Source organism: Homo sapiens, chromosome 11, assembly GCF_000001405.40.
Source record: "Homo sapiens chromosome 11, GRCh38.p14 Primary Assembly".
NCBI lineage: Eukaryota > Metazoa > Chordata > Mammalia > Primates > Hominidae > Homo > Homo sapiens.
Window position 1 is genome coordinate 86205557 of NC_000011.10, and position 576716 is coordinate 86782272.

The 576716-nt window shown below is 40.8% G+C and overlaps 4 protein-coding genes, 2 long non-coding RNA genes, 1 other non-coding gene and 4 pseudogenes across 63 annotated transcripts, besides 25 other annotated features; 8 read left to right on the plus strand and 3 right to left on the minus strand.

The window, feature by feature from the left end:
• Positions 9338-9427: an enhancer, noted in NCBI's record as "active region_5373". NCBI's record gives its function as "activates an Ori minimal core promoter by ATAC-STARR-seq in GM12878 lymphoblastoid cells {active_cell/tissue: GM12878}" and the evidence as "EXISTENCE:reporter gene assay evidence [ECO:0000049][PMID:35858748]".
• Positions 38650-39180: an enhancer, noted in NCBI's record as "NANOG-H3K27ac-H3K4me1 hESC enhancer chr11:85955248-85955778 (GRCh37/hg19 assembly coordinates)". NCBI's record gives its function as "activates a minimal SCP1, AML or CMV promoter by ChIP-STARR-seq in naive H9 embryonic stem cells {active_cell/tissue: H9 hESC(naive)}" and the evidence as "EXISTENCE:reporter gene assay evidence [ECO:0000049][PMID:30033119]".
• Positions 39181-39709: an enhancer, noted in NCBI's record as "NANOG-H3K27ac-H3K4me1 hESC enhancer chr11:85955779-85956307 (GRCh37/hg19 assembly coordinates)". NCBI's record gives its function as "activates a minimal SCP1, AML or CMV promoter by ChIP-STARR-seq in naive H9 embryonic stem cells {active_cell/tissue: H9 hESC(naive)}" and the evidence as "EXISTENCE:reporter gene assay evidence [ECO:0000049][PMID:30033119]".
• EED (embryonic ectoderm development) lies at positions 39197-82059 on the plus strand. 22 transcript variants are annotated; one of them, NM_001440588.1, is made up of 13 exons: positions 39197-39787; positions 44740-44892; positions 46592-46684; positions 49666-49731; positions 50831-50956; positions 51959-52040; positions 58616-58707; positions 60527-60660; positions 62900-63005; positions 64527-64601; positions 71424-71582; positions 72362-72435; positions 78464-82059. In NM_001440588.1, exons 1-13 carry the CDS (start codon positions 39674-39676, stop codon positions 78474-78476), a joined length of 1287 nt encoding a protein of 428 aa, NP_001427517.1. In that variant the 5' UTR covers positions 39197-39673; the 3' UTR covers positions 78477-82059. The 22 variants fall into 22 exon arrangements, with proteins under 22 accessions (NP_001427517.1, NP_001294936.1, XP_016874001.1 ...); NM_001308007.2 differs by lacking the exon at positions 78464-82059 and adding an exon at positions 72843-73254; XM_047427803.1 differs by lacking the exons at positions 39197-39787; positions 78464-82059 and adding exons at positions 43893-44004; positions 72843-73254.
• Positions 42091-42385: a silencer, noted in NCBI's record as "tiled region #11891; HepG2 Repressive non-DNase unmatched - State 2:TssF, and K562 Repressive DNase matched - State 2:TssF". NCBI's record gives its function as "represses a minimal TATA promoter and a strong SV40 promoter by Sharpr-MPRA in HepG2 and K562 cells {active_cell/tissue: HepG2 | K562}" and the evidence as "EXISTENCE:reporter gene assay evidence [ECO:0000049][PMID:27701403]".
• Positions 50610-50659: an enhancer, noted in NCBI's record as "active region_5374". NCBI's record gives its function as "activates an Ori minimal core promoter by ATAC-STARR-seq in GM12878 lymphoblastoid cells {active_cell/tissue: GM12878}" and the evidence as "EXISTENCE:reporter gene assay evidence [ECO:0000049][PMID:35858748]".
• MIR6755 (microRNA 6755) lies at positions 72777-72842 on the plus strand. The gene has a single exon (NR_106813.1). It is a non-coding gene; the product is annotated as a microRNA 6755 (primary transcript).
• Positions 78371-79115, plus strand: LOC100289518 (immunoglobin superfamily member 21 pseudogene; annotated as a pseudogene).
• Positions 86311-86605: a silencer, noted in NCBI's record as "tiled region #13347; HepG2 Repressive non-DNase unmatched - State 12:CtcfO". NCBI's record gives its function as "represses a minimal TATA promoter and a strong SV40 promoter by Sharpr-MPRA in HepG2 cells {active_cell/tissue: HepG2}" and the evidence as "EXISTENCE:reporter gene assay evidence [ECO:0000049][PMID:27701403]".
• SETP17 (SET pseudogene 17) lies at positions 89149-90190 on the plus strand (annotated as a pseudogene).
• On the plus strand, positions 96684-140387 carry HIKESHI (heat shock protein nuclear import factor hikeshi). 11 transcript variants are annotated; one of them, NR_136324.2, is made up of 6 exons: positions 96684-96922; positions 100689-100926; positions 113380-113503; positions 131823-131974; positions 139047-139165; positions 140028-140387. NR_136324.2 is itself a non-coding variant. In NM_001322407.2 (6 exons), the coding sequence occupies exons 3-6, from the start codon at positions 100776-100778 to the stop codon at positions 140080-140082; spliced, it is 477 nt and encodes a 158-aa protein (NP_001309336.1). In that variant the 5' UTR covers positions 96684-96922; positions 97801-97974; positions 100689-100775; the 3' UTR covers positions 140083-140387. The 11 variants fall into 11 exon arrangements, 7 of the variants coding, with proteins under 7 accessions (NP_001309336.1, NP_001309338.1, NP_057485.2 ...); NM_001322407.2 differs by lacking the exon at positions 113380-113503 and adding an exon at positions 97801-97974; NM_001322409.2 differs by lacking the exon at positions 113380-113503 and adding an exon at positions 97801-97904.
• Positions 118456-118738, minus strand: RN7SL225P (RNA, 7SL, cytoplasmic 225, pseudogene; annotated as a pseudogene).
• Positions 130408-190544, minus strand: LOC105369421 (uncharacterized). 3 transcript variants are annotated; one of them, XR_007062826.1, is made up of 5 exons: positions 190464-190544; positions 182211-182317; positions 154658-154771; positions 147427-147477; positions 130408-131377 (listed from the first exon to the last, which is right to left on the minus strand). It is a non-coding gene; the product is annotated as an uncharacterized LOC105369421 (long non-coding RNA). The 3 variants fall into 3 exon arrangements; XR_007062825.1 differs by lacking the exon at positions 190464-190544 and adding an exon at positions 182717-182819; XR_001748531.2 differs by lacking the exons at positions 182211-182317; positions 190464-190544 and adding an exon at positions 164813-164891.
• Positions 151093-151627: an enhancer, noted in NCBI's record as "NANOG-H3K27ac hESC enhancer chr11:86067691-86068225 (GRCh37/hg19 assembly coordinates)". NCBI's record gives its function as "activates a minimal SCP1, AML or CMV promoter by ChIP-STARR-seq in primed H9 embryonic stem cells {active_cell/tissue: H9 hESC(primed)}" and the evidence as "EXISTENCE:reporter gene assay evidence [ECO:0000049][PMID:30033119]".
• Positions 169071-169365: a silencer, noted in NCBI's record as "tiled region #8024; HepG2 Repressive non-DNase unmatched - State 3:PromF, and K562 Repressive non-DNase unmatched - State 7:EnhWF". NCBI's record gives its function as "represses a minimal TATA promoter and a strong SV40 promoter by Sharpr-MPRA in HepG2 and K562 cells {active_cell/tissue: HepG2 | K562}" and the evidence as "EXISTENCE:reporter gene assay evidence [ECO:0000049][PMID:27701403]".
• Positions 169331-217550, plus strand: CCDC81 (coiled-coil domain containing 81). 2 transcript variants are annotated; one of them, NM_001156474.2, is made up of 15 exons: positions 169331-169686; positions 180495-180556; positions 181960-182116; positions 186985-187241; positions 189778-189857; positions 192065-192186; positions 195122-195245; positions 202058-202145; positions 202571-202714; positions 203705-203809; positions 206831-207003; positions 209233-209311; positions 209537-209757; positions 214372-214497; positions 217018-217550. In NM_001156474.2, the coding sequence occupies exons 1-15, from the start codon at positions 169608-169610 to the stop codon at positions 217157-217159; spliced, it is 1959 nt and encodes a 652-aa protein (NP_001149946.1). In that variant the 5' UTR covers positions 169331-169607; the 3' UTR covers positions 217160-217550. The 2 variants fall into 2 exon arrangements, with proteins under 2 accessions (NP_001149946.1, NP_068599.3); NM_021827.5 differs by lacking the exon at positions 186985-187241 and having other exon boundaries at positions 181960-182103.
• PTP4A1P6 (PTP4A1 pseudogene 6) lies at positions 225851-229321 on the plus strand (annotated as a pseudogene).
• Positions 229374-467060, minus strand: ME3 (malic enzyme 3). Of its 23 annotated transcripts, none has more exons than NR_172888.1 (16): positions 466768-467060; positions 466206-466402; positions 354134-354267; positions 350997-351146; positions 303236-303311; positions 292407-292568; positions 281781-281884; positions 259535-259644; positions 244745-244842; positions 244333-244446; positions 242594-242699; positions 241509-241651; positions 240758-240931; positions 237265-237363; positions 235362-235884; positions 229374-230142 (listed from the first exon to the last, which is right to left on the minus strand). NR_172888.1 is itself a non-coding variant. In NM_001395868.1 (15 exons), the coding sequence occupies exons 2-15, from the start codon at positions 466386-466388 to the stop codon at positions 230116-230118; spliced, it is 1680 nt and encodes a 559-aa protein (NP_001382797.1). In that variant the 5' UTR covers positions 466389-466402; positions 466768-467060; the 3' UTR covers positions 229374-230115. The 23 variants fall into 23 exon arrangements, 10 of the variants coding, with proteins under 10 accessions (NP_001382797.1, NP_001155058.1, NP_006671.2 ...); NR_147829.2 differs by lacking the exon at positions 229374-230142 and adding an exon at positions 251810-252203 and having other exon boundaries at positions 235552-235884; positions 241329-241651; positions 466742-466871; NR_172889.1 differs by lacking the exon at positions 466768-467060 and having other exon boundaries at positions 466206-466619.
• Positions 236452-237651: an enhancer, noted in NCBI's record as "P300/CBP strongly-dependent group 1 enhancer chr11:86153050-86154249 (GRCh37/hg19 assembly coordinates)". NCBI's record gives its function as "activates an origin of replication core promoter dependent on BRD2, BRD4, P300/CBP, MED14 and CDK7 cofactors, with strong dependence on P300/CBP, by STARR-seq in HCT116 cells {active_cell/tissue: HCT116}" and the evidence as "EXISTENCE:reporter gene assay evidence [ECO:0000049][PMID:35650434]".
• Positions 242132-242345: a silencer, noted in NCBI's record as "fragment chr11:86158730-86158943 (GRCh37/hg19 assembly coordinates)". NCBI's record gives its function as "represses an EF-1alpha promoter that drives an FKBP-Casp9 reporter gene in an ReSE screen in K562 erythroleukemia cells {active_cell/tissue: K562}" and the evidence as "EXISTENCE:reporter gene assay evidence [ECO:0000049][PMID:32094911]".
• Positions 254417-254945: an enhancer, noted in NCBI's record as "H3K4me1 hESC enhancer chr11:86171015-86171543 (GRCh37/hg19 assembly coordinates)". NCBI's record gives its function as "activates a minimal SCP1, AML or CMV promoter by ChIP-STARR-seq in primed H9 embryonic stem cells {active_cell/tissue: H9 hESC(primed)}" and the evidence as "EXISTENCE:reporter gene assay evidence [ECO:0000049][PMID:30033119]".
• Positions 278811-279105: an enhancer, noted in NCBI's record as "tiled region #11231; HepG2 Activating DNase matched - State 9:DNaseU, and K562 Activating DNase unmatched - State 8:EnhW". NCBI's record gives its function as "activates a minimal TATA promoter and a strong SV40 promoter by Sharpr-MPRA in HepG2 and K562 cells {active_cell/tissue: HepG2 | K562}" and the evidence as "EXISTENCE:reporter gene assay evidence [ECO:0000049][PMID:27701403]".
• Positions 291819-292420: an enhancer, noted in NCBI's record as "H3K27ac-H3K4me1 hESC enhancer chr11:86208417-86209018 (GRCh37/hg19 assembly coordinates)". NCBI's record gives its function as "activates a minimal SCP1, AML or CMV promoter by ChIP-STARR-seq in naive H9 embryonic stem cells {active_cell/tissue: H9 hESC(naive)}" and the evidence as "EXISTENCE:reporter gene assay evidence [ECO:0000049][PMID:30033119]".
• Positions 292421-293022: an enhancer, noted in NCBI's record as "H3K27ac-H3K4me1 hESC enhancer chr11:86209019-86209620 (GRCh37/hg19 assembly coordinates)". NCBI's record gives its function as "activates a minimal SCP1, AML or CMV promoter by ChIP-STARR-seq in naive H9 embryonic stem cells {active_cell/tissue: H9 hESC(naive)}" and the evidence as "EXISTENCE:reporter gene assay evidence [ECO:0000049][PMID:30033119]".
• Positions 298347-298547: a silencer, noted in NCBI's record as "peak1375 fragment used in MPRA reporter construct". NCBI's record gives its function as "represses an SCP1 promoter by STARR-seq MPRAs in K562 erythroleukemia cells {active_cell/tissue: K562}" and the evidence as "EXISTENCE:reporter gene assay evidence [ECO:0000049][PMID:32103011]".
• Positions 298684-298753: a silencer, noted in NCBI's record as "silent region_3827". NCBI's record gives its function as "represses an Ori minimal core promoter by ATAC-STARR-seq in GM12878 lymphoblastoid cells {active_cell/tissue: GM12878}" and the evidence as "EXISTENCE:reporter gene assay evidence [ECO:0000049][PMID:35858748]".
• Positions 317927-319126: an enhancer, noted in NCBI's record as "MED14-independent group 3 enhancer chr11:86234525-86235724 (GRCh37/hg19 assembly coordinates)". NCBI's record gives its function as "activates an origin of replication core promoter dependent on BRD2, BRD4, P300/CBP and CDK7 cofactors, and independent of MED14, by STARR-seq in HCT116 cells {active_cell/tissue: HCT116}" and the evidence as "EXISTENCE:reporter gene assay evidence [ECO:0000049][PMID:35650434]".
• Positions 353645-354146: an enhancer, noted in NCBI's record as "H3K27ac hESC enhancer chr11:86270243-86270744 (GRCh37/hg19 assembly coordinates)". NCBI's record gives its function as "activates a minimal SCP1, AML or CMV promoter by ChIP-STARR-seq in naive H9 embryonic stem cells {active_cell/tissue: H9 hESC(naive)}" and the evidence as "EXISTENCE:reporter gene assay evidence [ECO:0000049][PMID:30033119]".
• Positions 389257-389457: a silencer, noted in NCBI's record as "peak1376 fragment used in MPRA reporter construct". NCBI's record gives its function as "represses an SCP1 promoter by STARR-seq MPRAs in K562 erythroleukemia cells {active_cell/tissue: K562}" and the evidence as "EXISTENCE:reporter gene assay evidence [ECO:0000049][PMID:32103011]".
• Positions 469431-469725: a silencer, noted in NCBI's record as "tiled region #6909; K562 Repressive non-DNase unmatched - State 22:ReprW". NCBI's record gives its function as "represses a minimal TATA promoter and a strong SV40 promoter by Sharpr-MPRA in K562 cells {active_cell/tissue: K562}" and the evidence as "EXISTENCE:reporter gene assay evidence [ECO:0000049][PMID:27701403]".
• Positions 524456-524625: an enhancer, noted in NCBI's record as "experimental_21738 CRE fragment used in MPRA reporter constructs". NCBI's record gives its function as "activates a minimal promoter by MPRAs in K562 erythroleukemia cells, with activity observed for the introgressed 11:86441139 variant allele {active_cell/tissue: K562}" and the evidence as "EXISTENCE:reporter gene assay evidence [ECO:0000049][PMID:34662402]".
• Positions 534887-535501: an enhancer, noted in NCBI's record as "NANOG-H3K27ac hESC enhancer chr11:86451485-86452099 (GRCh37/hg19 assembly coordinates)". NCBI's record gives its function as "activates a minimal SCP1, AML or CMV promoter by ChIP-STARR-seq in naive H9 embryonic stem cells {active_cell/tissue: H9 hESC(naive)}" and the evidence as "EXISTENCE:reporter gene assay evidence [ECO:0000049][PMID:30033119]".
• Positions 535071-535365: an enhancer, noted in NCBI's record as "tiled region #8285; HepG2 Activating DNase unmatched - State 8:EnhW, and K562 Activating DNase unmatched - State 5:Enh". NCBI's record gives its function as "activates a minimal TATA promoter and a strong SV40 promoter by Sharpr-MPRA in HepG2 and K562 cells {active_cell/tissue: HepG2 | K562}" and the evidence as "EXISTENCE:reporter gene assay evidence [ECO:0000049][PMID:27701403]".
• Positions 535502-536115: an enhancer, noted in NCBI's record as "H3K27ac hESC enhancer chr11:86452100-86452713 (GRCh37/hg19 assembly coordinates)". NCBI's record gives its function as "activates a minimal SCP1, AML or CMV promoter by ChIP-STARR-seq in naive H9 embryonic stem cells {active_cell/tissue: H9 hESC(naive)}" and the evidence as "EXISTENCE:reporter gene assay evidence [ECO:0000049][PMID:30033119]".
• Positions 552515-559910, plus strand: LOC102724775 (uncharacterized). Its single transcript, XR_950387.4, has 2 exons — positions 552515-559457; positions 559678-559910. It is a non-coding gene; the product is annotated as an uncharacterized LOC102724775 (long non-coding RNA).
• Positions 561648-561817: an enhancer, noted in NCBI's record as "experimental_21766 CRE fragment used in MPRA reporter constructs". NCBI's record gives its function as "activates a minimal promoter by MPRAs in K562 erythroleukemia cells, with activity observed for both the introgressed and non-introgressed 11:86478331 variant alleles {active_cell/tissue: K562}" and the evidence as "EXISTENCE:reporter gene assay evidence [ECO:0000049][PMID:34662402]".

Here is a 576716-nt window from a genome sequence, read left to right on the forward strand (position 1 = left end):
AGTGGTATACGTTTGCGTAACATCAATACAGAAACAGTAGCTAAGATGATTGCAAAAATGGAGTTAAGCAATACAAAGCTGCTTACAAGACTTGTACGTGTAAATTCTTGATCGTAATTGAACTAATGGTGGTGAAAATAAAGTTAAAATTTCCTGCAGATGTCAGGCGTGGTGGCTCACACCTGTAATCCCAGCGCTTTGGGAGCCTGAAGCAGGAGGATCGTTTGATCCCAGGAATTCTAGGCCGCAGTGAGCTATGATTGCGCCACTGCATTCCAGCCTGGGTGACAGAGAGAGAGAGAGACAGTGTCTCTAAATAATAAATACATACATAAAATATTAAAAAGAAATAAAAGAGATTTCCCATGGGAAACTTCATCATTTGCCTGCCATTCTAAAGTTGGAGTGGGGGGCAGAATAGGTAAGCTTTGGGTCCAGTTTATCATGAGAGAATGCATTAAGCAAACAACAGTTGAACAGAGTGTGGCCAGCTGGTACAATATGTCACAATGGTGCCATCATGAGACAAGGCCACGTAATATAAAAAGCGAGGAAGGAAATACAAACTCCAAGTAAAGACCAAATTGCTAAGGGCTGCAGGGCCTCCCAGACTACTCTTCATTCACAGCATAGGCTTCAAATGTGCCTTGTGAATGTGCATATGTAACATCTGAATGGATGTGCATTCTAAGTTAAAGTCAACACACATTTAAATCTGTACAGTTTTAGTTATTGATATGAACTTTCAGCCTCAGATTTTAGAATGATTTCTTCATGCTTAACAACATCACCAGATAACAAGAAGCAGCAAGCAAAAATGGCCTTTATGGTATTATAAAAAGTAAATATCTTTGTCTTATCTTTGTCCCAGATTCCTGGCACACAGCTCCCGAAACATTTTGGAATCCTGGGAATGATAAGGGTAAGACTATATTTTGCATGCTAATTAGATGTCTGGTGGCTGACGGCCCCTAGCAAGCTTCAGCATAGGGGCTGGAAGCCAAAAAGGCCAAGTCTTGATTAGAAACTTGGAACTTTCATCCCCATTCTGCTGGGGAGGGGAGAGGGGGTAGAGATTGAGTTCAATCACCAATGGTCAATGATTTAATGAATCATGTCTACTTAATGAAACTTGCATAAAAACCCATAAGCTGGCCGGGCGCGGTGGCTCACGCCTGTAATCCCAGCACTTTGGGAGGCCGAGGTGGGCGGATCACGAGGTCAGGAGATCGAAACCATCCTGGCTAACACGGTGAAACCCCGTCTCTACTAAAAATACAAAAAATTAGCCGGGCGTGGTGGCAGGCGCCTGTAGTCCCAGCTACTCAGAAGGCTGAGCCAGGAGGATGGCGTGAACCCGGGAGGCGGAGCTTGCAGTGAGCCGAGATTGCGCCACTGCACTCCAACCTGGGCGACAGAGCGACACTCTTTCTCAAAAAAAAAAAAAAAAAAAAAAAACCCATAAGCAATGGAGTTCAGAGAGCTTCCCAGTTGGTTAACACATCCGCATTCTGGGAGGGTAGCACACCCCAGCTCCATGGTACAGAAGCTGTTATGCTTGGGACTTTCCTGGGCCTCGTCCCTATACCACTCATTGGCTCTTCATTTGTATCCTTTAAAATACAAATATAAGTAAAGTGCCTTCCTGAGTTCTGTTGGCCAGTCTAGGAAATCATTGAAACTTAGGAGGGGGTTATGGGGATATTTGATTTATGGCTGGTCATATAGAAGTACAGGTGATCTAAAATAGCATGGTACTGGCATTAAAAACAGACATATAGACCAATAGAACAGAATGGAGAGTCCAGAAATAATTCCACACATTTATGGTCAATTGATCTTTAACAAAGGTGCCAGGAGCACACAATGAGAGAAGGGCAGACTATTCAATAAATGGTATTGGGACAATTGGATATCCACATGCAAAAGAATAAAACTGGACCCTTGTCTCACACCATATGCAAAAAAAAAAATCAACTCAAAATGGATTCAAGACTTAAACATAAGACCTGAAACTGTAGAACTACTAGAAGAAAACATAGGAAAAAAGCTTCTTGACGTTGTCCTCAACAATAACTTTTTTTGGTTATGACCCTAAAAGCACAGGCAGCAAAAACAAAAATAGACAAACGAGAGTGCATCAAACTAAAAAGCTTCCTATAGAAAAAGAAACAATCTATGGAATACAAGCTATGTGCAGGAGAAAAAAGACAAGAAACAACCTATAGAATGAAAGAAAGTATTTGCAAGCCATATATCTGATAAGAGGTTAGTATTCAAACTATGCAGGGAATTCAAACAACTCAATAACAAGAAAACACATAACCAGATTTAAAAATGGGCAAAGGGTCGGGTGCAGTGGTTCACGTCTGTAATCCCAGCACTTTAGGAGGCCGAGGTGGGCAAATCACCTGAGATTGGGAGTTCAAGACCACCCTGACCAACATGGAGAAACCCTGTCTCTACTAAAAATACAAAATTAGCTGGGTGTGGTGGTGCACGCCTGTAATCCCAGCTACTCAGGAAGCTGAGGCAGGAGAATCTCTTGAACCCGGGAAGCAGAGGTTGCGGTGAGCTGAGATTGTGCCATTGTACTCAGCCTGGGCAACAAGAGTGAAACTCCGTCTCAAAAAAAAAAAAAAAAAAAAAAAGAGAAAAGAAAGGCAAAAGACCTGAATAGACATTTCTCAAAAGAAGACGTATGAATGGCCAACAGGTATATGAAAAAATGGTCAACATCACTAATTATCAGGAAAATGTAAGTTAAATTAAAACCACAATGAGATATCACCTCACACATGTTCGAATAGCTATCAAAAAGACAAATGATAATACATGTTGGTGAGGATGTGGACAAAGGGGAACCCTTGTACAATGTGGGTCAGAATGTAAATTGGTACAGCCACTATGGAAAATCACGTAGAGGTTCCTCAGAAATTAATAATAGGACTACCTTATGACCCAGCAATCCCACTTCTGGATATATATCCAAAAGAAAGGAAATCAATATATTGAAGAGATATCTGCATCCCCACAATCATTGCAGCATTATTCACAACAGCCAAGACAGAAAATCAATCTAAGTGTCCATCAATGGATGAATGGATAAAGAAAATGTTTTACACACACACACACAATGTAATATTGTTCAGCCTTTCAAAATAAGGAAGTTCTGTCATTTATGACAATCTGGGTAAACCTAAAGGATATTATGCTAAGTGAGATAAGCCAGGCACTGAAAGACTACAGATACTACAGATCTCACTTATATGTGGAACTCATAGAAGCAGAGAGTAAAATGGTGGTTAACAGGGCCTGGGGGTAAGGAGAAAGGAATGGGGAGATACTGTCAAAGGGTAGAGGGTTTCTAACTGTTAGGATGAATAAATTCTGGAGATCTATTGTACAGCATAGTGATGATAGTTAAGAATACTGTATTGTATTCTGGAAAATTGCTAAGACAATAGATTTTAAATGTTCTCACTACAAAAAAGTTGTATGTGCAGTGATGGATATGTTAATTACTTTGATTTAATTATTTCACCACATATACATATATCAAAACCTCACATTGTACACTGTAAATATATATCATTTTTATTTGCCAACTATAGCTTAATAAAGCTAGGGGAGGGTGGAGAAGTACAGGTGATCTGATATTGCACGTAGCATCTGAAATGAGGGCAGCCTGTGGCTCTGAGCCCTTAAACCTGAAGAGTCAGAGGCCAACTCTGAGTAGTTAGTGCTAATTGAATTGGATTGTTGGACACCCAGTCAATTTCCAGAGACATGGAGAATTGGTTGGTGTGAGAAAACAACCCAAAAAGTTGGTGTCAGAAGTGCTGTAAGTAAAAACAGCTTACTTCTGGTAAAATGTACCCTACTAATTTTACTATTCTATTTATCTGGTAAAAAAAAATTAGTAGAATCTCATAGGTTCTGTGGGGTGTGTGTGTGTGTGTGTGTGTGTGTGTGTGTTCATGAGAAGTTTGGTTTGGTAGGTGCAGAAGTTTGGCTTTAGTGGATGTAGAAGTAAGTCTAGGGTTTTTTCCCTGAAATATTCCAGGTCTAGGTTTAGTCCTTGCTTTGTTCTTTCTCCTCGATATTCCATATTCCTTACTTCCTTCAAGTAAACTTCAAGTAAACTCACTGTTTTTGGAAACCAACATTGACCTCATTCAACTCAGTTACCTCTACTTGGTTCAGTCAAATACTCCAGTGTTTAACACATTCTGTAAGGCAGTGGAGAGCTGTGGAAAGGTTTTAAACCTTGAGAACATGGTAAAATTTACCACATGATTTTAGGTAATCACTTGGACCAGAGGTTGCATACCAGAGACTCAATGATAGAGGCTCTCTAGTGTAGTGCACAAAAAGCGCAAGTTCTGGAGTCAGCCAAACCTGAGGCCACATCTGGTTTTCAACACTTATTGGATGTATAACCTTGAACAAGTTACTCATTCTCTCCAAGCCTACATTTCTTCATCAAGGGCAATAGAAATCATTTTCAGTTAAGTCATGTTTGTAAAGCACTTAATGCAAACACTGGCATGTAGAAAGCACTCAGTAAATAGTAACTAGTAAGTTAATTGCTGTGTTGTTCTGTGAATGTTTTCTTTGTTGTTTCATGAGTCTTAACTGGATTTTAAACTCCTGGTCTGCATCTGTCTCTTTTACTTCCCACTAAGGGCACCTGATACAGTGTCTGACTAGATTCCATCCTAGACTCATTCCTTTTAGTCCAGGGCTGACCTGGTACAGTCCTGATTAGAAGGTTACTCAAATGTCATCCCGTTCCAACTCTGGGGCAACCTTATGTCAAAGGAAGGTAGACTAGGCCAAGGTGGTCTTTGACATCCACTTCTTTCTTTTTCATGACCCTGAAACCTTAAACTAGGATCACTTTAGGCTTCCCCTTCTGGACTCACACCTCACTCAATGCCACACTCCCACGCCACTCTTCTCCTGTCCACCTAGAATGAGTCCCTCGTTAAAACTGACTCTGGCCCGGCACAGTGGCTCACGCATGTAATCCCAGCACTTTGGTTGGCCGAGGAGTGCGGATCACTTAAGGTCAGGAGTTCGAGACCAGCCTGGCCAACATGGTGAAACCTTGTCTCTACTAAAAATACAAAAATTAGCCAAGCATAGTAGCACAGGCCAGGAGTCCCAGCTACTTGGGAGGCTGAGGCATGAGAATTCCTTGAACCTGGGAGGCGGAGGTTGCAGTGAGCCGAGATCACACCATGCATTCAAGCCTGGGTGACAAAAGTGAGACTCCATCTCAAAAAAAAAAAAAAAGAAAGAAAGAAAAACTCTGCCTTTCCAGCCCTATCTGCTCAGTAATTCATTGAATATGTTCAACAAACTTTTGCTGAGTGCTTACAGCATTCTACAAACTGGGGAAATAAAATGGAAGAGCTACAGTCGTTACACTCCAGTAACACATGTTTTGCTTATGCTATAATACAATTAGTGCTGGGATTAGTGAATTTCATCCCCAGAATTAGAACCACCTGTGAAGCTTTTAAAACTACAAATGCTTATGTCTCAGTTAATTTAGTAAATCTAGGTCAGACTCAGATATATAAAATCTCTGAAACTTTTTCGAAGATTTTACTAACAGCCAGGGTTAAGAACTACGGGATGTGTTGTGAGTAGAAAGGAGATAGGGATCACGGAGTGTTGGATGAACTTCTTGTTGGAGCATTAAATTGCATGCTGAAGGATGTGTGGTTTTCCAGAGAGAGAAGAGCATTCTAGGAAGAGGAAAAGCATAAAGCCAAAACCTAAGGCCTTTGAATTTATCAGTATAATTTTTACTAATATATGAGTTGAAGAGCGTTAGAAAACCCACTGTTGAATAACATTTATGCACACTAACTATAAACTTCTGAGCAAAATGTCCTTATTTTTATCCATCAATGCAGATGACACATACTATATTAACCATTTGTTTTCATGTTTAGTTTCTTCTACATATTAAGACCTTCTCAAAGGAGGGACATGTGACTTAGTATTTGTAACTCCACAATTGATACACAGTAGGTTTTTCAATCCATGTGTGTTAAATAAATGATGGTCATTATGTCATGATCTTAATAATGGGAGTTTCAAGTCAAGTGAAAGGAGAAATTTGGACGTGAGCTTTCAATTCCACTTGCAAAGCATGTAAGTGATCACCTCTTCTTTGTCTGTGTTGTGACCCTGTTTTGAAATATTCAAAAAGGCTGGGCGTGTTGACTCATGCCTGTAATCTCAGCACTTCGGGAGGCCGATGCAGGTGGATTGCTTGAACCCAGAAGTTTGAGGCTACAGTGAGCTATAATCATGCCACAGCACTGAAGGCTGAGTGACAGAGCAAGACCTTATCTCTTAAAAAGAAAAAAGAAAAGAAATACTCAAAATGTATCCATTTATTTGACAAGAATTTATTGAGTTTCTCTTATATACTAGCCTTTCTATTTATGTATTTGTTCTCAAAGTGATGTGAAATAATTTTTTAAAAATTATTTATAAGCTAATATTAGAGAAGGGAAGTTTGTACTTATTATTTTTTTTTTGAGACAAAGTCTCACTCTGTTGTCCAGGCTGGAGTGCAGTGGTGCATTCTCAGCTCACTGCAACTTCTGCCTCACAGGTCCAAGTGACTCGTGCCTTAGCCTCTGTACTTATTCTGACTATCAACCATGTGTTTGGTACTTTATATAGCTCCATGTCTGATCTGTAAAATATCATTTAATTTTTTGTCTTCACATCAGTCTTGAAAATAATCTTTCCCCTCCCACCACCATTTTTACAGAGAAGGGAGCTGACACTCCGAAGGTGCAAAGTCCAAGATCATATGACTCATGGACAGAAGCACCAAGATGTGGACCTAGCTTTGTCTTCCTTCAAAGCCCAGGCCTTTTTCCTCATACTATACCATCTCTTGGGTTGGATCTGTGAGCAAGGCCAGGTCTGAATGATTAAAAAGTCACTATTCAACCAACTGAGCCCACATGGCACACAGCATCAAAATGCTCACTTTAGCAAATTATCCCAAAGATAATTGCCATAACTTGATCAACTTCTTACCACGAATTCAGCAGTCTTGGAAATACAGTTTATGATTGAATCTATGAGCATGAAATGAAATGTAGGTTTTTTCAGTTTTTAAACAAAACTGGATAACTCTTATTGGCTTTTTTTTTTTTTCTGGTTTTGCTTGTTTTTAGGCCATTTCCTCCAACTGCTATTACTTCTAAACAACATAACCTAGAGTGTGTTAGCAATTATCTGGTTAATCTGACCAGCGTGAACATCCAGCCTACATAAAAATAATACTGAATTGACAACCAGAAAGTAAACTAGGGTGAAATTCAAAATTAGATTTCAAAATTATTAGGTCACACCATCACTAGGCCAAAAGTCTTGAGAAATTTATCCAAGTAGTTCACAATCATGGGTAGATATGGGGGCAGAAGAGGAGGATGGGATGGAGAACTAGTTAGTGTTCCCTTGTCGGGAATGAAAGGATTGTATGATATACACTATTCTCTACAGGGTATGCAGATATTCTCCCAAGAGCACTTCCATGCTGTGGCACTGGCTGGGCCATAGTACCAGAAAGGTGGTTCACAGACAGACTCAAAACTCTGGACTCTATGTGGAATGTTTATGGGCTCTTCATCCTCAGACCTTACCCTTTAATCCTTTCTTTTGGATCTATTTCCTATCTAGTGCCAGGGTTCTATGTGCATGAAATCTTGACTGTCCCTCTTGGGGAGTCCATGGCAAGATATGCTGGAAGCGGCGGAAGGTCCAGGGCAGTGACTCTGCCTCTAACCTCTAGGTAACCACCCAGATAGAAGGAGTCTCCTCAAGATAGGAAAGGCGTCAGATGTTCTAGCTCAGTTCTGGGACAGTGGTTCACCATTAGTGGATAGGAATTTTCTTTAGTCAGTCACTGAGTAGCACAACCCACATGTTCTCTAACTCAGGCTGTAGGGAAGGTCCTCCAAGTCCTTGACAAAGTTCTTCAGGAAACTGAGGAAATGGGCCTAATAAAAATTTAACTGTTGGTAGACTATGAAAGCCCAAGAGTATGATTAGTGCATTGGGGAGAATATTAGTTATAACTTTGCCTGCGAAGTACCCCCCTCTTCTTTAGGGCACACAGCCTCAGCAAGCAGGGCGATGCGGTCGAAGAAAAGAAGCCAGAACTCAATGGGGCAGTGTTGAACCCCAAAACCAGAGAATACCACTGGGAGCAACAGTAGGAAAACAGAGCAGAGCCTGTGAGGCAGTGAAATTGAGAGATGGGCACTCCCAGATTCTGGGTACTTCATGTACACCTGGGATATGTGCAGCCATCCTAGAACCTGCCTAGAAAGGAAGCACTTGAGGGACTAGTGTTCCTGCTCAAAACTGCCTGGGTACAAATTTGCTTCCTTAAAGTGGCTTGCCATTGATTCGTTCTCATTCATTATGCATTGGGTTGTTATTGTTTTTGTTGTTTTATCAAGTCTCAAGTTCTGTTGGTGTCTGTGTTCTACCCGCACTTATCTAGTGAGGTTGAAAATAAATAACAGACATTTAACAAGGCAGTAGAGCAAAAATGGTTAATAGTTTGGGCTCTGGATCTAGAAGACTTCATATTGTGACTCTGCCATTTCCTATCTATATATCCATGGGCAAATTTCTTAACCTTAATTTCCCTAAGACTCAATTTTCCCATCACTAAAATTAGAATAATAACTGTCACAAAATTATTATGAGGATTAAATAAGATGGATATATGTGAAGTGCTTAGATCTGTGACTACATATAGTAACTCTCAATAAATGCTATTCTTTATTATCATTATTATTAGGGTTTTAAGGTTCACAGAGCACTGTCATATGTATTTTCTCATTGGAATTAATTAGTGTTGACATACAATGCAAGTTAGGGGTGCGAAAGTAGATGGATAAGGGAAGAGACTGGTGAATGAGAGGTCCCTTCTTCCTCCTTGCTCTGGCATCTAACGTTAGATTAAATTTCTAAGCCGTGCCCGAACTCTGGATCTCATGCTCTCTCCTTTTCTCTCCCACTGGCTTTCCTCTTCCATCCTCTTAACTCTGTGGCTGGAATGTCCCGACGTGAGGCTCATCACTGCTCCAGCACAACCCCCTCCCCTTCACTTCGTCATCCAACCTTTCTCCATCTCAATCAGAAGATAGCTAAACCCCATTGAGGGCAGCAGGTGCACAGCCCACAGTGCTCACTGTTGGAGCAGGGCCTCTCTGGAGGAAATGCCCAGAGCAGTGGGAGGACTGGGAGAAAGCCTCAGTGTCACCCACAATGTTTCCCTGTTTCCTCTTCCTTGGGACTCCCCTTGTGGTGTGGCTGGGGAAATCCAGCCCAGTCATCTCTGAACTAAGAGCTTGATCTTCCAGTCTGGTTGCTTTGGGTGGGTAGAGCAGGCTGAAGTGACTGTCCCCACCCACACCCAACATTTCATGTTCATCTACTCAAACCCTCCAAAATGTTCTGTTCTTTTGGAGGACCACCCCTGCAATCTCCCAAATTAGCCAGAATGACAGATTCACACATGGAGCAGTTATGTTTGGCATACTTTTTCTGTAAGGTCCTCTAGTCACTATTAAAGATGATCACCCCTACTGGTTTCCCCTCCAGACTCCTGAGAATCACTGAGAGAGGTGGTTGTGGCTCAACCCCATACTAGGCCATTTAAAACAAGGTTATTTGGCCAGGTGCAGTGGCTCATGCCTATAATCCCAGCAATTTGGGAGGCTGAGGTGGGCAGATCACCTGAGGTCAGGAGTTCGAGACCAGCCTGGCCAACATGGTGAAACCCCATCTCTACTAAAAAATACAAAAATTAGCCGGGCATGGTGGCAGGTGCCTGTAATCCCAGCTACTTGGGAGGCAGAGGCAGGAGAATCGTTTGAACCTGGAAGGTGGAGGTTGCAATGAGCTGAGATTGCACCACTGTACTCTAGCCTGGGTGACAGAGCGAGACTCCATCTCAAAACCAAAAAAACCAAAAAACCAAGGTTATTAAAGAGGTTAATCGGACCTCCTTAGCACTCTGGAGTGGGCAAAAAGAAAAAAAAGAGGTTAATTAGTAGCATATAATCAATAATGCATTAAATCAGTAGATGAACCATGGAAACTGAAAATTCCCTGTGCCACCAAAGTCCCTTTCTTTTGAATGCCCTTCACCTTGCTTATGGCTGATGATGAGGTCAGAAGTCTTTCTACTGGGGCTTCTGTCTACAGCCTCCACCAGGTGCCTCTGATCCATTTTTGCCTCTAGCGCTTGACTTGGACCTCAGCTGTGGATTCTGCTTCTACTTGTGCCACCTCAGACGCATCCTCAATTGAGTTTTCAGCTACTTAAAAAGTTTGAAACTCACAGCCTACATGCAGAACATTCAAACTCTTAACCTACAGGAAGTCCAAAATCTGCACGTCAGTTCCCTTGGTATAGATGCCCTTTTCATCTCCGGATCCAATATATTAACCCTAGCTATCAAGTTTTTTTCCAGGAAATGAAACCAACTTCTGGGTTGGTGCCTTTGAAAGATCCTTAAACATAATCACATGTGCGAAGACCTTTTTCCCAAATAAGGCAACATTTGCAAGTTCCAAGGATATCTTTGAATGGCCATTACCCAGCTGACTACAGCTGCTATCATTGGCTGAGCTGGAGGATCTGTGGACTAATAGTAAGAAGGGATGGGGGAAAATCTTCCAAGAAATAGACGACTATATTGAAAGCAATTAATCTCTGGATGAGTTATTTCTTTCTGTACAATTTTTCTCCATTTTCTAAGCTCAAAGCAATGCACAGTTAATACTTGTATAATAAGAAGTATTATAGGGGAAAAAATTGTAATGTAGATCATTTATTGACATTGAAATAGTTCCGTAATCACTAAATGAAAAAAAAAGCTACAAAACAATGTAAATTTTGATGATTTTTGTTTTAAAATATACACACACATAAAGTAAAAAATAGTGAAAGTGCATGCATCAAAATGTTAATAGTAGCCGGGCCTGGTGGCTCACGCCTGTAATCCTAACACCTTGGGAGGCTGAGGCAGGAGGATTGCTTGAGCCCAGGAGTTCAAGACCAGCTAGGGCAACACAGGGATACCTTGTCTCTACAAAAAATTTAAAAATTTAGCCAGGCATGGTGGTGTGTGCCTGTAGTTTCAGTTACTCAGGAGGCTGAGGTGGGAGGATCGTTTGATCCTGGGAGGTTGAGGCTGCAGCAAGCCACGATTATGCCATGGTACTGCAGCCTGGGCAACAGAGCCAGACCTTATCTCAAAGAAAAATTTTAAAAAAAGTTAATAGTGCTTACCTTTGAGTTGTAGAATTATGACTAATTTTTGTTTTACATTGTATTTCTGGTGTTTTCAAATTTTCTGCATCAATTACTCATAAATTTTATAATGAGATAAAAAGATAAGTATTATTTTTAAAAATAAGAGAGGCCAGGCATAGTGGCTTATGCCTGTACTCCTAGCACTTTGGGAGGCTGAGGCAGGAGGATCACTTGATCTCAGAAGTCTGAGACCAGCCCAGACAACATAGTGAGACTCCATCTCTACAAAAAAATTATTTTAAAAAAATTAGCTGGACTTGTGGCATGCAACCACAGTGCCAGCTACTTGGGAGACTGAAGTGGAAGGATCACTTGAGCCTGGGAGGTCGAGGCTGCAGTGAGCCATGATCGTAGCTACTGTACTCCAGCCTGTGTGACAGAGCAAGACCCTGCCTTTAAATAATAAATAAATAGAATAAAATAGGAGATATTAGAAATTAGAAGTATGTAAATGATAGGATAAGAAGTTATTGTGTTAGAACCCATAGGCCTTCATATTAAATTATTTTAATATCAGATGGCATGCTAGAATAATAATGTGACTCCTATAACTGGAACCATAGAATAGAATTTTTTAAATGCTCTCTGAATGTATAAAGAAAAAATAAGATTTAATTGTGACATTCTGACACCCACATGCTAGGGTAAGTTCAACACCTGTGCAGGCTGCCTTCCCTCCCAGACAGTTGTGTCTGAACACCACCGTGGACTAAAACTAACAAAACTAACAATTTATGATATTGGCACCCTTCTTCCCTATGTCATTCACAGGTCTGCTTCATTCCTACGGATTAAACACCTCTCCAGGATCCTAGATTCAAGCCATTGCTTCTCGCATTTCCACCTTCTCACTCCTAAATTAAATGAGGGCTGGCTCTGTCCAAGAACACAATCTTTACTTTGTAGAGAAGGTATCTACCTCACAATTGGCTTTGCATTTCTCCAAATTCCAGACTTCTGCTGGCAGGATGTTCTAGTCCCAAAAGTGACTCCTGGCGAGGCCAGATTCTGTTCCCACCATAAGGGATGGAGCCTCACAAATATGCAGCTATGTGCCTTTGTAGTCTCAGCCTCTCAAGAGTACATTTTCTTTAGAAATAGTTATCCATCTCTGCCTGTTGGTAATCACTAATTAAAGGTTTGGGTAAGATTTCCTCGCAGCAAGAATCCTGCTATGAATTTCCTTCCTCCTAAATCTTAGTCCCTTGCGAGACCACACCAGATGCCAATCTTGTACAATTAGGAGGTGGATTCAGAATCTGCCAGGATTCTGAATCCTGCATGTGACTGCACAAGCTTCTCATCCAACACATACACAGAGGACGCTGGACAAACGCCTATGCTTTGCTGCCAGTTCATGCTGGGCTCCAAACCCTATCAGATCTCTTGCCTCAGCAGCTGGACTGAACAAAGTGGACTCCCTGAGGTTACTTTTGCCCTCCTGACTTGAGAACGTCCCAGACACCAATCCCAAGGCAGTGAAGAGATGAAAAGATGAAAGCATTACAAGAGTTAACAAAAGCCGAGTCGCCAGAGGTCACTGACGGGGAAAGTCTCTCAGCCCACTTCTGTTTATAACCACTTTATTCCTTCAACAGAATCCCCTGCAGAATCATTTCTCTAAAACCTCCATCTATATCTGAAATCCCCATTTTGTCCTGGAGTCTCTTCAGAGATCTTTTTTCTTTGGAAGGAAGGACGGAAGCCTTGAGCACCCCCTGGAGGTAGGCGTGTGCTAGTAAGCGTCTCCTTGGACTGTGGTTCTTTTTGTACCAGTTGGTAGTAGCTTTCGTACCAGTTCGTTGATACTTTTGTCACCTGGATTGCTGACTTTCGCTGGTTTCCAGTGCTGCCTCTAGGTGACCTATCTACAACTTCTATGACAGCTGACTGTCATAGGGGCTTCCACCTTCTTTGTATTCTAGCCTTGATAAGGGGAAGGATCCCTTGCCCTGCTGCAGAAATAAAACAGCCTGTTTCTCAGCCTTGTCCTCCATTTTCTCCTGTAAGACAGTTTGTTACTCATACAATTCTACTTGACATCTCTCCAACTTGCGTTGCTCCCTTCTTCTGTATCCTTATTACTGCTCTTCAATTTGTGTAAAATTATTGTCCTACCTTCAGCCCTTATCCTTATGAAAACCTTTTCCATTCTTTAAAAGCCCAGTTCACTGGCCACTTTCCCCACACCTACCTCTGAAATCCTGTAAAACTTATTTACAAAGTTCTTATCATACACTGCCTTGTATTTTAGTTATATCTGTATATATTATCTTACTGTATCCAACCAATTACCCAGCACGGTGTCTAAGATGCAGTATTCAGTTAATAATCATTAGATAAAAGTTGAATTAAGTTGTTGAGGGCTGTTTTCAAACACCCAATTTTCTAAGAATAGAGAAAACATTACTGTTAAAGATGAAAAAATACAAAGAAAGGAAGAAATAGAAGAAAGAGATGGGGCAGACAGAGATACAGGAAAGAATGGTGACTATGTAACTATAAGTCATGACGAATTCTCTCCTGAGAATACCAGTATGTTATAGAAAGAACACTGACTAAGTGTCAGAAAACTCAGCTCAAGTCCCATTTGGTTTTTAATGAACTGAATGATCACTAACCTACTCTCTGGGCCTCAGCGTTTTCTCTAAAGAACCAAAGCAGTGGGTTATATGACCTCTGAAGTTTATTACCATGTTGACATTGTATGACCATCTCTCTATTCAAGCATAGTGGTAGGATGGCGCTCAGATTGCACCTGTCACAGAGACTGGCATACTATGTGTGCTAATAAGTGCCAGTTCCTCTTTTCTTCGCACATAATGGAAATATTCTGCAACATTCTCAATTTTAATAAGGAGAAAAGTTCATCTTTATCCATTGAGGATAACATGGTAAAAGAGAATTGTACTACGTATTTAATTTAATTTTATGGAAGAATTTTTCAGTGGTTAAGTCTATTTTTAATTCCAGGTCTTGCCATATGCTGTTTCAAGGGGAAGCTTCTATTCTACAACAAACTACTTTTTGAGTCAAATGAAGAACTGAAAAATAGTTAGGCTTAAACAAATTCTTAGTCAACCACATCATGGTCTGGAAAGACACAAAAATCATTTGGCAAAGATTGCTCTAAATACAGTGAGAAAGGAGAAAGGCAGCAGGTGATGCCAATCAAAAAGGAGAATGCACTTTGGGAGGCTGAGGCGGGTGGATCACAAGGTCAGGAGATCGAGACCATCCTGGCTAACACAGTGAAACCCTCTCTCTACTAAAAATACAAAAAATTAGCCAGGCGTAATGGCGGGCGCCTGTAGTCCCAGCTACTCCGGAGGCTGAGGCAGGAGAATGGTGTGAACCCGGGAGGCAGAGGTTGCAGTGAGCTGAGATGGCGCCACTGAACTCCAGCCTGGGCGACAGAGCTGGACTCCGTCTCAAAAAAAAAAAAAAAAAAAAGGAGAATGACTTTAAATAAGATATTAGGAGATTCTGGAGAATTAAACTAAAGTTTTTGGAACCTATGACAATTGCAGATGTTCAGATTAATATGTGTAGGAACAACTTTTGTATCCGTGATTTTAAAGGAATAAGGAGTTCTATTTGTGGGACTTTTCACATTTACTAAACTTTAGTTCTTTATTTTTCTAAAAACTGATTTAATTTCACTATTTTATCAGGATGTTTTCCTGACTTACTTAAAAGAAGTCTAAACTACCTGCCATTCCTGCAAAAACATGGTGTTCTTTCACTCGTCTGTGTTTTTGTGGGTGCTGTTTCCTTCTCCTGGAAGTCCTCCCTCCTATTCTACCCTCCAAAACCTATTTTAAATCTCTGTGAAGACATGCTGTACTCCAGTCAGCAAAGTAAGTTGCTCCACTGTGGTCCACCAGTCTTGGCTCATAGCTCTCTTATTTTCATAATCACTGAGGCCCTCACTGGGTGAACACCAGTTACACCCAGTTGGGCATCAGTGTAGGATTTGAGGAGGAAGCTGATTAGGACACCAGCACTCAATTATAAGAAGCTAGGAGCCTTTCTTTATTGAACATCTAATACTATTATCTGTTAAAAAACTTTATTTAATGTTTTCCTCTGATGCTGTTCTGAGTATATTCTGAGAGGCTCTTAATAGAAGTGAAATTGTGTGGGGGAGTGGGGGGGGGATCTACAAGAGGAGGGTGCTGAGATAGGAGGGTAAAGATAAGAAACTCCAGTCCCAGAAGTCTTTGCAAGATGCAAGATCTAAGTTTACCCATTCCCATATTCTCACTTAGTTGACCTTTTATGGTTCTTCAGATTTCAGCTTCCTCAGGAAAGTGTTTCATGATCTTTCTTTTGAGAACAATCACAACATCATAAACCTCTCATCCATAGTATTTAACATAGTTGTAAATGTATCTGTATATGTGATTTTTTGATGGGCATCTGTTTCCACTAGCAGACTCATGAAAATAGAGACTTATATCTGGTTTTGCTCACCATTATTCTCTAGGATAAAACCTGGTACATAGTACGATTTCAATATTAGCAGAGCAAATTAATATTTTTGCATAAAAGGCAGTAGGGTAAACCAAATTGAAACATGGATTTGAAGGAACTGCTTAAAGTAACTTATCAGTATTGCTAATCATCAACGACAGAATCCGACAGGTTTGAGAATTTTGTGAAACGGCATGAAAGCTTTTTCCCTCCTGACAACAAACATATGGTATCTTTTCCAACATCACTTCTTCAGCTCTCTGACATCAATTGACTGTCCAACAATTCAATTAATTTCTGACATTATCTACCTGGAGTTAGCATCAGATCCCATAATTCAAAGGGTTCAGTCCTACAAGACTGCCCCCACTTCAAATGCTGTTTGCAAGTTTTGGGCCACCAGTACTTCTGACTAACCAGCTGTAAATCAGGGTTCCTTTGACCCCCTCCTCATGTTTGACAATTTGCTAGAAAGCTCACACAACTTAAAAAGGCACTTTGCTTATGTTTACTGGTTTATTATAAAGGATACAAATGAACAGCCAGATGGAGAAGTATATAAGGTGAGATTCAGAAGGGAATGTGCAGGAGCATCTGTCCCCGTGGAGCTGGGGTGCACCACCCTCCCAGTACGTTGGGTGTTCACCATCCTGGAAGCTCCCTAAACCCCATTGTTTAGGGGGTTTTTGTGAAGGTTTCATTACATAGGCATGGTTGATTAAATCATTGGGAAATGGTAAACAAATTTCATCTCCAACCCCTCTCTCCTCCTTGGAGGCTGAGGGTTAGGGCTAAAATTCCAAGCTTCTAACCAAGGCTTAGATATTCTGGCAATCAGCCCCCATTCTGAAGCAGCTGTCTAGGGGCCAAGAGCTGCTTCATTAGAACAAAAGATCCTCGCATCATCCTTATTACCCAGGAAATTCCAAGGGTTTTAGGAGCTCTGTGCCAGGAACAGGGACAATAACCAAATATATTCCTACGGTACCACAGGGTGGCAATAAATTTAAAAGTGTACATTTAAGGGTATATACAGTTAATAAGTAGGCTGTAATCATGATGCCAACAATGTTGTTAACCAAGGTTTCAAGGTAATGACAAATCATTAGGTTGCACTTGCATTTCATTGTAATTTATTAATACTAACTTCTTGAATAGACATATTAATGACATCAGCATGCCTTCACTCAGTAATTACAACCCTCTCCTTCCCACTCCATCTAGCCCCAACACCATCTTATTCTGAGTCATTTATTTGATAATTAGATGTACAGACACCCATGAGAATATGTAGCTAAATAAAAATTCTGATGCTGTGTTCCTGATAGCTTTTCTAAGGAGGCAGAGATAGATGACTTTTAACAACCATGGCCCATTCACAAGACTTACAAGTTTAGACCTCAACTTCCTTTGCTTTTCCTATTCTCCAACACTTAACATAGTAAAACATACTTTCTGGTACAAACTATAAATAAGTTGACAATTTAAAGGAATAAGTTAGACCTTATCAACCTATATACTGCAACTCAACTCAAAACTGATACTGACAGAGTAATAGAAAGCAAATCACATACAATCTATAGATTGAGACATTCAGTCATTAATTCCCTCAACAAATATGTGTTGAATGCCTCCTATATACCTGACTCTAGACATATAGGAGACCTATACGAGGTGTATAGGACATGAAGTGAATTCAACATGTAACCTGCTTTCATAAAACTCCCAATCCTGTTGAGGAGAGAAAAAAATCCATAATTAAAACTAAGATAAAAGAAGGGTTCTACTAAAGTGTAGGAAAAAGGCAACCAACTCAGGTTAGGTGGCTAGGAGAGATTTTCCTGGCAAGCTACGTTTTGAAGGATGAGCTAAATGAAAAGAGTGAGGTAGGAATAAGAGGGGATTTTAAACAAAAGGAAACATATATTATGGAGATCACAACTTAACCAGTAAGCTGTCATTTATTACACGTCTCCTTAAAAAGTTTCAACCTGTGAACATTCAGAAATACAAAGCTCTGCTCTGGAGCAAAGATACATCAACTATTTCAGGCATGCCAGGAGTTAGTGGTCAGGTAGGGTCATTTTAGCCCTAGCCATGTGACCATTGGGTTATTCCTCAGTCTAATGCCTACCATGAGTGAAGTCGGCAGAGCAAGGACTTGAAGTAAGCTGGAGGTAAGCTGGAGTGTGAAGTGTGAAATGAACTGTATGTGCCCCTTGCAAGGGTGAGCAGCCACAGTGCCAGCTGATGTTACCTTGTCAGAATGTAGCTTCAGTATTGCTATGGCTTTGTTTTTCTTTCAACTTGCAAATGCTGATAACTAATACAAAATTTTAAACTGTTGTCTGCAAACATAGTCTTGGTCCAAAAGCTCCTTCAGCTGATAAGCAACTTCAGCAAAGTCTCAGGATATAAAATCAATGTGCAAAAATAAGTAGCATTCCTACACACCAACAACAGTCAAGTTGAGAGCCAAATCAGGAATGCAATCCCATTCACAATTGCCACACACACACACACACACACACACACAACCTAGAAATACAGCTAAGGGAGGTAAAAGATCTCTACAAGGAGAACTACAAAACACTGCTCAAAGAAATCAGAGATGACACAATCAAAAAAAAATCCATGCTCATGGATAGGAAGAATCAACATCATTAAAATGGCCAAACTGCCCAAAGCAATTTATAGATTCAATGCTATTCCTATTAAACTACCAATGACATTCCTTGCAGAACTAGAAAAAAACAATTTTAAAGTTCCTATGGAAACAAAAAGAGCCCAAATAGGCAAGGCAATCCTAAGCAAAAAAAGAAAGCTGGAAATGTCACTCTACCTGACTTCAAATTATACTAGAGGGCTATAGTAATCAAAACACTATGGTAATGGTACAAAAACAGACACAGAGACCAATGGAACAGCATAGTGAACCCAAAAATAAGGCCACACACCTACAACTATCTAGTCTTTGACAAAGCTGACAAAAACAATGGGGAACGGACTCCTATTCAATAAATGGTGCTGGGATAACTGGCTAGCCATATACAGAAGACTGAAATTGGATCTCCTTCCTTAAACCATGTAGAAAAATCAACTGAAGATGGATTAAAGACTTAGGTTTCATGATAAAGACACCAAAAGCAATTGCAACAGAAGCAAAAATTGACAAAAGGGATCTAATTAAAGAGCTTCTGCACAGGAAAGGAAACTATCAATAGAGTAAACAGACAACCTACAGAATGTAAGAAAATTTTTGCAAACTATACACCTGACAAAGGTCTAATAATATCCAGCATCTACAAGGAACTTAAATTTACAAGAAAAAAACAAACAGCCCATTAAAAAGTGGGCAAAAAACGTGAACAGGCACTTTTCAAAAGAAGGCATATATGTGGCCAACAATCATTAAAAAACTCAACGTCACTGATCATTAGAGAAATGCAAATAAAAACCACAATGAGATACCATCTCACACCAGTCAGAACGGTTCTATTTTTTTTTAAGACAGAGTCTCACTCTGTCACCCAGGCTAGAGTGCAGTGGTGCGATCTCAGCTCACTGCAACCTCTGCCTCCCAGGTTCAAGTGACTCTCCTGCTTCAGCTTCCCTAGTAGCTGGGATTACAGGTGCATGCCACTGTGCCCAGCTAATTTTTGTATTTTTAGTAGAAACGGGGTTTCACCATGTTGGCAGGCTAATCTTGAACTCCTGACTTAAAGGGATCCACTCGCCTTAGCCTCCCAAAGTGCTGGGATTACATGCATGAGCCACCACACCTGACCCAGAATAGCTATTATTAAAAAGTCAAAAAATAACAGATGCTAATGAGGTTGTGGAGGAAAAGGAATGCTTATACACTGTTGATGGGAGGATAAATTAGTTCAGCCATTGTGGAAGACAGTGTGGTGATTCCTCAAAGACCTAAAAACAGAAATACCATTCAACAGAGCAATCCCATCACTGGGTATATACCCAAAGAAATATACATCATTCTGTCATAAAGACACATGCACATGTATGTTCATTGCAGCACTATTGACAATAGCAAAGGCATGGAATCAACCTAAATGCCCATCACTGGTAGACCGAATAAAGAAAATGTGGTACATATACACAATGGAATACTATGCAGCCATAAAAAAGAACAAGATCATGTCCTTTGAGGAAACATGGATGGAGCTGGAGGCCATTATCCTTAGCAAACTAATGTAGGAACAGAAAACTAAATACCACGTGCGCTCACTTACAAGTGGGAGCTAAGTGATGAGAATAAATGGTTACATAGAGGGAAAAAATACACACTGGGGCCTATTGGAGGGTGGAGGTTAGGAGGAGGGAGAGGATCAGGAAAAATAACTAATGGGTACTAGGCCTAATACCTGGCTGATGAAATAATCTGTACAACGAACTCCCGTGAAAGAAGTTTACTTGTATAACAAACCTGCACATTTACTCCTGAACTTAAAAGTTACATTTTAAAAACAAAATAACCTAAATACATAGATAAATAAAACAAAAAATGTTATGTGGGCCAAACAAAAAAAAACTATGCAGGCTGAAGCCTGGAGAACACAACTTTATGGCCTTTGATCTTTGTATAATTGATGGATTTGCTCTTAATTTTCAATGTTTTACAAAAATTACAAATGTTATCATTGATCTTTCATGTTCAGTAAGATCAAATGCATCTGGAGTATTAACAATGTTAGTAGGGAGAGACAGGCAATTAGTTTAAAAACAAAAATAGATGTAAAAATTGAAGATGATAAATGTATGTAGTGATGGGATAAATTGTTCAGGAATAATGACAATTCTGAGGAACAAATGTCTGATCATGCAATCACTCATATATCTATGCTATCAACAATAATAAGCAAGAAGAATAAAAAAATTGTCAGAAGGAAAGGCTTTATGGGTGTACAGCTAGAGAAGGAATATTAATGTCAGATGCCAGAATCAAGTTAATTCTGGATAAAAACATCATTTGTTTAGGAACTTGAGGACTGAACATGATAAAAATGCACCTGATGGAACTTTTTACATAGCCACACTTAAGTTCTGTAGTTTAAGGACATCATAGCTGCCAAGGAGATTTCTACACTTGCAGCCATCACCAAAGAGGGAGATTTCCTTCCTAAACATATGTTCAACGTGGTGGAAACTAGTATATGAGAAAAGATAGCTGAGAGATTGTACAGGAAGTAGAATAGAGCATGTCTAGTCTGTGATGTTGAAGGCAAACTAATTTTTTAAAGCAATAATTATAAATGTTTATAATTCAAATAGTATAAAAAAGACACACAGTAAAAACCAACTTTTCCTTCTTTCCTATACCCCCAGTTCCCTGCCTAAAGGTGACCTTTATTAGGAATTTAAATATTTCCTTTCATACACATAAGGGCACATTATACACACTGTTCTGTAACTTTTTTCCCATGTAATATATTTTGGAGATTGTTCTATATCAATTCATATAGATATACCTTATTTATTTTAAAGACTACATTATAGATATACTATAACTTATATAATCAATACCCCATTGATGGATCTATATTGTAGTCTTTTGCTATTACAAACAGTAAGTGTGCTGGTTCTCTTCAGAGAACTTATCTGGTGGAATTCCATCCAGGGCTTGCAAACATAAACATCTCTTAGTTCTTTTGGTCTTGCGAACAAATAAACTTAGAAAGAGCCATTTGGAAATGAACTTGTTTGTTACTAGAGAAGAACTGTGTGGAGAGAGGGCAAATGTGGCAGAATGCCCAGCAGAAAAACTAAATAGAAAATTAGGTCAGGATTGCTTCTCAGCCTTTTGACTAAGATCAAGTATAAAAATTAGGCTGGGTGCGGAGGCTCATGCCTGTAATCCCAGCACTTTGGGAGGCCGAAGTGGGTGGATCACTTGAGGCCAGGAGTTCAAGGTTATAGTGAGCTATGATTGTGCCACTGCACTCCAGCTTGATTGACAGAATGAGACCATGTCTCTAATAATAATAATAATAATTTTAAAATAATTAACAAGATCATAAAGGGCTTCATCTAATAACATAAAGAATTTGACCTTATCCTAAAAGACATGCAGAGCCAGATTGGTGTTAAGCAGAATGACAGGATTATATGGAAAGTTTACTATAACTACAATGAGAATAGATTAGAGGAGAACCAGTAAAGACAGAGAGTGGCCAGAAGAGGGACTATTCAAGTCATCCAAGAAATAATTTATGAGGATTTTAACTGAGGTGATAGCAATGGAAATGGAGAGGAGGCGATATGATGTTAGAAAACCGTGAAGGGATAACATCTACAGACCTTTGGCTGATCTGACAGGGGTCTGATTGGATGGGCAGAATCTAGGATGAATACCAGGTTTCTGGATTGGCTCACTTAGTATTAGTCACCACATCAGAAAGGAACAAGTACAGGGGGAAAGATGATTACTTGTGTTTTGGATGTTTGACCTTCTGGGGCCTACAGGTGGTTATATCCAATAGGCGGTAGAATATATAGGTCCAAAGCTCAACAAGAGCGCTACATACCAAAAGCAGACATCCACGTATGTATATGACGGGTGAAACTGAGAATGGAACAGGCCACCTGAGGATTACATAACCTTAATAGGACAAAAGGAAAAGTGGGGAGAACTCTAGAAAAAGAGACCTTTAGGTGGGAGGCAAAGCAAAAGGAGCCAAGGAAGGAAGACAAGGCCTTGGATGAACATTCAAAAATGAAATAAAACTTACATTGGCATAATAAAGGTTTCAAAGGCAGATATTCTTATCAGAGTCTCATGTGATTGGTGACTTAAGCTCTTAGATGACTAGCCCAGGTTTGCTCCGCTTTTAAAATAGCCAAGCTGAGAGTTTAACCCAAGGCTTTCCCAAATTCTAGTGATGATTTTTCCACCTTACTGGCTCCAAATTCCTTATTATCCATAGGAATTTAAAAAATAAGGTCACAAACTAGAAAACCAAGAATTTGAATAATAAGGTCACAGACTAGCAAAACCAGGAAAGCAGAGATGGGAAAGAGATGATACCAGTACAGTACCAACCTCATCAATAACTCCTATTCTCAGGTTTTTGCACGTTAGGAAATAACGTCTCAGAAAAGTTAAAATAACAAAACCACAACCCCAAAAAAAACCCTACCATAAAATCCTAAAACTCCAATTTTCCTTCTTCAGCACTCACATGCAAAGAAACATTAACTCTGCATAGGGATGTGTATGCTCAGGATTTTAATAATAAAGCCATCAGAAACTAATATTATCTTTTTCTGTACTATGGTCATTAGAGGGAGAACCATGAGGCTACTTAAGCCTTGTTCTACCTCACAAAATGTTCTTTGTTTTATGCAAATGTACTGGCTGTGGGAGATATTAGATGTCATTTTCATGAGTATGACATGAGTAAGTGTTAGAGGTAAGTTGACAATCTCCTTGTAAAGATATTAGCAAAACAGTATTATTATGACCCCGCAACACCTTAGAAATATTTTCACTATAATCCATCTTGTGATAATTACACCTGTTTTACTGGAATTTGACCTGAAAGAATAGAACTTGGTCAACAAGTTTCCAATCTTGTTGAAAGGGTACATTTTTGCAGCTGACATGAAAAAAAATTTTTTTAAGTAATGTGTAGGTTGGGCACGGTGACTCATGCCTGTAATTCTAGCACTTTGGGAGGCCAAGGTGGGAAGATCACTTGAGCCCAGGAGTTTGAAACCAGCCTGGGCCACATGGCAAAACCCCATCTCTACAAAAGATAGAAAAAAAAATTAGCCAGACATGGTGCTGTGTGCCTGTGGTCCTAGCTACTTGGGAGGCTGAGATAGGAGGATCGCCTGAGCCTAGGAGGTCAAGGCTGCAGTGAGCCATGCTCGTGTCACTGCAGTCCAGCCTGGGTGACAGAATGAGACCATGTCTCAAAAAAATAACAGAAGAAAACAAAACAAAACAAAGCAAACAAACAAAAGAAAGTAAACAAACAAAAGAAAAATTTTAAAAATAATATGTGTAGTATAAAGCTGAGTTGTATACTAGTGTACTGCAATTGGGTAGATTCCAAATGCAGGTTTGAACAAGGTTATTTCAAGGTCTTTCTCCTTATGTGGATTAGTGAGCCTGTGGAAGAGGTCTCGACCCAAAAGCTTCAACCTGTAAAAGTGGTTTCAGCTGGAGTAATTGTGTTCTCACCGTGGGAAAAAGCCTTTCAGTCCTTGCAATAGCAAATTTCAGGAGCTGACATCTTTTAAATCCTCTAAACAAGTCAATATAAATTAGGGTAGTAGGCAGAAAGATAATACTGATTTCATTCATTCAGAAAATGTTTGTTGAGGCCAGACACAGTGGCTCACACCTGTAATCCCAGCATTTTGGGAGGCTGAGGCAGGAGAATTGCTTGAGGTCAGGAGTTCAAGACCAGCCTGGCCGACATGGCAAAACCCCATTTCTACTAAAAATACAAAAATTAGCTGGGCGTTATGGCACACGCCTGTGATCCCAAGTACTCGGGGGGTGCTAAGAGAATAGCTTGAACCCAGGAGGGGTTTGCAGTGAGCTGAGACTGCGCCACTGCACTTCAGCCTGGGTAACACAGCGAGATTCTGTCTCAAAAAAAAAGAAAAGAAAAGAAAAAGAAAACATTCATTGAATGTGAAGTCACTACAGAAATCACAATGAATGAGAAATGGATTCTGCCCACAAGTAACTTAGCCTGGGGTGGGGACATGGCGCACCTAATTAGCTGGGTTGAGGCTGACATTTCTGTTAGGAACTTGAAGTACAGGTATTTTGTATTGTTAATCCACAGTCTTAGGAGTGTAGACCAAGAAACATGGCATGTAGCAAAGTTGGCATCCTAATATAAATGTCGAAAAGCTCAGTTGGTATTTTCTCACTGTTACCTGGAGCCACTTGCTCTTCCTCCTCCCAGTGGAAAGCTCCTTCCCTGCAATTCCAGCAGCACTTTCAGGATGTGGCCTCTGAGAGATTACATATTTTTTAGTCATCAAAGGGCAACCTGGCTCCACTGAGAGTGTTAACTGGACACATTTACCAGAGTACAATGTAACTTCCAACTAGTGATTTGGCTTGCCTCTCTTTTCCCTCTCCTAAGGAAATAATCAGAGCCCATATAAACATGCACATGCAAGTATGTAAATATACATGGAAAGAACAGGAACCATCTAAATGACAAAGAGCAGGGGTGTGGTTAAATAAATTGTGGCTATCTTTATGATATAGTACTATGCAGCCATTAAAATGCTATTACAGGAAAACAAAGAAATATATATCTATCATATACTGTCATAAAAATTGCTTATAAAATTATAACATGGTATGAATTATATTTTCCAAATATGTGTGTATTCATGTTTGTGTGTGGACAGAAAAAGCCAAAAAAAAAAATAGAAGACTCTGATATTAATAGTGGCCATCTCTGCATAGAATTACATGAGTTTTCTTCTTGGTGCTTTTCTCGTGTTTTCCAAATTATCCAAAATGTACATGTGTTACATTTATCCAAGATGTACATGTGTTACTTTCACTATATTTTAAGAATAAAAAACAAAAAGTGGTCTAGTTCTTCCTATTTTGTAGCTCTCTTTGACAAAGAAGTTTCACCAAATTCCTCAGGGGCTGGAACAGAAAGCTATTTTAGTGATGCCAACTGTGCCAACTCAAAACATTACTCAGAGAACTTGTTGCTGAAGGCAAAAAAGAGTCACTTCCTATCTTGTCTTGGGGAACACTCACCAGGAGCTGCAGGAAATCTTCAAAGATCTTTTTGTTGTTTTTGTTCAAGGGTTTTTAATTCTGTTATCTCTGGGGCCTCACAAGCAATACCAAAGTCTCTGCCATATCTCCCAGTATACCAAGTGGCCATGTGTAAGTAGGTTTATTGGTGGCCTTGAGTAATATCCCAGAGTTTCTGAGAGAGACTGGCAAAATGGGCTCTATCTGGAGTCAGAACAGCATAATTTAAGAACACAGAATCTGTAGGCAAACAGATCTTAGTTGAAATCCAAACTCTGAAATCTATTAATTATATGGCCTTGGATATATTACTTAATCTCTTTGTGTCTCAACTTCCTCATCTGTCAATTAGAACAAATAATATCTACTTATAATGTTTCTATGATGGGTAAAAGTTACAATACATTAAGTTAAGTATTTAGCAAACTGTATTGCTCATCGTAAGCAACAATGAATGAAAGCTATTATATTACTACAATAAGTAACATAAAAGAGAGAAAAATAAGTGTCATGAGAGATCAAGAAAATGCACAATTAGTCCTGGTTGAAAAGATGGCAAAAGGCTTTGTGGAAGGAGAGAATTTAGATATTCTACTTTTTATTTCTTTATTTTAAATTTTATTAGAGATGAGGTCTCACTATGTTGCCCAGGCTGCAGTATGTTGCCCATGCTGGATTGCTCAAGCAATCCTCTCACCTCAGCCTCCTGAGTTGCTGGGACTACAGGTGTGTGCCACCACACCAAGCTCAGAACATTTAGATGTAGCTGTGCTTTTTAGTTTAATACCAAAAATTACATATGTGTGCTAACCAAAACCCTGGCAACTTAATGATTAAAACCTTTACCCAACTTTGTACATTGTAGCATTTCGTACCACTCAGAGTTTACATTTTAAACTTTATTTTAGGCAGTGTTATTACAAAATAGTGTGGTACAAATAATTACCCTGCTAAATTAGGAAAAAAGAGAGAGAGAGAAAGTAATAGTCTACATAGAAGATATAGTAAATTGACCTTATTAAATCTGTTTCTTCCTCCAAAACTGGGGTGGGGGTGCAGCTCTTAATGAAGAGTATTACCTCCATCCCCCCTCCACCCCAGGGTGTTTGGAAATCTGTGCATGGTTTTGTTCAGTTGTCACAATGATTGGGAGAGCTATTAACATTTATGGGTTGGGGCCAGAGATGCTAAATGTCCTGCCATGCTCAGGACAATCCGCTACATCCAAAAGCTGTTCTGCCCTAAATGCTAATAGCACTCCTTTTGAGAAATACCATTAGAAATACTATTAGAAGGTCTCCAATGGCCTTTCCAGCTCTACAAGTTTGTTAGTGAATTCTATTCATCCCTTTGAACTAGCATTTCTTTAGTATTCTAAATGTCAAATTTAATTAACAGGCAGACAATATGAACTAACTAAGCATCTGTAAGGGTTAATTTTGGCTTGGCCACTGTGTTCAGCTATTTGGTCAAACATTATTCTGAATGTTTCTGTGAGGGTGTTTGGATGAGAATGACATTTAAATCAGTGGACTCTGAGTAAAGCAGATCACCTTCCATAATGTGGGTGGGCCTTATTCAATCAGTTGAAGGTCTGACTAGAACAAAAGACTGACCTTCTGAGCAAGAAGGAATTCTGCCAGCACATGACCTTCAGATTAGAACTGTAGATTTTGTGCTTTCCAGGCTCCATAATAGCATGAGCCAGTTACTTAAAATAAATCTGTCTCTCTCTATATATGTACACATACACTACTTGTTCTTTTCCTCTGGGGAAGGCTAATACAGCATCCTTATTCCTGGGCATAAGATTCAGAAAATATGAGAAGGAAAAATGAAGATAATGCAAATTATCTCCACTGTTTACCCTGGATATAGATTGCCGTGATCTCATTTTGTGCACACCTCAAATGCTGAAATGCAACATTTGAAGTATTTGGGTTTCAGGATGCCTCTGAGCATTTTACTGAGCATGTTTTCCTCTGCACTTCTAAACTCATGTGTACTTTGAAGAATATAATCCATGTTTCTGAGTCATTTACACTTAACTCATCAAAGTCTTGATTCACAATTATTTGACACTCTGCACCTTATTAGTGCTTGAACTCGCTCTATCAAATCTTTGTTCTAAGTCACCTTTTGGTCCCTCAAAGAAAGAAAGTAAAGTAAGAACCCATGTTAGAGTAAATTCAAGATATTTAATTTCTAATTTACCCCTTTTCAAGGAAAATATATTTTTACTAATATCTTCATTTGTAAAAACTTGTTGTTTTAACCCTATTTAAGATTTTCTCCCAGACAAGTTTTTAAGTATACACATATCTTTGAATTAAAAGCAGCAAGTAATTTTTACATAAAACCTATTAAGTATATTTATTTTCTTGCTTTGTTTATATGTACTGATGGTAGATTAGCGTCAAGGTCAGTGAAATCACATGCAACCTATTTTAAAAGTTGTTTTTTTCATTTATTTTCTTTTAATGCTCACACTGTTTTGCAAAGTCTGTGTAATTTCATATATGTAATTACTCTTTCAACACAAAAATTCCCTGATGTTGGCTTATTTCAACAAAAAACAGCATTATATCTGATCCAACAGGCTAATTCTCCTGAGACATCTTATAGTAACAAACCAATATGAACGTAAAAAAAAAATTTACAAAGAAATTGGGAATACAGTTTTGCATTTCTAAGGGTCTAGCCTCACAGTGCTAAGTTAAATTTCAGATCTCAACTTCTCTGCATAATTCACAGAAAAAAAATAAAAGTGGCTGGGCGCGGTGGCTCACACCTGTAATCCCAGCACTTTGGGAGGCCGAGGTGGGAGGATCACAAGGTCAGGAGTTCGAGACCAGCCTTATCAACATGGTGAGACCCTGTCTCTACTAAAAATACAAAAAAATTAGCCGGGTGTGGTGGGGCACGCCTGTAGTCACAGCTACTCAGGAGGGTGAGGCAGGAGAATCGCTTGACCCCAGGAGGCAGAGGTTGCAGTGAGCTTAGATCGTGCCACTGCACTCCAGCCTGGGCATCAGAATAAGACTCCGTCTCAAAAAAAAAAAAAAAAGAAAAAAGAAAAACAAAAAAAGTAAAAATAAATTTCAGATCTCAGGACTCTTTGGGCACTGACTTTAATTTATAGATAGGAGTGAATTTCTTATGGCTGATTAATAAACTTTCAGACAATATAAAGATTACAAAGGTTGGGAGGCTGAGGCAGGAGAATCGCTTGAACCTGGGAGGTGGAGGTTGCAGTGAGCCGAGATTGTGCCACTGCACTCCAGCCTGGATGACAGAGCAAGACTCCATCTAAAAAAAAAAGAAAAAAAGAAAAAAAGTTTACAAAATGTTAAAATAACAACAAAACTCCCATTTATCTGGCTTTAATTCCCAGTTTTATTTCAGAATTAGGCATTTATCTGTAATAATCCTGACTTTAAGATAATAACGGTTAATTAACCTGGTAGTAATTGTAGCCTATTTTTCAGAGAATTAGGTACAATAATCATGTACATGCACCAGACAAGACTTTGCTTTCAAACTGCAATGTATTCAATGCTTAAAGTTACAGAGGTGATCTTTTCAGGGAATCAATGGGAAGGGATATTTAAAATAAATTCATTGATCTGATTGATTTTTAAATTCAAGTAAGCTTTTTTTTTAAATACAAAAGTAATACATGCTTATGACCTAAATTATAAAGAGGAAGGAAGGAAGAGAGGGAGGGAAGAAAGGAAGAAAGAAAGAAAAGAAAGAAAGAGAGAGAAGGAAAGAAAGAAGAAAGAAAGAAAGAGAAAGGAAGGAAGGAAGAGAGAATGGAGAAAGGAAGAGAAAGGAAGGAGGGAGGGAATGAAAAAGAAAGAAAAAGAAAGGAGGGAAGGAGGGAGGGAGGAAAGAAACAAAAGGAAGGAAGGAGAAAGGAAAAGAAGAAGGGAGGGAAAGAGAGAGAAAGAAAGAGGCAAGGGAGGAAGGAAGGAAGGGAGGGAGGAAGGGAGGGAGGGAGGGGAGAGAAGAAAGGAAAGAAAGGGAAGAAAGAAAAGAAAGAAAGGAACATGTTGACAACTCAGCGGGATGCCATATGGTGAAGTGATAAAAAAAACTCAGGTCTGAGAGTTAGGCTGTGTGGATTCAAATCCAGCTCCACCACTACCTCTGTGACCTGGAGTTAGTAATTCAACTTCCCTGTCTCAGCTTTCTCATTTGTAAATACAGATGCAAGAATGTTATGAGGATTAAATAAGATAAATTGTGCAAACCTGCCTGTATAGAGCAAGCCCCGTCAATGAATATTATCTCTCAGTACAACTTTCTGGATCCTTTTTGTCTTAGTGTTTAAACAGGGACACTGCTGGTTTTGATTTACATTTGAAAAGAGCACTGAGAATCTCAGAAGATAGTCACTAAAAAAATATATTTTTCTTCAGACTTTTTCTTACTGTGTAAGAGGAAGATTGTGGATAAAATTTTATCGTTCATAAAATCAAGGCTGGTAATTTAAAAGCAGGAGCAAACCTTTGTTTCAAAAATTGAAATATATTCATTGTTCAACAATTTTTCCTCCAATAATAAATGGTTTAAGCTTTTCCACACACATATTGTCCCACACACTTTTTCACACAAACATATTTTTAAAGAACAAAATATTTGGCTGGGCATGGTGGCTCATGCCTGTAATCATAACACTTTGAGAGGCCAAGGTGGGAGGATTGCTTGAGCCTAGGAGTTTGAGACCAGTCTGAGCAACATAGACCCTGTTTCGAAAGAAAAAAAAAAAGAAGGAAAGAAAGAGAGAGAAGGAAGGAAGAATGGAAGAGAGAAAGGAAAAGACAGAGAGAGAAAGGGAAAGAAAAGGAAAGATAAAATGTACAAGACATTGGAATTACATCCATTTTTTCGGCCAATTATTCCTTTTAATTAGTGATAGGCATTGTTGTTGGCCTTTACCCTTAAGACTATATTTGGGTTTAGGGAGAAGTTAAATTATATTATGCTTATCTTCTCAACACTAAAAGTTAAAAATTCCACCTACTTCTCCTCCTATTTTCTCTATCTTAGTTAGAGATACCGTGATCCAGGAAGTCAGCTAAACTATAAACCTGAGTCATCCTAAGCCCCTCACGGTCCATGAATTATTGAGTCCTGTTGATTGCATTTTTAAATATCTCTGGAACCAACCCCTTGCTTTTCATCTTCATTGGCACTGCTTTAGTTCACGTCTGCAGTACTGAAATAGCTGAAATAGCCCCTGAGCCCATCTCTCAGCCTTACCCTCTGACCTTTGCCAAAGAGAAAACCCTTCTTTGGCTACCTATTACTTTACAGACCAATGGCATAAGGCCTTTCATGATGTGACCCCTCCTAAACTAGACACTTATTCATGAACCATTTGCCAAAGTATTAAAGTTATGCTGTGGATACTTAGGAGGCTGAGGTTGGAGGATTGTTTGAGCCCGGGACTCTAGCCTGGCTACAGAACAACACTTTGTCTCAAATAAACAAATAGAAGAGATGCTGTTGGCTGGGCACAGTGGCTCACGCCTCTAATCCCAGCACTTTGGGAGGTCGAGGCGGGCGGATCACAAGGTCAGGAGATCGAGGCTAACACGGTGAAACCCCGTCTCTACTAAAAATACAAAAAATTAGCCGGGCACGGCAGTGTGTGCCTGTAGTCCCAGCTGCTGGGGAGGCTGAGGCAGGAGAATGGCGTGAACCCGGGAAGCAGAGCTTGCAGTGAGCCGAGATCATGCCACTGCACTCCAGCCTGGGCGACAGAGTGAGACTCCATCAAAAAAAAAAAAAAAAGAAGAAGAAGAAGAAGAGATGCTGTGGAGTATACCTCTCCAGTGACTGGAATACGAATATCCATTCTTTTTTCTTTCTTTCTTTCTTTTTTTTTTTTTGAGATGGAGTCTCGCTCTGTTGCCCAGGCTGGAGTGCAGTGGCATGATCTCGGCTCACTGCAAACTCTGCCTCCTGGGTTCAAGTGATTCTCCCTCCTCAGCCTCCTGAGTATCTGGGATTACAGGTGCCCACCACCACGCCTAGCTAATTTTCATACTTTTACTAGAGATGGGGTTTTGCCACGTTGGCCAGGCTGGTTTTGAACTCCTGACCTCAGGTGATCTGCCTGCCTCGGCCTCCCAAAGTGCTGAGATTATAGGTGTGAGTCACAGCACCCGGCCCGGAATGTCCATTCTTTAGGGCACTTTCTATTATCGAGGAAACCAGAAAGCTGAAATAGCACTCACAAGATAGCATCTCTCTCTCTCTCTTTTTTCTTTTTCTTAGAGACAGGGTCTTGCTCTGTCTCCAAAGCTGCAACCTTGAATGCCTAGGCTCAAGTGATCCTCCTGAATCAGCCTCCTGAGTAGCTGGGACTGCGGGCACACGCCACCATGCCTGGCTTATTTTCTCATTTTATTTTATTTTTTAAGAGATGGGGTGTCCCTGTGGCCCAGGCTCGTCTCAAACTCCAGGCCTCAAGCAATCCTCCTATCTCAGCCTCCCGAGTAGCTGAGTCATGCATCCCTTTAACAACAAGAAAGGCTTTATGCCTTGTGCTACATTGCGCTACCATGTTGTTACTGCCATGACATCAATAGGCAATAGGAAATCTTCAACTCCATTAAAATCTTATGGGACCACTGTGCATGTAGTCCGTCATTGTGTGACATGTCATTAGGCAGCACATGACTGTATGTGGTAAACAAAGGCACTGCATAATTATAAGGGAGATTTCACTCAAGCTATAAGTGATCCTAATCAACTTTTCTTTAGCCACAAGACAGTGTTCTTTGCTAATGCTCAGAATGTAGTGTTTGCATCCAATGGATTGTCTGTCTCTCAGACTTTTGTCAGGGTAACACTGACAAAAATTTACTTTCCAAGCTAATTCTCACCTCTTCGTGATGCCTTCTCATATTTCCACCAAGTTACTGCCCTACCTGTTCTGTCATAGTACTGTATGTATTCTCTGTTGAGCATTTGTATTATAGCACTAGGTAGCACTAAAATTATTTATGAAGGTTGTTTTTCTAACAGAGACCTGTAAGTATTAGTGTTTAAAAGGACCAGCACTTGGGTCAATGAGATCTGGGTTCGAATTCTGATTCTCCCACTTACTTGTTGAATGTCCTTTGTCTAATCCCTTAATCTGTGAGCTACAAGTCATCTGTAAGACATGGATAATATAGTACCAGATTTATAGTGATATTGAGAGGATTAAATGGCATGCTGTGTAGAAAGCATTTTGCACAGTACCAGACACATGGAAAACACTTAGTAAAGTAGGTCTTACTGATCACCTTTGCAGTTAGCTTGACAGTAAGGAATCCCGTGTCTGGGACATCCATTATACAGCCTTGCTTTTATTCCTAGTGGTTTATCTACATTAGTTTTTGTTTTTGTTGTTGTTTGTTTTTTTATTTGGTTGGGTTTTTTTTTTTTTTTGACACAAATCTCACTGTCACCCAGGCTGGAGTGCAGTGGCATGATCGCTGCAGCCTTGACCTCCCAGGTTCAGGTGATCTTCTCATCTCAGCCTCCCAAGTAGTTGGGACTACAGGTGCATGCCACCATGCCTGGCTAATTTTTTCGTATTTTTATTTATAGACTCAAGGTCTCCTTATGTTGCCCAGGCTGGTCTCGAAATCCTGGGCTCAAGCGATCCTCCCGCCTCCGTTGGCATTACAGGCATGAGCCACTGCGCCTGGCAGTTTATCTACTTCGGAAAACAAAAGCACTTTCTCTCTTTTAAGGTTTTATTCCATTAGATAGTGAACAGATTTTCTAAGACAACTAGTGATACTCATTTGGTTTACCTCTGTCTTCCCTTACTAGACTATAAGTTACTAGAGGAGAGGCGTGATGTTTTATTTTTGAATCCCACCACCTAGAAAGTGCCTAGCACATAGCAGGTACTTTAAGAAAGTGTTTATTAAATGAACAGAAAAATTCCTTGAAACTGATTATAAGACATTTCTGATTTGTCATCTAGACCAGTGGTTGTCAAAGCGTGATCTTTAAATCAGCAGTACTGGTATCACCTGTGAGTTTGTTAGACATGCACATTGAGAGGCTGGATCCCAACCCAGTGTATCAGAGTCTCTGGAGATAGGGCCCAGGCAACTGTGATTTAACAAGCTATCCAGATGTTTCTGAATTGTTACAATTTGAGAACCATTGACCTAGACAGTATTTTCCTTTAAAATACAGTATTTTTCTTTAAAAGCTAATAACAGTTTTTGTTTTTGTTTTTTTTGAGATGGAGTCTCACTTTGTTGCCCAAGCTGGAGTGCAGTGGCGCAATCTCTGCTCACTGCAACCTCCACATCCTGGGTTCAAGTGATTCTCCTATGTCAGCCTCCTGAGTAGCTGGGATTTCAGGCACCCACGACCATGCTCAGCTAATTTTTACATTTTTAATACAGATAGATTTCACCATGTTGGCCAGGCTGGTCTCGAACACCTAAGCTCAAATGATCCGCCCACCTCAGCCTCCCAAAGTGCTGGCATTATAGGCATGAGCCACCACGCCCGGCCATAAAAGCTAATGACAATATTTAAAAGCTAAAGATAGTATTTGAAAGCTAAAGGCAGTATTTTTCTTTAAAAGCTAATGTCATTTTATACATCTAAAAAACATTATGCTGAGCAAAAGAAGCCAGATACAAAAGAGAACATACTGAATTATTCTATTTATATGAAGTTCTACAATAGGCAAAACTAATATGCAAATATAGGCAAAACAGAATAGTGGCTGCCTGGGGAGAAAGAGAGGAGAGGTTTGACTGGGAAGAGGCATGAGAAAACTTTCTGAGGTGTTGGAAAGCTCCATCTGTATCTTGATGGTGTGTGGATTATATGGGTGTATGCCTGTGTCAAAACACATGGAACTATATACTTGAGATCTGTGCATTTCACTGTATATAAGTGAAATAAATACAAACAGAGTTAAAATAATGCCATTCTAATTCCTTCTGTATAAGTCTTATCAACAGGAGATACATGTTAATAGACTTGTCTTAAGAAGGTCTATAAGATCCTCCACGATCTGGCCCCTTACCTTCTTTTCTAGCCTTCTCTGTTACCACACTTTTGTCACCTTCTCTTTTCAGTCCTTCACCAGCACTGACCTTTCAGTGTACCAATGGCGTTTGTACTCTTCTCATATTCCTGCGCCAGGACTTTTGCACATGCTGTTATCACTCCCTAGAATGTTTCTCCTTCTCTTCTTAATGGGAGACTGGTTAACTCCCATTCTTCTTTTAGTTCTACTCTTCTGTCTGTTTCTCAGGGAAACCCTCCCATGTCTCACTTTATTACACACGTCCATGGAAACTTTGTCCAGCTGCTGTGTATGCCTGTGCAGCTTGTTCATCTAAACAAGGGTTCCCAGCTGAGGTGACAACTAAAACTAAAATCAAATTTGTGCTCCACTCACAAAGCCTTGCACACGGAGCAGGGTTGTATCAATCTGGAAAAGGGGGTGCCTTTTCTAATTTACCAAAGTCATTGTTTGCTTGCCAAGCTTTACCTACTCTGGGCTCTTTCTGCTATGGCCTTTTAAAAAATAGCACAAAGATACCATATGGGCTAGCAGCAGCCCTGACCTTGTACTTCCCCTTCATACCACTTACCACGGTAATTTCACATTTATTTGGTTAATGCTTGTTTCTCCTACTTGTCAATAAGCATGATGACAGCAGGAAATTGTCTGGTTTTGCTTATTGTCAAGTTTCCTCAGCACCTGGAACAGTGTTGGGCACACAGTAGGTACTCAGTAAATATATATTAAATCTATTCGTTATTTTTCTTTTTTTTTTTTTTAAGACAGAGTTTCACTCTTGTCACCCAGGCTGGAGTGCAATGGTGTGATCTCAGCTCACTGCAAACCTCAACCTCCCGGTTTCAAGCTATTCTCTCACCTCAGCCTCCCGAGTAGCAGGGATTACAGGCTCCAGCCACCACGTCAGGCTAATTTTTGTATTTTTAGTAGAGACGGGGTTTCGCCATGTTAGCCAGACTAGTCTCGAACTCTTGACCTCAGGTGATCCACCTGCCTCGGCCTCTCAAAGTGCTGGGATTACAGGCATGAACCACCACGCCCGGCCCCATTCGTTATTTCTTAACGCTGGATGAATATTAGGCTGTTTGAAGGTAGAGACTGTGTCTTATTTTCTTTTTTATTGTCCCCTCCTCCCCATTGCCCCTGGAATTATCCTACTGCTTTGCATGTAAATGGCATTCAGTAAATTCTTCCTGATTGATTTGAAAACGTTCAAATAAGCCATATGATGTTCTGTTCATAGAAAACCAGATCTGCAAGCATATGATTACACATTGCATGAATGATGATGAACAGCTGCTATTTATGAAGCAGAAGAGACAAAAATGTTGAATGAATGAGAAATAGACTCCAGTTGAAATGGGAAGGATTTAATTTAGCTTTTGAAACTCATTTCCTGATATGAAGCTTACAAGATACCAGGAGACAATGCCAAGGAACGCTGTGAATTTTCTTTTTCTATATAAGTAAATGATCTTGGAAAGTTCCAAGATGGATCAACCACTTACTTGAAGGCTAAGGGGTATTTCTTACTGAATTCTCAACAGCCAAGTATGAGATAGATATTTTAAAGTAAGTTTTTATTTTGGAATACTTTTACAGAAAATTTACTAAGAACAAAGATAGCATAGAGAGTTCCTGTATTCCCCTCATCCAGTTTCCCTCATTATTAACATCTTACATTACCATGTTACATTGGTCAAAATTAAGTAAAGACTGAAATCCGTACATTACTATAAACTATGCTATAGATTCTTTGTTTGTTTTCCCAGTTGTATCTTCTTTCTGTCCCAAGTGAGATAGCTTTTTAAAGTTCTTTGATACTTTATAAACAATTCTGTGGTCTAAAGACCAAGCTCTGTGCATAGAATTACATAAATTTAGAGCTGCCTGGGTCCCTCATCTTGAGGTAAAAGTGCTTTGGCTTTCCAATCAATTGAACACAATCTCTAGTACTGCCACTTGAACAGCTGTGTGTCTTTGGGCATACTGTTTACTTATCCTAAGTCTTAGTTTCCTCATTTGTAAAATGTGGGTAGTAAGACCTCTCCAACTGTGATGGTTCCTGAGATCTTTCACAGTAGGAGAATGCAGTGTTGAGAAACGTACAAATTTTTCTTTTTTAGAGAAGTAGGTCTCCTTATGCAGCGCAGCCTGGCTTTGATATCCCGGGCTCAAGCAATCTTCCTGCCTTAGTCTCTTGAGTAGCTGGAACTACAGGTACACATCAATGCACTCAGCAAAACTTATTTTTAATAGGTAATTAGACTTTTATGGTTATTAAATTAATACCACAAAAGTAGTACTCTGCATGGAACACCTATGACATTTTACATATCTTAAATTAGTAACAAAGACTCTCCTCTGAGCCCTCTTCTCCATCTTCCTGTCTAGCTTGCCTGGCTCAGCTGTAGCAAGAATTCTGCATCAGTTTAGAGAAAAACCCATACCCTGGATATCTGATCACCCCGGCCTTTTTTAGCACAAATTCTGTTAAGTTGGTGTAGCAAAAGTTTCCCCATTCTTGATGTCTCTTCTTAGTAATTTTCCAACCACCAACCCCTCCAACTTTGCTCCTTGACTATACATCCCCACTCCTTGCTGTAATTTGGAGTTGAGCCTGATCTCTCTCCTATTGTGATAGTCTTGACAGCTATCAAAATAGTCCTGAATTAAGTGTTCCTTACTATTTTAACAAGTGTCAGAATATTTTTCCTTTAATGTAGTGACAATAACGTAGTAATATAAACTAATTTCCATTTATCACCCCTGATTCATCAGAAACATTTTAAAAATAACCCCTTCAAGTTTTAATAAGCCTCTTTAAACTATTTTTGCTTTGTTACAGATAATATGAATGCTGTAAGGCATTTTTCTACCATATGTGTCCTTTATCCAAATGTTCAGCACTTTTCTAATTTTATGACTAGACGTTGACTCCCACTTCCCAGCTCCCACTAATCTCTCACACACGGAGTAATTTTAATTTGAAATGCTTTAGTCAATTATCCTTTACTTGTAGAACTATATTTCAGAAACGTCCTTCCCTTTGTTGGGAAAGATGTTCTTAACAAAGGGAAGGATGTTTCTGTCTGCTGATGAAAATGTCATGCCAAAGCACGTCTTACTTTGTCAGGAGCTTACTCTACTCCAGTCTCATCTCTTCTCACCAACTGAGGAGTGCTTAGTAGTGCCTGGAACATTGGAAGTACTGAACAAATGACTGCCGTCATTGAGACCTCAACTTTAATTTTTTTTCGGCTTCTTTATTTCAAAGTCTTCACTGCAGAAACCTCTCATTCTGACCTGCCTTTGCTTTACTTCCTTTTCTCATTCTCAACCAAGAGTTCTCTCTTTATCTACAAAAGAAAGAGTGACTTGCAATCTGCAGATAAGGAAACTGATGTCCTGGTTATAAAGTTATCATGCAGAAATAATTCAAGTATACTAGAATTTTATGGATGGTGCACTCTAGGTGGGTAATGAGGTCTAGAAGAGAAAAGATATACAACATCAAGCAGGTGCCCAAGAAATGGTAGGTCCCTTTCTCCCTTCCTGCCTCCTCATTTTTACAGATGAGGACATTTTTACAGAAGCCCGAATAGATAAGTAGTCACAATCATGTTCTAAGAAAAACAAAAAAAAGGTGGCGGATGCCGTATTTTATTTTTCGTCATCACTCTCCTTTTCCTGCTGCTCATTCAGTTATGGTTTCATGACCCATATAATAATTCCACAAGGCTCACCAATGTTATCTGGCACCTGCTAGAGAATAGATATAGTAACAGAGGCAAATATTTTGGTGAAGTTTAACAGTTGTGTTGCCTTCTAGAATTTCATTGTATCTGATGTGCAAAAACAAGCAAAACATTGTCGGTTAAGTATCACAATCTCATAATGGAGATGAGCACTGATTCTTAGGCCTTGGCGTAGTTCAGGGCCTATCCTTTAGCAGCTAAAAAGAGCACTTTGGCTGTAACTCATTGGAGTCTAGTCTCATAATGTTAGGATATTTCTATTTAAGTCTTAACCACTATTGGTAGCAACTGGAAGGATAATCATTCATTACAATAAATAGTCAACAGAATAAATATCCGACAAGAATTTACGAAGCGTCTAGAGTATAATTCGGTAGCGCTTTGAAATCCACCCTGGGATTCGGAAACCGGGTAGAAAACTACCTGGTTCAGCAAACGAGAATTCAAACAGAGGAGGGGCTTGGAGGAGGCGGGTTTCGACGAACCCAGCGCAAGAGTACGCCACGGCGCCTGCGCATCCCCTGACGGGTACTTTCCATTCGCCAGATGGGGGAAGCCAGGGGGAAGCAGGTTACTGTTTTTGCATTTCTATCTTCAAGGAAGAATTAGGTTATGAATAGTTCCGTGAATAGTCAGGAAGCGCTGTCCTCCAAGTTCAAGATTAAGGAAACGTGGCATGCACAGCTAAAGCAAGAGGTGACGTCTTGTATCTTCCCCCGTTTCCTGGGACATTGGTGGTGTAGCCCATTCCACAGACTTTCGCTCCCTAGCAGCGGGTCGGAGATCGAAGGAACGGGCCAATTGCGGCTGAAACGTCTTTGGAAGGAGGAAGGGGGTGAGGGAGCATCCCTTTGAGTTTCGCCTCTTCTCGAGGCGGTGGTGGGAAGGGAGACATACTTAATACTGCCCTCTTAATCCAACGGACCTTACATCGTGTAGACTGCCGGGAGGGCGGCGGGAAAAGGGCAAGACGGGAGTTGGGGAAGGGAAGGAGCCAGGAAGCCGCGCGGGAGGGCGCGCGCGCGCGCCCCTTTTTCAGCAGTGTGGCGGGGTCGCACGCACGCCCGCCTCGGCGGCTGGGCGCGATTTGCGACAGTGGGGGGGGCGGTGGAGGTGGCGGCGGCAGCGGCAACTTTGCGGCAAGCTCGGGCCGGGCTTGCTTGACGGCGGTGTGGCGGAGGCCCCGCCCCAGGCGGCAGGAACCTGGAGGGAGGCGGAGGAATATGTCCGAGAGGGAAGTGTCGACTGCGCCGGCGGGAACAGACATGCCTGCGGCCAAGAAGCAGAAGCTGAGCAGTGACGAGAACAGCAATCCAGACCTCTCTGGAGACGAGAATGTAAGTGCAGCTTCTGGCAGTTACGAGACTGCGGAGTGAAAGTTTTAAATTCTTTTAAAACGGGGGGCGCGGGGACGAGCGGGCTGCTGTGGGGGGAGGGAGAGGTGTCACTCAGGAAAACGCGGGCGTGCGGGAGAAAATTGAAATTGCCTACGGGGATTTTGATGTGGGGCCGAGAGCAAGCAGGAACTAGGCAAAGGAGAGTGGTTCTAGTGATTGCGTGGGTCTGAGAAGTCTGCCCTGAAATCAGTTTGCATGTGATGGGGAGTGTTTTGGCCTTTGGGGGGATTTAAGGGGAGAGTGCGGGTCTGAGATTCTAGTAGTTTAAAAGGCACGTTAGAGACTTTTCTAAGAAAGTTGGAAGGACGGGGCAGAGTTAGGGACCCTGTTAAAGGAGCGTAAGGGTTGTCACTCTAAGACCCTTGTGGAATTTTCAGGATGGAAAGTGATCTTCGATTTGCGGAGTTTGGGAGACTTTATTAAAGGGGGTTTTGTGTCCGCCTCCGTCCTGTCCGCGGAGACCGGGTGCGCCTGAAGGTCGCCTTTTCTGTAGGAGGAGCCGAATTGAGAGGATCGATTTTTGATTTGGGGGTGGGGAGTGACTACCTTTGAGGAAGTAAGAGTGGGTGATTTCTTCTTTGAACGTTTTTACTTAAGATAAAGGTGAGGGGGGTGGCGACCTGGAAGATTTTGGGCAACAGTGGTATAGGCAGATGTATTTAAGTGTGGGTTCCTGGCTTCGCCAAGTGCGCGATGTTTTGCAATCAGATTTTTTTAAGCTCTGAAATGGGTATTCGTAATCATTCGGTACCAACATTTAACCCAACTGAGTTTTAATTGACTCGCCAGTAAGAGCCGAATTGACATAAATAAGTTTTCAGTTTCATGTTTTAGGTTGATAACCAGTAAGGTCAACGAAGTATCTTGACAATTTATTCAAAGATACTACTCCAAAATGTGATTCTCCTTCTCATGATATATAACAACTTGTGAATATCTTTTAAAAAATCCTTAAAATGTTTCAGAAGAGTGGCGTAAGTTCTTCATTTTCTCAGTTTGGCTAGTTTTAGGAATAAATGTTACATCTTCTACACGCAGTTTCTAAATTCTGTCATAATTCCTAGCTGAAACATATAATGATGTCATGACTAAGATTTTCACGGAAAAGATGGGAAAGGATTCTTTTTGCAGAGACAAGATAGATATTCTTGGGATTGTCAGTTTGTGGGATCTTAGACTTCAAATTTCAGAAAAGCTTGGGTGTTAAGTGTTACTTTTGTATTTTTCACCCGATTGTGCGCCCCAATCTCACTGTACATTGGGATCTAACATTTTTTACCCTCTTCTTTTTATTATTTGAAGACCGTTCATTTTATTTCTGCGTTTTCTTAAATTTCTCTAGGCAGATTAGAGTATTAAGAGCACAGATGCTGGATCCAAGTGATAGGTTAAAATTTCTGTTCTATTAGCTTGACCTCGAGCAAGAGACTGACATAATTGTCTTAGTTTCTTAAAAATGAGGATGGTGGTGTATGGTATTTACCTCATAGAGTATTTGTAAGCATTAAATGAGTTAATATAGCTAAAGTACTAAGAAGAGTGTCTGCCCCATAGTAAGTACTATACACATGTTATTTATTTATAATAATTACTACTACTAATTTTATGATTACATAGAATAATGTTTCTGGCTCTTCCACATACTTAATAATCAGGCAAAATATAATGAAACTGTCAGACCTGTTTAGAATGAAGAAACTTGCAAAGGACAAAATAAAGCTTATTTTCTTCTTGCAGACCCTTACAGGAAAACATATTCTTTGCTGCAATTTTAAAGCTGTTCAAGACCAAATGATTGGATTAGTTTTGTTTTGGTTCCTCCATTTGGATAGCCTTAATTTTGTGTGTGTGCGTGCGCATGCCTTGGAAGCCTTAATCTTGTAGAGTCTTCTCAAAATAACATTTTTAGATGTATGAAATACAGGATATGAGGTTACAAACAAATTCAATTATAAAATTGTACACCATGTTATAAAATATTTCTAAAACAAATTTTAGATGTAGTCCTATACTATATGTACTTTATTAGCACATTAAGTAACAAGATCTAGCAGCGGGTCTGATAGTAGTGATGGGTATAAACACTTTTTCGAAGTGTAATATAAAAATACTTGATTTCCATTGGTGGCAGAGTCACAACTTCAGTAACATTAAGCATGTGTTACCTAGATAATAATAGAAGGAAGTGCTAAATTTTAAAGGTGGCAAAAATTAAGATGCAATTTTTTTTCCCCATTTGAGTTCACAAGCCTTCTGAATTTCATCCATGTACCCCTGACTTAGGGGCAGTAGTAAGGTAAGGGAGTAGAGAACATTGTATAAAAATGAGTTTAGAAAAGATAAGGGCAATAGTTTTACTCTTGAGGGAGCCAAATAATGGCAAAAGGCCAAAGCAGATGGGGTGTGGGGGAATATGTTTTTGTGTTAGAGTTCAGGTAACCTGAGCAGTTACTACTGTTAATGTGAGTCAGAGAATTACAGGCACATATTTTACATTTATTGTGTTACCTGCCATTTTATTGAACTTTTTGAGATCATATGACTGCAGAGTAGTTGGCTTCTGCGAGAGTACTAATGGATGCCTTGGTAGTAAGATCAGAGGGCTGAATCTGGAGACTTGTCTTTTTGCTTAAGCAAAAGCAAAGATGCAGGGAATCCCTGTGGCAAGATGCAGGTGCAAATTACTGCCCTGTGTCTCTTTCCTCGTTGGGCAAGTGAAGATGGTAGTACCATGTCTGTTGCACAGTATCATTCTTTACTTTGAGAATGGAATAGGATGGAGGTCACCCTGTACATATATTAGACACTCAGCAAAGACTTGATTTTAGTTTAAAGATAAAATGGAAGCATGGTGGCTGTATTACATTTTCATTTGATTCCATCTTGATTTGCCTTGGGAGGAGATGGGTAAATTAAGTGATCAGAAGTAAAATAAGCAACGTGCCCTATTAACGAATGTTTTGTGTGGCCTCTGTATTGGCAGCTCAGTGTTTAGCCAGAATGTAAAGAAACTGATATATAAAAACGTCTTAGAGTTTTTAAAATTTCAGTTCTCTAGTGTTAAAAGGTAATTTTACAGAAAAAATGGCAAGTGAACACATGTTGAAACTTTTACTCAGAGGGAACCAGGCAAATGTTATACAGTAATGGTTAACCCGCAAAATCAAAACAGTACAAATTTATTAATATATGGAGTAAAGGAATGGAGAGATGAATTCCAAATGGAGACAGAAACTTTTTTTTCCCTTGAGTGGAAGGGAAGACATTTTGAACCTCTACTGTAGAGACAAAATTTACATGTCTATCAGTTATTCATAATGAAAAAAGAGTTGTGGCTGGGCGCAGTGGCTCACACCTGTAATCCCAGCACTTTAGGTGGCTGAGGTGGGAGGATCCTTTGAGTCCAGGAGTTTGAGACCAGCCTGGGCGACATCGTGAAACTCTGTCTCTACCAAAAATTAGCTGGGTGTGGTGGCCAGCTCCTGTTGTCCCAGCTACTCAGGAGGCTAAGGTGGGGGGAAGATCACTTGAGTCTGGGAGGTGGAGGTTGCGTTGAACCAAGGACAGAGTGGGTGACAGAGGGAGAGCCTGTCTCAAAAAAGAGTTGTAAGATAGCTCAAAGACATAGTGGAGGGCTATAGTCTGGTAACTTGGAAGGATGTGCTATATAGATAATGCATAGTTTTCCACTGAGATACAGAATTGTTTTCTACGTTTGATGTTAATTATGTGAATACAACTGAAAAGGTGGAGAGAAAAAGAGATTAAAATACCACATTTTCTATTTCTGTAAAGACTAATGATATTCACATTAAATTACAATTCAAATATTTGTTGAGTACGTACTGCTTGCTACCCGCCTATTATTTCATTTATGATATTTTTTAACCTTCTATATAAAACCAACTTTAGGAAGCAATAATTTAAAAATAGCCCCTAAAGCAGTGTTTCCTAGGCTGTTTAATAGGCATTTCATGGAAAAAAAAAAAAAAAAAGGCTTCCTCTGGAATGTATTTTAGAACTGCTGCCCTAAGATCCTAGATTAAATAAATCTTTTCTTTCCAAAGGAGACATTGGAATCTGTAATCAGGAGGTAGTGGAATCCTCTTCTGAGATTAGAGAGCTGAGATTAGAGGGCCACTCGTGTGTGAGATAAGGTATGAATTAGGAGAATTTTCAAGGTTTCCTGCAGTCATTTCTTTTTTTTGGAAGGATTTACTTTAATTGTGATTGAGAGTCTCTGGAGTTCTGATTTATGAGTATTATTACTTTAGAACAATGAGACAGTTTTAACTTGTAAATAGCATAGAATATATGTAGCACTTTAAAAAAATTCTAAATGTTTTGCGTTATAAGCAGAATTTGAATAACAGGATTTTAAAAAGTGACATCTAATGTAGAAGCCATTAACACTCCTGCTTCAAACGGCTCCCCAGCTCCATGCTCCAGACTGAGCAGCAGTCAAATACATTATGAAGACATATACATCAGTCAGATTTAAGAGTCACAGCTTTGGGATGGAATTACCAGCCAAGAGACCAGTTAGGCTTTTTCAGCACTTCCAGTACCTTTTGTAAAGAGCTGTAAAGATTCACTGATACAGTGTATTAAAGTGACTGGAACAGACCAGTGCCTTATTAAAGACAGTATTACTCTTCCATTATTCTCATTAGTATTTATTTCATTTTCATTTTTGTTGAAATATAAAATATCTACAAACCTTCTAACCTGTAGCTGGATTATGTTTATCCTTATGTGGAGGCAAGAATACATTTTTTTCTTCTTGTAGAAATTATTTCTCTTAGGTCAGTCAGCATCTTCCCAGTAGAGTTATTTACTGCTAAAAACAGTATTGCTGTTTCATGTAATTTTTCCTCATTTACTGCTTACAGGATGACGCTGTCAGTATAGAAAGTGGTACAAACACTGAACGCCCTGATACACCTACAAACACGCCAAATGCACCTGGAAGGAAAAGTTGGGGAAAGGGAAAATGGAAGTCAAAGAAATGCAAATATTCTTTCAAATGTGTAAATAGTCTCAAGGTATGTGCAAAAAAAGATCCTTTGGGCTGAATGCTAGGCTTCAGAAATTATTTCTCTGTGGCACGCATTTCGTACTCAGGATACTCTGTCAAGTTGTAAATATTTTAAAGTTACAATGTTTTCTGAAGGGTTTTTTTTTTTGTAGTTCAGACTGCGTATCTATTTTAGTCCATCCCATGTTTAGTTTTTTGGTTTTGTTTTTTGTTGTTTTAATTTAAATATGTGACAGTGTTGCAGGATGTTTTTGCTTTATTGTTTGCATTCAAATTATAAGATTTGGGTAACTATTACTCTTTATATTTTAGTAAAACTTAAAAAACATAAGCCACTTCTGGCATCAGTTTTTAAAAAGAACTGAATGTAACCCATTAACTTTGACTAAGTATAAATTGAAACAGATGTTTTACTTTGTACAGTTTCTGTCCTTTGTTTTATTTATAACTGTTTTCAAAGAAAAAGGTGTAAAAAATTTTTAAACTTTTTAATATTAAATATTTAGGGAAAAGGGGGTTTTGGTTATTTAAATTAATCTGTCCCCAATAGTATTTTTATTTACTTTATAAAAGGGGTTACTGGTGTTTAAGATATTTTCTTTTATATATGTCCAGTTTGTTTTTTAAATGTGAGGCTATTTTTTTCTATACTGAGGAAAAATGTGTATTATCTCATACATATGTAAGTTAAAACCTTTTCTAAATATCCAAATATATTTTTTATAAGTAAAGTTTTGGGAAAGCATAAGAAGCTATGACTATGACATTTTTCTGTCTGTGTAGCAAAAATTCGATGCTCAGTGTGTCAGATTTTGCTCCTGTAAAAGGAGAGAAATTAATCTCAGCATATTTTTTAAAAGTCAATTATAGTTTCATGTGCATATTTATTTACATTAACGTACTACTTTTAGGTACTGTACCTGGAAGATGTTTTTAGCTGCCTTTTATACTTAAGGCAGTATTTCAAAATCCTAAAGCTGTGGCTTTTCAAATGATGAGAAAACGAAAGACGTACTTTAAAAGTGAAAACAGTGCCTTAAACTGCATCTGAAAGTCAGTGTTAAATGCCAGAAGTTGGCCAGTAAAATCCTAAAGCTGAAAAATAACTTTGTGAACAAAAGTGCATAATTGTTCTTTGTACATCTCCTATAGCCTCCTGGTAACTGTGCAGTTACAGTTTATTTCTTCCCCTAGTCCCCAGTGTTCAGATATTCTCATTCTGACTAACAGAAAACAGTGATTTGAATGGAGTCTGCTATGCTTCACTTTACAAGGGAAAAATTTAGCCTTATAAAATTTAGTGAATGCCAGAGAAGCTATTAAGGCCATCTGTTAATTTCCTGTTTCAGAAAAATAAATTGTGTCCTTTTGTATCCACCAAAATTATCCAGTTTATTGTGATTCAGAATATGATTGGCTTATTAAGAAAAAGGCAAATATTATAAGTGTTTTCGTAGGTAAGCGGTTATTACCTAACTTGTGATTTCAGCCTTTGGTTGTGATAAAACTTTATCATACACAATATTTTAAAATGTGAAAACTAGACTAGTAGACATCTTTTAATTTTAGTGTCAAAAGTTAGCTTATGTATGATACACAAAATAATGTATTGCATTTTGGAAAAAAGAAGGGGATAGGTTAGTTTACTGTCATTTTCTGGTTTGTAAGATACATTAATCTTTTCTTATTTCATGATTATTTTATAGGAAGATCATAACCAACCATTGTTTGGAGTTCAGTTTAACTGGCACAGTAAAGAAGGAGATCCATTAGTGTTTGCAACTGTAGGAAGCAACAGAGTGAGTGTTAAGGGGTCTATTTAGTATTTGGCTTGATTTCCAGATCTGGTGTTAATGTAATATTGAAATAGAATAATTTCAAAGTGCATTTTGTGAAGCTGGTTTAGCAATATGATTCTTTCATGTAAGAGTGAAGGTTTCTAGAAATTAATTAAAACTAGTATGCATGGCTGAAAATACATCTATATTTAATATATTACCCCTAATTATTTATGAAACAGGTTTTATACTTGTATTTGTCTTCATAAATACTTGGTTGAAAGAATTGGCGTCCTTTTTTTTTTTTTTTAATTGGCGTTCTTTTTAAAGTGATTTTGGTATTTATCATTCAAATAGCGTAAGAACTGGCTGTGATTTTTTTAAAATTAAGGTAATGAATGGCTCTATAAATGAAGCATAAATCCAGTGGATTTAAATAAGTTATTGAGATGTTTTAATTACTTGCAGTAAACATTTGAGTTTGCTGGGTTTTTTTGTTTTGAGACAGGTAGTGTTTGGTGGTGATTGTTGTTGTTGTTGTTGTTGTTTGTTTTTGAGAGAGAGAGAGTCTTACTCCTTCCTCCAGGATGGAGTGCAGTGGTTAATCAAGGCTTACTGCAGCCTCAACTTCTGGGGCTCAGGTGATCCTCCCATGTCAGCCTTCTGAGTAGCTACAGGCATGCACTACCATCCCTGGCTAATTTTTTTTGTAGGGATAGGTTTTCACCGTGTTGCCCATGCTGGTCTTGAACTCTTGGGCTCAAGCAATCTACCTGCCTTGGCCTCCCAAAGAGCTGGGGTTGCAGTCATGAGCCACCATGTCCAGCCTTTTAAGGAAATTTTATAATGACATGTAAGGCTCTAGGCCTTTTACTATTTGACAAGGTCAATTCATTGAAACTCTAAATATTTTTAAGTTACCACTGAAGTTGATAACATGAAATAATAGCTTTTTTTCTTCTGTTTTTGGTGTTTAGTCAAATGTAGGTTTTAAGATAATGTAGTCTGCTTATAGTTGTTTAGTTCCTAGATTCTTTGAAAACAACAATTCAGAGGAAAAATTTTGCGGTTTTAAGAAAAGGTTGAGGTTATTTTTTTCCTAGTTGGGAATGTAGTGCATTAATTAAATTTGAGTCCACTTTTAAGACACCACTGTAAACCTAAGTTAATATTTAGCTTTGATAGTATTATAATTGGTATAGTTTGTGCTCCAGTGTGCTGATTGCAGTGTTTTAGGTTTTCTAACAAAAAGAATCCCTATTTTTATTTAAAGTGACATAAAGGGGTGTCATATAGTTTATTGAATTATAAAAAGTTCTGCTGTTAGAATTTCTTTAAAAGGAAGAAAGAAAACAAAAACAATTACCACATAAGACATAACCTAGTTAGCAGCCATATAAAGAATTTTTTTTGAACATTAACATAGAGGAGATAATGAATTAATAGGTTGTGATGATACACAGGATCTTCAGAGGTCTTCAGTACTATTATAAAATAATAATAGGTTTTTGCTAATGTGACTGACTATAAGCTATAAGAAAAATGGGGCCGGGCACAGTGGCTCACGCCTGTAATCCCAGCATTTTGGGAGGCTGAGGCAGGTGGATCACCTGAACTCAGGAGTTCGAGACCAGCCTGACCAACGTGGTGAAACCCTGTCTCTACTAAAAACACAAAAATTAGCTGGGCATGATAGCGAGTGCCTGTAATCTCAGCTACACGGGAGGCTGAGGCAGGAGGATCACTGGAATCCGGGAGGCAGAGGTTGCAGTGAGCCAAGATCATGCCATTGCACTCCAGTCTGGACGACAAGAGTGAAACTCTGTCTCAAAAAAAAAAAAAAAAAAAAAAAAAAAGAAAATGGAAAGAAATTTATAAAAGTTTAGTATTACAAAATTGTGTATGGTGTATGTATAGTTTTAATTTTAGAGTATGCAACAAATGAAAAAGGCTATCATACATGTGAAAGTTAATGTTTGATTATCTGTACCCATGAGAAAATAATTCATTAAGCAAATTGTAGACTTTTAAATATGTAACTAATATGTAAATACTCCAAAACTATCCAAAGACTTATTTTTATTTGAATTTTTATTTTTTATGGTTTTTTTTTTTTTTTGAGACTGAGTCTCTCTCTGTTGCCCAGGCTGGAGTGCAGTGGTGCAATCTTGGCTCACTGCAACTTCTGCCTCCTGGGTTCTAGCGATTCTCCTGTCTCAGCCTCCTGAGTAGCTGGGACTACAGGCACATGCCACCACACCCACCTAATTTTTGTATTTTTAGTAGAGACGGGGTTCCACCGTGTTAGCCAGGATGGTCTTGATCTCCTGACCTCGTGATCCACCCGCCTCGGCCTCCCAAAGTGCTGGGATTAAAGACATGAGCCACTGTGTCCGGACTTATTTTATTTTATTTTTTTTTGAGACAGAGTTTCGCTTTTGTTGCCAGGCTGGAGTGCAATGGTGCAATCTCGGCTCACTGCAACCTCCGCCTCCCGGGTTCAAGTGATTCACCAGCCTCAGCCTCCTGAGTAGCTGGGATTACGGGCATGTGCCACCACGCTCAGCTAATTTTTGTATTTTTGGTAGAGACAGGGTTTCACCATATTGGCCAGGATGGTCTTGATCTCTTGACCTCATGATCCGCATGCCTTGGCCTCCCAAAATGCTGGGATTACAGGCGTGAGCCACCGTGCCCGGCCTAATATTTATTTTTTAATAGAGATGGGGTTTTGCTATGTTGCCTAGGCAATTGAATGGATGAAATATAAGTTTAAAAGATTGGAAATCGAAACGACTATTACTGCAATATTTAATATGCTCTGTGTATTATGTAAAACATTCAGCTTTATAATGGCTTCTTTAAGCTCACAGGAGGTATTTTAAGGCAGTAGTTTCTGTAGTATATTTAAGATAGGATTGCGATTAAAATATGTTTAAAAGTTGGAGAGAGTATGTTTTCTATACTTGAGATGAAATTTACTGTATTTTTATTTTCATTAGGTTACCTTGTATGAATGTCATTCACAAGGAGAAATCCGGTTGTTGCAATCTTACGTGGATGCTGATGTATCCTTTCCTGGGTTTTTAATATCTTTAGTCAAAGGAATTTATTTTCAATAAGTGCACCAAAACTTTTATAAATTAATCATTTCCCTAAAGTTATTGTTCTTTCTTAACCGATTTCTTCACTATCACCCAAGAGAATCCTGTATCTAGTTTTCCTGACCCTTAGAAATCCATTGTGGTATGTGTCAACTCAGCTAGGCAAAAAGAAAAAGAAAAGAATCCATTGTGGGATGGATGTGCTGGTTGGGTGCAGATGTCTATAGAGATAGGAGCATTAGAAATCTAGTAATAGAAAATATTAGCAAAGACTGATTAAAACCTCCTTTTTCTTTGACCTTGCCTAGAATATATCATTTCATTGTAGTTATAATGATGAACTTGGCTTGTGACTGGTAGTCATTCTAAGTATTTGATCAACGAAGCCTAGGAAGAAAAAAAAAGTTTAGGAAAAATAAAATATATAAAAATAAAATAAAATAGGAAATAAAAATTGCAAAACAGGTTCATAAAGAAACAGAAAAATTTGAAAAGCCCGAGTTAGAGCGGTAAAAGCTAAGTAATAAGATATTTCTTCCAGATCCATTTGAAAAACCTAGCAAACAAGACAAGGCAAGGACATTCAGTCTTCTCTAAAAGATATTGAAATGTGACCTGTTGTTGTATTGAGACTGTCTCACAAAGAAAAAAGTGGAAAACTGAATTGTTCTTTTTTAGATATTTATAGAGGTATGGGGATAGAGCAGAGGTTAAACTACAGCGTGCAGGTTGGTCACCTGTTTTTGTAAAGTTTTGTTTTGAACACAACCATGCCCATTCATTTGTATATTTTCTGCAGTTATTTTGGTACTGCAACTACAGAGTTGAGTAGTTGTACAAGCAGCTAAAGAGTAAACAAAATTGAGTGGAGAGACTGTAATTTTGTTTGATCATTTGTTATGGATTTTAGACCTCAAATCACCATTGTATATATTTGGTTGTATAAGGAAAATTGAGAACTTTGGTGTCAAAAACTTTAGCAGTTCTTTATAAGTTTCTATTATAATTATTGACATGTTTCTTTTTCAAAAACATTATGTTTCTTAACTGTGGAATTTCTTAGGCTGATGAAAACTTTTACACTTGTGCATGGACCTATGATAGCAATACGAGCCATCCTCTGCTGGCTGTAGCTGGATCTAGAGGCATAATTAGGATAATAAATCCTATAACAATGCAGTGTATAAAGGTGGGTTTTTCTGGTTAAATTGTAGATCTGCTTCTTTTGAATCCACAACTGTAAAAACTTGTAATGTTAAATTTAAAACTAATGGTATGAATGTAACATTTCTCATTTGATTTGTACTTTTCTTACTGCTCTCTTTGGATGAGTCTTTTGAGACGTTTGTCACATTTGGGTAATGTAAATTAAGGAATAAGTGGGAAAATGTTAATATTTGTAGTGCTTTCTTTTTAAATCATTTCCCTCTTTCACCCTTGTCATGGTTTACTTTGAGAGGCTCTAAATGAACAATAAGAGGGAGTCCATTTTCCAAGACACCTAAACTGGAGGGGTGTTATCAAAGGGACCTTGTAACGAACATAAAGGTGAAGCCTAGGAAGTTGATAAGAAGACGGGTTTTTCAAATCACTTTCATCACCTGTTTTTAACTGTTGGGCTACATCACACTCTCCTGAGGATGCTTAAAACCCTACGCATATTGGAGCCTCCGCTAATCCGATCAGAATATCTGCAGGTGGAGTTTTGAGCATCTTTTTTTTTTTTTGTTCTGAGACAGATTCTGACTCCTTTGCCCGGGCTGGAATGTAGTAGCATGATTATAGCTCACTGCAGCCCGTCTCCTGGGCTCAAGCGATCCTCCTGCCTCAGCCTCTCAAGTAGCTGGGGCCAATTTTTAATTTGTGTGTGTGTGTGTGTGTGTGTGTGTGTGTGTATGAAGATAGGGTCTTGCTGCATTGCTCTGACTGGTCTTGAACTCCTGACCTCAAGCGATTCTGCCTTAGCTTTCCAAAGTGCTTGGATTAAAAACATGAGCCACCCACTGTGCCTGGGGTCTTTTTTTTTTTTTTTTTTCCTTTTCACCTCAAGTTTGTTGGGTGATTTTAGTATGCAGCCAAGGTTGAGAACCACTACTTTAAGTGAAACTATTTTTACATTCTCTAAAGATTTATGAAAAAAAATTTACTGATTTTGAGATAGGAAACTTGAAATGTTTTAAATTTATTGTAGCACTATGTTGGCCATGGAAATGCTATCAATGAGCTGAAATTCCATCCAAGAGATCCAAATCTTCTCCTGTCAGTAAGTAAAGGTAAGTGAAGCAAATGTTTCTTGAGTCTGTGCAATTTGTCAGAATTAAGATGGAGTCACTAATGTCAAGAAAACCCTGACAAATAGGAAAAACCATGAGAAGAGAGTCCACATGCTTGTATGTCTGATAATAAAAACTCACAAAAAAACACAACCACAACCTTGCACAAAGGCCATCACAGCCTTACACAGAAAATACTGGCAGTAAGTGCCTCTCCATCCTGAGACTGGCATCACCCTTGTTACTGATTTTGTGGCCAATCTTATTTCAAAACAATTATGTAATCCTTCTCATTTTTTTCTTTAAAAACCTCTGTCTTTCCTTTACGTCTCGGAGAACACACATAGTTTACTTTGGCATGTACATTCTCATTGCAGTGCATTATTTCCATATAAACATCTTTTATTTTAGAGAGCCTCTCTGTTACTTAGGTTGACAGGTCCTGTTTTATTTTAAGTCTAGTATCTGTTAGTTATTTTTCCTGATCTTCTTACTCCTCCCACCCTCTACCCTCCAGTAGGCCCCAGTGTATGGACAGATAGTGTTCTAAGGAAATAAAGCCAAATTAAAAAAAAGGTTATAACAGTACATTTTAGTAGGAAAATCCCAGGCTATGTTAGCATATCCAAATCATTTTGTCCAATCATGTAATAATAAATACTACATATGAAAATTCATATTGCTTTTTTATTTTTTAAAAAAGCTTTTGTTTTATAAAGGATTTCCTATAGAATTTCTTAAAAATGCTACGTTTTTCAGGATAAGTTATTTGAAATATTCCCATAAAGGGAAAGCATTGCATTTTGGAAATCACTACCTCTAGGAAGAGTTGATTACTTTTTCTTGTCTCTTGATAACACTAATTGGGGCTCAGATATTTCTGAACAACTGTATAGACCGTAATGCCTCACTTGTTCTAAATATTACAACTTTTTTTTTCTCTTTTCTTTGTTTTTTGGTTTTTTTTTTTTTTTTTGAGACAAAGTTTCGCTCTTGTTGCGGAGGCTGGAGCGCAATGGTGCAATCTCGGCTGACTGCAACCTCTGCCTCCCGGGTTTAAGAGATTCTCCTGCCTCAGCCTCTCGAGTAGCTGGGATTACAGGCATGTACCACCATGCCCGGCTAATTTTTGTATTTTTAGTAGAGATACGGTTTCTCCACATGGGTCAGGCTGGTCTTGAACTCCTGACCTCAGTTGATCCGCCTGTCTCAGCCTCCTAAAGTGCTGAGATTACAGGTGTGAGCCACTGCGTCCTGCCTCTATTTATTTATTTATTTATTTATTTTTGAGACAGAGTCTTGCTTTGGCGCCCAGGCTGGAGTGCAATGGCTCTATCTCGGCTCACTGCAACCTCTGCCTCCTGGGTTCAGGTGATTCTCCTGCCTGACCCTCCCGAGTAGCTGGGATTACAGGCGCCCTCCACCATGCCTGGCTAATTTTTTTTATTTTTAGTAGAGATGAGGTTTCTCCATGTTGGCCAGGCTGGTCTCAAACTCCTGACCTCAGGTGGTCCACCCGCATCGGCCTCCCAAAGTGCTGGGATTATAGGCGTGAGCCACTGCGCACAGCCCAACATCACAACTTTTAACCCTGGTCTTCCTCTATTGTGTCAGTAAGAGCATTTTTAAAAATCAGAAGTTTGAGCATGAATAAGAATTTTGCTCCAAGTGATACTATCAAGAAAGTAAAAAAGCCTACTCAAAAGGAGAAAAAATATTTATAAATCATTCTGATAAAGGACTTTGATTTTTATTTTTTGTTTTTGGAGACAGGGTCTTGCCCAGTCACCCAGGTTGAGTGCAGTGGTGTGATCATGGCTCACTGTAGCCTCAACCTACCAAGTAGTTAGGACTACAGGCACGTGCCGCCATACCTGGCTAATTTTGTAAAAAATGTTTTTGTAGAGATGAGGTCTCCCTGTGTTACCTAGACTGGTCCTCAAACTCCTGGCCTCAAGCAGTCCTCCTACCTTGGCCTCCTAAACTGCTGGGATTACAGGCATGAGCCATGATTCCCAGCTAATAAGGGACGTGTATCAAGAATTTTTATAGCTCAACAATAAAAAGACAGCCCAATTTAAAAATGGCCAAAAGTTCTGAATGACATTTCTTCACAGAGCATACACAGATGGCCACTGAGCACATGAAAAGATGTTTAACATATTAATCATTAAGGAAATACAAATCAAAACCATAATGAAATACCACTTCACACCTACTTAGGGTGGCTGTAATAAAAACGTTAGATACTAACAAGTATTGACTGGCACAAGAAGAAATCAGAGCCCTCTCAGACACTGCTGGTGGGAATGTAAAATGTAACTACTTTGAAAAACAATCTGGCAGTTCCTCAAAATGTTACAGAGTCACTAATCCTAGATGTTTACATATGTATGTATATCCTAGGGTTGTGTGGGTGGGGGTGTACATATGTATCCCCAACAGAAATAACATGTCCATACAAAAGCTTGTACAAAATTGAAATCAAGGAATCATTTTTACAGCACTGTTAATTTTCACATGTATTACTACCTCTGGGGTGTTTATGTGATGCATTTATATTCACAGACAGAATGAACATTGTTATATTTCAAGCTTACATGACGTGTCTTTGCTTTACATTCTTTCTTTTTTTTAAATACTGTTTTAGAGACAGGATCTCACTCTGTCAACCAGGCTATAGTAGAGTGATGTGATCACAGCTCACTGTAGCTTGAGCTCCTGGCCTCAAGCAATGTTCCCACCTCATCCTTCTGAGTAGCTGGGACTACATGTGCACACCACCATGCCTGGCTAATTTTTAAAAATTTTTTGTAGAGATACGGTTTCATTATGTTGTCCAACCTGGTCTCAAACTCCTGGCCTCAAAAGATCCTCACACCTTGGCCTCCCAAAGTGCTGGGATTACAGGTGTGAGCTACTGCTGTACATTCTTTATTAATGTTTAATATAACATTGCTCAAATTATAGCTGCATAATTTTTGAAGAGGGACTGTCATTCTATAAAATTGTGCATGATATATGTAGTTATGTTTTCAGCTTACTGTAAAAATCATAAATCTCAGTCCCCTTTCAATTTTTTAATGTGAGTATGGTGAAGGGAAAAGCTAGTATCTTGTTCTGTGGGATAAAATTGCTTATGTCAAATCTGTATTTTATTTCAAAAGTATATTTCCATCAAATTAGGTTATTTAAAGAAAGTTATTTGAGATAAATATGCTTAAAATATTTTTCAGACCACATGAATATTTCTGAACTTACTGTCTTAGTCCACTTTAACCTGGCATTAGAAAGTAAGAACAAGAAATTGAACTTGAAGCCTTTTTTTTTTTTAATATATAATTGGAATTAATTCATTCATAAGAGTGGTACTCTCATGACCTAACGCTTCTCATTAGGTCTCATCTCCCAACACTGCTGCATTGGGATTAAGTTTCCCAACCTGCTTTTTCGGGGGTTCATTTAAGCTGTAGCATTCTGCCTCTAGCCCCCAAAATTCAAATCCTCAATCAGATATGGGTGAGACTCAAGGCAGGATTCCTGCTGAGGTAAATTCTCCATCTGTGGGTCTGGGAAATCAGGCATCTTATCTATTTTCAAAATACAGTGGTAGGATAAGCATAGGATAGACAGTCCCTTCCAAAAAGGAGAGATAGGCAAGAATAAGGGTAACTGGTCCCAAGTAAATCCAAAACTCAACAGAACAAACAAGATTAAATCCAAGGCACCAGAATAATCTTCCTTGGCTCCATGTTTTGCCTTCTGGGCATGCTGGGTGTGGAGTTTGGGCCCCAGAGGCCTTGGGCAGCCCCATCTTTATGGGTTTGCCACGTGCAGCCCACATAGCATCTTATGAGTTGGAGTCGGGTGCCTGCAGCTCTTGCAGGCTGGTGGTGTGCCCTGGTAGCTCAGCAGTTCTGGGATTTGGGGGATGGCTTTTTCCCCATGGCTCCACCAGGTGTTGCTGTAGTAGGAACTGCTGTGTGGCTCTGCCCTTCTGAAAAGTTTCTGCCTGGAGCCCCAGGCTCTTTGTGATGTCTTTTGAAATCTAGAGAGGAAGCCGTGCCTCCACAGTTCCTGCATTCTCTGCATCTGCAGACTTAACACCACATGGACACTGCCAAGATTTGCTGCTTGTACCTTCAGAAGCTATGGCCTGAGCCATACTTGAGCCCCTTCAAGCTATGGGGTGACCAAAGAGCACTGCCTTGGAATAGGGGGAGCAAAGTGCTGAAGTGGCCCTGGACAGTGAATGTAGAGGTCCCATGGGTGCTACTCTGGAAACCTTGCCCTCAAGGTCTTAGCTATGTCTTGAAGATCTCTGAAATGCCTTTGTGGTCATTATCCCATTGTCTTGGTGAATAGAACCTGCCTTCTCTTCCCTATTAATCTCCTTAGCAATTAGTCACTTAGCTACATCCTTAATATTCTCTCTCAAACATGCTTTTTTATTTTATATATTTTTTGAAGAGACAAGGACTTGCTATGTTGCCCAGGCTGGTCTTGAACTTCTGGGCTCAAATGATCCTTCCACCTCAGCCTTCGAAAGTGTTGGGATTACAGGTGTGAGCCACCACACCCAGCCTGCTTTTTTTTTCTTTACATGGCCAGGCTGAGAGTTTATAAATGTTTCTGTTTTGCTTTCCTTTTTAATTACAAATTTCACCTTTAGATCATTTCTCATTTTATGATAAGCAGCCAGAAGAAGCCATGCATCACTGTGAATGCTTTGATGCTCAGATATTTCTTCTGCCAGGTATTGGATTCATTGCTCTTAACTTCTGCCTTCCACAAAGTCCTAGGGCATGGACACAGTCCTGCTAAGTTCTTCACAACTGTATTGCAAGGATGGCTTTTATTTATTTATTTAATTTATTTTTTTGAGGCAAGGTCTCATTCTTGTCACCCAGGCTGGAGTGCAGTGGCACAACCTCTGCTCCCTCACACCCTCTCCTTCCCTTTTGCTGTGAGACGATTCAGCATGAAGGCCCTCACCGGATGCCGGCACCATGCCAGTGATCCTTCCACTTCAGCCTCCCGAGTAGCTGGGACTACAGGCACATGCCACCACACCCCGCTAGTTTTTGTATTTTTTGTAGAGATGGAGTTTCACCATGTTGCCCAGGCTAGTCTCGAATTCCTGAGCTCAAGTGTCCACCCACCTCAGCCTCCCATGCTGCTGGAATTACAGGCATGAGCTACCACACCTGGCCTGGCTTTTTTTTTTTTTCTTTTAAAGACAGGGTTGGTCTCTGTCACCCAGGCAGTGCAGTGGCATGATCATAGCTCACTGCAGCCCAAAACTCCTAGGCTCAATTGATCCTCTTGCCTCAGTCCCCTAAGTAGCTAGAACTGCAGGTACACGCCACCACACCTGGCTAATTTATTTTCTGTAGGGATTGGGTCTCACTATGTTACCCCGGCTGGTCTTGAATTCCTGGCCTCAAGTGATCCTCCTGCCTCAATCTCAAAGTGCTGGGATTACAGGCATGAACCATCACACCCTGCCAACAGGGATAGCTCTTACTCCATTTTCCAATAACTTCTCATTTCTGTCTGAGACCTCACTGAATGAGACCAACCTCATTCTGTCTGAGACCAACATTGTTCTACCAACATTCTGATCACAACCACTTAAGTAATCCTTAAGAAGATAAAGGCTCTGCCTGAAGCTCTTGTCTTCTTTTCAGCCCTCACTGGAATTACCCTCAATGCTCCACTCACACCAATATAGGCTTTTTCTAGCCTGCTCCTCCAGATTCTTCCAGCCTCTCCTCGTTACCCAGTTCCAAAGTCATTTCCACATTTTCAGGTATTTATAGCAATAGTCCCGTTTCTGAGTACCAACATTCTGTCTGAGTCCATTTTGTGCTGCTATAACACAATACCACAGACTAGGTGACTGACTGATGGATTAATTAATTTCTTTTCTATTGCTCAGGCTTCACTAATTTTTAAATTTTTTGTTGAGACAGGGTCTTGCTATATTGCTAGGGCTAGTCTCAAACTCCTGGGCTTAAGCAGTCCTCCCATCTTGGCCTTCTGAAGTGCTGGGGTTACAAGCATGAGCCACCGTACCTGACTGGGTGATTTATAATGAACAAAAATTTATTTGGCTCCTGTTTCTGGAGACTGGGAAGTCCAAGAACATGGTGCCGGCATCTGGTGAGAGCCTTCATGCTGAATCGTCTCAGCAAAAGGGCAGGAGAGGGTGTGAGGGAGCAAGAGATTGAATTTATAGCCTCAGGCCCTTTTATAATCAGTATTAATCCATTTGTGAGGATGGAGCCCCCATGACCTAAATACCTCCCATTAGGCCCCAGCTCACACCACTATTGCATTGGGGATTGAGTTTCTAGCACATGCTTTTGGGGGGGCCTATTCAAACTATAGCACTTACCTAGCTAATTCTACATCTGATGTAAACATTTTAAGTTGCTATGTAATATGGATTCCATTTTTAGGCTTTACTGTGCATAACTTACATCTAGACTTTAGTAGTTTTTCTTTCACAAGATGTTGAAAGTTCACAGTAAATAAAAAACATTCGCCTAATTTTTGTATGTTTATACTAGATCATGCTTTACGATTATGGAATATCCAGACGGACACTCTGGTGGCAATATTTGGAGGCGTAGAAGGGCACAGAGATGAAGTTCTAAGTGCTGTAAGTTGGAAACTGCAGGGCAATGACTTTCAGGTTTACATAGCTGTGAACAGTCTCCATGGAACTGTTTCCTTATAAGAAAGTGTGTTTCATGTAGCCTGTCAGGCAGACATTCACTTACATTTGACATAGAAGATTTTAATCTCCAGATGAAGGAATAAAACAAGTAAAGACTATATTTATTTATTTATTTTTTAAATTACTTGCACTGTATACCAATCCCTGGAGTCTTATGAGAGCAGTATGATCTTGCTCCTTTCCTTTTAATCTAAAATCACTAAGTTAATGTTTGTTTTGCCATTTCGCAGTTATTAAAGAAAAAAATTAAACTATGTAGCCATTAAAGTGCTTTTCCATCTTTTGTTTGAAGTTGAAACATAACGTTTTTTGCTATTTGGAAGTGTTTTATTGTGCTCACACTGTTTTAGGTAACTTATTTCTAGCCATTCTCTTTGGGTGGCGTGGTATAATACAAGACCAGTTTAAAGATAAATACCACCTTTATATTGATGTATTGTAATCCATTGGTCCATTATACAAGTGTTTTTAGTTAGGTTTCAGATTTTAACATTATTTTTGCTTATGTTCCATATTTAGCTCATTTGATTCCTGTAGTAATTTCACATCTCTTAGGTTGTTTTCCATTAAACTATGTAAAGGGGCACCATATTTTACAGCATGTAACATTTTAGTTGAAGGTACTAAAATATTCCTATGTTGAAGTTTGGATTCCTTTGTGAGAATCATACCTTCCTTCGAATACCTTGTCAACTTGGATTTCCTAAAAGTTGCAGTAGCATTCTACGTCTGGCTTTATGTGTGTAAAAGCCAAGTGAACTGTTCTTTATTAATAACTCCAAATTAGTGGTATTGTCTCGAAGGATGTCTTGTTGCTGTTGACAGTGAGGTAATTAGAAGTACCACAACTGTGAATTCAATAAACATCAAGCCTAAAGTTCTTAGGCTCTTATAAAATGGTGCTCATAATTAATGCAAAGGCTGGATTAACATATAGTATCTAGGTTAGTAAGGAAAATATACTCCTTCAATAGAACTCTCTACTGTTATTTCTTAGAATGAGAGCAGGAGACAGTATGTAGCTCTTCTGTGTAATACAGGAGTTCACTGGAGGTGGATAGGTGTGTGAGATTTTCATTACTCATTATGTGCCTTTTGCTAAATTAAATAGCATCTCTGGGCCTTAGTGTCTGCCTATGAAATGAGGTTGTTACAATAGATGATCTGTTACATGCCTGTTAAAAATTAGTAAACAGCAAATGAAAAAAGTTAAAATCTGTTTTTTATTAGACTTTTAAAAATTCACTTAAAAGTGAACTCTAAAACTAACTTCAAAATATTTTGACTTAGAATTATAAAGTAAGATGTCAGCTCTTTAAGGATTCATGTATTTTCACATGCACATGTCAGTTTCATTGGTTGGTTGAGGTTGGATAGGAAAAGTAATATCACTATTCAGCTCTTTGTGTCAGAATAATTATTTTAACTTAGTATTCAATTTACCTTCAAAATAAGCAAAATAAATATTTTAGTGTAATTGAATAGATAAAACTAAGTTTAAGTAATTTTTTCTTGGTTTATACATTGTAAATGCTCTTATATTCCGATGTTGACAAACTAATTAAAGCTGTAAATCTTGAAAGTAGTAAACTCTGATTTATGGCCTATTTAGATGAAACCCAAAATGTAGTTTGTATTGTGATTTGAAATACAGTTTTCACTATGTTGCACATTAGGCAAAAATTGGATAAATATAATTTGGAGCTGTAATTTATATAAAACTTTTTGGTTTTGCATACAGGATTATGATCTTTTGGGTGAAAAAATAATGTCCTGTGGTATGGATCATTCTCTTAAACTTTGGAGGATCAATTCAAAGAGAATGATGAATGCAATTAAGGAATCTTATGATTATAATCCAAATAAAACTAACAGGTAACAGTTGTGGTATTTGAAACAATTTGCTATGTTGTGCTATTGAATATAAGTTTTATTTTTTCCCAAAATTGCTATATAAGCCCCAACAATGAGTTTAGAAGACCTTCTTTTAACTTTAAGGGACAATTTACATACTGTAAAATTCACCCCTTTAAGAAGTCCTTTATTTGCAGTGTTTGTGGCTTAGTTTTCAAAATCCCCTTTAAATTGTGTTGTCATCTTAACTTAGTAGCACATTTTACTTATTTGTATTTTGGTATGCATATGCTTGGCCTTTTAAGTTATAAATGTAAAAGTTTTAAATCACTTAAGCTTATTATGGACTAGGGAGAGTAAAGGACACTTTAGAATAATGTTAACTTTTTTTAAATGATGCTAATTCTAATTCAAGATGGTAAACCACAGTTTTAAACAATGGAGTTCTTAGCTCTAATTCATGATAATGTTTTTCCCTAAATGATGCTCACTTGATTAAATGGAGAGAATTCAAATGCAGGAGCCTCACTTCATGGTACTATAGGTTGGGGAATTTTGCAGTTTTCTTAGTATATTTTTGAAATGTCTCAATTCTTAATGCAGTAACTGTCTTTAGAATCTTATCAGGCTGTCATTAACACTTTCACTATAAACGTTGTATGTCTGCATGTTAACTTTGTTGGCACTTTTGTTTTAGCAAAGAGCTAGAATTCATTTTCTGGTTATCAAGCCAGATTGTTAATAGATTATTAAATTTGTAAGCATCAGTAAATATTTCAATGCACTAACATTCATCAGACCTAAGTGTCCTCTAAGAATTATTAAAAGTTTTACCTTTCTCCTTTAAAACACCAGGAGCTAGTAGGACAATGTTAAATTTATATTTTTAGATTATTTTCTAGATATCTGGAATAAATACAAACTATATTTCAGAGTTTTCAAAAAATAACAGTTGTACTCGTTTTTTCTTTGAGAGAGGTTTGGCCATACAATTATAGTATGTATTTAGCTAAAAAGCAATTAATATAATTATAGCAGAGTTAAGAATTTATATCAGATCACGAATAACATTTTAATGTTTCAACAAAATATCCCAGAATTTGAATTGGAAGGATTGTTTTGAGTTGCTCCAATCCAAAGTGCTTTTTTACATATCTGAGGGAAAAGGTAAAGAGAGGACATATGAATTGCCTAAGACAACTAATTCATGGCATATTATACTTATACAGCTATTTCTGATTTAAAACTGAGTATATTAGGAATGTTAAGTGTACTGTTAAATAACTCCAGAATTAATAGCAGCTTGTTTTGTTTCTTCTCACAAATATCTCTAATGAAAACAGTGTTGCCATTTAGTTTCCTAAATACAGAAATTATTTGGAAAAGTCCTAGGAAATTTTATTTTGTTCTATTTGTTTTTTTGAGACGGAGTTTTGCTCTTGTTTCCCAGGCTGGAGTGCAGTGGTGCAATCTTGGCTCACTGCAACCTCTGCCTCGCAGGTTCAAGCGATTCTCCTGCCTCAGCCTCCCAAGTAGCTGGATTACAGGCGGCCGCCACCATGCCTGGCTAATTTTTTTTTTTTTTTTTTTTGTATTTTTAGTAGAGATGGGGTTTCACCATGTTGGCTAGGGTGGTCTCGAACTCCTGACCTCAGATGATCCACCTGCCTCGGCCTCCCAAAGTGCTGGGAGCCACCGCACCCACCCCCACTTAAGAAATTTTAAATTCCTGTAAGGCATCATTTTCAGAAATTATTGCTCAAGGCAGGACTGTAGATGTATCTTTAGCAGACTTTGGAATGATGTTTAGTTGTTCCTGGAAAGATGACTATCTTTTGAAATAGTGTAGATATATTGACTTTCATAGATTATTAATGCTTAATTTTAAGGACTGAGTAGGTAGCTTAGTATATTTTCAGTGAGAAACTGATCAGGCCTTTATTATTGGTTAGGGTACCCAGAATTGAGGTGATTAATTTTGGGTTATATATAGTAAAACGCAGGAAACTACAATGTTTATAAACAAAGTATCTATCATAGGACAAAGATAAAATTGGATAATAATGGAGAAAAATAAACAAAAGTGGAATGAGACTTTAGCTTTCAATAAATAGATAAGGTGGTTGGTTATGTAGGAACACAGAGGAATTAATAGTCTTACATTTTGTTTTTCCAAGTTTTATAAATCCAAAAATGAAAAAGAGTATGATTCTACTATAATTTTTTCTTTTAACTTTTTACATTTCCATTCTTCCTTCAGGCCATTTATTTCTCAGAAAATCCATTTTCCTGATTTTTCTACCAGAGACATACATAGGAATTATGTTGATTGTGTGCGATGGTTAGGCGATTTGATACTTTCTAAGGTATGGTAACTGCAGTTAAGCTGTACTTCCATCGTGTGTGTGTGTGTGTGTGTGTGTGTGTGTGTATGTGTGTGCGCATGTTGGAACTTGGCAGGGAGCACTTTATGTAGTTTATTAAATTGAATGGCAGCTGGGAAGTTGCCTTTTTTAAAGTCTCATATTTTGATATATTTAGAAACTTGTTTTAAGAATAAAACATGCCATTGAATTATAATTCTTTGTGCTCCAGTAAGATGAGTATAGTTTTATAAGGTGATAGTATTCTCTGATAGTCAGTATTGTTACAAGATAACCAGTAACTAAAGCCAACAGAATTGGCTTTTGTTTTTTTGTATCTCTGTGACTATTTTAGTAAAATTTTATTTATAAAAACAGGTGGCTGGAGTTGGCTTATGGGCTGTAGTTTGCCAACCCCTGCCCCTGTTGATGGATTTATACAGATGCTCCTCAACTTATGATGGGATTACATCGTGATAAACCCATCATAAATTGAAAACGCATTTAATACACATAACCTACTGAATATCAGCTTAGCCCAGCCTATCTTAAATGTGCTCAGAATTAGCCTACAGTTGGGCAAAATTATCTAACACAAAGCCTGTTTTATAATAAAGCATTGAATATCTCACATACTGCATACTGCTAGCCCAGGAAAAGATCAAAATTCAAAATTCCAAGTACTTCAAAATTGCAGCTGTTTTGTACCATTTTGGTAAAGTTGAAAAATTGTAAATCAGACCATTGTAAGTCAAGGCCATCTGGGTGTGTGTGTGTGTGTGTTTGTGTGTCTGTGTATTTTTTTGTAGCTGATAATTTAGAGAAGCTATTGGTGATGTTACATGAGCATTTAGGATTATCAAATTTGGTGAAATTGCTGTCCGGTTTCTTTTCTTGATGTGAATTTCAGGCCACTTCACATTTTCTTGGGCAGAGCCTGATTTACTTTTTTCTTGGCTTTATGTGTAAACTGTTTTTTTCTTTTTTCTTTAAACTTTTGACCTTCAAATAACTTGATTCATAGGATGTTTCAAAGATTGTGCAGAGAGGTCCCATATGATCTTTATCCAGAATCCAAAGTTTATATATTATATAACTGTAATACAATATCAAATCCAGAAAATTGACACTGGTACAATGTGTGTGTTTAGTTTTATGTCATTTTATCACGTGAATTTTGTCATTTCAAGAATGGTACAGTTTGGGACCTTTTAAGATTGTTTTTTTCCACTCAAACCCTTGAGATCCATCCAGGTTGTTGCCTGTATCAGTAGTTCTCCTTTTTTATTGCTGAGTAGTATTCCATGGTATGGATTACCATAGTTTATGTAACTATCTATGGTAGGAGGTTTTGGTCATTTCCAGTTCTGGGCTATTGCAAATAAAGCTGCTAATCAGCAGTTGTGTCCAGGTTTTTGTGTGGACTTAAGTTTTCATTTCTCTGGGTAAATGCCTAGGAGGGCAATTGCTGGGTTGTGGTTAAGTTTGTTTAGTTTTTTAAGAAACTGCCAAACTATTTTCCAGAGTGGCCGTGCCATTTTACATTCCCACCAGCAATGTATGAGAGATCCAGTGTCTCCGAATCTTCGCCAGCATTTGGTATTGTCATTATTTTTTATTTTAGCTGTTCTGATAGGTGTGTAGTGATATCTCATCGTGGTCTTAATTTGCATTTCCCTGATGGCTAGTGATGTTGAACATCTTTTTCATGTGCTTATTTACCATTCGTATATCCTTTTTGGTGATGTCTTTTCATATCTTTTGCTCATTTTCTAATTGGATTGGTTTTTTGTTGTGTTTTTTTTTTTTTTTTAACTGTTGAGTTTTGAGAGTTTGAATATATTCTAAATATGAATCCTGTATCAGATACATAGTTTGCAAATATTTTCTTTCAGTCTGTAGCTTGTCATTTCATCCTCTTTAATAGGGTCTTTCACAGAGCAAATGTTTGTAGTTTTTATTAAATCCAGTATATTGATTTTTTAAAATTATTTTATGGATTATGCTTTTGATGTTTTGCCTGAGAACTCCTTACCAAGCTATAGACCTTAAAGATTTTCTCCTGTGTTCTCTTGTAAAAGTTTTATACTGCTATGTTTTACATTAAATGTGTAATCCATTTTGAGTTGATTTCCTTATGAAGGTGCGAGGTTTAGGTGGAAGTTCATTTTTCTCTTATAGATACTCAGTTGTTCCATCAGCATTTGTTGGAAGACTATTCTTCCGCCATTGAATTGCTTTTGCACCTCTCTCAGAAATTGTTTGGCTGTACTTACGTGGGGCTGTTTTTGATTTTCCTGTTCTGTTTCATCTGTATATCTGTCCCTCCACCAGTACTACATACACAGTCCTCATTATTGTAGCTCTATAATTATTCTTGGAATCTGATAGATTTTTCCCGCTTTTATTTTTTTCATAATTGTTTTGAGCTATTCTAATTCCTTTGTCTTTCTGTGTGTAAATTTTAGAATAATCTTTTCTACATTTCTAAAAATCTTGCTGGGAGTTGTTTTGAGGAGAAGGAGTTTTTAACTGGATTTGTATTAAACCTGTATATATAATTTCAAGGAGAATTAATATTGTGCTGAGTCTTCTAATCCATGATTGTGGTATGTCTCTTCATTTATTTACAACTTCTTTGACTTTTGTCATCAGCATTTTATAGTTTTTAGCATATAAGTCCCATTTTTGCTCTGTTAGATTTATACCTAAGTATTTTTTAAGCAATTATAAACTGTTTTATATTTTTATTTTCCATTTTTATGTGTTCATAACTAATATATAGAAATATAATTGATTTTTGCATATTGATCTTGAATCTTGTGACCTAGCTAGACTACATATTCAAGGTGTGTTTTGTGATTTTCTCTGTAGACTATCATGTGATCTGCAAATAAGGACAGTTTTATTTCTTCCTTTGTGATCTATATGCCTTTTCTTTTTTTGCCTTATTGCGCTGGTGAACTTTCAGTCCTGTGTTGAATAGCAGTGTTAGGAACAGATATTCTTGACTTGTCATTCAGTCTTTCACAATTAAGTATATTAGGGTTTGTTTTGTTTTGTTTTGTAGATATTCTCTATCAAGTTGGGAAAGTTGAGAACTGTTTCCTGTTCCTAAATTTTTGAGAGCTTTTTCATGAATGGTGTTTTGTCAAATGCTTTTTCTTCATCAGTTTATATGCTCATATGGTTTATCTTGTGTTGCCTATTAATATAGTAGATTATATTGATTGGTTTTTTGAATATTGATCCAGCCTTGGAACCCTGGAATACATTCCTACTTGATCATCCTGTGTAATTTTTTGTATTGCTGAGTTCTGTTTGCTAATATTTTGTTAAGGATTTTTGTGTCTGTATTCGTGAGGTATGATACTGGTCTTAACTTTTTTTTTTGGTACTGTTTTTTCTGGTTTTGGTATTAGTAATACTGACTTTATAATGAATTGGCAAATGATCTGTTTCCCATTTTCCAGAAGAGATTGTGCAAAATTAGTGTGATTTTTTTTTTTTTTTTTTTGAGACGGAGTCTGGCTCTGTCGCCCAGGCTGGAGTGCAATGGCGCGATCTTGGCTCACTGCAAGCTCCGCCTCCTGGGTTGACACCATTCTCCTGCCTTAGCCTCCTGAGTAGCTGGGACTACAGGAGCCTGCCACCACACCCGGCTAATTTTTTTATGTTTTTAGTAGAGATGGGGTTTCACTGTGTTAGCCAGGATGGTCTCGATCTCCTGACCTGGTGATCCACCTGCTTCGGCCTCCCGACGTGCTGGGGTTACAGGCGTGAGCCACCGCGCCCGGCCACTGTTGGTTTATTTTGCTCAACTTTTATCAGTTTCTTAAGATGGTAGCTTAGATTGTTGAGTTTTTGAGAATTTGTTTTATGGCTCTATTTTAGATATATTTGATGGGAGCTTGAAAAGAATATGTACTCTGTTGAGTGGAATGTTGTATAAGTGTTTAATTGGTTGATGATGTCGAATTCTTCTATATCCTTGTTCGGTGTCTACTGTTTTATCAACTATTGAGAGACAGGTGTTGAAATCTTCAGTTACAATGTGGATTTTTCTCTTTCTCCTTTCAGTTCTGTCACGTTTTGCAGTTCTATTGTTCATGCATTCACATTTAGTATTGCTATGTCTTTGGAATTGTCTCTTTTTTCATTACATAATCTTTTTTCAAACTTTTAATCTATGTATATTATAATTGAGTAAGTTTCTTGTAGATGATATAGTTGGGTCATTTTTTAAATCTATTCTGCCTATGTCTTTTAATTGGTGTATTTAGACCATTTATATTTAAGCTTTATATCAGTTATTATTTTAAGTCTGCCATTTTTCTTTTTGTCTTTTTCATTTCTCTCTGAGTTTTTTCCCCCCTAACTTTCTGGGTTACATGAACAGTTTTTAGAATTCCATTTTTATTTCTCTATAGTAACTCATTAGTCTACTATATTATCAGCATTTTACAATATTTTTTTTTCTCCAGAAATAAAATCTCACTCAGTCACCCAGGCTGGAGTGCAGTGGCACAGTCTTAGCTCTCTGAAGCCTGAAACTCCTGGCCTCAAGCAATCCTCCTGATTCAGCCTCCCGAGTAGCTAGGACTAGAGGCATGCACCACTATGCTCAGCTAATTTCTTTAATGTGTGGAGGTGGGGATCTTGCTATGTTGCTCAGGCTGGTCTTAAACTCCTGGCCTCAGGTGATTCCCCTGCATTGGCCTCCCAAAGGACTGGGATTATGGGCACAAGCCATTTGAGTGAAATTTAGAATGCTTCCTTCCCTTTACATCACTTTATTCTTCTCCATTTATAATTGTCTTAAATATTTATTTGTATTTGAGAACCATATCAGTTTTTTTGTTCTTCAACCATCAAACATAATTTAGAAAACCCAAAAGGAAAAGGAGAATATTATATTGACTCATTTTGCATTTTCTGTTGTTCTTCCTTACTGATAAATTCAAATCTTCTTAATTAATTTTCTTTCTGTTTCGAAAACTTTCTTTAACCATTCTTTTAGAGCAGGTCTGCTGTTAACAGATTCTCCTAGTTTTTCTTTATCAGAGCATGGCCTCATTTCTTCTTTATTTCTGAAGGATGTATTCACTCGATATAGGATTCTGGATTCACAGTTATTTTCTTTCAACACCTGACAAATGTTTTTGCTCCCTCTTTGGCCTCCATAATTCCGATGAGAAATTTGCTGTCACTGGAATTGTTTGTCCCCTGTAGGTAAGATGTTCTTTCTGTCTTACTGCTTTCAGGATTGTTTTCTTTGCCTTTAGTTTTCAGATTGAGCATGAGTATATTTAGTTTGAGGTTTGAGTGCGATATGACTTGATGTGGATTTCTTTGGGTTTGTCTTGTTTGGGGTTCACTGACATTCTTGAAGAATCTGTAGTAGATTGATGTTTTGTCCCAGGTTTGGAAAGTTTTCAGCCATTACTCAAATTGTTTTTCAGCCCTGCTCTCTTCCCTCATTTTGGGACTCTGATTATATGAATGTTAGATCGTTTGTTTGGTCCCTAGGACTGTCTTTTTTCTTTTTTTTTTTTTGTTCAGATTGGGTAATTTCTATTGTACTGTCTTTAAATTTACTGACTCTTGACCCTCTTCTCTTTTGATATTGAGCCCATCAATTGAGTTTTTTATTTGGGTTATAATAGTATATTTTAGTTATAAAACTTCCAGTTCATTCTAAGTATGTTTGCATTCATTGAAGCATTTTTATATTCCTGCCTTAAATCTATGTCAGATCTGACATCCATGTTATCTCAGTGTTGGTATCTATTGATTATCTTTTTAAAGCTGATTTTTGTCTTTTTAAAAAGTTGATTTTTATGATTCTTGGTATGAAGAGTGATTTTTGATTGAAACCTGGGTATTTTGGGTATTACGAGACTCTGGACCTTATTTAGATCTTCTCTTACAGCAGGCTTTCTCTGATACCTTTTCAGCTGGGGAAGGGAGGCGCATTGTGTTGTGCCAGATTGGGGTGGAAGTCTGGGTTCCCCACTCGGTTGACCTTGTGTTGGTGCTTCATTACTGCTCAGTCGGGGTGGGAGTTAAGGCTCTCCGTAGGCCTCAGCTGATACCACCCTAGCTGGGAAGGGCCAGGATGCCTAATTACTGCCCCCCCTAGTGGTCTCCATTTACACTCTGGGTAGTTGGTGGTGGCTTTACCAATGAATGGTTATGAATGTCCTAACTCTATTAGGCCTCCTCTGATACCACCCTAGCCCGAGAGGAGGCGGGTCACCCCATTGCTATAAGAGGTACAGGGAGAGTCATGGGGTAGGCACTTGGGGTGCTTAGTTACAACCTGAGCATGGGTTTTCACTGGTTCAGATGGAGGTGGGTCCACAGATTTTTCTAGGGTGTTTGGCTGGAGTAGAGCATTGTTGTCTGAAAATTTTGTCCTGTTAGGCTGCTACTTTTTTTGGTTCATTGGCTAGAAAAAGCAGGCTTTTATTGTTGTTGTTGTTGTTGTTGTCTTCACTCATTAGCATTTGTGAGTTGCTGCCTTCTCTCTTATCTAGTCTGGAATACATAAGGCAAAAGAAAACCCGGGAAACTCAACGGTTATCGTTTGTGTTCCAAGGTTTCTAACTTGTTTGCCTTTTCTCTACCTTTCCAAGTCTTATGTTTGCTTTGTGTATGATACTCCGACTTTTAAGTGGACTTACAGGAAAAAACACATCTGCTACATTGTTCCACCAGCAGAAGTAAAAAGCTATTAGCTTTTTAAAATTTCTGCTCTTAGAACTTAGATCTCTGGAAAGGATTTCTGAATTTTAGGTGGTAGGCTGAACTGAAATATATTGGTGGTCTCAAATCTGGCTCTGCATCGGACTCACTAGGAGAATGTTAGAAAAATAGATTTCCTAGACCTCACCTTCAGAAATTCTAAATCTGGCGCAAGGCCCTGGGAATTGGTAGTTCTAAAAAGCTCTTAGATGATTTTGAAGTGCAGCCATCCATTAGCTCTGGCAACATCTTTTTACCTCACTTTGCTTTAGTTTTTCCATCCAGGGACTCCAGTACTTAAAAATTCTTCACCGGTGCAGTTAGTAAGAAGCACTTGAAGAGCTATTTTACAGTTCTTCTGCTTTGGCCTTTCTCTTAGAGACTCTGAATCAGTAGGGGCTGAGAGACTCTGAATCAGTAGGGGCTGAGATGAGTCTTTTGAGAAAACTCCACAGACTATTGATCCAATTTTGCATTTAGCCAAGAGTCATCACACTGGGTGGTTTCTAAGGTCCTTTACAGTTAAAAACTTGAATAATAGATGTCATATAGCACTAGGATTTAAAAAGTCTAAATAAAAAAGGTAGAGAAGAAAAATGTGTTGTCTCCTCCCTAATCTTCAAGTGGCCATACTATTAAATTATTTAAATGCCTGTGAACCCCACAGGGCTGCCACCTGTCACTATATTATGTAGGCTGTCCAGTAAAACTCTAGGGGCACTGTTCACTTACATGAGGATTTCTGAATCCTGGTGCTATTTAGTTTAGGCCAGATAATTCTTTTTTTTGTAGGGGGTTTCCTGTGCATTATAAGATATTTAGTAGCATCTTTGGCCTCTACCCATTAGAGCACAGACACATTGTCAAATGTCCCTTCGTGGGCAAACCACTGACCTAGACAGTAATATGAATAGTGCCCACAGTTTTGCAATTTTTTCTCATTGTATTCTTTACCACTTACTGCTTAGGTATGTGCATACAAATTTGATTTTATAGGATAGGAAAAGTATAAGTTTGAAGCCTATTTCAATCCTATCCCCATATGAGTGTCTTGATGTTAAACAACTGCTTTACTTGCCTTCGATTGCCCTATTTATAAACTGAATTCTAAGGCTATTTATGTGAGTTCATCAACTTTCCTAAGATACCTGTTGAGTACCTACTGTGTGGCACAGATACTGGATGAAGGAATAATAGTTAATAAGGTAAAGGAAACCACCTGTGATTAGAAGCGAAATGGGAGACTGCATGGGGAAAGATGAAACTAGTGAAGTAAGCAAGAGCCAGATTAATGCCGGATTCTGAAAAGCCATGTATTCTAATTCTGTGTGTTTGTAATTGACCTGTGCTATAAAACACTTAAAGTCTCTGGGTGTCAGAGTATCTAGAGCTGAACTTGGTTTAACTTGAAAGAGAAATGTTGACTTCCAAAATGAATATTTCAGACAATGTGATTCTTTTGTATTATCGAATTCTGTTGATAATCAGATTTCTTGTCCTTAAGTATGGTCATTGACTGTAAATATAAATGAATGTACATCACTGTACTTGATAGATGGATTAACCAGGTTCTAAGAGCTGTGAATTCCAAAACAATAGAAAAGCCTTGTTTTTACTTTGTAAGATTCAGTTCCTCATTAACATTTCTTTTTCTCATTTCTCTCTCTGTTTTAGTCTTGTGAAAATGCCATTGTGTGCTGGAAACCTGGCAAGATGGAAGATGATATAGATAAAATTAAACCCAGTGAATCTAATGTGACTATTCTTGGGCGATTTGATTACAGCCAGTGTGACATTTGGTACATGAGGTTTTCTATGGATTTCTGGCAAAAGGTATCAACATACTTTTACATTTTGAAATGATCTGACTTATGAAAGACCATTGTAATTCTAGCTTTTTCTGTTGTGTCCATGTTCTTTTTCCTTTACAAATCTACCCTGATGTTTTGTATTGATTACTTTGCCCTTTGATGTCATTCATCAAATACTTTGGTGTTATTCATTCTACTTTTGTGGCTCTGCATATGATCTGCAGTGCTTACTTTAAATTAAGTTGGCAGTTAGGTATCAATGGTGGAAATTAGGTGTTTATGTTCCATAACATAAACATTATCATAACATTACTAAGACTTAATGTTTTAGTAATTAGATTGTCAGTCTACCTATGTAACTGTTTCCTAGAGAAAAATCAGGATAGAAGACAGATAAAATACTAGTTACCTAAAAATTTAAATAAATCTATTGTTAGGATTTTCTGGTAACAAATTACTTGGGTATTTATTTCTGTAAGAAAAGTTTGGAAGGCTTTCCACAGCATTTGCTGTATTTCTTGAAGGCAGAAGAAAAAGTAAGTACCATGCTAACAATGTAAATTTGTAAGGCCCTTCATAAATTTGCACAATGCCTTCTTACTTGCTCAAGACACTTGTGATGTATTAATTGCTCTTATTCATATTTACGAATCAGGAGTATAAGACCCAAAGAAATAGCCAAGAGCACAGAGGCTGGAACTGAGCTTTTTCTGAAACAAGAAAGCTGTCTGAGGATTCCTCCAATGCTTTAGAACCTGGTAATTTTATTAATTTGATGTTTTTAAAAATATGTTTATACAGATGCTTGCATTGGGCAATCAAGTTGGCAAACTTTATGTTTGGGATTTAGAAGTAGAAGATCCTCATAAAGCCAAGTAAGTATTTAGAAATTTCTGTTCAAAATTTCAGGCTTTTTCTCCACACTTGTATGCCAATGTAGAGAAGATCATTTATATTTGCAGTGCCATCCTTAAGTCATTTTTAACATTTACTGTTTTCAGAGTTAAAGTTATTCTTTTTTATTCCAATAATTTTTGTTTTTCCTAAGTACCTTGGTGACAAGTCATTTCTTGTTTTTATACAAATTATGTAGTGCTTGTTGAACTTAAAATATATCTAAATTTTATAAAATTTGAGACTGAGCTCTTAGTGAAGTATATTCTGGTTTTAAGTGCTTTTCGTATGACTTGGAACATCTGCTTATTTTCTAATCCGCTGTTTTAGGGTAGACACTGACAACGTTATGTGTGGTCTTTAACCTGTTGTCATGTTTTTTCCCTAGATGTACAACACTGACTCATCATAAATGTGGTGCTGCTATTCGACAAACCAGTTTTAGCAGGGATAGCAGCATTCTTATAGCTGTTTGTGATGATGCCAGTATTTGGCGCTGGGATCGACTTCGATAAAATACTTTTGCCTAATCAAAATTAGAGTGTGTTTGTTGTCTGTGTAAAATAGAATTAATGTATCTTGCTAGTAAGGGCACGTAGAGCATTTAGAGTTGTCTTTCAGCATTCAATCAGGCTGAGCTGAATGTAGTGATGTTTACATTGTTTACATTCTTTGTACTGTCTTCCTGCTCAGACTCTACTGCTTTTAATAAAAATTTATTTTTGTAAAGCTGTGTGTTTAGTTACTTTCATTGTGGTGAAAAAAAGTTAAAAGTAATAAAATTATGCCTTATCTTTTTATAATGGTTGTTTTTTGTAGTTCTCTTAACCAGAGAAAGTTTTGTAATACAGAGATTAAGTATAGGCTCTAGAACTAAAGTGAATTCAAATCTTGGCTCTCCTACTACGTGACCTTGGATAAACAACTTCTCAATGCTTGGTTCCTTGTGTATAAAACAGGGATAATAATACTTGCCTTGGGGTTATTGTGAGGATCAAATGATTCGTTATGTGTGAGACAGTTAGAACAGTATTTGACATATAATAAGCCCTAAATGTATTCTGTGTTTATAATTATTGGAGATTATAGTTCCTATGGTTTTATATTTTTTAATGATTTCTTATGTAATAGTTTCATAAGTAATATTTAAAATTCTACAGAGTTAGAACCTCTGATAATGTTTAACTGTAACCTTTCTTTATAGTTTAAAAAATATTACTGCCATTAGATTTGGAACTAGGCCATTGGTAACCTTAGAGGAGATATCATTAGGGCAAAGGAGGAGAGGATATAGAAGTTTAAATGCAGTGGGTTGGATCATGAAAGAGATGGCAAGTATGTCCATGTAGTGAGTTGTTGCCCCTTTTCTAGAAGGATGTTACTGGCTAAGAGGGATTAAGTAGATTGAGATCATAAGGTTGGGAATAGTTGGTTATTTTGTCTCCAACATAAGGCACACTGCATTTATTTGTGGGCAAAAATTCCCTAAAGAGTGAAGACCAAGATCACATGTGGAGGGGTTAACTTGAAGCAGAGGAGTGAAGAAAGCCTGAATGATCATAAAGCTAAGGTTGGAGGTGAAATGAGGTGAGCCAGAGAAAAATACAAAAGACTGAATTTTGTCAGGTTTTTAAAAAGATTCATGAACTTGTTTCTATAAATATGTATATTTTTAAAGTTTAGTTTTGATATCTTGTACAGTGTTTGATACTGCCCCTTTTTGAGCTATCTCTGAAGCACAGTTTACTTCTCTGATAATAGTATAATGCTTAAGTCTGAATAAACAGGAAAACTTACTGCCTTTTACTGTCTTGGTCCAATGAACGCTTCAATTGTTTTTTAGAAATTTTAATAGGAACTTCAAGAAGTAAACCTTTATAGCAAGTAAATTCTTACGTACAGCATCACAAAAGACAAGGAATACTGTCATATCCTTTTAGCAAAATGAGATTGCCTAGGTTCTTGTTGCAAAATACCACATAATGAAATCCTTCCTGTTGCATGATTAACTGGGTGAGAATATCATCTTTCCTTTTGGTCCGTAGAAATGTATTATTCACTACTCCATTCTTGAGGTTTGTTTTTTAATTTTTTTGGAGACAGTCTCACTCTGTTGCCCAGTCTGGAGTGCAGTGGTGCGGTCTCAGACGTCTCACTGCAACCTCTGTCTCCCAGGCTCAAGTGATTCTCGTGCCTCACCCTCCCAGGTAGCTTGGATTACAGGTGTGTGCCACGATGCCCAGCTAATTTTTGTATTTTTAGTAGAGGCGGGGTTTTATCATGTTGACCAGGCTAGAATATCGAGTGTTAAAGTTAGTGCAGATAATGAAAGATCCAGGAGTCAGAACTCACAGGCCAGTTATCAGCCACATGTTTATACTCTATTTTTGCCCTCTCTCCTTTCCCTGAAATACTAAGGAAGTAACATCTCTTTTCCTAATGGATGTTATCCAGAGGCCCCAGTCACCAGTTATCTCATTAGCCTACAAAAACACATTATTTTCACTCAAGTGATCTCAAGGTTCTTAGAAGTTATATCAGGAAATGGAAATCAAGAAGAAATTATATTCTCAAGGGTCTTAGAAGTTGTATCAGGAAATAGAAACCAAGAAGAAATTATATATATGTCTTTAATTGACCATTGTGTATATTTATAGGGTACAATGTGATGCTTCATACATGTATACAATGTAGAATGAGCAAATTGGGCTAATATATCCTTCACTTTGTTCCTCATCTTAAAGGAAAAGCCTCCAACTTTTCACTAATGAGTATGATGTTAGTTATTGGCATGTCACACATGGCCTTTATTGTGTTGAGGAACATTCATTCCTTCTATACCTATTTTGTTGGGAGTTATCATGAAAGGGTGTTGAATTTTGTCAAATGCTTTTTCTGCCTCTATTGTGATAATGTACAGTTTTTGTCCTTCATTCTGGTAATATGGTGAATCACATTTATTAATGTGCATATGTTCAAACATCCTTGCATCCCAGGGATAAATCCCACATGGTCATGGTGGATGATTCTTTTAATGTATTGCTGAAGATGATGGTTTGCTATTATTTTGTTGAGTGTTTTTGTATTTACGTTCATCAGGGATATTGTTTCTGCTAGTGTCCTTGGTCTGGCTTTGGTATCAGGCTAATACTGTCCTCGTAAGATGAGTTTGGAAGTATTCCTTGCTCTTCATTTTTGGGAAGAATGTGAGGATTGGTATTAATTCTTTAAATGTTTAATAGAAACAGAAAAGTGCCGTCTTGGGCTTTTCTTTGATGAGAGACTTGGTGTATTAACAGTTGTAATATTTCCTCTTTCATTTCTGATTTGAGTCCTTTTTTTCTTATTAAGTGTTGCTATAAGGGTTTGTCAATTTTGTTTAGCTTTTTGTTTTTTCATTTTTTTATTTTCTATTTCATTTATTTCTGCTCTGATCTTTGTTATTTCCTTCCACTAACTTGAGGTTTAGTTTGTTCTTTTTCTAGTTCCTTGAGGTGTTGAGGTTTAGGTTGTTGGTTTGCGATCTTTTTTAATGCAGGCATTTAATGCTATAAACTTCCCTCTTAAAACTGTTTTTGCTGCATCCCATAAGTTTTGACATGTGTTTCCATTTTCATTTGTCTCAAGGTATCTTTATATATGTTTCTAGAGTCGGGGTCTTGCTATGTTGTTCAGGCTTAGAGTTCAGTGGCTATTCGCAGGTGCAGTTATAGCTGTCACTGCACCCTCGAACTCCTGGGTCCAAGTGATCCATTCCTGCCCCAGCTTCCCAAGTAGCTACGACTGTAGGCATGCATCACTGTGCCAGGCTTTCAAGACATCTTTCATTTTCTCTTGTAGTTTCTTTTTTGACCCAATAATTGTCCAGTATATTTCTTACACAGTGTCTTAGGAAAGATAAAACCAGCTTTGATATGTTGAGTATTATGTTTCCGAAAAGACAAGACAGGGTTGTTTTTCTTAACTTTATACTTGAAAGTTTCAAACATATAGAAGAGTGAAGAGAGTAGTGAATACTATGAACCAAGTCAAGCTTCAACAATTATCAATACATAGCCAATCTTGATTTATCTATACATCTACACCAGATTGTTTCGAAGCACATCCCAGACTTTATTTTAACTGTAAAAATTTACTCTATATTTCCAAGAAAGACTTTAAACAAAATATCAATACCATGCTCACCCTTTAAAAAGTAATTTCTAAATTATATATGCAGTTTATTTAGAAGTATAAAGAAAAAAGTAAAAACTACCTTTAATTTTTGTACACAGAAATAATTGCTTTTAGTGATGGGATGTATTTTGTGTGTGTAAGTTTAAAGAATTGTGATTGTCTGAATATATTGTTTATATGCTGCATTTTCAGATTCCCAGTAATTCTTAACAGATTATTCTGCTTGCATATCTTTTAATACATTTCCATGAATGTACCATTATCTATTTAATGCCTTGTTGTTGGACATGTTCATTTCTTCCAGATTTTTGCTATTATAGGTAGTATTTTGAATAACAGGCCAGTACACAAGTCTTTGTGTAACTCTCAGGCTCATTTTATAATTAGATAGGATATTTCTTTCTTATTAAGTTTGTACCAAATTACACTTGCCCCAACACATATGGTAGTACCCATTCCAGTTTTGTTGTTACTAGTTTCCTGTATATTATCTCTGCAGATCAGGGTGTTTTTTCTGTAAAGAGCTAGATAGTACATATTTTAGGCCTTGCCATACAGTCTCGTCATAACTATTCAACTCTGCTGCTGTAGGGCGAAAGCAGCCGTAGACAACTGGGTATGGCTGTGTACCAATAAAACTTTACTTACCAAAACAGGCAGTGGTGGAGCATAGTGGCTCATGCTTGTAATCCCAGCACTCTGAGAGGCTAAGGTGGACAGATTGCTTGACCCCAGGAGTTCAAGACCAGCCGGGGCAACATAGTGAAACCCCACCTCTACTACAAATACAAAAAAAAATTAGCCAGGCATGATGGTGCATGCCTGTATTCTCAGCTACTTGGGAGGCTGAGGCAGGAGGGAAAAAAAAGAACAACAAACAACAGGCAGTTGGCTAGATTCTGTCCACAAGCCATAGTTTGATAACCCCTTCAGTGGATACTAGTTATTAAAGCAAAACAAACAAAATAAGTCTTAAGGAGGCCCCTAAAGTTGTTGAAGATTTAAGTCAACCGAATAGTTTATAATCAAAGATCACCAGATTGACAATGAAGCAAGCTCTATGGCTGAGGGTTGAAACAATAAAAAATAAAAAAATAAATAAAAATAGACCACCAAAGACTTTAGATATTGCAATTTTCAGGTAATATAAAACAGCCACCTTATTTTAAAATTGCAACTCTCCTTCCTCTCTGTACTTTCTCCTTGTTTTGTTACTCTCCATTTCAATTATCACCTACTATACTGCGTAATTTGCTTATTTGGTTTATTGTATTTCTTCTGCTACTGTGATGTAGTCTATATGAGAGCAGGGTTTTTATTTCACTGCTATAACCCCAGCACCTAGAGCAGTGCCTTTCATGTAACAGGGGTCAGAATTAAACAGTCATAAAAATAAGCTAACAGTAAGAGGCTATGATGACTGACGAGGTGAATATGAGAGGGAAACAAATAGAACTTTTACAAATGAAAAATACATTTGTTGAAGTAAAAAATTCAACGGACGGGTTAGATTAGTCACAGCTGAATAGAAATTAGTGAATTGGAGGTGATCTGTAGAAATTACCAGAATGTGGCACAGAGAATCAAGAAAATGGAGAATATGAGAGGTTAAGAAATATAGAGGATAAAATGAAAAGATCTAACAATATATTTAATTGGAGATCCAGAAAAAAAAAAAAAAGAGAATGAAGTGAAGGAAATATTTGAAGAGGTAATTATCTTACTTGCTACCAGGATACTTGAGTGCCATGTGGGCATGTATGATAGAGCTAGGAGAAATAGCAGGTGGTTCTGGCATCTTCCTTACCATCGTGTCTCCCACTTTGACTGCAGTCGTGACCACTGATGTGCCAGTCTGCTTCAGTCTCTACCAAGCCCAGAACTTCACCCTCTATCGGGTCCTGAGGAAAAGCAGCTTCCACGGTTTATTTCAAGCTGGATGAGGATCCAATTGATGCCATATCCCTGTTGTAGCCTTTTGTGGTGAGACAAGGCGCTCATCAGGACAGCAGATTCTTCAAAGCCTTCCACACCAATGTGAAGGACAGTAAGATGTGGAAGTTCCTGGGTTTTGTTTTTGGACAATGGGAACCAAGGGTGGCATCCCTACACTCCATAGTGTAGGGCCTGACACGATGTAAACTCCCTCCTCCAGTAATCATTCATCAAGAGTTTCAGTGTTGTGATAACCTGTGAGTTCTCCACATAGTGGCACATCATGGACCTCATTTCCTTCCTGGATTACAACTGCACCTTGGACAGTGAGGGCTCTTTTGGAAGTGCACACCTAGCTGACCTGCCCTCCAACTCAAAAGTGGACAAGACCTGTTCAGAGGTGTTAAGCACCCCCACACTCAATGTCCATTCAGGCCAAAAGTATGCTCTTTGCCCCAAGGGAACCAAAGTCATGATGACATATGCCAGAGCTTGGGTAAAGGATACAGTGAGGATTCTTGGATTTCAGAACAAAGTATTCCTGGAGCCCCCTGTACTTCATGAAGCCTATGTCCAGCTTGTTGTCAAAGAAATGTAGATTAATTCAAAAGGAACACAGGATTCTATCGGTCCTTTTCCTAGTCCTGAAGACAAGGTCAGCTATGTAATATCCAGGGCCCAGTGCAAAATGAAAAGGCAAACTCCTTGGGCCGGGTGCGGTGGTTCATGCCTGTAGTCCCAGCACTTTGGGAGGCTGAGGTGGGCGGATCATCTGAGGTCAGGAGTTTGAGACAGCCTGGCCAACATGGTGAAACCTCGTCTCTACCAAAAATACAAAAGTTAGCTAGGCATGATGGCATGTGCCTGTAATCCCAGCTACTTGGGAGGATGAAGCATGAGAATCACTTGAGCCCGTGAGGCAGAGGTTGCGGTGAGCTGAGATTGTGCCACCACACTCCAGCCTGGGCAACAGAGTGAGACTCTGTCTCAAAAACGAAAAACCAAAAAACAGAAAAGGCTGGGCACGGTGGTTCATGCCTGTAATCGCAGCACTTTGGGAGGCCAAGGCAGGAGGACTGCTTGAGCCCAGGAGTTTGAGACCACCCTAAGCAACATAGCAAGACGCTGTCTCTACAAAATATTTGAAAATTAGCTGGGTGGAGTAGTGTGCACCTGTAGTCCCAGCTACTAGGGAGGCTAAGGTGGGAGTATCACTTGAGCCCAGGAGGCTGAGGCTGCAGTGAGCTGTGATCACACCACTGCAATCCAGCCAGGGTGACAGAGCAAGACCCTGTCTCAAAAAAAGAAAAAAAAATTAAAAGGAAAAATTAGGTTAAAGGTACTAACTATAAAGCTTTTTCCATCCTTTAACAATTTCTCAACTGGTCGTGGTTTTAAATTTTGCTACTTAATGCCATTCTAAGTAAAGTAAAATTGTTAGCATGAATTTTATTATTCATTTTCATATTGTGTAATGATCATTTTATTTTTTTGAGACAGAGTTTCGCTCTTGTTGCCCGGGCTGGAGTGCAGGGGTGTGATTTCAGCTCACTGCAACTTCCGCCTCCCAGTTTCAAGAGCTTCTCCTGCCTCAGCCTCCTGAGTAGCTGGGATTACAGGCGTGCGCCACCAAGCCCAGCTAATTTTTGTATTTTTAGTAGAGACAGGGTTTCACCATGTTGGCCAGGATGGTCTCGAACTCCTGACCTCAAGTGATCCAACCTGCCTCAGCCTCCCAAGGTGCTGGGATTACAGGTGTGAGCCACCAGGCCTGGTGTAATGATCATTTTAAATACAAACATAAGAGCCTTTACCTCTTATGTGAAATTAGAAATTACAGAATTGATATTTGTGTCTCATACACACAAGTATTTTGTTCTTACCAGGGGAGTGGAAACTCTGCACAAAAGTAACTCCACTTTTATTTGAGACAGAGTCTCGCTCTGTCGCCCAGGCTGGAATGCAGTGGTGCAATCTCGGCTCACTGCAGCCTCCACCTCTCAGGTTCAAGCAATTCTCCTGTCTCAGCCTCCTGAGTAGCTGGGATTACAAATGTGTGCCACCACAGCCAGCTAATTTTTTTTTTTTTTGGTATCGTTAGTAGAGACGGGGTTTCGCCATGTTGGCCAGGCTGGTCTGGAACTCCTGGCCTCAAGTGATCCGCCCGCCTCAGCCTCCCAAAGTGCTGGGATTACAGGCGTGAGCCACTGTGCCTGGCTGAGATGACAAATAGGATGAAGTCTTGGGGTGTTTCGAAGGAAAAAAAATGGGGTGAGAAAGGAATAAGAGGTGGCTTTGAGTATATCATCTACTACAAAATACTGGAAAAAGGCTGGTAGAAACTCAGTGACTTTAAAATTATCTTTAAGCAAATGCCTGAGAAAGGCAAAAGTCTAAAGAAATGATGGTCACTTTTTCCAGAAGTGCTTAAAGAATTGAAATGCTCCTTTGAGGCAAAGGGGACAGTCATTCTGCTTAATTGCATCTTCAGGCTTGAACAAGGTATCATCTAGGACAGTAGGTTTTAAATTTTTTTTAATGCAACCCACAGTAAGAAATAGACTATACAGGCCAGGTGCGGTGGCTCAGGCCTGTAATCCCAGCACTTTGGGAGGCCGAGGCGGGCAGATCACGAGGTCAGGAGATCGAGACTATCCTGGCTAACACGGTGAAACCCCGTCTCTACTAAAAATACAAAAAATTAGCCGGGCACGGTGGTGGGCACCTGTAGTCCCAGCTACTCGGGAGGCTGAGGCAGGAGAATGGTGTGAACCCGGGAGGTGGAGCTTGCAGTGAGCCAAGATAGCGCCACTGCACTCCTGCCTGGGCGAAAGAGCGAGACTCCGTCTCAAAAAAAAAAAAAAAAAAAAAAAGAAATAGACTATACATAATAACCCAATCATACACACATATAGAAAGTCCCATGAAACAATATACTTACTAATATGATGCATTCTGAAATTTTCTATTTCTTTTTTTTTTTCTTTTTGTAATGCTGGTTGTAACTCACTAAATTGATTTCACAACCTGCCCATGGATCTCAGCCTGCAGTGTGAAACACAGTAACCTAGGGAAAATGAGTCTAGATGGCTTTTACCAAGGGTAGTGGAAGTGGGGCCCACATTGTGAGAAATACAACCATAAGTAAAAAGTGCTAAATGGCCTCTCTTTAACCAGAGACCACAGTCTGTAACTTCCCCTGCTTTCAGTGGTTACCTCTGGGTTTCCCCTGTTGTGATTTATAGAAAATGACTATCACTTTGGAATTGAGCTGGTGGATTTCTACAAAGATTCTTGGTATTTCATGGTTATTTTCTGATGTAGAGCAAGACTTCATGTGAATGAAAGCAGATTCATTTTGCCTTTCTTGCTTGGGTACCCCAGGCTGATGTGGAATAAAAAATTGTTGGGTGATTTCTCTTACATTTCTGCATAATGAGTGAGGGAAGTGTGTGTGTTTAATTCCGAAACCAATAAACTGGGTTGCCAGAAAATCATTGATCATAAGAAGTGTATGGCACTGAACTGACACCCTGTGCTATATGGGCCATTATTTTTCTTCATTGCAAAATCACTATTTTTTATTTATTTATTGTTTTTGAGACAGAGTTTTGCTCTTGTTGCCCAGGCTGGAGTGCAATGGCGCAATCTCAGCTCATGGCAACCTGTGCCTCCTGGGTTCAAGCGATGCTCCTGCCTCAGCGTCCTGAGTAGCTGGGATTACAGGCATGCGTCTCCATGCCTGAATTTTGTATTTTTAGTAGAGATGAGGTTTCTACATATGGGTCAGGCTGGTCTCGAACTCCCGACCTTGACCTCCCAAAGTGCTGGGATTACAGGCATGAGCCACCGCGCTCAGCCATGCAAAATCACTTTTTAAACTGTTAATATTTCATATAAGAAAGGCTTGGCTTATCTTACTGAATCTGGTTGCAAATTGTCTTAATAATCCCAGTTCTGAATAGCAACCTGCAGGGGATGGTGGCTCAGGCCTGTAATCCCAGCACTTTAGAAGGCTGATGCAGGAAGATCACTTGAGCCCAAGAGTTTGAGACCAGCCCTGGCAACATAGCGAGATTCCATCTCTACAAAAAACAACTAGCCAGGTGTGGTGGCACATGCCTGTAGTCTTAGCTGCTTGGAAGGCTGAGGCAGGAGGATCGCTTGAGCCTTGAGCCATGATCCCGCCACTGCACTCCAGCTCTGGTGACAGAGCGAGACCCTGACTCTAATGAAAAATAATAAAATGAATAACTTATGTAAGAGTTCTGCATTATTCCCCTTAATCCCTGAGTAAATCTGGCTGAAATACAGAGTTTGTGACCCTTGGGAAGTCAAAACTCTCTGTGAAGGACCCTTCAAAATACTTTTTTGCCTTTGCTCTAAAATGTTAGCTCCTAGTAGACAGGAGAGAATCATTTATTCATGTATTTAATTGGCCAGGTGTGCAAAGCACTGTATTAGTGATGGCCCTATATAGACCTTTATTATGCAGTGGTTCCCACATGTGAAAAGAGTGAATGTACCATAATCATTTAGGGAGTATTTTAATAATAAACTCTCAAAAGTTTTGCTAAACTGCAATTTTATATTGGCTGGGCACAACACAAAACAGCCCAAAGTAGATATAATTATATAAAGTTGATTTCAGCCCAGCCCAGCCCAACTTTCCACAGTCAACTTGAAATTTTCTCACTGTTACTAACTGGTGTCTTTCAAACCCATGTCCAAGGTTACGGGTGGGAGTGGTAGAGAATTGTCACTAGCTCTGCCGCCTATTGAATTGCTTCTGTGTCTAGGATTTAGCAGTTCCTGTCCCAGACTGGGGCCTGACTCAGCTTTCTGCCAGGACTCTTCTCGTCTGTGGCTGTGCTTTCTAGTCTTCTGGGCCATAATCAAGGCCAGTACATCCAAGACGCCAGCTGTGAACAGACTAGGATTTGATAGGGCCCCTCACTGTCTGATGCCTCTTTCTGGTGGCCTTGCCAGGTTTAGAACAGGCAGCCTGCTAGGCTGCCTTCCTGGTAGTAGAGGCTTTCCAGGTAGTCAGGCTGCTTTCTACATGCATGATGTTGGGCTCAGTTAATATTTGTAAAACAAATGTCCTCTGGAAAGGGCTCTGCCTTTCTGAGTTACTGCCTCTCTTCTACCTCCTTTAATGACCTGCTCATTTTAGCATCTCATTGAAATGCACACATCTTGTGGTTTCCTATGCTCTAAAATCAGTGCCAGACTAAGAGCTCTTCAAACAGGAGCCTTTCCCCCCTCCCCGTCCTTTTTTTTTTTTTTTGAGACAGAGTATCACTCTGTCGCCCAGGCTGGAGTGCAGTGGTACGATCTCCATTCACTGAAACCTCTGCCTCCTGGGTTCAAGAAGTTCTCCTGTTTCAGCCTCCCAAGTAGCTGGGACTACAGGTGCACACCACCACGCCCAGCTAATTTTTGTATTTTTAATAGAGTCGGGGTTTCACCATATTGGTCAGGCTGGTCTCGAACTCCTGATCTCAGGTGATCCACCCGCCTTGGCCTCCCAAAGTGCTTGGATTACATGCATGAGCCACCGCGCCTGGCCCTTTCCTTATTTTTTGAATGCCCGTTGCTTAACACACTATATGACTCATAATAGACATTCAAAGAAATGTCAAATGAATGAAAAAATCAGCTAAACAATCTTTGCTTAAGTGAATTTCTGATGATTTTCAGGCTATATAGAAGAGAGTATAGGGGAGGTGAAGGCATGCTGGAACACCACTAGGTCTAGTCCCTTATGTAAAACTGTCCTGGGAAAAGAAGGGGAAGATTTGTGCCCCATTTGCCCCAGTATTCTTAGCCCCAATACACACACAGCCTCTTATGTTTTCTTCAGCAGTGTTTTTCAAATGTTAGCATGCATTGGGATCATCTGGAGGGCTTGATAAATCAGATTGCTGTGCAACATCCTAGAATTTCTGGTGCAGTAGGTTTGGCGTGGGGCCAGACAATTTGCATTTTTAGTAAGTTCCTAGGTCTGTTGATGCTGCTGGCCCAGGGTCCACACTTTCCAGGGTTCACACTTGGAGAATTACTGTATTTTCTTTCTTTTCTTTTCTTTTTTTTTTTTTTTGAGATGGAGTCTCACTCTGTTGCCCAGGCTGGAGTGCAATGGTACGATCTTGGTTCACTGAAACCTCTGCCTCCCAGGTTCAAGCGATTCTCCTGCCTCCGCCTCCCAAACAGCTGGGATTACAGGCGCCTGCCACCATGCTCAGCTAATTTTTGTTTTTAGTAGAGACAGGGTTTCACCTTGTTGGCCAGGCTGGTCTCGAACTCCTGACCTCAGGTGATCCACCCACCTCAGCCTCCCAGAGTGCTGGGATTATAGGCATGAGCTACCGTGGCTGGCCTGTATTTTCAATAGTAGTAGCTACACTATTAGTTGAGTACTGACCAGCTTATTCTTTACCATGCACTGTGGTAAATTCTTTATATATGTTATTTCATTTCCATTCAACAACCCCATGAAGGAGAAATTGTCATCTCAATTTTACAGATGAGGAATCTGAGGAATAGAGTTGTTAAAAAACTTGCCTAGTATCTTATGTACAGGGTTGAAATTTGAAGTAAATTCTGTCTGATTCATAGTAAGTGTACAACAAATACGTAATTGTTGAAAACGAATGCATAAAGTATCTAGGCAAACCTAAAACTTGTGAACCAAGTAGGTACCTGTTCACATATACAGACTGAGCGTGCAGAAATCCTGTATTAGACTGATGGGTATTTACTTCACTCCAACTCAAGACTTCTGAATTAGCAAGGCAACTTTATGTATGAGACTATATTGCCATTGTTTCTCAAATTGTGGCTCCTGAACCAGCAGCATGAACATCACCTGAAAACTTGTCTAAGACTACCAGATTTAGGGATTTAGGGATGCCAGATTAAATTTGAATTTCAGATAAACGATGAATAATGAAATCTTTGAGACATACATATACTAAAAATTATTCATCGTTTATCTGAAATTCAAGAATCTGATATATGGGAATTCTATATTTTATTTGGCAAGACTATTAGAAATTGAAATTCTCCAGCCCTAGCCCAGACTTAATGAATTAGAAACTCAAGTGAGTCCCAGCCATCAGTGTTTCAATAGGCCCTACAAGTGATTCTGATGCACCCTCAAGTTTGAAAACCAATGACCTAGGCAATGCCTTGTTCACCTAAAGCAGTGGTTAGCCGAACCTGGCCAGCTGTCTGTTTTTGTCAATAATTTTTGTTTTGAAACACAGTTACACCCACACCCATTCTTTTGCTTATGCTTTTATTTACTTACTTATTAAGTTACCTGCCCTCTTGAAGCTTATATGGTCTAGCTGTGGACAGTTGTGTTAATTATATCTTCAGGTGTAAGTAACAATAAAACAAACTAAAATTGGCTTAAGTAATAAAGGAATACAAGATCTTGCATAGCCAGAAGTACAAAGGCTGCAGGGATGCTTGGCTCAGCAGTTCTTGTGTTACAAGGGCATGACAGGACAAAGACCTTATGGCCCTAGAATGTTTGCTATCTGACCTTTTACAGATAATGTTTGCTTAACCCTGACCTAAGAGAGCATCCTCTGATCATAGAAGCATATTCTCAGCCCTCTCTAACAGGTGCTGGAAGCTGGGATAGGACAGACACTGAGTTTCCGAAAATTGAAAAGTCCCTTCTGAGCTTTCTTGCATTGCTGTGTTCCTTGGCTCCAAGAGGGGTTCGGGGGAAGATGAAGGGCAATGCAGCAAAGGAGGGGCTGAGGAGCAAAAAAAAAAAAAACAAAAAAAAAACAAAAAAAACCAAAAACTTCCCAGAGCCCAGAATACCTGGTTATGGGCACCCCCTGCTGGAGAGTTGGCAAAATTCTGTGACATTGGTCAATTTAGTCACCAAATGTGTAGAGGTTGACTGTATGCCAGATTGTGGAAAGCAAAGGTAAAGTTCTCTTGAAGAACTGACTCACAGTCAAGAGTAGTCAGGCTCCCTAATTAGATCTTTATGCTGTCTAGTCAAGTGTCAGTTGCAGTCGTACTTAACAAATGATGATTGATATAATATGCTTATAGTCACTCAGTAAATAACTATTACATGTTTGCTAGGGGATAGGTGCTGGACTACACACTGGAGACAGAGTAGTAAACAAAATAGACACATTCCTTGCCCTCTTGGAGCTTATATTCTAGTGGATGTTGTGTTAATTATAACATCAGTTGTAAGTAACAACAAAGCTAACTAAAACTGGCTTAAGCAATAAGGAATATATTATCTCACATAACTGTAAGTACAAAGGTAGGATAGGCTTTAGGGCTAGTTGATTCAACAGCACAAGACATCAATAAAGACAAGTTATTTTCATCTCATTCTCTGCCTTTCTGATTGTACTGGCATTTTCCTCAGGTTGTTCCTTTATTATTATTATTTTTTCTTTTTTTTGAGATGTCTCACTCTGTCTCCCAGGCTGGAGTACAGTGATGTGATTTCAGCTCACTGCAACCTCTGTCTCCTGGCCCCAGGTCAGGGCCTCCGCCTCCTGGGCCCAGGCCCTCCCACCTCAGCCTTCTGAGTAGCTGAGACTACAGGCATGTGCCAACCACCCAGGTAATTTTTGGTTTTTTTTTTTTTTTTTTTTGCCATGTTGCCTAGGCTGGTCTTGAACTCCTGGGCTCCAGTGATTGAGCCTCGGCCTCCCAAAGTGCTGGGATTACAGGCGTGAGCCACCTCACAGGCCTCAGGTTGTTCCTTTTGAAGTTTCAAAATGGTTGCTACAACTCCAAGTATCACCTTCAGATATGTCAAAGTACAGAGACAGAAAGTGATCATCTCTTTGTATGGCTTTTTCTATTTTGTTTTAAGAGACAGGGTCTCACTTGCTGCCCAGGCTGGAGTGCAGTGGCACAGTCATAACTCACTGCAGCGGCACAGTCATAACTCACTGCAGCGGCACAGTCATAACTCACTGCAGCGGCACAGTCATAACTCACTGTAGCCTTGAACTCCTAGGATCAAGAGATCCTCTAACTTCAGCCTCCCAAATTTCTAGGATTACAGGCGTGAGCCACTATGCCTGGCTGTGTAACTTTTTTTTTTTTTTTTTTTTTTTTTGAGACAGGGTCTCACTCAGTCACTCAGGCTGCAGTGCAGTGGCACAATCACAGCTCACTGCAGCCTCAACCTCCTGGGCTCAAGCGATCTTCCTGCCTTAGCTTCCTGAGTAGCTGAGACTACAGGCCTGTGCCACAACACTTGACTAATTTTTTACTGTGGCCTTCTTACAATGAAGACACTTTTCTCAGAAGCTCCCAGAACACTTCCTTTCAGGTTATGGGGCTGATCCTAAACCAATCACCGCAAAGAGAAGAGTAAATTGTTGATTAAAATAGGGGCTTCCCCTGGGGCTTCTGAGTCACAGAGAGGAGAGATGGATGCCAGGACAAAATTGGGGTTCTGTTAACAAGGAAGAAGGGAAGAAGTGGATGTTAAATAGACATCTACCAGCATTTGCTATAGGAAAGGGAAACTAATACATAAAAATTATTTTCATGGGCCGAGCCCAGTGGCTAACACCTGTAATCCCAGCACTTTGGGCAAAGCCAAGGCGGGTGGATCACCTGAGGTCAAGAGTTCGAGACCAGCCTGGCCAACATGGTGAAATCCTGTCTCTACTAAAAATACAAAAAATTAGCTGGGCATGGTGGTAGGCACCTGTAATCCCAGCTACTCAGGAGGCTGAGGCAGGAGAATCACTTGAACCCGGGAGGCAGAGGTTGCTGTGAGCTGAGATTGCGCCATTGCACTCTAGCGTGGGCAACAAGAGTGAAACTGTCTCAAAAAAAAAAAATTTTTTTTCATATGATGAAGGAATTACAAAGAAGTTAGCTTTTGCTGCTGAACAAAACACCTCCAACCTCTATGGCTTAGGACAGCAATTTATTTAACTCATGATTCTATTTGGGCTGAGCTCAGCTGGGTGGTTCTTTTGGACTTGACTGGACTTACTCATGACTGTGGTCAGCTGCAAGTCAGCTAGGTAGCTTTGCTCATGGGATCTGGCTGTTAGCTGAGGAAATGAGTCCAGGTGTCTTTACTTATCCAGCAGGCTCTCCTTGGCTTATTCCTGTAGTAAATCAGCAAACTTACAAGGACTAGAGCAGATGCTTGCAAGTAGTTTTGAAACCTAAGCTTGGAACTGGAACATTATCAGTTCTGCTGCATTCTTTAGGTCAAATCAAGTAAGAAGGCCAAGAGGGTGAAGAAATAGATTCCATCTCTTGAGAGGAGGAGCTTCAAAGTCACATTGCAAGGGCATGGACCCAGGTAGGGAAAGAACTTGTGACACTTTTGCAATTTATCACAGGTGGTAAGAGTAACAGGGAAAGCTACCTAGATCTGCCTTCAAGAGAGAACTATCCTTTGTAAAGTTTCAAATCAACAATATGTCTACTCTGAGCTGAAATTCTTATACTAGTATAACTGTTACTGATGGTTTCATTACACTGTTCTAGGTAGCAAAAGTTCAGGGGTTGTGATGCTGTGATTTAAAACAATAATATTAGGGTTTTCTGAGCTTCTTCCTGAGGGGCAAGGAGATCTGTGGTCTCATTTTTGGCATTTCCACACAACATGGCCCCCCAAATCCCATGATTTCTATTTCTGCTTCAAAAGAAAAAACCAAGAGCACCTTCTGCCTTGAGGCTGGAAGAGACATCAGTCTGTCTGGGCTTGCTGAAGAAGGGAGAAAAAGAACAGCAAGAAGCAACTGAACATATTGATGAAGTACAAAATGAAGTAGACTTAATAAGCCAATGAGGAGACTTTGAAAACAGAACAGAAATATAACAAACTCGGCCAACTGTTTTTTCAGATGAGGTCTGAATTGATAGCCAAAATCCCAAACTTTGGGGTAACAGCATTTGTCAACCATCCACAAATGTCTGCACTGCTTGGGGAGGAGGATGAAGAGGCACTGCCGTATTTAACCAGTGTTGAAGTGACAGAATTTGAAGATATTAAACCAGGTTACAGAATGTTTTTATTTTGACAAAAATCCTGACTTCAAAAATAAAGTTCTCTCCAAAAAATTTCATCTGAATGAGAGTGGTGCTCCATCTTCAAACTCACTAAAATCAAATGGAAATCTGGAAAGGATTTGATGAAAAATGCAAGTCAAATGCAGAATAATGCCAGCAGGAAGAGGCAGCATGGGGAACCAGAGAGCTTCTTCACCTGGCTTACTGGCCATTCTGATGCAGGTGCAGATGAATGAGGAAAGGTCATCAAAGATGGTATTTGGCCAAATCAATTACAGTATTACTTGGTTCCCAATAATGGATGATGAGGAAGGAGAAGGAGAAAAAGAAGATGAAGACAGGGATGAGGATGAAGGTGAAGATAAAGGTGATGAAGGGGAGGAAGGAGAGGAAGATGAAGGAGAAGATGACTAACAGAACACCAATGGATTCCAACCTTCCTTTTAAAACATTTTATCCAATCCCTGGGAGCAACTTGCAGTCTTTGTGTTTTTGCTGTTGTGCTCAATCACCCCGTTGTTGAGGTCTTTTCTCCATACCATGGTCCCTAACTCATTTTCGGGAGAAATATATTGAGCAAAGGTGGGCATTTTGACAACATGATTTCTCCTTTCATATGGATGGAATCATATATGTGGTCTTTTGTGGCTTCTTTCACCTAGCACAATATTTTCAAGGTGTATCCATATTGTAGCATGTATCAGTACTCTAATTTTTTATGCTGAATAATATTCCATTGTATGGATATACCACATTTTATTTATTCATTCATCTGTTGGTAGAGATTGGGTTTTCACCTTTTAGCTATTATGAATAATGATGCTGTAAACCTTCATGTACAAGTTTTGGTGAGGACATGTTTTCATTTCTCTTTATCTTAGGAGTAGGTTCACAGGGTCACATGGTAGCTGTTTTCCACAGCGGCTGCACCATTTTATATTCCCATCAGCAGTGGATGAGCGTTCCAGTTCCACATCCTTACTTCCTAGTGGGTATAAAGTGTTCTATTGCGGTTTTGATTTTCATTTCCCTAATGATATCCAGCATCTTCTCATATGTTTATAGGCCACTTATGTATCTAACTTGGAGAAATGTCTACTCAGATTAGTAGAGGACTGAATAGACCCTCCCCGCTCCCCTAAATTCATGACTATTTGGTACCTGTGAATGTTGCCTTTTTGGAAACACAATCTTTGCAGATGTAACCAATTTAAGTTGAACCCATACTGGAGTAGGGTGGTCTCTAAATATAATGACTGGGGTTCATACAAGAAACACAGAGACACAGTGAGGAATGCCATGTGAAACAAGCCAATGAGGCAGAATTTGAAATTTATCTATAGGTTAAGGAATGCCAAGGACTGCTGCCAACGCCCAGAAGCTAGGAGAAAATCATGGAATAGATTCTCCTCTGGAGCCTTCAGAGGGCACATGGCCCTCCCAACACCTACTTTGACTTCAAACTTCTAGCCTCCAGAACTATAAGAAAATAAATTTCTGTGGTTTTAAGCGTCCCAGTTTACAGTGATTTGTTACAGCAGCTCTAGGAAATTAATAAAAACCCATGGCCCATTTTTACATAGGGCTGTCTTATTTTTTTTTAAAGATGGGGGTCTCACTATATTACTCAGGCTGGCCTTGAACTTGCAGGCACAGGTGATCCTCCTGCCTCAGCCTCCTGAGTAGCTGGTACTATAGACATGTGCCACTGTTCTCATGTTCTTAGCTTAGTGTTATCTTCTTTTTTTTTTTTTTTTTTTTTTTTTTGAGACAGAGTCTCGCTTTGTCGCCCAGGCTGGAGTGCAGTGGCGTGATCTCGGCTCACTGCAAGCTCCGCCTCCCAAGCTCAAGTGATTCTCCTGCCTCAGCCTCCCAAGTAGCTGGGATTACAGGCATGCACCACCACACCCGGCTAATTTTGTATTTTTAGTAGAGACGGGGTTTCTCCATGTTGGCCTGGCTGGTCTTGAACTCCTGACCTCGTGATCCACCTGCCTCGGCCTCCCAAAGTGCTGGGATTACAGGCGTGAGCCACCGTGCCCAGCAGTGTTATCTTCTTATTGAGCTGTTAAGTCCTTTAAATATTCTGGATACAAGTCCCTTATCAGATATATGATTTGTAAATATTTTCTCCAATTCTATGGGTTTTTTCATGGATCTTTTGAAGCACATTTTAAATTTTGATGAAGTAGAGATTATAAACTGTGCTTCTCTTGCTCATGGTTTTGGTGTCATATTTAAGAATCCTTTTCTAAATCTAAGGTCATGAAGATTTAACCCTGTTTTCTTCAAGAATTTTATAGTTTTGACTTGTATATCTAGATCTTTGATTCATTTTGGGTTTTTATATATATTATGAGGTAAGGATCCAAGTTTATTTTTTTGCATGTGGCCATCTAGTTGTCCCAGCATCATTTATTGAAAAGACTATTCTTTCCCCCCATTGAATGGTATTGGTGCTCTTGTTGAAAATAAGTTGACCATAGACATATGGTTTTATTTCTGGACTCTTGAATCTAATCATCTATATGTCTACCCTTATGCCAATACCATAGTGTGTTATCTTGAACTCCTGGCCTTAAGTGATCCGCCAGCCTCGGCCTCCCAAAGTGCTAGGATTACAGGCATGAGCCACCCTGCCCCGCCTTTTAAATACTATACTGTCTTGATGACTGTTTCTTTGTAGCAAGTTTTGAAATCAGGAAGTATGGATATTCTTAGTTTGTTCTTTTCAAGATTGTTTTGGCTATTCTGGATCCTTTGCTTAAGAGTTTTAGAATCAGGTTGTCACTTACTACAAAGAAGTCAGCTAGGAGTCTGATGGTAATTGCATTGAATCTGTAGATCAATTTGGGGAGTACAGCCTTCTAAACAATATTAAATCTTCTGACCCATGAATATGGGACGTTTTCCCATTTATTTAGATGTCCTTTAATTTCTGTGTTACTCCATTTGCATTGCTATAAAGAAGTACCTGAGGCTGGGTAATTTATAAAGAAAAGAGGTTTATTTTGACTCAGTTCTGCAGGCTGTACCAGCATGGCAGCAATATATGTCCAGCTTCTGGTAAGGGCCTCAGGAAGCTTACAATCATGACGGAAGCGGAAGGGGGAGCAGGCATATCACATGGCGAGAGGGAGCAAGGGAGATGCCAGGCTCTTTATTTTTTATTTTTTTAAACAATCAGCTCTTGAATGAAATAATACAGTGAGAACTCATTACTGCAAGGATAGCACCAAGCCATTCACGAGGGATCTGCCCCCATGCTCCAAACACCTCCCACTAGGCCAACCTCCAACAATTAAGTTCACATTTCAGCATGAGATTTGGAGGAGACAAATGTCCAAGCCAGATCAATTTCTTACAACAATTTTTTGTAGTTTTCAGAGTATATACTTTATACTTCTTTTGTTAAATGAGAATTTTAAATGAAATTATCTTCTTAATTTCATTTTTGGATTGTTCACTGCAAGTGTATAGCAACACAATTTATTTTTGTATATTGACCTTGTATCCTTCAATCTTGCTGAAATTGTTTATTAGTTCTAATAGGTTTTTAGTGGATCCCTTAGGATTTTCTATATACAAGATCATGTTGGCCAGGCGTGTTGGCTGACACCTGTAACCCTAGCACTTTGGGAGGATGAGTTGGGTGGATCACCTGAGGTCAGGAGTTCGAGACCAGCCTTGCCAACATGGTGAAACCCCATCTCTACCAAAAAATACAAAAATTAGCCAGGCATGGTGGTGCATGCCTGTAGTTCCAGCTACTTGGGAGGCTAAGGCAGGAGAATCGCTTGACCCTGGGAGGTGGAGATTGCAGTGAGCTGAGATCGCCACTGCACTCCAGACTGGGCAACAGAGTGAGACTCTGTCTCAGTCTCAAAAAAAATAAAAAATAAAAAGATCATGTCATCTGTGACTAGAGATTGTTTTACTTTTTCATTTCCAGTTTTATTTATCTTGCCTAATTGCCTTGGCTGGAACTTCCAGTGCAATGTTGAGTACAAGCAGCTATAAAAGACACCTTTGTCTTGTTCCTGATCTTTCACCATTAAGTATGAGGTTAGCTGCGGAGTTTTTGTAGATGTTCTTCATCAGGTTGAGGAAGTTCTCTTCTATTCCTAGTTTGTTGACTGTTTTTATCATGAAAAGAGTGTTGGATTTTTCCATCAATTCTTAAAACGTGACCCTTTTCCCCTATGGATGAGGGATGTAAAAAAGAGCTATCTCTGCATGGATGATATAGTACAAAGCACTCTCACGTGGATGCTTCAGAAAAAGCCACCCCTCTTTGGGTGGACATAGTCTGGGATATGTTTGACTTGGTGACCAAGGACTCCTCTCTCATTTGGGTGTCCTTATTTAGGACCGAATCTGTACATGGTGGCCTTAATTTACAACCACTTTTTTTCAGTATATGGTTTCCTAGTACCCAGGGTGCCTCTGATTTAATTTTTTTCCACAGAGATTTCATACCAGTGGCCTTTTGCAAGGTGTGGATGAGGAACAGATATAAACATCTTAACACTGATTTTAAGCAATCTACCTGTCTTACCCTTGCATTCTGTGGCCCCTGATATCTCCAGTTCCTGAGCTTCTCTGATATTTATCTTTCTCTGTAGTACCTGAGTTTGATCTTCCACGCCTCTGCTAAGTCATTTGCCTTTCTTTTATCTACTTTCCATTGATATCTGTTGTGACTTGGGGTTACAGATATCTCCCAGTTCAGGGAAGACAGAGTTTGTGTGTCTATTTGTTGTTCTCCTTGTTTTGTAAAGAAAAATTTTTCAGAGAAGAGAAAAAATATTTTTTTGCTCTCTTCAAGTCAGAATTCAACCTAGAATTGGAAGAAACATAATGGCCAAAATGATAAAATAAATGATCTCATCATTAGGTTAATTAATGAAGAGCTAACACCAGGATTCAGAATCCCTGATACCCTGGCCACAATTAAACTATAACTGGTTCTTACTCCATAGAATCATATAGTTTGAGATGGGGGGGAGTACCTCTGAGGTTTTCAGCCAATTTCCCCAATTTTCCGTAAGTCTCCTCAACAATGTAAGTGGATTTCAGCATTGGTTACAATATCAATGTGAATAGGAGCATTCACTCTATTCCATGACTATCTATTCTTATTTCAGAGAGCTCTGATTATTGGAAAGATTTTTTTCCCTGAAACATTTTTTCACTTCCTCACACTGTATCTAGTTCTGCCCGCAGAAGTTACAAAGAACTACTGTATGTACAAATAATATAGTTTGGTAGCTGGAATACTGGCTACTCTAGAGATATGATACTGTACTCACTGCCTCTAACTCTTTGTACAATCTATAACTAAGACAGTTGACCAGCAAAATGGAGAAAAAGCTCATATCTCACATAACAGAGATTGAGACAATTAATAAACATCATCTGTAATTTATAAAAAAAATTCTAAGCTAGCTAGTTCTCAATCCACTAAATATAAGATTGCTGGGTAGGAGAAGAAATGACTATCAGGTGGGTCATAGAAAGGTTAGTGAAGAAAAGTGAGAGGATGTGTAAGAAATAACCAAGTGAATATTACAGGGAGATAAAACAAGTTGCATAAGCACATACAAATTTAAAAGTAGGAGTTGCTCAGAGAATTCAAAAGTATGGCTAGTGCACAAGGTGGGTATGAAGAAGACATGGAAAATTAGTTAGGAAAGGCAATAATGCTAAATATTAACATTTATTGAGTAAGCTACATTCTGGCCACTATTGAGTACTTTACGTGTAAGAACCCTCAAAACAACTTTATGAGGTAGATACTACTATTACTTCATTTTAAAGATGGGGAAAAGGAGGTATGGGAGTGTTAGGTTAACTTGCCTGAGATTATGTAACTAATAAATGGCAGAGATGGGCTCTGAACCCAGGTAGTGTGGGTGCCTTAATTTATGAAGTGGTCTTCATATGAATGGCCTTTTTATTCTGAAGGTTCTAGGACTTTTTAGATAGTAAGTTGGAAACATTGGTAGATCCTTTCCTACCTCTTCACCTTTGGCACAGCTATCTCAAAGGAGTATCGGTGATAAGATAGGTGATCAGTTTAGGGATCCACAGTGGAGGCCAGAGGACTGTTCCAAACACTGATCCCCCATATATAAACTGAGAACTGGGAAGACAGACCTGCTTTACGGCTGGTGGCCAAGCTCAGATATTTCAAATTGGACAGAGACCCTTTACTATCCTATTCAAGAAGAAAAGGAATTGGAGCTGTGAAAGGGAGAATAAGTATTGGTGGCAATCGGTACTTAATGCCAGTATTTTTTTTTTTTTTTTTGGCTATTGTTTTGTATTTCCTATGAAACTTTTCTGCAGATCCACATAGAAAAAAAATAGACATTTTTACAATAAAACTCCCACTAATTAAGCACAGCCAAGCACTGTTTTAAGTGTTTTATACATATTAGCTCATTTAATCCTCACAGCAACCCTAGGCAATAGGCTCATTATTTGTCTTTTGCAAAGGAGGGGCACTGAAGCACAAAGACATCTACAACTCGTCCACAATTGTACAGCAAATGAATGGGAGAACTAAGTGAAGCTGGAAAGAACTACTATAAATTGTAGACAAGTACAAAACAATTGGTTAAAGATTAATACTTCTGAGACACTGTGTAGCAGAAAGAAACCCGGATTTGGATTAGGACTTGAATTCAGCCTCCAACATTTACTGCTGTGTAAAGATTTGAGGCTGATCACTCCTATAAAATTTGGATTATAATACTTACCTCATAGGGTTTTTGTAAAGATCTAGTGACGTGATTATTGTAAAAGTGCACCGTTAATCTCTCAGATGTCACAGAAACGTTAGAAGCATCTCTTCCCAGGATTGTACATGGAAATGAAGGATCCACAGATTTTGTGGCTATAAAACACCCGGACTACCGATCCCAGTGTGCAAAGCCTCCAGGCTTACCTTCCCGGAAACTGGCGCGGTGCCCTCTGGGACTTGTTCTGGGACTTGTAGTCTTGTACTGGCGCTGGCCCGCCTTTCTTCCTTAGTGGGGAAAACCGGGTGTAAGCCCCGGAAGTACTTGTTGCCTGAGCAGTGGGCTGCTTAGGAAGAGAAGGTCAGAGTTCGCGGGGGCAGAGGCATTCTTGCCGCTGGCCCAGTCACTATGTAGTGGAGGGGCAGACACCCTCCCGCAAATTCTGGAAGGTTCTTAGTCTCGACTAGGGCAGTAGCCCCAGGACTCCTAGTCGCCGGCTTCAGGTCACTGCCGGCTGAACGGAGCTGCCGTCGCCATGTTTGGCTGCTTGGTGGCGGGGAGGCTGGTGAGGATGGGACCGGGTGATATCAGGAAGGGGTCAGGATACCGAGGGCGAAGCCCTACGGCAGGGAGGGTGCGCAGGCGCTAGGGATGCGGGGAAGCCCACTTATTATATTTTGGGTGGGTATGTGAGGATGGAGCGTGGGAAGCTGGGTGCTCTCCTTTGCCCAGCTCTATTCAGATTCTTTCGAATAGTAGTCACAGTATAAGTTGGCATTTATTAAGTGTGCATTTTGTACCAAGTACTGGGCTAAGTGCAATGCACGCCTTTGGTCACTCAGCCTTATGTGTGGCGCTTATTTGGCACTTTGAACTTAATCCTCATAACTCGTGAGATGGTCTTTATCTTTGACATTTTGCAGTTACAGAACTAAGTTCAATCGCCAGTATAAATACCTTCTTTATTAACTTGAGGTAGAGGTGAATTTGGGATTGAATTTGGTCTATAGCAAACTGTTTTTCAAAGATTAAGGTGCTCAGGGAATGTATATCTTTTGGGTCCCTTTGGAAGAACCCGAGTAAAAATAAGCTTAATTTAATTGGAAGTTGGCTGAAACTTAACGTGTGAGCCGTATCTGAGATAACCAGAGAAGGATGCGAGTAGTGTGTTTCCTTATGGGTCAAAATAGATAACTTACCTTGCCAAATTGTTAGAGTAAATGAGAACAGCACCTGGAATTCTTTAGGAATAATCTGGAAGGTGAATCTTGTTTGTTTCCTTAGAAACCACACAGACATCAATTTTCAGGCCTGATTCCTTTCCCCTAGAAGTATTTTTCCTTCTTTTTTCTCCTGGCTTTTTAAAATGTTGCAGTCCCTTTGCTGAATTGTCTTTTTTTCCCATCAAGTTTTGATAATGTATTGTATTCTGTACATATACAGTTCTAAGAAGCCAGAAAGATAAGTTGGAGATGACTAGCCTCATAAAGTTTGTCTCTTGAATGACTGGGAGACCCCTGTGGTGATGGTGGTAATTCATAATCCTGGTGAGATAATTTTGCCCTGCTCTTAATAGGGAAAAAGGACAAACCTGGAATGATTGTGTGACTCAGACGAGTGAGTGTTATTAATGAATGACATTAAAATTGTGTTTCTTAAAGAATAAAAAGCCTATTTGGAATCCATGTATCTCTCACGTTGTCAACTAATTTGGAAGGAAATTTAGTTATGGTAATACCTGCCTCTATATATTGGGGATACTTGGTCCTTTAATTATGGAGTATTAGGACACATCAAAGTGAAGGACAAATAGACCTAGTGGCATCTCAAAACTTAACTACACGACTCTGTTATAAGAAAAATCTACTTATCTAAACTTATGAACCCAGTTTTTATTTCTTAAGATTTTTTTTCTTAAAGAGATACACCTTTTCTTAATGTCAAAAATTAGAGTGTGATGATACAGATTTGCAGACTGTTCAGTACCTATACAAAGTTGACACTTAAGAAATATTTATTTTGCCTGGTGGTTATTTCAAGACTCATAAATAATAATTTCCCATGCTTTTTAGGTTATATGCATGCCAAAGACTGGTGAAATTGAATTTAATACTAATACAGGCCATTTGGTTTGTGTTATTCCTTTGTTTTATTCTTTATACTAAAGCTGGAGGATTTTAAAGTGGGTCAGAATACTTCTGAAGAGGGAATCAGAATTTGACTTTAGGAACACTGCCTTTGTATCTTGAGACTTAATTTAGGGCAGCCAGTTGATACTACTTTATAACTAATAGATAGTTGAAATTACATAGCAGTATATTTTTCCTAAGTTTATTTGTATCGGTAGATAGGATATTATAGAGGGAAAACTTACCTAACACACATATTTTCTCTGTAAGGCATGTCATAGCCTTCTTGCACTTAGGAAGACTAGCCAGCACTTGAACTTGGTCATTTTAAACAGCACGATCACCAACAAAAATCACAAAAATGCTTTAAATAGATGAGACTGTGAAAAGGACACTTTTTCATATTACGAGGACTGAAACAAGATGGCATGTTCTACCTCAGCTGCCAGTGTGTGAGTTGCACAACTCACTTTTTTTTTTTTTTTTTTTTTTGAGACGGAGTCTTACTCTGTCAGCCAGGCTGGAGTGCAATGGTGTGATCTCTGCTCATCGCAACCTCCGCCTCCAGGTTCAAGCAATTCTCATGCCTCAGCCTCCTGAGTAGCTGAGACTACAGGCATGTGCCCCCATGCCCAGCTAATTTTTATATTTTTAGTAGATACTACGTTTCGCCATGTTGGCCAGGCTGATCTGGAACTCCTGACCTCAGGTGATCAACCCGCCTTGGCCTCCCAAAGTGCTGGGATTACAGGCATGAGCCACTGTGCCAGGCCTACAACTCACATTTTTTACTACTGTTCATATGAGTATGTCCATGAATGACTGCAGAAATGCAGCAAGCATTGATTTGGGATTACAAGTGAGTTTTAGTGAGTAGGTGAATTCAGATACAGGATTTGTGAATAAGGAGGATTGCCTAATTACTTCTGGATTGCTTACCTGTTTTAATTACCTGAGATTCTTTTATTTATTTTTGAGACAGGGTCATGCTCTGTCATCCAGGCTGTAGTGCAGTGGCGGGACCTCGGCTTGCTGCAGCCTTGACATCCTGGGTTCAAGTGATTATCTGGTCTTAGCCTCCCGAGTAGCTGGGACCAAAGGCGCATGCCACCACCCCTGGCTAATTTTTGTAGTTTTTGTAGAGATCGGATTTTGCCATGTTGCCCTGGCTGGTCTTGAACTCCTGAGCTCAAGCCAGCTGACTGCCTCGACCTCCCAAAGTGCTGGGATTACAGGCATGAGCCACTGTGCCTGGCCCCTTTATCTTTAAGCTGGAGGGTGAGAGCTTAGGTGATGTGTTTTGAATAACCTTTCATTTTTACAACATTCTGAAGCTATAGTTATTTTTATTTATTTATTTTTTTGAGACGGAGTTTAGCTCTTGCACCCAGGCTGGTGCAATGGCGCGATCTCAGCTCACCGCAACCTCTACCTCCTGGGTTCAAGTGATTCTCCTACCTTAGCCTCCCGAGTACCTGGGATTACAGGCACGTGCCACCACGCTTGGCTAATTTCGTATTTTTAGTAGAAATGGGGTTTCTCCATGTTGGCCAGGCTGGTTTCGAACTCCTGACGTCGTGTGATCCTGGCCTCCCAGAGTGCCAGGATTACAGCCGTGAGCCACCGTGCCTGGCCTAGTTATTTTTTATGTAAGTAAAATCCTTTCAGGGCACCTCTGAAATAATTTATTTTTATTTTTATTTTATTTTTAGTTTTTGAGACAGTTTTGCTCTTGTTGCCCAGGCTGGAGTGCAATGGTATGGTCTCAGCTCACTGCAACATCCACCACCTGGGTTCAAGCGATTCTCCTGCCTCAGCCTCCCGAGTAGCTGGGAATACTTATGCATGAGCCACCATACCTGGCTAGTTTTTGTATTTTTAGGAGAGATGGGGTTTTGCCATGTTGGCCAAGCTGGTCTTGAACTCCTGATCTCAGGTGATCTGCCCGCCTTGGCCTCCCACAAAGTGTTGGGATTACAGGTGTGAGCCGCTGTGATCTGCCCGAGTTATATTTTTAGAAGATTGCATTTAGTAGATTATGATTGTAAAACTAAGTATGTATTTAAGACTATCAGATTTAACATTCTATTTGGTAGAAAGACTATAATGGATTATGCTGGTAATATAACTTATAAATGATACTGTTAAGAGTTACAGAAACTCATAGAACCATTGAACTGAGACAAGTTTCTTATTTTCTAGGTGCAAACAGCTGCACAGCAAGTGGCAGAGGATAAATTTGTTTTTGACTTACCTGATTATGAAAGTATCAACCATGTTGTGGTTTTTATGCTGGGAACAATCCCATTTCCTGAGGGAATGGGAGGATCTGTCTACTTTTCTTATCCTGATTCAAATGGAATGCCAGTATGGCAACTCCTAGGATTTGTCACGAATGGGAAGCCAAGTGCCATCTTCAAAATTTCAGGTCTTAAATCTGGTAAGAATAATATATTAAAGTAGTTTTATAATTAATCAAACTTTTTTCTTAAATAGCATAACATGGAATATGACTTTTCCCCCTTTAGATTGTGTTTTTCTGGTTGTTAAAGTAATACAAAACATTGTTTTTTAAAAAAGACAATACAGAAACATTTGAAAAATAGTGAAAGACTTCCTGGGCTCCTCTTGTTGTTCATTTTGTGTAGTATAACCTTCATAAAAATATTTTTTTTGGCCGGGCGCGGCGGCTCATTCCTGTATCCCAGCACTTTGGGAGGCCCTGGCGGGCGGATCACGAGGTCAGGAGATCGAGACCATCCTGGATAACACGGTGAAACCCTGTCTCCACTAAAAAATAAAAAAAAATTAGCCGGGCGTGGTGGTGGGCGCCTGTAGTCCCAACTACTCGGGAGGCTGAGGCAGGAGAATGGTGTGAACCTGTGAGGTGGAGCTTGCAGTGAGCCAAGATCCCACCACTGCACTCCAGCCTGGGTGACAGAGCGAGACTCTGTCTCAAAGAAAAAAAAAATATATATATATATATAAATATATATATTATGTATCAAATATATATTATGTGTAATATACATCATGTATCAAATATGTGTAATATACATCATGTATCAAATATATATTATGTATAATATACATCATATATCAAATATATATTATGTGTAATATACATCATATATCAAATATATATTATGTGTAATATACATCATATATCAAATATATATTATGTGTAATATACATCATATATCAAATATATATTATGTGTAATATACATCATATATCAAATATATATTATGTGTAATATACATCATATATCAAACATATATTATGTGTAATATACATTATATATCAAATATATATTATGTGTAATATACATTATATATCAATATATTATGTGTAATATACATTATATATCAATATATTATGTGTAGTATACATTATATATCAAATATATATTATGTGTAGTATACATTATATATCAAATATATATTATGTGTAGTATACATTATATATCAAATATATATTATGTGTAGTATACATTATATATCAAATATATTATGTGTAGTATACATTATATATCAAATATATATTATGTGTAGTATACATTATATATAAAATATATATTATGTGTAGTATACATTATATATAAAATATATATTATGTGTAGTATACATTATATAAAATATATATTATGTGTAGTATACATTATATAAAATATATATTATGTGTAGTATACATTATATAAAATATATATTATGTGTAATATACATTATATAAAATATATATTATGTGTAATATACATTATATAAAATATATATTATGTGTAATATACATTATATAAATATATATTATGTGTAATATACATTATATAAAATATATATTATGTGTAATATACAATATATAAAATATATATTATGTGTAATATATAATATATAAAATATATATTATGTGTAATATATATTATATAAAATATATATGTGTAATATATATTATATATAAAATGTATATTATGTGTAATATACATATTATAAATATATAATTATATATAAATTACATATAATATATAATATGTATATTACGTAAAATATACTATATAAATATACTATATACTATATATACAGTATACTATGTATTACATGTAAAATATATATTGTATAAAATATATATTACATATAAAATATATATTACATATAAAATATATATTATATATAAAATATATATTACATATAAAATATATATTATATATAAAATATATATTACATATAAAATGTGTATTATATATAAAATATATATTACATATAATATATATTATATATAAAATATATATTACATATAAAATATATATTATATAAAATATATATTACATATAAAATGTGTATTATATATAAAAAATATATACACACACATACACGTGCTAAGTGAGAAGATAAACCAGATAGACTTGTATAAAGCAAATAGAATAGAAGTACTTATTTTCTTCCGTTAAGATTGTTGAACGAGATTTGATCACCCTGCCAATGTTCTTCTTTTGGTTCTGTTGACATTGCAGAGCCATAATTCTTTTTATTTATTTATTTATTTATCTATAATGCTTTAACTTCTAGGGTACATGTGCAGAACGTGCAGGTTCATTACATATGTATACATGTGCCATTTTGGTGTGCTGCACCCGTTAACTCGTCATTTACATTAGGTATATCTCCTAATGCTATCCCTCCCCACTCCCCACACCCCACAACAGGCCCCGGTGTGTGATGTTCCCCTTCCTGTGTCCAAGTGTTCTCATTGTTCAATTCCCACCTATGAGTGAGAACATGCAGTGTTTGGTTTTCTGTCCTTGCGATAGTTTGCTCAGAATGATGGTTTCCAGCTTCATCCATGTCCCTACAAAGGACATGAACTCATCCTTTTTTACGGCTGCATAGTATTCCATGGTGTATATGTGCCATATTTTCTTAATCCAGTCTATCATTGATGGACATTTGGGTTAGTTCCAAGTCTTTGCTATTGTGAATAGTGCCACAGTAAACATACACGTGCATGTGTCTTTATAGCAGCATGATTTATAATCCTTTGGGTATATGTCCAGTAATGGGATGGCTGGGTCAAATGATATTTCTAGTTCTAGATCCTTGAGGAATCACCACACTGTCTTCCACAATGGTTGAACTAGTTTACAGTCCCACCAAGAGTGTAAAAGTGTTCTATTTCTCCACATCCTCTCCAGCACCTGTTGTTTCCTGGCTTTTTAATGATCACCATTCTAACTGGCGTGAGATGGTATCTCATTGTGGTTTTGATTTGCATTTCTCTGATGACCAGTGATAATGGGCATTTTTTCACGTGTCTGTTGGCTACATACATGTCTTCTTTTGAGAAGTGTGTGTTCATATCCGTTGTCCACTTTTTGATGGGGCTGTTTGATTTTTTTCTTGTAAATTTGTTTAAGTTCTTTGTAGATTCTGGATATTAGCCCTTTGTCAGATGGGTAGATTGCAAAAATTTTCTCCCATTCTGTGGGTTGCCTGTTCACTCTGATGGTAGTTTCTTTTGCTGTGCAGAAGTTCTTTAGTTTAATTAGATCCCATTTGTCAATTTTGGCTTTTGTTGCCATTGCTTTTGGTGTTTTAGTCATGAATTCCTTGCCCATGCCTATGTCCTGAATGGTATTGCATAGGTTTTCTTTTAGGGTTTTTATGGTTTTAGGGCTAACATGTAAGTCTTTAATCTATCCTGAATTAATTTTTGTATAAGGTATAAGAAAGGGATCCAGTTTCAGCTTTCTACATATGGCTAGCCAGTTTTCCCAGCACCATTTATTAAATAGGGAATCCTTTCCCCATTTCTTGTTTTTGTCAGGTTTCTCAAAGATCAGATGGTTGTAGATGTGTGGTATTATTTCCGAGGGCTCTATTCTGTTCCATTGGTCTATATCTCTGTTTTGGTTCCCATGCTGTTTTGGTTACTGTAGCCTTGTAGTACAGTTTGAAGTCAGGTAGCGTGATGTCTCCAGCTTTGTTCTTTTGGCTTAGGATTGTCTTGGCAATGCAGGCTCTTTTTTGGTTCCATATGAACTTTAAAGTAGTTTTTTCCAATTCTGCGAAGAAAGTCATTGGTAGCTTGATGGGGATGGCATTGAATCTATAAATTACCTTGGGCAGTATGGCCATTTTCACAATATTGATTCGTCCTATCCATGAGCATGGAATGTTCTTCCATTTGTTTGTATCCTCTTTTATTTTGCTGAGCAGTGGTTTCTAGTTCTCCTTGAAGAGATCCTTCACATCCCTTGTAAGTTGGATTCCTAGGTATTTTATTCTCTTTGAAGCAATTGTGAATGGGAGTTCACTCATGATTTGGCTCTCTGTTTGTCTGTTATTGGTGTGTAAGAATGCTTGTGGTTTTTGCACATTGATTTTGTATCCTGAGACTTTGCTGAAGTTGCTTATCAGCTTAAGGAGATTTTGGGCTAGACGATGGGGTTTTCTAAATACACAATGTCATCTGCAAACAGGGACAATTTGACTTCCTCTTTTCCTAATTGAATACCCTTTATTTCTTTCTTTTGCCTGATTGCCCTGGCCAGAACTTCCAACACTATGTTGAATAGGAGGGGTGAGAGAGGGCATCCCTGTTTTGTGCCAGTTTTCAAAGGGAATGCTTCCAGTTTTTGCCCATTCAGTATGATATTGGCTGTGGGTTTGTCATAAATAGCTCTTATTATTTTGAGATATGTGCCGTCAATACCAAGTTTATTGGGAGTTTTTAGCATGAAGGGGTGTTGAATTTTGTCAAAGGCCTTTTCTGCATCTATTGAGATATCATGTGGTTTTTGTCTTTGGTTCTGTTTATATGATGGATTACATTTATTGATTTGTGTATGTTGAACCAGCCTTGCATCCCAGGGATGAAGCCCACTTGATCATGGTGGATAAGCTTTTTGATGTGCTGCTGGATTCGGTTTGCCAGTATTTTATTGAGGATTTTTGCATCGATGTTCATCAGGGTTATTGGTCTAAAATTCTCTTTTTTTGTTGTCTCTGCTAGGCTTTGGTATCAGGATGATGTTGGCCTCATGAAATGAATTAGGGAGGATTCCCTCTTTTGCTATTGATTGGAATATTTTCAGATGGAGTGGTACCAGCTATTCTTTGTACCTCTGGTAGAATTTGGCTGTGAATCCGTGTGGTCCTGGACTTTTTTTGCTTGGTAGGCTATTAATTATTGCCTCAATTTCAGAGCCTGTTATTGGTCTATTCAGGGATTCAACTTCTTCCTGGTTTAGTCTTGGGAGGGTGTATGTGTCAAGGAATTTATCCATTTCTTCTAGATTTTCTAGTTTATTTGCGTAGAGGTGTTTATAGTATTCTTTGATGGTAGTTTGTATTTCTGTGGGATCGGTGGTGATATCCCCTTTATCATTTTTTATTGAGTCTATTTGATTCTTCTCTCTTTTCTTCTTTGTTAGTCTTGCTAGTGGTCTATGTATTTTGTTGATCTTTCAAAAAACCAGCTCCTGGATTCATTGATTTTCTGAAGGGTTTTTTCTGTCTCTATCTCCTTCAGTTCTGCTCTGATCTTAGCTATTTCTTGCCTTCTGCTAGCTTTTGAATGTGTTTGCTCTTGCTTCTCTAGTTCTTTTAATTGTGACGTTAGGGTGTCAATTGTAGATCTTTCCTGCTTTCTCTTGTGGGCATTTAGTGCTATAAATTTCCCTCTACACACTGCTTTGAATGTGTCCCAGAGTTTCTGGTATGCTGTGTCTTTATTCTTATTGGTTTCAAAGAACATCTTTATTTCTGCTTTCATTTCATTATGTACCCAGTAGTCGTTCAGGAGCAGATTGTTCAATTTCCTTGTAGTTGAGCGGTTTTGAGTGCGTTTCTTAATCCTGAGTTCTAGTTTGAATGCCCTGTGGTCTGAGAGACAGTTTGTTATAATTTTTTTTCTTTTACATTTGCTGAGGAGTGCTTTACCTCCAACTATGTGGTCAATTTTGGAATAAGTGCGATGTGGTGCTGAGAAGAATGTATATTCTGTTGATTTGGTGTGGAGAGTTCTGTAGATGTCTATTAGGTCTGCTTGGTGCAGAGCTGAGTTAAGTTCCTGGATATCCTTGTTAACTTTCTGTCTCGTTGATCTGTCTAATGTTGACAGTGGGGTGTTAAAGTCTCCCATTATCATTGTGTGGGAGTCTAAGTCTCTTTGTAGGTCTCTAAGGGCTTGCTTTATGAATCTGGGTGCCCCTGTATTGGGTGCATATATATTTAGGATAGTTAGCTCTTCTTGTTGTATTGATCCCTTTACCATTATGTAATGGCCTTCTTTGTCTCTTTTGATCTTTGTTGGTTTAAAGTCTGTTTTATCAGAGACTAGGATTGCAACCCCTGCCTTTTTTTGTTTTCCATTTGCTTGGTAGATCTTCCTCCATCCCTTTATTTTGAGCCTATGTGTGTCTGCACGTGAGATGGGTCTCCTGAATACAGCACACCGATGGGTCTTGACTCTTTATCCAATTTGCCAGCCTGTGTCTTTTAATTGGAGCATTTAGCCCATTTACATTTAAGGTTAATATTGCTGTGTGTGAATTTGATCCTGTCATTATGATGTTAGCTGGTTATTTTGCTTGTTAGTTTATGCAGTTTCTTCCTAGCATTAATGGTCTTTACAATTTCCATGTTTTTGCAGTGGCTGGTACTGGTTGTTCCTTTTTATGTTTAGTGCTTCCTTCAGGAGCTCTTATAAGGCAGGCCTGGTGGTGACAAAATCTCTCAGCATTTGTTTGTCTGTAAAGGATTTTATTTCTCCTTCACTTATGAAGCTTAGTTTGGCTGGATATGAAATTCTGGGTTGAAAATTCTTTTCTTTAAGAATGTTGAATATTGGCCCCCACTCTCTTCTGGCCTGTAGAGTTTCTGTGGAGAGGTCCACTGTTAGTGAGATGGGCTTCCCTTTGTGGGTAACCCGAGCTTTCTCTCTGGCTGCCCTTAACATTTTTTCCTTCATTTCAGCTTTGGTGAATCTGACAATTATGTGTCTTGGAGTTGCGCTTCTCGAGGAGTATCTTTGTGTTGTTTGCAGAGCCGTAATTCTTTGCTTTGATACTTTGAGGCATTTTGTGAAGAAATGTGAGAATGAAACTAGATTCGGTGCCATTTGTATCTATTGAATCTCTGGTTCCCTTGAAAATCTAGATGAAGACAGACCTGAAATTTCCTTTTTAAAAATTTTTAATTATTTTATTTATTTTTGAGATGGAGTTTTGCTCTAGTTGCCCAGGCTGAGTGCATTGGCACAATCTTTGCTCACTGCAATCTCCACCTCCCGGGTTCAAGTGATTCTCCTGCCTCAGACTGCTGAGTACTTGGGATTACAGGCACCCGCCACCACACCTTGCTAATTTTTTGTATTTTTAGTAGAGATGGGGTTTCACCATGTCAGCCAGGCTGGTCTTGAACTCCTGACCTTAGGTGATCCACCCACCTCAGCCTCCCAAAGTGCTGGGATTACAGGCATGAAAATTCTTAAAATAAAAAGATATATTCTCCTACAAACTGTTTATGGAGTCCAAGGAAAATTATGTTTAGGTACCATGTAGGTAACATGTTTATATATTTACCAAACATTTGTGTATCTGTTATGGGGATATAAAGGTAGTGATTAAGTTCTTGCCTGAGATAACTCATAGAGGAAGACATTTCTGTAGACCAGTAATTGGAATGGTGAAAAGTAATAGTGGATGTTTGTACAAAGTGTGGAGGGAGAATAGAAAAGGTAGCAATTAACTCGTAAGTGGGTTGGGGAAGCTTTCCTGGAGGAGGTGATATTGGAGCTCTTTGGCAGACAAGTAGGACTTTGTCAGGCCTATGAGAGATCTATTGGGCATTCTTTTCTAGGTGGAGGTAATAGAGGCATAAGGTGAAAGTTCGAAAGCATTGTGTCCTCAGATTGACATCAGGGTATATGTGAGAAAGATAGGCATGGATTATGAAGTTTTATGTAGCACACTGACTCACTGGGAATGTAATAGGTCAGCAGTTTTTAACATGCTTAGGTCACAGACCTATTCCATAGTATTCTACAAAGTATGTGTACCATAATGTAAATACTCAAATATTTGCTTCGACTCTGAAGCCCATTCATGTATCCCTCCCCCAAAACAACTGCTCTTGTAGGTGTAGAGAAGCCAGTGAACAATTTTGGGTAAAGGAATGATATCTGATTTTATTTTGCTCTGAGGCGTCTGTGAAGAATGAACTGGGACAGTTCTACCTCCTCACAGAGGAGGTAGCTGTTAGTGTTTTATATAGTTGGTATTCTACAAGGAGAAATGGGAGGCTGGGTGTGGTGGCTCACGCCTGTAATCCTAGCATTTTGGGAGGCCGAGGAGGTGGATTGCCTGAGCTCAAGAGTTCAAGACCAGCCTAAACAACATGGTGGAACCCCCTGTATAGTAAAATACAAAAAATTAGCCAGGCATGGTGGCATGTGCCTGTAGTCCCAGCTACTCGGGAGACTGAGGCATGAGAATCGCTTGAACCCAGGAGGTGGAGATTGCAGTTGCAGTGAGCCAAGATCATGCTATTGCACTCCAGCCTGGGTGACAGAGTGAGATTCCATCTCAAAAGGAAAAAAAAGAAAGAAAGAAAGAAATGGGAGAGAGCAATATTTAAAGCTAAAAATTGTTTAGAATTGATGATAAATACTAATCTCTAATTTTAAGGAGCAGATTAAGTCCCTATAGTCCTTCTCAGTGGGGGTTTCATGAGATCATTATCATAAATCCCTACGGCTATGGTTCTTAAAGCATGAGCTCCTTCCTGATCTGCAGTGTCAACATCACCTGGGAATCTGTTAGAAATGCCGATTCCTGGCAAGACAGCAGACCTGGTGACTGAGAAATTGGGTGTGGAATCTAGAAGTCTGTACTGTAAATAAGTTCCCAAATGTTTGTGTTGCAAGCTAAAGTTTGAGTACTTCTGCTCTAGGGCATTCATGGTACACATACCCTTTATACATATGACATAGTATTTGAACAATCTTTGGGAAAATTAAGATGGTAGTGTCTCTTAAATCATTTTTTATTCTTCGCTTTGGTTGTGCCTAGAAGTAGACAGTGTATCTGTAAGTAGAAAAATATAAATAGATAATTCAGTACATTCTAGTAAAATTACTGAACATTAAATATAAAGTAATAAAGCAGCGAGAGAGAGAAAAGTCATTTATAGCTGAACAGCAGTTAGTTTAGCAGACTTATCAAGAGCATTAATAGAAGCCAAAACCAAATAGAATAATATCATTAAAGTGCCCAGGAAAAATAAAATAACTTCCTTTTTTTTTTTGAGTCAGTTTCGCTCTTACTGCCCAGGCTGGAGTGCAATGGCACAATCTCAGCTCACCACAACCTCCGCCTCCTGGGTTCAAGCAGTGCTCCCGCCTCAGCCTCCCAAGTAGCTGAGATTACAGGTGCACACCACCATGCCCGGCTAATTTTTGTATTTTTAGTAGAGTCGGGGTTTCACCATGTTGGTCAGGCTGGTCTCGAACTCCTGACCTCGTGATCCGCCCACCTCAGCCTCCCAAAGTGCTGGGATTACAGGCATGAGCCACCATTCCCAGCCAGAAAAATAAAATAACTTTCAAAACTCATTCTAAAGTGAAGAAATATATTTTCAGATGAAGATGAAGACCATTAGCGAAAGAACTACTTACCGGAGGTAGTTGTACTTTATAAGAGGAAGTTGAACCCAGAGTGTAGAAAAGGATGCAAGACACAAAGTTAGCACAGAAATTGGTAAACCTATAGACAAATCTGGACAACTTGATTGTGTAAAACAGCATAACAAACACACAAGAATTAATTACTGTTCTAGAAAAAAACATATAAGACAGGAGGGGTGGTATCTGAGTTACTGTTTTTTGAGGTCCGGTTCTTAAAAAGGAGAGTAATAATATTGATTCTCCTTACAAGTAATCCTATTAAAAATGTAAGTAAAAGTAAGCTGGGTGTGGTGGCACGTGCTAATAGTCGCAGCTACTCAGGAGATCAAGGTGAGAGGATTACTTGAGCCTAGGAGTCCAAGACCAGATTGGGCAACATAGCAAGACTGTCTCCATTAAAAAAAAAAAAAAAAAAAAAAAGTGCACCTTCCCTATCATTAGACTAAGTGGAGGAAAGGTAGTAGAGAAAACAGTCCACTAGAATGTAGGAAAAGAGGAAAAAGAAAAGAAGGCCGGGTGTGGTGGCTCATGCCTGTAATCCCAACACTTTGGGAGGCCAAGGTAGGTGGATCACTTTAAGGTCAGAAGTTCAAGACCAGCCTGGCCAACATTGTAAAACCCCGTCTCCACTAAAAATACAAAAATTAGCCGGGTGTGGTGGCAGGTGCTCGTAATCCCAGCTACTTGGCAGTCTGAGGCAGGAGAACCGCTTGAACTCGGGAGGTGGAGGTTGCAGTGAGCCGAGACCCCACCACGGCACTCCAGCCTGGGCGACAGAGTGAGACTCCATCTTCAAAAAATAAAATGAAATAAAATAAATTTTAAAAAGGGGGAAAGCAAAGAAAAAACATAGTGTAGTAAAAAGAAAATAAGGCATTGGAAATAATTTCAACTTTATCAGTTGTATAAATCAGTTTATATAAGTGTTTATATAAATGTAAACAGATTAAACTTACCAGAGAAAACAGAGATTCCAGAATGAGATTTTTTTATTTAAAGGCAGCAAACAAAATAATTATGTTGCTGTTTATGAGTAATGAATCTGAAACATTCTTTTTTTTTTTTTTTTTTTTTTTTTTTTTTTTTTTTTTTTGAGACAGAGTCTCGCTCTGTTGCCCAGGCTGGAGTGCAGTGGCACAGTCTCGGCTCATTGCAAGCTCCACCTCCTGGGTTCATGCCATTCTCCTGCATCAGCCTCCCGAGTACCTGGGACTACAGGTGACCACCACCATGCCTGGCTAATTTTTGTATTTTTAGTAGAGGCAGGGTTCCACCTTGTTAGCCAGGATGGTCTCGATCTCCTGACCTTGTGATCCACCCGTCTTGGCCTCCCAAAGTGCTGGGATTACAGGCATGAGCCACCACGCCCGGCTGTGAATCTGAAACATTCTAACACAAGGAACCAAAAGAAAGCTTGCATAAGTATATGAATTTTAAGAAAAATTAGAAAATTAGATTAGGCAGAAGTATTATCAAGGATAAAGAGATTCACTCACAAGGAATGAGATAATTTACTAGGAAGACTTAAGTATTTCTAAGAGGTTCAGTGAGCGGAGATTGCAACACTACCCTCCAGCCTGGGCAACAGAGCAAGACTCTGTCTCAAAAACAGAAACAAAAAAATGTGAGGTTGAAGTGAATGATCTAAGTATTTAACATAAGTATTCCAAAGAAAGAAGAAAATGATGATGCTAAAAGTAGAAATTAATGATGGAAAACAAACAATAGAGAGGCTCAATGAAACCAAAATCTGGTTCTTTGAAAAGACTGATGAAAAGATGAGCCTCTAAAAGGTTGAATCAAGGGCTGGGTGTGGTGGCTCATGCCTATAATCCCATTGCTTTGGGAGGCCGAGGCAGGTGGATCACCTGAGGTGGGGAGTTCGAGACCAGCCTGGCCAATATGGTGAAACCTTGTCTGTACTAAAAATACAAAAAATTAGCTTGGTGTGGTGGTGCGCGCCTGTTGTCCCAGCACTCGAGAGACTGAGGTGGGAGAATCGCTTGAGCCAGGGAGGCAGAGGTTGCAGTGAGCCGACATCACGCCACTGTACTCCAGCCTGGGCGATAGAAAAAAAACAAAAACGAAAAACGATGAATCAAGGAAAAAGAAAGCACAAGTAATGTTATTAAAAATGTGAAGAACAATAACTACAAGTTTAATAGAGTTTCAAATAAAATTTATAAAGTTTTATGCCAGTACATTTGAAATGACATAGGAACAGACAAAATTGGCTATTTTCTAGAAGAATATACCAAACAAAACTGAAATAATTTACTTTCAAGAGTAGATTGAAATCCTGAAGGCCGGGTGCAGTGGCTCACGCCTGTAATCCCAGCACTTTGGGAGGCTGAGGCGGGCGGATCACGAGGTCAGGAGATCAAGACCATCCTGGCTAACACGTTGAAACCCCATCTCTACTAAAAATACAAAAAAATAGCCGGGCGTGGTGGTGGGCGCCTGTAATCCTAGCTACTTGAGAGGCTGAGGCAGGAGAATGGCGTGAACCCGGGAGACGGAGCTTGCAGTGAGCCAGGATCGCGCCATTGCACTCCATCCTGGGCGACAGAGCAAGACTCCGTCTCAAAAAAAAAAAAAAAAAAAATCCTGAATAGATGTAATATCAATAAAATTAAAATAATTAAAATCAGTAATTAAAAATATACCTCTTCCTTCCTCATGCAGCCATCAGATGGGTTTACAAAGTTCTACTATACCTTTAAGAAACAAATTGTTCATATTTTCTATAATTTTCAGAGAATAGAGAAAGAGGCAAAGTTATTCAGTTTAATAAATTTTGAAGCCAATATAACCTTCATACCAACAATGGCCAAAGACAATATGAGAGAGGATATTGGCCTTTGTCAATTTTATTTATTTAGAATTTTTATCTAGTACCTTAAATAGTTACAAAGTAAATTGAAGTTATTTAAAAAATTTTTATTACTAGAAAATTCAAGCATATAGAAAAGCAGATTTAAGTGGAATATTGAACCCCATTCTACTCATCCTCCAGCTTCAGAAATGACCACCTCATGGACAATGTTATTTTATTTAGATGCCCATGTACTTCTCCCTTTTCATATTATTTGAGAGCAGATTCTACAATTAGAACATGTAATCTGTAAATATTTTAATGTATGTCTTTAAAAGACAGTTAAAAAAACTGTAATACTGTTATCACATCTAAAGATAATTTTTTGTTTGTTTGTTTTAGAGACAGGATCTTACTCTGTTTTCCAGGCTGGAGTGCAATGTCCACATTATAGCTCACTATAGCTTCAAACTCCTGGGCTCAAGCCATCCTCCTGCCTTAGCCTCCTGAGTAGCTAGGACTACAGGTATGCACCACCACTTTGGCTAACTTATTTTTTGTAGAGATAGGGTCTTGCCATGTTGCCCAGGCTGGTCTCAAATTCCTGGCCTCAGGTGATCCTCTTGCCTTGGCCTTCCAGAAGTGCTGGGATTATAGGCATGAGCTACTGTGCCTGGCTTAAAAATATATATATATATATATATATATATTTTTTTTTTTTTTGAGACCAGTCTCACTCTGTGGCCCAGGCCAGAGTGCAGTAGCAAGATTTCAGCTCACTGCAGCCTCAAGCTCCAGGGCTCAGGTGATCCTCCCACCTCAGCCTCCCGAGGAGCTAGGATCACAAGCACACATCACCACACCTGGCTAATTTGTGTTTTTTTTTTGTTGTTGTTTTTTGTTTGTAGAGATGGGGTTTTGCCATGCTGCCCAGGCTGGTCTCGAACTCCTGGGCTCAAGCAGTCCACCTGCCTCAACCTCCCAAAGTGCTAGGATTACAGGCCTGAGTTATAGCACCCAGCCCCAAAATGATTTTTTAATATCAAATTGAATATCTGTAATCAGTGTTCAAATTGTCAATGGTCTCAAAAGTTTTATGTTTATATAAGTTTTTAAATACTTTTAATCAACATCCATGTAAGGTCCTTACATGGCAATTGGTTGATCTCTCAAGTGTCTTTTATACAAAGATAATGTATTCTCTCTTCTCCATTTCCAAGAAACTACTTGGACTTAGAGGTTTAATCAGATTTTAGTTTTTTAAGTTTTGGCAGGATTCTTATAGGTGGTGGTGTGTTTTTCCACCAGGAAGTACATATATGGATATGTTTTTGTGTGAAACTTAGCAGCCATTTGTTTGTAATTTATTAATTGAGTAGGGGTTCAAAGTGATAATATTCTAATTTTGTCATTTTTTTTAATATCTGTAAAGTCTGTAGAGATAAACTTGCATATCTACTGTTTTGTTACCCAGGGGTGGAGTTGTCATAGGAAAGGCAGGATAAATGCTTCATTCTTTCTCTTTATGTATGAATGTTCAAAAATGAGTTGATTCCCTAGCATCCTTCAAAGGTACTTAAAACAATTTTTTTAAAGAATTATGAAATCATGGATATATGTGTTTAGATATATTTGATTTATATATGATGTATTCTAACTATTGATACACCATCAGAATCCATTGGACCCAATTTTAATTTTTCAGTTTCCTTTTTAAGCAGGCTTTTATCCTTTCTTAAGAAATCTTGTAAAGAACAAAGAGGGCTGGGCATGGTGGCTCACGCCTGTAATCCCAGCACTTTGGGAGGCCGAGGCAGGTGGATCACTTGAGGTCAGGAGTTTGAGACCAGCCTGGCTAACGTGGTGAAACCCTGTCTACTAAAAACACAAAAATTAGCTGGGCGTGCTGGCAGGCGCCTGTAATCCCAGCTACTCGGGAGGCTGAGGCAGGAGAATCGTTTGAACCTGGGAGGTGGAGGTTGGAGTGAGCCAAGATCGTGCCATTGCACTCCAGCCTGGGTGACAACAGTGAAACTCTGTCTCAAAAAGCAAAGCAAAGAAAATTTATTTTTTATTAACAGATTGTGGTAGCTTTATTGATGTATAATTGACACACAGTTAATTGCACATATTTGAAGTGTACAGTTTGATAAATTTTGATATAGCTACACTTGAGAAACTGTCACCACAATCAATGAATGGACCTGTTTCCACCACCTCTTCTCCACTCTAGGCAACTACTGATGTACTTTATGTCACTATAAAATAGTTTGCATTTTCTAGAGTTTTATATAGATGAAGTCATACAGTATGCATTCTTTTTTTTGTCTGGCTTTTTTTACTCAGAATAATTATTTTTACAGTCATTCATGTTATGTCGATCCTTTTGATTGTGGTGTTCATTTTTTTCACTTTTTTTGAGACAGAGTCTCACACTGTTGCTCAGGCTGGAGTGCAATGGTGTGATCTCGGCTCACTGCAACCTCCACCTCCTGGGTTCAAGTGATTCTCCTGCCTCAGCCTCTTGAGTAGCTGGGATTATAGGCGTGCACCACCATGCCTGGCTAATTTTTGTATTTTTAGTAGAGACGAGGTTTCACCATGTTGGCCAGGCTGGTCTTGAACTCCTAACTTTGTGATCCACCCGCCTTGGCCTCCCAAAGTACTGGGATTATAGGTGTTAGCCACTGTGCCTGGCCCGTTTTTTTCACTTTTATATGGTGTTCATTCCTTTTTATTGCTGGGTAGTATTCCATTGTATGGATATGCCACAATTTGTTTAGCTGTTTGCCTGCTGATGGACATTTGGGTTGTTACTAGTTTTTGGCTCATAAAAATAAAACTGCTGTGAACAGTTGTCCGCAAATCTTTGTATGGACCTATGCTTTCATTTCTCTTGGGTTAATATCTAGGAGTAGAATGGCTGCATCATACAGTAATTAAATGTTTTACCTTTTAAGAAATTGTCAAACTACGTTCCAACATGGTTGTTTTGTTTTACATTTTTTTTTTTTGAGACCACGTGTCACTCTGTTGCCCAGGCAGGAGTGCAGTGGCATGATCTCGACTCACTGCAACCTCTGCCTCCCACGTTCAAGTGATTCTCCTGCCTCAGCTTCCTGAGTAGTTGGAATTATAGGCACCCGCCATTATGCCCGGCTGATTTTTGTATTTTTAGTAGAGATGGGGTTTCACCATGTTGGCCAAGCTGGTCTCGAACTCCTGACCTCAGGTGATCTGCCTGCCTCAGCCTCCCAAAGTGTTGGGATTACAGACGCGAGTCTCCACGCCTGGCCTTGTTTTACATTTCAACCAAGAGTGTATGAAAGTTCCAGTTCTTTCATGTTCTGATCAACACTTGGTATGGTCAGTTTTAAGCATTCTAATAGGTGTGTGGTAGTATTCCCTTGTCGTTTTAATTTGCATTTTTCTAATGACCAGTGATATTGAGCAGTTTTCTTTTTTTCTTTTTGAGACCAAGTCTCACTCTGTCACCCAGGCTGGAGTGCAGTGGTGCCATCCCAGCTCACTGCAACCTCCATCCCCAGGTTCAAGCAATTCTCCTGCCTTAGCCTCCTGAGTAGCTGGGATTACAGGTGAGCACCGCCACACCCTGCTGATTTTATATTTTTTTTAGTAGAGAGGGTTTCACCGTGCTGGTCAGGCTGATCTCGAACTCCTGACCTCAAGTGATACACCCACCTCAGCCTCCCAGAGTGCTGGGATTACAGGTGTGAGCCACCATGCCCGGCCTCCGAGCATTTTTTAATGTTCTTATTTGCTATTTATATATCTTCTCTGGTTAATATCCAAATCGTTTACATGTTTTTAATAGGGTTGTTTTCTTAAAGTTGTTTTAAGAGTTCTATATGTGTGTGTGTGTATGTATATATATGTGTATATGTATATGTGTGTGTGTGTGTATATATGTACATGTGTATATATATTCTTGATACAAGTTCCTTATCAGGTATGTGATTTGAAAGTATTTTTTCCCAGTCTGTTGCTGTTCTTTTCTCTAACAGTGTTTTTGTTTTTTCCCATCCCCTCTAGCAGTGTTTTTTGTAGAGAAGTTTTAAATTTTGATGAAGTCTAATTTTTCAGTTTGTTCTTTTCTGGGTTGTGCTTTTGATGTAAGAAATCTTTGCCTAACCCAAGGTTGCAAAGACTTTCTCCTAGAGGTTTTAATAGTTTTAGATTTTACCTTTATAACTGGGATCCAATTTGAATTAAATTTAATATTTATTGCAAGGAATCTGTCAAAAAAATTTTTTTTGGCAAATGGATATTTAGTGGTTCCAACATTGGTTGAAAAGACAAAATCATGAACATATTTTTCTGCATCCATCATCAAGCATGTTCTCTTGATACTCACTTGGGAGCTCTCAACTGCTTATTTTAAAGTAAAATATAGGCTGGGCACGGTAGCTCATGCCTATAATCCTGGCACTTAGGGAGGCCGGGGCAGGTGGATCACTTGAACTCAGGAGTTCAAGACCAGCCTGGGCAACGTAGCAAAACCCATCTCTACAAAAAATTCAAAAATTAGCTGATTGTAGTGGCTCATGCCTCTGGTCCCAGCTATTTGGGAGGCTGAGGCCTCAGGAGGATTGCTTGAGCCCAGGAGGCAGAGGTTACAGTGATCTGCAATCATACCATTGCACTCCAGCCTGGGGGACAGAGTGAGACCCTGTCTTAAAAAAAAAAAGTAAAATATAAATATATGAGTATTTATGTATTGATTTTAAAAGGAAAGAAATAAATGTAAATAGATACTTTTATAGTTTTTTTGACAAACGTGATATCAGTTGGAAAACAGAAAGATTCAGTTGGAAAACATGAAAGATTAAATAAATACTTATATCTATATAATAATCATAAGCAATACAGTAGGAGAAGCAAGCTAATTTGTACCCAGAGTACATTGCATTGATTAAGGTGAAGTTGGTCACCAGCCACTAGACCAGGACACATTGGTTGTTTTTTGAGACATACCAATCAAATTGTCAATTTAATTTCCCCCATCTTTGCCTGTTCTTGCCACAGTTTTGCCAATGTTTTGAATTTGGAATGGGGCACAGTATTTCTTTTTGGTTATTCCCTACAGGAGATGCTTAGGGAACAGTGAAAATGTTCTATCCTTTTTGTACTTTTGGCTGTCTTTTCTCTTGTGACACGTAAGAGATTGGGGAGGCACTTTAGGATCATAAGAACACAGACATTTCCTTATTGTATTATTTCATCCAATCTGGAGAAAGTTCAATAAAAAATGAGTTAATCCAATTACTGTATCTGAAACTTTAATAGTTTCTCAGTGACATATGTTTTCTCTTGTAGAGTTAAACAGTCTAAAACTCAATCCCAGAGTAATACTTGATCCAGTATGGGAAAATGGATTTGTTTTCATTATGATAATACTAGTTCTTTTATTGTCTGCTTTTTATTTTATTTTTACATTTTATTTTTATTTATTTTTTAAGAGATGTGGTCTCACTATGTTGCCCAGGCTGGAGTGCAGTGGCTATATACAGATATGATCCCGCTATTGATCAGCATGAAGTTTTGAACCTGCTCCATTCCGAACTAGGCTGTTTCACCCCTTCTTAGGCAACCTGATGGTCTCTCATTCCTAGGAGGGCACCATATTGCTACCAAACTTAGTGTGGACACCCAACCAGCGTAGTGCACTACAACCTAGAACTCCTGCGCTCAAACAGTACTCCCACCTCAGCCTCCCAAGTAGGTAGGACCGCAGATGCACACCAATATGTTTGGCCCATTGGCTTTTTAAAAAATAAATTGTTTTTCATCATTTCCATTATAACAAGACTATTCATAGTTTTATTCATGAAAACAAATTTTCAGGGCAATATTTGTGATGGTAAAGCAGAATGTTTTATTACAGAAAAATAAAGCAACTTAATATATTTAGAGACTTAGAACATACCAACATTAAACAAATGATAAAATGCTATTAAAATGTTTTGGGTGGTTCTTTACTAGTTGTTTGGAAAACTTTTTGAATGTTTAAACTGTCAGAATTCTTAATTTATATATAAAAGATTAGGCTTAGTATTCATAGTAGGAAATGGTGTATCATTAAAATATAAGAATAGGTGAATTTGTAATAGGTTTATATTTTTCAGCCTTTCAGGTGCCCTTTCAAGCTTGTGGGTTTAAGTTTGATTATATTGGGAAAACCTTGCTAACTAGCACATCAGGGTTAGGGAGAGGCTTGCTAAAGTAACTTCAGGCACTTGATTGAACTGAGAATTTATTAAGTAATAAGTCTAGCATAATTTTATGGGAGCTGGAGGGTAGAGAGTTATTCAAGTGAAACAAATTTCATGTTAAGAAATTTGGGGCCAGGTATGGTGGCTCACGCCTGTAATTTCAGCACTTCGGGAGGTTGAGGTGGATGGATCACTTGAGCCAAGGAGTTCCAGACCAACCTGCGTAACACAGTGAGAATCTGCCTCTACAAAAAATAAAAAACTTAGCCAGGCATGGTGGTACGTGCCTATAGTCCCACTACTTGGGAGGCTGAAGTGGAAGGATCACTTGAGCCTAGGAGGATGAAGCTGCAGTGAGCCAAGATCGCACCACTCTTCTCCAGCCTGGATGACAGAGTGAGACCCTGTCTCAAAAAAAAAGGAAAAAAAAAAGAGAAAAATTTTGGCAGTGCTTATGATTCTGTACTGAATGATGTGATGTGAACAGATTTCTTAACTTCACACAGAACAGTTTTTGTTGGAGAGGTCAAGAGAGCTCTGTTGGGAGAACTACATGTACTTGTAGGGTGTCTTAAAGCCAGTTACTGTGAGTTTTGTTTTGCTTGAGGGATGATTCTTTGTGACTCCTGGGTTCTGTAAAGGAGTTATGTGATAAATACATTTTACCCCGTTGCTGGAACAATCTGTGGGTGATGGTTAAGAACTCAGGTAGGACTAAATTTGAAAACATAAAATAAATGTTTTGATACTAAGAAACAAGAAGAAACTTTTTTTTTTTGGAACATGGGATATGAAATCCTAAAATAACAAAAAAGTGGCACATGTGGCCGGGTGTGGTGGCTCACACCTGTAATCCCAGCACTTTGGGAGGCCTAGGTGGGTGGATCATGAGGTCAGGGGTTCGAGACCAGCCTGGCCAATAGGGTGAAACGCCATCTCTACTAAAAATACAAAAATTAGCTGGGCGTGGTGGTGTGTGCCTGTAGTCCCAGCTACTCGGGAGGGTGAAGCAGGAGAATGGCTTGAACCCGGGAGGCGGAGGTTGCAGTGAACCGAGATGGCACCACTGCACTCCAGCCTGGGCAACAGACCGAGACTCCGTCTCAGAAAAAAAAAAAAGGCACATGCTTAGTAGATAAGGTTTGGTAGTTGGAAAATTTGGGAAGGTTTAAAGAGGTTCCTTACAGTTTTGGCTTCAGATGCTGGTTTTAGTCTGTAATGTGGAAGGGGCATTTAACTAAAAACTTCAGGCCAGGCACCGTGGCTCACGCCTGTAATCCCAGCACTTTGGGAGGCTGAGGCGGGCAGATCACTTGAGGTCAGGAGTTCAAGACCAGCCTGGCCAACATGGCAATACCCTGTCTCTACTAAAAATACAAAAATTAGCTGGGTGTGGTGGTGCATGGTTGTAATCCCAGCTACTCTTGAGGTTGAGGCAGGAGAATCACTTGAACCCAGGTGGTGGAGGTTGCAGTGAGCCAAGATCGTGCCACCACTCTCCAGCCTGGGCGACAGAGGGAGACTCCGTCTCAAAATAATAAATAAATAAATAAAAAATAAAATAAAAAGTGGGAACCTGCAGGTACTATAATATGTGTGGCTATAAGGTCTTTTGTTATATTATGTAATTATCCATTTACATTGTGAAAGCTTGGGAAGTTACTTTCGGCCTTTCTGTTAAGTAAATTACAGAAGAAAAATTTTCTGTTTATGTAGTGAAGACTTTGTTGTGTTCTCATTCATCAGGTAATTATTGAACATCTACTTGCTGCCTACTTTCAACATCTGCATGTGTGTGTGAATATTAAATATCACACCAAGACATTGTTCAGAGGAGACAGAATAGTGAGCTGAGATAAATGAGAATCTCTCTATGGAAGATTAGACTGGAGCATGAACTTGAAATATGAGTAAGATTTGGATGGGATGGAAGTGGGTGGATGGGAATCACACTTGGAGGTGATTAAAGTCATAAAACTAGAAATATGCAGTGCATCTTCAAGTGACAGTGAGGAGGAGACTTTTAAGGGTGGCATGATAGGTTCCTGTTTGGGTGGAGTGAAAGGTGAGGTGTTAACGGTAAATTGGGACTGTTGTATGGATGATCATGCTAATGTGGGGTTTAAATTTTTTCTTGTAAGCAAGTGTTTGAGCAAGATCTTAATATGGTATTTTAGAGCTGGGCATGGTGGCGTGTGCCTATAGTCCTAACTACTCGGGAGGCTGAAGTGGGAGGATTGCTTGAGCCTAGGAGTTTGAGACTGGCGTGGGTCAACATAGTGAGATCTCTTCTCTAAAACCAAACCAAAACAAAACAAAATGGTGTTTTGGGAAAATAATTGTCTGGAATGGCTTGGGGAATCTTATTAAGATTAGAGGCAGAGAAACCAATTAGGAAGGTGTTATAATGATTGAAAAATGAATGAAAGGGTAGCATATATTGAATATCTGCTATGTGTAATGCAGTGTTCTAGGTTTTCATATGTATTATATATTTATCTTTCACAGCATCCTTAAGAGGTTGGTGTTAATAAGCCTCTGGTTTTCCTTTTTTTTTTTCTTTTTTGAGACGGAGTCTCGCTCTGTCGCCCAGGCTAGAGCGTAGTGGCGCAATCTCGGCTCACTGCCAGCTCCGCCTCCCGGGTTCACACCATTCTCCTGCCTCAGCCTCCCGAGTAGCTGGGACCACAGGCGCCTGCCACCACGCCCGGCTAATTTTTTGTATTTTTAGTAGAGACGGGGTTTCGCCTTCTTAGCCAGGATGGTCTCGATCTCCTGACCTCGTGATCCACTCGCCTTGGCCTCTCAAAGTGCTGGGATTACAGGCATGAGCCACCGCGCCCAGCCAAGCCTCTGGTTTTCAAGACACTGAATTTCAGGGAAGTTAATTTTTTTGCTCAGACAGTCTGCTAACTTTTAGTGGGTATGCATAGATCTACCGCTTTCAAACAGGTATATGTTATATGGCAATACTGTACTTTAATTCCCTATTAATGGAAATCTGGGTTTCCATTTTTTAATTGTTTTACTAGCAATGCTATAATAAATATTCTTATACATATCTTTGTACATAGTTTCTAGTACTGTATTTCTGTAGAAGAAACTCCTAGAAGTGGAACTAAGTTCCTGGATTAAAATGGCCTTTAAAACAAATGGTATAGGAGGAAGGATCCTGAATGGGTAATGGATCATGATTGTCATGACAGTTTTTAGAATCTTAGTAAAGATACAGTGTACTTCGTACTACATGAAAAACTAATAGAGCATATCCCTGCCAGGTATAACAGAAAGCCATGAAATATTAGAATGAAAGGCCCTAAAATAATTAATTCCTTAATTTTACTGTTAAGGCTCTTGAAATCTAGAAAGTTTTTATTGTTCCTGAAATAGAGCAGGGATTAGGATCTAGATACTCAGATTTTTCATTTACTATTCTAAGTGTAATATTTTCCTTTCCTAAAGTAAATTTAAGGAGAAAACAACATTTACATTTCTTTTCTTTTTTTTTTTGAGATGGAGTCTCACTTTGTCACCCAGACTGGAGTGCAGTGGCACGATCTCAGCTCACTACAACTTCCGCCTCCCGGGTTCAAGTGATTCTTATGCCTCAGCTTCCTGAGTAGCTGGGACTACAGGCACTCACCACCATGCGCAGCTAATGTTTTTTGTTTTTTTTTTTTTTTGAGACGGAGTCTGGCTCTGTTGCCGAGGCTGGTGTGCAGTGGCATGCAACCTCTTGGAGTTGTATGCTCACTGCAACCTCTGCCTCCCAGGTTCAAGCAATTCTCTGCCTCAGCCTCCTGAGTAGCTGGGATTACAGGTAACTGCCACCACGCCCGGCTAATTTTTGTCTTTTTAGTAGAGATGGGGTTTCACCATCTTAGCCAGGCTGGTCTTGAACTCCTGACCTTGTGATCCTCCTGCCTCGGGCTTCCAAAGTGCTGGGATTACAGGCATGAGCCACCATGCCTGACCCTATTTTGTATTTTTAGTAGCGACAAGGTTTCACCATGTTGGCTAGGCTGGTCTTGAACTCCTGGTCTTGAGTAATCCACCTGCCGTGGCCTCCCAAAGTGCTGGGATTACAGGTGTGAGCCACTGCGCTCGGCCCCACATTTCTTTCCATTGTGTTTTGTGTTTTGTGTGTGTGTGTGTGTGTGTGCGCGCACACACACACACACGCTCCTCACATGCTTGTAACTGCTGTTTTCTGCCATTTTTACTTAATATTACCTCATAATGGGTTATGAAATTTTGATGGGTTCCAAAAGTATTAAATGTTTAGTTACTCTTTCTTTTCCTCCACTCCTTTCCTATTAACCAAGTAAAGTGATAAACAGATACATTCTTATGTTTAGGTGAGTTAAGATGGGAAAAGAAGATGAGATTTTCATCTTTATTTAAAAGGAAAACGTGATGAGTTAAAAAAAAAAAAGCTTTCAGAAACGGTGATCTGGAGGATTAGTCCACCCACTTTTTTTCCTATTTGTTTTAAATTGGTAGTCTAGAATTATATTTTGTTGGTAAGCTGTGGTTTGATTACCCATTCCTCATTGGGCATTTTGGCTTTTTTTCTAAATCTCAAAACATTTTAAATTTCCAATTATTTGTTGCTAGTATTATAGAAGTACAATTGATTTTTGTATGGCTTTGTATCCTGAAGGATGAAGGAAAGGGTATGATATATATTGAATATCTTGTTAAAGTCCCTAATTAGCTCTAGTAGCTTTAGGATTTTCTGTACAGATGTCGTGTCTATGAAAAAAACTTTTTACTTCTTTCTTTTCAATTTTTATGCCTGTGATTTCTTTTTTTTTTTTTTTCTTTTTGCCTTATGGTATTGTCTAGGCCTTCAAACACCATTTTGAATAGAAGTGGTAAGAGTGCAATGAGATAAACATAAATGCATAACAATGGTTTTTTCTTCCTCTGCTTTCTGAGTTTGTATAAATTGATGAATTGTTTCTTTTACCAATATGAAATGTCTTTTATCTCCAGTAATAATACTGTCTCAAAGTCTGCTTCATCTAACATTTATAGCTTCTCCAGCTTTCTTATAGTGTTTACATGCTATATTTTTTCTTTTAACATAAATTTCCTTTATAACATACTTTTACCTTTTACTTTTAATGTAAATCTCTGTCTCTTAAATAGCATGTAGTTTGGTGCTGCCTTTTCTTTTTTTAACTTAGTTTCTGCTTTTTAAGTAGGGTGTTTAGTCCATTAATATTTACAGTTATTTATATGGTTAGGTTTATATTTTTATCTTGCTGGTATTTTTTTTCTCCCCTTTTTTGGCATTCTTTTGGATTGTGTTTTTAGCCCATAAATCTTTGGTTCTTTCACTATATACCTTTGCATTAGTTTTTTAGTGGTTCCTCTAGGGATTACAATATACATTGTTAACTTTTCACAGTGTTCCAAGAATTAATATTACAGAAATAAATGTTTATATTTGACAACTATGAAACCAGACTTGGTAATTTTTATAGGGTCTTGTCAACTACAAGCAAGTTTTCCTTGTTTGTCACCCCACTTAGTGAAGTTCTGAATATAATGACAAAAACTTCAGGGCAAAAATCTTGGTGACTTATTTTGAATTAAAGATATTTATCTTCATTCTCATCATATTTGTACCAAAATTCAACATTGCAGCCCTTCATAGCATGCAAGGGAGTTAGATAACAGGAAGCCAAAAGCTCTATTTAGATACTCTGCATATTTTCTTCAAAGTCTAGAATTTGCACATCCTTCAGAGTTGAATAACAAGAAGCAAAAATATCATTTACTCACTTTTATTTTGATTTAATCTGGTCCAGAGAAGCATTTCATGATCAGGTCCAGGTTGTCCTGAGAATTTTCTCAGTGGACTACCTAAGTCTCCTCAGTGAAGTTCTTTGACTAGCCTTAGCCTGCTTTTCTGATGAATTAGAAATCACTTGTACCTAAAGTATTTTCTTCTAGTTCTATATTTGTACTGTCAGTACTTTTTGAAATTTTTTTTCTTAAAATATCTTACCAAAGTTCTGAAAGTAATTTCTAGCCTTAGCAGTATCATAAATTGTCAGATGCATGAGAAAACTTGATAGTCTTTTCAGTATTCAGACAGTCAACTGAATATTGGTTTCCACTTATAACAACATAAACATCTGTTAAAACCTGTAACAGCTATGAACAGTGATATGATTCGTTATGGATCTCAGTGATACTCATTACTGGTTGTATAATCTTAACCAAGACCTTTAATTACAGAGGAGAATTCAGGTAAAATGGAGATAATACCTGCAGTGCAAGTTTTTTTTTGTTTTTCTTTTTAGGGATAATGTACACAAATGCATGGTAGTACCTTGTACACAGTTGGTACTTAATAAATGGTTGTTATATTTTCGTAAAATCATAGAATGTCAGCACTAGAAAGGATGTTAGAAATTACCCAGATAGGGCCAGGTGCAGTGGCTCACGCTTGTAATCCCAGCACTTTGGGAGGCCGAGGCGGGCGCATCTTTGAGAACAGGAGTTCGAGACCAGCCTGGCCAACATTGTGAAACCCCATGTCTACTAAAAATACAAAAATTAGCTGCACATGGTGGCACACACCTGTAATTTCAGCTACTCAGGAATATGAGGCAGGAGTATCACTTGAACCTGGGAGGTAGGGGTTGCAGTGAGCTAAGGTCACACCACAGCACTCCAGCCTGGACAACAAAGCTAGACTCTGTCTCAAAAAGAAAAGAAATTACCCAGATAATGAAACCAGTTCAGAATGGTTAAGTGACTGTTACTGCCCTCCCTCCCCCGCCACATTAGGGTGTAAGCTCTTTGAGAATAGGGATGTTTTATATCTTTTATTTTGTGCTCTATAGAGGACAGTGATGGACTTTAGATACTTTGCTTCATTAAGTACCTTTCAGACATACTATGGTATCAGATAAATTATATTTTTATCTAGTGTAAAATTACTGATAAGCCTTTGAGAGTCACATAGCTCTTAGAATATACATTAGTGAAAATGTAATTTCAGGTTTGTCTAGGTATCAATAGAAATGAAGCAGGGAGTTTTTAGAAATACATATTTCTAAATTTGTATATTCAATACTAGGAATGCTTTCAAGCAGGCATATTTAAGTTGTTTCTGTGTAGTTTTTTAGCTATGTCATCATAGTGAAATGCTACTGCATAGTGAATTCCTTCCTTTTGCCATAACTGTTTTCTTTTCTTTTTTTTTTTTTTTTGCGACGGAGTCTTGCTCTGTCGCTCAGGCTGGAGTGCAGTGGCACTCCGCCTCCTGTGTTCATGCCATTCTCCTGCCTCAGCCTCCCGAGTAGCTGGGACTACAGGCGCCTGCCACCATGCCCAGCTAACTTATTTTTATTTTTTTTAGTAGAGACGGGGTTTCACAGTGTTAGCCAGGATGGTCTCGAGCTCCTGACCTTGTGATCTGCCCGCCTCGGCCTCGCAAAGTGCTGGGATTACAGGCGTGAGCCACCGTGCCCGGCCCGTAACTGTTTTCTTTAGTCCTCATCTCTTTGCTGCTATGCACACTTACAGACATCTCAACCAGTGGACTTTTAATTTTTAAATTTCCCTTTTGAGCATTTTTACCCATTAGAAGGATTGGTACTTCATGAGTTTTATTCTTTTGTAGAGGTCTTAAAGAACAGAGAGGAAAAAAAAATAAAGAATAGAGATAACATTTACTTACATGTTTTTTAATAGAATAAAACTCATTTTATCTTGCAATTACCATATGGACCACTTTGTAAATCTAAGAAGCATTTGGGGATATTACTGGTCTTACTTTACCTATATATTGAAGCATTTTGTTATTTCATCCAGGAAATTATTTTATCAGTACTCATCAAAACTATACTTACAAAAAGGGGGCTAAAATAAAAAAAGAAAAATGTTGGAATTAGCTAGAGTAGAAGTTGGCAAACTTTTTTGTGAAGGATCAGTTAGAAAATATTGTAGGCATTGTGGGCTACATTTGATCTCTGTGGCATATTATTCTTAAACAACCCTTTAAATATTTGAAAACCATTCTTAGCTCCCACGTCATACAAAATAGGTTGTGGGACCGATTTGGCCTGTGGGCCTTGGTTTGTCATTGCATTAACCTACAATTTTCATGTTGCATTGCCCAAAAGATTATGCCACCTTTTAAGTAATATAAAAGGAGACTGGAGACACCATCTTTATGGTCTCTTTTTAGCTTTTATTGAACAGAATGTAAATTCATACTTTTAAATATTTTGTTCATAATGGCAAAGAGAAGAAAATTGACAGAGGAAGAAGTTTCACAATTATTAGACAAATCAGAAAATGAATACTGAAAGGTAAATTCTACACTGATGACGATGGTAAAGTGGATCATATAAGCAAAATTACCTACTATGAATCTTCAAATAAGATCTCATTATCTGAGTTTTCTCAACTAAAAATTTGATGATTGAACAATGTATTTTTAAGGATCAAGAGAAAATATGAGGCCGGGTGCGGTGGCTCATGTCTGTAATCCCAGCACTTTGGGAGGCCGAGATGGGTGGATCACTTGAGGTCAAGAGTTCCAGATTGGCCTGGCCAACATGGTGAAACCCCGTCTGCACTAAAAATTTGAAAATTAGCCGGTGTGGTTGCACAGGCCTGTAATCCCAGCTACTCGGGAGGCTGAGGCATGAGAATTGCTTGAACCCAGGAGGCGGAGGTTGCAGTGAGCCAAGATCGTCCTACCGCACTCCAGCCTGGGCAACAGAGTGAGACTCTGTCTCAACAACAACAACAACAAACAAACAAAAAAAAAAAAGAAAAGAAATATGGTATTCTACTCAGTCATTTAAGAAGAAGGAATTTCTCACATAATATTTTGTCATGGACAAGTAGTAAAGGATGTGTTCTGCTATTCTTTTATCTCTTATATTTGTGTTCCAAAATAGACTGGATATGGTTTTATAAATAGACAAATGCTGAAAGCAGGGGTGTATAGAGAAGTGATTGGAAGGAAATAGGTATAGGAATGAAAAAAAAAATAATTGGCTTGATCATTCTAAATAATGGTTATAAATCTAAAAATGAAAATATTTTGCAAAATGTAGATCAGAGGATAGCCATCCTTCAACAAATTATGAGCCGTTAAAGGTTTCAAAACTTCAAGCTTTCAGGTATTATATTATGGCAATGTAGATGCCAAAAAAAGAACAAGATACAACCATAAGCTATAACTTTATTAATAGATATCTGACTTATGAAATTTATAAAATGGATGTGTTCCATAAGACGCATGTGTTCCATGTTTATCCATGATGGTTGATGGGCAGTTGTATTCACAGGACATAGCCCATTTCAGCTATATCTTAAAAACAAGGAAAATGTGGAATGACTATCTGGATTTGCTGTACTTAAATACTTAGAAAAAATCTAATAAAGTTGTTTTCCACTATTTCCTGATTCTTCTCAACATTCTTTGTAAAATATGTGTGTGTGTGTGTGTGTGTGTGTGTGTGTGTGTGTAAAGTTTCCATTAGATGCAAATAACAAATGATGGTGACTGCTTTTCCTTGTATACTGAGAATAAAGAACTAGCTCCCTGTAGGAATTTTTCCTCTGAGTTGTGTTTTGTGTTAGGCTCTTGATTTACATGGAGGAGGGATGCTTTGAGAAAGAGTCTTAAAAAAAATTAGCTGCTGCATTTACTGTTAACAGTGTTTTAAAGAACTTGATCTAATTTACATTTGTTTTTTATATTAAGACTAGGTCATATATTTTGCTTGCTCTTCTTTGTATTATGATTTATAATTTATTATTTTTGCATCTATTTGATGATATGCTTTGATAATGATATGTTTTCTGGATTTTAGCATAATTCTAGATTTAAAAGAAATCAAACGGTAGAGTAAGGAGCTCCAGAAAATCCAGTCTTCCATAAAAGCAACAACAACACTGTCAGAAGATCACAGCTCACTGTAGTCTCGATCTCCTAGGCCTAAGCGATCCTCCCACCTCCACCTCCCAAGTAGCTAGGACCACAAGCATGCACCACCTCGCCTGGCTAACTTTTGTAGAGATGGGGTCTCCCCATGTTGCCCAGGCTGGTCTCAAACTTCTGGGCTCAAGCAGTCCTCCTGCCTCAGCCTCTGAAAGTGTTGGGATTACAGGATATGAGCAACTGTGTCTGACCCAGAATCAACTTTTTTGGAACTCTGGTAACTAACCAAAAGCTTGTAGCAATCAGGGGAACATTTAATCAAGAAAATACACTGAATCTCAGTAAGAACAGTGAGCTTTGTGGCATTTGGCTACCCTTGTCCCATCTGCTTCTCAGCTCAGTGATAGCCTTGAAAATAACAGACTCCATTCCTGGTACTGATATAGGGAGCAGGATAGACCTAATTCAGAAAGAATTGTAATTAACTTGTTTTCATCTGTCTGGTGGCTTGCTAGAAGACTGTTTAAAAAAAAAGAGGTCTGCCTTTATGTCACCTAACTTGGAACTCTTCATGGAAAAGTATCTACCTTGGGGGTGTTTGTTAAAAGTATTTACAGACATATGTTTTAGCTACTGTTGCCCGAGGCAAAGGAAAACAGTTGGAGTAAACCAAAACTAACCAGAAAGGTTGGGAATGAGATGCTTTGGGGAATGAGGGCTTTGAAATTCTCTGACATATTCTTGGTAATCTAGAAGGGTACGTGCATTCCCAGAGCTTTGTGCATGCTCAGGAAAGACCCGCGAAGACCCAGAGCTCTCTCTTCTGGCTCACTTTAAGTCTCCGCACAAGCAGGAAGTGAAGACTAAGGTGGAGTTATAAACTGCCTGGCTGAATACTAAAGGCATGTCCCAACACGCAGAGCCCATCTGCAAAGACTGGCAGAATTTTTTGGTTGCAGAGGTTTAAGGAAATTTCTTTCTAATCACTAGCAGACTACTAACTAATGGAACAGAGACTTCACTGGCCACACATAACAAAGAAACAGACTTTACAAAATTAGTTCAGATAAGTCATTAAATGAGGAAACAACTACAATAAACAGCAACAACAAACCCCTAGAAGGTGGAAACATCTGATTTATAGCGTCGTCACATTGTAATATTCAAAATGTCCAGTTTTCTACAAAAAATTATGAAACATACAAAGAAACAAAGTAAGGCTCTTATACAGAGGAAACGAACAGAAACTTCCCCCAGGGAAGCACAGGCAAAGACTTTAAGTAAGCTGTCTTTATTATGCTCAAATTGCTAAAGGAAACCAGAAGAATGATACATCATCAAATAGAGAATATCAATATAGAAATTATAGAAAGGAACTAAACAGAGTTTATAGCTGAAAAGTACAGTAACTGAATGGTTCACTAAAGGGCTTAGATAGCAGAATTGAGTAGACAGAAGAAAGAATCAGTGAAGTCGAAGATAAATTAATTGGAATATCCAGTTTGAAGAGCAGACCCTTAGAGACCTGTGAGACACCCTCAAGTGCACCAACATGCACAGCAGACACAGTGTAATGAGAGTAACATATGGAAAGGCGGGAGGGCTGGAAAGAATATTTGCTCTGGTCTGAATGTTTGTGTCTTTTTATATGATGAGGTCTTTTAAATTTATATGCTGAAATCCTAACCCCCAAGGTATTGGGAGGTAGGGACTTGGATGGTGACTGGGTCATGGGAGTAGAGCCCTCATGAATGGGATTACCACTCTTAGAGTAATAAGAAGATCACTTGCCCTACTACCACGTGAGAACACAGTGAGAAGGCACTGTCTGAACCAGAAAATGGTCCTTCACCAGATACCAAATCTGCCGGTTCCTTGATCTTGGACTTCCCAACCTCCAGAACTGTGAGAAATAAATTTCCGATGTTTATAAGCTACCCAGTTTATGGTGTTTTGTTATAGCAGCCTGAACAGACTAAAACAATATTTAAATAAATAATGCTCAGAAACTTCTCAAATTTGAGGAAAAACATTAACCACATTTAAGAAGCTCAAGAAACTCCAAGTAGGATAAACTACACCAAGACACACGATAATCAAACTGTCAAAAGGTAAAGAGAGAATGTTGAAAGCATCAAGAGAAGTAACTCATCACATGCAAGGATCCTTGCTAAGATTAATAGCTGATTTCTCATCAGAGACCCCATAGTCTTCTAGACGGTAGTGGATTGGCATATTCAGAGTTCTGAAAGGAAAAAAAAAAAAGCCATCAACCAGGAATTATATACTCAGCAAAACTGTCTTTAGAGATGAAGGAGAAATACTTTCCTAGATAAACAAAAACTAAGTCATTGCTGGCAGACCTGCTCCATAAGGAATGCTAAAGGGAGTCTTCTCTATTAATTATTTATTTTTCCCACACTCTGTTACTGTCTGTGTCTAGTTGCAGTAGTTTCAATACATTTCAGAAATGTGACAGCTATTTTTCTGGTGGGAAACTTTTAGTTCTTTTATTCTTTGTTAATATGCTAAAAACGAAGTAGGCTTTTGCATTTATCTGAAAAGAGGGACAAACTTGGACATAAAACTTTTTCATGTATATAAATTAGAGGTTCTTTATAAATTTACAAAGGAAATTGTGTGACTACAAGTTTAATTTGAAATGTGTGTCATATGTTAATTTCTTGCAGGAGAAGGAAGCCAACATCCTTTTGGAGCCATGAATATTGTCCGAACTCCATCTGTTGCTCAGATTGGAATTTCAGTGGAATTATTAGACAGTATGGCTCAGCAGACTCCTGTAGGTAATGCTGCTGTATCCTCAGTTGACTCATTCACTCAGGTAATGCAACATACATTTCATTCTTTACCTCCCCCTCCACTGCTTTATTAAGGTATAATATACAAGTTAAAATCGTAACTTAGGGTATACAATGTGATGTTTTTGATACATGTTTACATTTTGTTTTGTTTTATTTTGTTTTTGAGAGATGGAGTCTTGCTCTGTTGCCCAGGCTGGAGTGCAGTGGCGCAATCTCGGCTGACTGCAATTTCCGCCTCCCGGGTTCAAGCGATTCTCCTGCCTCAGTCTCCTGAGTAGCTGGGACTACAGGCACATGTCACCACACCCGGCTAAGTTTTGTATTTTTTTTTTAGTAGAGACAGGGTATTGCCATGTTGGCCAGGCTGGTCTCGAACTCCAGACCTCAGGTGATCTTCCTGCCTCGGCCTCCCAAAGTGCTGGGATTACAGGTGTGAGCCACCACACCCAGCCTATATTTTGACATAAAATCAAGCTACTTAACATATCAGTCACCTCACACAGTCATCATTTTTTTGTAGAGAACAGTTAAGATCTGATCTCTTAGCAAATTACAAGTATACATTATTAGTAACTGTATTCTCCATGCTGTACAATAGATTTTCAGAATTTATTCATTCCATTGAACTGAAACTTTGTGCCCTTTGACCAACATGTCCTCATTTTCCCTTCCCCTCCACTCTTCAACCCCTGGCAACCATCATTCTACTGTCTGCTTCTGTAAGTTCAACTTTTAGATTCCACATATAAGTGAGATCAATCATGCTATTTGTCTTTCTGTTCCTGACTTCTTAGCCTATTATCAAGAGGAAAAATTGATGATGTAGGAGAGCAAGGAGAACTGCTAAAGCAGTGTCCTTGAGTAGAAAATAGCAGCATATATGGAGGTGTTCACTTTAGACAGGATAATGGATATATGGGTACAGATTCAGGAGGCTGGTAGATGTGGTGATGAGAACTTGTGCAGGCTGTCTCCTGATTTCTTCTTGCTTAGTGAAATAGAAAGGACGATCATCAGCTAAGATCGAGGTAGTAGAAATTGAAATAAAAAAAGACTACTAAATAAGTCTTCTAGCAGAGGAGGAGTGAATGGATTAGGGAAACCATATGTGTTTGCCTGGCAGTACCAGAGGCGCACTTTTGAAGGTTGTGGTCATGAATGTAAAGGTAGATTTGTCACATCTTTGAAAATGGACTGAATTGAGAATGACAGACTCTGGGTCTCAAAAATGTTTTTTTTCCCATAATTTTACAAATAAGCTGCTGTGCTGAAAACAAACTATAAAATAATCGTAGTATCCTGTGTAGACAATATTTTAAAAGTGTCTGGAAAATACACATTAAAATGTTATCCCTGGAGAAGGGTAAGAAGACTTTTTTACTGTACATGTTTATAAATTATTTGAGTTTTTAAAATAAAACTATAGTTTTAATTAAATGTATTACGAAATATTTTAAATACAGAGAAAATAGAGTAACTTATATTTTCCACAAATAGTTATTATGTAACTACTCTGTACCAGGCATGTCTTTTTTTCTTTTTCTTTTCTCTTTGAGACGGAGTCTCACTCTGTCGCCCAGGCTGGAGTGCAGTGGCGCGATCTCGGCTCACTGCAAGCTCCGCCTCCTGGGTTCACGCCATTCTCCTGCCTCAGCCTCCCAAGTAGCTGGGACTACACGTGCCCGCCACCAGGCCCAGCTAATTTTTTTTGTATTTTTTCGTAGAGATGGGGTTTCGCCGTGTTAGCCACGATGGTCTCGATCTCCTGACCTCGTTATCCGCCTGCCTTGGCCTCCCAAAGTGCTGGGATTTCAGGCGTGAGCCACCGCGCCCAGCCTGTACCAGGCATTTCTAAGCACTCATAGATACAAATAGGTCCACAAAATAGAATAACACCTGTCTTTACAGAGCTCTCTTTATGGTGGGGTATACATTAAGACTTCCATTGTCTTCCCCCTGGATTTAACTGTTATATTTTGTCTTATTTGCCACTAATTTTTAAAAAAGAAATTAAGGCATTATAGATATAGCCCACTGCTGCCTGCTTCTCTTCCTGCCTTTTACCTTCTAACTTTTTATATCTTTCCTATTCATATTTTAGTACTTAAAAAAATTCCTGTGTATCCACAAAATATGTATAGTACTATCTGTATCTGTTTAAACATGTTTCTAATTTAATTACTTAGTTACTCCAAATTTTTATGAGTATTACATGTATTTGGTTTAAATAGTCAAATAGTTTTTTTTTATTATACTTTAAGTTCTAGGGTACATGTGCAAAACGTGCAGGTTTGTTACATATGTATATATGTGCCATGTTGGTGTGCTGCACCTATTAACTCGTCATTTACATTAGGTATTTCTCCTAATGCTATCCTTCCCCCTGCCCCCCACCCCAAGACAGACCCGCCCGCCGTGTGTGATGTTCCCTGCCCTGTATCCAGGTGTTCTCATTGTTCAATTCCCACCTATGAGTGAGGACATGCGGTGTTTGGTTTTCTGTCCTTGTGATAGTTTGCTCAGAATGATGGTTTCCAGCTTCATCCATGTCCCTGCAAAGGACTTGAACTCACCCTTTTTTATAGCTGCATAGTATTCCATGGTGTATATGTGCCACATTTTCTTAATCCAGTCTATCATTGGTGGACATTTGGGTTGGTTCCAAGTTTTTGCTATTGTGAATAGTGCCGCAGTAAACATATGTGTGCATGTGTCTTTATAGCAGCATGATTTGTAATCCTTTGGGTATATACCCAGTAATGGGATCACTGGGTCAAATGGTATTTCTTAGTTCTAGATCCTTGAGGAATTGCCACACTGTCTTCCACAATGGTTGAACTAGTTTATACGCCAACCAACAGTGTAAAAGCGTTCCTATTTCTCCACATCCTCTCCAGCATCTGTTGTTTCCTGACTTTTTAATGATCGCCATTCTAACTGTTGTGAAATGGTATCTCACTGTGGTTTTGATTTGCATTTCTCTGATGACCAGTGATGATGAGCATTTTTTCATGTATCTGTTGGCTGCATAAATGTCTTCTTTTGAGAAGTGTCTGTTCATATCCTTTGCCCTCTTTTTGATGGGGTTGTTTTTTTCTTGCAAATTTGTTTAAGTTCTTTGTAGATTCTGGATATTAGTCAAATAGTTTTTTTGAGATGGAGTCTCACTCTGTTGCCCAGGCTGGAGTGCAATGGCGTGATCTCGGCTCCTGCAACCTCTGCCTCTCAGGTTCAAGCAATTCTCCTGTCTCAGCCTCCCAAGTAGCTGGGATTACAGGCGCGTGCCACCAGGCCTGGCTAATTTTTGTATTTTTAGTAAAGATGGGGTTTCACCATGTTGGTCAGGCTGGTCTTGAACTCCTGACCTCGTGATCCACCCACTTTGGCCTCCCAAAGTGTTGGGATTACAGGCGTGAGCCATCACGCCCAGCCTCAAATAGTGTAATATGTGAAACAGCTGTCCTCTGTTATGACTCTTACATTCTACTTCTATTCTGCTCCTTAGAAGCTATGATTTTCAACTTCCCTCCCCTTTTTAATCTATTTTTCCTAGTGTCTGTTATTTCCATATATCAGAAAAAACCTTGCTTAAAATCTGTTAGTTTTTCTGTTATAGATGTTTTCTATTTATTTGCTAATATAAGACATGATGAAACTCTCTCACTTCCCTGCTTCCCAACATGTACATACTTCTTTTCTCCCCACCTTATCAGTATACATTTTTGTTAAATCAGTATTAAAAGTTTACAGTATTATGAGAAGGTAAATATTTTTCAGAATTGAGCTATGTGTGGTACAACGATTACATTTCTTTTCTTGTATAATTTTTCATTTTTCCTCATTTTTTTCCTTTGCATAGATTTCTATGTTTCTACTTCTAATTTATGCTCAAACTCTACTAAGTGTAAATTCTCATTCAGTTTATTTAAACATATCAGTTTCAAATTGGTCTCGGAAACATTCCACTTGGAATTCTCCTTTTTTTTTTTTTTCTTTTTTTTTGAGACAAGGTCTTGCTCTGTCGCCTAGGCTGGAACGCAGTGGTGCAATCACAGCTCACTGCAGCCTCAAACTCCTGGGCTCCCACTAGTAGCTGGTAGCTGGGACTACAGGCAAGCATCACCAAACCCACCTAACTTTTTAATTTTTTGTAGAGATGGGGCCTCATTATGTTGCCCAGACTGTCCTTTCTTTTTTGTTCTACTGTTGACTGACTATTCTCTGGACCTATTGTATAGCCATAGACAAGGTATTATTTCACCATTACTACAGAAATTCTTTTTGTTTCTCTTCTGTGTTGAATCCTTTGTTTTTCCTTCTTGTTGATTTGTTCTTTTGTGTGTTTTAAAAATGAATATAAATAGTATTATTCTGTATAACTTGCTGTTGTTCACTCAACATTATTTTAAAGATTTATCGATGTTGATACATGGAATATACTTTGTTTTGATTGCTTCATAGTGTGCCATTGTATAAATGAGCCAGTTTTTTTCATTTCCTTTTTCATATGTTCTCACTAACATTTATCAGACCTTTAAAATTTTGCCAAACTGATGAGTGAAATTAGAATATCATACTTAGTTTGTGTTTCTTGATTACTGGTGATATTGAGCATCTTTGCACACTTTTGGCTGTGTTTGTATTTCCTTTTATAGGAATTGACTTTATATATTTTGTCCAATTTTCTGTTGTATTGCTTTTGGCACTTTTTAAATTTAGTCTTTTGGGAAAAAAACCTAAGATGCCTTTATGTGTTCTGGATAATAATCCTTTGTAAATACATTGCATTTTTCTCCTTCTAGCATGGTGCTTGTCTTTTAACATTGCTTATAGTGACTTTTACATACAGATATACTATATTTGTATATAGATAAATGTATTGTTTCTTTTATGATTTGTGGATTTGTGGGTTTTTTAATGTTTGAGAAATCCTTCTCTGTCCTGATATGTAAAGATATAAAGATGTTCGTGTGTGTGTGTGTGTGTGTGTGTGTGTGTGTGTGTGTGTGTGTAGACTGGGGGTCTCGCTATGTTGCCCAGGCTGGTCTCAAACTCCTGGCCTCAAGCAGAGCCTAAGATGTTGTCTTTCAGTTCTTAAAGCCTTAAGGTTTACTTTTTGAATATGTTTGTGTGCAGTATGGTAAGGGAATTAAATTCATTTTTCCCCTTATGGAAAACTAGTCCTAGCCCCATGAATTGAGTAATTTGTCCCATTTTTTTTTTTTTACCATGAGTAATAGCATCTTTGTCATATATGCTTAGGTTTATTTCTGGGCTGTCTCTTTTATTCCAATTAGTTTATTTGCCTGTCTCTTTGCCAGTGGGGCAAGTTCCTCCTCACAGTCATCAAAATATGTATAGGTATTCTTCATAATAATTGTGTAGGTATTCTTCATAATAATTATATCAGCTTGTTGAGTTTCATTAAATAGTATTAGCTTGTCAAGTTTCATGAAGAACCTTGTTGGAATTTTGTTGGTAATAACATTGGATATATGGGTTTAATTTGGGGAGAATTGGCCACCTTTACCACATTGTCTTTCCATATGTGACATGTTATGTCTTTCCATTGAACATGGTATATCTTTCCATTGAAAATGGTATATATAGGTCCTTTTGTTTTCTTTTCTGTCTCTTAGTAGTCTTTATAATATTTTCCACAAAAATCTTACTAGTTTGTCTTAGCATTTTTTCTAGGTATTGGAGAAAATGCTTTGTTTATATTCTGAATGGAATCCTTTTAAAGATTTCAGTTACACTTAAAAATTATTGTCACTGGTGTGGAGGACTGCTGTTGATTTTTTTTTTTTTTCCTAATATTGATCTTTTAGTTGTGACTTTAGTCTGGGTACAGTGGCACATGCCTGTAACTCTAGCACTTTGGGAGGCTGAGGTGAGAGGATTGCTTGAGCCTAGAATTTTGAGACCAGCCTGGGTAACATAGTGAGACCCTGTCTTTATAAAAAGATAAAAAATTACCCAGGCATGGTGGTGCATGCTTATAATCTCAGCTACTTGGGAGGCTGAGGCAGGAGGATCACTTGAGCCTGGGAGATCAAGGCTACAGTGAGCCATGATTGTGCCACTGCATTCCAGCCTGGGTGAAAGAGTGGGACCCTGTCTCAAAAACAAACGAAGAAACTGTTAGTGACTTTACTGAACTTTTGATATTAATCAGGTGCCTTCGCAGCAGAGTCTCTTGGATTATACTGCCTTCATATTATTCAACAACTGAATAAAAAAACCTAATAAGACCAATTCTCTTGTGTAGAGAAGAGAAGGCATGGCTGATTTTGTATATTTGAGAAAGTGATGCTGGAAAGGTTATTTTTGAGTGAGTAGAAGGTAGTATTATCTTCAGAAGTTCAGTTACTTTTAGGGTTAGTACTTAAGCCCATTTGATTCTCAGGAAATGTGAGTCCATTTACTTCTAGCTTCTACCAAGGAGACTTGGAGTATGTTAGTGAATTTGATCATTTTAGAGTCAAGGAAGGGAAACAGATTAGGAAACAGAGGAAATGGAATAGTGCTGCCTTTATCTTCTTTCCAGCAATGGAAATAACCAGTTGCTCCTTTATAATATGTAAACTCTTATCTTTCTGGCAGGTAAAAGACTTCTTAGAGATGGTTACTATTTTATATGAGAAAATAGGTTGATTTGAGGAGAGTGATAATTGAGGAGGGACATAGTGGATGCAGACATGGAGATGAAAGAAAATATTTTGAAGAAAAATTTTTTTCTTTTTTTTTCCCCAAAGTGAGTAGCATATTTCACAGTGTCATTGTATGTATGATTACTCTTAACATTCTTTTTTATTCATTTATTTAATTTTATTTTTTTGACACAGGGCCTCACTATGTTGCACAGGCTGGTCTTGAATGCCTGGCCTCAAGTGATTCTCCTGCCTCAGCCTCCCAAAGTTTTGGGATTACAGGCATGAGCCACCGCACCCAGCCAGCTTTCAGCATTAGACTCTCTTAGAACTGACACTCCCTATAAACAAGTTAATGTGAGAACACTTTTAATTTAAAAATATTGAGTTCTAAATGAAGTATTCAGTATAATCCATTAATCTATTATTAACTTTTCAGTTCACACAAAAGATGTTGGACAATTTCTACAATTTTGCTTCATCATTTGCTGTCTCTCAGGCCCAGATGACACCAAGCCCATCTGAAATGTTCATTCCGGCAAATGTGGTTCTGAAATGGTATGAGGCATTTTCTGTCTCCAATATTAAGGCTTTTTATAACTGAATATCTATTTTGTCTATGAATATATTCCTTTTTTGACATTTAAACATATTCTTTTATTGTGAACATCAGCACTGCATGCCATTAAAGTATGTACTATAGAGATCTGATGAGAAACAGTTCTTACCCTAAATATTTTGTTATATTGTCGCCATTATGAATTTATAAAGACAGGAAAATATAGTTGCCTATGTTTTAGGGACCACTATTAAAGCTTATAAATATTTGTGTATTTTCATTTAGAAGTACCATCTATGAGAGTAGTTTATACTGCACTGTGTACATGAATGGCTAATGAATCTATTTTCCAACTTTCCCGTGTTTTATAGATATTTCTTTTCACTTTGAGTATCCTAGAGATGGGAGGATGCCTAGGAAGAGTTTGTTGAGAAGTGGTACCATGGTGTAGCATGGAGAGCATTGGAATGCACTAGGTTTGAATTTTGGCATAATGTAGCTATGTGACCCTGAGCAAATTTCTCTCATCTGCTCATCTGTGGAATGAGGAAATAGGAGTTGAATTTGATTTTTTTCCTTAGGTCCCTTCTAGGTCTTAAATTTGCAGAAGATAAACAATTACTAAAATTTCTTATGATTTGTGCTCTCTGATAAAAGCTAATCAAAACTGCCCCGATATTTAAATTCCTATGCTTGCTGTCTTTTTATAAGAATAATTACATTTCCAGATTATCTTTTTAGATTTTTTATAGCTTTTTAGAAATGACATGTAAAATTGTTTTGGATAAGTCATTTGGCAGTTAATGAAAGATCCTATTTTAATTTTCTTGTGAATGTAAATATATGTGTTTTCTTTTCTAGGTATGAAAACTTTCAAAGACGACTAGCACAGAACCCTCTCTTTTGGAAAACATAATTTGAATAAAATAATTTTTAATGGATTCTGAAATTTGTCATGTTTTGAAGATAACTGACTCCATCTAAAAGTATGAGGTCAAAGGATCACGAAACCTAAGTTTAAAAACTGCTTAGAGACTGAAGCTTAATTAAAAATCTTTATTAAAAATTAAAAACATTGAAAAATGAAAATATGTTCATCATTAAAGACTTTTTTCCCCTTAAGCTTAAAATACCATTCAAAGGCAAGACATTTTGTTTTGGCTATGATTCATTTTTTTTACTTAAAAATAAAACCTATACCAAACAGTAGTGTGCCAAGTACCATTGCATGTGTAATCATTCATTTATTGAAATGAAACAATGGTTTGCTGGAGTAGTTAACTTTTCAATTACCTATTTCAAAATTTGGGAGACTTGAAAAACATATGAAGTATACATTTTTAAATATGGAGAAATTATTTTCAGAGATTATTTCTTAAGATTGTCAGTTTTTCCAATTAATACAGGTTGGCTGTCACTTTTTATATCTGCAGATTCATATAAGTTTAATAAAATTGCCATATTGGTGAGCTTTTATTTAATACTGGTAGGCATTTATGTGTAGAATATAGGATTCTTCTTGTTAATGGATGGTTAGTAGTTCATTTTTTGTTGATTATAACAATACCCAAAACTGGGTAATTTATTGACTTAAATGTTTTTTTTTTTTTTAAGACGAAGTTTTGCTTTGTTGTCCCGGCTTTAGTGCAGTGGCGTGATCACAGCTTATTCCAGCCATGACCTCTTGGGCTCAAGTGCTCATCCTGCCCCAAGCTTTCCATGTAGCTGGGACTGCAGACGTGCACCCCCATACCCAGCTAATTTTTTTGATGTTTTTGCAGAGACACAGTCTTACTGTGTTGCCCAGACTAGGCTTGAACTCCTGGGCTCAAGCAATCCTACTTCAGCCTCCCAAAGTGCTGGGTTGGTAATTGATAAAGAAAAGGATTTTTTTTTTTTTCCTACAATGATGGAGACTGAGAATTCCAAGGCCAAGGGGCTGCAGCTGGTGAGAGGCTTCTTGCTGGTGGGGAGACTCTGAAGAGTCCTTAGGCAGTGCAGCGTATCACACAGTGAGGGGGCTGAGCATGCTTTTGTGCCAGCTGAGGTCACTCTTCCTCTTCTTATAAAGCCACCAGTTCCCCTCCTGTGATAACTTAACCTATGGGCAGAGCCCTCATGATCCAATCACCTCTTAAAGGCCGCACCTCTCAGTACTGCCACATTGGGATTAAAATTTCAACGTAATTTTGGAAGGGACAAATATTCAAACCATAGCAATTGTTGAATCATGAGACTTGGCAATGGCTACACAACAGTCTTTAATACTCTGCACAGAAAACATCAGCTAATTGCAATACAATTTCCAGAAGCAAAATGATTATTCATGTACTACAACTTGTATCTAGGACCTAGATTGCCAAACCCAAGCTGAAAAAACATCCTGAAGTTCAGTTGTGCCTCTTCTACAGTCAGGTAGCCTCTTCCCAGTGATTTTTGTAGTGATACAACAGGAAATACTAAGTAAACACAAACTATTCCTTGGTCTGCTAAGAAATCAAAAGAATATATGATTATTCATGATAATCTTGGGTTGTAGTGAATTTAAACTAGTTTCTTGGGCTTCCAGAGCAGATGATGGGAGTGAAATTTTGGGCCACATTTTCTAGTATTATTCTTACTTCTAGAATAGTATCTTGCACAGTATGCATAAGGAGTCATCACTTCTGGGAGCTTTCCTGAGTAGCCTATACCTGCCTTATTTTGGAAGTTTCTGGTTATTCTCGGAGACACGTGATATGCTGGAAAGAAAAGGGCTTTAAATATCTGAACATCTAACAATTATTCTATATATGCAAGGTAGGTTTGTGTACAGGAGGCAGGTAAAAACCTGGTGTTGACATAAATAATGCCGGCTGGGTTACAGAAGATAGTAGAAATATAAATATTTATCACAACAGGAGTGAGCCAAGAATTGTTTCCTTGAGGTGGGCATATTCTTAGAGGAGTTAAATAGTTCCTACAGAGAAGTCTGAAAAATCTGGAGAAAACTGACTAGTGCAGTGAGGATAGCTCCAACATTTGTCCCCTGCCTTGGTGAGCTTGATTCTGTCTGCTGACAGTGCTGTAATGATTGTAGCAGAAGTATATTTGTTTAATTAAGGTAGAGATCCAGTTTTTACAAGAATGAAGAGTGAGGTTAATGATATGAAGAAAATTCAAATACCAAAAGGGACCTGTGGGAATTAACTGGCCTCCTCAAGAATTTAAAGGAAATATATATATATATATATTTTATGGTGGAATTTGAAAGATTCAGGGAGTAGCTATAGTTTGAGAAAACTGCTCAAAATTCTTAAGGTGGCCAAAAAACACCATAAAGAATTAAGTATAAAATGATAAATGTGAGAGAATACTGAGAAACCTTTAGGCAATCTCTAGGGAGTACCAAACTGTAATAAGCAGAAGAGGGAAAGTAGCAAAGGTATCAGAAAATTAATCTTCCTTGTTGCCTTGTAGCCTTCCTTGTTGCCATGCTGTCTACTTTGTATTGTCATTTGTTTGATTTGAAGGTCTTGATTAGTAGTCTTCCACCAAAGATGTTGGCTTCTGGAGGATTCCTAAGAATCATTGGTTTAAGGTCTCCTGATGGAGTGGTTGTTTAGCTGTCTGGAGAAGGTACTTGTCATTTAGTTGGGAAACATAAACCCAGTGATCATCATCTTGGAGTTTACTGCCATGCTAGTTGTTACAGTATCTGCTGAGCTAATTTTTCACTGAGGCCAGTTTTTCCCTGATGTCTCTTCCAGAAGACTAAGTTTGCTGATAGTTGAGGATGTTGCAGACAATGATGTTTTTCTAGATTAGAGAAGAGTGGAATCCACTATTGAGGAACAATACAATTTATAAAATGATTATGAGAGTACAACATATTATGGACAATATTCAGTGATAATTCTCTTGGTCTGTAATCTCGTAAAGTATATCTTTTTGCAGACAGTTATTGTGTTAGTCTTTACATGAACATGAGCATGTTTCTTTTTACCTGAAATGAAACACTGAAACATTTTTATTCACAAATTTTACCTGGCATAATTAACAGGAGAAGGCTAATCTCTTGATTTGTTAAGTTTTCTTTTTTTCTTTTAAGTTTGATTTTTTTTAAAAAAAAAGTCTTAAAATGATTGGGGATTAATTAAAATTTGTAGAGTGCCAAACAAACCTAATTTTTCCTATTGTCTTTTCTTCCATAATGTGAAGGAAACCTGAAGAGTTCAGGCATAAAAGACATCTTCATAGTCTTACTGTGCCTGAATTTGGGAAAGGCCAAAATTATAAAGAGTTGTCAGAGGAGAGAAGATATGAATATTAGTCAAAAATATATAAAGGTGGCTGGGCATGGTGGCTCACGCCTGTAATCCCAGGACGTTGGGAGGCCGAGGTGGGTGGATCACTTGAGGCTAGGAGTTCAAGACCAGCCTGGCCAATATGGTGAAAGCCCATCTTTACTAAAAACACAAACATTAGCCGGGCATGGTTGTGCATGCTTGTAATCCCAGCTACTCCAGAAGCTGAGGCAGGAGAATCACTTGAACCCAGGAGGTGGAGGCTGCAGTGAGCCGAGATGGTGCTACTGCACTCCAGTCTGGGTAACAGAATGAGACTCAGTCTCAAAAAAAAAAATTTTTTTTAAATTAAAGAATTTAATTTTTAAAAGATTTATTGAGATATAATTCATATTCCACACAGTTAACCCATTTACAGTTAACCCATTTAAAGAGCCAGGTGCAGTGGTGCACAGCTGTAATCTCAGCTACTCTGGAGCCTGAAGTGAGAGAATTGTTTGAGCCCAGGAATTCAAGACCAGCCTGGGCAACAGCAGAGACCTTGTCTCAATTGAATGAATGAATGCTTTTTAGTTTAGTCTCAGATTTGTGCAAATGTCATCACAATCTAATTTTTATTCCTCCAAAAGGAGCCTCATATCCATTAGTAGTTAATCCCCATCTCCCAGCTTCTAGTATCCCTAAGCCACCACTAATCTTTTTGTGTCTGGATTTGCCTTTTCTGGATATTTTATATAAATGGAATCAGAGAGAGTGGTCTTTTGTGACTAGCTTCCTTCACTTAGCATAATGTTTTCAAGATTATTCCATGTTGTAGCATGTATCTGTACTTCATTTCTTTTTATCTTTTTTCTTTTCAATTTTTTGAGACAGGATCTCCCTCTGTTGCCTAGACTGGAGTGCAGTGGTGCGATCACGGTTCACTACAGCCTCGACCTCCCAGCCTCAAGTGATACTCTCACTTCAGCTTCCCGAGTAGCTGGGACTAGAAGTGCGCACCACCATGCCCAGCTAATTTTTTTTTTTTTGGTATTTTTTGTAGAGATCTAGTCTCACTCTGTTGTCCAGGCTGGTCTTGAACTCCTGTGCTCAAGGGATCCACACACCTCAGCCCCCTGAAGTGCTGGGATTATAGGCATGAGCCACTGTGCCTGGCTAGGAGTTTATTATAGATACAAGTCTCTTAAAAATAGGATTTGCAAATATTTTCTTCTGTGAGTTATCTTTTCACTTTCTTGTTGATATCATTTGCAGTACAAAAGTTTTTAATTTTGATGTAATTCAGTTTATCTTTGTTTTTCTTTTCTTGTTTCTGTTCTTGGTGTTATATCTAAGAAACGATTGCCTAATTCAAGGTTGTGAAGACTGACTCCTGTGTTTTCTTCTAAGAGTTTTATAGTTTTATCTCTTTCATTTAGGTCTTTGATTCATCTTGAGTTAATTTTTGTGAATGGTAAATGAATATGCACATTCTTTTGCGTGTGAATATCCAGTTTTCCCAACATCATTTGTTGAACCGTTAGTCTACATTTGAACCATATCAAGTTAATTTTGGTGCACAAACATAAAAGATAAAAGAATATGTGACTAGGATTATTAGGTATTTTAGTTTTTCCAAATTAGTATTTTAGCTTTTTTAAAAAATGACTTAATATGTCAAAATGCTTAGTGATAGAATGTTACAGTGATAGAAGAAATCTTTGTTATCTCACCAGAGATAGCTTTGCTGTTTTATCAGAAAGAAAATCCAGATTATAGTTTTACTCTTGTTACTTGTCTTCTATTTAACAATATGTAGTAATGGCTTCATAAGCCTTTCTTCCTGTGAATACATCCATCACATTTAACCAGCTTCGTCAAAAATTTTGACACATTTATTGATCCTTTCCAACCCCTAACTTGTCAAATACAGTTTACTCCTCAGAACTTCTACACTCTCTGAATACTTTTTTTCTGAGATGAAATCTCACTCTGTCTCCCAGGCTGGAGTGCAGTGGTGTGATCTCAGCCCTCCTGAGTTCAAGTGATTCTCCGGCCTCAGCCTCCTGAGTAGCTAGGATTACAGGTGTCTGCCACCATGCCTGGCTAATTTTTGTATTTTTGGTAGAGATGGGGTTTCACCATGTTGGCCAGGCTGGTCTCGAACTCCTGACCTCAAGCGATCCACCCACCTCGGCCTCCCAAAGTGCTAGGGTTACAGATGTGAGCCACCGCGCCCGGCCTGAATACTCTTAAGTTTAAAAAATACTCTTCAAATGGTATTTCTAGTTCTAGATCCCTGAGGAATCGCCACACTGACTTCCACAATGGTTGAACTAGTTTACAGTCCCACCAACAGTGTAAAAGTGTTCCTATTTCTCCACATCCTCTCCAGCACCTGTTGTTTCCTGACTTTTAAATGATCTCCATTCTAACTGGTGTGAGATGGTATCTCATTGTGGTTTTGATTTGCATTTCTCTGATGGCCAGTGATGATGAGCATTTTTTCATGTGTTTTTTGGCTGCGTAAATGTCTTCTTTTGAGAAGTGTCTGTTCATATCCTTCACCCACTTTTTGATGGGGTTGTTTGTTTTTTTCTTGTAAATTTGTTTGAGTTCATTGTAAGGATTATAAATCATGCTGCTATAAAGACACATGCACACGTATGTTTATTGCAGCACTATTCACAATAGCAAAGACTTGGAACCAACCCATATGTCCAACAATGATAGACTGGATTAAGAAAATGTGGCACATATACACCATGGAATACTATGCAGCCATAAAAAATGATGAGTTCATGTCCTTTGTAGGGACGTGGATGAAGCTGGAAACCAGCATTCTCAGCAAACTATCACAAGGACAAAAAACCAAACACCGCATATTCTCACTCATAGGTGGGAATTGAAAAATGAGAACACATGGACACAGGAAGGGGAACATCACACACTGGGGCCTGTTGTGGGGTTGGGGGAGTGGGGAGGGATAGCATTAGGATATATACCTAATGCTAAATGATGAGTTACTAGGTGCAGCACACCAACATGGCACAGGTATACATATGTAACAAACCTGCACGTTGTGCACATGTACCCTAAAACTTAAAGTATAATAATAAAAAAATACTCTTCTAGGCTAGCATAACCAGACTCTCCTTAAGGTAAAATAATTCTTTTTTACTTAGATAAATAAAATTCATTACCTTGCATACACATCCCATTACCTATCCACATTTAAAAAATATCTTCAAAACAAGTATTCACATCAACATAAAGCCATCTATACATCCTTTTTAACCTGGTAGCTAACAGCTACACCAGTTATTAAAGCACATATGTCATAAAATTGTCCAGTTTTCCAAGGTTACTTACAAAAGAATATTCATATCCTTAAAGTTAACTAAGGATCTGGAAATCACAAATGAAGCTGACACAGGAAGTCCTTATGGTTGTAGCTTAAGAATTAACAAATTTAGAATCTTTTAAAAGACATTTGTTATAAGTCCATTTTGTTAAACACAACTTGAGCTTTTTGTAATAAATAATTTGTGGAAAAGAGATAACACTTAAAACCTATATAAAAATTTAAGTTTAAATATGGAATAAAAGTCATTTATATACATTTTCTGACTTAAACATTCATTAAAACAGTTTCATGACCTGCTATTTCTCCTTTTCCATTTAGAGCCTGTGGTGGACAGATATGTATGAGATAATATGAGACATCACTAAATTCAGCTTTTTTTGTGTGTGTTTAATGGATAAAAGAACTAACATTTCTAAGCAAGAACAGAAGTTTTCTTAGATCTCAATAGCATTAGCCAATTGGCTTTATTTTTCCAAAGAAACAAAATAAGAAAAAATTATGTGAGCATCTGTTTTTTCTTCAGTGATGCACAGAGAACCACAAAATTGCATTATAGTGTAGTGGATAAGGTTATGGCCTCTAGAGTCAGGTAGCTTGTGTTCAAAATTTGGCTATACCATTTACTTACTGTTTTGATCTTATCAAGTTACTTCGCCTCTCTGTGTCATAGTTTCTTCATCTGTAAAATGAATTGACCACAGTATATATCTTTGAAGTTTGTTATAAGGAATAAACTTACCTAAAACTTTTAGAATAATGCCTGATACATTCTTAGTGCTCAATAAGTATTGGAAATCAAATTGTTGAAGTATATCATATTTGATATCAGCCAGGGTCACTCACTGGCCAAGTAACCCACCACATACCAGCATCAAAGATCAATTAAAATTGTCATATTCCTTTGGGGCTGCTTTTGAATGATAAAATGTCTGATAACTATTTGTACACTAGGTATGTATTATATTTCTAAAAGCCTAAAGAGAACTGCATAAACAATAGGGTTGCATAGTATAACAAAGCATTTGTTTCTTGTTTGGAATTTTATTTTATTTTTTGAGATGGAGTCTCACTCTGTTGCCCAGGCTGGAGTGCAGTGGCGCGATCTTGGCTCACTGCGACCTCCACCTCCTGGGTTCAAGCAATTCTCATGCCTCAGCCTCCTGAGTAGCTGAGATTATAGGCATGAGTCACCACGCCCAGCTAATTTTTGTATTTTTAGTAGAAACGGGGTTTCACCATGTTGGCCAGGCTGGTCTCGAACTCCTGATCCCCCTGCCTCGGCCTCATCTTCTTTGGAATTTTATTTTCTTGTGGCTTGGGTACTTGGAGTTTGGGAAAAAATGAAAAAGACAGTGGAGACGAAAATCCTTCAAAAGCTGAGGGTCACTAGGGAGAAATTGAAAAGGAAGAATAGACAATCTGAATAGGACTATATCTACTAAAGAAATGGCATCAATAGCTAATCTTCCCAAACAGAAAGCATTAGGCCAAGATAGGTTTGCTGCTGAATTCCACCAAACATTTAAGGAAGAAATTTTTCCAATTCTCTACAATATCTTTCAGAAGTTAGGAGAGGGAGTCCTTCCTTCCTAACTCATTCTATGAAAAACTAGGACCTAAAAGTAGTCAAATTATGAGTAGATAAATTTTACTTTAAAAGTGAAAAATTACTATTTATTTATTTAGAGACAGAGTCTCGCTCTGTCGCCCAGGCTGGAGTGCAGTGGCATGATCTCGGCTCACTGCAAGCTCCACCTCCCGGGTTCACGCCATTCTCCTGCCTCAGCTTCCCCAGTAGCTGGGACTACAGGCGCCCGCCACCACGCCCGGCTAATTTTTTTGTATTTTTAGTAGAGACGGGGTTTCACCGCATTAGCCAGGATAGTCTCGATCTCCTGACCTCATGATCCGCCCGCCTTGGCCTCCCAAAGTGCTGGGATTACAAGCATGAGCCACTGCGCCCAGCCTGAAAAATTATTTTTAAATGAAAGAATATTTATGGTCAAAAATAAAAATGCAAGCCTGGCTGGTCACAGTGGCTCATACCTATAATCCCAACACTTCGGGAGGCAGAGGCAAGAGGATCATTTGAGCCCAGGAGTTCGAGACCAACGTGGTGAGACCCTGTCTCTACAAAAAATAAAATAATTAGCCAGGCATGATGGCATGTGCCTCTGGTCCTAGCTACCTGGGAGGCTGAGATAGGAGGATTGCCTGAGCCCAGGAGGTTGAGGCTGCAGTGAGCCATATTCGCAACACTGTGCTCCAGCCTGAGTGCCAGAGCAAAAACCTGTCTAAAAAGCAACCCTGAACTACCATTTTATATTAAGCCTCCAAAATTTTTTTACCATCTCCTCAAGCATTTGTCATTTCTTTGTGTTAGGAACATTCCAATTTCACTCTTTCAGATATTTTAAAATATACAATAAATTGTTGACTGTAGTTACCCTGTTTTGCTATCAAATACAGATCTTATTCATTCTTTACCTGTTTTTTGTACTCGTTAACCATCCCCACCTTCTTTCTGCTCAGTTTTGCTGTGAACCTAAAACTGCTCTTAAAAATAGTCTGTTAAAAAAAAAAGAAAAGGAAAGAAGGACCTTCGTGGTGAAACAACTGGACCATTGGGCTTTTATCAGGTTTTTTCAGTCATGTAAAAGTAGCTTTGCATCCATTGACAGATGAATGAATAAACAAAATGTAGTATATACATACAATGAAATTATCATTCAGTCTTAAAAAGGAAGGAATTTCTGACACATGTACAACACATAAGATACACAAATAAAATTAAAATCACTTTACGAAGTAATTATGCTATTTTTTAATTGATGTTTTTCCTAGAGAACTTGGAAGGCCTTTGATTATTTTTATTGGCTTTTACATTTATTTCACAAAAATTCAAAAACCTTTTTAGCATTTGAATTGTGAAGTACAATTATGTGTACATTTAAAAGTAAAATAGCATTTTATAATTTTTAACTGCCATTAATTACTGTTTTATGCCTGTGCTTTTGTGAGTTTCTCAGTCACATTGTTACAGTAGGTGGCTAGTCAGGCATGAGCAGGTCAGGAGAGGGCGTCGCCTGACCAAGCATGTCAGGCAACCACGAGCTGATGGTCAAGGGGTTATTAACTGTCTCTCTGAAATAATAATTGGTCACAGCCAGCACCAGGGAAAGTCAGTCTCCCTATAGATAGAAAAAAACTGAAAATGGTGATCAGTAGCTTCCCAGTAGGATCTCAGGAGTTGGGCAAACGGGCTCAAGTATGTGCACTGAGAGGTGAAATGGCAGGGTTTAACTGGTATATGACCTTCTGGGGGCATTCCATCAGTAAAGGGAAGAAAGCCTCAGGTGAGCATGCATACAGCTCCAATATGCACACTGCGCATTCTCACCTCCCAAGTGCTGGCAGGCCACTGTGTATGCAGGCAACCCACCCCAAGGGAAGAATCAGGGGAGAGGGGATGCAAGACCCTGAACGTATGCCAGCATATAAAACCCCAAGTCAAAAGGTCCTTCCTTCAAGTTGCCCATTTGGCCCTCTGCCAAGTGTACTTTCCTTTCTTTTGTTCTTGCTCTAAAGCTTTGTAATAAGCTTCCACTCCTGCTCTAAAACTTGCCTTGGTTTCTCCTTCTACTTCATGCCCCTCAGTCAAATTCTTTCTTCTGAGGAGGCAAGAGCTGAGGTTGCTGCAGACCTGTATGGATTCGTCACTGTAACAAAATGGTTTGCTTATGTGATAATGATTATTCTCAATAATGACAAGCCCAAATGACAACTGACTATTTTGTCACAACTGATTATTTGTTTGTTTTTGAGATGGGGTCTTGCTCTGTTGTCCAGGCTGGAGTGCAGTCATGCAATCTCAGCTCACTGCAACTTCCGCCTCCCAGGTTCAAGGGATTCTCCTGCCTCAGCCTCCCAAGTAGCTGGGATTACAGGTGTGTGCTACCACGCCCAACTAATTTTTGTTGTATTAGTAGAGACAGGGTTTCAACATGTTGGCCAGGCTGGTCTCAAACTCCTGACCTTAAGTGATCCACTTGCCTCAGCCTCCCAAAGTGCTGGGATTACAGGCATGAGCCACTGTGCCTGGCCACAACTGATTATTTTGTTAGAGCCTGACCCAGAGAATCCATTACCAGTTTTAGTTCTGTAGGTTTTTTCTTTAATCTCCTCTTTTCAAGAACTTCATCAAATACCTAATTGAGCACTGAGGTTCAGTCCCAACAAATGTTTGATGCTGTCAGAGGCATGTGAACCACAGCAACTCCATCTTAAATAGGAACTAGGCAAAGTGGGGCTGCATTCCCAGATGGTTAAGGCATTCTTAGTCCCAGGATGAGATAGGAGGTCAGCACAAGATACAGGTCATAAAGACCTTGCTGATAAAATAGGTTGCACTAAAGAAGCTTGCTAAAACCCACCAAAACCAAGATGGCAATGAGAGTCACCTCTGGTTGTCCTCACTGCTGCAATCCCACCAGTACCATGACAATGTCATGCCATGGCAACATCAGGAAGTTACCATATATGGTCTAAAAATGGGAGGCATGGATAATCCACCCCTTGTTTAGCATATCATCAAGAAATAACCATAAAAATGGGCAACCAGCAGCCCTCAGGGCTGCTCTGTCTGTGGAGCAGAGATTCTTTTATTCCTTTACTTTCCTCATAAACTTGCTTTCACTTTATGGGCTCGCCTTGAATTCTTTCTTGTGGGAGATCCAAGAACCCTCTCTTGGGGTCTGGATCCAGACCCCTTTCCTGTAATAATACCCTTGTAAACCAAAAATAAAATTCTAAGCCACTCAGCTTACTGAATGGACTCCTTTTGGCCAAGGGGATCCCAAATAAAAAACTTGTTAAGGCCATGATGGGAAGTGGAGGTTGAGGCCAGACATGCTTTGTTATGCCCTCCTCCCTTTGGAGTTAAGGCACAACTGACCAGCATTAACATTAAAACAGAAATCATAAGATTGATAAAACAGACTGTTGTTAGTAATAAGATACCCAACTCCAGCCTGACTCTGGTATAACATCACATGACAGCGGCCCTAAAGGAAATCAAAGTATTTTATCCCAAAATATATTTCTTTGACGTATTTTGGAATGGCCCTGCAAAGCTGTCTCCTGTGGGGGAAATTTGCATTCTTTAGAGAATCCCCTTCTCTTTACAAGTCTTTTCCTAATCCAGGAGAGATTTAATACCTTTTAAGGTCTGACAGACATTTATTATCTATTCTCCCAGAAGCCTGTTACTTACAGGCTTCATCTACATAACAAGAACCTTGGCTTCCAGGTGGTGAGGTAGCTCGTGCTTGTAATCCCAGCACTTTGGGAGGCCAAAGCAGGTTGATCACGAGGTCAGGAGCTCAAGACCAGCCTGGCCAACATAGTGAAACCCTGTCTCTACTAAAAAATACAAAAATTAGCCAGGCATGGTGGTGTGTGCCTGTAGTTCCAGCTACTTGGGAGGCTGAGGCAGGAGAATCGCTTGAACCTGGGAGGCGGAGGTTACAGTGAGCCGAGATTGCACCACTGCATGCCAGCTTGGGCAACAGAGAGAGACTTTGTCTCAAAATAAATAAATAAATAAATAAATAAAATAAAAAGAACCTTGGCTTCCACAACCCCCCTTATCTTAAGCATTTCTTTATGTCGACTTCCATTTCTCAAGCAAAGCTTAATCCTTTTAATCGTCAATCAGAAAATCTTTGAATGCATCTATGACCTGGAAGAACTCCTCCACCCACATCCCCCACTCTCTGCTTCAAGATATCCTGCCTTTTATACCTTACATGTATTGATTTATGTCTTTGCCTATAACTTCTGTCTCTCTAAAATGTATAAAACCAAGCTATAATCCAACCACCTTGGGCACATGTTCTCAGGACCTCCTGAGGCTGTGTCACAGGCCATGACACTCATATTTGGCTTAGAATAAACCACGTCAAATATTTCACAGAGTTGGACTTTTTTTTTGCTAACACCCTCAAGCCTCAAATAACAAAAGCAGTCCAATAAAGCATTGAAGTGAGGACCAGTTGTTACAGGAGAGGGGTCCCAATCCAGACCCCAAGAGAGGGTTCTTGGATATCATGCAAGAAAGAATTCAGGGCGAGTCCACAGTGCAAAGTAAAAGCAAGTTTATTAAGAAAATAAAGTGGTGAAAGAACAGCTACTCCATTGATAAGAGTAGGACGTTCCTGAAAGTCAGAAGAGGAATGCGTCCACCCTAGGTACAATGCTTGTATATACGGGGAGATGTGCTCTGCTACAAGGGTTTGTGATAAAGGATTAATTTTCTTAATTACTATATTTTGCAAGAATTGATACTATTATCTTTAAAGCAAAATCAGGAATGCCTTTCTTCTCCAGATATCAGGATATCTGGACACTCCCAAGTCTGGGTCTGTTTAGGAAACATTATTAATTTGTTCCCTTAACCGTAAACATTTAGAGGCTAGGAATGCCTCATTTTCTGAGAATGCAGCCCAGCAAGTCCCAGTCTTATTTTCCTAGCCCTCACTCAAAATGGAGTCACTCTGGTTCAAACGCCTCTGACACAGTGACTGAGTATGCCCTTGGGTATGCCCTACTTATTTTCTAGTGTCAACTCTTTCGTTGACAGTTTCTCTGTATTTCTGAGAAAGGGATATCCCAGGGAGTCAGAAAGGGAATCAGCCTTACAATCTCTCCAGCTACTGACACTTCTCCTCTATAGTGAGCCACAGTGAGGGGGAGGCCAGTCAGCAGCCATATGGAGTGGGGTTCTGCTTCCCTGATCCAAATAGGTTGTTTTCTCTGTGTACAAACTAGACCTTTATAGAGCTTCAAGCTGTTCTTTACTAAAGAGTCAAGTGAACATTCCTGAGTCACTTGGAGTCCATAGGCAGAGATCAGGCATTCAGCTTTTGGTCTAGTCTCTCCCCACCTCTAAGCAAGAGGAAGGCAGAACCTCACCTCATAAGCCATCAGATGACAGGCTATCTCAGGAGCAATTCTCCGTTTCTTTTACACAAACCACCCTTTAGCCCTCCGAATAAAGTTTCAGCCCCTAGTTTCTTTTGCATTTCATAGATTTTCTTGCTTAATATAGCCACTGGATGTACACATGTATTCTTTCTGCTTTTTTGTCTCCATTTGTCTCTTCAGGGAGAGAGATTCTGTAAAGACTGAAGAACAGGGGGAGTCCACTGAGTGCTTTCCAGCTGCAGCTGGTTTCCCCCTAAAGTACCACAAATCAATGTGCCATTATGAGGATTAATTGAGGATTAATTTTCGTTCCATCACTCTGCAATCTAATCTACATTAGAAACATCTAATCTTCCTATTGACATTTGTCCTTTCCTTTTTCTGGTTTCCATTTCAAAGGACCCTCACATTAACGGCACATGGCTCTACTTAAGCAACCTGGTTAACTAAAGCTAGGATTTAAATGTTTCTCTTTAATCCTCAAGTTTATTCTCTGATAATGGGGTGGAGGGGTGGATAGTCTCCTTTTATGCCACCACACTAGTTGGATATTTAGTGGTTTTATAAACTTGTAAGCAGACAAGGCCACAGATATTGATTTGGACTAACTGAAGCAGAAGGAAATTATTGGAAGACTGTTGGGATGCTCAGAGTGATGGGAGCTAGGACAATCAGACCTGGAAATGGGCAGGAATCAAGAGGGATCTGGGGGATTGGCCATTAGGAACCCAGGCAATTTTCTTAAAGCAAGATAGTGAAAAGTGCATACCATCCCTGTGGAAATAACTTCCACATTTTCCTGCTGTCTGCCTGTCAACAGCTCAACAGTCTGAGCCCCAGAAAGAGCATCTGATGACTGATATTGGGTCACATACCTGGCCCCTGGTCCTGCAGAGTCAAGGAGGGCAAGGATCTGTTTCCTTCGGCTTTGGTAATGGAATGTAGTCACCAGGAATGGCAGCCCCACTAAGATTACACACAATGTAGATCTGTGAATTCCAAAAGGAAATGTGGAGGCTCTTAGGGCAGCCAAAACAAAACAAATGCCAACCAGAACTGTTTTTTTCTTTTGAGGTGGAATCTAGCTCTGTCACCCAGGCTGGAGTGCAATGGCACGATCTCGGCTCACCACAACCTCCGCCTCCTGGGTTCAAGCCATTCTCCTGCCTTAGCCTCCCAAGTAGCTGGGACTACAGGCACACGCCACCACGCCAGGCTAATTTTTGTAGTTTTAGTAGAGACAGGGTTTCACCATGCTGGCCAGGCTGGACTCAAACTCCTGACTTCAAGTTATCCACCTGCCTCAGCCTCCCGAAGTGCTGGGATTACAGGCGTGAGCCACTGTGCCTGGCCAGAACTGTGTTTTCAGTGGGCCAGTTGAAATGTAGGAGAAAGAAATTGAGAAATAAGGATGGAAGGAAACAGGGAGAAGGGTGGTAGAAAATGGAAGTGAGCAAGAAAGCAGAAAACATTCACTCAAGAAAAACTGTTCTTTGGCAATAGGTACATCTCTATGCAAGTCAGTGTGGCTTTTTTCCTCTAACATGATTTTAAAAGCTCTCTGAAAGCTCAGAAAACAGAAAACACATCTTGGTGACCTAGAAGTATAGTCATCTTCTTTCACCACCAGATGGTGCTTTATGTATAGAATGGAGGACAAGGATCCTGAGGACATTCCCAAACACTTGCATATTTAGGAAGCTCTTTTACTTAACAGTGATTCAAGAAATATTGGGGAAATGCAAGCCCAGATGAGGGACGCCTAACCTAGCTATACAGATAGGCAGGGGAGGGCGTCCTTAACCACAGTTGAGGCTTGCACCCAAGGACAGGATAGAGATTGGGAGGGGAATTCCAATTTAAGAAAGAACCACCAGAAGTAGAGAGGCTTAAGAAAGCACATTGCCTTCTAGGAATCACAGGTTGTAGGCTGGGAATGGACAGTATTTCAGGTGGAGGAAATAGAATGAACAAAGGTGTGAAAAATGTACAAACAGATTTGGATTTAACTATGGTTATTCAATTGTTTAGCTTATTATTGGGATTGTCTCAATTCTGCATCATATGACCTGACCTTGGAAAAGCGGGCCATCTGTTTAGGGTAACAACTATGATTCTATCCCTCAGAATACTCAGTTTTCCTTAGCCAGTCCTTGCTCTTTAGCTTCCCCATTTTCTTGTCCTTTTCTGTGCTAGAGGTGTATTGAAACTGATGCATTGCAAAACTGGTATTACATTAAATACACTGAACCTCAGATGCTTATGGAACACTTACACTATTTATACAGAAGAATAAGCAAAAGTGTCCAGGCACGGGGGCTCATGCCTGTAATCTCAGCGCTTTGGGAGGCCGAGGCGGGTGGATCATGTGAGGTCAGGAGTCTGAGACCAACCTGGCCAACATGGTGAAACCCAGTCTCTACTAAAAATACAAAAATTAGCAGGCTGTGATGGCAGGTGCCTGTAATCTCAGCTACTCGGGAGGCTGAGGCAGGGGAATGGCTTGAACCCAGGAGATGAAGGTTGCAGGGAGCCAAGTTTGTGCCACTGCACTCCAGCCTGGGCAACACGGTGAGACTCCATCTCAAAAAAAAAAAAAAAAAAAAAACCAAAAAAAAAGAATAAGCAAAAGCTCCTACCCTATAACACTGATGCATTCTGTTTGCATTTTATTCCATGATTTACACAATAATTATATATTGTATCCTTATGATATGTCAGATACTGTGTTGGCACTTTACATATATCTCACTTAATCCTTAATACCATCTGGAAATAATAAACATTTTATGGATGGTGAAACAGAGACACAGAGAAATCGAATAGCCTGCTCAGGGTTTCCAGAATAGCAAAATTAAAGGCCTAGGGTTTAGTTTTCCACTAAAGATTCTCATGGCTGGCTTCTTCACGTCATTCAGGTCTCTGCTCAAATGTAATCTTAGAGAAGCTACATTAATCCATCTGAAATAGACACCTCACTGTGCATCCAATTGTCCTGCCTTATTTTTCTTTGTAACATTATTATATTATTTATATTTGTATTGTCTGTATCTCCTCCTAGACTATGATCTCTGTTAGGACAAGCTCTTGGTTGTGTTTGCTGCTTATTACCACACTACCCAGACCAGAGCCTGGCACATAATAAGGAGCTCAACAAATTTTTGTTAAGAATAATTGACTCTTAGACCCAAACTCTTAGCCACTATGCTATATTTTGTCCCTAGATGGGATTAAGAAGGTTTACATTTTGAATATCCTGATACCAAAGAGCATGCTGCACAAAGCCTGTGCATGGAATGTGCCAAATAGTATGTAAACTGCGCCAGACGCGGTGGCTCACGCCTGTAATCCCAGCACTCTGGGAAGCCGAGGCGGGCGGATCACAAGGTCAGGAGAGTGAGACCATGCTCGCTAACTCGGTGAAACCCCATCTCTACTAAAAAAAATACAAAAACTTAGCCGGGCGTGGTAGCGGGCGCCTGTGGTCCCAGCTACTTGGGAGGCTGAGGCAGGAGAATGGTGTGAACCCGGGAGGCGTAGCTTGCAGTGAGCCGAGATCGTGCCACTGTACTCCAGCCTGGGTGACAGAGCGAGACTCTGTCTAGAAAAAAAAAAAAAAAAAAAAAAAAAAAAAAAAATATATATATATATATATATATAGAGAGAGAGAGAGAGAGAGAGAGAGAGAGAGAGTATGTAAACTGCCACTCTATACTCTTAAAATTCGAGTTTAATTTACACACAGTAAAATAAATAAATCTTAAGTATGTATGTATTTTTACAAATGCATACACTTTTGTAACCACCAATCATATCAAGATACAGAACATTTTTTAGCCTCCAAGGAAGCTCTCTTGTAGTAACTCCCAGTCAATACTCTACTTTGCAGAGATAAATATTCTGACTTCTATCAAATAGGTTAGTTTCTGGGTCTTAAGCTTCACATAAATGCAGTCATACAGTTTGTACTCTTATGTCTCTCTTCTTTTGCTCACCATAATATTTTGGAGATTTATCTATGTTCTGTATATCAGTGGTAGTTTATTTTTTTATTGTTGTGTTATATTCCATTGTATGAATAAATAACAATTTGTTTATACATTCACCTGCTAGTGGATGTTTAGGCTGTTGCCAAGTTTTGGTTATTAAGTATAAAGCTGCTTTAAATATTGTTGTAAAAGTTTTTACAGACATATGTACTTCATATGTTATTTTAGGGGGTATATAATTAGGAACAGAATTGCTGCATCATAAGGTAGATGTTTGTTTATCTTTCTTTTCTGAAGAGTGCCTGTTCAAGTGTTTTGCCCATTTAAAAAGCTTTCTTATTGATCCGTAGAGTTATTTATGTATATAATCCTTTAACAGATATAAGTATTGCAAATATATTCTCCTACTTTGTAATTGCCTATTCAATTTCCTGCTAATGTATTTTGATAATAGAGGTTCTCAATTTTAATGAAGTCAAATTTATCAATTTTGTCTCTTAAGGTTAGAGCTTTTTCTGTCATGTTTAAGAAATCATTGTCTACCCCAAAGTTATGAAGTTATTCTGTTTTCTTCTAAAGCTTTCTGTTTCAGATTTCACATTAGAGAATATGATCCACCTTGAATTAAGTTTTGGATTTGTTGTGAGTTAGAGTTTATTTTCTTTCCCATATGGATATACAGTTGTTGAAGTACCATTTAATAAAAACACTATCATTTCCCCATTGAATTGTAGTAACACCTTTGTTATAAACTAAATGATGTATATGTAGAGGGTATTTCTGGACTCTGTTTTGTTACATTGGCCTATTTGCCTCTCCTTGCACCAATACCACCTTGTCTTAATTACTGCCGCTTTATAGTTAGTCTCGAAATCTGATAGTAAAGTTTTCAACTTTATTCTTCTGAAAGATTATTCTTGGCTATTTTAGGTTCTTTGCATTTCCATATAATTTAAGATTTATCCTGTTGATGTCGACCAAATATTTTATGTGGGTTTTTATAGGTTGGGTTTGCATTGAATCTACTTATCAAATTGGGGGAAATTGACATCTTATCAATTTTGAGTCTTTTGATTCATGCACATGATATAGCTCTTCATTTATTTAGGTCACTTTTAATTTCTCTCAGGAATATTTTGTAGTTTTCACTATTAGCCTTGTGGAACTCTTCTTAAATTTGTTCCTAAATATTTGATTTTTTAATGTTACTATAAATTACATTTTAGAATATTTCATTTTCTGATCATTTCTTGATAGTATATAGAAATATACTTGGTTTTCATGTGCTGACTTCGTATCCAGAGAGCTTGCTAAATTAATTCTAATAGTTTGTATAGTTTCAGATTTTCTGTCTTCACAATCATGTAATACATAAATGAAGACAGTTTTACTTTTTGTTTTTGATCTTTATACCTTCTATTTCTCTTTCTTGTCTTGTAGAACTCTCTTGGGCCTACAGCATAATGATGAATAACAGCTGTGGTAGTAAAGATCCCCATCTTATTCTTGACTCTGGGGAGAAAATGTTAACCATTGATAATGACACAGCTACGGGGTTTTATTACTAGATAACCCTTTGAGATTAAGGATGTTTTATTCAATTTCTCCTTTGTTGAGGATTTTTTTCTAAAATCATCAATGCATGTTCAGTTTTATCAAATATATTTTCTTCACCTATTAAGATGATTTTATTCTGCCCCTTCTTCCCATATTATTCTGTTAATGTGGTGAATTATAATGACAGAATTTTTAAATGTTAAATCAACCTTTTATTCCTGGAGTACATCCTTCTTTGTTATGGTATGTTATTATTTTTTTATATTCCTGGATCCCATTTATTGATTTTTGTTTTGTTTTGTTTTGTTTTGAGACAGGGTCTTGCTCTGTCACCCAGGCTGGAGTGCAGTGGTGTGATCATAGCTCACTGTAACCTCATACTCCTGGGCTCAACTGATCCTCCCACATCAGCCTCCTGAGTAGCTGGGCCTACAGATGCATGCCACCAATGTAAACACATTTTTTAGAGACAGGATCTCACTATGTTGCCCAGGCTGGTCTCAAACTCATGGGCTCAAGTAATCCTCTCACTTTTGACTTCCCAAAGTGCTGGGATTACAAGCATAAGCCACTACACCCTGCCAATTTATCGATATTTTGTTACGATTTTTATATCTATGTTCAAGAGAGATTCTAGACTATAAATTTCCTTACTTGTACTGTCATATTTTGGTATCAATGTTTTGCCAGTCTTAAAAAGTGAGTTCAGACATGTCTCTTCTTTTTTAATTGTCTGGAATAGTTTGTGTAAATCCAGTATTATTTGTTCTTGAATTATTTGTAAGAATTTAGCATTAAAGCCATATAAACCTGGCATTTCTTTGCAGGAAAGTTATTTTTTTTAAACAAACATATGGAAGTAATTTGCTTTGTTTATGTCAGCACAAACTTAGTCATTTTCCACATACACCCTCCCAAGACTAAACCAGGAAGAAGTTGAACCCCTGAAAAGACCAATAACAGGCTCTGAAATTGAGGCAATAATTAATAGCTTACCAACCAAAAAAAGTCCGGGACCAGATGGATTAATAGCCGAATTCTACTAGAGGTACAAAGAGGAGCTGGTACCATTCCTTCTGAAACTATTCCAAGCAATAGAAAAAGAGGGAATCCTCCCTAACTCATTTTATGAGGCCAGCATCATCCTGATACCAAAGCCAGGCAGAGACACAACAAAAAAGAGAATTTTAGACCAGTATCCCTGAGGAACATCAATGCAAAAATCCTCATTAAAATACTGGCAAACCGAATCCAGCAGCACATCAAAAAGCTTATCCACCATGATCAAGTTGGCTTCATCCCTGGGTTGCAAGGCTGGTTCAACATACACAAATCAATAAACGTAATCCATCATATAAACAGAACCAAAGACAAAAACCACATGATTATCTCAATAGATGCAGAAAAGGCCTTTGACAAAATTCAACAACCCTTCATGTTAAAAACTCCAATAAACTTGATATTGATGGGACGTTATCTCAAAATAGTAAGAGCTATTTATGACAAACCCACAGCCAATATCATACTGAATGGGCAAAAACTGGAAGCATTCCCTTTGAAAACTGGCACAAGACAGGGATGCCCTCTCTCACCACTCCTACTCAGCATAGTGTTGGAAATTCTGGCCAGGGCAATCAGGCAGGACAAAGAAATAAAGGGTATTCAATTAGGAAAAGATGAAGTCAAATTGTCCCTGTTTGCAGTTGACACTGCATATTTAGAAAACCCCATCGTCTCAGCCCAAAATTTCCTTAAGCTGATAAGCAACTTCAGCAAAATCTCAGGATAGAAAATGTGCAAAAATCACAAGCATTCCTATACATCAATAACAGACAAACAGAGAGCCAAATTATGAGTGAACTCCCATTCACAATTGCTTCAAAGAGAATAAAATACCTAGGAATCCAACTTACAAGAGATGTGAAGGACCTCTTCAAGGAGAACTACAAACCACTGCTCAACGAAATAAAAGAGGACACAAGCAAATGGAAGAACATTCCATGCTCATGGGTATGAAGAATCAATATCATGAAAATGGCCATACTGCCCAAGATAATTTATAGATTCAATGCCCTATTTAATAAATAAGGTTAATAAAAGTCAATAAATTGACTTTTATGTACCTATGTGTCATTTCCATTGTATTTATCCTATTTGGGACTTGCTAAGCTTCTTGAAGATTTTGTTAATACTTTTCATCAATTTGGAAAATTATCAGCCATTTTTCTCAAATGATTACTTCTTATTCTGTCTTCTCTTCCTGGAACTTCATATATTTCACATTTCTTACTGTGTGAGGTTCTTTTTACCTTCTTCCTTTTTGAGGTTCAATTTGGATAATTTCATTAAGTTCATTCTTCTTGACATATGTTGTTTTCTGTCTACTGTTAAAATCCTCAAGTAAGTTCTTTACTTTTTAGTCAACTTATGAATTAACTAAATTTTATTTAAGTTTGCATTTATTAAGCTTTTAAGTTTGCTTTCCTAGAATTCTGGGTTTCTTCTTAAAAAAAAAATCCTCATCAGGATACATACAATAAGCTGCACCCATTTAGAGTGCACACTTTGATGAATTTTGACAGCTGTAGACTCCTGTGAAATCACTACCACATTCAAGATACAGAATATATCCATTACACCCCAAAATATTTCCCATGCCCCCTTTGCAGTTCATTTCTCCTTCTGATCCTGGCCCCAGCCAATCACTGATTTGCTGGACTCACTATAAATTAGTTTGCATTTTCTACAATTTATATAAATGAAACCACACAGTATGTATTCTTTGTGTCTTGTTTTTATCAGCCAGCATGATGATTCTGAGGTTCATCCATGTTATTACCTATGTCAGTAGTTCACTCCTTTTTATTACTAAGTAGTGTTACTTTGTATAGATATACTACGACTTGTTTATCCATTTTCCATTTGATGGACACATGGGCTGTTTTACATTTTTGGCTACTGTGAATAAGGCTGCTATGAATATTTGCATTTAACACTTTGTGTGAACACATATTTTTTATTTCTATAGGTTGAATGCTTAGAACTAGGATGGCTGGTCATATGGTAGGTGTATGTTTAACTTTATAAGAAACTGCCAGTTTTTTGAACTACTTTACATTCACACCTTGAGAGTATAAGCTCCAATTGTTCCACATCTTCACTAACATTTGGTATTATCAGTCTTTTTAATTGTAGCCATCCTAATGTAGTGTTGTCTCATTGTAGTTTTAATATGTGTTTTCCTAATGACTAACCATGTTGCAAACCTTTCCATCTCCTTACTGACCATTTATACATCTGCTTTTGTAAAATGTATGTTCAAATATTTTGTCCATTAAAGAAATTGAATTATCTTCTTATTATTGAGCTTTGGGAGATTTTAAAAATACATTTTATATACCAGTTGTCAGGTATTGGTAGTGTGAATATTTTCTACTATTCTGTGACTTTTCATTTCTTAATGATGCCTTTAAAGAGCAAAAGTTTTGAATTTTGATAAAGTCCAACTTATCAAGTTTTTAACTTTTATGATTAATGCTTTTTATCTTAAATATTTGCTTAACCTCAAGATCACAAGATTTTTCTTTTATGTTTTATTCTAGAACTTTTATGTCTTTTACTTTTAGATTTAGGTCTATGAACTATTTTAAGTTAATTTTTGTATATTGTGTGAAGTGAATTGGCTGACCAACTTACCATACATTGCCTAAAGTCACTTATTTTACAATTTTTCAAAATTTATTTATCAGTAGTCTCCATTTTAAAAAATAGTCAAGGTATTCTTTTGTTTATAGAATATACATTTGGTTTTGCCTATGTAAAGTGGTATAATCTTATGGTAAAATGGGGCAAGAATCTGCAGGTTTAGAATTTTTGGAAGCCAAAGAGCTTTTTTTCCTATTTTTACTTTTATCATTATTTCTTTAAGTTTACTGGGATATACTCTGTTAACATTTACAGTCATTATTACTATTTTAACAACAAACAGGCTCAGAAATATTAAGATTTTATTCAGTTATAAACACAAGCCTATTTATGTTAATACTAGACTTGAGCTCAGATTTCCAAATGCCAAATTCCTCACTTTAGCTTAAGTGAAATAGAAAAAAGGTGCAAAATGCTTATAAGAGGTGTAGGTCAGATGAGTACAGCTTAAATATTAACTTTCTCTTCTAATCATAAATAGATAATGTTATATACACGGGTATTATTATCATATTTATTATTTATTGAGACAACATCTATTAAACATAAGAAAGCCCTATTGTATGACTTTTATTCTGCAAAGAGTCCAGGTAGAATAACAATAGTGTGTTAACTCCTACTTGAAATGGTCTATTTTCAAATAGTCTGAATTGATGAGTTTTCTATATTTTTTCTTTGGGAGATCATTCCACAGCTTAATGTCAAGGTAATCTCATTTATCACCTTAGCTAATTTACTTTTTTTCATTTGTATTGTAAGAAAATGAATGCATCTTTGCAGTTTCATCTGTCAAAAGCTTCTAAATGGCTGTCACTCAACCACATTAATCATTCTGTAGCCAGCCTTCCTGTGGTTATCCTTTTAGTTATTTGGTAGCTTTCCCCTATCTCTCTGAGAAATTTCTCTGATTAGTTGTTATCTGACATATGGATTACTTATAACATGTAATGAAATTCAAACTTCTTTTTAATGTAATACAGAAGAATATAGTGGTGATTAGGTCATTCTCTTATTCAAGGCCTTCAGGAACTATCCACACCTTCCAAATACAATTCAAGCTTCTTTGTTTAGCATTCAGGCCAATCATCCCAGTTAGAAGCAGACATAGTTTGAATATCTGTCCCTGCCAAATCTCACATTGAATTGTAATCCCCGTGTTGAAGGTGGGGCCTGGCAGAGAGCGTTTGGATCATGGGGGTGGATCCGTCATAGCTTGGTGCCATCCTCACGGTAGTGAATGAGTTCTTGCGAAATCTGGTTGTTTAAGTGTGTGGCACCTTCCCCCACCCACTCTCTCTCTTGCTCCTGCTTTCGCCATGTGATAAGCCTACTCTTGCTTTGCCTTCCACTATGAGTAAAAGCTCCCTGAGGCGTCCCCAGAAGCTGGGCAGATGCCAGCACCATGCTTGTACAGCCTGCAGAAACATGAGCCAATTAAACCTCTTTTTAAAATAAATTACCCAGTCTCAGGTATTTCTTTATAGCCATGCAAGAATGGCCTAACAGAGATATAATCTTCCTCCCCTTGAATTCCCATTACACTGTCTTCATGCCTCAAACATGACATTTAACATATGCTACGGTTTGATGTCCCCTCCAAACCTCATGCTGAAATTTGATCCTGGCCCAATATTGGAGATGAGGCTTAATGGGAGGTGTTTTGGTCATGGGGGCGAAACCCATGAATAGAGATATATGACCTCCCTCGGTAGGGAGTGAGTGCTCACTCTATTAATTCCTCAGAGCTGGCTGTTAAAAAGAGCCTGGCATCTCCCTTACCCGTCTTTTGTTTCCTCTGTCACCAAGTGATCTCTGCACAGCTGGCTCCCCTTTGCCTTGGCCTTTTGCCATGAATGGAAGCAGCCTGAGGCCTCCACCAGATGCAGATACCCAATCTTGAACCTTCCAGCCATTCTTAACTGTGAACCAAATAAATATGTTTTCTTTATAAATTACTCAGTCTCTCCGGTAGTCCTTTACAACAACACAAAACAGACTAAGATAAATCTTTACAATACAGTTGCAGTGCACAAATACATAATTTATGTGAATTCAAGTCTAAGTAAAACTTAAAGAGAATACTTTAAATTGAAATACTTTAGTTTTATCTACCAGTTCTGTATCATTCAGGTTCAATCAGAGAAGCAGAACCTGTAAGAGTGATAGAAAATATAAAATTTATTATGAGCACTAGCCCTTACATAGTTGTAAGAGCTGGTTAAGTCATCTCTGTCTGGTGTTGGCCTCTGTGTCTGGTGTAGGGCCTAAAGACAGCAAGGCTAATAGGAAGAAAAGATGGTCATGAAATGGGGAAGAATAAGGAAAGATTGGAACTGGTGAGAACAATCTGGAACCTACAAGTGAAACCGCCTTTGCAAAAATTATGACACTGAGAAAAATCTGACATAGGAAAATTATGGCAGTAAAAGAAATCTGTCCTAACCAACTCCATCTTGCTTCTAACCTCCAAGCTGCCCTTGTTCGTTCCCGGGCATAGGCTGAACTAACTTTGGGAGGAATTTATAGTTTAACTTTGAAACAAAGATGATAACAGCCCCTCCCTGAAACAAACTCCCTTCTTGCATGGGGACAAGATTGTTCTTTGTAAAACCAACAAATTAGCCACAAGCTCAGAAACCATGGCCTAGGAGTCATGCAGCCAGAGGCCACAAGATTGCTAACTTCCCCAATTGCCTCTATAGATAACATTACTATTGTAAAACCTAAGATTGGTGTTTGAGCCGATTTTTCTGACCCAGCATTCTGATGGGTTAGCTGGCACATTCCAGACAGAAAAACTGGCTCATCTGGTCTTGTGGCCTCCACCAGGAACTGACTCAGCACAAAACGACAGCTTCAACTTCCTATGATTTCATCACTTGACCCAACCAATCGGCATTCCCCATTCCCTAGCTCCTTTTCCACCAAACTAAAAAACCCTAGCCTCTGAATTTTCAAGGAGGCTGATCTGAGTAATAATAAGACTCCAGTCTTCCATTTAGCCAGCTCTGCCTGTATTAAACTCTTTCTCTATTGCAATTCCCCCATCTTGATAAATCAGCTTCATTTGGGCAGTAGGCAAGATGAACCCATTGGGCGGTTACACACAGGCAAACTAGATCCTGTGAGGACAAATTGCAACCTGCATCTGTATTTCCTTGCGTCCAACCTCAGTGATGTGAGGGACTTATAGGATTAGGTAGTACCTTTGGCAACACTGCTGCACATGTACCTGGTCTAAGATTGAGAGAAGCAGAATGAGGAGATCTGGCAGGAGCTGCAAAGCTGCAGGCCAGGCTGCTGGCCCATGCCTACACGGTGAGCCAGCAGGTCAGTGCCTGGCCCTACAATGACCTTTAGGGCTTCAGATCACATGGCTGCTGCTTTACTTCTGCCTTCCAAATCTCACACACATTCTCTTTTGACTAACCCTAACCTAGAATCATATAGGAAAGGGAATTCTGGAAAATGTAGTTCTATCTTGGCTAAGTTCACAGTCTATGAAGCTACCGCAAGTCTGTTTCTGCATAAATCCTTGAGTAAGCAAGGGACAGAAGATATACATCTGCTATATTTTCAATCTGTCTCAGTTCATGAGTGTGTATCATAGTGTAAGCATGGCACAGTGTTGAGTACATACAATTCTATTTGGTTGAATTTTTAGAATAAGACTGCTTTCCTAAACTCTAGCCAACTGTTTCATTACATCTCTCCTGAAGAAAGTGATCTGCTCCAGTGTGAGGAGAGAAAGACTGCATTGGGTCTATAAACTGAGAGATGGCATATGTGGGTCTCTGATATGGTCCCTTCCTAAGAAGGGATTCCTGGAGTAGTTTTCCCACATCCAATTTTCAATTTACACTTTAACTTTGAAACCCAATCCTGATTTTAGAACCTCCTGCAATAAATATTTGTTAAAATGGTGAAAAATGAATTGTGAACTTCTTATCTGTAGGGGTTTTCTGGTTAAGTGTCTGTATTCCTTTTAGCAACTAGCAAAGTGCTTGGCACAAATTAGGTACTCAATAGATGTGGTTAAATTATTTATTGCAAATTTCTATTCTGGTGTTGTATAATGAGTATTATGTTTTCTTTTTCAATAGTTTTTTTTTCCAAGTTGCCTTTAATATAAGCCACTTAATATTGTGTGTGCCTTGGGGCTTGGGTAAAAATGACTGCCCATTCAATGTGGGTTTTGCAAGGCAAGTTGGAGCTTGCAGAAAAGTAAATGTACATTGAAATACTTGGGAACATTTTGGCCCTGTTTGTTTCCTTCAGTGTTTGCATAAATCCCTACACTCTACCTGTACCTCTCTCTCTTCCTCTCTTTGGTAAATTATCTTAAATATTATAAAGTAATTCATGCCCTTGTTAAACAGTAAATAAAGGAGAAAAGTGAATATAAAAGTTCTTGGAATGCCTCCTCCACCATACAAAATTTTGCCTGATCCAAAATTCCACTGTTAATATTTTTGTGTATGTATCTTTCCTCAAATATCCCATATGTTTACAAAAATATATATGAATACGTATGCATACTTATATACTTATATTTGAAGGAAACAGGATTACATTATATAAAAATACTATGCTGCTACTGGTTTTCACTTACTATATTTTGAAACTTTTTCAACATCAGCACGTAAATGTGCAGTTTCCTTTTAAGTAAACTCTTGAAATGTATTCCAATGTATGTATTCACAATTTAACCAGTTCCCTATGATGGTCATCTTAGGCTAATTCTAAGAATTAACATTATAAACAATGTTGCATATACATATATCTTTGTATGTATCATGCTAATACATCCAATTTTATATCCAAATATATCCAAATTTGTAGCAGTGGAAGTACATAGTTTGCCTGAGTTTTAATAGCAACTGAAAAGTATGTATTTTCAGGATATATAATATTTATAGCTCATTAAAAGTTTCTAGTCAACACAGGGTTACATGTATCTACACAGCCTCTTTTGTCAAGAGACCTTTGACAAAAGGAAAGTAAAACCTTGGAAGAAAAGTCTTTGTCCTTATTCTTTTTACAGCTTCCTTTAGCCATCTACAATTCACTAATAATTAGCATCCACCACCATCTTCTGGAACTGAAGACAGCTTTTCTAGAGATTAAAAGTACCACTATATTTAATTCAAAATCTAATGTATTGTAAAACAATTATTTTTATAATTCCATTATCTTAATGTGGAACAATAATGCTGATATTGCCACTAAAAATTAGCTGGCATTATCTATTAAAATTGATCATATGCATTTCTCATGACCCATGAATCTACTCCTAGTTATATACACATCAGAAATGAGTACATCTATCTGTCAAAAGTGTTCTGTGAGACTGTTTGCAGCAGCCTTATTCCCAGTAGCCTCAAAGGGAAACAACGCAAATGCCCTTCAACAGTGGAATGCATAAATTGTGCCATACTCATAAAAAGGAATAATATGCAACAGTGTAAATGAAGAAATTATTACCATAGAAACTATGGATGAACCTCATAAACATAATGTGAATTTGAATAGAGCCAGACAGAAAAGGATACATACTATATGATTCCAAAGATTCAACAGGCAAAATGAATCTGCAGTATGTGTTGGCTAATGACTGGAGGGGTAATGAAGTGCTGATCTGTGCAATGTGCTAGCATTCTATTTTTTGACCTGGATGGGTTTTGCATAGGTATGTTCAGCTTGTGATAATTACCAGCAGAGGGGAGAGCATGCACGCAATTCTTCAGGATGAGATTGGTGACATGTAGAGAAAAGGGGGAAATGACTGTAGTTTAAAAAAAGTCAATTCCCTCCTCCCCACTTCTCCAGCTCTCCATTTCCTAGGAAGAGAGCCCAGGGAAAAGCAAACCAAGAAACAAATTCCAGCTCAAACTCAAACTCTCAAACAGATCTGGAGACTCAAATATCGATCTCTCTGGGCAAAAGGCATTCCTAGATTTGTCCAAGGTACAAAAACTACCACTCTAACCACGTTTCTTCGCTGCCCGGGGTCAGAGAAGTAAAAACCCATTATTTATTTATTTTTAAGTTACTTCCAACCTCGCTGCCTCGAGCTTCTGAATCGCCTGGGCAACCTGGAAGCCGCCCATCTAAGGGGGTGAGGTCGAATCCCAGCCTTGACGCCTTAGCAACCGAGCGAGCCTTTCTCGCGTCCCAGCAACGCGCCCTTCCCTCTGCCGGGCCTATTCTCCCTGGTGCCCCTCCCTTCCTCGAGGCTGCAGCTCACCCCTCATTGGGTCTCTCGTTGGTCAGGAGGGCGCGGGTCTGCACACTCTCACTCGGTGCCGGACATCAGTTCCTGCGGCTCTTGCTGTGGGAGCTGCCCGAGAGCCAGAGCAGTGGGGAGGGACGGCGAGAACCAATGTTTAAGTTTATTTAAGAAAGAAGAAAAAGAGTCAAGAAGTTCAAGATTTTCGTCACTCTTATTTTTAAGGCACATCCAAAGCTCCGTGGAGAAGGGGCTGGAGGGTGGGAAAATTATTTTTGTGCACATTCCATATAAGAAAGAAGAGACCCATCGAACATTCAGTACGGAGTCACCTGGAAATTGGAGATGTTGGATACGATCGCCCGTGCCCTGCAGGACCTGGGCAGGCAGGTGCTGCCCACTCTGCCCTCGCTGAGCCAGGAGGGTAAGCGTGTTGGGTAGCAGGGGGTGGCCCTGGGGATTGAATCTTCATCTGCTTGCAGGGGAGGCGGGGGGACCCACTTCCCAATTCCCTGGCTCAGGCCTGGCCTGCCGTGGCTAAGTTGCCTTGACAACCAGCTGGTAATCACATCCTGCCCACGTTGGACGCCCAGAGACCCTTTTCTGGTTTTGATTAAACCAGGGGATGCGTAGACAGCACAAAGTAAGTGCTCAATAAACGGACTAGCACAAAGTAAGTGCTCAATAAAGGTTAGGTAAAAACAGCCACTCCCACACCACTCGCTGGGATGGATCACAACCCTTTTGCCTACCTAGAGAAAAGAGATGCAGGGACCCTAAATGGCTCCTTTTGAGAGTTCATGCAAAGACGGTTGATTTTGTTGCCTTTGACATCATGCCGTTGTATTAAGAAAATGAGATGATCATAAAAAGCTACAGGGTAAGTACTTTGGAAGGGGACCTGGCACCTTCTCAGAGAAAACTCATTAGGCTTGGTTAGTAGCAAGACAAGATCTGTTTTTAGCATCGTTTGTAGAAGAGTCACCCCAAAGTGAGGCTGAGATCTGTCTGCAAACCACAGGAGAAGAGAGGTGCTGCAGGAATGCAAACTCATTATTATCAAACCATTGTAACTTAGAGATGTTGCTTAGGCTTTAACCAAATGACCGCAGAAAACAAATAGGAATGGCTGCTTCTTTCTCTTCCCCTGCATCACTCCTATCTTTTCCTCTCAAATCATCCTGAAAGATGCATTGAAGATAATGGCTTAATGAATTTAAAAACATTTGCTATATTTGTAAATTTATGTATAGTCATTCAAGGAATTCTGAAACCCTGCTATATGCTGAGCACTAGTTAACTTACGGTGAACAAACATCTTGGAATTTACTGTTTAGTGGGGAAGATGCACATTAATCAAATAATCACACAAATCAATGCAAATTTACAATTTAGGTAAATGATACCAGGGAGGAGGTAAATGGTACAGTAAGAACTTTTTTTAAAGATGATTTTTTAGGGTAGTTGTAGATTCACAGTAAATTAAGAAGGAGGGACAATATATTAGTTTATTTGTACACTGCTATGAAGATACTATCCCAGACTGGGTCATTATAAAGGAAAGAGGTTTAATTGACTCACAGTTCTTCATGGCTGGGGGAGCCCTCAGGAAACTTAAAATCATGGCAGAAGGGGAAGCAGGCATGTCTTACATGACGGCAGGAGAGAGAGAGAGAGAGAAGCCCGGGGGACCAGGGGAAACTGCCATTTATAAAACTCTCAGATCTTGTGAGAAATCCCTCACCATCATGAGAACAGCATGGGGGAAACTGCTCCCAGGATCCAATCCCCTCCCACCAGGCCTCTCCCTCAACACCTAGGGATTACAATTCAAGATGAGATTTGGGTGGGGAAACAAAGCCTAACCATATCAGACAGAGATGTCCCACATACTGTCTAATCCTACACTTGGATAGACTCTCCCATTGTCAACATCCCTCACCGGAGTGGTACATGTGTTACAATTGAACCTACATTGACACATCAAAATCACCCAAGTTTCATAGTTTACATTAGAGTTCTTTCTTGGTGTTGTACATTTTATGAGTTTGGACAAATGTAAAATGACATGTATCTATCATTATAGTCATATAGAGTATTTCACTCCCCTTTGTTCTGCCTATTCACCCCTACCCCTAATCCCAAAATCTGGAAACCACTGATCTTTCCACGGTCTTCATAGTTTTGCCAGTTCCAGAATGTAATATAGTTGGAATCATATAGTTTAAGCCTTTTCAGATTGGCTTCTTTCACTTAGCAATATGCATTTAATATTCCTCCATGTCTTTTTGTGGCTTGATAGCTCATTTCTTTTTAGTTCTGAATAATATTCCATTATCTAGATGTACCACAGGTTTTTTTTTTTTAATCTGTCCACCCACTGAAAAATGTCTTGGTTGCTTCCAAGTTTTGGCAATTATGAATAAAGCTGTTTTAAATATCTGTGTGCAGGTTTTAAAAAACTGGATATAAGTTTTCAATTCACTTGGGTAAATACCCAGGGACATAATCGCTAGATTGTATGGTAAGAGGATGTTTAGTTTTGTGAGAAACTGCCAGACTGTCTTCCAAAGGGGCTGTACTATGTTGCATTCCCAAGAGCGATGAATGAGAATTCTTGTCACTCCATGTTATTGTCAGCATTTGTTGTTGTCAGTATTTTAGATTTTGGTCATTCTAATAGATGGTGTATTGGTATCTCATTGTTTTATTTTGCATTTTCCTGATGATAAATAATGGGGAGCACCTTTTAATATGCTTGTCATTTTTTGATGAGATATATATAAAGGGCTTTGGCTCATTTTTAAATTGAGTTTTTCTTTTCTTTGTGTTTTTAAGAGTTATTTGTATATTTTGCATGACAGTGTCTTTTGCAAATATTTTTTCCCAGTCTGTGGCTTGTCTTCTCATTCTCTTGACATTGTTTTTCACAGAGCAGAAGTTTTAAATTTTAATGAAGTCCATCTTATTATTTCTTGCTTGGATTATGCCTTTGGTGTTTTATCTAAAAAGTCATTGCTATACCCAAGATCATCTAAGTTTTGTCCTATGTTATCTTCTAGGAGTTCTGTGGTTTTGCACTTCATATTTAGGTCTATGATCCATTTTAAGTTAATTTTTGTGAAAGGTGTAAGGTCTGTGCCTAGGTTCTTTTTTTTTTTTTTTTTTTTTTGCATGTGGATGTCCAGTTGTTCTAGCAATGTTTGTTTAAAAGACTATCTGCTCCATTGTATTGCCTTTGCCTCTTTGTCAAAGATAAGTTGACTGTATTTATATGGGTCTATTCCTGGGCTCTCTTTTGTGTCCTTTTAATCTATTTGTCTGTTCTTTTGTCAATACACACTGTCTTGATGACTCAGCTTTATTGTAAATCTTGAAGTTGGGTAGTGACAGTCCTCTGACTTGTCCCATGTGTTATCTAGATGCATATTATTTAGTCCCCATGTATTTTGGGATTTTCCACTTATCTTTCTCTTATTCATTTCTACTTTAATCCCATTGTAATCTGACAGCAGGCATTGTATGATTTCTATCCTTTTCTATTTGTTAAGGTGTGTTTTATGGCCCAGAACATGGTCTGTCTTGGTGAATGTTCCATGTGAGCTTGAGAAGAATGTGCATTCTACTGCTGTTGGATGAACTAGTCTGTAGATATCAACTATATCCATTTGATTGATGGTGCTGTTGAGTTCAACTATGCCTTTACTAATTTTCTGCCAGCTGGATCTGTTCATTTCTGATAGGTGAGTACTGAAGTCTTCAAGTATGATAATGGATTCATTTATCTCTTCTTGCAGTTCTACTAGTTTTTGCTTAATGTAATTTGACATACTATTTTTAGGTGCATACATATTAAAAATTCTTAGGTCTTCTTGAAAGATTGACCCCTCTATTATTATGTAATGCTCTTTATTTCTGACAACTCTCCTTGATTTGAAGTCTGTTCTAAAATTAATATAGCTACCCCTACTTTCTTTTGATAAGTATTATCATGCTGTATTTTCCTCCATCCATCTACTTTTAATCTATATGTTTTTAGATTTAGATTGGGTTTCTTTTAGACAAGATATAGTGGGGTTTTGTTTTTTGGTCCACTCCAGCAATCTTTGTCTTTTAATTGGTACACTTAGCCTATGTTCAAAGTGATTACTGATATAGCTAGATTAATACCTACCATATTTGTTATTGTTTTCTACTTTTTGCCCTTGTTTTTTGTACCCATCTTTATTTTCCACTGAGCATTTTACGATTCCATTTTCTCCTTTTTCAGCATATCAGTTATACTTTTTTTTTTTTGAGACATAGTCTTGCTGTGTCACCCAGGCTGGAGTGCAGTGGTGTGATCTTGGCTCACTGCAAGCTCCGCCTCCTGGGTTCATGCCATTCTCCTGCCTCAGCCTCCCCAGTAGCTAGGACCACAGGCACCCGCCACCATGCCTGGCTAATTTTTTGTATTTTTAGTAGAGGTGGGGTTTCACCATGTTAGCCAGGATGGTCTTGATCTCCTGACCTTGTGATCCGCCTACCCCAGCCTCCCAAAGTGCTGGGATTACAGGTGTGAGCCACCGTGCCAGGCCCAGTTATACTTTTAAAAAAAATTTTAGTAGTTGCCTTAGATTACAATATATATTTACAGTCAATTCAAGTCCACTTCCAAATAACACTGTACCACTTCACAGGTAGTGTGATTGTTTTATAATAACAAAATCTTAATTCCTTCCTCCCATCCCTTGTATCATTGCTGTCATTCATTTCATTTCACTTATATATAAATGTAAATATATATGATATATGCATAAGCATACATAATTGAATACATTATTGCTATTACTAGACAAACTGCTATCTGTTAGGTCAGCTAAGAATAATAAAAATAGGCCAGGTGCAGTGGCTCATGCTTGTAATCCCAGCACTTTAGGATGCCAAGGTGGGAGAATCGCTGGAGTCCAGGAGTCCAGGATCAGCATGGGCAATATAGTGAGACCTTGTCTGTACAAAAAATTAAAACCAAAAAAATTAGATGGACATGGTGGCACACGACTGTAGTCCCAGCTACTCAGGAGGCTGAAGTGGGAGGGCTGCTTGAGAGCCTAGCAGGTGGAGGTTGCAGTGAGCCAAGACTGCACCGTTGCACTCCAGGCTGGGCAACAAAATGAGACCCTGTCTCAAAGAAAAAAAAAGTTTTTATTTTACCTTCACTTATTCCTTCTTCGATGGTCTTCCCTTTTTTTTTTTTTTTAAATGCAGATCCAAGTTTCTGACCTACATCATTTTCCTTTTTTCTGAGGAACATCTTTTAACATTTCTTGAAAAGCAGGTTTACTGGCAATTAATTCCCTTAATTTTTGTTTGTCTGAAAAATAATTTCTCCTTTGCTTTTGAAAAATAATTTTACAGGATGCAGAATTTTAGGTTGGTGTTTTCTTTTTCTCAACACTTGAAATGTCTTATGGTACTCTCTTTTTGCTTGGTTTCTGAGAAGTAGTTCAATATAATTCTCATCTTTGTTTCTCTATAGATGAGGTGTTCCTTTCCCTCTCTCTGCCTGGCTTCTTTCAGGATTTGTTTTTAGCTCTGATTTTCTGTACTTTGAAAATGATATTCCTAGGTATCTTTTTTTGGGTATTTATCCAGCTTGGTGTTATTTGAGCTTCCTGGATCTGTGGTTTCATGTCTGACATTAGAGGGAAATTCTGAGTAATTGTTTCAAGCATTTCCTCTAATATTTCTCCCTCTTCTCCTGGTATTCCCATTATGGGTACACACCTTCTGTAGTTGCCTCACAATCCTTGGATATTCTGGGTTTTTTTTTTCCAGTCTTTGTTCGCTTTCCTTTTGAAGTTTCCTTGTCACATCTTCAAGCTCAGAGATTTTTTACTAAGTCATGTCCAGTCCACTAGTAAGCCTATCAAAGGCATTCTTCATTTCTGTTACAGTGTTTTTAGTTGCTAGCATTTATTTTTGGTTCTTTCTTAGGATTTCAATCTCTCTGCTTATGTAGCCCATCTGTTCTTGCATGCTGTCTACTATATCCGTTAGAGCCCTTAGCATATTAGCCATAGTTGTTTTAAATTGCCAGTGTGATAGTTCCAACATCCCTGCCATGTCTGGCTCTGATGGTTGCTCTGTCTCTTCATATTGTATGTTTTGCCTTTTAGTATGCCTTGTAATTTTTTCTTGATAGCTGGAAGTGATGTACTGGGTAAAAGTAACTGCTATAAATAGGCCTTTAGTAATGTAGGGGTAGAGTGTGGGGGGTGGGAAAGCATTCTATAGTCCTATGATCAGGTCTCAGTCTTTTAGTGAGCCTGTGCCTCTGGACTGTGAACTTTACAAATGTTTCTCAGATTTTTCCTTTCTCCTTAGGTGGGACAGAATGGCTAAAGTGGACTGGAGTTGGTCATTTTCCTTCTCTCAGGTCAGTTAGGCTCTGATAATATCCCAGCAGGTTAGGCTCTGGTGAACTAGTTTCTTCTGAGGGCAGGTCATTAAGGACAACAGAGTACTCTGGCATATTTAAAAATGGTATTTTTTTCTTCCTCCCACCTGAAGCACAAGGAGATTTTTCTCTTATATTTACCTGGATATTTGGCTGTGGGAATCTGGTTGAGCTCTGGGAAGTAAACCTTAAAATATGTGGGGACCCTCCCTCCATGACTGGGTTCCCCTGGAGGTTTTAACTCTTGGTGTTGTCCACACTGAGCCTCCAGAAATTTGTCAATTACACTTTGAGTTTTCTTACCCAGCATTGGTTCTTGATGCTGTTTCTGCATGTGAGTCCGTTTCAGGAAGCCATTCCTCCTGGTATTTGCCTTTCTGTCTCTCCAATTTTAGGGGCAGCAGTTTGTCCTGTGTCCTCCCTCATCTTATGGACCCAAGAAGAGTTGTTGATTTTTCTGTCTGGTCAACTTTTTAGTTGTTAGGATGGAGTGGTGACTTCCTTACATACAGCACCAAGAAATGGAAGTCAAATGAGAACATTTAATAGAGAGTAAGGATGGGGGTGTGTGCCAAGAATGGCTAAAGAAGGGATAATTTGAGCTGAGTTGTGAAGAATGAGTTGGAATTAAGTAGATGAAATGGATCAGAGAGGTAGAGAGTGGAAGTGAGTTGAAAATGATTTTGGCAAAGGGAATGACAGGGGCAAAAACTTATGGTGAGAGTATGATGTGATGGAGCAACTGAAAGACAGTTGACTGGCTGCTCTGTAGATGTGGGGAGGCAGTGTATTCTAAAGTAGGCTAGAGAGAAAGGAAGGGGTCAAGTAATACAGGGCCTTGTAAGTCATATTAAGGATGTTGACCTTTATGTTAAGCCTGATGGGAAGCCATTAAGTGTTTTGAGCTGGAGGTCAAGGAGAAGTTGAATTATATGATCAGTTTATATTTGGAAAAGATTACTCTGGTTGCCATGTGGGGAATGAATAGGAGGGTCAAGAATACCTATAGCAATAGTCTTGGTGAGAACAAATGGTAGCTTGGTCTAAAACTGGTAATAGTAGAAATGCAGAGGAATGCAATGAATGAGGGGCAACTTGGAGGTAAAATCTACAGATTATGGTGATGGACTGGATGTTAGGGGTGAGGGATAAGAGAAGTCTCAAGGATGACTTCTGAGTTCCTGGCTCATATAACTGAATAGATAGTGGTGCCATTCACTGAGACCGAAATCCTGGATAAAAGACAAGATTTAAGAGAAGAAAGATTGCGGTTTTGGGCAAGTTGAAGGGCCTTTTTGTGATATATAAGCAGGCAGTTGGATAAACGGGTCCAGAATCTCAAAGAGGGGGTGGCAAGGAGTCTGGGTCTGTAAATAAACATTTGGGAATCATCCTGAGTGTGGGTGTGACTGCTGAAGTGGAGAGTATAGAGTGAAAAGAGAAGCAACCTAGGACTGTACCTTGAAAAACCCTACCATTTAATGGTTGGGTGGAGGAGGATAAGCCTGCAAGGGAGACTGAAGAAATGGCCAGACAGTTAGGAGAAAACCCAAATGAGAGTAGTAGTATAAAAGCCAAAAGGAGAGGTGCTTAAACGGGGAGGGAGTGATCAATAGTGTCAGACATGGCTGAGGGCTCAGAATTAAATACGTTTATTGAATGTATTGACAAAGAGACCATTGGTGACTTCAGCAAGAGCTGAAGTGAAAGTCAAACTACTATTTATTACCTTTCACAAATTATCTATTGCAACAAGGATGAAGATAAACTTCAAACTGAGCAAAACACATAAATTAACTTTCATCAGTGTATATATTCATCATTGTATATTCCTGCTGCTTCTGTATGTTTTAGCAAAGTTTAATATTATGTAATTATAGTTCTTAGAAGGCCCTGTCATCATTTTACAGATGTGAACTGGGTAAAAGTTGAGTCCATGGAAGCAGGAAGGCTGTGGGTCTTCCACGTAGCACACTGCTCTTTCCATTGCATTATGCTCTGGGAATATGTTTCTTTGTTCAAATCATCCTTTACTATTCTGCTATACTATTCCATATATCAGTATTTTAATTTTAGAAGATAAGTTTTATAACATCAGGAAACATATCTGTTTTTTGACATTAATGACTTTTTCAAGCATATAGTATTGTATAATTTACAGAACAGGCATGTAGGATTTTTAAATAATGATCATATGTAAGATACAGTATCCTGTTACTTGGCACGGTGTTTAAACATATGGTTTTGAGCGCATGGAATGTTAAGAATTTGAAGCCAAATGAAGGTTGAACTGAATATAGAGTATATGTCTAGGGATTAGTTCTTTATAAGAGTGATTCTTGGCATTTCAGTGTTTGATTGAAATAAGTAAGAACCCTGGCTTCCCTTAAAATATGAAAGTAGTATATCCTTCAATTTGCTTTTTAGACTTGATATTTTTCATTTTGAGATTTAATGATATCCTCTCTGACTCTTTGGGATGTCAGAAAACGTCAAATTTAGAAATTACAGTCTGTAAGCTTTCCAAATCTATTCCGATTGGATTGCAGGGGCCTAAAGCCTCCTAAGGCAAATGATATGCATAGTTTTCTTTCTCTTCAATGAGAAATAGCAAATTTTAGTTTAGAATAATTAGTTCTGCTCTTATGTAATGTTATCTGTTAGGCTTTATGGAATAAAACAGTACAGTGGGCTTGAATATATCATCCAAATGAAGAAAGACAGAATCCTCAAATTTTCAATTAAACTCAGCTGAGTCTTTTCACTGGGGTTTGGTTGCAAACTATACACTTTCTCCTGGCTCTAATGAAATCATTTCATCTTCAGTGTAGTTGTTTTCCTAAAATACGAGCTTTTAGAGGTGAAAGACTGTTAGAGTCATAAATTTAACAATTTTGACTTAATAACTTTGAAAGTTCTCCATGTACATCTGGATACTGAGATTTTGCATTTGTGAATTAATGAAATTTTTGGTCATGATGAAAGTTTTAATTCAGTATACAGTTAGGACTGGTTCTTAGTTCTTAGCAGCCTGTAGTAGAATCTATGGGCTGTGGGGGTGGGGAGGAGTGGGGAACAAGGTAGGGTGGGCAGAGTAAGGGAAATGCCTGATTATAGAAAGTGATTAATGAGGGGCAGAATCTTGGCCCTCGTGCTCACTGTAGCTTGCAGCCCTAATTTTATTAATGGGTGAGTGAGTTTCCATCACCAAACTTGTTCCCAGATAGTCATAAAAGTCATTGCTACTTCTCATCCACCAAACCTGCCCCTTTCCTGGCCTATTAATAAAAATATTTATAACTCTGATATACCAGAATTAAAAGATTGCACTCTCCGTGTTTTAGCTAGTGGTTTAAATTGTTAGAAAAAAGATAAACCAATAAACCAATAAAACAAGCAGTTTCCAAAGTGGAAAAAGGATTGGGCTTTTGTCACCAGCTGCATCTATGTCCCTAAATGGCAAGTTTGTTAATGTCACTGTTCTTGATTTTTTATTTTGAGAATTAAAACGTAACAGTCTTGATTTGCAGAGAGTTCTTAACTGGAAAGTATCTTTGATAAACACATGGTTAGGTCTGGAAGGGCGATGTTAACACAGATATAATTTTCTAGACTTTGAAATATTAGTCATACTACAGTATAGGTTCATATCATACATTAACACTTTCATTATTGGCAACTACCTATTTTTCTACCACACTTGTTTGGAACACAGCTCAGAACAAGAAGATAAACTTGGAAGGCTTTCCTCCAGTCAGTCAAAATTGATAGTGCCAAGTGTATGCATTAATTCAAAGTAAAGCTCCTTGTCCTACTCAAATGTGTGTTTTTAAAAAATTATTATTTGAGGCTGGGCATGGTGGCTCATGCCTGTAATCCCAGCACTTTGGGAGGCCGAGGCGGGTGGATCACCTGAGGTCAGGAGTTGGAGACCAGCCTGGCCAACATGGCGAAACCCTGTCTCTACTAAAAGTACAATTAGCCAGGCATGGTGGCTGGCGCCTGTAATCTCAGCTACTCGGGAGGCTGAGGCAGGAGACTCGTTTGAACCCGGGAGGCGGAGGTTGCAGTGAGCCGAGATCACGCCACTGCACTCCAGCCTGGGTGACAGAGTGATACCCTGTCTCAAAAAAAAAAAAGTTATTTTAGACATACTATTAGTATTTGTTATTTCCAGAACACAGTAGATAAGAAGCAATGAATTATGACTGGTCCAGGAGCCCACAGAGTACTAGTAGAGCAAGTGACAGCTGGTAGCTTAGCAGTGAAAAATGAGAATAAAATGCAGATTTGAGGATTTAGCAAAAATAGAAGTGTAGGAAAAGTTAATGTACACACAACAGCCTTTCACGCCTTAGTGGCCTTTTGCCTTATTCCTGTGTTGTGGAATGGTGTGAGAATGAACGTTCTTATTAATCAGATGGCACAGAATAGACACCCGATAAACGGTTGCTGGGTCATTAAGAAAAGGTTGGGTTATACTTGATTAACTCTCTTTACAGAATAAAGAAAAGGGTGTGACAGAGTTCCCTTTGCTGTAGAAATATTTTCTTTAAAAATGTATTATTATTATTATTTTAAATCACATCTTCTGAACTTAAGGGAGTAAGCCTTAGTTACCAAGAAAATTAACTTTTGGGAATGGCCTTGTTTTTTGTTAATTCTAAATTAATCAGGAATTAATGTCATTTGCTTCCACATTTCATATTTACATTTTTATTTATTAGCACTAAGATACTGTCACATGGGTGCGCATATAAATTGAATAATTTCTGGTTACTTTTGAATTTCAGAAGTCTCTATTATCTGGGGGAATGTATCAGAATTTGTGAGACGGCAGTTAACCCTGCACAAGGTAAGATTTATTAATTTATTAATTTATTAATAAATTAATTTATTAATTTTAATGTAGGCATCTAAAGGATCCTTCCTTCATAGTCTTATATAATGTTGCTGGGAGCAGGGCAGTAGACTTTAGAGCCATCCTGTTTAACTTTCAGTCCTATGTTTTTTGATGCTCATGTTCGGACTTGTGGGTAATAGATTTAACAAACATGAATTTTATTTTTAGGTAATGAATTTGTAAGTTCTGCTCTTCTAGTGTTACAGAGTGTAGTGCTGATCAGCCTGGGTGTGTGTAAGGAAACTAGATGAGTTCTGTTTGTCTGTGATCTGATAGTTCCTGGCATAGCTATAGAAGGATATAACGCTTCTTGTCTTGCCTCCTTGCAGGGAATGGATTTTAACTGAAATAGAAGACTTGCCAAAATGAGAAACTTTGCCTAGGGCTGGACTGTTCCCTCCTGTTAAGTCTTGGGTTTAGATGCCATAGAACTGGACAGAGATTTGGGGATGAGCTTGGGGGAAGCTGGGAAGTTGTGGAACTTTTATACCCCATTCAGAGGTCCTACTATGAGAGCTCTTGGGCAGAATTCATACTTCAAATTTATTTTGTTTTGTTTGAGAATTTGAATTTGTTATCAGCACTTAAACTTGGGAAAAATCATATAATGTTTTGGATTTTTTCCCTCCCTTTCATTGAAAAATCAGCAGATCTAACAGTACTAGTCTTCCATTGCTACGTGGTGACACATTTGGAGCTCAAGATGTGCTCTCCCCTTTAGACGGGGTGTGCAGTCCATAGCCATCACATTCCCTGGCTGGCTACTTTCACTCTCTTGCTTTCTTTTTTGGCTCCTGTAGGCATTTGAGTTTGTAGTTCTTGATGAATGATATCTCCAGGGAGACAGAAACCCAGTATGAGAGGCAAAAACATTTGCTTCTACTCATCAGCCAGGATCACTACATTGCAGCATATGATTTGGATGCTGGTTGTCTGCTGTGGCAGACATAAAATCTAAAAGTAGGAATGAGAAAGCAGAGATTCTCATGCCCTCTTAAATTCCTCTAATGGCAGATGATTAAAATTTAAAATGTCACACAATTTAGGACAGGAGTAATCTGGGTTAAAGATTAAAAGATGCTATGGCATTCACACCAATTTCTTAGCCTTTTGATGATACAGAGATGAGCGATCTGATGTCTGCAAATCATCATGGACCAATGTATTACATTTTATACTAAGCTTATTTGAAAACTTAGAATTATAAAATGCTATAGCTCTGAAGAGTCCTAGAGATCACTGAATTTTTAAGGCCTAAGCTTACTTCTCTTCGTGTTTTTTAGATAATAATATTAAGGATTATTTTTTCTTCACTCCTTCAATGAATTCTGTTTTGTTTTGTTTTTTCCTTTCAGGGGGTTCAGATTCCAGCATTTGGAACTTTCACTTTCATAAGACAAAAGCTTGAGGTGGGAAACAACAAATTTATCTTAATCCAGAGGCCTGTGTTTATCATGGTGGAGAAGCTAGTGCAGATTCATGGACTCAAACAAAACAAAGTATATACTCCTGGTAAATAATTCTGATATGTAGGATTTTCCCAGAAGGTTACTGTCCTGGGGATAAAAAATGAAAGGGCAAAGCGTAGCCAGTGCTGCTGTCTTACCTTCTTATTTGAGGAACTCACTTTTCACAAGGTGCTTTTGGCAGAGGGAGGGGCCAAAGTGGAAAAATAATAGAGTCTTCCTGAAGGCCATTTTAAACCCCAGTAACCTAAGAGGAAGGAGTGAAAAAACCTGATGTAACGTAAAGGAAAATTTATGTAAAAGCCACACCACAGAGCTGTAAGCCCTTTATTTCAGATCCTAAGAAATTAAAAGTGGTTACAAAGAAGAGAAAGTTAATTAGGATCTCTGGTTGGGAGAACTACAGTCAGTATCAGCTGTCAAAAAGATAACTGTCTTTCTATCATATGTATAATCCAAATCATTAAAATTTAAAAGTTAGAAGTTGAATAATTCTATAAAGACTTAATGCATACCTTATATACCTTTCGCATACCCTAAAGCCAACCTCCCTCCCTCCCTCCTTTCCTCCTTCCCTCCTTCCCTCCTTCCTTCCTTCCTTCCTTCCTTCTTCAAATATTTATTGAGAGCCAACTATGTGTCAGACCTTGTTCCAGGTGCTTGAGATATAGTGGTAAACAAAATAGGCATAATCCCTGCCACAGACTGCTTCCATCCAGCTTTAGTGTGTGGGCTTCGTAACACCTCCCTTGGTTACTTAGCAGCCTTTGGGTGCATACTTCCTGATTCCTGGCTGTGTTCCTTTCGACCTTCCTGATTGTCCCCGCCCCCAGCATCAGACTCACTCCTGGATAAATGGAGACAATCTATCTCCGATGGCAACAGGTGAAAAGGCTGAAACTGTCCTCTAAGATAATGTTCCTGAAAGTTAATTTTCAGAGTCACTTGAGTAACTTTCTACTTTCAAAAGAATGATATATTAGAAAAACAAATGTCAACAAACCATACTTAGAATTTCTTAGGTATATATTCAGTATGGTGGGCTTGATGAACTTTTCAGCTATTTTTACCTAGAATTTTTTTTTCTTTTCTTTGTTTCTCCCTTTCATGGGAACAAAAAGAAATACCTAGAGTTTTATGTCAGAAGAAATATATCCTATTTCATCAAAAACCTATTAAAGAAAATGAAAATAAAGCTAACATTTTTGCAAAAACATCTGTGCATTAAAATTAAAGCTCATTTTCTATCTTGGATCTTGTACTGTAGTCCAAAAAAGTAGTTTAGATCTAAAATTATATTTTTTACTGGGTGAGGCAATTTCAGAATTAGACATATATGACTGAATTAGTTCAAAAGAATAATTCTAGGCCGGGCATGGTGGCACATGCAATGGTGGCACATGCTTGCAATCCCAGAATTTTGGAGGCTAAGGAGGGAGGATCACTTGAGGCCAGAAGTTCAAGACCAGCCTTGGCAACATAGCAAGCTCCTGCCTCTACAAAAAATTATTTAAAAAACTTAGACGGGCATGATGGTTCACACCACCAGTCCCAACTACTTGGGAGGCTGAGGCAAGAGGATCACTTCAGCCCAGGAGTTGAAGGCTGCAAAATAATAATAATAATAATAAGATAAATAAGGAAATAAATAAAAATTTAAAACCCCCAAAGAAAAATTTCTGTCTACAGTTTAGCTTTGGGGTTATGATTCTTCATCATTAATTAACTAGGTAACTGTATTAGTCTGTTCTCACACTGTTATAAATAACTAGCTAAGACTGGGTAATTTATGAAGAAAAGAGGCTTAATTGACTCATAGTTCTGCAGGCTTAACAGGAAGCATGGCTAAGAGGCCTCAGGAAACTTACAATCATGGCAGAAGGCAAAGGGGAAGCAAGCACATCTTACCATGGCGGAGCAGGAGAGAGCAAGCATGAAATGGGGAGGCACCACACACTTTTAAACCATGAGATCTCATGAGAACTCACTCACTATTATGAGAACAGCAAGGGGGAAATTCACTCCCATGACCCAATCACCTCCCACCAGGCCCCTCCTCCAATTAGACATGAGATTTGGGCAGGGACACAAATCCAGACCATATCAGTAACTAATCAAACATTTTATAGTGGTTTTTAAATATTAGTAAGACATAGTTCTTTTAAATCTAGCATAGATAATTAATATATAAGAAATGGGTTGGGTACGATGGCTCATGCCTGTAATCCCAGCACTTTCGGAGGCTGAGGCAGGCGGATCACAAGGTCAAGAGATTGAGACCATCCTGGCCAACATGGTGAAACCCCATCTCTACTAAAAATACAAAAAACTAGCTGGGCGTGGTGGTGCATGCCTGTAGTTCCAGCTACTCAGGAGGCTAAGGCAGGAGACTTGCTTGAACCCCAGAGGCGGAGGTTGCAATGGGCTGAGATTGCGCCACTGCACTCCAGCCTGGCGACAGAGTGAGACTCCATCTCAAGAAAAAAAGAAAAAAAATATGATGAAACATGATTAAGTGCTATGAAAGCCAAATTGATCAGAACTGGATCAAATGCTATGACGCCCGGAGGACAGCATGCCTAACTCTGCTTTACGAAGATGACATGTGAAGAGGTCTTAAAGGATGATAGGACTCTGTGAGCAGAGAATCTGTTGGAAGATATTTCAGGAACAATATGAACAAGTCAAGAACATGGAATGAAGCCTGTTAAGGAAGTAACGGGTACTTCCGTATGGCTGAGGCATATGATTGTGGAGGCAGGCAGAGGAAGATAAGATGAAAATGGTAGGTAGGGACCAATTGTGAGGGGCCTTATATGGTGTGATCGGACTTTAGAATTCATCCTGTAGGCACTGAGGAGCCATTGAAAGTTTTTGAGCAGGGAATTATCTGTACAGATAGGATTAATTTAGAAAGATACTCTTTCAGTTACAGTAGTTTGGTAAAATGCAGTAAAAGCCTGAACGAAGACAGTGATCAGGAGGGGAAATGAGGGTATCTACTCATGAGATATTACTCATGAGACATTTCAGATGTAGAATTGTTAGGGCTTAAGTTGAGAGTGGTGGGTAGGAAGAGGAAGGAAGGCGTTTAGTATGACTCAGATTTCTTGGTTGGAGAACAGATGGATGCTCATGCTATCAATTACCTTTATAGAGAATGAAGGGGAAAGGTGGATTTCGGTGGTGGATAAAATAGTGAATTTGCTTTTGCACATGCTGAATTTGAGATACATGTGGGGATATTTAGGTAGAGGTGATACCAGAGCTTAGGAGAAGAGTGGAGACTAGAGATCAAGATTTGGATGTTTACCTAGGAGAGAATATATACTCAGCAGAAGAGATAAACAAGGACAAAATCCTATAAAACAAATAAACAAACCTCAGTATCTTATAAGAAGTAGAAGAGGAGGGAAGCCAGCAAAGGGGGCCAAGGAGTCAAACTATCCATTGACTTGACAATCTATGAGATGATAGTGTCCTAACTCAGATAAGTGATCTGAAAGACAGATTGCAGAGAGGCAGTGGGCAAATGGGAGGAGAAAATCCAGAGGCAGGCAAGACAGCCTTCTTTTTAAGAAATGTGTATTTTTTTTAAAAATGGAGGGTGGTGGTTAGAATTATTGTTAAATTGTGCAGGAGACAGCAGGCTGATGCAGTGAAGCTCAGGTCTTGTTAATTTTCATCATTTAGCAGTGGTGGACATTTGAAAGGATATAACTCATGCTTACTGAGTGAATGTTTAGAATATTCTCATCTTCTCTATGTCCTCTTTATCAGTGGACCTTGTTGTTGTCTCTCTTTGGCTTTGTCATCTTGATCCTCTTTGCTATTTACCCTTTTTCTGACTCGTGAACCTTGTATTGCTCCTACATCTGTTCTAGTTGGATAGACCCTGTGCTTCTTTCAAGCTAGATATAATCGTATTCCTTTGTAGTGTCATATATGGGCTCATTAGAGAGGAAAAGCTTTCTGTGAGTCATTTAGTCTGATACCCTTGTATAAGACCCTATTTCATTTAAATGATAACTTCTAGTGAAGATGGGTATCTTTTCAAAATATTTAACACTTGTAGGTATTTGTAATCATGTAAAAATGGCATGATAACTGGAGGAGATAGGCAAATGTATCAGTTCATTCTTGCATTGCTATAAAGAAATACCTGAGACTGGGTAATTTATAAAGAAAAGAGGTTTAACTGACCCACGTTTCCACAGGCTGTACAGAAGTATGGCTGGGGAGGCCTCAGGAAACTTACAATCATGGCAGAAGGTGCAGGGGAAGCAGTCATGTCTTACAAGGCTGGAGCAGGAGTAAGAGGGAGGATGGAGGGAGGTGCTACACACTTTTAAACAACCAGATTTCATGATAGCTCACTCATTATCATGAGGACAGCACCCAGGGGGATGGTGTTAAACCATACATGAAGGATCCACCCCCATGATCCAATCACCTCCCAATAGGCCCCACCTCCAACACTGGGGAATACAATTCAACATGAGATTTGGGTGGGGACACAGATCCAAACCATATCAGCAAATATTGCTGCAGTATGTCCTAAAAGATAAGGGGGATGAAAACTTTAGGAAACCCTCTGAGGAAGAGAATCAGTTGATTATTATATGTTTCCTAGAGAAAATCAAAAGCTTGTCTACAGTGTTATTTAGAAAGCTAACTGTTCTTATTTTGAGCATTGAACCTTATACTTTTAGAGAAAATTGTACTGATTAATATGTTAGTAACTACTTAATTGTCTGCAGTAATAATATTACATTGGGTACAACTAAAAGCTTCATCCAGAAGATTCTATTTTAGGGCATTGAGAATCAGATAATTATTTGTGAGTGTGTATGATATGTCCTTATGGTAATCACCACTTTCTTTCTCCCACCCCAACTGTCTTTTCTCCTTTAGGTGAAATCCCAATTGTTCCACTTAATTTTGTCATGATATCCCTGGAGGGTCCATTTAACAGAGATGTAGTGGAAGGATGTGTGAAGGAGACGTTGCTTTTTTTATCGCGTTCCATTTCCATGAAACAAAATGTGGAGTTTACATTCAAAGGAATTGGGGTCCTCATGATCAGAGACAGCAAAGTGAAGATGAGGTTTTATAAAGACTTCCTTTGTACCATGGATGGAAGTGGGGCTTTGGCAAAGGCCCTAGCAAATGTAAATTAATATTTTCCTTCTCCTAAGTCTTCTCCTAATTGTGGTTCTGACTCATCTATAGGTGTGTTGTAATTAAGAAAAACGAAGGTTGACATATTTTGAGTGACAGTTACCTGAAGTACATGGAAGTGCTTGTTTATACTTGATTAACTCTTTGACAAAAAAGATCAGGAAGGCAAAGGAACATTAAGAATCAAAGTCAATTGAGGGATATAAATAGTAACGGAAACTCTTAGAATTCTGAACATTTTATAGTACCTTATAGGTTTTTTGTTTGTTTTTTGAGACAGAGTCTCACTCCGTCACCCAGGCTGGAGTGCAGTGGCACGATGTTGGCTCACTGCAACCTCCACATGCCGGGTTTGAGTGATTCTCCTGCCTCAGCCTCTCAAGTACCTGGAATTACAGGTGCGCGCCACCATGCCCAGCTAATTTTTGTATTTTTAGTAGAGACAAAGTTTCACCATGTTGGCCAGGCTGGTCTCGAACTCCTGGTCTCAAGTGATCTGCCTGCCTTGACCTCCCAAAGTGCTGAGATTACAGGCATGAGCCTCCATGCCTGGCGTATGGTTTAAAAACTTCTTCCACATGTATTATTTCATTTGAGCCTCAAAATAGCATACAAGCAGCATTATTATCATCCTAATTTTACAATTGAGAAAAGTAGGGGCTCAGAGAGGCTATGTGGGAATCCCAAGGTGAACTAGAACTGGAATTCAAGCCCAGACTTCCTAACCACTTGGTTTTTGCTGGTTCTACTATTTTATTTTTTAATGTTGGTTCTACTATTTTATTTTAATGAAAGTTCTATAACAAAATCTAATTTGAGTCATGGAGTTTTTGAATCTTTAGCTTTTAATTTGCCATGTTGTAGAAGAAATTTCCTAATTGGCATCATTATTGTCAACCATTAAGTAGCTGGTGTGACCTTCATGCTAAGTTGGATACAGCAGAGTTTAAACAAATGAAATAGTCAATCTACCAGACTTACTGAATACTTAGTGTGCCTCAGGTACTCCTCTGGAAACTAACAAAGTAGACATGAATGAATTGAATTATTATGGAATGTTATATAATCCTATATCCCATAAAGCCAAACTCTGATTTTTTTAATGAAAAGGCTATTAATATCATCTCAGTCTACCCATTTCTCCTTTTATGAAGCTTTGGGATGGGGATTTAGGAAATGAAGTTGTGCATAATGAAACTCCTGGTGTTTTCTACACAATCTGGTTTCATACAGGATTGCTAAGAGGATTGCCAACCCTGTGTGTGGAAAGTGGGAAACACATGCAGGAAAAACCCTTGCTTTTCCATGAAAACACAAGGCAAGATTTGCAAGTCCATAAGCAAGGCCAAAGTGGCTAGCTCATCTCTAACCCTCAGGGATTCTGCTGAACTTTGTAGCTTCAATACGTGTTTAAAAGAGAAGACAGCATTTTCCTTGACCTGCTGAACTGTAAAGCACATCTTTTACAGAACGTTTTCCAAAAGAACTAGTCCTGAAAAATACTCTATGAAAAAAGGGTTTGGAGGTCAAAGCTGACTGAAAACTGCTGATCGAATCAGTCACCCTCATGGACAGAGGGACAGAGCACATCAGCATGTTAAAGGAGCTGAGAAGTCTGGCTGGAAAGCAGTCAGTTTAACTGCCTGAATGTATTTAATCATGGAATTGTAGGTTAATCCAATATCTCATTAGCTCTGTAAGACACATTTTGGAAAACTGCTGTGAAGTGGTGTGAGTGAGAGTTTATTCCCAAATGACCCGTAACTTAAAACTGTCTTGTAGGGTAGTCCCCTTGGAAAGCTGTGTGCTTATTTCAGTAATGCTGCTTTTATTAGAAATATTTTCTATACTTCTTTTTGGGAATTCACTTCAAAGGCTTTTGTAAGTGATAGCATTCATGCAAAAATAATAATTTTATATATTATTCTACAGTTAAAATGTGACAATGTGACTATTATGTTTACAGTTACATGAGAATTAAAATAGTCATTTGTTCAGTATTTACTATGTGCTAGCTACTTACATAGAGGACCTCATGGAAGTGCTATTAGATCCTTTTATTATCCCCAGAAACCTAGTGCCTAAGGCCACATGCCTGTTAGCAGTGTGGGGATTTGAACATGAGCCCACCTGACTCGAAAGCTTTTCTCTTAATTGCCTAATTTTAGTTATTTGGGTCAAGAGTGGAATTAGACAGCTTGCTCACTTTCCAGATATTTTTACAAAGTCTGCTATCTTCTTAAAGACATCTAAAAGAATCTGTCAACTCTGAAGGCAATTCCCTAAAAGGAAATGGTTTGAGAAAAGGCAACACCGAAAGAATTGCTGTGCAGCTACCCAGGGTGATTGCTCTGATGAATGAGATCATTCCTCATTGGATTTTTAAGCTCTGGACTTATAAGCGCTTAACATAAACAACAACAAGAAAAGTATCGTGGTAGCCTTGCCTATGAGCCTGCAGTTTTTAATTTGTCTGAGTCCTGGACCTCAGCCTAGATGTAACCTTGCTCTGTTGCTGTCCTCTAGAGGCCTGGCACTGTGGACTCGGTGTTGTCTAGCAGAGAGGCCTTGAGGAAGTGGCCCAGCAGTGTGCTTGCGTTTCCAAGGTGAGTGCTTTGCTTCACGGGTTCCTCTAGGCACTAGCACTCCTTGCTGATCTGCTGATCTCATTGGGCAGTGTTTCTCAATGTTTTGTAGCTCATGTTCCTTTTAATGTATTCTGTCTGTCTCTCCCTCTCTAAATCCACCAACAAAGAAGAGTTTATTGCATACACTTTCTGTAGTTAAGTTAAATAACAATGGACATTTATTCTTTTTTATCCCCCCTCACCGCGACGGAGTCTTGCTCTGTCACCCAGGCTGGAGTGCAGTGGCACGATCTCTGCTCACTGCAACCTCGGTCTCCTGGGTTCAAGCAATTCTCTCCTGCCTCAGCCTTTGGAGTAGCTGAGATTACAGGCGCACGCCACCATGCCTGGCTAATTTTTGTACTTTTAGTAGAGATGAGGTTTCACCATATAGGCCAGGCTGGTCTCGAACTCCTGGTCTCAAGTGATCCATCCGCCTCGGCCTCCCAAAGTGCTGAAATTACAGGCGTGAGCCACCAGGCCTGGCCCATTTACTCTTTTTTAAAACTACCCTTGGCTCCTGGAAATTCTGATACTACCTTCCATTAACCTTAGTCCCTGCAGTATTAGTAAAACTCTTCTCACCTGCTGAACTTTCCACTACTTTGTACCACTTCTTCTGCCCTAGCTGCTGCTTCTTCCTTCAGTTCAGCCCATTTCCTGTCCTTGCTCGGATTTTTACCACTAAACGGGTTAAACAGATAAGTTAGAATAAGGAAACAGCTTTACTCCATGAGCACAGTGGTTGTTACTGGTGGTTGCATATTACTGTATTTAATCTTCACGACAACCATGTGACTTATGTATTATAATTCTCCATTTTATCATGATACAAAATTAATTTTAATTTTTTTCTTTTACATGAATGAAGCAACATGGTGCACTATTGAGAACACTGGAGTAGGAGTCAGGAGACTTTAGTTTTATTTCCAGTTTGGCCATCACTTATTCATTGTGTGCCCTTAATTATGTTAATAATCTTAATTGCTGTGCCATTAACCACTGTGCATTTCAGGTGGAGGAAGTTTGGGGAATAACAACTAGCTTCCTAAAGCATTATTACTTTAGGAAGTATGAGTAAAGTATAAAAGTATGAGAATTTCTGAGATGTTTTGAGTGTGACATTCTCTTGTTTGTTGCTTTGGAACAACCCCCTCCTGGAAGAGCTGTATGACACATACCTCAGAAGATTCAGTGTGAAGTCCAGAGTAAGCCTTAGAGGTTGTTTTCCAACCGCCTCATCTTGCACACGAAATGGCCATGCAACTAATAAGCAGCCAAGCTTATAGAAATAAAACCATGGCTCCTGGTCCAGTGTTCTTTCCATTGCACCATATTGCCTTACTCACTAAAAATAAATCAGTGGATTGAAAAGAATTTTATTTTGATGGTTTCGGAAGGCAAACATGGCTGTTCCCTTTGACATATTTTGGCTTAGGCACTCCAGGAGGGAAATAATTATAGTGGGTCAAAGAACAGAGATGGAGTCGCCATCAAGTCAAGGGCCTAGAAATGGACATGGGGACTTAAATACTCAAAACAATTGTTGGTGTTTTATTTATGTGACATTTGGCCCCTGAATTGACTGAAGGTACCCCCACCCCCACTCCCTACTCCAACCTAGTACTCCATACCTGAGGCCAAAGAAATCCTACAACTACACACACCAACTGAACATCCCCCTTCCTCCCTGCTGCAAATTGTAGCTTTGCAAGTCCTTCACTTTTGCCTGGGGAGAGAATGATGAAGTGAAGTGGCAAAGGAGGGAGGAGACAAATGGTTATTTTGGGGCATACTCTACCAGGCTATGAATCTTTGCCTTCAAGCTATCCAACAACCTTTTTTCCACTGTATCACCCCATAGCATCTAGTTAAAGAAGTAGGATATAAAAATTCAAATTGAAACAAAAACCAATAACCTAAATAAAGGACTTTAAGGCAATTTCTCTATATGCAAGCTGCTTTGAGACTATGGTATAGAGGGAAAGGCCTTGGTCAGCTTCCAGAAAGCCTTGGAGAAAATTAATCTATGATATGTACTTAGCACATCAGAGCACTCACCCCTTGAAGAAAGTGGGCTTATTTCAGAATCAGCCAGCTGGCTGGGTTGCTTCCAAAACTTGAGAGTTCACACAGTTACCTGTTCAGGTTCAGTGCAGCAGAAAAACATATTGGCTCATTCCTAGGATTGAGCTCAAGGAGATGGAAAACAAACTGCCTATGGAGACCCTTGTAGAAGAATGTGGAGAGAATAGAGAAAGGAAGTGCAAGTTAAAAGACCAGTCAGACAAAGAAGAAGGCACCAGAGGTAGGCCAATGATTTCTGGGTCCAATCTGTCACTCTTTACTGCTATGAGCCCAGCCATATTGCTTAGCCCAAGGTAAATAAAGTTAAATTTACAAATAATCACTATATTATTATTACTTTTTTTTTTGAGATGGAGTCTCGCTGTTGCCCAGGCTGTAGTGCAGTGGCATAATCTCAGCTCACTGCAACTTCCACCTCCCAGGTTCAAGCGACTCTCCTGCCTCAGCCTCCCGAGCAGCTGAGATTACCATCATGTGCCACCATGCCTGGTTAATTTCTTTATCTTTTGTATAGATGGGCCAGGCTGGTCTCAAACTCCTGGCCTGAAGTGATCCGCCCACCTAGGCCATCCAAAGTGCTGGGATTACAGGCATGAACCACCGCACCCAGCCACAAATAATCACTATATTATTTCTAACAAATACGTTCTATTCCTAGAATCCTGCATTTGACCTTAATTATGAGCTTACTTACTTTATGAGCCTTAGATCCTATGACTCTCAGGCTCTTAGATCATCATCTCTTTGCTGGCTCCCCATTGCTCAAAGGGGCCAAAACTCAGATGACTGCAGGCAGGTAACGCAAATGCAGGAAGTGGTCTGGATGTAAGTGGGTTGGAGACATGTTAGCTTAGTTAACATTTCTAATGAAAAACAAAGAGTGGCAGTTTTATCACTTTGATGTCTGTAGAAGAAAGCTGGATTCTCATACCTATGTCTGCATCTAATCTGTTGTGATAGGTTGTTTTGGTGGAAGCAAATGAAGAAAATCCTAGGACTCCAAAGATTTTTTTTTTTTTTAACCAAAGACTTTTTATTTTCTTTTTGAGATGGAGTCTCGCTCTGTCACTCAGGCTGGAGTTCAGTGGCACAATCTGGGCTCACTGCAACCTCCGCCTCCTGGGTTCAGGTGATTCTCCTGCGTCCAAGCTATTCTCCTGCATCAGCCTCCCTGGAAGTAGCTGGGACTACAGGCGCGCACCACCACGCCCAGCTAATTTTTGTATTTTTAGTAGAGATGGGGTTTCACCGTATTGGCCAGGCTGGTCTCAAACTCCTGACTTCAGGTGATCCGCCTGCCTTGGCCTCCCAGAGTGCTACAATTACAGGTGGGAGCCACCACACGCAGCCACAGACATTTTGAAAGGGTCCTAGGGACCCCAAAAAGTATGGCTTGCCAGGCCACACTTTGAGGACTGTTCCTCTAGCAGATTGTTGCTTTGCGGAAATGTGGCCCAAGTGATATCAGATCTTCTAATTTTTCTAATTTTACTATATGTGCTACTAAAGTGAGCACAATCTTCTGATTTTTCAAAAGAAGCAGAGATCCTGACTTTAATGTAAAATCTATTGGCTGTTAAAAGTTGACGACTTTTGTTGATATTGAAACAAAAAATGCTAATTAGGCCAAACAAAACATACCAATGGGTGAACATTGGCTTGTGCATGTCTGTTTTCTACGTGTGGCCTACAGGATTGCATATCAACTTTTAGCCTAATATTCATATGCTTTTATTTCTCTAGTCTCATCTCCCACTGTGCCCTATAGAGACCCCTTTTTTGGGAAAAATTATCTATTCATGTTCTTCTTTTTCTTTGAGGTGGGGTCTTGCTCTGTCACCCAGGGTGGAGTGCACTGTCTTGGCTCACTGCAGCCTCAACCTCTTGGGCTCAGGTGATCCTCCCACCTCAGCCTCCTGAGTAGCTAGGACCACAGGTGTGCGCCACCATGCCTGGCTAATTTTTGTACTTTTTGTAGAAACAGGGTTTTGCCATGTCGCCTAGGCTGGTTTTGAACTCCTGAGCTCAAACGATCTGCCCACCTCGGCCTCCCAAAGTGTTGGGATTACAGGCGTGAGCCACTATGCTTGGCCTATTCATGCTCTTCTAACATGCCTGCCCTTCCCCAACTTCATCCTTTTGTTCATTTTTTTTTTCCTGCAGCCTGAATTGTCCTTCCTTTTCTTTCAATCTATCTCCATCCTACTCACCTTTTAGTACCCTTTTCACATCTCACTTTCTCCATGAAAACTTATCACTGAATTCTGAAGTGGCTTCTCTCCTCTGAACATATCAGATCCTTAAAGACTACAACATTTGGCTGGGCATGGTGGCTCACGCCTGTAATCCCAGCACTTTGGGAGGCTGAGGTGGGTGGATCACCTGAGGTCAGGAGTTCGAAGCCAGCCTGGCCGACATGGCGAAACCCCATCTCTACTACTACTACAAAAAAAAAAAAGTTAGCTGGGAGTAGTGGTGTGCACCTGTTATTCCAGCTACTTGGGAGGCTGAGGTGGGAGAATTGCTAGAACCTGGGAGGCAGAAGTTGCAATGAGCTGAGATTGGGTTACTGCACTCCAGCCTGGGCGACAGAGTCAGACTCCATCTCAAAAAAAAAAAAAAAAAAGAAAAAGACTGCAACATTTATTTGTGACTTATACATTTTGCATCACTGTCCTAAGTTGTTATTTATTAAATGTATATTATAAAGCACTTAGCACTGTTAGCACATAAGATGACCTCCAAATGGGAGCTCTCACTTTTTTGTTTGTATCTTATTTTTCTCTTCAACTATATCTATCGAAAGATCTTTACAGGCAAAATGTCTAAATCTACAGATATCAAAGTTGTAAAACTACCACTGTTCATTTTTCATGAGAAATGTTAACTAAACTAACACGTCTCCTGGTCATGTTATATCCAGCCCACTTCCTGCATTTATGTTATTGCCTCTTTTTGTCCTCTAAATGCTTAGCACAGTGCTTTCTTTGCGAATATACAGCAAAAACATTTTTTTATACCACAATAGAACAAGGGGTGATTATTTAAAGATAAGAGAGTGTATCTTATATGAAAATTTCCCTTGGTAAAAACTACACAGTTAGTGGTTTGAGAGTTGAAAGGAGACTCGTTTTCATTCATTCTTTATTCTACAGATATCTCATCACCCAAAAGACTTCGAGATAGACAAGCTTTGTTCCCTGCCAAAGTGACAAATGTCAGCTTGCTGGAAAAGTTTGAACGAAGTGAGAGTGGTGGGAAGATTATGACCCCTGAAAGGTAATGCATTGACTTTTTTTTTTCTGTTGTACTTTACTAAATATATTTTTGAGTCGTTGCTTGATGCGGGGAACTGTAATTGTTCATTAATTCATTTATCCAGTGTTCTTTAGAGCTTTCTATATGCAACATGATGGGAATAATAAAGGTGACCAAGGTTCACCATCTAGTGGGAAAGCCAGACATATGCAGAGGGATAAATTACGATTCAGTGGAATAGATGTTATGACACAGGCGGAAACAAAATAGCACAGAGTTGGGATCATCCAACTTTTTCTGTAGATTTGGGCTTCCCAAATCTACAAAACTTTCATGTTTTCCGAGTGCTTGGATATTATGATGTGACACAATGTTATATTTACATCAAATTGGAAAGTAGTTTTGCCAAACATAGCCAGCACTCCATTAGTTCTCAATAAACATTACTTGAATGAATGAGTGTATTACAATTTATCATGGTCGTTTTCTTCTTGTGATGGTATGTCAAAAGATTTCTAAAATATTTTATCCTTCTCTCTGAGTAGGATACTTTTTAAGACCTCAAATCAGTCAACCATACTCAACCATGCTCATTCATTGTTTACTGAGCACCTAACTATGTACTTTGCATTGTGCTGCCAACCTTTAATTTATTAATGTGTCAAAATTTATCAGCTATCATATGTGCAATTTATGTACTTTGTGGATTACTAAAGTCATGTTAAAAACTCTAGGAATGCTTGTTTTGGATAATATCACTGTTATGAAAGATAATTGAGAATTAGATGTATAGTACTTGGGAATTTAATTCAATACAACAAATATTGAGCACCACCATGTGCCAGGTAATATTCTAGGCACTGAAGATTCAGAGTTACAGATGTATAAACCTGCTTTTATAAAACTTACAGTGTTGCAGGAAGACTGAAATTAAAAAAAAAATGCATGCGACGAAGACAACAAAAGTACAGAGGCTGCAAAAGGACAGAGTAATTGTTGGAAGTGGTTGGTAAAGGTTTCCTATAGAAGTTGACTCAAAAATGTTTGTTTCCTGTAGAAGTTAACCAAAAAATAGGCCAGGCGCAGTGGCTCACGCCTGTAATCCCAGCACTTTGGGAGGCCGAGGCAGGCGGATCACGAGGTCAGGAAATCAAGACTATCCTGGCTAACACGGTGAAACTCTGTCTCTACTAAAATAAAAAAAATTACCCGGGTGTGGTGGTGAGCGCCTGTAATCCCAGCTACATGGGAGGCTGAGGCAGGAGAATGGCGTGAACCCGGGAGGTGGAGGTTGCAGTGAGCCAAGATAGTGCCACTGCTCTCTAGCCTGGGTGACAGAGCAAGACTCTGTCTCAAAAAAAAAAAAAAAAAAAGAAGTTAACCAAAAAATGTTTTTTTGTGCTGATTACTAAAACAACACGTTTATCATAGAAATTTTGAGAAAACCAAAAAAGCAAGAGTTATAAAAAATCACCCATAATCCCTCTACATAGAGGAAACTTTATATTAACCTTATGATGTATGTCGTTTATTTCAATGCATATACAATATATACAGATACTTACACTTGGAATATACACAGTTTTTAAATAAAATTGAGATATTATATGGATTTTTGTTACATTTAATAAGTGGTGATTTCCCCATGACATTAAATATTCTAAAACCTTAACAAATAATTGCACATCATCTTAATGAAAGGTTAAACCTTTTGTTTAACCAATCTCCTATTGGATATTTAGATGGCTTCCAGTTTTTAAGTACTATAAATAATGTTGTGAAAATATAATTAAACATAATTCCTTGCATACAACTGGATATTCCATAGGATAAAAACTTTAAAGTTAAATTTCAGAGATAAGAGGTGAGTCCATTTTCATGCCTTTGATACACATTTCCAATTATCTTCTTCATGGTTGTAGCAAATTATCCTCTCAGCAACAGTAATATGAGAGAGTGCTATATTTTCTACAGCTTTGCTAATACCATAGCAAAGTGAAATGATGGTATTTCATTATTGTTTTTAACCTATGTTTGTTTGATTTCTAGTGGGTTTTTTTGTTTTGTTTTGTTTTTGAGATAGCATCTCACTCTGTCACCAAGGCTAAAGAACAGTGGCATGATCATGGCTCACTGCAGCCTCAACCTGCTGGGCTCAAGTGATTTTCCTGCCTCAGACCCCGAGTAGCTGGGACTATAGGTGTGCACCACCACACACCAGCTAATTTTTTGATTTTTTTTTTTTTTTTTTTTTGTAGAGATGGGGTCTTAGTATGTTGTGTAGGCTGGTCTAGAACTCCTGGCCTCAAGCAATCCTCCCACTTCGGTCTCTCAAAGTGCTGGGATTACAGGCATGAGCCACCACACCTGGCCTGCATTTATTTTTATCTTGTTTCTTGGCCATTTGTAGTTCTTTTACAGTTTTCCTGCTTGAATCCTGTGTCCTTTTTTAACTGGGAGCTTTACTTTTTCTTAAAAAAAAGTTGTATTTTTATAAAGAGAACTTCATATATCATAAGTATGAATAGTTTTCTGATGTGTATGTTTTAAACATTTTCCCAATTCTTTTTTTTCTTTTTAATTTTGTTTCTGCACCATTTAGTGCACAGAAGTTTAAAATATATCTTTTCTGATTTACCAACCTGTCCAAGTCCCCAAACACCATGTTTGGGAATGTCAGTCCATGATTACATTTTCATTTTGAAAAAAATATTCTTTTAGAAGAGTAAAGAATGATTTAGAGGGATAAGATTAGCAGCAGAGGAAGAGGTGTAATAAAATGGAAAAGTGTAGCACAATTTAGCAGATCAAGGCAGTAGTCTAGGCAATCTGTTTCCAACAAATGACCCTAAGGCCTCAGAGGGCCTTAAGAGCATATCAAAGGCTGAGAGTGAGGTAATATGGGTGGGACTCTGGGCTCTATTTCCTCACTTCCACTGGAGGATGTGTGCTGTTTTTCTGTTTTATATTATTGGGATTTGAGTAACATTTGTTTAAACTAAGAAGGATAGGACTTTCATTGTTTAACAGTTGAGTATAACTCGTTTGGGGAAAGGTAATAAGGGTATGAAACAAAGATCAGATGGAAAGCTTTAGCTTTGTTGGGGATTAGTTAAGGGAGGTTAAGAAGGAGATGTCAAAGATGACCCCAGATTTTGGCTTAGGTAACTGGGAGAAGATGGCACCATTATTCAAAATAGGGACTACTATAGGAAGTGCAAATTTGGCTGGTGCTGAAGGGCATGTAGTGGTTAGTGAGTCTGTAAAATTTTCACTCCGAGTTAGAGGATTAAAAAAAATACAAATGAATCCTCTTGGATCATAAGAAACCAGATTGAGACATATTTCTTATTACTTCCTCATGTCAGTTGCATCTGACAGGTTATTTAAATCAAACCTTTAGGGAATCAGCATTCGCCCCACCCCAGATTTTGAGGCCTAAGAGAAGTTATTAAAAAATAAAGTGTTCTGCTTATAGCAATATGGTGGTCTAAATAATCTGAAAAGGTCCTCTACTGAGAGCCAAATCTAGTCCACCATATATTTTTATAAACAGTTTCACCGAAACACTGCTATGCCCATCCATTTGCATATTATCTGTACCTGCTAGTTGTGTCAGGGACTGTATGGCCCTCAAAGCCTAAAACATTCACTCTCTGGCTGTTTTCATAAAAAGTTTTGCAACCCCTGCTCTAAAGGATCTTATTTTCATCTCAGGCTCCTGACTTCTGACAGATGGAGTTGGGCTAAAAATGAAGTCAGAATCCAAAATTACAAAGACCACATGGAAATAAGCTGCCACATAATGAGAGCCATCAGAAACAAAAGATGGAAGAATTGAGCTCTCAAGGATTGTGGATCCTGAATATTATAAAATACAGAATATAGAATAAGATGTTTAAAATCTTTACATAAATTAAAAGAATGGAGAGTATGAACAAGGTATAAGAAATTAGAAAACATGACCAGTGTGGTCAGAGTCGAGCATTTGCATTTTGGAATTGCAGTAAGGGAGTGTAGACTTATACAATACTTAATTCATTGGTTATTCAGAAGACACATTTTATTACTTTTTCCAAATGAATAGAGGTTTGTAGTGGGGCGCTTTCTCATTTTATGCTGTGGTTCATTTAATGTTAGTTATTTGGTACTTTGTAATTTGCTGAACCTTCTTTTCTAGCTTGAGTACTTTTACAGTAATTGTTTTATGTATACTTGAAGACATTGTATACTACTATTCCTTAGATGTAAATTTCTAGATATTTAGATATTAGCTAAACCTTGTTAAAATAAGTTGTTAAAAGCTTTTAAATCCTCACTATTTTTTTCTTTGAGAGAGATATTAAAAATCTTTCACCATGATGGTATATTTTTCAGTAATTACATCAATTTTTGCTTCTTAAGCAATATTAAATTCTACATGTCTAGGATTTTTTTTGGTAGATAGTTCCTTTTATCATTATGAAATATTTTCCTTCATCTCTACTAAAATCTTTTGCCTTCATTTCTGTACTATGTAATTAACAGTGCAACATCTGATTAGTATTTACCTGGAATAGCCTTTTAATGCCATTTTAAGAATTTTTGTGTGTGTTTTATTATTTCATGTGTGTCTCTACTAAATAGCTTATATTTGGATGTTTTAAAACTCAATCTAGACTTTAATTTCAGTTGTAATTATTGGTATATTTGAACCTATCTTTACTGTCTTATTTTGTATTTTCTATTTACTGTGCATTTAACTTCATTATTACCCCTTTTCTGTTGGACTGATCTCATTTCTTTAGTATGCTTTGAATTTCCTTTGACCATGTTTCTTCAGTATGCTTTCAATTTCCTTCAAACTGTATCCCCTTCCAAACCTGTATTTTTTTTGTCTAGAACTTTTGTTCCAATTTGGTTTTAAGTGTTAAAACATTTTGTATTATTTTATGGTCAATGATTAATTTGGATTTGTCAACATGTTTTACCAATTTCTTTGGTCACCATCATTTCTTCTTTTTTCTTTTTTTTTTTTTTTTGCCCAGGCTGGAGCGCAGTGGCGTGATCTTGGCTCACCGCAACCTCCGCCTCCCACGCTCAACCAATTCTCCTGCTTCAGCCTCCTGAGTAGTTGGGATTACAGGCGCACACCATCATGCCTGGCTAATTTTTGTATTTTTAGCGGAGACAGGGTTTCACCATGTTGGCCAGGCTGGTCTCGAGCTCCTGACCTCAAGTTATCCACCTGCCTCGGCCTCCCAAAGTGCTGGTATTACAGGTGTGGGCCGCCATGCCTGGCCTGTTTCTTATATCCCTGTCCTTCCTCCTAGGTTCATTTTTCTTCTTGCTAAAGTATATCCTGTAATGGTTCCCTGTCTTTTCAGTACACTTATTCTTTGTATTGCTTAAAATGATTCTTACTGTGTTGTCGCTCTTGAGTGCTGATTCTTGGTTCACAGTTATTTTCCTTCAGCATTTTAATGATATTGCTCCATTTTCTCCTGACAGTTGTCCTGATGCAACGTCCGAATCAATCTGGTTGTCATTCTTTCTTGTAGCTTTTAAGAATCTTTCTTATTTCTTGATGTTCTGCATGACTATTCTTAGGAGTCATGATTTTCTGGAAAATTCTTATCTGTTATTTTCTAGAATATTGTTCTTTGCCATTTCCTTTATTCTAAAAATTCAGCACTTCTATTAAATGCATGTTTGAGCTTCTGAATCTGTTCTCTATTTCTCTACTTTTAAATATTTTCATTCTTGGCCTGGCGCGGTGGCTCATGCCTGTAATCCCAGCACTTTGGGAGGCCGAGGTGGGCAGACCACTAGGTCAGGAGTCCGAGACCAGCCTGACCAATATGGTGAAACCCCGTCTCTACTAAAAATACAAAAATTAGCCCAGCATGGTGGTGTGCACCTGTAATCCCAGCTACTCAGGAGGCCGAGGCAGGAGAATCACTTGAACTTGGGAGGCAGAGGTTGCAGTGAGCTGAGATTGCGCCATTGCACTCCAGCCTGGGTGACAGAGCGAGACTCTGTCTCAAAAAATAAAATAACATAAATAAAATTAAAAAATAAATATTTTCATTCTTCGAGCTGCTTTTTAGGTGATACTATCTGTCCTATTTTCTAATGAATTAATACTAGTATTAATATTAATACTCACCCCTAATTCATCTCCCTCCACCACACTGACCATAGGCACCTTCCACCTGAAGGACTGCACTGGTTTGTTTGCTTGGAATGTCTTTTCCATCAGATATCTACACTGTTGTTCTCTTACTTCCTTCAGGTATTTACTCCTATGTCACTTCCTTGGTAAGAACTTCCCTGGCCATTCTCTTTACAGTTTAACACTCCATTCCTCCAGCATTGCAAGGCATTTATCATCATGGAACATACTATAGAGTGCACTTATTTATCTTGTCACTGGGCTGTCTATCCCCATCAGAATGTTAATTCCATGAGGGCAGGGACTTTTGTATGTGTGTATTTTGTTCTTCATTGCTTCTCCTGTGCTTAGAACAGTGTACATGGTAAGCACTCAATACATTTCTGTGGAATGAATACATTTCATCCCCATTTCACATGACTGGTAACTGGGACTTTGCAAGATTACACAGCTGGTCTGATGTCAGTCATCTTGCAAGCAAGAAAGCTGGGATTCAAACCCACCTTTATCTGACACAAATTCAGATTCTGTGGTACATATTCTTAACCTCTATACATATAGCTGTTTTGAAGTAAACCACTGAAATATTTTTCTTCATCTTATACTTGCCTCTAAAATTATTATTGCCCTTGAGGTCAGATTGTATTAAACATTAATTAATGTTGCATTGTTTTTATAGCTTATCATATCCAAGTTGTCTGAAACACGACAGTGAGATGAAGCCCCAAACATCTCCAGCTTGCCAGGATCATAACAAGGCAGGACAGGTACAGTGTTTCCAAACAAATAAGTCCCATCAGAATCTTATACTGATTTTTGTTTCTCAAAGAGAGTTCTGGGAATCTCTCTTCCTTAATTATATGAGTATGGCTCAAGTACTCAAGTACTCAGGCTCAAAACTAGACTGTGATAAATCTATCTACTAGTCAAGATGTACTGGTAAACAAAAAAAGAGTTGAGAAATCCCTTTCTAAGTTTCAGCTGCTATAAATACTTCTGATGAAGTGAGAGTTCAGAAGATCCTTTAGAGTATTTCTGGGGTCCACTCTGCAAATCTCATTTTGCTGTCACTAATATATCCATTAATAATAGGTTTCTTGATATACCTAGCCTTTGGAGAGCTTGTGAAGGGAATGCGAAAGCAAAAAGGTAAAATGTAAAAATTTATTTGTCCTGAAATTTGGGATTGTAGGAAATGTGCTATGTATGTTTGCAACGAGCACAACGAAATTCCCTGTTGTACTACAGTGAGGAAAGGAGGAGAGAGATAGAAGATGAGAGACTCATACAGCAGTATCAGATGTTAAAGGATCAGGAGGCTCTCTTCAGACACCAGGTAGTCCAACACCTCGATTAGTCTTTAATATGGGGCAATAGAACATGATTATATAATGTAATTTATTATTATTTTTTATTGGCGCAGGGTCTCACTCTGTCACCCAGGTTGGAATGCAGTGGCACAACCTCTGCTCACTGCAGCCTTGACCTACTTGGGCTCAGATGATCCTTCGACCTCAGCCTCCAGATTAGCTGGGACTACAGGCACACGTCACTACACCTGGCTAATTTATGTATTTTTTGTAGAGACAGGGTTTCACCATGTTGCCCAGGGTGGTCTCCAACTCCTGGGCTCAAGCATCCAGAGGCTCCAACTCCCGCCTCTGCCTCCCAAAGTGCTGGGATTACAGGCATTACCCACTGAGCCCAGCCTATAATGTAATTTAAAAATGTTCCATCATATGTCTGTACTGTGGGATATCTAATCACGTATTTACTGTTAGACTAAAACTTGCGTTGAAGTTTTCACTAATAATAAACAACACTGGGATGAATTCCATGCAGTCGAATGTTTGCACATATCACTGATTTTCTTTAACCTAAGGTCTGAATTTTAAAGGTGGAATTATTGGATTTATGTTTCTTTATTTCTGATAAAATATAACTCTGGTGAAGGCTTTTACCCTTCAGATTCATGTCCTATTTCAAGCAAAGACAGAATGGCACTTTTACACTTGCTGTATCCAGATTTATGTGGTGTCTAATAATTGACCCTGCTGCCTGCCCTTTCCTGCATTTGTGATGAATTCTTCCATTCCTTAGATCCCTCTAGTGGTGGTACCTAAAGGCCAAGAAAAGGAAATAAAATACCTTTCCCAATCTACTTTTATAAATCTATAGAGATATCAGAAAGTACCACTGCCTCCAAAAGGCAGGTTTCTACCATGGCTGGATTATTTTAATGTAATAGAATTAAAATTTTTGGGGGCTCCACTTCAATATGTAATTTAAAATTTAAAAATAAACTTTTTTTTTTTTTAAACAATAGATGAAAAGTCTGGCTACTAGAGAACAGAATCAGAAAAATGCTGCCTATAATCTTGGAGTTGCTGAAGCTATAAGAAACCACAAGAATGAGAAACCGGAATTTTATGTAAGTCTTTTAAAAATTTCTGTTGCTAACACCTGGCCCATCTGTGAGCCTTTGGATCCACTCCCTGTGTTGCAGGTTGTGCCTTATTTTTTATTTTTATTTTTTGAGATGGAGTCTTGCTCCGTCACCCAGGCTGCAGTGCAATGGTGTGGTCTCAGCTCACTGCAACTCTGCCTCCCGGGTTCAAGTCATTCTCCTGCCTCAGCCTCCCGAGTAGCTGGGATTACAGGCACCCGCCACCATGCCCCGCTATTTTTGTATTTTTAGTAGAGACAGGGTTTCGCCATGTTGGCCAGGCTGGTCTTGAACTCCTGGTCTCATGATCTGCCCGTCTTGGCCTCCCAAAGTGCTGGGATTACAAGTGTGAGCCACCATGCCCAGCCAGTTGTGCCATTTTTTTTAAGCAGCGGAGTTGAAAAGTGGGTGGTGCAGTTTGAAGCTTTCTTCTAGGGCAGGTGTTGTCCAGTGTCTATAGCCACACCACTCACATTCACTGTACCATTCCTACTAGTCACTGCAGGTCTTGTTAATTATGGTAATTCTCAACCAGGACGTGGGATGGGTGGAGAGGAGGGAGCAGTATACTACTAAAGTCCAGCCCAAGGACCTAAGAGAACCAGCAGTATCAGCATTGCCTGGGAACTTGCTGGAAATGCTGAATCTAGGGCCTCACCCCAGACTCCCTGAATGGGCATCTATGGTGGAATAACATCCCCAGGTGATTTGTATTTGCATTAATGTTTGAGAAACTCAGATTCAGATGGTGGTGAGCCAACTGCTTCACTGCTTGTTTTAATGTTTTCAATCATCATGTGCCTACCTTTATTTCTGCCTGAATCTTCCTCTTTATATATCACCATCTAGGTAGTCGACACTCCGGACATAAATCTAATAAATTATAATTTATTTATTCATCATCAAACATTTATTGAATTCCTCCAGGCCAGCCACTGTGCTGGTGTCTAGGAATACAAGGTTCCCTCTTCTGAAGAGGTCTCTAGTGGGAGAGACAGACACTTAAAGAGACAACTGTGTGGTATAATAAATGCGATGATAAATCTCTGAAAAAAGGGCACTATATGAGCAAAAGAAGAGATTCATTAACCTAGACCAGAGATCTGGAAAGACTTTCTGACATACAAGAGTTAGGTAAAGAAATCAAGGGAGGAAGAGCATTCCAGGCAGGGAAACAGGGAAGGAAGGAGAGAGCGAGCGAGCATGGGGCTTCTGAAATTTAGGCATGATCTTTCTCTCTCTTTATATATAAGCTCCAGATTATATTTATTACTGCTGTGTATCTCTTCTTTGATATATCTATACACATCTTAAATTTAAAAAGACCTAAACAGAACTTTTGATTCCCTCCTTAACCTGTTCCTTTCTGTCTTCTCATGTTAGTAAGTGGCATCACCAACCAGCCATTTTTGCACAAACCTGTATTTAGTCATGATCACAATATTCCTTTCTCTGTTCCTGACTTCCGATCATTTGCAAGTCCAGTTGCCTTTACCTCCAAAATGTATCCAATACCTGTCCAAATGTCTTCATCTTTAATGTTGCCACACTGAAAGTGTTGCCAAGCCACATTGTTATGCTCAACTTCTCCAATACTTCCCTTAGATTCACTGCTTGCATTCTTGCTCTCCTATAATTTATTCTCCACACACCAGCCAAAGTGATATTATAATATTGTTAACCAAAACATACTATTCTCCCATTTAAAACCTCCACTGGCCTCCCATTGAGTTAAAATGAAATTTAGACTCCTCACCTTCAACTATCAAATTCTACACGCTTTGACTCCTGCCTTCCTCTTGGTCACTATGCCTTCTCCTTTCCCTTGGTCACTATGCCTCAGCCACAGAGACTTTTTTTCTGCTCATTGAACATGCCTAGCTTGTTTCCATCTAGTGTCTTTGCGCTTAATGTTCCTTCTGTATGGAACACGGGTCTCCCTGATATTTACAGTGAAGGTGATTCATTTTCTCCATGGAAAAACCTTCCCTAATAACCAACCAGTTTAGCTCTTTTCCCACCCAGCCACTTGCTATCATAAGGGCTTCCTAGCACTTAGCACTATCTTAAATGACCTGATGTACCGTTTCTTGCTCATTGTCTGTCTCCTGCATCAGCATGCAGGCTTGATGAGTGCGAAGATCTCTGTTGTTGCTCACTGTTGGATCACCAGGGTCTAGAATGGCCAGGCCCACAGTAGGTATTCAGTTTGCCCTCCTTTCAGCTCCTCTCTGTCCTTGCATGATTTCGCATGCACTCAGAATTCCTTCTTCCTTCCATCTGGATGTTGTAAATGCTAACTCACAACCTACTCCAGGAGTCCTTTTTCATCTCTGTCTCAGCAATGGGATTCCAGTTGAAACTGACCCAATAGTCCCACAGACAGGTTTTGTTTTTGTTTTTGTTTTAAATAAACATAGAAATTGACCCTTTTGGTCTTAAAGCTTGAAACTTAACATTGTTTTATCTGAGTTTCTTCCTCAGAAAAGAACCACTAGGCCTTCCAAAAAGTGTCAAAGAATTGAAACTCACCAGATGATTGCATTCAGACAATGAGCCAGGCCCCTCCATTGACCATGATTGCTTCCTTATCCCTCCCGAATTCTGGTTTTCCCATACATAGTTTCAATTCTTCCCTGCTATATAAACCCCTACTTTTAGTTGGTCAAGGAGATGGATTTGAGACTGATCTCTCATCTCCTTGGCTACAGCACCCAATTAAATCCTTCTTCCCTGGCAATAATCATTGTCTCAGTGATTGGCTTTCTGTGCTGTGAGCACCTAGACCAAACCCCTGGTGTTTTGGTAACACAGCTCAGCTCAGCTTCATCCTTGAACACACTCATATGATTCTATGTGTTACCTCAACACCAGCTGGTCCGTGTGTTGAGGGCTGGGCAAATATTATAAATTAAGAAATACTTTCTGATTTATCTTAGTCTTCTGAATTATTAACCTTGTTTTTCAGTACTCTAGCATAAATGAATTGCTTCTCTTTCATTCTAGAAATCCTTCCTATTTGACAAACGGCCACTCAGTCCTGCGCTTAATGCTCTTAAGCAAGAGGAATATTCCCGGAGTCTCCTGAAACAAATGGATAACAGACAGGAAAACGAAATAAAGCAAAGACAATACAGAGAGTTGATGGACCGCCTGGAACAAGTGCAACTCACAGAGGAGTGAGTCCAGCTACACACGCTCTGACAAATGGATTTGGAATTTTCATGTGAAGTTACTTTTCATGTAGGATTGAATCAGCATTGGTAGTTTCATTAGCACACTGTAACCAACTGAGCAAACTAACCCAGTTAGCAGCCAGTACTGAAATGGGAAAAGTTCCCTCGTCCCCCTCGCAGGGCATGCAGTGGGGGTGTGGCTTGCTTCTTCAGTGCCCTGCTGCTCAAACCTCTAGGAGAGCATACAGATGGGCAGGCTGTGGGGCTCTGGCCACACGGCAGTATCTAGGGGTGAATGTTTACAGCTCCTGAAGCCCCAGTGGGCATGTGTTACAGAGTGCTCTTTTAGTTTAGCCATCTGTAGGTGGCTTGTGTTAGTCAGCGCAATAGACCCCTGTCTTATCACAAGGAGAGAGGGCTTTCTGTATCCGAGGGTTCTTGCCTTGGTGTACCAGAAGAATTGGATCACATGTGGGCTTGGAGAATGAGTGCAAGGTTTTATTGAGTGGAAGTAGCTTTCAACAGATGGATGAGCCAGAAAGGAGATGGTATTCCCCTGAGTCGGGCTGCTGTGCGGCCCGGGTTCCCCTCCAACCACCCCAGCCAAACTCCACGTCATTCCACTGGTTGATGGCCTGCTGATGTGCTCTGGACATCCTCTCAGCATCCAGCCACTTGTGTGTTCCTCTGCTGATGTGTTTCTCTCGACGTCCAGCCGCTTGTGTGCCTGCCTGCTAGGGTCTTGGGGGATTTTTATAGGCACAGGATGGGGGTGTGGCAGGCCAGGGTGGTCTTGAGAAATGCAACATTTAGGCAGGAAAACAAAAATGCCTGTCCTCATCTAGGTCCGTGGGCACAGATGGAACCCTAGCCAGGGACCATGTCCTAGGGTGGAGCCCTAGCCAGGGACCATGCCCTTTCCCCACTTCCATATCGTTTAAAGGGACCACGCTCTTCCCTTCCCAGCACTTCCCTTCTGTATCAGTACCACAATTTTTTATTACAAAAATGAAAAAGCTGTCATAGTTATCATTATGGTAGTGATGGTCAATCTGTAATTACTATAATATAGAGCATCATTTTGTATTGTTTTTGCAATCGCCAATACCAGTAGATGAAGAAAGGGACTCGTCTTGAGCAGCTGTTCTTAGCTATTAGATGTTCAAATGACCTCATGGCAAAGCTGAGGTTTTATTATAATTATGTAGGGGTGTCCCATGGAACCTGAGGGCAGGAATGTACAGGGAACATAGGAAGGACTGGAACCAGAGACTAAAAATCCATGTAGAGCGGCTTTCCCTCTGCTTACATACATATGCCTAAGGGGGCCCACATTTTTGCTGCTGAGATTGGGAGAGCAACTATGGAGGCCATTATAGTGTGAACAGAAACTCCTAAAACAAATAAGAAGCAAGTTTCTGTGATGAAAAAAATCTATTTCTATAAAATGTATATGTTCCATTATACTCACTTGAAAGATCATATATGGGTTCTTTAGAAGTTACATATAATAGAACCATAATTTTTAATAGGATAGGTAACTTAAGAGATTTCAAAATAAATCAGTTTATAGAATGAATAGTCACTTCCTGCTTTCTTATGTAGATTTTTAAAAGAACTGGTGGGTGTGGGAAGAGGTGGAGTGGTGGTGATGTGTCTGCTGTTTTAGTAGTAAGGCATTTGGACAATATGGTCGGTCACCTGCCTATACTTGTTTGTCCTGTGTTCAGCACATTGTTCACTAGCGTATGGAATTTTTTTTTTTTTTTAGATGGAGTCTCACTCTGTTGCCCAGGCTGGAGTGCAGTGGTGTGATTTTGGCTTACTGCAACCTCCACCTCCCAGGTTCATGCAATTCTCCTGCCTCAGCCTCCTGAGTAGCTGGGATTACAGGCACCCACCACCACCCCCGGCTAATTCTTGTATTTTTAGTAGAGATAGGGTTTCACCATGTTGGCCAGGTTGGTCTCGGACTCCTGACCTCAAGTGATCTGCCCACTTCAGCCTCCCAAAGTGCTGGGATTACACACATGAGCCACTGTGCCTGGCCGCCTATGGATTTGAATTACTCTTTTCTTTCTTAAAATGAAAGCTACCAGAATAAAACATCAATTTTTATTTACCAGACTCTTGTTCCTATTTAATACTTATTAAACATGTTTTGATGATGTTAATCCATATTACTAAAGACTGCAAAACTGTGGTCCATCTTCTCTTGTTCTTAACTGCCAGACTTGCTGCGCAAAGAGCGAAATTTTTAAAAGATAAGATGGAAGAAACACAGTGTTACAAGAGAGCTTTGGATGCACAGGTAAGGGGACAGACAAATATTATTTTTAAAATTATGCAATGCATCAATAACATCCTAAAATATGTGTAAGTTGTTACGAATATTTTTATGTGTTATGCATTTGGTAGTTTTTGTGCCCCGCATTCCTTCCTGTAAGATGCTGGTATTTTACCACATTACAGGGTTGTGCATAAAGCTTATTCCCTGGTAGAATGATAACCTGCATTATGTGTATCTCTGTTTAAGATAAAGAACAAACCCTCTCGGCTGCCCCCCTTTGAGCCAGACTCCTCTGAGCCCATCTTTGGTAAGAATGAGGGTGAACTGATGGTGGAAAAGCAAAAGCGAGAACAAAATTACATGAAACACCAGCTGGAGGCAGCTGCTAACCACAAGAGGAAAGCCATCCTGCATCAACTAGTGGACCAGAGGCGGGATTTGCAAATGCTTCAGAGGACACAAAGAGAGTAAGGAGACCCCTGATCTTTCTCCCTCCACTTCTCCTCACTTATTCCGCTTCCTTTATCTCTCTTTTTCCACCCTGTCCCTGCCCCTCATCTTTCTCATACAATAGTGGAGAAATAAGAATAATAGCTAACACACTGAGGAGTTATTTGTGCAAGGCATTGTTTTAAACTTATTACATGCTTCATCTTGTTTTATCTTAATTCATTATATGAAGAAAATGTTATTAAATAAATTTTTAAAAACCTCTCTTGACACTTTAGTGTTTTCCAAAGTGGCTGTACTACTTTACATTCCCAACCAATAGCATATGAGAGTTCTAGTCCTCCCCATCATTCCCAGAACTTGGTGTAATCAGTCTTTATTTTATTTTATTGATTGAGACAGGGTTTTGCTCTGTCACCCAGGCTGGAGTGCAGTGGCATGATCATGGCTCACTGCAGCCTCAACATCCTGGACTCGAGCAGTTCTCCCACCTCAGCCTCTGGAGTAGCTGGGACTATAGGCGAGTGCCAGCACGCCCAGCTAATTTTTAAACTTTTTGGGGAGACAGGGTCTCACTATGTTACCCAGGCTGGTCTTGAACTTCAGGGTTCAAGCAATCCTCCTGCCTCAGCTTCCCAAAGTGTTGGGATTACAGGTGTGAGCCACAGCACCCAGCCTGATCAGTCTTTTTAATTTTGGCTGTTCTAACAGGTGCATAGTGGTGTCTCATGCTTTAATTTGGATTTCTTTAATGACTAGTGATGTTGAACATCATTTCATGTGCCTATTTGCCATCCGTGTATCTTCTTTGGTTAAGGGTATAATGTATCAATCCAAATCTTTTGCTTATTTTATAAACTCTTTTCTTATTGTTGAGTTTTGAAAGTTCTTTATATATTCTGTATATAAGTCCTTTATCTGATATATTTGTAAAGCCTAAACATGCCTGAAAGGAAGATGTCTTTCCCACTGATTTTTTAAAAAAATTTATTCCCTTAGGTAAGCATTCAGCTCCTCTTTAGCTTCTGTTTTATAACAGCAGAACCACCATCACTTGTCCCATAGTGGGAAGCAAAGTGTGCTTTCCATAGCCAGATATGGGACCCTCTGTATTTGTTGCTAAGACTATTGCTACTTCCTCTTCTGCTTCTATCTGTTGGCTTCTCTAGTTATTTCCTAAACTTGGAGGGTTAAAGTGTCACTTTTAAGTTGTATGACTTGGGCCAGATCACATGTAAGGTCTCTGAGCCTTATTGTCCTCATATGAGAAAGAAGGATAATCACATCTGCCCCTCCTAACCTTACTGGGAGAATTAGATGAGATTATGTATGTGAGAGCATTTTCGGAAACTGTAAAGCTCTGAACACATCCCTGTTTCTGTATTGGTCAGATCCTTGTTTTCTATTTACATATTCTTTACTGGTTATGGCAGATTCTCTCACTTCCCTTATCTTTTCCAACTCCCTGGTCCTTCTCTGGTTCATCTTAACATGTGATCTCAGATTGTCTTGTGACTCATAGAAGGCCACTTTCTTTCAGAGGGGATAATTTAGTCAGGGTGATCCAGACAGGACTGCTAAGCTATTTATACTTGTTTTTTTTCTTTTTGCTCTTATTTTCAAAAGTAACAATTCATGCTCATTAAAAGAAGTCAATTGAAGGTTAGCCGGGCACGGTGGCTCATGCCTGTAATCCTAGCACTTTGGGAGACCGAGGCAGGCAGATCACTTGAGCCCAGGAGTTTGAGACCAGCCTGGGCAACATGGTGAAACCCCGTCATTACTAAAAATACAAAAATTAGCTGGGCGTGTTGGTGTGCGCCTGTAATCCCAGCTATTCGGGTGGCTGAGGCACAAGAATGCTTGAACCTGGGAGGCAGAGGTTGCAGTGAGCTGAGATTGCGCCACTGCACTTCAGCCTGGGCGACAGAGATTGCCTCAAAAAAAAAAAAAAAGGTTAATAATCTCCCCTACTAAGTAGCCAATACATATGTGCATATTGCTTAAATAGGAAAATTTTTTAAATTTTTTTTGTAAAAAATAATTTAAAAGTAGGTTACATATTAACCTTAATTATTTATAAAAAAATTTAAACAATTTTTCCTTTTTAAGCAATATGCACATATATTTTTCCTTCTACTTTTGTAAATGAAATAGTCTATGAGATCTTATATATTACTCTGCAAACTAATCTTTCTTTAACCTAGCAATGTCATATACAACTCAGTACATATATATGAGATTCATTCTTCTTTAATAGCAGCATATTATCTATAATATAGATGTATAATAATTTAACTTTTGCATTATTGATGAACATTCACTTTGTTTCCAGATATTTTGTATTAAACATTTTTAATATATATTTTTATACTGGTTCTTTTGTTTCTATCAGATAAATTCCCAAAAGTGGGGCTGCTGTGTCCAATGTACGGTACATCTAATTTTCCTTTTTTTTTTTGTTTTTTTGAGACAGAGTCTCACTCTGTCGCCCAGGCTGGAGTGCAGTGGTGCGATCTTGGCTCACTGAAACCTCTGCCTCCTGGGTTCAAGTGATTCTCATGCCTCAGCCTCATGAGTAGCTGGGACTACAGGTGCATGCCACCACTCCTGGCTAATGTATGATACATTTGAAATATTACCAGAAACTGACAGTTACATTTCTAAGAAGGCATAGCAACTCGCTTCTCAGCAATGTTGTGAGAATGCTAGTTGTCCCCTGCACAATCTCTGCCTCATTTTCTTACTTTCTGGGCATTTAAAATTATTTTAACCTATCCTTAAAAAAATAACATAATAATGGCCAACAAGCAAATGAAAAAATGATTAACACCACAAATTATTATGAAAGTGCAAACCACAATCACAGTGAGATACCATGTCACATCCATCAGGATAGCTACTATGAAAAAAAATAACACGCGTTAGTGAGAAGTAGAAACCTTTGTGTACTGTTGGTGCAAACATAAAATGGTACAGTTGCTATGGAAAACAGTATGGTGGTTCCTCAAAAAATTAAAAATAGAACTACTGTATCATCCAGTAATTCCCCTTCTGGATATGTATTCAAAAAAATTGAAAGCTGATCTCAAAAGATATCTGTACAGCCATGTTCATAGCAGCACTTTTTGTAACAGCCAAGAAGTAGAAGCATCCCAGGTGTCCACCGACAGATGAATGGATAAACAAAATGTAGTGTGGGTATATATATACACTGTACAATGGAATTGTTATTCACTTTTAAAAAGGAAGAAAGTTCTAACACATGCTACACTGTGGATGACCCTCAAGGTCATTATGTTAAGTGAAATAAACAAGTCACAAAAAGACAAAATACTGTATGACTCCACTTATATGAGTTATCCAGAGAAGTAAAATTCATAGAAACAGAAAGTAGAATGTTGGTTGCCAAGGGCTAGAGGAGGCAGAAATGGGGAGTTGTTTAATGGGTGTAGTTTTAGTTTTGTAACGTGAAGGCGTTCTGGAGATTGGGTGCATAACATGAATGTATTTAACACTAAGTAACTGTACACTTGGAAATGGTTAAGATAGTAAATTTTGTTATGTGTTTTTTTAAACCACAAAAAAAAAATCTACGAAAAGAAAAATAACTTATGAAAAAAGTAATAGGTACTCTTCAGTCATTGAGCTCCAGTTACATGATAGGCACTGGCACTTCCTGTGTATCATTTAGTCTTTATAATAACCATACAATAGCTGTTCAATCAATGCTTGTTAGATGAAAAGGTGTGCCGTTTAAGGAAAAAGTGAGACAGTATAGAGGACATTAACTGATTTTTATTGGAGGATCCTGACACCCAGTGGTCGTTGGTACCTGTAACACAAAGCCCTTCAGAGCAGGCTACATCAACAGTTACATTTTGTGAAGCTCCTTCTAGATTTCAGTGAGAACTGACAGCAAAGGTTTCAGTTTAGCAAGAAATAGACACATAATCAGAACCAGGCTTAAGGTGATTCACAACAGTAGTGATGGAGTGTTTGGAGACCAGTGATAGAAACACAACACTGGGAATATCTCCCTTTGAAGACAGAGATTATACTGCAGTCACTTCTTCGATGACATGGCCTTCACCAAACATTCCTGTTTTATTTTCTTGCCTTCTTCACAATGTTAATGTTTTCTCTATTTTCTTTTCCCTTGCTTAGTCACTTGTGTTTATTTTCTCTTTTTGTAGACTTTCATTTGTATACCTATCTATTTTGCCTTGTAATATGTCTGCAGTGACTGGTAGGCTGAGTACTGGCAGCTGAGAGGCTGGACTAAAAGGAAAGAAACAGAGTATAGGAAATCCATTTGGGATGATTCTTCAGATAAGTTAAATTAGCCTCAAAGGAAATTAATGGTTTTACAGGTTGAAGTTGTTAACTGGAAAAAGGTTTCAATCCTATTAAATCAAACCAGGATTGAAGATAAAAGACCTTTGATCCATAAATTATTTGAGAGCTAGGAATTTCAGTATGCTTTTACAGTGTTCATGCTTTTTAGTATATTTCAGAGTAGTGAACAAAACCAGAAGGTTTTTTTTGTTTAACATAAAAGGAATGGGGCTCCCAAATTTGGTGCATGCTCTTCCAAGTATTATGGAGCCAGGCTGTTCTTTTCTCTCCAGGCACTTGGCAGACAGAACCGCTGAGCTGGAGCGAGTAAATAGAGTCAACCAATGCTTACAGGAGGACTGGGAAAGGAGTGCTGCGATGAAGAAGCAGCGAGACCTGGAGGACAAGGCTTTTGAACGGTAATGCCTGATTGGAACCCCAAAATTCTCCTGCTCCTTGTGGGACAGCAACAGGTTTCAAGTGGAACTCCACTTGATTAGCAGTGGCTGCCTAGAGAACCTTGTGGAGAAAGCAAGTCTGTATTCCATGGGAAATACTGCCGTGATTGATTAGAAATGTCTGTTACAGACATGGGATTGGAGAATGCTGAGTTGTATGCTAGGTATTTACTAACCGTGCTCTAATATTTGCCTCTGCTTAGGGTGGCTTTATTTGCTTTTTGTGGAGAGTGAAGATTCTCTTTGGAAATAACTATTTGGAAGTAGGGGGAGTGAGTTTCCAATCTGAACGTTTTCAAGGCTTAGAGAATCGTTATTTAAGAGCAGGGTCAGGGGTTGTAAGATTGGCAATTGGAAAAGTAAGATGCCTATTATGGAGCCAACCAAGAGCATCTTTCTGAAATTATTATATGCCTGCCCAATCCTCAGCTTAAATATTCACATCACTACTGTTGTATTACATCTTGAAAAAAAATTAAAATACGAATGTAAGGTATGATTTTATAGCATGTTAAAAATGTGATGAAACAGATCAAGTCTATACAATCAAGTTATTAAAACCCAAATATACCAAAATAATAGTTTAAATTGCCAATTATCAGTTTTTAATCATGGATAAAATTTGTAGAATGGATCTTGATCTGTAACTCTCCTTTTCCTTTTAGGTTTTCTTGTAAAGCATTTCTCACCTGTCTTTCTAATGAGTAGAACCCATATTTTGTGACAATGAAAGTATGAGTGATGACGTGGAAAATAGGTTCCAAAGGAGAAGTGGACTCATTTGGCTTAGAGAAAAGGAGAGGAAAGGGCAGTTGGGGATTTCAATTTTCTCAGTGATTTGGGAAGGCAGGTAAAAGTCAGTGAGATTAATGCCAGGGAGATTTTAGTTGTGTCTAGGAAGAGTGCTTGGCCAACATGGTGATAAAGGACTGAGGAGACACAGGAAATAATGTTGAGTGGCAGGCTAACAAATCTACTCCTGGTATATCGTGGAGCAGACTTCTCTGAGGACCTAGGCCAAGTGTGGACAGAGACTTGAGCACGCAGCAGTAGCAAGAAGGAATTGGTTGGCACAAAAAGAAAATAAAGCAAAAGTAAAACCAAAGTCCATATGTATGCAGTTAGCACATGATACTCTGTTCCATTACCAAGCCAGGTAGGTCTTCCCCTGCTCACTTCCAAGGTAGTTTATTCTTTTTTCTTTTAAGACTGCCCTTGATAATCCTTTTTTTTTTGAGATGGTGTCTCACTCTGTCGCACAGGCTGGAGTGCAGTGGCGCGATCTCGGCTCACTGCAAGCTCCGTCTCCTGGGTTCATGCCATTCTCCTGCCTCAGCATCCCGACTAGCTGGGGCTACAGGCGCCTGCCACCAGGCCTGGCTAATTTTTTGTGTTTTTTAGTAGAGACAGGGTTTCACCGTGTTAGCCAGGATGGTCTTGATCTCCTGACCTCGCAATCCGCCCGCCTCGGCCTCCCAAAGTGCTGGGATTACAGGCGTAAGCCACCGCGCCCGGCCGATCATCCTTCTTAAACAGAATTCTGGCTGGATGCCATGGCTCATGCCTGTAATCACAGCACTTTAGGAGGCTGAGGCAGATGGATTGCTAGAGTTCAGAAGTTTGAGACCAGCCTGAGCAAACATGGTGAAACCCCATCTCTACCAAAAGTACAAAAATTAGCTGGGTGTGGTGGTGCACACCTGTCATTCCAGCTACTCTGGAGGCTGAGGTGGGAGGATCGCTGGAGCCCAGGAAGTCGAGGCTGCAGTGAGCTGTGATCGCACACTCCAGGCTGGTGACAGAGGGAGACCTAGTCTCAAAAAAAAAAAAAAAAATCCACCCATGGAGAAATTTTGATGGGGTAGAGGAGCACATGAGGGACTGTTTTGCGTAACGAAGAAAAACCATCAAAGGGGAAAGTCAGTTACTACTGCCTCTTTATTTCTGCTTTTAGTTGCTTTTGTCTTCCTCTTTGTCTCCACTCCCTCTCCTGCCCTTAACTCTCCAGAGGCTTCTGGCCTCCTGGGATAGTTCATTGTAAGTCCTCTCAACTCTCTGCTGTTGTTAGCTGATAACCAGCAACTTAATGGTTGATCTGCCTCTCAAATACTGTCTCCCAGGAGCTCAACAGGTAGAGGTGTAATCCACGTGGGAAAGCAGTCAACAGAGAGGCTTTGGAGCCACTGTCTGCTGGCTGTGTGACCTTCGGCAAGTTCTCTGTGGGCTTGGGTGGTTGAGGCTGGGGAGGGGTAGGGTCAGACTGTTGTGAAGGCACAAGTCGTGGCTTTTTATTTAGTAGAGAACGACAAGCCAGCAGAAGTCTGGAAGCAGGGGATGCCAGGATGGGGTGAACTGCAGCATACAGGCAGAGAACGCAAGGTGTCACTTTTCTTTTGTGTACCTCCTGCCATACCAGCTTCCAAGTTGGGCCTCCAGGAACTCCAGGAACCTGCTGATCGGCATTTGCTCTCCTCTCCTCAGGGCTTCAGACAAGCTGTTTCTCCTAGACCAGTGTGAGAAGTATCGGCGCTGCAAGCAATGCCAGAGGCGCACCTCCAACGTGGGCGAGAGCAACCTGTGGCCCCTGAACAAGTTCCTGCCTGGCTCCCGGTTGCTTGTGTAAAACTCAAAGTTTGGCTCTTCGTTTCCCGGGGAAAGTTTTTATCTTTTACATGTTTGGGGGTGATTGTGAAACTGCGTATTTTTACCTCAGAGAAAAAAATCATTGTTTAGGTTTGGTGCTTTCATTAGATTGCTTGTTAAGCCCTTATTGAATTCACTCCTGCTTTCCTCCCACCCCCAATTATTTCCTATACTAGTTTCTGATGGCAGTGAAGGTGTCTGAATGGTCCTGAGGGCTAGAACCTGCTGCACAGGGGCTGGGAATGGGATCCAGCTTCATTATGGCTGCTGGGGTGCTGCTGACCCAGCCCTGCTGCTGCTCCATGACTTTGTGTACAAAACTTTTTTCATCTGTAATGAATAGTGGCAATAATAAATATTTTTTAAGCGCCTGACTGTGCATGACAATTCATAATGGTACATTTTACCCCTCCCTCTTCCCCCAGTCCTAGACTTTTCCAGAGGGGTATATGTGTGAATATCACAGAGATGGGTTAGACTATTTACCCCCAGGAGGCCAGAACAATGCTCCCTGAGTTTTCTCATTGATGACATACCTGGGACTTTAGTGGGCCTTCCCAAGATATCATTCCCTTGTCCAGCTATTTCTACACCCTTGGAGTAACTGTGCACTGTGAGGTGAGTCTCCCACTACTTCACTTGCATTCATTCTTAAGCTGTAGGTGCTGTTCAAGAGGACTTAACTCCCTGTCAGAGGACTGACTTTCAGTTAAGGTATGGCTGTTCTCAACTAAAAACTTTCTTCGTTTATCTTCATACTTTTGTAATGCCCAACCTTGTTTTTACTAACCCTGTTTTTAGACTCTCCCTTTTCCTTTAATCACCTAGCCTTGTTTCCACGTGAATTGACTCTCCCTTAGCTAAGAGAGCCAGACAGACTCTATCTTGGCTCTTTCACTGGCAGCCCCTTCCTGAAGGACTTAACTTGTGCAAGCTGCACATCCAAGAATGCAATTAACTGATAAGATACTGTGGCGAGCAATATCCACAATTCCCAGGAATTCGTCTGACTGATAACGCCCAAAGCCCTGAGTCTATCACCTTGTAATAGTCTTAAAGCCCCTGCACCTGGAACTGTTTACTTTCCTGTAACCATTTATCCTTTTAGCTTTTTGCCTACTTTATTTCTGTAAAATTGTTTTAACTAGACCCCCTTCCCCTTTCTAAACCAAAGTATAAAAGAAAATCTAGCCCCTTCTTCGGGGCTGAGAGAACTTTGAGCGTTAGCCGTCTCTTGGCCACTGGCTAAATAAACCGACTCTTAATTTGTCTCAAAGTGTGGCGTTTTCTCTAACTTGCTCAGGTACAACACTTTCTTCTCCTCTCCCTGCCCTGTCTGACCAATTGAAGTAAAACAGAGTGAAGTCTAGATTTCTGAAATACAAAAGCTAAGAAGGATGTCTTTTAGACTATTTGCTTTCTGCCCGCCACATCTCTCCCTTGGGAAATAAGGGAAAGTTTTTGTGGGAAGATGTTTGTGAACATTTAAACTTTCATTTTGCCCTACAAATACAAAATAGGAATGTGTTGAGCCCTGAATAATTGTGGAGAAAATATTCACTCAAGCTGATATTGGGCAAATTTTGTTGCTAATGTTATCTTTTTCTATGAAAACAAGCATACCTGCTGATGATCACAATTTTTTGGAACGTCTTCCCTAATCTTTCTCCGTTTCTGCCTTTCATTTCCTCAAAAAATCATTCTATGGAGGGCCAATCATCATTAACCAATATTTAAAACAATAGGCTTTCCCCAAGACTGCCTGACCTGCCTGAATCTATATCTGCTGCACCCTTGAAGTAATTTGTTTCTAATATATAATAAATTACTATAATAGTGTTGTACTAATATATTTTAAAAATATAGAATGCTGGCCGGGTGCAGTGGCACATGCCTGTAATCCCAGCACTTTGGGAGGCCGAGGCGGGTGGATCAAATCTTTTGACGAGGTCAAAAGATTGAGACCATCCTGGCCAACATGGTGAAACCCTGTCTCTACTAAAAATACAAAAATTAGCTGGGTGTGGTGGCACGCGCCTGTAGTCCCAGCTACTCAGGAGGCTGAGGCAGGAGAATTGCTTGAACCTGAGAGGTGGACATTGCAGTGAACCGAGATCGTGCCACTGTACTGCAGCCTGGTGACAGAGCGAGACTCTGTCTCAAAAAAAAAAAAGAATTCCTTGTTAAAGAAAAAAAAGTTAATTTTGGTATGTTCAGGTGAGCAGATTTAACTTCATAGACCTTTTCACTGGAGGAATTGAACTTACAATTTACTGTCATAGGTAGCAGTCAGTACTACAGTCAGACCCTTTAAAAACTATTTTTAAAAATTATATATTGACAAATTATTTGTAATATTTATGTTGTATATATTTATGGGGTATAAAGTGATATTGTGATTTTTGAATACAATGTGGAATAATTAAATCAAGTGAATTAAAATGTCCATCACCTTATTTAACTTTTTGTGATAAGAATATTTAAAATTTATTCTTTTAGTGATATTGACATGTACAGTGCTCATTATATTCACCACACTGTGCAACAGATCTCAAAAATATATCAAAGTTGGCTTGGCGTGGTGGCTCATGCCTGTAATCCCAGCACTTTCGGAGGCCGAGGCAGGCAGATCACCTGAGGTGAGGAGTTCGAGACGAGCCTAGCCAACATGGTGAAACTCTGTCTCTACTAAAAATACAAAAAATTAGCTGGGCGTTGTGGCATGCACCTGTAGTCCCAGCTACTCAAGAAGCTGAGGCAGGAAAATCACTTGAATCCAGGAGGCAGAGGTTGCAGTGAGCTGAGATCATGTCACCACACTCCAACCTGAGTGACAGAGCCAGACTCTGTCTCAAAAAAAAAAAAATCAAACTTTTTTTTCCTGAGGCTTTGTACAATTCAACTATCATCTCGTCATTCCTCCCATCCCCCACCCTCTGGGAACTATCATTCTACTCTCCACTTATATGAGTTGTAGATTCCACATATGAGAACATGTGGTATTTGTTTGTGTTTGGTGTATTTCACTTAGCATAATATTCTCCAATGCTATCCACATATCCTTTTTATGTCTTTAAGATCAACTATTTTTTAGCTTCCACATATGAGTGAGAACATTCAGTGTTTAACTTTCTGTTCTTGGCTTATTTCTCTCAGTTCCAGTTCCATCCATGTTGCCATAAATGACAGCATTTCATTCTTTTTCATGGCTGAATATTATTCCATTGTGTATATATACCACATTTTCTTTATTTATTCATCTATTGTTGGACACTTGGTTGATTCCATATCTTGGCTGTTGTGAATAGTGCTGCAATGAACATCTCTTTTGATATATTCATATTTGACTTCAAATCTTTGGGACAAATAACCAGAAGTGAGATTGCTGGGTCATATGGTAACTGTATTTTTAGTTTTTTGAGGAATCTTCATACAGTGTTTCATAATGGCTGTACTAATTTATATCTCCCACCAACGGTGTACAAGGGTTCCCTTTTTCCCATATCTTAGCCAGCACTTGTTATCTTTTATCTTTTTGATAATAGCCTTTCTAATACATGTGAAGTGGTAGCTATTTGTAGTTTTAATTTTCATCTCTCTAATGACTAGTGATGTTGGGCATTTTTTTGTGTATTTGTTAGCCATTCACATGTCTTCTTTTGAGAAATGTTTATTCAGGTTCCTTGCCCATGTCTCTTTTTTTTTTTTAATAGAGTTGAGTTCCTTACATATTTTGGATATTAATCCCTTATCATATGTATGGGTTGCAAATATTTTTCTCCCAATCTGTAGGTTTTCTCTTCACTCTACTAATTGCTCTCTTTGTTGTGTAGCAATTTTTTATTTTGATGTAATCCCATTTGTCCACTTTTGCAAATGTTGCCTGCATTTTTGGGTCAAATCTAAAAAATCATTGCCCAGACCAATGTCATGTAGTTTTCCCTGTGTTTTCTTCTAGTAGTTTTACAGTTTCAGGTTTTATGTTTATGTCTTTAATTCATTTTGAGTTGATTTTTGTATATGGTGTGAGATAAGGGTCCAATTTCATTCTCTTGTCTATGGATATCCAGTTTTCCCAGCACCATTTATAGAATAACTTGTCCTTTTCCCATTGTATATTCTTGGCACTTTTGGTGAATATTAATTGGCTGTAGATACATGGTTTCATTTCTGGGTTCTTTATTCTGTCCATTGGTTCAAATGTCTATTTTAATGCCAGTATCATGCTGTTTTAATTACTATCAGTTTGTAGTATAGTTTGAAATTAGGTAGTGTGATACCTCAAGCTTTGTTCTTTTTGCTCATGATTGCCTTGGCTGTTTTGTAGTTCCATATTAATTTTAGGATTGTTTTTTCTATATCTATGAAAAATAACATTGGAATTTTGATATTGAACTGAATCTGCACATCATTCATGTAGTATGGACATTTTAACAATATTAATTCTTCCAGTCCATGAACATGGGATATATTTCAATTTATTTGTCTTCTTCAGTTTCTTTTATTAATGTTTTACAGTTTTCTTTGTATAAATCTTTCGCCTCATTGGTTAAACATATTCCTCAGTATTTTATTTCTAGTAGCTACTGTAAATGATATGTTCTCTTGATTTCTTTTTTGGAAAGTTCATTGTTAATGTAAAGAAATGTTACTGACTTTTGTGTGTTGATTTTGTATCCTGCAACTTTCCTGAATTTGTTGATCAATTCTAATGGCTTTTTGTTAAAACCTTTAGGGTTTTTTTCTTTTTGTAGAGATGGGGTCTCACTATGTTGACCAGGCTGGTTTCAAACTCCTGGCCTTAAGTGATCCTCCTGCCTTGGTTTCCCAAAGGGTTGGAATTACAGGCTTGAGCCACCACACTTGGCCTTAGGTTTTCTGTATGCAAAATTATGTTGTCAGCAAATAACAGTAGTTTTATTTCTTCATTTCCTACTTGGATGTCTTTTCTTTCTTTCTTCTGCTTCATTGCTCTAAGGACTTTCAATATTACATTGAACAGAAGTGGCAAGAGTGCACATCCTTGACATCCTTGGTCCAGATCTTAGAAGAAAGAGTTCCAAGTTTTTACTGTTGAGTATAATGTTAGCTGTAGGCTTATTATATATGGCCTTTATTGTGCTGAAGTATATTCATTCTGTAATTAATTTGTTGAGTGTTTTTATCATGAAAGGATGTTTTGTCAAATGCTTTTTCTGCATTTAATGAGATGGTCATATGATTTTTGTCCTTCATTCTGTTCATGTGATATATCACATTTATTGATTTGAGAATAATCAACCATTCTTGCAACCCAGGGATAAATCCCACTTGATGATGGTGAATAATCCTATTAATGTGTTGTTGGATTTGGTTTGCTAGTATTTTGTTGAGGATTTTTGCATCTATGCTCATCAAGGATATTGGCTTGTAGTTTTCATTTCTTGTGATGTGCTTGTGTGGCTTTGGTATTAGGGTAATACTGGTCCTGAAAAGAATTTGAAAGTATTCTCTCCCATTCGTTTTTTTGTTTGTTTGTTTTTTTCTGAGACAGTTTGTAGAGAACTGATATTAGTTCTTCTTTAAATGTTTGGTAGAATTCAGCAGTGAAGCCATCTGTTCCTGGGCTTTTCTTTGGTGAGATACTTTGTATTAATGATTCAATTTCCTCACTCATTATTGGTTTGCTCAGATTTTCTATTTCTTCATGATTCAGTCTTGGCAGGTTGTATGTGTGTAGGAATATATCCATTTCTTCTAGGTAATTCAAGTTTTTGGCATATAATTGTTCATAATAGTCTCTCATGATCCATTGTACTTCTGTGTTGTCAACTGTAATGATTTCTTTATTTCTGATTTTACTTGGGTCTTTTCTCTTTTTCTTTTCTTGGTTAGTCTAGCTAAAGGCTGTTTGATTTTATCTTTTCAAAATATGAACTTTTAGTTTCTTTTGTATTTTTTTTTAATCTCCAGAGCAGAAATAAAATAGAGATTAGATTATTTCTGGTCTGATCTTTATTATCTCTTTCCTTCAACTAACTTGGGCTTAGGGTTTTAAAGAAATTTCCTAGAGGTGTAACTTTTAGTTATTTGTAATTTTCTTTCTTGGTGCAGGCATTTATTGCTATAAACTTTCCTCTTAGAACTGCTTTTGCTGCATTCCATAAAGTTTGGTATGTTGTGTGTTCCTTTTTTTTTGTCTCAAGATACTTCTAGATTTCCCTTTTAATTTCTTCACTGGCACGCTGATTGTTCATGAGCATATTTAATTTCCATGTATTTGTGAATCTTCCAAAATTCCTCCTGTTAATGATTTCCAGTTTCATACCATTGTGAAACCTCTGGTTTAACAAGGTAAAAGCTAGAAAACCCCTGTATAACAAGGTAAAAACCTAATATTATTGTGCATTGGTTGTTAGAAGAACAAGGTAGATTCCTTCTGGTAAGTTTACCATGGCACAGAGAGGGAAAGCTTTTTGAGGAGATGAAGCCCAAGCTGAATTTTAATGACCAACGGGAAAAAGCCAGGTGAAGAGAAGAAGGGGTCATGACAACAGATGTCAAGGCTGTGTGCTCCAGTCTATCAAGACTGAGATGGAGGCATGGTTATATGAATTATATAGATATGAGGTCTAATATGTTTTCTATCATTCAACCATTTTAAGAATCAAACTTTATTATAGTCCTTCACTAAACAGCTGATTTCTGAGCAAGTCTTCATAATTTGGATCTTCTTCAATGATCCTCATTGTTAACTATTATTCTTGTATTAGTCTAACTCTGTAATTAGCCCCGACTTGCTATCATCAAGTTCTGTCTTTTCCAGAAATACAGCACAGCCAGACCAGATTAATGTATCAAAGGTTTCCCTATTTCAGTGGTTTTCAATGTTTTGGACAGTCATGGACTCTTCTAAGAATCTGATGAAAAATATATACTCTTCTTCTAAAAACAGGTATATATTCCTATACAACATTTTGCATGCAGTTAGAAGTTTCCTAGAACCCCTGGACCACAGGCCAAGAATCCCTGTTCTAGATAGCTTTCCTTCACCATTTTTACAGGCTTAGGCTATCAAAAGTAAAGGATTTAATTTGCTTTTGAAAATTCCCTTTCACTTTTCTTTTTTGTTTTTTTCCCTAAAATTCTGTTACTTTGCCTTCATTTTTACATAGTTTTTCTGAGTACACAATTCTATACTGACATTTTGTCTCAGTCCTCTGAAGATATTCTTATTCTCAGGTTTCTTCTCTAACAGCTGTTACAATTTTCTAAAATGTCTAGACTTTGCTTCCTGACCTTCACATGGCCCCTTGCAATAAAGCCCTATTTCTTCTTTCCTTCAAAGGGCTGAGAGAAAATGTCAGTGAAGAATTGTGTACCCAGCAAAACTTTTAACAATGAAGGGAAAATAAAAGAATTTTAGAAAAAAGCCAAAAAAGAAACCTGAAGAAAAAAACAAAATACAGTTTACTAATATTAAGGGAAATGGATTCAACAGTGAGAGATTTTCTAGCATATATAAAACATTTATCAACGTATCGATACCCAAAGGAATCTCCAAAAAAATGCTTCTGGATAAAAGAAAGTAACCTCAGAAAGAATGGAGCTCCAAGAAGGAATAGTGAGCAAAGAAACTGATAACATGAATAAATGTAAACAAACATTGATTTGTACAAACAATAATGTCCAATTTGTGGCGTTAAAAGATTAAGATGCTTGACGACATTAATAGTTAAAGCATGCTGAATTCCTTCAAGAGGCAGGAAAAGATTCTGAACCATGTTTGACTTTTTCTAAGTTAGTTAAGCACTAAAAGAACAGAAACAGGGTATATAATAGACCATCTGTATTAGAGAGGGAGACTCCACAGCCAAAATCGCGGGATTCAAATCTTAGCCCTTGCAAAATTACCTCTTGGGTACTATGCTCACTATCTGAGTGACAGAATTATCATTCATACTCTGGGTCACGCAATATACCCATGTAACAAATGTGCACGTGAACCCCCTAAATCTATAATAAAAGTTAAAATTATTTTTTAAAAAAGTCTCATCTCTGCCATTTACTAGCTGTGTGACCTTGGGCAAATTACCGTTCTGTGCTTAGGTTTTTAAAGTCAGGACAGTAGAAATGACACTAGTATCTAATTCATAGGGGTTTTGTATTACATTTATATAAAGCTTTGAACAGTGCTTACCCTAAAATAAGTGCTAAGGAAGTATTAGCCCCAATGAAAACTTCCAAAAGAGTAGAGGGAAAATCGTAATCCAAAAGAGGTCAAGAAAAGGTAAAAAATATAGAAATATGGGTCAAATAGCATAAAATAAGAGGGCAAAAATGCATACGTGCACTTTTTCAGCTAAAAAAGTCTGTCAGACTGGACTGATGCGGAAAAAAAGCTCCATATATTATGTTGTTCCCAAGAGACATACTTAAACATGAAGCAGGTAGAAAAAGATACACTAGTCAGAGTCAATGGCTGGGAAACCTTTCGCTACCTTACCTGTCTTCCTTCAGTTTCTCTCCAGCCTCTTCCAGGCTTCCTATCCCACCACCCCCACGTCGCTCCTCAGCCCCTCTCCTCTCTAGTGGGAGACAAGGAAACTCAGCATTCATCCAGCGTTCCTTCGCCTCAGCAAGGGGCTCCCGTCGGCGGCGGCCGTGATGACGTCCTCATTGGTCCGCCCAACCACGATTGGTGAAGGGGTTCCTGCGTCGCGCGCAGTCTAGGAAAGAGACGACTTGGGACGCAACGACACCTGCGCGTGTGCGTATTGCCTCAGTGGAGGCGCTCCGCTGGTCCTCCTAGAGTTTGGTGCCCTGCCGCCGCTGCCCCGCCACGACTGCGGCTGCGGCTGCTCCGGGCAGTGCTGCGGCCGCCGCGGGCCCAGCTGTATGGTTAGGCCACCATCGTTCGTGAGTAAACATATTCCTTTCTGTGGTGTTCTTGATAATGCATTTATAGAGTTTCTAAAGGGCCCTGGAGATTACTGCCAGGTTCAGCACGAACTTTATGAGGACAAGTGAATGGTGGAAAGTCATTACTGCCCCACCAAGAAGCCCCCACAGAGCGGGTCACCTGGACACAGAAGTGTAGAATTGAGATCATTAGAGCATTTTACAAGAGTTCTGACCTAGATGGGGTAACCCTTGGTGCACTTCCTTTCCATTGGCCCAGAATTACTGAATTGAAGAACCGCAGCTTCTTGTTGGTAGGTTCATTTCATTTCCTGTCACTACCAACTTCATATTCAAAGCTCTGTGAATTTCAAGTGGAGTATATTGGCGTAGACTTCAGTTTCTTGACATCATTTCTGTATTCAAAAATTTTTAATTTTTTTCGTAACCATATCAGTTTTTTTTTTTTTTAACTAAATTAACATGGCTCCAATGAATCACCCAGCTCCAGTGGAAGTCACATACGGGAACATGAGATTTCTTATTATACACAACCCAACCAATTCGACCTTAAACAGATTTTTAGAAGAACTTAAGAAATACGGGGTTACCACAATAGTAAGAGTATGTGAAGCAACTGATGACCCTGCTCTTGTGGAGAAAGAAGGCCAATCCAGTTTCTGGATTGGGCTTTTGATGATGGTTCATCACCATCCAACCAGATTGTTGATCACTGCTTAAGTCTTCTAGACGTTAAGTTTCGTGAAGAACCTGGTTGTTGTATTGCCTTCACTGTGTTGCAGGTCTTGGGAGGACTCCAGTGCTTGTTGCCCTAGCATTAATTGAAAGTGGAATGAAAAACGAAGATGCAGTACGGTTTATTAGAGATAAACGGCACGGCGCTTTTAACAGCAAGCAACTTTTGTATTTGGAGAAATATCATTCTCAAATGCGGCTTCGCTTTGTGTCCGGAATTGGTGGGTTCTTGGTCTCACTGACTTCAAGAATGAAGCTGCGGACCCTCGCGGTGAGTGTTAACAGTTCTTAAAGGCGGCGTGTCCGGAGTTTGTTCCTTCTGATGTTCGGATGTGTTCGGAGTTTCTTCCTTCTGGTGGGTTCGTGGTCTCGCTGGCTCAGGAGTGAAGCTGCAGACCTTCGTGGTGAGTGTTACAGCTCTTAAGGCGGTGCGTCTGGAGTTGTTCGTTCCTCCTGGTGGGTTCGTGGTCTTGCTGGCTTCAGGAGTGAAGCTGCAGATCTTTGTGGTGAGTGTTACAGCTCGTAAAGGTAGTGTGGTCCCAAAGAGTGAGCAGCAGCAAGATTTATTGCAAAGAGCAAAAGAACAAAGCTTCCACAGCGTGGAAGGGGACCCTAGCTGGTTGCCACCGCTGGCTGGGGCAGCCTGCTTTTATTCTCTTATCTGGCCCCATCCACACCCTGCTGATTGGTCCATTTTACAGAGAGCTGATTGGTCCGTTTTGACAGGGTGCTGATTGGTGCATTTACAATCCCTGAGCTAGACACAAAAGTTCTCCATGTCCCCACTAGATTAGCTAAATACAGAGTGTAGATTGGTGCATTCACAAACCCTGAGCTAGACACAGGGTGCTGATTGGTGTGTTTACAAACCTTGAGCTAGATACAGACTGCCGATTGGTGTATTTACAATCTCTTAGCTAGACATAAAGGTTCTCCAGGTCCCCACCAGAGTAGCTGGATACAGTGTCAACTGGTGCATTCACAAACCCTGAGCTAGACATAGGGTGCTGATTGGTGTGTTTACAAACCTTGAGCTAGACATAAAGGTTCTCCAAGTCCCCACCAGAGTCAGGAGCCCAGCTGGCTTCACCCAGTGGATCCCGCACCGGGGCCGCAGGTGGAGCTGGCTGCCAGTCCCGCGCCGTTCGCCTGCACTCCTCAGCCCTTGGGTGGTCGATGGGACTGAGCGCCATGGAGCAGGGGGCAGCGCTTATCGGGGAGGCTCGGGCCGCACAGGAGCCCACGGAGGTGGGGAGGCTCAGGCATGGCAGGCTGCAGGTCCCGAGCCCTGCCCCGCGGGGAGGCAGCTAAGGCCTGGCGAGAAATCGAGCACAGCGCTGGTGGGCTGGCACTGCTGGGGGACCCAGTACACCCTCCGTGGCTGCTGGCCCGGGTGCTAAGCCCCTCATTGCCTGGGGCCGGCAGGGCTGGCCGGCTGCTCTGAGTGCGTGGCCCGCCAAGCCCATGCCCACCCGGAACTCCAGCTGGCCCACAAGCGCCGGGCGCAGCCCCGGTTCCCGCTTGCGCCTCTCCCTCCACACCTCTCTGCAAGCTGAGGGAGCCAGCTCTGGCCTTGGCCAGCCTAGAAAGGGGCTCCCACAGTGCAGTGGCGGGCTGAAGGGCTCCTCAAGCGTGGCCAGGGTGGGCACCAAGGCCGAGGAGGCGCTGAGAGTGAGCAGGGGCTGTGAGGGCTGCCAGCACGCTGTCACCTCTCAGCTTCAAAGACTCCAGTGGTCACAGAAACAACTGTTGTATTCAATAAACCTGGCTGCCTGATGCTATTGCCTTGAAAGTGGGACTTGAGAAAAGACCTAATTTATTGTACATTTTAGCCAACATATGGGCTTAGTGAATAAGTCTGATGAAGCTTCCATAGGGATATCAAAAAGCCACGAATTTAACAGAAATGCAACTTCTATGTTTGGCTTAGTGCTATTCCTATGCCAGAAAAAATACATAAGAAATCTAGAGATTAGATGCCAAGATCCCCAGCACAAAATTTGTATATTTTTAGTATCATACAGAATTAAAACTCCAGGAACTATAACTTTATGTAGCTCATCCCTTAAGTCATATCAAACACTGCAAGTAGGGCCTATATGATTATTTGCCTGCTTCATGTTTACCATCCTACACGGGTCCCAGTATACATCAGGTTTGTCCAACAGGTGATTTTGTTGGATTCTTTACACATCTTGTGGTTATTTGATGTCTTTGTCTAATCTCATTTTGTTATGAAAACCTCCATTTTGAAAAATCGACATCTGATTGAAAGTTCATGCAAAATCCATGTTGTACAGAAGCACATGTGTTGAATGTCTTCAAATAAAAAGGCCTTACCGTTAATGTTTACGGTTGGGGTGTAACTTAACACAGAGGGCCCTGAAGACAGAATGAGAGGAGACTATGAAATATTTCTAGTAAAATGTTGTTTTGATCTTGTGCAGAACATATGGTCTAGGACTTTTAATTTAGTAAGTGTTTGTTAAAAGGTAAAGATGCATTGGTCCAAGGTAAATAGAGCAAATATGGACAGAATTACAAGGAAAATTGGCAAGTTTACCGTAGCAGTGGGAAGTTTTATTGTTCCTCTTTCAGAAGCAGATCAAGTAGACAAAAATCAAGATTTTGCATATAGATTTACACAAAACAGTCAACAAACTTGATCCCATGAACATACAAAGGGCATTGCATCCAACAATGGGAGAATACATATTTATAAGAGTACATGAACTATTAAATTTGACCATATATTTGATTATAAACCCATTTCAGCAAATTTTAAGCTATTTGAATAATACAGAACACCTTCTCTCACCACAATTCAATTAAATTAGGAGAAAAGCTAATATCCACACATCTGTAATTTTGAAAATCTCTCTAGAGACTTCCACTTCTAAATAGGATATAGTAGGTCATGGCAGCCTAAAACTTTGCCTGCAACAACTAGAAAAAGATGGAAAAATTATAAAGATCATATTTAAAGATATGTGAGAGCTATGAAAGCAATAAGGACTAGGTGAATGGGAATTCCAGAGAGGGAGGAGTCCTCCTGAGGTAAGTGGCCATTTTATTTTCTAGGGACATTTACTGATTCTGGACATGGACTAATAAGGATCAAGCTTGGTCTGTGAAGAGGGTCTCTCCTGAGGGAAAGGGAAACCCAGAAAAGCTTTTGGTGGTCACGTGGGGCTGGTGCAACAAATTGGAAAATTAAGAACTTTGGCCAGTTTCTTCTACGTGTTATAAGTTGGGTTCCTCAGGAAATAGACACTGAATCTGAGATTCGCATCCAGAGGATTACTGGGGTGTCTTCTCAGAGAACATCTATGGGGGAGCAAGAGAAACAGGATAGGGCATAAGAAGTTGAATGGTGATACATAGCAGTTGCAACAGTAGCCTCAGCCAGTCTCATAGGGAGCTCTGAGGATGGGATGGCTATTTAGAGATGTTCTCAATTGAGGCTAGGAATCTGGCCTTTGGGCCCTTGAATCAACCAGTCATTGCCTGTAGGCTTCCCTTGGGGATGATGGCATAATCTTGGGTGAAGCATTCACCTTCAGTCGAGGGCAATTCCTAGAGAGCGATGCAGCTGGTGGCCCTCAGCTGACAATGGCATCTGGAGGAATGAGTGTTTCAGACCCAAGGCAGGATCTAGGTGGTGCAACCACAGCATCCACTCTCTTAAATGACACTTGCTGAATACTGGGGCTATGTATGGGAGGCTGGGGAGTTAGAGTGAAGACTTACAAGGCAAGGGAACTCTCCCTTAATCTAATAGTGCTTAGGAGACAAAGTTCTCCACATTCTTACCAACAGATCTTTTTTTTTTATTATAGCCATTCTGGTGAGTGTTGTTATGCCATTGTGGTTTTAATTTTCTTATTACTAATAATGTTAAACATTTTTCATGTGCTTGTTAGCCATTCACCTATCTTTTTGGATAAAATGCTGATTTAAATATTTTTCTCATTTTAAAATTTGAATTGTCATCTTCTTATTAAGTTGAAGTAGTTCTTTATATATTCCGGATCCAGTGTCTTCGTCAGATATATGATTTGCAATTATTTTCTCCCAGTCTGCTGCTTGTCTTTTTCCCTCCCAAAAAAAAGTGTTTCAAAGTGCAAAATTTTAAATTTTGATGAAGTACAATTTATTTCTTTTATGAATCATGCTTTTAAAGTTGTATCTCAGAACTCTCCTCAACCTAAGTCATAAAGATATTCTGCTATATTTTATCTTAGAAATTTTACAGTTTTAGCTCTCACATTTAGGTCTGTGATCCATTTCAGGTTGATTTTTGTTTGGTTTGAGATGTGTAAAGGTTAATTTTTGTGTTTAGTGTGAGGTGTCTAAGTTAACTTTTTTTTGCATGTGGATATTCAATTGTTTCAGCACAATTTGTTCAAAAGACTCTCTTTCCCCCAATGAATTACCTTAGTAATTTTGATTAAATTAGTAAATTTGATTAAAATTGATGATCAATTTGCCATAAAGGTAAAAACTTATTTGTGAACTCTCAGTTCTGCTTCATTTATTTATATGACCACACAGTCCTTTTTTGGTATAAATTTAAGGTGTACAAGTGCAGTTTTGTTACATGGATATGTTGCATAGTGGTGAAGTATGGACTTTTAGTGTAATCATTACCAAAATACTGCACATTATACCCATTAAGTAAATTCTTATCCCTCACTCTTCTTCCACTCTCCCACCCTTCCAGGTCTCCAGTGAGATTCCACATTCTTTGTTCATGTGTACACATTATTTAGTTCCCACTTATGAGAACATATGGCATTTCACTTTCTGAATTATTTCACTTAAGGGCCTCCAGTTCTATTTATGTTGCTGCAAAACACATGATTTTATTCCTTTTATGGCTGAATAGTATTCCATTGCACATATATATTCATTTTCTTATCCATTTTCTTTATCCAGCCATCGACTGATGGAAACTTAGATTAATTTCATGTCTTTGCTATTGGACCACACAGCCTTGATCATTGTATATTTATAGTAGGTTCTTGACATTGAATAGGGCACTTTGTTCTTCTTTATAATTTTTTTGACTCTTTGAGATCCTTTACATTACCATAAACATTTTAGAATCAGCCTGTAAGTTTCCACCAAAAAACCCTACAATGGTTTTGATAGGTATAGTGTTCACTTTATAGATTTGAATATAATTGCAATTTTGACAATATTGAGTCTTCAAATCCATGAACAAAGAATCTCTCTCAATTTATTTAGATCTTTAATTTCTATCAGCAATGTTTTGTAGTTTTTGGTATACTATACTTGCACTTCTAAAATTTATTTCTAAGTATCTTTTCTTTTTGATGCAGTTGTAAATGAAATTGTTTTCTTAATTTTATTTTTAGATCATTTGCTGCCAGCATATAGAAATAATGTTGACCTTGTATTTGGTGACCTTTCAAAACTAATTTATTAGTTCCAGTAGACAGAGAGAGAGAGAGAGGAGAGAGAGAATGAATGAATGAATGAATGTGTATGTGTTCTTTAGTGTTTTTTACATGCAGGATTAGGTCATCTGTGAATCAAGGCAGTATTACTCTTTCTTTCCAATCTTGACACCTTTAGCTTCTCTTTCTTGCTTCATTGCACTGGCTAAACACCCTCCGTGTTGACTAGAAGTGGTAAAAACAACGTCCTTGCCTTGTTCCAGATCTTAGGGAGAAAGTATTCATTCTTTTACCATTAAATATGATGTTATCTTTGGCTCTTTATAGATGTCCTTCGTTAGGTTGAAGATGTTCTTTTCTATTTCTACTTTGTTTAGGGTTTTTTCATAAATGGGCGTTGGTTTTTTTCAAATGCTTTCTTCGTATCTATTGGCATGATCATATGATTTTTTTGTCTTTCATTCTATTAATGTAATTGAACAACCATATTGAACAATTTTTGAATGTTAAAAAACTACGTTTCTGAGGATAAAGCCCACTTGTTTGTTGTATGTAATTTTTAAATTTCATGTTGCTGAATTTGGTTTGCTAATATTTTGTTTAGGATTTTTTCATCTATATTCATGAAGGATATTGGCCTGTACTTTTCTTGTGATATGTTTATCTGGCTTTGATATGGCAATACTAGTATCATAGAATGATTTGGGAAGTGTTCCCTCCCCTATTTTCTGAAAGAGTTTCTGCATAATTGGTGTTATTACTTAAGTATTTGATAAATTCCAACCAATGAAGCCACCTGGACCTGGTTTTTCTTGGGGGAAAGATTTTTTAATTACTAATTTCTTTACTTATTATAGGTATATTGATTTGTGCTCTAATCTTTGCTTGCTTTGAATTTTGTTTGCTTTCCCCCACCCCCATTTTCTTAAGGAGGAAGTTTAAATTATTGACTTGAGACTTTTTTTCTTTCCTTTCTCTCTTTCTTTCTCTTCTGATATAGGAATTTGCATTAGTCAGGGTACTCCAGAGAAACAGAACCAATAAGATCTTTCTCTCTCTCTCTCTGTTGATTTATTATAAGGAACTGGCTTGGCTCACATGATTATGGAAGCTGTCAAATTCTAAGATCTACAGGGTGAGTCAGCAAGCTGGAGATCTAGGAGAGATGATGGTATAGTTCCTGTCTAAAGGCAGGAAAAAGCCAATATCCCAGTTAGAAAGGCATCAGGTAGGAGTAAGTCTCTCTTACTCAAGGGAGGGCGAATCCATTTTTTCTATTCAGGCCTTCAACTAATTGGATGAAGGCAATTAGTGGAGGGCAATCTACTTTACTTAGTTTAATGATTTAAATGTTACTCTCATCCAAAGATACCCTCACAGCAACACCCAGAATAACATTTGATCAAATTTCTGGGCACCCTGTGGTGCCGTAAAATTAACCGTGACAACATTTAAAGCTATAAAGTTTCTCTCTAAACACTGCTTTAGCTACATCTTATTAATTTTGATATGATTTTAAAAATTCAGTTCAACATATATAACTTGGCTTGTGATTTCTTCTTTGATCTATGGGTTATTTTGAAATGTACTGTTTTCCAATATTTTGGAATTTCCCATAGTTTTCTGTTTATTGATTTCTAATTTAGTTATTAATTCTGTTACTCTATAGAGCCAATTGCATTTGAATTCCAAGGATGAATGCCGTTTCCAGGCAGAAAGCTAGAGTGAACTAAAATTTAATCAGTAAAGAGAAAAAAAGGGAAGGGAAGGACTTCCCAGAAGGAGAGACCAAGCATGGATAGTATCAGCACAGGCTTGAAAGCACATGTGCTTAGGGCTGGCAAGATGTTCAGTGTGGCTGGAACAAAGGAAGTGTAATTTGTGTCTTCTTTGTTTTTGTCTTGGTTAGTATAGCTAAAGTTTGTTAATTTATTTGATCTTTTCAAAGAACCTATTTTGCTTTCATTTGTTTTCTCTACTATTGTTTTTCTTTTCTACTATATTGATTATAAAGGATATGTAGCAGCGATACAGAGGAAATTGTGGGACATGATGTAAAAAGGTAGTGTCAAAAACTCCATGGTGTTCAGATTCCAGCTTCACTCTTCAAACTCTCTTCTGAATAGTTTTTCATTCTCTATGATCCCAAGGATCATAGAGGAGGGATGTTTTCTCAGGATATTCTTGGCTGAGCACCAGCACCAAGGAAGCAGTTCTTGGAAGAATAAGACCTGAGCAAGAAGTGAGTGGTATCTCTGCTAATTACTCTTCTAGAAGTCTAATAGTCCATCTAGCCTGTCCTTGAGAGTTGGTCATATAGGACCTATTCGTTGCTGGCAGTGGAGATCCTGAGGCTGAGGTAGCAGCAGGAGTAGGACCCTAAGCATGATTTATTGATTCCTTGATTATACAATGAAATTAGAGGCAGGAAGCTGCCATCTCCACATGTCTTAACATCTTAGCAGTATCTAATTTCAGGGGGCTGCAAGCTCTCTCCTGCCCCCACCCCTATGATATGGGCTCTGCTGAACATGAGAGAGATGAAGGCTAGCACTGAACTTGGTCTAAGAAACACCCAGGATGGACTGATATTACTCACTAAGAAAACTGCTTTGTGTTGCTCAACTACTTCAGAGAGTGAAGGATGGAAGCCAGAGTGTGTTCCAGAGCCAGGAAAATGAAATCAAGTCTTCCCTAGATCTCCCTATGGTGCTGTTCCTCTCACTGCCTCTCTTCCTCCTCACTGCTTGGCAGGCTGACCCTCCCCACCCACATTTCTCTGGTTTTCCTTTTAGAAAAAAGAATGTCTAAGACTCAACAACCCACAGGGCAGTGACCTGAATAGTTAGCGAGCTGCCGTTAGCCACTCAGCCTTCACACACTGCCGAGACTTGAAGGGTGTGTATGGCTGACATGGACTAAACTCCCTGATGGGTGGGCTGTGCTTTCTGGCTAGTGGCTGTGCTCACATTCTTCATCTCCCCATGACTCCCACCCATCTTTTCCTCTTGGGACTCAGTGTAAACACTGCTCTCCCTGAAGCCTTCTCTTACATTTCCATAGGAAGTATCCTCTCCCTTTTCTGACTGCCCTCAGTTTTTATCTGTTCTTTCATGAACTTACCACTTTCTCCCTTATGGCAAAATGAATTGTGTCCAATCTCCTCCACTAGATCCCGAGCTCTGTAAAGGCAGGATTCTAGATGAGATTCTGCATTTCCCACAAGGCCTGGCCAGTAGTTGGTGATTAATGGTTGAAGAAATGCTTAGGAAGGAACTCAGAGGAGGGTTCAGAAAAGTGAACTCCCAGGGCCTTCAGAGACAAGGCTTTTATTCACTGTATGCCTTGGCATCTCCTCTCACACCAGAAAGTTTAAAAGAAAAAACACAGCGACAAGGATTCACTTGGGCCATTTTGGAACCCATTTATATTGTGGGTGTTACTCTGGGCTTCATCTAGCCCCATACTAGCCTCTGAGACTGCCTCAGACCGTCTGAACATTCATGGCTTCCTTGGGCCAAGTGTAGCTGTCCAGTGTAAAGGAGTCATAGTCTGGAGTGTAGACCAGGGATCTTACAAAAGCCTCCTTGTCCTTAGGCTCTGGGTAGTAGGAAGCCAGGTTGTGTTTGTACGCGTAGTCGAGAACCTAGAGAAAAACATGTTTGGCTAAGGAACCGGATCTAAGGGGAAACCTGCTTAAGGATCCTTGCTTGGGAGCATGGGGGAGGGGAATACACCTTAAGGAACCAGACTTGTTTCTTTCATGAGTATGGCTCATGAAACAACTGGATAGGAAGGATTTTAAGCTTTCTTTCTGGACAGGCAGCTTTAACATAGTGGAATAAATACTGAGCCAGGGTCAAGAGGCTTCAGCATAAATTCTGCCTGCTTCCAAAGGCCTGTGGGTCCTCAGAGCTGATATTATCCTTGCTGAGCCTCAGTTTCCTCATCTGTAAAATGGGAGTAAAGAGACCTTTCTCTGGAGCAGTGTTAAGATAAAATTAGACAAGAGGCAAATGTGTCCAGAACCTGATTTTTTTTCCACTTGAATATGGGTTAAATTGGATGAACAGCCTGGACACTGTTCTCTGGGTATTAGATTTGGCTTCACGAGAATGTGAATCTAAATATCGCCCAAAGGAAGAAACTGACGGGGTGAAGCTGGACCCTGAGCTGGACTGTTAATCTTGAGGCTTGATTCTGGATTCTGTACCAGACAACTCATGGGTGTGTGTGCTGTTGTACGATGCATTTTCTGAAATTATTTTTAAAACTTATAGAAAATGTAAAACATGCATACTAATAGAAATAATAGTATGATAAACTGTCATGTATCTATTATCCAGCTTTAACAATTATCAATGTTGGGCCAGTCCTTATTGCACCATGTTCTGATTCTTTGAAAACCCATCATCTCTGCACAGTCTTATAGTCTGGAATATTCCATGAAGCTGATCACCCCATAGCCAGCCATTCTGAGAAAAAGGGGAAGAAAGAGATTTACCCTGGCTGAGAGAGCACTGGGTATGGAGCTTTTTCACTGTTCTCTGCCAATCTCCAGAATTCTGAGAGTGAGGAACTACTGGCCCTTTGAAGAAGGAGGAAACTGAGGCTCAGGGAAGTGAAGTGATTGGGCCAATATTATACCATTGCTGATTGGGAGAGCTGGGACCCCAAAGCCTGAGCTTTTTCCGTGATGCTATGCAAGCTGACCTTTCTTATAAATGGGCGCTTATGAGTCATTTCTAAAAAATTCCCATATTCTGGTCCACAGACATTGATGACCTTTCTGCTTGGTGTATTAGGGGAAATCCAGGAGCTTTCCCAGAACTGGCCTGGGTGGGTGTTTGGGGTGGAGCTCAAGCTGCAAACAAGAGTTTGTCACCCAGCCTCTGGGTTACAGGTAGTGCAGCTCAAGGAGATCCAGTGTCTCCACAGTTTCCATCCCCTTAACCCTCCTAAAGTCACAGACAGAGAAAGTGGTTGAGCCTCACTACCCATATTACAGGGGTAGGATGCCCCTTACTTTGATGGCAATTCTCAAAGACACGTCTCGGATGGTGCTGAGTGGTGGGTAGAGTCTCCCCTGGGACAGATGCTGCTCAGAGACTTCCTGGGCAATTTGCTGGGGAGAAGGAGAGAACCGAGAGGAATAAGCTGAGTCTCTGCCTTCCCAAAACAAGCCCAACCCGTTACCCCAGAGACTCACCCCACCCTGCATAGTTGGTCAAACACTGCAGTTCCAACTGTTGACTCTGTTACCAGGGAAGCTTAATGCTTGGGCGTAAGAGAGGACACATCCTTTCTGTACTATAAGACTGGCTGAGGCTTAAAACAACATTAAGTGTCTCTGAATTCCAAAGGAAAATCACTAAAGCCAAGATGAATAAATCTGTGGCCTGCAAAGCAAAGGCTATGAGATCTCCTCTTGGCTGGTCCAGCCTGTTGCATAGGGATCCCTGGGTCCCTCACTTCCTGGGTCCCAGCCTCCTTCCACGTGCTTGGTACCATCTTGAGTGACCATCTAGGCTATGTTATGTCTTTGTGTTCAGTCTCCTGGAGCTCTTCCTTCCAGCCCTGGTCTCAGTCTGAGGAAGGCCTCTCCTCCAGTGAGTGATTGAGTCTTACACCTTATTGGAATAAATGTCCTAAGCACATCATCCTGAGAACAGAGCCTCCCGTAGCTTCCCTTCCAGGTTCAGAGCTTGCCTCTGAGGGTTAAGCCTCATCTGCCACAGGGCCTGATCCTCCAGGCTCAGATGCTGGAGTTTGTTCAGCCTTGCAAATCAGCCTCTTTAATGTGGTGGTTCTGAATCTACTCCCACTGAGGCTTCTGGTGTTAAATTTAGACTTGGGAAATGCCACTGGTGCTCTCTGAGAACTGTGTGTCTCAGAAGTGACAAGGCTAAGAAGTTGGTCTCCCCTCAATGTTTTCAGATATTAGGGAAGTGGGCCTCCCTCTCTACCTCCTTCTCACACTTCCATCTTTCTTTTCCATTCATTCAGTCATACATTCACTGTGCTCTACTATATCTTTCAAAACAGAGAGAAGGCCAAGTCTGTCTCCTAATTTCAGACCTTTATATGGCTCCTTCAAACTCCTTCCCATGGTGTCCATACAAGGCACTTCATCACTGGGCCCTCCTTTCCTCTTCAGCCTCACTTTTAGTGTCTAGACTCTGTGCTAGGTGCTGAGGAGCCATATAAGGAAGGATTCTATGGTGGAGAAGCCATAGTCTTTTCTCTTATGGAGACTGGTGTCAGTGGACAAGTAACAAATGATTATAGCAATTATAGTGGGTGAGTGCAATGAGAGGGGACATACAGGCATGGAGGATGGCAGGATCCTGTCTACCATGTATAGGAAAGGCTTCTCAGAAGTGTCACAGGCTGATACCTGAAGGACAAAGCATGAATTAGGGGAGAGAGAATGGCCCATGCAAATGCTGGGAGGTGAGAGAGAGCATGGACAAGAGATTGAAAACAGCACATTGGTTAGGTCGATGTTAGGGAGACACCAAAAGTGAGGTTGGAGAGGAAAGGAGGGCCTGGTGATGAAGTGCCTTGTATGGAAATCATGGGAAGGAGTTTGGACTTTATCCTGTATGCACCAAGGAGCCATACGAAGGTCTGAAATTAGGGGAGAGACTTGACCTGACCTATGTTTTGAAGGATTCTCTTTGTGAAGGTATAGAAGATGGATTGATAAGAGAGAAGCAAGATTTCCATGGCTAGATATGCATCTAGAAAAGTTATCCTGAGAAGAGATATATCATGGTATGTGTGATCACATCTAAGACGGTAGGCACTGGCAATGCTCTTCAGCAGGGAGTCAAGTTGTCTGGAGCCATCCTGGGCTCACAAGACCAGCGATCTTGAGCAAGTGACTTAAACTCACATATGAGTAAGAATTTTACCTATTTTACAGAGTTGTTACAATGAAAGGAGGTGGTGAATGCACATCTCCTTAAAGTCTATATTAATTTTCCATGGGAAAATCAAATTCAACTTAAATTATCTTCACTAAAAGTACCCTTTTCAGAAATATAACTTGCCAGGCCTTTGAAGACCATAATGTGAGCTCCTATAGGGGAGGGACCTTATCTTGCTCACAGCAGGTGATAATAAGTAGATCCAGGAGAGGTTCCTGTGTAATTGATGGACACTGTTCATGAAATGTTGGAGCTGAACTGTCTCACAGCACTGGAGGTAGTGGGGCAGATGTGTGGATGTCCCATGGTATTATATAGGCAGGACTGTAGCAATTGTGTTTTTACTCAACAGAGGACTTTGCTTTCAGGCTGACTTCAAGCAGAAAGTGACTCTTTCCATCCAATGGGGACTTCACACAGCTCTGCCCACAGCTACAGGACAAGAACACCCATCATAGCAATGAGAAGAAAGACAAACAGAGTACTCAGACAAGAGGAACAGAGAACTGTAACACAAAGTCATAAGTAGTGTGCGTGGGGCTGGGGGAAGCTGAAAAGCCTTTGGAAGACATTATTTGCACAGCCTTGGAGAGCCAGGGCTCAAAGACTAGACATAGTAAGAAGGGACCTGGTGCATGAGGTAGCTCCCTGTGGGACTCACAGAAGTGGATCCAGACAGGGCTGTGTGGAAGCCATACCCATGTCTCATTGGTTTCAGGCTTTCACCAGTGCCTCAGTGAGAAGGAAATGCAGAAGGATGTTAGAAGTCACAGGAGAGCCTTTGGAGCTTGTTACGTGTAAATATGTTTAATATTTGTATATGGCTTTGATTAGCTTAACCTCTCAACAGAGACATTTCTATGCCTTGCTTTTGTCAGAGTGAGGATAAATGTCAAGTGCCTGGCACTTGGTAACTACCTGGTAATTTCAGCCACTGTAACTGTTATCAATAACCATGAGTGTGAATATAGGCTGTCATTCTTAATGGATTCTTTCATGGTTTTCATCATGTCTAGTAAAGAACTCTTTTGTGCGCTTATCTAGTAAGATACCTGGAATAGGTACATCTCCAATACTTCATATCAGTGCTCAAGATCTGGGTCCTCCAAGGAGAAAAAAACAAGTATGACACCCACCCCCTCCCTTACAGAAAGCTGTCCTAGTGGGGCTTACTACCGCCAGTTACCCCAGTGATTTGGTTAAGGCCTGTGGCTGGAAGAATCCATCACCTATCATGGTCCACAAGCCCTCAGTTTCAGGTGGCTTTGATGGCATCTCTTCTGTCTAGGCATCTAGATGGCATTGCTAGGACGCAGGGGGCAGTATGAGGCATGTCTCCTCCTCTGTCAGTGCCTCTTGCTAATACCCTTCACCACTATTCCCCATTCCCCCTCAAAAGCCCCATGTGTGATTGAAGAAGTCAAGCTTCAAGGTGGCCATGAGAGATGCTTGAGGTTTAAGCACTTTGGGAATCCACTGGCAATGTTGGGGCAGATGGGCAGAAGAGATAAGAGAGATCTGGTATAGGACCCAGTGTCAACCCACAGACCCTACTGCAAGCATTTGAGGGAGCAAGGACAGTGATACCTCTGCTGTCAGGAGGAAGATCTCATCTGGGATGTGCCGGATCCCGCCGGCGATGACTCCCAGTGCCACCCCGGGGAACACGTAAGCATTGTTTCCCTGCCCAGGAATGAAGGTCTTGCCATCTTCCAGAGTCACACTCTTAAAAGGACTTCCACTGGCAAAAATCCCTCGGCCCTGGAGGCAGGAAGAAAACCAGAGATGAACTTGGAGATTGGTTTGGGGTAATAATAGTGGCCTATTCTTATCTTCCAAATGTTGGACCCTTCTTCATCCTCTCCCAAACGCCCAGCACTGTGCTGAGAACATGGCAGGTATTTAAAGCACATTTGTCATTTGACCAGAAAGCTCAGCCCTCACCTGTTATCTAGCAGCCAAGAAACTGCTGAAAGGTGATGGGGTTCACAGCACCATTTTTGTCACCTCCTGGTGGGGCCAACCCAGGACATGACAGGATGTGGCCTAGAGTCTACAAGTGCCTCAGGTTTTGGGTGCTGGTCAAAGCTCTGTGTTATTTAGGGTGAACCTTGAGCAGCATAGCACAAATGTAAGAACTTGGGCTTTGGAGTCAGACCTGGGTTTGACAGCCAGCTCCACTCCTTATTAGCTCTTTGACCTTGGGCATGTTACTTCATCTTTCTGAAATTCAGTTTGCTCATCAGCGATGTAGGAGTATTTTTCACCCTCATGAGGTTACTCATTGTAATTGTTACTATGTCCTCTCAGCCGGGGGAAGGAAGGACTCCCCGCTGACCTCGGTGACCCGGTAGCACTTCTCAGCCGTGCACTCGGCCTTGCTGGTGGGGTTGCTCAGGGCAAAGATGATAGGGCGCTCGTGGAAGGAGGCCATGTCCCTCAGAATCTGCTCCGTGAAGGCTCCTGCGATGGCAGCAACACCTACAGGGAAAAGGCGGGTAGTGGGGATGCCTGCTCTCTATAAACAACCCATTCCTCTTCTGCTGGTGGTGGTGGGGGAACTAGGAATACCATGAAAGACTCGGTCTTGGGCCCAGCATCTGCCACAAGGACTGAAGGAGCAGAAGGGAAAATGATCTTCCTGCTTGAGCTGCCTGAGACCTCCTTTTCATCTCTAAGGGACCACTGGTCCACCTCAGGTCCCTGCCAGTTAAGCTGCTCCTGTGAAGGCATTCCTGGGCATTTCCATGGAGAGTGAGCTGCTCCTCAGGACACAGGGAGATGCCAGGGTCTGCCTTGGGAGAGAAATGCCCATCTCATTGTGGTTAGAGAGACCAGGCCAGGTGTGGTGGCTCATGCCTGCAATCCTAGCACTTTGGGAGGCTGGGGGGCAGTGGGGTGGGTACAGATCACCTGAGGTCAGGAGTTTGAGACCAGCCTGGCCAAAATGGCGAAAACCTGTCTCTACTAAAAATACAAAAATTAGCCAGGCATGGTGGCGGGCACCTATAATGCCAGCTACTTGGGAGGCTGAGGCAGGAGAATCACTTGAACCCAGGGGGCGGAGGTTGCAGTGAGCTGAGATCACACCACTGCACTCCAGCCTGGACAAAACAGCTAAACTCTGTCAAAAAAAAAAAAAAAAAAAAGACAGAGAGAAAGAGAGAGAGAGACAGACTAGCCCTGCACTTACTCACTGCATTGTATATTTCTGCATCACTGAGCCCTAAATCTGGTGCCTTAGTTTTGTGGTTTCTATACAATAGTCACTCAATAAAAGTTTGTGGCATTGAATTGCACATGGGATAGGGGAAAGAGCTGTTTCCATGGGTTACTTAGGCTTCCTAGCTGAGCCTCTGTCTCTCCATCTGCAAGTCAAGAGGGTTAGCTGGGCTGGGTAGTGGGTACCCTCCCTCCTCCTACCTATGATGGCTGTGGGCTTCACCAGCCTCACCACCTCCTCCAGGGAGTTGACTTCAGGATGGTCTTGGGCAAACATCTCCTTTTCATGGTTCAGGTGGCTCCTCCCCTACAGGAAAAGGAACACAGAGCAGTTGTGGTCGTGATGGCCTGTTGGGTAGGAGTACAGATGCATTTGGAAACTCTGAGAGCGTTTCCTGCTGAGCCCCATGCTTTGGTTTGAGCTGTCAGATGTTTTGGGGCCCATCTTCTTGACTACATTTCCTGGCAGAACCTATGGTGGGACATAAGTGTGAGAGTGGGGTGTGTGTGTGTGTGCATGTTTCTTTAACCCAAACCACATATGGAGAATCCATAAAGAATTTATTTGAGCTGTTAGGATTATGGCTTCCTGGGCCAGGACAGAAAGGCTTTTGGGCAATGCCTGAGTCTCACCAAGACCCTTTGGCCCAAGGCATCCAGCACCAAGCTCAGTTGAGGGATGGGGACCTGTGCCACCCAGGGTCAGGGAGCTAATTTGAATATGCTTATAAGAGCCATTAATTCCCCTGTCAATAATACTAAACTAAGCTCCAGGAAGGTCTTAGAATGACAGGCCATGCCCAACCAGCTCCAGTTCCTTACATTTCTTCAAATGGAAGTTGGTAGGTGACAGGCTGGCATAAGTGCTGGTAAATGGGTTCAGATGCTTTTGATGACTGCTTTGGATTAGCTGGCCTCATAGGAACCAGTGCAAAGATGTCAGCTTTGAGAGCTCCTTGGCTAGGGTTGATGGAATGAGAAAAATGATGTTGAAAGATGGATAAGAGGGAAGAGTGGCTGTCTCTGGCAGCTTACACCTGTGGCCAGATTATGCTCTGGAAAGACGTAGGGGTGGGTGGGAAGAGGAATCTCCAAGGCTAAGTTCCTTTCAGCAGAAATCTGGCCCCATATGGAACAATAGGAAGCTCAGTTCTGCTGAGGATCTCTGCCATTCTTGGTCAATGTCCTTATGTACTTCCTCTGTTCCCATCTCTGCCATAATTTTTCATCTCTCACTGACATTCTATGTTAGTGAAATTCTGGGAATTAAAGCACTGAGTGTAGCTCTAATGGAGGGGTCCTTCAGTTGTGTCTCTCAACACGTGCTAGCTGGAAGCTGGACTGTTTCTCTCTCATTCATGCTTTCATTCATGCCTCACACATTAATTATGCACTTACCATGTGCCAGGCATTGATATCAAGACTAGTCTAGTGGGGAAACTGGAAAGGAACAACTTCTCTACAGTGTGGTAAGTACAATGTATGGAGCATAGATGCAGGAAATAAGCTTTTTGGAGGGGGTAACATTTGAGCACTATCAGAAGATAAGGAGGAAACTGGGAAGGGGTTAAGGGTTGAGAGTTGGCATGTGGAAAAACAGAGGAGAGCAATTCAGGCAGAACAAGATGTGTAAAGATGTGGAAGACAGAGAGCAGGCTGCTTTTGGAAACTATGATTTAATGTGGCTGGAGGCTAGTGCAAGTCAGGAAGTGGTGGGGGACAAGACTAGAAGGGGCACACATCTACACACTTGTACAAACTTTTGGACAGAAGCAATTAAGGCTACTTTGGGATGAATCTTTTGCTTTGGAGCTTAGGCCATTGCCCTCATTTTGCTCTCTATTCTGTTTGAGCAGTTGACTTCTTGGAGACCTCTTCCAGTCCAGTTCCTGGGAGCTATAAGGTGTCAGGAAACCTCCAGGTCTCCAGACTGACAGTACCTTGACAATGAGCCCTTTAGAGTCCACCATCCAGATCTTTCTTGTGGCCTCTGCCTTCGGTACACCTTCTTTCTCTAGGGCCATGACAAGGAGGTGGGCAATGCCCATAGCTGCCTGGAAGGTACCATAGGGTAGATGTTCAGACACAGGGCAAACAGCTGCTGAACATTTATCTGATGTCTTGCCATAAGGACCCCCTTTTCTTTCCCCCACCTCAATGACTCCCAGGAGGCCCAATTAAGTCCTTGCCTTGAGACACCCAATTGTCAGAGCCTAGGCAGCTGCAATGATCACAATATGTCTGTGCTGCTTCCTCTTTTCAGAACCCCAGAATGCCTCCCTTTTTTGGTATGCTTCCACCCATTCTTATTCTCTTCCTGGAGCAACCAAAGAAACCCTCAATGCCACATACCTCGCCTGCACCTTGGAAAACAAACACGTGATTGGAAAGCTTGTTCTTGGTGATTCGCAGAGCAGCCAAGATCCCTGCCACAGCAACGGAGGCTGTGCCTGAAACAGAGTGGCCTGAGATCAACCTCTGGCCACAGGCCGCCAGCTCCCAAGAGAAGACCCTTGGCAGAGTTCCCCACATCTGGGACTGTGGAGGAACAGGCAACTTTTCTTAGCCCTTATGCCCTGTAGGCATGCAAGTTTTGGTGCAAATCCATGCTCTCTTTTGCAGATAACTTTTTTGTTGTTGAAGTTGAGAAACAGCTCCTGATTTGTTACTTGACCCCATAAGATGGGATCAGATAGCCAGGTGCTGCTACCATCATCATTCATAAAGAAAATGACAAGGATAAATATAATGGAAGACAAAAAGAAGCATGAGCCTCATAGAATTATATAAGGGCTAAATGGATAAAAACATTTAAAAAAATGAGAACACAACCTGACCATGAGGCATTAAATGACCATATGGCCTGAGCTGCCCATCTTATCTACCAAGTCATAAGGTTGGCTGTGTCTGGTCGCACACCATCGTCAAATGGCTTGAGTATGTCTGGAAGGGACAAGTAAGTTGTATAAGTAGGTGGCTCAGATTCATTTGAGCCACTGCTACATGACTTCTTCTCCCTGAATCCACATCTAAGGCCTCACTGGGGATTCCTTAAGAGCAGCTGACCAAGGAGAAAAAACTTGGGCTTGGTTTACAAGTTGTTGTGAATAAATGTTGGCACCAACTAGAAGTGTAAGGTGGCAGCTTCACAGCCCCAATAAAAGGTAATGGTGAAGGACAGTGGACATGACTTCAAGTGGTAAATTTAGTTGTATACTTTGGTCCAGGGGATGGTTAGCACTACATTGATTCATGAGCAGTTGCTAATGGTTTAGCTGGATGATCAGGGACTTGGAAAGAACAAAATAGCAAGACTGGTGATAAGGAGGTCTGGGGAAAAGGTAGGTGGATGGACCTCTTGGGATAGGTACAGAGTAAGAGGATATTTGTGCCCCATGTGAGAGTTTATCAAAGGACATGATGAAAACAGTCTTTCAATAATCAGGTGGACAAAATGGCATGACCTATGTATGTTAGACAGCATCTTTCTTTAGTCACCCAGGGTTTGCTTAACGGACTTATGCATAAAACAGCCATGGTGGTAAGGATGGAGGCTATGCATGGGCTTCCTCTTACCAAGCTGGCCTGATACTGTTACTGTTGAATGATTAACCTGTCAAACACAGAGAACAATGCTGAGCTCCTTATGGGCACCATTCCCTGGGGGGGACCATCCACCTGGTGGCAAGATGATTGCAATGGATTACTCCCATCATGGACAGGAAAGAAATCTGTCCTAACTGGAGCAGATATACATTCTGGATATGGATTTCTTTCCTCGTCTGTAATGCTTCTGCCAGCACCATCATCTATGGATGTTTGGAATACCTATTTGCCATCCAGATATATTACAGACAGCAAGGCTTTTAATCAAGGACTTTAATTCACAGTAAAAGATGGGCAGCAATATGCTCATGCCTATGAAATTCACTGGTCTTAACATGTACTCAACCACTCAGGAGCAGCTGGCTTAGTAGATCAGTAGAATGGCCTACTGAAGAATTACCTAAGACTTAAGTAGAAGCAACACCTTATGGAGATAATGAGCTTCTGTTTTATGGGATGCAATGTATTATGACTTAGCAAGCAAGACATTGTGTTTTTCTCTCATAGCCAAAATGTATGGGTCTAGAAATCGTGGGGTGGAAATGGGAGTGGCTCCTCTTACCATTTCACCTAATAACCCACGTACAGAATTTTTGCTTCCTGTCTCTTTAATTTTGTGCTCTACTGGATTGGAGGTCTTAGTTGCCAAGAAGGAAATACTTCCATTAGGATTTACAACATGGTTCTATTGAATTTGGAGTTGAAACAGCTCCCTGGCCAGCTGGGGCTCTTCATGCCACTAAATCAGTGGGCAAAGAAGGGGATTACTTTTCTGGCTGTTGTGATTCATCCTGATAATCAAAGGGACAGTGAGGACAGGGAGGACTATGTCTGAAGCTTAGGGGAGTCTTCTAGGGGCGTATCTTCATATTTCTATGCTCAATAGTAAATATTAATAAATATATTGCAAGTAAGGATATTCAGGACTATGGAGGATTCAGATCCTTCAGAAATGAAGGTTTGGGTCACTCTACTGGGTAAAGAATCCCAGCCACCTGAGGTCCTGTCTGAGGGCAAGAAAACATGGAATGGAAGGTTGAGGAAGAAATTTATAAAAATCATCTTTGACTTCATGACTGGTTACAGAAACAAGGAATGTAGCAGCCAGGCATATTTTTCTTCCTTGATCATAATGTGACTATATATAATGGTACACATGGGCTAATTTCTTCTCCCTTCTCCTCCCTATTATTTTATATAAGTTCTGTTGGAGGTTAATTCCACATGTTAGTCTTTAGATAACAGAGTTTTCAAATGTGACTGAATTTTATGAGCTATTAATTCTGCTTAGAGGTGGATACAGTGACTGTCTTCCAGAGATGACTAAAATGTCTGTTGGGACATTGTCTATCCCCATGTTGGAGAAAAGGTGAGAATGTCTTCATTTGTTGGAAAAATAGTTGAATGTTGTGAGGCATTTTGTTAGAGGTTTTGTTTTTGTTTTTGTTTTTGTTTTTAATTTCAGACAGAATCTCACTCGGTCGCCCAGGCTGGAGTGCAATGGTGTGATCTCGGCTCACTGCAACCTCTGCCTCCTGGATTCAGGCAATTCTCCTGGCTCAGCCTCCTGAGTAGCTGGGATTACAGGCACCCACCACCATGCCCAGCTAATTTTTTGTATTTTTAGTAGAGACAACGTTTTGGCGTGTTGGCCAGGCTGGTCTCGAACTCCTGACCTCAGGTGATCTGCCTGCCTTGACCTCCGAAAGTGCTGGGATTACAGGCGTTAGCCACCACACCTGGCCAGAGTTGTTTTTGTTGTGTGGAAGTACACATGTGCCAGACAGTGTATATGGATGCTGGGTAGCCAGAAGGATGGACTGTACCAATTATTGGGTAATTGTTTATTAGCTTCTTTACACTGCTTTGTCTGCAAACCACTTTTCAGCTTTGCCAACTTGCTCTATGCTGGGCTCTGCCAATAGTAGGTGCTAGAGGGAGACAAAGGCTAGATGAGGGGGATAATATGCTTCCCCCCCACCACCCCAGCATCATCCATCTTGTTAGGATTGCAAGGTAAAATGTAGGACACTTTGTAAAATTTGAATTTTAGATAAACAACAAGATTTTTTTAAGTATAAGTATGTCCTATGCAATATGAGCATAAATACACTAAAAATTATTTGTTTCTAACACCAAAATTTAACTGAGTGTCCTGCATTTTGGTTTTGCTAAATCTGGCAGCCCCACAGCCTTAGTTCTTCAACTCCATGGCAGCAGTTTGTTCCTGAAGCAGAAGTTGAACCCGGTTTGCAGTTTGGCTGTCACTGAGAGAACTAGTCTCATAGCTGCCACTCAGTGACACCAACGCCACTAACTGCCACCTCCTCTTTCCTTTGTTCCCTTAGCCTCAGAAGTTGTAGCAGATCCTTAGTGTTTCTTTTTTGGCTTTTGAATTCTTTAATAGACAATTAACATTTTAAAAAATATTAAGTGTTCTCTATTAAAGCAAGTGGTATAGACTCTGATACAGAGAGCTCACAATAAAGTAATCACAATCAGCAACACTCCACGATGGTGAAACCAAAACAAAACAAAGCAAAAGGAAATGAAAGTAGGACTATTTATGGCTTACTACATTTGGATAATTTAAAAAATTGTTGTCATCTATGGCTGGTGAGGAAGGAATGAAAAGTAAAATGTTCCAATATACTTTGTGTTTTAAAGTGCTACAATCTTTAGTGAGAACTGTTTCCCCATCTAGAGCAAAGGCATAAAATATTTTTGCCCTTTGACCTTATACTTCTACTTTTGAGAATCTCTATATAGAAAAGTCCAAAATGTATATACTAGGATGTTTATGACAGTGTTATTTATAATACAGAATGCCTGGAAATAACCTACACATCTAACAAAGGAGTAATGATTAAGTAAAGTAGCCAGTGTAGACACAGTAGACTGTTTTATAGCTATTAAAAATGATCATCATGAATATTATGCAGCAACATGGAAAATGCTGTGAAGCTAGTCACTAACATCAGATATTGTTCCAAGTACTTTATATGTCTTAACATGAAGACAGTTATTCATTTAATCCTCATTATTGCCATCCTCATTTTACAGATTGGGAAAATAAGGTATGGTTTGCTGAATTGTACAAGATCATATAACAGAGCCAGGATGTGAATCCAGGGAATCAAGCTCTAGGGCCTGTGTGCTTAAGCACTAACCTATGTTCCATTGAGTTGGCTGGAAGGAAGAGAACATTAAATAGTATACATTTATCACACACATAGAATCCAGAAGGAACTTACAAAATACTAATGGTTGCAGGGTGGGAGTATGAGTGAATTTTCTATATTCTCTGTTTCTAGTTTTCCAGGTGGCTTATTTTTAGCTAGCTCTAGGGTGGGCCTTCTCCTAGATTTATACTTGGCTCAGTGGCTGAGATAGGGGGTACAGCAAACAGTTGGTGGCCAATAAGTGCACATTCATCATTGTGGACATCAGAAGGCGGGACTCTATGCAGGATCATACTTCTCAGAAGATGGGGTGCAGGCACCCCTGTCTTCACACAGCTGTGGCCTAGAGGGAGTGCTGAACTGTTGGCAGTGTCACAGAGACAGGGCTAAGGATACTGGGACTTCCTAACATCCTTCCCATGGTCTGCAAAGTACACAGTGTGCACCCTCTGAGGGCCTACAAAGTGACAGGCACCATGCTAGGCACTGTCGAAGACAGATGAATCAAACATGATCCCTGCCATCAGAGAACTCCCAGTTTACTAAAACTTGGGCACAAAACAGTAGAACACAGTGGGTAGTCAGAGATCACTGGAAATTGTTACATTCATTTATTTTTTGAGCATCAATTATGAACCAGGCTCAGGTACTGAGGATACCATGGTAACAAAATAGACCAAGCTCATTTCTGTTTGTAAGGAAAGAAATTACTAAATGATTACAAGTGTGATGGCTTTTATAAAACAGTTGTTCATGACATACTTTTTGTTAGTTTATGTACAGAAAAGTATGTTATCAGTATCAACCTACCTCTGCAGTGCCTCCCCGTGTACTCCATGTACCAGTAGCTTTATTCATTGTTCCCTACACATATCATGCATGTTTATACTTAGGTACATTTCCCCTGCTATTCTACCTATCTAGAAGACCATTTTGCAGTTCATTATTCCTTAAGACTGCCCAAATGATCAGCAAGACATTCCTTGCTACCCCAGGCATCCTTAACCATGCCTCCTTTTCCCATATCTACTTTTTTATCTAACCTGAATGAAGCTGGACTATATCATGGTCAGGCTCAGCACTGTACTGCATTCAAAAGAAACACCAAGCTGACATCCAAGGAAGTATCAACAAGCAGTTTAAATAAGTATTTAAATCACTTAAAGAAAGGGCGAGGAGAATTGCATTGTATGACCCTCTTCTGAAATCCCCAAATCCCCTTTGTCCTTAATTTTCTCCAAAGTCCACTTATTATGTGGCACTCCCTATTTTCTCTGCCTCCCTCCAAGTAACTCCATACTTCTTACTCTCCGCCCATAAAACTCTCTTTCATTTCAGTTCTACGGAGTCAGAATTTGTATTTAAAAAGATCTCCAGATGATTTGTATGCCATTCCAGTTTGAGATGCACTGAACTAGATGGCCTCTCTAGGTGAGGTACTAGTTTCCTGCCATTGGCTAGCGGGAGTTTTCTGCTCATCGGAGTCTGTTTCAGGACAGCCTTTTGCCTCCCTGAAAGGAGGGGTTGCGCAAAGCATTTGCCACCAGATGGCGCCAAAGGTATTCCATCAGAGATGATCCCGCAGACACTACACTCTGGATGGGTCTTTTTCTTTTTGGGTGTCAACCGTCTTCTGGGGTTATTTGCAGGTTGAATAACTGGGCTTCCTCACAGAAATTCGGTGCTGGATGGGGATTGGAGATCATGGCATTTAACAGTTGTACAGATGAGGAAATTGACAGAGAAAGGTGGCTTGGCCCTGTCAGTCACCCAAAGCAAGGAAACCTGGGGGTTTCCTTCCCAGGTTTGCTTCCATCCCTTCATGATCTCTGCTGCTCAGACAGCCCTTCCTGACTATAGTTGAAGGCAGCAGGAGAGGTGTTATGGGGTTTCTCTGGGGAAGGACGGAGCAGGGTGGTAGCAGAGGCAGAGGGAAGTGAACTTAGGCAGTAGATGTCAACATTCAGCTGTACCTCTGGAAGGGGAGGGGAGCTCAGAACAATGGGAAATCTGATGGGAAAGAGTCACACATTACAATAAAAGGATGCAAGGTCAGCTGCCATTTATTGATCACTCTTACTGTGGCCTTGGCTCTGTGCTGTGTGCTTACCAGCACAGGATTTGCTCAATTAATCTTCCCAACAACTCCATGAAGTAGGGACTACTGTGCTCCTATTTTTTGCCCTTAAAAGTGGAGAGTGACGCTCAAGGGAAATGGAACTAATCAGGACAGAACTTCTGAATCCTTTCACCACCAAGTCTTCAGACCCTCTGCCTCCAATGTCCAAGTACTTGCTTTTCCCCCTGTTACCATCGATGCCTCCCTGCTTCTAGCTAAAGCACCACTTGTCTAATGGATCCCATCATTTTTGCCTACTTGTCCCATTATTCCCACTCCTATTTCCTGCATATTCAATTTTGCCCTCTCTACTGGATCATTCTCATCAGCATACAAATACACTGTAAAACTTCCATCTTTAAAAGGCCCTCCCTTGGTCCTATATGTCCCACCCTATTTCTTACTCTCCTTTATAGGCAAACTCTTCTAGAGAGCTGAATATATTAACTGCATCTAGTTCCTTCCTCCTTGGTCCCCATGAAACCCAGTCCAATCAAATGACTGACCCACCTCTTGTCAGGGTCCCCAAGTACCTCCAGGTGGCCAAATTCAGTAATCAGTTCTCAGCCTTCTTCTTTCTTGACCTCTCAGCAGCATTTGGTACTGTTGCCCATTTTTTTCCTTTGGGAAGCTATTTCTGCACTTGGTACAGGCCAGAACTCAAGAGGAAAAACAGTGGTTCTTAAGCTCCAAATTACAAAATTTGGCAAATAAAGTTATCTCCATCATTAACCTGCATTTTTGGGGTGCTCTTGGGCTATGCACTAGGGGTTTAAAACTGGAAAGGAAGCTACTTAGCTGTTTCGAGGTAACCACTCTGAGAAGCCCATGGGTCCAGGGATGTGCTGGAACATGACTTGTGCCCATAAATGCCATGGGCAGCTGAAAGTGTGGCAGGTTGTTCCTATTCATGGTAAAAGAAAAAGAAGTTTTTTTTTCCAGAGGGAGATTTCCATAATTACATTTCCTGCAAACTGAGTACTTGAGGTTGTAGCTTCAGGAAATAGCACAAAAGGACATGCTGAAAATGTAGTTTCTGCTTTTAATAGTCAGATTTGACAAAGTTAAAGGAGTTGCCATGCTGAACAATAGATTATTGGAGGAAAGAATTTACTGCTTTATCAGGTAAGGGAAAACTTCTGACCCAGGCAGCAAGAAGGACAGAAAGAGTTAGGCTCTGTCAGGGTCTGGCCACGGTGGCTTTGGAGGCCTGGATCCCTATTGGGACAGAACAACCTCTGCTATGAGGCCACACCTGCTTCCACGATCCATAAGAATTACCTTTCTACAGTAGATACTGCCATTCATTTATTCATTAGTATGTGCTGAGTGTTTGTTCTGGGCCTTCTCTGGGCTAGGCCTTGAATAAATAAAGACAAATAAAAGTCTTGTTCTCAAATAAAACTCTCAAGGAGTTGCTAGCATAAGTGTTCCAAAAATTCAGATTCCCCTTTATTGGACACCAAGCAAAGGCTTTCTACATTACTTCAGTGCAATTTTGTGTCATAAGGGAATTTTCTGGAGCTCCTGGACTCTCTAGAGGGCACTTCTCTGGCCAATGGAGAAGATAGGGTTAGGCCTGTTTTGCCACAATTTGGAAAGAACCAGAAGGAATGATGATCATCTTCTTGGCTTCTCTGGAGGTTCGGCTGTTGCAACAGCTAAAAGGGGAGATCTCGGAGGAGCCAGATACATGAGATCCACATGAACTTCAGGACTAGGAACAGCCCTGGAAGTGAAGAACAGCCTCAGAATACAGGACTTAGTGAAAAGGAAGGCTTTGGGAACAGAGGAGAGAAAAGGTTAAAGAGACCAGGGGAAGTTTCATGGCAGGGGGAGAGATCAAGGAAAGGCCTAGAACTGCTACTCAGTGTGTGTAGTGGTGGTGGTGGGTGAGAGAGAGGGCAGTTGACCCCCGACAGCTGGAAATAATCCCTGGCATCTTGTAAACAAGACAAACGAGCTGCACGGTCTTCAGAGATGAGCCAGCCATTCCTGCCTGTCTGCCTCTTCCCTATTGTGGCATCTGAAGCCTGTGCAAAGTCCCCCACACCTTCCCTCTCCAACAAGGTCATTATCTTCCAGGGATGTATTTTGCATTTCTTGGCTGAGAACCCTACCCCTGGCTCACTTTGAAGCCTTCTGTAAAGTGGGTGACCACCGTCCAGTGTCACTCCCAGATCCTGGGGAAGAGTGGGATCATTTAGAGTCTGTGGCTTGGCCCTGGATGCATTATCCTGGGGGAAGTGAAATGAGCCTTTATGGACAAACAGAAAGTAGTGAAGAACAGGAAGAGAATTCTAGGCAGAGGGACCAGCACATTCAAAATCATGGAGTTGGCAGAAAACTCACAGAAGAGTGACTAATACAATGGGCTGGAATAATAGGGAATATGTGGGAAAGGGGAGAAAAGTGAGATGGGGCCCTGCTTCTCTTCTCCCCAGAGTTCCCCAGTCCTGTGCTCACATGTGGCCCTCTCCTCACCTCCATCAAAATCTCTGCCTTAAGTCTCCTCTTTCCTTCTTCCCTCCCGTATCTGTGTGTCACGAGCCTATTAGGCATCAGAGATTATAGTAATAGGTACCATGAACTGAGTACTGCTACATGCCTGTCCCTACCTATACATCACTTCAATCCTTACAACAATTCAGTGCCATAAACGGGTGTTGGAAATACTTAGCAAGGAATTGGCATAGGCTGCAACCAACCATAACAGATGCTGGCCTTATAAAAAAACCCTGACCATTCTGGTGGTACTAGCTGATGAGCAGTTGTGGCTGTTAAAACTGTTAAGTCCATTTTACAGATAAGGAAAGGAAGGTACCGAGAATTTCAGCCACTTGTCCAAAGCCACAAAGCAGGAAAATGGGGATTCAGACCTAGGCTTGTCTTGGTGAAATGTCTGATTGTTAAGCATTGGACTCACAGGGGGTGCTAATAGCCTGACATAACACACAGGAGCCTTTATGGGCGTCTGGCCTGGAGATTTAGCAGGATTGGTGGACAATGCAGGTCCAGGGAAGGCTGGCCAGGTGGAGGAAGCTGCAGAGCTGATGAGCCAGTGGGGCTTTCCTGGCTCCAGCCATGCTGTGTGGTCAGCTTGCAGGTGGAGGCCAGGGACCCACGGAAACTGGGTCAGCAGCACCCTGGACCTGGCCCCTTGTGTGGCTCTCCTTCCTTCCCCTGTCCCCAGTGTGACCATTCCCACTGCCTTTCCCCTTCTAGGCCTTTCTTTCCTCCCTAAGAGCAGAGATGCTTCTCTGGTCCCAGCTGAAACAACAAAAGTCACCTGAGCCTCTGCCTTTTCCAAAATTCCTGAGAGGCTGCCAGCAATGAGTCAGTGCATTGGCAGCTCTGATCACCAAGGACCAGCCTGGGCCTGGGCCAAGGCTTTATGTGGGTCTGAGCTGGGGTGGGAGGCAGAGATGATGAGAAGCCCTGGGGAGCTCTCTTCCCTTCAAGTGCTCGGGCTTCAGAGGCCCAGCCCCTTGGGGTCAGTGATTCTGAGCACATGGTACAGTGGGACTGGTTGGGAGACAGTCAAATAATGTGCCCTAGGCTCCTGCTCTGCACCAGGCATGGCCCTGCCCTCTGGGAGATCAGTAGAGTGGGGCTCCCGAGGATTGAATTCTATCTATCCACTGAGGATGTGAGGCTAGGCTGGTGTTCAGAGTAGGTAGCATGACCCTAGTCTCATTTTCATGTGGGTTGCTCGATTCCAGCCCCCTCCATGTGTGGTTCCCAAGAAGATTCTGAGAATCTGTCTCCAGCTCCCACGTGTGGTGTGATTTGGTTTCTGTTTACAACTATGATTCTGCATCGCTTCCTCCTCCTTCCCACACTCCCTCTCACCCCTTCACTCCCAACCCTCTGTGGTTCTGTGCATGGAGATGCTCCTCTCCCATTATGAGCATGGCTTGTAGTCTTAAGTGGCATTGCTCCTTACTTTGTATTTGGAGATAAAGGGGGACCATTGCAGCATGGGCTGTATCTGCCATGTTGGCTCATTAGTCCTGGAATTCCTTACCAGTCTTCTCATTGTCTGCTTAACAATGAGAACACACATCACAGGCTTCTGGCCTGGACCCATCCCTAACCAGCTTGTGACTGTGGGCCTCATCTTCAGGTCTGCATTCTGTAGGAGTTAGAGGAAGGAATGGGAACGATGGGGAGGGCAGGATGACAGCAGCAGGATGCCAGGGAGCAGTGACACCCACACTGTTTCAGCAGGGTCTGGAATTTCATCCTTAACGAGAAGATACCCTCCACCACTTCACACGTGCAGGAGCAACAGGCAGCCTGATGCCATGGAGAGAGTGGAGAATTCCAAATCAGACATAATGGGGTTCCAGTTCCAGCTTTGTGTCTTTTGTCTGGCTGTGTGGCCGTGAGCAAGCTTTAACCCCCTGGGCTTCAGTTTCCTCATTAGTGACGTGGGACAGCTGTGTTTGTCCCCCAGTGAGGGAGGGGGGGATGTTGCCAGGCACTTGTAAGATAGTGAGGATGAAAAGCACTTTCAACCTTAAGTTCTGTGTGCATGCAAAATGTTATTTGGTACAGTTTGGGTCCCCTGGAAGAAGATTCTGAGTTATATTGGAGTGTTCAGGATGTTTTTAGGAAGTGCCCTTGTGGGAAGGAAGGGAAGGAAGCAGAATGAGTTGAGAGGGAAGTTGAGCTGTGATGCAGGCCCCAAAGCCTCAGCCAGCTCCATGGGGAGCTTGAGTTGTCCTGCACTGGGCTAAAATAGTTAAGCCTTCATATTCCCTCATCACTGGGTGAGGCCAGGCCCTGGTGGGATGGCGAGGTGGCTCTCTCTCTCTGAGGCTCTGCATGATGTGCTGACAGCCTTGCTGTCAGCTGGGCAACAAGTCTTTCCTTGAAGGAGGATCTGGGTGGCGCATGCTCCTGCCCACCTCTTTATGGTTGTTAATGATATGGTCACACCTAAACATCAGGCTGAGCTGATCAAAGGCTGGTTCTTACAGGGCTCCTGCCATTCCAGCACTATTTGCCAGCTGTCCTCATGAGTTCTAGATTGATGGCTTTAGTCTTGAATTTCTGAGAAAAGAATGGGAAGTCCTTCTTCTCTTTGCTCTGGGACCCAGAAAACCATCCCACTTGGTTTTGCCTGGGAGCAAAATTGGCTATAGAGGCAAGACACAAAAACCAATGAATGTAAACAAATGGATTGATTTAATTAAAAACAAACAGCTCCATGTGTCTGCATGTGGGGTACACATGTGAATATGTATGAGCACATGTAGAGGTGCATTTATATGTGAGCACAGTCAATCCTTGAACAACATGGGGTTGAGCTGTGTGAGTCCACTTATATGCAGATTTTTTCAATACATATATTTTTTAAAATTTTGGAGGTTTGTAACAATTTGCGAACACTCACAGATGAACTGTGTAGCCTAGAAATATCAAAAAAATTAAGAAGTTAGGTATGTCATGCATACATAAAATAGGGATAGATACTAGTCTATTTATGTGTTAATCCACTACTGATGTTATTAGTAAGGCTTCTGGTCAACAGTAGGCTATTAGTAGCTAAGTTTCTGGAGAGGCAAAAGTTATGCAGATTTTTGACTGTGTGGGGCATTGGCACCTGTAACCACCACCTTTGTTCAAGGGTCAGCTGTACATGAATGATGACCTGGATAACAGAGAGGCTGCAGGGGCAGGTGTCCAGTGTAGACATACTCACATGAACAGGTGGGTGTGCTTATGAGGATGTCAGTTTGTATGTGTAGACATCATTCATATATTCTTTAAACATTTATTAGGCATCTATCATGTAGCAGGCGCGGTGCTGGGAGCTGGGGAACAAGAATGGATAAGGCATGGTTCTTGCCTCCAGAAGCTTATTATCTTCTGGGAAGGCAGACAATGCAATACAGGCTTTTGGGGTACAATGAAGTAAGAGAACTGACAGAGGGGAACACCTGAGGGGCACCCAAATCAGACTGAGGGAACAGGGGCTGATGGGCCTTCCCTGGGCAGGAGACCCTGGAGCTGGGTCTTTAAGGGTGAGTAGAAATTACTCAGGTAAAGATGATGGGAAAGGGTGAGCAGGGCTTTCAAACACAGAAAGAAATGGCAGGTAAGGAGGTCAGAGGAGTAAAATAAAGGGAAGGGCAGAGAGCAGAAGAAAGATCCCGAAGTCTTATATTTTCATTGAAGGGGTGTGAACTTTCTCATGAAGAGAGGGTGGCATAGTGAGTGATAGTTTCATCTCAGAGGCACATTATCGCAGCAGTTTGGGGGCGGATGGGCCTGGGGGGCTGCAGGGCCTGGCCGTGTTCCTGTGCCTGTGTTTAGGAGGATGTATACACATGTGGCTGTCTGTGTGTCTGTACAGCTGGAGGCTGTGCACCAGGTGTGCCGCCTGCATGGACTTGTTTTCCACTTCCACCCTCTGGCCTTGGCAGCCCGGTGGGCTCAGGGGACTGGCTGTCCTGCTGCTGATTCATGGGTGAATTCATGCTGGGGAGCCGGTCAGGCTCTAGCAGGCAGGTGCTTCCTCAGGGCCAAGGCACACTCCCACCTGCTGAGCTGACAATGAGGTGAGTGAGGGCAGTGAGAGAATGCTTCCCCCCACCAGCGCATCTTCCTGAACTGCACAGCCCTGTCTGCGCAGTGTCCTGGCTTGTGTGGGTGAGGCCTGTCCCAGGCCTATGCAACAGGGTAAGGGGGAGACAGAATGGAGAAAGGCTGGCAGGGGGCACCATGTCCCAGCTTTCTCTTTTGGGTCTCCCCTCCCTCTGGATACCCACTCTTCAGGCACTGAAGTCATATATTTTAAACTAAATTTTCTAATAGTGTGTTCTAACTGTGCTATCTTGCCTCTTGAAAATGTATGACAAATACAAAAAGTCGTCTATCACATTTCTTATACCCTGTAATATGGACCATAATGGGGAAAAAAGGGCAACTTGGTTTGTAATATAAGATCTGGGAATGGCATGGTGAATGGTTATAGACTGCAATTTAGAGTCTGAATGCCTGGGCTCAAATCTCAACTCTATGCTTAATGGCTATAAAAGTTACTTACTCTTTTTCTGTCTCAGTGTTTTCATTCATAAGACAGAGATGCTAATGTCTCATCGGTTTAAAACTGTAGAGTGCTTAGAACAGTGCCCGACATACAATAAGCGTTCAGCGATTAACCTTAGCTGTTATTACCTGAGTTTGAGTTCTTTTCTTTTAGATCTATCCCTGACTCACTTGAAGAAAAGTTGTGACCTCTTTGGGCCTCTGGAGAAGTCATCTGCAAAATGAGAAGTTGGCCAACCTTTAGCAATCCAGGGCCAACACCTGTCTCTTGCCAACTTATTCTTTCCACCTGACATGGATCTTTGATTTTTAAAAGATTGCTTGGCAAACTTCATTTGTTAAAGCATCATCAAGGTTTCTCTCGGACTTTACAAAATGCTAGGAACAGCTCACAGTGCTCCTTCCTGTGCACTTCTAGATCAAGTGAGATGAATCCCTTTCCACTCCAGCTTTGGACACTGGTAACTCCACAGTAAGAAGCAAGTACCTTCAGATATTTCTGGGTCACAGAATAGATGACCAAAGGGAACCTGAACTAGAAGCTGCTTCATGTTGGCTTTGGAAGGCTCTGGGTTCTTGGTGTCAGTGTCTCTCTCAGGGTCATTATGAGCAACAAACACTTCAGTCAAAACCAGAGAAGGAATTGTCCTGACTTCCTGACAGAGACACGCCTTGTATTTGGAAAGTCTAAAAGCAAGTTATTATGGCTGGGGAAGGCCATTTTTATGGTGATTGGTGCTTCGGTCTGATGAGTTTTATGGGTTAGTACTTTCTATAGCATTAGCCTTGTAAATTTTCACCATGCTCTTTCAAGGCAGTTGTTATCCTCTCCATTGACTAGATGATGAAACTGTGGTCAGAGAAGTGACTGGTTCATGTTTAACTTGCTAGTGAATTACAGCATTGTTTAGAATTTCTTACATACATTAAATCACATAATTCTTACCTACCTCTGAAGTAGTAATGATCTTCATTTTGTAGAAAAGGAAACTGAATTCAGAGAATTAAGAATTAGCCAAGTAGGAGTTGAATCTAAGTTTAATATTCTTTTTTCAACAGCTGCTGGCAGCAAACCAACTATGGGGTGACAGCCTTTCCTCACCCCTTTGGCATCCCAGTGAGGTTGAGAATATAAGTTAGTCCCCTGTAGCTTCATCAGGTGGGGTGGAAACCTACCTTGGATGTCATCATTGAACATGCAGTACTTGTTACGGTATTTGTTGAGCAGGCGGAAGGCATTGGCATTGGCGAAGTCTTCAAATTGGATGAGGCAATTTATTCCAAACCTGTGTGGAGGGAGAGGAAGAAACCCATGATTGCCTCTCTGAGGCAGATCCCTGACAGATCCCAGCTTGCACAGTGGGGTGGGGAGGTGCAGGCCTGGGGGTGGGAGGTGGCATGGCTCCTTCATCTGTGTTTTTGCCACTGGTTGGCTCCTGGACTCCTGGGCTTGGAGCTCTGCCTGCCCTATCATGGATGAGGATGGGGAAGGGAGAGAGTAGGACCCTGGCTTTGGTGGTCAGCCAAGGCAGCATCACTATAGCTAAGGTGCGCTGGTGGCTCCCATGGCTGCCATGGCCAGCCCTGGGAGTGACAAGAGGGCCAAGGAGGGGCCTGCCCTCTGTGTAGCCTGTGGCCATCTGAGATCCCAGAAGAAAGCTCACTCCACATCCAAGTGCATGCAGACAGACCAGCTTCCCCACCACAAGTAGGTGGGGAGCCCCTGCATCCTCCAAATATCTCTCTTGCTGGACCCTGAGGCCTGGAGCTCTTCCACTAGAGACTCCTCTGGCACCAGGCATTGTTCTCTGGTAAGATGAAAGGATGGTTAGGAAAGGCCACTGCATTAAGACACTGTTATCTACTAACATCTTGGTGAAGTTGTTCTCCAACTTGCAGGTGTAGAAGAATCAGTTACTGACCTTGTTTAAAAAGCAGGTCACCAGGCCCATCTCACAGAGTCTCACTCGGAGTGTGGGATGGGGTCAGGAACCTGCATTTTGAACAAGCACCCCAGATGGTTCTGATTCTGACAGCCCAGAGAACCCTGAGAAACAATGCCTTGTGGGTGAAGACAATGGCCATTAAGATGCTTGATATGCCTTATTTAAAATCCATGCTAGCATTGCCTCCTAGATTTCATGGCCTTCCCTTAAAAATGACTGAGTTTGTTCGAGTTTTGTAACCTATTTTTCCTTTTAACATTGCCTGTAAGGAAGCTGAGAGTGAAGTTTTTGCTCATTTGCTACAGGCCCCCTCAGCTTCTGTGGGCTTCTGCACACAGATTTCCCCTTTACTCCATTCTTGCTCTTTGATGCTGGTGTTTGATAGTTTTGTTTGTGTCTTTAGCCTTTCTGTAAGCAAGTGTAGTATGGATTATTAAAAACTACTTAATACATGGATAAAAATAGGTTTCACCTCATGGGTCAATTTGTGGCTGAGTAACAGCATCTGAGGTCATGTCATTGAGAAAAAATGTCCTGATTGATCCATAAGAGGTGTCAGGGCATGTAACAGGTAGAAGTGGCCTGCCCTTCCAACCTGGTGACCTACAGGCTTGGGAGCAGCTTGGGACTGGCTGTGGAAATATTTATTACCTTGTTAGAGAAGGTGGGTGGGGCACATGCTTGGGGGGCTTCCTGTGCTCTCGGGGCATCTTTCTGATGAGGCTGGTGGCTATGAGGGAGTGAGGAGCACTGAAATGGCCCACAAAACATTTTTTCCAGCCTTATAATTTTGTGCATGGCTTATGCTGTCCAGCCCAAATACCAGTGGGTGGGCAAATATTTGTTCCTGCCGTGGTCCTTCCAGAACCTTAGCTAGTCAAGGCTGTTGGTAGAAGGACTGGGAGATGGATTCACATTACAGGGGCAGAAACACAGGGGCAGTGACTTGCCACAGTCCAGTGCTTAGAGTGCTGGGCGTGGGTTAGAAGGCCATAGGCCGGACCTGGCTCTCCACATTCAACTGAGTTACCTGCACATGTCACTTCACCTCTCTATTCTACCTCAGTTTCCCATCCATCAGTGGGCACAATAATATCTGCCTGGCTAACATCTGTGAACTATTGTGAGGGTTAAAAGCTGAGGGTGAGGTTTTTCCCCCAGCTTTACTGAGGCATAATTGACAAATACAAATTGCATATATTGAAGGTATAAAATGTGATGATTTGATATATGTGTACAGTGTGAAATGATAACCACAATCATGCTAATTACCACATCCATCACCCCATATAGTTACTATTTTGTGTGTGTGGTAAGAAAACTCAAGATCTACTTTCTTAGTAAATTTCAAGTATACAATACAGTATTACTAACTGAAGCCTGAGGGTAATTTTTAGACCATAAAATGCTAAACACAAATGCCATTCTGGCCACAATTCTTCTTCACAGTCATAGAACAAATGCTGATGGAGGTTTGGTGGGGGGCTCACTGTGTCTCCCCACCCACCATCCAGCCCTCTTTTGCTTGTACTATGAATAGAAATGATAAATAAAACCTCCCATGCACAAATATAATGCCATGCTCACCAAGCCAAAATTTATTGTGAATTTCAAGTATTTGGATTGGGTGGGGAGGAACACAATGTCTTTGGTTGCTGGTGACATTTTGCTATATATAATTTCTACAAGATTCCCAGTGTTGCCCCACAACTGGCCTGCAGCTAAAATGCTGAAAAGGTCAGACAACAAAACAATGTGATGAACGTTTTCTGTCTCTCTCTGTGTGTCTGTCTCTCTCTGTTTCTCTCTCTCTCTCTCTCTCTCTCTCTCTCTCACACACACACACACACACCCCTTTAAGCAACACCACCATTCATTCACTGAGGTAAAAATAAGGCAAGAATTATAAATAAATACCTTTGTTCAGTGTATGATTATTATTTATATTTAATTCAGTTTTATATAAGAAACCCCCCTCCCTCCCATGGAGCAATTTGATGGAATATAGAATAAAACCTCATTAATTGAGGTCACTTTAATCCTAGCTTGGAATTGCATAAGAGGCCATGTGAATCACTCATCCAATAATCTGGATTCATAGTTCCTAGAACTCACCGGATTTAAGGAACCCCAGAACTCCTCTCCACCTTGGGTAACCATCCCCTGGCTGCTTTCTGGACCTTTTATTCCCAGGAACTACTCCTACTCTAGGATTTCACACTGTCCCATCTCAGTCTCTGACCACAGCCTTTCCTTCTATGTCTCTTCACTTCCACTGCACCTGCTGTTTGTCTGCACCAAGACCTCTGAGCCCTTCACCATGTTATCCCAGTGCCTCAGGCCCTCCATTATGGCTTTTCATGAAACCAGACCACTATCCAGTCTGAACCAAAGGTGGTTACTTCATGGTGCTACTATCTTAGCACCATCCATTTAACCACCATCCACCTATTCATCTATCATCATCCAACCATCCATCATCCATCCATCCATCCATCCATTTTCCATCCATCCATCATTCATTTATCCATCCATTCATCATCCATCCATCCATCCATCATCCATCCATCCTTGATTTATCCATCCATCCATTCACCCATCCATAAATTCATCCATCCAAACACATTCATTGAGCACCTGTGATGATCTGATACTATAGTTTAATGTTTTAGGAAGGGGTGGATTGGATCTATGAAGGAGTTGGCGGAAACTTAATGTTTGGAGTTTGTCTGCCAACTCTTTAAACTAATTAAAAACCAATTAAGAAGAGAAAATTTCAAAGTGGAAATTTAAATGGCTTAGTGGATAAAAAAATGTTTCTCAATTCATCCCTGTACATCCAAATACAGGTAATGAGCTTTCACCATAACACTAATTTAAATGTTAATTATCAATTGCCTTACATATTCATTAAAATGCTAACAACAATGGTAAAAAAAATAGCTAGCTTTTATCTAGTGTTTATTACCTGCTGGGCACCGTGCTGAGCTCTTTACATACATTATCTTAATTAATCTTCACATCACCTTATGATGTAGGCGCTGTTTCCAGAGAAGGAATCTGGAGCTACAGATTGCAAGTTATTTGCTCACAGGCTATGTACTCTATTGCACTTGGTAAGTGGTGGAGCTGGAATTTAAATCTGGTTCTGTCTGACTCAAGAACCAGCTTCAGTTTAATTTTGATAGCCTTACAGGTTCTTAAAAAAAAAAGCTAAATAGGTAATAAGGCTGGATTTCTTTCTCCATTGGGAAAGATCATAGGTATGGTGAAGAAAACATTGACCAGGGAGACAGAAAAAATGCAGGAGTCTTGGCTGAGTCCCCTTTCTCTGTCTGGGTCTCAGTTTCCTGGTCTGAGAGCATTGGAGGAGTAGCACAACCTACTTAATATTTGGGGCTGGAATTGAATACTAGAAGCTTCACTCAGGTATTTCTACAAGTCCAGAGCAGGGAGGTTAGACATTTCTCTGTGAGAGCAACATGTGAGGAAAATATGGGGGGTGAGTGTCTTAGAGCCCTTTGTGCTTACACAAACTGGACCAGCTGAGTGAGCAGGGCAAGGCAGCCACCCTCCAGGTCATACTGTGGAACAGAGGCAGGACCCCTCCCAAGAAGCCGTGCTCTCAGCTCCCTACTCAGGGCTCTGGGCAGCTTCCCGATTCTAGTGCTGGCAGCAGCCTGATGTCTATCCTTCTGTCCTGCGAGAAGCTCCCACTTACCGGGGAGGCTTCTGCTTATCTGTCCCCTTTTGCAATTTTGAACTCTTCACCCTCCAGCCCTGGCAGGGGCTGAGGAACATCTGATGCTTCTCCAGTGGAGAATTCCTGCAATGGAGAAAGAGGCACCTTCCCAAGCCACACAGATAGCTTCCCAGACTTCCCAACCCTGGGGACTCAGCTGGGAAATGGCCTTGGAGTGGCCAGGGAAGGCATTCCAAAGCCAGGGCTCACTTAGAGACACAAGGCTAATGAGTGGATGTTTGATTTTGTTTTTTTTTTTTTCCCTCCAGTACTCAGGCAAGGGGAAGCCAGCAAACAGTGACCTGTGCCTGGGAGTTCTGGAGTTCTGGTGAGCTGTGTGTGACGGTGTGATGATACCCAGGCCACAACCAACAGTGCCAGCACCTGCCACCTGGGATGCATCCTCCCATGGGTAGGAGGGTCTGAGGTGGCTGTTCTGCCCTTCTCCCCAGTGTGTGAACCAAATGCAGAGTGAGGGATGTTGGTGGTGCAGAGCATTCCAGGGGCTGCAGACCTAGTTTCTCTTTTCCATAGGTCAGGACCTGCCATTTTTTCAAACACCTGGGTCTGACCTCTTTCAAGCCTGAACAAACATGAGGGACTGGGAAGAGAAGGTGAACTTGCTCAACCTGCCTCTAAATAGAATGACTAAAAGCTACCTCTGGTATTTCCATGGTAGTCCATGCTGTTCCCCTCCCCCCAGAAAAAAACCCACATGCAAGACTTCCACAGCAGAGCGTTCAGTGAGATTATCAGTTGTCACCCAATGGAAAACTATTTCTTTTTTTATTTCCTTCCAGGAACTAGATCTGACAGAATCATAAAAACTCTTGGTCTTTTTTTTTCTATTTTACATATTCCATTAAACTCTAGTCCCTTGAGATGGTCTTAGAGAGAGGTTCTGTGGTTAAGTAAATTTGGAAAACTCTGTGTGTTACACATAGCATACACAATGTGTATTAAAAGCTCTGAAAAATCTTGCAATAAGAAACCTGTTTAACCCAGCATGTTCAAAGCTTATTTGACCAGACACCTTACTCTGTTGCATCTCATCCTCACCACCTATGGTGGAACACACTTTGGGAGACATGGCTCTGCAGGAAGAACTTTGTGCAGGGGGTGCTGGGTGGATTCAGGGCGAGGCCATCTCTCCCCAGGATTACTGCCATTGCTGCTTCTGTCCAGGACCCTACAGTGACTGATTTCACCTCCTTCAAGTTTATTTCCCCTCCCCCAATCCATCTTCCACATATTTCTAAACACAAGTTTATGTCGGCTACTTATTTTCTGAAAATCCTAAGAGGGCTTCCACTGCCTGTGGGGTTATATCCAAATTCCTTAGGTAGTGTTCATTTTGGCCCCAGCTCTATTGCTGAACACCTACTCAGGTCTTCTGACATTCTAGGCACGTTTTCCTGCTTCCTAACCACTGTGGGCCTTTGCACGGTCCCCTGTCTTTGCTCAAGCTGCTGGTTCTCTCTGTCTAGAAGGCGTCTTTTTGTCTAGGCCAACCCCTACTTAAACTGTAAGGCCCAGAGCTTTTTTTTTTTTTTTTTTTTTTTTTTGAGAGACAGAGTCTTGCTCTGTTACCAGGCTGGAGTGCAGTGGCAACCTCCTCCACCTCCCGGGTTCAAGCAATTCTCCTGCCTCAGTCTCCCAAGTAGCTGGAACTACAGGCATGCACCACCAAGCCCAGCTAATTTTTGTATTTTTACTAGAGACGGGATTTCACCATGTTGGCCAGGATGGTCTTGATTTCTTGACCTCATGATCCACCCACCTTGGCCTCCCAAAGTGCTGGGATTACAGATGTAGGCCCAGATCTTAAACTGTAACCTCTTTTAAGAAGTCTTCCTTGACACATCTCTTTCCCTACCCTTAAAATAGTGCTAATTCTTGTCTTCTCTGGGGTCCCGTGATATTCTGGACATATCTGTAACAATATATGTCACATTGTATTACAATTACTTATTGACATTTCTGTTTCAATTAAAGAAATGTATTCGGCAAGTTATCTTCTTTGTGCCAGAAACTATACTAAGTATGATGTAATAAAAATTCAATTCAACAAACATTTTATGCTTGATATGGTGGCACATGCCAGTCATCCCAGCTGCTCAAGAGGCTAAGGTGGGAAGACCATTTGAGCCCAGAAGTTCAAGGCCAGCCTGGGTAACATAGTGAGACCCATATCTTAGAAGAACAAAGCAAAACAAAACAAACATTTCAAAGTGTCTACTATGAACAAGGGACTGTACTACTTGCTAAAACCTCACAGATTTCACAGTTGAATGGGGACACAGGAAAATAAAAAAACAGTTGCAATACTCTGTGGCATCAGTAATAATAAAGATATGTGCCAGGTACATGGGAAGCCTCAAAGAGGGCAGGCAGCTCTGCAGCGGGGAGAGGCAATGAGGGCTTCACAGGGCAGGAGATTAGGAGGTGGGGCTTGAAGGAAGAGCAGAGGTTCCCAGACAGACTGTGGATGGGTGCGGATGGAAGGAGGGAGGAGGGCATCTCAAGGAGAGGGAACAGCATATGCATGAGGACTGAGTGAGTATGGTGCCTTCCTGGAGCTGCAGGAAAATACACAGGGCCGGATCTTGCCAGAGGAGGCTGAAGATGGGGAGGACATGGGGAGAAATGAGCCTTGGTGGAATGCAGGAGCCACCCCTTTCATGCCCATGTAAACAGCCTAAGCAATCTGGAGGGCAAGGGGGACCCACTGAGGGCTTTAGGCAGGAAGGTGGCGGGTGTTTTAGGAAGTTTATTCTGGCAGAAATGGATGATGGGATGGACAGCTGGGAGGACAGACTGGAGACAAGGAGGCATGGAACTGCAGTGAGAGATTGTGAAGTCCTGGTATTAATATAAGGCAGTGCAGACATGTAGGCAGAGAAGAAGCTGGGTAAAATATGTTAAGGAAGTGAAAAGAGTAGCCTGGAGGAAAGACAAAGTGTGGCAGAGCATAGACAGCTTTGAGACTGAGCAGGTGTGGCTCCATCACTTACTAAACGCATGACCTCAGGAAATGTACTTGATACAAATTTCAGTCTTCACTGATAATAGTGGGCTAATAATACCTCTCTTGCAGTCCTGTTGTGCAAATTAGATGAGATAATGTACATAAAAATCCAGCACACTATAGGCACTGAGTCCTCGGAGGCAATGATTATTAAGGACAGGATTTAATAATAGACCAGATATGGAGATGAATGAGAAGGAGGAGCCCAGGAAGGGCCGAGGATGGAGGGTGAAGTCCTTTACTCATCAAGGTTGGGGATGGGGAAAGAAAGGCAAACTTACTTGATAAGGCGGAGTTGGCACATGAGGAGTCCCAGGTTCTGTGGAACGTTCTAACGAACGTGTTCATGAAGCAATGGGCTATACATGAGGTCAGCGGAGGGGAACAGGCAGCTCAGGGCACTGTGAGCAGTTGAAGCCATGGGATTGGGTGAGGGTTCTCAGGCAGCGCCTGTGCACAGAGCAGGGAGCAGGGCAAGGACACAACCCTGGGACACCCTGCATCCACGGAGCAGAGAGAGATAGTGGAAGAAAGTCCAGCCAAGGATAGCGAGCAGGTTGGGCCCACACAGCAGCTGCTACCAGAGCCACGCAATGGGCCGTGGTCGGGAGCATCAAATACTGCCAACATGTCAAGTGAAACAGGGACCACAAAGTGTACATTGGAGTCGTTGTTTAGAGGATCACTGGTGACCTTCGCAGACCACTTTTGGTGGGGAAGGGAGGGAACCATCTGGCATGGGGTTAAAGTGAAAATGGAAGGGGAGGAAATGTTGGTCATCACAAATTTCAAGAAGCTTGGCTGTGAAGTAGGCAGGGTGACAGCTGTTGGGGGAAGTGGGACTGAACGGTGAATTTGTTTTGGGGATGGGAGGTATACATATGAGATACAGGAGTCAGAATGGAGGGGAGATGAGAGATGACAGGGCTGGTGAGATCCTGAGAGCTAGGAGGAGGTGGGGGCTAGAGCACAGTTAGAATGGGAAGAAGACACAGTCAGATGTCATAGGACAGATAAGAGGCCGTCACAGCACAACTCTGCCACAGACTTGCATGAAGAGTGACTTATTCTGCTGGGGGTGTGAATCAGCAGAGGGGGTCATGTTTTGCGGAAGGATTCACAAGGATGACAGGGAATCTATACCATGGGTGAAAAAACTGGATACCGTGGATTGGAGAAAGAGGGAATACGGAGCCTGAGAAGGGCAAGTGTAATTGGGCATAATGATTATCTTCAATCATAGGAACGACTGTTTGTGGACAAGGACTTAAGCAGATTGATTTTGTATGGCTTTGAGGCAAAAGCAGAGCCAATGAGTGGAAGTCAGAAGGACACAGATTCCAGTGCCATATAAGGCAGAGATTTCAAACACTGGTTGGAAAGAGACTGCTGGTCACTGGAGGTGAGTCCATGGTCACCGGAGCTCCACTTGGCACGGAAGTCGTGGAAGGGATTTCAGCCCATGATGTGAGGGTGGACCTCTGAGGCCCTTCCCTTCCCAGCTCCCAGACTGGGAGATTCCCTGGTGTGCTGGGGTCTGGCAGCCAGACTGGCAGGCTCCTGAGACTGGGATTCTGGCCTAAGGGGGAAAACTCCCATTGACTCGCAACATAGTCACAGGAAGCAGTAACTTCTAAGCAAAAGTCCCAGGATAATGTGGCCATTCCTCAGTCACAGCTCTGACGGCAAGTCTTGGCCAGACAGAAAACACTCAGGAACAGCTTGGCTTTCCTCCTGATTTTCCCTGTTTGTCTGAGTTCCGGGGCAAGCACACCAAATGGCGCCAGAAATCTCATTGCTGGGGAGGGGATGGTGGCTGACCTGCTGACCTCTCAACCTCCCAAAGGTCAGTGGCAACACAAAGGTTTTCCTCTAGGACATGGCAACTCACTCCTCAACCTCCTGCTTATAAAGCTTTCTTGGCCACCAACCCACTGGCTGGCTTGGGGGCTTCAGCATGTATGTCAGCCCATATTTGTCCTTAGATTGTGCATATCAGGTTGGCATGAGGCCACAGGTGTCCTCCATGAAGGTTTTTTGATTAATGAGGCCCTTTCTGAGTGTTCTCTTCAGTTGCTAGCGCTTTCCTGGGAATAAGGTCATGACTTTTAAAGTCCAAGTAAATGTCCCAGATCTTTTGATCACCTTATGCCCTTTATCAACCTTGATCAACGCTGCAGGCAAGGCCATTGGCTGCGTACACATTAAATCTATGCAAACCCAGCAGTAATTATTTGGGAATTTCCCTTGTAGTTTATAAATTCCTTGACAGCAAAGTCTACTTCTGACTTCTTGCCATATTCAATAAAGGAATTAATAAATGGATGGATGAATACATGAATAAATAGGAAAACAAATAACTGAATGTGGTCTTAAACTATTTTTCTGGTGACTTTATGTGTCCATGTTATAATCACAGGGAAAATTGAATTCTTCAGGACAAGTCTTTTCTTTGTTGATTTAGTTTGGATGTATGTTGCCAGCCAAATCTCATACTGAAATGTAATTCCCAATGTTGGAGGTGGGGCCTGGTGGGAAGTGATTGGATCATGGGGGAGGAGTTCTCATGAATGGTTTAGTACCATCCCTCTGGGTACTGTCCTCGTGATAGTGAGTTGTCATGAGGTCTGGTTGTTTAAAAGTGTGTAGTACCTCCCCTTTTGCTCTCCTGTTCCTGTTTTCACCATGTGATATACCTTCTCCCGCTTTGCCTTCTGCCATGATTGTAAGCTTCCTGAGGCCTTCTTAGAAGCTGAGCAGATGTTGGCACCATGCTTCCTGTAAAGCCGGCAGAACCATGAGCTAATTACACCTCTTTTCTTTGTAAATTACCCAGTCTCAGGTATTTCTTTATAACAATGTGAGAAGGAACTAATATATTTGTATTGGCCACATTGTGGGGTACAGGGAAGGCACGTGATAAATATAGCCTGAATGAAAATTTGGAGGAAATTTCATGAATTACATGAAGGAGGGCACATAATTGGATAAGTTTTCCTTAATTTCCCACAGCTTTTCTCATTATCTGGCCTTGGGGAAATAATTTTCTCTTTGGGTCTCAGTTTCCTCATCTAAAAAGTGAGGAAATTGGATCAAATGAGTGGGTTGTTTCTTGCTCAGATATTCCAAGAATGCAAGATTAAAGTCCTAGGCTGGATCCAGTGAGAAAATGAGAATTCTAAGATACAGACTGAACCACAGAAGGCATTCCTAATATTCAGTATATATATATATATATATATATAGAGAGAGAGAGAGAGAGAGAGAGAGAAAGAGAAAGAGAGAGAGAGAGAGCAGTGACCCTCTATGCTGAGAGGGACTCAGAATGTGAACACCCCTGTGAAACATTGCAATCGGGGCTTAGACCTAACAGCTTTTCACAATCTTTTAAAATTAACATAAAATCCTCATTAACTTCCTTTGTAGTCTGGATGCTATATGCCTAGGGATTTTTCTTTGCATATGTTGTGTTAAAACCAACAGGAGAAGCTTGGAGCTACAGAACCTCAGCTAAGCTTTTGGCAGGACGCTCAGTTCTAACATCCTGTCTTGTACAGACCTCCACACTTGACCTTGCCTGCTGTGGACCTATCTGCAGGCCTGAATGATGAGATGGAAACAGCCCTGAAAATGAAAGGACATTCAAGGCTGGGAAAATAGCGAGCACGAAGGCTCTGCCTCTGTAACAGAGACAACACATTTAAGGAGCGGCAGGAACAGGGGTGGGAGTTGGAGCCATCAAAGGCATCCTTCCAGCTCTGAGGGCAAAGTACAAGGCTTCTATATGTGGAGCCTCTGAATAGGTCAGTATCAGTGGGTGATCTCAGAGCAATTTTGCAGCTTTCTCTTGGGCAAGCTTCTGTTTCTCATTTCTGTACAGAGAACTGTGTCTCATGAAAAGATGTTTGGTTACTTGAGGGGGTGACTGACTCTGAGTGGTGAGTTTGAAAGGCCCAAGTAACACTCAGCTTCAAACAGCTGCAAAAAAATATAAGAACACCTCACCCTCAGGAACACACGGACCATACTGCTCCCCTCTATGTACACATGAATCTACACAACACCGTCCACTGGAGGAGGGAGAGCAAAACTGAATAGGTCTGTGTTGGGGGTGGGGATGAAGACCAAGCATTTACTAATTGCACATACCAGGGATCTAAAATGGAAATGGATCACACCTAGGGCTGTTTCATTTTTGTTTTTGTTTTTTCCTTCCTAGGTTTAGCACTGGGGAAGAGAGGAAAAGTAATATTGGAATGAAGGGGAGGGATGGGTGAGGGACTGTGGACAGCAGTGTTGGACATGTGAATGGATATATTAACTCAAACATGAATGCGTGAATGTGGGCACAGTGAAGCACTGCCTAAAGGAGAATGGCTTTGGAAACTGCCTAAATTAATAATAATAGCAAACATGATTTTTTTACTATCACTCAGGTGTATGTTAAACATTTTACATGGATGGCCTCATTTATCCATCATAAGTACTCTCCCAGTCTTAAAAATGCATTTTAGAGAGGAGGAAACTGAGGCACAGATGAATTAAGTCACTCGTTGATAAGTGTTAATAAGTAGCTTGTTAATAAGAGATTGGAACTCAGGCAGTCTAGCTCTAGAATTCGTGCTTTTAACAATTGCAGTTAGTGGGTAGGGTCTTAATCAGGCTCCCCTTTCTTAGATGAGGTACTTGTACTTTGTAAACTTCAGTTTCTTCATCTCTTAAAATAAAGTGAATAGTACCTAACTCATACAGTTGTTGTGAGAATTAGACAAGTTAATATTGTGTGAAGTGCTTGTATCAGTGTCTGCTTATGGTAAGCAATTAAATAATTAAGAGTTATTATTGTTATTATTGGTACTTATTCATTGAAAGGGATCAGATCCCTGCTCCCCGCCACCCATAAGACCCTTATATTCCTTCATCTCTTCTGCCATAATCTAAAAGTTTCAGTTCTGGGGATGATTTTGTTCCTATTCTTGATACCAAGCGATAAAATCAGGCTGCTAAGAGAAAATGAAAAGGAAATAGCCAGCTAGTGTCATTGAATCATATCCCGAGGCAGTGAGTTTCTTCCAGCACATTTTGGCCTCAGTCCTGAGGCTGGACCTTAACTAGTGAACTGCAAACTCACTCAATTATGCAGTCTGCTTGGTGCGATGGAAGTGAAAATGTCCTAGAGAGTTGGGTGCTAGTATGCATTTTGATAGTCTCCTAGCCTGTGACCCAGGACAGATTCCTTGCATGCATAGGAGTTTGTCACCATGCAAAATCTGGCTGTTGTTCTTCTGAGAACATGGGGGAGCTGGACTGTCAACAATGAGCCATATCAGGCTGAAACTGGGAAACTGTTCTGCTCCTTCAGAGTCAAGACAAGCCAGAATGAGTGTCAAATTTCCTTCCTCTGTGCTTCCTCAGATGTGGTCAGATTCATAGCCTTCAGTCTATTCTAATTGGTAGCTAGCCTGGTGTGGACTTTTGACCACCCACCAATCAACCAACTCCCACCCTCACCATTTACTGCACGAGTAAAGCCACGCTTCCTAGGAACTACCATTGGTAGAGATGTTACTGAGTCATAGGCCCTGAGATAGGAATGATCTATAAAGGCCATCCACGCCAGTTCTTGAACCCTTCTACAACAGTCCAGACTCATCTTTGCCCAATCTCTCCTCTGACAATGAAAGCCTAAGGACCAAAAAAAAAAAAAAAAAAAAAAAAAGGTTAAAGAAAAGCAATAGGCCATTTTAGCAGAGATGTCACAATGCAGTGCATGATTAATTAATTAGCAAATGAATTCTACAGCCAGTAAGATTACAGTCAGGGCAAGAGTATCAGGCCAGGCTGGTCAGAGTAGATTTCCCTAGGGAAGGCAGAATTTGAATTGGGGCATTGTTATGGGTTCTGCCTCTAATCTCTTCCCACATCTTGTCAATTTTAATACAATACTTTTGTTGCTCAAGAACCTACCATGCCTCCCTATTGCTCACTACATCAAGTCTCAAATAAGGTATTTTGTGGATTGGTAATTTTCAAACATTTTTTGCAGAATAATTCTTTAATAAAATATTGAGCAGAAACCAGATATAGAAGGCAATGAAAAACAATAAAGTGTTTCCTCAAGTGGTTTACATTTTTTATGGTTGGTGGAAAGTATTTCATTTCTAGCACTCCTGATATGCTTCTTTGGAGTCCTGGGGCCCAGGGAAGCTTGGTTTAAAAACCACTGCATTAGATGACTGTAGCCCCTTCCACTTTTGAGCTCTCATAATCATGACCTTCTGCCTGGATTGCAAGGCCTATCTTAGTGTGATGGTTAATTTTAGGTGTCAACTTGGCTGGTTTAGGGGATACTCAGATAGCTGGTAAAGCATTATTTCTGGGTATGTTTGTGAGGGTGTTTCTGGAAGAGACTGGTATTTGTATTAGTAAATTGAATAAGGAAGATTCACCCTCACCCCATATGGGCAGGCACCATCCAGTTGGTTGATGGCTCAGATAGAACAAAAAGGCAGAGGAAGGGTGAATTCGTTCTCTCTTCTGAATTTGGAACACCCATCTTCTCCGGCCCTTGAGCATCAGAACTCCAGGCTCTTTGGCCTTCTGACTCCAGGATGTGCACCAGCGGCCCCACTTTGGATTTATACTGAGCTATGCCACCAGTTTCCCTGGTTCTCCAGCTTGCAGACACCATATCATGGGATTTCTTTACCTCCATCATCACGTTAGCCACTTCTCATAATAAATCCACTCTCAAGTATCTAAATACCTAATATCCTATTGGTTCTGTTACTCTGGAGAAACCTAAATAATAGATGTAGCCAGCACCATTCTTATTTAACCTTATTTAAAATCACTGAACATTCATTTTTAGTTGGCCCATTCTTGTAGATACTCATTGCCTTCCCTGTATATTCATTGCTTTTCCTGTGTTCTTGCTTTTCTCATGATGTACCTTCTATATGGAACATCATTTTTTCTCCTGCTGCTTACTTGAATTCGGTCCTAAATTTGTACAACTTCCATTTCTTCCCAATCATCCCTGATTGTCCCTTTCTCTGAATTTCCATTGAACTGAGGGTCAACACCAAATAGTTGGGTACTGAAGTCTTCCCTAATTATTTTCTATTCAAAAATGTCTTCTTGGAAGGACTGTAAGGTTGTTGAAGACACAGCTGATGTCTTTTTTTCTTTCTTTTTTTTTTGAGATGGAATCTCACTCTGTCGCCCAGGCTGGAGTGCAGTGGTGCCATCTCAGCTCACTGCAACCTCCACCTCCTGGGTTCAAGCAATTCTCATGCCTCAGCCTCCTGAGTAGCTGAGATTACAGGTGTGTGCCACTGTACCTGGCTAATTTTTTTTTGTATTTTCGGTACAGATGGGGTTTCGCCATGTTGGCCAGGCTGGTCTTGAACTCCTGACCTCAAGTGATCCACCTGCCTTGGCCTCCCAAATTGCTGGGATTGTAGGCATGAGCCACCGCGCCTGGCCTAGCTGATGTCTTTTATTTCTTTTGAATCTCATTACAGTGCCTAGTAGAATGTTGGATATGTAGTCATTATTCAGAAGCACTGGAAATGCATGATCAGATACATGCTTTGTTAGTGCTGCTTCAAGCTTCTATGATGAGTTTTCTCATCTGTTATGAAAATAAAGCTCACTTCCCAGAGTTTTGGTTGCAGTACCTACTGTTTCTATCTCTTTGCTGGCAAAATGTATTCCCTCACGGGATAAGTATACCCTTTCCAGTTTGAAGAGTCAAATTCCCAAATAGGCATATTTTTTGGGAAGGTGATATGATTTTGTGTACTTTCACAGGAAGCCATTTAGAAGAAATTCCCCAAACAAGGCAGTCACCACTGTCTTTACCTAACTAATGAGTTTGCCATCTCCCTCTTCCAAGCTCACTGTCCAGAAACTTCCCAAGCAGGCCGTTTCACTGTCATGAAGTCAAGGCACTTTGTGGGGAATCAGGCCCAACATGTGCCTGCTTGTGGAGAAGGGCAGGCCTGATTCTTGCCCACGATGTGTCTTTGGGGCCGAGGTACCCAGATGTGTGAGTGCTTTCCCCACATGTAGAAATGCAATTATTCCCCGCATGAAAGCAGCTGAAGTTCCTCAGGGCAAAGGGGATTCCAGCAGAAACAATGGGCACAGCTCTGCTTGGGAAGTTTCCAGACTAAAAGGAAGCTGCCAGAGCTGTAGGTGTATTGCAAGGTAGACCTCCATGGCAGGGTGAGCTCAGAGAACACACTGGGTCTTTCCTAATGTAGGTCCCTGCTGATAAAACTGTGGAAAGTCTCTGTGTATTGGTCCTTACACCCTCACCTTGGGCTTCAGTCTGACTCTGAAAGTGGGAGGAGCTGGGGCCGCACAAGTTGCCTCTTCTGGGGATGTGGTCCATTAGTTTCTCTTTTTATTTTATTTTATTTTTAAGAGGGTCTCATTCTGTTGCCTAGGCTGGAGTGCAGCGATACCATCATAGCTCACTGCAGCTTCAAACCCCTGGGCTTAAGTGATCCTCTTGCTTCAGCTTTCTAAGTAGCTGGCAATAAAAGCGAGTGCCACCACACCCAGCTGATTTTTTTTTTTTTTTTTTTTTTTTTGGGAGACGGGGGTGTCACTATGTTGCCTGGGCTGGTCTTGAACTCCTGGCCTCAAATAATCCTCCTACCTTGGCCTCCGAAAATGCTGAGATGACAGGTGTGAGCCACTGTGCTCAGCCGAAGAGTTTCTCAAATTTCAGTCTTTGCACAGCTCTATGAGAATCATTAGGACAGCTTCAAAAATACAGATGTCCAGGTCTCAACCCAGGCCTTCTGTGGCATAGGAGCCTGAAGTCTGTATTCTTGACAAGTTTCCTTGATGACTCAGAAGCAAAGCCAGATTTAGGAACCATAGGTCAGTATTAGCATATTAGACCCACTGCTTTGCTCCAGAGTGTATTGGGAGTGGGTGTGGGGGTGGAGTGTACCCAAGAGAGCATATTCCTGCATGTTTTTGTAACTCAGAAGAAGCAGCTGCAGCTTCATGTGGACTAAAATAGAGGCCTACTTTAGCTCTTGAAATATCCTGAACACCTGGAGAAAAATAACCCAGAGCCTCCTTTAGCCTCGGAGTTGCTATTTAGTTGTGGGAGTTGCAGGATCAGCTGGCATGAGTGCTCACAGAGTCACAGATGCTTAGGTCACAAGGCTCCTCACAGCTCCAAAGGGGGCAAAGGATAGCACACTGCTGCCACCCCTTATTCCATGCTCAGGGCAGACATTGCTAATCAACCATGATGCTCATCCCTGTTGAACCCAGAGAGGTTCAGAGTCCTAAGCAATCAGAGCTGGCACAAGGAATGAAACCTTTTACCCTCCTTGCCATTCTTACCAACAATATCCTAGTCTAGTCCTAAAATTTGTTGAGCACTTTGACTTGCAGTTATCCATAGGACACAGTTCAGAAAACCATGGTGAGTCATATTCTCTTCTCTTTGGGAAATCTCAATCATTCCCTTGATATTAATACTATCTATGGGTTGGCAACTCCCAACTTTATGTTTCTGCACCAGAACTCTTCTTGAGCTCCAGACTTACACAGACACTTAGAGGCTAAGAAAGTGTAGAGTCTCAGGTTATCTAAACTTCAATAGATACATACGAAATGTTTTTGACTATGTAGCTCTCTGAGAGGAGGACTGTTTATTTCTCTGTGTATTGCTCACTATGCCTGGCTCAGTGTCTGGTGTACAGCAGGTACTAGGTAGACATGCTCATTGATTTTATATACCATTCCCCTGCTTATCTGTGTAACTGAGTTATTCTTTTCTCACGCCTTCCTATAGTGAGGGCTGCCCCATTCCTCATCCTACCCAGGCTAGATAGGGTGTGGCAGTCTCTGACATTGGTGGCCCCCAATGCACCATACCTCCTAGTATTTATTTCCTTGTATAACCTCCTCCCTTGGAATCTAGTATGGACCTATGATTTGCTTCAACCAGTATAATGTGGTGGAAGTTAGACTGTTCCAGTTCCAGGTCTCATCCTTAAGAAGGCCTGGCAGCTTCCACTCTTGTGTTCTTAGGAGCCCTAGACTATCATGTAAAACGTTCAGCTATCCTGTGAAGAGAAGAGGCCATGTGAAGAAGGAGAGACCCTAAGACTCAATGGAAAAACAGAGGAGCCCAACCTTTCCAGTGTCCCAGCTGAGCCCGCTCCCAGCTAGTTAGCCAGCTGAAAGCAGCCATATGTGTGACCATTGGCAAGACCAGGAGAAGAATCACTCCAGCTGAGTCAGTTCAGCTTCCAAGAATCAAGAGCAAATAAAATGTTAAGCCAGTAAGATTTAGGATGGTTTTTTAACACAGCAAAAGAAACAGATGTGTTCCTTGACACCACAGATCAAGAGGCAAGTGAACAGTCTTGGAATCTTATCTCCTTGTTTTTAGCTTTAACTTTGGTGCTCTGCTCTGCACAAAGGCCCGACAAGTAACAATTCCTTTGATCCCTGTAAATCTGATCAGGGCACAGTAGAGACATCTAGTCATTTTGACAGTACGTATATTTGAACAGAAACCTTTAGGGTAGCCGTCCAAATGTAAAGGTAGAAACAAGTGGGATGAGTAGCAGAGGAGAGATGGAATGGGAGGAGTCCCATTTAGGTTGAAGTGACACAGAGAATGAATGCTGGAGCAAGCGGGGTTGGCTCTGGAAGGACAGGGGCTCACATCAAGTGTGGAAGGTAACATTAAGGAGTGGGCCTGTGGTAACTGGCTCCAGATATCAGAGAGGCCAAGGGCTGTCTGAATTTCTCTGAAAACTAGAAGTTTCTACAAAGAGCACTAATAGAGAAATTGTGATTTCCAATATGGTGTGTATCTCAGGGATTACGTGTGTGTGTGTGATTATGGTGAGGGGAAAGAGAGAGAGAGAATGAATGAATGAATGCACAGAGACAACAAAATGGAGAGACTAAAAAAAAAATTTTCCTAGAGCTAAAAAGTAGATGACTTTTTAAAAAGGTTTATTTATTATTTCCCTTCTTTAACACTCTCATCTAAGCAGCTTAAGAATCCCTGTATTTAGGGTTTGGGAACTAGGGAAGAAGCGGGTGATTTCCTTTCCTGGCCTGCCTAAAGGCCAAAGCTGCTGCTGACATCAAGTTTCTGTCCAGCCCAGGCCAATTATCAGACAGAGTTAGGGCTCCAGGTGCAAACTCAGAACACAGTCAACTCCCATCCTTGCTACTGTAAGTAACAGAAATGAAAAATGTGAATGGAAACCATCAGGGAAAACTCGTGACAGCAGGAGGTGGTGCCCGGGTACAATGCACCCATCCACTGCATGACAGGGAAAGAGCGGGAAGAGTGGGGCAATCAGTCCTTGCCATCAGTCTTTGTCTCAGCTTTGAGAAGGACACTCCCAGCTGTCTGTTGCTGTGGTTCACAGACTAAATGGAGATTCCTTCTGTCCTGGCAGGTTCTCCTCAGTGGCCAAGCTCCACGGCAGGAACTGAGCCATAGTAAGTTTATTTCAGGCCAAAAAATCTTAACATACATCCCCATTAGTGGGTAGGGGTAGGAAGGTGGAGCTTTTTATTAGCAGGATGTTTGGACAGAGATGAGGATGTTGAAAGCAGGAGTCAACATTTCCCAAGGTTCTTTCTTAAAATACATTGTGTTTGACTTTGGAACTCCTGACTCACCCCCAGGCTGGGCATTCTGTCTTGGAGCTACTGTATTCCCAAGAGTGCTTGGGGAGACCAGCTCATTCCCCACCTACAGTATCCACAGAAACATCTGCTATAGCTTATTAGAAAGTCAAAACAACCAACCATCAATCCATCATGTTTTCTGTTTAATGACACATTCCTGTTGGCTGACGCATGCCCCTCCCCAAGGATCCCGCCCCCCGCTCCCGGACTGCCTGTGTGTGTGTGTCTGTAAAACTGTGAACTGATTTTGAGGATAGTTTGAACAGCTTCTTACATCCTAGTTTATTTAACCTTCTCACACGAATAGCAATACTTTTCTGTGGGGAATCACAGAATGATTACTGACTCATTAGATAAGCAGTGAGCCCTGGAAACAGGAAGCAAAAAGTGGGCTTTCAAAGCCAATTTCATTCCCTTCTCTTTTCATCCACAGGTGACACAGCATTGTAGAAAGAGTCTGTACTTGGAGTCAGTAGTCCTGGGTTCAGCTTGTAGTCCTGACAGGTACTGTGTGACCTGAGATAGCTAACTTGGCCTCTCTGAGTCTCAGTTTTCTCTTGCATAAAATGGGAATAATAATACCTATCCGGTTGGCTACAGAGGATTTTTTTAAGAGGTTAGAATAGAATACTGGGGTGGGAAGGCAGCTTAAAGAACATCTGATGCTTGAATTCCTTCCTATAATATCACCACAAATAAGCCATGCAACCTATCCTTGAACTCTTTCTGTGACAGGGAACTCATTCCCACAGACAGTCCAGTGCAATGTGAGACAGCCCTGATTTATTTTGAGCTGAAAAGTGCTTCCTTTAGCATTCCACCAATTGGTTCTTTTCCATGTAGATACATACAAACAAGTCCAATTCTCTTCTGAAAGAAGAGCTTTTAGAATCTGGAGGTACTAGCACGTCCCTGACATAGACAGAGCAGTCTCTGAGTCTTCTCTCTACCAGGCTCAGCTTTTGGTTCTCTTCACTATCGTAGTTATTGCACTCCAAAGGCACTTTAGGTAATTTTTAACCCTCAATGTAGCTTCTCTAGCACTGGATGTGGTATTCAGGATTTCTGAAATGGAGATAATGAATTGTGACATTCACCTCCCTTGTCCTAGATGCTATGCCTCTATTAATGCAGCTGACCCTTGAATTTGCTTTATTTAGTGGCCATATCCCAATAGCAGCCCTTCCTCCATAATCTTAGCTGCAAACATCTAACTTTCTGATCACCACCTCCTTTCTTTCCAGCTTATTCCACGTACTATCCAACTCAACAGTTTCTAAACCTCACCAGGACTTACTATCCATTGATCACCCTTTCACTGTCCCTTGTCCCTCCCCTTTACCACGTCCTCCCATTCTCTCCCCTTTTACCCAGCCTAGAGCTCATGATACAATTATAATCATTCCCTTGAATAGACTCTCAACTCCTTGCTCTTTCCCGTTTTCTCTTGCCTGGCAAAATCCCCAACCCTGATTACACCCTGCTCTCTTCGTCTTCCTGCCCTTGGACCCAGACAGTTGAACCTGGCTTGAGGAAGCAAGAAACAGGTTAACTAGCTTAAGTTAAATTCATAAACAGTAACCCCAAGGGGGCCCAGAGAGCTGCCCAGTGATCATGATCCAGCTTCCCAGTCTGGACATTCTCCCACTCTCCTAGATAACTAGGTCCCACTTCCTCTATCCTTAAACCTCCCCATCCTCACTCTATGCTGATGTCCTTGTCTTCAAGCAGATGGGACTCCCCCTCGCTCCCACCACCACATCTACCCACCTGCCCCATCAGTGCCCAGTACTCTGCCTTCCCTTTCTCCCTGTGGATGATTTTCTGTGCTCCAAGACTAAGCTCTTCAGGTGTGCACTGGATCCTTTTTCCTGCTTGCTTACTCAAGGACTTTTTCCCCCCATCCTACAGTCCATCATTCATTTTGTCTTTTGACAGGATCATTTCCACCTTATATAACCACAATATTATTTTGCTCTCATCTTAAAAAACAAAACACAACACCAACAAAACTCTTTTCTTATCTCCAGATAAGGAAACCCAGAAAAGTTTAGTAACCTGCCCAAGGTCACATATCTGAAAAGTGGAGGGGTCAAAGGTCAAATTACAGTTTGCCCACCCCTGAAGCCCACCCAGATGAGACTTTGTGCAGAGTTTGTGGGCTCCAGCCCACTGTTCTGGTTGGAGAAGCTGAGCTTGGACAAGGGAGCACTTTGCCAAGGATGGGCAGGCCATCTCTGCCAAACCTGTGCAATCTTCAGGCAGCAAGAAGGCTGGAGATTTGCAAGTGAGAGGGGAACATGCTTTGTCTTCAGAGGCCCACTGAGCTGCTGAAACTCTGGCTTGACCAGCTCTTCTCTCAGAGTAAACATGGGTGTGTGAGGGCTGTCATCAGGCCTCCATCCCAGCGGCACGTCAGCCACAGCAGTGTGAGCGGGTGGCCACGATGGCAGACAGATGGGGCAGGCAAGTGGGGTGGAAGCTGCCAGTACTGTGAAGCTTCCCCAGTGAAGAGATGACACCTCATAAATCTTGCAGGCCCAGAGCCCGTGTGGTCTGCCACAGTGCCTCATTAACACTTCCTTGTTCTCACATAGAGGTGGAAAATAACCAAATGTGACAAGCTGCCTTCCAAAGCCATTTCATCAGAAGGGCACACATTTTTCCTCCATCACTTGCAACATCCCTAATTGTGCTGAGAACCCTAAACAGCTCAGGCCAAGGGGGTTTTTCTCCTGGGACAATGATACTTAACTACCTCCAGATCACAGCCTTCAGCCATCAACCCTCTCATTCCCTCCCCTCACTGCTCCCAGGGATTCTCTCAGAGAATGAGCCCATTTGGTGTCCAGTCTTATCACTCCTAGGGGTCAAGTTGGAATTTTCAGAATACCTGGAAAAGCATGCATCTACTGCCTTTACTTTGTATATCAGCCAAAACCAGTGTTGACTTTAGTCACGGCATCTCTTAAAAGTCCTCTTTCAAAAGGGACAGACTGGTCCACTTACTTGTCTGTCACAGCCTGCATGAACTCATCCAGCAAGTCATCGTATGCCTTCCCGTGCACGCGCTGGTGTTTCAGGCCGATGTACAGAGGGTCTCTGAGCAGCTCCTGGAACAGACAGCACCCATTGACTGAGCCTACTCCCGGTGTTCCTGTTTTTTTTTTTTCCAACAAGTATCCAGGATTATTAGGAAGAACCAGAAGGTGGGAGGAGAGGGGGGAGTAAGAAGGTAACTGGATCCCCCCCGCCCAGGTGTCATTTCTGAAAGGGTCTGGAGGCTAAGCCAGTGATTGAGGTTGGACTCTTAGATGGTCCTCATTTTGGAAACCAAGGATGCTTTGAACCAGGCAAGCCTCTGTCAGACACAGTCTTTCAACCTCTGTCTGCAGGCTTTAGGGTTATTTCAGGATTTCTCAACAGTGGCATTACTGACATTTTGGCTGGGATAATTCTTTAACGTGAGGCCTGACGTGCACACTGTAGGATATTTATCAGCATCTCTGGCCTCTAGCCACTAGATGCCAGTAACACTCGCAGTTGTGGCCATCAAAAATGACTTCAAGGCCTGATGCGGTGGCTCACGCCTGTAATCTCAGCACTTCGGAAGGCCAAGGTGGAAGGTTCTCTTGAGCCCGGGAGTCTGAGGCTGTCCTAGCCAACCCAGTGAGACCCCATCTCTACAAAAAATTTTTAAAAATTAGCTGGGCATGGTGGTGTATGTCTTTGGTCCCAGCTGCTCAGGAGGCTGCGGCAGGAGGCTCACTTGACCTTGGGAGGCCAAGGCTGCAGTGAGCCATGATTGTGCCACTGCACTCTAGTCTGGGCAACAGAATGAGACCCTGTCTCAAAAAAAAAGAAGAAAAAATGAATGTCTTGAGACATTGCCAAAGGTCTTCTTAGGGACAAAACTGTCACCGGTTGAGAACCACTGTAGCTGACTTCAGGCAGAATTTCATTGAAGTATTGGGTCGCATCCAGAGTCCCTGGTCTGGACTCATGTTAGAAAACCAACCCACCCTCCTTTCCTTTCCATTCCTCTCTTTTCCTCCCCCTTCCTCTCTTACTTCTCTCCCTCCCTCCTTGAAATCTTACTGAATACCTACCATGTGCCTCACATTGTGCTGGGCCCTGGGGATACAAGCATAGAATGAAACAACCAGGAATTTCAGTTCAAGAGAGATGCTCACCTTAACACCTAGCCTGTGTTCAGGGCCCCTCCACCCCACCTCCTGCAGCTCCTTCCATCACAGCAGTCATACGCTATTGGGTTATCTGTGTGTGCGTTGGTGTGAATGACCACTCCTGCTGGCCAACTTTCCACGTCTTCCATTCCTGCCACCCCTACACAGAGTCAGTGGACTCATTCATGCATGACACATTTATTTCTCATGTACTATTGCTGACACTGGGCCCAGTGGGGGATTTGTAGAGGAGCAAGGAATGATTGTTGCCTTCTAGGTGCTGACAGGTGGCTGCTGAGTAAACAGACACATTATACTGCAGGGCAGAGTGACGCTGGTTTGGAACAAAGTGTGGCACATGGAGGCACAGTGATGAGTGAAGAAATTCCCTTTGGGGGGCAGATTGGGATTGTGTCATGGAGAAAATGGTCAGGTAGGAAGAGATAGGCAGATTTCAGCAGGTGGGCCTCCAGGCTGAGAAGACAGCACAAGGAAAGGTTGAGGGCTGGAGGCAGGAGGAAGAAATACCTGGTGTATTTGGGAAATGGGAGGTAATTCCATGGGTTAGTTTCCTGGAATTATCTACTTTTTTGTCTAACTCACCAAAAATATAAGTTCCTAGAGAACAGGATTTTGTGTTGTCTTCATCTCCATCTGAACTGCTGCTGCAGGACACAAAGATAAGGACCAGTGGGCCTACACTCCGACCCTCGGGGGCTTACAATCAAGTCTCACCTCCACCACAGCGAGCTGTGTGACTTTGGGCAAGTCGTGGGGCCTCTTGAAGGCTTCTTCTCATCTATCAAATGGGGATAAAATAGGGGCTGCATGGGGATGATTGTGATGATCAAGTGGAAAAATATATATGAAAGAGCTTGGTGAATTATAACATATGCTATAAAACAGTGGTAGCAGTTTTAGCTTTCACAGTGCCTCCAATGTGTCATGTACTGCCCTAAGTGCTTTACTTAACCCAATGAGGTTGTGTCAGCCATGGAGGTGTGTGGCTCAGAACTATCTTAAGGGAACCTGCTGAGGGAGGGCAATTGGTGGACAGCCTTCAGCCGCCACACTCTCCCTGGATTGCTTAATGACTGAGCATGGAGGGGGTGTGGGGGAAACCATTCCTGCCCAACCGAGACTCTGCTGGGGCAGGAACTTCTCACTGGCCTGACTGAGCTGGGGAGACTCTCCCTGGGCTCTCTTACTCAGTCCTCGCTCCCTTCTGCTCTCCCTTCACAGGTGTCTGACCTGTACTAGAGTTTGAAGGCCCCACTCACCCCCAACTCCTCCCACTCCCTCCCCCTTTATTCTTCACAGGTGTCTCCCCAGTACCTTTCTCACTCATCTATTTCTCAAAGGACCCGAGAGGTAGGTCTCATCGTTTCCCCCATTTTTTAAATGAGGCAACAAGACACAGAGAGGTGAAGCAGCCTGCTTAAGACCTTGGACTCGTAAGTGCAGGAGTCAGGATTCAAAGCTGGGCTGTTGGGTCCAGAGTCTGTGGTCTTAAGCACTCAGTCATGCTGCATGGGTGGCTCTTCTGCATACCAACAAGAATCAATTTTTCTTTTTAAGGACACTGTTCTGGGTCCATACTGCTTTCATATCACTGTATTAGGTGTGGGGGAGGGTGTAGTTTAAGGGACAGAAAAGAACAGGAATTATCTGTTAACCCTTCACCCCAAGGCCTGGGTACACGTAAGATCTGAGCTGGGTTTAGCACTTTGTCAAAGATACCACAGGTTTACATTTAGAAAGATGGTGGGTCCTGGCCTCCTCTCTCACTCTCCTAATCCCCTGGATTGGACACCCTTGAAACTGTTTAGGATTCTTCACTGATAGGGGTGTGTGCGTGTGTGTGTCAGTAGGGGGGACCTAAAGGGTGAAAGTGGTGCATACATGGTGCCTACCCTTCCACATGCTACCTTCAAAGTGACCATCAAAGGTCACTTAGAAGCATCAAACAGCCAGAAAGAAGAAATGATAAATGATAGTAGAGTAACATGATGAATAGCTAGGCAGTAATTAAAATTGGTGGTTTTAAGACTTTGCAGTCACCTGGACAAATTTGTAAGAGACTATTTAAAGTGGAGAAAACAGGATACAAAATTACACAGATATCATAATTATAACTCTCTGAAGCACATACATACAGAGCTTGGAAGGACATACATAAAAATGACTGAAAATAGTGTTACTCTTGGCATTGGCAGAAAACATTCACTTTGGCAGTTCTTACAAAGATTAAAAGGGTCCATGGTGAGTTATAATTTGGAATGTTGCCAAGTCACAGATTTGAATCTTAGTGCATCAAGCAGCATAGAGTGAATTTCTCAATCCTGCATATGCAGTTTCTGGGGTAAGTTAAGTTCCCCAGTGGCACTAAGGGATTTTTAGATTTTCAAAAAATTTCTCAGTATACTGCAGTAAAGATCAAAGGTCAACCATAATGAGATACTGCTGAGATACAAGGGTGACTATAAAAAGCTTTTAAAAAGTCCTTATATTTTGCTTTCCTAATAAAATGTTCTATGTCTCAGATACTTTAACCACAAAAAATGAAAAAAAGTTCCCATATGGATATGACGTTAAAAAATAGATTCTTATGTTTGTATAGAGCTTTCAAGTAATTCACTCATTTGTTCCTTCTAATAGTCTGACCTCTTCTCATCCCATTTTAGAGGAAGTTGGAGTTCAAGGGTTTAAATAAACTGCCCAAGCTCACAGAGCCAGAAAGTAGCTACCCTGAGATTGAGCTTTGACTGGGTCTCATGACGAAGCATCCTCTTCGTCCCATCACTTGATATTGTGGGGGCCAGGGAACCAGGGAGCCAAGGGGCAGCTCCTCACCCTCTGCCGGGTCCTCCTGGAGGAGGTCAATTGTGGCTGGGAAGGTCCAGACTCTTGACTTGCAGACCGGGCTGGGGAACGGGGAGAGCTGGAATGAGTTCAGAGGAAAGGCTGTGTATACATCTCTAGTCAACTGGTTCTCCTTTAGCAGGAGTGGAAATGGCTTCTCTAAAACAGTAGTGGGCAGAGCTCCTATGGCTGACTTGGCACAACATGGAACAAGAAGCCCACATTCTGCCCTGTATCCGCCAACTGATTCAGATATAAGAATGCCTGACAGCAAGGGGTAGGAGTAGTAACCTGCCTGGACCCCCTCCTTGCAGTCCTCCTCTGTCTGGACTTCTTCATAGGTGTTTAGAGGAGAAGATTTCAGCAGACAGTATTGCCAGATAAAATACAGGATGCCCAGTTAAATTTGAATTTCAGATAGGCAATAATTAAAAAGAAATGTTTAGAATTAAGTGTGACCCATGTATTACATGGAACACACTTATGCTAAAAAATGTTGAATTGCTTCTCTGAAATTTAAATGTCACTGGTGTCCTGTATTTTTATTTGCTAAATCTGGTAACCCTATCTACAGAGGCAGAGGAATCTTCAAGTTTGGAGGCAACGTGCCGCAGGGGAAAGGACACTGCTGGTCCTGGTGGCTGTGGTCAGGATGCTCCCCTCTGAGCATCCTCAGTAGGGCCCAAAGGGGCTCTAGGCTTTCAAATCAGATAGACCTGGGTTTGAATTGAGGCTTTGTCACTTGACTAGCTCTGTGGCTTTGGGGAAGGTATTTAACTTTTTTCTGCTCTCTGTTAAATAGGGAATAATGATTTCTATCACACAATGCAAGCTCTTTGAGCTCCTCATTCATCCGCATCTCCCCAGCTAATTGTACAGTGATGGCACACATAAGCCCTTGAGAAGCATTTAGTGATATGATTGCAGAGTCCTGGGACTGGGCTAAGGAGATGCTGAATTAAAAATTAAGAAGGTCTTAGAAATCACTTGGTTCTGCTTCCTCCAAATGAGTTTTTGAAGGTTGGAAAGAATAAATGAGCTGCCCAAAGTCACAAAACACATTTGTGGAAACAACAAGGCAGAAATCATGGTTTCTAGACCAGGACTCTTCCCAGGGTGGGGACCAGGCTTATTCACTTCCATACTTTAGTGTTCAGTGGGTGCCTGGCACCTAAATATTGAGTGACTAAATCTTTCCCCTCTGTTAGATAGTTACTAAGTCCCCTTTGGAACCAAGTAAGTCAATGATTATAATTTTAGGTGAAGGCCTTTATTCAAAGTGGGTGAAGCAGAACTTTCTCCTCTGCTGTGGGAGTTAGAGGGTTGAATGTGCTCTCTATGGCTGTTTGCCCAGCTCTGCCTCCCGTAAGGTTTTTCTTGGAGACAAAATGTCATGGAAAAAGAAATGGTTTCCTCCTCTTCACTGCCCATATCAGTGAGCACTGGATTTCAGCTGGAAGACAGATAAACCTCCTGGTTGAAAAAATATTTATCTTGCATAGCAACAGGCATTCTGTGATGTTACTTAGGGAACCTGGGGGTCTGGGAGGTCACGGGATTGGGTTCACGCTGTGGGCACAGCACGCTTTCTCCTCACAGTGGCAGTCCCACCTACCACTCATTCCTTGGGAAACTCAGCTAAGCCTGGGGTAAGATACAAAGATCCTAGCAAGGGCATCCTCATGGGTTACACGTGTGTAGAGAGTGAGCTCTATGATGGCACCACATGGTGAATGCTGAATAATGATAATCTTGCAAGGTAGAAGAAACCCTGCAATACCCAGCTTGGTTGTCAACTCCATGCTTCCTTGGCGATCCAATAACATCCAAAGCACTATTTACCAGGCTCTGCTAATGATCTGCTCCCATGTTTGTTTCCCTAACCAAACATGACTCCCCTCCCTCCACCCATTCTTCAGTTCCAGAAGAGCACACAGCATCTCCTTCTGAGTTGAATTCATAGAGGCTCAAGACTTCTGCCAAGAGAAGATCTCCAAGGCTCAGCAGGGTCATTTTAAAGCCAAGCTCCATCCCCCGGGATTCCCCCACCCTGCCTTAGCACAGGGTGGGATAACCACTGGGTTTCGAGTCAAACCTTGGGGAAGCGCTTTCTGCTCTGAGCCTCGTTTCCCATGTAAAACAAGGGGGTTGAACGAGATGGTACTCAGGCCCCTTCTAACCTGAATAGTCTGTGACTGGCTGCATGTGGATGAAACAAAATAAATCCAATCCACACGTAGCCATGATGGAAGGCTGAGCAGGCGCTCCCTTCCCCTACCCACTTGGAACTTAATCATGGGATGTCCCTTCTTCATGGGATCATGGCGCCACATATTTATTTTTCCAAATCTCCTTGGTATTGGCAGGTAAAAGTGATGCAGAGTTTCAGGGCTGTGGACAGCAGATGTTTTCCTTCAACAGGAAACCTGGAGGGGTGTTGTCTTTGACTGTGATTAAAGCTCCTGTTGCCTCAGGAGTTTTTATAGAGACATACATACACACAGATGGTCAAGTTATTCTGACATTAAAAACCCTCATGACAGCATCCTCCCTGCACGGACATGTGAGATAAAAGTGTAGAAGGCCAAGCTTCCCTCTGTTACATCTCAGGCTTGCTCTGAGCAAAAGGTGTGCCCTGGGACTTCTGGGGGGAATATCTTGCAAACGGTTTCATTGAAAAAAAAAAAAGGAACTGTAGTTGGGAGATCACATAGTGAATCCATTTGAAAAGAGAAAAATCACCATCTTCCTAATGTTGGTCACTTTATAACTTTGAAAATTTTGTGTCCTGAGTTTCTTCAAGTGGGTCTGGAGGGGGCCCACCATTCCCTGGAGGGGAGGATGGTGTAAACAGCATTGCTATCCTCTGACTTGATCCTGAGTGTCCATGGGATCCTGCCTGTGTGAAACACTCATTCTCGGCCCCCATTTCCCAGTCTATAATGCAAACACCTGACCCCTTGGAGCAGTGCACCACAGTGGGCAAGGCAGCTGTGGAGCCAGACAGCTGGGTTCCAATCCCAGCTCTGATACTTAGAGCTGTGGGACCTGAGGTAAGTAGTTGACATGTTTCAGTCTCAGTTTCCTTATCTGAAAATTGGGAGAATAATATACTGGGGAGGAACTGCTTCCTCTCACCCCCGGGGCACATAGGAGGGCAGATCAGGGCATGTTCCCTCCTCCTAGACAGGGGTACTCTGGTCCCTCCCTGACATAAGGATCAGACCCAGGGAAGGTTCTCTCCCCTCCACATCCAGGAGGGAGAGGTGATTCTAGAGGCCTAAAGCACCAGAAGGAGAAGCAGACGCTTTGAGTAGATGTGACACGCGACTCATTAAAGTGACCAATTAGGTGACAGTGTTGAAACACTGACAACTAGAACATTCTATTCAGGCTGACCCTCATTTGTCTCCCTCAGGCTCAGCAGGGTGCCTGATACCCACTAAACACTCAATAAACTTTTATTAAATAAGGCAAAGTGTTCACAAAATAATCTTAATTGAAAAAATTAGAACAAAATTACATTATGATTACACCTAGGTAATAACTATCTTTATGTATAGGCATAGAAAAATTTTGGAAAGAAACACAAATGCAACATTGTGGGAGAAATACCATTTCCTTTTTCTTTAAAATTTTGAATAATGTTCTAAATTCATTTTAGCAATAAAAATTCTAAAAATCAAGAAATAATCTTTACTTATAAAGCAACAGAAATTAGGCACAGGTGTAATGTGGGGAGAGGAGCACAAACTTGGATTCGGCTCCTAGCCCTGCCGCTTCTAGCAGATCTTCTTGGGCAAATAAAACTCTCTGGGCCTCAGTTTCCTATGCTGTAAAAAAGAGGGTAATGATAGATGCTCCACTCACAGGGTTATTGCAAGGCTTAAACTGAGTGGTCCATAAAAAGGGCCTGATCCACAATTACTGCTACTTTCCAGTCATTTTTTCTGGTGGATTTGTTACAAGTTAGAGCCAGCTCTAAACTTCAGCATATCATTGCTGAGTGCTGGACCTTCAATGACAAAGGATCCCAATGCACCAGGGCAGACAGCACCCTTCCAGTGGATGCAGTGGCCTCAGAATCAAACTCAATCTGTTCCAATTCTTGCCTAAGGCCAGCTTTTAGAAGGAATGAAGGTCTCAATTAAATCCAGCTGGAACACAGCAGGAGGTGTTGGAAAGGAAGAATAAAACAAAGTTTGCTGCGCTCATCCACGCCTGCAAAGAAGCATTCTTTGAGGCCAAAAGACAATTTCAGCAAAACTCAGATATCTGGCTGGGGGAAGGGCATTGCTGTGCAGAGCAAAACTTGAAGACTGGTTTTGATGAGCAGCTGTAAAGCATGTATCCATATCTAACCTCCTGTCTCCTGAGCTGGTGAGGAGACACATGGAGACCAGGTGGTTTTAGAGGTTGAAGGATGCTTAGTAACTTTCTGGTCTAGTCTCTCAATATACTGAAAGGCAATTAAGTCTAAGGAGGTGCAATGACTTACCTGGCTCATCATGGTACTGGAACCAAGGTCCCTGGCTTGTCATGGTACTGGGAACCAAGGTCCCAATCCAATAGTTTTCCCACTTTCTTGCTCTCCCTCATCTCATTCCCACCCCCAGGATTTCCCAGCTGTTAAGCAAGGTCTGCCCACCGTTCCATCATTTGATCATATCTGCAGATGAAGCCTGAATAAGCATCATTCCTTACTAGGATCTAAAGTGCTTGCTTTTATTTGAAATGGGGATGCCTGGGCTGGGTGCAGTGGCTCAAGTCTGCAATCTCAGCACTTTGGGAGGCTGAGGCGGGCAGATCACTTGAGGTCAGGAGTTTGAGACCAGCCTGACCAACATGGTGAAACCCCATCTCGACTAAAAATACAAAAATTAGCTGAGCGTGGTAGCACATGCCTGTAATCCCAGCTACTCAGGAGGCTGAGATAGGAGAATTGCTTGAACCAGGGAAGCAGAGGTTGCAGCGAGCCGAGATCACGCCACTGCACTCCAGCCTGGGCAACAGAGGGAGAGTCTGTCTCAAAAGAAAAGAAAAGAAAAGAAAAGAAAAGAAATGGGGATGCATTGTGTTTAGGGAAGAGGAAGGCCATGTAAAGAGTCTTGGCAAATTTTCTTAAGAGAAATCACTGCAGAATGCAAATAAGAATAACTTCTTGACACCGTGAATCAAGAATTTACAAAATGACCATTCCTTTTGCTTCAATACTTACTTCTAGAAATTTATCCTAAGGAAATACTCAGAGATAGGGACAAAGACTCATCTGCAAAAATGGGTACCAGAGCACAATTTATATTTTAAAAGACTAGAAACAACCTAAGTGCCCAACTGTGGGGGTTTTCTTATGTAAATTATGATACATCAGGTAGCTATTAAACCGACACTATGGAATAATGGTTAATAGCCTGAAAGAAAACTCATGACAGATAATTAAATTTGAAAAAGAAATATAAAATACTGTATATATAATAAGAACACCACTTTTATTTTATAAGTGCGTGGAAAAAAAAAAGGCTGGGGAAATATACCAATATGTAAACAATGATTAGTGCTTGTTATGTGGCTGATATCTTATTTTTAACATTTCTCTGAATTTTCTCTATTTATTTATTTATTTGAGACAGAGTCTTGCTGTGTCACCCAGGCTGGAGTGCAGTGGTGTGATCTCGGCTCACTGCAACCTCTGCCTCCCAGGTTCTCCTGGGATTCTCCTGTCTCAGCCTCCCCAGTAGCTGGGATTACAGGTGTGTGCTACCACACCTAGCTCATTTTTGTATTTTTAGTACAGATGGGATTTCACCATGTTGGTCAGGCTGGTCTCAAACTCCTGGCCTCAGGTGATCCCGCCCCGATCAGCCTCCCAAAGTGCTGGGAACACAGGCGTGAGTGACTGTGCCCGGCCTCAATAATATGCACTGATCTCAAAGATAAATGTAATTAAGAGGGAATCCTTGGATATTTTTTCATGTTTTCTGACACAGAGACAGAGCTGCGAGTCACAGACATGCCCATGGTGGTTCCCAGAGCAGAGAAACCCTTGGCTGGGGCCTGAGCTCCTTAAACCACAAACTGCCAGGACTCCTGCAGCTGGATCTCACCTACGCTTGGCTCAGTTTCTCTCACTGGGTTTGCAGGACACTAATCTGTCTGATTCAGACATTTTGGCCCCTGGTGCTTTGAATTCCAGTCATTCCACTGGGGCAGCCTGCCTTGAGAATGCTAAAAAACACAGCCCAGTGGTCACACCCACCTCAAGGGAAATAGAAACTGCCTGGGGTAATGGGGGTCAGAGAGGAAGGAAGCCCAAGCAGGGGTCATTGTGGGTACAGAGGGCCTCATGGAGGTAGAGGAGCAAGGGGGCCCAGGAGTGGGAGAGGGAACAGGATGGAGCTAGGGGTGGGCAACCAGGGAAGAAGGTCCTCTACTCCACAACTGTGTAGGGGGAATGCCCTGGTCGGGAGGATGCCAAGAAAGAAATGGCCCATTGCTGTGTAGATATAACCACCCACAAACATGCTCCTCACCCTGTCCCAGTTGCCACCTTTTGGCCCCAGAGCTCCTGCCCTGGGCAGTGGGTTACCTCATTGTTGGTGCCGACGTCCAGCAGCACAGGGAGGCACTGCTGCGGGTTCACCCCTCCGCATGCCGTGTACAGGGCCAGCTTGCCCACAGGGATGCCCATGCCGTAGCAGCCCAGGTCTCCCAGGCCCAGGATGCGCTCCCCATCAGTCACCACCACGGCCTGAAAAACAGCAGGGCACCATCAATCAGGGACAGCACTTCCTGTGACAGGGTGCTCATTTTAGCAGCCCCAGCCCATCAGGCTTGGCGACTGGATGCCCACTGACTTTGCCGGTGTGAAAGAGCTTGTCTGGGATAAGGCCGGAGCATTTATTCACCTGCAGGTGACCAGTCCTTCCTGGCAGGCTGGTGACAAACCCTACTGAGAAGAGATGGCAGAAAGATGCCTGCCTTGCATTCTGAGCTTCAGGTGGGGGCTGCAGAAACAGCTGGAGGGAAACCACATTAAGTCACTTCACTCTCCCTCAAGGAAACTAAATAGACACTCTCAGCCTGAGACTCGGGGTGGTGGGTAGGGAAGGGCATAATTAAAGGAGAAAATAAAAAATACGTGTTCGTGCTGCTGCTACAGCTCCAGGGTTTAGAGGCTAATCCAAGTGCTCTCCGACCTACTCCTGGATTATGAAAAATCCGATCTGCAAAGAACAGGGCTCCTTGTGACATCTTCTAGGATCACTATTGCATATGAAATCAGGAAGAGTTTCAAGCTACACTGGGATTTACCTTTTGCATTTGGCAAAGAATTGCTGAGGGCCTACTATGTGCTAGATGTAGTGCTACTTCAAGGCTTACCTACTGTGAATTAATAGATATGAATGAAGCTGATGATGATGATAGGAATAATTGTATTATTATAATGGATATTCTTTTATTCATTCATTTAATACATATTTATGAAGCACCTACTTTGCATAAGACACTGTGACAAATTCTGTGGGAGCTTCAGTTTGCACATCTACAAAAGCAAATATGCATGGACACAGCCCTTAAAGGATTAATGGGCTAAAGGAGAGATGGAATGTATATATTAATAATCATGATTCTGGGAGGGAAGCTGGACTGCAGCAGAATAGCATAAAGGGTGGCAGAGATTAGAAGATGGGAGGATAACCCTTCATGGGTGAACGGACACACATGCCCTACCTTGGACAGGTGGAGATTGTGGGGTATGGGTGGGGAGAAGGGCATTTGATACAAAAGAAAGTTAAAATCCAGGGTAGAGGTGCTGGGGGTGGGGACAATGTAGGATGTGTTTGGGGAGCGAGGAGATGTAGGTTGCAGGAAGGGAAAAAATGGGAAGTCAGGCAGGAGTCAGACTGTGAAAGACCTTGAATGTCTAGCCAAGGAGAGCCCCTCAGGGTAACGGTGAAGTTGTTTGTAGGCCACTCTCACCTGCTCACCAGCACTAGCTATCTCTATCTCTAAAAGAGTTAAGTTTATAGGTCCCTCATCCCTTCATTGGAACCTGGCTTTGGATCCATTCTAGGCTACAAATGTCCTGATGGGCTATGAACACCATAGGGTTTGGTTAAATCCATGAAGGTACATTGCTGGGCAATGGGGGTAAAGAGATGAAGACCCATTCTTTCCCTGGAAGAGTTTATGATCTGGTACCCAAAGGGCTACGGGATCTTCTCACTTCCATTCTTTCTCTTTTAGTGGAAATAAGTGTAGAGATTCTTAAAAACATTCCTCTGCTTCTGGAAAAGGGTCTCTGGAGAGTGCAAGAGATCCATGAAAATCATGATATTCTCCCTTAGATTGGTCTACTGCCTCTGTGGAGAGTGCTCAAAGACTGCATCTCATGTGACCTTCCCCATAGCCTGGGCAGGTAGGCGGATCTGAGATTGTTATCTCTGCTTCACCGGTGAGCAAACAGAAGCTCAAGACCTTTATTTTCTCCATATATTTGTTAAGTGTCGGCCACATGCCTGGCACTGGCTGGATGTTTCCACATCAGTTATCTTAAAAGATTAGATGACTTTGCAAGGTCATCTTTCTAGTGAATGTGACAGGGCAGGGTTCCTGGTTCAGGGCTCCTTCTACCACCCCAACTGGCTGGGGTAAAGTGCCTGTGATCTTGGCAAAGTCCTGCCCTGCTTTGGCGCCACCCTCTCTGCAGCCTGCATCTGACCTCCTCTTGGTAGATCTCCCTGTTAGAGACTATGCCCTCATGCTGCCTCTGGGTGTCCAAACTCTGGGCATTTCTCTATCATCTCTCCTAATTAGAGCTTCCTTATTATGGTTCCCATTCTGTCAGAATCCTTCTCTGTGCTGAAGGGGCAGTGAGTGACATGAAGTTAAACAGAGGAAATCTGCTACTCCAGGCTGTTATCCCCACAACCCTAGGATGGTGACAGGGCTCTGTAGTGGCACTCTCCCAGCCTGGACATGCCCCAGGGCACTCTACTGCATGCCCAGCTCCTCTGAATGAGTGTCTCACCTCCATCTACTGTCCACCCGCAATCCTACCATGGTTATAGTTGAGTTATTCCAACAGTTTCACAACCAGACTCCTTGCCTCTCATCTTCCTTCCTTCCATTCTCTCCTGCCAACCAATGTCAGATTCATTGTGTCAAAAGCCCATTTTCATTATGCCATTCCCAGGCTCAAAGACCTTTAGTTACTTTGAACTGTCCATAGAATAGAGTCCAAAATACTTAACTCTTTAATTATCTGAATCCAACAGACCTTCTGAAACTTATCTCCTGCTATACATCTGTACACAATTGCCTTCTCTGGCTGTGCTGGCCTTCTCATTCTTCCCAGGCACACTCTGAATTTGCCTACCACCTCTCCATCTCAACCTCTCTATTCCTTTTTCCTGGAGGGTTCTTCTCCCCATTCGTCAGCAGCATAAATCCTGCCCATTATAATCTACTGAAATTTCTCCTTCCCCTGAATTGCCATATCTACCACACACCCTTCCTGTCTGCTTGCCTGCCTTTCACAAGCGTGTATTAAGGACCCACTGCCTGCCAAGACCCGCACAAGGTGTTATTTAAACCTTTGATGGTGAAAGCAGCTGGGTTGTTATTTAACTTTGTTTTAAAATGCACATTTTATCTCACAAAACAGCCTTTGTGGTTAATGGCAGGTGCTTTGGAGTCTGATAACCAGTTTTTGAATATAGGATCCTTGATGATGTGCCATGTGTAATTTTAGACAAATAGATAACTATTCTGAGCTTCAATTCTCCATAAAATGCATATAATAATAATAATAATAATACTTAACTCCTCAGGTTGTTGTAATGATGAAATAAAATATGTCTCATTTTAACCTGGTGCCTTGTATAAAGTAAGAATGATGAATAAATGGTTGCTGCTCTTATGACTGTAATGATGATGATTATTTAGGGCAAAGATTATATCTCAGACTTTGAAATTATTTCTGATCTCTCCAGTTTATCATTAACACAGAAAGACCATGCAATAATTATCTGTTAAATGAATGAATGAAAAAGAAACCAAGGGGAGACCTTGGCAAATGCAACATTTAGTAAAGTCTGGCCATGTGAAGCTTAATGGCTTTAACCTTGGCATCCTCATCCATTGTTATGGCTCCTACTGTCCTCTCTAAGTAGATGACACCTGTAGATAACTGTCTGCTGGACATTGCTACTCAAATGTCCAATAGTCTTCCCAATTCCCACAAGTCCCTAACCAAATGAATCCTCTTTTCCCTCTTACTCCTTTTGAGCCTTTTTACTCTGCTGTCCTCCTGCTCTCTGTTACCCTGTATCTTCCAAGTTCAAAAACGTCCAGTCTTCTTTGATTCTTCTCTGTTAGTCAACCACAGCCAATTGGTCACCAAGTTCTGCTGATTGTGCCTGCTTCCTATTTTAAACATCTGTTCCATTATCTTCATATTATTGCTACTGCCTCGGATCAGATCATCCATCTTCACTTGAGCCACTGCACTGTTCTCCTAACTGGTCTCTCTACTGGATTTTCCCCATTCCATTTCATTTTTTCTGAAGCATGCCCAGATATATCACTTTCTTGCCCCCAAATCTCTAATGGTCCCTGATGTCTGTAAAATAAAACCCAAACATCTTAGACTGGCACTTAAAGCCTTCCATGGGCTAGGCCCAAGCTGCCCTTTGAATTTCCCCTTTATTCTTTCCATGCTCCATCCAAACTGAAATATTTCCAATTTTGTATAAGGCTTGTACTTTCTTGAATACATGCCATTTTACTTCTCAATTTCTTTATCTCCTTGATACAAATCTTACCACCCTTGCATGTTTCAAGGAACAGTTCAAAAAGCATTTCCCTCCAGGAAGCTTCCCTTCTGAATTTTATCACTTCCTTCTCTGAATTCCCATAGCATTTTCCTCACCTACTAAACCTATCACTCCCTTCCTTGTATTATAGTTATGTACATTTCCTTGTGCTTCACAGTAGCTTGAAGCTCTTCTAAGGCCAGTAATGGGTTGTGTCATCTTTGATTCATCAGCACTTAACTTGGTGTCTGTAATGTGATACACACTCACAAATGGTGGGCAATGTGATAGATCCAACAGAGAAAACAAAGTGTCTTCTGCGCTGAACAGAGTTCAGACCTGCTGTGGATTAACAAGTTCAGAGAGAAGACACTGCACCCTGTTTTTCGTGACATCAATGGACCTTACGCTGGGAGCCACTAGTTCTGCAAATTGTCAAAAGGCTGAGGGCAAACCTGGGCAGCATCCTTGAACTTTAAAGCCAAGCAAACTTTTCTACAACAACAGAATCACATTTTCCTTGTTTGGAAGAGTTTTATAATTCATAACTCCCCTGTCTCTCTGATGGCTCAGGGGAGGTTTGGGGGAGGCTGTGCCATATTCTTCCTTTGCCCACCTGCCTCAGACCTAAGGCCTTTTCTGAATTATTGCCCACACCCTTTAGTTTGGGTGGACCCAATGGGACTGACCCAATACTGACCTGAGGATCAAATGTCCTTGCTTGCTCTGGAGCTTCCTTGGACTTGTAGCTATGGTCATAGCTACAAGGGTTGCCCACAGTGCTGTTTATACAACCCTCTTCTTCCTCTTTTGTTTCATCCTTCCTTCTCATCTTTCCTTTTATCCTCCTCCTCCTCTTCTTCTGCTTCTCCCTCTCTCTCTTTCTACCGCAAAAATAATGCACACTTCTTAGTTTCAAATCTTGGTTCCACTTCTCCCTTGCAAAGAACCTAACCTCTCAGCTTCCTTGTCTATAAAATGGGGATAACAATAGTCCCTACCTCTTACAGGGTTGCCATGAAAATCCAATGAGTTAATCTATGTAGAGCACTTGGCATCATACCGCATGAGGTGGATACGATGATGTGCTGCCCAGATCCTCCTGCAGGAATGAAAGAGTTATTTTCCCAGCTGTATCCTCAGATATCAGCCCACTTAGGGGAATTTCCTCTACTGAAAAGAGCCACCTTGCCCAAAGCCACACCTCCTTCCAAGGGCAGCCCCATATAGGAATCTAGAGACCCACTCCTCTGCCTCACTTCTGGATGCATTTGAAGGGCCATCCCAGGTCCAGAGCCTCCTCAGGGGCTCAGCGAGCCTTGCTTGAGATCTTACGGCAGCCCAACCTCTCCTTCTGCTCTATCCTGTTTCCTTCCTTGCCACAAGTGTTGACTGACAAAAGAGCACTCCCTAATACGTCTCTGAGACTGTTTTTCAGGAAATCTAACCTCTGACAATGAGCACAGAGTGGGGTTTAACACAGACTGGGCCAATGCATGATAGGTAGGCACTTGGCACTAGCAATCCGCTCTAAGTATAAACACCTAAGTGGCTGTTTACAGAGGATGTGCCCAGTAGCAGAGGAGGGTCCCTTGGCTCTCAGAACCTCCTCCTGCGAAGCTCCTGGGACTGGGGTGAGGGAGAGATTTAGGAGCTTGGGAAAACTGTTAGGGAGGAGGCTATTCTCAGCTGGACCTTCCTATAGGCTCCAGGCAATGGCCACTGTGGGAAAAAGTCAGAAAAGCAGTTCTCACTCCTCTTTGTGATTTACGCTGGACAGCTCAAGGCAGCCTGGCCTGGCCCGCCCCCTCCTTCCTGAAAAGCAAGTCCCACAAAACTTCGTGGTCTCCCCAGCCCTGGGCTTTGGCTCCATTTCCATCGCAGCCTACTTTTCTTACATTGCAGTTTTCAACTCTGCTTTCTTGCTGGGAAACCATAGAAAGTCATTTTTTACTTTCTGAGTTGATTCAGAGGCTCCTCTGAACCACTCCTCTTTCTAGGCAAGCAGCTAGCAACAGGCCTAAAGATACCTGTGCCTTGAAAAACTCTGTCTCCCCCACTTAGCAGTTGCTGGAGAAATGACTTAGAACCACAGCTCTGGGCTGGGCACCAACACTTAATTGTGGGTAACCTCAGACAAGTCACTTAACCTCAGTTTGCTCATCTGAGACACAACCCTATACATTCTTTTTTTTTTTTTTTTTTTTTTTTTTTGAGACAGAGTCTCACTACTCTCTCCCAGACTGGAATGCAGTGGCCTGATCTCGGCTCACTGCAACCTCTGCCTCCCAGGCTCAAGTGATTCTCCTGCCTCAGCCTCCCGAGAAGCTGGGAGGACTACAGGTGTGTGCCACCACACCCAACTAATATTTGTATTTTTAGAAGAGACGGGGTTTTACCATGTTGGCCAGGCTGGTCTCAAACTCCTGACCTCAGGTGATCTGCCCACCTCGGCCTCCCGAAATGCTGGGATTACAGACTTGAGCCACTGTGCCCAGCCCTTTTTTGTTTTCGTTTTTGAGACAGAGTCTTGCTCTGTTGCCCAGGCTGGAGTACAGTGGCACAAGGTTCACTGCAACCTCCGCCTCCCGGGTTCAAGCTATTCTCCTGGCTCAGCCTCCTGAATAGTTGGGACTACAGGCGCCTGCCACCACGCCAAGCTCATTTTTATATTTTTAGTAGAGATGAGGTTTCACCATGTTGGCCAGGCTGTGCTCAAACTCCTGACCTCAAGTGATCCGCCCGCCTCAGCCTCCCAAAGTGCTGGGATTACAGGCGTGAGCCACCATGCACAGTCTCACTCCTACACATTCTTCAGGACCCACACTGGGGGTTTCAGAAGTCCTTACTCCAACTTCTCCCAGTGACTGTGGGAACAGAATGAAGTAGTGAAGAAGAGGTTCTGCATCAGTTCCCAAGTGCTATGAAAGAATGATGAGCAGAGACTCCCTACCTAGGTAGGGAGACCTTCCTCTCCACTTTCTAAAGTAACTGAAAAATACACATCAGAAAACAAGAAAGACTGTGGCTTGGAAATTCTAAACCTTTAAAAGGGCACCTAGGGGTGGGGGGGGAGGAACCTCCAGAAAAAGGCCAGTGGGTAGGGCAGGGAGGGGTCTGGGGTAAGCCAGAGGCAGTCCAATCAGCTCTAGTGGACCTGTTCACATGCCAAACTACAGGCCCAATATTCAGAGCTCCTGGCTTTTCCAGAGAAGCCAGAAATCCAAGTGCTTGGATATATATTTCTCATGAAATCTCCTGATTTAAAAATGTTGCCTACAAATTCAAAATGTTGGAAAACCACTAAGAGCCAAATCAAATATGTTTAGGGGTCGAATCATTTGACTGCTCATTTGTGGCCTGTGATTCCCAGGTTAAGGGAGCCCCCTCAGGCCCTGACTGTACTGCGGTGTGGGCTACAGCTGCCTCCACCACCTCCAGTGATGACAGTATCCATTCAAGTGCCCTTCGATGTGTATAGACTTTATCATAGTTAATCCTCACAATAGGAAAGCAAAGCTCAGAGAGGATATCTGCACACGCAGCAGGTAAGTGAAGCTTCATGGCCAGAATCCAGGGCTGTCTTATTGCAAAGCTGGGTCTGATTCCTCTACATAGTCGCTGGGACTGATCTCCAGGTTTCTTCAAAGTGAGACAGGAATAAAGGATGGAGGTGGTCCCAGGCACTCACCTGTGTACTCTGCGGTACCACAGGGTGGGTGGGCAGCCAGTCACCTGTCTGCCCCTTGTCCTCTGGGGTCCTCTCTTTGGCAGCACAGATGCAATGTACTGTCACTGTTTCTGGATCAGTCTTTCTAACTAGACTTCGAGCTCCTTGAGTATGGGCTCCTATACATTCTCTGTATCTGAACCTCCAGGGAGCTCTTCCAGAGTAGATGTTTACTAAAAGATGGTTGAATGCAACTGAATTCACTATCATGGTCCCGGATCTGCTCATGCAACTTAACATTCTCCTAGAGGCTCTGGATGTCTCTCTTATTTGGGGCCTGCTGGAGTCCTACCTCTTCCAGGGTGCCCAAAGCCCTGTTTCTCTTCCTCTAAAATCACAGCGGTTGTGGTCTTCATCTCTTTGGCAATTAGCATTCAGTATTTAGAAGGTTCTCAAAATATGTTTATTGAAGTCAATAGATATTTAGCTCCTAAGGTTCTATTTTGAATTTACATCTTGGTTTCCCAACCACAATACGAAGCAATTTGAGGGCAGAGTCCATGTTTTTCTCATTTTGCATTCCTCACAGCAAGGCCCTTGATACAGTTGTGCCCTGATAAGAGGAACAATTGAAACCTGAAATTGAGTCCATGATCCCCTCACCAAGCCCCTGTGTCAGGTTGGAGGAAAGGGTGCCTTTTTGTTAAACAGAGGTACCTTTTCATCATTCTTTCTAGTTCCTCATAATTTGCACAAAAGCACCGAAAGTATTAGTGGAGAACCTCCTGGCACAGTATCTGTGACATGGAAGATGCTCAGCATGTCTATCAACTGAATTCATCCAACTCTGTGTAAGCATCTACTGAGTGCCTCCTATGTCCAAGTTTTCCCCATGGTTGAACTGTCCAGGAATGTGAGTGAAAGAGATAACTTTACAGGACCCCAGCAGCATATCCACTCAGATTAGTCCATCCAGTAAGCTGGCTTCCCTTAATGTCCTCAAGATTTTATTATAGATTCATGCTAGACATGCTGTGGAAACTTGCTTCTCTGGGCCTGGGACCAAAACCTGCAGGGCCTGCAGGACATATACCTGGAGTCTAAGCAGATAAGCAGGAGGGAGAAGCACAAGGCAAAATGATACCCAGACACAGATGTAAAAAATGAGCTAGGACTAGGGCCTTGGCTATGGCTCGAGCCTGGCTCCTGAGGGCCAAGGTTCTGTCCCCAACCTGCTCTGTTTTTAAGTAATATCATTCCCTGGAGAGAACCAGGAGTGGGTAGGACATAAAGGGAGGTAGACAGAAAGAAGCTATATTTGGTGTCCAGTGGAGAAGGGTGGAGGGGCTCAGGGAATGGGCAGGGAAAAAGAGAGAGAGGCCATGGTTCTCTCTTTGGCAGCACAGACACAGTGTACTGTCACTGTTTCTGGATCAGTCTTTCTAACTAGACTTTGAGCTCCTCAAATATGGGCCCATATACCTTCTCTGTATCTGAACTTCCAGGGAGCTCTTCCAGAGTAGATGTGTTGGAGTACCATGGCCTCCCAGGCAAGGCAGGGTGATGTGAGCATTGGCCTTGGAAGTTCCTTGTACTATGCTTGGTCAGCACCAACCCCTCCCCAGCTCAGGTGCCAAAAATGCCCTTACCACCCAGCCAGTGGATGTTCTGCATTTTTGCCACACCCATTTTGTTTCCAGAAGTAACAATGATCTTAGATACCAGAACCCCTCAAACTCCTCCATAGACATCTCTATAGCAGGAGGAGATCTGGGGATTTAGCCAGAGGCTAATACATTTCTACAAAGTTGCATGTTTTATGTATAAAAATTAACATCACTAGGCACGGTGGCTCACGCCTGTAATCCCAGAATTTTGGGAGGCGTCGATGGACAGATCACTTGGGCCCAGAAATTCAGGACCAGTCAGGGCAACATGGCAAAACCCTATCTCTGCAAAAAAATACAAAAAATTACCCAGGCATAGTGGCCCATGCCTGTCGTCCCAGCTACGGGGGAGGCTGAGGTGGGAGGATCACCTGAGCCCAGGAGATTGAGGTTGCAATAATCTGTGACTGCACTCCAACCTGGACGACAGAGTGAGACTCTGTCTCAAAAAAAAAAAAAAATATGGCAACTTTTGCATTCTATAACGTATATTGTTTGGTATACAGAAATGTTTTCTTCTTAAATTTTTGAGTAAAATGGATGCTCCTGGAAGAAGTGGCAGGTTTATTTTGTCATTCTACATTTATGCCCCTCATCCCCACCCCCACACTGCTGTGTACTCCCAGGGTACACATACCCAAGTGTGAAGATATTGTCCATCATAGGCTTTTACTCTTGGTACAGAATGTCCTCACTCCACAGCCTAGTCTCTCCACTACCTAACTGTCCACAGCCTACCCCTAAATTCAAGGCCCAGCTCCACTGTCACTTCCCCCAGGAAGTCATCCCTGAATCTCCTCAGGCTAAAAATCGTCATTGCCTCTAGAAGAACACCCTCAGTTCTTTTCGTGTACTTTATTTATCTCTGGACAAGTTCCACCTTGTTAGTCTTTTGTGCCTTTGGCTTATTTTCCATATAACATGTCAGCTACTCGAGAAGAGGGTCTATGCCTGATTTCTCTCTGCGTCTACCATGGAAACTGGCACCATATATTTAGCAAGGACTCAACACATGCTGAACATATCTTCAGACTAATAATCACAATAATGAAGGGCAATGTCACATGGATGCCTGGTTAATGCAAACCTCTGCTCTGTGGTGTATTTGTACTTGGCTATAACAGGTCTGTGGCTTAGGAATGGGAGGTAGTATGCTGCCTTCAGTGTCATAATGGCTCATTTTATAGATGGAAATGACTCTGGTTTAGGCTGAAATGATTCACCCAACAATGATTAAATAGCAATGAAAACGGGATCATACCTTAATATTGTCTTCTGGCCAAGAATTCAGCATTGTTGCAAGATGACCTTTGTCATGAATGGTGATGAACAGTCCACTAAAAGAAATAAAACACGTACACACAGAGAAACCAGGCAGTCAGATTAGGAACTGAGCAAAGTCCATAGTACTAGGTATTGCATTAATTAAATTTGCCCATAGACCTGGGCAAGAAAGATTCCTGCCCGAGGCCCCAGCAGTTTAGAGGGTCATCCTCTGGCTTTCTTCCAATTGCTTCTCTCCACAGGGCAAGGAGTCCATGGGGCCATGGGGTGTGCCCACATGGAGCCTGTGCTCCCCAGAGTCTGTGCCCTTTTTTCCTTCCTCTAGACCAGTACCCAAGATGCCAGAATTCCCTGACCAAATGACCCCAAGGCTGATTCCAGGGACTGTTTGGGCCTCTTTTCCAGGTCCCTCCTCCCAAGTACAGACCACACTGCAGTAGCTGGATCCCTAGGCCTGAGTCCGTGACTGAAACTTGGACATGGGGGTTGGGATGTTCAGACACATGTGCATGAGGTTCTTGCAGTGGGGGATGGAGCTGGGGATGGGAAGAGAGGTTAGTGACAGTCTTGAGCTACTCCATCATCACACACACACACACACACACACACACACACGCATGTGCGAAGGCAATGGGGTTTGGTCAAGAGCAGACAGATATTGGAGGGGAATCAAGCTTTGAAAGCAGGAATTATACCTTTTGGGATTTGCAAGTTTGCAGCTTTTTGCCTGAAGGCAGTCCAATCTGCAGGCAACTTGGGGCAACAGGAGGCCAAAGTCTTAATAGCTTGAGGTATCAGATAATAGAGTTGGGGCTAGAAGAGAAGCCAGGAAATGAAGAGGGGGTGGGTTCTGGAAGGGAATAAGCCGCGGAAAGGATAAACTCCCCAATCTACCCAAATTATTGGCTGACCACTAAACTATGCACACACAGGGGGATTGGCAAAAAAAAAAAAAAAAAAAGTACAGCTGGAATCTGAAAGAACCAAGCAGAGATTTAAGTTGTTGCTGATTAGGAGAGACAGAGTTGAGAATTTGAGTCCAGCCAAATCAACTCCCTCCTAGAACAAACATTACTCATCTGAGAAATAAAAGAGAATCCAGAGTCCATAGAATCTAGGGTACATTGAAGTCCATTGTAATATTCTGCTTACTTTATATATGTAAGAAATTTTCCATAATAAAAAAATTAAAACAAAATAAAACACCAAAAAAATCACTGAACCCCAAACTGTTCTTGACCTCCACATTTCTTGCCAGGACTGTTCTTTCACTCTCCTCCCTTCCATTGCCAAACTTCCTAAAAGCATTGCCTACACTAACTGCTTCCATTTGTTCATCTTCCATTCATTTCTCAACCCACTGCAGTATGTCTTGTCTCAACATCGTCCTACCAAAACTGCTCTTGCAAAGGCTACCAATGACCTTCACATTCCTAAGTGCAATGAACACTCATCAGTCCCCATTTCCTTTGTCTTCTTGGTAGCATCTGACACTTTTCATCACTCCCCTACCCAAAATTTGGCTTTTGTGACTCCATTTTCTTTGAGTTTTCCTCCTACTTCTCTGTGGCTCCTTCTCAGTCTCTTATGTTGGGTAAGTCATCCCGCCATTATGCATTAAAGTTCCTCAAAAATCTGTACTATGCCACTTTTTTTCTTACTCTTATTCTTTCTATTTGTGATCTTATAAATACCCAAGGCTTTTGGCCAATGACTCTCAAATATCTATAGACCAGCGTTTCTCACCTTTGGCACTATTGACATTTTGGGTTGGATAATTCTTTGCTGTGAGGGGTGTGGTTGTCCTGCACATTGTAGCATGTTTGGCAACATCCTTGGCCTCTACTTTCCAGATACCAATAGCACCTCTCACTACATTGTGACAACCAAGAATATCTCCAGACGTTGGCAAATGTCCCCTGGAGGAAAAAAATTATCCCTGATTTTAGAGCCACTGCACTAGACCTTTTATTTAACTGCCTACCTGATATTTCCCTGTGCATACCTCAAAGGTACTTCAAACTTAGCATGTACCAAACCAAATTTATCATCTAATCTTCCACCATTATGACTCAAAGACAAGAAAAAACAAAGACTCAAGACAAAACTGATTCTCTTTCCTACTCCCTTTCTCAGTGAATATTTCCCCGACATAACTAATTTAACAATTCCAACCCCTTGAAATCATCCTTGATGGTCTCCTCCCTTCTTTTATACAACCCGTTGCCAAGTTCTTCATTTGTACTTTCTAAATAACTCCTGGTTCAAACACTTCTTTCATCAGTAACACTACCTCCTTTATCCACGCTTCCAATATCTGTTGCCTGAAGTGCTGCAATAATCTTGTAACATCCACTCTTGCCTCTCTCCTATTTTCTATATGCTAGTGAGAGTGATGTTCTTGAAATCAATGACTCATTGTTTTACTTCTTGTGCTAAAAATAGAATAAAGACCAAAGTCCTCAACACGCCTACAGAATCTTGTCTGGGTCTTGCCAACTTCCTTACTTCATCTTGTTCCACTCCTCTTCTCACTCCACACTCTTCAGCCACACTGGTCTTTTTCCATTCCTTTATGTGCCATGTTCTTCCTACTCCAGTGCTACTTTGAAACCGCCTTTGCAAAGATTATGACAGTGAGAGAAATCTAGCATGGCTGACTTCATTTTGCTTCTAGTCTCACAGGCTGGCTGTCCTCACTCATTATTGGGCAGGGCCAGGCTAACCATGGGAGGAATTTAGTTTCTAATTTAACTTTGAAGCAAGTGTGATAATAGTCTCTCCATGAAACTGATCCCTTCCTTGTTCAGTTTTGGGGGCTGAAACTGCCTTTGTAAGACTAAGGAAAGGCCGCAAGATTAGGATTATGGAAAGGGCCTGACCTCTGCTGAAATGTAGGCATAGTTTCTATAATCCCTTACTGCTCAACAGCCATGTGGCTCGAGGTCACAAGATTTTTGACTTCCCTAGTTGCTCCTGTAGATAACATCACTATTGTAGGACCTAAGATTGGTCTTTTGAGATGTTTTTCAGATTTTTGCATTCTGGCAACCAGCTGACCCCACCAAGACCCATGACTCATGACTCAAATGGTCCTGTGGCCCCTACCTGGAGGTGGACTCAGTGCGCAAGAACCATTTTCCACACTCTTATCATTTCATCCCCAATCAGCAGTGCCCATTCCCTAGCCTCCTGCCCACCAAATTATCCATAAAATCCCTAGCCTCTGAGTTCTCAGGAGGCTAAGCCACTCCCTCCTCTCAGCTGCCTTGTGTTAATTAAACCCTTCCTTTACTGCAATACCATGGTCTTCGTGAATTGCTTTTGTCTGTACAGTGGGCAAGAAGAACCCATTGGGCAATTACAAGTTCACATACCATTCCTTCTGCCTAATACGCATGCTTCTCCTCACTCTTTAGTTAATTCATACTCATGCTCTTGATAACTTCCAATTCAAAGTAGAGGCTCTCTCCTGTATGCTCTCAAAGTACTCCATCCCTACATAAACAAACTTGTCACATTTATTTGTGTGGCTATTTGATTAATAATCCCCATCGCCCTCATTAGACTGTGAACTTCAGAGGGCAAAGTGTGCATCTATTTTTGTTGTTATTATTCACCACTATATCCCTAAACTTAGTCCATAATAGATGTGCAATGCACAATTTCTGAATAAATGGAAAATGGATACATTAAAGATGATAATGATAGTTGAGGGATGAGGATGAAAAGTGTTGAATAAAGCTGGAAGAGAGTTGGAACAAAGGCAACTTGTGTGTGTGCTATGTTGTATCATGTTCAAGGGATCATGTGGGTTGTGCTGTTGCCTGTGGCTTAGAGCAGGAAAATAAGCATGTGGAGATGGTAGATGAACCAGGAAAGAGGAAAACACCAGACTTTAAGACTTGGGGAGTGCAGGGCTCCATTTACCGCACTAAAGTGGGGCAGGGTAGGTATTTGAATTAACTTACTCATAAGGTTTGAGAGCAAGGTCCAGGTGAAGGGTACCAGAATATGCCATCCTAAAATGTGTCTGTTTGACCTGTAGATTATTTTGAGCTAAAGACCATCTAGAATAACCAGAGGCAGGAAAAGCTCTAAAAACAGGGCACAAGTTTTTCTTTTGTAAAGGAAATTTACTTCTGTAAAGGAAATCTCCACTTGAAGAGATGCCTCCTTCTCTCTTACCAGGAAGAGGAAGACTCTTAACAACTCTTATCAATGGAGAAGGCAAACAAAGGGGTAAGATCCATGCACTATTTTAGACCTTACCAAAGCTCTGGTGTGGTTAAACACAGGATAGGTGTGAATACTTAAATTATCTGTGTACATTAAAATAGGCCCTCTTTGTTGAAGATAAGAAGGAGAGAGAGGAGGGACACTTAAAATGAACATTTTTACATTTAAGTTTGAGCTACTAAAATTTCAAAGTTCTTTTTTCTTTTTCTATATGTATAATTTCATGCTCTGCTCTGCAAAAATAACACCTTTTGAAATGTGTTAAGAGCTTTTAACCACTTCTCAAAGTGCTTTTCCATCTATTGCCTAAACTGCGGCTAGCTACAAAGGATTTTGAAAGGATTGCCCTGGCTGGGGATTTTGAGATGTCTAGTCCAAAGACTTTATTTTATAAATAAGGACACTAAAGTCCAGAGAGGTGAAGTCACTTGTCCAAGGTCACACAGCTCATAAGCAGCTGGGTCCACCTGAACCAGGATCCTGAGTCCGATGCACTTTCCACTAATGCAGAATATTGGTTTTCTCAAGGATCTAGTTCTTGACAGACACCTAGAGGTGGGAATTGTACCAAACAGAAATGCACATTGGGGTCCCTAATAGTTTTCTTTGAAGTATATTGAGGAAGTAAAATGTGCGGGGCTAGGGATTATGATGATAAGCAAATGTATTGCAGGTGCCAGTCAGAACCTTGCCCATCCTTCCATTTCCTGGTAGTACTGCATCTAAAGCAGCTCAGAGAAGATATAGTACCCCCAGGGAAGAATACCTCTTCAATGACCTCAGCAATGTATTTACAGATTTAGCCTATTTTCACTCAGAAGATACCATTTTCTCCAGCAGTAACTAGTGATGGGGTTGGTTCTTATCTGTTTCCATGATGATATGGTGGTTCTGGGTCCCCACCCAAATCTCATCTTGAATTGTAATCCCCACGTGTGAAGGGAGGAACCTGTAATCCCCACATGCAGAGAGAGGGAGGTGAATGGATCATGGGGGCAGTTTCCCACATGCTGTTCTTGTGATAGTGAGTGAGTTCTCATGAGATCTGATGGTTTTATAAGCATCTGGCATTTCCCCTGCTTGCATTTCTCTCTCCTGCAACCTTGTGAAGAAGGTGCCTGCTTCCCCTTTGCCTTCCACCATAATCATAAGTTTCCTGAGGCCTCCCCAGCCATGTGGAACTGCAAGTCTATTAAATCTCTTTTCTTTATAAATTACCCAGTCTCTGTTATTTCTTTATAGCAGCATGAGAATGGACTGATACACATGAGATTCTGATCACCTGAGAAATGCAGACACTAACCCCTCTGCATTCCTTCTTAGTGGCTTCAGGAAGAATATTTAGGTGCCTCAGGAGGTGCTCCTACCTAGGCCTGCTTAGTTTCACCCTGAGATCTCAGACCCACAGGAGTTCCTGAGGCTGGAATGGGGATTTTCAAGTGATTTCCAATCATACAAAGCACTGACAAGTGATGAGGCTTCAAACAACTCAAGTGATGGTTCACAGAAATGTTAGAGAGAATGTAGCATAGACTAGGGGTTTAATGTATGTGCTTTGCAAATGCAGGCTCGAAACCCAGCTCTATTACTTCCTAGCTACATGGCTATGAGTAAGTTACTTCCCTTCTTCAAGCTTCAGTTCCTCATGTGTAAAATGGAAGAAGTGACACCACCTGCACCATACACTTATTTGTTACAATGATTAAATAAGTCAATGTATCTTTAAAAAATACATTACAGTGTCTGCTGGCCCATAGTAAATACATAACAAATGGTAGCTGTTAGTGTTGCTGATCTTAGTTCAGAGGTTAAAAGTGTGGGCTCGGGAGTCAGATCGCCTGGGCTCAGATGCTGGCAAAATGTCCAGAGAGATATTTGGCTCATAGTAAGTATTTGGTAAATGTTTGTAAATAATTACAAATTAGTGTTTTAGCTAGAATCATCCATTTTAGTATGCATGTTTGTCAGGAGCCATGATGAATAGTTATGTGTGTTACTGAAATAAGAAGACGGTTGTAAATAAAGTATGGCAGGTAGAAAATCTTTCATTATATGGGTCACTGAGTAGGAACAAAATATAAGGATCTTTGGTGATGCACAATTGGGACTAATTTTCCATGTTCCCCGCAAAAGCTAATATTCAGTGAGAAAGAGATCAAGGGAAAACATGTCACACACAAAAAGGCAACATTTATTTTTATTTAATGAGCTTTTTTTGAGTATCTCTGTTCCAGGGACACTGGCAGGCCCTTTATGTACATTGTCATAATGCTCTTGCAACACTATCCAGAGGGCATCGCCATCATTTTACAGATGAGATTAAGAGGTAGATCTGTGAAGGTGGAGGTGAGATTAGAACACAGGGCTCTTAGATCCCAGAAACATGGCCCCTATAGGTGTGTGACTTGGGACTAGTCACTTCACCTCTCTGTGCCTTAGTTTTCTCAGCTGTAAAATGGGGACATTGGTTTCTCCATTACGGGAATGACTGTGAGAATCAAACAAGGCAAATTTGCAAAATCTCTGCACACTGTAAAACCCTGTAGACACTTGAATCTTAATATTTGTCTAACCTCGTCCAGTCTGGTAAGTCTGAAGGGGGTGCTAAAGTGAGCCTCCCTGAGATCCCGCTGATATGGTTTCCTGGCAGCTCTTTACGGATGATTGGGGTAGTCATTTAGGTGCCAAGGAGCTCTCTGTATTCCACAGCTGGGTCTGTTTCAATCTTCTCTCCTTGAGAATGAGTCAAAACCCCTTTGACAGCTAATGTGACATGTTTAAAGTGGTATTATCCTGCTCTGAGGCACAATGGGAGGCAGGAAGGTGGGAAAACACAGGAAGCCGCAGGCCAGGCTCTGCAGAGGTGCAGAAACATTTCCAGCTTTTGAGCAAATTATAGGCTGCCCGGGGATCCCAAGGCACTAAACATCCTGCAGTGAGTTACTGCAATCTGAACACTCATCAAGGCTAATGACTCCTCTGAGTCATTAGAATGCAACTTCTTTTGCTACTCCTAGAGCTGAGAACATGGGCATCTGGAATAGAAGCAGTCATGGAAATCTTGCTTTTAATAGCCATTAACTGGAACAGGACAAAAACAAAAATAATTTTAGCTACTGATTACTTCTCCCAAGTTTTTCCTGTTTACTTCAGGGAATCAATTTTGGAACTTGAGGGATGGAAAAATATATGGTGGATATGGCATGCTACCTACCTATGGAATCCAGGGTTTAAACAAATAGATGTCTTGCTTTACATAAAATACAGTTTATTCCTGAAAAGTTGTGAGTAAATAAAATCTCTCTCTCTCTCTCTCTTTGTGTGTGTGTGTATATATATATATATGTTTTGAGAGATGGAGTCTCACTCTGTCACCCAGGCTGGAGTACAGTGGCATGATCTCTGCTCACTGCAACCTCTGCCTCCCAGATTCAAGTGATTCTCCTGCCTCAGCTCCCCAAGTAGCTGGGACTACAGGCATGTGCCACTATGCCCAGCTAATTTTTTGTATTTTTAGTAGAGATGGGATTTCACTATATGTTGGCCAGGCTGGTCTTGAACTCCTGACCTCAAGTGATCCACCCACCTCAGCCTCCCAAAGTGCTGGGATTACAGGCATGAGCCACCGTGCCTGGCCTAATATCTATATCTAAAATTATATTGTATGTGTACTCAGGAGGTTGCTGTTTAAAGGGAAGCTACAGGGAATTGCTCAGGAACATACATCACTGTCCCCTGATTCATGGCTTTCACATTTGGACTTTCCTACTTTCATTTCCAAAAAAGACCACAGGTTCTCTCTTAGCTAGTGCTTGGTCATCAGGGCCCACTGACCAAATGAGTGGCCAGAGAAGGGGCATGGCTTCTGCTGCATGGAGCTTTGGGTTAAGTAGGCAGAGAGGGAAGGGAATGGTCATTTAACAAAAATTGCACGGAGTACCTGATCTATTCCTTCAAATACTTATTTCATTTGGTCTGAAAGGCATATTTGTTATGGGCTGTTCATCCTGGAACAGGGTTAAAACTTCTTTCTGTCCTTCGTGGAAGCAATTCATTCTGTTCTGTAAATATATTCTGTTCTCTCTTGCAAGCACAAGGCAGGCTGCCCTTCCATGATTTGTTGAAATAAAGCACAGCCCGGTGACCTGCTTTGGCCAATAAAATGCAACATGGCACCTCTGGGTGGGAGTGTTTCAGAGTCAGTGTGATTTACCATCTTCTCTTTTTCTTTTTGCCACATAACCTGTAGAGTTCCAGATAAGACTACTTCATTAGCCTGCATCCAGTGTGAGGGTGACATAGAGCACAGTCCCTAGATGTGGGGGTCAGAGACACATGGTGCAGAGCACAGAATAAACTGTGCTTTAGGCATTGAGATTTTAGGGTTGTTTGTTCCTCAGCATAATATGGCTAAGAAACATTTTGTTTGTTCAATAAAGATGTCCAGAGATGCTCAGTTCCAATTTAATCAGAGCTCCAACCTGTCGACATGTTGGAGCTCTGATTAAAGTAGAAGTGAGGGAACCCCCTTTTTGAGGGACTTTGCACTGCTTTTCATCTCAGCATCCACTGTTCTTTCAACAGACCTCTGGCAATGAGAGCAAAGGAAAAGAATTCCTTGTGGGAAATGATGCTATGACACTGGGAGGTAGTAATTGATATTTAGGAAATTATATCTCTGATGCATATCTCCTTCCACTAGACTCATGTTCCCTGAGGGCAGGATGACATTTGTTCCCAGGGCCTAGCGTAGCACCAGGCACATGGCAGGTACTCTATAAGTGATGTATGTGTTAGGTATGGTAAGTTGTTCAGAATATGGGTGCTGGAAGGAGGCAGAGCTGGGCCTTTATTTTGACAGTTGTAAACTAGGCATATAATAATGTTTACTTCAAAGTATTTCTATGAAGATTAAATAAAAGAATATATATCAGGAACATGACCTAGGGCTTGGCATGTGGTAAATTCTCCAAAAGCGGTAGCTGATATTGGTTACTTATGGTAGAGAGTGGAAAAACACCCAAACCTTTTCTGAGTGAGAAAAATTTCCAGCCATTTGAGTTATATCCCTCAGGAAAATATGTTGAAATTTGAAGTTGTGAAGGCTGTCCCATCCTCAAATATGCCATCTCGTTAATTGATTATTTAGAGTTGAAAACACTTGGAGAAATTGTAGTTTCAGAAAGGGAGAGCTGACCTGTCTTTTCCTGCATGTAGCCTATGATAAAGATTCCTCTGGGAGGGGTAACCTCTCCATACCAGGTGAGAAAATGCCCTTATCATGAGAGACTTGGAAATGGAGGCTGCGATCGACTTGAATAAACATACTTAACAAAGTAACGCTTATCATCGGCCACCTGTTTTACATTCCCCATATATCTTCCAGTGACTCCCCTAGGAAATTTACTACGCCCAGCCAGATTTTCTTTGTCCTGTCATTTCTTCTCGAATTTATCATTCTTCATCCAAAATGCACAAAAGCATCTTGCTTTGGCCACTTCTACAGACTTCACTCTCTTAAGATCTCCATGTATATGTAAAACTAACACAATTTGTGTATTTTTCTCTTGTTTATGTGCCTGGTGTCAATTTGACTTCTAGAACCAGCTGAAGAGCCCACTAAAAGCTATAATGGGGTGGTGGAGGTGATCTTCAGCTCTCCACAAATTCTAATGTCGGGTGCCTGTGACCCTATTTGGAATAGGGTCTTTGCAGATGTGGTCAAGATGAAGTTAGTGTGGGCCCTAATCTAAAAGCACTGGTATCCTTATAAGAAGAGGAGAAGACAGGGACATGCAGGAAGAAATAGCCAAGGGATGATAGAAACAGAGATTGGACTGATGCATCCAGAGGCAAGGAATGCCAAGGATTGCCAGCAAATAACAGAAGCTAGAAGGGGCGGCAAGGAGTGTCCCCCACAGGTGTCAGAGGGAGCACGACCTGCTGACACCTGATTTTGGACTTCTTGCTGTTAGAACTATGAGAAAATAAATTTCTGTTGTTTTAAGCCATCCAATTTGTAGTATTTTGTTACATACAGTAGCCCTAGGAAGCAAATATGCCAACCATCCAATTTTTGTGTAGTAGCTATGAGTAGTGGTGATATCACAATTCCTTCCCTGTACATTTCTTAAAGCTCAAAGTCTGTTGGAATTTCATCAAGGCAAGTGTAAGTGAAGTTTCCTCCATCTGACAAAGGCATGCAAATTACATCACTATCTTCAGTTTCCATCAGGAGCCAGAAAAATCCTCTTGAATGTTTGAATTCAGTTACACGAGAGAGAAAGAAAAACAAAGATAATGTTCACTTAGGAGAATGTTATTTCTTGAGAAAAAGACTCTTAACCCTTATCTCGGCCTGTAGAAGAGTGATTCTTGCAAATTTCCTAAAATAGAATTGAAAAAAGAACCCTGAACAACACCCACTCAAGTAGACATGTTCATTTAGGCTTCTTGGCACCAAGTCCAGCAATAAAGGGCTTAATTAAAACAGAGTCAGTGACATTAGGCAAACCCCTGCAGCTGGGCTCAGGAGGAGGGATATGCACTTTCAACTCTAACAAAGGCTCGCTGTTGCCAATGGAACCACCATTCCACATATTTTTTGGCAGGAAGGGAACCTGTCCTCTGAGAACCTGCAAGATGCTATTTTTAGAGCTCAGTAGCAGTCTCCCAGAGGCAACAGTACAGCAAGAAAACATAGCTAGGTCTAAGAAGCCCAGGAAGCAGATCTAAGAAATCCTCGAAGGCTGTGTAGGCCTGGAGGGCAGAACTGGAGAGACTCAAGTGAGGTAACTGTCCATGCCTTGGAAGAGCTTTAAAATCACACTTTCCACTGCTTTCTGTGGAACGTCCTCAGGGACGTGTGACTGAAGTGCGGGATGGGGTGGCCACAGACAACTGAACATGTTAGTGGTGGTTCACTCATAATCCTTCTTTGGTGTTATTTTCTATCCTGAAGAATATTTTGATTATTTGAACCCACTGAACAACCATAGCTAACTTCCTGTACCTTGGAAAGCCTATCCTGTTCGCCTCTGAGGTGGGAAGTTACAGAGGGAGTGGCTATGTCCCCCTCCCAGCCCCATGGAGGCCCCCTTTCCTTCTGACCCTCCCAGATAACCAGTGGATGTGGAGTGCTCCTGACTTTAGAGCCCAGGTGTAAAGGTGTGGACCCTGACATCTGTCCATGTGACTCCATCAGTGGGACCTCCCTGGAATGGATGGGGGTTCCTCAATTTCCCACACTTGAGATTAACAAGTGCTTAGGCCCTGTACTGATTTCATGCATTCTGCTTTGCGCCAGGCATTGTGCTGAGTACATGGAAAACAAGTGTGAGCAAGACTTCATCTCTGATCCAGAGTGGTTTTCTGATCTAGTCAGATCAGAAACAAACAAACAAAAAACCCCAAAAAACCTTGCAATGGGGTATAACAGAAACATTATTTGAAGACCAACGAGAATTAGAGAACAAGCGGGCCCAGAATGGCTAATTCACAGAGTGCTAGAGAGCTGCAGAGCTGGGCCTGGAGTCCCTTCTAGGGCCCCTTGGCCCTGCCCTTTCTCTGCCTCCCTCTTGTTCCTGCAGGATGATTTTCCTCCAGTAGACTTGAAGCTCAGAAGGGCAGGAACTGTATCCTCCACTTCCACTGATTGCATGGGTCCCCTAATGCAGCCCTGCAAACATAGTGTTTACTTCAGAAAGGGATTTCTGCATAGATGGTCTATTCCTTTCTCTGAATGTGAGAATGGAGCATTTAGAACAAGGGCAATGTAAGTTTTTCTACGACTATATCTAACTATGTGAGTTTGGGAAAGTTACCAGACCTCTCTGAGCCTGTTCCTCAGTCGGTAAGATGAAGAAGGTAGAACAGATAACTTCCAAAACTCTAGAGTTCCATGACTCTAATCTACCAAGGCACGCAGTTATCTGTGACTCGGAGCTAGACAGACCTGGGTTCAAAGCCCAAATCCAACCCTTATTTATTGTGCAACTTTGGCATATTATTTAACTCCACCGAATCTCCATTGCTTATTATTAAAATGTAGCTGTGGCCGGGTGTAGTGGCTCACGCCTGTAATCCCAGCACTTTGGGAGGCCGAGGCGGGCGGATCACGCACGAGGTCAGGAGATTGAGACCATCCTGGCTAACACGGTGAAACACTGTCTCCACTAAAAACTACAAAACAATTAGCCGGGCGTGATGGCGGGCGCCTGTAGTCCCAGCTACTTCAGAGGCTGAGGCAGGAGAATGGCGTGAACCCAGGAGGCGGAGCTTGCAGTGAGCCGAGACTGCGCCACTGCACTCCAGCCTGGGCGACAGAGCGAGACTCCATCTCAAAAACAAACAAACAAAACAAAACAAAACAAAACAAAAATAATAATAATAATAATAATAAAAAAATGGAGCTGTAATCATTAAATCTATCTCACTAAGCTGGTGTGAGCATTAAATAAAATAATACATGTACAAAGTCAGTCGTAAAGGAGCCTCTCTTTAAATTTTCAGGTGGAATTTAAGAAATGTTTGTCAAAGGTATGAATGTCACTGCCTCTCCAAGAGACACAGAATTTCATGCTATGGTTCATGGACAGGGCAACCACATACTTTAGTTTCCCTGTGTCTTGACACAATTATTAACACAATTATTTATTTTTCTTTTCACTCTCAAAAACTCACTGATCTGTAGATCCAGTCTACTAATTTCAAAACTACATTTTCTAGGTGTCTACTATAGAAAGTCAAGCTCATTCTCTTAGCATTATTTTGAGTCCTTTCCCTGTGTAGTCATTAATTAAAATCCTGGTAATAACACAAAGCCTCTGTGAAGTGGCTTACAGTTGGCCATCCATATCCACAGGTTCTACATCTTGGATTCAACCTACTGTGGATTGAAAATACTAGGAAAAAAGGCCGGGCATGGTGACTCATACCTGTAATCCCAGTACTTTGGGAGGCCGAAGTTGGTAGATCACCTAAGGTCAGGAGTTTGAGACAAGCCTGGCCAACATGGCAAAACCCCATCTCTACTAAAAATACAAAAATTAGCTGGGTGTGGTGGCACGCACCTGTAGTCCCAGCTACTCAGGAGGCTGAGGTAGGAGAATTGCTTGAACTCGGGAGGCAGAGGTTGCAGTGAGCCAAGACTGCGTCATTGCACTCCAGCCTGGGTGACAGAACAAGACTCTGTCTCAAACAAACAAACAAACAAACAAACAAAAAACCAGATTAAGAAAAAAAGGCCAATTAAAAAAATGGTAAAAAATAACACAAATTAAAAATGTAGTGTAATGACTATTTTTTTCTTTTTTTTTTTTTTACATTAGGTTCTAGGATATATGTGCAGAATGTATTGTTACATAGGTATACATGTGCCATGGTGGTTTGCTGCACCTGTCAACCTGTCATCTAGGTTTTAAGCCCCACATGCATTAGGTATTTGTCCTAATGCTATCCCTTCCCTTACCCCGCCCCCTCCTTGACCCGCCGACAGGCCCCAGTGTATGTTATTCCCCTCCCTGTGTCTGTGTGTTTTCACTGTTCAACTCCCACATGTGAGCGAGAACATGTGGAGTTTGGTTTTCTGTTTCTGTGTTAGTTTGCTGAGAATGATGGCTTCCAGCTTCATCCATATCCCTGCAAAGGACACAATCTCATTCTTTTTTATGGCTGCATAGTATTCCATGGTGTATATGTGCCACATTTTCTTTATCCAGTCTATCACTGATGGGCATTTGGGTTGGTTCCAAGTCTTGTAACAACTATTTACGTAGAATTTACATTGTATTAGATATAGTAAGTAATCTAGAGATGATTTAAAGTATATTGTAGGATATGTATGTTATATGCAAATACTATACCATTTTATATCAGGGATTTGAGCATCCATGGATTTTGGTATCCGGGGGGAAGGGGGTCTGGGAGGTTGATTATATATCACCCACAGTCTTTTGCCCTTCATGACTTTTTGGTAGTCTTCAATTCACTCTTTGCCAAACTCTATGGAGGGAGACTTAAAGGTGTTAAACCAGCAAACCTCAGTCCTACTGTTGGCTCCTTGAAGACCTGATCTTTGGACTGAGGCAAGTCATGTCATTATTGCCTTAGTTGCCATATGTAAAAAGTAAGAAAGAAGAAAAAAAGAAGCCAACATTTATTTAGCTCCCATTGGGAACATTTTATAAATGCTATGCCATTTACTTACTGCCACAAGTCTGGGAGGTATATGTTGTTGTCCTCATTTACACCTGAGATTAACGAAGCTCAATAAAATGAGGTAATATCACTGAGGTAAGTTGGCAAAGTAGTAAGGGAAAGCAGGTAAGAAACCATTGTGCCTTCTTGCCTTTCTTGTTGGAGTTTCAGGTGATGATTGTAAAACACTAAGCCCTATAGAAGACAGGCTTCTATTAACACAGAGAAAAACTGAAATAGGTTTCTAATTGTTTGTACTCTTTTTTTTCTTCCTGGAATTTGCAAATCTCAGATATTGCTCTATCCTCTTTTTTGATTATGAGATTTTATTTTTGGCAGAAAATAATTGTTCCAGTTGAGTTCCAAGAGTTGAAAGAGTTTCTCCATCTGTTCTTCTTGAATAAGAAGAATGCTGATAAGGTGTGCAAATAGCTGAAGAAGTATACATGCAATTTTCACTAAAAATCGTGAGTACATGGAAAAGCTGATGAAGAAGGCCTTGAACCTCCATCACATCATTAGCTGACTGAACATTTTATAATCAGGAGGGGGAAAAAAGGCGGAATAGAAGGAAATTTCAGCTGAAATTGACACCTCTGTCCAAATAGAATATCACTTCAGAATCTAAAAATTCTAATTCCACAAGTCACAGATGTTTCCAATTAGAACAGAGAAAGTTAATGTAGTTTCAGCTGTTACTTAGAATATTAAAATGTGCCAAGAAACTCAGAGAGAGTTGGTACAAAGAAGTTTCTTTTTCTACTAAAATATTTACTCCTTCAGAAATAATAATCAGAGGCTTTAGGCCCCTTTCCCTGAAAAGTCACACTTAACACTCTTCACTTTCTTTTATGGCTGTGAACATGGCACAGACCCACACATGCCTCCACTTTATAAAACAAACACCTTCCTGACGTCTAGAAGGCCTCTAGTGAATCTGGGTCTCTGGGCAGTAAGTTGTTTGGAATGTGTCTCTGTTCTAATACAAACATTTGATATCCAAAGCAAATAATCATCAAACCTGCGATTCTGAAATTACTGTCCCCCTGACTCAGAGGCGCAGCCAATGAGTCATTTATTTACATGTAACTACAAGATAAGGAGAGAAAAACATCCTATCTGCTTGTTTTTCCAAAGCAGGTTTGAGAAGTAGTCACACATTTTTTTCCACTGAATCATAAATCTGCAGCCTCAGTTTAAGAAATAGGCTAGGAGCTCAGAACCCTGTGAAGATACACCAAGATAATAGTCCCCTAAACCAAGAAAAAGCTGAAATTGTAAAAGCTCGAATCCATTTTATGCTAGCATTTATGAGGCAGTTCTATGGGCAGGCATCTGAGTCCTATCCTGAAGTAATTTGTAAGTGGAAGACCCCACCCACTTTAATTTACCAGATAAACATTTCTGGAGCTATCATTGCATATTAGTTATGAAAGCTGGAATTTAATAAGAGAGAACAGAATGCAGTTTTCAAAGTGCACAGAAGTTCACTGGGAAAACATATGCTTAAACTTCAGGGACCATGATCCCTGGAAGCAAATGTAAGAGACAGCTAAGTGCCTGGAATTATATGTCTGAAAGGATTACTCATCAGATGCAATTAAGCAGGGGGAAGGGGAGAAGCACACATTTGATCTAATGTGTTGTTTTGACTAAGTTCCGCCTCCAAACTACAAATCCCTCGAAAGGAAGGAATCTCAGAACATTCAAGATCAGGAAAGTTAAAGGCCAAAAAAGTATTTGCTTTGAAATGATTGAGAAAAGATGTGTGTGTCTCTGGTCAGGGATAAGTTCCAGTGAGACCCACTCCAACTTGCAAAACATTGATATTATTGGGAAGCTTCAGAGCAGACAGTCAGACAGACTTAGACCCAAATTCTAGGTCATCTGGTTAGTAGTGACCTTGACAAATGACTACAGTTGAGCCTCAGTTTTCTCATCTGTAAAATAGGGGCAATGAAATGTTTCCAATAGAGCAGTGACAATTAAAGATAATATATGAAAAGTAGTGAGCACAATGCCTGATACATTTCTATTCAAATACCTAATTCTTTGAAGAAAAGTTTCTAACAGAAACTTTTGATGTTGACAGAAAACAGTCAAACCACAACAGCAAGAGAGGAAGAAAGGAACAGAGGATCCACAAAATAACCAGGAAACCATTAAAAAAATGGCAGTAGTGAGTCCTTACTTATCAATAATTACTTTGAATGTAAATGAATTAATTCTCCTATCAAAAGGCTAACGTGGCTGAATGGTTTAAAAAAAAAAAAAAAGACCCACTATATTTTGCCTACAAAAGATTCAGTTCACCTTTAAGAACACACAGAGGCCGGGTGCAGTGGCTCACGCCTGTAGTCCCAGCACTCTGGGAGGCCAAGGTGGGTGGATCACCTGAGGTCAGGAGTTCAAGACCAGCCTGACCAACATGGTGAACCCCATCTCTACTAAAATACAAAAATTAGCCGTGTGTGGTGGCAGGTGCATATAATCTCAGTTACCGAGGGAGACCGAGGTAAGAGAATTGCTTGAACCCAGGAGGCAGAGGTTGCAGTGAGGTGAGATCGTGCCATTGCACTCCAGCCTGGGCAACAAGGGCAAAACTCTGTCTCAAAAAAAAAAAAAAAAAGGAGAGGGTGGAGCCAAGAGGGCCTAATAGGAACTGCTCCAGTCTACAGCTCCCAGCGTGAGCAACAGAGAAGACGTATGATTTCTGCATTTCCAACTGAGGTACCGAGTTCATCTCACTGGGGAGTGTCAGAAAGTGGATGCAGGACAGTGGGTGCAGCGCACCGAGCATGAGCCGAAGCAGGGCGAGGCATTGCCTCACCCAGGAAGCACAAGGGGTCAGGGAGTTCCCTTTCCTAGTCAAAGAAAGGGGTGACAGACGGCACCTGGAAAATCGGGTCACTCCCACCCTAATACTGCGCTGTTCCAACAGTCTTAGCAAATGGCACACCAGGAGATTATATCCCGTGCATGGCTCGGAGGGTCCTATGCCCATGGAGCCTTGCTCATTGCTAGTACAGCAGTCTGAGATCAAACTGCAAGGTGGCAGCGAGGCTGGGGGAGGAATGCCCACTCTTGCTGAGGCTTGAGTAGGTAAACAAAGCAGCCGGGAAGCTCGAACTGGGTGGAGCCCACTGCAGCCCAAGGAGGCCTGCCTGCCTCTGTAGACTCCACCTCTCGGGGCAGGGCAATGCCAAACAAAAGGCAGCAGAAACCTCTGCAGACTTAAATGTCTCTGTCTGACAGCGTTGAAGATAGTAGTGGTTCTCCCAGCACACAGCTTACATCTGAGAATGGCCAGACTGCCTCCTCAAGTGGGTCCCTGACCCCCAAATAGCCTAACTGGGAGGCAACATCCAGTAGGGGCAGACTGACACCTCACATGGCTGGGTACCCCTGTGAGACAAAACTTCCAGAGGAACGATCAGGCAGCAACATTTGCTGTTCACCAATATCTGCTGTTCTGCAGCCTCTGCTGCTGATACCCAGGCGAACAGGGTCTGGAGTGGACCTCCAGCAACTCCAACAGACCTGCAGCTGAGGGTCCTAACTGTTAGAAGGAAAACTAACAAACAGAAAGGACATCCACACCAAACCCCATCTGTACGTCACCATCATCACAGACCAAAGGTAGATAAAACCACAAAGATGGGGAAAAAACAGAGCAGAAAAACTGGCAACTCTAAAAATCAGAGTGCCTCTCCTCCTCCAAAGGAACGCAGCTCCTCACCAGCAATGGAACAAAGCTGGACAGAGAATGACTTTGACAGGTTGAGAGAAGAAGGCTTCAGATGATCAAACTACTCTGAGCTAAAGGAGGAAGTTCGAACCCATGGCAAAGAAGTTAAAAACCTTGAAAAAAGATTAGACAAATGGCTTCCTAGAATAACCAATGCAGAGAAATCCTTAAAGGACCTGATGGAGCTGAAAACCAAGGCACGAGAACTACGTGACGAATGCACAAGCCTCAGTAGCTGATTGGATCAACTGGAAGAAAGGGTATCAGTGATGGAAGATCAAATGAATGAAATGAAGTGAGAAGAGAAGTTTAGAGAAAAAAGAATAAAAAGAAACGAACAAAGCCTCCAAGAAATATGGGACTATGTGAAAAGACCAAATCTATGTCTGACTGGTGTACCTGAAAGTGACGGGGCGAATGGAACCAAGTTGGAAAATACTCTGCCGGATATTATACATGAGAACTTCCCCAATCTAGTCAGGAAGGTCAACATTCAAATTCAGAGAATGCCACAAAGATAATCCTTGAGAAGAGCAACTCCAAGACACATAATTGTCAGATTCACCAAAGTTGAAATGAAGGAAAAAATGTTGAGGGCAGCCAGAGAGAAAGGTTGGGTTACCCACAAAGGGAAGCCCATCAGACTAACAGCTGATCTCTTGGCAGAAACTCTACAAGCCAGAAGAGAGTGGGGGCCAATATTCAACATTCTTAAAGAAAAGAATTTTCAAGCCAGAATTTCATATCCAGCCAAACTAGCTTCATAAGTGAAGGAGAAATAAAATACTTCATAGACAAGCAAATGCTGAGAGATTTTGTCACCACCAGGCCTGCCCTACAAGAGCTCCTGAAGGAAGCACTAAACATGGAAAGGAACAACCAGTACTAGCCACTGCACAAACACACAAAAATGTAGAGACCATCGAGGCTAGGAAGAAACTGCATCAACTAACAAGCAAACTAACCAGCTAACATCATAATGACAAGATCAAATTCACACATAACAATATCAACCTTAAATGTAAATGGACTAAATGCTCCAATTAAAAGACACAGATTGGCAAATTGGATAAAGAGTCAAGACCCATCAGTGTGCTGTATTCAGGAAACCCATCTCACGTGCATAGACACATATAGGCTTAAAATAAAGGGATGGAGGAAGATCTACCAAGCAAATGGAAAACAAAAAAAGGCAGGGGTTGCAATCCTAATCTCTGATAAAACAGGCTTTAAACCAACAAAAATCAAAAGAGACAAAGAAGGCCATTACATAATGGTAAAGGGATCAATTCAACAAGAAAAGCTAACTATCCTAAGTATATATGCACTGAATACAGGAGCACCCAGATTCATAAAGCAAGTCCTTAGAGACCTACAAAGAGACTTAGACTCCCACACAATAATAATGGGAGAGTTTAGCATCCCACTGTCAACATTAGACAGATCAATGAGACAGAAAGTTAACAAGGATACCCAGGAATTGAACTCAGCTCTGCACCAAGTGGACCTAATAGACATCTACAGAACTCTCCACCCCAAATCAACAGAATATACATTCTTTTCAGCACCGTGCCACACCTACTCCAAAATTGACCACATAGTTGGAAGTAAAGCACTCCTCAGCAAATGTAAAAGAACAGAAATTATAACAAACTGTCTCTCAGACCACAGTGCAATCAAACTAGAACTCAGGATTAAGAAACTCACTCAAAACCGCTCAACTACATGGAAACTGAACAAACTGCTCCTGAATGACTACTAGGTACATAACAAAATGAAGGCAGAAATAAAGATGTTCTTTGAAACCAACGAGAACAAAGACACAACATGCCAGAATCTCTGGGACACATTCAAAGCAGTGTGTAGAGGGAAATTTATAGCACTAAATGCCCACAAGAGAAAGCAGGAAAGATCTAAGATTGATACCCTAACATCACAATTAAAAGAACTAGAGAAGCAGGAGCAAACACATTCAAAAGCTAGCAGAAGGCAAGAAATAACTAAGATCAGAGCTGAACTGAAGGAGAGAGAGACACAAAAAACCCCTCAAAAAATCAATGAATCCAAGAGTAGTTTTTTGGAAAAGATCAACAAAATTGATAGACTGCTAGCGAGACTAATAAAGAAGAAAAGAGAGAAGAATCAAATAGACGCAATAAAAAATGATAAAGGGGATATCACCACCAATCCCACAGAAATACAAACTACCATCAGAGAATACTACAAACACCTCTACGCAAATAAACTAGAAAATCTGGAAGAAATGGATAAATTCCTCGACACATACACCCTCCCAAGACTAAACCAGGAAGAAGTTGAATCTCTGAATGGACCAATAACAGGCTCTGAAATTGAGGCAATAATTAATAGCTTACCAACCAAAAAAAGTCCAGGACCAGATGGATTCACAGCCGAATTCTACCAGAGATACAGGGAGGAGCTGGTACCATTCCTTCTGAAACTATTCCAATCAATAGAAAAAGAGGGAATCCTCCCTAACTCATTTTATGAGGCCAGCATCATCCTGATACCAAAGCCTGGCAGAGACACAACAAAAAAAGAGAATTTTAGACCAATATCCCTGATGAACATCGATGCAAAATTCCTCAATAAAATACTGGCAAACTGAATCCAGCAACACATCAAAAAGCTTATCCACCATGATCAAGTGGGCTTCATCCCTGGGATGCAAGGCTGGTTCAACATATGCAAATCAATAACTGTAATCTAGCATATAAACAGAACCAAAGACAAAAACCACATGATTATCTCAATAGATGCAGAAAAATTCAACAAAATTAAATAACCCTTCATGCTAAAAACTCTCAATAAATTAGGTATTGATGGGACATATCTCAAAATAATAAGGGTTGTCTATGACAAACCCACAGCCAATATTACACTGAATGGGCAAAAGCTGGAAGCATTCCCTTTGAAAACTGGCACAAGACAGGGATGCCCTCTCTCACCACTCCTATTCAACATAGTGTTGGAAGTTCTGGCCAGGGCAATCAGGCAGGAGAAGGAAATAAAGGGTATTCAATTAGGAAAAGAGGACGTCAAATTGTCCCCGTTTGCAGATGACATTGTATATCTAGAAAACCCCATTGTCTCAGCCCAAAATCTCCTTAAGCTGACAGGCAACTTCAGCAAAATCTCAGGATACAAAATCAATGTGCAAAAATCACAAGCATTCTTATACACCAATAACAGACAGAGAGCCAAATCATGAGTGAACTCCCATTCACAAATGCTTCAAAGAGAATAAAATACCTAGGAATCCAACTTACAAGGGACATGAAGGACCTCTTCAAGGAGAACTACAAACCACTGCTCAATGAAATAAAAGAGGATACAAAAAAATGGAAGAACATTCCATGCTCATGGATAGGAAGAATCAATATCATGGAAATGGCCATAGTGCCCAAGGTAATTTATACATTCAATGCCATCCCCATCAAGCTACCAATGACTTTCTTCACAGAATTGGAAAAAACTACTTTAAAGTTCATATGGAACCAAAAAATAGCCTGCATTGCCAAGACAATCCTAAGCCAAAAGAACAAAGCTGGAGGCATCACGCTACCTGACTTCAAACTATACTACAAGGCTACAGTAACCAAAACAGCATGGTACTGGAACCAAAACAGAGATATAGACCAATGGAACAGAACAGAGCCCTCAGAAATAATGCTGCTTATCTACAACCATCTGATCTTTGAGAAACCTGACAAAAACAAGAAATGGGGAAAGGATTCCCTATTTAATAAATGGTGCTGGGAAAACTGGCTAGCCATATGTAGAAAGCTGAAACTGGATCCCTTCCTTACACCTTATACAAAAATTAATTGAAGATGGATTAAAGACTTAAATGTTAGACCTAAAGCCATAAAAACCCTAGAAGAAAACCTAGGCATACCATTCAGGACATAGGCATGTGCAAGGACTTCATGTCTAAAACACCAAAAGCAATGGCAACAAAAGCCAAAATTGACAAATGGGATCTAATTAAACTAAAGAGCTTCTGCACAGCAAAAGAAACTACCATCAGAGTGAACAGGCAACCTACAGAATGGGAGAAAATTTTTGCATTCTACTCATCTGACAAAGGGCTAATATCCAGAATCTACAAAGAACTCAAACAAATTTACAAGAAAAAAACAAACAACCCCATCAACAAGTGGGTGAAGGATATGAACAGACACTTCTCAAAAGAAGACATTTATGCAGCCAAAAGACACATCAAGAAATGCTCATCATCACTGGCCATCAGAGAAATGCAAATCAAAACCACAATGAGATACCATCTCACACCAGTTAGAATGGCCATCATTAAAAAGTCAGGAAACAACAGGTGCTGGAGAGGATGTGGAGAAATAGGAACACTTTTACACTGTTGGTGGGACTGTAAACTAGTTCAACCATTGTGGAAGTCAGTGTGGCAATTCCTCAGGGATCTAGAACTAGAAATACCACTTGACCCAGGCATCCCATTACTGGGTATATACCCAAAGGATTATAAATCATGCTGCTATAAAGACACATGCACACGCATGTTTATTGTGGCACTATTCAGAATAGCAAAGACTTGGAACCAACCCAAATGTCCAACAATGATAGAATGGATTAAGAAAATGTGGCACATATACACCATGGAATACTATGCAGCCATAAAAAATGATGAGTTCATGTCCTTTGTAGGGACATGGATGAAGCTGGAAACCATCATTCTGAGCAAACTGTCACATGTTCTCACTCATAGGTGGGAATTGAACAATGAGAACACATGGACACAGGAAGGGGAACATCACACACCGGGGCCTATTTTTGGGTGGGGGGAGGGGGGAGGCATAGCACTGGGAGATATACCTAATATTAAATGACGAGTTACTGGGTGCAGCACACCAACATGGCACATGTATACATATGTAACAAACCTGCACATTGTGCACATGTACCCTAAAACTTAAAGTATAATTAAAAAAAACCAAACCAAAAAAAAACCAGAAACTGAAAGTGGAGGGATGGAAAAAGATATTCCACGCAAATGTAAACCAAAGAAGAACAGGGTTAGTTATATCAGACAGAACAGTATAGATATTAAATCAAAAACTGTAAAAAAGAGACAAAGAAGATCATTATATAATGATAAAGGAGTCAATTCATCAAGAGGGTGTAACTTCTATAAATATATTTGCACCTAACCTTGGAGAACTTAAATATATAAAGCAAATATTAAAATATCTGAAGGGTGAGATAGACTGCAATACAATAATAGCAGAAGACCTCAATCTCCAACTTTCAATAATAGACAGATCAGACAGAAAATAAATAACATTCGACTTGAATTACACTTTGAACAAAATGGATCTACAGATATATACAGAACATTTCTTCCAACTGCAACAGAATACACATTCTTCTCCAATGCATACAGAACATTCTCCTGGATAGATCATATGTTAGGCCATAAAACAGGTCTTAACAAATTTAAGGATGTTGAAATCCTATCTATGGAAAGTATCTTTTCTAATCACTATGATATAAAACTAGAAATCAGTAACAGGAGGAATTTTGGAAAATTGAAATACGTGGAAATTAAACAACATTCTCTGAACAACCCTTAGGTCAAAGAAGCAATTTAAAAAGGGAAATTTAAAAATATCTTGAGATAAATGAAACTGGAAACATAGCATAATGTAACATATGAGATGCAACAAAAGCAATTCTAAGAGGAAAGTTTATAGCAATAAACTCCTACATCAAAAAAGAAGAAAGGGCTCTGGCGTGGTGGCTTACGCCTGTAACCCCAGCATTTTGGGAGACCAAGGTGGGCGGATCAACTGAGGTCAGGAGTTCCAGACCAGCCTGGCCAACATGGCAAAACCCCGTCTCTACTAAAAAATTAGCCGGGCATGTTTCAGGCGACTGTAATCCTGGCTACTCAGGAGGCTGAGGTGGGAGAATCGTTTGAACCCAGGAGGCAGAGGTTGCAGTGAGCTGAGATCGCATCATTGCACTCCAGCCTGGGTGACAGAGCAAGATGGGGTCTCCAAAAAAAAAAAGACTCACAAACAAGTAACCTAATCTTATACCTCAAGGAACTAGAAAAAGAAAAAACTGAGCCCAAAGTTAGCATAAGAAAGGAAATAACAAAGATAAGAACAGAAGTAAATAAAGACTAGAAAAATAATAGAAAAGATCAACAAAACTAAGAGTTGGGTTTTTTGAAAAGATAAGCAAAATTGACAAACCCTTAGCTATACTATGAAAAAAAGAGAGAAGACTCAAAATCAGAAATGAAAGAGAAGATATTACAGCTGATACTACAGAAATACAAAAGATCATAAAAGACTGTTATGAACAATTATATATCAAAGAATTGGATAATCTACAAGAAATGGATGAATTCTTGGCAACATAGTACCTGCCAAGACTGAATCATGAAGAAATAGAAAATATGAACAGATCTAAGAGTGAGTAAGGAGATTGAATCAGTGATCAAAAGTCAACCATCAAAGAAAAACCCAGGACCAGACAGCTTCACTGTTGAATTCTACCAAATATTTAAAGAAGAGCTAATGTCAATCTTTCTCAAATTCTTCCAAAAAGAGGAGGAAATACTTCCAAACTCATTTACAAGGCCAGCATTACTTTGATACTAAAGCCAGACGAGGACACTACAAAGAAAAGAAGACTACAGGCTAATATCCTTGATGAACACAGATATAAAAATCTTCAACAAAATACAGTCACAGTGGATGTATGTTTTGGAAAATGCATAATTAGACAATTTCATCATTGTGTGAACACTGTAAAGTGCACTTACACAAACCTAGATGGTATAGCCTATTACACACCTAGGCTACATGATATAGCCTATTACACACCTACGCTACGTGGTATAGCCTATTACACACCTAGGCTACGTGGCATAGCCTATTGCTCCTAGGCTACAAACATGTACATCATGTTACTGTACTGACTACTGTATGTAATTATAACAAAATAGTAAATATTTGTTACTATCTGAACACCCAAACATTAAAAAAGTATGGTAAAAATGAGGTGTGTGTGTGTGTGTATATATATATATATATATATATATATATGTAAAATGGTGCACCTGTATAGGACACCTAAAATGAATGAAATTTGCAGAACTGGAAGTTGCTCTGGGTGAGTCAGTGAGAGATGAGTGAATGTGATGACCCAGGACATTACTGTATACTAATGTAGACTTTATAACACTGTATACTTAGGCTACACTAAATTTTTTTCAAAAAAAATTTCTTTAATAATAAATTAACCTTAGCTTACTGTGACTTTTCTACTTTATACACTTTTAAGTTAATTTTTTTCTCTTTGACTCTTTTTAAATAACACTTAGCTTAGGCTGGGCGAGGTGGCTTACGCCTGTAATCCCAGCATTGTGGGAAGCTGAGGCTCACAGATCACCTGAGGTCAGGCATTCGAGACCAGCCTGGCCAACGTGGCAAAACCCCTCCTCTACTAAAAATACAAAAATTAGTGGGGCAGGGTGGCGCATGCCTGTAATCCCAGCTACTCGGGAGACTGAGGCAGGAGAACTGCTTAAACCTATGAGGTGGAGGTTGCAGTGAGCCGAGATCATGCCACTGCACTCCAGCCTGGGCAACAGAGCAAGACTATATCTCAAAATAATAATAATAATAATAATAACACTTAGCTTAAAACACACGCTGCACAACTGTGCAAATATTTTTTGTTTCCTTATATCCCTATTCCATAGGGATACAAAGTGAGAATAGTTGAGTGGACTTCCACTTGGGTTTGCTCTCTGAGGCTTTTGTTTTCCCAGGGTAATGTTTAAGAAAATATGGCCCATCTGTTACTTGTGTGGAGAATAAGCTTCTTGCAGGAGAAGAACTTGTAAGTAGTTTTAAAATGGAGAGTTTGGGCCCTACTCCTGACACAGTGAATCAGAATTGGCAAGAGAGCTGGAGTCTAATTTTTCATAAGTGAATTCTTAACGAAGGTTTAAAACCACTGGCCTAGGTAGAGGTTTACTCTCAAACACTGCCCTCTCAGTTCAATAATCAAAATCATTTACCTATTTATCTTAATTATTTTAGCCAGCATTTTACCTGTATTTGTCCTGCTATTACTTGAATTCAAGCTTCCTGCATCTTTGTCTAGTAAAAGGTAATTTTCTCTGCTCCTTACTACTTCTTACCTCCACTCCCACCCCCTTACAATCCAAGGAGGTTCACCCTACCTTCATCTGTTCTTCCAGTCAGTAAAAATGTTACCATGCCAACATCACATCTATGTCGTCCACTTGGCTGCACGTGGGAAGCACAGATTGGCTTATCCAGGGTTCATCCTGCAGCAGCAGGCCAGGGCAATCTATGGAACCTCATTTGTGATGAGGACTGGACATTATTATTAATTTTCCAGAACCAAGGATTCTGGAAGTGTAGGACATAATCTCATTTCACTCTAGCTATTGATTTCTCCCCAGCTGATAGGCTGGATTTGGGGATAAAGTTACTTTGCAAATAAGGGATAAAGTCTATCCTTTATCCTGGTAACAGAAACTTTTTGAAAGTACTTTTATCTCGCCATCCTAGCATTTAAATCCAATTAAGTTTCAGAAACATTTACTGAGTGCCCACTAAGCCCTATGCAAGTCTTCTTGCTGAAGATCCTTAAAGGAATTTTTACACTTTTTACATTTACTTTTTACATTCATGTTTTAAAAATTTAACATGCAATGCATTTTAAACAAAGTTATAGAGTTAGAGCTCTGTCTTTAAGTAGGGAGCCATGGATAATAGAAGCTCACTCCTCTAGGATTCTATTGGAAGTCATCAGAAAAATAAAACTTCTTCTATCTATCCACTACTCCTTCCATCCATCCTTCCTTCCATCTGACAAGAACTGTATGGAAGGCCCTGTGCTAGCTGCTGGGTATAAAATGATGAGCAAACAAATTTGTCTCCTGACCACTGGAAGTTTATAGCTTAGTAGCAGAAAGAGTCCTGGAGGCAAATAGAAACTCCAACCCTAGATTCAGCTATATCTCTATTTGTACAGGTTTGGGGAGTCAGTGAATTTCCTGAATTGTCTATTTCCTTGTGTGGAAGGGGGCTGCCTTGTCTGTTGCACAGGGCACTTGGCAGCATTGTATTTGAGTTCACCCTGGAAGAAAACCTAGGCATTACCATTCAGGACATAGGCATGAGCAAGGACTTCATGTCCAAAACACCAAAAGCAATGGCAACAAAAGACAAAATTGACAAATGGGATCTAATTAAACTAAAGAGCTTCTGCACAGCAAAAGAAACTACCATCAGAGTGAACAGGCAACCTACAGAATGGGAGAAAATTTTCGCAACCTACTCATCTGACAAAGGGCTAATATCCAGAATCTACAATGAACTCAAACAAATTTACAAGAAAAAAACAAACAACCCCATCAAAAAGTGGGCGAAGGACATGAACAGACACTTCTCAAAAGAAGACATTTATGCAGCCAAAAAACACATGAAAAAATGCTCATCATCACTGGCCATCAGAGAAATGCAAATCAAAACCACAATGAGATACCATCTCACACCAGTTAGAATGGCCATCATTAAAAAGTCAGGAAACAACAGGTGCTGGAGAGGATGTGGAGAAATAGGAACACTTTTACACTGTTGGTGGGACTGTAAACTAGTTCAACCATTGTGGAAGTCAGTGTGGCGATTCCTCAGGGATCTAGATCTAGAAATACCATTTGACCCAGCCATCCCATTACTGGGTATATACCCAAAGGATTATAAATCATGCTGCTATAAAGACACATGCACACGTATGTTTATTGCAGCATTTTTCACAATAGCAAAGATTTGGAACCAACCCAAATGTCCAACAATGATAGACTGGATTAAGAAAATGTGACACATATACACCATGGAATACTATGCAGCCATAAAAAATGATGAGTTCATGTCCTTTGTAGGGACATGGATGAAATTGGAAATCATCATTCTCAGTAAACTATCGGAAGAACAAAAAACCAAACACCGCATATTCTCACTCATAGGTGGGAATTGAACAATGAGATCACATGGACACAGGAAGGGGAATATCACACTCTGGGGACTGTTGTGGGGTGGGGGGATGGGGGAGGGATAGCATTGGGAGATACACCTAATGCTAGATGACGAGTTAGTGGGTGCAGCACACCAGCATGTCACATGTATACATATGTAACTAACCTGCACAATGTGCACATGTACCCTAAAACTTAAAGTATAATAAAAAAAAACAGTTCGAAGTGCTACATAAATATAATATTATATATAATATTAAATATGCATTAAATATAATAATTGCAAATTAAGTTTGATTCAAATAGTGGAGGGAATAACTATCACTGTGCACAATGGAGAGGAGTAAAGACTTTTGAAATAAGAGGCAGGAGGCCTGAGTTCTAGTCCTGTCATTTCCACTGATTTGTGCCCATGCCCTGCCCGTGGGGCAGGGAGTCATTTTTCCCCTTGGCCTTGATTTGAGCTGATTAATTTATAGCTTCATGAACCTCTCAGTGTATGCTACTAGGAAAGGCAAAGCTGCAGAAATGCAGAGCTCAAGGGTCTCTTAAAAGCTAATCAATTCCATCTGTTCCCATGTCAGGCTTGCTGAAGAGATCTTTCTTTTCAAAGGCCTCTTAGGAGGCAATTTCTCAGCCTGTCTTGGAACCCAGTGCAGGGAGTTGTCTAGGAGTGTTCAGGAGTGGGCTGCAGGGGGCACACAAGTAACATCTGTATTGGCTAGAGTGCTCCACAAGCTGTGCAGGGAGGTTTCAAAATGTGGAGGCCATTAAACATCCTGACACCTACTTAAGGGGGCATCTTGGGAGCAGGAGCTCCATGAAGTGTTTGGTGTGTACTTACAAGGCTCTGCCTGTGCAGGTCTGAAGAACCTGCCCAAGGTGCAAGCCCTGGCTTTCTTGCTGAGGCTCTTTAACATGGCACCTTGATGTGGCATGGAAATTCACAAATCCATTTCACCCCATGTCCCTGCAAGGGACTCTAGCCCTGAGACTGATGCACATAGACTCCTGCAGATACCTGTTGCTGATTTCATTCACTTTAGGAATGTGTTTGCTTTCTTGTGGTTGTTTGGGGAGAGGGAGCATATTTATGGGGACACACATAATTCAGAAATGCTGAGTTTTAACAATATAGGATTGAGGGATTTCAATATGGAACAAGGAAAGACGTTGGAATAGAATAGATTCAGGTTTGAATACTGCTACTTGCTTGTCATATGGCCTTAGGCAAGTCTCTGCCTCCTCTGAACCGCTTGTCTAAGGACAATAATGCACTCTCACCTCCTAGGACTGTTGTATGATTCAAAGATAATAAAGACAACTTTATTATCTTTTACTGAGTACTGGCCACTCAGTAAAAGTAGGTGGTAGTAGTTGTTTTAATCATTGTTCCATTTCTGGAGCCCAAGCTCAACTTCCCACAACCGTCAGTCCACCACAACACAGTTCACAATCTGACAATTCTTCCTCTCACTTTTACCTTCACATCCAGCTCACCCTCACATACCACAGACTCCTCTTTCTTGGCCTCTTGGATTTCCATCTCTCATTTCCACATCTAGGAACTCATCAGGCTCTTCCCTCCTCATGCTTCGGTTAGTACTGTAGTTCCCTGTGGGCTCTCCTCTTTAGTCCTCTTGAGAATTAACATCCTCAAAACTTGCTTTGAAATTAGAGTCTACCCCACTGGAAAGTGCATCATGATCCCTGACCCAATCCAAACTCCTCACTTTGCCCTACATCCAACTTTACCTTCCCTACCCTGGCCAGTGGAGCCATTACCCAGGAAATGTCCAGGGAAGAAGAGGGGCTTTCTTGTGATGAGGAAAGCTTTTCCCAGAAGTCCTGTGGCAAATCACCCTCACATTTCTTTGACCAGAATTAGGTCATATATCTACACCTAAAGTAATCACTGACAAGGAACCACAACACTATGATGGCTTGGATTTGAGACCTACTGGTTGATTCTGGGAAGGGCCAAGACTCCCTCAAAGTGCGTGACCATTTGGAGGAAGATGGATAACTGAAAAAATTGGGGTTGTTAATAAGGAGGAAGGGGCAACCAGCAGTGTCCCTTACACTCCCAATCCTGAGAGTCTATGATTCTTGGCTTTTCCAGCCTATAGCCTTGCCTATGCAGTTTCTCCTGCTTGGAACTCATCCAGTAAATCTTTGTATGCCAGAGATTCTGATGGGCCATCTTCCCAATGTGAATCAAAATCCTTCTCTCAAGGTTTAGATTAAGAACCAACAATTCAATGGAGGGATTTCCTCCTATAATGAATTACCTCATTACTTGCAAAGTAAACTAGACAACCCATGCCACACTTCACACATTGGCTTATATTGGCTTAGAATTGTTCTCAGTTGAGCTGTAAACTCCTCAAAAACAGAGACCATCAATGAATATCCTTATTTCATTTGAATCATACATGTACTTATGGTGGCCAACCACAAAGATGGTGCTTAACCAATGCTTGTTTAATTTAATAAGAAGACAGTCTGTATGCTCTTTCTCTGGTAGGTGCTTGAAGACACCATGCTTAGCACCATGGCAGATATAGGGAAGAACAATGCACAGCTCCTCCTCTCCTATAGCTTGTTTCAGGAGACGAGATCATATACACTGTGTGAAGCTGCAGAAGTCCATTTTCCACCACCCACATTATTCTTTGTCCTTTTAATCTTTTCATATGTCCCCATCAGTAACCTTCTGGACCACAGGTGTCCAACCTTTTGGCTTCACTGGACCACATTGGAAATAGAAGAATTGTCTTGGGCCCCATATAAAATATAGTAACACTAAAGATAGCTGATGAGCTTTAAAACAAATCTGAACAATGCTGACAACACCTCACTAGGGCACCCTGCCTGAGCCTTGTTTCCATCTCCAGCAAGCTGTATGGTAAACGTATCTGATAGCAATAACTTAAGCATACCCTAAATGACTCAGTATGGCAGATGCACCTGAATGTCTTTTCTGAGCTAGGGAATCTGGAAGTGGCCAACCCAGAGATTCATCCTTGACTATAAGGAACATCTGAGCCCCTGTCCCATCCTGTGGAACACAGGCCATACAGGGAATAGAGGCCCCGAGTTCTGGATTGAATGATGGTTGCCAGGTGGAGGTTGTTAGGGAAAGGTGGTTAAGTGAAAATGCTACATAAACTGCATGCTTTTTTTGTTGTTGTTGTTGCAAGCTGTTGCGGTTCTACTGTCCAGCCTGCCACCACTGGAACAGTGGTTCTCCTATCCAGTCTACCGCTACTGGACATTCTCTCTTACATGTTAGCCCTGTATGTAAGCCCCATGTCTTGACCCAAGGCTCTGGGTCTCTTCTTTGGCCTCTTGAACCTGGTGCCACCCCCAGTGGAGTGGATAGGGGTTTGGTATGACACACCCCAGATAGGACCTTCTTGATCTATTCCTTCACATCCCTCTATGAAACAAAACCAGTCATTCCTAAATCCAAATCCCTATGGGCTTGGGAAATGCTGGATTAAGAGTCTATAAGAAATCAGTTCATAGATAAAGATTTCAATGTTACCACTTCAGAGCACAAAGTAAATATGCAAGGGAAATTTACTGTAGGTACAATGGATTAACACAAGGACATGAATATAATAATGCATCTTAGGGGCTGGCCAGCTGAGGTTCTTTTCTGGCAAGGCAACCTTCAATTTTCAATGATCCTTTACTCTTCCTCTACCCCAGAACATTTGCACTGCTTGCAGTTTCTCTTAAGCCACTACTGAAGTGGCTGGCAAGATGGCCGAATAGGAACAGCTCCAGTCTGTAGCTCCCAGTGAGATCAATGCAGAAGGTGGGTGATTTCTGCATTTCCAACTGAGGTACCTGGCTCATCTCATTGGGATTGGTTAGACAGTGGGTGCAGCCCATGGAGAGCAAGGTGAAGCAGGGTGGGGCATCACCTCACCCAAAAAGTGCAAGGGGTCAGGGAACTCCCTCCCCTAGCCAAGGGAAGCCATGAGGGAATGTGCCATGAGGAACAGTGCACTCTGGCCCAGATACTATGCTTTTCCCACTGTCTTCAAAACCTTCAGACCAGGAGATTCCTTCCGGTGCCTACACCACCAGAGCCCTAGGTTTCAAGCACAAAACTGGGCAGCCATTTGGGCAGACACCAAGCTAGCTGCAGGTGTTTTTTTTTTCATACCCCAGTGGTGCCTGGAGTATGAAACACCAGTGAGAGAACCGTTCACTTGCCTGGAAAGGGGGCTGAAGCCAGGGAGCCAAGTGGTCTAGCTCAGTGGATCCCACTCCCACAGAGCCCAGCAAGCTAAGATCCACTGGCTTGAAATTCTCGCTGCCAGCACAGCAGTCTGAAGTTGACCTGGGACACTTGAGCTTGATGGCGGGAGGGGCATCTGCCATTACTGAGGTTTGAGTAGGTGGTTTTCCCCTCACAGTGTAAACAAAGCTGCTGGGAAGTTCAGACTGGGTGGAGACCACTACAGTACCACAAAGCCACTGTAGCCAGACTGCCTCTCTAGATTCCTCCTCTCTGGGCAGGGCATCTCTGAAAGAAAGGCAGCAGCCCCAGTCAGGGGCTTACAGATAAAACTCCCATCTCCCTGGGACAGAGCACCTCAGGGAAGGGGCAGCTTTGGGCATAGCTTCAGCAGACTTAAACGTTCCTGCCTGCCGGGTCTGAAGAGAGCAGTGGATCTCCCAGCACAGTGCTTGAGCTCTGCTAAGGAAAAGACTGCCTCCTCAAGTGGTTCCCTGACCCCCATGCCTCCTGACTAGGGTGGGGGACACCTCCCAGCAGGGGTCAACAGATACCTCATACAGGAGAGCTCTGGCTGGCATCTGGTGGTTGCCCCTCTGGGATGAAGCTTCCAGAGAAAGGAGCAGGCAGCAATTTTTGCTGGTCTGCAGCCTCCGCTGGTGATACCCAGGCAAACAGGGTCTGGAGTGGACCTCCAGCAAACTCTAGCAGACCTGCAGCAGAGGGGCCTGACTGTTAGAAGGAAAACTAACAAACAGAAAGGAATAGCATCAACATCAACAAAAAGGACGTCCACACAGAAACCCCATCTGAAGGTCACTAAAATCAAAGACCAAAGGTAGACAAATCCACAAAGATGAGGAAAAAGCAGCGCAAAAATGCTGAAAATTCCAAAAACCAGAATGCCTCTTCTGCTCCAAAGGATCACAACTCCTTGCCAGCAAGGGAACAAAACTGGACAGAGCATGACTTTGATTAATTGACAGAAGTAGGCTTCAGAAGGTGGGTAATAACAAACTCCTCTGAGCTAAAGAAGCATGTTCTAACCCAATGCAAGGAAGCTAAGAACCTTGAAAAAAAGTTAGAGGAATTGCTAACTAGAATAACCATTTAGAGAAGAACATAAATGACCTGATGGACCTGAAACACACAGCATGAGAACTTCATGAACAATACACAAGTATCAACAGCAGAATTGATTAAGCGGTAGAAGGGTATCAAAGATGGAAGATCAACTTAATGAAATAAAGCGTGAAGACAAGATTAGAGAAAAAATAATGAAAAGGAATGAAGGAAGCCTCCAAGAAATATGGTATATGTGAAAAGACCAAAACTATGTTTGATTGGTGTACCTGAAAGTGACGAGGAGAATGGAACCAAGTTGGAAAACACTCTGCAGGATGTTATCCAGGAGAATTTCCCAAACCTAGCAAGGCAGGCCAACATTCAAATACAGGAAATACATAGAACACCACAAAGATACACCTCAAGAAGAGCAACCCCAAGACACATAATTGTCAGATTCACCAAGGTTGAAATGAAGGAAAAAATGTTAAGGGCAGCCAGAGAGAAATGTCAGGTTACCCATAAAGGGAAGCCCATCGGACTAACAGAGGATCTTTCTGCAGAAACCCTACATGCCAGAAGAGAATGGGAGTCAATATTCAACATTCTTAAAGAAAACAATTTTCAACCCAGAATTTCATATCCAGCCAAACTAAGCTTCATAAGTGAAGGAGAAATAAAATCCTTTACAGACAAGCAAATGCTGAGAGATTTTGTCACCCTCAGGCCTGTCTTACAAGAGCTCCTGGAGGAAGCATTAAATATGGAAAGGAAAAGCTGGTACCAGCCACTGCACAAACATACAAAAATGTAGAGACCATTGACACTATGAACAAACTGCATCAACTAATGGGCAAAGTAACAAGCTAGCATCATAATGATAGGATCAGATTCACACATAACCATATTAATCTTCAATGTAAATGGGCTAAATGCCCCAATTAAAAGACAAAGACTGGCAAATTGGATAAAGAGTCAAGAACCATTGGTGTGCTGTATTCAGGAGATCCATCTCACATGCAAAGACACACATAGGCTCAAAATAAAGGGATGGAGGAAGATTTACCAAGCAAATGGAAAGCAAAAAAAGCAGGGGTTGCAATCCTAGTCTCTGATAAAACAGACTTTAAACCTAGAAAGATCAAAAAAGACCAAAAAGGGCATTACATAATGGTAAAGGGAATTGAGGCAACAAGAAGAGCTAACTATCCTAAATATATATGCACCCAATACAGGAGCACCCAGATTCATAAAACAAGTTCTTACAGACCTACAAAGAGACTTAGACTCCCACACAAGAACAGCGGGAGACTTTAACACCCTACTGTCAGCATTAGACAGATCAATGAGACATAAAATTAACAAGGATATTCCGAACTTGAACTCAGCTCTGGACCAAGTGGAGCTAATAGACATCTACAGAACTCTCCACCCCAAATCAACAGAATATACATTCTTCTCAGCACCACATCACACTTATTCTAAAATCAACCACATAATTGGAAGTAAAACACTCCTCAGCAAATGCAAAAGAATGGAAATCATAACAAACAGTCTCTCAGACCACAGTGCAATCAAATCAGAACTCAGGATTAAGAAGCTCACTCAAAACTGCACAACTACATGTAAACTGAACAAACTACTCCTGAATGACTACTGGGTAAATAATGAAATAAAGGCAGAAATAAATAAGTTCTTTGAAATCAATGAGAACAAAGACACAACGTACCAGAATCTCTGGGACACAGCTAAAGCGGTGTTTAGAGGGAAACTTATAGAACTAAATGCCCACATAGAAAGCAGGAAAGATCTAAAACTGACACCCTAACATCACAATTAAAAGAACTAGAGAGGCAAGAGCAAACAAATTCAAAAGCTAGCAGAAGACAAGAAATAACTAAGATCAGAGCAGAACTGAAGGAGATAGAGACACAAAAAAAATTCAAAAAAATCAATGAATCCAGGAGCTGGTTTTTTGAAAAGATTAACAAAACAGATACACTGCTAGCCAGACTAATAAAGAAGAAAAGAGAGAAGAATCAAATAGACACAATAAAAAATGATAAAGGAGATATCACCACTGATTCCATAGAAGTACAAACTACCATAAGAGAATACTATAAACACTTCTACGCAAATAAACTAGACAATCTAGAAGAAATTGATAAATTCTTGAACACATACACCCTCCTCCCAAGACTAAACCAGGAAGAAGTCCAATCCCTAAATAGACCAATAACAAGTTCTGAAATTAAGGCACTAAATAATAGCCTACCAACCAAAAACAGCCCAGGACCAGACGGATTCATAGCCGAATTCTACTAGAGGTACAAAGAGGAACTGGTACCATTCCTTCTGAAACTATTCCAAACAATAGAAAGAGAGGGACCGCTCCCTAACTCATTTTATGAGGCCAGCGTCATCCTGATACCAAAACCTGGCAAAGACACAACACAAAAAGAATTTTTCAGGCCAATATCCCTGATGAACATCAATGCAAAAATCCTCATCCCTTTCGATGAGGCAAAAATACTGGCAAACCAAATCCAGCAGCACATCAAAAAGCTTATCCACCACGATCAAGTCGGCTTCATCCTGGGGATGCATGGCTGGTTCAACATATGCAAATCAATAAACGTAATCCATCACGTAAACAGAACCAATGACAAAAACCACATGATTATCTCAATAGATGCAGAAAAGGCCTTCGATAAAATTCAACACCCTTCATGCTAAAAACTCTCAAGAAACTATCAATGGAAAGTATCTCAAAATAATAAGAGCTATTTATGACAAACCCACAGCCAGTATCATACTGAATGGGCAAAAGCTGGAAGCATTCCCTTTGAAAACTGGCACAAGACAAGGATGCCCTCTTTCATCACTCCTATTCAACATAGTGTTGGAAGTTCTGGCCAGGGCAATCAGGCAAGAGAAAGAAATAAAGGGTATTCAAATAGGATGAGAGGAAGTCAGATTGTCTCTGTTTGCAAATAACATGGTGTATATTTAGAAAACCCCATCATCTCAGCCCAAAATCTCCTTAAGCTGATAAGCAACTTCAGCAAAGTCTCAGGATACAAAATCAATGTGCAAAAATCACAAGCATTGCTATATACCAATAATAAACAAACAGGCAAATCATGAGTGAGCTCCCATTCATAATTGCTACAAAGAGAATAAAATACCTAGAAATACGACTTACAAGGGATGTGAAGGACCCATTCAAGGGGAACTAAAAACCACTGCTCAAGGAAATAAGAGAGGACATAAACAAATGGAAAAACATTCCATGCTCATGGATAGGAAGAATCAATATTGTGAAAATGGCCATACTGCCCAAAGTATTTATAGATTCAATGCTATCCCCATCAAGCTACCATTGACTTTCTTCACAGAATTAGAAAAAACTACTTTAAATTTCATATGGAAACAAAAAAGAGCCCATATAGCCAAGACAATCCTAAGCAAAAAGAACAAAGCTGGAGGCATCATGCTACCTGACTTCAAATTATACTACAAGGCTTCAGTAACCAAAATAGCATGGTACTGGTACTAAAACAGACATATAGACCAATGGAACAGAACAGAGGCCTCAGAAATAATGCCACACATCTACAACCATCTTGATCTTTGACAAACCTGACAAAAACAAGCAATGGGGAAAGGATTCCCTATTTAATAAATGGTGTTGGGAAAACTGGCTAGCCATATGCAGAAAACTGAAACTGGACCCCTTCCTTACACCTTATACAAAAATTTACTCAAGATGGATTAAAGACTTAAACGTAAGACCTAAAACCATAAAAACCCTAGAAGAAAACCTAAGCAATACCATTCAGGACACAGACATGGGCAAAGACTTCATGACTAAAACACCAAAAGCAGTGGCAACAAAGCCAAAATTGATAACTGTGATCTAATTAAACTAAAAAGCTTCTGCACAGCAAAAGAAACTGTCATCAGAGTGAACAGGCAGCCTACAGAATGGGAGAAAAATTTTGCAATCTATCCATCTGACAAAGGGCTAATATCCAAAAATCTATAAAGAACTTAAACAAATTTACAAGAAATAAACAGACAACCCCATCAAAAAGTGGGTGACAGATACGAACAGACACTTCTCAAAAGAAGACATTAATGCCACCAACAAAAATATGAAAAAATGCTCATCATCACTGGTCATTAGAGAAACGCAAATCAAAAGCACAATGAGATACCATCTCATGCCAGTTAGAATGGTGATCATTAAAAAGTCAGCAAACAACAGATGCTGGAGAGGATATGGAGAAATAGGAACGTTTTTACACTGTTGGTGAGAGTGTAAATTTGTTCAACCATTGTGGAAGACAGTGTGGCGATTCCTCGAAGATGTAGAACCAGAAATACAATTTGACCCAGCAATCCCATTACTGGGTATATACCCAAAGGATTATAAATCATTCCACTATAAAGACACATGCACACGTATGTTTACTGCAGCACTATTCACTATAGCAAAGACTTGGGACCAATCCAAATGCCCATCAATGATAGACTGGATAAAGAAAATGTAGCGGCCGGGCACAGTGGCTCACACCTGTAATCCCAGCACTTTGGGAGGCCCAGGCAGGCGGATCACAAGGTCAGGAGATTGAGACCATCCTGGCTAACACAGTGAAACCCCATCTCTACTAAAAATACAAAAAATTAGCCGGGTATGGTGGTGGGTGCCTGTAGTCCCAGCTACTCAGGAGGCTGAGGCAGGAGAATGGTGTGAAGCCGGGAGGCAGAGCTTGCAGTGAACCCAGATCATGCCACTGCACACTCCAGCCTGGGCGACAGAGCAAGACTCCATCTCAAAAAAAAAAAAAAAAAAAAAGAAAATGTGGCACATATGCACCATGGAATACTATGCAGCCATAAAAAGGTTAAGTTCATGTTATTTGCAGGGACATGGATGAAGCTGGAAACCATCATTCTCAGCAAACTAACACAGGAACAGAAAACCAAACACTGCATGTTCTCACTTATAAGTGGGAGTTTAACAATGAGAACACATGGACACAGGGAGGGGAACATCACACACTGGGGCCTGTCGGGCGGGTGGGGGGTTGGGGGAGTGATAGCATTAGGAGAAATACCTTATGTAGATGACGGGTTGATGGGTGCAGTAAACCACCATGGCATGTGTATACCTATGTAACAAACCTGCACGTTCTGCACATGTATCCCAGAACTTAAAGTATAATAAAATAAAATAAAAAATAATTCAAAACCAAAAACAAAAAAAATAAGAAGCCACTCTTTTTAGACAAAACTCAATGTGAGCAAACAGAACATTTAGTGCATTGTACAGGTCAATGGGAGATCAAGGTTATCTGAGGAATGGTCCACTCAACTCCTGCTTATATGTACGTATTTCCTTCTCAGGGCTAGGAAATTCTCCCCACACCTATCCTTTTGATCACCATGGCTGTGATTGCCAGGGACAAAGGAGGAAAAGGACAGAGCCAGATAAAAAAGAAACAAAAGTCAGTTTGTTTAAATTGCCAGGGAATAATGCCTTTGGCTAAAGGAAGTCAACCCAGAACATCCTGTTCTAGTTAATAAAGTTCATCTGTCTCCCATTTAAGTAAGGAAAACATAATGTCTGCATTTGTGGGGGCTGCTCAGCCATTGCCACCTTCACTCCCACCCAAACTCATGGATGGCTGAGGAGTGTCCGTCCTTTCCCCAGAGCAAGCTGCTCCTTCTGGATGCTAAAGTCCTAGGCAGGCCACATGCATTTAAGCACAAATTCACTTTTTCAGATGCAAATCTCAAAGCTTTCACTAAAAAAGTAAGCCAGTTCCCTCAGTGATTGAACTCTGTATAATTCAGACACAAAAATAAATGTTCCTTCTCTCCTCTACCTCTGTTCCAAAGTATTTCAGCAATGTGGGATCTAGATACAATTAACTTACTCCATGTGACATTCATGTCAAATAACAGCTGAACAACCTTATGCTTTGGAAGGACTCCTCCTCCTTCCACCTTCCTAAGATCTATTCCGGCATCAATTCCCAAGCCACGGCATCAAATAATCCATGACAGATTCTGGATTGCCCAGCTGGTCTTGTCTGGGAAGGTGCCCATTTGTGAATCAGAGCTCTCAGCAAAAAATGACACTTCTGCAGATAAGCCTGCAAGCTTTTTCTTGTCAGAAAATGAAAAGTATGTGTTTTCATTTACTTTTGCATTTTCCTCCCTTAAATGCCAGAAACATTAGAGGCAAATTTGTAGCCACAGTGCTCTAATCTGCAAGAAAAATGAAAGACCGTGAGGGTTGGAAGGAGCCCTGAGATCACCTACTAATATCCTCACTTTATAGATGAGGAAAGTGAGGCCCAGAAAGGGGGAGGGATTATAGGTCACGCTACTAGTTCATGACAGGAACCCATATTTCATGACTCCCAGCTCCTTCTACTAATGTACAGTGGGCCGTGGAAATGTCTTCTACTCCTGCCTCCTTCCGATGGTCTCTGTTCACTTTGCAGTGAGCTGCCTTTCACCATCCTTTTGTCCGGTGATTCTCAAAGTGTGGTCCCTGGCCAGAAGCATCAACATCACCTGGACTTCGTTGATACGTAAATTCTCTGGTCCCATCCCAGACTTGCTCAGTCTATTTTAACAAGCCCTCCAGGTGATTTTAATGCTCACTAAAGTTGAGATACTTACTTTAACCTGTTAGCTTCATCCAACCTATTCACAAGGGGATCAGATCCACCTGATTTCATAGCTCTTTTTCAGTTTGGCTGTTCTAGTTACCTAAGGCAGAAGTTCACTTAAGTTACCTCTGGAGAAAGAGTGTCTATTGTAAAGTTTTGACCAGGAACTGGAATGGAAAGCTGTCATGAACTGAGGCAGCTCTAGGGACCACTCTTTCTGTGTTTTTCCCTGTTTCTCTTCCATCTGCCCTTATCTCCTCTTTCCATAATATTCCTTTACTTCCAGGTCTATTACTTTCTGTTCCTTCTTAGCTGGCATTTGCCATTGGCCTACCACAACCTGACTCTAAAGTCTAAACCATGGTATCCTTTTTGCCTTAATTTTTCTTCCCAAGTGGAAAATTCTTTCTATATGACTGCTTTCATGTCTCATTTCAAATTCCTGAAAAGGACATTAACTGGTCCAGTGTATCTCTTGAGCCCGGCCACACGGGGTACACGGTTACCTAAATGATTAACCACCCTTGAGCCTGATGTTTGCTCCTATCTAATCTATTATTGACATCACATGAGTGGGCAGCTATTACTATTACAATGTGGGTAATTACATGAGGGAGTCAAGAGGATGAGAGTGAAACTTGGAAGTGAGACTTCTGTGTAGTGATAGGAACTTCAAGAGGAAATTGGGGAAGAGAGGAGGATGGCAGATGTAGAACTCCCCTCCCAACCCTGTGAATGAGATGAGGGGGCTTGGGTGGTGGGGCTGAACAATTTGGCTTGCTGAAGGTTGAGTTGGAGATGGAGGTTCTGTTATCTTATTATGACCTCAACCTTCAAGAGTACTTCCAGGTTGGGATGGGCTGGAAAATACGGGATGCAGATTATCAACTCCCTAAAAGTCACAGAAGATCCAAGCTGTAAAGAATTTCAGGGAACACTCAGGTCAGCAGTTCTCAGCCCTGGCTGCCCATTAGAGTCCTCTGAAGAGCTTCTGAAAGCCAGAGATGCCTGGGCTCCACTTCAGGGATTCTGATTTACAGCTCTCCAGACACGTTTAGTGCACAGCCGGGACTGAGAATTGGTGCTCTAACTAGACCCTTTTAATTTTACAGGTGGGGAAATTTAGGTTTGGCTGCATAATATTACCATGGATCACTTAAAAATCTATTTCTAACTTGTTTATAGAATTTGGGTTACTAGATCATAAAATGTTAGAGCTAGAAGAGATCACGGAAGCCATGCAGCAGAACCCTACCACTGTTACTACAGACTAATGAGCTAAGTGACTTGCCTAAGGAGTTGTAGCCAGAAAGGGGATGATTGAGGGCAAGAACCCAGATCTCCTGACTCCTAATCCAGTGCTCTCCCTATAACAGCCAAGGACAAGGGACTAAAAGGGCCAGATGAGAGGTTAACCAGAACCGGCTGCAGACCTTGTACACAGTCTACTCAAGGACGCCTTTCCAGCAGCACAGCTGAAAGTTTCGCAGCAGAGTCTGGGTGAAATTGGAATGTCAAGCAGTCTTGGCCAAAGGAATCAGTGCTTTGGTGCCCTGAGATTGGGCAGAAGGCTGGTTTGATGATGCTAGTCCTTGCTTTCTGCTTGCCTCCCAATTTTGCTGGGAGTATGTGTGTGTGTGTTTGTGTGTATTCCCAACCAACGGACACCTGGGTTGGAACTGTGTTGTGATGTGCTCAAAAACCATGCCCTGGGTGTCAGGGATCTCTCCATTTACTGGGGCAAGGTTGTCTTTGTTTTCCAGAGTGGCTTTGATCAAAGTGTTGGCATTCATTGGTCTTGTGTACAGCTGGAAATGGGCTCCAGTGGGTATTTAGGAAGCAGAGGTGTGTAATTCATGTCCCAGGGGTCCCTCTGGGTGTGTGTGCACATGCATGTGCATGTGGGGGTTGCCGGTGGGCTGGTGGAGGTGGTTGAAGACAAGAAGGTTCCAATGCAAGAAAATGAAGCATACCAGACATATTGAGCGGGAAGTAGGAAACTCCAAGGAGGTAAATGTGAACCTTAACCATATCCTCTTATGGGTATGGGGTGAGAGGGAAGAAGAGATGAAAAAGTAATACCCCTCCTTTAAGCTTATGAGGAAGTTTACAATTGATAAAGCATGTTCACATGCGTTTAGCCCTTCTGACCCTCATAATGATGCCACAAGGTGGATAGTTCCTGTGATCCGAGCTTGGAGCTGTGGAGTAGCTCCAAGGCCACATGGTATTTAGATAAGGGGGCTGAACCACTACCTCTGACTCCAGCCCAAGTGCTCTGTCCAACATGATATAGTATGTTTCCCAAGTGTGAGAGTGTGTGTGTGCACCCATGTGTGTGCCCCTCCTGGGTGCAGACTTATCTGGCAAGGGAGTTTAAGTGAAGGCCAGAATGATGTGTCATGTTTACCAGGGCCAACCAGAAGCTGGACTATGAATTCAGGAACAACACAGGAAATTGGCTCTTGGTCAGCTGTGATGTCTTAGATAAGTCAGCTTTCGTTTTCATCTCAGTGAAATAATAAGCACCTCAAGGAGTTGTTATAGGGCTCAACAATAATGCACACAAAATAGCTAGACCAGGGCCCACCATGGGAAGTACATGCATTCAATAAATGGTAACTCTTAATATCCTGTATGTATGTTATTGGCCAGTGTGCAGAAGACCACCTATTTGCAGATAAGAAAGACAGCAGCTTGGCTCAGGGCCAAGGGCTGCTGGCTTTGTCCAAATACATCTTCAGGTACTTTCCACAGAGCTTCCGACTACATAAAACCAAGTCCCACTTCCCAGCCTCACCTTTCTAACTCATCACAGCCCGATCTCTGATTCCTCACACATACTTGCTAATGATTTGCTAGTTAAGTGCAAGTACAGATGATTTCAGGTCTGAATCAAACAACAGAGTGTGGCGGTACTTCAGAGGACTGGGGTGGCCTCAGCAGGTTTACAGTGTGTATTCTTGGGTGGGGTGACTGAGTAGATGACAACTCCTGGGGTCCTGGGTCAAACAGATCACAGCTGCTGAGCTCCTACTAGGGCCAGGCCCTTTACATTTGGAATCTCATTGAATCCTCCCAAGCAGCCATGTGAATAAGTGTTATTTCCATTTCACACATGAGGAGGCTGAGGAGGTGCTAAATTAATTGTCAAAAGTCATCAGGAGCTGAGATTCAAGGCCAAGCCTGCCTGGCTTCAAAGTCCGTGCTGCTTCTACTACCTACAACCCAGCCCTCTGACAAAGACGCTCCTTTGACCAAAACTTTAGTTGGGCTCCTGAGTCCCCTCTGACTAGATCAGACATTGGGCTTCCCTCCCTGTCCTTGTAGAATCCAGTGTGAGCAAGAATCCTGCTAAGTCGGTTTGGCCAAAATCCTCCACCTGCCTTTGGTAACTTGCCACCCTTGTTATCTCAGGACCCTGGTCCGCCTTCAGCAATAATCCCATCCTGTCAATTTAACCAGAAACCCCTTATTCTTGATGTTTCCTCCTAGTAATTATCCAAGCACCGCCCCCCATGCTGTTCCTGGGTTATAAATCCCCATTTGTCCTTACTGGAGTCAGAGTTGAGTCCAATCTCTCCCTCACTGCAAGACTCCTCTGCCATAGTTCAAAATCTATCGTAGTCCTCTGCCCTCCAGCTCCTGAATAAAGTCTGCCTTACCATCTTTAACAAGTGTCATAATGTTTTCTTTCAGACCTCCATCACCCATACGGGTTGGACCCTACACCAAAGCTGGGAAATGTTAGGTCTAAAGGCGGGTGCAGCACATTGCTTGGAGCCCAGGAGGATGAGGCATGTGAAGACAGGGCTGGTCAACAGGGATGTGGCCTGGGAGAGGGAGAGTATTCACTGACACTGGACCCCATATGGCTTCCTCCCCATGCCCTTCCTCTGGGTTGAGTTCTGTCTCGGCCTCCACCCAGCCTCACCTCTGGCTTTCACCTCTTCCAGCTCACACACTAGTGACTGACCTTCATGGGGCGTTCCCTCAAGCCAGGCTCATGGAGGCGCATGCAGAGGAGTGTCAAGTGAGAGGCAGGATGAGGCAAAGGAGGCTCCACCAGAGCCCAGAACCTTCTGTGGTGCCTATCTGCCCAGAGACACTCAGGTGCCCCTGAGATACTCTTTCCCCGGTAATGAGGTGATGCAGAGCCCCAGGCAGGTTGGAGTCTCAATTTTAGCATCAGCTGGATGTAATTAGCTTTGGTGGGGGGCCAGACACCATTACAGAGGACTTCATTGTTCTTGGGAACCTGGCAGGAGTGTTTATCGTTTCAGAAACTGAGAAGGTGCTGGCTCTCTCCCTCTTGGCCTCGGGACTGTCCTCCCTTCAGATGCTAATCCACAAAGTAAGTCCAAGCCAGGTCTCAGATGAAGTTCAGGGCTTGGGTGGAGCCCAAACTTTTATTTCCCCCAGGAGCAAGGCAGGTGTGGAATCCACACCTGGAAAGCAGCCAAATGGAAACCTAGAGCAACAACTCAGAATGTCACATGTCAGATAACTTAATTGGGTAATCATCTGAAGAAGGGTTTGTGCACAACGTATTCGAGAAGTCTGAACCAAGAGTGTGAGGGACTAATCCAAGAAGATGGTTAAGTCTGCCCAAGCCTGCCTCAAGCTCACTCAGCTGCAGGCCCCCGGACCCTGCTGGATCAATTCCTCCCAGGAGAGCTCTAGAAGTGGTATCTAGCAATCCCCACCTGAGACCCCTGGGAAGTCAAACATTCCTGGAGCTGCAACGACATCCCACCCAGAATGCCCACCAGCTGTGCACAGTCCGAAACTGTAAGAGGCAGTGTAGTGTGGTGGTTGCCTGTCTACACTTTGGTTCAGATTGGCTTGGGCCCTGGCTTTGCTGGTTATAAACTATGTGTGACTTTGGGTAAGTTATTTCCCTGTGCCTCAGTTTTCCCATTTGCAATTGAGATGATAATAGGGCCTACCTCCTAGGGAGGTTGTAATCATTAAATGCATTAAGATATGTAAATTCAGTCCTGGTGGTGTCCCTGGATTCTGGAGTGGGCTCTGGAGGCAAATTCTACTTTTACAAGCCTGTTGCATATGCAAGGTCCTAACCCTTCTACTAGTTCATCTGGAACCACTGAAGCCACTACAATCTAGTTTCCATAAGAGCATATGGAGTGAGGGCTTCCACACATCCTGGCAATAGGGGCCAGAGTGGGGTAGACTTGAATTTCCATTAGATCTCAGTCAGGGGAGATGGTTAATCTTGCCTTAGGGGGATAAAGGTCCTCTTCAGGAAAAAGCTGGTTCTGGAAAAGCAAAATTGTGTATGTTTGCATAATTTTGGGTTTGGTTTCCTTCTGAAGTTAAAAGTGTTAGTTTGTTACATGTTCAATGATTCAATTTTCTTGGTAAATATTTAAACATGCATATGTATAATATGATTCTACATCTATCAATCCTTTCTCCTTTCTACAATAGTTACTGAAGAGAAATAGACACTGACATTTATCTGGTTCCAATTTTATGCCAGGTACCTGATCCACACTTCTCATTTTACCCTCATAATGATTGAGTTAGGTAGTATTGTTACCTCAATTTCATAAATGTGGAAATTAAGGCAGAGAGAGGATAAGAAAATCACCCAGGGTCAAGGAGATTAAAATTCGGGGCTGATTGCAAAGAACCAATTCTTCACACTGAGTACACAGCATTACTTTCCCAACCGAGTGACAATTACTTGCCAAGTATTGGTCTAGAATACCCAACAGATCCATCATGTTTCTTGACCCTTCAAGAAGTTTGTATTCTAGTAGAAGACAGTTATATACAAACAACTAAAAACATGAAAAACAAAAAGAAAACTATGGGATAGACGAAGTATGTGTAATGGATTTTGAGGAGGCCAAGAAAGGGGTGGTCAGTTCAGCCTGAGGGGATGGGGGAGGGCTCCGTGGAGAAGTTGACCCTTGGGGTGGGCCTTGAAGGATAACCAGAATTGTGATGAGTGGAGACCAAGGAAAGGGGAGATGCAGGAGTTTGAGGCAGACAGGACCATACGTGCCAAGGCATGGAGAAGAACATCAGTGTACTTGGGCATGGAGAACAGATCAGAGTAGTTAGAACACTGAATTTTGGAGCTGGGCTGTGACAGGCTTAGATATCTCAGACTGTTGGGCTTGATTCTTTAAGCCCTAGGGAGCTGCTAAATGCCTCAGATGAAATGCCATGAGCTGATCTGTGCAGAAAGGATCATTTCTGAGAAGGAACAGGGGAAGTACATAGAGTCCTGCATCCTTCAGAAATGTACCATCAGCTCCTAATGTCTCTACCACTATTGGTTTTGGGAATGAGAATAAGAGAACAGGAGTCTCCTTCCTGTTGCAAGAAGCATGTTGAAGACCAGAACTGTTATGGAGCCCTGGCATAGTGAGCCTCTATAGGTTTGCAAAAGCTTAGCTGTTCTGAGTGATGAGGATGTGTCTGCTGCAACAGCCAGACACACCACCATCAGGATGAGGTTTGATGTGCTATCCTTTGCCAACGGTAACAGTGGGATCCGGAAAGAAACAGGACTGGCATTGGGAACACACTGTGACCATCTTGTAATATTCAACCGAAATGCTGGCTACAAAACTAGAAGATTGTTTTTCCAAATTAAAAAAAGCTGTTTTGAATCCATGATTACATGTTCCCCATAAAACGCGTGATTTACAAACACTAACTTATAAATTCTACATAAATGTAAATTACATATCTGTGCACAGTATGTTGCATATTTACATATTTGAACGTAGACTAGAACAATGTTCCATTACATATACCAGGTAGCTCTTTTAACATTAGTGCTAGAACTATGTATTTATAATTATAAGGCACCTTGCACCAAGGACTCTACCATTTTTTCTTTTTTTTAAAACATATATTCTGAAGTCATTTTGAAAAAAAACCTGATTGCTTTAGAAAACTCCTCAAAATTCTTTGGCTCTGAGAGAAAATGGAGTGCCAAAGTTTTGTCTAATAAAATGACATTTAAAGTGGAATCTGAGTCAAGCCCAAAGGAAGATATGCTGGTTTTTCAAACATCAAAAGAATTCAGTCTTTGGTATCCAACACTCCATTATTCATTGGCCTGAATTGGCAGGAGAGCTGTTGGTACTTTGGAGGTGACCAGAGGGGGTGAGAGAAGTGACAGGTAGATAATGAGAGAAATACAACCTGAACTCTCTCTCAGGCCAACTCTGAGCATGCTGGGCATTTATTATTTGGAGGTGAAGAAGAGTCAATAAACCCTTGCTAGCTACTCTTTTCACTCATTTCTCTGCTTACGGGGTCATTTTTCTGAGCAAGTGCTTGAAATCAAATGTCTTTTTGTTGGACCACTGACCCAATCAGAGTTAGCCTCCAGAGTCCCAATATGCATGAAGGGCGGAAAGAATTTATTCCCCTCTATGAGGCAGCCCCTCCCAGAGCCCTCACTCCACGGGGGCTCACCGGGGCCTGCGGAAAGTCAGGCCATAGTGCTGACAGGCCAGCCCCACGGTAGGCGTGTACACGATTGGCATGAACTTCTCCACGTCCGAAGTCAGCACTCGGTAGAAGAGCTTCTCGTTCCGGTCTTGGAGTGTCATGAGAATGATGTACCTTGTAAAAGGAGAGAAAAAGCAAGCTGACATGTGGTAGCAGCAGGCCCTGATGCCTCTGTGGTGTGGTGCAAAGACCCAAGGCTCCTGTTCCTGCTCAGCCCGGAACATTCATGGGCAAGCCATCTGCCCTGAGCATGAGCTTCAACAGCTATGAAATGTGAAGATGACCTGCTTGTGGTGCTTATTATTATACATGGTGTAGATACTGTTCTAAATATTTTACATTAACTCCTTTAAAACTTCCAATGGCTTGTGAAGTAGGGATTATAATTCTTGCTATTTTAGAGGCAAGGAGACTCATGTAGAGAGAAATTGACTCACCCCAATTCTCATGGCGTGTGGGAATTTGAATCTAAGCAGTCTGACTCTGGAATCTGTGCTCTCAACCACTGTTCAAGATGCTTATGATATTATGTGAACATTAATGAATGACAATAGCATAATAATATTCTGGAGGTGGGGTAGGGTCAAGGAAAATTCTGGGCATATAAGCACTCTAGGACTGGCCTCTCCTACCACACTGGACTGGTTCCTGTCACGAGTTGTGATTTCCAAAAATAATCTCTCTTTTACCTAATCCCTGAGACCTGAAATCACTAAGCCAGGGAAAGAGGCTTCCATTCAGACTCCTAAGAATGCAAAAACCTCTGTGAGAGAAAACCTAGGGGTTGAAATTCACAATTAAGTGTGACTGCTAATATCACAACCTTTCTGGATAATAATCTTGGGGAGAATACCAAGGTACTTGATGCTCTGGCATGAGGTGGGATGGGAGAAATTTTCTAACAGGGGTAAAAAAGTCTGTGGTCTGGTGAAATGATCTCTGGGCATGACATCAGGATCCTATGTTTGAATCCCAGCTCTGCTGTTTATTAGCTGTGTGAACTTGGGAAAGTCTTGTGTGACTTCTTGGGTCTCAGCCTCTTCCTCTGTACCAAAGGAATTACTCCTTTGGTGGAAAACTAAAAACTGTGCTCTGGAAGGTGTTTTTAGCAAGAGAGGACTGATACTCAGGAAGAGCAAGGATCTCAGCCCATTGCCAGTGTGGGATTCTCTTACCCAGTGGCCATTTGTGCACATCTTTTCTCAATTCTACATTCAGTTATGTCAAACTGGTAACCTGAAATCAGCCATCGTACAAGTATTTACACTATGGAATCCGGCAGATTCCATAATTTCCTATCCCGCCCCTCACCCAGCACAGATAACCAGTTATTAAAGATTTACCAGCACACCACTGCCCTTACCCAAAAGAAGATGGCGAGTTTTCTTAGCGTGTCCCCAAGCACCTGTAAAATGAGGGACTCCTGGAAATAAGCGGGTCAAGGTGGTCAAGCAGCATCAGGGGCAAGCCCTCTAGAGCTCCCAGTAATGGGCACACTCTTCTGTCCCTGAGCCTGGAATGTTTCCCCAGGCCTATGAGTGAGGCCCATCTACCTGGAAATAACTGGGGAGAGAAGGATTTTTGAATTTAACTTTTAGAGCTTAATATCTGTAGGAAAGAGGATTTCACTTTGGACTTGATTTCTTCTTTATAAATTTAACAAAAGGAGAAGGTTCAGATTGTTCAAACTTAGGGTGTGTCTCATCCTGTTAGTTGATTTCATTGTGTAATTTCTGGCTTGCTCTTCAGAGTGACTTAGCTAGACCCAATCAGAGTGAGATAAAAAAGAGGGAGAGGATATTTGGCCTGACTACAGTATGGCCTTGGAGTTAATGTGACTAACATCCTTCGAGTTTAGAGCTTTGGGAGTAGGGGTGGAGGTATGAGCAGAGGCTTCTGTGCTCATCACCACTCAGAAGCAATGGATGGTATGAGGGAAACAGAGGAATATGAGTGCAGGGTGACCCTGGCATGCTGCTGAGCTCTGCTCCTAGGGGGACAGCCACACCCTCAGGGACCCGAAGTCTTGGCCAGTTTGTTCTATAGATAGAACTGGCCAAGTTCTATAGTTTGTTTGTTCTAAGAGGGGGATTCCTTATCTTCTTCCTACATTTCTGCTAGAGCCAATAACAAGGTGACATATTTACTTGACAAACACTGACATACGGCCTACTATGTGCCAGGCACTGTTCTCAGCACATCACAAATACTAAGGCATTTAATCCTCATAACAACCCTATGAGTTTTCCCTATGGTACTCATCGTACCAATGGGAAAAGACCCATAGAGGCTAAGTAACTTTTGCCATTAAGAGGTAGAATATAGATTTGAACTCAGTCTAGTACTAGAGTCTGGTCTTGTAGCCACTGGTCCCTGCTGCATCTTAGCTGTGGCATAGCAGAGAAATGAAAAGCATAGACTCTGGAGCCAGGTCTCTGTGTTCAAATTCTAGCCACGCCCATTTATAGCCATTCAACCTGGGAAGTGACTACCTTTAGTAAAGCTGATAAAGTTGACCCTGTGATTCCCCATTTTCTCTTTATGTCTGGATCCCCATTGGAGGAGAACTCACAGAGGAGGCAGGGTTATTAACTGTTGCCCATAGCCTCCAACAAATGACATCTAGGTCCATCCTAAGGTGTCCCCTGTCCATTTCCCTCTCCCCCACCACGTCCCCCTAATTCCAGGAACCCAAGCCACGTACTACTTCCTTAACAGGCCTGTCTCTACCTCTTTGCTCCAGTTCGTCCCTCTCAGTGAAATGTTCTCCCTGAACCCCATTGCTGTCTGCTGAAATCTTATCAGTGCTTCTTATGCTGACTCAGCTTCTACCACTTCCCAGAGGCCCTTCCAGATTCCACTAGTTGGAATGCAGTTTCCCTTCCCATTTCCCCCAGGACATGTCAGCTGTGTCTCAGTCATAACAAGCCTTGTCTCTCAGGGAGACCATGAATCCTTTAGAAGGTAGGGCTGAGTCTGGGATCTCTTTGGGCTCTCAGCCTTTTTTAGCTGGAGAGTTTCCAGAAAACCCTCTGTGAAGCACAGGAAACAGACAGCTCAGCCCAAGGACCAGACAGAGAGAACAGACACTAGGTACTGACTTGTCCAGGTCACTCTGCTGCCGCTCGTAATATCTCATGATTCGGAGGAGCTGGACGTCCTGGCTCAGAAAGCAGGGCGGGATTAGGCCGTGGATTCCAAGCTGCAGCCTTTCTTCAAGGGTAAAGGCCATCCCCTGGGAAAAACAGGAAAAGAACACCCACACATAAGTGCATACTCAGGAGACAAAGGAACAGAAGGGGTCCCACCCACAGATAGGTAAAAGTCAGTGTGACTCAGTAGAAAGGGCCCTCAACTCAAATTCCACCTCTGCTATTAAAGTAGGAGGGTCATCTTGTGCCAGTTACTTTGATGCTTCTGAACTTCAGCTTCCTCATTGGAAAAAATGGGGAAACTATCTGTATCATCAGCATTTTTCTTTTTCTTAATATATATGTTTTATTTTATTTTTTAGAACAGTGATATGGTTTGTCTCTGTGTCCCCACCCAAATCTCATCTTGAATTGTAATCCAAATCCATAGTCCCCATGTGTTGAGGGAGGGCCCTGGTGGGACGTGATTGGATCACAGGGGCAGTTTTCCCCATGCTATTCTTGTGATAGTGAGTGAGTTCTCATGAGATCTGGTTGTTTGATAAGTGTCTGGTGCTTCCTCCTTTTCTCTCTGTCCTGCTGCCATGTAAGATGTGCCTGCTTCCCCTTCACCTTCTACTATGATTGTAAGTTTCCTGAGGCCTCCCCAGACATGTGGAACTATGAGTCAATTAAGCTTCTTTCATTTATAAATTACCTAGTCTCAGGTAGTATCTTTATAGCAGTGTGAAAACGGACTAATACAAACAGTATTTACAGAAAAACTGAGAAGACAGTAGAGTTCCCATATACCCCCTCAGCCAGTGTCCCGATTATTAACATTTGACATTAGTATTATACGTTCATTAGAGTCAATGAACCAGTAATGATCCATTATTATTAACTAAAGCCTTTAGTTTATTCAGATTTTTTAAAGTTTTTATCTAACTGTATATAGATAGATAAATATATGTATATAATGATATGTGTGTGTGTGTGTGTGTGTATGTGTGTGTGTGTGTGTGTGTGTATATATATATATATATATATATATTTCCAGGACCCATCCAGGATCTTGTATTAAGTTTAGTCATCATGTCTCCTTAGGCTCCTCTTGGCTTTGACAGTTTCCCAGATGTCCCTTGTTTTTGACAGCCTTGACAGTTTGGAGGAGCCCTGGTCAGGTATTTTGCACATACCCCTCTACTGGAACTTGTCTGATGTTTTTCTCATGATTGGATTTTGGTTATGGGTTTTTGGAAGGAAGATCACAGAAGTAGAGTGCCATTTTCATCACATCAGACCAGGGGTACATATAATAAATGTGATTATCACTGTTGATACGGACCTTGATCAGTGGCCAAAAGTCATGCTTGTCAGGTTTCTCCACTGTAAAGTTACTCCTAGCCTTGGCCATTGGGAGTGTTTTCAGCTGGCTCTTGGATTTCTTTGACATACTACCCATAATGTAGCAGTAGTGGGTTGGTTGTTTTTTTGTTTTTGTTTTTGTTTTGCAATTCCTTACTTTCTGGCACTACAAGATGCTCCAGGTTCATCTTGTACATTGCCAGCCGTGGTCCTAGACTAAGCCATTTCTCCAAGGATCCCCAATTCCTTTTTCAGAGCATGGTATTAGAAGGCAAGATTTGGGCACTATTTACTACTTGTGTCCCTTGCTTATTTCTAGTCCCTGTCAGTTGACAGAGCAAGGAAATATACATGTGTATATTAAGACTGGAGTATAACCACATATCTATAAATTTTTCTGTATTTAACCATCAGAACCTATATTAAGCTGAACATAAGTTCATACTAATGTCTCCAATGTGAATTCATTACCACATGGATCATTTTAGCCCCATCACCTTGCTAAACTGTGAATTCCCACTCCAACAATAAAAAGCTTGGCTTTGACCATCTCCCATTTATGTACTTAATTGCTTAATTTCAGTATACACATATAGCAGTTTCAAAATGGTTAACCTGTACCACTGTGGGAAACAACTTTATAAATTAGAGTACAGTGGTTATGTGCAGTTCCTTTTGCCTTTAGTCTAATAAACTCCACTCATTTCCGAAGTTACTCAAGTCAAAACTTTTTCCCTCTACCCTCTTCACTGAGATTGTTACATACATCTGTAATACAATTAGATTCTCTTGTCATAGTCTGCATTCCTTCCTGGAATCCCCCAACCTATTAAATAATTTTTTAAAAATCTGGACACATTAAGGTTCCTTCTTTATGCTGTAAAGTTCTATGGGTTTTGACAAATGCATGTCATGCATCTACCATGACAGTATCATACAAAATAGTTTCACTGCACTAAAAATTCCATGGGCTTTACTTGTTCATCTCTCTTTCCTTCCCCAAACCTCTGGCGACCACTGACCTTCTTTACTGACTCTACATTTTCATCTTTTCTAGAATGTCATACAATTGGAAGCATAAAGTATGTAGCTTTTTCAGACTGGCTTCTTTTACTTAGAAATACGCACCTAGAGTTCATTCATGTATATTTATCATTGAATAACATTCCACTGTACATTTATACCATAGTTTGTTTCTCCACTTATTGAAGAAAGCTTGGTTGCTTCCAGCTTTTGATGATTATAAATAAAGTTGCTGTAAATATTCCTGTGCAGGTTTTTGTGAGAACATAAGTTTTTTAATCAGTTGGATAATATGTTGGAGTGCAACTGCTGGATCATATGGTAAAACTGTGCTTAGCTTTGTAAGAAGCTGCCAAACTTTTCTAAAGTGGCTGTACCATTTTGCATCCCTGCTAGAAGTGAATGAGAATTTCTGTTGCTCTACATCCTCTCCAGCAACTGGTATTGTCAGTTTTTTGGATTTTAGTTGTTCTAGTAGATGTACAGTGATATGTCATTATTGCTTTAATTAGCAATCCTCTATTGACATATAATGTTGAGTATCTTTTCTTTTTTTCCCTTAAATTTCAGCCTTTATTTTAGATACAGGGGTACATGCGCAGGTTTGTTACACAGGAATATTGTATGATGCTGAGGTTTAGGGCAGAGATCCCATTACCCAGGTAGTGTGCATAGTACCTGATATGTATGTTTTCAACCTCCAGTATCCTCCTTCCTCCCCCATCTAGTAGTCTGCAGTGTCTATTGTTCCCATGTTTAAGTCCATGTGTGCTCAATATTTAGCTCCCACTTATAAGCGATAACATGTGGTATTTGGATTTCTGTTCCTGCATTAATTCACTAAGGATTATCCTCCAATTGCATTCGTGTTGCTGCAAAAAACATGACTTCATTCTTTTTTAAGGCTGCATAGTATTCCATGGTATATATGTACCACATTTTCTTTATCCACTCTATCATTGATGGGCACCTGAGTTGATCCCATGTTTTTGCTATTGTGAATAGCACAGTGATGAACATACAAGTGCATGTGTCTTTTTGGTAGAATGATTTATTTTCCTTTGGGCATATACTCAGTAATGGGATTGCTGGGTCCAGTGGTAGCTCTGTTTTAACTTTGAGAACTCTCTGGGCTGCTTTCCGTAGTGGCTGGACTAATTTACATTACATTTACATTTACAGTGTATAAGCTTTCTCTTTTCTCATCAGCCTCTCCAGTATCTGTTGTTTATTGACTTTTTGATAATAGCCATTCTGACTGGTGTGAGATGGTATCTCATTGTGATTTTAATTTGCATTTCTCTGATAATCAGTGATGTTGAGCATTTTTTCATGTTTGTTGGACACTTATATGTCTTCTTGTTTCTTTTTGTTGCTATTACTTTTGGGGACTTAGTCAAACATTCTTCGCCAAAGTTGATGTTGAAAAGAGTATTTCTTATGTTGTCTTTGAGGATTTTTTTATAGTTTGATGTCTTATATTTAAATCTTAGATGCACTGAGTTAATTTTTATATATGGTAAAACGAAGAGGTCCAGTTTTAATCTTTTGCATATGGCTAGCCAGTTATCCCAGCACCATTTATTGAATAGAGATCCCTTTCCCCATTACTTGTCTTTGTCAACCTTGTTGATGATCAGATGGTTATAGGTGTGTGGCTTTATTTCTGAGTTTTCTCTTCTGTTCCATTGGTCTACAAGTCTGTTTTTGTATCAGTACCATGCTGTTTTGGTTACTGTAGCTTTAAGTATAGTTTGAAGTCAGGTAGTATGATGCTTCCAACTTTGTTGTTTTAGCTTAGGATTGCTTGGCTAGTTGGGCTCTTTTTTGCTTCCACATGGATTTTAGAATAGCTTTTCTAGTTCTGTGAAGAATGACCTTGGTAGCTTAATAGGAATAGCATTGAATTTGTACATTGCTTTGGGCAGTATGGCCATTTTTACAACATTGATTCTTCCAATCCATTAGCATGGAATGTTTTTCCATTTACTGGTATTGTCTCTGATTTCTTTCAGCAGGGTTTTGTAGTTCTCCTTGTAGAGATCTTGCTTTTCCTTGGTTAGCTGTATTCCTAGGTATTTCATATGTTTATTTTCTATCTGTATATCTTCTTTGGTAAAGTATCAGTTCAAATATTTTTCCCATTTAAGGTTTGTTTCTTTCATTATTGTTAAATTTTAAGTGTTCTCTGATCTACAGTTGTAATGCAATCACTATCAAAATTTTAATGGCCTTTCTTTTGCAGAAATAGAAAAGCCAGTTTTCAAATTCACATGGACTAGCAAGGGACCCCGAACAGCCAAAATCTTTTTTTTTAAAAAGGGACTTTGAAACTTACTACAAAGCTACAGGAAAAAAAAAAAAAACAGTGTGGGACTGGCATAAGAATAGACATATAGGTAAATGGAATAGAATAAAGAGTTCGTAAATAAACTCATACATCTATGGCAAATTGATTTTTGACAAGGATTCCAAGTCGATCCAATGGGGGAAAGAATAGTCTCTTCAAGAAATGGTGTGGGGACAACTAAATTTCTACATGCAAAGAATAAAATTGGACCCCTAACTCACATTATACACAAACATTAACTCAAAATGGATGAACAACCTAAATATAAGATCCAAAACCATAAAACAGAAGAAAACGGGTAAATCTTTCTGATCTTGGATTTAGCAATAGATTCTTAGCTATGACACCAAAAGGGCTAGCAACAAAAGAAAAATTAGGTAAACTGGACTTCATCAAAATAAAAAAAGTCTGTGCATCAAAGGATACTATCAAGGATGTGAAAAGACAATCTGTAGAATGGAATAAAATACTTGAAAATCACATATCTGATAATGGTTTAATATCCAGAATATACAAAGGACTCCTACAGCACAACAAAAAGAAATATGACCCAATTTAAAAAGAGCCAAAGGACTTGAATGGACATTTCTCTAAAGAAGATAAACCAATGGCCAATAGCACATGGAAAGACACTGAACATTATTAGTCAGTAGAGAAATGCAAATCAAAGCCACAATATGATACACTGTACCACTTTACATCCACTAGAATGGCTGAAATTAAAACACACACGTACACATACACACACACACACCCCCCCTAGGAAACAAGTGTTGATGAACATGTGGAGAAATGAAAACTCTGACTGGTACATTGCTGGTGAGAATGTAAAATATTACAGCCTGTATGGAAAGCGTAGTGGTCCTCAAAAAGCTGAACATAGAATTACCATATGACCCAGCAAGTCTGCTCCTAGGTATATACCCAAAGGAATTGAAAGCAGGGACTTGAACGAATGATTATATGTCAGTGTTCATTGCAGCATTATTTACCATAGCCAAAATGTGGAAATAACCCAGGTGTTCATCAACATATGAATGGATGAACAAAATGTATATACATGCAATGAAAATTTATTCAGCTATAAAAAGGAATGAAGTTCTGCTCTGTGCTACTTCATGGATGAACCTTGAAAACACTATGCTAAGTAAAATAAGCCAGACACAAAAGGACAACTCTAAATGGGTGAATTGTATGGTATGTAAATTATATTAAAAACTTTTTTAAATATTTCTTTGCATGTTTTAAATATAAGCCTTTTACTGGACATGTATTATGTAAATATTTTTCCTAGTCTGTGGCTTGTCTTTTCATTCTCTTGGCAGTGTCTTTCACAGACCAGCATTTTCTAGTTTGAATGCTGGGGAGAGAGATGGGGAATAAGATGTCATGGAATCTCTGACCTGGTCACAATCAAGCCCTGTAGAGACAATGTTTGCTGGAAGAAGTTGCAGGAACTGTTCTCATAAGAGACACTGTGAGAATGGGACACGTGCAGCCCCACCTTTATCCCAAGATGAGAAGGTGCAACACATGGTGAAAAACAGAGACTTTTTCTGTGTAGAACTCAGGGTGGCCCTGCTGGAGTGAGGGCTGCCCTGGCACTGGAGCTCCTGAACACACTCAGCTTTCTCATGGGAGGCCCTAGCAACACTGACAATAGTGATCCCCTGAGTGGCTCCGTGGACAGCAGACATCAAGAAGGAAGGGGCCAGAATCCCCATGGGGACTGTGCTGGCCTGCTAATGTAACCCCTGTTGAATTTAAGGCTGATCATAGCTGGGGCAACTCTGGTTAAGCCTTTTATCTATACTGAGTCCCAAATAATGCAAGTTTCCTCCAAAAAGTGAAGAAAACTGTGCAGGTGATAAACGAGACCTCGATTATGCTGTTGACAGGCAGCTTCCCCCAGATTTCCTTGGGGAAAGGAAACTCACAAAGGTAGGGAGCATCAGAGCTCCCTTCATTCCTCTGCCACCTCAAAATGATTTCATCCAAAATTATTACAACCCCTTTGATAGGGAATTACTAACCATAGGGAGATCCAAACCCATATATTGATTATCCTCACCTTAGAGGTATTGCTATCATCAGTTCTAAAGAAGAGACTTTAATGAATATCTAATCTTATTCTATACTTTCCTTACAGCCACATTGTGAGGAAGATTTTACAACCTTCCCTTTACAGATGAGAAGGCTAAGCAAGAGAGGTTACATAATGCTCCTGAAGTTCCACGGCTGTTACTTCACACTCTATTGCTTCTTAAACCAGGATGCATTTTATAATAAATAAGTATATTTGGTGTGATAATTTTTTTCCTGATGATTTTCTTTGACTAGAGGTAAGTGATAAAACCATTTGTATTCTTGCCACTATAGTACACATCCTCCCAGGACGTTGGTGAGACGGACCTCAGAAAATGTGGTGGGGTGTCAGGGGAGTTGTGAGAAAGGAGTGGATAAAAAAAGAAGAGTGGCCAGGCGCGATGGCTCATACCTGTAATCCCAGCACTTTGGGAGGCTGAGGCGGGTGGATCACCTGAAGTCGGGAGTTCAAGACCAGTCTGACCAACATGGAGAAACCCCATCTCTACTAAAAATACAAAATTAGTCAGGCATGGTGGTGCATGCCTGTAATACCAGCTACTCGGGAGGCTGAGGCAGGAAAATCGCATGAAACTGGGAGGCGGAGGTTGCAGTGAGCCAAGATCATGCCACTGCACTCCAGCCTGGGCAACAAGAGTGAAACTCTGTCAGAAAGAAAGAAAGAAAGAAAAGAAAGAAAGGAAGGAAGGAAGGAAGGAAGGAAGGAAGGAAGGGAGGAAAAGAGTGAATGAAAGTTAGACTCCTTGGCTACTCCCAATTTCCTCTTTATTTTGTAATTTGGGATCTGTAAAACTTTGAATACTGGGCTTCTTTTGTATTTTTACAAAGTAATAAGGACAACTTATCATAAAAGAGTGCCAGAGACTGGGCACTTTCACCAAAAGCCTTTAGGCAGGCGACTGTTCACTGCCTCGGTAAAGACTATGATCATCTTTCCTTGGCTCAGAGCACCTTAGGGAGGCCCAGGTATCTAATTATGACATCATCTTTGTTAATGATCACTGTGGCTTTTCAGAACAGTCCACTTCTCTCTACAAGGAGAAATGTTTTTCTTGGCTGACTGCCGCCACCTTCTTTTGTATTTGAGGAAAAGGGATGACTGTTTAGCAGCTGGTAATTTCAGGGATTACAAGATAATACTTCTTGAAGCTACTTTTCATCCTGAAGCTAATATTAAGGCAACCTCAGATTTACAAGTCTGCAAAGCAGAAATGAAGGCACTGTAGTTGCACCACGGCCTCCAACATAGGACAGGCACAAGACAGTTCACTAGGGCTTAAGGGGGAAGTGTGAGAACTTATATTTCTCTACAAAAGAAATAAACTTTGCTAATCGGCACTCAGATGCTTGTTCTGTGTATGTAAAAAAGTCATGGGGTATATGAGGGGTCTGAAGGTAAGAGTAGGGACTGTACAACATGTACAAGTCAGAGGAGTTGATGCTGGGGCCCTTATTCATTCTTACCACATTGAGAAGTTACAGTTTCCGTGTGTCTAGTAAATAGAGTTACAGATTATATTATCTGGTTTTAACAAAACTCTCAATATAAGACAGGCGGCTTTTGAAAAATGGCTGATTCTCACAGTCATATTTTAACCTAATACCCTTGTGGAATTCAGCGAGGACATGCTGGTAGGGACCTGACTATTGTTACTAGTTTTGAATGTCTCATCTGTTACAGGGCCACTGCTCTGACCTCTCCAAGTCAGGTGTAGTCCCCACCTGCTCTGGATTCTCCCAGGGAACCTTTGGATCTCCTCAAGATCTAACAACCAATGGGTTAATGTCTGGAATAGTAGGAGGCCTCAAGACCCTTCCCTAGCACTAAAGACCTGTGACCATTTCGACTGGTCAGTGCTTATGCCGAACCATTTTAAATCTTTTACCTATCACTCCTGACTTTACCTATTTCATCAGCTTTCCTGAATGATCATCTCTGGTTCAGCTACTGAACTCTATTTACCCATGGGCTCAGCCATGCCCAAGTTACCAGGATGAAATTTACTGGCATCAGAGGGAGGATATTTCAATAGCTCCCACCATCAAATGGCAGGGCGCAAAGGCAGCAAGCCCCTTAGATGGTGCTTCTGTCCCAGCCTTCTGCTCTTCAGAGGCCTGGGCTTCCCAGTGCCCATTCCTTATGTCTGAGTTTGTCCAGGGGTCAGTCTCCCAGTACTGCTTTGTGATCTGCCTAGTGCCTCTAGACCCAGAGCCCTACTGTGTACTTGACAATCTCTTCTCCTTCATTCAACAAACACCCATGAGTTCCTACTTTGGGCCAGGACTGTCATGTTAGGCACTGGGGATTGTTGAACAGAACAGGTCCTGGTCACTGTCCTCAAGTGTCTACTAGAGGAGACATGTGGGTTAACATACAATACCAATCCTGGGCCTCTGCCTTGGGCAAGCTGCTTCTCCCACTTATTAAATGAAGTGCTGCCCATTTCATGTGTTGTGGGATTAGATGAAATAATGCAGGTAACATGCTTAGCACAGATATTGGCACATAGGAAGGGTTCAGTGAACACCAGCTGTTCTCCTTATTACTATTAGTATTGTGTTCACGGGGCAGGGTGACATAAGAGAGCTCATGAGCAGATGCTGGAGAGGAGCCTTGAAGGACGGTCCAGAGCTAGTCTGGCAGAAGGGGCTGCAAGACAGTGGCTGAAGTGACATTACCACATCACAACGTAACTGCTTGTCCATGGGCTCAGGCACCACGCCGGCCTTTGCAGCCCTGTGTGTTCTTCCCACACATGCATTCTGGCTGTTGCGCTTTGACTCACACCAGCACCCCTGTTCCCCATTCTCTGACCCCTTCCTCCTCCCCTGCTTCCAATCCACAGTCGACTACCTGCAACCTCCAGGAGGCCTCCCTGCCTCCACCATTCCACACAGCTCTCCCCCTTCTCTCAGAGTCAGTGTCACACAGTTTAGCACATGCGATGTGTCTCCTATTTGATTTCTTGAGTTGTAACTACTAGATAATAAACTCAGGGTGGTGGGGAGGTAGAGAGTTTGAAGAAGCTAATGCAAGGTTATTGCACATAATATCATCATCCATAATAACAATGATGACCTTTTATTGGATACCCACTAGGTTGGGTCAGGCACTGAGACAGATACTTTACACTCATCGTGTCCTCTCATTCTCTGACTCCGGCAGGAAGGTATGATGATTATTATCCCCACTTTGTGGACTAGGAAACTGAGGTTAGAGTGGTAAGTAACTTGCCCAAGGTCACACAGCAAGCTGGTGGGAAAACCAGGAGTAGAACCCAGGCCTAAATATTTCCAAATTTCTGAGTCTTTCCTCTGAGCTAATCAACAGCTTCAAGACTTGAAAGATTTTAAAAGTTGTTGACTGAGTTGAGTTTTTTTGATTAGGGATGTGATTATTTTTACCTACAGAGCCAGGTATCTTAGACTTCAGCTACTGTTGAGCATTCCTCTGTATTTGCCTCAGATCAGTCAGCCCACCTGCAAACAGGTGTGCCTGCACTTCTGAGTTCATGCACCTGGCCCACGGCACACACACAGCCATGTTTCCTTTTACCAGCATCATTACTGGAAGGAAGGATTAGCAGACACCGTGTAACAGTAAAGGTATTTTGTTCCATACATCATTACGTCATGCTCTGAGCTGACTGCTTATGCTATAACCGGCTTCCTCCATCAATCAACCGTGGCAGCATAGAGGGTAGCATAGCTGGGATAGAGCTGTGGGCAATTAGCTCTGAGATTGTACAGTTTAAGCTGATGAGCTGTTAGGGGACCAGGAGGCATTTCCTCCTCCTTGTGCATATTCCTTCTTGACTCTATTTGTTTGGGATTTTTATGAGTTAGGGTGATGGGGATTCTGGTTGGAGACAGGAAATGTGATTACTGAGGCTGCTGTTCCCTGCACTGAACCCCAGCTTTATGAGAGCCCCTGAGCACACTCCTGAGATGGATATATGGGGATCTCAGAAACACAGCATTGGGAAGTCTCCGCAGACACAGACCTGAGAATGGCCTTCCTCCCAGACATATTTCTGTGATCAGGTGCAACATTACAGATCCAGAAACACATCATAAATTCCTAAGAGGGGAGTGGAGGATATGCTGCTCATTACCGCCCAGAACCAACTCTAAACCAGCCTAAATCTCAAAGATTGGGCTCTGGTGCCATGGGCTGCACTGCCTGCAACCTTCCATGTATGACGTACACAGAAGTTCTTGTTCTGGTTGGGAGATAGGATTCAATTTTCCTTCCATGGGATTCAGCCAGTACATGGAGGTGCTGTGCTCACACAGCCAGCATGGGGGAGTGGGAAGGGAACTGGACAACAAAAGTTCTGCATTCAGTTCCTCCCCTGGCTGTGTGATCCTGGAGAAATTACTTGACTTCTCTGACTCTGCTGCCTTTACTGGGTCATTGTGTCAAAGGAGAATGTTAAAATTTCTGTGAATTCAAAGATGAGGTTTTAAAAAGTTTTTAAAAGGCTGTGCCTATTACAGTTTTAAATCTTTTTAGGTTAAGGGTTATAAGCAATTTGGCAATTGCACTTCATAGTCCCTTCTTGACTCTTTTCCCTGCAAGATGATAAGTTTTTTGAGGTCAGGGACTCTGTCTCAATGAACTGCATATTCCTTCTGCCTCGCACAGTAATTGATACAGGATAAGTATTCAATAAATAAATGGATGGATGGATTCATTCATTTCTTCAACAAAAAAGTATTAAGTGTCTTCTGTGCTTGGTCCTATTTTAAATCTTGGGGAACCAGCAATGGAAAGATATAGAAGGTTCCAGTTCTCTGTAGGCTCTAGGTGAGCCATTCCTATAACTAGTTTGTGGCAGCCTGCCCTCACTAGAACAGCAACATTAGTCTGCTCAGTGCTGCAATGAGGAAAATGTTCTGTATCTGCGCTGTCCAATGTGGTAGCCACTTACCACCACACTGTGGCTATTGAGCACTTGAAATGTGGCCAGTACAACTGAGAAATTGAATTTTGTATTTTCCTTTAATTTTAATTAATTTAAATATAAAGAGTCACATACTGTATTGGACAGTGCAGATCTTTCCCACATGGCGGATCACTCCCAGCCTGGCCTAATGGAAAGCATGGGAACTGCAGACTCAGAACCCTGACTTTGGGTCCGGCTCTGGCCACCTGGTGGAGAAACCCTGATCTGCCTTGATGCAGAGTGATGGTTTGTTTTGTGGAGTAAGCTGGGGAGGGCAGGGTAAATAGGAGTTAGAGATTAACGTAATGCAAGGGAAGGGCCCTAAGGGCCTGTGGCCACACCTGGGAGGCAGCAGGCAGGAGAGGCATTCAGAGGAGCTTGGGATCCTCTTTCTGGCCAGCCCAGCTCCTCCAAGGAAGGGAAGTTTAACGATGTGAGGCTAAGGGGAAACTTCAGAAGAGGCAGCACAACTTTCACAGTGAGTGATTTAAAAAGTCAAGGATGAGGAGACAAAACAAAATGACTGAATGTAAAATAGAAAAATAAAATCCAAGGAGCAGGAATTCCTATAACAGGTGGAACAAAGAATGAATCTTTCTTCCCAGAAGCCCATGTGGGTATATACTGGAAACAACTAGCACGTCTCACAGCTGGGTTTTGCTGGGCTTTGTTGCATCCAGTAAAGCTATGAAATAGTCTGCAACCTGGTGTATGAAGGCTCTTACTTGCGGGCAGCCCTGGACAAAATAACTAAAGGGAATTTTTTTTTTTTTAAACCTCTGGGATACATGTGCAGAGTGTGCAGGTTAGTTACATAGGTATACATGTGCCATGGTGGTTTCCTGCACCTATCAACCCATCATCTAGGCTTCAAGCCCTGGATGCATTAGGTATTTCTCCTAATGCTCTCCCTCCCTTTGCTTTCCACTGCCCAACAGGCCCCGATGTATGTTGTTCCCCTCCTTGTGTCCATGTGTCCGTTGTTCAACTCCCACTTATGAGTGAGAACATGCGGCGTTTGGCTTGCTGTTCCTGTGTTAGTTTGCTGAGGATGATGGCTTCCAGCTTCATTCATGTCTCTGCAAAGGATATGATCTCGTTTTTTATAGCTGCATCGTATTCCATCATATATATCTACCACAGTTTCTTTATCCAGTCTATCACTGATGAGCATTTGGGTTGGTTCCATGCCTTTGCTATTGTAAATGGTGCTGCAATAAACATATATGTGCATGTGTCTTTATAGTAGAATGATTTATATTACTTTGGGTATATACCCAGTAATGGGATTGCTGGGTCAAATGGTATTTCTGCTTCTAGATTCTTGAGGAATTGCCACACTGTCTTCCACAATGGTTGAACTAATTTGCAATCCCACCAACAGTGTAAAAGTGTTCCTGTTTCTCCACAGCCTCATCAGCATCTATTGTTTCCTGACATTTTAATAATTGCCATTCTGACTGGCATGAGATGATATCTCATTGTGGTTTTGATTTGCATTTCTCTAACGATCAGTGATGTTTAGCTTTTTCTCATATGTTTGTTGGCCGCATAAATGTCTTTTTTGAGAAGTGTCTGTTCATATACTTTGCCCACTTTTTGATGGGGTTGGTAGTTTTTCTCTTGTAATTTTGTTTAAGTTCCTTGTAGATTCTGGATATTAAACCTTTGTCAGATGAGTAAATTGCAAAAATTTCCTCCCATTCTGTAGGTTGCCTATTCACTCTGATGATAGTTTCCTTTGCTGTTGAGAAGCTCTTTAGTTTAATTAGATCCCATTTGTCAATTTTGACTTTGGTTGCAATTGCTTTTAGTGTTTTAGTCATAAAGTCTTTGCCCATGCCTATGTCCTGAATGGTATTGCCTAGGTTTTCTTCTAGGGTTTTTATAGTTTTGGGTTTTACATTTTAGTCTTTTTTTTTTTTTGGTATATATGAATGCTTGTGATTTTTGCACATTGATTTTGTATCCTGAGACTTTGCTGAAGTTGCTTATCAGCTTAAGGAGTTGTTGGTCTGACAGACGGGAGTTTTCTAAATATAGAGTCATGTCATCTGCAAACAGAGACAATTTGACTTCCTCTCTTCCTATCTGAATACACTTTATTTCTTTCTCTTGTCTGATTGCCCTGGCCAGAACTTCCAATACTATGTTAAATAGGAGTGGAGAGAGACAGCATCCTTGTCTTGTGTCGGTTTTCAAAGGGAATGCTTCCAGCTTTTGCCCATTCAGTATGATATTGGCTATGGGTTTGTCATAAATACCTCTTATTATATTGAGATATGTTCCATCAATACCTAGTTTATTGAGAGCTTTTAACATAAAAGGATGTTGAATTTTATTGAAGGCCTTTTCTGCATCTATTGAGATAATCATGTGGTTATTGTCATTGGTTCTGTTTATGTGATATGTTGCGTTTATTGATTTATGTATGTTGAACCAGCCTTGCATCCCAGGGATGAAGCTGACTTGATTGTGGTGGATAAGCTTTTTGATGTGCTGCTGGATTCAGTTTGCCAGTATTTTATTGAGGATTTATTGAGGTCATTTATATTCCTCTCTAAACTGGTTATTCTAGTTAGCAGGTCCTGGAACATTTTATCAAGGTTTTTAACTTCCTTCCTTTGGGTTAGAACACGTACCTTTAGCTCAAAGGAGTTTGTTATTACCCACCTTCTGAAGCCTACTTCTGTCAATTCGTCAATCTCATTCTTCATCCAGTTTTGTGCCCTTGCTGGAGATGTGTTGAGATCATTTGGAGGAGAAGAGGCATTTTGGCATTTGGAATTTTCAGCTTTTTGCACAGGTTTTTCCTCATCTTCCCGGATTTATCTACCTTTGATCTTTGAGGCTGATGACCTTTGGATGGGGTATTTGTTGCCGGGGGGGGGGGGGGTGTCTTTTTTGTTGATGTTGTTGTTGTTGTTGTATTTGCTTTCTGTTTGTTTATTTTTCTTCTAACACTGAGGCCCCTCTTCTGCAGGTCTACTGCAGTTTGCTGGAGATCCACTCCAAGCCCTGTTCACCTGGGTATCACCAGTGGAGGTTGCAGATCAGCAAAGATTGCTGCCTGCTCCTTCCTCTGGAAGCTTTGTCCCAGAGGGGCACTGGCCTGATGCCAGTCAGAACTCTTTTTCCGGCAGAGTTCCTATGTGACATATGACTACAGAAGAGTCATAAGTCACAGCATTCCAGACAACTGCTAGGCTTCCCATGTGGAGGCTTCCTCTTGTAATCTGAGAGAAGACTCAGTACGTCAACTTTCTCGTAGTCGCTCTTAAAAGGAAGGGGCGGGAAAGTTTTTAAAGTCAAAAAACTCTGTAAAACAGCTGCTGAAGAAGTTTTCTTTATAAGCTTCTGAGTTTCAAAGGAGGTACCACTTTAAAAAGCCTTCCATGTGAAGGTATCTGCAAATTCCAAGGATGTTCACTCCATTTTCTGTGAACACTGGCAGCTTGCAACCCTGACAGGTTGTCCAGCCTGGGCAGGGGCCAACTTGTTCTCAGATGCAGCAAGGTGTGGGTGTGGACACAGCCTGCTTTCAGTGTATGGGAAGCAGTCATAGTAAAAAAGGCATCACTCTCTGCCCTTGAAACATATCTCAAGGTCTTCATACAGCTTCTAACATTTTTAAAATGTGCTTCTAATAACTGTTGTGCCAATGCATTAAACAGCCATTGGAGACAAAACCCTTTGGAAAATGTGCTCCAGGGTGAACTCCTCATGCTTGCTGTCACCTCCACCCCACGTAAGCTTCTGGTTCCAAGTTACTAGGATAAATGCGGCAAAGATGTAGAGGGTCCACTTTAGCTAATGTTCTTACCCTCTTGTCACATTACGAAAGGGAGTTATTTCTCTAGACCTTGGTTTTACCTGTCTGGGAAATGGGAATAATATGTACCTCATCTACTTTACAGAGATGTAGGTGATTCAGCAAAGATAATGTGCAAGGAAATGATTTGGAATATAAATATTAAAGTTATTAACAATGATAGGAATAACTAATGTAGCATCATTGGCCCCTTTCTCTGAGATAAGAATAAACTTGGGACTGTTGGCAATCATTTCTGAGAGGACTTGGTTGCCTTTTAGAGGAGACAGAGATGAAGTGGATGACGTGCTCCCCCCCAGGTTGGGTGCAGTGACTCACACTCCCTCAGAGCTTCATGCACGCCTCTACCAGGCTTCAACATATTGCCTTGCAACTATCTATTTGTGAGTCTGTTCTCCCCGAAGACAGGGCCATGACTTGGTCTTATTCATTTTTGCAACCGCAATACAATGCTAGTACATAGGTACTTTATAGCATGTGTTAAATAAATGAACAAATGAATGAAAGTCTGTGAGTCCCACTTTATCAAGAAAGTTGGTGTAGGGGGCCCTTAGTGGTTGATAAAGTGGAGTGTGAAATTGTGAATAAGAGCTGGGCTTTGGAATCAGGCAGTTCTGGGTCTGAAAGTCTGCAACTTCTAGTTTTGTGATGTTGAGCATATCATTCAACTCTTGAACAGAAGTTTGCTCATCGACAAAGCTGGAATAATAATCCCTGCTTCAAATGCTGATTTATGAGGATTATATGTAATAAGATATGCCAAGTCTTCACCACTAAGTACTCAGTGAGTGGTAGGTAGCTAACATCGTTATTTGTTCCTTAAAAACAAAGATGAGGACATGATTAATTCTCTGTGAGAAGCTTAGAGGAAAGTGGTTGGGGGAGGTGGATAACCAAGGCTTTTTGGAGGAGGTGACAGGAGGTAACTAAAGAGAGGAGGCCAAGAGAAGTTGCCACACAGATCTTAATGATAGTAACAGGCACTGCCGCCTCCCCTCTGCCTCAGTGCACTTCAAACCTTTGGAGGCGAGAGGAGGTCAAGGTGGAGAGAGGAACAGTGTCCATCCCCAGCACCCAGCCTCTCCTGTCCATTCTGCTTCTATTCACCCTTCCCTCCTGGGGCTTTCTGCAGCTGAAATCTCAGAGTGGGGCTCAGGAGGACCACTTCTTCCATGTGCTGCCTGCCTGAGCAAGCTCAGGGCAGATCAGCTCTTGCACTGTCCCCTGCAGTACTGACTGACTTGTTGGTCCCATTTCCTTCCTTTATGTGCCCTTCCTGGAGATACTGGTAAGAGCCCCTTCTCTCCTCTCTGGTTTGCTGCACCACCATTGGGTGCTCCTCAATGTGGGCCCAGCCTGAAGTCCTCCCTCAGCTACATTTCTTGCTGTGTGCTTCTTCATTCAGGGCTCACATGTGCTTCTTCCTGGTAGACCAAGAGTCCCAGCCTGGCAGTTGTACCATCAAAAGCACTTGAAAGCATCCCCAGAAACTGGCAGTTATGCTGGGGAATCAGAGAACCTATGTATTTTTAAATTCCCTTAGCTGGCTCTGATTCTATTCAAATTTGGAAACTGCTAGGCTGCATCTTTTCTTTACCTGAATGTTAAGCTCATTATGTTCCAAACCCAATTCTGCCATCTTTCCTTTCAAATAATCAGCCAAGTCCCCTGGATTCCTGTTGTGGTAGAAGCAGGATGGAAAGCTTCTTATCTCATCACTCTTTGGGCAGGATTTCCCCCTCCCCTGTTCCCATTCTAAAGCCTGTTTTCACCTTCAATGGACACAACTGTGCTTTAGGAAACAAGCAAATGACCCAATATCATTTAGAGAAACAAGGTTACTCAGACAGCACTGAGTCCATTTTGACCCAGATCATTGCCAAAGAGATTGCACAGATAGGGGATCAGAAAAGCAAAGCTGAGGAGGGCCTTGGAGTCACATGCACACACCTCCTAGGGTCCTCACAGCACTCTGCTGAATGAGAATGAGAAGACTGCCAACCCCAACCTTAGATTTCTGGAGGTTCAGGCTGCTTTCCTAAACACTGTCTTCCTCCATGGAAGAGTGGAAGTTCTGCAGCCTGTTTATTCATTCACTTGTTCATTCAACAAATGTCGGGGGCCTCTTCTGTTCTGGGTGCCTTGCTAGATGCTAGGGCTGCCACTACTTTCCTCACACAGCTCCTAAAACCTCACTTGGCACAGTGTTGGTATTAAGTTGGTGCCTCCTGCAGCATATTAACCAAAATGAAGAATTTCCCATTCCAGGGGAAGTGAAAGGAATCATAACTTTTTAAAAAATGAGCTCATTTTTATATTCTATGTTATTAACTCAAGTGCTTTATAAAAATAAAATTCATTACACAAGTGTCTATATGCCTTGCCCAATATCTTTGCCAATGATAAATAATATCTTGCATATTTTTACTGCTTCGTTGTTTCTAAAATGCTCTCATATGGCTTACGTCATTTGATCCTAGACAGGCTGGTTTTATTATCCCCATTTATAGGAGGAAATATCTAGGCTTAGATGGGTCAATGACATGTCAAGGGTGTGTGGCTAGTAAATGCCATACAACAACATTTGAGAATAATGGCTATTTCAATTGTTTTGCTATTGAAAGATTAGTTTTTGCGAAGTTGTTGGATAAGAACCAGCGTGGAAGAGATTCCATTTCTTTTCAAGAGAAATTTCATATCTGCTCCTGAAATACTTGGTGACTTTAGGATTTTGTCCATCCCGACCGAACAAGGGAACAGAGGTGGATAGTTGGAAAGATTATGAATCACTCTCTTGGCAAAATTCCCTGTGTTATTCTGAATGTTTCATGACCCTCTCTTCCCAAGAGACTATTATTTAAAATTTAAATAATACTGTTCTTGGCACCCTAATGGCCCTCTGAGTCAGCTGGACTGCAACAAAGTAATAGCAGAGGAAGGTTACAGGCAGGGGAGCAGCAGAGAACAAGGGAAGTAGCCTCTTTCCTCCAGCAACACAACAGCACTTTGATGGACTCAGCTTGGGAGGACTGGGTCAAAAGATGAACTGTGACCAGAAGGAAGAAAACAAACAGACACACTTTGGGAGGGTCTCAGAATAGGCACTGTACATGCATTCCTGGTGCGTGCGAATAAGTGGGCGGGGTGCCAGAACTGGACACGAGACAACCAAGGACAAGCTCATCTGACAGGGCAAGTGTCCAACAGATGGCTGTTAACCTGTTCCAGCCCTAATATGAACCAAATCCTCATTCTCCTGGGCTTCAGTCTCAACTCTGCCACCTTATCAGGTGAACCAGGAAGGAAGTCATTTTGTCCTGAAGAAAGTGGACCATTGTGGTGCACAGGAGATCACAGCGATCAGTCACCCTCTCTGTCTTGACACCAAGAAGCAGGAGTTCCAAAATCCAGAGGCCATTTTGGACTGAATTTGTAACAACTGTTTACACTTCACTGCTTTGTTAGGGTCTACAAAGCAGTTTTATTTGCTATGATAGTAGTTCTGAAACTTTGCTACTCATTAGAACCACTGCCCTATGTGGTAGGCTGTCAAAGTGTCATTCCCATTTTGCAGATAGGAAAGTTGAGGCTGAGAGAGTTCAATGATTTGCCTAAAATCATGGCTCTAGCAAGTTCTAGAAATGAGACTTGAATTTTGAGTTCTATTTCACCTTGTTGGCTCATTAATTCATTCATATTAAATGAATTATTCATTTAACAAGTATGTTTTGAGTACCAGCTCTGTACTAGGCATTAGATATACATTAAGAGACTAAATATATATAGCCCCTGCCTTCACTGAGTTTCAGTCTAATGATCTTTTCATTTGAACCGGTATTCTTTATACCCTTTCATATTTCAGAATTAATTTCAAATTATGTAGGCTGGTTTCGTGCCCAGCAGACTCAATGCTCAGCAGAATAGCACAAGTGGTACATTTACTAGAGCTCAGGTGTGCAGGTCCAAACTTGCCCATGAGAGGCAGTGGGCCACAGAGAAGGGAGATCAGGCCTTGGAGTTGGTGTTCCTGGCTTCAAATAATGTCTCTGCTCCAACTGGCCATGTGATCACAGGGAACTTTCTAAAGTTCTCTCTCTGTTCTCAGTGTCCTCAGTGGGGGACTGAAGATCATAATAGCCAAGCTCCCTGAGTGTCATGTGTCTAGCTACTGGCTGGAACATCTGAGGCTCTCACTAAACACAGCTGTGACCAGGCCATTACCAGATGCTGAGTACTGTGGAGAACAACCGATTCATGAACCTGGTGTTTCTGAGAGGCACAGCAGCCTAGGAATGTCCTTAGAATTTCCTGCCCTGTTTATTCCTCCTCCTTTAATCTCTATCCTCAATCCATTCTATTCATTTTCCTTAATAATTACAGTTTGGGTACCACTTATTTGGAATTTAAGGATAGGTGGTTGATAAATTTTAACTGGTGATAGTGACCTAATGCAGATCTAAAATTAATAGAGAAACTCAAAGGTCAATGGATTCCAAGTTAGAAGTTCAGCTATTGGGAATGCTGTTTGAATGGCATTCCCATTTTTTATTAGACTTATATTAAAAGAAAGTGAAAAGAAAATATGGAACCTTGGAACTTCAAACCTTTTGAGTTTTCCTTCTTTCCAGTGCTTAGCTGATACAATCAACATTGAGTTGTTTTCTTTGTCCCTTTCTGAGATAGAATCTAATTCTTGCACTTATGAATTTGAGAATCTTTAAAAATATTTTCTCATTTCATAAACATGATTAGCTCGAGAATCTATATGTTTAGGGGCTACATGCACCTTGTCAAATTGTTCCTTTCCATTCTTGATTTCCGGAAAGGTCACTGGAATTCCTGCAAGTGTGGCTCTGCTGTTCTAGATTGACATTGTCGACCCTGAAGGAAGCGATGTTGATGTTCACAGAGACCTGCAGAGTGACCTCTCCTCCAAATGCCTCAAAATAAATGATGGCATGCCTGAGACTACATTTAGTGCCATTTGGCTACCAGGCTTTTCTAAAACCTGTATCTTCTGGTAAGTAAAGTTAATATTTAAAGTCTCTTTTTAATTACCAGTAGGTAATAGCTTGTTCTAAATTAATGCTGATTGACTAAATACATGACTGAATGATTGATTGGGTCATCATTGAATAGTATGGAAATTTTAATTTGCTTTTATAGATGAATGCTCAGTTTGTGGGTCTGTATTTTATAACTTAAATTAATAAAGATATTAACACTACTTCAGTCTTAATATCAAATACTCTTGTGGTAGGTATAGAATGAACTAAGGCACTATTTCAGTTTTGTCCTTCTGCCACATCCCTACGAAATAGAAAACCTACCCAAGATTATACAGTTAATAAGTAGCAGAGCTGGAATGTAAACACAGGTCTGTGTGCTGCTGGCCACTGCCATCCATACTGGCCACTGCAGTCCATTTGTGCAAAATAATCATTTTTTTGCACAAATTTTAAGCATTGCATTCTTTGTTGTGATTTTGGACATTTTGCAATCACCTTTGTCAGCCACATTAGAGACAAGGTTTGATCAGTCTACCAAAGTAGGTGTTTCCTGGTCGGCCTTATCCCACAATATCCCAGCTTTTAACCTTGGATACCTTCTCTAGAGGAAAAGGGGGAAGCATACAACAACATTTAAGTGTTCTCTTCCAAAAGGCAGGAATGACAAAGTCTGGGAATTGAAGTGAAATATTCTCCCCAGGGGAATAAAATACAGCAGGGTTTGTCAAATTCAATCCAACTCTGGCCGTGAAATAGTAAGGAGAAACCAACATCTAAAAAAATATATAGATTTCAGTAGAAAATAGCAGGTTGCCTCACATTTAATAAAAGTACTGTTTTGCTAAACTTTTGCTTGTGTGTGTATGTGTGTGTATACACATGCATCCATGTGTAATTGGTATGTATGTGTACTAGCTTGTGGTATAAAGTGTACTTTTAACGATAGGTTGTGATTTAAACATTTTGAGGAATACTGTAGCATAGGATAATGATTATGAGTGATGGATCAGACTGCCAAAGTTTGAATGTCAACTCTGACCCTTACTAGCTGCATGGCCTAGGTATATTTTAACCTTTCAAGTTTCAGTTTTCTCCCCTAGGAAAAAAATAACTCATAATGTGTGTAAAGTGTGCAACAGAGTGCCTGATGCTTAGAAAGGACTCACTAAATTAATGTCAACTATTGCATTTTAAGTGAAGCAGTTTGGGTAAAAAGTTGATGGCAAGCAAGAGCAATGCTTTGCATTATGTCCCCAGAATCATTTTAATTCCAGATGCATACATTCATCTGCTTGCTGGCTATCCCCACATACATGTCTCAGAGGCATGTCAAACACCACATGCCCCAAACCAAGCTCATCTTCCTGCATTCCCTACTCAGCAATGGTACCACCAGCTACCCAGTAACCCAGTAAAAACTGGAGAGTCACCCTGGATTCCTCACCACTCAACCTATATATGCAGTCAAGTCATTAATAAGTTCAGTGATTTTCTATCTCCTGAATAGTTCTAATTTCCTCCTCTGTTATCCATCCTCCTTATAATCCCTGTTCTTTCCAATATTGAAATCACACCTTGTCTGCTATTAAACTAAAATCCTGCAACTCCTGAATTCTAGTCTTCACTCCTACTGTTCTGCCCCTGGAATACACCTTTTAGAACTTCTGCCAGACTGTCATTTTCCAAAAACCAAATCTGATAATTTTCTTGCTAACTTAAAACATCTTTAGCAAAGCCTGCAAGGCTCTTCATAAGCTGTGCATCATTTTTGGCTTTGCCACCAGCCACTCTTCCATGGGTGGCCTTTAATAGAGCAAACTATACCATTCCCAGAAGAAGCAGGCATTTTCATACCTCTTTGTGTGCATGTGGTAGTTCCTCTGTTGGGAATGACCTTCTGTGCCCATCTACTAATCAGTATAGTGGATTAGAGGATGAAGAAGACATTGATTGAAACTTACATTTAAAATTAAAAATTCAGTGTGCATCAGAAGCACCTTAGCTGGTGGGTTAAAATTCAAGTCCTTGGCCCCTACCTGTAAATGTTGATTCCAGGGCTTTTTACCTGCACCCCTGGTGATTATGAGAAACTGCACCAGAAGAAAGATAAAAGTCCTGTACAAATGCTAATCCTTAACACACATTCAGAAGTAGAGGTGACAACCTTGTCCTTGGGAAATATCTCAATAGAAATTCAATTTGGAGCATTTCCTAAGGAGAGTGGATAAGTGCTGACTTATTAGTAAAGATAGGACTTTTTAAATGAGCAGCAATGACAAGAAGGAAAAATACTGCTACTTAATGTAATTATCTATTAATGTTAGTGCCTTAAAATATAAAAACTGCATACTGCTAAAGCACAATGATAGCACTGGTCCGACACTGTTGTAGTGAGATCTCTTTCCCCCTAGAAGAAAACCCCACGGGAGTCCTGCTACTGGGTAAGTTTATAACTAGAGAAAATCAGTTGCCTCACCTGCACACAACACAGAGGCCCAGTTGTTTCCACCGAGTCTGAAACAAAAGGCTTTCTCTGTATTATCCATGGTAAGGAAAAAAAAAAAAAGAAGACAGAACAGAAGCTTCAAGTTAAGTATCTGGGCGTTAGTGGCAGTTAAAACTTGGTGAGAAACCAAGATCAGAGGCTGGCTTTTTATAGGGAACAAATTTCCGAAGCATTTTTATGGCTGAAAGTTTATGCAAACCAGATAACCCAAGGCTTACAGATAAGGATCTTAGAAAGGGTTATGCTGTCTCTTTTGAGCTGTCCACCACCAGACCCACCCTGTTTACTCAGCCTAATCATTCATTCATTCATTCATTCCCTCTTTCATTTAATGAGCACAGACTGTGTGATATACATAGTGCTAGGTATACGTGGAAAGAAAGATGATGAAGCCTAAATCTCACATTCCACTGGGGGAGTTGACACAGCAGATATTAGGTTGATGCAAAAGTAATTGTGGGTTTTGCCATTAAAAGCAAAAACTGCAATTACTTTTGCACCAACCGAATACAAGATGTAGTGATTTGTCATTCAAACGAAAATGGTTATCAAATAAAGTGATGCTATTCATTCCTCAAAAATTTGTAGGGCATCTACTTTGTATAATGAAGTATGTCTGGCAGTGGTTGTTAGCTGGGAAAAACAAAGGTTCATTTTCTAATAGTAAAGACAGCTATTAAATAAATAATCACCCAATTAATTAATTCATTCGAAGAAATACTACAAAGCAGGTGCAGTGGATGCTGTTAAAGGACATAAGGAACCCCAGGAGTCCTGATGTCATTTTCTTTGTGTTGGGAATGGTATGTGATTAGAAGAGACTTCCCTGAGGAAGCAATATCCAAAATGAGATATGACAGATAAATAAAGAGTTAATTGTCTTCAACAATGGTATTGAGAAAACTGTATATCCACATGTAAAATAATGAAATTAACCCTTATCTTATATTGAAAAATGGATTACAGATGTAAAATGTAAGACCTGAAACTATAAAACTCCTAGAAGAAAACATAGGGGAAAAACTTTATGACATTGGACTTGGCAATGATTTTATAGATACAATATCAAAAGCACAGGCAAAAACAGTAAAAATAAACAAGTGGGACTGTATCAAACTAAAATGCCTCTGCACAGCAAAGAAAACAATCCACAGAGTGAAAAGGCAACCTACAGAATGGGAAAAAGTATTTGGAAATCATATATTTGATAAGGAGTTAATTTCCAAAATATATAAGGAACTCTTACAACTCAATGGCAACCCCCTCCAATAACCTGATTGTAAAATGGGCTAAGGACCTGAATAGACATGTTCCCAGAAAAGACACAAATATCCAACAGGTATATGAAAAGATGCTCAACATCACTAATCATTAGGGAAATGCAAATTAAAACCACAATGTGTTATTACCTCACCTCTGTTAGAGTGGATATTATCAAAAAAACAAAAGGTAACAAGTATTGGTGAGGCTATGGAAAAAATGGAACCCTTGTACACTGCTGATGGGAGTGTAAAATGGTGTAACCACCATGGAAAACAGTATGGAGGTTCCTTGAAAATTTAAAAATGGAACTACCATATGATCCAGCAATGCCACTTCTGAGTATTTACCCAGAATAATTAAAATCAAAATCTCAAAGAGGTATTAGCACTATTCACAATAGCCAAGATGTAGAAAGGATCTAAATGTCCCTTGACAGATAAATGGAGGATAAAAGGGCATATACATAAAATGGAATATTATTCAGCCTTAAAAATATGGAATGCCTGCAATATACAACAATATGGATGAATCTTGAGGACATTATGCTAAACACAATGAGCCAGTCACAGAAGGACAAATACTGCCTGATTCCACTTACATGAGGTATCTAAAATAATCCTACTCATAGAAGCAAATAATAAAATGGTGGTTTCCAGGGATTAGAGGTAGGAGGAAATGGGAAGTTTCTAATCAATGGGTATACGATTTCAGTTATGAAAAATGAAGTTCTAGAGATCTGCTATATAACATTGTGTCTGCAGATAACAATACCATATTATACACTTAAAAATGTGTTAAGAGGGTAGAGCTCATGGCAAATGTTCTCACCACAGTGAAAAAAACTGTGATAAAGACTAATAATACATCTTCAAACATAACAACAAAAAAGAGTTAATTAGGCCAAGTGGTGGTGCTCGGGGTAGGGGTGGTGTTGAGCAGCTTTCTAGGCAAAGAAACACCACGTTCAAGGCTTGGAAAAGGGAAGGTGCACAGACAGGACCAAGACTGTGCAGTGTGTAGGTGACTTTGCTGAGGACTTAGGTTTTCAGCTTCAGGGCAATGAGAAACTACTGAAAGTTTTAAACAGAAGAGGCATAATTAAATCTGTGTTCTTTAGAAAAGATCATTTTGGCTGCAGTGAGGAGAATTTTTGGAAGGGTCCAAGAATGTGCTGATAAATTAGAAGTTTCCTGCAATGGTCCAGTTAAGAGGCAATGGTAGCTTGTGCTAGGATGGTGGAATGCAGCTGGAGAGAAGCAGGAGGATAAGAGATACATGGGGGAGAAAAAATGCACAGGATCTGGTGATAGATGAGATTTGGGGGTTGAGTGAGAGAGAGGGGTCAAGGATCACTGCCATCACAACTGGATGAATGGTTGTGGTGTTCACTGAAATGGGACACTAATGATGAAGACCAGGACTGGTTTTGGGTGGGAGTGGAAGGAGAGGAGCTCATCTCAAGTTTTACTTTATATACATTGAGTTTTCCTTTGAGACATTTATCTGGAGGTGTTAGTGGACAGTTCCATATCTATAAGTCTGGGTCTTAGAGGGTAAAGAATTAAGTTGAAAATGATGAGCAAAAAGATGGCAATTGAAACGATAATGGGGTTGTATGTATTACTCTATGGAGAGAGCTTAGAGCAAAAACAGAGCCTGGCTTGAGCTTTGAGAAGCTCCAGCTTTTTAAGGCTGGATAAAGGAGGAGACTGAGATGGGACAGCGGAAAGAAAGAAGGAGAACCACAAGATGGGTTGTCACCAGGTGACAAAGGAGGATGTGTTTCAGGAAGGAAGGCGTGACCAACACTGCTGAGTTTCTCTGAAAGGTCAAATCATTAGGATGACTGAAAACGATCTACTGGATTTGGAAAAGTGGAGGTTCTTCGTAACCCAGTGAAGAGTTGATGGAGTTATACTGGAGTGGTTTGAGGAAAGTTGTGACAAAATGGAAACAGCAAATGCACAAAACTTTTTCAAAAAGCTTGGCTACTAAAGGGGGTGGTTTAAGGTGGAGATATTTGAGCATGTTTAAATGCTGATGGGATGGAATCCTCACTTCCAGGTATAGGGGCAAACAGTTTATGGTGTTGTCAGGAAAAGTGGGAATGATTGCCTGTGGAACCCAAGCTGGGTTGGATTAGGTTAGTGGGTAGGAGCAATGGCTGGAAAAAGTGAATGGAAAAATGTGAAGTGGAGAACTGAGTAGGATTGGAGACTGTGGTGGGGTCCGAGGGGACAGCTGACCCGGCAGCATCTCTGGTTGACAGTGTGTTGTTAGAATCACTGATTTCTGACATGGTGGAATTTCACAAGATGCCGAGGTCCAGGGTGTGACTCTGGGAGAAGCTGAGGACAGGTATTCCAGTTAGCCAAGACTAGGGTGTTGGAGAAGCCAACATATTGATGCTGAAGTCACCCAGGGTTATGGCAAGACTGGGTGGAGAAGGTCTATAAGCTGGTGCCAAAGTCCTCAATAATTGAAAGGTGGTAAATGACAGTGATGAAAAGGACAAAAGTTCAATATCTCTAAATGGCCCAACTCTTCAAATAGGAGCAGAGAAACAGATTTTGTTGTGGTGGTAGCTGTTTTTTTAAATAAAAGGATGGGGGAAAACAGCTCTGAAAATGGTTTTAGGGAAAGAAAGGATACCTAGCTGTGTCCTGACTTGGGAGCCGAAGAGTGAAATAATAAGCAACCTCCATATGAGAGGGGTTTGGATGAAGCAGTCACTCAGGGTAAGGGTAGGTTTTAGTTGATAGACAGAGTTGGATAGAACTTGTGAAAAGAACTGAAGATATAAGGGAAACGTGTTCCTGAAAGCCAAGTAAAATGGGGTGGAGAATGGAAGTGGCAAGGATGTGCAGATCTGAAAGTCTGTCAGAGAAATAGATGAAAATAAAGAATGAGTCAGGAGTGTGAAGAATGGGACTAATGCTTAGGGTTACAAAGGAGGTAGATGGTAAGGTTTTGTAAAGGAGGTCTTAGTTGAGCTGAGATCAAGTAGAAGTTCTGCTGATGGGCAGAGGAGGAGAAAAGCATCCAGGTAGAAGAATCAGCAGGCACAAAGATGCGGAGGCCCAGGAGGCATTTGGCTTGAGGCCAGTGCAGTTTGCTTCAGCATGGCTGCTCTGCAGAATCCCAGAGGACCAGTGGTAAAGGAGGAGGTCTTTCCCTGAGACCATTTTCATCAGGCCTGGGCAGGCATGATGCAGGCAGGCCCAGGTCAAGGAGAGCTTTGGTTTCCAGCTGGGGAGCCTTGTGGCTTAGGGATGGGCTTTTAAGCAGTGGCAAGATGTGATTGTCACTGTTCCAGATGGGTGGGTCTCTTCGCTTTCCTCATGCCCCACCGTGCTGTGCTCACATGGTTGCTGTGATGTCCAACCCTCTGGGTAAATTTTACTCATCCCTGAGGCCTAACTCGAGTCTTGCCCCTGGAGTAAAGCCCTTCATGACTACTGTAGCCCACACCTTCCTCCTTTCCTCCAAATGTTTTTATTTTTCCAGTCAGAATCACACTTCAAAAGAAAGACAGTAGAAAAAGCCGTCATTCACGGTTTGTGTGAGCAAGCATCCTCCCCACCTAGCTAGAGAGAAAACTGGTAGGACATAAAATTACTGTAACTAAGGGAGAATAACCGGTCTCTCTCATTTAAAAAGATAACAGAACAAATTGAGTTACTTTTAGAACAATGGAAAATAAAGGATTTCCTTCTTTTTTCTGTTCCACTGCCAAAAATGAGTGCCTTCTGGCTCAAATATAAATAAGAGTTCTGTTTGAAAGTCCTGGATTAATACTGTCTCAGTTAATGTCTGGATGTATGGCCTTAAGCAAGTTACTCAACTTCTTAGAACCTCAATTTTCTCATCTGTAAAATGGGCTAATAATACTAATTCCACAAGGTCACCAGAAGATCATACAAAGTCCTTTGTGTATTTATGCATCATATTAATTGTATGCCTTACTATGTGCCAGGCATTGTACTAGGAGCTAAGCTGTGGCATGAACAAGATAGGCACAGTCTTGCCCTCCTGGAGCTTACAGACCAGAGGGAGAGAGAGACAAATAGTTTCACAATTAATTGGCAGTATCATAGTGTAGAAAGCCTGGCAACAATGTCTGGTTCAGAATACACCTCTAATACCCATTAGTCCCCTTCTGTTCTTAAGTTCTCTCAGTCAAAGTAATACAACAAGTAATAACAATAATATAACAAGTAATATAACAAGCTGTTTGCTAACACACATTAATTACTTAACTAATTTTCTGGGGCTCTCACACTGTAAGTGGGGACTATCTCAGGCTCACACAAATATAGATGATGCACTGGGGAAACTATGGCAAGGTGACTAAATTCATGTCCTACCAAGGCTCCTAAGTCAAAGGAGACCCCATAGAAAACGCCATATTTCAACCCCAATACGTTTGGCTTACTAGAGCAGAAAGGGCAACACAGCAAGCTGGAGGATGAGCCATTGTTTCAGGACTTAGGCTGTGAAGGAAAAACAGCAGCCTCAAGTGGAGCCTTGGAATGTGGCTACTGAATGGAGAGGCCTAACCCACTCCATAACCTGTCCATCCACTGAAGTATGAAGGGCAGGGGAGGGCCCTTTCCCCTGTTAATGGGCTCAATTCATTTCTAGTGAAAGAAAGCCTGGGTTTCCCTAAGGTTTACTCATGGGTGACAACATTATTTAAAGATCTCTGGGCACAATGCCTTTCCTAACTCCCCAGAGCCTGAGACAAAAGAGTTGTGCTGAGGGGCTGGCCCTGCTCATTGTGAGGTGGCAGCTGTGTGTCCCCAATGCTTGAGAGAGATTTCCTCCCCCTGCCCTCCCTCACCTCCCAGGGCCTGCTCCATGCACTCTGCACCACTGGGGATAACGGCTGAGCTCGAAGGCCCTTAATAGAAAAGCTTCCTCTTTTATTCCTTTAGCAGCAGTGGGGTTGGGAAGAAATCTCATTGGCCTGGGAATCCAGGCAGCCTTATTTTGGGTGCAGACTGGAGAATCAACTGCCCTTTCCTTTCTTGGTAAACTTGCTGCCACCTGCACAGCCCTAGAGCTCTAAAAATATTTGTCAGATTTACTGCAAGTGTTTGTTTACAAGTCTGTCTCCCCATTTAAACTCTTAGGTTTCCTCAGGGCAGGTACTATGTTTCATTTATTTTTACCTTAGTGCCTGGCTTGTAGTAGGAGCTAAATAAATGGGGGTAGGGTTGGGGGAGGGAGAGGGAGAAAGAAAGAGAGAGAATATATGAATGAATGAATGAATGATGAATGAATGAATGAATATCAGTCCCCAACTTGATTAGGAGATAGCAATCAAGGACATTAAGACTCTAGCATATCCTCTGAGATTCCACAGAGGTGTCAAGTGGGGAGTGGGAAAAGGCATGTCAGGAAACAGAGGCCTGTCTTACTTCCCCAACTGTGGTTTAATCCAGCTTTCATGATACTCATCTGTCTTAGACATTGGTCTTCCTATTTTGTATGTTTTAATAAAAGATTCTGTGGCCAAGAGAACTATTTGAAAAAATTATTGGGCTAGATTTTTTTCCCCCACTTAGGTCTCTTCCAACTGGGATGTTTTCTGTGATGGGCAAGTACTTGCATGGCTTCTGCTTTTGACCACTATTGGAAAACGTTTCTGCATCTTATTCTGATGAAGAATGACATAAATAAGGGATCTTACTTGTAAATATCCACAACATGTTCTCCTTGGTCCAGAGCTCCAACAGCCAAGCTGCTGCTACTTGGCACCTGCATGTCCTGGTGTTCTTAAGTGTGTGCTGTTCCACATCACAGTGATGGGGTGTGGGACTTTTGAGGTGAGTAGTGTTTTTAGCCTCTATCCCCAGCTCTGTTTTCTCACATCTAATTTTAATATAACTTACTCAGCACTTTATATCTCTTCTGCTGACTGTCCCAAACCAGGGAAGAGACTTGGCCCACGGAGGACTAAAGCGTTGCCACAGATGAGTTGGTCATAGACAGTATCAAAGGGGAGTTTGTTACTCAAGTTTGCAAAGGACATTATTAGACAACCCAACAATCCCACAGCAGCGTGGCCATGCAGAGACTTCCATGACTTCATCTATCTACTTACGTTGCACCTATCTACTCAGCATCTACTATGTGGGGCTAACTGTGGCACTGAAGATACGGACATGAGAAAGAGAGAGTGCCTTTGTTAAGGAGCTCACATCCCAGTGAGAAAGCAAGGTTAAGAGAATGATACAATTCAAGATAAGAACAGACACAGAAATGTGTCACGTGCTATGGGACTGCAGAGAAAGGAGAGAATAGATCTCCCTGCGGGCTGGGAGGAGCAGTGGGGAAAGCTTCACAGAAAAGTACCTTTTCAATTAGGCTTTAACTTTGGACAGTTGCTTTCAAAGCTGGAGGCAGGAGAAGGGAAGTAGGACAGGCATGGAGGCACCAGCCACAGAGCACCTCAAGGCAGAGGAGATTTGGGTGCTGTGCCACCTGGGAGGTGAGGCTGATAGGACAGCTGTGCATCAGGCAGGGAAGCTGGAGGGGTAGGTCAGACCAGAATGACATGGGTCCTGAAAGCTTTGTTAATTACGTTACTCTGGAGGCAGTGGGGAGCCACTGAAGGTTTTAAAGCATGGCCTCCTGTGCCATGCTAAGAAACAGCTAATTTTACTGAAGGCAATGGCAAAGGACATCAAGCAGGCAAGGATTGTTCCAATTTTCCCTTTGATGAGCCCACTAGCACTATGAGGCAGTAATAAGGCTGCTGCCATAGTTCACGTGAAGGAAGAAGATGCTCTACCAGTGCAAATGGAGTAGAGGTGAAAACATAGATTCAAGGTACATTTCAGAGGGAGAGAAAGCAAGATACTATTCCTTCTTGTGTGTTGGGCGATGGGGGGAAGGCAGAAGACATGCAAGCCTGGATGTTTCAAACCTAGTGAGTGGGCTAGAGCTGCTTCCATTTATGTTCCTAAGCACTGCTTTGGCATTTATACTGGAATCCTAAGGGTCAATAAGATATTTTTCCTTTTGTAGGGGTCAGATTAGCTGCCAAAGCACTGGAGGAGTTGGAGGAGTTGGAGGAGTTGCTGACATCAGCCCTTAGAGTTTGGAATATAGCAATACTGCTTTATCTGGATTTTCCACAGGCCCCTGTTATGGGCTGAATTGGGTCCTCCCAAAATTCATGAGATGAAGTGCTTGCCCCTAGTACCTCACAATATGATTGTATTTAAAGATAAGTCATTTAAAAAGGCAGTGGCATTAAAATGGGGTTGTTAGGGTGGACCCAAATCCAATATGATGGGTGTCATAGCAAGAGGAGATTAGAACACAGACAACACAGACAGAGGGACAAGGATCATGTGAGGTCACAGCAGGAAGGTGGCCATCTGTAAGCGAAGGAGAGAGGTTTCAGGAGAAACCAAACCTGTCAGTATCTTGATCTTGGAGATTGTATTACTCTGTTCTCATGCTGCTAATAAAGATATACCCAAGACTGGGCAATTTACAAAATAAAGAGGTTTAATGGACTTACAGTTCCACATGGCTGGGGAGGCCTCACAAGGCAAAAGGCAAGGAGGAGCAAGTCGCATTTTATGTGGATGGCAACAGGCAAACAGAGTTTCTGTGGGGAAACTCCCCTTTTTTAAAATCATCAGATCTCGTGAGACTTATTTGCTTTCATGAGAACAGCATGGGAAAGACCTGCTCCTGTGACTCAATTACCTCCCACCGAGTCTCTCCCACAACACGTGGGAATTCAAGATGAGATTTGGGTGGGGACACAGCCAAACCATATCAGACATCTAGAGTCCAGAACTGTGAGAAAATAAATTTCTATTGTTTAAGCCACCTAGTCTGCAGTGTTTTGTTATGGGAGCCTGAGCAAACTAATACACTTCCTATGAAGAAAATCTCACGTGAAGTCCAAGCCTGTCTGGTCTAAGAGAAAAAAGTCACCACCTGAGAACTGGGACCACATTCTTTGTTCTAATTGTTCCAGCTAGTCCAGCTTCTCCACTAACCTACTTAATCATTACAGACATGGGCACTGTGACAATGATGGCCAGGTGTGTTGGGAATTCAATCACTTGAACAAGAATGTCCCTGGGTTATAACATCCAGGCTGCTGCTTTTTTTTCTAAAGCACCAGACAATTGCTTCACAAAGTTCCCAATAACTCAGCTCTCACCACTTGCTCAAAGCCAGTTTCTTAGGCCTTGAGGGGGGGAAATAGGCTATTTAAACTCAAATGACTATTGAGCTTTGTTGACAAAATACCACTTGGAAGAATAATGTAAATGGAATCCATCTTCAAGGAAGCAAATGTCAAGGAGCACTTCACAAAACCCATGTTCCTCTAGCCACAGTGACTTCATTACTACATCTGAGGGGAGAGAAGTGTGAGTTTAATTAGGTAAACATAGAGACAGTGTTTGGGAATCTCATTGTAACCAGTGAGAAGGCAAGGTTTTCATAGACAATTGCTGGATGCAACTAGGTCAGTCTCCAGATCTGAAATTAAACCCTTTATCTAAGGGTTACTACTTAAGCCAGCAACAAAGGAGCATTTTACCCAATTCCCACTCAGATTTAGAGATGTCAAGTTTTCCTTGTTTCTGACTAGCAACAACAGAAGAAATTAAAACAGCTCAGTCTGGAATATCCCAGGAACCCCCAAACTTAGCAAGATTTGGGGAATATACCACCTAGTCACTCCTTCAGAAAGGGGCACAGTGATGGGGGAGAGCACAGAACGCAGGCATCAAACACACCTGCATTTGAGTCCTGGCTCCATGGGTTACTAAGTGTGTGACTGTGAGCCAGTTATTTAACCTTCCATAGGCCTCAGCTCCCTTATCTATTAACCTGGTGAAATGCAGACCCCTCTGCATGGGGTTACAAGGTTTCAGCATGACTGGGTATGAAAAGAGAACAAAGAAGCTTCCTGGAGATGACTGTGGCCTTGGCTCACTGCCAGGAAAATGACTCATTTCTGTATGCCAGGGTTATAGTTCACTGTTACCCTGACAAATGAATGTGGAAGACCCATGATTTCCTCCACCCTCCTTCACTCACATAGTAAAAGTTAGCTACTGCCTGCAACATACCAGGCACCGTACAACACGAAACTGTAGGCTCCCCCTCCAGGAAGTGACAATGTCATTCCTAACCTGTTGGAATTTTAACACCTGTCATAAAAGGATCTCATGATGCTTTGAATACTTTCTCGAAAGGTGTCACATGCTGCAAGAATAGTAAGGACAGCAACAGCTATCATTTCCTACTTGGGTTGCATGTTTAATATTTCGTAAAACAATACTTTCACATATATCATATGAGCCCCACAAAGGCTCCAGAACTTCAGCATACAACCAGTAAGTTGCAGAACTGGATCACAAGCCCGACCTCCATCTCCCTAAGTTCAATAGGAATTTTCTGATACATTTTCTCCCAAGTTTGAAAGTAATATTACGCACAGAAAAGTTGGAAAAAAATAACCACACCTTATTTTCATCACCCAGAGATAGCCACTGTATCATTTTGTTCTATTTTCTTCCTATCTTTTTTCTATGCTTAAAAAAATTTTATTTAAACAAACTTGAGATCATACTATGTATAAAATTTTTTAGTCTTTTTTCCCCACTAAAAATGTTATGATTAGCATTTTCCCACATACTAAAACTTCAGCCTAAAATGTTATTAAAAAACAGAAAAACACAGCAAGCTTTATCTAGTAATTCCTGTTTTATATAATTGTTTCCAAACTTCCACAATTATGAATTATGCTGTAATGAGCACAAAACTTTTTGTTTCTGATTTTTCTTCAGATTGAACTATAAGTGTACTTAAGAGACTGATGACTCATTCTTTCATTCAACAAATATTTAATAAGCACCGACTAGGTACTGGATACCATTATAAACTGACGATACAGTAATAAGGAAACAAAGTAAAAAAACAGACAAGATATCCCTGCCTTCATGAAACTTACATTCTAGAGATATCAACAGTTTTAAGTATCTGTACGCATACTGTCAAATCACTTTTAGAAAGGTCGAACTATTTTATAACTCCAGTACATAAGTAGCTGTCTTACTACATTTTCACCAATGCTGAGTATTATGATTTAAAATTGTTGCTAATTTATAACACTTAATAAAAATATTGCATTCCTTAGAGATTTTTCTCCTTTGCTCTCTACCTCCATATATTCACCTCATCATAAAATACAAGTACATTGAAGAGACATTTAAGTTATCATCCAAAGTTGGTCTCCTAGCTGGGCATAATGACTCACAGCTATAATCCCAGCACTTTGGGAGGCCAAGGTGGGTGAAGCACTTGAGCCCAGGTGTTTGAGACCAACCTGGGCAACATAAAAACACCCCATCTCTACAAAATAATAATAAAAAAATCAGCCAGGTGTGGTGATGCATGCTTATAGCCCAGCTACTTGGGAGGCTGAGATGGGAAGATCACTTGAGCCCGAGAGGTCAACGCTGCAGTGAGCTGTGATTGCACCACTGACACAGCAAGACCCTTTCTCAAAAAACAATACAAAAAAACACAAAAAAACAAAAAAACGAAACAAAGTCTGCTCTCCAAATGTGAAATTTCAAAAGATTTTTCCTGCCTGCAGTGAGAAAATAATCCCAGTCCCAAAGCAGGGATGGCAAGAGTGGAAATGCCTCTGATACTTTGCAAGGTAGCCCTTGAAGGTAGCAAAAAATAATGATGACAAATCAGTGCCTTGTTAGGGCCTGATATGTCTGGGGACTGAGTCAGCAATGAGTTTCTCCAGTGAAATGCTAGGCTTCTGTGGGGGATGAGCTAGGACAAGCCAGGTGGGGACTCTGCAGGGGTGGTAAGGTCAGATTCAAATGAGGCTCTTTCATGAAAGCTCCTGGTCAACTATAGAGCATTCACAATAGAAGGGAGTTTTGCTCTTTTTTAATAGAGGCCTTTAGAGGATGTTGAGGACTTTGACAAGGGCTAATAATAAGAAAAAGGGGATAAGCATATGTATGGAAATATAAAAATAAGTAAATAAAATATAAATAAAGAAATAAAATAGGTAAAAATATGTGTTTAATATTTTTGGATTGTTTATCACATGTTAGAAATTTTCAGAATACTCTATTTTACATATATATACATATACATATATATATATATAGAGAGAGAGAGAGAGAGAGAGAGAGCTTATTATGTATCAGTCACTGGTCCAGGCACTTTGACTCATGTAACCATAATTGACTTATAAGGTAAATACTAGCATTATCTCCATTTGACAGATGAAGAGACTGAAGCTTAGAGAGTTAAGTACTTATAAAGCCAGGATCTGATCCCAATTAGTCTGCCTTTAGAGTCTGTGCTCTTAAACACTATCCTATAAGAAGCAAACTGACAATCAGATCGAGTAAGCGCGTGCCCTGGTTTGAAAGGTCAGGTAAGAAGGATTGATTGAGTGTCTCCTATGAACCAGGCACTGTGCTGGCTCAAGGTCACAAAGATCATGAGGGGAAGTGTGGAGAACTGGGATCTAGCTCAAGATCTGCCTGACTCCAGGCCCTCACTATTTCTACTACACTCTACTTAAGGGGAAATGCTTCTGCATATGGGTTGATGTGTAAGAGGCAAGGCTGGCACAGGGTGCAGTGCTCTTGAAACAAAATGCCACAGCCAGAAGAACAGAAGCTCCCAGGTATGCTGTTATGGGGAAAGAAGTTGTGTTAGAGGGCACCTCTGGGTGGGCCCCTCACCATACCTTCTCGGCCCCAGACACTCTAATATGGTCCAGGTGTTTCAGAATTTACCTTCTGGGTTCAGATGCCTCCATGCACTAAACAACAGTCTTTAGAAATTCCAACAAGTGTTCCCACAATCCCAGGCTTTGGCATTAGAATTTGTTGAACTTTCAGTTATTAAAAATTCTTTTATATTTTTCCCTTGACAACTCACACTGTACTTCAGACTGCTTTGATAGTTCCCTTAACGGTTGCCTTCGTATTTCAAAACCTATGAAATTACATATTTGAAGGGATTATTCATTTTTTTCCAATGGAAAGCATACATACCCCATAATGCTTTAATAATGATAACCAGATGGATTGAGGGGTCTTTGACAAGGGTTTTCTTTAGCTAATTTGAGAACATACTGAATTTCAGTCTCTTTTGACTAGTGAAAAAAATGGGCAGAATGTAAAGTGCCCTGTAAATATCCTACTTGTACAATTTTAATACTTTCATCATGGTCAGATGAAATCTAATTAAAGCTAACTGTCCCCTTCCTCTATTTTCAAAGTACAGGTTTCAGGCTTTTTCAGTGAAGCCCAGGAAAATGTTTAACCAGGAGTACTGGATACTCCTAAGTAGTTCTCACTCAAAATTCTGCCAAAATTACTTCCTGATCAGTGCTTATATCTTGACCTCCTTCTCCCTTACTCTCAAAGGAGCCCTTGAGACTTTAAGAAGGCTTCTCACCTTCATGTAGAATCATGAGGTGTTAGGGCTGGAAGGGACCTTAAGGATCACCTAGGCTACCTCTTTCACATTATAGATAAAGAAACTGAAATTTCAGAAAGATTCAATGACTTGGCCAAGGTCATGTAGGTAAGAAGTTGCAAGGGTTAGACTTGAACCTTATTCTATGTGTAACTCATTATATCACTTGGCTTCCCTTCTGCTCTCCTTTTCTGTAATTTTCCCTCTTTTTTCTTTATATTTTCCATTTTCCCTGTCAGAACCAGGTCATAGATGATGATGGGATGGGCCAAACCAAAGTGGACCAGGTTGTGGAGAACAGTCAAATTCAGCAAAGGAAAGCAGGTCATAGAGGGAAGCCTCTGACAACAGGCAGCTGGAAAAAGTCTGGCTGAGAAGTCCAGCAAAAGACAGAGGCCCTGGTTAGACAGATGGCACAGGCAGAGCAGGAAATCTGACATAAGGTCATGGAAGTGCTGTAAGCAGATTAGGTAATAACAGGTAACAGGGTCCCAGACTTGCGAATGACATTTCAGCAGCAGGACTCCACTTCATAAGAACTAAGGTGCATTGCCAAGGCAGGGATGTGGTCGCAGGGGCCCCAGGGACCTGGAATGAAAATCTGGAGCTCAGTTCCAAGGAACACGTTCCAAGGTCACGGCAGAACCAGCAGTGAGCTTCTGGCCCAGAGTTCCTTACAGTATCCCCGAGCAATGTGATAGAGACAGTTAGCAGCTTAACAATTAGTCCATATACTTCCACACATCTCCCTTGTAGCTGGACTGGGGCCATGTGACTATTTTTGGTCAAAGGACTTTTAGAGGAAGTAGAAACCATGACAACCACACATCTTGTTGTTGGAAAGGGAAGGAGAAACACTAGAAGTCTTTGGGAACAAGCCTGTTGTCAGCTCCTTGTCCACCTCACCCCACCTCTGTGAAGTATGCTCTCTGGAGCATGTGCAGCTTTAGACACAGCATGACTTTTTACCTGTTAATACCTACGTGGGAAATGCCTTTGAGCAAGAAAGTATATCTTGCTACTATTGGCAAAAAGAGTCAAATTCTTTAAAATATTTGAAGAGATTTATTTCGAGCCAAATATGAGTGACCACGGCCCGTGACAGGGCCCTCAGGAGATCCTCACAACATGTGACCAAAGTGGTTGGGGTACAGCTTGGTTTTATACATTCTAGGGAGACATGATACATCAATCAAATACATTTAAGATACATTAACCTTAAGGTTATCATATCTTAAATGTATTTGATTGATGTCTCATGTCTAAGTCTATAGGCAGATTTAAAATGTTTTTAACTGGCAATTGGTTGAAAGAGTTATCAGTAGGGAGGAGCCAAGATGGCCGAATAGGAACAGTTCTGGTCTACAGCTCCCAGCATGAGCCATGCAGAAGATGGGTGATTTCTGCATTTCCATCTGAGGTACTGGGTTCATCTCACTAGGGAGTGCCAGACAGTGGGCGCAGGACAGTGGGTGCAGTGCACCATGCGCCAGCCGAAGCAGGGCAAGGCAGTGCCTCACTCGGGAAGTGCAAGGGGTCAGGGAGTTCCCTTTCCTGGTCAAGGAAAGGGGTGAGAGAATGGCATCTGGAAAATCGGGCCATTCGCACCCGAATACTGCGCTTTTCCGACGGGCTTAGGAAATGGCACACCAGGAGATTATATCCCGCACCTGGCTTGGAGGGTCCTACGCCCACGGAGTCTCGCTCATTGCTAGCACAGCAGTCTAAGATCAAACTGCAAGGCAGCAGCAAGGCTGGGGGAGGGGCACCCGCCATTGCCCAGACTCGCTTAGGTAAACGAAGCAGCCAGGAAGCTCAAACTGGGTGGAGCCCACCACAGCTCAAGGAGGCCTGCCTGCCTCTGTAGACTCCACCTCTGGGGGCAGGGCACAGACAAACAAAAAGACAGCAGTAACCTCTGCAGACTTAAATGTCCCTGTCTGACAGCTTTGAGGAGAGCAGTGGTTCTCCCAGCATGCAGCTGGAGATCTGAGAATGGGAAGACTGCCTCCTTAAGTGGGTCTCTGACCCCGACCCCCAAGCAGCCTAACTGGGAGGCACCCCCCAGTAGGGGCAGACTAACACCTCACGCGGCCAGGTACTCCTCTGAGACAAAACTTCCAGAGGAACTATCAGACAGCAGCATTCGCGGATCACGAAAATCCACAGTTCTGCAGACACCGCTGCTGATACCCAGGCAAACAGGGTCTGGAGTGGACCTCTAGCAAACTCCAACAGACCTGCAGGTGAGGGTCCTGTCTGTTAGAAGGAAAACTAACGAACAGAAAGGGCATCCACACCAAAACCCCATCTGTACATCACCATCATCAAAGACAAAAAGTAGATAAAACCACAAAGATGGGGAAAAAACAGAGCAGAAAAACTGGAAACTCTAAAAAGCAGAGTGCCTCTCCTCCTCCAAAGGAACGCAGTTCCTCACCAGCAGCGGAACAAAGCTGGACGGAGAATGACTTTGACGAGTTGAGAGAAGAAGGCTTCAGACGATCAAACTACTCTGAGCTACAGGAGGAAATTCAAACCAAAGGCAAAGAAGTTGAAAACATTGAAAAAAATTTAGACGAATGTATAACTAGAATAACCGATACAGAGAAGTGCTTAAAGGAGCTGATGAAGCTGAAAGCCAAGGCTCGAGAACTACGTGAAGAAGGCAGAAGCCTCTGGAGCCGATGCAATCAACTGGAAGAAAGGATATCAGTGATGGAAGATGAAATGAATGAAATGAAGCGAGAAGGGAAGTTTAGAGAAAAAAGAATAAAAAGAAACGAACAAAGCCTCCAAGAAATATGGGACTATCTGAAAAGACCAAATCTGCATCTGATTGGTGTACCTGAAAGTGACGGGGAGAATGGAAACAAGTTGGAAAACACTCTGCAGGTTATTATCCAGGACAACTTCCCCAATCTAGCAAGGCAGGCCAACATTCAGATTCAGGAAATACAGAGAACACCACAAAGATACTCCTTGAGAAGAACAACTCCAAGACACATGATTGTCAGATTCACCAAAGTTGAAATGAAGGAAAAAATGTTAAGGGCAGCCAGAGAGAAAGGCCAGGTTACCCACAAAGGGAAGCCCATCAGACTGACAGCGGATCTCTTGGCAGAAACTCTACAAGCCAGAAGAGAGTGGGGGCCAATATTCAACATTCTTAAAGAAAAGAATTTTCAACCCAGAATTTCATATCCAGCCAAACTAAGCTTCATAAGTGGAGAAATAAAATCCTTTACAGACAAGCAAATGCTGAGAGATTTTGTCACCACCAAGCCTGCCCTAAAAGAGCTCCTGAAGGAAGCACTAAACATGGAAAGGCACAACTGGTACCAGCCACTGCAAAATCATGCCAAAATGTAAAGACTATCAAGATTAGGAAGAAACTGCATCAACTAATGAGCAAAATAAATAACCAGCTAACATCATAATGACAGGATCAAATTCACACATAACAATATTAGCTTTAAATGTAAATGGACTAAATGCTCCAATTAAAAGACACAGACTGGCAAATTGGATAAAGAGTCAAGACCCATCAGTGTGCTGTATTCAGGAAACCCATCTCACGTGCAGAGACACACATAGGCTCAAAATAAAAGGATGGAGGAAGATCTATCAAGCAAATGGAAAACAAAAAAGGCAGGGGTTGCAATCCTAGTCTCTGATAAAACAGACTCTAAACCAACAAAGATCAAAAGAGACAAAGAAGGCCATTACATAATGGTGAAGGGATCAATTCAACAAGAAGAGCTAAATATCCTAAATATATATGCACCCAATACAGGAGCACCCAGATTCATAAAGCAAGTCCTGAGTGACCTACAAAGAGACTTAGACTCCCACACAATAATAATGGGAGACTTTAACACCCCACTGTCAACATTAGACAGATGAACGAGACAGAAAGTTAACAAGGATACCCAGGAATTGAACTCAGCTCTGCACCAAGCGGACCTAATAGACATCTACAGAACTCTCCACCCCAAATCAACAGAATATACATTTTTTTCAGCACTACACCACACCTATTCCAAAATTGACCACATAGTTGGAAGTAAAGCTCTCCTCAGCAAATGTAAAAGATCAGAAATTATAACAAACTGTCTCTCAGACCACAGTGCAATCAAACTAGAACTCAGGATTAAGAAACTCACTCAAAACCACTCAACTACATGGAAACTGAACAACCTGCTCCTGAATGACTACTGGGTACACAACGAAATGAAGGCAGAAATAAAGATGTTCTTTGAAACCAATGAGAACAAAGACACAACATACCAGAATCTCTGGGACACATTCAAAGCAGTGTGTAGAGGGAAATTTATAGCACTAAATGCCCACAAGAGAAAGCAGGAAAGATCCAAAATTGACACCCTAACATCACAATGAAAAGAACTAGAAAAGGAAGAGCAAACACATTCAAAAGCTAGCAGAAGGCAAGAAATAACTAAAATCAGAGCAGAACTGAAGGAAATAGAGACACAAAAAACCCTTCAAAAAATTAATGAATCCAGGAGCTGGTTTTTTGAAAGGATCAACAAAATTGATAGACTGCTAGCAAGACTAATAAAGAAAAAAAGAGAGAAGAATCAAATAGATGCAATAAAAAATGATAAAGGGGATATCACCACCAATCCCACAGAAATACAAACTACCATCAGAGGATACTACAAACACCTCTACGCAAATAAACTAGAAAAGGTAGAAGAAATGGATAAATTCCTGGACACATACACCCTCCCAAGACTAAACCAGGAAGAAGTTGAATCTCTGAATAGACCAATAACAGGCTCTGAAATTGTGGCAATAATCACTAGCTCACCAACCAAAAAGAGTCCAGGACCAGATGGATTCACAGCCGAATTCTACCAGAGGTACAAGGAGGAACTGGTACCATTCCTTCTGAAACTATTCCAATCAATAGAAAAAGAGAGAATCCTCCCTAACTCATTTTATGAGGCCAGCATCATCCTGATACCAAAGCCGGGCAGAGACACAACCAAAAAAGAGAATTTTAGACCGATATCCTTGATGAACATTGATGCAAAAATCCTCAATAAAATACTGGCAAAGTGAATCCAGCAGCACATCAAAAAGCTTATCCACCATGATCAAGTGGGCTTCATCCCTGGGATGCAAGGCTGGTTCAATATACACCAATAAATAAATGTAATCCAGCATATAAACAGAACCAAAGACAAAAACCACATGATTATCTCAATAGATGCAGAAAAGGCCTTTGACAAAATTCAACAACGCTTCATGCTAAAAACTCTCAATAAATTAGGTATTGATGGGACGTATCTCAAAATAATAAGAGCTATCTATGACAAACCCACAGCCAATATCATACTGAATGGGCAAAAACTGGAAGCATTCCCTTTGAAAACTGGCACAAGACAGGGATGCCCTCTCTCACCACTCCTATTCAACATAGTGTTGGAAGTTCTGGCCAGGGCAATTAGGCAGGAGAAGGAAATAAAGGGTATTCGGTTAGGAAAAGAGGAAGTCAAATTGTCCCTGTTTGCAGATGACATGATTGTATATCTAGAAAACCCCATTGTCTCAGCCCAAAATCTCCTTAAGCTGATAGGCAACTTCTGCAAAGTCTCAGGATACAAAATCAATGTACAAAAATCACAAGCATTCTTATACACCAATAACAGACAAACAGAGAGCCAAATCGTGAGTCAACTCCCATTCACAGTTGCTTCAAAGAGAATAAAATACTTATGAATCCAACTTACAAGGGACAAGAAGGACCTCTTCAAGGAGAACTACAAACCACTGCTCAATGAAATAAAAGAGGATACAAACAAATGGAAGAACATTCTATGCTCATGGGTAGGAAGAATCAATATCGTGAAAATGGCCATACTGCCCAAGGTAATTTATAGATTCAATGCCATCCCCATCAAGCTACCAATGACTTTCTTCAGAGAATTGGAAAAAACTACTTTAAAGTTCATATGGAACCAAAAAAGAGCCCGCATCAGTAAGTCAATCCTAAGCCAAAAGAACAAAGCTGGAGGCATCACACTACCTGACTTCAAACTATACTGCAAGGCTACAGTAACCAAAACAGCATGGGAACCAAAACAGAGATATAGACCAATGGAACAGAACAGAGCACTCAGAAATAACGCCACATATCTACAACTATCTGATCTTTGACAAACCTGAGAAAAACAAGCAATGGGGAAAGGATTCCCTATTTAATAAATGGTGCTGGGAAAACTGGCTAGCCATATGTAGAAAGCTGAAACTGGATCCTTTCCTTACACCTTATACAAAAATTAATTCAAGGTGGATTAAAGACTTAAACGTTAGACCTAAAACCATAAAAACCCTAGAAGAAAACCTAGGCATTACTTCAGGACATAGGCATGGGCAAGGACTTCATGTCTAAAACACCAAAAGCAATGGCAACAAAAGCTAAAATTGACAAGTGGTATCTAATTAAACTAAAGAGCTTCAGCACAGCAAAAGAAACTACCATCAGAGTGAACAGGCAGCCTACAAAATGGGAGAAAATTTTCGCAACCTACTCATCTGACAAAGGGCTAATATCCAGAATCTACAATGAACTCAAACAAATTTACAAGAAAAAAACAAACAACCCCATCAAAAAGTGGGCAAAGGATATGAACAGACACTTCTCAAAAGAAGACATTTATGCAGCCAAAAGACACATGAAAAAATGCTCATCATCACTAGCCATCAGAGAAATGCAAATCAAAACCACAATGAGATACCATCTCACACCAGTTAGAATGGCAATCATTAAAAAGTCAGGAAACAACAAGTGCTGGAGAGGATGTGGAGAAATAGGAACACTTTTACACGGTGGGACTGTAAACTAGTTCAACCCCTGTGGAAGACAGTGTGGCGATTCCTCAGGGATCTAGAACTAGAAATACCATTTGACCCAGCCATCCCATTACTGGGTATATACCCAAAGGACTATAAATCATGCTGCTATAAAGACACATGCATACATATGTTTATTGCGGCACTATTCACAATAGCAAAGACTTGGAACCAACCCAAATGTCCAACAATGATAGACTAGATTAAGAAAATGTGGCACATATACACCATGGAATACTATGCAGCCATAAAAAATGATGTGTTCATGTCCTTTGTAGGGGCATGGATGAAACTGGAAATCATCATTCTCAGTAAACTATCACAAGGACAAAAAACCAAGCACCGCATGTTCTCACTCATAGATGGGAATTGAACAATGAGAACACATGGACACAGGAAGGGGAAAATCACACTCTGGGGACTGTTGTGGGGTGGGGGGAGGGGGGAGGGATAGCATTAGGAGATATGCCTAATGCTAAATGATGAGTTAATGGGTGCAGCACACCAACGTGGCACATGTATACATATGTAAGTAACTGGCACATTGTGCACATGTACCCTAAAACTTAAAGTATAATAATAAAAAAAAAAGTTAAAAAAAAAAAGTTGTCAATAGATAGGAGTGTCTGGGTTGTGATAAGAAGTTGTAGAGACCAAAGTTTCATCATGCAGATGAAGCCTCCAGACTTCAGAGAGAACAGGCTGTAAATGTTTCTTATTAGGTTTAAGGTCTGTGTTGGTGTTAAAGCTGGAGGGGCAAAATGGGGCATGTCCAGCCCCCATTTCCTGTCGGGTCATGAACCAGTCTTTCAGGTTAAATTTTAGAATGCCCTGGTTAAGGAGGGAGTCCATTCAGATGGTTGTGGGGTGAGGTGGAGGGCTTCAAATTTTATTTTTGGTTTACACTACATAGGGTTGTCTCTTACAAGAAAAAAAAGAACAAAAAGATTCCCTCCATCCATATAACCATTGCTCCCTACATGTTATAACTGCTTGTTCTGTTGAGAAACAACTGAAAACTGGATAAAGGTAGAGAATTTATAAATGAAATACAGTAAACATAAATAAGCATATAAAATGATATAAATGTAAATAGCTTTACATAGGTTTATATCTATAACTCAATTTAGTCTTCTCAACAAATTAATGAGGCAGATATTATTATTTTCATTTTATAGATCAGGGAACTGAGGTATAGAAAGTGTGAGTAATTTGGGAGGCAGCTGACACAGTAGTTTGAGTAGACAAACTTCTAGGTTAGAAATTACGTCTTAATAGACAGTTAAGAAAATTATTAGTTACAGTAAGTTAAGTTGAATTAATCCATTGTATCTTATATGTTTTAATTTAAAATTAACCATTTTAAAGTGAATGATTTAATAACATTTAGTGCATTCACAATGGTTTCAATCACCACCTCTATCTAGTTCCAAAATATTTTTATTACCCTAAAAAGAAATGCACCACTCATTAAGCAGTTGCTCCCCATTTCTCCTATTCCCTAAGCTCTGAGCAATCACCAGTCTTTCTGTCTCTATAGATTTCACTATTCTGGATATTTCATACAAACGGAATCATAACGTATGTGAATTTTTATGTACAGCTTCTTTCACTTAACACAATGTTTTTGAGGTTCATCCATGTTGTATCATGTATCAGTACTTCATTGCTTTTTATGCCTGATTAATATTCTATTGTATATACATACTGCAAATTATTTATCCATTCATTTGCTGATAGTCAAGACCCCAGGCCTACTGTGCCAATATGATTTCCAACCTATGCCACCGGTTCCTCCTCAGGGCATCTGCACATGCTGTTCACAATTAGAAGGCTGGATGTGCTTCTGAGTCATGGGGACTTTGACTTAAGAACCTGTGACCAGGTATTGGTCCTGAAAAGCATTTTAGAGGTGTCATATTGAAAAAATTATTCTGGTTTTAGAAGACTTTTGCTGGGGGCTCAGCTTTGCCACCAAAAACTGCTTAATTTAGCATAAGGCCAGTCTGTTTGGACATTAGCTATCTCATGTATTCAGAGTGCCTTCTAGCCATGACAATCTATGACCTGGCATTTTCTGTATGAACAAGTATTTTTTGTTGAATTACATCGAAGTCAATGATCCTTAAAATAGTCATTAATCATTGAAGTTTTTTATTTTAGGCTCTGTTTAACGTTATTTAAAATCTTTGTAACAACCCTTTAAAATAGATTTTTTAAAAATCACACCCATTTTACAGATGGAATGGACAACTAACTTCCCTGAGTCATACAGTCAGAGGGGGAGGGTTAGAGCTCAAACCCAGACAGCCTCATTCCAAACACCAGTTTTTTTTCCACTTTAAACCCCTGCCTCCAGGACACTCTTTCAATTATTTTCTGTTCTCTAAGTTTGCCTACCCCCAACCTCACCCCAAGTCCCATGGGCCTCCCACAAGTGCCCAGAAAAATCTGACTATTTCTCCACTACAGCCATTTTCTAAAAGCTTCTGGAGGCTGTGTGCATCCCTTCTAGTGAAGTATCTGGGAGTTCACCCTGTGTTGCAGAGAGAAGACTCCACCCCTCCTCCCTCCCCAAAGCTACCACAGCTTACTTGAGAATAACAACAATATCATGTGACCCTTACATAGCAATGGTCAATTTATCCATTGATCTCTACTATATAATGGGATTGTGACAGCAATTTTGTAAGTTGGATGAGGATTAATTTTATAAATGAGAATACTGAGGCTCGGAGAGGTCACCTGTGATGGTCACATACCTGGCTCCATGTACACTATTTCCCTCCTGGGCCTTTGCCATACTGTGCTGAGCTGCAGTTGGGGAAATATCTCAGGGACGTGCCTCATCAGGGTAGTCTGTTGTGGACAGCAGAGAGATGGGTGCGTCTCTGGCCACTTAGAGCCACACACACAAGTGCCACTCAGAACACTGGCCCTGACCCTAAAGAATCAATTAGTGGTCTGCCTGCAGCGAAGCTGTTTTCAGGGCCCTTTTAGTGCTCTCACATTCCACCAGGTATCCCCCTTGGCCCCATGAGCTTGACAGTCTTCCAAAATATTTCTGACAACCCCAGTGAGTGATGTTCACCAGATGCTGATCAGGACTCATGTTCTTACATGGGCATAATGGGAAAATCCTTCATTGCATACTGGGAAGTGACCAATAGTCCATGGTGCTTATAACTCTCCCAGTACAGAAAAGTGGAGGAATTTCAGTGGAGGGATGTGGTGTCTTTGGTTGGTTGATTGGTATTGATTTAGATGTTATTTGTCTTGAAAATCTGGCTGTGGGTTAACTAATGCTTACCCTTCCTGTTTTAATCATTCCTACTTCTTTTTCTAATCCATGTGTCACCAGGAGAAACAAATGTAAATATGTGAGGTTGCTGTTTTCAGCAAATTCATTCAGGATTCAATGCCAAACTAGGCTTTTCCTGAAAACCAACAACAAGCACCAACAGGAGGAGATAGAGTTACATTTCTTGTAAACCAACAGCCTGATTTTCATTGACACATTGTGGGTTTTGTTATTGTTGTTGTTGTCACTGTTGTTGATCTGGATAGAGGTACAGGCTTATTTTCATAGCTGAGTTTATGACTAAGTGCAGCACTGCTTCCTGAAACAATTCCATCAACTTAACACATTCACAGCCATGAAGAAATCTACCAATCTGTTCTCTCCTCTGAGTGATCTTTCTAACTTGCAAATGTGATGGTGCTACTTCTTATTTGGGATATCCTGGCTGTAACTGGGATATTTCAGACATACTGGCGGGGCTGAACTTTAACTCCTCTCATCCTTCAATGTTCTCAGGCATGCAAAATTTTCCCTAACCCCTTTCTCCCTCCCTTTTCCCACCATACTCATTGGTGGTCATTTCTTCCTCTCTGATTCATAGCCCCATATACATACAATGAGTTGAGAGGCATAGTTTTTTTTTTTTTTTTTTTTTAAACTTCAGGGGAAAATATCCAAATAGAGCCTGGTGAATATCATCAGAAAAAAGGCAAACTAGGAGAGTAAGTCCTTCCTGTAAAGTCTTGCAGAATCTTAGAGTGGGAGGGGACTTAAGAGGGAAGGTACTTCCCACTCCCTTCTGCAATCTCTTTGATAGATGGTTTTTGTTGTTTTTTTTCAGCTTCCAATAGATCACATCTAGAGATAGGGAAGTCGGTGTTTTTTTTAAAAGAAATATATATATATATATATTATATACACATATTTTACATTGAGCAAAAGTTGATCTCGCAGTGAACTCTCTTATACGTCCTTGGTCGGACTCTGGAGCCATGCAGAATACGCCTACTCCCCGTTCGACATGATAGACCTTCAGATATTGGGGGGGCACTTATCTGCCTTTTGACCTTCAGAAACAGAATGGGGCCCTGGAATCATTCTTTCTGGCATGTTGGGACACAGATCATGCCATGTCTCCCCTGGGTGCCAGAAGTACCTATGAGGTATTTCCCACATGCTTGGCACCAGGCTACTGTTTGGGGAGAAAGTAAATACATTTTATTTCAGAATTGATTAATTTAAACATAAGCAGCATACTCCTTAATATAAGGTTACAATGCAAAAGAAACCAAAAAACAAAGCCAGAAAAATCCAGAAGGTAATTCTTAGAGAGACAGGGAAGGTTCCAAACATTTTTAAATGGATCTAGCAGATTAAAGTTCAGCTGCAGCTCATTATTTATGAAATGTTATTCCTGTTTCTTGCAGAGGGAGAAAGAAGCAGCCAAGAAATACTGCCGTGTACCTCTTGAGTCCACGCACGCTTGCTTAATTTAGAAAAAATTACTAGGAGGGGCCACTATGGGGAGCTGGAGACCACTCTGTAATGAAGCCCATTTCTACTAAAACAAAGTATGCATGAGATGGAAGCAATCTGGGCAATGTTGAATCGATTCGGGGAAATGATCCCAGGATTTTTCTCTGAGGATGCACTCTCAATAGTGGATAGTGATGTTTTCAGGTGTAATTTAAATGCCGTTTTGCTCAGTCAGAGCAATGGACTCAAATTCCCTCTCAGCTCCCTCTAGAGGTTAAAGTGTGCAGCTGCTGGCAGAACTTGTGGGCTTGGAAACCTGCCCATGTCCAGAGGGCAGTCAAGATGAATACAAGGAGTTATCGGTTCTTTCTGTTAATTAGAGCAAAATCTGTTGGTTGAAAAAATTAAAAATAAAGTAAAACTTTACTATTCTCTAAATACAGTAAGGCTGAGATGAAATACATTGTGAATATGCATTCATATAGAAGAGGTAGTAACTGGTATATCAGATAATTAACTGGTATATAAGATAATTCACTGGTAAGTCTTGGTGCAATGAAGAAAGTAAAAATTCCATAATGACTTCCCAGATATACTTACTTCTAAAAAGGCACGTATTTTTTTGGATAATGGATAACAATTGACATGATCGTGATTATAGCCACCAATGATTGAGCTCTTATGTGTCAGGCACTGTGTAAACACTTTACTGGCATTTTTCTCATGTAATCTTCATAAATCCCTTTTAGATAGATTCTATAGTTAGCACCATTTTACAGACCAGGAAGCAAGAACTTAGAGAAGTTAAATCCTTCATACAAGGTCATGCAGCTGACATGTAGTGATGCCTGGATTTGAACTCAGGTTTATTCTCTTAAACACAATAAAATAGTGCTTTCTCATCAGAGGTGCAGGACTCAGCAAGATTAATGAGTAGTCCCAGGTACCCAAGTAGTAAGTGGTGCCATTAATGTGTGGTTGATTGACAGTGTATATACAGTGCCTGGTCCATCATGAATATTCAGTGAAAACCAAGTCCCTTACCCTCTGAAATGACCATGATTCTGACTACATGTGTCCTGAGTATGTCTTCCAGAGCAGAAAAAGCTCTGGGAGATAGCCTGTGCCATTTAATCTTTGCATCCTGTCACCTAGACCTGTACACTGCCTATACTGGGTGCCAAATGAATATTTGCTAAATGAATCAGTGAATGATTGAATTAGGCCTGTCTTCAAGGAGCTTACAATCTGCTATGAATCATAAGTGTGCATATATGTATGCATGCACACACACACACCCCTAACCAAACCCTAGTATACTAGTCAGAAGTGAGTTAAAACATACTGAAGAATATATATCAGCAATGCTGCACTCTTAAGCCAGAAAACTTGCCCATGTTTACAAAGACATGTACAAGAATATTGATTACAAAATTGTAATAGCAAAAAATTGGGAACAACTTAAATGTTCTTCGACATAGGCATGGAGAAGTAAGTTTCAGTTTACTGATGTGATGGAATGCTAAATAAATGGTCTAAAACCAAATGTATAAAATGGATAACTCTAGAAACACAGTAAGCAAAATTATATATAAATATAATGATAATAATAGCTAACACTTACTCAACACATTATGCACCAGGCATTTCTTTATGCGCTCTGCATTTGTTAACCCATTTAGTCCTCACAACCCTTCAAGGGTATAAACTATCATCAGACCCATCCTAGAAGTCAGGAAGTTGAGGAAGGCTACATACATTTCATATAATGTCTAACATGTTTAAACATATGCCAAAAGGCTATACTTTAAGAATGCCTCCATGTGTAGTAGAAGTGTAAAAACATGCAAGGGAATCATTAAACACCAAATTTATGACAGTGATTACATTAGGGGTGATGAAAGGAACATGACCAGAGAGATGAATAGAGGGGGCAGCAGATGTATTTATAATGTTTCATTTAAAAAACTAGATGATTGGTATATGGATATTTTTCATATTATCGTTATATTTTTTCCTGTGTCTGAAATACTTTATAATAAAGTGATCTGCAAGCAGAAACTAAATACCTTGAGACCTCAAAGGAAAGAACCATTACTCCTGATATTTCATGGAGAAAGGGGCATTTAAGTTGAGCCTAGATATTATGGGGAGGATAGTGCTAAAAATTTAGCAAATGTGGAAATCAGTGCATATGCCATGGGAGTGATGCCGTGCACAAAGGTAGAAGGTGCAGCAGCAGGAGATTCCACTTTCCATTCCAAGGCCCCTGGGAAGCCCAGCCTGAGCGACTCACATCCCTTGCTGCTCAGGGTGGCTGTGCATGCATGAATCTATTGGCACCCTGTAGTTCTCTTTTGGGCTGTGGGGTTGGGGGGTGGCTCTTGTCTTCTACTCAAAGGCAGATTGCTGCAATAGGGGGTGGCGGGGGGGCAGGGTCTGTGCTCACAAGCATGAACAATAACTGACAGAGTATTTGCTTTTGAGCTTTGGGAGAAACAATGAGGACTTGTTGCAACTCAAGACCCAGTCAGTGACTGGCTGACAACAAATAGGTGATAAGTGTTTTGCTGAACAAAACAGCACCAACTGTTGGCCAGAAAAGCCAGGCACAGTGGACGATGGCAGACAATCCAGTTGTCAGGCAGCTGTAGCACTGGGGTCTGGACAGTCTCAAACTCCAGATATCACTTCAAGCCAACCTGACTTCCTAGACAGCGTTCTGAATTTGGGTCTCAACCTCATATATATGTGAATATTATTTAGCCCTAAAGAGTGAGAGAAATCTTGCCATTTGCCAAAACATGGATGAACCTGGAGGACATTAAGTTAAGTGAAATAAACCAGACATAGAAAGACAAATGCTGCATGATCTCAGTTACTTGAGGAATATAAACAAGTTGAACTCATAACAGAAAATAGAATTGTGGTTGCCAGGGCCCGGGGTGTGGGGAAATGGGGAGATGTTGGTCAAAGGGTATAAATTTTTAATTATGAATAAAGCCTCTCCTTACAGCAGACACTTGTAAACAAAAAGAGAAAAAAAGGTGAGTAAGTTCTGAAGATCTAATGTACAGTATGGTGACTATAGTTAATAAGAATTGTATACTTGAAATTTTCTAAGAGAGTAGATCTTAAGTGTTCTCAACACAAAAAAAGGTGGGTAACTATGTGAGGTGATAGATATGTTAATTCGCGTGATTGTGGTCATCATCTCACAATGTATGTATATATATTATATATATCAAATCATCACATTGTACATCTTAAATATATACAATTTCTATTTGTCAAATATAACTCAATAAAGTGGGGGGGGGGGGAAGAAAAATGAATATCTGATTAGTGCTGTATTCAAAGGAGGGCTTTTCCTTATCATGCAATGGGAAGACTCTAGAAGTTAAGTCTGAAAACAGGGCCTTGATTGTTGGCTCTTACTATGGGTCTAGATGTTTGATCTTAGGCAATCTACTCAGCCACTCTAAACCTCAGTTTTCTCATCTGTAAAATGGGGGTATTAATAGCTACCATCTGAAAAAGTTGCTGAGAGGAACAAAGACAATACACCAATATCAACCATTTATTGGATATGCATTATGTGCCTAGTTCTATGCTCAGCACTTTGGTTTACTCTTTTTTTATTTTTAATTTTTATTTCTTCTAAAAAGAATGAGATACATGTGCAGAACATGCAGGTTTGTTACATAGGTAGACATGTGCCATGGTGGTTTGCTGCACCTATTGACCCATCCTCTAAGTTACCTTCCCTTGCCCCCCAACCCCCAACAGGACCTGGTGTGTGTTTTTCCTCTCTGTATCCATGTGTTCTAATTTTTCAACTCCCACTTATGAGTGAGAACATGTGGTGTTTGGTTTTCTGTTCCTGTGTTAGTTTGCTGAGGATGATAGCTTCCAGCTTCATCCACGTCCCTGCAAAGGACATGATCTCATTCCTTTTTATAGCCACATAGTATTCCATAGTGTGTATGTACCACATTTTCTTTATCCAGTCTATCATTGATGACCATTTGGGTTGGTTCTATGTCTTTGCTATTGTAAATAGTGCTGTAATAAACATATGTGTGCATGTGTCTTTATAGGAGAATGATTTATATTCCTTTGGGTATATATCCAGTAATGGGATTGCTGGGTCAAATGGTATTTCTGGTTCTAGATCCTTGAGGAACCGCCATACTGTCTTCCACAATGGTTGAACTAATTTACATCCCCACCAACAGTGTAAAAGTCTTCCTATTTCTCCACAGCCTCACAACCATCTATTGTTTCCAGACTTTTTAATAATTGCCATTCTGACTGGTGCGAGATGGTATCTCATTGTGGTTTTGATTTACATTTCTCTGATGATCAGTGATGTTTAGCTTTTTTTCATATGATTGTTGGCCATGTAAATGTCTTCTTTTGAGAAGTGTCTGTTCATATCCTTTGCCCACTTTTTGATGTGGTTGTTTTTTTCTTGTAAATTTGTTTAAATTCCTTGTAAATTCTGGATATTAGACCTTTGTCAGATGGATAGATTGCAAAAATCTTCTCCCATTCTGTAGATTGCCTGTTCACTCTGATGCTAGTTTCTTTTGCTGTGCAGAAGCTCTTTAGTTTAATTAGATCCCATTTGTCAATTTTAGCTTATGTTGCAATTGCTTTTGGTGTTTTAGTCATGAAGTCTTTGCCCATGCTTATGTCCTGAATGGTATTGTCTAGATTTTCTTCTAGGGTTTTTATGGTTTTGGGTTTTACATTTAAGTCTTTACTCCATCTTGAGTTAATTTTTGTAAGGTGAAAGGAAGGGGTCCAGTTTCAGTTTTCTGCATATGGCTAGCCAGTTTTCCCAGCACCGTTTACTAAATAGGAGACCCTTTCCCCATTGCTTATTTTTTCAGGTTTGTCGAAGATCAGATGGTTGTAGATGTGTGGTGTTATTTCTGAAGTCTCTGTTCTGTTCCATTGATCTATGTGTCCCTTTATGTTAAAAACTCTCAATAAACTAGGTATTGATGGAACATATCTCAAAATAATAAGAGCTATTTATGACAAACCCACAGCCAATATCATACTGAATGGGCAAAAGTTGGAAGCATTCCCTTTGAAAACTGGTACAAGACAAGGATGCCCTCTCTCACCACTACTTTTCAACATAGTATTGGAAGTTCCGACCAGGGCATCAGGCAAGAGAAAGAAATAAAGCATATTCAAATAAGAAGAGAGGAAGTCAAATTGTCTCTATCTGCAGATGACATGATTTTATATTTAGAAAACCCCATCATCTCCGCCCCAAAACTCCTTAAACTTATAAGCAACTTCAGCAAAGTCTCAGGATACAAAATCAATGTGCAAAAATCACAACCATTTCTTTACACCAACAATAGACAGCAGAGAGCCAAATCATGAATGAACTCCCAGTCACCATTGCTACAAAGAGAATAAAATACCTAGGAATACAGCTAACAAGGGATGTGAAGGACCTTTTCAAGGAGAACTACAAACCACTGCTCAAGGAAATAAGAGAGGATACAAACAAATGGACAAACGTTCCATCCTCATGGGTAGGAAGAATCAATATCGTGAAAATGGTCATACTGCCTAAAGTAATTCATGGATTCAATGCTATACCCATCAAACTACCATTGATATTCTTCCTAGAATTAGAAAAAAATCTACTTTAAATTTCATATGGAACCAACAGAGAGCCTGTATAGTCAAGACAATCCTAAGCAAAAAGAACAAAGCTGGTGACATCACCCTACCTGACTTTAAACTATACTACAAGGCTACAGCAACCAAAACAGCATGGTACTGGTACCAAAACAGACATTTGCTCAGCACTTTGAATCAGAATCTCACATCATCTTCCCAGGACCTCTAAGAAAGAACTGGAGAAGACAGAGCTTAAATGATTTGCCCCAGTCACTTATTGCCTCAGCTAACAGACTGTGGAGCTGGCATTCAAACTCATGTCTGGCTGATTCCAAAGACTATTACAACACTGGAGACTGCAAAGCACTTTAAGATTGTATTTTCACCACTTATGTAGAAATTATAAACTCATTTCAGCCAGTTAAAACGTCCACTCTTGAATTGATCTGATTTGGAGTTAACTTAAACCCAAAATACACAGGATGGATTTTGCCTTTGCTGTGAGTCCAGAACCCCTCTTTGCTCCATCTGAGCAGACTGAGGACCTGTTTTCCTTTCTGTCTGGGCTCTCAATGGATCAAACAGACACCAACCCCTTCTCAAAGCAGGCATAACCTTCTCTGAGGGACCCAGGTCTCCAAATTCCCAGGGTGGTGCCTTATCTTCGACCTCAATTCCTTGTCTTCTCAGCTTTTTAGCAACAGGCACCAACCAGGTGCCTATGGATTTTTTTTCATAGTCTCTCAAAGCTAAGTCCTCAAACCTCAAATATTCACTTGATTTGCCAAACACTTCCCTGAGTTAAGTGTTGTGGAAATTAAGCTTTTCAATATCTTCTCTATATCTCTCTAGCCTATAAAGAGGTCCAGCCACTTCTCTGATACTGGTATTATTTTTCACATTGTATTGCATATTAAGAGCTTGGTACTCCCAGCTCCATACCACTTACCACTTCCAATACATTAATGAGCTTTTTGATAAAATGTACTAAATACTAAACCATGTCAGATGTGGCCATGAGACGACTTTTAGGGTTTTTGGCCATAAGAATACACACATTCTGGCGGAACCAAATCGTTTTTTTAAAAAATATCACGGAGTATGAAAAACCAAGAGCTATAGCCTTTGGCTTGAGGTCCTTTTGGACATTTTTTTTTACTTTCAGAAATCAAAACAGGAATTTATGAACTATTCTTCCATCGGTACAAATCTTAGTGAGCTTCTAGCCACATCCGGACCCTACACATATTTTTTCAAGGCCACAATTTGAGAAGCTGTAGCCTCTGGATAATTGGAATTATGGAATTTTTGAGTTGGAGGTTACCCAAGAAATCATCTAGTACAGGATTCTGAAACTTCTGGTAAGTAAGGATTAACTATTCAATCATGAATGGCACTTTACATACATTAACTTATTTTGTCCTCCCCCAATTCTCATAAAGTACATTCTAGTATTATTCCCATTTTATGGATGAAGAAATGGAGAAACAGAGAATTAAGTTACCTGTCCAAGACTCAACATCAGGTAGTAACACTCCACTTAACCACATCTTTATACTGCATCTTGATCAAGGTAGAAATACAGGCCTCAAGGTGGGATGACTTATCAAGATCACAGAGCTAATAAGAGTTCACCTCTGTCTGAGTCTGCACCTTGCTTTCAGAAAGCTATTGAGGAAGTACTTCATTACTATTTACCCCATACACATGGGGGTGTTGGTGGTGGTGTGAGGTAAGTAGCAGTGAAGCACCTCCTTCCTCTTCTCAACTTCCCATACTCAGAATCTCAGCACTCTGACCTTGAGGGTGCTATGGCTTAGGGGTTGGGGCTGGGGGACAGAGTGAAACCTAAGTCATGGCTCTTGCTCTCAAGGATTTTCTTGCATAACAACTTCTTAAAGTCACAAAATATTCTTGTAGTGATTTCAGAGCATACTTCTTTGAAAAGATTAAAAACCACCAATAACAATTAAAAAAACTCATAAACATCCTAATTGCATAGAATGCATGGATAAGCAGAAGGAAGTAAAACTTATAGTCTCACCACCAAAGCACAACCACTATTGACATTTTGGTATATGTTCTTGTCACTTTAAGACAGTACATATATTGTTAGTTGTGACTATAAACAAAAAGCAATGTTATATCCTGCTTTTCCAGTAAATATTGTCTGCATTATGACCCATTTTGGTAAATATCTTTTTAAAAGTTTGTGTAATACACCGTGATAAGGGATATGCCATAATTTACTTAACTATTCCTTTGTTAGGCATTTGTGCTATTTTCTAAATGTTTCATTATCATAAATAATTGTAAAGAGATTTTATGAATAAAACTTTTATGATATTTAGGTTTACTTCTCTTGGACATATTTTCAACATGAAAATACTGGAATTTCTCTTCACCTGAAACATCACTTTATTAGGAAATTCTCAGTGCTGATGTTAATTCTTAAACTGTTAACTGTCTATATGGAAATAAGCAAGTCATTGTGGGATTTTAAATTCTTCTTAAATGAACTATTTTTTTTCCAAATCATATCAATACTATAGTTCATTCTTTGGTAGAATGACAAATAGAATTACCCTGCCCACTAACAGTACAAGCACATCTGAAAGTCACACAGCATCAGAAAGTGGTTAAGAATAAGAATTCTACCTCTGTGATAGTCCTTTGAAAAACTCATAACTTCAGTCTAATAATGAGGAAAACATCATATAAACCTAGTTGGGGGACATTCTACAAGATACCTAGCCAGTGCCCTTTAGGACTGTCAAGGTCATGAAAAATAAGGAAAGATTGAGACACTGTCATAACCCAGAGGGGATGAGGAGACATGGCAGCCAAATGTAATGTGGTACCTTGGATTGGATCCTAGAACAGAAAAGAGGCACCAATAGAAAAACTGGTGAAATCCAAAGAAAGTCTGGAGTTTAGTTCATAGTCATGTACCAATATTAATTTCTTAGTTTTGATAAATGTTAAATGATAAAACCATGGAAATGTTAACAATGTGGGAAAACTGGGTAAGGGGTATACATGAACTCTTGTACTACCTTTGCAACTTTTCTGTACATCTAAAATACTCCAAGATAGTAGTTTTTTTTTTTTTTTTTTTTTTTTTTTTTTTTTAAAGATGAAGAACAAGCGATCTGGAGCCAGTATGATTTGGTTTTCAGTTCTGGGTCTGGCATTTATTACTGCTGAGTGGCCTTGGACAAATTATTTCCTTGAGCTTTAGTTCATCTAGTATATACATAAAAAATTACCTACTACAGGGGATTGTAGGTTTTGAAAATAATAATGCAGTTAAAGCACTGAGCATTATTCCTGGCACAAGGTAAGCACTCAACAAATGTAAGCCATATGTTTATTTTGTTTAGTTTGAAGGTTCTTCTTTCCAATTCTTAGTTTCCTCTAAGGTAACTAAGTCTCGTTTAAAAGTTAAACTCAATATAAAGAAGACAAACTGTTGCATGAATCTGGAAATGATAACTGATGTGGGCTTTGGGGTCATTGCTATTGTTTTCTATGTAGTTATTTTAGGTCATTTCCTAAAGGTAGGTGTACTGAGAAGATTCAAGATTTTGAAGAGACTCTACATTTTAGCACTGATTGCCCAAAATAACCAACTTACAAATGCCCATTGTAAGACATGGGAATTTTTTCATTTGAGCTGCTTAGAAAAACAATCTTGTAGAGAATTGAAAATGGTCTGTGCTTGGCCTCTACCCAAAGGCAAATTATTTTAGTATGAAAGTCTAAGGAAAATAATTTAACCACAAGCTATGTGAAGAGGAAAGGAAAAATAACCAAAGGATAAAGAAAAATATACTTTGGCTCTTTCATATATAAAATTTCTTTTTTGGGTGCTAAACTGCAGCACAGATGTGAAACCTGATCTACAAGTTAGGGTCTAAATGACAAAGGAAAAATAAATAATCCAAAAATCTAAAAAATATTCTGAGATGACATTAAACTGCAGTCAAAGACTATAAATGAGCATGGCCAGAAACCATTATTCAATATCGGACCTGGAGTCTAGGACCTGAGTTCAAATTCACAAGATGTAGGATCATGGCTGGGCACAGTGGCTCATGCCATCGCTCTGGGAGGCCAAGTTGGGCAGATTGCCTGAGTCCAGGAGTTCCAGACCAGCCTGGGCAACATAGCAAAACCCCATCTGTACTAAAAATACAAAAAATTTGCTGGGCATGGTGGCACGCACCTATAACCCCAGCTACTTGGGAGGCTGAGGTGAGAGAATAACCTGAGCCTGGGAGGTGGAGGCTGCAGTGAGCTGAGATTGCGCCACTGCACCCCTGCCTGGGCGACAGAGCAAGGCTCTGTCTCAAAAAAAAAAAAAAAAAAAAAAAAAAAAAAGTAGGATCATAAACTACCTAACATAAATCACCTAGCTTCAGTTTTCTTACTCCAAAAATTGTGGTAATATTCACATCAAAAATTCTTATAGAGCTAATACAAGGATTAAATGAGATAATGTCTGTGAAAAACGCCTTCCACAGAGGTCACATTTAGGAAGCAATGAAGAAATATTAGCTAAGTCTAAATCTAAACATACACAGCCTTGAAGCTGGTCACAATTGTTTCTGATATAATTTGGATATTTGTCCCTGCCCAAATCTCATGTTGAACTGCAATCCTCAATGTTGGAGGTGGGGCCTGGTGCCAGGTGTTTAGCTTATGGGGGCAGATCCCTCATGGTTTGGTGCTGTCCTCATGATAGTAAATGAGTTCTCATGAGATCTGGTCTTTTTTTTTTTTTTTTGAGACGGAGTCTCACTCTGTCACCCAGGCTGGAGTGCAATGGCGTGATCTCGGCTCACTGCAACCTCCACCTCCTGGGTTCAAGCGATTATCCTACCTCCCGAGTAGCTGGGATTACAGGCACATGCCACCACACCTAGCTAATTTTTGTATTTTTAGTAGACGGGGGTTTCACCACTTTGGTCAGGCTCGTCTCAAACTCCTGACCTCGTGATCCACCCGCCTTGGCCTCCCGAAGTGCTGGGATTACAGGCATAAGCCACCGTGCCTGGCCAAGATCTGGTCATTTCTAAGTGTGTGGCACCTTCTTCCCCCCAACCCGCCATTGCTCTTGCTTATGCCATGTTATGTGTAAGCTCCCACTTTGCCTTCCACCATGAGTAAAAGCTCCCTGAGGCCTCCCCAGAAGCAGATGTCAGCACTATGCTTCCTGTACAGCTTACAGAACCATGAGCCAATTAAACCTCTTTTCTCATAAATTACCCAGTCTCAGGTATTTCTTTATAGCAGTGCAAGAACAGCCTAATAAAGTTTCTAAAGTTAAATATGCAATCTTGTTGGTGAAAAATACTATTAATGTGAGAAATTATAGAATACTGAAATCGTATAATAAAGTATTAAATTGAGGGTTAAAAATATGGTACTAATTAACTTCAGTTTTCTTCTGGCTGCCAAATTTGATCTTACTTGTTGATAATGGTTTGGCTGTGTCCCCACCCAAATCTCATCTTGAATTGTAGCTCCCATAATTCCCACATGTTGTGGGAGGCACCTGGTGGGAGATAATTGAATCACAGGAGGGGTTTCCCCCATACTGTTCTAGTGGTGGTGAATAAGTCTCATGAGATCTGATGGTTTTATAAGGGGAAACCCCTTTTGCTTGGTTCTCATTCTTTCTTGTCCTCTGCCATGTAAGACGTGCTTCTACCTTCTGCCATGACTGTGAGACTTCCCCAGCCACGTGGAACTGTGAGTCCATTAAGCCTCCTTTTCTTTATAAATTACCTCGTCTGGGGTATGTCTTTATCAGGTACATGAAAACAGACTAATACAGTTGTCAACATGATACCTTTTAGAAGTGGAAATAAGGAAGGGCTTGGATTAAATATTATACATTAATTAGGGCAGCAAATTCATCCCTTAAGTGTGAGCCTGATCAGCTGATTAATGTTCTTCCAACTATGGGATTCACAATAATTCACAGCCACAAACCATTTTTCCAGGGAATAAGCTCTTCCATACAAGTAAATTTTCCAGTGTAGTTATCTTACCCTGTTAAGTGCTAACATGTCAGTATTTTTTACACAAAAATAAATAATAAAAAGTTACATTATCTGTTTCATATTCTAGACTACAAACACAAATCCTATTTTCCCTTAAATCTCTACACTTAGCACAGTGCCTGGCACGTACTAGATGTTCAAAAAACGTTTTTTTAAACTGAAGTGTATGACATATATCCCTATTTTCTTAAACAGAGTTAATGAATATGAAACAATCTTATCAATGACTATAATAATTATTCTTAACTAAATAACTATATATCATTTCGGGTGGGTGAAGTCCTTTGGGCAATTTGCCTTCATGAAATGGTCTCAGACATGTAATCTTTTAATTTTCCCAGCTTGCTTTTAAAGTTTTCTATTTCTTCTCTTATTGAAAAGACATCAGTGATCACTGCTAGCTGTTGTCACATTGCCTCCTTTTAGGGTCTACTCTTTTCTAATATGTTGTATACTGGGAACCCAGAGAATCAACTTGTTAGGATGACATCTAAAAATAAGAGTGATATGCAAGGGGCTTTGGAGTTAGTATGTGAAATCAGATCTTTGGATTAAAACTGCAGCACTATGCTATATGGTCACAGAGAAAATGTCAATCACATGTAAGGGAACAATCATTAAAGGGAGTTTATCTCACATTCATTTGCACATTTGTTCTGCAGCTTACAAAGGGGATACCTTTATGCCTTCAAGAAGATACAGGCACCTCTACCAGGTAGCCCACTTTGAGGAGTTAATTTCAGCTACTTGTGTGCCTTAATATCATACATCTTTTTTTGATCAAATATTTTAAAATTCAGACATTTTGCTAATTCAGCCAATCTCTCTGTCCTCTAGGGCCTCAGTCCAGTTTCCTGAGGTTTTTAAAAAATCAGATCCATCTGACCTAGGCCCACTTGTCTTGGTGCATTTTCCCAGCAGAGCATGAGGTTTCTCATGCTTGTGGTTGGTTAAGTAATACAATACAGCCCAGGTTCCTGACCGGGCCTCCACCAAAGTAAGGTCTGGGTTGGGATCCAAGGGACAAATGATGTCGAGGGAACTCTTCCAGGCCTCACAATAAAGTGTCCAGACCAAAATGTTTCAGTTTTGAGTCCAGATCAGAAAATTAAAACCCACCTATTCCTGCCATCTCCAAATTTTGCTAGAATTGCTTTGGGAAAACTGTTTGCCAACTTGAAATATTTATTTCCTATCCTGACACAATGTTCTTTGAGGTAATAAGAGGAGAAAAGTCACTATTTTCAACAATTTCAATCCAGGCCTAAGGCCAGTAAGAAAACATTGTTTTTATTGGCATAGAATTCATGGGATTTAAGAATAATTAAGGTCAGCTACATCATAGTTTTTAAACTTTTTTGCTCCTCAGTCTTGGCTAATTTGTTAGCATGATTCTCAGAATTCTTAAACAAAAATGCAGAACTTTGAATTATTTACAATTGGCCTGAGAATGTCTCTTGAGTAATCATCAGGCCAGGACTGGTTCCATCACTTCAGAAAGTTTTTTTTCTAAAGTTAAATCAGGAGTCTTTCTTTTCTTTCTCTCCTTCCATTCTTTTTCTTTCCTTCCTTTCTCTTTCTTTCCTACAAATGCTTCAACTTTGAACTTGTTTTTGTGAATAGGGTTGTATTCAAATTCAAGCTGACTTAAAATATAAGTTTAAGGCAAAGTTAGTCTAACTTCAGCATAATTTGATAATAAAGATCTAGTGGGCTTTCAGGAGAAATAACATTCAAATCATAATTACAATCGAGGTTGGAATAATGGGGAGAGGGAAGGTCTGAGGAGATTTGAAATAAATCAAAATATAAAACAATGTGTTAAATGCACTTTTATATAAATGAAAATGAACCCTGTAAAGCAGAATGTGAAATTACTTTTTCCTTTAAGAGAGTTATTTTTAGAGCTTACAGGAGCTTTATGGATTATCTCTAGTCCAGAGATAACAGGAAAGTTTCAACTTCCAGCATTGTTAATGGGCGCCTAGGGCTCTATGTTAAATATTGTATTGGGTAGCCTCATCAGGCCTCAGCGAGGAGTGTCATGATTGATTAATGATGTTTGCCATGGCCAGGTGAGAATGTAGGTGGTGCAGGACTTGTGGAAGAATATGTGTGGAAGGATGCGTTCCAGATACCTTTCATGGATCCAGTCTAACCTACAACCTTGACAGCAGTAAAATCTTAGACTGCAGAGAAATTGTCTGCCAATAGTCACATGGATAGGTTGTGCCAGAGCTAAAACAAAAGCTCTGCATGTGGGTTCTCATTTTACGCCTCCCTATCAATGGGAGTCATTTAAAAATGCATTACATACTACAGACACTGCCATATCCAGTGATATATCTACAGGGATTGTGGGAGGGCATTAAAAAAAAAAAAGTTGTTTGCTGCTCACTCAGTGCTCTCTTGAGATGAGAATACCTAATAGTGTCTGTTAGAACAGGTGGCTTTCTGGTAGATCTGATAGATTACTGATTCAGTCAAAGGTGAGGCCTCAGCAACTATATTTTTATCAAGAGCTCAGAAGGTCTGTGGACCACAACTGAAAAACACTGAGACAATATCTCGTTTCTTCCTGAAAGTTGTGTTCCCTGGTTTTCCCACTTCACACTGTTCTTTGTACCACCTCTTCTGTCTATGGGTCTCTTTCTCCTGTGTATATTTTTTGATGTTTTCTTGTTTCTTCTCCCACTTTTTGGTGCAGCTTCTCTTATTCCTGACTCTGGCTGCCATCGTTGGCTGATGAAAGAGTTCCTTTTATTTGGTGAGTTCATCCATCAAGATTGTCTTCGAAGCTTTGTCTTTGAAGTTTTCACCTATTCCCAACCACTCCCCCTGGAAGCTTGTTTCCTGCACTGTTAAGAGCATGGACCCTGAAGGCGGACTACCTGGATTCAAACCCTACCTCCACCTCTTATTGGGAGAATGACCTTGTGTAAATGACATCACTTCTGTGTCTCAGTTAACACGCCTGTAAAATGGAAATAATATCTATTTGTGATGGTTAGTTTTATGTGCCAACTTGACTGAGTCAGAGAATACCGAGACAGCAGGTAAAACATTATTTCTGAGTGTCTATGAGGGTGTATCTGGAAGAGATTAGCATTTGAATCAGTAGAATGAGTCAAGAAGATCTGCGTCGTCTCATCTGGTATCATCCAATCCACTGAGGGCTCACCCAAATAGAACAAAAAGGCAGAGGAAGGGTGCATTGTCACTCTCCTCTTGAGCCAGGACATCCATCTTCTCCTGCCCTTGGATATCAGAGCTCCTGGTTCTTGGGTCTTCAGACTCTGGGACTTATACCCTGGCTCTCCTCATTCTCAGGCCTTTGAACTCAGACTGCATCACACCACTGGCTTACCTGGTGCTCCAACTTGCAGATGGTATGTTTTGCATTCTTTCTGGCTTCTGTAATTGCCTGAGCAAATTCCTATAATAAATCTCCTCTTACATATCTGTATATGTCCTGTTGGTTTTGTTTCTTTGGAGAACGCTAACATGATTGTTATGAAGATTAATTTAAATGAGTTAATGAAAGTAAAAGTGCTTAGAACAGGGTGTAGTATATTAAGGTGTTATGTAAGTTGTTGCTATTATTTTTGGCTTCATACTGTTTAAGGCTGCCAGACAGTCGAGAGTCAAGTAACCAAGGCATTGTTATAGAAATAGCAATGTTATAGAAATAACAACTTAATCCATGGCTCAGTCAACCAGTATTTCACAGTTACCTCTGAGGGTCTTTCCAGTTCGGTAGCAAGCAATAATGAAATGTTCTCTGTGTGCCCAGGTGTGTTGTGGAACATACTTTTCCCCTCTGGAGATTATGAATGCCTTTTCTTAATAGAGTAGATGTCTTCTGAAATGTCTGCCCAGATCAAAATCACACCTCCCTGCCTGCCCACACACATATGCCCACTCCCTCTCCAGCAGGCTTGACGTACAACGTGACCCCTTCCCTCTAGCTGCTGACTAAACCAGGAGTATCCACCTAACTCAAGCTGGACCAATCCATTCTTTCTCTTATAGTTTATTTTTGAGACCAGGATTTTATACCTCTTTGAGGTCGGAAGTTTAATATAAACTTTGGGAGCTGTGGGGCAGCCATGTTCCCCACAATGTTGGGAAGTTGAAGCTGGCTTATTGGCCAAAAGAAAGAAGCTGGACGATTCAGAGGGCTTCTCAGCCCCTAGTTCAGTATTCCCCTGAGCCTGCCTGAATTCCACTAACTGGCTCTTGTCAGATACCCCTATAACCTCCTATTCCCTATTTCTCTTAATCTAGATACATTTGTTTTTGTTTAAACCAGCAGAGATTTAGCATTTAGTTTCATTAGCAGTTGCTGTGAAATTTGTGGATTCTCTGACAAATCCCCTCCAAGCCAATAAACAGAATCCAATAAAAACAATATGTTTACCATATAAATATAGGTTTGAGAACACTCCTCTATTCTCCTTATTCCCAATGCCCCACTCAACCAGATTACTGCCCAAGGCCATACCTCATGCAGAGTTTCTGGAGTGGCTACTAATTATAGGAACATCTGAGATAACTGGTCACAGAAAATTGCGTAAGATTGATTTTGTTGCTTTAAAAATAGCCTATGTGGAAAACTTAGCTGATTACATTGAGTGATTCGATTTTATTAGCTGGTTAATAGGTAAACTGAATGAATAAATGTTTGTTAAACATACCATTCTTCGGCTTTTCTCTGTTATTTCCATCTGATTCCTCCAAACTTCTCCTCTGGCATCAGATAGCGGGAGAGAAAGGGCAAGTGGACTGCTCTAAGGACCAGATCACAGAGGGTCTCATGTACCATTGTCAGGACATTGACTTTACTTGGAGAAGAACAGTATTGCAAAAGCCACAGAGAAAAGAGAAAATGTAGCATGTGGAGCCCTGCAAGTATTTGGACTATGTGTAGAGAGATGAGACCAGAGAGGTAGAGAGGAGTTGGCAAATGACATGCTTAGGAGAAAGGACATTGTCCTGAAGTAACAGAATACCATTTAGTCATGTTCAAATTTGCTAGAAGAAACACTTCTGTTTTCAGTACTTTTAATTAAATATTTTTCTTTAGTATTCTCATTATAAAATAACCAATTACTTAAACAGTATATAGAATACAAAATAGAAGTGTTCTTACCCCCATTGCCAAACTCCTCACCAGACAGTAACTATCGTTAACAAAGTATGTCCGAGAAAGCTTGGGTAGAAGATCCAGCACCCTGAGTTTGGTGACCATAGTTACAGAGTACAGGGATTGTTTCCACGCAGCAAGATCTAAGAATGAAGACGCGTAGCTGATCATACATCCTAGATAACTCAAAGACCCCAAGGAACATCAACATTTGTTCAAAATACAGGAACAATGATGAATTTGCAGTGCCTCAATTACATAATCAGGAACCTCCCATATCACCAGCTGGAAAGCACTCGCCTGCCAGCTCATGACTGGGGAGAATATGGGCTCTGGAGTCAAAGAGACCTGGGTTTGAATCCCAGCTCTTACAGGTAACTGTTGGCTAAACCTTTCTGTGACTCAGATTCCTTCTCCATGTATTCAACCATGCAATAAATATTTATCCAGAGCCTTCTAAGTGTCAGACCTTGTGCCAGGCACAGGGGATCAGCAGAAAGAAACCCCGTCACTGCTGTCATGAAGCCAGCCTGATGAGACACACAGACATTGAGTCAGAATTCACAAATTAATGTAAAACTGAAATTAAGAGGCTCTGTAGTATAGTATTAATAGTACAGACCCTGAAACAAGATTGTCTGAGTTCAAGGTCTGGTTCTTCTGCTTTCTAGCTGAGTGTAACTTTGAGTAAGTAGGTATTTCCCTCTCTGTGTCTCTGTATCGTTACCTGTAAAATGGGGATAATATGAGTATATACCTCCACAGGGTTTTTGTGGGATTAAATCTTGAAAACTGCTTAGAATTGTGCTGGTACATAGTGCTATATAAGTATTCATCCATATTTTCACTAATTATAGTAAATGATATGGAGAAAAGATACACAGTGCAATATAGATATGACAGAGGGGACTGACTACATCACGAAGTTCAGAGAAGGCTTCCTGTGCCAGTTATTAAATTATTGTCTCATTTCTCCAAACCTACTCCTCTATTGTCTGTGTTGCAATGTTGGGGCTGGAACCCTGTAAACCACATTGCAAACTGCCTTTATGCTTGGCTCTGCCAAGAGAGTACAATAGTGAGAGAACAAAAGCCTGGAAGAGAAAGAAGAAACTGGCTCCTTTCTGTCTACTTCCTGAGCGATTTCTGTGGCATCCTCTACCTGTGAGTGGCACCCAGGGAATGCTTCTTCACCTGGGCAGCAGCAGTTCCCTCCTGTGGCAACAGCTCAGTGTAGTGAACAGTTTTTCTGCTATTTGTAAAACCAGCCTCATTGCACCCCGTCTCATAGACACCTTCACCAGCCAGTTGGCACCCTCTCCTCAGAAGTCTGGGTCTCAGACCTCTTGGCCTCGTCTCTAATTTTCTGCCTTTTAATAATTCCAACTTTTGTTCCTGTAGACCTAAAGGTGGTAGGTACTTCCTAGAGTTGCTACCCCTGTGATACCTTAGAGCAGAGACTGTCAAACATTTTCTGTAAAGGGCCAGATAGTAAATATTTCAAACTTGGTGGGCCACATAAAAACTTTGTTGCATTTTCTTTCTAACAAGCTTTATAAAGGTAAAAACCATTCTTAGCTCACCAGTCATACAAATAGGCCATGAACTGAATTTGGCACATGGGCCACAGTTTGCCAATCCCAGCTTAGAGTTTTCTTTTTTCTTCTGTCACCTAGCCAACAACTTTGCACTTATTTAATCATTCATTATATTATATCCCCTCTGTTTCAAATAAATGGTGTGGTTTTTGTCTCCTGCCTAGACCCTAACTGGTATATTTTCCTTGGGATCCGAAGGAAGAGTTGGAACTAAGTAGGTAAAGGATGACAGGAGAATTTAGAGGTGGAGAGAGGGAGAAGGGTTTTCCAAAAGAGGAAAGTAGGTGTATAAATGCCCTGCAGTAGAAGGAAACAAGGCTCACTTAAGAACTGCTGTGGTCAGAGCAGACAGAACACAGGCAGTATGGGGCCAGCCCATGCAAGATGTTGGAGACAATGTTAGAGATTTGGTTTTCTATTCTGAAAGCTCTGGAAAGTTGGGTTATAGGCCCCTATTTGTATTTTGAAAATACCTTTATGGGTAAAATAGAGTGTGGCAAGGATTAAATGATCTAACATTTAGAAAACAACTTGTATAAATCTAATAGATGCTTAACAAATCTCAATTTCTCATTTTTATCTCCTTTCTGTACCATGGGTATAAGGACTGTTGCTGGATTTCCGACAAAATTGCAACCAAATTTGCTTGCCCTTTATGGTTTTCAACTTTGGCTTTTCAAAGTTGGCTTTTTCAAATAGTGAAAGTCTTTCTACCCATATGCATACAAATATTAAGTGTATTATTTCTTTATTCTTGTTTTGCCCAAGACTGTGAATATAATTTTTCAATCAGACACACAATAAAATTACCAAGATTCTGAGAATCATGTACACAACCAATTGGCAAGCACAGTCTTGGCAGCTTTTCTGCTGATTTGTGAAGTCTGCCCACTCTCCTTACTCTGAAGGATTCAGTATCAACCTCAAAATCATAACCCTCAGGACCCAGTGAATATCCTTAAGGCTCCTCTGCCAAGGCCATCTCACTAGCAGATTTAATGTCCAGCAGAAGCCTTCATACTTGTACCAAAGAAAAAGCACAGGAAGCTGAATGTGGGGCAAGAGGCCTATGGGCTTGCAAGGAAAGGGTGGCTTCAGTTAACACCACGCATAAGCAATTCCCAGTTTCAGATGAGAAAGCAGAATGGCTTCTGGAATCAATTAAGATGAAAATATCACCCTTTCCAGGATGTCTATGCTTCCAGCTAAAGTCCCCCCACCCTCCATGTCCAGTCACCATGTGTGCGGTACTGTGCTACGCAGCCTGAGAGACAGCAAAGAACAGCAACAGGTCCTGCCCTCTGGTGCAGATGATTCAATGGGGAAGATGGTAGACATCTTTTGGGTGCTGGCATCTCAAACTGAGAGAACTTATAATCTATCTGGAGAGTTAAGATTTAAGTTCATAAAATAATTACATGCCAGTATGTAGGAGTCAATCCTTTGGCTCGCTCTGTGAATAACAGTCAGTGTGGTGTGTGGCTGCCAGCCTTGGCTGAGCTCCCTTGCCTGCCGCCATCTCCAGCCTCCTCCCAATACTTCGGGAGCCACTGGAGCCTGTTCTGGGCCCTGGTCCTGGGGCAGCAGATATTTAAACAGCTCCAGCTTCCCCTTCTAAGATGCTATTTCTGTCTTTCCTAAGCAGTTGTTCTTAGTTTTGGCTGCATATTCGTGTTACTTGGGGAGCTTTTAAAAATTCTGACGCCTAGGCCATAATCTAGACCGATTTGTTCAGAATCTCTGGAGGTGAGACAGTCATTAGTATTTTTTTAAATTTCTCAAATGACTGTAAAGTGCAGTCAAAGCTGAGAATCAGTGTCCTACAGTGGCTCTGTCCTCATAGACTATTTGATACTAAGGTCTATTTTCTGATCTAGACATCAGTCTTACCTGGAAGCCCTTAATGTTTCTGTTCACCTGCCTAGGAACTCAGCTCCTTTCTAGGTAATGGGTTAGGTAACCACGTCAGAAAATGGAAATACAGACTTTAGATTCATGCAGACCGCAGTTGCAACTCCTGCACTGGGTAGGCCTTGACTCAATTATGGGGCCTGTGAGCCTCAGTTTTATAGTCCTCATTACAGAAAAGTCTATGAGGAAGGAGAAACGTTACATGGAGAGAAACGTCTAAATCTAGTATTGACAAGCAAGGGATGGAAAAATCAAAGATAAAGAAAGTGCTGTGCTTGTCATCTGATTCTCCCAAAGCATAGAACCAGTCCGCTCTTCTTCCTCACAGTCTTGCATTAACAATTCCAATTAAACAGGGTCTGCAAAGAGAGGCCTGGGAGCTACATGCGTGCCCCTTGTTCCTGCAAAACCTAACTGGTGATACAGTGAATTCAATGGGTCTGACTGATGGTTTGTCTTTTGGGGAAAGAAAACCCAGGCCTGGAAACTGGAGCCCTGCTATCTTTCTCACCAGGTCATGAGAATGTCTAGCATCTCGAGTTCATGTCCCTGAACTTGTATTCCTTCGTCATAACATTCAGAGCAGCTGGACTATTCCCAGAGGCATGGCTTTGTCTGTGAGGTTTCAAAACACATTTCGAGAGAAAGATGCAGGGCTCGTACTCATTTATTTGTTTTCTTAAAGAAGCCCTTAACTTAAAAAACCCGTTCTTAAAAACAGAGAAACAATCTCTTTTGCTGAAGAAAGGAGGTTAACTAAATGTGTTTTGGTTTAGACCCTCCCCCTCCCCCGTGGGTAAAGGACACATTTCCTCCCACCAGGAACTAGTATACTTATACTGGTTACAACTCCCTTCATCACTTGGAGCCTGAGACACTGTATGAAGATAAAACTACTTGAAGTTTTACTCTCAGAGAAAACATATCAGCCAGTCTACACTGTCCTCCAATATTAAAGTCAGCTCTTACTGTCTTGGGTATCTTCTGTGTCTTGGTGTCCCATTGTTTGTTTCCAGAGTTCAAGAGTAGTCCTGAGGACACAAGCCAGGAGTATTTGAGGCTTTGAGCAAAGCAGCCATTCTTATCTAATGAGGCAGCTTACAGAACTTACCCTGCTAGCTGGGCTTACTACTACCCACCCGCTGCTGCCAGGCACCTCACTAGCAGCTTAGATGGCTGAGAACTTGTGATTGAAATTGGATGTAAATAACAGTCTAAATGTGCACTGTTGAGGTTTAATTCTGCTATACCTGCACCATGACAATGAGGTGGTATGAAGCATGCAGAAGAGGAAACTGAGTCTGAATAATGCCTACACAAGCACTTGTTTCAGAACTCTAGACCTGGAGGAACTTCAGAGGTTCTGCAGTGATTTACTTGCCACCAATAATAGAGATCTACATCCCCTATTGAATAGAGATCATCATCCCCTGATGAACCTTTTGTTGTTTTGATCTATTTTACATACAGTGTATCCCCCCAAAAATGTTCTTTTGAAGAAGAGAGTTCAAGGTCATGCTAATAACATATGAGCTAAAGGTTTGAGTTACCTCTGTTATCAATAAAGGGAAAAAGCAAGCAGCAGAAGCATGGATTTCTGGTCATGAGGCCCTGACTGACAGCGCTTGGTTGAAGTATTTTCCAAATGCAGCTGGACTTGGCAGGCTCCAACTCCAGTGACATATCTGGGGGCCTGAGCTGGACACCTGAGTGGGTTTGGTCTCCAGAGCCTCTCCTGTATCCTTCATGATGTTATGGATTGTGCTGTCTCTGGGTTTCCATGAAACAGAGCACCGGGAATGTGTTCCTGGCCTTTTCTTTGCTGCAGAGTTTAAACAGCCACAAGTGCTTTACACGCAAGCTTCCAAGCCCAAAAGCAACATTATAATTTTAGGTAAAAACCAAACCTCCTGCAGTGTTTGCCTCAAACAAGTCCAAATGCCAAGAGAAATCAAAAGGATGAAGCAGATTTGATCAAATCAGGCCTGTGGCCTGGAGACAACACACTCTTTGGCATCTTCTCGGAATACCAACACCCAGCGTCTCCTCAGAAGCTGTTGTTATTATTGAATGACCATGTTACTAAGTGTGAGTAGAACATTAGAAACCCGAGTCAGGACTTTCAAGGGCTGAGGCCAGTGCCTGTGCAGTGCCACACAGAGTATGCAGGCAGTGGGGAGGCAGTGAAAGTTTGAAAGGGAGCCACAGCTAATCAGGAGCCCCTGAGGAAACCTGGAAAGGAGCAGGGTGAGGGAGGGCAGGTGGTTAGATGGTGTTTGTGGAAGTCTCATTTCCGATGGAGGCGGCAGGGATGGCAGGAAGGACATAAATGGGGGAGGACTAGGATGGGAGGACCAACCGAGTCACAGATGAGCCCAGGTCTGGGGCCTGAGGCCCTGGGAAACAGGAGGTTGGAGGAACTGCTGGATTAGGGGAAGGATGCTATGTACCGAATTGCAGATGTTAGGTTGAACAAAATCCCTCTTAACAAGCAGTTACAAAATAGTGGTCATGGAGCTTGGCCTGAAGAGCTACAGCCAGTGAGTTCCAAAACTTGGACTGAACACAGGGATTTCCAATTCTGAAGCCCAGTGGTCACAGTCCCTGTGCTCTCCTGCCTCCCCCTTCTCTGCACATTAATGTCTTGGTGAGATGTAGCTCATTAGGAGGGATAGAAAAGTTACAGATCTAAGTTGGGATCTTCCAAATCTAAGGTCAGTCCACCTGCAAAACTGCCTGTAACTTATAGGCAGTGACAAGAATGTGAGAGAACTAGTGCCAAACTCATAAGAAAACCGTGGGCAATGAAGGGGTTTAGTGGTTCCCAAATCCAAACGCATATCAGAATCTCCTTGGTGAACTTAAAAAAAAAATTCCTTAGCTCCTTCTCAGACCTAATAGATCAGACTGTCTTGTTTATAAAAATCCTCAGGTAATTCTGATGCATCTGGAACCATGGGCATAATAAAGACAATTTGAGTGAAGCTTTAAAAATAACAGGCAATAATAATAACAGGCATGGCACATTGGAAGCCTACGGGCTGCCAGGCACTGTTCTGATAGTTATAAATTATTTTGAGATAGAGTTTTATTCTTGTCATCCAGGCTGGAGTGTAGTGGCACAATTTCAACTCACTGCAACCTCCGCCTCTCGGGTTCAAGCAATTCTCCTGCCTCAGCCTCCTGAATAGGAGGGATTACAGGCACCCACCATCATGACCGGCTAATTTTTGTATTTTTAGGAGAGAGAGGGTTTCATCATGTTGGCCAGGCTGGTCTCGAACTCCTGACCTCAGGTGATCCTCCTGCCTCAGCCTCCCAAAGGGCTGGGATTACAGGTGTGAGCCACCATGCCCAGCCAAATTATTTTATTTTACCTATATGAAGAAGACCACAGATGAAGAAACTGAGGCTTAAAGAGGCTAAGTACCTTGTCCATGGCCACATAGTTTCTGTGATTCCAACTCTGACCTGCCTGACTCCAACAGCATAGTGGTGTGGACTGGATACTTCCAAAAGTGATGTGTTCAAGGGCTGCTGGGTGCAAGAGAGTGCAGCCTGAGCAGAGGGCCTCTGGGAGAGCAGCTTCACAGGGGCCTCACAGTTTGTGGGGAAGTAGTGGGGAACTGCCTGATCCGAGAGCCTAAATAGGGGAGTGAAGAAGGGAGACAAAATGGCCAAGGGGGGTGGGGTAGAGCAGGCTCTGTAAGCCAGGTATCTTGGACTCGCTTCCCTGTGCCTGCTTCTGCCTGTTCCTCACACTACAGCCAAGAAGTTGTATTCTTTTACTTTAGCAGGGTTTCCTGAAAAGAACATGGACTTGGGAATTAGTCCTCAGGATTCTAGTCCTGACTGTATTGCTGAAGACCCTGCCTCCCTCAGACATTAGTCTCTATGTCTGCAAAATGAGGAATGGCCCTGGACATCATCCTCAGGCCCCTCCAGTACTGCATACACTGATTCTCTGGCCATATGTTGGAGAACCTGCCACATGTGTGACAGCCTGCGCTGTGAAGGAGGGGACAGAGGAGGCCACAGGGGCAGAACTGCACTCCAGAGACCTTGGGTGGGCCCAGGTGCAGTGAGTGATACTGAAGGCCAGTGGTTTCCTTCAGGGCAACCCAGGTGCTCTGCAGTCACACGAATCTCTCCTGGGCACTGGTCCTCCATGGGAGCCCCAGGCCCTGGGGCAGGGCTATATGGACAGGAAACACAACGGTGAGGAAGGGCTTTCAGAATCCACATCCTTCAGTCCTCATGCATGAGTCAGCCACCACAGCTGGATGGCAGCACTTAGTCACTCTCCGCCTGAGCACTGCACGGCCCCTGTGCCCAGGGACACAGAGTCAGGATGTTGAGGGTTCCCACAGAAAACTGCTGTGAGTCCGATATGCATGTCAGTAATGACCACTGAGTCACCATCCAGCATTGTGTGGCCAGGCTGAGGATTTGGTTGCTTATTCTCTGGTCACAGAAACTCATCTCTGTAAAGTCCAAGGCCACATTACAGTCTCCAAGCAGCTCATTGACCCACAAGAGAGATGTGACCAAGGACATAAGCACAGTGACAGACTGACATTTAGTCACTTACTATTTGCTAGGTACTTTCCTGGGCTTTGTGTGTTTTGATTTATTAACTCTCATACAGCCACATGAGGGGTGCTATTATTAACCCTATTTTGTAGATCAGGAAACTGAGCACAACATGCTTACATAATTGGTCCAAGGTGCCACAGTCTGGGGAGGCAAAGTCAGAATCTGAACCCAGGTAATGCTGGTTCTAGAGCCCGTGCTGTTAAATGCCACATTCCACTGAGCACATTAAAATAGCTGGAAAGTAAGGGCATGGAGGAGAAATGTAATAAGAGAAATGAAAAGGTGCTAGACAGGACGCTTAGGGACATTGAGACTTGATTGGTATGAGAAGGGTGGTTGTGAGGGAGAGGAAGGTACTCTCATGGGTGTCTTGGCTGCAAATCCAGGTTGCTCTCAAACCCAAATGCATGCTGTTCTATAGGCCAGAGGGCAACAGAGGACCGTGCTAGAGGGGCCCGGAAGAGGAGAGGAGTCTGTCCATCAGATGCAATCATGAAGGACTTCACAGACAGAAGCATCTACCATGGGCCTCATGGGGTCATTTGGGGAGGTTACATGTCCACCATCTAGAGGGGAAACCTGGGCTCAACGCAGTTAAATGACAGGCCCACCATCAGTGGCAGAGCTGAGATGAGAGTAGGGCCACTGGCTCACAGCCCCATGCTGATTCTGCCATGACGGTGCCTTTGGAGTCCAGATAGGAGGAAAGAAAAGGAACCAGAATTTCCTTCCTGCACTTATTCTCCCTTAACCTTGATATGTTCCATTAATTGAGTCCCCAAATCCCTCCCAAAATACACCCCTCTCCTTCCATTCCTACAAACAGCCATTTTGGGCATGAGGAAGGGAAGGAGGAAGAAAAAAAGGAGAAGGAAGAGTAGAGGGAGGAGAGATTGGGAAACCTGAGAGGGGTGTTCAGGGATGCCTCCATCTGGTCAGTCAGAAGTGGGGGCCCTGATTTAAATCCCCCTCCCAAATGAACTGGGTTGTATGGAGCCAGAGCTTGGGTTCATGTCTCTACATGGGTACCACAGTCATCCCCACCAGGACTGTCTTCTCCTTAGACTGCTATGATGTTCCCAACCTCCCTCCTGACATCCTGGTTGTGAGTAGCATGTCAGCTAATGGTCAGCATGCCCGTGGGACAGCTTTTTAAACTCTAGACTTCCCAGTTTTCTTAGCTCATAATCAGATCATGAGACTGTCTTTCTTACTGTCGCTCAGCTTACCTGTGTCTCAGCAAAGTCGTGGACTTTGGTTTGAAATAAATTATCATGCTGCCAAAAGAAAATTATCCAAAAAACAAAGAATGACTGGTAGCATTTTAGTCCCATACCTGGGGTATTGTCTACTATGCATGAAGGCTCAAGTTAGAGACAGGATCACATTCACATGCTAGTAAATGGTTCTGGGTCTTTTGTGTTTTTTTTTGTTTGTTTTGTGTTTCATTCTGAAAATAAAACATCATAGATAGCAGCTGGTTTGTCCATTGTCTTCTTTCTTGGAAATCTTATGGAAGGTTCCTTTGAACACTATCCTTGGCTTCTCTGTTAGGACAAACTGAAACTGTGATTGATAACAAACCATAGAAGTTAATTTAAACAGGATTATCCATTTTAATTGACTTGTAATCGTGAGAATAACAACAACAACAACAAAAAACCCAGAACCTCTAAATGGTAATTCTTGAGGGGTGAAATTGTATCTTTGCTCCGTTCTGGATGTTACCAGGCACCGTTAAAAAATTAGGAACAGGCTAGACACGCTGGTTCACACCTGTAATCCCAGAACTTTGGGAGGCCAAGGCAGATGGACCGTTTGAGCCCAGGAGTTCCAGACCAGCCTGGGCAACATGATGAAATCCCTACAAAAATTAGCCAGGCGTGGTAGTGCACACCTGTAGTCACAGCTACTCAGGAGGCTGAAGTGGGAGGATCACTTGAGCCTTGGCCCTGTAAGAAGAGGATTGGGTGATTGGCTCTATAAGAACAGGGAGGGACATCAAAGCTTTCTCTCTCCACCTGCATACACTGAGGAAGGGCCACGTGAGGACGCCGTGAGAATGTGGCTGTCTGCAAGCCAGGGAGAGGGCCCTCACCAGAAACCATGATGGTACCCCAATCCTAGACTTCCAGCCTCCAGAACTGTGAGAATAAGCCACACAGTCTATGGTATTTTGTTATGATAGCCTGCTGTGGTTTGAATGTGTCCTCCAAATTTCATGTATTGGAAACTAACTTACTCTCCATTGTAATGGTATTAAGAGGTGGGACCATTAAGAGATGATGAGAGCCCTCAAGAATAGATTAAAGCCATTATCTTGGGTGTGGGTTAGTTATCTCAGGAGTAGGTTTCTAAAAAAAGGATGAGTTCTACTTTATTTCCTGTCTCTGTCTTGCAGGCTTGCTGTTGCCAGATTCCAGAACCATGTTCTTGGACTTCCCAGCTCCAGAGCTGTGAGGAAATAACTTTTTTTCCTTTCTAAATTACCTGGTCTGTGATATTCTGTTACAGCAGCAACAAATGGACTAACACAGCCTATGTCATTTCCCAGAACAACTCAGTGATGTTGATACTCATCTTGCAGACAAGGAAACAGACTTAGGGAAGTTGAGAGATAAGCACAGTCTGGTCAAATGGCAGAGCCAGAACTGGACTCCTGGTCTTTTGGCTTGATAATTTCTTTCCCTAGTTCTTCTGGGGCTGCTTTGTTTAACCTAGTCCCCGTATCCTGGGAAGCTTTGGGCTAAAGCTCACACATTTTCAGGTAGAGATGGTAGAGATCATTTACCAGCCTACAAGGGTCCTAGAAAGAAACCTGGGTGCTATGGAAGCCTGAAGCTTCTGAGGGGTTGTAGGAATTGGAGGCAATTCAGTGTAGTGGTAAATGTGTTGGGGGCAGGGCGGGGTATGTCTGGTTTGAGACTTTCTGGGTTAAATCCTCTGTGAGAGCTTAGGGATGCCTATTACATTCTCTGAACCCAGTTTTTCTTTCTTTTTTTTTTTGTTTGTTTGTTTTAATCTATATGAGACTAACTAAGGTATTTGCCCCTTGGAGCTTTTATAGTCTTTAAAATGAGATAATGTCTGTGAAATGCTTTTAGGACACTGCCTGGCATAAACACTCATGAAGAGAGGGAGTGAGGTCATGGCCAGGACTGAAGAGTAGTGGCTGAGCACTGCCCAACCACTGCAACCAACACTGGTTCAGGAGAAGCATCCCTTGGTGCACCTCCAGAGTGACAACATTCCCTATGCCCAGACACACATGACAGCCTGCAGGGCATGCATAGCCCTCATTCCTGACTTACTCCTCTAACAACCTGGTGATGTTTCAGATGGAGAAAGTGAGATCTGGAGAGGACAAAGCAGTCCAGTAGAACATGCACAAGTTTTGGAATCGGAGCTGCATTTGTACTCTGGCTTTTCTATTTGCTGTGTGTGATCTTGAACAAGTTACTTAACTTCTCAAATCCTCAGTTTCTTCATCCTGAAAATACAGAGTTGATAAATGATTATCTAAAAGGGTGTTATGGGAATTAAATGAGCAAGATACATGAAGGTGTTCCTAAGAAGGTTAGTTTCTGTTTCTCCTTAAGTGCTTTGCTTATAGTTACACAGCAGCTGGTAAGTAGCAGAGTAGGGTCTAAAAGCTAAGCTTTAGGATGCTGTGAGGCCAGAGGAGTAGAATTACAGAGAAAGTGAGAAGCCAAAGATCTGGACAAGTGCGTTAAGAATCTGTTTGCCTGCCATCATTCTTGAATCAATGTAAAAAGTAAAAGAAGCAAAAAATGGCGAAAAAAATGAGCAAATCAGTAATGGTGCCTGTATCCAGAATCCCCAATTGGTTTCAAGACTAACAGTGTGTGGGTCTTATACGTAACTAATATCTATACACGTACATTCAGGGAGTCTCCATTAACTCATTCAGTTAACAAATACTATGAAGCATCTGCCATGTGTGTGAAGCACCAAGCCAGGCTCTTAGGGTTACAAAAACTGACAGAACAATCACGGTCCTTGGGAGATCCTATTATAGTACTGAAGGTAATACGTAAACAACAACAACAACAAGAAGCACAAAAAAAAAAAAAAAAGCAAAACTCATTACAGCAGTGTGATAAGTGCCATGGCAGTGGAATAAACACCCAGACACAATGAGAAAGCCCATATTTGGTCTAGAGCTGTCAGGGAAGATTTCCATGGGAAGTGATGTTAGAGCCAGCAGGGCTAAGAGAAGCAAGGGAGTAGGCAGCACAAAGATGTGGAACAAGAGAGCCTGGTGTGCACTTAGGAGCAGTGAGTCTTGTGTAGCACGCACAGCACAGACTAGGGAGTAGGGATGATGAGGCTCGATTGAGACACCCCTCGAGAAGGGCCTTGTGCGTTGTGCTAAGGAGTTTAACTTTGTGCTGTAGGTGGGAGGAAGCACAGGAAACTTTTTAAGAAGGGGAGTTCATGTATTACCAATTTCATCTGGTAGAGGTTGATGAAGAAGTTGAACTGGGAGTAGGAGAAATTGGAGATAAGGAAAATGGAGATACGGAGACCATAGAAATGTCCAGATGACATCCTGAACTCTGCACACACAGAAAAATAGTCACTGATGATTACAGGGCACAGGCTTGATATGTAGAAATAATGTATCTATGAATTTGTGCAAATATATGAATATATATGTGCAGACATGCTCATGCATACACACACACACACACACACACACACACACACACACACATAAGGAAGCAGGTTCTGTCTTTACTATGGCACCTGGGTATGAAACTCACATGGCTCCCAGCTTCCCACAGGAGCCCCCCAGGCCTGGCTGTGCCTCCCCACATGCTGTCTTAGAAATGGTGTACCTCTGACTTTTCTGTTGTGGTAAACCCAAGTGGCTTTTCATTTCCAGGCTAACCTCAAAGCTAGAGTTTGAGGTGATTAAATACTGCCTGTGAGGTTGTGGTACTGGAAACTTCCTCCTAAATGATGTAAGTACAGGGAGTGCAGCATGCCTGGGTACACACACAGCACATCCAGGGCTGTGCAGTGCAAGAGCAGCACAGCTGCATTCATTTCTGTAATCAGACCTTTAAATTAACATAGCAATTACAGCCACAGGAAAAGGAAATCAGCATTTACTATTGATTTTTCATATACAAATGCAAAAAAAAATCACAACCACAGCACACAAATAAATAAGTAGAACTTAATGTGTCTTTGTTAAAATAAAAGCTTTTGCTCAAAAAAGGACGAAAACTCATGTGAAGTGTAGGCTAAGGGTGGATGACACATTATCTTTCAAGTTTTTAGAACTCTTACTAATATGATATCATTGCTAGTAAAGGGTAAGGGAGCTTAAACTAGCATTTACTGGGGGCCTACAATGTGTCAGATATTGTGTTAAACAAGCACTTTAAATAGCTATAATATCTCTTTTAATCCTCAAAACAACCTTAGGAGGTTAGAACTGTTATCCTCTTTCTACAGATAGCAAACTTCAGGAAAGATAGATCAAGTAACCTTCCCAAGATCACACTGCTAGTAAGTGGCAGGGTCAGGATGTAAATCCATGTCCCTTGAATTCCTAAGCCTGAGCTCCTTCCACTTTACTCCCCCGACTTGCCTCCTCATCAAAATGTGAACCACTGTACTTCCAAACCTGTCTGGAAAGCCCCACCAGAAATCACTGTCATCATGCCCATTCTATCTCTAGAGAATGTTAGATTGGAAGGAGCCTTGGGTTATCAACTACAATACCCCAAAAATAGAAGTTTGCAGGTAACACAGCAGAGCCTCTCACTCTATATTAATGTCTTCTCTCTCCGTGGCAAATGTTCTTATTACTACATCTGTCTGAGATCTCCTGTCTTAGGAATTAATGGTTCCCCACAAAAGTTTGCTGTTATTATTGTTGTTTTAATCACAAGATTTATATTCTTGCCTGTCTGAAAAGGAGCTGGAGGAGTAATGCCTTTTCCTTTAGCAGATTTATTCAATGGAAATGCATGAGCTGAGTCTCCCTAATGTACATAATGTGTTTCCACAAGATCCTATAAAAGAATGAATAAGAAGTGAGTCAATCACAGCAAAATGGTTGTATTTACAATTAGTGCTCAGTTTCTTGAAACACAAACCTCCTACCCAAATATTCATCCAAAGGATAAACATCTCCCCCACACATTGCCATAACCAGTTCCTCCTGGCACAAAAACATACATCTAAGCATCCGTATCCAGGATATAAAATGATGCCTTCCAAAGCAAGGGTTCAGAGGATACCCTTGTGTGGTGGTGCCTCTCCTAGAATCCTGGATCTGAGCTTTCTATTGGGTCTGGATTCAAAGCTAATTCTCTCTCAGATGAGAAAATCACTCATAAACTCAGTTGTGTTGATCTTGATGATATCTGGAGCAGACATGCCTCCTATTTTCTACAAACTGAGATGCTAAATGGAGTAAAAATGAAGCCCCACATTAAAGCAGAAAACTTCAAGGTAAAAGAAACCTGAATATCCTTTCAAATTAGGCTATAAACATAGTTTTGCTTTCAGGGTTACGTGGTTGAAAGTCTCTAAGAAGGGCAGATAATTGGGACACAGTCTTCCAACTACGTTTCGCATGAGTGGGTGATTGGGGGCAGGATGTATGAGACAATTGAGTGAGCAGAGCTGATGGGAATCAAAGCCCACCTCTGGGCATGTGATCTCAACATCTTCTATTGGGCAGAGAGTGGAGGTGAGACCAGAATTCACCTTCGGCCTCAAGGCAAACTTTAGCCACTCTACAGCTAAGGTGCTTCTGCCCCAGCTTCTACCATTCTCCTATTAGTAAGCAGGGGGTACAATTAAATAACCATTTGAGAGATCCCTGATATAGGAAGCGGAGACAACAAAAATAAGACTGCATGACAATATTTTGGTGCTTAAGCCAAACTCCTGCAAGGCCATCTTCTGGTACATAGGATGCTGCAATCAGAGAGTTCAAGCTTGGTGAAGATCCACAGAACACGTTAGCTTCTAGCACAAAAGGCAAGCAAAGTATTGAAAGAAGGAGAATATGGGGTTTTCCAAGGCTAGGCAGCCTCTGACTTTTATTTCTATGGACCTCAGTGACCCTGAAGTGCTTCAAGCTGTAGCTGCACAGGGTGACTATCATGGTCTGTAAAGGTAAGTGGCTGTGGTCCCAATATTTGAACAACAGCTTTAGCCATGACTAACACATGCTCAGAACCCCACCTGGGGCCACAGATTTTCACACTGACTGGACAGGCCTTAGCCATCTGGCCTGGTTGTTTTCTTAAGGAGCTGCCTTATCTCTTTAAGAGGTGTCAAGATGCACCTAAACAATAATGCCCAATGGATATTCAGCAGTCACTCATTCTGATCCTGAGCTATCTCACTTTGCCTCTTGCAGATCTTGATCCTCATTCTTCTCTCTCATCACCTCTCTTCCTATCTGCCACGTTATACCTTCAGTTATGCTCTCCATGATACAGTATCCAACTCCTGGCCTCTCCCAATGGCCCACCTCTCCATTCAGTTTCTTTTCTCTCCTCCCCAATTCAGTGTTTCCCCATTGATATACACAGGAGACTTACCTCTATCTCAGCCCAGCTCCCAGGATCTCATCTCCAGGATATTGCCCTTTCCCCATCTCCCCAGAGGGAAAGATGGGGAAGAAGGTGTTCCCAACTCCCCAGAGGCCAATATCATCATGTTCAACAACTGGGGAGCAAGCTAAGCACACATATAACCTGCTCTCAATTTCACTGGGGGGGGGGGTCAATGAAGGGCATATGTGAGTAGATCTCAAAAAAATGAATGCATAATATATATTTAAATTAAGTATAGTTTTTACTGACCCTTATGCAATTCTCTGGGCTAAATACCATGTCCTGACCCCAAGTAGAAAAGGACAAAATAGGAGAAAAGTCTTCTTCTAACCCATTTGAAAAGAAAAAAACAGAAAACAGCAGCAAAATTAACATAACTCAAGACAGAAATGGAATTATACATCAAAAATCAAAGGAAAGTACCACAGAAAAGGTTATTTGACCAAAGATGCTAATGAAGCACTTCCTCTCTGAGTGGGTTGATGGGAACTGCACTTCAGAGGCAAAGCCAATGAAATAAATGCTTCCTCATGGAAAGCATGGACCCAAGAGTCCCTCAGATCTATAAACCGTCAGCTAACTGGATGCAAATGTGTTTACAGCCTGCCTTCTTTGAAGCTACAATATTATGAAATGTTTACAGTGTTAGACCCCATTATAAAAATTTGTTCTTTTGAAGAGGAAGTGAATTAAAGAAAACCACTATAGTTATACTACACTGAGTAAGTTACACAGGATCAAAGACTTGGAAAACTCATGGTGTAAAACCAAAGATCTTCTACAATTGTGCAAGAACTATAAGACTTCTAGTCTCCCAGGGATTTTTCATTCTGGAAAATTGTTTTCATCATTGGACTTTCTATGATGTCTGTAGCATCATGGATAGAGTCATACCCTGTGACAAATGACCTTGTCCAGATGATACCAAAAAATGTCAAAAAATGAGAGCTGGCTTACAATGGTATTTTTGTTCCTGATGCTATTAAAACTTCACCTCTTTTTTTAAAAAAAAACTTTAAACAGCTTTTTACTTGGACAATTGGCTGATAGTGAGTCAAACTAGCCAAGAAAATCATTCCTGCAAGCTTCTGATTTTCTATTTTTATTCCCCAGGAATCATGGTTCATAAAGACAAACTAAGACTTGGAAAAGAGAAAGGCAAGCTAAAATTCAACCCAATGGAGAAAGTGACAACACTTAGCCCATAGAGGGCCAAATTTGTGAAAGGTTCATGTTGCATGAACTCCAAATCCTGTCTTTATTCCACCCTAAGTCTTCTAAAAAATAGAGCCAAGGAAATTCTCATCTAGAAAACATACTTTCTGAACTACAAATATTATTTCCATTTTTAATGTAGGAAATTATCGGTTTTCCATGGGACTAAGAAAAAGAAGGAAGTCTCTTGAGCCCTTACAGGTGTGAAAATAAGAGTCCCACCCATATCTTTGTGATTGCGGGCAGTGATGCCAACTACTGCATGGGAGGCTGATCAATGTCCACAAAATGACAAAAATGCCATCTCACGCAACAATGTACTCAGCAAATTGGTGCTTTCCATCTATTTTGGGAGATAAAATTATAACCAGAGTGTTGCTTTATGAAAACAGAACAAGAACAAAGATGGTTAAAGATCAATGACCCCAATATTCACAATACAATTCTTAAAATAAAGATTTGCCAGGTGTGGTGGCCTGTGCCTTTGGTCCCAGCTACTTGGGAGGCTAAAGTGGGAATGGATCCCTTAACCCTGGGAGGTGGAGGCTGCAGTGAGTCACGATCATGCCACTTGCACTCCAGCCTGGGTGACAGAGCAAGACCCTGTCTTATAAAATAAAATCAAATAAAAAGGGCTCAAGCATGTAATTCCTCACATATTCCTCAGTCTCAAAGTACACCTTCATGAATTTCATGTTTTGAAAAATCCTGCATTTATTAATAGTTAATTTATTTTCCAATGTTTAAAGACACATAACTGCCAAGCAGAACTTTTGATACTTGCGTGAGATAACCAGTATTAATAGTTTTATTCCATTTAATTCTAGGCAAAGACAGAGGAATGTGATATCTTGGTTAAGCTGTGTAAATTTATGATGGATAAATATAAGGTTTCTATTAGTTTTTTTTGACATGTTGACAATAGCTCTTGGACTCCTATTACTGCTGTTATGGAGCTCAAGGAATTCTGAAAAGAGCCCAGTCTTTTGCTTCCTTAGGCCTCTCATGTCTGTGTTTGCTTCACTATTCGTCATACAAGGTCCTCATTTCCCTCATAGGGAATAAATTCCTTCTTGACTAGTCTCCCAGACTCTGTTTCTGTCTCCTACCTGGGGCCAGATGATCTGTCTAAAGTTCAAATCCTATAGTGTCACTCTTCAGTGTTCATCTTCAGAGCTAAGGTTTAACTCTTCATGCAGGCAAACAGCAGCCCATGCCCCCTACCCATGACTTTCCCTCCTGCCCCATCCTTCCACACACTCTGTCCTCCATTCAGAACCACCCACAAATCCTCTCAAACCATACAGTTTTGCTATTGCTATATTTGCTTAGAACATCTTTCCCCCATCTTCTCTTCCCAGGAAATCCCAATCTATCTTTTAGGTCTTAGCCTTGACACACCAAGAAAAAGTAATCACCCTTGGAAAGAGGTTACAGCAACCTTCCTTTTCACTTGATGCAACACATTATTTATATAATTTAAGATCAAAGGCCAGCTACTTTAAGAAACCTTCTTACCCTTCTTTCTCCCCATGAATGCAAAACTTGGACAAATTATTGATAACATACTTTTAATATAATATGAAACCTATTATACTGCTTTACTCTTATGAGCTTGCTAGTCTGTCTGTTCTTTACACTCTAGGTTCCTTGAGAGCAAGGACCATGAACCCAGCACAGTGCCTGGAACACAGTAGGTTCTCAATAAGTTTATTGAATAAGTCAGTGAACGGTCTCAGGGAATCTGGAAATGAGACTTGCTGATGTCCCTTACTATCTGGAAGACCATGGGCAACTCAGTCCTCTGGGCTCCAGCATCCTCCCCTGTATAACGAAGGTAATAACACCTGCCTCACAAGCTTTTTGTGGGGATCAGATGAGATGACCAATCAGGAGCACTTTATAATGGTAAAACACAAATATTTGATTTCCTTTTATTATGAAGAATGCTGAGGAAGCATGGGAAGTAATTGCAATAAGCAGTGGTGGTCACTGTGAGGGGTGTGGAGGGCAGAGAGCGGAACATACAGACTGGGTTCTGGTGAATCCCAAGAACACAGTGGGGCAGCCCCGGTTGCTCTACCTTCTAACTCTATTTCTAATCTGACCGCTCCTGCCTCTCCGTGACCCCTCCATCCCAGCACCCATCTTCTCCTGCTCCAATGACTGCACTAGCCTCTAACTGGTCTTGCTTCTTCCACTCTTGCCCTCTTCCAATCTGTTCTCCATACAGCAGCCAGAGAGATCTTTGACTAATGTAAGTCAAAAGCACTTCCTTGCTTAGAACCATTTAATAGTGTCCTGCTTTACAGAGGATGAAACCCAGCCCACATACACAGACTCCCAGGCCTGGGACAATCTGACCCCTGAGCTCTTTCCACCCTGATTTTATGCAATTTCCTTTTACTCATCACACTCCTATTAGACTGCCTATTGTCAGCTCCCAGAGCCTTCCATGCCAAGCTATTTGTGGTCTCCAGACTCTACGTGATATAAGCTGTTCCCTCTGCCCCAAACAGTCTTACTGCAGCTTCTCCTCTGGCTGGCTCTTTCTTTAGGTCTATTCTTAAATATCGCCTCCTTAAGAGGTCTTCTGTAGATTCCCTGTTATTCTCTTACACTATACTCTGTTTATTTATTCCGTACCACCAATAACCATTGTTAGGATTCCCAGGCAAGATGGTCAAATAGGAGCAGCTCCGGTCTGCAGCTCCCAATGAGACCAACACAGAAGGCGGGTGATTTCTGCATTTCCAGCTGAGGTACCTGGCTCATCTCACTGGGACTGGTTAGACAGTGGGTGCAGCCCATAGAGGGTGAACAGAAGCAGGGTGGGGCATCGCCTCACCTGGGAAGTGCAAGGGGTTGGGGAACTCTCTCCCTTAGCCAAGGGAAGCCATGAGGGACTGTGCCATGAGAGACGAAGCTATGTGGCCCAGATACTACGCTTTTCCCACTGTCTTTGCAACCCGCAGACCAGGAGATTCCCTCGGGTGCCTACACCACCAGGGCCCCAGGTTTCAAGCACAAAGCCAGGCAGCCTTTTGGGCAGACACCAAACTAGCTGCAGGAGTATTTTTTTTGTAACCTAGTGGCAGCTGGAACACCAGCAAGACAGAACTATTCACTCCCCTGGAAAGGGGGCTGAAGCCAGGGAGCCAAGTGGTCTAGCTCATCAGATCCCACCCCCACAGAGCCCAGCAAACTAAGATCCACTGGCTTGAAATTCTCACTGCCAGCACAGCAGTCTGAAGTCAACCTGGGACACTCCAGCTTGGTGGGGGGAGGGGTGTCCACCATTTCTGATGCTTGAGTAGGCCGTTTTCCCCTCACAGTGTAAACAAAGCCACCAGGAAGTTTGGACTGTGCGGAGCCCACTGCAGCTCGTTGTAGCCAGACTCTCTAGATTTCTCCCCTTTGGGCAGGGCATCTCTGAGAAAAAGTCAGCAGCCCCAGTCAGGGGCTTATAGATAAAACTCCCATCTCCCTGGGACAGAGCACCTGGGGGAAAGGGTGGCTGTGGGTGCAGCTTCAGCAGATTTAAATGTTCCTGCCTGCCGGCTCTGAAGAGAACAGCAGACCTCCCAGCACAGCAATCGAGCTCTGCTAAGGGATAGACTGCCTCCTCAAGTGGGTCCCTGACCCCTGTGCCTCCTGAAGGAGAGACACCTTCCAGCAGGGGTCAACAGACACCTCATACAGGAGAGCCCCAGCTGGCATCTGGGAGGTGCCCCTCTGGGATGAAGCTTCCAGACGAAGGAACAGGCAGCAATCTTCACTGTTCTGCAGCATCTGCTGGTGATATCCAGGCAAACAGGGTCTGGAGTGGACCTCCAGCAAACTCCAGCAGACCTGCAGAAGAGCGACCTGACTGTTAGAAGGAAAACTTACAAACAGGAAGCAATAGCATCGACATCAACAAAAAGAACGAACGCTCAAAAACCCCATCTGAAGGTCACCAGAATCAAAGACCAAAGGTAGACAAATCCACGAAGATGAGGAAAAACCAGGGCAAAAAGGCTGAAAATGCCAAAATCCAGAATGCTTCTTCTCCTCAAAAAGATCACAACTCTTTGCCAGCAAGGAAACAAAACTGGACAAAGAATGAGTTTGAATTGACAGAAGTAGGCTTCAGAAGGTGGGTAATAACAAACTCCTCCAAGCTAAAGGAGCATATGCTAACCTAATGCAAGGAAGCTAAGAACCTTGATAAAAGGTTACAGGAACTGCTAACTAGAATAACCAGTTTAGAGAAGAACATAAATGACCTAATGGAGCTAAAAAACACAGCACAAGAATTTCATGAAACATACACAAGTATCAATAGTGAAATCAATCAAGTGGAATAAAGGATATCAGAGACTGTAGATTAACTTAGTAAAATAAAGCATGAAGACAGGATTAGAGAACAAAGAATGAAAAGTAACAAACAAAGCCTCTAAGAAATATGGGACTATGTGAAGAGATGAAACCTACGTTTGATTGGTGTACCTGAAAGTGACGAGGAGAATGGAACCAAGTTGGGAAACACACTTCAGGATATTATCCAGGAGAACTTCCCCAACTTAACAAGACAGGCCAACATTCAAATTCAGGAAATGCAGAGAACAAAACTAAGATAATCCATGAGAAGAGTAACCCCAAGACACATAATCATCAGATTCACCAAGATTGAAATGAAGGAAAAAATGTTAAGGGCAGCCAGAGGGAAAGGTCAGATTACCCATAAAGGGAAGTCCATCAGACTAACAGTGGATCTCTCTGCAGAAACCCTACAAGCCAAAAGAGAGTGAAGGCCAACATTCAACATTCTTGGAGAAAATAATTTTCAAGCCAGAATTTCATATCCAGCCAACCAAGCTTCATAAGTGAGGGAGAAATAAAATCTTTTATAGACAAGCAAATGCTGAGGGATTTTGTCACTACCAGGCCTGCCTTACAAGAGCTCCTGAAGGAAGCACTAAATACAGGAAGGAAAAACTGGTACCAGCCACTGCAAAAACGTATCAAAAAGTAAAGACGATTGACACTGTGAAGAAACTGCATCAACTAATGGGCAAAATAACCAGCTAGCATCATAATGACAGGATCAGATTCACACATAACAATATTAACCTTAAATGTAAATGGACTAAATGCCCCAATTAAGAGACACAGACTGGCAAATTGGATAAAGAATCAAGATCCATCAGTGTGCTGGCTAACACAGTGAAACCCCATCTCTACTAAAAAATACAAAAAATTAGCCAGGTGTGGTGGCGGGCACCTGTTGTCCCAGCTACTCGGGAGGCTGAGGCAGGAGAATGGCATGAACCTAGGAGGCGGAGCTTGCAGTGAGCCGACATCATGCCACTGCACTCCAGCCTGGGAGACACAGCGAGACTCCATCTCAAAAAAGAAAAAAAAAAAAAGACCCATCTCACATGCAAAGACACACATAGGCTCAGAATAAAGGGATGGAGGAAGATTTACCAAGCAAATGGAAAACAAAAAAAAAGCAGGGGTTGCAATACTAGTCTCTGATAAAAAAAGACTTTAAACCAACAAAGATCAAAAAAGACAAAGAAGGGCATTACATAATGGTAAAAGGATCAATGCAACAAGAAGAGCTAAGTATCCTAAATATATATGCACCCAGTACAGGAGCACCCAGATTCATAAAGCAAGTTCTTAGAGACCTACAAAGAGACTTAGACTCCCACACAATAATAGTGGGAGACTTTAACACCCCACTGTCAATATTAGACAGATCAACGAGACATAAAATCAACAAGGATATTTCAGGACTTGAACTCAGCTCTGCACCAAGTGGAGCTAATAGACATCTACAGAACTCTCCACCCCAAATCAACAGAATATACATTCTTCTCAGAACCACATAGCACTTATTCTAAAATTGACCACATAATTGGAAGTAAAATACTCCTCAGCAAATGCAAAAGAATGGAAATCATAACTAACATTCTCTCAGACTGCAATGCAATCAAATTAGAATTTAGGATTAAGAAACTCACTCCAAACTGCAGAACTACATGGAAACTGAGCAACGTACTCCTGAATGACTACTGGGTAAATAACAAAACTAAGGCAGAAATCAAGAAGTTCTTTGAAACCAGTGAGAACAAAGATATAACATACCAGAATCTCTGGGACACAGCTAAAGCAGTATTAAGAGGGGAGTTTACAGAACAAAGAGACAATGTACCACAATCTGTGGGACACAGCTAAAGCAGTGTTAAGAGGAAAATTTGTAGCCCTAAATGCCCACATCAGAAAGCTGGAAAGATCTCAAATCGACACCCTAACATCACAATTAAAAGAACTAGAGAAGCAAAAGCAAACAAATTCAAAAGCTAGCAGAAGACAAGAAATAACTAAGATAAGAACAGAACTGAAGGAGATAGAGACACAAAAAACCTTTCAAAAAAAAAAAAATCAATGAATCCAGGGAACTGGTTCTTTGGAAAGATTAACAAAACAGATGTACTGCTAGAACGATTCTTCTCCTTTTCTTCTTTATTAATCTAATAGACATAATAAAAAATGATAAAGGGGATATCACCACTGATCCCAAAGAAATACAAACTACCATCAGAGAATACTATAAACACCTCTATGCATATAAACTAGAAAATCTAGAAAAATGTGAATAAATTCCTGGACACATACACCCTCCCAAGAAGACAAATCAATGATTAGACCAATAACAAGTTCTGAAATTGAGGCAGTAATTAATAGCCTACCAACCAAAAAAGCCCAGGACCAGGCGGATTCACAGCCAAATTCCACCAGAGGTACAAAGAGGAGCTGGTACCATTCCTTCTAAAACTATTCCAAGCAACAGAAAAAGAAGGACTCTGCCCTGTTTTTATGAGGCCAGAATCATCCTGATACCAAAATCTGTCAGAGACACAACAAAAAAAGAAAATTTCAGGCCAATATCTCTGATGAACATCAATGCAAAAATTCTTAATTAAATACTGGCAAACCGAATCCAGCAGCACATTAAAAAGCTTGTCAGCCACCATCAACTTGGCTTCATCCCTGGGATGCAAGGCTGGTTCAACATACACAAATCAATAAAAGTTATTCATCACATAAACAGAACCAAAGACAAAAACCACATGATTATCTCAATAGATGCAGAAAAGTCCTTTGAAAATTCAACACCCCTTCATGCTAAAAACACTCCATAAACTAGGTATTGATGGGACATATCTCAAAATAATAAGAGCTACTTATGACAAACCCACAGCCAATATCATACTGAATGGGCACAAGCTGGAAGCATTTCCTTTGAAAACTGGCACAAGACAAGGATGCCCTCTCTCACCACTCCTATTCAACATAATATTGACAGTTCTGGCCAGGGCAATCTGGCATGAGAAAGAAATAAAATATATTCAAATAGGAAGAGAGGAAGTCGGATTGTCTCTGTTTGCAGATGACATGATTGTATATTTAGAAAACACCATCGTCTCAACCCAAAAACTCTTTAAGCTGACAAGCAACTTCAGTAAAGTCTCAGGATACAAAATCAATGTGCAAAAATCACAAGCATTCATATACACCAATAATAGACAAACAGCCAAATAATGAGTGAACTCCCATTCACAATTCCTATGAAGGGAATAAAATACCTAGGAATACAACTTACAAGGATGTGAAGGACTCCTTCAAGGAGAACTACAAACCACCGCTTAAGGAAATCAGAGAGGACACAAACAAATGGAAAAACGTTCCATGCTCATGGACAGGAACAATCAATATTGTGAAAATGGTCATATTGCCCAATAATTTATAGATTCAATGCTATTCCCATCAAGCTACCATTGACTATCTTCACAGAATTAGGAAAAACTACTTTCAATTTCATGTGGAACCAAAAAAGAGCCTATATAGCCAAGACAATCCTAAGCAAAAAGAACACAGTTGGAGGCATCATGCTACCTGACTTCAAACTATACTACGATGCTACAGTAAACAAAACAGCTTGGTACTGGTACCAAAACAGATATATAGACTAATGGAACAGAACAGAGACCTCAGAAATAATACCACATATCTACAACCATCTGATCTTTGACAAACTTGACAAAAACAAGCAATGGGGAGAGGATTCCCTACTTAATAAATGGTGTTGGGAAAACTGGCTAGCCATATGCAGAAAACTGAAACTGGACCCCTTCCTTATACCTTATACAAAAATTAACTCAAAATGGATTAAATATTTAAACATAAGACCTAAAACCATAAAAACCCTAGAAGAAAACCTAGGCAATACCATTCAGTACATACGTATGGGCAAATACTTCATGGCTAAAACACCAAAAGCAATGGCAACAGAAGCCAAAATTGACAAATGGGATCTAGTTAAACTAAAGAGCTTCTGCACAGCAAAAGAAACTAGCATCAGAGTGAGCAGGCAACCTACAGAATGGGAGAAAATTTTTGCTATCTATCCATCTGACAAAGGGCTAATATCCAGAATCTACAAGGAAGTTAAACAAATTTACAATGGGAAGTCAAGATGGCCAAATAGGAACAGCTCCAGTCTACAGCTCCCAGTGTGAGCGACACAGAAGATGAATGATTTATGCATTTCCAACTGAGGTACTGGGTTCATCTCACCAGGGATTGTCAGACAGTGGGTGCAGGACAGTGGGTGCAGCACACCGAGCGTGAGCTGCAGCAGGGTGATGCATCGCCTCACCCAGGAAGTGCAAGGGGTCAGGGAATTCCCTCTCCTAGCCAAGGAAAGGGGTGACAGAGGGCACCAGGAAAATCAGGTCATTCCCACCCTAATACTGCACTTTTCCAACGGTCTTAGCCAACGGCACACCAGGAGATTGTATCCCTCACCTGGTTCGGAGGGTCCTACGCCCACAGAGCCTCACTCATTGCTAGCACAGCAGTCTGCAATCAAACTGCAAGGTGGCAGCGAGGCTGGGGGAGGGGCACCCGCCATTGCTGAGGCTTGAGTAGGTAAACAAAGCAGCTGGGAAGCTCAAACTGGGTGGAGACCACCACAGCTCAAGGAGGCCTGCCTGCCTCTGTAGACTCCACTTCTGGGGGCAGGGCATAGCCAAACAAAAGGCAGCAGAAACCTCTGCAGACTTAAATGTCCCTGTCTGACAGCTTGGAAGACAGTAGTGGTTCTCCCAGCACGCAGCTTGAGATCTGAGAATGGACAGACTGCCTCCTCAAGTGGGTCCCTGACCCCTGAGTAGCCTAACTGGGAGGCACCCCCAAGTAGGGGCAGACTGACACCTCACATGGCCGGGTACTCCTCTGAGACAAAACTTCCAGAGGAACGATCAGGCAGCAACATTTGCTGTTCATCAATATCCGCTGTTCTGCAGCCTCTGCTGCTGATACCCAGGCAAACAGCGTCTGGAGTGGACCTCCAGCAAACTCCAACACACCTGCAGCTGAGGGTCCTGACTGTTAGAAGGAAAACTAACCAACAGAAAGGACATCCACACCAAAACTCCATCTGTACATCACCATCATCAAAGACGAAAAAGTAGATAAAACCACAAAGATGGGGAAAAAACAGAGCAGAAATGCTGAAAATTCTAAAAATCAGAGCACCTCTGCCCCTTCAAAGGAACACAGCTCCTCTCCAGCAATGGAATAAAGCTGGATGGAGAATGACTTTGATGAGATGAGAGGAGAAGGCTTCAGATGATCAAATGACTCCGAACTGAAGGAGGAAGTTCGAACCCATGGCAAAGAAGTTAAAAACCTTGAAAAAAGATTAGACGAATGGCTAACTGAATACCTAATGCAGAGAAGTCCTTAAAGGACCTCATGGAGCTGAAAACCATGGCACGAGAACCACATGACGAATGCACAAGCCTCAGTAGCCGATTCGATCAACTGGAAGAAAGGGTATCAGTGACGGAAGATCAAATGAATGACATGAAGCAAGAAGAGAAGTTTAGAGAAAAAGGAATAAAAAGAAATGAACAAACCCTCCAAGAAATATGGGACTCTGTGAAAAGACCAAATCTACGTCTGACTGGTATGCCTGAAAGTGATGGGGAGAATGGAACCAAGTTGGAAAACACTCTGCAGGATATTATCCAGGAGAACTTCCCCAATCTAGCAAGGCAGGCCAACATTTAGATTCAGGAAATACAGAGAATGCCACAAAGATACTCCTCGAGAAGAGCAACTCCAAGACACATAATTGTCAGATTCACCAAAGTTGAAATGAAGGAAAAAATGTTAAGGGCAGCCAGAGAAAAGGCTCGGGTTACCCACAAAGGGAAGCCCATCAGACTAACAGCTGATCTCTCTGCAGAAACTCTACAAGCCAGAAGAGAGTGGGGGTCAATATTCAACATTCTTAAAGAAAAGAATTTTCAACCCAGAATTTCATATCCAGCCAAACTAAGCTTCATAAGTGAAGGAGAAATAAAATACTTGAGAGACAAGCAAATGCTGAGAGATTTTGTCACCACCAGGCCTGCCCTAAAAGAGCTCCTGAGGGAAGCACTAAACATGGAAAGGAACAACCAGTACCAGCCACTGCAAAAACATGCCAAAGTGTAAAGACCATCCACGCTAGGAAGAAACTGCATCAACTAATGAGCAAAATCACCAGCTAACATCATAATGACAGGATCAAATTCACACATAACAATATCAACCTTAAATGTAAATGGGCTAAATGCTCCAATTGAAAGACACAGACTGGCAAATTGCATAAAGAGTCAAGACCCATCAGTGTGCTGTATTCAGGAAACCCATCTCACGTGCAGAGACACACACAGGCTCAAAATAAAGGGATGAAGGAAGATCAACCAGGCAAATGGAAAAAAAAAAAAGGCAGGGGTTGCAGTCCTAGTCTCTGATAAAACAGACTTTAAACCAACAAAAATCAAAAGAGACAAAGAAGGCCATTACATAATGGTAAAGGGATCAATTCAACAAGAAGAGCTAACTATCCTAAGTATATATGCACCCAATACAGGAGCACCCAGATTCATAAAGCAAGTCCTTAGAGACCTACAAAGAGACTTAGACTCCCACACAATAATAATGGGAGACTTTAACACCCCACTGTCAACATTAGACAGATGAACGAGACAGAAAGTTAACAAGGATACCCAGGAATTGAACTCACCTCTACACCAAGCAGACCTAATAGATATCTACAGAACTCTCCACCCCAAATCAACAGATTATACATTATTTTCAGCACCACACCACACCCATTCCAAAATTGACCACATAGTTGGAAGTAAAGCACTCCTCAGCAAATGTAAAAGACAAAAAATTATAACAAACTGTCTCTCAGACCACAGTGCAATCAAACTAGAACTCAGGATTAAGAAACTCTCTCAAAACTGCTCAACTACATGGAAACTGAACAACCTGCTCCTGAATGACTACTGGGTACATAACAAAATGAAGGCAGAAATAAAGATGTTCTTTGAAACCAATGAGAACAAAGACACAACATACCAGAATCTCTGGGACACATTCAAAGTAGTGCGTAGAGGGAAATTTATAGCACTAAATGCCCACAAGAGAAAGCAAGAAAGATCTACAATTGACACCCTAACATCACAATTAAAAGAACTAGAGAAGCAAGAGCAAACACATTCAAAAGCTAGCAGAAGGCAAGAAATAACTAAGATCAGAGCTGAACTGAAGGAGAGAGCGACACAAAAATCCCTTCAAAAAATCAATGAATCCAGGAGCTGTTTTTTTGAAAAGATCAACAAAATTGATAGACTGCTAGCAAGACTAATAAAGAAGAAAAGAGAGAAGAATCAAGTAGAGGCAATAAAAAATGATAAAGGGTATATCACCACCAATCCCACAGAAATACAAACTGCCATCAGAGAATACTATAAACACCTCTACACAAATAAACTAGAAAATCTAGAAGAAATGGATAAATTCCTCGACACATACACCCTCCCAAGACTAAACCAGGAAGAATTTGAATCTCTGAATAGACCAATAACAGGAGCTGAAATTGAGGCAATAATTAATAGCTTACCAACCAAAAAAAATCCAGGACCAGATGGATTCACAGCCGAATTCTACTAGAGATACAAGGAGGGGCTGGTACCATTCCTCCTGAAACTATTCCAATCAATAGAAAATGAGGGAATCCTCCCTAACTCATTTTATGAGGCCAGCATCATCCTGATACCAAAGCCAGGCAGAGACACAACCAAAAAAGAGAATTTTAGACCAATATCTTTGATGAACATCGATGCAAAAATCCTCAATAAAATACTGGCAAACTGAATCCAGCAGCACATCAAAAAGCTTATCCACCATGATCAAGTGGGCTTCACCCCTGGGATGCAAGCCTGGTTCAACATATGCAAATCAATAAACGTAATCCAGCATATAAACAGAACCAGTGACAAAAACCACATGATTATCTCAATAGATGCAGAAAAGGCCTTTGACAAAATTCAACAACCCTTCATGCTGAAAACTCTCAATGAATTAGGTATTGATGGGACATATCTCAAAATAATAAGAGCTGTCTATGACAAACCCACAGCCAATATCATACTGAATGGGCAAAAACTGGAAGCATCCCCTTTGAAAACTGGCACAAGACAGGGATGCCCTCTCTCACCACTCCTATTCAACATAGTGTTGGAAGTTCTGGCCAGGGCAATCAGGCAGGAGAAGGAAATAAAGGTCATTCAATTAGGAAAAGAGGAAGTCAAATTGTCCCTGTTTGCAGATGACATGATTGTATATCTAGAAAACCCCATCGTCTCAGCCCAAAATCTCCTTAAGCTGATAAGCAACTTCAGCAAAGTCTCAGGATACAAAATCAATGTGCAAAAATCACAAGCAGTCTTATACACAAATAACAGACAAACAGAGAGCCAAATCATGAGTGAACTCCCATTCACAATTGCTTCAAAGAGAATAAAATACCTAGGAATCCAACTTACAAGGGATGTGAAAGACCTCTTCAAGGAGAACTACAAACCACTGCTCAATGAAATAAAAGAGGATACAAACAAATGGAAGAAGATTCTATGCTCATGGGCAGGAAGAATCAATATCGTGAAAATGGCCACACTGTCCAAGGTAATTTATAGATTCAATGCTATCCCCATCAAGCTACCAATGACTTTCTTCACAGAATTGGAAAAAACTACTTTAAAGTTCATATGGAACCAAAAAAGAGCCTGCATCGCCAAGTCAATCCTAAGCCAAAAGAACAAAGCTGGAGGCATCACGCTACCTGACTTCAAACTATACTACAAGGCTACAGTAACCAAAACAGCATGGTACTGGTACCAAAAGAGAGATATAGATCAATGGAACAGAACAGAGCCCTCAGAAATAACGCCACGTATCTACAATTATCTGATCTTTGACAAACCTGAGAAAAACAAGCAATGGGGAAAGGATTCCCTATTTAATAAATGGTGCTGGGAAAACTGGCTAGCCATATGTAGAAAGCTGAAACTGGATCGCTTCCTTATACCTTATACAAAAATTAATTCAAGATGGATTAAAGACTTAAACGTTAGACCTAAAACCATAAAAACCCTAGAAGAAAACCTAGGCATTACCATTCAGGACATAGGCATGGGCAAGGACTTCATGTCTAAAACACCAAAAGCAGTGGCAACAAAAGACAAAATTGACAAATGGAATCTAATTAAACTAAAGAGCTTCTGCACAGCAAAAGAAACTACCATCAGAGTGAACAGGCAACCTACAAAATGGGAGAAAATTTTCGCAACCTACTCATCTGACAAAGGGCTAATATCCGGAATCTACAAAGAACTCAAACAAATTTACAAGAAAAAAACAAACAACCCCATCAAAAAGTGGGCCAAGGACATGAACAGACACTTCTCAAAAGAAGACATTTATGCAGCCAAAAGACACATGAAAAAATGCTCACCATCACTGGCCATCAGAGAAATGCAAATCAAAACCACAATGAGATACCATCTCACACCAGTTAGAATGGCAATCATTCAAAAGTCAGGAAACAACAGGTGCTGGAGAGGATGTGGAGAAATAGGAACACTTTTACACTGTTGGTGGGACTGTAAACTAGTTCAACCATTGTGGAAGTCAGTGTGGCGATTCCTCAGGGATCTAGAACTAGAAATACCATTTGACCCAGCCATCCCATTACTGGATATATACCCAAAAGATTATAAATCATGCTGCTATAAAGACACATGCACACATATGTTTATTGTGGCACTATTCACAATAGCAAAGACTTGGAACCAACCCAAATGTCCAACAATGATAGACTGGATTAAGAAAATGTGGCACATATACACCATGGAATGCTATGCAGCCATAAAAATGATGAGTTCATGTCCTTTATAGGGACATAGATCAAACTGGGAACCATCATTCTCAGCAAACCATCGCAAGGACAAAAAACCAAACACTTCATGTTCTCACTCAAAGGTGGGAACTGAACAATGAGAACACATGGACACAGGAAGGGGAACATCACACACCAAGGCCTGTTTTGGGGTGGGGGGAGGGGGGAGAGATAGCATTAGGAGATATACCTAATGTTAAATGATGAGTTAATGGGTGCAGCACACCAACATGGCACATGTATACATATGTAACAAACCTGCACGTTGTGCACATGTACCCTAAAACTTAAAGTATAATAATAAAAAAAATTTACAAGAGAAAAGCAAATAACCCCATCAAAAAGTGGGTAAAGGATATGAACAGACACTTCTCTAAAGAAGACACTAATGCGGCTGATAAACATATGAAAAAAAAAAAGCTCATGATCAGTGGTCATTAGAGCAATGCAAAGTAAAACTACAATGAGGTATCATCCCATGCCAGTTAGAATGGCAATCATTAGAAAGTCAGGAAACAACAGATGCTGGAGAGGATGTGGAGAAATAGGAACGCTTTTATACTGTTGGTGGGAGTGCAAATTAATTTAACCATTGTGGAAGACAGTGTGGGGATTCCTCAAGGATCTAGAATTAGAAATACCGTTTGACCCAGCAATCCCATTACTGGGTATATACTCAAAGGATTATAAATCATTCTGCTATAAAGACACATGCACATGTATGTTTATTGCAGCACTATTCACAATAGCAAAGACTTGGAACCAACCCAAATGCCCATCAATGATAGGCTGGATACAGAAAATGTGGCACATATACACCATGGAATACTATGCAGCCATAAAAAAGAATGAGATTGTGTCCTTTGCAGGGACATGGATGAAGCTGGAAGCCATCATTCTCAGCAGACTAACACAGGAACAGCAAACCAAACACCACATGTTCTCATTCATAAGTGGGAGTTGAACAATGAGAACACATGGACACAAGGAGGGGAACATCATACATTGGGGCCTGTAGGAGGGGGTGTGGGGCAAGGGGAGGGATAGCATTACCAGAAATAGCTAATGTAAATGATGGGTTGATGGGTGCAGGAAACCACCATGGCACGTTTATACCTATGTAATAAACCTGCACATTCTGCACGTGTATCCCAGAACTTCAGTATAATAATAAAAAAAAGATAATGCAGCCCTGCAGTTCACAATTACATGCTTGCTATGGTATTAACTTGTGACCAAACTAGAAGAAAGACTCCTGAGGTATCATTTTCCTTTAGAAAAAAAATAATAACCATCTTTATAATGTTGTTCGTTCACTTATTTATTATCTGTCTTTCTCACTAGATTGTACACTCAGCAATAAGAAGAATCATAGCTGGCAAGCTTATGATGTTATTCTCAATACCTCACAGTGCCTAGAAGATAGCAGGTGCTCAGTAAACATTGGGTGGATGGATGGATGGACAGGGATTCAGGGATGCAAGTAAAGAAGACATGAGTTCTAGGACAGGAAGCAGGATAATGTAAGATGAATAGCTCTTCTTAGGTTGGCAACCCTCAGCATCTTAGGGGTACCATGAAGAACCTCAGGATATGCCTCATATATGAGGCGGTCTTTAAGGAAGAAGAGGCCATGAAAACAGGAGATGGGAGAGATGTAGGCAAAGTTTACCTTCTTCACAATTTTTTTTTTTTGAGACAATCTCATGCTGTCGCCCAGGCTGGAGTGCAGGGCGCGATCTTGGCGTACTGCAACCTCCACCTCCCGAGTTCAAGCATTTGTCCTGCCTCAGCCACCCGAGTAGATAGGATTACAGGCATGCGTCACCAGCCCAGCTAATTTTTGTATTTTTAGTAGAGATGGGGTTTCATCATGTTGTCCAGCCTGGTCTCGAACTCCTGAGGTCAAGTGATCCACCTGCCTCAGCCTCTCAAAATGCTGGGATTATAGGTGTGAGCCACTGCACTCAGCCTGCAATTTTTCCTCTGCTTGCAAATAATATATGTAACACACCTGTAAGAGTAACTGGCACAGTAGGCATTATATGTGATTGTTATTATTTTTAATGTGATTGTGCCAGTAATTTTGAGCCCCAGAGGAGGCAGCTGACTCTGTCCAGTTGACAGTAGTAGATCACAGAACATTGAATAGCTCAGTTAACAAGAGAGTGGCTAAGGATGCTTGGACCCTCCAGTCCTGCAGTCAAAGCCAGTTACCAGAGGCAGGACTGCCCCTCTGCTTGGCAGGCCCTCGCTCCTGGCACCACCTGGCCAGCTGCCCCACTGGCACCCATGCCATCATCTCCCACAAGCATGGCTAGGCTCCTCAGACATGAGGAGAAGCTGCTGCCAGCTCTGGGAGTGTGAGAACAGGGGAAATGTTTCAGCTCTGATGGGTGGATTTAAAAGTCTGTTTCTAAAAATGGCTATTAATAGGTTTTTCTCTACACCAACCATCTCTACTCCTGTTTCATCAACAGCAACTGCATTGCTATTCACTGTCCTTGTGACCTCAAGTGATTTTACCAGTCAAAAAAAATCTACTGCCTAGAATAGACCAAAAATAAAAGAGATAAGAAAGGAGAGTATGACATGAAGGCTAAGCTTTCTGTCAGTTTGTGTAATGTTTTCAAGATCATGTTACTGCAAAGAAATACATAAAATTCAAAAGGAGGGTGGCAACTGGGAACTCACACAGTCATCAGAAACGGACACACAGGAGCGACAGCAGGAGCTACCTCAACAGATGCTTAGGTTTGCAACATACGTTGTTTAATATTAAAGCACTTCATCTGCATTGTTTTAATATTCAAGTTTTTTTATGGAGAGACTCAAAAGCCCTCTGCCTAAGTTGACTGAGGCTGATTCAAGACCCTATTTCAAGATGGCAGGCAAAGAGCTACCTTTCAAAGATGGTAGGTAGAAGAGACAGACATCACTCAAGGAGGGAGTTCCCCTTCACCACTTACTTCCTGGACAGGACATCAACCCCTCAGGGCCTCTGAAAACTTATGTAGACTAGTGATAAAATGCTAGGATATTATCTGCCCAAAGCCTAAATGCTAGTCAAGATGACCTCTTTGTCTTCTGGGGGGATGATCATCTTGTGTTCCAACAGAGGAGAAAAGTTTGGTTCACATTGTGTATGCAAGTATTTATTAACTACCCGTGGCAGTGTGGATGGAGACTATCTTAAAACTTCCTGCCCCGTCTAACTGCTAGCTGGGTGAAGTTGGCCCAGCCATACCCTATTTAGCTGGCTATGAAACAACATTTTAACTTTTATCCTAAATTCCCATGGTAGACATTCTCTTAACTTCCTGTCTCACTATCAGAATCTCATGAGACTGGGAGCGTTATAATGGTGACAGGCAGGAAGGTAGATAGAGACATAGATGATAGCTGAATGGATGGATGGACCAATCAATCGATAGATAGATCCAAATTTGGCTGGATCTATTTTTTTTTTAAGTTAGTTTTTAAACCTTGGTTAGAATATACCAAAATGTTGGGACAAAATCCTGAGACTACTGATGATATCCACTATCTTCAACACCAGCTTCAACTTCCAGAACTACTAGCTCTTTAAATGACACTTGAATTTCTGCTGCTAGTGACATTTTAATTTAAGCTTCTCTCAGGCAAATGTCTAGATTATCCAGGCTTAAGCTCTATCCAGTACTGGGAAATCATCACTAAAGTCTCCACCCAGTCTGCCTGTTCTCTGACTCACTCTTCTCCTGTCAAGTCTGCCAAAATTAGATGTAGCCCATGGCCATCGAAAGTGAGTTTGATCCTTCAGTCTTCCCCTCTCCTTCCGGACTGGATGCTTTCAGGGGGCATGTACCAGATGTAAACTCTATCACATCTGTGACTTCTGCAGCCCACACAGGGCTTCACAATGTGTTAGGAATGCAACAGAAGCTTTAGGATGTGCATTAATCAAGAACTAATTGGACACTTACCATCTGCTTTACATACATTACTTCACTTAATCATTATAGCAACTTGTCAAGTAGATATGTTTTATTGTCATCCCTTTCACAGACAAGGAAATGGAGGTTCAGAGAAATATCCCATATCTAGAGAATGGCAGAGATGGGATTGGAATCTTAGATTGTTCTGAGTGTAATTCCCTCGATTTTTAGCCTTTGAGCTCTGCTGCCTAATACCTGGTCACAGGCTATGCCCCTTGAGGGTGTCACACAAAATTGATTCTAGCTGACTACTTTCCTTTACTCCCCAAATCCTCTAACCTGTTCCAAGTTAGAACAGGTCTAAATTTAATGTCTTTAAAGCAGCCCACGGATGAGAATTGATAATCTCATCACAAAAGATGCTATTCTTTAGAGGAAGTGCACCTGGCACAACATCAGAGCAGAAAACTCTCTTAAAGAAATGTATTTCCAAAATTTGTATGATGAAATAAAAGATTTTTTGTGGCTTTCAAAATTCTCCAGTCCCCATGGAGTGATCTAAAAGAGGGTCAGGTCAAGATTTTCACCATCTTTTCAAAAGAGCTGACAGATGGGGCTGATGTATCATCAGTCTTCACCATATAGTTTCTGATACATCAAGGAGAAGGGAATGTAGAGGCAATTCATGTAACTAATTTTTACTGAGGTTACACTATCAGGAAGGCATTGCATGCTGGCTATGAGATGCCCACGACAGTCTCCTGGATCTGAAGAAAACACATGCACATGATGGCGATACATGTGCTAATAAATGTACACTAAGGCCAAATGTGGAAAGAGCCATGACTACTACAAATGCTACATGCCAAAGAAATGTAGAGGATGAATGAATTACTGCCATGTGGCGTTATCGAGGAGGGCATCATAGCAGAGGTGACCCTGGAGATGCTGAACCCTGAAGCATGCCAAAGTTTTTAAGTGGATCCGGTATGGATGGGGCACCCAGGCATTGTGCAACACAAAAGTGAGGGAAAGAACAAAACCAAAGAGCATGTCAAAGTACTGGAGAGATGTCTTTAATTCTATTTGTAGAATTAGAAATGTCATGATATTATTTAGCTTTCTGAAGATGAGGTCTCTTACAGGGTACATGTCTATTGCTCAATTTCTGCACATAGAGCTACAAAAGCAATGGATGACTATACTCAGAGACAATGCCATTCTGTCTCATTATCTGACCTAAATAGCTTCTCCTCCACCATCTTCATCTACCACCTCTGACACTTCCACAGGTGTCAGCCTTGCCAACACTGCCATTGGAAGTGTTTCTGCACCTCTCTTCTGTGCTTCCATAGCACTTGTATGAATGCACCTCTCGTTACATCTAACCACTGAATTAGAATTGCCCCTTACTAACTGGTCCTCACTTGCACCCCTCTTACGCTATAAGCTCCTTCAAGGCAGAGTATTGTATTGTATTGTATTGTATTGTATTGTATTGTATTGTATTGTATTGTATTGACCACGGTGTCTCCACTGCCTAAAACTAAACAGGAACTCAGAAAATGACTATTGAATAAATTAAACAAACAAATGAGTCTTGGGAGAATTACACAAAGTTAAAGGGAGAGAAAAAGGCATCCAGTGATCTTTAAAGTTCTCTCCAGCTCTAAGAATCTACAATTCTAACAGAGCCAGTGGAAGTGAAAAAAGCTAATCAGAAGTCCACAGCAGGGAACAGGGAATACACTAGTTATTTCTCTGGAAAGGCCACAGCACATCAGACTTCATGCACTAGTCCCAGATAAGAGGGAACCTGCACACTAGAAGTGTTAGTACAGCGTAGGGGATAAGCCCTAAAATCAGGTGGCCTGAGTTCAAGACTCAGTTCTGCCACTATGAGTTGTATGACCTAGGGCAAGTTAGCTAACCTTATGCCTCGGTTTTCTCATCTGTCATATAAGAACAATAACAGTGTCTGAGAGGCTGAGGTGGGAGGATCACTTGAGGCCAGGAGTTCAAGACCAGCCTGGCCAACATAACAAGACCTTGTCTCTACAGAAAATTAATTTTTTTTTTATTTAGCTGTGCAAGGTAGCTTGCCCCTGTAGTCCCAGCTACTTGGGTGGCTGAGGTGGGAGGATCACTTGAGCCCAAGAGTTCAAGGCTGCAGTGAACTATGATTGTGCCACTGTACTCCAGCCTGGGTGACAGAGTAAGACCCTGTCTGTAAAAAAATAAAAATGAAAATAAAATTTAAAACAGGAATAATATAATAACAGTGTCTACCTCAAAATGTTGTGGTATTGTATTAAATGGGTTAACATATATAAACTACTTAGAACAATTCCTAGCACACTGCATGTCCTAAAAACATTAGCTGTTATTACTTGACTTCCCTCCATAACGTTACCAAAGAAAACTCAGTATAATAGGAATCTGCATTGGAATCTTCAACACCTCTTTCAAAACCAGAGAAAGAAGAATGCAGAATGTCTATTTTGACTGGAACCCTAGCTCCACTGTACACTTGGCAATCCCTCTCCTGTTGGGAAGTCCCTGGGCAGCCTCATAACTCAGAAGCTATGCCAATTTATAGAGATGTAGACTCCCTCCTTCAGTTTTCTGAAAGAGCAAAGCAAAATAGAACAAAACAAAGTGATCAACAGAGACTGCCTTCTCCAGAATTCCACACTACAGAGGAAGATGTTTCATGACCAATTAAGTAATGGGCTTCATGTAGCTCACTACCAAAAGATGACACAGAATCAAGACAAAATGCTTTTAAAATATAATAATCTCAAGTTGCTGATCATTCAACTGTATCTTCTAAAATACCTCTAGTTTTCAAGAATCACTTTTAGAAAGCCAATGCAGCTTTGGCTTTCTCTCATTCAAGTTTCTCAAAAGCTGTGGATCTTTCTATCAAAAATCCCTCTCCTCAAATGACAGGTGCATTTTACTCTTTACTGTGTCCTTTTGGTAGGAATTGTGTTTCAACTGGGCTGCATGGCAACCTTTCAGATACAAAATGAATGCATGCTTTTAACCACTGACCTCGGCACACCCAACTGTAGGATATCCATCACATTTTCCTCACAATCATAGAGCATCTTTTGTGCTCTGCATCAGAGAGGCAGTCGGATACCACCCCCAAAGGATTTCCCGATATACTTTCTACACATCAAAGTGAAGGTTTTTGAAACTGACTGTAATCCATGTCTTTGCAAACAAAAGTGCTGCACATTAGTGATCCTTTTGCAATGGCCATAGAAATCAAAAGGCCTTTTTTCCCCCCTCTCACTATAATACTGACATTTGGAAAGAAAAGAGTAGATGATAAAAAGAAACCTTTGGTAGAAATGACAAAAATGTGAAGTAAAATAAGGCCATAAACCTCAGGGTCCACAAAGGCCAACATAAATTGGAAACAGGGAGACTAGAGATGAGCCTGAAAAAGTGTCCAAAAAAACGCCATATATGGAGCCCAGACTTAGACTGACTTAAGATGTCAGTTGGCCCAGGTCTGGGCAAAACACATATTTCTGTATGGGATTTACCCTTCAGCGTTGCTGCTGACGTAATCTAGATATTGCTGTTTACAACTGCTTTTAGAACAGGCAGCAGGCTCCTCTGTTAACATTTTGTTATTACTTTATTGCCTCTAGAAGATAACTAATAATAAAAGCTTGAAAGGAGACGACTTCAGAGGGATCTCCACCTATATGTTACAGATGGGCCAGCTTCCCAAAGTTGGTCTGAGTATTATTTACTTGGCTCTAGAAACAATTCCCAACAGAAACTGTAACCTAAAATTGAAAAGAAAATGGAACATTAAAGGAAAAGTACATAAAGAGGAAATAAATCTCCCATAATCTCACTGACATAACACAATCATATTCACACATTTACTTCCAAGCCCTTTAATATTTATATCTTTTTACAATAACATTCATGAGTATACAGTCTACTTAGTATTTTGCAATTTGAATTAAGCATTCATTAACATAAGCCAATGTTTCTAAAGTCTTAATAATGATTACACAAATGCTTACTTAACACGATATACTTTCCTTGGAGGATGATTCAATTATTTACAACATGCCTATGAGAAAACACTTTCTGAGTATCATCTTCAGGTTCCAGGAACAGCAAATCTCCCTCTTGTGTTCCGGGCACCCCATTCCATATTTCCTTGATTTTCAGACCCTTGGGAGCAGAGGCTCTGAGTGGTTTCCTTTGACTTTTATAGGGGTCCTACAGAACAGTGGAAATACAGAAATTCCGAGCAGGGATGAAGTCTCCAAGGACTCAGAGTGGAGGGTGGGAGTTCCAGTGGAGATGCTGACAGATGCTGGGGTCTCCTAACTCTGGTCTATTCCCTAAACATCTCCTTTTGTGTTTTCCGTGGGCTCAAGAATTGTCCTTGTCCACCTCTGGTTCCAAGGCACCACCTGTGTCTTCTGAATAGGACCTCCTTCTTCCCTGGGCTCTGCTTAAAGCTGGAGATAAACAGTTAATATCTCTGTGCTGTGCTCCTCCAGCACTTCATTCTGTAGTGGGCCTCTGGGCACCCAAAGGGCTGATGTAAGATGTATACACACTCCAGATGGGCATGTCAACACCACAGATGAGGACACTGGGCGATGAGAGTCACCAGGGTGAAAGAAGGGGCCTTGGCAAAAGGCAGGGTGAAGGGAAGAGATGAGAGGAGGGAGCCTTAGCAGATGTCTCTTTGAATGACTCGCTCATTCACTAACTGCTTACGAGCACCAACTAAGTACCTGTGATACATCAATGAACAAACAGACAAAGTCCCTGCCTAAGTGGATCTTAAGTGAACAGACAATAAGCAATAGACATACTAAGTAAGCAGTTAGATAGCATATGAGGAAGTGTCAAATACTATGGGGGAAAGCAGGATGTGTAGGGGGAGCAAGAAGGTTGAAAGGACTGTTCATGAATTCACATGTGTCGGTCAAAGCAGCTATCATTGAGAAAGTGAGAAACTTTGAAAAAGGGAGGGAGTTAACTATGTGGCTATGGAGGGGTGGTGTGCTCTAGGAAGGAGGATCAGTCAGTGCAAAGTCTGGGTAGGAGCACAACTGACTGAGGAGGCCAATGGGGTTGGGGCAGTGAGTGAGGCAGAGAAGAGTAGCAAGAGATGAAGTTAGAGAGCATCAATATGAAAGGCATCATGAAGACTTGGATGTGGCCAGGTTTTAAGCAAAGAGTGACATGTTGAAACTTAGTTTTAAAAAAAAATCACCCTGGCCATTGTGTTGAGAATAAATGAGAGGCGCTAAAGGGAAAGAGGAGACCAGCCAGGAGGCTGCTGCAGGCATTAAGCAGAGAGATGCTGGAGGCTTCAATCAGTGGTGACCCATGGTGAACAGGGGCTGGATTCCAGATTTAGTCTGAAGACAGGGTAACAGGATTTTCTGGTGGATTCCATAAGGGGTCTGAAAGAAAGAGAGTGGTCAAGGATAGGACCAAGATCTAAGCATCTAGAGGAGAAGACTGAAGACTGAAGAGGACTGGAAATTGGGAGATTAATTCAGAGGTTCTTGCATAATCTAGATATGAGATGGCAAAGGAGTGAAAAAGGCTGATGGTAGTGGGGATATAGAGAAACAGATAAATTTTTAAAGGCTGGGGTAAAATTGACAGAGTGAAACAATGAAAGCTTCATATCAACATTTTGTGGTAGTATCTTCATTTTCCAATTTCCCTTTATTTAATAATGTAGAATTTTTAGCTGAATACATGGGTGCCCAGCCAAAGATTACATTTTCCATGTTCTCTTGCAGCTAAATGTAGCATATGACCAACTTCTGGCCAACTGAATGTAAGTAGAAGTGATATTTATAACTTCCAAGTTGTGCCCTTAAAAGGGATTTCCCCTTCCCAATTGGCTTCTGCGTGGAATTCACAGCAGAGGTAAGACCTGTCATCCTGGACTTTGAAATGTAAAATGCATACTGGATGGCAGAGAAACAAAGTCAAACCACACATCAACTCATGATTGCTTGCCCAGACTTGTTCCTAACAGAGAAATATACTTCTATCTTATTTAAGCCTCTGTATCTGGGGTTCACATTGTTGTCATTGCCTAACCTGTAGCAACTAATAAACATTCTCTGAGCTGTTCTAAAAACAAAGCCCCAATACCAATACTTAGTAATCCTGTGAAGCTAGGACAGTATTCAACAGAGAAAAGTTTGATTTCAACCTGCCTCTGCTAGTTTGTTCCAACATATCTGAACAGTATTTGAGCTTCAATGCAACTGAGTCTTTGTACAAGCTCAAATCTAGAGTAAATTGCCACTTATGGAGCTAATATTTACACAATAATCCACTGTTTCTCTCAACTAGGAGGCACAATTTTACATCATACCTGAAGCAGAGATCTCGAGAAGATATATTATGTAATCTGCCTTCCAGCATCACCAATAAACTTCTAATTATCCATACAACACACTTAACATCTCCTGATTGATGAGCCAAATCCATAGTAACAACCTCCCCTCATCCAAAGAAGACAAGATCAAGTTCTAAGCTAGCAGAGAACAAAATCATATACTTTATTCAAAGGCAAATCCTAGCTGTGTGGAAGTCTAATAAATCATCATTGAATACAGAAGGGATTCAGCTGAAATCTGTGCAGTCTCAGATGTACAGCCAACACTGCAGCACTGTCCTTCAAGCCTTTGCAGGTTTACTGCTCTAAATGTATCAAGTCCACCTGGGAAGGCCATCACCCGTGGTGCCTTGCAGTCTCTGAGGCCCCACTACGTGAAATGTCCTGGTCCATAATCACAGTGACTTGACTAAGCACACTTTCCATTCATTCTTTCCCTGACTATCAAGCTCAAGAGATGAAAAAACTACAGAGAAGCAGGTGAAGGATCAGTGGAATTTCGTGGCAAAAAAAATCACTGCTGGCACACACGGATCAAAGGGGGAAGATTGGTGTGTTCTGGGAAATAATGCACTCCTTCAGTTAAATGCCCTGAAGTCTGGGAAGATGAGAGTCAAGCAGGTGCATTTCCTTCAAATGGGCCATATGTAGGCATTTATTTAGGCAGCAAGAGCATTGGGCTGTGAAGTAGTGACATTCAGATTAATGAAGTTGAGAGGAAAGGGGCCATGACATGATTGAAATCATTTAAAGAACAAATATTTATTGAGCATTTCAAGTCAGACAGAGCTAATGCCATGTGACAAGACAGAGTGTCTGTCCCCATGGTCTAGTGTGGAAGGCAAACCAACCAGCCATTGTAATAGTGTGCTCAGTGCCAGAAGGCAACAGTGTGATAAGACAAATAGGAGGGGACTCAGATCTAGTTTGGCAAGTGGGGAATAGGACGGCTCTTCCTAAAAGACACTATAGGTAAATGGAGGTCAGAAATATGTTGATGGCCCATCAACATGTTGCTACAGTTATAGAATGGGGATGGCATCTTCCTATGAAGGTAACCCTGTGAAGTGGGGCTGATAGTTGCCTATTTAATGTGAGTAAAAGAGGGGTCATATAACCAAAGATTTACTCTGTTGCCAAATCCGTATGGACAATAGAAGAGGTCATTACATAAATTTTAGAAGAAAAGCAGAATATTAGTTTTAAAAAGAAAAATAGAAGCTCATGCGTAGTTAATTTGCATCATTTAGAAAATCTAGACTCCTGGAGGGAGCTTGGAATCATCTAGTATCAATTCTGTCACCATCAGGAATATGCCTAAATCAGTCTATGCAGTTGTGAATTGCCATCATTATTCAGTAGACTCAAATACAGCAGGCAGGCTGCCTCTGTCCACTTCTATGACCAATGATAATCTCTGTGGAGTTGCTTGGCTTCTTCCTTGGCTTCTCTTTTCTTTGGAAAATGAAAATGTTGGATGAGAACAATTATTTTCAAAAACTTTTTGTTACTACAATCCACAGTAAAAATAGTCATTTTACATGCTGACCTGATAAAATATCCATCTTTATTAACTTCAATGCATTTGCTATTTTTCTATTTCATTCTAATACATTTCTTTAAAAAAATTGCTGGTAGATCCACTAAGCTAATTTCATGTCTCATAGTTTGTAACTCATAGTCTGAACAATTCCAGACTAGATCATCTCTGAGGGGCCTTCCTACCCCAATTATGGAAATCATCCTCATTATCACCTAATATTTACCACATGGGGGCTGTCTCCTATGATCCTCAAAGCAGTAGTGTAACACGGGCAGAGGAGCTTATGAGATTCATCACAGATCACATGGCCAGAGCATGATGGAGCTGGTACCAGAACCCAGTGAATGCACAATAGCAGCAATGCTTGCCCTGGTCGGCACCTCTTCTCTCAGATAATTCCACCTCCTGACCACCCTCTGTCATACAGCTGCGACTTAAATGCCACTCCTAATCTGTCGAAATGAGCTGCAAATCTAGTGAACACATTCCAAGAATTTAATGTTAAGCTAGATCTTTCAGGCACTACCCCATGCCAAACACAGGTGGACGAATCTCATTACCTGGCCTGGAAGGGCTCTCCTTCTAACAGAAAAAAATCCACCCACAGACATGAACACTAAGCACAGCATTGAAGACTCTTTCAAAACTGCACTTCCATTTTGCTTCCTCAGTAATAACCTCATTGTTCTATTTAACCTCAGCACTATCTTCCCACCTGGCTGATGCAAAGTACCAAGGCTCAAGCCTTCCATGGAGACTCTCTGAGCACTGGAGGACAACAGAACAGCCAGAGGGTGGCACTCCAGTGGGAAGAGAAGGGCACTCACAGTAACTCCCAGGAAGCACTCCCTCTGTTGCTCCCCTTCTGTCCCCAAGGGTGAGTGAATAGGGGATGCCAACAGGCTGTCAGCCTCCTTCTAGATACCCTTCTTATCCCAGACAAGCATCAGCTGACTTCAGGAATATATAAAAGATGTTGTTTAACATCATGGAAAGGTCAGGTCCTTAGATTTATGGATAACACCTGTATTAGTCTGGTTCTTACACGGCTGTGAAGAAATACCCAAGACTGGGTAATTGATAAGGAAAAGAGGTTTGATTGACTCACAGTTCCACATGGCTGGAAAGGTCTCAAGAAACTTACAATCATGGCGAAGGCACCTCCTCAGAGGGTGGCAGGAGAGAGAATGAGCGCTAGCAGGGGAAATGTGTCAGGCACTTATAAAACCATCAGGTCTCGTGAGAACTCATTCATTATCACGAGAACAGCATGCAGGGGAACCACCCCCGTGATTCAATTACCTCCCACAGGGTTCCTTCCACAACACGTGGGGATTATGGGGATTATAATTCAAGATGAGATTTGTATGGGGACACAGCCAAACCATATCAACAACTTATTTATAGTACTTGGGAGAAAAAAATTTACATCAGAGGCAAACGACAGGGGCAAGAATGATTTCAGGGGACCAAAACCTAGGTTTTAAAAAAAGACTTAAAGATCTTCCTTCATTTTCTTAACTACTTAACAAAGCAATAAATGCTGGTTGGTAACATGCCAGTAATTCTAAGGCAATTATTTTCACAATGATTGGAGCCTGTAGTGGGAATTTATTGTTTTGCTTTCTACATCCATTCCTCCTCCTTCTGATGACACTATCCATATTTACTGTGAGGATCTATATTCCCTTTATTCCAAGCCAGATGGTGTGGGTGGCCCTACCTTAAACCCCATTTTAACTCCAGGGGTGGGCTCTGACCGGCTTTAATTACTGGTGATTGGTTTTGGTTTGGGAATGGGAAGAGAGAATCTAATCAGAGTCAATAAGGCAGAAGGATTCGCTTTCTGAGGCGTCAGAGAAAGGGTATTTTCTCTTCCCCAAGAGCTACCAGAATAAAAGTATCTTTCTATTCCTGGATGATGTGGTGTGAGAACAGGAGATGGAGGACTGTGGCAATAACGAAGTGAGAGACTTCACTGAATAGAGCTTGAGGATGAAACTGACCTTGCAGAGAGGCAGAGTAGAGAGCCAGAGAGAATCTGCATCTTGAGCAATGCCATCTGGGCTTGTGGTTCAAGCCGTGCCTGCAACCCTTCCTCTAGATTCTTTAGATAAAGGAGCCTTTGTGTGCTTAAGCCAGTTTGTATTTTCTAACGCTTACTAGCAAAGTAATTCAAGGTGATAACAAACACCTTGAACACTTTGGAAAGTGGTAGCGTCCAAACAATTTAAGGTTTCTTTTGGAAAGAGCAGGACTCCAATGTGATAGAGGTTGATTTTGATTTTTTTTTCCTTAGCCGCTTCTATTAGTTCTGTAGGAAACAGTCACAATACTTCACATTATATAGTTGTTCCTACTTCTCAAAAACATCTTTTCCATACAGACTGCCTCACCTGAATTTCACAATCCAGAGTCAGAGCAATTATGAAAAAAAAATTTATTTTGCAGTAATTGTTATTCAGCACTTTATACAGTTTAAAATATGATTTCAAGTTCAGTGATTCATTTTATTGTCACAATAACCAAATGAGATAGAAATGGTGGGTCTATCATAATATCTATTTTAGGCTGGAGAAAGTTGGGCCTCAGATAAGTTAAATGAGATATGTGAGTTAATTTGAGGAGGTAGGGGGAGACAGGACTAAATCTGTCCTTGCTTCTATTTCTCTCACCCAATCCTCTGAACCAAAGATACTAAACTCTATTCCCAAAAACAAATACAAAAGAGCTAGCGGTGGGTTGAACTCGACCAAAGCATTGGAGATCTGGATTCCAGTGGCAGAGCCAGAACTAACTAGCTGGTGACCTTGGGCAAGTTTCCTTTGTCTTGTTTTTTGTAAAAGAAGAGGTTTAAACTAGGATCTCTAATGCTCCTGCAAGCTCGAAAATTTCTATAAGTCTAGACTTTTCCATCCTTGCTCTCAAATTAATCTTTTTCTCAGAATAATAATCATAACCTTATTTATTCTCCCACTGGGTACCAGGCACTGTTCTAACGTACCCCCATTTTCTACCCGCATTTTCTCTTTAGATCTCACGACATTCCTAAGACAATTATATCTCTTTTACAGATAAGGAAACCTAGGCTCATGTAGGTTAAATGAACTGCCCAAGACCAATAAAATTAGTAAGCATCAAGGGGAGAGCTGACCGCAGGTCAGACTGACCGCGAGGATCTAAACCTGGTCTGTGTTGTTACTGCAGAAGAAATTAGGCTCCCTGCATTACTGGTCGCCTCTCTCCACGCATAAAAGGGAGAGGAGGGACAAGAAAGCCAAACCAAGTCACAACAAGCCCCTGCAAGGCAAAAACAGAAAAACCGCTGGAAGGGCGCCCGGGAGGATCCTTTCTGGGTCCAGGGGGCGGGGCGCAATTTTCCGGCAGCCACGGGATCGCAACGCGGGCCGTCCTGCCCTCTGGCCCATTACCTTGTTGAGATGAGGGTTCCTGGTGACATCGTATCCGCGCTTCTTCAGGGGCACAGGGCGCGCCGGGCCAGGCTTGGAGTGGCAGCCTTGGGCGGGCGCGGTGGGTGTCCAGCGCGGGAGGGCGCCGCAGGCCCGGCCCGGCCAGGGAGCCAGCCGCGTGCCTGTCCCCAGCGCGGCACCCATGGTCCTTGGCAGACCTGGCACGGGAGAGAAAGCAAGGTCAGGGCCTCCTTCCAGCCAGCCAGGACCCACGCGCGCTGCGGGGCACCGGGCCTGATCCGGGGACGCGCCCTCTGGGAGAGGGCAGGTGCTCCCAAAGGGTTAAATGTTCCAGCCCCCGCCACTCCTCGGCTGCCACCTGCTCGGCTCCGCGCGGGGCGCCAGGCCTAGCCAAGAGCCAGGCAAAGCGAAACCAAGCCCTGGAAGCAGATCCGGTGCGGGTGACAGCCGGCGCCACCCCTGCCCCCATCCCTGTGAAAAAGAGGCGACTGCGCGGCGAGGGGTCCCCGTACCCCTAATCCCGCGTGGTGGCTTGCCTCGGTCCTCTCCTTCCCTGGCCCACCTGCGCTGCTCGGGGAGCTGAGGTCTACGCGGTCCCGCTGCGGAGCAGGCGGGGTGAGGAGCTGCGGTCTGTGAGTCCTCTCCCGCCAATGGGTGGACCGCGCTGGCGGCCGCGAGCTCGCGGAGCTGGTGAGTTCCTCAAAGAGCGGTCCCACAACCTTTGTTCTCAGTGCCTGGCTTCCCCTGAGGACGCGCGTGGGGCGCCTCAGCACTGCGTGCACGTGGTTTTCCCCAGTGACAAGAAGCAGCTCAGAATGCCCGCCTGAGACTCTCCATCTTGGCAAGACTAAATGCACAGAGGGGGATTTGCGTTTGGGGGTCAGCATATCCTCGCACTCTCCCAACATTCGGGGAAGGGCGTGCCTTCAGGATTTGGAGTAGAAATCCTCAGGCATTCGGTGCTCAGTGTTGCCTTGTGCTGTCCAATATAATAGCCATTCGCCACGTGTGGCTATATAAACGTAAATAAATTAGTCTATATAGAATAAAATTTAACATCCAGTTCTGCAGTCACGCTAGCCACATTTCCAGTTCAAGAGCCACTTGTATGCAGATACAGAACATTTCTGTTTTTGCGGATACTTCTATTAAGCATCATTGACATAGGAGCCACAGTTACTAAGAGGACTTCTGAGGACCCCATGGAGTTTGCCATGGGTTATTGGGGCCAGACAGGGATCTTGGGGTCCATCTAGCCCCAAACTTAATTTTATACTTTCTCCACACAGTAGTCAGGAGATTCCTTTTAAAGCAAACACTTTGTTGTGTGTGGAATAAAATCCAAACTTTCAGGGCCTACAAGATTTCCCATAAACTGGCTCTTGCCAGCCTCTTCAGACTTATCCTACTCTACTCTTTCCTTCTCACTGATCTCTGGCCATACTTGATCCTTCCTGTGTCTTCACCCCACTTGGTTCCCTCCCACTGCAGGGCCTTTGCACTTGCTATTGCCTCTCCTTGGAAGGCTCATACTCCAGCCTTGCAAACCACTACTTCATTCCCACCTCTCAGTTCTCCACTAAGTTGTCAACTCGAAGGCCTTTCCTCTATCCCATTCAATGTCAGCCTGCACTAGGAACTATAGAGTGAAGGGGTTTTTCTCTTTAGAGAACTTAACACAGTCAGTAGCGCGCTTGTTTTTCTGATTGTTTACTGACTATCTCCTGTCTAGAATGTAAGCTTCATGAAGAGAGGCTCTTTGCCTGTGAACCTGTGTGTCCTCACTGCCTAGCTCACTGCCTGGTATGTAGTTGCACAATAAATAGTTGTTAGGTGAAGGGAAGTGGCAGCCACTTTCATAAGGATCGTGAACCCTTAGACTTACTGACAGACAGTTGGCACGGTCCTCTGCTGACACCCCTTCAAAGCTCCCGGTGCCAGCATTAGCCCCGTTGTAAGTACCAAGCAGACATCATGGCCCATAATGTGCTAAGGGGTGCTCCTGCCTGAGTTCAGGATTCCCTCATCCCTTCAGGAATAATCGTCTCCTCCTGCAGTCTCTCTCCTCCCTGTGTAATATCTAATTTTCAACTTGAATGATCTACGTAAAATAGTTATTTCCAAAACAGAATTACAATTACCTGGTAGGAAATAAGGATGGGGCAAAAATACAGCTTTCCAGGCCCCATCCATGAAGATTCTCATCCAGTAGGGTTTACATCCCTGAAGTCAGGTTTACTCTTGGACTGCATATTTACATAAGCTTATAAATGATCTTTTTTTCTGCCTTAAACCAGTTTGTGTCAGATGTGTGATTGTGTGCAACCAATAGTATTAACTAAATCCTTTCAACACTATTTTTATATTGGCACTTCTTCCCACCAGTCAACATCTTTGGGGGGCAGAGATCATGTGTGTTTCCATCTTTGGTATCTAGTGCATGCAAATATTTGGAAATTGATTGTTGAACCAGTTTGCCCTTGCTGAATACAATGACCTTTCCCTCCCCTGGAGGATATCTAATAGGTAACTTTAGTCATTTGAAACCAGGATGTAAACAACAAAGGTTTCCAAACAAGCGAACATAATTTTTATAGCATCAATTCACTAAAGCTTGTACAGTTTACATATAAAAGTCTCTTACATGTCCTCACCTGTGGCCTATATTCTCTTAACCCAGGCATAATTCTACAATGTTGTTTTGTGTGTGTGTTTGTTCTTTGGTGACAGGAAAGAAAAGGTTAAAGGCAGGTCCACCAGGAGCAGTGACAGAAGGCAGTAGCAAGAGGAGGTGGTGGCTTCTCAGTTCCATACAGTTGTCCAGGGACCCAGGTTTTCTCTTTTGCTGCCAGGCTCTTCTGTAGCTGTTGCCCGCCTCTACACAGCGCTAACACCATGTTAGCATCCCAGCCGTGGAAAGCGGGAACAAGGAAACAGAGGGAAAGCAAATCGATTTGTTTTTTTAATTGGGACAGGGTCTCACTGTGTTGTTTAGGCTGTTCTTGAACTCCTGGGCTCAAGCAATCCTCCTGCCTCGGCCTCCCAAAGTGCTGGGATTACAGGCGTGAACCTCTATGCCCAGCCAAAGCAAATCTGTTCTGTGGAAGTGACATGAAAGTTGTATATATTACTTCTACTCACATTCCATTGGTAAAAACTAAGTCACACATTCATATCAAGCTACAGGGAGGGCTGGAAAATATTGTTTGTAGTAGGAAAGGCATGTATGTGCTCTACTGAAGTTCAGTGGGGAGTCTATTACTAAAAGGAAGAAGGGGAGAATGGTTCCTAGGGACCACTAACTAGAAGTCTAAATATAATACTCATTTTCTGTTGAAGTGCTTAGCCCGTAGTGGGTGATCAGAAACTGTGAGCTGTTTTTATTGGCACGTGTGGTTTCCATTTCTGCTTTTGTGGCAACTTCCTTACTTTTAGAGCTGAATATAGGATTTCAGAGACCAGGTTCAGAACCATGGAAACATTACAGATCTTCTTCCAACTCCATACAACTCTGACTTCCTTAGCCAGCCAGGAAGTTGGCTTGTGATCTGGTGATCTGGTCCAGCACTATATAGAACTAATGGGTCTCCATAATTTGTCTTGGCCCCTCTCCTTTCATATCCCATTTACTGACTTCTGCCATCATTGTAATGATGCTTCTTGGGATGGCAGAGAAGGAATCTCATTCCATCTCCTCCAGCCAACAGTTCCATATTCCAGGTATAGTTAATACTTTTGCTTTTCCATTTTGATTACAGAGATTTAAATATCTACCTGTTTCCCTACTAGATTGTGAATTCCTTGATGACTACAACCACCATTTATAATTCTTTGCATCTCTATACCTGGGAAAGTGCCTGGCACTTAGAATTAACTCAGTTTCTTGAATTAAATATAATTGTGGTTCAAATTTGTGCATAACCTTCCAAGGAGTGGAATTAATTGAAACTAAATTTGGTACATTGTTAAAAGGGCACAAAATGGCTTCAAGTCAGATTTTTAACTCAGTCAGCTATCTTAAAACAAGATCTCTTATCTTCTGAAAGCAGATGTTAATGACCTTACACATGGATTTTAAAAAGGAGGTGAATATAAAATTCATTATTTTTCAGTTAATCCCATTGCTTCACAAACTTATTCGTAATATTCTGCACAACATTTAATGTTCATGATTGCCCCAAAGAACTCTTTAAATTCATATTGCTGCTAGTAATATTTGTAAGCACTTCAACTCTATCATTATTATTATTATTTGCAGCAAAGGAGAATTATGGGGATCATTTATTTCTTCCTGGTCTGCATACTCATCACTCTGCTTATGTGCCCTGAACTCTGGGCCTTTGCTCAGCAGTTTCCTCTGCTTCCAGCATCTGCCAGTTGAAGCCCTGTCTGTCCTTTACAATTCTACTCAAACACTACCTCCTCCAATGAGCCTTCCGAGAGTGCCAACCAGCAGCTTACCCTCCCTCCCTGATGCCCACAAACTCTGCTATTTTTATCTCTCCTATTCACTTTTATTGCACTTTTGAAAATCTCTCCTATTGTGCAAAGAGGCTCATAAAAGTGAACACCTTTAAATCCAGATAGTCTGGACTCTCTACCAGTGAGTGACTTTGAGCATTTTATGTGACCTCTTTAAGCCTCACCATCCTCATGGATAAAACTGAGATCCTAACATCACTTCTCACGTTGTTTTTTGCTGGATTTATTTATTTATTTAAAATGCATTATAGCATACACTTACCACCTACGTGCCAGGTGCTGTTCTAAGCACTTTATAAATGCTAAGTCATTTAGCCTCACGAGCTATCATGCCATTTTGCTCAGCTCCAGATCTAGCTTTTTCTACTCTGGCTTATGGCTGAAGCTTGGGCCCTATAAACCCATTCTTTGGCAGCAGGGTTCTTGTTCATTTCTGCCAATAGGGGGCACTAAAGGGAGACTGAGGGCTGGAGAGGGGAAATGTTCTCCTTTCTGTTTGCTCGCTGTTGGTTCCCTGCAGCATCCGCCCAGCAACAGCCATTTACCCGGCATCAGCCATTGGGCCCAGCCTCCAGCCCCTTTTCACAGCCTAGAATCAGGCTTCCCAGGCTTCCGCAGACTTAGCAGCAAGTCTTTTTCACCTCAGGTCCAGCTTCTGATGGTGCAACCACTTCCCTTTGTTCCTCCAACCCTGGAGATGAAACCTGCATGCTCCGGTTACCATCTGTGATTGCCTCAGCACTCCTTTTCTTCTCATCCAGCCCTGCAGCACCTGGGAAACCAGTTCTTTATATTAACTTCCTGTTGTTGAGATATACTTTGTGTGGTTCTGTCTCCTCAACTGGACCCATCTGTTATAGATTGGTACCATTATTATCCTCATTTTACACATAAACAAAATCCAGGAAAATTAAATAACTCACCTGAAGTGGGCTGGGATTTAAACCCAGGCTCAGGTGCCATGGTGGTCCCAGGACACTAAGGGCTCGTGTTTGGTCAGGCCTGCTGCATGGCCAGCACTCAATGAACAGTGGTTCTCTGATCTCCAATCGTCATCCTCATCACCACTCTTCAACCTTTCATCCTACCCAACACCTAGGACAGGGTGTGTGCAATCAATGCCTACTGAATTGAGTCTGATTACCTAAATATGGGAGGACTGTGGCATAGAAGGGGCTTGAGTTAAAAAAGGGCATGGGGGAGCCAATGGGGCCACGAAGCTTCTGCATCCTGTCCTTCTGACTCTTCCTTTGGAGTTGTTTCCAAGGTAACTGATTCTCCCTCTCTTCTTGACCTGCTCCCTACCTCCCTGCCACGCTTTCCCTGTCCTACACTTTGGCTTGTTGACTTCTGTTTTTCTATTAAGTAGGAATAAACAGTTCTCTGACATTCTGAGAATATCAAAAGCAAAAATAAAGGGGCCATTTTGTTGGGTAGCAGAAAACACGTTTCTTATTTCTCTGTTGCATTACATCCTATTTCTCTATTCTTCTGTTGCATTGTCATAACTTTTAATACCCAATTTTAACAAGAAAACATCTTTTAAATAACCACATTCCTAAGAGAGGTGGTCCACGGAGTTCAGTTACCCCTGCAGAGTGTTATCACAAAATCACCTTGAAATGTTTGTTTATAAACTATTTCAAGTAGTGGTTGCACCAAACATAATTGCTTCCAGAGAGAAGGACACAATAGACTGCATTACTCCTCAGAACCCCTGGCTGATTCTCATTTAGTCTGAAGCTAACTCTTAAGGCCCACTTATGTTCCTAGCCTGGCCAGCTCTTATTTTCATGGCTGCTTTAGTCACAATTTACAATCCATTTTAGACATGCCCCCACTTCTACCACGTAGTAGGAGTTCCAAGAAGGAAGTGTTATCCTCAGTGACCAGGGAGAGAACTAGTAACCAGTGCTTTTTGTGTATTTTGCGGGCCTCCACATTTCCCAGAAGTTGTTTTAAAAAATCTATTTTCTGCCCCTCCTGAAACACTCTATTCAAGAACTCAGTCCTCTGATGGCTACCACACCATTTCTTCATTATGCCCTGGGTTCCTTGGCCGCCTCCTGCCTCACATAGAAGTTAGACAAAAAGGCAACTTTTAGAAAAAGGCAAGATGTGGAAACAGAAAGCCATGGCAGCAGCTGCTGAGCTAAGCAGCTGATAAGGGGGAACAAATTTGTGCCCTTAGTGTTTGTTTGGAGGTCAGGGTGGTGGCCCAGCAGGATAGGGGGAAAGCTCTTTGTCTACGGTGTGATTTGCCCATCTGGCCTATTCAGCATCCCCTGGACCAGCTGACCCCTGTCACCAGCTTCACTAGCTCCTTCATGGGCTCCAAGCTTGTTAAGCTGTAATGAGCATATCCTTGAGTTTCCTAATTAACTTTGCAACAGTCCTGACACACTTCCATAATGGGAAACAAAAATATTAATAGTTTTCCCCGTTGACAATCATTTCTTGGTGGGACAAAAATCATCAGTAATCTGGAGGAATCCTGGGATTCTTACTAGAGTTTAGGTTATTTTTGATTTAAGTGTTTTTAAACTGTGTTTTCTATGCATATAATTGGTGAGATGAAGACAGGCTGTTCCCAGTGCATTTGGGTTCTCTTCAGCTCTTCATCACCTCAGTGGTTTTTGTTTTCCCTTCTCACAGATTTAGCTACTTGACTCCCCCTCTCAGTCTGCATTTAGCCTCTAATCCCTTGGCCTGATTCACTGAGGATTCCCCCAAAGAGATGTAATTTGTTTCCTTTGCGTATTCACAGGTTTTGAGCTTCAGCTTGTGTAGTTTGTTATTGTAATGGATGTTATCTGTGTCATCAAGCAGCCCACAGAGCAGGCATTCACTCAGCTGTGGAACCGAGCAAAGATTTTGACCACAAAGCTAATGTTTTTCCCTCCAGGTCATACCAATTGTTCACCAGAGGCACCTTATTTTCAGGAATACTTGCGCTTCTAAGAGCAGGTGGATTTAGTTCTCCTTAGCTTGAATTTTGGGTTTAGTATCAAATCTAAAATACTGACTCACAAAGGGTAAAAACTGGAGACTGATTAAGCAGCATACAGATGATATGGAGTGGAGAGATATCTTTTTGCTTTTCAGGCATTGTAATTAGCTACACACTTTATTAATTTATTTGTATTTTTTACAGGCTTGACACTGCTGTTGCAAAGCAGATTTTGAGATCTGAGCTCCAGCAGCATGTTATTTAACACTTTAATTTGCACAAGGCTATAAACCGAGGTTGCCATTTAAGGTTGTCGGCTCTGATTTTTGCCAGTATAAATTTCATGTTCTGGCCGGGCATGGTGGCTCACACCTGTAATCCCAGCACTTGGGGAGGCCAAGGCAGGCGGATCACTTGAGTTCAGGAGTTTGAGACCAGCCTGGGCAAAACCCCATCTCTACAAAAAATACATCTGTAGTCCCAGCCATTCAGGAGGCTGAGGTGGGAGGATCACTTGAGCCTGGGAGATGGAGGTTGCAGGGACTCAAGATCGCACCACCACACTGCAGCCTGGGTGACAGAGCAAGACCCTGTCTCAAAACAAACAAATAAATAATTTTATATTCTTTGTATAGTAGCTAAGAGCTTTCTCTTTAAAGTCAGATACATCTGGGTCTAGATCCCAACTCTGCCACTCACTAGCTGAGTGATCCTGGGGGATTTACTTGATTTCTCTGAAGTTCAGTTTTCTTATCTATAAAATGAAGATAACAATAGTAGTATTTAGCTTATAAGGCTGTTGTGAGGATTAAGTGCCTAGCACATAGTAGATCTTTAGTAAATATTAAATATTACTATTGCAATACCTCCTCTGTATTCCCACAAAACAATTCTGGACATGTAATAATTGCTGAATAAACATTGATTAAAATGCACCTAAGTGAATTTTCAAAGGCCCAGGCTTCAAAGGCTTAATGTGAAATCTCTCTAAGGCAGGTTAATGCCCAGAGGTAGAGGCTGAATATTCATTGAGTTTCATTATATTTAAATTATCACAGTGCATGCGGTTTAGACACACACACACACACACACACACACACACACACACACAGAGGTTTAGATACAATGTCAGGTTCTATTAAAAAGGAAGTCAGGTGAAGGTGCCCTGGGCCCCACTCATCTCATGTTGCAGGTAGGTTTACTTGCACTACTGGCCTTTACTAGTTCTACCTCTACCACCTATCAAATACCAGGACCTCAGCTCACCCCAATTTTGTGCATATCTGGGAGTCCACCTAGCAGAGAGGCAAGTTTTCTATATAATCTGAGCTACAGGTGTAGCTCCTCTGCTCCCCTTTTGCTCACTGGGGCTGTGGCCACCTCTTTCAGCCCCCAGCACTGCTGGAATTCAGCTCAGATTCCCTCTTGTGGCCCTGGCCACCGTAACTTCTGAAGCCCTTTGGATAGCTGCTTCCCAGCTGGTGCTGCTTGAAACTCTGCTGTTTCTATAATACCTCTCTCTGCATTTCTGTGGTTCCTTACTCTTTGTCTCCTGATGTTGCAGGGTAAGGTAGAAAAGTCAGGAACTCCTTGTAACATGGTCCCTTTAGATTTACTACCCTCTCAGAAGAGGGCAGGTCCCCAGCAGAATGGCATGGGCCTCTACAGATTCCGTTATTATATCTCTTTTCTTATCGGGGCATGCAAATGGTCCTGGGGAAAGACCAGACCAAAGTGGATTCCAGGACAACCTCATACCATACTGTGAACTTCTGCTTTCTCCAGGGCCTGCTTCTAATGCTAGCCTATTCTGCAAACATTTTTTGTTTACTATGTTTTTTTCTGGAGGGGAGAGACTCTCCATCTCTGCATTCAAGCTTCAGTAGGCCCACCAGGTTTAGAAGACATACATGTCAGTCAATTGTAACGAGGCTCAAGTTCCTCTTCATGAGGCTCCAAGGCCCCCTGTAAATCAGTGATGTACCCAGATGCTCCATAGATATCCCTGACTACCCTGCCACATTTAAGATGTTTGTCTGCTCCAGGCACATGGCAGACCTCTGGAGGAAGCTGTGTAATTCAGAAGATATCCATCCAAATCCAGGCTCTTAGACGGCCGAGATACTCTGCCACATATCTTTAAAAACATTTCATTTAACAAGATGTATGTGACAGAGATGAGGAGAGGAATGGAGTGTCTTCACAAATCAGAAGTATTGAATTTGAGCTTTCTAAAATTCCTCCTAATTACAGGGTACATGAAATTACATAATTCTAAAGTTGGAAGGGATCTAGGTTTTATAATATATCAGTGATGCTGCCAAGAATAGAAACTTTGCTCCCTGAGAAGTTTTCCAGAGGCAGCGTGGCTCAGCAAGCCGGCAGTGGTGAGATACCTAATGAAATGGGGGGAAACCCCTTCCTTTCAGGAAGAAAACCATTAAAAAAGGATGATTGTACTTGGCAGCCATATTTTTACCCTCTTATTTTTCAGCTTTTATCAAGCCTCTTGTTAAAAAGGACATGTTCTCCTTTATAAGAAGAATGTGAGAGACTGGATTGATAAACAGCCCATATTCTGAGCACTAGAGCTATCGTAAAGAGAAAGTTCATGGCAATTAATAGATTCTAAGAATTTTTTATCTAATCACAAGAACTGACAAGCTCTAGCCAAGCCAAGAAGATAAAAATCCTAGAGAAAATAAGAAAGGATTTAAAATAAATGAGAGTTAGTAGAAAAGCTATCAAATTGGAACAGTATGTTTGCATTTGTAAAATCTTACTATTCTATATATAGAATATGACAGGATATTGAATGGGATTTTTCTTATTATCTCAGGATTTCAGCTAAAGCTGCAAGCTAAGGTTAATAGGTGGTACCCCACATTCTATAAAGAAACCAAGGAGCCACCAGACATGGTCTCCAGTGCTTTAAGGAGTGGCCAAAGGGATCCTCCAACTCTCACCCCCACCACGCCATGAGCAGAAGGCTAGACCCCATGGCTGAGGAGAGTGTGTAAACAAAGAATGAATCCACCAAGGGGGTCACACATGGAGATGAGGTCTGCTCTAAGAGGGTACCCGGTGTCTCAGTCTCTGGCTAGAGGCTTAGCAAGCTGCCCAATTTGGGAGGGCCACCAGGATGGACTGCCATGAGGCAGCTCATGAGAGAGGCTGAACCATGGCCCTGGAGGTAGGGGATTCTGTAGGCAGAGGCGGACTAGAGAAGTCAGTGACTATGGGAAGAAAGAGAGCAGTTTCATGGTGGAGTGACCTCCTCCTCTTCACAATGGCTAGGGTGAGTGGAGATCCTTGAAAGCCAGGGAATACCATAGAAAGTAGCTGAGTCGTTTGAGGGTCTTGCACCCATGAGGGGGCCTGTTTGGGGGAGGAAGTTGTAGCAGTAAGAGGCTGTGGAACTTGTCACCCCAGCTGGAACCTGAGCAAAGGGTCACAAGAGGCCAGCCAGGGAGCTCTTTTCCTAAGCTGGGCCCCTTCAAGGGCATCCAAGAAAACCTGCTCTTGCACCCAACAACATAGCCAGCTTTGGGACACTTGCCCACAGAGGGCATCAGCAGCCATGAGAGAACTAGAGCACAATCTAAATGAAAAGATTTTTTGCCCTTTAGCCTCTTGAATTAATTTCCTAGGGCTGCTATAACAAATTATTATAAACTTGGTGGCTTTAAACATCAGAAATGTATTTTCACACAATTCTGGAGGCCATTCAAGGTGTTGGCTGGGCTGTTCTCTCTCTCTCAAAGCTCGAGGGGACAATCTGTTCCTCACCTCTTTCAGCTTTTGATGACTCCAGGTGTGTGTTGGCTTGTGGCAGCACCTGTCCAAATGATCTCCACAGTCACATTGCCTCTTCCTCTTCTCTGTGAGCTTCTCTTATCTATGTTTCTTATAATAAGTCCCTATATTTAGGACCCTCCTGGATGATCCAGGATAATCTCAACTCAAGATATTTAACTTCATTACTTCTGTAAAGATCTGTGTTTCCAAATACATTCACAATCACAGTTCCAGGAATTAGGATATGGACAGATCTTTTTGGAGGTTACAATTCAACTGCCTACATTCCTATCCCCGTTTCCTCCTCCAACCATGTAGGAATCAGAATTAGCAGGATGAGGGGAAAGAGGAAGGAAGCACAGGTTGTGCCCCTCCCTCACGCCTAGGGAGGCTCCTCATTCCATGGGAAGCAGGCCCAAGCTTGGGAGAAGAAGCTCTGAACTGAATGTGAAATTGGAACTTTACATCATACCTCACTAAACTTTCAAACTGAACTTTGAAGTTTTGAGATCTGCCTGAGATTTTCTCAAAGGTCATGAAGGGGAGACTGGACCAAGCATAACTGAAGACAGTGATGGGAAAGGATAAGACAGACATTTCCTGTTGTATTCCATTGAGTTCAGTATATTCAATAAAATAGTTACACTAATATTAGTTAAAGCTTATGCTTTTCTAATATAAGAGATCTGGGGGTTTTTTTTAATAAGAAAAGCACAATTTAGAGGCGAAGCATGCTAATACGTATTTTCAGTGAACATCATATTAGGAAAGGACTAGCTGTTTGGAACAAATATCTATGGAAATCTAAACTATAAAATTGTATTAAATGCCAATCACTGAAGCGAGAAGAGTAAGAATATGCGGTTCTTTTAATAGCAGATACTCTTGTCCACCTGCCTGACCACCAATTTCAGATGTGGACTGATAAGGAAAGTACAGTGGAACTATTACCTACCTCAGTCCATCAAAATTCTAGTAATGCAGCCTCAAATCACCTCAAACTTGCAAGAGCTCTGTCACATTGCTGGCTACATTGAGTTATTAATGGAAACCCAAAGGTCAGATGAATAACTAATGAGGCAGCTGTCTATTTGAACAATTGACAATCTTTTTTTGGGATTACAAAAACTTTAAACTTAAATACCTCTATGTACTTTTATTCCTTTTCACTGTAATTTTGTTTGTTTCAGCTCATGTTTTCAGCTTGTTGAAATCTTTATAACGTTGACTTTGTAATCCAATGTGTTAGTGGTCCCTCAGAGTTTTACATCGTACAACTAATTTGGTAAACTGGCCTTCTGGGCCTACATTACCAGGAACTTTGGAGACAGGACACAGTCAAAGGCAGTTGGTACAGTATTCAGTCAGCCAAAATATCAACACTGGGAAGCCCTCATTTAGTAATTTTTGCAGCATCAGGCTTTTTAGAGAAAGAGAACACTAATAAAATAAGCTAATATAGAAGTCAGTAAGAAAAAAAACTACGTGGTAAGGATGGACTCAGTTGCATTCTACCCAATCTCTCCTTTCCCTTGTGCCCCTACAGTAGTTATAGGTCTGCAAAGGGAGAATTCATCTTTACTTTAATAACTTTTAATCATTACAAGGAAAATATAAAAGAGTGGATAAATCTATTTTCAACAAGATGTGAAAACCCTCAAAGATCCACTTAACCTCGAATTAACCGGAGAATAGGGTCATCTGTCCAGATAACCCTATTATCTATTTTTGGTATAATTAAGCTATTCTTTTCTATGCATTAAAGGATGGTTGGAGGTATGGTGGAAAGGGGGTTGTAGGGCAGAGAGAATTTAGTAGAAGGAAGAACTGACAAGAGAAGTAAGTAATATTAAAACATGAGGTTCAGAGATCAAGGAACTCTGAGCACAGGCATCTTAGATGTAGCTCATGGACCAGATACAATTCTTCTGAGAGAGAATTTTAGCCAAAACAAAAAATGCTATCTAATTAGATGACACATCTGAACTAGAAAGACAGAGTTCTATAATTCCCTGTTTGACTCTTCCATTTGTGGAAGTGTCACCCCAGCAGGCATGGATCAATTTATTAATCATTAGGAAGAAAGCGAATGCTATTGTCTAACTTGGAGGTGTTAAGATTTATTTTCATTAATGCTCTGTTATAATACCAGGGCTTTAAAAAGGATTACTGAGTACAAGAAACATAGATTTAAAGTAAGTTTTCCTATGCGTGTGTCTCATGCTTGGATCACATTCAATATCCATGTCAGGCATGGATCCTCTTGACTTACTGTTGTTATTGGTGGATTATGTAGCTACATGAAAACCCCTGGATGCTTCTGCCCTGGATGTCCTGAGAGTGCCTTAATACTGGAGATATATATGTGTGTATGTGTGTGTGTGTATATCTGTATACACATATATACACATACATAATACATATATATACATATACACATGTATATATACATGTATATGTGTCTATATACACACATATACACGTATATATACATATATACACATATACATATATACGAATACATGTATATATACATAGCCTTTTCCAGCCAGTCATGGTTCCTCGGGAAGCCCAAAGCAGATTTGATCATAATCCTGCCTGGCTCATTAGGGCCAGAACATGGTAAACCCCGACAGGCAAATATACCTAAATGCTAAAGTTAATAAAGCAGAAAAGATGAGCATATAATGACTCCTAACTCTAAAACTTTGGTTGCTGCAATGGAAGGCACTGTGGGTTTTTCTATGCTGAAAAACCATGGACAACAATGATCTCTTAAGAGGTTCGAGGAGTTAGTTGGTTTTTAGCATACTATAAAAGCTTACGATGAAAGAAACCAAACCTTAATACTGGAAATATATATGTGTGTATGTGTGTGTGTATATATCTGTATACACATATATACACACATATATAATATATATATACATGTATGCGTGTATATATACACACATATACACATACATATATACACATATACATATATACACATACACATATATATACATATATACACATATACACGTATATATACATATATACATATATACACATATACACGTATATATACATATATACACATACATGTATATATACATATATACACATACATGTATATATACATATATACACATATAAACATATATATACACATATACACATACACGTATATATACGTATATACACATATACACATACACGTATATATACGTATATACACATATACACATACACGTATATATACGTATATACACATATACACATACACGTATATGTACGTATATACACATATACGTATATATACGTATATATACATGCTTGTGTATATATATACATATATGAGAGGTTCAAGGACTTAGTTGGCTTTAGGATACTATAAAAGCTTAGGATTAAAGAAACCAAACCTTAATACTGGAGATATATATGTGTGTGTGTGTGTGTGTGTGTGTGTATGTGTAAAATATGTGTACAAATAAATGGTATATAGACAAGTTATATATTATTTTTATTGGTTTTATTATAGGTATAACTTTTTTTATTGGCAACCCAAAGTAGTAGGTGCCTTAGAAATAGGCAGGAGTTACAGAATAAGAAATATAATATACTCCTTTACTTGCTTTGGCATTAACAATTTCATAGTTATCTTTTAAGATGTCTGCAATTTAGATTCATCAGAAAAAGGTATGTTGAAAAGTGAGTTTTGTGGAATTTCTTCTCTGAGGTGGAACACCCGCAATGCATTGATGCTGGGCTCTCCAACTTTGTCACTGAGGATTGCTGCTCTAGTTTTTCTCTTGTTCCTCCTTGCTTTTGCTTAAGCAGTTGCCTCCTCCTGGAGTACCCTTTACTCACCAATGTCTAAACCATTAACATTCTCTAAGGCCTAGTTCATGTGCCCCCTTACCCTGCAAGCTTTGCCTAGTACATCTTTCCTCTCAGAACTTTCATATCACTCAAGGTATTGGTCTGCACTTCAAGTGAGTAAGTTCCCAAATCTTCCTCCTCCTACCCCCGAACAAGACCTCTTTTCCCTTCTATGAATTCCACGTTTTGAAAAAGTGTGTTACTCAAGTAACACAGTTTAATTAAGAGCACATTTATTATGAAAAATTTCATCTATTCAATCAGTGCTTTTTGTTTAGGCAGTTATTGTGTAACTATCAATAATGTCATTTTTATTTAGTATTATGAATTGGATAATCACATGAGTCTCTGTCATAGATGTGGCACTAATTATAATAATGAGGGAAATGTTAAGTCAGCAGTTAGTGGCCTAACTCCAGCTGTTGTGCTATACTTGCGTCCAAGGTCATGCCTGTTCTGGACGTAGTCCATTGGAATACTGAAACTGCCAAATGTCAGTCTGTAAAATTATGTCACCCACTGACTGTATCCTAGAAATTTCGAAGATGTCATTGACAAGCAATCAAAGCTACTGATGAGCATGAGCTAAGTGGTGTTAACACAGAGTTGATATTATTTCACCCTAAAGAAATTCGACCTTTTGTTTTAGCTAGTGTGACACGCTTTCAGTTTCTGCAAAGCTGAAAAACTTTTGAACCTAAAGTCTTCTAAAACCTCAGGTTCTGGAGATGCCAAAGTGAGAATCAGAAACCTTTATTCTAAGGCTCCCTGATTCTTTTACCAAATCTTATCTGGATTCAACACTATTGTAATTTCAAAGGTTCTGGTTCCAGGAAACATTGCTCATAGGTGACTGTCTAACATGTCAACTAGTAACTGTTAAAGGAAAAACTTAGAGTGAACTTTAGTGTCACCCATTCCTAAACATTGACTTGGTTGAGTTTGGAAGGAATACACTTCTTATCTTTAGTGTCATAGAAATAATCATTAAAGAGAGAATTATAAGAGTAATAACTTATTGTAGTCCTACTGTGTGTGCCAGGCACTGAATGAGACATTTCACAACTGTTATCTCTATTCCTCCAACAGCTCTGTAGAGTGGGTCCTATCATCTCAATCTAACAGATATGGATTTATATTTTTGGGAAATTAATTTTTTCACCTTTAAATTTTGTGCCCTTTCTGTGTTCAGACTCACCTTTGACACTGGTTATCCACAGAGTAAGGTTATTGCAGCAGAAACAAAAAGAGAATCAAGAGAATTTGTTCTTGTCTATAAAGCCTAAACAACAGGCTTGAAGAATACTTTCAAAGTAAATTTTGACCCACAGCAGAGAACATATAAATTCCTGGGCTAATGGTCTAAAGAAAGAAAGACAAGCAATTCCCAATTCCATATTTTTAAAATAAAGACCTTCCCTGTTTCTAGTCCACTATGTCTAAAGTACGGCCCTTTGGGTCCCCAACTGAGAGTCTGGAATAGTTACTAGTGCCCCTCCTCCTCAGAGGGCCCCGAACTCTTATTTTTATCTTCAAAAAGTGGTGTGAAGCAAAAGCTCATCTAGGCCTCTAAGCCTTGTAACCATTGCTTCCCGTTTGGGGCCACTTAGGGCTGGCAAATGACTCACGGTCTCACTTCTCTGCACTTGCCTTCCTCAAGGTTCTTGGTCTCTATATTTACATGCCTTTGTGTCTTAGCTCAGCCTGCTATAACAAGAATATCATAGGCTGGGTGGCTTAAGCAACAAACATTTATTTCTCACAGTTCTGGAGGCTTGAAGTCTGAGATCAGGGTGCCAGCATAATTTGGTTCTTGGCAAGGGCCATCTTCCTCATGGGGGCCACCTTCTCATTGTGTCATCACATGGTGAACAAGGAGAGGGAGAGAGGAAAGGGTGAGCTCTCTCCTGTCTCTTCTTATGAGGGCAGTAGCCCCTTCATGAAGACTCCACCCTCATTACCTAATCACCTTCCTGCCCTGCCTCCTAATACCATCACATTGAGTGTTGGGGTTTCAACATATGAATTTGGGAATACACAAGCATTCGGTGTCTAGCACTTGGTAACTCTAAACTCTACCTTTTGAGCGCTATCTGCAAATGACTGTCACTGCTCTGCTCAGCTGCTGCTTTCTGTTTTTCTGCTTGGTTTTTTCCACACCTCACTGCTTTTGAATGAGTAAATGCCTCATAGGAAACACAGGGTGGAATGTGCTCACCTCAGGCTTTCCCTTCTCTATGGGACCTCAGCTCTGGGACCTTAATCCTGGCTCCTGTGTAGAGCTCAGATGCCTTCAAACAGATTTGTATTTTATTTTTTAAAATTTATCTAGCTCTTGCAGTTGTTTCTTAGCGGGAAGTTTGGTTGGGTGCAGTGTTGTAGTCAGAAATAGAAATGAGAATAGTGGCTAGAAGAGATGGTGTTTTGAAAATAGGACTTCAGCACCCCATTCAGTCTTTATGCCCCCCTCCCCACTGTGTTCCTTAGTGAGCAGCAGAATGTTTGCCCTTGTGCTGGGATCAGTGTGGAGGTGGCAGCAGCTGCCAGCAGACCCAGAGACCTGGCCATCTAAAGGGAAGGATACAATAGCAGATGATGATCAAGGACCATGTGCCCTGAGCCTGCCCCCTCACACACTTCAAGGCCTTGTCTCTCCTTAAACTCAACGTAGAGAAAGAAGAGGAGAGGAGTGGAGGGTGGGAAACCTGCACTGACTGAATTTACTCTGAATTGACTAAAGACTCTGTTTTTATCATCAGGCAGAAAGAGGACTCAAGATAGAACTTAAAAAAAATTACATAATGTAAAATTTATCATTTTAACCATTAAAAAGGACGGAACTTACATTTAGTCATAGAAAAATAAAGACAAATTTTGCACATCTGAGTTTGGGACCCATGAAGGTCATTCCTGCCTATGGGATCATACTATATTACTCTGTGACTTGCTTAACAATATATCATATAAATTTTCCCCAGGCAATATATGTAAATCTTCCGTTTTCATTTAATAGATGCATCGTATTCCCTAGTAAGGTCGGATTTAATTTATTCCTCCATTCTACTATTAATAGGTACCTAGGAGATTTTTTATTGCTTTCCATTATTAACTACATTATCATGTTGACATACTTTCCTTAATGAATGACAAAAATGCTAGGAATGGAAGTGCTGATGTAAAATATATCCACATTTAAAATTTTTATAGATTCTGCCCAACTGCTTTCCTTAAAATTACAGCAGTTTACATTTTCACTAATGGTATATAAAAATGTCCCTCTTTCCATACCCATAAAACGCTGATGCTATCAGTTGTACTCTTTTTGTTAATTGAATGAAAAACAACAATACTTCATTATTGTCTAAATTTTTACTTTCCTGACCGCTAGTGAGGGTGAGAATCTTCTTATATTTGTATTGTCTATTCATAATTTCTTTTCTAAAAACTGATGATTTGTTTCCATCATCCATATTTATACTGGGTTATCTTTTTTAAACAATTTATAGATATCCTTTGTATTGGAGGTCTATTATCCCCTTTTCTGCTACATAATAATTCTAACCGCTAATATTCGTTGAGTGCTTATATTGCTTATCCTGGACTTAATGCTATAAAAATACTCTCATTAAGTCTTTATAAAAGGCTCATGTTACTACTGCACTCAGTAGAAGGGCTAAAATAAAGACAGTTGGTAATACCAAGTGTAGGCAAAGAAGTGAAATAATTGAGACTCACACATTGTTGGCGGAAATACAAAATGGTACAACCATTTTGGAAAACAGTTTGACAGTTTCTTATATAGTTAAACATACCTGTATTGTATGATCCAGCAATCCTACTCCTAGATATTTATTCTTGATAAATAAAAACAAATATCCACAAATATATTTACTTGAATGTTCATAGCAGACTTATTCAAAAGAATAAAATAGCCAAAAATTGGAAAGAACCCAGATATGATTTTGATTTTGGCTTTATCAAGTTCTTCTTTGATTTCTAAAAGTCTTTACCTTATACAGGTCATTCCTGTTTTGTTTGATACATAAGGGTTTGTGGCAGTTATAGTTTCCTTCTATCATTCAAAATATCCTGTTCTGTCTAATTAAGCCTTTTGCACTGAATTCTAATTCATCTGATATTAATTTTGCCTCCTTACTGTGGTTTGGTTTTCATATGTCTCATATATATGAACTTTTTCAACATTTCTTTGACAGAGCTAATACAAAGTTGATATTCACTGAGGCACCAATATCAGTACATGTCTGAAGTCTATCGATGGACATGGAAGTATATTAGTTGAGTTTCTGTGAGTTTCAATCAAGAGTTGGATGAATACAGGTGGTATGCCTTTTTTTTTTTTTTTTTTTTTTTTTTTTTTGAGATGGAGTCTCGCTGTCTTTCACCCATGCTGGAGTACAGTGGTGCGATTTCAGCTCCCTGCAAGCTCCGCCTCCTGGGTTCACGCCATTCTCCTGCCTCAGCCTCTCTAGTAGCTGGGACTATAGGCGCCCACCACAGGTGGTATACGTTTTTAATCACTGCATGACTTTAAAACTTTTTGTACTCTCTTTGTATTCATAAGTGTAGGATTCTTAGATTAAGTCCTTTTGTCTAAATTGTGAATATTGTTCTACTAGCTACTATATGTTGCAAATAAGAAATTCAACACTAATCTATTTTTTTGCATTTTACTTTTAGAAGTTGTAGTCCAAAGTCTTATTGACTTATATTCCCCCACGAAGCATATCAGAATTTTGCTATTGGCATCCAGAATTTTATTTAAACAGAGACCTACCAACAAATGAATAATGAAATTTTCATTTTCATGATGACTTTTAATATCAATATTTTAATAGCTTAACAATTGATTCAAACAACTGATATGTCACAGTAGGTAATACATATCTGGAGAGATGAGAAGAGAAATTACTAACTGAAGTGATTTTGGGAAGTCTTGTGGGGAGGTTGAGGTCTGAGTCGAAGTGGATGAGACTTCAGTAAACAGAGGGAATTAAGATAGGAGATTCCAGTCAGAATGTTTAGCATAAGCAGATTTATAAAGGCTAAACATTGAAGAGTGTTTAGAGAATGGAAAGGAGGCTACTGGAGTTGAATAAAGGGTAATGAGAAACAAGGTGAGAAAATATTCTGGGATCAGATGACGAAGGACCTGGAATGCCTAGCTGAAGAGTATGAAGTTTACATTTTCTGCAGAGGGAAGCCTGGGAAGGTTTGTGACAGTGGAGTAGAAAGAGAATCACAGATTGGGCTACTTCTCTGACCCAAGAGAGATACAATGAGACCCTGTGCATGGCAGTGGCAATAGGATTGAAGATGTGTGGACCACTGCAAGAGCCATTACAGATGGAGAATCCTGGACGACCATTAGGATGTGGAGAATGAGAAGAGTGAAAAGTTGAAAATAGCTTTGAATTTTTGATCCTGGGAGGATGATGGTTCATGATGTTTGCTTCTAGCTGTAGGCTAGAATTTGTGTTTTCCACAAAGGATAGTTACAGTCTCATGGAAAGGTCTATATAGGTACTCTGAAATATTACCGTGTACTTCAAAGAACAGACCCTTAGGTACAAGCTTCAGAGCTGCTATCAAGTTCTAGCAACTTTCTGATCATACCAGAGGTTTGAGTCAGAATTTCTAAGTCATCTTTCAGTTGGGAGGGAGACATAATGATAAAAGCAAATTGCTGAGCCAAGAATGAACTGAGAAAGAAAATTTAATTGTGGTTATTTGTAGGGAATAGTATTGCTATTCAAATTTTTAAAATAATTTTACATTTACAAGCTAGTACAGAGACTTCCCATATACTCTTCACCCAACTTTTCCTAATGTTAATGTCTTATATAACCACAGTACATTTTGTTAAAACTAAGAAATTAACATGAGTACAGTGTTATTAACTAACCTACAGACTGTATTCAAATGTCACTGGTTTTTCCAATAGTATAATCTCTTTCTGTGTAAGGATTCCATCCAGGATACCACATTGCATTTTGTTATCATGTCTGTTTAGTCTCCTCTGACTTGTAATAGTTTCTCTTTGTTTCTGATGACATTGGCAGTTATAAAGAGTACTAGTCAGCTATTTTGAGGAATGTCCCTCAATTTAGGTATGTCTAATGTTCTCTTCATATTTAGACTATGAACTATAAGTTTATTGGAAACAATAACACAAAGTGGGGTACTCTTCTCAACCCATCATAACAGGGGTATGTGACATCGTTACTCATCATGGGTGGTGTTAACTTTGATCATTTGGCTAAGTTGGTGTCTGCCACATTTCTCTGTTGTAAAGTTACTATTTTTTCCCTTTCCATAACCTAGTCTTTGGATGTGAGTCACTAAGTGCCCCCCATTCTCAAGCGGAGAGGAATTAAGCTCCATGCCCTTGAGAGGGAAATGGCTTCATATATTTTTTGAAACTCTGGGCTGGGCTGACGCCTGTAATCCCAGCACTTTGGGAGGCAGATGTAGGTGGATCGCCTGAGGTCAGGAGTTCGAGATCAGCCTGGCTAACATGTCGAAACCCCTCTTTACTAAAAATACAAAAATTAGCCGGGCATGGTGGCAGGCGCCTGTAATCCCAGCTACTCAGGAGGCCGAGGCAGAAGAATCCCTTGAACCCGGGAGGCGGTGGTTGCAGTGAGCTGAGATTGCACCATTGCACTCCAGCCTGGGCAACAAGAGTGAAACTCTGTCTCAAAAAAAAAAAAAAAAAGAAACTCTGCAATCCCTATCTCCTCCGTTTATATATTCATTTCAAATAGCAACAATTGTGTTACTGATGTGATAGGGGCCTTCTGTGGGGGAGATTGACTGGAAGTGTGCTGGATGAGTATGAATAATTGCTCTTGTTCCTTTAGGACTGGAATAGCAATAAAGACATTTGCTTGGCTGCCAAATCCTCATGTGTCTTCAGAAAGTGAATTTTAGAGTTGTCTTTCTCATGTAAGGGAAGCACTGTGGATGTTTTTTAGGAGGAATATATTTTTCCATATTGGTACTCCATGATATGAAAATACTACAGAGATAACTCAGAAATATCTCTGAACAAGACTTTTATAGCTTTGGAGGTTCCTGCCTTTTGTTTTCTGTAGGAGACTCTCATATTGTGGTAGATGGTACAAAGGGAAACCTAGGCTGTCTATAGTGTTAGTTAAATGTGGTTCAGCATAGAGTTTGATGGAATTCTGCCTCTAATTATTTTGCTTGCGTGGAAAATCAGAGTAATAAACGTGGCAGTAAAGACTGCCGTGGGTAGGAACTTCCAACTAAGTGGCAGTCTGAAGGCCAGGGAATGAATTGTCTTTCTAAAACTGCTATCTTCTTGACCCATTGTGTATTAAATCATATGAGTTAGCAATAACAGTTTCCTTTTTTATAATAGGTGTATTTGCACTTCCATGAATTCTGATTTAAAAGCTCAGATGTGGAATTTGGCAAGCCTGCAAATCTATGTTAGGGTTTAAATTCCTAATATTTTTATTGTTTAATGCATAACATCCTCAGGTTTTCAGGACTGCAGCATGAGCAATGCAGTTGTATAACATTGAAACCCAGTAGCCTTCATATCAGAACTTTGCCTACTTATCCAGCTTTATCTTGAGCTTGCAGTCTCTGATAAATGGAGTGATATACTGTTAGTTTATATACATCCATTCATTCATTGTTTATTAAATATCCTTTTTGCCTGGTACTATGTTAGACTTTGTATACATTGTCTTATTTAGTCCTCAAAATAATCTTTGGGTTTGGTAGCGTTATCTCCATTTTACAGATGAAGAAAAGGAGGCTCAGAGAGGTAAGATACTTGCTAGCATAGTTCTGTCTCTCTTTCTCTCTCTCCTAAAAACTAACCCCACATCTAAAGAAGCTGGTCTCTGAAAGAGATTTTTTGGAGAGAACCTCATTATTGATTGGGGTCAGCAATGAATATATCACCCAAGCTGAGCCAAACAAATTTTTTTCTCCTAGAAATATGAAGTTGGAATTCAAACACTGCAAGTCACTGCTTATGGCTGGAACATATAGACTTGACAGGCTTGGAGAAGTAGATTCTGACAATGCAGTTGGAGAAGCATCAGAGGCAGAGAATATGAGAGTGAAGCAGCTGCAAAGAGAGAAGCAGGGGTGAGAGGTGTCATGACAGCCTTGCAGATCCTAATTTACGGCCCTTTTGAGCTCTAGCTGTATTTCTACCCATGAATTCCAAAAGATAGCCCTATATCCTTATAAGAAATTCCCCATTTTAGCATAAACTAGCTAAAGTTGATTATTTGCAATTAAGAAGTATTAATTAATACAACTAACATATGGCAGAATTTGCACCCAGGTATAATTTACGGCTATGTTTGTAGCCACTACACTATATTACCTTTCTAAAGAATTGCTTAACTCATGCACAGTGTTCTGGGTGAAGATATAAGAATCATGCTAATGACCATTTATCATTAATTTATTTCAATGATAAAGGAAATAGATCACCAATTTATACACCCACTCATGTACAGATTGAAAGAAGCAAGACAATTGAACAAATTTTGGTGGTGGGCTCACTGGCTCATCAGGAACTCTTTGCTGCATTAACAGCCCTACTCTCATTATCATCATCCTCATGTTGAGCAAGCTAGGCTACAGGGGACTATATACCCTGGAAGATCTCCAATTATTCTGCAAATCACATATCTGGTTTTAGATCACTGACATGCAGTTACTTCAGGACTGTGTGAGACACCATAGGGTGTTCACCAAACCTGATGCTCTTCCTCCTGGACACAGAGATTTGCTACATTTCCCAGACACCCTTGAAATTAGTGTGGCCATGAGACCAGATTCTACCTAATAGAATATGAGCAGAAATGATCTGAGCTACTTGCAAGCCTGGTCCATAAAAACACCCAGTTGCTATCCTCTGTGCTCTTCCCCCAGGTCAACAATCTTGGAAGCCACACATTGAAGCTGGAGGAGCTCCAAGGTAGAAGGACCCTGAGTTCCTGAATTACTATTTAGAGCCCACCTTTAAGTAGAAACACTCATGTACGGGAGCAAGAGGTACATTTCAATTTTGTTAAGCTATTAAAATTTTGGAGTTTATATGTTACAGCAGCTGGCATTACCATAACAGGGATCATCTCTCCCATTTACGATTAATTAGCACACATCCCAAAGCAGGAGAGCTTCATTAATGGATACATCTTATTAAAAAAGAAAGTTCTTCAGTGCTAACAGGTCATGTTTAGAATTTTTCCTTTTAAGTCTTGACTCTATGCCAGGCCTGTCAGGGAAATAGGATGACTCTGCTTGATTAACATCCTGAGAATTTGGAGTTATGAAAGAGACCAGTGTTTCCAGTACTTAATTGATGAATCACATTTCTAGCTATTAGCCTGGCCACAAAAAAAAAAATTATTCCTCAGTTCCTAGCAGACCCTGTCACCATAGAGGAGAAACTCCCCCATTCCAGGACCCCTACTAGTTGTTTTAGGGTGAGTTTTCTTCAAAGGAATTCAGATCATAAATAGTTAAGCAGAGATAGCTAAATGTGATCAGTGTCGAACAAATCCTCAGATGGGGATAGTGGAGGAATTCTGTGGCTAATCCATTTAATTATGTAAACCAACACTTTAGATAGTTTAAGCCACATAATGGATTATTATTGTTGCCATTGTTGTTATTAATGTATATTTTACACATTAAGGACCCATGAGCTCAAATGGAGTAGGCTGTCAACCTAGCAAGAAACACCCCTTTCTTCTCTGTCTACTGTCTCCTTAATCTGGAGTTAGAATATACCTGACTGATTCCCTGCACAGCACCAACTCATGGGAAAATGCATATCTCTCTGCTTTACTCCATCCTGATGTCTTTGATCTGGGCAGGAAACCCCAAACAAAATTGGCGAGAAACTGTGGGTCTTACACATTGGAATACAGTGGCTGGGTGCAGTGGCTCATGCCTTTAATCCCAACACTTTGGGAGGCCGAGGCAGGGGGATCACTTGAGGTCAGAAGATCGAGACCAGCCTGATCAACATGGTGACACCCTGTCTCTACTAAAAATACAAAATTAGCTGGGCATGGTGGTGTGTGCCTGTAATCCCAGCTACTGGGGAGGCTGAGGCAGGAGAATCGCTTGAACCCAGGAGGCAGAGGTTGCAGTGAGCCGAGATCGTGCTTCTGCACTCCAGTGTGGGTGACAGAGTGAGACTCGGCCTCAAAAAACAAACAAACAAAACAAAACAAAAAAAACAAACAAAAAATTGGAATACAGTATGTTAAGTGACATTGGATGGCTGAGACTGAAGTAGACATAGAATGAGAGTCTAGTTGACCTGAAGCGGCAGGGATCTGCAGTAAAAACTTCGGAGCATAGTTCCGTAGCTGTTGTTCCAATGCAGCTGGTTAGATCCGACTATCCTAAGCTGAGGCAAAGAGTAGAAATCCAGGAAGGTCTACAAGCAGACTTCAAGGACAGACAGTTACGCACAGGGAGTTGTGGATGCAAGGAGGTGGACAGGAAGCTCATTACTGTGGTATGGCCTCCTTGGCTTCCCCAGCACCCTGTGCAGACCCCTGTTGTAGCTTTTATCTTAAAGTGCTATGATTGTTGCTGTTTCCCTCTGGAGATTGTGAGCTCTGTGAGGGCCAGAACCACAGCTTTTGTGGAAGTCAATTTTAAAATACATTGATTGCTGGTGCAAAACAACCCAATGGAGGAAGAAAGATAGTCTTTTCAACAAATGGTGCTGGAACAATTGGATATCCCTAGGCAAAGAAAATGAACTCAATCTAAAACTCGCATCATATAGAAAAATTAATTCAAAAATGGATCATGGATTTACATGTAGAATACAAAACTATAACACTTTCAAAAAAAAAATACAAGAACATCTTCAGGACCTAGGGCTAGGTGAAGAGTTATAAGACATGATACCAAAAGCACAATTCATAATGGAAAAACTGATAAAACTTCATGAAAATTAGAAACCTCAGTTTTCAAAAGATCATCTTAACAGAAAATAAGACAACATGCTACAGAGTGGAAGAAAATGTTTACAAATCATCTTACAAAGACCTTATATTTTGAAATGTAAAAAAATCTCTGAAACTCAACAGTAAAACAAACAATCCAATTATGAAGTGAACGAAAAGAGATATGGACAGCAAAAGAAGCATATGAAAAGATTGTCAACATCATTACTCATTAGGGAAATGCAAATTAAATTACAATGAGATATCACTACAAACCTACAAGAACAGCTAAAATAAAAAATAGTGATTTTACCAAATGCTGGAAAAGATACAAAGAGACTGGCTCTTTCATTCATTGATTGTGAGAATGTAAAGTAACACAGCCACTCTGGAGAATAGTTTTGCTGTTTCTTACAAAATGAACACATACTTGCCATACAACCTAGAAATTGGATTCTTTAGCATTTATCCCAGAGAAATGTAAACTTAATGTTCACACAAAACTCTATACACAAATGTTCATAGCAGAAAACTGGAAAATAAAACCCAAGTGCCGTTCAATGAGTGAATGGTTGAACAAACTCAGGCACATCTATACCTTGTAATACTAGTCAGCAATAAGAAAAGAATGAACTATTGATATATGCAACAACTTGGTATGGAATTCAAGAGAGATCCAGGGAACTATGGATCTACACTGAGGCATCATGTAATTTGACATCCTTAAGGAAGTGATGTTTAAGTTAAGACTTACTTTCCTTTGCACTCCCAGTACCTAACAAAGTGCCTACCTTCTCTGTTGAATGAATGAATGAATGAGGTGAGAGGCAAGGGAACCAAGGTAACTTCAAGACAAGCAGCAGGAGCAACACTTTACTGTGACAGAGAACTACTGCCATGTCATTTCACATTCCCTAAGCCAGGGCATTGATTGCAGTGCTTGGAGCTATATGCAAATGTGGATTACAGGATTCACTTTTAAAAGTTAGGACCCAATACACAGTAGGCCTGGGAGTCAGGTCAGGAATGCAGAACTAACATCTTTCACATTGTTTTCTGTGTTACACATTTGGCATTTTTTACACGTTACTATTATTTCTAACAGCCATTTCCAAGCAATCAGTGCTTGCTAATATTGACTTACATTACATTGTCAAATTTTTGTTCATAAATTATTTGATTGTGTGTGTGTGTGTGTGTAAATCTTTTCTAGCTAGCTTGGTTGGAACCCTCTTATGGGCAGAAGATTTTTTTTTAATGCTTCTTTACATGGAGCTTCTGGTATGGCACTTTCTATAAAAACAGACACACACATTTAAACTGGAGCACACTTTAGAAGAAAATCATTTTAATTTCCCCCCTCCTCCTACTCATTTTACAAATGATGAAACCAAAGCCCAGAGCCAGGAAATACCATTATTGTTCACTCTCTTACATAATGTTTTCATGTGTACATTGGTTTCAAATCATGGACTATGGAGGTGTCCATATCAGAGAATATTAGACCTGAAAGGTATCTTTAAGGCCAAGGTCACACAGGTAATTGATGACAGAGCCAGGAAAAGAATGTTCTCCCAACTCCCAGTCTGGTACTTCTTCTGTAACCAGAGGCTTTTTCTGTGAGTGCTTCTAGTCACTGTTGATTGACTGATTGATTGTAGATCTGTTTACAGTGAGTGATCATTGTTCCTGGTAAGACAAACATCCTGCCCCAAATAGGGAACTCTTAATGCAGCCACCTGAAGGCCACTTGTTGACTTATTAAGTTCAAGTTTTTCTTACTACTGATGGATATCTTCAGAAGGATATTTGCAGGTTTGATGTGCTATTTGTTCTCTTTGCTCTTAAAACCCAGGCAAGTTTCGGCAGCAATCATTCCTGGGATTACTGGCTTCCAGAACTCTGGACTAGCACATTCTGAAATCCATGTATGTGCATGTCCATGTCCATGGCCTCATGTCAGGTGGCATATAGGGCTCCCCTGCTGTGGGAACAAAGACTGAAGACTTCTTAAACTTAATTTTACCAGTGTGCCCTGCCCCATGCACCCCACAATGACATTTTCCCTGGAGGTTTGTTTTCCAGGTTTTAATGGTGAAAAAAGAAGAGAGGCTAAGTACTTACAGGATTTAGATGTGCCAAACTTTCACTCATGCCGAGATGCTTTTACTCAAATTAATTTTACATCTGCCTGAAGCTTAAAGCTCTTCCTTCCTGGATCAAGCTCTCTACCAGGGTACTTGGAGTAAAAGATTGGTTCAATTAAAATAAAAAAATTAAACATTAAAAGGGTGGTGGTAGTGATGGTGTGTGTGTGTGTGTGTGTGTGTGTGTGTGTGTGTTATGCATAATGAGTTAATATGCTGAGGATAATCCAAAGCAACTATGTATTGACTAACGTGTGTAAACAGTTCATTTTAGCTAATTAATCAGGTGTGAACTGTTTAATTATTAGATGAGTTAGTCAAGAAACATAAAATCTCAGATTGAAGTTATGTTTAGCTCTCAAATTGATGTGGTGTTTTTCTTTGCACTGGTGTCAGAGACAAAAGAAATGAATTTCAAATGTAAACCTTTTATCCCATCCCCCACCCAAGAAAGCATTGCTGCTTGCTGGATCAGTTTCTAGTGGGAGGTGGGAGGGGAACTGGGGTAGTGACAGAACAGGTAAAAGAAAGAAACCAGAGAGATTAAATTGATACATAGCATAGAATTACAACAGAGAGAAGAGAGGCTATATCAGAGCCTAAATGGACTGAACTGTGGGAAATTTTTGAGAACTTGGAGTGGGAGAGGAGAAATACTTTAGAGCAGGTACTACATACATGTTAAAAGTGCATGGGATGGAAAATGAGAATGTCAAGTCATTTTTGTTTTTCATTAGTGCTTCCCATTTGGTGCTCTTTAAGAGACTTCAATAAAAATATACGTTTCTCTTTGATTATTTTAGATGCAGGATTTAACTTCTTTCAATGTGAAACCATGTAAAGATGGAGTCAGCAGGTAGTTGAGACATACATGGCTTATATATTGAATAGTAAGTGGCACGCATTTTCAATATTAGCTATCATGTATACACCCACGTGCTTTCATATGCATATACATCATGTAGCCTGATCAGTTATCTACAGATGCTTTCTGATATTCAAGAGGAACTGACAAGTGAAAATGATTGTATTGGAGCAAGTGCATCTTCTCTACTGGAAGAAAAAAATCAAAATACCACTTCTAGACTAAATCTCAGCAAACAAAAGACAACCTTCTTATATAATATCAAGGGTGTAGATAGGATATTTATAACAAATGGATACAGAACCTCAGAGAGAGAAAACATTTGAGTCACAAACATGGACCTCATAACTCATTTGATACTCTTTTGAAAACAAGAAGTTGGGACACTACATTTACATATAATTACTACAACAAAAATTCTCTATTTCATATATTTGGTTGCTTATGCCTTTAGAAAGTTCTACAGCAGGGCTCTTAATCATTGGTTTGTTCAAGACATCTTTGAGACTCAGATGAAACCTATGGACGCATCCTAGATAAAAAGCATGTACATAACAAAAACATACCATTTGCAATGTTACAGGTTCATGGATCCTCCTGGAGCTGGCTTAAAACCTCCTACATCATTCTAGAACATCAAAAGCCTGCAACAGAGATGCCCTTGTCCTGTCATGAGACATAAGCTGGCAAAGCAAGGCTATTCTTTCCTTATAACGATGTTACTATACACAAGACACAAAAGAAAGTTCTTGGGTAAAAATACTGCTCACCCAATTCTCACAAACATTACTGTGATGTGTGAAATAAGGATCAGTTTTTCAGTGGTATAGCATATTGAGCCAAAAAAATACTTCTTTTCACCTCCAAATAATTGAAAAAGAAAGACATGCGGTCCTTGTCTATCCTTACATGCAAAGAGGAAGAAGGCCAAAAATCATGAAATAACATTGGTGTATCTTCAGAGCAGCAATTAATTATTTCACTGAAGGCTTTAAATGCATATCTCTTTGTTCCATTGCCTTAGGGAACACTTAAGCAAACTCTAGCATTGTGGATGAAACTACAAATCAGCAGCACGATTAGATTTTTCCAACTAAAATTCACATAGAAGTTTTCTAATGGAAAAATGTTTGTCTTCATAAAGTTGAAATTTATAGTTCTATTTTTGGAATGTACTTACTCATTGAGTTCAATCATGGTGTCATGACTGTAATTTGTTGTGTTGTATATCTACCGGCTCTGCCACCAGAAAATATTTGTTATAGGCTTTAAATGGAATACTGTATATAAAGCTTTTAGCACAGGGTTGCTCATTCAGAAAGAGCTTAATAAATAGCCACGTTAAAAGGCTCTCCTAAGGTGGCAATATTGCAGGTCAGGCAAGTCCCAAAACTGGGGCTCTGCTTGGGAAGATTCTTGGTTTTACTCAGGAAGAAATTCAAGAGTGAGCAGGTGGAGGAAAAAACCAGCTTTACTGAGGCAACAGTGATACAGCTCCATGACTGCGCCTGCAGAGCAGGGCTACCCCACAAGCAGTGTGTTGAGAGTAGCAGCTCAGGGGCAGTTCTGCAATCACGTTTATACCCACTTTTAACTACATGCAAATTAAGGGACGAGTTATTCAGAAGTTTCTATAAAAAGGGTGGTAACTTCCAGATCATTGCCATGGAAAGGGGTGGTAACTTCTGGGTGCTGCTATGGCAATGGTAAACTGTCACTGGTGGGTGTGTCTTACAGAGAGGTGCTTTCCCCTCTTCCCTGTTTCCTAAGTCTTCAATCTTGTCCAGAAGGGAGCCCTGCCTCCTACCTCAGCAGGGCCCTTTTTTTGCTGCTGCTCTGCAGATGATTTGTGGGGGTTTGGCTCCCTGGTACAGCCTTTGACCCATGGCTAAAGAGAAAAAAATCACTAGCATATTGCTTAATTATTTGTTGAGTTTGTTGTATCCAATTTTCAAATGCTCAATTGTTGATCCAGGCTGTTTGGCATCCTTTCCCCTGCTTCTGGAATAACATCCCTTCCAGTAAGTCTTTTTCTGAATTTGTGAGTCTGCCTACTAAGTCTTTTTCTTCACTGTGTCTTTTTTTTTCACGTAAGTTCATTTGGCTAGTCCTAGGGCCTCTAGGCTAGCACCAATGTATCTAGTACTCACTTATTTTGTCCAGTGTTGGCTTTTCCACCATGCTTGTTGCTCCCATTGTATATAATTGCCTGTGTGTAATTTGGATATCTATTTTTTATCCAGGTATGTTGCATTGTACAAGATGAAGTTAGGTGAGTATAGATAACTCCTAAATCTATCTTAGTCTGAATGTGTTAAAGAACTTCCCGGAGTCGCCCTTGGCAAATGTCAGGGGTTTTGTTTTGGCGCATATGATCCCACCAGATTACTCTGAGGCTCATGTTACTCTTGCTTTGCCATTAAGATTTGCTATGGTTGAATTATTCCAATCCATTATATCTAATCACAGGGTGGTTGGGTAAAGCCTCTTTGACCTCACTCCATCATACACTCCCTTAGCGCCCTGTACTTTTCCTTCACAGCACTTTACCTACTTGAAGTCATTTAATTTATTATTGTATATATAATAGTTTGTTTAAGGTCTTTCACCACTGCTAGACTCTAATCTTGGTGACAATAGGGATTGTGTTGATAACTGTAGCCTCAGGGTTTAGTAAAGTACCTGAAGCAAAGTAAATGCCCAACAAATACAAGGTGATTGATTAACTAATTGATTTATATTTTTATGTCAAGAAATAGTGAAGAGCTGGTGGCATTGACCATCACAGGAGTACCCTGCCATTTTGTAGACCATGTCTGTAAAATCTGCAATGATCTTTCATCTAATCTTCCATCAACTCCTAAAATCCAATTACTTAGATGATTAGGCACACATATATGCTTTCGATAACGAGGGTTTGTAGGATCTCTGTGCCTAAATACCATAATCTTGTTCCTATCAGTTTTTTGGCTACTTTATTCGAATGCTCTTTTCAAAAGATCACTGTCCCCTCTTCTCCTGTGTTTACAAGAGTGCCCATCATCTGCTGTAATTAGTTCCAAGGCTTTGGGGACTTTTATTTTTGTCTTTTGAATTCCTCCAACCCAGCAGAACACTAAAAACAAATGTATACCCCTTTGCCTTGGGGAAAACTTGAAGTGGAAGAACTTCATTGTTGATGCTTCCTTCTGACCCCACCCTATCAGCCGTCTCCCTTTTCTGGGCTCACTCTCTCTCCCCACTTGGATCATCTTCTCCACTCACACCCTCAGATGACCAGCTTCCTCATTCTAAACCTTGCCTCTGTCCTCTTTCCGCATCCCCTATTTTAGTTCCTCATCTAGAGCTCTCTACTCTGGAGAGCTCCAACATCCAAAGCTGTCCACGGTCACTAAGCACGAAGATGTTGCCCATCTCAGGGTGACATCGTTGCAATTCCGTGAGGCTTCAGATGGGCACAATTTAACCCAAACAGCTAAATCCACCGGTTGGGATGTCAGTTTTTTTTTTTTCTAGGAAAAAAGAAAACAGATATGGAGACTGTTGAGGCCCTATGGGAATCAGGAGGGAATAAAGGAAACATCACACTTTCAAATGTGAAAACTATGCTCAGCTGAATGTGATCCAGGGAACCCTCTCTGGTTTATAACCTGTCAGAGGCCACTGTGGCTTTCAATATATTATTAAAACCCAACAGTAACAACATAGCGATTGTTTAGAAATTTTTAGACCAACAAAAGATATTTGGGGGCAGAGTATCTTATCACTGACATTGTTTGGAATTCTCTAGGCTCGACAATAATAAAATGCAGACCAACATTTATTCAGTTTTATTCTTTTGAAATTCTCTACCGACCCTGCACCTCTCCTTGCTGCCACCCAGAGCAGATTATTCCACTGTTGGTGCTGGGTGTTTACTACAGATAAGTTCAGATCCACACGGTGTCATTTTCTGTGTAATCTTGAACGGAGATTTTTAAAAGTTAATTTCCATAGTTATTGAGTGCTTACAGTGTGCTGAGACAGACACTTAAGGCTTTGAGTGCTTTGCATACACTGCCTCATATGATCCCTCATGTGATCCTTACAATAACCTTATTAGGTGGGCAGTTTCATTTGCTCTAGTGTGTAGATGAGGAAATTGGGACTCAGAGAAGTAAATAATTTGCTAGTTGTTGCCTCAATAAGAAAGTTGCAGACCTGAGACTGGAATTCAGGACTGTTTGACTTCAAATTATAGGCATTTAATTCAACCTGTTCAAGCATCACTTTTGTCATCTGTGCATGCAGATAATAATGTCTATGTCATGTATACTTGTGTCTTACCTGTCCCAACTTTTCACCCCAGCTTCATTTCCAGATTGTCCCCATCTCCACTTAGCCCACTCCTATTAACTTTTCCAGACTCAGCTTAGACATTATTCACAGGAATCATTTCTCCACCCCTTCCCTTGCCAGTACCTAAGCCTGGGCTAAGCTGCCCCCTATATTGTGTTCCCATAGTGTCCTGCAAAAAACCCTGGTCCAGCACCGACAAGCCCAATGGAAATGATCTATGTGTCTGTCTCCCCAGGCATCCTGCATGCTTTTGGAGCCACTTTGTCTTCAATTGTATGCCCCCAACACCTAGCATTGTGCTTGGAACATAGAGAAAGCTCAAGAAATGTTTCAGAACAATTTAGAAAAACTGGATCTCAGAGCTGGCAGGGCACCTGAAAATCAATTAGCTGACACACTTATCAGATGCTTGGCTCCCTCTGCAACATGTTTCTCCTCTTCTCCCGGAGATTCATTACTTCTCAAGGCAGACCAATGGGCAGGTAGAGCTGTGAGACACAGTGCTTTGTACATTGATCTTCACCACATCTCTTTGTACCCTATAGAATTAGCCTTTTTGTACTACTGACCATTCATCTGATGGTTATTTTCCAGTCTTGCCGACAAATGTATTTGACCAATCCCTGAATGATGCCATTTTCCATTTTAGTAAGTGGAAAACCAAGAGGATTAAAGACCCTCTCTCTTAACAATCAATTGGCAACACTCAAGATTTCAGTACCAATTAATCAACGACCCACTGAAAAAGCCACCTGTGTATTATAAGATTTATTAGTTTGCATGGATGAGAAGATCAGGGGGTAGTGTATGTGGGTAAACAGGAGGAGAAGTCCCTCCTCCTAATAGAGCCCCTATTGGAGGCAATCTTTACCTAAGAAAGTACCTTTAATAGCTGGTACCACGGAGTTCCCCTGGGCCAAGTGGTCCCAAATTGTTATAAGTCCAGATTGCATTAGGCTGAGTTTTCCTTAGTCCAGCGCAGGCCACTTGAGCATTGCCTGTTGACCTGACATTTAGGAGTGCCTTAATTTGATATTTGTCTTTTTGTTTTTAACCCAGCTGGGATGAATGACAACATTCAAGATATTTTCATCTTAGATGCCAAATTGTGATATGCACAAAGCCCTCTCCAAATGGCTTTCACTGGCCCAATTATAGGCTGTGTCAAAATTAGTTCAAGTGTTTGAAGGAGGCAGATATAGGTCTCCCAGTTTCCTCCCTATACTTCTCCAGGGAACCAGATGTTCAGGCTGATAAACTCCTGGGTCTGATCAGCAGACTTTCTTCAGTCTCATCTTCTTTCCCCTTCTCATTGTCGTGTTTGCTTTGCTGTGTTTGCCATTAGAGCTCTGTGTATTGAGCAAACTTTTTAGCCTGTGTATGCCTGCGGATATATTTGCCCTGCTTTGTTTCATCCTGAAGGACTGTTTACATTCTAGCCTTCAGAACTTTTTGGAAACTAGAAAAAGATATAAGCCCTTAGCCTCTGGGCTGTAGAAGCTCATATTTTCTGTGCTCAGAAAATACAGCAATTCTTATGGCCCAGAGCCAGAATAAGAACATCTCTTGGATTTGCAACATTGTCTTCTCTTAGAGGGCAGCAAGAAACCCTGAGATGCTGGAGTAAAATACTTTTCCAAAATAACCATAATAAGTAAGCCTTACCAATCCCAAAGTTAAAATGCTCATCAAAGCTCATGGAACTTCTGCTGTCACCATGCAAGCTAGGCTCCTGGTTCTGCAGCTTACTTGCTGTGATTCCTGGGAAAATTCTGGAATCTCTCTGTGCTTCAGTTTTTTCATCTCTAAAATGGGGCTGATGATACTCACTTTTCGGGCTGTTGCGATTAGCAAATAAACCAATAAAGATAAAGCACTTAGCAGAGCCCCTGGGGCATAGTAAATACTTAACAAAGTATAATCGTTGTTATATTGTTATTGGCTGTGTTATTTCTAATTTAAAATCATTCATTCACATCAAAGTTATTTTCTTTTTTCTTTCCGATATTGTCCTTCTATAGTAGTGATAAGCTAGCTATTTAAAATATAAAATCTTTATTGTACTGTAAAAAACACTGATGTTATAATTTTGACAATTACAAACTGGATAAAATACTTCTTAAAACAACTGTTTAATGGTCCAAGAGAGTTAAACAAACAACAAACAACAATAACAAAAAAACACCTGGTATAAATTGGAGAAAGTTTGACTCTTGAAAGAAGGAACCACATTGGGTGAGATCCAAATGTAGTGATATTCCACCTGAAGACATTCCCTTATCTCTACAGCATTCAGAGGATAGAGCTCCAGCAGAAAGGCAGTCTTATTGACCTTAAAAATCAGATGACAGAGTTCAGGGCTTCCAGAGTAGCAAGAAATTGAGGTCAGAAATCCTGGAAGGAAGGAGCCATGGAAATGGCTCCCCAGATAAAATCCTCTCAAATCCTTGACTCACCTCTGACATGAATGTTTAGAGAAAAGCACCAAGTTGTGCAGGGGGCAAATAATAGCTGGGAAGCCAAAAGGGCTAAATGGAGGTTTTAGCAACTGCCTGCCACAAGACAGATAGATTTTGGAGTTTGAGTTCCACAACGTTAAAGAGGTACCCTAAAACGTAAAGTATAATAATAATAATAAAAAAGAGGCATGGCAGAAAGCTTGGGCTGTCCATCAGAATCTCAGAAAGGCAGTGGTTTGGAATAAAGTTCATGTGCTAGGACTAAGGGAATTGACCTAGGATTAAGTGCAGAACCGAAATGGACATGCTCTAAGAAAGACCAAAACCAAAACTTCACAATACCAAGGCGAACTACTGATAATTTAAGTTTTTGCTAGAACAAAACACTCTTCAGAAGGAGATAATGAAGGCTGGGCACAGTGGCTCACACCTATAATACCAGTGATTTGGAAGGCTGCATCAGGAAGATCATTAAGGCCAGGAGTTTGAGACCAGCTTGGGTAACATAGACTCTTTCTCTACAAAATATTAAAAAATTTTCCAGGTGTAGTGGTGTGCACCTGTAGCCGCAGCTACCTGGGAGGCTGAGGTGGGAGGATTACTTGACCCCAGGAATTCGAGGCTACAGTGAGCTATAATCATGCCACTGCACTCCAGCCTAGGCAACAGAGCAAGACCTTGTCCCTTAAAAAAAAGGAAAGAGATAATAAAGCCCAGAACCTCTATGACATATTATCCACAATGACCAGTGTATATTAAAAATTAGACATGTGAAAACAAAACAAAACAGGGAAATGTGACCCCTAGTAAACTGAGGAATCAGCAAATAGAAACCACCCTAAGATGATTCCTCTATTGAAATAAGTGAATAAGGACTTTAAAGATGTTTTTATAAATACATTCGGGAAACTTAAAAATTACCATAATTAATAAATAGAAATCTCAGCAGAGACATAGAAACTAAAAAAAAAAAATCTGTAACTGCAAAGAGGACTATCTCAAATTTTAAGATTCACAGGATGAGCATAATAGCTGAATGAATAGTAAACTTTTAGTTAGATCAATAGAAATAATTGAATCTGAAGAATAAAGTTAAAACAGATAGAATAGGCGTAAACAGAGTCTCAGTAAGACGTGAAACAATATCAATCAGATAGTTAATTAAAAGCACATTGGCTGAGGCATGTCCAGAATAGGCAAATTTACAGAAAGACTGAGTAGTTGTTGCCTACAGCTGGAATGTGGAGAAGAGGAATGGGGAGTGGCTGCTAATAGGTACAGGATCTCTTTTGGGAGTAATGAAAATGTTGTAAAATAAGTGTGGCAATCATTGTACAAATCTGTGAATAGACTAAAAACCATTCACTTGTACACTTTAAATAGGTGAATTGTTTAGTACATGAATTAAATCTCTATAAAGCTGTTAAAAAATACTGGCTGAAATTTTTACACATTTTGTCAGCCATAGACCCAGAAAGCTCAGCAAACCTCAAGCAGGATAAATACAAAGAAAGCACTGCTGAAAATAAAAGATAAACAGAAAATTATAACAAGATGAGAGAGAGAGAGAGAAAAGACATTATATATAGGAAACAGATAATATGAATGAGTTGACTCAGATCAGAAACAGTGAAGGTCAGAAGATGACAGAATGACTGAAAAGACAGCTGAATTTTATAAAATACAGACAGTCCTTGACTTATGACAGTTTGATTTAGGATTTTTCAATTTTGTGATGGTGCAAAAGTGATACACATTCAATAGAAACTATACTTAATGTACCCATACAACCATTCTGTTTTTTACTTTCAGTACAATATTCCATAAATTACATGAGCTATTCGATACCTTATTATAAAATCAGCTTTGTGTTGAATGATTTTTCCCAGCTGTAGACTAATGTAAATGTTCTGAGCATGTTTAAGGTAGGCTAGTCTAAGCTGTGATGTTAGGTAGATTAGGTGCATTTAAATGCATTTTCAATGATATTTTAAATTTGCAGTGGGTTTATCAGGATGTTACTCCAAGATGCTCCTCCAAGGTGAGGGGCATCTGTGTTTTAGTCAGTGAAAATGTCTTGCAAAACTGAAGATAAAATAAATACAGTTAGTCACACTTCACTTGCACTATAAGAAATTCTAAAGAAAAATTCTTCAAATTGAAGGAATATAATAACATAAATTTATATCTACAGGAAGGAATAAAGAGCAAAGAAATGATAAACAAATCGCTTAAAGTGTTTAGTTAAACTCTTTAAAAGTTATTTGACAGTTTAAGGAGGAATAATACAAAGTATTATTGGATTTAAAGCATGTATAGACATAGAATACATAACAACAATAGTACAAAGACAAGAGAGGATATAAACAAAATTATACTGTTAAGTGTCTAATATGTGAAGTGGGATAATATTAATTCAGGACAAATAGTGACAAAATGCTGCATATTGCAGTTCCTAGAGCAGTCATTTAAAAAAATACAAAAAGGTATAGCTAAAATCCAATTAAATACATAGAATGAAATACTAAAACACATTGAATGAACCCAAAATAAAAATGGAGGGAAAAAAAACCCAGGAAAGGAAAAACAAATAGAAATATTACAACCAAACCATAGCAATAATTACATTAAAGGTAAATGAACTAGATTATTCAAAGGAAGAGATTGCCAGATTTAAAAAGAAGCTAGGTCCAACTTCATGCAGTTTACAAGAACTCATGTTAAATATAAAGACTCAAACAGATTAAAAGCAAAAATGGAAAAAGATGTACCATGCAAACACTGTATTAGTTCGTTTTCATGCTACTATGAAGAAATACCCAAGACTGGATAAGTTATAAAGGAAAGAGGTATAATTGACTCACAGTTCAGCATGGCTGGGGAGGCCTCAGGAAACTTATAATCATGGCGGAAGAGGAAGCAAATACGTCCTTCTTCACATGGCAGCAGGAGAGAGAAGTGCCAAGCGAAGGGGGGGAAGGCCCCTCACAAAACCGTAAGATCTCATGAGAACTCATTTGCTATCATGAGAACACCATGGGGAACTGCCGCCATGATCTAATCACCTGCCACGAGGTCCCTCCCCCAACACATGGGAATTACAATTTGAATTACAATTCAAGATGAGATTTGGGTGGGAACACAGAGCCAAACCATATCAAACACCAATCATAAGATATTCAGTGTGTCTATAGTAATCTCAAAGTAATTATCTTGATAAGGAATAATATCAACATTAAAGAGGTCTTTTAATAAGGATGAAAGGATTCCACCTAATAACAGATTTTCAAACTACATGCATTAAAACTGACAGAACTAAGGGATAAATAAACAAATCCAAAATTATAGATGGAAATTTTAACATGCCACTATGAGTAATTGATGAGACAAGTAGACAAATGCATGTAAATCTAACAATTAATTCCAGAGTACACACTCTTTTCAATAGGACAGGAAATTCACCAAAATAGTCTATGTTCTGGGCTATAAAACAAGTCTCAATAAATTTCAAAAGACTGAAATCATACTGAGTATGAGTTATCTGACCACAGTGAAATAAACAGAATAAAATAACAATTTAAAATATCTAGAAAAATCTCCAATTATTTGGAAATAAATTAATAATCTTCTGAATAGCTCATGATTCAAAGGATAAATCACATGAGAAATTTGGAAATATTTCAAAATGAATAATAAAAATGCAGTCTATCCAAATTTATGAGATGCAGTTTAATCACTACTTAGAGGGACATTTATAGTTTAAATACTTTTTTAAGAGAGAGAGAGAAAGAAGGAGGGATAGAGGAAGGAAGAAAATCAATGCTATAACTTTTCATCTTAAATAGATGGAAAATGAAGAGCAAATTAAACCCAAAGTACATGGAAGAAAGGAAATGATAAATATGAGTAGAAACAAAGTAAAAAAAAAAAAAGCCAAAAGTTGGTTCTGTAAAAAGATGGATAAAATTGCTAAACTTTTAGCTAGTTTGGTTTTTTAAAAAAGTGGAGGGAGGAGGGAAATCACAAATTACCAATTTCAGTAATGAAAAAAGGGATATATACAAATCCTACAGTTATTAAAGAAATATTACAAAAGCTTTATGTCATTTAATTTGACAATGAAAAATTTTCCTGGAAAGCATGATTTACCAAAAATACTTTTTGAAAGGGTAAAAATTGTTAATATTCCTGTATCTGTCAAAAAATGCATAATTAAAAACCTTCTACAGGCTGAGCCCCATGGCTTAACGCTGGTAGTCCTAGCACTTTGGGAGGCCAAAGTGGGCAGATCACTTGAGCCCAGGAGTTCAAGACCAGCTTGGACAACATGATGAAACCCTGTCTCCATCAAAAAATAAATAACTTAAAACCTTCTGCAAAGAAAATTTGAGGTCCAAATTGCTTCACCAGTGAATTCTATCAAACGTTTAAAGTGAAATAATAGTAATCTTCCACATTCTTTTTAGAAAATGGAAAAATAATTTCCAATTTGTTTTAAGAGGGCAGATGGCCTTGATACCAAAAAGGCATTTCATTTTCAAAAAAATCTAAAAATGAGTATACCTCATGAATGTACATAAAAACATGTCTAATAAAATATTTCCAAATAAAACCCAGCAGATAATACATTATAACACAAATAGGATTTATCTCAGAAATGTAAGGGTAGTTTAACATTAAAAAATCAATCATTTTAACTAACCAGACTAAGAAAATAAAGGAGGAAAAGCATAGGACTAATAAAATAGATGTCAAAAAAGTTTTGACAAAATCCAGCATTCATTTATTTTTAAAGGGTTGGCAAAATAGGAAGAGGCCTAAATGCCAGAATAGGAAGGGCATCCTAAATGCCCTTTAAGATGATAAAAGGCGTTTATGAAGAAATCGTACGTTTAACATAATTCTTAATAGTAAAGTACTAAACGCTTTTTCCCTACAATGAAATACAAAGTAAGGATGTCTGCTCTCATCACTTCTGTTTGACATTTAGAAGGAATTAGCCAGTGCCATACGCAAGAAAAAGAAGTCATGAAGATTGATAAGAACAAAGTAAAATTGTCTTTCTTCACAGACAACATGATTGCTTACATGGAAAATCCTAAGGAATGATCCCCTCCCATTGTTCCTGGTAGTGTGCTGGGCACAGAGATAACCTCTGACCATATCACATATAAGACCTGCCTCTCAAAACTCATAGTCTTGTAGTGGATAGGCAGTTATGATAGAGTGCGACGGATGCTGTGAAGGAGGAGAGACAACAGGCCACAGAAGTGAAAGATCAAAAACAAAGAGCAAGAAGAAGATCCAGCTTTTAATATTGGTGAACCCAATTAAAATTCATGAAAAGTCCTGAATATACTTTCACATCTTAAAATACTGTGAATATATGTGTACAGCATTCAGATTATTCTCCTATTACTGAGTAATGAAGAGAATTGGAAGAGTGTGGGATGGGGTCAAATACAATGGCTGCTTTTCTGTGTACCTTCTATTGTGATTTCCTAGGTAACTCCTTTCACTCCTCCATCCCAACCCTGCCTACATGATAATTGATGGCAAAGGCCAAGTAGAAAAACAAGCCACTGGACTCCTGCAGCCTGGAAGTTTAAATAGTTCACATAGAAAGTATCAGAAGTCTGTTCTTCTGCTCAAGGCGTGATTCTTTTTTTCTTTTTTTTCTTGAGACAGGATCTTGCTCTGTCTTTGTCTCCCAAACTGGAGTGCAGTGGCACAATCATGGCTCACTGCAGCCTCAAACTCCCTGGCTCAAGGGATCCTCCTGCCTCAGCCTCCCGAGTAGGTGGGACTACAGGTGCACACCACCACATCTGGCTAATTTTTTTGTTGATGGGGTCTTGCTGTGTTGCCCAGGTTGGTCTCAAACTCCTGCACTCAAGTGATCCTCCTGCCTCAGCCTCTCAAAGTGCTGGGATTATAGGTGTGAGCCACTATGCCCAGCCTAGGATTCTTTTTTATCTCAGTTTCTAATCACTAGAAATCATTCTTTCCTCACACTCTTCTCTTTCATGACTACCAGAGTGTGAAGCATGGAACAAAGTGCTTATTGAGCCAGAAAATACTGCCCAACCAGCTCTCAAGGCAAAGAGAGGGTGTACGAGAAGCTAATCTTCAAATGAGAGGTGGAGACCCAGCTGGCAGCTAGCATGGTGCGGCGTGTTGGAGGCAAGAAGCAGAATCTCAGACTGGCAAGATGCAAGGGCAGGCAGCCCACCCACAGGGAAGGCGTCGCCAATCTTGAGCAACTCTAGAAGAGAAACCTGAACACATCAGAACTCAAACTAACTGATAATGAACTGGTTTTCATTACTTCCTGAGTGATCAGGAGGTAGAATTGTCTCTTACAACCCAATGTATACCATTCTCAGTTGTCTATTTAAGGATTTCTTAGTGAGCTCCATGGTAAAATATATCTACTTCTTAAAAAAAAAAAAGTAAAGAATCTGCAACAACCTACTGAACTACTAAGTGGATTTAGCAAGGCTGCAGGTTACAAAGTCAATATACTTATATTTCTTATATACTAGCCACGAACAATTAAAACATTTTATAAGTTTATTTATAACAACATCAAACACACAAAATACTTGGGAATAAATTAAAATACAGATACACTGAAAGCTACAAAATATTGCAGAGAAAAACAAAAGAAGGCCCCAATACTAGAAAAGACATACAATGTTCATACATCTGGATGAAGTTTGAAAAATACTAATCTAAGTTAATCTTCTTATAGATTAAGAGAATAAGATATAGCGCTTTTAAATGACTTGCCCATCACTCAACTCAGCGAGGACAGGACTAGAGGTTTAAAGGAAGTGGGTAGAGGTGTAAAGGACGTGGGGAGAGTTTAGGTATCCCTTGTAAGAAAGCAGAAACACAGGAAAGCATTGCAGAGTGATACTGAGGCCCAGCTGAGGTCAGAGGTTGTGGATTTCTCATAGCACCAGCGAGCTTGGCCAAGGGATTTTCTCCAGTGGCATCCAAGAGAGCAGAGAAGTTGAGTTTAGTATTAAGCTGAAGTTTAGGGTCTCTAAAGATGGGAACAGCAAAATGATAAGCCTGCTGGGATGTTGAAGGCACAGCGGGAGAGTTGTTAGTGATTCATCTGAAGGGACAGGTTTGCTCTGATAAAGAATGAGGCCTTGAGGAGGGTTAGAAGGACTTGAGCTCCTGATAGGGCCAAAGAGAAGGCATGGAGAAGAAAGAGGATGGGAAAACCAAAGCGATCAACTATTGTGGTCAGTGCTTCGTCTAATAAAGAATCCATTATTATAACTGCTGTATTTCCTAAAGCAAGATTTTTGACGATGACTAAAATTTTAAAGGATTTGATGCATAATTCTATCTACTTGAAGAATATAATAAGAGCAATCCTTTCTTTCTATTCTAGTTAATAGATTTTTTTTTTTTTTTGCAATGTATGTTAAGTGGACCCAACTCAGAAGTACAATGGCCGAGGCGGGCGGATCACGAGGTCAGGAGATCGAGACCATCCCGGCTAAAACGGTGAAACCCCGTCTCTACTAAAAATACAAAAAATTAGCCGGGCGTAGTGGCGGGCGCCTGTAGTCCCAGCTACTTGGGAGGCTGAGGCAGGAGAATGGCGTGACCCCGGGAGGCGGAGCTTGCAGTGAGCCGAGATCCCGCCACTGCACTCCAGCCTGGGCGACAGAGCGAGACTCCGTCTCAAAAAAAAAAGAAGTACAATGGATAGGGGCTAAAATCACAAGACCTGAAGTTATGCTATCTGGAGCTGTATTTTTTAATAAATACTCACCTCTTGTTACTTAGATCTCTTACTTGTAAATGGGTGTAATGATGGTACCTGCCTCATAGGGTTACTGTGAAGTTCAAATGAGTTAACACCATTAATGATACCAGGCTTTGCAATGTGTTTGATTTAGATGCTAAAGACTATTTATTGGTTCCATATTTCAATAATTCACTGAGGAGAAAAGTGAGGGAGGTAAACATAGAATCTGTGAAATCAAAATGCCTTTCTAGAGCAAGACAATCAGGTTTCTATAGTGAAACAAGACTCTTAAAAATATGCTTACACCAAGCACAGTGGCTCATCCCTGTAATCCCAGCAATTTGGGAGGCGGAGCAGGAGGATCACTTGAGCCCGGGAATTCGATACCAGCCTGAGTAACATAGTGACACCCCATCACTACAAAAAAATAAAAAAATTAGCCAAGTGTGGTTGTGTATGCCTGTGGTCCCAGCTACTCAGAAGGCTGGGTTGGAAAGATTGCTTGAGTCTGGGAGGTCCAGGCTGTAGTAAGCTGTGGTTGTGCCAATGCACTCCAGCCTAGGTGACAGAGAGAGATTCTGTCTCAAAAAGATAAAATATATATGCTTGGGCATTTTTTTTAACCCTCAGACTTCATTTCAAGGTTGAAATTGCTTGATACAAATGTAACAGACGTTGTAGTTAAGCTCCCATGTTTCTTGTACTCCCGAATTCTTTCTGATAAACCTGGCATGAGATTAGCTGGAGTCTGACTGACATGTGATTCTTGGGAACACAGGATTCCTTGATATATAAAAGACCCTTAGATCAATGGGTAGTTCTTAATATATGCCTGCTATTATTATTCTTATCTGACTTATACATGTTCCCTTATCAGCAATGAGAGATTGTTTATACAAAGAGGGAAGAGGGGTACTTTGGTTTCTTTATTCTGTGTCTTTATTATTGAATACTAATGCATACTGAAAATATTTAAATAAAAAATACAGTGTTTGCCTTCAAGAAGTTTTAATTTAGCTGGACAATTACGTGCAGTAATGAACATATTTCCTACATGTTTTCAGAAATGGAAGGCAGGGAGAAAGACACGAAGAGAGCAACGGATGAGAAATGAATGCAAAAATTAGAGGGAGACCCCTACTCCTGTCCCCTAATTTGCAGTGAGGGTGGAGGGACCCAGAAAGGAAAATCCCAGGATAGGGAATCCGTATTCAAGACTGTGCATCCTTTTCCTAGGTCTGTCTCTAAGGCATGAATAAATTGAATGTACGCATTGAATCTATTTCTGTCACATTTGGGGCCACAACATATGGAGAGTTGGCTTGTTTTTCTAACTTAACTGACTTTGTTTAAAGACCCTTGCTCAGAGGAGAGTTCTCAATCAAAGTAGCCATACTCCATTCCCCATGGGAGGCCATCCAACCCTGGGCCTGAACTTTGAACATGGCACCAGTTGGCAAAAGGCTCTGCGAATCTACCCCTTTGTTTTTAAGACAGTGCCTGGGTGTTTGGTCCAGCATGGGTGGGTAACTTAGGGGGTCTTCACAATTTTACTACACATCTTGAATGGCATAAGGCAGGGCAACCTTTCCAGCTGAAGTGTCATAACATAGAAGTGGATTGTGGTGACCACAATTAATGTATTAGAAATAATAGGTAGATAAACAATGTTGGCAAGTTATTTTCTTGAAGATATATTACAGTATTCAGTGGGTACAGAGTTTCAGCTTTGCAAGGTGAAAAGAGTTCTGGAGATGGATCATGGTGATGGTTGCACAATAATGTGAATGCACTTCATACCATCACCAAACTGTTCTCTTTTTTTTTTTTGAGATGGAGTCTTGCTCTGTCGCCCAGGCTAGAGTGCAGTGGCGTGATCTCGGCTCACTGCAAGCTCTGCCTCCCGGGTTCACGCCATTCTCCCGCCTCAGCCTCCCGAGTAGCTGGGACTAGAGGCACCTGCCACCACGCCAGGCTAATTTTTTGTATTTTTAGTAGAGACAGGGTTTCACCATTCACAGAATGGTCTTGATCTCCTGACCTCGTGATCCGCCCACCTCGGCCTCCCAGAATGCTGGGATTACAGGCATGAGCCACCACGCCCAGCCACCAAACTGTTCATTTTAAAATGGTTAAGATGGTAAACTTTATGTTATATGTATTTTAACACAATTTAATATATACAACAGATTTAAGTTTCCAATTATAATAATGTCAGTGTCATGCAATTGTCTACTGATAGGCTTTCTTGTGGGATGGTGTCTTAGTTAGCATGTGAGGAATTGTGTGTAACCCTGGACATACCCATGGGAGTGTAGGGGTGAAAAGGTAATACCTCTTCTCATTCATCACAAGGGTCACAGCCAACTCTCCTATAACAAAAGACAGATTAGCAAGGGAAAAATGTAACAAATTTATTTAATCAACATTTTATGTGACAGGGGAACCTTCAGAAATGAAGATGCAAAGACCCAGGGAAAACTGTATTTTATGTTTGGTTAACACCATGTAGAAATGTGATTCGACAAAAAGTGCAAGCAAATGGCAATAAACTGAAGGGGAAATCCAGCAAGGCCTGTTTGTTCAGATTCTTCTCAGCCTCTCTGTGTAGCATTTCTTCCTCCCGGTGTAGGACAGAACACCTGTCACATGAGGGTTTTCAGGGAAGAAGACAGAAGGTCAGAGAGTAACATTTCCAGGTTTTATGGCTTTCTTTGGGGAAGAGGAATTCTTGTTTCTATGAGCTGATTTGAAGGAGAAATAGGTGAATAAGAAAGGAGGGCAGGAAAAGGTCAGAGAGAACTTCTTGCCTCTGAGGCCCTCCCATTTTCCTTCAGTTCAAAGTACTCAGCATGCCAAAGCTCTGTGCTTTGGGGAATCATGGTCTGACCCCAACAGGATTGTGTCACACATTGAGAATAATTCATCATAGTCGGTTAATAAACAGCTGTGACCTTGGGTAAGTTATTTGACCCATATTATTTCCCCCAATTTCTCATTTGTTTGTAAAAAAGAGACATCTTATAGGATAACCTGACTAAACCTAACATAATACATAGTGAGGCATTTTGATGTTAGTTTTCTCCCTTCTGGAAGTATCACAGAAAGAATTGAACATGATTAAAATTCACAGGAGAATCACTAAAGGGAATAAATAATCTTGTGAATACTTAAAACTTTGTGTAACCCAAATGTCCTCAGTTCCACCAACCCGAGGGAATGAATAAGTTATTAATACCCAAATTTTGCAAGCTCATAGCCCCACCTGCATGATCTCAACTCTTCCTCAAAGATCCTGTTAATTATGTGTTGGAGTCCTTATGTCTTACCAGTACTCAGTAATAGGTCCAAACTTGTCCCACTGCCTCAGCCTCCTTGTTAATGTTCACTGTCCCAAAGCACCTGAATTTCTCCACCACTGCCAATGCCTTCCCTGACAACTTTGCTTCTCTGTCTGCCTCTCCCTTCCCAAATCCTAAATCCCTGGTGTGTTGTTGTCTCACTGTATCAGAGTTATGCATTGTGGATTATACAGAAATGGAAAAAGAGCCCTTATACCAGTACTTTTTCACACCTTGTTCATCCTCTGGATGACATGAAAGCTAGTGAGACATAAAAACAGCTTCTGTCAAGACCAGAGAAAACAACAGATCCTGTGCTAACCCCTCTCCTGTACCACCATTACCCTGCCTCCACCATCCATCCGTCCAATCATCCACCAATCCATCCATCCATCCATCCATCTGTCCATCCATCCATCCATCCATCCATCCATCCATCCATCCATCCATCTGTCCATCCATCCAACCATCCATATATCTAACTATCTATCTATCTGTCTGTCTGTCTATCTATCTATCTATCTATCTATCCATCCTCTTATCCATTCCAAGGTACATCCTAGTCCCCTGCCATCCACACACAAAATTTCCTTCTCTCCCATTTCTCTGTGTTCCCTTAGCCCTTATAAATATTTTGCTACTCAAAATGCTCTTAATATTGAACATATGTATCAGGTATCTTACTATTAATATTAATATGTGCTTTACTTATATTATTTCTTGTAACTTTACAAAACTTTGAGATAAGTACTAGCCTAAATCTCTCTCATTTGACAGATGAGGAAATGGTCATATAGATATTAAGCAGTTAGCTCAAGGTCACACTGGTGATTAATAACAACTAGGATTTGAACCTGGATTTCATGCCATCCTCTCTAAATCTAGAGCCCTTAATTTAGGAAAGGAAAAAAAGTTATTACCATGTAGAATAACTACGTTTTTATATTTTACTCTCCTCCAAGCCATGAGCTCATTTAATTTAACTCAATCCTATTCATTTCTATAGATCCTTTTTAAACACCTCTCAGGGTCAGATTCTCTCCTGAAGACTCCCTATAAAGCAGAACCTCTTTCTTAGGCTTCCATGTAGCCCCAGCTCTCATCAGTGCTTGGAACCTGTATTCAACTGTCATTCATCAGTCAAAGACACTGATGACTAAGCACATACAATGCCAACCAAAATTCCTAGACGAAGAAGAATGTCAAATAGGAGTGAAGATAGCAAGTAAATTAGCAAATGACTATTTCCCACAAACATTCCTTCCCTGCCAGTCATGGGAGGTCTCTTCCTTCTTAGTAAGGATTAATCCTGTTTTCTTTGGTGGGAGAGAGAAACATGCTTCTTATATATCATTTTTTTCCCCTCTAAGTTCAACACAGTGTTGGATTCCAAATTGGCCATCTAAACACCTGCAAGCACCAACAGCACAGTCTGTCCTTAAGGTAAATCACTGCCTTTAAGCCAGAACTTGAGCTGATTAACACAACTGCATGTGGGGACATGCCTGACACCCCAAGACAAAGCAGCTTACTCTGCACAGAAGGAAGACCTTGGAGACTTCTCTGGTGGCTCTGAAGGCTTGGGCAGGTCCACAGCTCTCACAGGCCATGAAAGGAATGGTGTTTTTTCTGAGGACTAACAACCCTCCCAGAGAAAATACTTGCATCCCAAGGTCCCTGTGACACTCAAGAAACACATTCTTCTTGGCCACTTGCATGGATCCAAACTTTGATACCCAAAAGGGTTGGATAAATTTGATGCTAAAGAATACCTGAATGGGCTGCATCCTGTGAAACATGCTAACAAAACAAATCCCAGTGTCTTCACAGCACAGATACACAAGAAGATTCCAAATGTTTCCCTCCCTCCACTGATGAAGCTCTGGTCAGAAGTAGATTTACCAGGAAGCCAATAAAATGCGAGCTCCAGGGACACTCACTTATATGGGCCCCTTCTAAGTTCTGCCTCTGTTTTCAATTTGTAACTTTGTATTCATTTTCTTTACAAGTTTCCCTCCTCCCCCTCATCCCTGCCCCCAGTTGTAAAATCAACAGGCTCCACAGAACTTGGATCTGTCCCAGCTCTAGGCAGAATTTTTCCGCATAGAAATCAATATTGGACTTAGAGGATTGTGGCTCCATCTCTCCAGATGATCCCAGAGTTAATGATTTAAATCCATCTCTTGCCTCCTGTATCTTTATCCTCTTTGGTGTCTCTGACACTGATTTCAGGAACCATCTACCAGTGCTCCCAAGAGTGAAAATGCGTCCCAGGCAGTAGGGCTCTTTCCCACACTGAAAGGTCAGAATGAATTTCTTGTCATTTCCTCAGTAAAGGGACTTTCCTAAACCTCTCTTTGTCATCACCTGGTACCCTAAAGTTATCCCAGACATATTAGAAAAGAACCATGGTGGTAGAAAAGGATTCTGTACATACTTTTAACTCTGCCTGGACTTCTCTCCATTTATATAAAGTTCCTACTATTCATCCCTTAAGAACCAGCTTCTGTACCTTGGAGGGTGTAGGGACTGGAAAGTGGGATACCTTTCTTCACCCATGATAAGGACCACAGCCATTACTCCATAACAAAAGAGAGGTTAAAAAGAGAAAAGCATAACAAATGTATTTAATCACAGTTTTATGTGTCATGGGAGCCTTCAGAAATGAAGACTCAAAGACCCAGAGAAAACTGTGCATTTTTATGCTTAGGTTTGATGAAGAATGGACAACCATGTAGAAATGTGATTGGGCAAAAGGATATGATCTAACAGAAGTAGACTAAGAGGGAGGAGGGAAACTCAGCAAGAGCTGTCCAGATTTTTCTTGGCCTCTCTGGGTAGCATTCGTTTCTCTGTGGCATGGGGCAGGACCCCTCTGGATTGATGGTCTTTAAGGGAGAAGGGACAGAGTGCTCTTTCCATCTTTTATAGCTTGCTTTGCAGAAGAGGAGTTCTAGTTTCCATGACCCATCTTGAGGAAGAGGAAATCTGATTTCAATGATTTGCTTTGGAAGAGAAAGAAGAGTGGGAGGCAGGAGGGCAGGCAAAGCTCAGAAAGACGCTTCTGAGGCCTTCCAATCTCCTTTAGTTCCAAGAACTCAGCATGCCAAAGTGCCATACTTTAGGGTACTGTTTTCCAAGCCTTAACAAGGGAAAGAAGTACATTTTGTTTATCTGTGTATTGTTAGTATCTGCCATTTTTATAGGCACTCAGTCAATCTTGACCAATAAATAAACAAATGAATTAATCAGTGAAATGTGAGATGAAACATTAGGAAAGGAGAATGAACTGGATGTGAGCAGAGACAAAAAAGTAAAAAGCTAGGACATGTAAACAAGATTTTGAGTTGTGTAAACAAAATTAGAGCAACCATTAAACAGATACAATTCCCTCTTTTGATTTATAAAAAATCACACAGATTGCTCATGAAAATTTGTTAGGAAATGTACTTGGAACCCTTAAGGGAGGCAGCCACACTGAGTCATCTCTCTTAATTTGTAGCTTTTCGTCTGCTCAGAGGGTTTCAGTGTAGAAAGGAAACTTTGCAGATAGGGAAAAGTCAGTATTGACCTAGAGATAGGCTTATGTATTTTCTTGTGCCTGGAAATTTGTCCAATCACTTTTAATTCATAGGTAAGGCTAAAGCTTTGAGCATTAGTTTAAATAATTTGCTTAAATAAAACTATAACTAGCTTAACATAAACATCAACAGAATAGAGCTCACTTTTATTTTCCTTTTTATCTTCTTTTCCTTCCTGTAACACAGGAAAAGCATATCAAATTATTATCTCCATTTTATATGCAATAAAAATTTCCTATAAATTTTGTGCACAATTATGATCACATCTCCTATTTTTACAATTCATACTTTGAGATCCACTTGTCTTATTAGCTGGAAATCTAATTTCCCCAGTTGATCTTATTTATAGAGACTTTTTTACTGTAGAAGGGCTGTGTCATACTAACTTCCATAACCAAGAGGAATAGAACTGGAGTTTGATCTAATCCAACTAGCAGAAGAAAAAAGAAAGAAATGAAAAATTTTTCAATAATTTCATTAAAGCAGAAAAGAGAAACTGAAAACAAAAAAACAATTTAAATAGAAGACAAAAATACAAAAAAAAAAATCCCAATATATTTGTAATGACAATAAACATGAATGGATTAACTTTTTCTAGTAAAAGACAAAGACTCTCAGCCTGGTTTTTAAGAATGTCCAAAGACACTCCTAAATTAAACAATAAAAAGATCAGTTTAAAAGTTAGAAATGTTAAGAAACAAAACAGACAAATGTTAACAAAATGAAAGCAAGGCATAAAAGCATTAATACCAGACAAAGCACATTTCAAGAATAAAAGATGTTAATGACAAAAAAGATGTTTTAAACTCACTAAAGGTACAATTCACCAGGAAGATATAAGAGGCATCAAGTTGTATGTACATAAAATCATAGCTTCAAAATATACAAAGAAAAAAATTAGACATATAAAGTAATTATTGACAGATTCAAAATAATACAGGAGGAAGTTAACATATTATCTTAGAAATAGGCAAGTGAAAAAGCCAAAAAAAGTAAGAATGAACATGATCTGAATAACACTATTAACAATCTTGATCACATATATGAAGAGAGAGAGGAAGAAAGAGTCGGAGACAGAGAAAGAACTCACCATCTTATATAGGAAACTACACATTCCTTTCAAAAGCATGTGGGTCATTTACAAACATAGGATATAAATTTGGCCACAAAAAATTCAGTGAATTTCCAAAATAGAATAATACATACCACATTCTCTGGCCACAGTGTAATAGTACTTATTAGCAACATAAAGATAGTCATCCACAACAAAATCAAACTAATTCTACTCTTAAATAACTCAGATTAAAAAGAGAATTAGAAGCAAATTATAAACTATTTATAAGTGAGTAATTATTACACTACATATGAAAGTTTGTGGAATATTGCCAAAGCAAAACTCAAAAGAAAAATTAGGGCGGGCGTGGTGGCTTATATCTGTAATCCCAGCACTTTGGGAGGTCAAGGCGGGCAGATCACGAGGTCAGGAATTAGAGACCAGTCAGTTTGAGACCAGCCTGGCCAACATGGTGAAATCCCATCTCTACTAAAAATACAAAAATTAGCCAGGCGTGGTGGCACATACCTGTAATCCCAGCTACTTGGGAGGCTGAGGCAGGAGAATTGCTTGAACCTAGGAGGTGGAGGTTGCAGTGCGCCGAGATTGTGCCACTGCACTCCAGCCCGGGTGACAGAGCAATACTTCATCTCAAAAAAAAAAAAAAAAAAAAGTAAAGCCTTAAATATATTTTATCAATAAAAATTACCTAGACTGAGGCTGGCAAAATTTTTCTCTAAAGCCATAGATAGTTAATATTTTAGTATTTGCAGACCATACAGTCTCTGTCACATCTACTGAACTAACTCTGCCATTATACAGTAGTTGCCTCCTATCCACAGTTTTACTTTCCATAGTTTCAGTTACCTGTGGTCAAATGAGGTCTGAAAATATTGAATGAAAAGTTCCAGTCATAAACAACTCATAAATTTTAAATTACTCACCTTTCTGAGTAGCATGATGAAAGCTCACCCTGTTCCACTCTGCACACCAGAATGTCAATCATCCTTTTGTTCAGCACATCCATGCTGTAGACACTACATGGCCATTAATTACTTAGTAGCCATTTTTGTTATCAGATTGATAACACAGAGCTTGTGTTCAAGTAACCTTTATTTTTACTTAATAATGGCTCCAATGCACAAGAATAGTGATACCGATAGTTCTGATAAACCAAAGAGAAACAGTGAAATGCTTCCTTTAAGTCAAAAGGTGAAAGTTCTTGATTTAAGAAGGAGAGAGAAAAAAACTTTTATTAACATATATCATTATAATTGTTCTATTTTCTTATTAGTTTTTGTTGTTAATCTCTTACTGTGCCAGATTATAAATTAAACTTTATATTACATATATATGTACAGAATAGGAATAAAACACAGCATATATAAGGTTTGGTACTATTTATGGTTTCAGGCATCCAGTGGAGGTCTTGGAATATATAACAAGGATAAGTGAAGACTACTGTAGTTTGAAAGCAGCCATAGACAATAGGCAAAGGACTGAGAATGATTATGTTCTAATAAAACTTTATTTACAAAAACAGTGGCAAGCAGGATTAGGTCCAAGAGTCAGAGTTTGTCTCTCTTTTCTAGGGTATGCTGAGGTAACAAAGAACCTGAAAATCTTAGTTGCTTATACAAATAAGGATTTAGTTTTCACCCACTCCCACAACTCTACTCATAACAGTCATCCTCACTCTGGGACCCAGGCCGATAGAGCAGGAATCACTCGAAACATTGCAAATAGTAGTGGTAAGAAAAAGTACAACTGGCTCATACATTTCTGCCTAGAAATGACACAGTGCCATCTCTTCTTGCATTTTATGGACCAAAACAAATTATATGGCCAAAACTAACTTTAAGAGGGCAGGGAAATTTAATTATCCCTAAGAAGAGAAATAGGTATTAGTGAACAATACTCCCTCCCATATGTTTATATTAAAACATTTCTTTTCTGAAGATTCCCATTTTATCTTCCCTTCCATTATGGGTTGAATTGTGTTCCCTCAAATTTTATATGTTAAAGTCCTAACCTCCAGCACCTCAGAATGTGACCTTATTTGGAAATGGGTCTTTACAGAGGTAATCAAGTTAATGTGAGGTCATCAGGGTAGGCTCTAATCCAGTATGACTAGGGTCCTTATAAAAATGGAACATTTAGAAACAGAGACACACATAGAGGGAAGACAGTGTGACACGTTCTAAACAGAAGATGACCATCTGTAAGCCAACAAGAGTGGCTTGGAACAGATTCTTCCCTCACCACCCTCAGAAGGAACCAACCCTGCCAACATCTTGATTTCTAGAGGACTTCTCGCCCCTAGAACTGTGAGAAAAATGTGTGTTGTTGAGCCACCCATCTGAGGTACTTTCTTACAGCAGCCCTAGCAAACTAACACACCTTCCAAGGGAGACTCACAGGGTACCCTATACCTACTTCTTTGTTGGAGGCTGTCCTCTGGGAGTCCAAAGTGGTTTTCTGATGAGGATGCAAAGGCATAAGAATGATACAATGGACTTTGGGGACTTAGGGGGAAAAAGGTGGGAAGTGGGTGAGGGATAAAAGACTACAAATTAGGTTCAGTATATCCTGCTTGGGTGATGGGTAAACCAAAATCTCACAAATCACCACTAAAGAACTTACTCATGTAACCAAATACCACTTATATTCCACAAACCTATGGAAACAAACAAACAAAAATTTAAAGTGGTTTTATGGTAGTTTCTTTGCTCAAGAATAGGGAGAAAATATATCTTTGGTCTTTGGTGGACCATCCTGCTACTAAAGATGAGTCCAGCAGGAAAGTTAAGTCTCTGACTCGGGTAACATGGCTATGGTAGAGCTAGGACTAGCACAGGAAACCTTTGACCTCTGACAATGAACAAGCCCTTTCAAGAGCACCAGCGAGTCACCACAACTCTAACTGCTTTACAGGTGTTTTTTCTCTTAATCCTCATATCAACCCTATGCAGTAGATACTATTATTTCACATTCTTTCCACTTTAAGTCAAGCTAACTGAGACCAAGAGCTGCTAAGTAGCCCACTAAAAGTCCCAGAGCTAGAAAGTTGGAAAGAAAGAATTCAAAGCAGGTCATATGTGAAGACTACACCAGTATGACTCCCTCCTCTGGAATCCCATGTGCACCTTACTCAGATTCTGGTTCTGTCTTTCACCACTCTCTTGTGGGTAGGTGTCCTGGTGACTTTCCTGACCATAATGTTGCTTAGTCATCTGAATTCCCTGTGTCAGGTACAGTGCCTGATACAGAGTGGTCACCCAACCAGTGTGTTGAATGAATGAAGAATGAATGAATTGTGTCTTCACTGCAGGGAGAGTGATTTTGGTGGATAGTCAGATGGAATCAGGTTGAAGGGCACCTAAAGCTTAATCCCTGCTCGTGAGTCTTTATGTGCCTTTGGGCAAATATCTTACTTTCTACATGAAGTTTTTCTCCTTGGCATGAGTGAATCTTTCATATCTTCCCAGATGCATTATGGATTCATTCACGAATTAGTAGTGTGCATTAACACTATAAGTGCTATACTTCTGCTTAGCATATGCCCCACAGGCAACAGAGAGATCCATCCCTTTCACAGCAGCTTCAACTTCCAGGCTACTCTGGGGTTTCTAAATCACTTTGGAGTACTTGGAATGTGTTTAAGAGTTAACGAAAGCATGGAAATAGGCAACCAAAGTGCCCTTCTACCTGTATCCTAGTTCTTTTTTTTTTTGTCTTGGATTTTTCCCAAGGTTCTTAAAGGAAGAAGTGGTTGACAGCCACATGTATAAGCAAAGGCCTCTGCTTAGGAAGCAGGACTCGGCTCATTTCTGTCTGTAACTTGATGTATGACTTTGGGCAATGTGCTCTCCTTCCCTATTCATCTGTTTCCTTATCTTGAAAATCACAAAATTGCCCTGCATGACTTCTCTTTCAGCTCTAATATTCTTTGATGCAACACTGGACAAGATGCTATGTGTGGAGCTCTGCACTGGAAGCTGCAGATACAGCCATGAGTGGAGGATCGGGGTCTGGGTCTGTAAGCACTAAGAGCCTGAGCAGTGGGCCAGTGCTCCAATGAAGCCAGAGGCCTCCTGGGTCCTGACACAGCTGGGGATGGGCGAGTACTTTAGTGGGGCATGAGATGAAGGGCAGGAAACAAGGCTAAAAAAAGGAGAAAGGGGGCTTCTGTACCTCATGAGGAATTTAGACTCCATCCTGTATTCCTGTTAGCCCAACTTTGTTCCTTTGTCCCACCATCACTGTTTTGGCCAATTCTGTGCTATGGTGGTTAATAGCAGGGCCACCAGAGCTGCAAGTTCAGGTTTGTATCTATGCTTTGCTGCTTACTGGCAGCGTGACCTTGGGAAAATTACCTAACCTCTCTGTGCTCCAATTCTTCATTGCAGAATGGAGATGATACCTCATAGAAATGTTATGAAGGCTCAGTGTGTTACTACATGTCAAGTGCTTACAAACAGTGCCTGACACCTAAAAAGAATTCAAAAACCATTGGCTGGTATCTTTATACCTGTGTACCATTGGAAGTGATGTTTTAATATATGGTTTAGAAACGCATAGCACTGTACATGGAAATTCAGGATGTGAAGATCCATACTAACAATTTATATCATCTGCACAATGTATACCCCTGGAATGTAGAGGCAGAGATTTGGTTACTGAGGTTTTAAAAAATCACTGGGCATGGCTGAAAAATGCTCCTGTAATCCATGTCAACTTTGTAAGATGAATTACCATAGGCATAACTACTTGAGCTTCCCCCTGAGAAAAAAATATGTGAAATCACTAGTGTAATTTTAATAATTATACATTAAAATAAATATATTACTATTAAAATTAAAATTGTTCAACCCTCTGCTTCCTAAAACTTGTTTATGCATAAAACCCTTATTGTATACAATGAAGAGACAGAAATGTTTTAAGCAGGGAGTGACATGCACAGATTTGTATTTAAAAATTTTTAGTAATATTGCCTCCTTTTTTGTTCCTTTCCTTACCCTCAATGTGAGTGCTTGATAAGCAGAGGGGAAGATAAATCAGGCTTTGCAAAAGCTGGGATTAACTTGCCTTTTTCACACATAGCATTGTTTTCCTGTTCAGTTGTAACATGTCATATTGGTTTTGAATACAATGTTTTAAATAGAGTAAACAAAACACTTGGATTTCTCAAAGAGCTGAGGCCACAACAGAACATTTGCACAGCCTGTTATTTCTAGCTGGAATGCTCTTTACCTGCCTTCCACTTAGCTCCTACTTACTTAACTTCAGAATTCTGTAAAGCAATATTTCATAGGGAAGCCTTACTCTGTCTAGCTTACCAGTCAGATTGCCTCATTATTTATTCATCTGATGCAAGTCTATGTCCTACAGTTTATCACAGTTGTAACTATACATTTATTGGTGTGACCACTTGATTAATACCTGTCTAGCCCACTAGATGGTAAGAACCATGAGTAAAAGGATCATGCCTGATTTTGCTTACCACTTATCACCAGTACTTTGCACAATGCCTGGCACATAATAGGATCAATAAATATTTTTGGAATACATAAATGAATGAATGAATTAAACATCATTTTTAAGGCACTCCATTTTACCTTCATTATAAACATGTAGAATAGAAAGAGCACAAAATTTGAAATTGTCACCTGGATTTATGTCTATAACCCACCTCTTATGAACACTGGTCTGGCCACATGCTAACATTTTTGAGCTTCTGGATCCAGTAGTATCACTTATCAATAGGATTTTGGTGAAAATAAAGTAGTATAATACAAGGGAAAGGGTAATGTGTATATTCTATTAGTGTATACATATGTTAAACTAATTATTGCTCTGAGTTGGTCACATACAGAAGTTCATAGAATACTTTCTACCCTCAAAGAATATGCTTTCCTTGAACTTTCAAAATACACTCACACATGTACACACAATGATCACAATGGTTACAGAATAGTATGAAACAGTGTGGCATAAAATGTGGTGCTACAATTTTCAAGGGGACTTTTTAAAATTTTAATTTAATTTAATTTATTATTATTATACTTTAAGTTCTGTGGTACATGTGCAGAACATGCAGTTTTGTCACATAGGTATACACGTGCCATGGTGGTTTGCTGCACCCATCAACCCGTCACCTACATGAGGTATTTCTCCTAATGCTATCCCTCACCTAGCCCCCCACCCCCCAACAGGCCCTGGTGTGTGATATTCCCCTCTGTGTGTCCATGAGTTCTCATTGTTCAACTCCCACTTATGAGTGAGAACATGCAGTGTTTGGTTTTCTGTTCCTGTGTTAATTTGCTGAGAATGATGGTCTCCAGCTTCATCCATGTCCCTGCATAGGACATGAACTCATCCTTTTTTATGGCTGCATAGTATTCCATAGTGTATATGTGCCACATTTTCTTTATCCAGTCTATCACTGATGGACATTTGAATTGGTTCCAAGTCTTTGCTAATGTGAATAGTTCTGCTATAAACATATGTGTGCATGTGTCTTTATAGTAGAATGATTTATAACCCTTCGGGTATATACCCAGTAATGGGATTGCTGGGTCAAATGGTATTTCTAGTTCTAGATTCTTGAGGAATTGCCACAGTGTTTTCTACAATGGTGGCACTAATTTACACTCCCACCAACAGTGTAAAGGTATTCCTATTTCTCCACATTCTCTCCAGTGTCTGTTGTTTCCTGACTTTTTAATGATCGCCGTTCTAACTGGCGTGAGATGGTATTTCACTGTGGCTTTGATTTGCACTTCTCTAATAACCAGTGATGATGAGCATTTTTTCATATGTTTGTTGGCTGCATAAATGTCTTCTTTTGAGAAGTGTCTCTTCATATCCTTTGCCCACTTCTTGATAGGGTTTTTTGGTTTTTTCTTGTAAATTTGTTTAAGTTCTTTGTAGATTCTGGATATTAGCCCTTTCTCAGGTGGGTATATTGCAAAAATTTTCTCCCATTCTGTAGGTTGCCTGTTTACTCTGATGCAATTTCTTTTTCTGTGCAGATGTTCTTTAGTTTAATTAGATCCCATTTGTCAATTTTGGCTTTTGTTGCCATTGCTTTTGGTGTTTTAGACATGAAGTCTTTGCCCATGCCTATGTCCTGAATGGTACTGCCTAGGTTTTCTTCTAGAATTTTTATGGTTTTAGGTCTTATGCTTAAGTCTTTAATCCATCTTGAGTTAATTTTTTATATAAGGTGTAAGGAAGGGGTCCAGTTTCAGTTTTCTGCATATGGCTAGCCAGTTTTCCCAACACCACTTATTAAATAGGGAATCATTTCTTCAGGGGGATATGTTAATATTTTAGAAGCAAGGTAGCAAAGAGAAAATATAAGAGTTTAAATTTTAATCCCTTGTTTCCCATTTAGAAAACTGATATTATAATTTCAGTTCTGCCACTGACTGGCTATATGACCTTAAATAAGTCATTTAGATTATCTCAGTTTCCACATTGAAAATAGGGATAATTCTACCCCTTTGTAAGGTTGCTGCAAGAATTCACAAGGGCTATAAATTCCTATATTTAAAAAAAAGAATAAAGACCTCAAAAAGGAAAAGCTTCAAGTCAAGAACAAACTAAACCCAAGCAGGTAGAAAAAAGGAAATAATAAAGACCAGAATGCAAATAAACTAAATAGAGAATAGAAAACTAATAGAAAAAAATTTAACAAAACCAAAAATTAGTTATTAAGAATGAAACTTTAAATGAATAAATCCACAAACCTTATTTAACTAGACTGACCAGGAAAAGAAAGAGAGGGGGAGAAGACCCAAATTACTACAATCAACAGTGATAGAGGAGATATTGTTATCAACCTTACAGAAATAGAATTGTAAAGGAATACTATGAACTATTGTAAGTAAACAAATTAGATCACCTAAATGAAATGGACAAATTCTTAGAAAGCCACAAACTACTGAAACTGATTCAAGAAGGAATAAATATTTGAATAGGCCTATAACAAATAAATAAATTGAATTAGTAATCAAACACTTTACTCAAAGAAAAGCCCAAAACTAGATAGATTTATTGGTACAAAAATTTCCTTTAAAAAGAATTAACACTAGGTCATTGTCGTTGAAAATCAATTGGCCCTCTCCCTCTCCCTCTCCCTCTCCCTCCTCTCCCTCTCCCCACGGTCTCCCTCTCCCTCTCTTTCCACGGTCTCCCTCTGATGCCGAGCCGAAGCTGGACTGTACTGCTGCCATCTCGGCTCACTGCAACCTCCCTGCCTGATTCTCCCGCCTCAGCCTGCCGAGTGCCTGCGATTGCAGGCGCGTGCCGCCACGCCTGACTGGTTTTCGTATTTTTTTGGTGGAGACGGGGTTTCGCTGTGTTGGCCGGGCTGGCCTCCAGCTCCTAACCGCGAGTGATCCGCCAGCCTCGGCCTCCGGAGGTGCCAGGATTGCAGACGGTGTCTGGTTCACTCAGTGCTCAATGGTGCCCAGGCTGGAGTACAGTGGCGTGATCTCGGCTCGCTACAACCTCCACCTCCCAGCCGCCTGCCTTGGCCTCCCAAAGTGCCGAGATTGCAGCCTCTGCCCGGCCGCCACCCCGTCTGGGAGGTGAGGAGCGTCTCTGCCTGGCCACCCATCGTCTGGGATGTGAGGAGCCCCTCTGCCTGGCTGCCCAGTCTGGAAAGTGAGGAGCGTCTCTGCCCGCCGCCATCCCATCTAGGAAGTGAGGAGCGCCTCTTCCCGGCCGCCATCCCATCTAGGAAGTGAGGAGCGTCTCTGCCCGGCTGGCCATCATCTGAGATGTGGGGAGTGCCTTTGCCCCGCCGCCCCATCTGGGATGTGAGGAGCGCCTCTGCCCGGTCGCAACCCCGTCTGGGAGGTGAGGAGCGTCTCTGCCCAGCCGCCCCATCTGAGAAGGGAGGAGACCCTCCGCCTGGCAACCGCCCCATCTGAGAAGTGAGGAGACCCTCCGCCCGGCAGCCGCCCCGTCTGAGAAGTGAGGAGCCCCTCCGCCCGGCAGCCACCCCGTCTGGGAAGTGAGGAGCGTCTCCACCCGGCAGCCGCACCGTCAGGGAGGGAGGTGGGGGGGTCAGCCCCCCGCCCGGCCAGCCGCCCTGTCTGGGAGGGAGGTGGGGGGGTCAGCCCCTCGCCTGGCCAGCCGCCCCACCCGGGAGGTGAGGGGCGCCTCTGCCCGGCCGCCCCTACTGGGAAGTGAGGAGCCCCTCTGCCCGGCCGCCACCCCGTCTGGGAGGTGTGCCCAACAGCTCATTGAGAACGGGCCATGATGACAATGGTGGTTTTGTGGAATAGAAAGCGGGGAAAGGTGGGGAAAAGATTGAGAAATCGGATGGTTGCCGTGTCTGTGTGGAAAGAAGTAGACATGGGAGACTTTTCATTTTGTTCTGTACTAAGAAAAATTCTTCTGCCTTGGGATCCTGTTGATCTGTGACCTTACCCCCCAACCCTGTGCTCTCTGAAACATGTGCTGTGTCCACTCAGGGTTAAATGGATTAAGGGCAGTGCAAGATGTGCTTTGTTAAACAGATGCTTGAAGGCAGAGTCATCACCACTCCCTAATCTCAAGTACCCAGGGACACAAACACTGTGGAAGGCCTCAGGGTCCTCTGCCTAGGAAAACCAGAGACCTTTGTTCACTTGTTTATCTGCTGACCTTCCCTCCACTATTGTCCTATGACCCTGCCAAATCCCTCTCTGTGAGAAACACCCAAGAATGATCAATAAAAATAAAAATTAAAAAAAAAAAAAAGAATTAACACTAATCCTTCACAAACTCTTCCAAAAAATAGGAAACATTTCCCAACTCATTTTTAAGGCCAGTATTACCTGATAGCAGAACCAAAGATATCACAAGAAAAGAAAATTATAGACAAATATCTTTTATGAATATAGATGCAAGAATCTTCAACAAAATATTAGCAAACCAAATTTAACAACATAAAAAGATGATTATATACCATGACCTGAATTTATCCCAGGAATGTAAGTTTGGTTTAATATATAAACATTAAACAATGTAATACATTATATCAATAGAGATTAAAATCACAATCATTTCAGTAGATGCAGAAAATATATTCGACAAAATCTAACTATGTTTCATAAAAAAATATTCAACTGGGAATAGAAGGTAAGTTCCTCAACCTAATGAAGGGCACCTATGAAAAACCCACAGCTATCATCATGGTTAATGGTGAAAGACTTGAGACTTTCCCTCTAAAATCAAAAACAGGACAAGAATGTATACAGACTTGCCACTTCAATTCAACATTGTATTGAATTAGGCAAGAAAAAAAATAAAAGGGTTCCATAGTGGAAAGGAAGAAGTAAAACTGTCTCCACTATCAAACGAAATGAACTTGTATATAAAAATCCTAAGGAATATAAACAAGCAAAGAAACAAAGAGCTAAAAACCAAACCAAAATAAAACTATAAGAGCCAATAAATAAGTATAGCAAAGTTTCAGGATAAAAAAAAATCAGTTGTATTTTTATATACTAGCAATGAATAATCTTAAAATTAAGAAAACAATTCCATTTATAGCAGCATCAAAAAGAATGAAATGCCTAGGAATAAATGTAACCAAAATGCATATCTGTATAGATATATATAGGTGTTTTTGAGACAGAGTCTTGCTCTGTCACCCAGGCTGGAGTGCAGTGGTGTGATCTCAGCCCACTGCAACCTGCACCTCCTGGGTTCAAGTGATTCTCCTGCCTCAGCATGACAAGTAGCTAGGACTATAGAGGCCCATCGCCACACCCAGCTAATTTTTCTATTTTTAGTAGAGACAGGGTTTCACCATGTTGGCCAGGCTGGTCTTGAACTCCTGACCTTGGGTGATCCACCTGCCTCGGCCTCCCAAAGTGCTGGGATTACAGGCATGAGCCACTGTGCCCAGCCACAAGAAATACATATTAAAAATTATAAAACATTATGGAGAGAATTTAAAGATCTAAATGAATGGAAAGACATCCTATGTTCATGGACTGGAAGACAATGTTATTAAGATGGCAATACTTCCCAAATTGATCTACAGAGTCAACACAATCCTAACAAAATCCTAGCTGCTTTTTTTTTTTTTTTACAGAATTCAACAAACAAGCTATCCTAAATTCAAATGGAAATGCAAAGATTCAGAAAAGGCAAAACAATCTTGAAAAAGAACAAAATAGAAAGACTCATTCAGTTTCTGATTTCAAAACTTACTACAAAGCTACAGCAATCAAGACAGCATGATACTAGCATAAGACTCTCTCTCTCTATATATATATACACAATATACATATATATTATATATATATACAATATACATATATATTATATATATATACAATATACATATATATTATATATATATACAATATACATATATATTATATATATATACAATATACATATATATTATATATATATACAATATACATATATATTATATATATAGTGTGTGTATATATATATGTGTGTGTATATATATATATAAAATAGAATTCAGACCAAGAAATAAAGCCTAGTCCATTGATTTTCAAAAAGGGTGCCAACATGTTCAATAGAAAAACTTATTTCGACAAATGGTGAAAGGTTATTTTGACAAGTCGTGCTGGGGCAACTGGATATCCACATGCAAAATAAAGTTGGACTCCTACTTTACACCATATACAAAAATTAACTCGAAATGGCTCAAAGACCAAAATGTAAGTGCTAAATATATGAAATTCTTAGAATAAAACATAGGTGCAAATCTTTGTGAACTTGAATTAGGCAAAGATTTCTTAAATGTAACACCAAAAGCACAAGCAACGACAAAAAAAAGGTAAGTTGGATTTTCACAGTTTAAAACTGTGTGTTTCATAGAATGCTATCAAGAAAGCAAGAAGTAACTTTCAAAATGGGAAATAAAATTTGCAAATCATATATCTGATAAGGGACTAATAAAGAACTATTACAATTCAACAATAAAAAGACAAGTAACCCAAATAAAAATGGGCAAAAAATTTGTATTGATATTTCTCCAAAGATATACACACATCGTTTCCACTCACATTCCATTGTGAGAACTTATCTGTACAACCACACCTAATGCTAGAGGCCTAGGAGACATAGCCCTTGCCTCAGCAACCACAACTCTATACAGTGGAAGAAAGAGCACAGATTTTTCATGGAGATTTAGCCAGATGTACCTCAGTAGCAATTGTTAACCATGTCACACTGCCATCATCCAAAGCAGAACATGTGGAATGCCTTAATAATCTACTGAGTCTCAAGGTCCCTCCAGTTTGGTCAAGCTCACCTTTGGCCTTTTGGTGTCCACACTGTTATTTTACCCTTGAAGACTGAGAAACTCTTCTCATCTGAGGCACTTGGTATGGTGGTGACACTTGGATTTCCTTTTATCCCATATGGGATATGTAAACTCAGAGCAAGAAAAATATGTGCTTTTTATCATTCATACATAAGGCATTTCCTTTCTTGGCATCTCTGAGGCTGATGAATGAGTTTTTTTTCTCCCTAAATACACTTCATGCTTCATGAGCTATAATGAAAAGAAATGATATGCTCTGAATTCATCTGATTTAGGCACACGCATATTGAATGTCTTGCCATTAAGTATACTTTTTGATGTGTGGTATCCTTATGATCACATTATTTCCCTTTTATGCTAGAAAAAAACACCTGGGGGAGGGCAGGGGAGCAATGCAAAAACTCCCAGCCCAATTTATTTACACTGGGATTAGTTAGCTATGCAATGATGCCAGTAACAAAAGAGTGACCCAAATCCCCAAGCAGGCAAGTGCGCAGAAAGTTATTTTATTTTCAGGGTGAGGTGACCACAAACATATTTGATTTCTACCCCCCGAGAAGTTACAAATCTGACTCTCTGGATTCAACAAAAAGGTAATTATTATGGTTGTAAAGCTCTTTGCAGCTTTGCAAATAGCTTTCAGATTCCCTATTGCAGTGGAGCAGGATGCATAGCTTCACTCACTCATTTAATGTACAGTTAGTGAGTACCTGCTACGTACAAGGCACTGTCTTAGGTATTAGATTTCTATCTCCCTGTTACTTAGGAGAAAACTGAGGCTCAGAGATGTAAAGTAGTGTGCCCATGATCACAGTCAGTGGAATTAGAACATACTTTCCTTAAACCTGGTTCTGTTAAACCAACCCTAGTTTGTCATAGTAACTTGATTATTTACATGTGCCAGGCAAAGCGGTAAGAACTTTATATACTACATCTCATCTGATCTTCTCATCAACCTTGTGAATAGGTATTGTTTCCCTCATTTTACGTATGAAGAAACCAAGGTTTAGAGAAGTCCGGAGGCTTGCCCAAAGTCACAACACGTGTAAGTGGCAGGGCTGAAATCTCTATCTAGCTCTGTCTGTCTGGAACCCTCCTTTGCCTGTACTTTGTCTCTGCTTCTCTCCCTCCCTGTTGATTGGCTGTGCCCATGAGACCCTGTCCATGTGGCCACAGCTGATTGAATAGGGATTGACACCTGCCACAGGGCAGCTTTCCTAAGGCCAGTGCTCTGTAGCACCCTGAGCCAGGCACACTTCAAGGCACAGCCCATACTGGGGGTGTCAGCTGTTGCCGCAGTCCTTGCTCATTCAGGATGGGTCACTGACCTCTGCCTCGTTCGGTTAGGTTCCAAAGTGACTTTTTGCCGTACTTGTTCCCTGCTCTGATAACCAAGAGTGGTCACTCTTTCATCCTTCCCTCATTCTTTCTTCCAGCTTTAATTTCTGGAAATGAGTCTTTGGTTCAATTCTCCCTGGTCAGGATTGGTAACATCATTTTTAGGGCCCAGTGCAAAATTAAAATGTAGAGTTTCTTGTTCAAAAATTATTACAAATTTGGAGATAGCAGCAACAGGACATTGAGTCAAGCATGAGGCTCTTCTGAGTGTGAAACCCTGTGTGTTTAAACAAGTTACATGCACATGAAGCCAGCCCAGGCCCTGGCATAGTTTTTAATGACACTTTTGGAATGGCCCAGATTTTTACCATAGATTCTCCTTCTGTTTTTGCATCACCCCTCCCTGCTCTAACCTGGAACAGGCCAACTTTCACCATGGCTCTGTTAGCACTTATTCTCCATCTCTTGGCCCTTTTACCCATTGTAACCTAATTCTCTAATTTCCTAAGTTCCCAGTAGTCTGTCTCCCCCAAGACCAGTCCCAACTCCCTGACATTCTCATGGGCATCTCACACACTGAGCTTTCCAGACAGTGACCTTGCACTGTATACAGATGGGAGACTGATCAGGAGAGAGAAAAGACTGTGTATGTTTGGCAAAGTATTTGTTTATAAGGATTTTTGGCATCTGGAGTAATTTTTGCTTTTTATTGAATATAGCTCTGCATTTTATAGATGGCTCTCAACTTGGCCTGAGATTCTTGAAGGAAATTTTGGGATTTTTGCCAAACAATAACACAGAGCTTCATATTTATGTTATAAAAGCCAGCAGTGTCACCATAGACAACTTCCTTCCTTTGTTGGAGCAGTTTTCAAAAACACAGATCACAGCATTATTCAGTACAGTAAACCACACCCTCCACCCCTTTATTGTTATTGACAACAGCAGGGCAGAGTGTGTAAGTCATATCCAAGTGGAAAACATTGGCTCCAATGCATCCTATTGTGAAATCCTCATGCATTGTGTTGCAGCACTGACAACAAAGGAAAAATTAAGAAACATAAAGAGGGAGAAGAAAAAAGATTCCAAATGGAATAAGACAAAAGAGAGAGAGGTTCAAAAAGCAGTAGGCCAAGATATGCTGTGAATGCCCAAGACTCTGGTTCTGTTAAATCAATACTAGTCCATGACAGCAAACATTTATTGAGTATTTGCCGTATACAAGGCATGGGTTGATTCTATACATATTTATTTGGTCTTCTCAACAACCTTGAAACCACCTTTGCAAACTTACAACAGTAAGAGAAATCTAAAATAGTTGTCTCCATCTTGCTTCTGACCTCCAACTTGTCCTTGGTCATTCCTGGGCATAGGCCAAGATAACCTTGGGTAGAATTTAGTTTATGGTTAACTGAAAAGCAAGGATGATAATAGTCCCTCCCTAAAATGAACTCTTTCCTTGCTCGGGGACTGAAAACTCCCTTTGTGGGGTTTTTATTTTATTTTATTTTATTTTCGAAAACTATCTTTGTAAACTAGAATAGGATTCTGGGAAGGGCCCGAATTCTGCTAAAGTGTTGGCATAGTTTCTATAATCCCTTACCGCTCAGGAGTCATGTGGCCAGAGGTTATAAAATTTGTGGCTTCCCTAATTGCTTCTATAGATAGTGTCACTATTGTAGAACCTAAAATTGATTTTTTGAGATATCTTTCAGACTGACCCCTCCTGGACTCTGACTCATGACTCAGCTAATCCTGTGGCTCTACCCAGAGGCAAACTCACTGCATGAGGACCATTTTCCACACCTCTACTCTTTCAACCCCAACCAATAAGCAGCACCCATTTCCCAGCCCCCTACCCACCAACTTGTGCATAAAACCCCTAAGCTCTGAGCCTTCAAGGAGACTGAATTGAGTGAGAATTCCAGTTCTCCTGTATGGGCTGGCCTTGTGTCGATTAAACTCTTTCTCTACTGCAATGCCCCAACCTCAGTGAACAGATTTTGACTGTGCAGAGGGCAGGAAGAACCCAACAGGCAATTACAACCTTGTGAAGTTGGTATTATTTTACAGATGAGTAGGAACTTAAGGCTCAGAGAAGTAAGGAGCATTGACCAAAGTCACAGATCCTATAAATGGCAGAGCTGGAATCTGTGTCTCCATGGTCTAAACTTCCTCCATTCCCTACTGACACGCTGTGCCCTGGAGACCCTAACCCTACAGCCACAGTTGATTGGACATCTGACATAAACAGCTAATCCATGGGGAGAACTGGGATGTCTGTGACCAGAACCAAATATGAGATCGGGGCCAATTTTGTTCCTCTCTTACGATTTTAGAGTCTGGAAAAATCATAGCCAGTTAGCTATGAAGCCAAAGGTTAATGAGATGGACTCAATACAGGGGCAGCCATTCTGAGCCATGGGCAAACTACAGTGAGGAGCACTGCAGGCAGGAGAAAAGGGAAGACAAGGCACCAAGAGACAGAGGGTGAGAGGGATCGGAGACAGAGACACAGAGCCAAAGAGAATGGAGCCTAGAGCTAGCCACCTTGGCTCCTGACAGAGTCTTGATTTTAGGCCCAAGGGGTCCTGGCTGCACTATGGCACCTATCCTTGGCTTCCTGTGAGGTCTCCATATTCTTACAATGATTCTTTCCACCTAAGCTCATGTGAATGGGCCTCTGTAGCAACCCCCAAAATTCTGATTTCAACAGCCTGATGCAAGAGCCACCTTACCATCTGACTGCAGGCCCCCATCTTCATTTACAATAACAGCCATACCCACCATGTGTCCCAGGACAGTTGACAAGCCAGAGTTTCCATAGGTCTAGTTCCTCATCTCTGTTGCTTTGATTAACCTGCCACTGCCACCATCCCTGAATAGAGAATATGTCTTCAGCCTCCAGGCCACTCCCTACCAGTCCCACCTTTCCTCCTATGGCCTATCTCCAGGTCTCTTGCCTTCATGGGTGCAACAACCACCTTCTCAGGTCACCAGACTGCAGCTCAAGGGATACCAAGGAGCAGGTGTTCAGCCCTGAACATTGCCTTCCATTCTCATTCCTAGAGGTCCCCAAAAAATGACCCCCCTCCTCCAATACCCAGATGTGGGTTTTTAGGAATTAATCTGGACATATAATAAAGAAAAACAGAGACAGTCTAATAAAGAGATGTAGACATGAGCAGACCCTGGCTTCTTGTCTAGATTCTCATCCTGACTGGCTGTGTTAACCTCAGGCAAGTTGGCCGATATCTCTGAGTCTTGGATTTCTTACCTACAGTGACAGGGAGGGTGGATAACATGAGAATGAGGCTCCTTCCCACTCTGACATTCTAAGATCCAAATTTAAATACCAATCAGTTCGATTGGCATTTAGAGAAGAGGATCCTAGATTCTTTCTGAAACGTGTGCTTTATCATCACACCTGTTCAGGCAGCAAGTATCAGCAAAGCACCTATAGCAGTGCAGACTGGATATGGAAAAGGAACTAAATTATCACAGAAGATAACAGCACACTAACTGAAGGTTCAGAAAAAAAGGGAGGGGGGCTTCATGTCTAAGAGAAGAAGGAAGGTGTGGGCAACTGTATGAACAGCAGAGGTGCAAGGGCATGTGCATTGCTGAAACAGCAGATTTCTAAGCATGTATCACAGCAGGCTGGGCTTGCAGGCTTTATTTAGGTAAAACTCCCATTGAGCTTCAGCTCCCAGTGCCCAGTCTGACTCAGAGCTTCAGAATTTTGTCCTGCAGTGCGATGAGTCATGGTGATGAAATTTCAAGAGAAAAGGACATTTTTAAAATTAGCTGTAAGATAGCAACTGGCTGTGCTTTTGCTCTGTAAGTGCCTTTTCCAGGTTATTTGAATTCCTCCTTTTTCAAGGCAACTGGAATGGTTGGGAATGGAGGCCCTGGAATAGGCCTCTCGTTTGCCTGCCCTTGGCCACTCAGATTCCCAAAACTCCAGGGCCTCTCAGTGCTTGCTCTTTTCAAGGAAGCAAGCCAAGGACTGGGGCACTGACCCTCAGGCCTGGTCTGCCCTTCACTCTTCCGCCTGATATCTTGTGGTTCTAAGAGAATGGAGTCCTCACAGGCCCCCAAGGCTAAGGTTGGGCTGGGCTGGGTTGACCACCCCAGCTAGAAGTTCCACCATTGAACAAAGATGGAGTGTGAGAGTCTCTTCTTACCCAACCTAATTCCTCTGACTGCACAAGCCCACTTTGTGCCTTTTGACCGCGCCTCCTCTCAGGGCAGGAAATCAAAGCTGACACTGGCTTTGCAGTTGGAATATTTCCATCAGGAATGAGATGTAAATGAACAATTTCTCCACTGTTTCCTGTACAACAGAGGGTTCTGTTGAGATTGGACAGGCGTGGCTCAGTTCCCTTCTTTTATTTACCCTGATGGAGAGCGTGTTCTCAATGTTTCCATCCCTCCTCAGGGATGTGCTGTCTAATGAGTATAATTGGGATTCCCCTCAACAAATCCAAATATTCAAAGAGCTACCCAGGTCTTTAGGGAATGTGAATGGAACTACAAGCAGGAACTATGAGCCCAGCCCAGCTGGTGAGATTCAAGAAGCTTCAAAAGGCCTAAATATATCTCCCTTTTGCCAAGTTCTTCCTATCAATATGCATATATTCATTTAGTCTTTCATTTAACAAGAATTGATTGCATACCAACCATATGGCATCACTGAGCTGGATATAGAGAATATTAACATAAATAAAATACAGCTGCTGCCACAAAGAACACATCTTTCAGTATGGAAATAGTGGTAAGCAATCAGTTATAATGCAAGATGGAGTGCTATCATAGAAGTGTATACAAAATATGAGATGCAGAAAGAAGGAATGGAAAGGTAGGGATGTGATCAGGCTCTAAGAGAAAAGTAAAGATGTGTATTAGTAATTAGGTCAACAAACCAAGAAAAACAGACAAAACCTTTTCTGGTTTGTATAACCAGTATGTTGAACAAGCATGACTCATGGCATAATAATACACTGTTGACTTCTCCTGTCCTGGACCTCTCCTGCCCCACTCTCTCTCTCTCTGCTGTTTCAGATCCAACACAGTTAAAGCCATGGGCAGGAGAAGAGGTAAAGCAATAGTACAGATTTGACTTGAGTCTGGTCTTTGGCCAAGGGAAGCATCCCCTGGGTGAGCCAGAGCAGCACTCTTCTCATAGGGGCCATGCCATGGGTTGCTCCCAAGTCCCTTTGTGGGACCTCTGTCCTGCAGTCACCTTGACCCTGACAGATGTGTCGCCATTCCTGGAGCCACTTGAGGCATTGAGGAGCAGCACATTTCCAATCTTCCTGCGAAAATCCCTTCACTTCTCTCACAGGCACTTTCAGAGAAGATCTAAGATGGCCCACAGAACGGTTCTCTTTCTGGTGTGTCCCACATCTAGTGCATAGGAAATGACCTTGAACAACTCTGGGAATGCATTCCAAACCCACCCAGCACACCTCCTGGTTCCTGAACCTAGACAGCAAGTTACTCCTCTCTCATCCTCTGCCCACAGCGGGCAGGAGCCAGGACCCAGTCATGGTCTGCTCTCCCAGACATTACTCAGGACTAGTTCTCTATGGTCCCTCGTGCAAGAAATATCTTTTCACGTTCTCCTGCAGCACCTCCATGCCTCCCTCTAAGGGAGAGGGCTGTAACAGCTCTCTCCAAAGGAATCTCTTCTCTAATTCTCTCTCCAAGCTGGTCCCTCTGACCCTTTCCTCTACTCTTGACCTGGCTGAGGGCCAAGACTGAAGGTACATGAGCCCTTTTCTTGAAAATCCACATCTTGGGGATATGTTGTCATGCTCATTTTTTTAATCTTGATATTGATCATATTTGGTATGTCAGGTGAACTAATGGCAAGAAGTAGCCCATTCCAAACATCTTATGTCCCATCGCTGAAACAACCCATACTGGGAATGGTGTCTCCCAGGATGCTCACCTGAGCTGTGTTCTGTTTGTAAGTAGGCAGAGGATGGAGACCTCTTGAAGACCTAATTGTTCCCAAGATATAGTCTATGCTCCCCATCACATAAACTTCTGAGCTCCTTGGTCAAATCCGAAATGAATTTTTCATACCAGAGTTTACCCAGAGGACTGTGGGGGTGGGGTTGTGACCTGGATGGAGGACCGGAAGCTGTCCCAGTTTACTCAGTGTAGCTCGGAAAGGACAGGTTTGAAGTGAATCCATGTTTCTTCACACAGATAATTTTTTCCTCTTCAGAGTACTGGTCCACTCTGACAGCCCGTTGCCACAGAGCACCACCCACAGAGCAGAGGATCCACACTCAGTATTACATAGCATCAGCAGAAACAGAGGCTGACCCCCTTGGTGAGGCCACTTCAGTTTCCTTGTTCTTGGGCCACCCATGAGCACCTCTGACAGTTTAAAAGATACTCTTACAAGCCAAAGGAGAGAAGTATAGCCCAGGATTCCCAGGATTCCCTGGGAGCCCAACAGTCAAACTCTGAGCCCTGCGTAGGCTGTGAAAACTGAGTCACAGGTTGGTGACTCACTGGCTTGAGACCACACCATGAGTCAGGCAAAAAAGGCTGGGGACAAACTTTTATAATCTAATTTCTCCAGACTGCCTCTAGAGAACCACCCTTGAAAAAGAGCAGGCTCTGGGGTAAATGGCTGGGAAGACTTGTTGAGACACCAAACCGCGCATCAGAGAATAAAGACATACCTTGGCTTGTTGCATGTCTCACCTCACTGACAGCTTGCGGTTGTGTGCAATAGATTCTAATGTTGTTTTGTAATTTCTAACCCCACTTACTGGTAACAAATTCATCAATCACTTCAGATCTGCTGGCTGCCCTTAGTGACTCAGTGTCATTCATTATCCCCTAGCAACTGCTTATGCTTCAGTGTTTATGAAACCCTGGTGCAGAAAGGCTGTCTGGGGACAGGGGAGGTGACATAGAGCAGTGATTAAGGTCACAGGCTTGGTTATTACACAAACCTGGATTTAAATTCCGGTGTCACATTTGATAGGATCTTAGGCAAGTCACTTGCTTCATTTTTTCCATTATTAAAACAGAAATAACAGTGCACTTGAAGAGTTGCATGGAGGAATAAATGAAATCCTGTTCATAAATAGCCTGGAATATAGGATATGCTTTATAATTGATTAAATATTATATTATTCATTAAGGATTTATTTCCATTAATGACTGCTCTTCCTCACAATTTTGCTAATTGTTTACAATGTTAAATAATCATTTATTGGGGTACAAAAAAATTAAGTTTTTGCCAATATACAAAAAAATCAAACAGCAGCAGAGATCTAAACTACCATCAGCACACATAGCCCTTAAGAGAAGGACTGGCCGGGTGCGGTGGCTCACGCCTGTAATCCCAGCACTTTGGGAGGCCGAGGTGGGTGGATCACGAGGTCAGGAGATTGAGACCATCCTGGCTAATATGGTGAAACCCCATCTCTACTAAAATACAAAAAAATTAACCGGGCGTGGTGGTGGGTGCCTGTAGTCCCAGCTACTTGGGAGGCTGAGGCAGGAGAATGGTGTGAACCTGGGAGGCGGAGCTTGCAGTGAGCTGAGACCGCGCCACTGCTCTCCAGCCTGGGCGACAGAGCAAGACTCCATCTCAAAGAAAAAAAAAAAAAGAAAGAGAAAGAAGGACTACAGTTGGTCCATTTTGCATCTTTGGGCATGACACAAAGTGCTCAAAAAGTGGTTATAAATAAATAAAAGGCTAAATGGTGAGTATTTCCACACTAAACAGTTTTGGAGTTTGTGTCATCCACATTTGAGCACTTTCATTCATCAAGTAAGAAACTTCAGCACATCTCTGCATTAGACATTATGTGAAACACAACCTAGCCATCCTCCACACACAAAACAGTATAAACACAAGCACACTCCAGGGTGTGGAGGGGTTTCAAGGCCACAAAGTGATACTTAGGCTTAGGATGGTCCTGAAAAACATTTTTGAGACAGAATTGGTATTTGAGTCTGTTTGGGCTGCTATAACAAAAACATCAGAAACTGGATGGCTTATGAACAACAGAAATTTATTCCTCACAGCTCCAGAGGTTGGGAAGTCCAAGATCAAGAAACCAGCAGATTTGGTGTCTGGTGAGGGCCTGTATTCTTGTTCATAGATGATGCCTCTTTCTGTGACCACACATGTGGAAGCAGTAAATGAGCTCCCTCAAGGCTCTTTCCTAAGGGTATGAGTCCCATTCATGAGGGCTCTGCCCTGTAACCTAGTCACTTCCCAAAGGCCCCGCCACCTGGCACCATCACTTGGTGAATAGGTTTCAACCTACAGATTTGAGGGGGACACAGCATTCAGAAAATAGCAATTCAGAACTGGGACTGGAGAGAATAGGCAGGATGAGGTGGGACATCAGGAAGCAGGAGAAGCTCTGGCAAGGGCTGGGAGAGACAGAAAATGCTGAACATATAGAGATCAGTGAGGTAGTGGCCCGGCCAGCCTGATCTGGGGCATTTGTGAGAGACGAGGGTGAATAGTAAAAGCCTTGGAGGGAGAACACCTCACCCACTGGAGACAGTCTCTTGTGGTCTTCACCAGCTGGACCTCCCAGGTGAGAGTAGCTTGCTCTTCCTTTCGCTGTGGGGTGGAGACATAGGATAAAGGAGGTTCTATTGACCACATGTTTTATGACATTGGCCCAGTCACTTCCCTTCTCTGGAGCTTGAATTCCCTCAGCCATGGGATAAGTGGGTTGACCTGATCTCAGGTTCTACACTTCAGTATGCAGATGAATCACTGGGCGAGTGAACTAAAACAGATCCCTGGGCTTGACTGCTAGATACAGAATCCTAGACTTGGGTTGCATTTTACAATGCCCCCTGCCACCCCAACATGTAATTCTAGGAGGTAGAATTCTAGCACAAAGTTTCACAAACTTTTCCAATACGAGGATCAATTTTTTAAGTCAAAAAATTTCCAAAACCACCTCTATGTAAATGTAGATTAATTCTTATATTGGTTGTTTGAGAAAACACATAACCAAAAAAAAAAAAAAAGAGAGAAAACACATAACAGTTTAAAACGATCATGAATGCGATAACACTTTGTGTTGCGCTTATAGTTTATTAATCTCAGCAGGGGCACATATGTTTGAAAAATAGTATTCTATGCATGTGGAGTGGGCAGGATGTGCTATTTCTTCATAGTCTAGGTGATGTTTGGCATCCTCTGCATTGGAGTATTGTAATCCACAGACTCTGGGTATGTAGCTCACAATTTGGAAACACTGACCTAAATTAACTGTTAGTTTCCACCTCAAAACTAACCTTTGATTCTAATTAGAGGCCTATGACTAGTTGGCTAAGCACTGGTTCTTTTGCCTGTGTTTGAAATCTAATAAAAAAAAAATCTTGGCTGAGCAAGAACTGCTGCTTCAGGTAATATTGCCCCACCTCCCAAAAATAGTGGCACTGCTCCTTTCCCCACAGATTCATTGTCATCCCCTGATTTGCAAGAGGGCTGAGGAATCCACTAGGACAGGAAAAGGACTTAAATCTTTTTACCAGGGGGCTTAAATACAATGCATACGAACTGTCACTTAAGAGCCAGTTTTGCCAAAAGGGGCTATGAATTCTCCTGTAATTGAATCATCCATCAGAGAAACAGGGTCCAGCAGGCAGCCAGACCCAGTACAGGCCTGGAGGGGATCTGGAGTGTTTCCAGATCCACTCTGTTAGCTGATATTAGACCATGCCTGTCCCAGTCATGATGCACAGCTGTAAAAGGAATATATGTATGAACTTAAATAGGTCTTTTAGAAAACGTATTAACTCTGTGGCTGAAGCTATGAACCCCTCACTGAGCGTGACATGTAAGAAACTCACTCTCTTCATTAGAGTGGTAGCAGCATGCAGCCTCAGGCAGCAGCTGCTACACCTGGCAAGAAACCACCAGCACTGCTTCTTGGACACCTGAAAGCATCCCTGGGGCTTCTCAGAAATGTTTGGGATGAGTTTCTGTGAAAGACCAGTCTCCTACATTGACATAGGTGGAGGCTCAGTGCCCTAAAGATTCGAGTACTACGCTTAAATGTGATTGCCTTTGCAATGACTGAATTTTCAGACTATAGAAATGGAAAGTTGGAGACAATGTTCATCAGATAGATATTTATTGGCTGTTGCTTAGTTCTTTAGGTTTCTTTTACTGTAATGGTTGTTCAGTATAATGGTAACTGGTCTCAAAAACAAAAACCTGGTTCTCACCCAGCCATTAAGGCACCCACAACTGCAATCTCAGGGTGGTGGTAAGCATATCCATGTGAACCTTCTCTCCATCGAGCTCATGATCTCTGCGGTTGGCTTCTGGTTTCTCAGGGAATGGCTGGCATTTAGATTTACAGTTGTAGGAGAGACCCTGGGGAGTGACTGCAGTGGATTCCATTGGGCTCAGAGACATTCTTTCTTTTGCTCTGTCAACTGGGGTCCACCCAAGCTTTTGATGAGAGCAGCTTCAAAGTATGTGATGTGTCTGCACAGAGTATTCCCTTTTTTTTTTTTTTTTTTTTTTTTGAGACAGAGTCTCACTCTGTCACCCAGGCTGGAGTGCAGTGGTGCAATTTCAGCTCACTGAAACCTCTCCCTCCCAGGTTCAAGCAATTCTCCTGCCTCAACCTCCTGAGTAGCTGAGATTACAGGTGCCTGCCACCATGCCCAGCTGATTTTTGTATTTTCTGTAGAGACGGGGTTTCGCCATGTTGGCCAGGCTGGTCTCAAACTCCCAGGCTCAAAGCAATCCACTTGCTTCAGTCACCCAAAGTGCTGGGATTACAGGTGTGAGACACCAGGCCCAGCCCAGAGTATTTGGCCACAAAAATGTCAGGGAGGTGGTATGGAATTGTTAAAATAATGCAGGTTTTGGAACCTGAAAGATGTGACCTCTCTGAGCCTCCGTTCCATTGTCTGTAAAATGGACTCGAAAACCCCACCTTATAGGGTGGTTATGAGGTTAAGCAATAGTGTATGTAAGGTGACTGGCACAGTCATTGCGCAGGCAGTTTAGTGGTATTCAGATAACAGAGAGGTGGTATTCAGATACCAGAGAGGGAAGCTTATTTCAGAGACTACATCATGGGACTGTTTATACTTTTTCCTTCCCAGTGTGCCAAACACCATCCTGGGCACTTGGTTATAAAGATGCGCTAACTCACCTCCCCTTCCCCTTTCACAGCACAAGCTCAGGCCAGGAACAGTTTCCTTCCCAGTGGCATAGACTGCCAAGCGCTTACTGCTGTGGAGATGGGGGTCATTCTGGGTGCCTCTGACTTGGGTTGTGCTGGGAATGGAAGTCGGGTGGCCACAGGACGAAAACAACAGACTAGCCCAGGGCTGGAAAGCTGTCAACAGGAATGTGAAAACGAGATCTTGGTTGAATAGCTATGGCAAATATTCTTGGAACATTCTTCCTCTGTTCTTAGGGTGAGGAGGAGGAGATCTCACCCCAATTGTGGGGGTGGAAAAATCTGCTTTTCATTAGGGGTACACTGTGTGTGGAGGGACCAGCCCTTCCAGACAGCTCAGTGATCACAGCCTGGGTGCTCACTGGCTGAGGTCAGCTCTTCCCAGCACCCAGAACCAGGCTCCAGGCATTGGACAGGGCTGCTAATAGCCAACAGAAACATGAGGTCTCTCTACCCTTCTATCCTACTCAAAAGCATTTTTCTCATTCTATTCTTCGTAAGCAGAAGGGGACCAATCCTCTTCATCATAGCTTTCCTTTATTGAACACCTGTTCACCAAACACCAGACTATGAAGCCACACTGTCTCTAAGCAATCTTCATATTCTAATCTTTACCCCCTTTCTTTTGCCTGCTATCTTGCCTAATCATTCACTGAGAAAATAAATCCCACCAGGCAAGTGCATTTCGCTCAATGCAGCAGACAGGGTCCAGCAAGGAAAACAGAACTGTCTTTAAGTACTTAAAACAGAGAATTTAATACCAGAAAATGGGCTGGGCATGTTGGCTCATGCTTATAATCCCAGCACTTTGGGAGGCTGAGGTGGGTGGATTGCTTGAGGTCAGGAGTTCGAGACCAGCCTGGCCAACATGGTGAAATCCTCTCTATTGAAAATACAAAAATTAGCCAGGCATGGTGGCAGGCACCTGTAATCCCAGCTACTCAGGAGTTGAGGCAGGGGAATCACTTGAACCCTGGAGGCAGAGGTTGCAGTGAGCCGAGATCGCGCCACTGCACTCCAGCCTGGGTGACAAAGTGAGACTCTGTCTCAAAACAAACAAACAAAACCCAGAAAATGGCTAAAGGAGAGATGGAAGATGGGAGACGCCAAAGAAGCAGTGATGAGGCTGCCCAGAAGCCGCTGGCACCCTAGGCAGAGGAAGAAAGGGAGGTGGTAGCATGGTGTTCTTTGGGCAAGTGTGCTGGGTTTACTTGCCGAACCAGACCATGGAGGACATCCCTCCAAGAAGATGGCCCCATGAAGGAGAGGCAGTGGCTGCTAGAGATTTCATCAGAAGGGAGGAGGAGTAATACTCTGCTGCTCCCTGCCTCCCACTCTACAATCCTCCACCCTACTATTGCCCACCAGTGCCTCCTGTTGACCACACGCAGGGGGAAGAGCTGAAACAGGAGCTGAGAGATGCCCCCTGCAGCCCATGATAGAGTGAAGGAGAAGGGCATGGAATATTTCCAAGGGAGGCACACCATAGGCAGGAACATTCATATTACCTTATTTAGTCCACACACAATCATATTGTCAGGTAGGAATTATTGTTATCCCATTTTTCTGATGAGAAAATTGAGTATTATAGGACTTAAAAAAATAGATTCTTAAAGCTGAGCTATTTTGGCATTCTACCTACTTTAAGCTCTGCCAGAGATTTGAATTCTCAAACCTCTTTTTCTTTCCTAATAGCAGAGCTGAGTAAGCTTTAATGGGTTAGCCAGATCTGTCTTTAAAGTAAATCAAAGGTTTTCAATTTCATTTTTGAAAAACTTAATTAATGAGAAGCACATTTATTTCAAAGAGCCAACACTAAATAAAACAAGCCTATGGCCTGCTGGAGCTTGACAGCTGGCAGCTTTGGAGAAGGAGTGAGGGGCCTCTGGGAACTGCATCGTGGCTTGGTAGTGTGAACAGAGCATCACTGGGGTCAGCTCTGTGTCTGCTCAAGGCTGCCTGAGGTCTCGCTGAGGCATGTGAGCATTTCTGCCAGTGTCCCTGCCTGGCAGCACTGTTCTAGAGTTCCTGGAGCTGTGTCAGCCACCACTATGAGCCCCTTTGTCCTAAAATCTGCTTTGGTATCCCTCTTCACTGTACACTTGAGGATTTGATGTCCCTCTTCACTGTATACTCAGCATTCTGTGCCTGCATCCATCATGGCAGAAATGCAATAGAAATTTAAGGAATGAATGAGTGAAAAGACATATAGCAACGCAGATGTCCTTAATGGAATGGGGTAGTGGGAAGAATGTGCAGTCAGTTGTCTGTTAGACCTAGAATTACACCCCTATGTGCTACTCACAAGATGTGTGATTTTAAAGAACCAAATGAGGTCTGAGCTTCAGTCTTCTCCTCTATAAAATGGGATTTGTATTACCTTCCTTAAAGGGTTGTTGTGGCTATTCAAAGAAATAGCATTGCTTAATGACTATCATTTCCTTTCTACCTGATATTTTGAAAAGAAACTACTCTGTTTTTGCTTAAAATGTTTTGGGTAATCAGCAGGATTAAATATTGGGATAGATGAACCATGGCTTTGAAGCAGGATGAGGATATAAACTAAGATTCAGTACAGGAAATATAAATCACTTTGGGTAATTCAAGAAGAAAGGGATTTGATGCAGAGAATTGATAAATATAAAATTGTCGAAAGGTATGGAAGAGTGAATGTTGAGGGCCACCGCTGGACTTTTGAGTTCAAGGACATTCAGTCCACCATGGCTACAGCCCATGTCAGGAGGCTGCTGCTGCTGCTGCCGTCACACATGTCGCCACAACTGCCTGGTACTCTTCAGTCTCTGTAACCTTGTGTGTTCATGTTCTATTGCTGCATGACAATTTTACCACAAGCTTAGCAGCTGAAAACAATACATACTTATTATCTCACCATTTCTACGGGTTAGGAGTCTAGGCACAGCTGAGATGGATTCCCTGATTCAGGATCTTATGAAGCTGCAATCAAGGTGTCAACTGGGGCTGCAGTCTCAGCTGAGTCTCAATTGGAGCAGGATCTGCCTCCAAGCTCATATGGCTGCTGCTGGTGCATTCAGTTCCCTGCAAGATGTCAGAGTAAGGGTATCAGTTTCTTGCTGGTTATTAGCCAGAGGTCACCCTCAACTTCTTGCCACATAGTTACTTGGTACCTCAAAGCCAGCAAGGAAGACAGCATCTCCTAGCAAGATGGATGTTATAATCTTATACCACATAATCTTATAACACAATTCCATCACCTTTCCATATTCTGTTGGTTAGAAGCAAGTCAAAGTCCTGCCCACACTGCAGAGAAGAGGAGAATCATGGGGAAGGTAGAATCAATGTTGAGGGAATTAATTCAAAATATCAACACCAATGTCATTTATTTATGAATAATGATATTGAATATCTGCTCTAGTGGCCAATCTTATTAAAATGATGATGTAACATGCATTGAAAACTTACTGTGTAGGTGTCAATGTTGCAAAACAGTTAAGAGCATAGGCTTATAGTCATATTACCTGGGTTGAATTCAGATTCTATCTGAAACCTCTCATCTGTAAAGTGAGCATGATAATAGGACCTAGGTCGTAAAGTGCCTCTGAAAGAGTCAGCACTCAATGAAGTCTAGGTAGCAACATTATGATGGGCCAAACAATTCCCTAAGTGTTTTACACACATCGTCTTATTCAGTCTTCAAAATAAGCTCACAAAGTAGCTGTTGTTATTATCCCCATTTTACAGATGAGGAAACGGAGTTTTAAGGAAGTTATGTAACTTCCCAAAGTTAGCAAAGCCACTTATTGGCAGAGTTCATGGCTCTTAGTTATTAAGCTAAACTGCCTCCTCTTTATCCTTTGAAGATAAATTTTATTTTCTGTACATGGCCATAGTTGTTTTTGTTCATTATATTAACAAAAATAATAATCTCTTAAAATTATATAGAGCTTTACAATTTACAAAGTGCTTTTTCACTCCAGCCTTCCAATAGAATGATGTAATATGTATTTGTTGTATTGTTTGAGAATATGCAATTATGCTGTGGAAGAGGAGAATACAAATTAGATCCATAAAATTCATAAAATATGTTAGAAACAATGGCATGGGCGTATTTAACATAGAAAGTGATAGAGGGACCAAAAGACACCTAATATTCATAAGACACTGAATATTCACTGTGCACTAAATATAAATGTGCATATAAATGCACAGTGTACTAAATATAAATATATATATTTATTATATGTAATAAATTTGTATATTATATATAAATGATACCTAAGTATATATGAGATATATGAGGCACTAAATATTCTGGATGCAGTAAATATACATGAGCAATCAATGTTCACAAGGCCTTAATTCTGCCATAAATTAAGGGCATCCTTTCTCACTCCATGTTCTTTGCCCAAGAAACACAAACGAAACTCATGGCTGCTCAGCAGGCTAAGCAAGCTACAGCTGTTGTTCAGATGTACCTGTCCCTGTGTCTCTCCAACAGTGCAAGCATGGGTCCTTGGCCAGGGCAATTTCTGTCTGTGGGCCCCTTTGTTCAAACCTCAACTTTTGTCCTGTAACCAAACCATCAGTGGGGAAGGCTGATGTGGCAGATGGGGAGAGAGGACATATGAACTGCTTACCCCAGGACTTGGGTAGTATGGTCCTTCTATGCTGATCACACCCTATATCAGAGTGCTAATATGCCCCATGTCTTTCCTCTTGCTTGTCACTGTGTGTTTCAAATTGATGTTATAACGTGTATGATTTGAGCATTTTAATTTGGTTACTGAGCCTTTCTGTTCTGTGACCCTTGATAGGAAGTACCAGCTTGACCTTGGAGACTACCATTGCATCAAGGTAATCTTCCACTTGACAAATGATGAGAGGTAGGTAAGGCTCATGATCCCCTCTTTAAAGAAAAGGAAATTAAGAAATATAAAAGGTATGTGACTTCTCCAAGGTCACACAGCATTTAGGTGAATTAATTGGGATTCACACACAGGTTTCTCCAACTTCAAGCCTAATTTTTTTTTTTTTCTAAACAAGCTCCTCATGCCACCCCCTACACCAAAAAAAAAAAAAAAAAAAAAAGATATCAGGGGATATTATTTTAAAAATTGAGTTGGATATTTCTTGTAAGGCTGTAAAGACAGGGTGCAAAGAAGAATCCAAGGCTGTTGTGAGCAGTGGTGTCCAAGCAAAATAGGCCATCTTTTTTGCAAAGGCCTGGTTTTGATGGAGCCACACTCACTTGGCATGCCCATGCTGGGCACGTCCTTAACAGGGCCTCCTTGTTCCAGATTACAGTCACCCTTCATCTGTTCCTCATTGATTCTGTAAACACAGGCTCCTTATGGGCAAGGCCCCTAGCCAACAGACACGTTGAGGTTCTGATGCTGTTAGGGATTAGGTCCAGGAAAAGGGGAGGCTTGATCCGGAAAGGGTTCAGATGTCTTCAGGTCCTTTCTAAAGCTGGATTCCTTGCCAGACAATATCAGCCTTGGAGATTTGGTCTGTATGTTTGCTCTGGCTCTTTTAACTGTTAACTTTTGGATCAACTCTAGGTTGGCTTAGATATGAAAATTGCTTTCCCCAAATTAATAGTTAACTTGAATAAGCACTTTTTGGTCGTCCTTCCATTCTCTTTCTCGCTACATTTTTTTTTTTTTGAGATGGAGTTTTGCTCTTGTTGCCCAGGCTGGAGTGCAATGGTGTGTTCTCGGCTCACCACAACCTCCGCTTCCCAGGTTCAAGTGATTCTCCTGCCTTAGCCTCCCACGTAGCTGGGATTACAGGCATGCACCACCACAGCTGGCTAATTTTGTATTTTTAGTAGAGATGGCGTTTCTCCATGTTGGTCAAGCTGGTCTCGAACTCCTGACCTCAGGTGATCTGCCCGCCTCGGCCTCCAAAAGTGCTGGGATTATAGGTGTGAGCCACCGCACCTGGCCCTTTCTTGCTACTTTTGAAATCATGTGCAAATAAATGTTGCTCACCAGAAGGATGTGCAGGCTGTGGCCCAGGCCTTTTAGAGAGGGAAGTTTCTCTGGGAGGGCAGGACTGAGATCTTCATTTTATCCATGTCAATTCACAAGCTCCTGTGGGAAACATTAGTCTTCTCAGGTGAAGAAATGGGTAAGCCTCAATGGAATCTTGCAATAATTTTCAGACATCGCTAGGCCCCCAAAATGTGTAATTTTTCTGCAGATTTTCACTGGCTTTGCTCTTGTTTCTATTTTATCCTATGTATCTTCCTTCAATTACTCACAAAATCATTAGGCTAGAAAAGTATCACAGTAATTATAACTCATGGTTATGGAGAACTCTAGCTAGTAACAGGGAAGATGGACACAATACAATCCTGTATTTGTTTTTTTTTTTAAATATGGTGTTTTGTGCATATGTGTGTGTGTGTACAGGCACACATATAAACAAGAGAAAATTCTGAAAGAAGAAACAACAGAATGCTGAAACATACTTATGGAGGAATTGTGGGTAATTTTACTTGATTTTTCTTTATAACTCTGTATTGCCTAAATTATTACAATCATCTTTCATTACTTCCCCCCCCAACATACCTTTTTAAAAGCTACTCTATTTCTATTTTGAATGGAAATAACAATACTTGACAAAGTCTTTGCTGTTACCAAGGACCTTTATAAAAGCTAAATAATCTTAGCTGAGCTCATAATGTCCCTGGGAAGTTGGTATCATCTTTATATTCGTTTTATAGATGGCTCAGAGCAACTGTCGTGTGTGAAGTCACAGCTACTAAATGGCAAGATTGAGATGCAAATAGGTATTTTTGATGTCAAAGGCCATGTCTTTTCCACTCTGACATAGCTGCTCTCTGTAAGAACTTTCAGCATTGTGTCCTCAGTTTCAATTAACAATTACTCTATGGCATGGTGTTCCAGGGGGTTCAAGGATGAAAATTCTGCCTTCCAAGAACTCACAATCCAGAGGAGGGGTTCTCAACACCAGTTGCTCACTAGATTCTCTCTAGGGAGGTTTTTCAACTCCTAGTGCCTGGCTCACACCTCAGTGTTTTCTTAAAACTTCCCAGATGATCCAGTGAGCAGCCAAGATGAGAACAACTGATCTGCTGTGGAAATGGCACATCTATAAATGCACAGATCCTGTGAAAGACAATATACACTCAATTATGACAATTCACTGCTTTGTTTCCAGTAATTGCTTCTGGCATTTTATGGGTCTTGGTATGTGGATCTCTTTGCATGGATGTCATGAGAATTTAAGAACATAAACAGCATTTAGAGTCTATCTTTGAAATTAGCTGGAAATAACTTTTTCTTCCTCTCACTACATATGTAGTTAGGCAGGACCATGTAGCAAAGACAACTCTAAACATGGGACTCTGAAGACTTAGGTCCAGCAGTGGCTCAAGCTGTAAGATTTGGGACAAGTTGCCTCCCCTCTCTGGCTCTCAGTTTCTTCCTCTGTAAAATAGAAGAATAAAATTAGATGCTGCCCCAAGGTCTCCCCAGCTCATATTTCCTATGATTCTATACATTATATAACTCTAGATTGGTTTTTTTTTATTATACTCTAAGTTTTAGGGTACATGTGCACATTGTGCAGGTTAGTTACATATGTATACATGTGCCATGCTGGTGCGCTGCACCCACTAACTCGTCATCTAGCATTATGTATATCTCCCAGTGCTATCCCTCCCCTCTCCCCCCACCCCACCACAGTCCCCAGAGTATGATATTCCCCTTCCTGTGTCCATGTGATCTCATTGTTCAATTCCCACCTATGAGTGAGAATATGCGGTGTTTGGTTTTTTGTTCTTGTGATAGTTTACTGAGAATGATGATTTCCAATTTCATCCATGTCCCTACAAAGGACATGAACTCATCATTTTTTATGGCTGCATAGTATTCCATGGTGTATATGTGCCACATTTTCTTAATCCAGTCTATCATTGTTGGACATTTGGGTTGGTTCAAAGTCTTTGCTATTGTGAATAATGCCGCAATAAACATACGTGTGCATGTGTCTTTATAGCAGCATGATTTATAGTCCTTTGGGTATATACTCAGTAATGGGATGGCTGGGTCAAATGGTATTTCTAGTTCTAGATCCCTGAGGAATCGCCACACTGACTTCCACAATGGTTGAACTAGTTTACAGTCCCACCAACAGTGTAAAAGTGTTCCTATTTCTCCACATCCTCTCCAGCACCTGTTGTTCCCTGACTTTTTAATGATTGCCATTCTAACTGGTGTGAGATGGTATCTCATTGTGGTTTTGATTTGCATTTCTCTGATGGCCAGTGATGGTGAGCATTTTTTCATGTGTTTTTTGGCTGCATAAATGTCTTCTTTTGAGAAGTGTCTGTTCATGTCCTTCACCCACTTTTTGATGGGGTTGTTTGTTTTTTTCTTGTAAATTTGTTTGAGTTCATTGTAGATTCTGGATATTAGCCCTTTGTCAGATGAGTAGGTTGCGAAAATTTTCTCCCATGTTGTAGGTTGCCTGTTCACTCTGATGGTAGTTTCTTTTGCTGTGCAGAAGCTCTTTAGTTTAATTAGATCCCATTTGTCAATTTTGTCTTTTGTTGCCATTGCTTTTGGTGTTTTGGACATGAAGTCCTTGCCCATCCCTGTGTCCTGAATGGTAATGCCTAGGTTTTCTTCTAGGGTTTTTATGGTTTTAGATCTAACGTTTAAGTCTTTAATCCATCTTGAATTAATTTTTGTATAAGGTGTAAGGAAGGGATCCAGTTTCAGCTTTCTACATATGGCTAGCCAGTTTTCCCAGCACCATTTATTAAATAGGGAATCCTTTCCCCATTGCTTGTTTTTGTCAGGTTTGTCAAAGATCAGATAGTTGTAGATATGCGGCGTTATTTCTGAGGGCTCTGTTCTGTTCCATTGATCCATTGACATGATTGTATATCTAGAAAACCCCATTGTCTCAGCCCAAAATCTCCTTAAGCTGATAAGCAACTTCAGCAAAGTCTCAGGATACAAAATCAATGTACAAAAATCACAAGCAATCTTATACACCAACAACAGACAAACAGAGAGCCAAATCATGAGTGAACTCCCATTCACAATTGCTTCAAAGAGAATAAAATACCTAGGAATCCAACTTACAAGGGATGTGAAGGACCTCTTCAAGGAGAACTACAAACCACTGCTCAAGGAAATAAAAGAGGATACAAACAAATGGAAGAACATTCCATGCTCATGGGTAGGAAGAATCAATATCGTGAAAATGGCCATACTGCCCAAGGTAATTTACAGATTCAATGCCATCCCCATAAAGCTACCAATGACTTTCTTCACAGAATTGGAAAAAACTACTTTAAAGTTCATATGGAACCAAAAAAGAGCCCACGTCGCCAAGTCAATCCTAAGCCAAAAGAACAAAGCTGGAGGCATCACACTACCTGACTTCAAACTATACTACAAGGCTACAGTAACCAAAACAGCATGGTACTGGTACCAAAACAGAGATATAGATCAATGGAACAGAACAGAGCCCTCAGAAACTCTAGATTGTTAAAAAGCAAGTGGTTAGTCTCAGATAAGAAATTTAAAACCGCCAGGCATGTGGCTCATGCCTGTAATCACAACACTTTAGGAGGCCGAGGTGGGTGGATCACCTGAGGTCAGGAGTTCGAGACCAGCTTGGCCAACATAGTGAAACCCTGTCTCTACTAAAAATACAAAATTAGCTGGCTGTTGTGGCACATGCCTGTAGTCCCAGCTAGTCTGGAGGCTGAGGCAGGAGAATAGCTTGAACCTGGGAGGCGGTGGTTGCAGTGAGCCAAGATCGCACCATTGCACTCCAGCCTGGGCCACAGGGCGACTCCATTTCAAAAAAAAAGAAAGAAAAAGGAAAGAAATTTAAAACCTGTATATTTCAATTATCTATTGCTACATGACAAATCATCCCAAAACTTAGTGGCTTAAAACAAAAATGGTTTATTTTTTCAATTATGTAGATTGACTGGAGATTCTTCTGCAGATCTTCCCTGGGCTCTCAAGTGCAGATGCAGGCAGAGGGAGCTCAACTGAAGTTGGGACACCCAAGAGCGTCTTGCTCAATTGGTAATTGGTGCTAGCTATTGGCTGGAAAGCCTTGGCTCTGCTCCACATGACTTCTCATATGCCAGGAGGATACACTGGACTTCTTTATAACATGGTGGACTCAGCATCTCAGGAGGGTGAGAGTTGAAGCTTGCAAAACCTTTTGAGGTCTCATTTCCAGAACTCCTGCAATGTCTCTACTACAATATTCTGTTAGTCAATGTAAGTCACAGGATCATCCCAATTTCAAGAGGGTGGACCAGTAGACCACATCTTGATGAGAGAGGCAGCAATGTCATGTTGCAAAAGGATGTGGACAAAGGGAAGCATGATTCATGGGTGGCCCTTATTATAATTCTCCATATTATTTTTGCCTGGAAATGGCATATGATATAGTGGTTAAGAGTACAGTCTTTGAATTCAAATAGTCTAGTTTCAAATCTTGCCAGTCACATTTACTAGCCTTATCATGCTGGGCAAGGGGCTTAAATCACTCTTTGCCTGTCTCCTCATGGGTAAATTGAGGAGGATATTAATAGTGACCTCCTCATAGGGTGGCTATGATAATTAAGGGTGATCAGTCATCAAAGCCCTGGCACAGAGTGAATGTGTCCTAAAAGCTCTCTGCTCTTCGTACTGATCCTGCTTTTCTGCAGGAGGTGAGGGAGCCACTTCATCCCTCAACTAAGGGCAACAACTTTTGTCTCCCTCCTTCTCCACATCAGCATCAGTTACCCTAACTGTGACCACTTAAGGGTTTGAACATGGAGTCCCTTAACCTTCTGTTGTAGACTCCGTGGGTTAAAGTTCAGTTGAACTGATTATCATTTTGCTCATTCACATACACAGCATCTCTTCAGTGAAAGGCCCAGTTTTGGGCACCGATCTTAAAACAAGGAATGTGACTTACAGCCTCAGTGGGAGGAGTGTGCTTCTGGCATGAATGGCCCCTGTTGTGCCTTGGTAGGCCCTGGCTCCTGAATGCCTAGTTGAGCATGGTTCCAGGTGAGAGCAGCCCTCCACACCTGGGAACCCAACCCCACCTACATACAGCATGCCACCACTTCCTGGTCTTTTCTCCTATCTGGGCTTATGGAACTGAGGGCTAGAGGGGACCTCAGCCCTCAGTTGCTGAGGTCGCTGCTGTGGTCCAATCTGCTGTTAAGTGCCTGAGGTGCACAGACTCCCTAGGTCAAGACTTACCTGTGACTTGACCTGTGACTTGACCATATGTTCTCTGGAATATATGACCTAAGCTTTCTCCAAGGCAATTAAACCATACTCAGCAGTGTGTCTCAAGGCTTTGGAGTCAGGAAGACATGGGTTCAAATCCCTATGTTGACACCTATAGCATCATGACTTAGGGCAAGCGGATATCCTCACTGAGCCTCTCAGTTGTTTCCTCTGTAAAATGGGATAGTCTTTTTTTTCCTTTGCAGGGTTGCTGTCAAGATTAGAAGTAAGTATATAAAGCACAGAGTATGAATATGAGGAGGATTAAATTACATAATTTGCACAAAGTGTCCAAGAATGCATGTAAATAGTAAGCCCTCAAGGAAATGTTACTTCGCTTTCAGTATCATGGTGAATCTAAGCCTGAGGATTTTCATTAATTAATTAATTCATTCATTCAACAAACCACTGCCAATCCTGTGGGAAATGAAAAATGTATATCGAGTTCCAAACTGTTTGCTCCATGAAGATAGGGGTCCTGCTTTTTGTCCCTCACTCTTTAGAAAGTTCTAGTACAATGCCTGGAACACAGTAAGTACAGAATAAATGTCTGTTAAAGAAAAGATAACATAGTCTCTGCCATAACTAAGTTCGATTTTTTTTTTTTTTGAGACCAAGTCTCGCTCTGTCGCCAAGGCTGGAGTGCAGTGGCGCAATCTCAGCTCACTGCAAGCTCCGCCTCCTGGGTTCTTGCCATTCTCCTGCCTCAGCCTCCTGAGTAGCTGGGACTACAGGCGCCCACCACCACACCTGGCTAATTTTTTGTATTTTTAGTAGAGACGGGGTTTCACCGTGTTAGCTAGGATGGTCTTGATCTCCTGACCTCGTCATCTGCCCGCCTTGGCCTCCCAAAGTGCTGGGATTACAGTCGTGAGCCACCACACCCGGCCCTAAGTTTGGATTTGAAGAAAAGATGAGGAATATACACAAATAACTATAATTTCTGATGGATTGATTCAAGTGATCAGAGAGGTACAAGAGTTATGGAAGCAATTATGCCCTACTAGGGGCTGAGACAAAGCTTCAAAGGAGAGATGCATTTACAATGAGCTTAGAGAAATGGATGGGGCCTCAAAGTGCAATATGGTAAGAAGATTGAGAATAGAGGGAGCAAAGCTTAACCCATGGCTGAAAATGAAGCTGAAAATCAGAAATGAAACTCTAAGTGTCTCTTTCTCTGTCTGCATGTTTATATGTCTGTAATTCAGAGATGCCTCAAAAACCTCTCATTATGCGAGTATGTAGTATTTTCCTACCTCTGGCAGTATTACCCAAATTAAATTATAAAATTCCTTAAAGGAGCTGATTGTACTCTGATTGAATTTAAGATGAGTAAGCTCATATATAAATAAAACATTCCTAACATGCTCTGAAACAAAGGAAAATGAGCCTTGAATATTTTCAATGTGAAAAAATAGGTATTCTTATAGAAACTAACTCAAAAACTTTTTTTTAGTTATGTTTATATGATGTAGGTAAATCTTAGGCAAACAAAACTAGTTGAATAATTTTAGTTTAATAAAAACAGCTTTGTTTTCTCTGAGTTAGAATTAAGTATAAGTATACATTTGTATTCTACTTGAGTAAGGTTTTCCTAAATTTATCTAGGTTTACTGATAAAATAAGCTAGCATTACTCCTACTAAATATTTAAGATTTATGAAAAATATAAATTTGTATTTAACCACATCAAATCATTATTCTGACAAACTTTATGTCAACTGTAATTATGATTTTTAGTGTTTAGCTAGAAGATAATTTCCAAGATGTTTAGGTAACTTAAAACCTTGGACTAACACTAAATTAATGAATGGATGTTTAATAGATACATAGATCATTTATAAAAAGAATACTGAAAGAATGTTACTAAGTATAATTTAACTTTATATACGTTTGCCTCTTATTTTTATACACTGAAGAGAAGCTATATATGTTTGGATTGTTAACAAATGTGCTTATTTCTTGCCACTTTGAAAATTATGCTATAAAGGACATGTAATAAGTATAGAATGCTGTGGAAGGGTTGTGAAAAGGAGATTTTATTTATCATGGCCAAAGCTGGCTAAGGTTTGATCAGTTTATTTATGAGATTTTCATGGTCTTTGAGCTATTTTTACACCTCTCTGTAAATTGTAGGTGATGGATATGCGAACTTTGTCTTTTCTGGTAGAGATTAACTGACTTCCTACCTCCCTGTGGAAAACCCGGGTTGGTACCTACTTGCAAGTTGGACTGAATCCTGTTACCTTGCCCAAATTTTCACTTCTTCCAGATTCCTTCGATATGTGGCTACAACTTTCCAAATTAACTTTTTTGGTTTATCGCCCGCTGCCCCAATGGCATTCCTGAGGACCAAAACCCCTCTATGTCCCTATTGGGACCTTAGGTTGCCATGCAGTTGGCCATTTTTCCTAGGATTTGACAAAGGCCTGCAAACCGAAGCTGGACAACTTGATATAAATCTGGAAGGACTCACCATCACTGCAGACCATGCATGAGAAGGAATGATGTTCCTTGTGCCCAGGAAGCTAGGGAGACGTATGAGAAGAAAGGATGGCCTGTTATGTGTAGGCAAGTATGCCTTTAGAGAGCCTCCCAGTTTCCTGCCTGTAACTCAGTGCACCACTGAACTTGCTGAATCATTCCTGAGAGATCAAAACTGGCACAGATGTAGGAATGAAACCCACAGGCTCTAAAGGAGATTTCAGATATGAATGGAGAATAATTTAGAAACCTGAGTGGGCAGGCAATTGAGGGCCCAAAGAACCACTGGACATCTCAACAGATTCCAGCTCAGGGACATAAACTCATAGATCAAATGCACTATCGACTCTCACTTAACACTTAGAAGCACCTCTTGGGAAAAGCAGACATGACCAAATGGACATGCTCTGTTTTAGCTCTGTTTTGACTTACCACCAGATAGGATGATAGCTCAAAACAGAAATTACATACAGTTATAGAAAAGAAAGATATTTGTAGATTATTTGAACCCATTATACATGTTAAGTCGCTACCCTTCAATTGGATGCAAAAGCAAAACACAATACAACCCCAAATCTTTACACTACAGTGATCAAGGCTGGGGGATGTAAGAGATACAGCAATCAGTGTGCAGAGTGAGAACAGAATTGCCTGGGCTTGAGGCTCTAGTGACCTAATGTGAGCCTGTGTTGGTAGAGTCCTGGTGGCCACAGCTAGTGCAGTTCTGACTCTGGGGAGAGGTCAGGTGACCTGACCTTGACCTTCACGTTTATGACAATTTGAGATGTCACATCAATTTTTCTAACTGGGAAGCAGAAAAGTGATACAGGGCTGTATTAGTGCAATCTTTCTCATGCAATATGAAAATAAGCAAGAATTCGGGAAAAGTTTTGTTACTTGTGACTTATTTCTTGTGTATGAGACCACACTGCTTCAGAGTGAAGCCTTCCTGTTTCTCACTATATCTTCCAACCTATCCGTTTCCTTCTTCTTTCATGAAATACTTTTGGGTACTTCCCTAGCATCTCAAGGGATCATCTGGAAGGAAATTCCCAGCCCCCCCCCTTTTTTTTTTTTCTGTGTGAGGGAGTGGGGGCAGGTGAGGAGGAGGGACACAGGGACACAGCTGGCTATTGGTCAAAGTTAAAACCAACATTCCTGACAGTGGAGTTCTGAGCTCTGCACAAGCTCTTCAGGATGTGTTCCTGGACTAAGTGCCAAGGACTACTCCTGGGACTAAGAAAACTCCAGTGGGCTGTCCTCATCACATCAGACTCCCATGGATGTCATGTATCTTATCTAAAGCCAGAGCAAGGCACATGGGATCAGGACCCACAGAGGCACGAAGGACACTTCCATCCCTTCCTCTCCCTCTTCTCCAACAGTCCACACCAAGTCCCACTTGAAGGAAAAGACATACCAGATGACTGGGGTATTCAAAAGAGGTTTAGATCGTAGGAGAAGGTAACTCAGCCTCCTCCAACTTAGAAAATGTCTACAGAAAGCCTGACAAGGGAGAAAGAACCAAAAGAAGGCCAGAAAGATACCTAATGGATTCTTCTTTCTCCATAGTGACCTGATGGAGACAGCCATTCCACTCAGCCTCATCCAAGGACATGGGGACACAACAAGGGACCTCACGAGATCGCTTTACAGACCAGTGAGATACAAAGTCCTCTTCCAAAACCCTTCAGGTCACTTAGACACAGAATCTATACCAAAGTCCCCACAATTCAGACCCCTAATCTCCTTTCCCAGCGGCCTCTGGTCTTTCCACCAAAGGATATTTCAAAAAGTGTACCCATAACTCTCTCCAAACTCCATGAGGGAGGGTTTTGAAGATGGCTTTCTAGAGTGCTGGTCTTCAAACTGAGCTCCTTCAGTCTCTAGAGGTCACAAGAGAAACCTCAGTGTCTCCACGTAAGCAATGGGGAGGCCAAACGGGATGGATAGGCTCCTGATCCCCAGTCCCAAGTCAACCACAGCAGTCTATCTGTTTTATATTTTGGGCTTTTGGGTAAAATTTTATCTGCAAAAAGCCTCCAATGCCAGAAAAACTATTTTTAAACCTTTGAGCTGGAGGATGCATCTCAGTATCCCTATTGCATCCTCACACTCAGGCAGACTTTGAGGGAGGTGGTACATGGCAGAGGGTGGGAATGGGCACTGGGCACACAAGTTCCAGGTACCTCACTAACATTATTAAAGGTCCGGATAAGGATATAGCCTGTCTCAGTTTATAGCAACTATGAAGAAATGGTTGTCTTGATAAAAAAAATTTACTGTTACCTTCTCCCAGTAAAATAAAACTCAGACCTTCCAAAATTTGGCCTGGAAGGAGAATCTCCAGGTAAAGAATGTGAATTAGACCTAGAAACACTTTTTTCTGTTCCTCTGGGTTCCATGTATCATTTTCCTCTTTGGATTTTCTCAATTGCTCAGTGTTTCTACTCTGCAGCATTCCCCCACTATGCCTGACAGGAGAAGTGCTGTTCCTCAGCATCTATCTGTCTTCAAACATCTTTCCATTTCCTCCTAAAATGGCAACAAGTCACCTCCACAGATTCCTCAGCTGAGATAAGATTGGAATTTTCAAGAAACAATTACATATTAAGGGGAAGTAAAATGGAGGGGGAGTACAAATCATTTAAATGATGCAACTTTCAAGCACATGGCTCTGATCCACCTGAACTTTCAAGCATGGGAGTCTTATTCCACCTGAACTGAATTATTCCCCAGGGATTTCACCCCTTCTCATTTCATGTGGGATCCATGAGTGGCTGTAAGCTAGCTATCCAAAGGGCCAGATCACCTCCAGAGCCTTTGCTTAAGCCCTCACTTCAAAACTCCCATCCTGTTGCCACCCCCGCCCCCAGGAACTTGACTCTTTCCATGGACAAAACCAAAAATCAGTCATCTCTTCTTCCTACCTAAGGTTGGTCCGGAGGCACATTTCTTCTGCAGGGATTGGCAAGGAAGATTTCAGTCTTCAAGGTAGATTTTTCACTATAAACATTGATATGACTTTATCCTTTCAGGTCAGAGTCTATCATTGCCTTAATTCTTTTAAAACCAGATGGGGAAATTGTAAATTGAAATATAATGTTTATGAAGAGCATTATATTTGGCCTGAAGGCTGTGAGAGGTAGGGTGAAAATGTTTTTATGAATCCCTGGAACTTGAAGTTTATCTTAATCCCTTACCCTCTGTCCAGGTCTGTTGCTGGGCCTGGGCAATGGATGCGTTTTTCAGTAATAAAGAGAAGAATTTGAAGTTCCAACAGATGATTCAGGAAATGAGGAAAGATGACTAGGGGGTGGGTGCTACATAAAGAAGGAATTTGAAGACAGCAGGAATATCTCAAAATGGACTTTGGCATGACTGTTATAAATTCTTCCTCTAACTCCTCTACAGAATCTTTAATAAAGTCTACAATGCTCTTTTGTACATTTGTGCGAGTGAATTCTCTTAGGCATTGACTTTCATGTCAGGTTGGGTCATTCTTGGTGCAACACAAAGGCGGCACTGGAGGGAAACAAAGTGTGGAGGCAAATGGGCCACGAGACTTTAAGTCCTCAGGAAACAGATGTCAGGGGTGGGGGAATGGTTTCCCCAGGCTGTGAAACGGAGATGTGAGGCTTGTGTTTGGCTGCAACTTGTGGGTCCAGCAGGCTCTAGCTGACCAGAACTACAACATGATAAATTGTCATTTCAATCCTTCACTGGCTACCCATTGTCTAAGTCCATACTCCTTGGCAGGAGAGGTGCTGCTCCTCCAAACTTTCTTCCTTCAAACATTTTTTCCATTTTCCTCTAAAAATGGCAACAGTTCCCTTTCACAGATTCAATAGCTAAGACTGGAATTTTCAAAACAACTAAGTATTGGAGAGTAAAAGGGGAAAAAAAGTATAAATCATTTAAATGATGCTACCTCCTGCAATAGGGCTCTGAGTCTTTGTATGGATGATACATAAAGCCCTTTCAAATCTGGCCTGCCACCTCTCCATTGTCATTTCTCCCATACACTGCCTTGCCACTGCATGCTACAGCATTACCATTTGCAAGAAACCTAAATGACGACACTCTAACCCCACCAAGGAAAACAAATTACTCTTCTCTGTCTCTTCCGAGCATAGCATTCCAGATCATTTTGCATAAATATTTATTGACATGCTTGGCTCTCCTAAAAGATTTTGTGAGTTTCCAACCCCAGAACCCACTGAGTGCTTAAAAAGTAGTAGAATCTCAATGAATGTTTGTTGAATTAAAACGATTCCAAAGATTGATGTTAAAACAGAAAAGGAACAGACAGACAGAGTTGGAACGGCAATTCTGCCACTTACTGGCTTGACAACTTTGGACCAGTTCCTTAATCTCTCAGTGTCAACTGCTTCATCCATCAATAATGGTACTTTGTAGAGAGAAGGTGAAAGCATATAAAGTATCTGGTCCCAGTGGTCGCTCTTAATTAGTAGGCCAGGGGCTTCCCAGATTTTTCATTATCAGCAATGAAATATTTCATAGAACCAGATAAGAGCAGAGCTACTGTAACTTAGGGGTGCAGCCTCAGAGCCCCACCTGCTTAGCTACACCCACATCTTGACCTACTCACTCCCACCCCAGAAGAACCCCAGGACTCCCAGAGCATGGAGTAAAATCTACTGTCTTAAAACAGCATGGGAGGCATACAACTAGTAGTATGTGAGATGATTTTAAGTGGCATAAAGACATAACATTAAATAATACTGATACCAATAACTTTAAAAAAGTTATTCTCTCTTCAATTCTCTTTTAATTTTTCTGATTCTTTTGGGGGAAAGTCTCAGTTTGGGGTCAATACATCTTTAACTCCTCTCTTTCTCCTCCTAGGGTCCCAATATTAAAAGACAGCCAACCACAAGCTCAGAATCTTTAGCCAACAATAGTACCTAGCTAGAATTAATGCTATGAATTTGTGCAGTTTCCATCTCTACCTATATCATATTCTGTATGTTTGGACAAATTATTTGACAACAAACTTCCTTCATTCATGAGGATTAACATGGATTTATTCTGAATGTATTTATTGAGTGACTTCTATGTGCCAGGCAGCATGGTGGAATACAGTGGTGAATCAGGCAAATGAGATCTTCATTCTCATGGATCTTCCAATCTGGAGGGAGATCTAGATAAATAAACAGACAATTTATTTATATACTGTGATAAGTGCCACTGGGGGCATATGGTGTGCTGGGCAGACACTTTAGAGGGATGCCTAACTTGGACTTCGGTGAGGGGGTAGGCAAAGAAATATTTTTTTAAAAAAATAGCGTCTCAGTTTAATTCTGAAGCAGTAGTATTTGATCAAGAATGAGGAGAGGAAACCACATGTACAAAGGTCTAGATGTAAGGAACACTGAAAATGTTGACTTCCTAGTATATGTCTGGAACATAGCAGGTATTCAATAAATGGCAGCAGCCTTTAGAACTACTACAGATGAGATGGGGCATGTTCAGGATGGTATGGCTGTAGACCCTATAGAACTTTTACAATGTCCTTAGCCTCCAAAGGTATTAGATTTATCTCTGTGGCCTCAGTTCCTGGCACATAGTAGATAATCAGTAAGTGTTGAAAACTGAATAATCAAATAAATAAATGAGTGAATAAATGAATGAATAAGTAATTATTAATTTCTGTCTCCTCCTAACGACCTCCCATACTAGAAGCCACATTCTCACTCAGACTTTACCTAGAATAGTGTGGTTCCCTCGCACTGTAGAGAGAGTGAGGCTGCAGCCTGGTTTTGACTTTGGACTTGGGAGATATCCACTGGGTTCATCTGGAATCATGTGGCCTCCTCCCCTCTAACAGAGGAGAGAGTATGCTTTTTTCCTTCTTATAACACTGATGCTAATGAGATGCACGTAGATGATTCTTGTTTGAAAGTCTGTCTGAATGACATCTATTTGTCATCCCAGAGACCCACACAGAGCTTAGCAATTGGTAGTATTGTGAAAACAATAACAGCAACAATAAAAGCCAAACAAACAAAAAAGAGAGTGGCTGTGGGGCTGCCTTATCTTCTGGAGCCATGTCTGATTGTGGCTTATGGACAAATGGAGCAACTTAGCAGGTGGAAGAGCATTAAAAACCTGAGAACAAGTTATAGGGAAGTCTGAAGCTAATAGTCATATACTGATGAGTTAATGAATTAATGGGTTATCATGGGCGTAGGACCAAGGCTTTGAGAGAGACCTGGGCTAGCACGCTCAGCCGCTTTGCCATGTGATACCCTATAACACTTTGGGATTCTGCAGAGTCCCCACCAGCAAGAAGACCCTCACCAGATGTGGCCCCTTGACCTTGGACTTCTCTGCCTCCATAACTATCAGAAATTAATTCTTTTCCTCTAGAAATTACCCAGTTTGAGGTACTCTATTATAAGCAACAGAAAATGGACTAAGACACTGGGCGTCGTGCTAAGTGCTGTATGTATGTTACTTCATTTAACCCCCGCAAGGACCCTTAGGAATAGAGACTGATATTATCTGCATTTTACAGGTGAGAAAACTGAGGCTTGGAGAGTGATGTGACTTGCCAAGGTCACACTTTTAGACAGGGATAGCTTGGATCAAACACAGTTTGTGTAACAGCAGAGCTGGTACTCTTAACCTCTTAACCACAGTCCCATAAGCGAAAAAGGGAGTGGGGTTCAGCATATGCCTTATTAGAACACTGAATAAACATTTATTCAGAAATCAGAGAAAAATATAAGAAACAGATTGAAGTAGAGCTAGCCACTCAACCAATCCCAATAATAGAATCTTTTTTGTTTTGTTTTGTTTTCTATTTTGAGCCACATTACCTCAGATTGCAGTGTGGCATTAACTATCAGTTTAGTCTTTCTTAATTTCCAATAAGTCAGTTTTCACTGTGGCAACAAGGTCAGTCCCTAAAAGCAGAGACTGAGTTGGGAGTTATTTCTGCCTCTGGAATTATAAAATGGCCCCTTACTTTGCAATTTTTTCCTATTTTGCAGAATGACGTCTACTTCTTCTTTCCAAATCTCAGCACCCACATGCTAGAGAACGATGTGCAGACTATTAACAAAATATTTTCTTTAGATCCATCTTCAAATCCCAATGTGTGATTGGCCTGCAGAACCATCACTACACCCTCCAGGACTTGTTCCTTTGAAGTTAGGCCCCAAATATGTGCCTTCAAGATTCACCTTGAACAGGAATAATTTCTGTCATTGATTAAGGGCTAATCAATGTGCATGGAGCAGTCAGAATCAGGAGGCCCAGCTGGAACCACTAAGGTCCAGTGGGAGCCCGACCCAGAATCCAAAGCTATGATGCAGCCAGGCACTCTCCATTTCTCTCTGCTGGCTTCGTTCTCCCTCCCCAAGCTTCTCAGTGTCACTGCAAAAGGTCATGCAGCTGCTATGATTAGCATGACTACAAATCTCTGTTATCTAATCTCAGCTGGGCCCTCAGTGACACTCAGAAGTTTTTACTGATCCTGAGTGACTCCCCATCACATTCCCCATGGCACATTTTCCAACTGTTTTCCTTTTGTTAAGCCCCCAACCCACTCCAGCACCCTTACCCACATCCCTTTCCTTGCTTAGCAGATTGGGGTTGATGTCCTTCTTTCCCATTAAAAACTTCCTCATTTCTTCCCATCCTTTCCTGTCTCCTCCCTGCCCTCTCAGGGAGGCCCATCCCCTAGGCTTTATGAGATACTCTCCCCCATCCCTAACCCTAGTCCTAAAGATCATACTCCCTGTCTCTTCCCCTTGTTCTCAAACCTTATCCTTCAGCTTCCCCAGCCCATCACCTCAGTTTATAAACAGGTTCCAGGGCTCCCCATGCAAATAAATGCAGAAATGAATCAACAACTATTTTTTTTTCAGTGCTTTCTTCCCAAAACACCATCCCAACTTTCCCTTTAATAGCTATTTTCTTCTCTTCACCTCTTGGACTTTATAGTTTTAAATTATGTAAGTAATCTATGTTCATGGTAGAAAAGTTAGAAGCTGCATATTGGCAAAAGAAAAAAATCTGCCATAACCCCTCAGGAATAACTTTGTTATCATCTTGAAATATATCTTCTAAAGGTTTTTCCATGCATTCATGTACAAAAATAGGTTAAACTGATTTTATTTTATTTTATTTTATTTTATTTTATTTTTTTATTGATCATTCTTGGGTGTTTCTTGCAGAGGGGGATTTGGCAGGGTCATAGGACAATAGTGGAGGGAAGGTCAGCAGATAAACAAGTGAACAAAGGTCTCTGGTTTTCCTAGGCAGAGGACCCTGCGGCCTTCCGCAGTGCTTGTGTCCCTGGGTACTTGAGATTAGGGAGTGGTGATGACTCTTAACGAGCATGCTGCCTTCAAGCATCTGTTTAACAAAGCACATCTTGCACCGCCCTTAATCCATTTAACCCTGAGTGGACACAGCACATGTTTCAGAGAGCACTGGGTTGGGGGCAAGGTCATAGATCAACAGCATCCCAAGGCAGAAGAATCTTTCTTAGTACAGAACAAAATGGAGTCTCCTATGTCTACTTCTTTCTACACAGACACAGGAACAATCTGATTTCTCTATCTTTTCCCACATTTCCCCCTTTTCTATTCCACAAAACCGCCGTCGTCATCATGGCCCGTTTTCAATGAGCTGTTGGGTACGCCTCCCAGACGGGGTGGCGGCCGGGCGGAGGGGCTCCTCACTTCCCAGACGGGGCGGCTGCGGGGCGGAGGGGCTCCTCACCTCTCAGACGGGGCGGCTGCCAGGCCGAGGGGCACCTCACTTCTCAGATGGGGCGGCGGCCGGGCAGAGACGCTCCTCACCTCCCAGACGGGGTCGCGGCCGGGCAGAGGCGCTCCTCACATCCCAGACGATGGGCGGCCGGGCAGAGACGCCCCTCACTTCCCAGACAGGATGGCGGCCGGGAAGAGGCGCTCCTCACCTCCCAGACTGGGCAGCCGGGCAGAGGGGCTCCTCACATCCCAGACGATGGGCGGCCAGGCAGAGACGCTCCCCACTTCCCAGACGGGGTGGCGGCCGGGCAGAGGCTGCAATCTCGGCACTTTGGGAGGCCAAGGCAGGCGGCTGGGAGGTGGAGGTTGTAGCTAGCCGAGATCACGCCACTGCACTCCAGCCTGGGCAACATTGAGCACTGAGTGAACAAGACTCCGTCTGCAATCCCGGCACCTCGGGAGGCCGAGGCTGGCAGATCACTCGCGGTTAGGAGCTGGAGACCAGCCCGGCCAACGCAGCGAAACCCCGTCTCCACCAAAAAAATACGAAAACCAGTCAGGCTTGGTGGCGCGCGCCTGCAATCGCAGGCACTCGGCAGGCTGAGGCGGGAGAATCAGGCAGGGAGGTTGCAGTGAGCCGAGATGGCAGCAGTACAGTCCAGCTTCGGCTCGGCATCAGAGGGAGACCGTCGAAAGAGAGAGAGAGGGAGAGGGAGAGGGAGACCGTGGGGAGAGGGAGAGGGAGAGGGAGAGGGGAATTTTTGTCTAAACTGATTTTAAAATAAAGATAAAATAACATTCTACATTGTATGCTGTAACCTGCTTTTCTTTAATTCAGTCTACTCAACATCTTTGCTTTGGGGCCTCCCAGATAATACAGGATAATCTCACATCTCAAGATTCTTAAACTCATTTGCAAAGTCCATTTTGCTATGTAAGGTAACATATTCACATGTTCCAGCAGGGATTAGAACAAAGACATCTCTGGGGGAGGGTGGCATTATTCTGCCTATCACAAGTTGTCCGTAGCCTAGGGAAGTGGAAGGGAGCAGAGTGGTAGTTGGGGGATTCCAGGCACAGGGAACAGCAGAGTGTGATGGGACTTCCTTCTCTCCCCACTCCCAAAGCCTCCATGCTGATAAATATACTCTCTTTTAAAAAAATAAGTTTGTAGCTATTATGGACATTTTTTTGTGTGTGAACTCAATCTTTCTTCTTGGAAGATACCTTTTTCCCACAGCATGTGATTCTGGAAGGTTTGTCAAGGAAGAAAGGCACATGTGATCAGGCTGACTAGTCACAGTACCCCACTCCTTGGGGCACAGTAACTGGTTGAAGGATGGGCAAGTGACCCAAACAGGGCCAATCTGACTGTTTGTGGGAGGGGCCTGGTCTGGATGCTGAGACAAGGAAGCTCTAGTTGTTGATACTTTGCAAATTGCTGATAAATACTGTGAGCTCTAGAAACGCTGGAACCACTGGGGGCTACTTTCTTACATCTAGAGAAATCCTGTCTAAAAAGGGAGCCATCCCAGCGGAGAGAATTGAGAGAGAGAGAGAGAGAGAGAGATCAGAGGATATCATCTGAACATTTATTCCAGCGTGCCTAAAGCAGACAAGTTCTAGACTCTTCAATTGCATTAGCCAATAAATTCTTTTTTTTTTTTTTTTTTTGAGATGGAGTCTCGCTCTGTCGCCCAGGCTGAAGTGCAGTGGCGGGATCTCAGCTCACTGCAAGCTCCGCCTCCCGGGTTCATGCCATTCTCCTGCCTCAGCCTCCCAAGTAGCTGGGACTACAGGAGCCCACCACAAGCATTAGCCAATAACTTCTTTTTCTTCCTTTGCTTGAACTAATTTGATTCAGGTTTCTGTTACTTAAAATAAAGAGTCTTCACTAATAAAATATTATTCCATAATATGGATGCATTAAAATAAAATTAACCACATTCCCTAATGTTGAGTCTTTGGACCGTTTCCAACTTGTACTATTTTAATAATACCATAGTAAACCTCCTTGTACATATATCTCTATGCATATTACTGATAATTTAGAACACATTCAAAGAAATATATTTAGAATACATTCTAATGTATTCTTTAGAATACATCCAAAGAAACTCATCAATTAAGCCTACTGCAATCTGGCTGCAGCCCCACAGCTCTGCTTAAATTGCCCTCTGCTAGGGCACCAAACATTTCCTCATTGCCTATTCCAGCAATTCTTTTTTCATCCTCATTCTGTTCAACCTATTCACATTCCTTCTATCTGTAAAATCCTCCTGGGCTTCAGTGAGTCTTTCTCCCAGCTCCTATTCCTACTTCCAGGGTTCAATTTGGGCACCAATTCTGAAGAACTGGTAGGACTACTGGGAGGAGTCCCAGTAGTTGTGAACAGTTTTTTAAATCGCAACAAAGCTTGGCAGGAGAATGTGTGATCAATAATTAACAATGTTTTCCAATGTACTGACGCATGGTGGGTGGGGAAGGAAAATGCTAAAAATTGTAGCAAGAGAGCCAAACATTTGCCATTGCTATAACCAGAGTTTCTTAATCTGGAGGATAAAGGTTAGGAGATGCCCTGGGGATTTCAAAGTGACCCCAGAGCTTCATGAATCCCCTGGAGTTAGATGCAAATATTGTGTGATCACATCTAGGTATCTAGGATCTCCAGGAAGATCAAGAGCCATTTCTATAGGACAGTCTCCTGACCTGTGTTTTCCTCAAGTGGCCTTGCGGAACTTATTGTTCGGAGAAAGAAAAAGTCAAGTGACCCAGTAATTACCCATCAAACTGATGCATGAAATGACATCGGGAAAATGTAGGTGGTCCCTGCAAGATTCTTTAGGGAGAAACACAAGGTCTTCTTACACTGCCCTGTGGGCTGGCCCAGCATGACTTGGCTGAGTAGGGAGGGAGGGCAGGCAAGTTGAGAGAAGGTACAGCTGCTCTCCATGATGTGCATTTCATTCTTTAACTCTGTTCTCCTAACCCACTCCTGGACAGCTCTACCTCAGCTTCTCCCAAAACTATTTCTAGCTCTCCAGTGCCCAAGAAGCCTGCACAGTGTACTGCCAGAGGCCTCCCTCCAGCTGTGCCCCAAAGTGCAGAAGTTTGTGACATCTGGAAATGTGCACATTTGGGAAACAGTGCTCAGGCCAGCTACATTTGGCTTTGAGTATGATTTGCTTCTGCCCTTTCTGTCTATTGTAGGCCTCTTTAATTATGGTGGCTCCGTTAAGATCTCCTTATCTTGGTGACTATCAATGTTTTGAATTCCTTGCTTTTTTCCCCCCAAGTTTAATGAGAAATATTTCCTGTCAACATTTCTTCTGTCCTCTCTGGTGACTGTAACTTCAGCTGTTATCTTCAGTGAAATTCATTAAAAAGGATGAATATCTCATGTTCCAAGATCACTAGCAGAGATGTTAAATGGAAGAAGATTGAACCACAGGCTTCTTCATATCCTCTTGAGACCTCCCAGAATCCAGCCTGGAAACTGTATTTCTAGGTATTCTGTGGTCATAGTTCCACACTGCACCTTGACAGACCTCTCTGGATCCCTTCCAAGAATATAATTTCTTGAGACCAATTCAATGTCTTATTAATATTTTAATCTGCATCCTGTGACCCATGAAAATCTCTAACCCGTGCTTTCCAAATACCATTCAATCTTCCACAGAGTACCTATAGTGAGATATTTTTCTCCCCACATAATTACTTGGAGCATTGCTTCACATAAAAATCTGGCATTCACACATCTCAATCTGGCATTCAGGGCCCTACAGTTTGATGTCCTTTCCTTCTAGAAGTTATGTGCATTTCATTCTTTAGCCCCTACAAGGACATGTGCTCTGGACTCAGATGACCTTAGTTCAGATTGTGATGCATATACTTCCTAACTATGTGACTTTGGAGAAGCTAATTAATATCTCAGAGTCTAAGTTTCTTCTGTCATGGAGTGACTGACAGAATTAAATTGCATAACATCATTAAGAGATTTAAATGAGATAATGCATGGAAAGCATTTAGCAAAGTGCCTGGACCATAGTAAGTGCTTTTGGTGAGCAGAATGGCCCCTCAAAGAGGTCCACACCTTAATCCCTGGAACCTGAGAAAGAAAAAAAACTCAGATGTAATTAAGGTTAAGGATCTTCAAATGGGGAGATTTTCCTGGATTATCTGATTGGGCCAAATATAATCACATGAATCCTTAAAAGCAAGGAACATTTTCCTAATAGAGGCAGAAGGATACAGAAGGAGGAGTTAGAAGTTAGAAAGATTCAAAACATGAGAAAGACTCAGTGTTGTGGCCCACTCTGAAGAATGGAGTGGGCCATGGATGTGGACTGCAGATAGACCTTTAAGAGGTAAGGGTGGTCCCCAGCTGACAGTCAGAATGGAAGCAGGGACCTCAGTCCTACAACTCTAAGGAACAGGTTTGGCCAACAAGCTTGGAAGTAGGTTCTTCCTCTGAGCGTCCAGTAAGAAATGCAGCCCTGCTAACACCTTAATTTTAGCCTGGAGAGACCCATGTTAGGCTTCTGCCTCCAGAAACTGTGAGATAATTTATTTTAGCTGTTAATTCGTGATAATTTGTGATGGCAGCAATAGAAAATGAATCCATTGCTAAGCAATATTGGCTATGATTTGCCAGCCACACTGGCCTAAGATTCCCCAGCTCACCTGCCGCCATCTTCCAGTTGTGGGAAAATCCCTTTCCTCAAATAACTATCTTCAAAGCCTTGTTCAGATCCACCTCTTTTATACTGTCTTTCATGACCCTTCTATGAGCATGAGTCAGCCATGAGCTTCCAGAGAACAAAATTATATGCTTTCGTCATTCCAAACCTATTCTGTTTGAGCCACTTACTACCTGTTGTCTTCCCAACTCCATGGAAGGACACATCTATATTTTACAGACTGTATATTTATAAGACTGTTTTCTCTGCTGGCTGGGAGGGGAAAGGACAATTAATACTCAGAGTTTTCTCTGTGTCAGGCCCTGTGCACATAAATTATTTTACTCTTACAAGAACCCTATGGGGTAGAGAGACACTTTTTTATAGATACCTCAGAGGAGAAAAACTTATCCATGTCCAACAGCCTCCAAGAGGAAAAGCTGTGATCTGATTCCTGGTAGATTCAGGTCTGCTTGATTCTAAATTTGTTGTTATTTCCACTATATTGTGGTGTTTCTCATAAATATCACCTTTGTCATCATTACAATGAACATTTGTATAGCCCCTTAGAGAGTAGCTCACATGGCAGGCTTTTAAGGAAGGTTTTATTATCCTAATTTTAAAGTTCACACAGTCCCTGAGAGACACCATTAGGATTTGAGCAGGATTTCTTACTGCAGAAACAGTGTTTTTTCCACGATACCACAGCTAGTTCCAATCAATGTTGATGAATTAAATGTTACGCAGCTTCGGGCTTGTGTTCTCTCTCTCTCTCTCTCTCTCTCTCTCTCTCTCTCTCTCTCTCTCTCTCTCTCTCTCTCTCGTTTCTCTCCCTCTCTTGTTTCTCTGTCTTGATTATATGTGCCACACCTCCCAGTTCTGGGTCAACTGCAAATTGCTTTTGTGTCACGCTGACTTCTCCCAGATTACACACCCAGATATAGGGAATGATACAGATTCTGACATCAGCTTCTAAAGCCTCTAGGCCGCTCCACCCACAGATAAACCAGATCAAATTCCCCTTTGTTTAGGAACTTCTGGTCAATTTTAAGTCAACATGACTTTTTAAAATGTTGTAAAATATCCTCAGTATTTACCATTTTAACCATTTTAAAGTCTAGTTCAGTAGTAGTAGGTACATTCACCTTGTTGCACAACCATTGCCATTATACATCTCTGGAACTTTTTCATCTTTCCCAGTTGGAAACTCCCCATTTCCCCTCCTTCCAGCCTCTGGCAACCACCATTCTACTGTCTTTCTCTATGAATTTGACTACTTTCAGGTATCTCATGTAAGTGGAATCATACAATATTTGTCCTTTTGTGACTGGCTTATTTCATTTGGCATAATGTCTTCAAGATTCATCCATGCTGTGTCAGAATTTCATTCCTTTTTAAGGCTGAATAATATTTCACTGTATATATAGTACATACTGATTATTCATTCATCAATCAATGGACACGAGGTGCTTTCACATTTTGGCTATTGGGAACAATGCTGCCATAAACATTGGTGTACACATATCTTATCAAGTTCCTACTTTCAATTCTTTGGGATATATCTTCCCAGAAGTAGAATTGCTGGATCACATGGTAAGTCTATGTTTAATTTTTTTTTTTGAGACAGCATCTTGCTCTGTCGCCTTGGGTGGAGTGCAGTGGCACTACCTTGGCTCACTGCATCTATGTTTAATTTTTAAAGGAACTGTGACACTATTTTCCACAGTGGCTGCAACATTTCGATTCCCATCAGCAGTACACAGCGTTCTAATTTCTCCTCATCCTTGCCAACACTTTATGTTCTATCTTTCTGATGATAGCTATCCTAGTGAGTGTGAAGCAGTATCTCATTGTGGTTTTGATTTACAGCCCTACTGATTATTAACCATTTGTATAACTTCTTTGGAGAAATGTCTATGCCTGTCCTTTGCCCATTTTTCAATCAGTTGTTTTTTTTGTTATTGTCAGTGTGACTTTTCATAAGTAAACTTTAAGTTTTTTATTTCAAAAATAACACATCAAGTGTTAAAAAATAAATTTAAAATCACATTTAATTCCACCACACGGAAAACCAGAGGAAGTTACTTTTAAATTAAAATGTTCCTAGAAATAGCTTAAAGATTTTATATCTAATACTATAAATTGAGTATATTAAATGCATTAGGGACCTACTATTTTATAAGCAATTTCTCTGGTTTGATACATTTTCTTTGAAAAAAGAAAAAAGAAACCCGTATTGCATTTTGCTTACTATGTTTTTTAAGTCTCTAGGGTTACTTGTTACCTTCATACTCGTTTCATTAAGTTTATTACCAGATAAAACAGGGTCTACATTCTTCCTTGAATATAAATCAGTTTCCTAATTCTGTCCTCTAGAACTGTCTTCATTTTTCTTTACTTTATACAAGTTAAGGCAAACACTCACTTCCAACACCCCTGAGAACTTAGATCTAGCTCTGCTGATTCTGCAAAGTTCTCATTTGCTAAGTGCTCCCTAGCCTGCTTTCCATCAAAAGTTACAATAGTGTTTTCACTACTTCTTAATTATCCATACTACTGGGCTCTGGTTTCCTTGTGAGCAAAAGCAAATAATAATTGGTGCAACTGCATTTTTCTTTGTTTAGATTATTATTCTTTTCTCTATAGAGTTTGATTTGACACAGCATTTTCTGTTTTTGTAATTATATATGCAAACATTTTTCCCCAAACTCTAAACCTCATACTATTGACTCCTTCATTTCTCAGTAATCCTTGACCCTATTTCTGGGTGCCTCAATACAGGTTACTAGATTTTCTCATGCTTCTCCTTTTTATAAAGTGAGGGCATTGCTTTTTTATGCTAATTTCCCAGATGTGATCCTGCTTTAATTACCTACAAAATTAAATTACCATTTAATCAAATTTTATTTGTAGAGATTGTGCCTCACTGTTTAGTCACAGTAGAGTCTATTGAATAGACCAATTATACTTACTGATAATCCTTGGTGAATTATTATTACTTATTACAGTATTAAAGTATTCCATGAGTCTATACTATATGTATAATAATAACAAAAGTCACTTTTTTGGAGTGTTTACTATGTGGTAGGCATTTTTCTAAGCACTTGACATAAGTTAATTTATCCCAACAAATCTGTGATAACTTAATTGTCATCATTTTATGATGACACTCACATATAGAAATATTAAGTATATTGCCCAAGGTCACATAGCTAATAAAAGATATGGCCACAGTTTGTACCTAGGCAGGCTGAGTGTCATGTTAGGTGTTTGTTCATAGGACATGTCAATGGCTGTCTAGATATATACATGAACTTTCAAATAAGTATGTATTCTCTGAGGAGTTACCAAATGTGTTCATTTATTCAAAGTGCACTTACTAAGCATTGACTCAATGCCTCCATTATGATACACTCCATAGAAAGAGATTCAGCAAACCAATATCTACACTTGAGGGAATTTAAATCTAGCTGAGATCTACAGATATAGATACGACACAATCTAGCTAAGGAGATCTAAGATACAGACACGACACCATCAAATAACAATAGAATCAACATTTGAGTAAAAGATTGCATAGAACAGCTTATCTCTGATACCAGAAATCACAAAGTGGGAAAATAATTGTAGTATCCATTTTGTCAAGCCGTACAATGGACTTGCATTAGAGCATGAGTACACTCAAGATAAAAAGGAAATCTTGATACTATGAATTTATTTGATTAAAAAAATACTTACTGAGCACCTACTATGTGTCAGGCACTGTTCTTGGTACTAATTGTTAAATGAGGGAATGGATGCATTATTGAGAAAAATTACAAAATTACTTTCTCTTCAATAACTTTAAAAATAGGACAATATTTAGTTATGCACAGAGGCAGGGAGATGAGCTATGTGATGAAAATTATACTTAATGATAACGGGATGACCTTGAAGGGGGACATGGCATAGCCCTCTCTGTGCTGTCCCATTAAGCTACCCAGGGAGAAGTCATTAAGTCATCTCAGGAGCTCACAGAGGTTCAAAGCTGCTGCTCTGTGCATCATTCAATCCAGTCCTTTATGCCTCCTTTTCCTCCCAAACTTTTTTGTAGAGCCTTCTGGAGCTAGATCTGTGATCAACAAACTCCAGTACATCCTCATTGCTCTGACCACTCCCTCTCCTGGCCTTGTTGAAAGTTGGTTATCCCCCAAGGCCACTTCTTCACCTAAAACTTCTAAAGGCTATGGTCTCTCTTATTCCAAGTGTATCTAAGGGCTAGGATGTGGAGTAAGCATCCTTTTTGCTCTAATTACTGTTTTAAGCCATTTGTCCCCCACTGTCTCTCAAAAACTGAAGCTCCTGCCTTGAGATTACAAGAATACCTTGTAGTTGTCAAATATCTACCTCCCCAGATGGCAGTCGCTCATCCCCCCTTTTTCACTGAAGGCTTTAGTTATGAGTTCTAGGTCTCCCAACTAAACTGTGAGCTTCTTGAGAACAGAGACCTCCTTTCCTTTGGTCATTCCTGGATCTCCAGCATCCAGAACAATGCTTGGAAGAAAACAGGTGCTCAGTTAACATCTGTTAAATAAACAAATCGGTTTTAAAATATATGTTATATGCTACGTTCTTCAAATGTCTTGTTTCATTTAATCCCCATAACCATCTTACCAGGTATTATGACTATTATATTATCTTCTTTTGACAGATGAGGAAACAGAGGTTCAGAAGAGCTATTTGCTCAGAGTCACAAAACTGATGCAAATTGTATTAGTCAGCATGGGTTGCTTTAACAAAATACCATAGACTAAGTGGCTTAAACAAGAGAAACTTACTTTTTCCACAATTCTGGGGGCTGAAAGTTCAAGATCAGTGTGCACAGGGAGAGAGAAAGAGTTTAACCCTAATTACTTTCTTAAAGACACCATCTCCAAACACAGCCACACTGGGGGTTTGGAATTCAATATACATTCAGGGAGTAGGAGGAACAAGAATATTCAGTCCATAACACTGACAGAGCCAGGATCCAAACCTAGACTTGTCCAGCTCCAAAGCCTACATCCTAACTGCTGAATAAGGATGTCATATCGCCTCTGGGTCCCTCGCTCTGCCCCTGTCCTGAACCACTACAGGCCAGGCTTCATGCATTGCCGGGATCATCTGTCTGGTTCTCTCACGGCACACATTCTCCTTGGAGTTGGGAGCTAATGGTGCAAGGCCTGTCTTCGCGCTTCAGTACATATGTGACCTGGAGCCAATAACTTAACAGCTCTGGATGTGCCTCCATTTCCACCTCTGTAACGGAAGATGATTCTAGGAACTTCTTTCAGGTGTTGAGGGAAAAAAGAAAATAGTCTTCTGACAAGTCCACTAAATGCTTTATGGCAAAAGCACCACATAATTCCAATATCTTGTTGCTATGAGTATTTCCCTGAATAACATTAACAAATGTGTAGATAAGCATGAGAGAAAGCAGCCTCCATCCCAGCAGGGTGACGCAGCCTATGGGAAAGGCCCTTAGAGGCTGTGACCAATATTTTCTGCTTCTTTCTCATTTGAATCATTGTGCTTTTGCTTTGTTTGAATGAAGTTTTTTGTTTTGTTTTTTGCTCGTATGCTCTATTTACAGGCTGGGAAGGATTATCCCAAGGGGATTGTTCTAGTAGGCAGCCTCAGGATCCCACTGAGATGGATGTCACCCTGTCTGGAAGTTCTCAGGAATGTTATTTACCCACTTGAGATCAATGGACATCTGAAGGTAGCCTAAATTATAATAACAGCTAACACTTATATAGCACTATGTAACAGGCATTGTTCTAAGCACTACCGAGATATTAATGTCCGTTATTTCCACGATAACCACATTCTGAAGTAGATGATCCTCCTAGGTAGGTACTATAATAATCATTCCCATAGCTACTAAGCAGCTGAGCTGGGATTGGAACCAAAGGACTTTGGCTCTAGAACCTGTGCTCTGAAAGATGACAACTCAAGGCTTCTCCTTTTCCTGACATCTGTTGTTCCTCTCTGCCTGTCCCGTAGTCACGAGTGCTGAGAGATGGGGCCATCCTAGAGGACTGGGAAAGGAAGCATGGGGCCTTATGGGTAGAGGTGAGTCAGGGAGCACCATTGTGGGAACAGAAGCAGAAGCCAGAAGTCTGTGGGACCTGCAGTCACCATCTAACAGGGTTGGGGCTAGTCCCCCTCCAGGGTTCCCAGATCAACCCTGTGGGTTCCCAGATCACTAACCAGCCTGCATTGTCACTATTAGCTCAATTATGTCCTCCAGGGGGCAGTGGGTTCCTCCAGGGCAAGGCTGGTGCCTAGGTCAGCTCAGTGGTCCCTCTGCAGACAGTGGCCAATGGCAGTAGGGCAGGGAACTGGGCCATCACCTGAACTATTGTGATCCTGGGCCCTAAAACAATGCACTCACAGCCCAAGTGCTCATGAATGGGTAGATGAAATAGGCCAGGAAACACCACAATAAGCACTTATATAATGTTTCTTTAGTATTTCTAATTTCTTTACCTTTTATATGTTTCTGCTCCACACAAAGGCCCTTAAACTTGAATCACCTGAGGAGTTTGGTAAGAAGGCCCAAAACCACTGAGATTCTGAATCAGTAGTTGGTTTGTGTTTTTTTTTTCCCCCCGAGACAGAGTTTCACTCTTGTTGCCCAGGCTGGAGTACAATGGCACGATCTCAGCTCACCGCAACCTCCGGCTCCCAGGTTCAAGCAATTCTCCTGCCTCTGCCTCCCAAGTAGCTGGGTTTACAGGCATGTATCACCACGCCTGGCTAATTTTGTATTTTTAGTAGAGATGGGTTTCTCCATGTTGGTCAGG

Excerpts from the sequence above, each read along its gene's own strand:
- EED (NM_001308007.2), top strand. The coding sequence starts at position 39,674 with ATGTCCGAGAGGGAAGTGTCGACTGCGCCGGCGGGAACAGACATGCCT. Across the intron at positions 52,041-58,615 it reads TCTCCTGTCAGTAAGTAAAG|ATCATGCTTTACGATTATGG; the intron begins GTAAGTGAAGCA and ends TGTTTATACTAG. Across the intron at positions 72,436-72,842 it reads GAAGATCCTCATAAAGCCAA|ATGTACAACACTGACTCATC; the intron begins GTAAGTATTTAG and ends TTTTTTCCCTAG.
- HIKESHI (NM_016401.4), top strand. The coding sequence starts at position 96,893 with ATGTTTGGCTGCTTGGTGGCGGGGAGGCTG. Across the intron at positions 100,927-131,822 it reads AATTTCAGGTCTTAAATCTG|GAGAAGGAAGCCAACATCCT; the intron begins GTAAGAATAATA and ends AATTTCTTGCAG. Across the intron at positions 139,166-140,027 it reads GCAAATGTGGTTCTGAAATG|GTATGAAAACTTTCAAAGAC; the intron begins GTATGAGGCATT and ends TTTCTTTTCTAG.
- CCDC81 (NM_001156474.2), top strand. The coding sequence starts at position 169,608 with ATGTTGGATACGATCGCCCGTGCCCTGCAGGACCTGGGCAGGCAGGTG. Across the intron at positions 187,242-189,777 it reads TGGCAAAGGCCCTAGCAAAT|AGGCCTGGCACTGTGGACTC; the intron begins GTAAATTAATAT and ends GCTGTCCTCTAG. Across the intron at positions 207,004-209,232 it reads CAAGTGCAACTCACAGAGGA|ACTTGCTGCGCAAAGAGCGA; the intron begins GTGAGTCCAGCT and ends CTTAACTGCCAG.
- ME3 (NM_001161586.3), bottom strand. The coding sequence starts at position 466,388 with ATGGGTGCCGCGCTGGGGACAGGCACGCGGCTGGCTCCCTGGCCGGGC. Across the intron at positions 244,843-259,534 it reads GTTCAATGATGACATCCAAG|GCACAGCCTCCGTTGCTGTG; the intron begins GTAGGTTTCCAC and ends ACTCTGTTTCAG. Across the intron at positions 240,932-241,508 it reads AGTGCTACCGGGTCACCGAG|GGCCGAGGGATTTTTGCCAG; the intron begins GTCAGCGGGGAG and ends TCCTGCCTCCAG.